The sequence below is a fragment of the Zootoca vivipara genome, chromosome 3 (assembly GCF_965207765.1).
Source record: "Zootoca vivipara chromosome 3, rZooViv2.hap1.1, whole genome shotgun sequence".
Taxonomy (NCBI): Eukaryota; Metazoa; Chordata; class Lepidosauria; order Squamata; family Lacertidae; genus Zootoca; species Zootoca vivipara.
Genome location: NC_142586.1, coordinates 60,321,828 through 60,774,900, shown reverse-complemented (window position 1 = coordinate 60,774,900; position 453,073 = coordinate 60,321,828). Strand labels below are relative to the sequence as shown.

The 453,073-nt window shown below is 41.7% G+C and overlaps 4 protein-coding genes and 1 long non-coding RNA gene across 13 annotated transcripts; 2 read left to right on the top strand and 3 right to left on the bottom strand.

The window, feature by feature from the left end:
- Positions 1-25,056: 25,056 nt before the first annotated feature.
- AIG1 (androgen induced 1) lies at positions 25,057-103,846 on the bottom strand. Of its 2 annotated transcripts, XM_035108844.3 has the most exons (7): positions 102,898-103,846; positions 84,045-84,200; positions 78,354-78,455; positions 35,912-36,027; positions 31,418-31,581; positions 29,290-29,388; positions 25,057-27,482 (listed from the first exon to the last, which is right to left on the bottom strand). In XM_035108844.3, the coding sequence occupies exons 1-6, from the start codon at positions 103,231-103,233 to the stop codon at positions 29,318-29,320; spliced, it is 945 nt and encodes a 314-aa protein (XP_034964735.2). In that variant the 5' UTR covers positions 103,234-103,846; the 3' UTR covers positions 25,057-27,482; positions 29,290-29,317. The 2 variants fall into 2 exon arrangements, with proteins under 2 accessions (XP_034964735.2, XP_034964736.2); XM_035108845.3 differs by lacking the exon at positions 29,290-29,388 and having other exon boundaries at positions 102,898-103,840.
- A 4,243-nt stretch (positions 103,847-108,089) lies between these two features.
- Positions 108,090-126,306, top strand: LOC148686272 (uncharacterized). Its single transcript, XR_015948985.1, has 3 exons — positions 108,090-109,161; positions 112,516-112,657; positions 125,777-126,306. It is a non-coding gene; the product is annotated as an uncharacterized LOC148686272 (long non-coding RNA).
- Positions 126,307-130,097: 3,791 nt separating this feature from the next.
- HIVEP2 (HIVEP zinc finger 2) lies at positions 130,098-282,354 on the top strand. 3 transcript variants are annotated; one of them, XM_035108846.3, is made up of 10 exons: positions 130,098-130,808; positions 184,767-184,978; positions 223,801-223,896; positions 260,862-260,906; positions 263,916-269,452; positions 270,983-271,137; positions 273,866-274,041; positions 276,451-276,552; positions 277,414-278,309; positions 279,743-282,354. In XM_035108846.3, the coding sequence occupies exons 5-10, from the start codon at positions 264,317-264,319 to the stop codon at positions 280,571-280,573; spliced, it is 7,296 nt and encodes a 2,431-aa protein (XP_034964737.1). In that variant the 5' UTR covers positions 130,098-130,808; positions 184,767-184,978; positions 223,801-223,896; positions 260,862-260,906; positions 263,916-264,316; the 3' UTR covers positions 280,574-282,354. The 3 variants fall into 3 exon arrangements, with proteins under 3 accessions (XP_034964737.1, XP_034964738.1, XP_034964739.1); XM_035108847.3 differs by lacking the exon at positions 130,098-130,808 and adding an exon at positions 131,553-131,797; XM_035108848.3 differs by lacking the exon at positions 130,098-130,808 and adding an exon at positions 168,326-168,397.
- A 51,292-nt stretch (positions 282,355-333,646) lies between these two features.
- On the bottom strand, positions 333,647-434,746 carry ADGRG6 (adhesion G protein-coupled receptor G6). 6 transcript variants are annotated; one of them, XM_035108855.3, is made up of 26 exons: positions 434,151-434,746; positions 424,841-424,938; positions 396,277-396,606; positions 392,823-393,443; positions 385,997-386,065; positions 384,595-384,675; positions 377,020-377,105; positions 375,802-375,854; positions 375,642-375,701; positions 371,640-371,782; positions 370,101-370,215; positions 368,252-368,313; positions 367,120-367,327; positions 365,668-365,833; positions 364,659-364,799; positions 361,163-361,291; positions 360,689-360,734; positions 359,838-359,944; positions 357,116-357,243; positions 355,932-356,200; positions 351,942-352,056; positions 350,004-350,287; positions 347,333-347,434; positions 344,533-344,685; positions 340,873-340,919; positions 333,647-336,476 (listed from the first exon to the last, which is right to left on the bottom strand). In XM_035108855.3, coding segments are annotated over exons 1-25 (3,582 nt in total). In that variant the 5' UTR covers positions 434,153-434,746; the 3' UTR covers positions 333,647-336,476; positions 340,873-340,905. The 6 variants fall into 6 exon arrangements, with proteins under 6 accessions (XP_034964746.1, XP_034964747.1, XP_088522354.1 ...); XM_088666229.1 differs by lacking the exon at positions 340,873-340,919 and adding an exon at positions 373,848-373,943 and having other exon boundaries at positions 334,663-336,476; XM_035108856.3 differs by lacking the exon at positions 340,873-340,919.
- LOC118082049 (uncharacterized) lies at positions 379,022-384,156 on the bottom strand. The gene has a single exon (XM_035108857.3). The coding sequence runs from the start codon at positions 382,652-382,654 to the stop codon at positions 379,748-379,750; it is 2,907 nt and encodes a 968-aa protein (XP_034964748.1). The 5' UTR covers positions 382,655-384,156; the 3' UTR covers positions 379,022-379,747.
- Positions 434,747-453,073: the final 18,327 nt, after the last annotated feature.

Here is a 453,073-nt window from a genome sequence, read left to right as displayed (position 1 = left end):
CTCTCTCCTGCAGGCCAAACTGCTTTGGAAACTGACGTAAGCTGCAGAAGCGGTTTGTAACAAGGCAGGCACCTTGGTTTCCTGCACAAAGGAGAAGTCAATTGATCAACCTTGGTTTTTGCAAATAAAAGGATTGATTGACTTCTTTGTGAAGAAGAGCAGTCATCACCAAAAAAGGCATTGTACAAATTATAGGCTTTAAATCAAAACCCTTTACATCTTCTCAGCAGGATAGCTCTTTACCAGATGTTCACCTTGAGAAGACACAGCACTAGGCGTAACACACTTGTTTCTAGTTTTCTCAAGTGCCATCTTATACAGTGGTGCCTCGCTTAACGAATGCCCTGCTTAACGAAATTTTCGCTTAACGAAAGGATTTTTCGAGCGGAGGTTGCCTCGCTAGACGAATTCGTTTTATGAAAAATTCGTCTAGCGAATCGCGGTTTCCCATAGGAATGCATTGAAATTCAATTAATGCGTTCCTATGGGCAAAAAAAAAAATTCAAAAAAAATTCAATGCATTCCTATGGGATTCGTTAGACGAATTTTTCGTTATGAGAAAAGACCCGTGGAACGAATTAAATTCGTCTAGCGAGGCACCACTGTACAGAGCTGTTTTATTGGTCAAAAAACTAATCCTGTTGAATAATGCCTAAGAACTCTGTGTATGCAAAGTCTTGGATAGTGAACTATGGTTCCATGTGCTTATCGCAGGTTGCTTTCGCTCTGTACACACAGCTCTGTTGGAAAAACAGTCAATCTGCCAGTTTTACTGGAAGGAGAGCAAGGGAGACAAAATCCAGCCCCATTTTCTCCTCCCAGACAGCTGACATGTAGTGTCACTGATTTTCTAAGTAGGTTTTCAGTGCGTAGTCTTTGACAGCTGAATTGTGCACTGCCCAGCACTCATAGGCTCATAAAGTTCCTTGCTAGAGAGATTCAAGTAGAAATCTGCTTTTGCATGCATATGAACTCTAGCTGGATTGGAGCAAGTATTTGGGGTTTGGCCTGATGGGCTTTATAAAGGACTGTTGCCGCTGCTGCTGCTGGGCAGAGAGGGCTCCATTTTGTTTTGTTTTTTTGTTTAAATTCCTGTTATTTTTTACCTATGTTATTTTAAACTGTATTAAGGATGTATTCTTAGTTTTAGATTTTGATTTATGTCGAAATTGTTTTCTATTCGGTTGTGTATTTTTTGATGTGGTTTATGTATTGTTTGTGACTTTTGTAATTGTGCTATTGCTGTACTGTTTTGATATTCGACTGGAAGCCGCCCAGAGTGGCTGGGGAGACTCAGCCAGATGGGCGGGGTACAAATAAAAAATTATTATCATTATTATTATTAAGGCTTTTCTTTGGCAGCAAACCTTGTCAAATGTGAACATATTTGAATGCTGCCTTTGATAACAGTAGCCACAGGTGTAGCAGTTGGGGTATGAAAGAGCTGGGTTCAAAATCTAAGCCAAAGGTGGTTAATGTGTGAGAAGAAGGGAGGCAAAAGAATTGTAATGTACTTTATACTGGTGTAGCAGAAATTACCCTTAAAGATCTGAGAGTCTGTTTTTAAAAAATCAAGATGTAAAACTCCCATTTGAGAGAAAATATGTATCCTGTGTTTCCATAGAGATTTGGGATGTTTTTCTGCACTGTGCTACTTTTCCCATCCCCACCACACACACAAACACACATTCTTCAGAATGTGTGATTAAAAATATATATGAACAAATACTGGTTTGCATCTCTGCAAACCTGAATGCTTGAAGTCTTAAGATTTAACCTTCCCTTCTCACACCAGGGAGACACCATGTGTTTAGTTTGGGAGAACAAAGTTCCTCTACTGCCTTCTGGCATAACAGCAGCTTGGTGAAGGAAGCCAAGAGACATCAGATCAACTCTTTTCTTTTAGATCTCTTTCCCAGAAAAATAGCTACTCCACTTTTACCCTGGCATACACCAGGCATGACTGTTAAACCCAGATGCATAAGGGGAAAATGGCAAATTAACTTTACTGCTAGCTCCAAATCCCCAAGTGACATAGCATTCACCACCTTCCCATACACACTGCAATTTCATCCTTGGTGATACCTAGGAAAAACCCAAACTAGGAGCATTTTAACCTCTGGTCATGAAATTGTGTCTTTGTTAATTGACACCCAAATGTTTCCATCTTATCAACCTACCTTTTATCATAATTTTAAAGGTTGGGAAGAAGTTGGCCCATTCCAGACTTTTAACTGGGTGTTAGACCCACATAAGGAGACCTATCTGAAGAACAATTAGCTGAATGAAGTTACACTTGCTTTCAAATCCATCAAGGTAGAAAATTTATTACCATCCTGGAAATTGCTCCTCAAGTCACCAGACCTCTCACGCTAATGGAAAGCTTAATTGCTCAAGCCACAAACCTTAGGAAAGTCTTGTTATTGGATACACATGAAATATTGGAGGTGGAAATGCTAGGGTCAAATGAGAGTCTGCAGAAAACATGGGGGGGGGAACCTACAAAAAATGATGAGAACAATTGAAAAAGTCTCTGGAGAAAACTACCTTTTAAATCAGTATCAGCAAGGATTACAGAAAAATCTGTTTAAGTGGTACTGTATTCAAATGATACCACATTCTACATACACTTAATACAATAACAGAATCCTCTTCCCCAGAGTGTGGAAGAGGTATAGAGAATGAAGAACAATGTTCCATTTGTGTTGGCCATGTGAAAAGGTCACACTTTGGGGGATATAAAATAACAAACCAGACAAGTACACCAGATTCAAGGCTAATTTTAATAAAGGTTTTTGATGACAACTTGAAGACTGTAAGGCATGAAGAGTTTATTGACTGCTGCCAGATTAGTAATATTGGAAAGAATCACGTCCCAGTGTGTTGGAGACATGGTGTCAGGAATTGTGGAAGATTCAAAAGTTAGCACAACAGTTTAGAGCCATGCATAAGGGGAAAACTACAGATGATTCCCATACTATTTGGAGTAGCTGTGCAGCAAAGACTGAACACAACTGCAATCCACCCATCATGCATAGGAATCTATGGAAACTCATATCTGCAAGTATTGAGTGCTAATTCAAATATGTACTGATGAATGACTAAAAAAATAAACACAATTATAAGATAAGATATCTTTATTGTCATTGTCCCCTTGCGGGAACAACAAAATTACTCGGTTGCTACATCCACTCAGATATAATTATATAATTCACTGGATGAAATAACACTTAGTTCATGGCCCAAAACATTGGTTTCTAGCTAAATTTTGTTTGAGGCTATCACTGAAGTTTTTAATGTAAAGTTGCTGCCAAGTTGCAGGTTGCCACATCTTCTGTTGCACTTAGCATTTTAACTGTTCTTACTGAAGCAAACCTAGACCAATGGTTCCTTTTAGAGTCCTGAATGGTTGCTGTATAATCATACATGAAGGAGATATTGCCAATTTTCTGAACAGGGTTGCAACCATTATTCATGCTTTAATCCCAACTGCAACATTCGTGGGTATGGCAACGTGGATTCTGAGCCATTGTATGTGTGTGGAGAGAACATCTTCAAGAAAATCAATGCCCCAATATTGTATCAGAAATCTCCCATGGAAAACCCGGTTCCTCCCCTACTAACAAACTGTTTCAACTAAACTCCATCTACAAGCTGTTGCAGCATACAGGAGCTCCAAAAGGTGCAAAAAGCACTAATATTGAGCCACAGTGAACCCTGCCATGCATAACAGGATTGCCACCTAGTGGGCTGCTTGCTATGACAAGGAATCTCAAGATCTCAGCAATTCTGAACTATATACAGTAAGCTGTTTTTAGGCTACCGTAATTGATGTATCACATGCCTATTTTACCAGTAGTCTTTAGTGTTAACTTTTGGTTATTTTTAATCCTGAAGCTGTATGTATTTATGCTGCTGGTAGTGGTAAATGTTTATAGTGAGGGTTTTTTAAATAACTATTTTAAAACACTGAGTTGCTCTGATAGCATTGAGTACAAATATTTGTAATTAATAATATTCATGGCACCAGCCTTATTATGGAGACCAACCAGTAAGTGACTCCACAATACATATACCCCACTGTAGGGAAAACATAATAGTCCCTAATATATAAGTTGTTCATTACTGGTTTAGACTATATGTGCAATCATATGTAGATATAGCATTGATTTGTATGGGCCTAGCTTTTTCAAAAGGGTTAATCTTTGGATTGTAGAGGTTCTGCTTCTAAAACGCCCTGAGCACTTTTGCCAATCTGTTGAGAATATACAGATGAATATATAAGCCTGCCTATCCCCTCGTCCCGACTTGTGCACCCAGCTGCAGTAAAGAGATAACAGTTCTTCCATGAAATCACAACATTGCTATTATTAAGTTTTGATCCCCGCCTATGCCAGAGAAGGAAAAAGGCCTCAGTCCTATGCACATATACTTGGAAGAAAATCCTGTTGAATTCAGTAGAGCTCTCTTCAAGCACAACAAAAGAGTCACATGGCAAGTTAAAGATGAACACATTTATTACAGCATAAGCATTTATGGCTTAAGAGTCCTGATGTGTTATCTATTCTGAGCTGGCCCCAAAATTACTGGGTATATACAATGGACATATGGGTGTAATGAAAAAAAAAGTAAACTGAAAAGGCAAATGGCAGTGAAATGCAAAATGTATGGGCTGTTATCACAACTTACTGCTGTTGGAAATGACCACTGTACTCATTCTGAATACATTTCAGCTTTCCACAATCTGTATTTTAAAATTTTCCATTCCCATCTTTTTCTCTCTCTACACTCATGTTTATTCCTGCCAGCTGAGGGAGACACTTCAGGCAGCTGAAGTGGTCTCTACTCCACAAAAGCTTATGCTAAAATAAATCTGTTATTATTTAAGGTGCCTCAAGACTCTTCATTGCTTTTGCTGCAACACACCGTCTGTCTGCAACAACGATAGGAAACCTGTGACACTCCAGATGTTGTTGAACTACAACCCCCATAATTCTTGACTCTTGGCTATGCTGGTCGGGGTTGATGGGAGTTGAAGTCCAACAACATCTGGAGGGCCACAGATTCCCCTTCCCTCCTTTGGACGTTTCTCAAAGCAAACATGGTAGAACTGGTCTGTAGGCAGAGCAGGCTAAACATTAAGAACCGACTTTTGATGAAGAGGGAAAGCACCAGGCAAGAGTCTAGAAAGAACCAGTATGTCAGTCAGGCCTGTTGAGAGGAATTAAAGGAGTGTAGTAGGACTTGTAAGCAGATACAGCAGGGGTGGGGAACCCTGATCTAGCTAGTGGGCTGGTGGGTGGTTACTTCAAGCCTGCTTTCTTCAGGGATCAGTTGCAGGATCACGTTCCCCATGGGTAACTTGGTCATGCAGTTGATATTGCTGCATCTCTGACTTGGTTTTTGGACTACAACTCCCATCACCCCTATCTAGTAGGACCAGTGGCCAGGGATGATGGGAACTGTAGTCCAAAAACAACTGGAGACCCAAGTTTGGAAAGTCCCTTCTGTAGCTGCTCCACACCTAATGACACTTGACACCAGGTGTGGGACAAGTAGGCACGGCTTGGGGCAAGTGGCCATTTGGCCTTGTCCAAATTGGGAACTGTGTCAGGCCAAAGTAGGATTACAGCCAAAGTGTCTTGTCCTACTTCTTCCTCAACCACTTCTCTGAAGCAGCACAGACCTGTATTTTCCACATTTCTGTCTTCAGCCGTGACAGAAGCCTCTTTTGCCATTGAGTAGTATGTAAACAAATAAATCCCTATTACTGTGTGGGTATTGGAGCAACCCTCTCTTTTCTTTACAGGCAGTTCTGCTTTCTGTGCTGAACCTTCTAGTAGAATTCTGTTGACCAGTATTCTCATTGTCCACAAAGCACTACTCCTGGAGGCAGTGAAGTAGATGAGCACAGAAAGGTTTATTTCAAAAACAATCCACTTTTGAGTTTAGTGAGTGAAGGAAGGGAAGGACCCTGCCTGTAACGGAACAACCCGCCCACCCATTTCTTCTTTCTTAAAAGTGTGTTAGCAGATGGGGCGGGGAACCGCAGTGGTGGTGGTGGGGGGGCTGGCTAAAGAGTTCTTAAAATCCTATCAGAAAGTCATCTTCACCTAGAACTCAGAAATTTTATAGCTTCTTTTTATGTCTTCCTCCGCAATGGGAACTAATTTCCTGAGGAATTGCAGGCATTTCCAATTTGTTTGAAAGATCTAGTATCTGTGTGTACATGTTTGAATCAGGAGAGACAACACAGAGGACTGAAGTTAACTCATGCAACAGGTGACCTGTAGGAAGGATGAGATTATATTATGGGTTTGCTGTTGTTCATCTTAAACCGGGGTGTCAAAACGGAGCCATTTCTTTGCTATAACAAGTGAATAATGCTTTCTTTCTTTTGTAGGCACAAGTCTCACCATATTGCTTATATGTAGGGAAAAGCAAAATAAAAATAAAAATCATGTGCATAACTGCTTTCTATGTGGAAACTTTAATATTTTAAACAACCCTCAGCCAAGAAGCACATCCAGCAGTGCAGTCTGATCTGCTAAATCTCATTATCAGCTGGTTGCACAATACCCCTCTTTGATGAAGATTGTTATACCTTCTCTGTCGAAAAAACTTGTTTTTCGGGTCTCTCTTCCTTCTGAACCAGCTGTTGTCTGTATTTACTTGATCCTGTCCCATCTTCAACAGAAGAGGTAGTGATTTAGATAATTTTGTGCATGAAAAATTTATACTTTGGTTCATCGTGGTGCATTCTGGGAGTACCAGAAAGGTTACTGGGATTAGAATACCCCAGCTCGCCTGAGAAAATGCCTTTTTGCCCATTATGAAGAATGCTTTGTTAGGTGAATTACCCCCCCCCCCAACTGTGTTTACCTACACCTGATTTATATGTTAATGTGCAGTCTGTTGCAGCTGTGAAGGGGATGTTTATTTGAAAGTGGTAAGATTACAGGGGGTTATCTGCCTTAATTGGCTTAGCGTCTTCAGATGTGTAAGGGAAGAGTTTCTTCAGTTCCCTGCTTTGAAGTACTAAATTGGGGGCAGCTGGTTTGTTACTTGACAGCTAAAAGATTGATGTGTATTAATTGATGATTGGCCAGTTCGTATCTACACCTTTGTTTTAACTGGTCAAATCCCGAGACCCCTCATGGTATAATTTTGGTTAAATATGGGAAGGTGAAAAATGTTAAGTTGCTTCATGCCATTATCCTGGAGTGGATGTCCTCATGCGCTTGTCAAAGTCCTTGCCGGATGGAAAGACACTTACACTTGTTACCTTCGCTACTTATGTGTAAGTTAGTGAGAATTTATAATGTTTTTACTTTCTAATTTGTAACCTTTTGCTGAGAACTGTATATTTATAGTTTGTTACTTATCTCTTGTTCCTTAATAAATTCTAAAAATGACAATTTGTCTGGGTTTTGAATATTTCCGACTCCAAAGTTAATTCTGGAACCTGGCTGCTCAACCCTACCAAGAGTCTTTTGTCTGCGTTACTTTCGAGTAGCACAGTGGTGGCAGTAGCAAAACTACCTGATTAAGTTTTGTATAAAAACCGGGATTAGGCGAGGGCAGGGCCGCCTCTAGGCCCGGGATGGGTGGCGCAAGACGTCAGGGCGCCTGGCCACCAGGGGCGCGGAAGGGGCGCTGAATGGCTGGTGTCTGGGAGCAGCTGCTGCCGGTGCCCCCCCACCCCCCACAGCAGCAGTAGCGCGCGGTCATTGAGCTTCCTCCATGAAGCAGAATCAGCGAGACTCCTGCCTAGAGTGGCACCACGCGCCTGCTGCCACTCTAGGCAGGAGTCTCACTGATTCTGCTTCATGGAGGAAGCTCAATGGCTACGCGCCACCGCCATCTCCCGGAGTGGCTGCTGGAGGGAGGCGCCGGTCCAGGGTGGGAAGAATCTGTCGGGCAGAATCTGTTCAATGCCACTGTGTTTTCACAGAAAGCTGCTACATGAATCATCTCTGTAAGCGGAAGCTCTCGGTCGGGCCTCATGTTCAGGTCCTCCAGCTCAAAGCGGACTGCCATGCGCACCATCTCAATCTCCTCATCTGATAATCTGGGCTGTAGCAGTATGTCAGACAGCAGACGGACAACAGTGTCCAGGCCTTTGGCATCTGCTGAAATGGCATACATGGTGGTGTGCCTTGACACCTGACAATCATAGATGTCTGGAGATGCTGCTCCAGAGTGAGGAGGATCATGTCCTTACTGCCAAACAGGGTTGTAGAATAATTGGCAAGCTTTTCGAGAAAGTGTGAAATGCCACTGGTATGTTTTGCTTGATATCTTGAGCCTGAATTTATAAGAATCCCAACTGTGCAGAATGTCCAAATTTGTTCTGAGAAGCCACCTGCATCCTTTTCTCCAGTGTGGTCACTTTGGTTTCAAAGCTCTCTTAGCCATCAATGGTGGCAAAGACTGGCTTTGGCACTCCAGGGAGAGGAGCTGTCAGGGGGATGCTCGGATAGCTCCCCCCACTGTGTATTTCCTGTAGGCACATAGTCCAAACCTTGGCCACCATATTGGCTTCCCCTCATGGCAAGGGTGGAGAGGTGTGAGCCACACAAGGCAAATGTGGATTGGCCAGTTGAGGACAACAGTGTGGATTGGCCAGTGGCTGGCTTAAGGGGTGGAGCTGAAGTCAGCTGATGTAAGGGAGCAGAGAGCCGGTGAGAGTAAAAAGGAAGGGAGAATAAAGTCCCCACTCGACACTTCCGGTTCTGTTTCTACAATTTTTCTAATTTCCAGTAGCAGATCTTTCCCAAATCACATGCAAGTTAATGGGATGCTAAAAGGACTAGATTGGCTGCCAAGAGACCCCTTCTAGAATACTTCACTCCTAAGGGAAGCATACTTTGAGGCTTTTTTAAAGTTCCATCAGTGTGGAGTAGCTGTAGTAAGGAAAATTGAATAGATAGATTCTTCTCCCTCTCACTGGAAGCAAGGCTCCATTCCATTTGTACAATTTTCATACGACTGTTGTTGGTTCAGGGTTAGCAGCATGATACAGGGAGGCGTGGGGAGTTGCTCTCATTGCAGCAGAGTTATAATAGTGCACTTGCACCCCAGCATTATTTCTGCTGGGAAGGTCTGGTGGCTCAATTTTACTCATGCTCAAGTTCTGATTAACTAACAGCCTTGGGGTGAGAAAGCAATTTTCTCCAGGTCACACTGGCTGGCAGAGGGATGCCTCCTTCTGTAGCCTTTGGCTTGTTTAATTGGGGGTTATCTGCACTCCCGAGGAAGCTTACTTTGCAAAGGCTTGCAGTGAAAAGAAGCAGAACCAATTTTTTTTAGTCTAAGCCATGTTGGCGGCAGTGGTGGGTGGGATCTTTTTCAGCACATGTGCTAAAAATGTGTTTTAGGAGATGAGACTGACAGGCAGAGAGCCCATGAAAAGTCAGGCCTGAGACCAATTCCTTTTCTCAAAGCAGAATCATCCTCCAGTGCAGCTAGGAGAAAGAGACAGAGAAGTTGGCTAGCCTTTTAAAAATGACTTGCTTTCAATGGGGAATTTCTAGAATACAACAGTTGGAAAGGAGGACCTGCCTCATTCTCCATAAGCGCCAAATCTGGCTAGCATCTGTGTCAAACAGCAGAAAGAACATGCTGTATTGGAGGAGAATAAACAGTGTTTATGCTAATTTCCGATCTGAATTGTTTTGTATCTGACAGAACCCATTAGTCTGAAGAATGAGATAAAGACAGATAATAACAAACTGAGCCAATCACTAGTTGCCTAATCCAATAAAAGTCACCTCCGTCTCCCTTTCAGAATTTTCACTACCAAGCAAAACAAATTCAGTCACTGCACTCCCCAGCAGACTGCACAAATTAATGTCCTGTACTGGGAGTGATGGAGAAGTGATTCCTTCATTGGCCATAAGAATGGACCATAAGCAATAAACATATTATAAAAACTGGACCCACCCAGCATGAAGAAGAACAGTCTGCTTCATTTCCTCCAAACCAATAAATTTCCAATAAAGTGGAACTTACATTTTCCCCTGCATGAAATGGAAGAGCCACAGGACCGAGTTTTAGTGGATCTAACCATGTTGCATCCTGTTTGTATTTTCTGGCATTCTTCCTCCTTAGCTACACCCCTTGCTAAGCACACCTGCCAACTGTGGCCCTATTTATGTGACATAGTCATCACTTCATGACTGCAATGACTTGCATTTGTGAAAGAGCCATCACAAATTAACCAACACAGATTGAGGTTTCATATCACAGCAGAAAAATAGTATTTCCTACACTGAGGTAGTTCATATGTTGAGATACAAATTAAGTGTTGAGTAGTTGGTGTGCATGATGTGTGAACCAGTGGCTGCTATTTGAAGAGCATACAGAACTGTTTTCAGCCTCATATTTCAGGACAGAACAAAGTAGACAATATATTCTCTCACACAGGGAGAGTGCCTGCATAGGGCTAGCATCTGTGCTGTAGCATTTATGTCTACATCATATTTTCATTTTCATTTAATTTTTTTCATTCTGATCCCTATGGCATGTAGCTTGGTTCCCTTGTCCGAGTCAGAAATATTTGCTTAGCAGAAACCATTCCTGGGTTATGTTTACTCTCTGCTTTTGTGGTATTCCATGGTCTGGATAGTGTTGGGCATTAGTGGTTTTCTCTTAAGTTGGCACTTGGACTTGTGAACTCCATTTCAAATGGACAGACAGAACTTGCTTCAAAATGGTCTCATGTCCTCCAGAGATATTCACATCCCCCAAAGGTGTATTTATATGATGGAGTCAACTTGGCTTAACAGTAAATCTTCTATGTCAGGGAACCCTAGTTTTGAGAGGAAGGTTAGGAAGGATCTCTTACAAAGAATTTTAATGGTCCCCATCAAGCATTCCTGGGAATTATTTTTATAGAAAGCAATGCTATTAAGCCAGTACAAAACCAATAAATGTCTGTAGGGCAGACTGGTATGCACGCTTGGTGTGTGTGTGTGTGTGTGTGTGTGTGTGAGAGAGAGAGAGAGAGAGAGAGAGAGAGGGAAAGAGAAAGAGAGATGGGGGTATTTCAGGTCAGCCCCAACCAATAGAGCAGACATGGTTCTGATATCCAAGGTAGTTCAATAACAATCCTAAGCAAAATCCCTACCCCATTCTAACTTCTGGGGGTGAGGTGGGGCGAGAATATCAGTTACAGAAATGTGCATGTGTGAAATTGAGGAAATCGGATGAAATTGTAGAAGGTAGAACAAGGTAGGAGTGCCAATGCTAATGTTTAATGGAAAGAGACAGCAAGTCTTTAAGAGCTATAGGTTCCTCGAAGATCTTTGCATCCTGACAATGCAACAGTGGTAAAAAAAAACCACATACTCTTTCCAGGAAAAATTGTAGCAGTGCTGGCTGGGCATCAAGGATTTCCAACTGCTCACAGAAAACTCCTAGGCTAGGAAGTGTCATTCCACTAAATGCTGAACTTCCTTTCAATTTTAGGTGTTAGAACAGACTACTTTGCTTGATTGAGAAGTTATAGGATTCGGTTTGGTTCCAGTTATGAAAGCAAGTGAAAATAATAAAACAGTTTTTTTAAAAAAATATCAAAGATGGCCCAGAAAGACAGCTTTCCCCTTTTAAGGCAAAACAGGGCCAAAATTGCAGTAGAATTCATTCCTCTTGTATGCATTAATGACAGAGGAACATACAAGGCATTCTCAGGACTCTAGATAACACAAAATAGGGACAATTATTTTTCAGGCATAGGTACCAGAGAATAGGGACTGTCCAGATATATTTATATTTAGAACTTTACGTCCGTGTCCTCATTTGCCTGTGGAGCACAGGGAGCCCATCTGGAGATGGTTTGAGATCTCCCTGTGCTGGTTCTGCCTTTGGTTGTGTCTTAGACAGCTTGTGTTCAAGAGTAAGTCATAAACACCATCTTCTAATGGTCCCGTGGGCAGTGTTTTGACAAACATCTCCCTCCTACTCAGGGACAACACGGCTCATGCAGCTGCTCCTCTTGCCTCTGGTCTTCTGCTTTTGTCTTTGCCTTTGAATAAAATACTTATCTGGATTGTTCCCCTTTGCATTTCCCTTGCTATTTGTACGGTATAATGAGGGCAGACACTCGGGAAATATCTCCTTGCCTAAGGAGAGCTCTGTATTCCCCAGAAAATGAGACCGTCTATTGAGGCTTAATGTCCCAGGAGGCATATTCTTTTTGTAAATGCCTTCAACAGTCACCATCAACATTGCTCTGCCATGCACTTCTCCACTTTATTTAATATGCAGAGCTTCCCACAGCTGGTTGTGTGCTTTAATTAACACCAGCTGATTTTGATCCTAATACACTAATGAAACAATGCCTTTTTTAAAAAACAGCTTTTAAAGTTCGCATTTTACCATACCCATCTAAGTTTGGAACCAGCTATTGTAGTTCCGTTTAGCAAAGTACACTGAGTTAGTTCAAAAATTTCTGAATGACACCTGAAAGTAGTTCTCATAATGTCCAGGTGAACTGTATATGAATTAAGTTCATTCTGGGGTAGAACGTTGATTGATTTTCAGTTCATCTTCAGATTCATTCACTTACCGTACATGTGTTGTTTACTCTTCAGACTCTTTTGGCCTTTAAAAATTATAATTGTTGGGGGAACTTCATTAAACAGTTCACATGCCACTGTGTGTATGTTTTGCTGTTTCCTCAGGCATTTTAAGAATATTTTAAACTTCCACAGCAGCTTGTAACATTCTGAATGCTGGGGGGGGGGATGCCAATGATCTTTTGGATGAACTGTGAACTAAACAAGTTCATTTTGTAAAGGGGTGAATATGAACTAGAATTAGTTCCTTCTTTGATACATTGAACAAGAACTACATAGTTCTTTTTAAAAACGAACTTCCCAAGCTCTGGGCATAACTGACTTAACTGTTAGGTAAAAAAGTTTGAAAAGGTAACATTCATACAAATAAATGAAAGAAAGAATACCCTCAAATGGTTTTGATATTTCCGCATTACCTAGCAAGCTAAAACTTTGTATACATTTACCTCATAATAGTTGATGTGTTTGTTCTTCAGTGAGGTCAGCAAAGGTATTTTCATATTAGCTCGACAGCTGAAAACACTTAATGGTTTATCTCATGGGCTTACCTCATAATAAAAGTCAACACTCTAGTATAAAGCCATCCAAGTCGACTTCAGATAACAGCCAGAAATGAGTATACATAGTTAGAATTACACAGAAATGTGGCTTTAAGCCAGATACGCATGCACACCCAGTGATAGGCTCTGCACAGTGTCCATGGTTGAACACTGCGAGGCAAAGCAGGTCCATGGCTTACAGATTAAGAACACCTGCTCTAAGGCAAGCACAGGGTACAATTTCCAGCATTCATGCTAGCCAGGGACACACACACATACACCAGGAGGCTTATTTTGATCAGAATCGAGTACACACTTCTAGAGTTAACACTAAATACATTACTTCTGGTAAATGAGCCATCATAGCAGCTAGAGGGCTGTGAAAATTTGGGTCCAGGGCCTTTCTGATTCATCTACCCATGTCCTATCTGAAACCAATGGGATGCATTCGTTGCCATGTGATTTTTTTCCAGCTCTCCTACCTAACTGTCCATTCTCCCTGCTGTTCCCAGAGTGTATGAAATCACTTCGAAGTCAACTGTATACCTATGCAGAGGTGGCTGCAGCTGGTTGTTCTCTGATCTTGCAATATTTTGTAATCTTTCTAGAAGGCTTCCCCCCTCCCCCCAGCCCTTTAAGATTTCTTTCTTTCTTTTTCTATTTAGTTCTAGTGATTTAAAGCAACCTTGTCAAGGGTTGGGCCAATATGTAGTAACCATGGAAATCTAGACAATATGAAAGTGGCAAAGAGCCACCGTCTCTTTATCCTCCCTAAAAGTCCTGTGTCAAATGGAACTCAGCCAGCCCAGACCTAATCAAGGAGTCAGAGAGTTTCCCAAAACCAAAGAGTTTCAATAGTGAGGTATGCAGAGGGTGAACTGAGGACACATTTTGAAGCTGAACTTCTGAGTTTTGTAGGTTTTTCCCCGTTTATTTAATTTTTGGGTCAGTTTAAGCCAGATTCTGGATGTTAATGTCGTTGTTTTGTGTGTGAAGTATGTGCTCCGTGTGCCAGACCACATGCCCTGGAACCAGTAACTCATAAAAATGTCTTCCATTTTAAAGGTAATGGCAGTTATTCTGTAGATGGGGCGATGCTTAAAAGAGCTTCAGGCTGCTGCTATTACCTCAGAGAAGGTAAAGATGATGAGGACTGATACTGGATAACCACATGTCATAGGGTGAAACAATTTGCTAGACAGTTTCTCAGTTATTTCTCGGGCCACCTGCAATCCTTTCACCACCTGCTCCTTGAAATCCACATCCCTAAGGCTTAGGGATTTCTTTTCCTAATTCAGAAGCTGAACAGACCTTGTCTTAACTTCCGTAGGCACAATGTAGGGCTTTCCCCCCCTTTGCAGTTCAACTGTTAGCTTTAACTACCCTCAAGTTCTTTCCCTTAAAACAATTTATCCCTGGTTTCCACGACAACTGCTCAGGCTTTTCGGTTATTCATATTATTCTGTCAGGCTAGCATTTGAATATTTTAAGCTATCAGTCAGAAGCATCGTGGGAAATGAAACATTTAAACCTTTATATCCCTATTAAGAGCTTTCCAGATAATAATGCTCCCCCATTCCTGTAGCACAAAATATCTATTAGCCCATGTCCAGCACCAGGGGGGTGACAACTCTTTCTACTATATGGGGTGGGGATTCCTAAGCCTTGCTGAAGGGGGAGAGCTGCTCTTGTGTCAACCATCTTTGGGGAGGGAGGGATGAGAAACACCCCAAAACACTCAAAGGTTTGTGCTCCAGCACTAGAGAAAGTGCCAGAACACAGAACAAAAATGAAAGATTTAGGAAATGGAGGAGCATTGTTGTAAAGGGAGAGGGTAGCCTTCCTCGTGTTCAGCACTTTCTGATTTTCAAAAGGCAACACGAGCACTGCTTCTCCTGGATGATAAAAGACACACACACACACCCCGCCCAATAAGCCCACGGCACTGTTGGGTGACTTTTAGGAGGGGTTGGGAGGCGAGGTCCAAGCTTCCATCCAAATGGCCCGCCACTTCTCTTTTTATTTGTTTTATTTGCTCTTCACCCAAATTTCTATAGTGGTTTAAAACATTTAAGGTAACAACAAAAAGCTCTAAAAATGATAACATAAACCAAAAACAACAGTGCAGCAATCTTGTGGAACGTCCTCCCACCAGATGTCAAAGAGAAAAACAACTACCACTTTTAGAAGACAGCTGGAGGCAGCCCTGTTTAGCGAAGCTTTTAATGTTTAACAGACTATTGTATTTTAATATTCTGTTGGAAGCCGCCCAGAGTGGCTGGGGAAACCCAGCCAGATGGGCGGGGTTTAAATAATAAATTACTACTACTACTAATAATAAAAACAGGGTCAGCACAATGGTTCATTCCCCCAAAGGCTGACTGAAGCAAGTTTATACTTGTCTGTAAAAATTGGGTACACAAATACATAGATTTAGATAAACACACACAAAATGCATAGTAATTTTCATGCATACAGGGTTGTTGGTTGTTGTGTTAAAAAAACAACAACCCCACAATGTATGTGGAAATGGGGAGAACCCAAATTAAGACTGAATAAATGAGAAACTGATAGAAACCAAAAGCAACAGATTCACCTCCCCCTCCCCAGGGGGCTATCTGGAATGCAGAAATTGAGGGTGGGGGGTTAAGCATCTATTTTTGTGCCACTTCTCTGCTTTAAATTCCCCTCTTGCAAAGCTGTTTTTCTTCTTAAGACTGGCCTGTGGCCCAAGTTCCATGGGGCTTATTCCCAGGTGTTTGCGGAAAGGACGGCAGCTGTAGCCATGACCAAATTTAGTTAGATTATACCATGTATATATTTTACAGAGCATGTCCTGCTTTTTCATTTAATTAAATATTCAGCAAAAAGGAGCAATTGCCATAGCAACATTTTTCTTCCAAAACCCATAATATGAGACCATGCAGCTGAAAATGCATACCACACACTTAAAACTTGCAGATTTGGACACTGCAAACATCAGAATTTCCACATGCAAGAGGAAGTCATTTAAGCAATTTGCACATTCTCATACTTTTGTAATACTCTATTATCTCATAAATAAAGAGACCTTCCTTTGTTCAGCTGGGTTCATCTCCATCCCACTGGTGTTGGCAGTGGTTCATGCCACCTCCAGATCTCTTGCTATAAATTCCTGACAGTAATCCCACGCTATGCAAATGTATAAACTGAAAATCCACTTTATATTATTTTTAAGCACAGTCCTTGGAACGGAACAGTACAAGTAAAATTGCTAAAGGAGGAGACACACATTCTCCACTGCTTGAATAGCAATCATTCAGTTTCATGAAGTTTCGTGTATGTTAACATTCAAGCTAAGGTTAAATATGTGTACATTTTGGAAAGCTGGTAGGTTTCTAAGGACTGAAAATGAAACAGAATGACAGTAGTACTTTGAGGACATCACAGTTGCAAATAGATTGGTTGATTTAGTGCCCACACAGTGTTTCTATCATTAGATGAATCTCTGTATGAATGAAAGGACACCACCTTTCCCCATCTAAGTGGAGCAGCTAGGTATGGACCAATGTTATTTGAAAGTCCTGGAGGCAGGTGGACATTTGAGTGGCAAAAAGCAGGTAGAGGATGGGAAAGAAATTGGATTTATGTGTAGTGATGGGGCATTTGGGCAGGCAAAATGAGGGAACTGGAGGATGCAGATTTTGGAATTTCTCAAGATGTCTGATAATCATTAGCTGGTGCACTGCATTGTGTGGCATGGATAAATTTATCAAAATAACAAAAAGCACATTAAATCTCATCTCCCAGGACTGTGCAATGGATTTCAAATGCAATCGCACCATATATTGGTATGGTAGCATTATGATCTTGGTAGTTTTATTTTCAGTTATTTTCCTAATGCTCCCTAACATAGAATTTGGTGTGGGGTGACATCCACAACAACATGAAGAACTGGAGAAAATCGTATCCCCTTCTTTCATGTTAGAGAACACCTCTGCTGGATCAAAAGCTGTTCAGTGAGAAGAATGGCAGCAATGCATGTCACCCATGGGCAGTTGGAAGCTTTTTCTGATAGATGTGAATAGAACCAACATTTAGGAAGGAGGGTTTGTCAGGGGTTTTGTTTTTAAAAGATGTGCAGCCGGGAGGCTGGGAGATGCATGAAAGTCTGCATTCCCTCTTGGTCTTTATGTTCCCTGAAAATGAGTCAAACTCTCTCTCACACACACACCCCAAACCTTGGAGAAATTTGCAGTTCCACCCTCCCCACCCATTTTATATGGTTCTAATCCTCAACCCCCCTGAAAACGGCCAAAATGTCTGGCACACAGTGCTATTGTGAAGCCACAGGGATTTGGTGAGTGCTGACCTGAGAGCAAAACCTATCAGGGCATAGAAACCTGGGCACAAAAGTTAACAAGATAAGATTCTAGAGACTATGGATAATATTTGGCTCTTCCCCAGATAGGGATGTTGGAGAATTCTGATTGGTGTGAAAATTGCCACCATTTGCATATTCCACCAGATCATTTCCATGCAAATGCAAGCAGGCATTTGTTGACTCTGAATTAATTAACTTGATTTGCATCCCAGTTACCTTACTTGGATGCAAGCACCATTGAACCCAGTGAAACCTACTTCTGAGTAAACATACATAGGATTGTCCTGTACATCTTATACATAAGATTGGGTTTTGACTCTGTGATCCCTTAAGCGAGTCAGAGTTTTGTCTTCACCATTGTTCTTCGTTTCTTAAAACAATGGCCCCTATAATTTCACAAGCTTCTGCATCCACCCCCCTTTCTAAATTTATGATGTCTTCTGGGGCTCCTCTGCTCGGCGCCACTCTTCTGCGGTGCACAAAGATTATTGCGCGCAACTGTGTGTTCATGCAGTCTGCTGCTGCACACAAGGATCTGTGGTGGTGTGAAGACGGCATTAGAAGTCTAACACAGCAGCAGCCCTAGGTCTACTCAGATTTATTGACACTTACTCTCATGCATATAGAGCTTGGACTGTTGCAGTCTAAGCAGCATTTAGCCATCCTCAAGTCAGGCATGGGGAGACAAAAGAAGGTCTTTCTAGGAGAATTAGGGATATGTGCTTTCTTCCGTTCCCTAAGCCTCTCTGAGATATTTTTACAATAGTGCCAACTTTAAAATGGGGATGTGACAGAAAATTGATCCTTTTTAAAGGTAAAAATAGCTGGCATTGCTCCCTACCCCTGCTTATGAGCCCAGGGTTCAACAATGCCACATGCTTTTTTTAAAAAGCCAAATCATTAGGGTGGCTTTGGGGAACACCAGATATTTGGGGGGCAGATACAGTCTGTGGATCATGGGTAATCCAACACTGGCCTAAAAGATCTGATTTGGGCAGTGCTATTTTTCTAGAAAAAGAGGTGCCGGAACTCACTATGAAAGCCTCCCTTGTTCTCTTATAATGGCGCCCACCTGAGAGGCACCAGAACTTTTTTTCCCCAGCTGAAAAAAAGCCCTGGATGTGGCAGCAGTGAACTTGAGTGTGGGGTCTAACACAGTGTTTCACGCTGTACCTCCACCTATGTTCAACCTGTGTATTTATAAAGATAAACACTTGGATTGTGAAATGCCAGTGAGCCTCAGTGACCTTGCTCCAATGGAAACCATTTCCCAAACAATCCTAATGAAAGGAGGAGACTAAGAAGGGCTCTGTGTGACTAGCCCAAGTGAAGGTGGGTGATGTTGACCTGAGACATAGAAACATAGGGTTGTACTGCTAAAATGTCTCAGGACTGCTGAAACAGCATGCATTTGAGCAAGACATGGCCAGCCAATTCAGCTGGAACAGCCTCCCCACTGAATATGGACAAGGCCTTTTCATTTCCCCCCTAACATTTGAATCAATAACAAGCAATGGCAGGGGGAAAATACTCACAGAAAAGTTACAGGTGAATTAAAAAATGTGTAGGATGCACACACATACAAAAACTTTCTATAGCCCTGTTAAGGCACTCAAGGTGCACATTCAGGACTTTAACCTAGCATGCTTTGACTATCAAAGCTGTTGTTCACACCGTCAGATCAATATTGTGCAGGAATGATTGTATGAATTCTAAGTGTGATTAAAGTCCCCTCCTTCTTCTGCAGGGACTGGCCGCAGACTGACATTCAAATCAACTTGGCACAGCAAGTCTGCAGGGGATACTTTTGTGTGGCGTTAAATTGGCCTTTGGTGTTGTGCACTTTCTGAGCTGTTCCAGACCCTCCTGCCTGGTGTAATAGCTCTGTGGAATAAATACAGTACACATGAAAGAGGGAAACAAAGATTGCCATATTAAAAAGAGAGGTTGCAGCATGTTCCTTAGCCGCAGCTGAAATGGGAGATGTACAAACCAACTAAAAAAACACTGACATAGCTGTTGGCTTCTATCCCCCCTACCTCCGCCCTGCAATGCACCAGGCAAACCACCTGCCTTTTAAAATAGTTTACTAGCTCAACACGAACCCTCAAGTGTTCATCTGTTCATTCACCACCTTTAATCTTGCCGATTGCTGGTGTTGTTTTTACTTGTTTTAGCAATGAGCTTTTTATAACGAATGGCAGGTTATGAATGCCTAACTAAGCAATCCAAAGTGTGGGTGGGGGAACTGTATTTTCCTATGTCCTCCTGGATTTGTAGTTCTACAGCAAAAAAAGCTGGCAGGAGGGCTGGGGAGTTCCTGCCCTTCACTCTGTTCTCAAGATATTTTTTTTAAGTTTTGTTCCCATTGGATCTGTCCCCCACCCACCTCCAGCAAGACTCCTTTTTTACCTGACACTGGAACTTCTACTTCAGAGGATCACTGGTTGAAGATCCTTCCAGACCCTCATGATGAGGGTTTATAAAGTTGTATCACTCCCACTGCAGGCAAAGCTCTTTCCCTACGTCCTTGCAGGGAACATAGGATTGCAACTTTAAATGAATAAGTATTCATGCAGGGAGCAACCCCCCCTCTATATAATCAGTTCTACCTCCTCCAACCCACTTTGGATTGTTCTGTTAAACATTTATGCCCTACCTTTACCTCACAACTAGGGACCAGCTTACTTGAAGGATTGTTCCCTTTGTGCTCACTTGACCAAAGCTTCTTTCTGCAGAACTTGTATTTCTGTTGTTTAGTCGTTTAGTCGTGTCCGACTCTTCGTGACCCCATGGACCAGAGCACACCAGGCACTCCCGTCTTGCACTGCCTCCCGCAGTTTGGTCAAACTCATGTTCATAGCTTCGAGAACACTGTCCAACCATCTCGTCCTCTGTCGTCCCCTTCTCCTAGTGCCCTCAATCTTTCCCAACATCAGGGTCTTTTTCTATAAGTGCCATATATTGTTTGTTCCACATCTGTGAGGAGCTGATTTGTTAGTGTGGTAGCATTTACGCTTTGCAACTCCCTATTGGAAGTGCAACATTCCATGTGGAACTTCAGTGTCAACTGTTAAAATCAGCTAGCCAAGAGGGGGGCAGATGGAGGTGCTGCTTCGCAACCAGGGTGTGTGTGCCCTGATTGGCTGTGTAGCTCTGAGAGGTTTTTTTCATTTGGTTGAATGTCTCCCTGCTAGGGTGGACATTCCCTGAAAGAGGACAAGACCTCACCTTTTCTTTCTCCTCAAATTATACATGTTTTTGTTCAGTTTCCTCAGTAAAGTGTTATCAGGACCCTTTTCCTCTCTGGACTCCATCTGTGTTATTTAAGAGACTTTGCTAACATATTCTATCCACTTTGCCACTTCTCATTTCAAGGAAGGGAAATGAACCTCAAAACCATATTTCTCCAATGAAAACAAGCTGTTTCAACTGAGGATGTCAGAGAATTCAACTGAAAACAGAAGCAGGGATGGAAATTGCTGATGTCCCATGTCCAGAACAGATATCAACCCAGCAAATACTATTGTTTTTTGTTGCTGTAGCTTTCAGTCGACAAACGATATGTAATTGATTGCTTTTCTCCCCTTCCTCTATTTGCATTGCATTTCCTTTGCAGTGAAATGAATGGAGCAGAATAATGTAATGACAACATAACTTACATAATTCATATAATCAATGAATCAGAGGACAGAGACACAAAAAGCAGTTTTTTTAAAAACATACTTTTTATTAATTTTACAGAATACAAAAAAACAAAAAAAACGGTACATACATAAACACCTTTTCCACCTCCTTCCTACCCACCCACATGGGTCCTCCCCTGCCACAGAAGTATCCCATGTATGTGAACAGTCAGAGATGGTCCATTTTATGCTTGGATTTCTGTCCTCCTCCCCCTCCCCTGACCCCAAAGCCCCCCCCTGCCACCAGGGAGCTCCAGCAAACCAGGGCAGTACGCAGGAGGCCATCCATCCAACCATCTATTGTCATACCAAAAAAAAGGAGAAAAATAGAAATAGGAAAAAAGAAAAAAAAGAAAGGGCAAAAAAAGAGAAAAAAACAATACAAAACAGAAAATTTTTTCTTACATTCATGATTGTAAAACCATATTTTGTGGGCTTCCCCTCCCCCCCCTTCCCCGGTTTTCATCCCTTTTTTATCATCTGCAACAGTTTCTTACTTTATAGAAATACACCTTTGTATCTTATACAACTTATAAATCAATTATTAACATTTTCATCTAATATTCAAATCACTGAAAAATCAAACTCCCATTTTATCTTCCCGTGCCTAATTTTTTCTCCCTCTATAAGCCTCCATATTTTCACATTTTCCAAAATCCATTCACTTTTAAAACTATAACTATTCTCAATTTAACCTTACATCCCCGATTACCGGCTCCACCCCCCCCCAATCCAGCAAATTCCATAATCAGCAGACCAGTTATAAACCTGTTAATCCATCCATATAATCACAACATCACTTTCCCTTCACCCCACCCCCTGTTTACAGTCTTTTGCCATCCAGGCCACCATACAGGACCCCTGAATTTCTTCTCTTCTCTGCATATTTTTTCCTTCTTCCCTGTGGGCGTTCTGGAGTTCCAATAATACCAATCGTGCCCCCCTCAAAAGCGGGGCACTCCATCCAACTTTTTGTAGAGTAAAGTCATCATTTTTTTCGTGGTGTGCTTCATTTTGTGTTGAATCATCACAGTCCTCATCTTCATCTTTTCCTTCCAAATCACAGTCATCATCATTGTCATTCTCACATTCATCTTTTTCAGTGTCAAAAGCTTCATCTCCTAAAAAATCATATTCTGCCATCACCATCTGAAATTTTTGCTGTAACTCTTGCCGTCGTGTCTCCTCTTGACATAGCTCTATTCTTGTTTCCCACATTAAGGTCAAAACAGACCGCTGGAACTCAGGGGAACACTTTTTTGTTGACATAATTCAATCCTGCCAAGGTCAAAACTTGTCACGTGGGGTGGAATATGATCACAGTTTATTTTCTCGACTCCATTTTAACAAGCTGGCTGCATTCTTCAAGTCTTATTAACAATAAAGTTCGAACTCACATTTCCCAAACATTTAAACCAAAAAAGAAATTCCACAAAGTCCAGAAATACAAAGTAAAATAAAAATTGACTCATAAATCCTGATCAACTCACTGGGTTGTCTGGGCTGCCGGCTCCCGAGGAAAAGAAAGATTTTTCTCAGTCTTTACCTCTTGCTGCAGGGCAGTCATAAACCACAGTCTCTCTCCCCTTCTCACCCTGCATCAAAGGGGAGATTCTCTTTGATGCCTTTGAGGGATCCTTTTGAATTGCAAATCTTCTGTTTATGGCTTCGGGTTTCTATTTACTGTCTCTTTTGTTGCCGTGGGGGGGTGGGTGGCTTCCTCTTTTCTCCCCTCTCTCCCAGATCCAAATTGTTTTATAATCCAAATCGTGAGGTTACTTACAGTCTTTTCCAATCGTTTTATTTTCGGAAGAATCCAGCGCTCTCCGCCTTCGGCTTGAAGCTTCTCCCTGCTAGAATAACGTTGCCGCTCAAAATGGCCCCCGCGACTTCTACCCTCCTCGCTCCGGAGCTCTTATTAGAGCTAACCGAAGAGTTGGGGAGTCCGGATTGGGGCTGTGCCGAGCAAATTGCCCCCGGGACGCCCTTCCCGAGGTTCTAAGGGGCGCAGTGTCGCTCTCGCTGCCCTCCCCACTCCTAGCAGGGACGGGCCGTCTCGGAGACGAGACGAAACCCCGCCGATCGGCGCTGGCGCTGAACCCGGAAGCCCACAAAAAGCAGTTTTGGGCAGAATATGAATTGTAGTGGAACAGAAACAGGGCTGCATGAGATGAATCCAGCACAAAACGTGATATATTCTTACACCTCTAGTTTTAACTTTGTGCCACAGTCAAGACACCCTTGAAATGTTAAGCTACAGGTAGTTTTGTAGGAGGTGCTTTCCCACGGGTTCCTCTGATGCCTCTAGTTCAAAGACCCACAAACACATGGGAAGGATACTGCATGTGTGGTAGTAAGATCTTTAAGTCATTAAAAGAAGGTTGTGGGAAGCACAGACAGAAAGCACCCCTGAGGGCACCACTGTCATATTTAAAGCACACCACAACTGAGAAGGTTTCCAGTCTTCTCAGATGCTCTGAACTGAAGAGAAATGCTTGCTTTAAGAACAGTTTAGCGGCAGTTAAACACTAAATAAATTTGAGTGGAAACTCACCAAGGCGACTGCATTGCACAAATGCTGATGATCTTCAGCAGTCATGATCTCTGCTGCTAAGAGTGTTCCACAAAGCTCTGGCATCTGCTTGAAACAATGTCATCACTGCAACTCTTGCCTAGGATGGTGGTTTCTCACTAGGATGACACATATCAACATGACACAGCCCAAGAGATCAGTGTTGCGCTAAGGAAGATGAGCAATGAATTATTGTGAAGGGAAGATAAATGGGCAGCATGTAACTGAGGAACTACTTGACAACAAGGTAGCTGATTATATGGAGCTATGTAGTGCAAAAGGCTTTTGGGGTAGCCATAAATTGATAAACCGGAATTATAGGAGTAATTGACACTTGCAAAGCCCATTTAGGGCTAGCTGATTCACTTCAAGACTGTATGCATGCGGCGAATATTTTTTCTTCTAACAAGCCTTAGCGATGCTTGTCTGCATATGCTTTCTGCCTGTAACAAGATTTATATATAACCTGGAGGATGCTGTGAGCTGATCTAGATTTAGATGCAAATCTTTAGATATATCAGTTTTGATTTTGGTGCAGGGAGTTTGTGTAGGTGGCCTTAAAGGAACTTCCAGCTCTATGGTTTCATTCTACCAATAAGAAAATACGTACTATTCATCTCACATATTAGCATAGCACAGGCATCCCCAAACTGCGGCCCTCCAGATGTTTTGGCCTACAACTCCCATGATCCCTAGCTAAGAGGACCAGTGGTCAGGGATGATGGGAATTGTAGTCCAAAACATCTGGAGGGCTGAAGTTTGGGGAAGCCTTGCATAGCATATTACAGACAGGTGCCTTAATCATAAATATTTCTCCCTAGCTTTTGAAAAAAGATAAATTTCTTATGTTGGGTGTTGTGTTGGTACAAGGTTGACTTTACTCTGTGGATTTTATCAGCCGATTGCCATTGTAAACACACTGCATGTCCATTGGAACACATCAACACTATGTCAATGTGGTGCTCTGAGTTCAGGTTCAGCATGTGACCATCTAACGAGTTTTCATATTACAAAGGTAGCATCAAAATCCCCAGACCACACGGGAGAAATTCATGTGGTTTGACCCATGTCAGCATCACCCTCTTGGAAACTGGGGTGACACTGGTGTAGGAAGCAGCCGCAGCTGGGACCACCTCTCATACGGCCTTGGGCCTCTGACATTAACTTTGTGGTAGAGGAAGGAGCCACACTGCAGCAACTCCCCGGCCACAAAAGCTGACTGGCGAATGAGACTCGAGGAAGCATGCCTAATGCTAAATGTAGAAGACTGCACTAGCCACCGCAGGCATAAAGAATGTAAACTGCTCTGCAATGCTTCAGTATTATAAGTTCTTTTATTATTATTTGCCATTTGTGGAGCGAGTAAAGTACAAAGGCCAGCATCCAGTGTTTAACGAATAAAAGGTCAATGAGAAACACAGACTTAGACTGCAGACATGCAAGTCCCAACAGCAAAGAATGAGTTATGCGAGCCTTGCCACGCGAAAGCACTCAAATACTATTAACAAAACGGCACAGACTTTTTTTAAACCAACCTGAACTTCACATTGTTGACAATGAAGCCTCAATTTACATTGCACCACTCAAGTGTTGAAAAATCTTGTGCTAAACTTTTGAGCATTGTCTATAAATATTTCCTCAAAGAGAGATGTGGCCAAAGTGAGGCCTTTCAGCCTTTTTGGTGCATTTGCTTCTGGCAACTACATTTAAAAAAACACGTTAGTTTTCCAGAGGTAGAGAGGATCTTTATTTATTTCCACTCAGGAGAGCCTCTCTTACCAACCAATTTGAAGCTGCAATTCTATACCCATTTTCCTGAGGAAACACTGCCTGAACTCCCAAAGTGTTGACTTCTGTCTGCACGTGTATAGGATTATGCTCTAAATTCCTCGTCGGGAGTTGGATATAGAATCATAGAATTGTAGAGCTGGAAGGGACCCCCAGTCCAATCCCCTGCAATGCAGGAATCTTAACTAAAGCATATATGAGATGGCCACCCATCCTCTGCTTAAAAGCCTCCAAGGAAGGAGAGTCCACCACCTCTTGAGTGAGTCCATTCCACTGTCAAACAGCTCTTACTGTCAGAAAACTCTTCCTGATGTTTAGCTGGAGTCTTTCTTCCTAGTATGCTCTGTGAAAAGCGTGGACCAGTGGAAGGTTTTAGGGGCAGATGCAGCTCATGGAACAGTTTTGTTAGTGAGCTCTCGCTGCATCCGAAGGCTCTGCCAAGCTGTAATGAAAGCGTGGTAAAGATTTCCCATACAGTTGTAAGGAAAATGAATTTGTTTTCAAAAATAATGTGCGATATATACTTCACACTGTTGCTCTCTGGGGTTTGCATGAATGCCCTCTGTCCACGACCCAGAGTTGTAAAAAGTCCTTACTGAGTTTAGAATAGCTTTATTGCAGAACCAGACCACTTGAGGAGTCCACTTCTGCCCCCCAGACCTCTGTTTAGAACAGAGGGGGCCAGCTTGGTGGTTTGCAAAGTGCAGGAAGCCAGATTAGCAATTTTCTGCTCCCCAATGGTATTACTAAAAATGGATATTCCACAATTTATTGTGACATCAATTTATTGTGACATCTACTATTTGGCTATATGAAAAACTAAGCCTGACAATATTTTCTCCACACTGTGAAGCCTTTCCTGCTCAATAGATGTAGACCACTCCCAGACCCTAGACCACTGACTAGAGACTGGTGATCCCTGAGACTACGGTGGTTGGACATCCTGCTTCTGTGACGCAAGGGGCCTTGGGCATGCTTTGCAGATTGCATGCTACTTCACTGGCTCTGGTTTGCCCCCCAAGTGATCCTGAGTTCTTTGTGCAGTTGGACTGGCTCTGACTCAGCCACTCCTCTTACCTGATGCTCTCCTGTTCCAATTCTACCATTCACCAATCCCTGTCTTCTTCATTTACTGCAAAATTTAAGTCCAGTGCCAAATAAATATTAAATAAAAGAAGTCCATCTTGTCATTGCTCCTGGAAAGAGTATGATGAAGTTCTGCCATTTCCTCTTGATGTGAAGAAAACCAGGTGGTGCTTTTAAGAGGTACCTGCAAACACAGCAATACAGAGGTACCTGCAGCAATAACTTTTTTTTGAAGGAAGGGGGACTATTTTTTTGTTATTTATTGATGTGGTTTTGTACTTTAGCAGCACTGAGTTAAATCAGTTTGTTTTAACAATTTTATAGCCCCAGTTGACCCCCATTGTCCCAAACACTTCATGTCCGTAACATGATGATTAAAATTCCACAGAACTCTCTGGTTTGTTAATTCTACAGAACTCTCAGATTCAAAATACTTGCATGTGTGTGTTAAGTTTTCCACTCTTTTGAAGACGTGGCTTTATGATACAGCTAGATATGCAAACAATTTCCCCACTGATTTACTTTTGGCCTGCCTAATCTGATTTCCAAATCAGAGATAGAGCAGACTCCAGTAATGCTGTCACAGGAAAGACACTTAACATAGTAACATACATAATTACATGTGTAGAAGAGTTGTGGAGAAATCTATCATATATAGTGTTATGGGCAGAGGCAGGTATCAGGAAGGAGTGGGACAATAAATCAATATCCCTTTTCTTTTTAAAGAAAAAATAAAAGTATCCTGGATGCACTGTTCATGTAAATGGCCAATCTCTTGACACTGAGATGTCTTCCGTGTAGCAGCAAATCTTGTTTTCCTCTTTCATGTTCAGTCTAATTTAGGCTTTTCTTTTCCTTCTTCCATACCTGAGCACAAACAGAAAACAACTTTTGAAATGCCTGAGGAAATCGGAAGACCCTGCATTCCTTATGCATTTTCTGCAGAATTTTTGGGAGGAATTTAAGGTTGTACATCCTAAGATGATCATTCTGTTGATGATTCCCCCTCCCTCCATGCCCTGTTCCAAGGCTTCTCCTCACCCGCCCCCAGGCCAATTTTAGACTGTGCGTGAGGTAGTGGGGAGGGAAAAAGCCCCATTGTGCAGATCTTCTGCTGCCTGGACTCATCTGCCAAACCTTACCCTTTGTTTCTCCTTTGGTGCCTTCCCAATGCATGATAATAGGCACCAGAATGCTGACAAAATGGGACCAGACTAACCAAATAATCTGCAACCATCATGGCTTTTTGCTGTTGCATGAAGAATGATCTTCACCATTATTCAACAAGGAATGAGGCGGAGGAGCTTCAAATGTGGAAGAAATATATCAGACAAGCTATTATTTGTCTGATATATTTCTTCCACATTTGAAGCTCCTCCGCCTTATTCCTTGTTGAATAATGGTGAAGATCATTCTTCATGATGTCTATTTACTTTTGAGCACGTATTGTATTCATGGTTACAAAACAAAGTCTATGCTGGGATAAGCAGCAAAATATTTGAGGTTCTCCAAGTAATATTATTAACTGCTGATCGGTAGGTTTGGGGGCATCCTTTTAAAGCCATTAACTGTAATATGCATTTATGCCCACACAAAATGTCCAGATTCTTATACCAGCTGTCTGTGACACCAGTCCACAGTCATCCTTGATTTCAAAGACCTCAAACACACCAATAACTTGGATCTGTAATTGTAACAATATATCTGTATTAGCTCATTATAATGAGACCCATGAATTAAAATGCTGCAAGCAGCTTGGAAAGTTCAGCCGTTGCCTGAGTAGTATTCCATTGGTTGATTTCTTGCACTCCTGGGGCACAGGTGGCGGCGTGGCAACCGCCTCCTGCTCCTCGGGCTGCTGGGAGCGCAGCGTGAGAGTACAGCCAGAGGCAGCAGTGGACCGGTCAGCCGGCCGGGGAACAAGCGGCGCACTATGGGACCCGGAATTCACCACTCATGCTTATTTCCTCCGGTGCGGATGGCGGCTGCTGGGCCACGCGACCTCCGGCCGGGGAGATGGTGGGAGCTGGGGAGCTGCCCGCGCCTTGGCTGGGGTGGAGAGGGGTCGGCGGCATGACCTGGGCTGGCAGTGGGACACCGCACAGCAGGTGAGGGGCGGCGGGAAGCCTGGGCTGGTGGCACTGGGGACCCTGAGCCAGGGCGAGAGAGAGCAGCTTGGGGATAGGGAGGGGGCGCTGGAGGGACCTTTGCGCCACGGCGCTGGATTTGCTTAAGACGGCCCTGCTCGAGTGTACTCATTTTTGCTGGAGATAAAAATAAAAACATATTGTAGAGTTCTTACTCTTCCAAAACCTGCAAAACCTATTTAACCGTCAGGCAAAATAAAGAAAATCATGGGAAGCAAAACCTCACTCAAAACCACTTTCTTTAAAAAGGATTCTTTATAACTATTACTTGGCTCCAGCCTTCAAAAACCAAAACCAATTCCCAGAAACAACCAGAACAGAACAAAACCTCACCACATATTCAACATATTGTAAACTGTAGGTGCGGCAGAGGGAAATGTGGCAAGCAGTAAACATGTCGCTAGCCACTCAAATGCTGAAATCACCACAGGAACCAGAGACAGCAGCTGATAACGGGTTAAAAAAGAAGAAGCAAAACTTTCCCGTCTTATTTTCCTTAAGTAAACTCTACAGGGAGCAACACTTACCTCATCTATGAAAAAGATCCAGTTATTGTCAACAGCATCCTTTACTGTGTTCCTTGTTCTTTTTGAGCAATCCAGGCAGTGAAAGTCCAGCATAAGTAACTTGCAAGGCATAGAGAAAGGGGGTTGGATGGGGCTGTGAGAGTTGCAAGAGGAACTCTGCCATGTGCTTTTAGATGCTGCCTGCTTGTGTGTCCATGCGCTTGTTCGGGGTGTGTGTGCAGGTTCTGTTGAACCCCCTTGGGATTCTCCATGTGCAGGCATTGCACTCACAGTGTAACTATTCATGGCCATTGATTGTGTTTTTCTGGCAATGGAAACATTCGACTCTTTCAAATGCTTGTTCCTGGGCAAAGTTCTATTCTTAGCATCTGGCAAAAGTTTTGTTCTTTTGTCTGTTTAGCTAATTTGGACCAAACCACCCTGCCAAACACCTCCAATCTATTCTGAAAGTGTTTCTTTTGGAAGTTTCCAGTGCTGCTGCATATCCCCAAAAAGAAATGTCTTATCTTTCTTTTCAATAGGACAGGGGTCTAGAGGGCGGGCAGAGACGAGAAGGAACCTCTCAAAAGGAAACCTGACCATAAATCACAGTACTTTTCAAATGGAAAATCTGCTTGGCTCAGATTTCTTACCATGGGCTTCTTTGAAAAACACACCCATATCTGCCCAAATTACAGCAGAGGGGCAAAAGCGTCTGGTAGTGGCAATTTTGTTGAAAGACAGAGTAATGAAGCAATTTGGTCTGGACATCGCCAATAGTCTACACACAATGGGCTGGGTGTTGCTGACAAACCAAAAATAATTGGATAGTCAGTCAAAGGTTTAAGAAAACAAAACAATGGCTCAGCTCCAGAAACACATATTGGCTTTGGATCCTGTGCTGATGCCAAATTCTGGTCTCCTGTGTCCTCTCTGCTGCTGGAGGAAACTTTTCCAGTGGTTTCAAGCTGCAGTGTTTCATTTTTCTTCATAAAAGAGCCTCTATCCTTTCTTGAGAAGCATTTTACTGCTGATGGATCAAATACCCTGGCAGAAATTATGTTATCTTCAGACATGGGGGCTGATTCTGGCCCATAGAATGGGAAGATTTTTCTTTGCCTACCATGTTTGTGGTTTAGTTTGGAAAAAGTAACTGCAAATTATTTTGTCAGCAGTGGTGGTTTTTTTTTAAAAAATGTAACTCTTATAGGAGGGGGGGGTCAGATTTGCAAATGCCTTTTTCTTTCCACCCCAACCTTTATTATAGGATGGCATAAGCTCATTGTATAATTTTGTGATATATGGTGTACTTGTCAAACCTTTTTAAGAACATCCAATTTAGATCTTATCTGGATCACAACAGGCACATCCTCAATCACCTTTGCAGAACCTATTGGGACTAGGAGTATCATCCAATGGTGTTGTTTCCTCCATGGGATGATCTTTGATCCAGCAGAGGCTTCCATGAACTATCAGACTTTTAGAAGACATCTGAAGGCAGCCCTTTTTAGGGAGGCTTTTAATGTTTAATAGATTATTGTATTTTAATATTCTGTTGGAAGCCACCCAGAGTGGCTGGGGAAACCCAGGCAGATGGGTGGGGTATAAATAATGAATTATTATTATTATTATTAATTATTATTATTATTATTGGTGACGAAAGGTGATTTTTGCCAATTCCCCCTTTAACTCCCCAGTAATTTCTGGATTTATGTTCTTATTTGATGTCATCTGATGCTCTCAGCTAAATGTTCAAAACCAGGCAATGATAATCATAAACACACACACACACACACAGCCTCAAATTAAGTCTAAAAGTACATCAATGCATGAGTGTGCAAGCAACTTCATGTACTGATTTCAATACAATCATTTTGTGTGAAAAGGTGTTTGCATGAAACAGCAGCAATGGGAAATAACTGAACGCTACCAGATTAGATTAAAATGGTAGAAAATTTATAGGGTTTTTTTTCTGACAAAGTAACATTGTATGGAATAACCACCTTGTGACAGAATTTAAACACCTCTCCACATGAAAAAGACATGGTGGAGTCACTCTAAAAGAACTTTACAATGCCCATGGCAATATGTCAATCAGCCCTTGTAATCATATGGTAGTTAAATCTGTGCTTCTCAAAACAATACTCACATTTTTGTGTATCCCAGATGCAGTTGTTTAGGATCTCACCCAGCAAGTAGAAGATGTTAATTATTGCAGTTACAGTAGCAAAGAAGATAATTTTAGCACCTGAGCCAAGGTACTCCAAGAGAGGGTACACCCAAACACCTGTTACATGATAAATCCAACAGACCCTAATATAAATACAGAGAGAAATCAGAAGTTTTCTTTAAATAAATAAAATTATACAATAGCAAGAATTGTTTTTCTATGAGCAGAATCCTATGTCTATTCAGTAGTAAACTCTATTGATTATGTTTAGTTGTCTGGTGAGATTTTGGTATACATCTACGAAACACACATACCCTTTTTGAATGGTTTTGAAAAAAAGATATAAATGTGGCCTACCATTATACAAATGGGAACTGGGCTGTAGTGTTAATAACACTAACAATGGGTTGGATCCAAAGGCTCCTTTCTTCTGACTGATGGATTCTTGCTGCAATGGATGGATTCCCCACCCCGGAGGAGGAGGAGGAGGAGGAGGAGGAGGAGGAGGAGGAGGAGGAGGAGGAGAACCTTTGGTCTCAACCCAGCATTTGCAACTATTGTAACACTTTTTGATTCCTAATTAATTTAGAATTAATTGTTAAATACAGATAGCCATAAACTTAGGCGTATTCAGAGTTGCAACGTATCTGTCTATTTATATGCTGGGCTTGTCTACTGTGGATTTGCTGTTGGTCATATAGGCCAAGTTTTCCACAATGCTCAAATCACAATTCTCCCTCACTTTTTAGCCAGAACTTTCCCGTTCTGCAGTAAGAATGACATAGGCATTCATTGCTAGTGTGGAAGCTCCTCAGTGCATTGGTCTGATGTTCGGATGGGCTGCCTCTGTCGTCACAACCCCTAATTCTGTTTGCTGCTTACCTGGACGTAATCTAGTTGTTTTGTTTCCAGCAGCCCAAAGGATGCAAGTGTGCCTATTTCTGCTGACTGCTGTATGCTTAGGACATGCCCCAAAGATCTCTGAAGACTGCAAGTACAGCACATATGTCAAGGAAGACTTGCACAAAACCTTTGTATGGTTTTTCTTAAAGAAAACTGGGGGGGGGGAAACTAAGCTGGAGGCCTCTGTTCATGCCTTAGAGTAAAAAAAAATTAAAAATGGCACCATCAGATCATGTCTCCCATATCGCATGCAGCTCTACACTAATCATAATAAAAGCCAATATTATAAAGTAGGGAGAAAAGCGTACTGCTCTCTGATTTCAGAGCATTGTTTGAGAAATTGCAGCAGACTAATAAATTCCTCATGTCATTTCAGTCCCCAAAGGCTTAAGTACGGTCCAGGAATCAGCGTGCTTTTACATGCATAGAATGTGTCCTTTTATTTAAAATGCATCTCTGGGTTATTTGTGGGGCCTGCCTGGTGTTTTTACATGAGTATAATGTGTGCTTTTATTTAAAATGCATCTCTGGGTTATTTGTGGGGCATAGGAATTTGTTCATCCCCCCAAAAAAATAGTCCGGCCCCCCACAAGGTCTGAGGGATAGTGGACCGGCCCCCTGCTGAAAACGTTTGCTGGCCCCTGCACAAGACCATGACTGGTCCAAGGACCTTCAGTGATTAATCCCTACACTACACCATTGGGATTCCCGCAGCATGGTAATTGCAAAGCAAGTTTTCCATTTAGGTTTTGCATGCTTGACCCCAGAGCGATTGAACAAGCAAATGGAAAGTAATTATTACCAAAGTTAAATGGGAAAAAAGCAAGTCAATTTATGTGCCACTTCAAGAACAGGCTTCAGAACCACCTATGACCCACCTATGACCCAGGCTGACATCATTTAAACACAGAACCCGCCCCTGCTTACTACACTAGAATCCTTCCATCCTGCCCTTCTCTGGACTGGCAGCATTATGAGTAGTCCTGCATTGTCTATATTACAAATGTGAGAAGGAAAAGTAGCAGTGCAACCATGGAAACATTACCCAATGGCCTTTGTTAAGGAGTTCATTGTCCTTGAAAACATGCTAACTCAATACTGCACAATAATGGGCTGATCAACCTTAGGCATAAAGCTTCTGCACAAGATTAGTTGTTATTAATTCTAATGAATGTCTTTAACATTGCAATTCCTGTCCAATCTCATTATTAGATAAGCACTAGGGAACATGCATTAAGGCACACTTTAGAGTGCAAGGCCAGAGCCATTTTCTTGAATCTCTACCATTTGCAAGGTTTAGAAAAAAGCAGACCATTTAGTGCTAAGTATTCCTTAGGAGGAAAGAAGAAAAAAAACTAGAACTTCAGGGAAAGTATACTAAACGTAAATCTCATCAAACGAGGTGAAACGATGTTTTAATTTAAATACACATGGTTGTAATAGTTCGCATTACCATAAGGATAAGTAAATGTTTTTTTGTTTTATGGATTATGCTCATACAGTATCTCAGAAACTTTAGCTTTCTACCTTTACAGGCAAAGGCCAAGTGCACATAGCTGTCTTCAAGCATGCAAGAAATCTAACTCCCCAGTAGACTGTGGCCCCCAGTAGATTGTAGTCAGGAGAGTGCTTTTGGTCAATCTTCAAAACTACAGTAGGACATAAGGGAAAGGAAATCCTTTAGGTCTATGGTTCCCAATTAGCTAAGTATTCTAGAATCCCTGTTTTTCAAAAGCCAAGCCATGGACCCCCTATTTTTGAAAGGTTGATATCCACAGACCACCAATTAGGAACAACTGCTTGAGGTAACTAGAGCTTTAGTTCAGGCATCTTTCAAATTCTGGAAATACAGACGTCAATCCTGAAACGTCTTACTGCATGATCGATGAAGTAAGCATTGGTAGAAGGAACAGAATACACAAATAAATTTCTCCAGATCTATCAACAGCTTTTCCTATCATGCTTACTTACAGATTAAGGGTACTTCTAAATATACATGCTTCAAACTCATGTGATGGTCTTACATTTCCAATCTGCGATATGGCCTAGCTGATTTGAAAGCCATGAAGAAGCCAATATAAATGAATGGATACATTAAAAGTGATCCATCTTGCAAGGGGAAATGCTCACGCTTGGTGGAAACAGATGCTTGACTAAGGGTATGTGTATGAGAGATCTATATAGTATCAGAAAGCCCTCAGCATAGACACAAGACAAAGCAAGCAGTACACACAGGTCCCATTATCCACCCACTTGTTATGTGAAAGTTCACTTATCCAAACACAAAAATTATGCCAAGCTTTGCTATATACCGTGTTTCTCATATTTTAAGTCATCCCTACAAAATAAGCCATGGCAGGATTTTCCTGAGTTGAAGAAATATAAGACATACCCCAAAAATAAGCCGTAGTGGTGGGAGCAGGTCTGGATGGCGCCATGGAAGAGGAAAATGTCCAGCAGCATGCACCGCACCAAGCGCTGACCCGGCGGCGGGACTGGCAAGAGACGCAGCGCGCGCTGCTCCGAGCCCCGACTCGGCGGCGAGCCCCGGCAAGAGCCTCAGCGCGCGCCGCGTGGAGCCCCAACCCAGCGGGACCCAGCAGCGTGCCCTGCTGAAGCGCCGACAACGCGCGCAGCAGCAGCCAGTTCCGGGCGCCAAGCCGCGACAGGAAGAGGAGGGACGCAGCGGGACGCAGCTACAACGACAAAAAACACCCGGCCGAGCCTTCATTGGCCGCCGCGGCTGCCACTCGCTGGTCCCTCCTCTTCCTGTCGCGTGCGCTGCAGGTCCCGCCGGTCCCGCCGCTGGGTTGGCGCTTGGCGCTGGCGCTGCTCCAAGCCCCAACCTGGTGGCGGGACGCAGCAAGAGCCGCAGCGCGCGCTGCTCCGAGCCGGGATCCGGCAAGAGCCTCAGCGCGCGCCGCGTGAAGCCCCGACCCGGCGGGACCCAGCAGCGTGCCCTGCTGAAGCGCCGACAACGCGCCCAGCAGCGCAGCAGCAGCCAGTTCCGGGCGCCGGACAGGGGAGGTACCATACTGTAATTTTTTTAAAAAAATAATAAGACACCCCCCGAAAATAAGCCATAGGCTTATTTTCTTGAGAAAAAAAGATTATAAGACATGACTTATAATATGAGAAACACGGTACTCCATGGGTTCAGATATCCAAACAGCCAGAGTTTGCTCGCTTCCTTACTTGTTTGTGCTTGGCTGGTCGGCAGCAGCCATTTCCAGGCAGATACTATTGGGGTGGGGTGGGGGAGTGTAGGTGAGATCGGACCAATCAGAGAGCAGGATAGATTGGACAAAATAGTTTTTCCTTTGTTTCTTTTGCTGGTTGGCTGCAGCCATTTTAAGAAGAAACCATAACGGGAAGGGGGAGAGAGATCATGGCTTAGAAATGGCCTCATAGGAAAGAATGGAAATCATCAGCTTGTTATGTGAACCCTCACCTAACGAACAATTTCCTGGGAATACTGTGTTTGGAAAGCGGGACCTGCGTGTATATCCATGGTTATGTCCACAATGAAATAGGTAATCAGATTTCACAATGTGAAAATGTATCTCTTACCACAATATGTAGCCAACCGAAAAGGTGCACACAGCAACCAATCCACAGGTCCTGCTGGGATATTCATGATGTGTTGTTCTCATCTCAATTAATATAAAAGGCAAAACGGTTGTATGCTAGGATGAAAACAAAATGGTAGAAAACAGTTCATGCAAAAAACTTTCCAAATGTCCATTAATAAAAATATTATCGAATATTTCTAGGATAATCTATTGGAAATGAGCACTTTACAACTAAACTTAACTATTTCCATTCTTTAATTCCAGCTGAACAGTAAGGCTTAACTCTTCTACTGAAATTAATGGGATACAGCACAATTCTGTTGCATTTTATCCGAAGTAAGTTTCACTGTGGTCAATAGGTTTTACTCCTTAGTGTTTAGGATTCCAGCCCTAGAAGTGCTTAACTTTAACTGGATAATGTCCAACATCTTTTTAGGATATGGCAGAAGATTTCCAAAGAAATCTTTCTTTTTTAAGCTTACCTAGAAAAAGGCTGCTTCGATCAACATTTTCAATAAAACAGGAACAGTCAGTCTGTCCTCTGGCAGAGGAGAAACTTGAATCCTGCTGAGCTGTATTTTGTGGTTTCAGGTTCACAGCTAATAGGGCAGAATCAGCATAAATCTAAGCATTTAGATGCATGCAAGCTGTGATCAGGATGTTAACTGAATAGTAAACCAATAATGGTGGACTTATTGGGACAAGAACATTAAATGCAAATGGTGGAGCTAGCTATTAGAAGGAACATAGAACTGCTTAGCAGTTACTGCTACCATTCAATTCTTTCTTCTTCCCACCAATGGCCCCATTTGCACATAACTCTAGACCATAAAACTATGGTTTAATAAGCTACAGTGTGCACGAACTGCACGCTAGTGCAAGCAGACTGAATGGTCCTACTTTGCTCCTCCCTTCGTGTGAATAGATAAACAAACCATGAAGTAGACAGTTTAGCACAACAGCCTAAACTGGGATGGTGATTTGTTTTACCCCAGCACATCCACAATCTCTAACCACCTTACATCGTGATTGTTCTTGGTTTAACAACCATGTGCTTATTAGGGTGAAATGAAGCGTGATCCTACAACCAGATACCATGCCAAGCTCTCCACCTAGTAGTTTGCTGACATGATCATGAATATGGAAGAGCAAGGCAGGAGTGCTCAGGCTACATGCACCAGCACACAACCCCTATTCATATGGGTTACCAAGGCCAAAGTTATGCGTGAACATAGCCATTTGCAAAGGACAACCCCTGATAGTATGCCATTAGACTGTGCATTTCTCTGCTCTCATCTCTCATGCCGCAGGGAAGGCAAAATGCACAGCATTTGGGCATCACATCACATACTGTCTTATACCTTATGCTGATGATTTTTCAACAGAAGAGCTTTAAAAGACACACGGAACACCTGTGCTATTATAACACACTTGGCTGGGAAGAATGCAAAAAGAAACATGGCATAGCAATAGTTAAGGGTTTCTTGCAACAGTCTGTTCCACCCAAAATATAATAATTTTTGCAAGTATTAGGAAACAGGTGTAGTGGGAATCAGCAATATATTACACATAACCATGTCAATCTAGCCATCTCTGGGTTTTTTTAAAAAAGTGATACTACGGCAGAAGTACTGTTGGTAAAACTTTCACGATATGAAACTGCTATTGAGCAGAATGTGTTTCATGAGACGGATGATACCTATATCTATAATGGAAAAGCAGGATATTCAAAGTGGGTGTCTAGTTAATGGGAATCCATGAGTAAGTCTGAACCCCGCTGAGGATAGGAGTCCTGGTAGTAGCACTCATCCTTTTATGGAGGATTATTACCGTTAACTGAGACACAGGATGCACTCTCTGCAGTAGCCGCAAGCACTTCATTAATTATTATTGCATAGTTCATGGGTGTTAGCAGTATATTATCTAAGTAAAGGCCAGTGCTGTGACGATGACTTGGAAAACACAGGAATCAGAGATAACAAATTAAATCGATGTAGGAGGTTAATGCTTTGTGGGTATTTAGCAACACTTCCTTTTAATGCAACCTCCTCTCTTCCGCAGTGTTATAGCTATGGAGGATACACTAAATCTGAAATAAACAGAGTGGCATAGTAGATCACCCTTTGCTCTTCACTGTTGGTTTGGCAAAACAATACATAAAGCACAACCGCATACAGTGCAACTGCAGCCGTGGCAATCGGCACAAGTCAGCAACCACTACTGCACTGCAACTGCTGGCCATTTGAAAGGGACTTGCACAAATCTCACTGAAATAGGAGGTGGTTGCCCAAAAGCAATATATACTAGAATACAGTACATCTACTATCTTTGCTAAGGGGCCAAAATTAAAAATTGAAAATAAGAGATTGAGGTGGCGGTGGGGAAACCTTTCCTAAATACTGTCGCTACAGTTTCTGTCAAATATGATGCCTGCCGTGCAATAACTGATATAGAATAGGCAATTTTTCTTATTTCTTGTAGTAAAGACAACCCAGATAATTACATCACAAACCTACTTAATCTAGAGACTCTTGATTTGCGGCTGAATGTGTAAAGTGTCTCCACTGAAAAAAGCATTAAGCATGAAGTGATGAGGCAATACGAAAAGTTCAAATTGCAACCATCAAATGAGCCTTAGCCCCAGTTCATGCATGACATCAATGGTTGTCGCTTCTCCAAATATCTACAATGTACAGTACGCTGTTCCACTAATGAATGAAATCATGTCGGATGGTTGGATCATACAGAAGATCCCACATCCGTGCTGCACTCCACTAACATATTAATCAGGCCATGCATTAAGCCTATTTGGTCTCCACTTTACTCATTAGCTTGGGCAAAGAGGTATATTCAAAAGGAAGGTCACGTGGCACATCAGGGAACACTTCAACAAATCAAGGTGTCTGTTGTAATCCCAGAGTCCAGGAGTGGCCAGGACACTGAGCTGGAGGCTACTGAGCCAAATCTCACAGCAACAGGGCCCATAGGATGAGAGCCAGGACCTTTACTGGCACCCTTGCGCTTCTTCCCTACAGACTGCACGTATGATAAGTGCTTATCTTCAAGCCAGAGGATGGCCCTTTAAGAGGCCCTTTAGTTACACAAAAGAAGGTGGAAAAAAAATTCCTTCCAGTAGCACCTTAGAGACCAACTAAGTTTGTCATTGGTATGAGCCTTTGTGTGCATTCAAACTTCTTCAGAAGGTGAAGTTAGGACAGGTGGACTGGAGGCAGCTCTAAAGGTCTCAGTACACTTCTAAACTTTGTCAGAGCAAGTTGCTCACTAGGAGCTATCCTTGGTGCTGCTATAACTCACCTGCCTTGCCCTGTGAGCACCACTGTGAGACAGGAATAAGATAATGCTTGTCCTAGTTGTAGTGGTTAGGTTGTCAGCCTAGGATAGGAGAGGCCCAGGTTCAAATCCCCACTCAGCCATAAAGTTCCCTGCTGACATTGGGAATGTCACCATGGGCTCCCACAATTTCCATCAGCATGCAGGGAGGAGAGGTTTTGCAGTGTTCGTGGCAAAATCACCCTCATGCCGCAGTGAACAATAAAAATGATGCTCCTACTGGCAACTATCCCCCCCCCCATGGCTAACTACCATGGGGTAAGCATGGGTGTGGTTTTTCACAACACGAGAGGGAAGGGTTAAACTAACAGAAATCCTTCTGCACCCAGGATTAGAGGCACTATATATATAAATATATATAAAATCTCCATCCACTGGCATCTCTGCAAGCGATACATTTAACATAACATTTAGTTAGGCCCCAGGAGAGGTCATCCATCAGAAACAGCAAGCTGAGCACTATGCTTATATTTAAATGCTTAAGGTCCCTATTGAGTACTGACTCTGTTCATTGGGGATATAAAGACTGTACTAATGCTTACTGCAACCACAATAACCACTTTCCAGTTGGGTCAATCAATTTAAGAATGAATATTTTGAATATGTTGTACTATACCAGGGCAGGGGAACCTTTTCCAGGAGCCAGGAGCTACTGGTTGGTGGAGCCAGAGGCCAAAGCTGGCAGAGCAGTCAATGTAAATTGCTAGTTTCTACACACACTCTCACCCCCCACTCTATCCTGCATGCAGGCAACCAATAATAATAATTAGATATAAAGGGGGCGTTCCAGATGTAAGGCAGAGGCAGGGATCTGCATCTGGCTGGTCGGCAAAATCCTTATCTCCACACCCACTGGGTGGCCAAGTTTGGCAGGTGGGCAGGGGCTCCTACATGTCAATTATGCGATGACACAGTTACGGCAGGTGACTCATTTTTACCTGAAACAAACAAACAAAAATCCTTCCAGTAGCACCTTAGAGACCAACTAAGTTTGTCATAGGTATGAGCTTTCGTGTGCATGCACACTTCTTTAGATACCATTTTTAACCATGAAGTTTGAAATCAAAACAAAAAAGGGTGTGAATGCTTCTCAAGTATTTCCCAACAGCTGATTGACAGTGCCTACAAATCCCCTTTTGCCCAAGCCCCAATATGACATAGTGTGACATCAGGTGTAAGGACGGTGGGTGTGGCTTGGACAAAATGGTGGGCAGCCCAAATCAGTATGTTTGGTAGGGCTAATTACAGCTGTGGGTCAGATGTTTTGCACCTTTGGGGTGTGGGCAAGGGGAAGAATGAGAGGCTGGAGTTTTGGGTTCTGGGCCTGAGATTCTCCACTCCTGAACTATACCTTCAATTGTTCACAAGTGTAGACCACTACACCATGAGATGTTAAAGGTGTGTCTCCATCGCTTGTGAAAAACACTTTATGCACACTTGGAGACATACAGAAGAAAAATTGTATCAACACACTTAAATCTGTGTCCAATTTTTATGGATTTGTGCTTTTGACTTACATTATATATCCAAACAAAATGCCAGTGGAATGAGATCAAAAATTAAGTGTAGAGGACAGAGCAGATTTTTTTGCAGCTGAAGTTTTAAAAGAAAAACTTGACCTTATCTTGCTATTTTGAGAGCCTTTCATATATCAGAATTAGTTTACAAAACCAAGTTGCTGACATAAATCAGATTGCTTCTGTCAAGATGGAAATAGCTCTTCATGATCTGTGACAATATTATTTGTTTTATTTATTTATTTCATAAAATTTATATGCTGCTTGATTGTAAAAAAAATCTCAAAGCGGTTTACAAAAATACAGTATAAAACAATAAAATCAATAAAAATTCACAGCCATAGTTTAAAACATACAAAGGTTAAAATACTAAAACAGATTGAAATTACTCCAACTTTCTGAGCATCTGGGTTGGCTTGTCTAAATAAAAATGGCATCCTAAGAACAGCTGTCAATTGCAGCAGATGTGCTGAGAGATAAGTTATGCTTAAGGTTATGAAAGGGTATCAGTTTGTGGCTCCAGCTTCTCCTATTAGTTCTTCAGTTATGGCAGCTTCCTAATGTCCCAGGAGATGATAGTTGCGAAGAAAAGGACTAAAGACCACTGTTGCAGAGATAACGCTAGCTATTCTGGCAAGATGGAGAAGGGGGAGGAGAGAAAAAGCTGTTGCTGCATTTCACGTACTACTTTGTGTTTTGCTCCAGTTTAATCATTGGCACTTTCCCAATGCAGTTGCTATGGGTATTGCTTATTAGAAGGAAGAAAACTGGTGTCACTAAGTGCTGTTGCTAGGGAAGCCATGGCACGGAAGTATCTTTATCTTGAATTTTAGGAACTTCACCTTTTCTGCAAGGAGACAAAGCTTTCTGGATCAGAGCCATCCTATATAATAATGTCCATGTTGTCCCTGCGTCCATTTGTCCCGTGTGTCCCTGGGGTACTGCGCATGTACCCCAGAGACACGGGGATTGGACGAAGGGACAACGGCCAACCGCCGCTCCGCCAACCGCCGCTCCGAAGCCCAGTCTCATGCTGGAGGTGCGCGGCGAGGCGGCGGGGGAAAGAAGCGCTCCCCCCGGCAGCCTTGCCACGCACCTCCGGCATGGGACGGCGCTTCCTCGGCGAACACAAGCAGGCAGACAGCCCGCCTGCTTGCCTTCCCCGAGGAAGCCGAAGCGGCAGCGGGCGCCGAGGGAAGCCGGCTTTGGCTTGGCGGCGGCGGGAAGAAGAGGAGGAATTCCTCCTCTTTTTCCCGCCGCCGCCAAGCCAGTCCCCAAGCCGAAGTGTGGCGCGGCGGGGGCTTTTCGCTGTTTGACTTCCCAGAGCGAAGGGGGAGGCAAACGGCGAAAAGCACCCGCCGCGCCGCACTTCGGCTCGGGGACTGACTTGGCGTGCACGGCGAGGCGGGGGGGGGAGAAGCGCTCCTCCCCCCCGCCGCCTCACCACGCAGCGTCGACATGGGACGGGGCTTCGGAGACCTTCTCCGAAACTCCGTCCCATGCCGGCGCTGCGTGCCGAGGCGGCGGGGGGGGGGAGAAGCGCTCCTCCCCCCCGCTGCCTCACCACGCAGCGCCGACATGGGACGGAGTTTCGGAGAAGGTCTCCGAAGCCCCGTCTCATGCGGGAGGTGCGCAGCGGGGGGGCGGGAGAAGTGCTTCTCTCCCCCCCCCGCCGCCTCGCCACGCACCTCCTGCATGAGACGGGGCTTCGGAGACCTCCGAAGCTCCGTTCCATGCCGGCGCTGCACGACAGCAGCGTTCTAGCGCCCGTTTTTAAACGGGCTGAATTCCACTAGTAGTATATGATTGTGTGTGTGTGTGTGTGTGTGTGTGTGTGTGTGTGTGTACCGTATGTATTTTTCAGCAGCAGTTTTTCTAAATTGCTACATAGCTCCAAGATGTTGTTTCTTAAATCACAAGAAACCCTCACAAATAGGTGAATGTCGCACATTATCAGTAAAATCAGCAATCCTGATTCTAAATTTATTTTGAATGATGTCTAAAATGTTATTTAAATAGCATCCCCTCCATTTAAAAGGATAAAGTCTTATGAATTAACATATTGTTAATCCTGCCTGATCTATTACAGATCCTGCGTGATACATTACAGCATCTTCACTCCAGATAGAAACAAGGTTGTTCTAATTTTATTTTGCTCGTTTCTGCTAAAATGAATGTTGTTTCGATTGATCAGTGAAAACCTACAACCACCAATATATGCAATTAAGCCTGCTGTAGGGACATTTTAAAATCTATGCCGTGAAACTTTAAAGGCTGACTTAAACCATCTTGTTTGACTTACAAGACCAGTTACAACACTGCTTCATGTAAAAAGCATTAAGCTAATGCTGGATCAAGCTACATTGCCAAACATGCTTCAGCATAATTAATCAAAAATATTTCATAAACCAATTGCCTCCAAGAGGTTATCGATTTCTTGTCACGACACATTTTCCTTATGAGGTGCTGCAATGCGTGTGTCTCAAATGTGCTGGCATGTATTTTTTTTACTGACTAAGCCTTAATCCATCTTCTTGGCCTCCTGCCACGGGTGCTCTGACATCTGCAACTACTCATGTCTGACAGCCTCATGCATGAGCTATGTGGCTTCAAAGTTGGACAAGATTAGTACAGGAGACTTTCTGTATACTTTGAACATAAATTGAAAACAGATATGTACAAGGACAGGTTTAGAGAGGGTGACATTACAAATGGCATCAAGTAAAATTATACATCTCTATCTATCTATCTATCTATCTATCTATCTATCTATCTATCTATCTCCACACACATACTTGATGAAGATTTTAGCGTTTAGTAATATGTTAGATGAAGGAATTAAATGCCTAGAATTAACAATACTCTTGAGACATTATATAATTTGTTGTGTGTCAAGCAGAACATGATAAACACATTTTCTGGGCACATATTTCCCCTCTACGTCATTCATCTGTGCTTCCATATTGTCAGACTGTTTGTGAATACTTCTGCACCTACTGCACAGTGACAGCTGAGCACACACTGAAAATACAAGCACCTAGTATTTCTGTGAGGCCGATATCTCTGCACATCATGCACAAATATCTTCGACCTGCTGTCTGGTGCTTGTTGCTCCATTTTCTCTCTCTCTATGAAGTAAGGAAACAAAACTATCCCTTCATTTGTCAGATGTAGATTCCAAACAACAACAGATGGACAGCCAGCACCATCTTGCAAGGCCACAGCTGGCATGACAACCATTCACTTCAATGGAATGCTTGCTACACTTTGCTCCAGAAACATGTTTTGACAATATGACAGCCCAGCCACAATCCCACAGTTATTTATAAATACCTTTGACTTATTCAAGATCATTGCAACACTGGATATCTATGGTAAATCAAGAATGGAATCCAGCCCTCAACACTTCTAGTCTGCAACCTCTGGGCTGTTTATTGCAGCCAATGGCAACACAGCTTTGCAGATCAATGGCAGTGCCAGCAATTCCTTTTTCTACATTCTCTTTTTTCCTGGGTAGTGTATAAAACACTACACAGATTTGTAAGCATATTTTGTAATGTATGATGTATGTCACACACACACACACACACACACACACGTACGTTTTAATTAACCCTGGGTGTGGAACTGGTAGCTTACAATTACAACACTGTCCTATACATGTCTACTCAAAGCATAAGTCCTATTGAGTTGTTTGGCACTTACTCTTAGGTAACTGGGAACTGGGTTCAGGACTGCAGCCTCAATTGGACTTACTTCTCTCTAAACATGCCTACACTTGAACTCTTAGGCTGCCATCATATGCCCATTCATCCCATTTAATTCAGTAGGGGCTATTTCTGACCACGCATAGGTCGACTCACCTCCTAAGAATGTGGCAGACCCCACCCACCCACATTCCACACACTAAAAAGTGAACGAGAACATTTGGTTTTAAAATAACCAACTCTGTAATCCTTGGATAATAAATTAGACAGGGTTTACTTTTAAATGCAGCTAACCTTTGAATGCTGACAAAAGTTTATTATTGTCTTATGTTAGCTAGTTTTACTGTCTTTTAATGCAATCTTACTTAAGTCTATATGGAAGGCTGCACATGGCTTTTAAAAGCAACAACACAAACCTCCCATACCCACCCACCAACTGGGGCCCTAAAACAAAATACTTCAGTGTGGAGTGCTTCTCTTCAGGAATCTTTTCACTGCAGTCCAGCCACCTTCTCCTCCTCTCACAATCTATCAGAACTCCCTGCCCTTTGACCTGTGCTCAGCCCTCACTGGGCTGTTTTGGGCTGTCTCCCCCTCCGAGTTTTTGGGCAAGGGGAAAGATAAACTTGTGCCCATTCTCAACTGCATTAATTTGTTTAATTTCTCCACTGATATCTATGGGCAGCTCTCTCTCTCTCTCTCCCATCCTTAGGGACAATTAGAAATAGCGTCGTGTTGTAAAACAGGAAATGACCTCTTCAGAAAATGAGATAGTTCTTCCTATTTATTATAGTCATTAAAAAAAGGCCTGTGATAGGAGAAAAAAATGCTACTTCTGGTTTTGTCTTTATAGGTCTTTCGGGTCTTTTTGATAGGTAACGTTGCATTACATGAGTCTGCTTGCACAGGTTTTTTTTAAAAGGCCAAGGATGGATTAGAATCGTGGTAATAATCCATTCTCTTTACACAATCTGCAATAATCTGCCCTTTTTTCTTTCTAAGTAGCGATGGTGGGTGATGCCACATAGGGAGCTTGCGAATTGAAACAACCTCTGGTAGATGCAAAAGCTCAGTTGGCAGGAAAGAAGCAAGTGTCTGTCTCCCCCTGCCCCACCTTACATTCTCCATAAAATGAATGGAGGGACAATCATTGCTACTTCTACCAGAGCCCAGCTCAAGGGTAAAGACACCCCCGGCCCCATTTCCTGTGTTCCGTGCATATAACACAGGACTCAGAAGGGAGCTTACTTGGCTAAGTAAGCTACACTAAAATATATGGACTCCTTCCCCATGTGACCCTGCATAGGGTTAGAGTCCTACTATGAGTTCCATTTCTCAGTGACTCCTGAGTGCAGCAGTCCCAGGGCATAGACTGAAGCCATATTGCTGAACCTAAACTGGCCTGTGTTAGGTCTGGCAAACCCCCTTAAAACTTATATATGATTACCAGATGGTTGTTTATCCCATTACTTCTCAGCCCAGACCCCTTTAGATTCAGCAGCCGAACCACAATCGTGTGATTTCATTCCCTGGGCCATCTGATCTAATCTCCTCCACGGGTTGGCCCTGCTCACTGGTGTTCTTGGTATACATTAATCTGTGCTTTACTGGGTTTCCACTAGCTTTAAGGCCCGCTGAGAATGCTTTCGTTCGTTTCTATCTTTCAGACCCTTCAGAATTTAGAAAGCTGAGGACTTTGCCAAAGGTTTAACATTCCTCATAATATGAGACGCTTGGGAGACATTTGCAAAGGCTTAAGTCAAATGCCTTCCTAAGACACCATCAACAATGACGATCACCTTGGCACAGTCCATTTAAGGGAAGAATGTAGTCCAAAGATGGCTCAAATTCCTAACTACCACAGTGTGTTAGAATAGCCCTTGGATTTGTGAGTAGATCCAAATATTCAATCTGCAAATCTCCAGAAGTATTACTATTATAATTTTTAGGAGGTTTTTATGTGTGGGGTTCAGATTCCGGGGCTATTATACAAAGAGGTGCAAATCTGCATGTATCATTGATGGAGGCAACATGCCTCTAGTAACATATTAATAAAATCCAGCTGTTTTATTATATTTTGTATTACTAGAAGTTTGTTATAGTTAATCATCTACGTGGACATGTGCCTCTCTGTGTGGAAATCAACCTCGCATATAGGGCAGCCCTGGTAAGTCGTTGCTGACCTCTCAATGCCTAGTTAATTTTTGTCCATTACATGTTTTTTGGCAGGAGTCTCTGATTTAAGTTTTAATTTCACTGTGGATTTATTGCTAACATTGATTTTTTTTGTTTTAGAACGCTTTCCAGTAGTATTTTAATTATTATTTATTACGTGAGCTGCCTGGTGGTCAAAAGTGGGACAGAAATGTTTAAAAAAGAAAGAGGAATTGAGCATGAAACACAGCCCTCCTTCTGGACTGGTTAGTAAAAGTGAGTTACTATGTCACTTTTTCAGACCACTAACAATGAAACTTATCTGTTACTCCTAAAGAGATTCAGTAGCTTTGCCTATATTCCCATAACAGACACCTGTTTTCCATTTTTTTAAAAAAATGATATTACTGAGGCCACAACCTTTCAGTTCCATCCAGGGAACAAACACAGCTTCACAGGGCAGCAATCAATTAAAAAACAAACTCAAAAGGTTTCCATCTGACTATTGGATTCTGAACCTTTGATGGAGCTTCTGCGCTTTCAACGGTGACTCCCCTCGTCTTCAATGCTGAATATGGACAGTGCAGCAATGCAACCACTATTTTAAAGGGTTTTGATAATCATATATACAGTAACTAAACAGCAGTAGCTCTTTGAAGAGGTAGGTGGCACCCAACAGGGCAGGAAGGCAACCTGAGAATGAGCTCAAAGAGCCCCAGAAGTCCTTGGGAACACCTGAGGACATCAAAAGAGGAAAACTCCAGGGACATCACCACCTCCGGAATTAGCTATTCTCTCCAGTCCCCAAGGTGTCTGCCTAAGGACAGCTGGAGTCACCAAGCAGAGGAAATGTTTTAGGATTGGAAGACATTATTACTGAATTTGATCAAGCAGAACACAGTACAAAACAGATCTCTTGGCTGAGGTGGTACACGAGCTCCATTTCCTCCCTTATCACTTAATAGGGCTTGAGAGCAAAATGGTATTGCAGCAACCACACAACTGAGTCTCAAAATGGTCTTTTGACCAACACTTCCCATACGTTTCTACCTTATTTACATTGCTCTAACATGATAACATTGTTCTACATTCATTATAAGAATTGACATCTGGTGTGTACTACTCTGTAATAGCAATACTATCCAGTTGTCTCCATTCACGTGGTATTTAATCTGGTCTCAAACACAGTTCAAACTGCTGCAAGGCTCACAAAACCAAGAGAATGGATGCTCTTCTTTCTCTTGAAAATATGCCACTCTTTATTAGTAATATGGATGCCACTTCTGCACAGGAAGAAAATGTGGTGACGTTATAAATCCTACAATTGGCTTGGCTTTGTAGGACTGCATAAATACACCTCATCCATACTAAACTCCTGTATCTTTTCTTCTAATTAGAATTCTTCCTCATGTGTGCTAACATATACACAGTCTCCGCTACATATACAGAAACTTTCACACATAGACAGGGATATCAATCTATAAAAGTTGACTTTAAAGGCAACTAAAACATTTATTCTTACCATTTTTTACCTCACCACTCAAACAAGTCCCCAAGTTGCCAGAATGCAAAAGGATGATGTTGTTGTTTAGTTGTTTAGTTGTGTCCGACTCTTCGGATAATCCTGCTAAATTTGTAAGTTGTCATTCAGAAAGTTATTAAATACTTCCAATTGTGATTTCATGGTGTTAATAGTGTGTCTGTAAGTGACTGTGGAGACCAATTCTGGATCCACACGTCCTTCCACAGTGGGGACATAGGCTAGGAGCTGATCACAACGAGGATTTGCCAAACATGCCTTCCTCTTAGCTCATTTCTTCCTTTTGTCCTGAGTTTACGTGCCTTCAAAATCCATGACACCTTTGGTAAAGGCTGTTCTCCAACTGGAGCGCCCCCCTCTGTACCTACAACTTTGCCAGGCCTTTGCTTCTGCCCTGTTGACCTTTCGTGCTGACATATTCCTCCTCTTTGATAAATTCAGAATACTGCTACTAAAATAATTTTATTGCCTGACTATATTAACCTTGTCACAAGTTCCTGCACTTGCTCCCTGTCACTTAGGGAGCCCTAGTTCTAAGCTCTCCTAATCATGTCTCATTTTGTAGAAAATGAAAAAAAAAGATACACACAGTTAAACTTTCATTTGCCTCTCAATATAACTCCTAGTCCCAAATATGCAAGCACCACCAATTTCATTTGGGCACGTTACCAAGAGAATGACTTGTCCAAGGCCGCCTAATGAACACTACAGACAAGCTGGGTTTCCCAGACCTAAACCTGACTTTCTGTTCCCTAGATCATATTAGGCTATAATAGTTCTTTATACTATAGAGTCTATATCATTAGAACAGGGGTGGTGAACTATTTTCCTGTTAACGGCTACATTTCTTTGGGAGTAATCTGTCTGCACTACATGCCAGCACTGGATGGCACTGGAACCAGCACTGGGCAGGACCAGAGCCCAAAGAAGATGGGATACTTTGGCTCTCCCTTGCTATCTGCCCCCACCTTTTCTTCTTCTTCTCAGCCCCCAGATAAAATTAGACGGATATCTGCTGACGGTCCATTCCCTATTATTTTATTGTTAGTGCTTTAAGTTCACTATCAGAGGAAGGAGAGGGGAAATCTTGACTTACAGACTCAGCAAATCCACTGCACCTATTTTCAGGAAGTACTTACAACAGGAACCTCAAGTCAGGGACCCAAACGTGGCCCTCCATGAATCTCTATTTGCCCCAAGGCTGCCTCCCTCATCAGCTCTACTCCACACCTTCCTTGCAAAAGGACTTGAGGCAATGTCTAAGCAATTTAAAGCTGCTTGCTTGTGTAGTGTGGTGTCTGAGTGTGGAAATCTCTGACTTTTGCATGGCTGGACTGCAGTCCATGTAGTCCTCAGTATTAAAAAATCTCTCTCCTCCCCCCCCTCCCCCTGGGGCCTGGAGTTTTCTTCTCTGAACCACAGAGCATACAAAATAAGGAGCTGGTGCCTCTGGTTTATGATTTGAGACAGTGCCTGGGCCTTCCAACACAACTGACATAATGATTAGCGACAATTTAGAACCATAAACATTGGGTTTCCTCTTCCTAGAACTTCCTAGAGCTCAGGCCAGAAACAGCTACTTGAAGTTGATTTTATGGTAATGTGGTCTCACCGCATAAAGCAGAGCAACCAAAAATCACCGTGAGGTGGAGCGAGGATAGCACATTTGTGTTCATGCATGTGGCGGGCCGTGGCTTTCATTCAATGGAACAGAATGTGACAAAAGGACTGCAGCTCAGTGGCAGAGCATGGTCTTGCTAGGAATATCCTCTGCCTGAAGTCCTGGAGAGTGGCTGCCAATCACTGTAGACCAGGTATAGCCATCATGGTGCTTTGTTTTGGATTTCAATGTTCATCAGCCCCAGCCAGGTTGGTCAATGGCTAGGGATGGTGGGAGTTGTAGTCCAAAATATTTGGAGGGCACCACTCTGGCTGCACTGAGTAGATGTATGGATTGTCCCTCTCAGTATAAGGCACCTCCTATGTTCTTAAGAGAACATACAGGAAAGGAATTAACAGCCTGTGGAAATCAGCAATAGGAGAAAGAAAACTCCTGTTTTCCTCCCCACCCCCTTGGAACCTGTATTTATCAGCAGTTGGTCATCCACAGCAAACCGCAAATTACTTCCTTGTACAAGACGTTTTTCAGGTTTCTCAAAGATTAACTACACACGGGCTAGGATGACTGGCTGCTGTTAGAGATGGGGAAGAAGGGAAAGAAAGCAAAAGAGGATTCCTGTAATCTTTTGTGTTTGAACTGCTGAGTCTGTTCAGCGGCGTCACAACCCCCCACCTCCACAGTCACAGGTGCAGATGACTGTACACAGCAATAATCTTGGCTTGGCTTCTTCTTGATGGTACATTCCTTTCAGCTCAGCTACACCACTTTCCCACATGACCTCATCTTTTATGCCCTTACGATGACCAGTCTGTTGGGCCAAGCAGTTGCTCCTCTTAAAGGCCCGGGAATGGCTCCCTGCCACTAGGGCTGCAACGCCCTCGCATGCTTTCCCGGACGAGATCCCCAAATAGGCTCCTGGGACTAGAGAAACATTTTGGCAAGACAGCCTCTACTTGCCCATGATCTTTTGAAGAACTGAAAATAGGAAATATGGCAAAGGACCTCTTCAGAGGCACAAGCAAATCAAGGTAGAAAAGAATGTGACAATGATTCATAGGGGTTTTCATGGGCGAATGCCCAAGTAAAGTGGTTGCAAAACAGTGGTATGTTGAACAAATCTTGGCTAGAACCCAGCAGAGCTTCCCCATGACCAACTATGGGGGGGGGGGAGAATGCCCTATGCTGTCAGAGCTCCATCTGCCATCACTGGCAGAGGGAATCCAGGGGTAGAGGGAAGTTTTTCACCACAGTCATTATTCTAATAGCGGGTACTGACATCACAAAACAAACAAGAGAGCACTCTAACTGGTGAACAAATGAGATGCCATGCAATAGTGGAACTGTAGAAACCTACTAACTGCATAGCCTTTCTTATTCCAGACATGTCTTCTATTCACTGTTTATGCTTTATTGTGTTCTCCTCGGATTCTAGACATGTCAACATGTTCTATTAAGCTAGGTATTATTGCCTTGCTCATAGCCAAAGACTGCTAGATAGTTTAGTACACCTTTTCAGATTGTAAGTCAGACTCTAAAAACAGGGTTGAAGAGCTTCCTAAGTTCTGTATTACTCCTACTACTCCAGTTGGTCTTGTGTTTGGTGCCAAACTTAAAAGGTAATGGCTACGAGCTCAGCTTGCCAAACATCACTGGAAGTACACCTGAAGGCTCCTGATTTTACTTTTACAGCTGGAGCTTTAACTGCCCCACACCTGACAGCATACGATGCCAGGCATAGAAGGGCATGACTGCAGGAAATGCCTTTGTGGGACACATTAGGGACTCCGATGGACCTTACTGAGCCCATGTGCTGGAAGGTACCATCCTGCTCTAACTACTACACCACACTGACCTCTCAGATTTGCAAAAGCCCTTGCTCTGAGCCTGGCTCAGTTCAGAGTAGATGCTTCCTATCTGCAAACAGGGCCTTCTAGGTAGTGGCGCCCTCTCTGTGGAACGCCCTCCCTTCAGATGTCAAGGAGATAAAGAATTACAAAACTTTTAGAAGACATCTGAAGGCAGCCTTGTATCGGGAGGTTTTTAACGCTTGATGTTTTATGTTTTTGGATATGCTGTAAGCCACCCAGAGTGACTGGGAAAACCCAGCCAGATGGGTGGGGTATAAATAAAATAATAACAATAAAATAAAATACTAACAATAACAATATCCACAAAAGCTTGACAATTGCACAGAGAAATAAATTAAAAGCCGTATTTCTCTTTCACTCTTCCATTCCAGCTCCAAATTAAGAGAACTATTTTGACAAAGCATCAGCTGCCACAACAAACTCCATTTTGAGAACTGTTTTTGACCCTTGAGATAATCAACAGCTTATACATATGATCTGGACACTTTCCCCTTCCTTAGCCAATAATAGATCAGTGAAGTAATGTCTGTTTATGTCTATTAACCCAACACTTGTAATCAGATAAATGCTGGGCAATTGTAGAATGTAAAATAATTGTAATAGAAAGCAGCATATAAACTTTTCTGATATTGTTACCAAAAATGTCATGCCAAAAGTTGAGGTGCTCATGCAAAATGAATTGCATTATTTGGCACTAATCAGTCTCATCTACTTCCCCCACCCTCTGCATTCATAGTGCCTTAAAAAGCAGTATGTGGAAGGGATACAACCTGAAGCAGATGGCCCAAGGATGCCACAGCGAACGGATGCCTACTGCTGCTGGGCACAGCAGAGATGGAAATTTATGGCTGCCAATTTGGCTTGGCTTGAGATATGTCCTACAGACCGTGCAACAGACTCGGGAAGGGCAAGATGGTAGAGAAGTGCATAAATCACTGGCAAGTTAGTAACACAACACAGTGACAGCCTTTTATGCTGGCCTCTCTCATATATGCACATAACAAGGGCAAGAATGATGGAAGCCCTCAGCAGAGAACAAACACCTTTATGAAGGCAAAAGTCAAGAACTGGCATTTAAGAGTAAGAATGAGAAAAGTAGCATATAAAATGCAGAAAGTATAGCATATTTCAGGGGTAGCATTTCTCATTCGAAAGAGGGAGAAGCAGCAGCCAATCTTGATTTTCTAACTATTATAATCTGCTTGCTGTCTGAAGGGCTTGTTTAAGTACGAAAACTGAATGCTTTGGCTTTCAAAAAAAGAATGGCCAAATAGGGAAAATCTGGGATAGACCTACTAGAGGAGGCTTCTGCTTGGGGTGCCAAACAATTGGGAAATTCTAGTCAATTGCATTATTCTAGTCCGGTATACCTGAAGGAGCGTCTCCACCCCCATCGTTCTGCCCGGACACTGAGGTCCAGCTCCGAGGGCCTTCTGGCGGTTCCCTCATTACGAGAAGCCAAGTTACAGGGAACCAGGCAGAGGGCCTTCTCGGTAGTGGCACCCACCCTGTGGAATGCCCTCCCACTAGAGGTCAAAGAGAACAATTACCAGACCTTTAGAAGGCATCTCAAGGCAGCCCTGTTTAGGGAAGCTTTTAATGTTTGATGGATTTCTGTATTTTAGAATTTCTGTTTTTTTTGGAAGCCGCCCAGAGTGGCTGGGGGAACCCGGCCAGATGGGCGGGGTATAAATAATAAATTATTATTATTATTATTATTATTATTATTATTATTATTATTATTCATATTCACCTTGCAGATCAATTTAAGCCACTTGTGTGCATGGACCGTTACAGCTGGTTTCCAATCATTGCTCCATCCCAGTCACAAACTCTTTGTGGAAAGCCTTAAGCCACCTAACAATGAGTTATTATAAAATAGTATAATTGAAAGAGAGTAGAACACTGGCATTTGGAGATACAGACCAAACTACACACATATGCAGACACACATTATTTAGATATGGTTGTATTTTCATGGACTGTTCTTGTTGCAAATGTCCCTAAGTCAGACACAAAGCAATTCATCTATGTAAAATGCTGTAAAGTGTTTTTTCATCTTCAATGGGCATATTGGCTAAAAAGGTGGACTGTGATCCCCAATAAAAAATATGACTTCAGTCAAAAATACATCAGGAGGACTTAGGCAAGCTACAATTGCCTTAGGCCCTCATCAGCACTATGGGAATAATGATGTTGGTCTGTATTACAGGCCTGCCTTAAGTGCACCAGATGATATAAAATGTGCTACATGATTAATACACAATCAACTGTCCCCACATTAGCTGAACAATCTCTGCCTTCTCCCATGATTGCTGCTTTCTGGAGATGGTCCTCTAGAAGAGAGGAAGATAGTAATGAGAACATCCAGTGATCCTTGGAGCAACTTTTCCTTGAAAACAAAACACAACAACTAGTCCACAGGTTATACTGTTGACGACAGCAGGAAAGGTGGAAATGATTTGATTTTAATTTGGGTCTATATTTATAAATATCCAAATATAGAACTGCTTTGCTCTGCTTGTACAGTAAGTGGAACATTTGGCGGCCCTGTGGTCTTCTCGGTGGGATTAAGCTGAAGATTCACAATTCATTATTTATAACAGCACTCACGCTGCAAGGCACCAGAACAGAACCACCGCAAAAAGTTTCAAGTTGTTCCAAAACCTGCATTCCACTCTTCTTTTCTGAGTGGGTGACAGAAGGATGAAGGTGAATTAGTTTCAGGAGACTAAGACTTCTGGAACCAGTCTAAGACAAGCTTTTATGCTGACAGTGGACCTTGCTATACCAGGCATAGGTTAGGCAGTATACAGGGGGGAATTTTATTCCAATTAGCACAATGGAATGGCTACATTTCTGTTAATGAAGAATATTTTTATGAAGGTTGGAAAAAAGATGCTAGTAATAAAAGCATATAGCTATATGGTCTGAAGCTCAACAAAACTAAGATCATGGCCACTGGTCCCACTGGTCCTCCTGCCAAATAGAAGGGGAAGAAGTGGAGGCAGTGAGAGATTTTACTTTCCTGGGCTCCTTGATCCCTGCAGATGGTGACAGAAGTCATGAAATTAAAAGACGCCTGCTTCTTGGGAGAAAAGCAATGACAAACCTAGACATCTTAAAAAGCAGAGACATCACCTTGCCAACAAAGGTCCGTATAGTTAAAGCTATGGTGTTCCCAGTAGTGATGTATGGAAGTGAGAGTTGGACCATAAAGAAGGCTGATCGCCGAAGAATTGATGCTTTTGAATTTTGGTGCTGGAGGAGACTCTTGAGAATCCCATGGACTGCAAGAAGATCAAACCTATCCATTCTGAAGGAAATCAGCCCCGAGTGCTCACTGGAAGGACAGATCGTGAAGCTGAGGCTACAATACTTTGGCTACCTCATGAGAAGAGAAGACTCCCTGGAAAAGACCCTCATGTTGGGAAAGATGGAGGGCACAAGGAGAAGGGGACGACAGAGGATGAGATGGCTGGACAGTGTTCTTGAAGCTACAAACATGAGTTTGACCAAACTGCGGGAGGCAGTGAAAGACAGGAGTGCCTGGCGTGCTCTGGTCCATGGGGTCACGAAGAGTCGGACACGACTAAACAGCAACAAAAATAAATGCATATAGCTATTGGAAAAAATTAGGACCACTCCCTTTTAAAATTACTATTCATTGATATTTATGCTAGAAAACATAAGCAAAAAGATACCCTCCAACATTTCACAGAATGAAAAAAAATGATTCATCTACATACAAGTACTGTACTTAGGAGGTCTCAGGGGACATGTACAGAGACTGCACATGGCAGGAAAGAATTGCTTGTTGGTTACTTTATTTGATATGTTAAGTTCAAAATTGCTGTATTATTGTAATAACTTATTAAGTGATTTTTAATAGACAGAGCATGTGGAACAATGTCCCACATTACAGATATCCTCATATTCCTGTTCATCACGAATCTTAGTTTTGCGTGAACACTGATAGGGAAGAGGCAACAAGCACTAACGTAAAGGTTGCAAAACATATCAGCATGTGCATGATACAACCCAAACTGGCTGGTGGCCATACTAGAAAAAATGTCAGGGATGCGCAACTTGGCAGCTCATCAAATGACAATAGACATTTTGAAACCACAGTTTGGTTCATACAAATCAGCAACAAGTTGCCAGAGCCTCACCACCAGCATTTGTTCAGTTATGGCTGGCATAGATAGCTAACATATGGTCCAAGAGTAGAGAATCCAGGAAGGTTCTCAGCAAGTGGAAAGAACCAGGGATAGGTGAAATAACAAATTGGGTGAAGATATCTAAAAAAGCAGGGTGGCGGTGCAAACTGCACTATACATGGGATTAAAAGCAAATAATTTTATCAGTTTTCAAAGCTAACAGACTTCAGGCTAGTTGGTTAGTTCTTTAACAAGTGTCCCACATTAATGAACCCAAATACAAGCATTTATTATTACCGAATTATATGGCCTTTATGTATTTATAAAATACCATGAGCAATATGGGAAATTGGTGCAGACAGACATTTATTTTATGATGATTTGAAATTTGAACTTGAACCAACTTAGTATGTTAGTACTTTTACTCATTTGTTCCCCTGCTTTCTTTTAATCTCATCATTTTATTTTTATTTGGGGTTCCCCCCGCTTCCCTCCTTATCTCTAAAAGGCAAGCTGTTGAGTTAGGTTGAATTTATCGATGCCATCATGCTGTTTTGGAGTATTTTGTATATGCTATTATGATTAGCAAAAAATAATTTACTTAAAAATAAAAAATACAGGAGCAGGACCATACATCCTTTTGAACGACTCAGAATGCTTCATGATGTAAGAACTATCCAGCAGATTCTGCCTAAGTAACTGAAGACTGTATTCCGCAAGAAATGTTAATTCAAGGAAAGAATGTTTATGCTATGGGAGAAAACATCTCATTTTATTCAAAAATAAATAAAACAAATGTACTTGGTGGGGAAAATATTCCTCAGTTGTTTAATCCCACAAATAAAAACATTCTGCTTTACTGAATATTAAAACATCAGTAGTTTACAACGCACAAGGCTTGTCGCAGAATTCAGCAGCCAGATTACTGACTAGGGCAAGATGGCCCAAATATATAAAACCAATTCTGTCATGACTGCAGTGGCTACCAATTAGTTTCTGGGCTCAATTCAATGCTGCTTCTGACGTATAAAGCCTTGTGTGGCTCGGAACCCCAATACCTCAAGGACCACCTCTCCGCACATGAACCAATCCTGTGGTTAGCTTTTCTCCATGTGCTCCATCCAGGAGAGGAAGAGGGTTGTGACTTGAGAAGAGGCCTTTTCAGAATGGGCTTGCTGCTTATGGTTGCTCTCCCTAGGGAGGTATGCGTGGCACAATTACTACCCATCTTTAGGCACCAGGCAAAAGCCTTTCTTTTTAGCCAGCTTTCGGCCCTTAATTTGGAGTGTTTTAGGTATATCTGGCCTTTTCAGTGGGTTAGATATGTTAGACCTGCCTTTAAGGTTTGTATTCCGTTTTAGCTTTATGCTGCTTTTATTCTCTGTATTATTTTGTAAGTCATTTTGAGCTACTTTTTTTTATAAAACAACAACCACTAGTAAGTGCAATAAAAAAGTAAAAATGATAATAACCTGAATTGTGTTGGTGAAGAATCCATTTGTTCATATTCCCTTTCTGTCACTTCAGAATGGGAGGAAGAGGCAGACGTTGGTGCGAGAAATATGGCAGAAAGTTATCTGCTTTTCATATCTCTTAATCTTCCGGTTTCAGCCACTGCCTGCATCATCCATATGAACACTGTTTTATTGTTTAGGCCTGCCATTATCAATAGATTTGATATGGATCCTTAGCAAGCAGCTTCTTCTTTTTATCGGCTGAGGCAAGATGCTGAAGGCACGCTGCACTGCTTTACAGACAGTGTGCAGTCATTCAAAGCCACAAATTACATCACTCGCATTAGCATTTTATTTTTAAGAAGCATCCTCAATCTCTACACAAACCTCACCAGACATTTATTTAGTCTCTTAGCGCAACAAGGAAGACGATTATTTTTTAATGAAGCAAGGAGAAAGACAGTATTACGTGACATCAATGCATAGAAATACAATGAAAACTATGAGTATCTTTTGCCAAAAAATCATTCACTAAAAAACAAACAAACCGCACTCCGCACACAACACCCAAAAACTAGCAACATTTGGCTGTGATTCATATGGCTTGTTATTTCAGAACTTTTATGGGGCTGTTTTTTTTTGGGGGGGGAGGTATGTCTATGAAAACTATATATAGCTAACAAATAGTGAATATTTTTGAATAATATAATGAAATACAGTCTTATTATTTCTATAGAGATTCTCCTTTGTGGGGGCACTAGAACAACAACAACAAAAGACAAGGAAGTTATGTTTAAAAGAGTAACTACTAAATGCACGTGAGTTTGAAGAAGAATGTGTTAAGGGTATTTTTTGTTTTTACCTAAAACAGTACTTTGCATTTGAAGAGTGTGCCCAGGTGTTCAACTACTGCATAATGATCTAGTAAAAGGAGTTTGTACAGCTGACTTCCAGAAATCTTTTAGGAAAATGTCTCATCAAAGATATTGGGTAAGAGGATGCATTCTCTTATGGGTTTAGTAAAACAACTAGAAGCAGAGTCTAGGAGGAAATGGATAGTTTGTGCAATGGAGAGAAGTAAGAAGAGGGCGCCCCTAAAGTACTGTATTGGGACCAGCGACATTTAACTTCTTCATAAATAATCTGGAGTTAGAGGTGACAAGTGAAGTAACCAAGGTTGTAGATGATATCAGATTCTGCATTGTGGTGAAGAACTCCAAAAGGATTCTGAAGACTGGGTGACTGGATATCAAAATAGTAAATGAGGTTCAATGTAAGTATGTGTTAAAGTAATGCACACACTGACCAAAAATAAATAAATTATCACTACATGCATAACTTTATGTGATTTGAAGTAGAAGTGGCTAACCAGGGGTCTGATCTGGGGTTCATGGTGACTAGCTTAATGACAACTTCAACTCAATGAGCAACACTGTGAAAAGGGCAGATTACATGCTAGGGAAAAGGGACTGGAAATAAAAACTGCCAGGTGTTGGCAATACCCTTAAACAAATCTATGATACAGCCACATTTGAAATGCCGTGTACAGTTCTGGAAGCCCCCACTCTTAATAGGATATTTTCAATTTGTAGAAGGTGCAAAAACCAAAATCGCTGGGGAGTTAGAACTTATATGTGTGTGGAGCTTTTAAATTAAGAAACAAACCACAATTACTAAGGCTAAAATGACAGAACATAAGATCATACATGGTTTACGTTGGTAGAGAGAAGCTTTTCAATTGCTCATGTAATATCAGAGTCCAGGGTCTGGTAGTAAATTTAGGACAGACAAAAGAAAGCACTGGTTCACCCTGAACACAATTAGTTTATGGGCTTCACTGCCACAAGATGCAGTAATGGCCACTAGCTTAAATTACATTTAAGAAGAGTTAGAAAAAATCATGGAGCACAGATCTACCAGAGGCCATTTGTCATAATGGCTCTATGGACCCCCACTGCATATCAGCAGCTGAAGAGCAACAGCAGGAGAAGGCTATTACCTTTATGACCTGCTTGTGGGCTTCCTGGAGTCATCTGGTTGGCCACTGTGGAAAGCAAGAAGCTGGACTTTGGCCTGATCCAGAAGGGCTCTTCTTGCATCCCTCATTCATAATCTGTGTATCTGAAGAAGTGTGCATGCACACGAAAGCTCATACCAAAATAAAAACTTAGTTGGTCTTTAAGGTGCTGCTGGAAGGAATTTATTTATAATCTTGTTACACCTTACACCAACCCTGCAAGGTAGGTCAGTATTATTATCCCCATACTGCTGAAGCTGGGCTGAGACTATGAGAGAGTGGCTTGGCTACCGTAATTTAGTCAGTTAAGTGAAGTGAGATTCAATGAGCTGGGAATTCCTGACTGCTAGTTCCACCAGAGTATGCCAGTTGCAATAAGCTAAATGACATAATTCAATTTGATCTTTTTCAGTACAAGTGTGAAGCTGGACTACTAGCTATTTGTGTAGTTAGAATAGAACCTCTTTCCTTGTGCTCATACCGCCAAAGTTAGTTAATACAAAGTATTTGTTAAGATTTTAAAAGCATAGTAGTGAGTTAACCACTGTTCTTTGAGTTGCATTGTGTAGCTATGCATTCATAGAACACACATAAAGAGTATCAAAACTCAGCTGCTTATATCAACTAGTATCTTTTGCACTTCACTATGGTATTTTTCCTCATCTCCCTGTAATATTGTATGGAATTGTTAATACAGGGAAAAATTATTTGCCGATTCCCTGGTCTTACTGCTCTCTGGAAAACCATTCAACAAAACTGCTTGGTGCATATATCCAAACTCTCTCTCCTTCTAAACTTCATTGTCTGTTTTCTGACTCCAACCTTGTATAATATTTTGGAAAAAGTTACCCTTTTCTGTACTGAGCAGAGTAAATATTTTGTCAGTTGTTAAGGATGAGCTACAGAGCAAGGCCCAACAATGTATCCAAATTCAGCAGGGAGACTTGGAAACTGCTTTAGAACTTTGTTCCAGATTCTGATTGGTAAAATACTTCAGAGGCCAGCAGAAATACCAGCCATTCAACCAATTCAGGAAAAGATGAGTGAATATTTTCATATCAGTCCACCCTTCCCCCTTGCAACAAAGGTTTTTAAATCAAAGTAAATTTCTGTAAGAGGAAAAATAAGTTCCTCCAATAATTGTTTAGCCAACTGGTGATGGTTCATTAATGGGAAGTATGCACACTGCTACTGATGAGCAGAACTATGCTATGAATGGAGGAAAACAGAAAACATTCCAATTCAATAAGGAACTATGGTTGTATGGCACAGTAAAATTGTGGCTGTATCAAATCAACAAATACATTGAAACAGAAACCCACATGTTGCAAAGATTGGTAGCAAAATTTGGTAGCTGTTTCTAAAAGTGTGGCCATTTGGCCATAGACAAGCAGATGTCCTAAATGAATATGCTGTAATTTGTGTCATGTTAATGACCAAACATGTTGGCTAACCTGAAATTTAAGTAAATTGGAGTACTATTTAGAAAGTTATCCTGACAATGTGTGTGTGTGTGTGTGCGCGCACGCGCGCGCACACACACACAACTATTCTATTTGGTACTCTCAAATAAAGATCAACCACTCAAAGCCCCATTACCTTGAGACACTGACTTTCCCACAGCTGCGTAGGGCATTTGTTGAACTAAGGTTCCAACAGATGCTCTCAGCGTATTTAGAGGGGTGATACCTGGGAATTCCTCATATGTATATAAAAAGGTGCTGCTGTGGGAAGACCTCTCCCTCCAAACAATAATAATAAAATGATCAATCGCTATCAAGACTACAAAGCAGCATACAACTTCTTAAAGCTTTTAATCCCCTTCTCCATAATGACATCAAAACAAAATTGCTTTCACTTGCCATCTAAAAGAAAAGTGGGGGTAGCTGACTTCTCTGGGAAGGATATTCCAATGGCTGGGAGCCATTATGGAAAAGTCCCTGTCCTTGATTGCAACTGGCTTTATTTCTGATAGCAGGAGCATAGCCTTCAAGAGTGATTTCAGCACATAAGGACCATATGAGTAGAGTTGAATCCTGGTATCAGGGATACTTAGAGCTTTGGAGTCAACACCAGAATTGGTGCTTAAAAACCAGCTTGAAGCTAGTAAAATTCTTTAAGCACAGGTTTAATGCACTCAGTATGGAAATTCCCATGGAAATTCAGATTGAAAAACCTGGTCGCCATGTCCTGGATCATTTGTACTTTCCAAATACTTATTAAAGGCAGCCTCATGGAAAGCTCATTGCCAAGACATGATTAACTGTGGCCAGATTTTCTTTCCTCAGAAGAGGGTGCAGCTGGCACACTAGCTGAGATATCAAATTTTAAAAATGTACAAAGCAAAAAATAAACAAACAAATATTTTACATGAAAGCTTAATGTCAAACAAGGACAGACGGAAAAACACAAGCACTTTGCCCATGCCCATAGGTGGCAAAATAAGGACTGAATTGCACCTTAAGCAGAATCAAAGCTGGAGTGGATTTTAGTCATTTCATCATTGAAGTGCTTCACAAAACATATCATTGTGGGTAACAACACAGTGTAATAAGCGCCCCACCACACACAAAATCTCCATTCGCAAGCCCAATAGTGGCAGAAGATTAGCCCATGGAGTAGGTTTTAAAATCAGCTGGTCCAGGAGGCTACCATCATCAGTGATATCGAAAGCCACAGAGAGATCAAGAAGCAGGAACAAGGTTACATTTCCTTCATCCCACTCTCTGAAAAGGAAAATTGAACTCTTACAATCTACAGCCACACCACTGCCCGAACCACTGAAACCACGCTGCTTCAGTTGTGCAAAGAATCTAAGACAGAACTGGAAGTAGACTAATGCCAGCTGTCTCAGGCAACAAAGTTTAATAACACAGACTATTAGCAGTGTGATTCAGGATGGAGTTCTTCAGATGTCTTCCCATTCAGCAACCTGGCATTTAGAACCAGCTTGGTGGTCCATTGACATGGCAACTGAATACAGTACTCTTGGCTGAGAGGACGATGGCAAGTAAAGCTGGGAGGCCTTGGGTAAACCGATATGCCACACAAACTCGCTGTGAGGTAAAAACATTGTTCTGAGCTCCATCAAAGAAGGGAAAGATGGAAAAAATTAAAACAACTCCTCAGTTCTGAAACCCTCCTTGGAACAGCCTGGGAACAAAACAAAACAAAACCCTGATCGGTGGAGGCCTCGGAACAATTCCAGCTCCTGCTTCCTGACATTACATTCAATCATTTCTGTTATCCAATGCCTTCTCTTTGATTCAGATCTAAGACTAGATAATACTGAATCTTCATTTCAAGGCCACAGCTGCTCTCTTGCCTCTGATCCTCCTGCTGTCTCAGTCATTCCATCAATGTTCACATCCAGCTTCTGACAAGAATTTGTATCCTTTAAAACAAAGTTTGTTAGACAAATTACACACTTTTTTCAGAGCGGTGGGGGGAGGGAGGCAGCTTGCTTTGGTTATGCTCAATGCACCTCTGCAATATGAGTTTGATGACAGTGTGGTTTTACTGGACCTTAATGATCCAGTACATGAAAAGATACCAGTTGGGCCTTACTCTAGTTTCAGCCAAAGAAAGAGAGGTCCCTGTAGTAAATTTGGAAACTTATATACTGCTTTTCACTTCCATAAAGAACTATCAATGTATTGTTGCATGCTACCCCAATCTCTAACTGGCATGAGATTCCAGGGGGTCCAGGTGCTGACCCAGGGTTCATGTCTCCTTCTGGAATGACACACAGTGGAGACTGTGGTGTCTTTAGGATATATGGTTTATTTACACATTTATACAACCCGAGCCTGCGATGGAGGGGCTTACAGCATCAACACCCAAAAAGGGTATTGCTTCTCCCATAACTGCAACCTTCAATTCAAACAGAAATCAAACATTCTGCTCTGCCCCCCCCCCCAGTTTGATGCATTTCTTCTAGCTCACATTAAATTTTATCTCTCAACTCTGGCTTTCTAACTACTGGTACCAGCGTATTGAGCACACATCTACTGTTTCACACAAAGCCCTTTGCTTTGTTCCCCTTGATGGCCCATCACCCAGGCGATCACTTCATCAGGAGGCTAGCCTGGCTTATTCTGTATTTTAACACTTGGTGGATCCAGGGTTTAGAAGAGTCTGGCATACAGCCTACCCCCACCCCCAAACTCGTAACAGTTGTGTTAGAGAGAAATAAGGTGGGTGCTATAAAGGAGGGGCATGCAAACTGGCAAATCAAAGCAATTAATGCATTTAAGTACAGTAAATGACTTTAAGGGGGGGAAGGTAAAAACATAAATAATCACTTTAAAAACAAACAAACAAACATAAAAGGTTTCTGGAAAGAGTCAGTGCCAGTACAATGGATGAGACAAGTGGTGTGTTACATTTTTGGAACTTTGAAAAGAGTAGCAAAAGGTAGTCTGAAAGCATGAAAACCACCCACCCACTCTCAGGAGCAACTATCTCAGAGGAAATTCTCTTCCTCCCCCTGCTCTTCCTACTACCAGCAGCTGCAAAAGATGTCTGGGAAATATGGACAGGTGGTTACATATTTCATATTACATTGCAAAGGTCTAATTTTGAAGTGTGAAAGCAGACACTGATAACACTGCTTTCTCTGACTGGAGGGTGAATAACTCCTTTGCACATTACATCACATCATGGGTTTTGACAGTCTTTCACTATTAAAAGCAAACAATTGCCACAATCACTGACAGGCAAGTGACTTTGGGGTTGTATGTGAAAGGCAGACAGACCAGTCTTGCTGCAAGGCTTTGGAACAGGAGCTTCGTAATCAAATTGTCATTGAAGCCATCTTAAAAAGACAACAGCAGCAACATATACACAAAATGTCTGATAGAACAGTCAAATGCAGCAACATTCCTCTTTCCCCACCAATAGTCAAACTTCTTTGGTTTGTTCGCACATTTGATATTAGGATTATTATTTTTAAAGTACACACAACTTCCTGTTTGAGCAAGCTTCGAACACCCTCACTACTATCCTGTGATGATATCTGGATAATGAGATGAACAACAAAAAGAACTTGTGAGACATCTATCATCAGTCGTCCCATTCACAGGTTATCTTAAAACATTTCCCTTGTCTACTTCTAGTCATTCAGTGTGCAAACCAAAAAGCTGGGAAGAAATATAGGCACAAAACCCTTTTAAGTGTCATAGAAATGTTTGAAAAACTGGGAATCCTATTATTAAGTGGCATGTTTAATTATTGGTCACTGGTCTTATTTTCAAGATAACAAGTTGGAGGCGATGGAGGGGAGTCTTAAGACACTCTCATCTGGTTAAGTGGTTGGTTAAGCTGGTAAGAGATTTTCTTCATAAATCTTAATAAACTTTTTTTTAGCATATTGCATCTTCTTCTAACTACAGCAATTCACATTTGTTTGTGATTATTCCAACACTACGGAGTAATAAAACTTTAGTTAAAACATTTTAATTATCATTGACTATTAACTACGTGAATAACAATCTGAGGTGAACATAAGATCCAGGATTGTTGAGACCAGAACATCACTAACTGGATGCTTCTGCAGGTGGATGGGACAGAGAAGACATTAGGTATGAAGACGTTAGGCATGATAATTGTGGGAGAGTTTCAGGTACCAAAAGAATATGGCTGGCTTCAGGTTAGGATTGGTGAACCTGCCTCTCTCCAGAAGCCATTGGACTCCAACTCCCATCAGCCCCAGCCAACGTGGCTAGTGGCCAAGAGATGGTGGGAACATGAACATGACTATAGTTTAAATACACTTAGGATTGCTCTGCCAAAACCAAGAAACACGGAACAACAGGAGTTCATGCAGACTAACCCCAATCCCAGAACAAAATCACTGTCCACATTCAGACCGTATAACTATATGAAAAATCAACACAGCAGTAAGATAAACATTAATCATGGGCTAATAAAGAAAAATTACAGGGTGGGATCCGATGTAGTGACAGCAGCCTTCTAGTTGTGCAAATGGGCTTCTCCTTTCTCTCCTCTCCTCTGCAGCCCCTTAAAATTTGCAACAGGGGGTTCAGGGACCCTTTGTAACAGATCTGAGGGGCACATCAGGAGCCGGAATGGGGAGAAAAGGTGCTGGACATCCTGTTGCACAAGCAAATTTCTTCAGGCAAGTGGGTGGACATCACTGAATGTCACCCACATTGTATTAGAGTGGGTCACTGACAGCACAATTTAATGCATGCTTACTCAAAAGGAAACCCCTGTGTTCAAAGAGGCTTACTCATAAGTAAGCATGTACAGAATTGCATCCTGAGATACCTGAGGGCTTATGAATTACGTGATATTTTGTGCTATATAGATAATATATGGTTAAAAATGAGGCAACTCTTGGAAATAAGGGCCAGATTCAACTAATCCAGTGCCCTAGCAGCGCAAGGACTCCTTGCAGCGTAATGGGGCTTGCCCCTTTTTCCTGCTCCCATGCCCCCTTACGCCTCCCCCATATCCAGGGTCAGGAGAACCCCCACAACAACACAAGTTTGTTCCGCTTAGCAAGTGCAACACTGAGTTCCCACTTTTTATTTTATGTGTGCTTGCTGAAAACACAGAATCCAACCCTTTTAGGTGTGGGATAATTTATGTGGGATAATTTATGAGGAAATCTTCAGTTATTACTATTTACCTCTTTGATCCTGGACGGTTCATCTTTCAGGACAAGTTACAATATCCCTACATGATGTGAGGAGGAAGCAGTGACGCTGCTGTGTCTGTAAGTCTTTGCAGAAGGACAGAGCAATAAATCAGGTCAGGCTGGAGGTCACTCTCCTCTCAGCATGCAGAGATAAAGCAGAAGTGCTGTGGGGAAGGCGTGGGCTTCATGAAGAACTCGATAGAGAAAAGATGAGAGAAGCAGGAGACTGGAGGAGGGGGAGAATTGTCAGGATACTTTCCACTCCACTTGCAGGGTGCGTAGCTTGGGGGAATGGAGATAAGAGGATAGAGCCCTGCAAAGCAGCATCCAGTGAAAGGTGAGAAGAGAACTGGAATTTGGAAGGGGGGGGGAGCTCATATTTTGAGCAAATAAGAAAGGGTCAAGAAAAAGTTATTGGAGTCAAGGTCTGGTGTAAGAAGTTCAAGTGGTGAGCCTATAGCAGGATATTTGTGGAAGCAGCGGAGGAGTCCAGTGACAAAAATGGAGTCTGGGCTCTTAAAGCAATGGCACCACTCGGTATACCTCAAGTAACAGTACTTTGGTGCTCTGAGAATCCTCTGGGGAGGAATGAATATAACAACTATGGTTACAGTTATTACTGTATATTCCTGGTATAAGACTGCTTTTTAACCCAGGAAAATCTTCTCAAAAGTCAGGGGTCGTCTTATACACCGGGTCGTATTTCTTATATGGTGAGTATATCCCAAACTCTATATTTTAACTGTAAAACTTGGGGGTCGTCGTATACGCCCAGTCGTCTTATATGCTGGAATATAAGGTATTTGCCTCATGGCCACCTCTCTATCCAGAAATATGAACTAAGCATATCCAACAAAACCACAGTATTTCTCTCTCCCCCCTGGGATTGACTAGATCATGCTTGTCTTCTATTATGGGAAATCTCAGCTACTTTTTCTTTCCATTTTCTGCAAGAACCTGATACTGCAGACCTATGTGTGTGTGTGTGTTTTATTTTTTTAATTGCCAGGATTAAAAAAGCAGCACCTGAAAGTGAAGGAGAAAACCATGCTAAGGAAACATAGGGAAATGGCAATCTAGCAAAAAAAGAAGAAGAAGAAGGGCATTCAAGGACAAAGGGAGCTAAACATGTCAATCATAGGTTGCTTTAGTGCCAAAAAAATTAAAATAGCCTTTTCTGTATTAGTAACAGTTATCAAATCAAACAGTCTGAAATGTTCAAGGTCCCCCTTTTCCCCCATTTTACTGGGCACACTGCTGTTCTTGCCTACAGGTGAAAACTCACAAATTGCATAAAAGACAGTTCCATATGAACAACTCTCACACTCACAATGCCTTCTATTGGAGCGTCATTGTATTTTCTTATACAGTAATGTTATTTCCAAGGGGGAAAATGAATTGCCCATTAATATAGAAATGAAAATATGCAAGTATCCATGGCTACTGTTGTGATCCCAGTAACATCATTTGTACAGCTGTGAATATTTGTTATATTGCCAATTACGGCACAGCCACAGCACTAGGGAAATGACTAGCAAACACTGATGCCTTATTTGGAAGGGGGTATTTTCCAGAGTAGAAGCAAACTTTTATTTCTGACTTTGTGACCTTCGCAATTTCACTTAATTTTTTCCTCCCAGCTCAGATGACCACTGAGAAGCATTTGCAGTTTTTTCTTTCAAGGCAATCAGATACAAATGACTGACGGAGATGTGTCCAGTAATGACAGATTGTATAGACCAGGCACCCCCAAACTCGGCCCTTCAGATGTTTTGGGACTACAGTTCCCATCATCCCTGACCACTGGTCCTGTTAGCTAGGGGTGATGGGAGTTGTAGTCCCAAAACATCTGGAGGGTCGAGTTTGGGGATGCATGGCATAGATCAAAAGAACAGTCTAATATATGTGATTTCTTCAAGATTTATATTATTTATATCAACATTTTTAACTTCCTGCTCAGTAATTCTGAAATCCAGGTGAAGTGGAACATTGGCTTAACCACAACAGAGCATTACCAAACAACAGAAGAGGACGAAACTACAGTACACTGGGAAACCAGAAGACAGAGCATGTGTTCCTGAGGCTCATTCCCAATTTGCAAACCATGGTTTGGAGGAAGGAGATAATGCAATGCCTGTGCTGTATCACAATCCTCATTTCTTTACAACAAAGGGAAAGGGTTATTTTGAGGCATAAGGCTAGAGACTATAGTTCTATACTGGGAATAATGCATATCTTCTCCCATGTTTATCTGCCATTGTTTACAAAATATTGGTCTCATATGCTATGTACCTGGGACATATCCACATGGAGTATATCATCATCATGCTATCAATAAATAATACTGTCTACTGCTTCTAGGTGGCTGGGATCCAAATCATTACTTTAGGTGTGTGCCTAAGGACTTGGGCATATGCGCTGTGGTTTCTGACTTGTTTTCTTTTAACAGCAAAGGCTCACATGCCATATTAAGAATCCATTTTGGAAATCTGCCCATTTTCAAAAGTATGTTGCCATGTGCTGGGGTGAGAGGACGCTTGCTGTTCAAGAAATGCAATTAGTTGCGAGTTGTTCGGATCCTTGCCATTTAAAACTTAAGCCATTGCATTTCTCTCTGATAGCATGAATGAACGAATAAGTATTTCAGGCATATACTAATGCAACTATCTAGCAATCAGATAACTGAGAACAAATTACTGTAGATTCAGTCAAAGCCTCAGATATAATATGTACTAAACATATTATCATAATAGTTTTTTAAAAAATGAACAATGGCTTTATAGTTCGGAGGGTGAAACATTCATACTCCCTTTAAGTTCAGAATATGCAGGAAATTGAGAGAAATTTCTTTGTAAAATTAATGAAACTGCAAGAATGTATGCCTTGTTGGGCTAAATGAAATGTCAGACCTTCATTATATAATCTGAAATATTTCTCTGTTCCTTTGTAAGCTTTCTACCCAGTAACATAAAGCATATATACTTTACAGTAATGTAAAGCACATGCCAACCTGGGTTCCTTTGGGAGGAAAGGCAGGTTATACATAAATTTAATAAATAAAATTAAAGCTTGCCAGTCTACTGCTATTGTCACTTCCTCCTTTCAGTACCCTGTTTCTCATATTTTAAGACATACCCATAAAATAAGCCATAGCAGGATTTTTAAGCATTCAAGGAATATAAGCCATACCCCGAAAATAAGACATAGTGATAGGCGCAGCAGCAATGCCGGCCGCGGCAGGAGGAGGAGGAAAAAATTAAGACATCCCTCGAAAATAAGCCATAGTGTGTTTTTTTGAGGAAAAAATAAATATAAGACATGTCTTATAATATGAGAAACACGGTATGTTGTTTCCTCTTGTTTTATATTTTCCTGAAACTGACTAGATTTCATATATTACAAAAGACACTTAATGAAGTTAGCACAGTTGTTTACAATGAAGCCACTTATCCCACATAGCTGAGGCTTTATCAGTCATGACTGCTCTCCTGCCATTAGTGCTTTCCTCCCTTCTCTAGTGAAAGTTATTGTCTAACCTGATTCGTATTTCTGAGTATCACCAAGAAAAAAGACCAACACTGTGATTTTCTTCCTGGCATAAATTTCAACGACGAATCCTCCATTCTGTACTTTTTCTCAGAAGTATTATAGCTATACATACTCATCTCTCTCATATAAATACCTCATAATAATTCAAAAGATACTACAAAATGTGTTTGGATAAGATATAGTAGATCTGGACTCAAAGCAAATTTCAAGAGAACTTCAAGAGAGCACAAACTTATTTCTGCAGAAAGTTCAGGTACCAAGGCAATACAAATCTTAGTCTACGCTATGTAAGGGAGGGGTCATATTGCCATCATTTCCCTTTTTTACTTATTAGTTTCACAGGCAGGGTGGATAAAAATCAATGATTTTTTTTAAAAAAATCAAAAAAATCGGATTTTTTTGATTTAAATCGGATTTTTTTGATTTAAATCGGATTTTTTTGATTTAAATCGATTTTTTTGATTTAAATTGGATTTTTTTAAATAAAATGCTTTTTGAGGAAAGAATATTACCATCCAAAGGTTATTCCATCATGAAATAAAGATTAGTTTTTTTAATTATGTAGTATAAGGTTGTATATGTTTAATTTATGGGGTAAATAAATTCCATTAATCCATTCACCTCTTCCAGAGGTTTTTGTAAGATTATTGGGCAGTTTCTCTGCCTACAAGATATTATCACAGGTGCTTGGTTTACTTTTGCAGTTCTCAAAACTGAATTTGACTCAACAGAGATCACATGCCTCTTCTTCACAGCAAAAATGTTGAGAAAAAGACCTTAATCCTATTGTTCTACAAACCTATGAATACAGAAGCAACCCCTTCAGTGCTAAGTTTCAAGAAGTTCAGTGAATAGAATAGAAACAATATTTTTCTGATTGTTTGGACAGTATTTAAGTTTTTCATGTGTAGGCTGGGCTGACAGTCTAAGTTTCTTAAAATATATATATTTTGTTTTTGTTTAGCCAAATTAGTTAACAAACATGGATGTTTGTTTAAGCAAATAACATTTGCTGAAATGTTATTGTTTCAGTTGAATAAATCTATTTAAATTGTTATTATTAAGGTAATGATTATTTTTCTCCTTCCTAAGTACAACAGTAAAGTTGTCCAAATATGAATGATTAACCTATTAAACTGGGGATAAAAAAACTAATATGAAAAGTTGTTATTCTAAAAATCTTCATCTACTTGCATAATAAAGTTATACCAGCAAGAATTAGTCTTTATGATTTAAATCAACTATGCGCTCATTTCACACGCTAGTAAGGTTATGCTTAAAATTCTACAAGGCAGGCTTAAGCAGTATGTGGACCGAGAACTCCCAGAAGTGCAAGCTGGATTTCGAAAGGGCAGAGGAACCAGAGACCAAATAGCAAACATGCGCTGGATTATGGAGAAAGCTAGAGAGTTCCAGAAAAACGTCTACTTCTGCTTCATTGACTATGCAAAAGCCTTTGACTGTGTCGACCACAGCAAACTATGGCAAGTTCTTAAAGAAATGGGAGTGCCTGATCACCTCATCTGTCTCCTGAGAAATCTCTATGTGGGACAAGAAGCTACAGTTAGAACTGGATATGGAACAACTGATTGGTTCAAAATTGGGAAAGGAGTACGACAAGGTTGTATATTGTCTCCCTGCTTATTTAACTTATATGCAGAATTCATCATGCGAAAGGCTGGACTAGATGAATCCCAAGCCGGAATTAAGATTGCCGGAAGAAATATCAACAACCCAGATATGCAGATGACACAACCTTGATGGCAGAAAGCGAGGAGGAATTAAAGAACCTTTTAATGAGGGTGAAAGAGGAGAGCGCAAATTATGGTCTGAAGCTCAACATCAAAAAAACCAAGATCATGGCCACTGGTCCCATCACCTCCTGGCAAATAGAAGGGGAAGAAATGGAGGCAGTGAGAGATTTTACCTTCTTGGGCTCCTTGATCACGGCAGATGGTGACAGCAGTCACGAAATTAAAAGACGCCTGCTTCTTGGGAGAAAAGCAATGACAAACCTAGACAGCATCATAAAAAGCAGAGACATCACCTTGCCGACAAAGGTCCGTATAGTTAAAGCTATGGTTTTCCCAGTAGTGATGTATGGAAGTGAGAGCTGGACCATAAAGAAGGCTGATCGCCGAAGAATTGATGCTTTTGAATTATGGTGCTGGAGGAGACTCTTGAGAGTCCCATGGACTGCTAGAAGATCAAACCTATCCATTCTTAAGGAAATCAGCCCTGAGTGCTCCCTGGAAGGACAGATCGTGAAGCTGAGGCTCCAATACTTTGGCCACCTCATGAGAAGAGAAGAATCCTTGGAAAAGACCCTGATGTTGGGAAAGATTGAGGGCACTAGGAGAAGGGGACGTCAGAGGACAAGATGGTTGGACAGTGTTCTCGAAGCTACCAACATGAGTTTGACCAAACTGCGGGAGGCAGTGGAAGACAGGAGTGCCTGGCGTGCTATGGTCCATGGGGTCACGAAGAGTCGGACACGACTAAACGACTAAACAACAACAAATGATTTAAATCAAGCCTTACTGACTAGTGATTTAAATCGTGATTTAAATCGTGATTTAAATCAGTTTGATTTAAATCAAATCCACCCTGTTCACAGGAAATGTTTGTTAGAGTACAATGGAACATCCCACATTTGTATTAAGACTTTAGCATTGGTATGCCATGAACCAACCAGTCAGTAGTTCCTCCGATCTTGTAGAGCAAGCAATCTTCTGAGGTCATGGTTTTCAACAAATTGTCATAGTGAACATCCCAATTCATGAAAATAATTGCCCACACCTACCCAACTGCAAATGAAGCAAACATTAGCACCTGACACCATTCATTGTAGTCTACTTCATGGGAGCAAGCTGTTTCAAGAAGGAAGGAAAGGCAAAGATCACACCAGGAGAACAGCATTATTTAATGTTTGAAGAAGTTGTGGAAGTAAGTCTTATGAAAAGTAGGTATCTGCAAGGTGCTGTGGCCACTTGTTTGCCTCCCAGTTGAGGCATACAACAGTTGAGTGTATATAGGCAACAATTTACCAAGTAATGACTTGCCGTGTGCATGGATCTACTCAGTAAGCCAGGAGGTAGAGAAGATCATGTTCACAATTTCATTCTGCCTGACCTCTGAAGACAGCCCACTGTCACTTTCAAATATCTACCATGAGCACATGGCAGGACAGAGTCTCAACAAAGATGTGCTCTCCCAAGCCCACATTTCCAGCATGTTCACACTCCTGTCTCAGTGAGGTCTATGCTGGCTTGGTCATGTCCACAGAATGGAGGATGGCAGGATCCCCAAGGACATGCTCTATGGGGAGCTGGCATCATGCATCAGGCCAGTTGGTAGGCAGACTGTGCTACAAAGATGTCTGCAAACATGACATGAAGGCGGGCAATATTAAACTTGCCCTGTGGGAATCCCTTGCAGACAACCGCAATGCCTGGAGACAATCAGTCAGGTCATCGATCCACAGCAGTGGCCAAAGGAGGAATGATCGCTGAGAGGAGCGCAGAAAGAAGAAACGCCATGGTGCACCTACACCAGCACAACCAGACACCTACATCTACCCCAGTTGCAACAAAACATGTCTCTCCCACATCGGTCTCTACAGCCACAGCAGGCACTGCAACTCTCCAACAGTTTGAGTTCACCCCTGAAGGCATGCTCTTCTATTGACAGATGGATGCCAACAACCACATCCACTATAGCAATACCTCAACAGTCTTTATTATTTGAATGCAATGCTTTTTGCAAAAATGATGCTCGTTTCCTTAAGTAGAAAGAAAGATTTGCTGCTAACCTACAAAAACGTAACTTGATTTCATTATTGCCCATACATGATTTTCTTTCTTTTTGTACTCTGTTACAGGCAGAAGGCTTTTTTTGGGGGGGGGATCACTGGACAGTAAGTCTACAAAGCTCTTGCATATGTCTTCAATTGAAGGAAATGTTGCCTGCCAAACTTAAACCAAGTTGATCATAGGTTGGTTTGTTTTTGGCTGTTTTTTATTTAAAAAAACAACAACCTTAACACTACCACCAAGAATATTCTAAAAGCAAATGAAGGAATCCAGTTGCTGTGGAAGCAAATTAAACAAATACTGTAAATGAAATGTATGTATACACACACACACACACACACACACACACACACACACACACACACATATTGTGGTCTGATTAAGTCATATTTGCCACATTTGTTAATTGTAAATAGGCAGGTTTTAGCTTACTAAGCAGGATTCAATAAGTGCAATGGGGAACATTGCTTTTTTTGGTAAAAAAAAAAATCTTTGTAAATTGATTTGAATGCTTACCAAGGAAGAAATCTGAAGGTAACACTATGCCATTTGCTACATGTGCAAAGGATAGTTAAAATGAATGTTGGCCCTTCAGATGACAAGGAACTGGTGTGCTAAAGGAGGATAAGGAAACTGAATAGAAGCCTAATGATTTATTTGCATCTGTCTTCACAGTGAAGGATAGGGTACATCCCTGTTCCTTAACTTAAGAGCCAGTGTGGTGTAGTGGTTAAGAGCTGTAGACTCTTAATCTGGGGAACCGGGTTTGCCCCTCTGCTCCTCCACATGCAGCTGCTGGGTGACCTTGAGCTAGTCACACTTCTCTGAAGTCTCTCAGCCCCACTCACCTCACAGAGTGTTTGTTGTGGGGGAGGAAGGGAAAAGGGAAATGTTAGCTGCTTTGAGACTCCTTCGGGTAGTGATAAAGCGGGATATCAAATCCAAACTCCTCCTCCTCCTCCTCCTCTTCACTATTTCAGGAAAGGAGTCTGAGGAACTAAGGCAAATAGTGGTAACAAGAGACTAACTCTTTTGCCTTACTGACAAATGGGCAAACCACCAGGTTCAAATGGCATCCATCTAAGATTTATCAAAGAACTCAAATTTGAAATTGTTGGTCTTCTACCCAAAATATGTACCTTACCCCTAAGATCTGTAGCCATCAGAGGACTGGAAAGTGGCTAATGTAACACCAGTTTGTTTGTTTTTAAATAAAAGGGATCCAGGAAATTATAGGTAGGTTAACTTAACATCTGTTCTAGGAAAATTGGTGGAAAGCATTAGTAAAGATAGAATTTAAAAGCATATAGAAAAACAAGTCTTGGTGAAGTAGAGGCAGCATGGGTTCTGCAGACATACGTATGATCTATCTAACCTTTTAGACGAGGTATCAACAGGTATCTATGCAAACTGGGTAAATGGGAAATGCAACTCAATGCAAGTAAGTGTGAAATGATACACACTCATCTCTTCTTGACCACTTCAATACGGACCTTCAAAAGTGCACTGCTATGAAAAATATGTGTTTAAGGTTAGATGATCTTTGGAGTTCTGCAATTCTATGATTCTAAGAGATTCTAATTAATTCATTAGAAATTCAAGTTCAGAAGTTACCACCTATAGCATTTCCCATTTCTTCCCTCCCCCTGTTGTTTTGTTATCCTTGCCTGCTTATTCCAATTCCACTACTACAACATAGACCCATACCAATCTTATTCAACACCTCAGCAACAATTAAACTGGAAACTATTTTAGAAAAGCCAAAATGTAAAGAGGTTAATTTAATCAGAAATGGTCCCATTGTTATTATTTTATTTTTATTAAATTTGTATATTGTCCTTCATATGTAGATCTCAGGCAGTTCACATCATAAAAATACAATATAAAAGCACATTATCATTTAACCCCTATATACTGTGTCTCTAAATATATGTATATCTATCTATCTCTGTGTACAGAGAGTTATTTATCTATCTTTTCTATACCACCGTTACTATTTCCCCTTAATGTGCAGTATCAGAAAATTAAAGCAGAAATTTTAGTACAACTGTGGCAGATTCTTACTTAGCTCATGTCATTTAACTGTCAAAGTCCCAGAAAACATATCCTGTGTTGGAAACTGCCCTGCAATTACTATGGTTTGTTTTTTTAAAAAATTAACCTAATTTATAGATCAAACAACATAGCAACATGCTGTGATGGGTGGGTGGGTGAGGTTGAGAAATCTACAAAATGAATTCCAAAAATTCTGATCACATGTTCTGAAGATAAATTTTACTTAAAATTAGTTGGTTTTTCAAACACAGGCACAAATATGACCAAGAACCTGATTCTGTGCTAGATGCTTTGGAAGCTGGTCCAGTAGCTTACACCAAAGCAGTAAGAGCAATACATACATATACTTTTAACTATGGGATTTTCCTATAGTTTTAGAAACAAACTTGTGGAGCTACAGGTGGGGATGGGGTTTGGTTGTAAGGTTACATCCTGAAAATGGGTTACGGTATTTTGAAATCGGCTGGATTTGTTTCTAAGTAAACTGTTTAGGACCAGCACATAAGCTTGAAAGCTTCTTGGAGCTCAGCCAACACAGCACTCCAAACCTGCATTTGTTTTAAATTAACCAGGAAATTCACGTATTTCAAAAGGACAAATATTCAAAAAAAACCATTAAGAAAGCTCAGCCTGTTCCTCCCAGCCATTTTGTTCTTTAATACTATCACCCTACTTAGCTCTTTCCATGAAAACATTCCTGTGTTTTTGATCTGTAATTAAAGCAAGGATAAGAAATAACTGATGAATTGCAAATAAGCATGAAGATGGCAGAATTATACAAACCAAGGGCTTGAGTTTCAAGGTTAATGGATGGGTGGATGGTATGTCAACAGTTGAGCCACATGAGTATAAACAGTAAAGATGACTGTTGGGTTCATGCCCCTCAGGCCAGAAAGTTGCATGGAAGGCAGAGAGAGGAAAATATTCAATGGCATCCATGGCATAAAATCATATTCAGTGTGTAGAATTACTGTAACATAGTAGCCAAGGCACTCGGATGCAAGTTAAGAAGCCCTCGATGCTAACCCCCTGGTTTCCCATCACTGCCAGTTACCGAGAGGAAGAGGGGCAGGGAGTTCAGTGTGGTGCGGATGCAGTGGCAGAGCCAATCTACCTACCCCACACCACCAACTGCTACTGCTAATTCTACTTACTGGCAGTAAGACCCATTGAATTTGACAGGACTTACTTCTGAAAAGACTTGGTTAAGGCTTGTACTATAAGTAGTCATAGGGAAGATACTATCTCTTAGCTTCGGTTGCCTATCTGTAATGTAATTAATGCTGTTCTTCTTTACAGAGTTGTTGTAAGGATAAGATGAATCTGTCACTAGTGATAGTAGAAATTAAATCCTCAAACTACTCATTTTTGAATGATTCCTAAAATGGTTTATTGTGAACTACTTGAACTTATTGAGGTCAGTCCCTAAAGTGCTCAGAACAATCACCCTAGCTGTTATTGAACAAAACAAGTCAGCTAACATTATTCCCTTATTTTTCATTTACCTCAAAAGCTGATGCCAAAATGATGGCTCTGTTCCTCCGTAAAGTGTTAATATGGCCCCTTGCTAAAAATAAGAGATTTCTCTCTATTACAAAGAAAAGAAATGAAAAAAAAAAACAACTTCATCGTCTCATCCCAGATGTGATACTATGATAGACAAAGCATCAGACTGAATTAGAATTAGAATTATCAATGAAGATAATGAGATAGCTAAAGCATCAGAAGCCATTAGGCAGTGAAGTGGTGAAAACCCCCAACAGCCAAATGTTACTATAGTCATAGGAACACTTGGATAAACAGAAACTGACAGGACTTAACCATTTGTTTTTTTAAAAGGCCTTTTAATGAGGCCTGCTGCAATGTTAGAAGTTGGAAATAAAACAACATGCCAACCTACACTTCAAGAAGTGTGTACGAACGATGTGATGTGACATCAAGTGTGCCAGGCAGATTAGTGCCCCCCCCCAATTCTTTTTAATTGAGACGGGTTCCCCCCCCCCCGTTTTCCTTTCGGCTGCTTTTTTTGTGGAGGGTATACCGCTTTGTTTGCCTGTGTTTTATTTGGAGGGGGCGTGTAGATATGCTTTTCCAGTTTGGGGGGGTTGAGGTGGAACTTATGAGCATCACCAGTTTTTCTTCAGCAAACTGGGTATTTTGTGGTGTCTGTGATTTCCAGTTGTGTTCCCAAGGTCCAAAGGGTTGGGGAACCCAATCTAGAGCATTTCTGGTGGGGACATTCCATTGGTTGGGACATCTTCCTGCATGAGATGGGCTGTGGGGAAAGAGATAATCACTGAAAACTAGGAGCACTTTTTGCGTGACTCAGGGGGGCCACCAGGGAGAGACTGTCAGGGGTGGGCACTTCTCTGTACAGAAGTCTTTGTTTATATGAAAAGATAACACATCAAAAGCCGTATTTTAAGTTTTATCTACCATGTGTTCTAATATTCTTTGACTACAGACAACCAGAAGATAGCACCTGTTCCTCAGAATATAGGGCAACGGTGTTGAAAAACACTCTGGGTCACACACTTAGCCCTGCACACAAAGTCACACTTCTCCTCCTGTCCCCACTATTGCAGTTATTAATTTCAGCAAAATGGGAGTCTTCTCCATGCTTCCTGTGCATTTTATAGAACTGATTGATCAAGGGGCAGGGTAAACATGCAGCTCAGTGCCACTTCTCAACGTACTTATCTTCTACATGAACACCACTCAAATCTTTGGTAAAAAAAGATACCTTATTAATATTGTGTCATATACACAACACAAGAACTTGAAAATTAGATGAGTGTTGATCCTCCAGCTGTTGCGGAAAACCTTTTCTTTCTTTTTTAAAAAATCCTCTGTAAACATCTTTGAATATTTTTCATCGAGCACATTTCAGCATATATGATCTCAACAATGAAATAAACCAATTAACAAGGTTCTTTAAAAGCAAGGAAAGGTTTTTTGTCATTCTACTCACCATTCCATGATTCAGCCAAGGTGGTATAAAATTATCAAGGAGCTTTGGGTAAACTAGTTCTCTGTCATAGATGTAGATGCTCCAAAACATTGTTACGACAAACTGGAGGCAAGGAGAGAAACAGAAAGAAAGAAAATGGGGGGATTTTTTTGTTAAAGAAAGGCACAGTATTGTATTAACATTTAACACTTCATTTATGGGTGTAGAAATAAATACACTGTTGTTGTTCTAAGAGAAATTTCCCTTTAATTGATTTAAATGCACAGTATATATCTGGCATAGCCCAATGCTGTGTCCTTGGGGGTAATCTCTCTGCCTATTCTCCAGACAGCGGCCTTGTGGTCAGAAGTGAATTTTGCCACATAAAGCAGTCTATCCACACATGCTATCCTGAGACATTACATAGAAAATCTGAAAATAGGTATAATATTAAAGCATGGGAAATTGTTTTCTTCCCTTTCAGAATTTCCACATTTTTTAGTAAGTGAAACTTTAGGCAATTTTTTAAAAAACAACTCTTTAAATTAAAAAAGCATTGAGTTCTTGAGTCGTCATCCAACTAGATGGTCATTTCATATTCCAAAAGCATGTACATCTTCTGTCCTACTTTTTATATTTAGGTTATAAAATACAATTTTTGATATACGAGCCTCCGGGCTAGTAATAATCACACACAATTTTTGTGAAGTCAATAATGGTGACGCATGTGAAGGAGTCCGTTTCAAAGTAGAGGGAGCTAGTAAGCGTTGTCCCAATTCAAAACAAGAACTACTTGAATACCCTGCCCATAATTTGCAGACACAGACAGCAAGAGTTGTAATCAAGTCAACTCAACGGAAATATGTTCTGTTTTGCTAAAGTCAAATGCATGCCAGCTGGCTTTATTGAGCAAGCAAGAAAGGATTTATTATTTATTTTTTTGGTTTCTATACTGCCCTTCATCCAAAGATCACAGGCCAGTTTACAGCAGGCCAGTTCATGAGAACAGGAATAATCTGAATCTATAAGAGAAATTATTTGGACTGCTGACAGGAGCTTCAGGCCGAGAACATGTGACGCCATTGTGAAAACATCTGCACTGGTTGCCCGTTTACTCTGGGACAGGTTCAAGGTCCTTGTATTAATCTACAAAGCCTCGAACAACTTAGGTCTAGGGTACCTCAGGGATTGCCTGAACCCCAGCTTCATCACTGAGATCATCTGCAGCAGTGTCTCTGGTCGTTTCCCTGAGTTGGTGAGGCTCATTTGACAACAGTGAGAAACTGAGCCTTTAGTGTCATTGGCTCACTGCTGCGGAATACTCTGCACACATCTGATTACTGATCTAGTAGCCACACACATTCTGCAGCATGGGAGAGAATGAAAATCCTGACAGTTTTATCTTATTTTTTACTGTTGTAAACCACTTTAAATATACTTTTGTGATAGAGCCGTACATAATCTCTTTAAAATAAATAAATAAAATACAGTGGTTTATTGTGCTCCCATATTTCTTATATTTCCAATGCACAGATGATTGCTGTCATATTTTGGAATAAATAATTTGCAAGTGTTGTGAATATGAACTAAATTGCGTACAACGGAGGTTCATTTGCCTGAGTTTTTGACGTGAACATCTATTGTGACCTTTTCATTCACCTGAGAGTGAAAACAGATCTTCTCTTAGCCATACAAGAAAAGTTTGGAAGCTGTTCTCTCAATGCATAGCGCCCTAGTTTCAAATATATTTGTCCATCTGTTAGGATGAGTACTGATGCCTGCTCAAGCTAACTTAAGATTTGTGCCAGGAAAAATAAGTTATGATGGACCACATGCAAGGCACTGCAAGTAAAATGCTCTACAAGAAGTAACTCCCTTTCTTGTGCCAATACTTGGGTTGGCACACATCCGTCCCCCCCCCCTTTTGATGCAGTTGACATGCAACTGACTGAAAGGCTGGGCAATGGAAAAAAATGATACAAACCCCCCATTTTTCTAAGACGACATACTGTATTGCAAGGGGTTATGGTGACCTTGTGAAACACAACTGGCATATGAAACATATGCATCAGGAAATGAACTTTCAGGGCTGCATTAAAAAAACAAAAACAGGCCTGATATTAATGGATTATATTGAGTTGAGCTGAATCATAACTGAGTGAGTCCAACAGAGTTGGCGAGCACATGAAGTATCTTGTGAAGCAACGAAAACTTATACTTTGCCAGTGAGGTAAAAGTGAAAAAAAGAGAGAAGAAGATAGGTAGTTCCATCTGTCTCCTAACCAAAGTCAGCCTATGGAAGGAAATGGTTCAGCAAGGCTGGCTGCAACCATCTGGTGTTCCAGGTGGCCAGATTTGTTTAATGAAAGCCCAAAACACAGGTATGCCTGGGGTACGAAAAGGATGCACAAAAGAACAATTCTAATTTTAGTCAGTTTCCACTCCAGAAAATACAGGCACGTAGCTATAACACACATCAATTTTATTTTCTTTACAAATGCACATACAACAATGGGTAAGGTTTTCTCTCTAACCAGGCCTTTGGCTAATTAACATTTCGTGGCCTTTTAAATGAGTTTTTGTTTTATTATGCATTTTGTGTTCTCATTTTGTATTTTTATGTTGCGAACCAGCCTCTGACCTTTGGATGAAGGGCAGTAATTTGTTTGTTTGTTTGTTTGAGTCTTTGGACCCTCTACATATTTCAGAGAGATCAGATTGGATTTTACAACTCAAATCTCTTACAAAATTAGAAAACCCCTACAAACCATCGTGCTCCTCTAAAAATCCTGTGAAACCAGCCCAGAAAATAGCTGATAATGCTTTGAGAACTAATTAGTGCAGTAACTCTGAAGCTAATAAGAATCATAAAACAGTGCCTGACACATGTATCCAATCAACTGTTGAACACAGGAAAAAAAGACAAAACAGAGAATATGTGTTTCATGAGAACCCTGCTTGGCTCCCTCTTGTGCAGCCTTTAAGCAGTCCCGAAAATGTTTTTTCTTAATCCCAAGTTCTCTATTGATTTCATTGCTGGCCCTCTATATATGATTCTATCTGGTGCTGCTTTTATTATATGTTTGTTCAGTTCTATAGTTTAAACATTTATATTGTAAACTGCATTGTAAGAACTTGTCTTTATTAGAAATAAAATAAATGCAGAATACTGTTTTTCAGCAGTGGCACCAATTAGATTCCATGGCTTTATTTGCAGGATGTAGCAAAGCTCTTCATCGTGAGACAAAGGCTTACATAATCATGCCCAATGCGTGGAAATGCTGCCTTGTGAACGTGCATAATGCATGAGGTTGTGACATTACTGTGAAGTCATGCAAAATTAAAATGTGATTTTCTACATCTCCTGTGAGTTCCTGCATCTCCTGCAAATACATCCAGCAATCAGGCGAAGTTGCAATAAAGTGAAATAGTTCTGCAACCAGGGCCTTCAGTTCTTTCAGCTTCTAAACAAAACTTGTGAATGATTTGTATAGCTAGAACCAGCTAGCTTGTAATATCCAGTCTCGCTTCCCAGCAGCATGGGCAATGTGATGAATAATACGAACAAAACAATGTCCCTCTTCCGTGGTGAAGAAATATTTCCATTTCCCTATTCTACTTTAAAGCTGCAGAAAGCAACGTGACAAGGTGTCCTCTGACTAAGAATTTAAAATCAGGAAACAAACCAGTGATTCAAAAAGAAGGAAGGGGTTTTTTTTGCACATTGGTGCAAAGGTGGTTGAACAAGATGTAACTGCAATTTGTCATTCTATAAATGTTGATCTTTTTAAAAAGTATCCTTAGAAAGAACAAAATTCAGTATTGTTGTTTTTAAAGAACATAATAGCAGTCATGTGGAATGGCCCATCCAGCATCCTGTTCTCACAGTGGCCAACCAGATGCCTGCGAGAAACCTACAAGCAAGGACCTATCAGAAGAGCACTCTGCCCTCCTGCAATCTCCAGCCACTGGTATTCAGAAGCACTCCTGCCTCCATGGAGCCAGAGCATAGCTACGCCACCAAAATCTGTGTAATCCTCTATGAAAGCCATCCAAGTTAGTGGCCATCATTGCCTCCTGTGGGAGTGAGAACCAAACCCATGTGTTGCATCAAGTACTTTATTTTACCTGTCCTGAATCTTTCAGCATTCAGCCTGAGTTCTAGTGTAACGAGGGAGAAAAGCTTTTCTCTATCCACTTTTCCCATGTATAATTTTATAAACTTCTATTGTATCACCTCTTACTCTAAGCTCAAATGCTGTGACCTTTCCTCATAGGGGAGTTGCTCCATTCCACTGATCATTTTGGCTGCCATTTTCTGGACCTTTTCCTACACTTTTGTAGAGCCTCTCTCTTATTTAGGCTGCTATAATTTCAGTGATCATGTATAAGAGTGCAAGTTTGATTACCCAATGCATTGGGTTGTTTCCCCCCTTACATTTCTGATTTACCTCATTTTTAACACCATCTGTTATGATGCTGTATTGCTATGAATAAAAGAAAAACTAACTGAAGTATATTGGTAGGAACTGAAAATAAGGTGAAACGACCAAAAACATAAAAATGAGAAACAACTAAATGATGGTTTCCATTCTTTACTACGCACTGGCACACTTAGGGCTTCTAAAAATAAGAACAATATGGAAGCCACTATTGCACACAGTATTTGAATTTAATAAATTGTGGAATTTTCTGCTTTACACATTACTGCTGTATGAATTAAGAATAGAAATAACAGAGAAATGTATAGGTTCTGTCATTGCTTAAGAAGACAAGGGACTGTTGGAATGGGAGCAGTCCTACAGAGTGCTCTAAGATTCTATCTTCTCCATCCAGAGTCACTTTTTAACACCCTCATGGAACTGCTGGAAGAAGCTGTGCAAAGACTTAAGATTAATGCCATCAGTGTGCAAATAGCTCGTGGCTCTATTTCTTCTTTTCACCACAGTGAGAAGTAGAGAAAACTTTGAATTAATGTCTATAATCGGGGATGAACTAGATGAGAGCGAATGTACCAAAACTCAATCCAGACAGGACAGAGATATTGAACGTAGGAGGTTTGATTAATCCGGGAATTTGGAGCTTTAAAAGCTCACCTTTTGAGGCAGGCTTTATAAACTCGTGAAGTTTTTCTCTGAAACTGGTTGGCGAGAACTCTGCCAGAATCGCTATCTATGCCTGCTCCTTCAGGGTGGTTACTGACCTCTATGAGGCATTTCTTCGTAAATCTAAAACACTACAAAATGCTTTATGTGTGGCTACCTTTGAAAACACTGCTTTCTGTGATGTGCGTGTGTTCAAACTTGTGGTTGATTTTATTGTTTTTAACTGTTTTTAATACTCTGTTGCGAGCTACATAAAGTGGTCCTTCGAGGCATGTTTAATAGGCTATAAAGAATAAACAACACACAGAGAAAGATGAAATTGTGTAGTCAGAACAATCCAGGGATCCCCCCCAGCAGCAGCACCCCCACCTTTCTGAAGCCAGTGCACCAAGTGGGCCATGCAAGGTGGAGCACCTTTAAGCTCTCTGCGTTGTTTACTGGGCTCTGGGAGGCTCCCACAAGATCTCGCAGGAGCCTCCCAGAGTCCATGTGAGACTTCGTGCAAGTTAAACGTTAGCAAGTTGCTAGTCAATTGTATACTACCGGTATGAGCTATGTGGGGGCTACATGTCTCAAACTGGAAGTTAATTACTTTGCATGTACTTACAACTCCAATAGGGAAAGCTAAGACAGCCATCATCCAATCACGGAGGGAAATGAGTTTTCTTAGTTGTCTTTCTTGCTCTTGGCTGTCATTTCCTTTAGTAAGGAGGCTGGAAAGGTCTGTCAATACGCAGATCCCGAAAAAGACTGCTTGAATAACCTGCATTAAAAAAAATTAAAGATATATATACTGTATATCTTGAAGGATGTACAATGTAACACAAATTCCAATAGTTTCATAATGATGTTGCGGCAGCCAGGCTAGGACCTCCAAAGTTTCCATTCTGGTTGTGGATTAAAATATTAGAGTGCCAATATACACCATCTCTACTGTAAATAAGACCAATGCAGTTGTTTTTACAGTAGCGATTTTGTTAAGCCATTTTCTAAGATATACCATACATCGAAAATACCAGAGGTTACCCTTGTGTGAGGAATCTTCTCACATAGGAAGCCAACGAAAGGGTGTGTGGCAGTAATCAGGCACATCAGAAAAACCACTAATATGGAAATGAGGAAGCAGAAAAGAGGCCATCACAAAGGAATTTTAGAACGTGACGCAGAGAGAGTTAAAAGGGTGGGGGCCTGAGAATTCAGGACAGAAGTAGGGCTAGTGGATGAACATGACTATCCTGTTTGCAAAGGGACCCAAGGGTGTCAGGGCCTGTGGTCTAGATCTCCATTGGTGCTATGTTCTTCAGAATGAAGAGCTAAGCCAGAGTTAGCAGCTTTATAAGACCTGGTAGGACTCTGTTGGTCCCCTGTCACCAAACTTCTGCTGATCTGCTTATCTGACCCCTGCAATGCCACAATCTGGCCATCTGCAGAGGTGGTGCTAAAGCACAGCAGTGGTAGCTTTGTCCACAGCAAAAGTCCTGCTTTTCACTATAAAAGTGCCTGCTTCAAAGGCCCAAGTGTTTCCCAGCTCCTCAACTCTATTCATCGCCAGATGAAATTTGAATAAAGGAGAATGGGTAGCAGCTATCTTCAACCTTTGGAGCTTCCCTGTCAACACCTGAAACACTTAAGAAATGGCACTGCTCAAGTGTGGCCCACATAATTTGTTATGATTAACACTTTACCCTAGATTATATTATGAAGTTGAGCCTTTGATAGCCTGATCAGAATTCAGCAAGAATTCAAAGAATCTGCTAACATGCTTAGGACAAAAAAGTTTTTTGGCTGCTTTTCCCAAAATGTGTGGGCTGAAGACTAGACAGTAATCTCATCCTGGTGAGGGTCTGGAATATTAGAGATTTATGGCCAACTGATAACTAGCCAACTGATGCGAGGTACTAATAAAGCTAACAACTGTATTGCCAGATTTTCTTGACTGGCTTTCCAATAAAGGATGGACATGGATCCAGCTTCCAACAGGTTGCCCATTTTTATCTGCAGAAATGAAATCCTATGCTTCCTGTAATCTAACCAGTAGTTGAGCTAGCAGGTCCCCAATCATATAAACATGTGTTCTTGTCTGAATAATGGTTGAAGGCAGCCCTGTGTCAGGAAGTTTTAAATGTTTGACGTTTTACGATGTTTTTATATGCACTGTAAACTGCCTAGAGTGGCTGGGGAAACCCAGGCGGATGGGTGGGGTATAAATAATAATAAAATATTATCTGTGTATCTGAATAAGTGTGCATGCACCCGAAAGCTTATACCAAGAACAAACTTAGATGGTCTCTAAGGTGCTACTGAACATTTTTTTTATTTTTTATATATTTCAAAAATATTATTGCTATTATTAAATGTTTTACAGCAAGCTGTAATGCAGCATTTCTTCTGCATGCAAGCTGCAAGAATCAAACTGATTCTTTCCAGTATTACCTGCTTAGAATTATATTCCTGTGCCTGACCAACTGGCCTTCAGAAGCAGAGCAATGTGAAGAACAGCAACACAATTTGCAGGAAGACCCTAAAATAAACAACACCTTGCTGCAATGATGATGAAGACCATCTCAAAGATGTGACCACGTTAAGAGACCAATATTTTTCAAGGTATAATCAAGGCTAGCTAGATTACCAAAACCTGTGAATCGATTAAGCCTCACACTAAATGGCTACCTACATTCTGTCCACCTGTGAATAGGAATCAAAGGCTCTAATCCTAGCCCTCCTTACCTAGGAGTAGATTTCACTGAACCGAATAGAACATATGGCACAATCCTAACCATGTCTTCTCAGAAGCAAGTCTACTAAGATGTAAAATCTTGTGCACTTCCGAAAGCTAACAATCACTCTTCTGCATATAACAGACCACAGAAACCTCATGAATAGGAATGGGTCAGATACTTTAGAACACAAATTTGTTTCTAATTTGAATTATTGCTAAACACAATCTTATGGATATGGGAATAAGAAAATGTAGGCATATCCCAAGGAAATACTTATTAGCTATGAAATTGATGACAACATAGAACCGTCTCCCAAAGGCAATGGTGGAAAGCATCTTGACATCCTTTTCAATGTTAAGTGGGACAAGGCATTCCATAATGTGTGTTGGGGGACAATACTGCACTGGCAATATTTTGAGATATGACCTAATGGGCTTTTTTATTTTTGTAACTGAGACTTTTATCCCCCCCCCCGCAAGCTGTAAAAAAAGAACTGTTTCAAATAACAGCTTCAAATAAAATCACACACCCATTTTCTAAGGGGATAGAAGTTGTACATTTCCTAATCAATCATAAACTAAGCCTGTTTTCATCAGCAGTGGCGTTTAAACAAGGTCACAGAGGGGAGCCAGCCACTCATGCCTCCATTCAGCTAAGCTGAGTATGTGGGCCACTTCACTACTTATGTCCCCAAATGCATGCAGCTAAGTCGACAGGACATGGATGGAGATAGTGTCCCTGTAGCATTTCAATAGTGAGACACAAGTATAAGAGACACATCTGATGAGCCATTTGGGGGAAAATCTTTGTCAAACATTTCACAGCGTCTCGTGATAAATGTGTCTTTACAACCACATGTCGTTAAGACTACGAATCACCAGACATTTCCAAACCACTTCCTCACATGTGGGTTAAGAAAGCCAGTACATAAAAACAACATGGAAGACACCTCTAGGGTGTCAGTGGATGCGTACTTCAGTCCTATAGACAGCTGCATGAAGTAGCATGGGCATAAATACAAATGTGAAGACCGCCCAAATATCTGAAAGACATAGAGCCTGTTGATCGGCAAAGGGGGTCCCTCTTGGTAGTTTCTCCACCCTATAGGCTCATAGGGTGTGTGTGTGTGTGACCTGGAGGAGGGCATTCTTTGTGGAGTTCCTAGGTTGTGGAATTCCCTCCCCATGGAACCGTGACTGGCATCTTCATCATGTTGTTCCCGTAGTATGCTGAAAATGCATCTTTTTGACCTGACCTTTGACATCTATAGGACCCACCCTATTCTTGTGTCTGTCTCAAACTGTTTTTAATACTGTCTTTTAAATTGTTGCAACCCACCCTGGAACCTTATGCTGAATAAGGTACAGTAATGTGGTGAATATGTAATAACATTAAATACTGATGTTGCTATGGATAACGGCAACAATGGCAACAACATAATTTTTCTATCAAACCTTTTACTTGCTAAAGTTTGTTTGAAATGACTATCAAGCTTCCCCCAATCTGGTGCCCACCAGATAGTTTGGACTACAACTTCTCTCATTCTTGATCATTGTCCATTCTGGCTGATACTGATGGGAGTCAGTACCAGGGTATCAGGTTAGGGAAAACTGACCCTTGAACAATCAGGTGTCTTCCTCTTAGGTTTGCAGACAAACCTTGTGGTAGACAAGGCAGGGAAATGTGCACAATTCCCTGTTCATAGAAGGATTATGTGCACATTCTCCACAAGGCCTGGTGAATGTGCACAATGGCAGGACATTAACCGGACCATTTATATTCCTTGTAATATAATCATAAAATGGGTTTGAATGTGTGTAAAACAAACAAAGATTCAGGTGAATTCCTCAACATTATAGTCAGAGCAGACCCTTTTAATTAATAGATATAGATGGATGCCTATAATTAAACAACCATGATGGTACATAGCTACCTGATCCAGATCTTTAGGCATTCTGGAGATCATTAATACCCAGAAACATTTCTCCCAGAAGGATGATTTGAATGGAAGGATATACTATCAGCTCAAAAAGGCAGCAGCTGGAAATGGTAGCAAAAGCATTTAAATCTTTCAGCACGCAAAACAAATTGCTTGAAAACCTGCCAGGTCACATAACCTTCACCTTGCAAGTCTGCCAGATCCACAAGTGTGTTTTTCCTTTGAAGCAAGCAGAATATGATTTATTTCCCCAGATTATCTGTTATGACTTTTCCTGTCACCTCTGTGTACTTCTTGTAGTCATTTGTCAATCCTTTGACATGGTGTAGTGAGGTGAACACACATTAAGCTTAAGCAGAAAATGTGGCTGAAGATACTATCAAATAAGGAAACATTAAGTCAGACGACTTATCTCTTTTACTACTGGAAGTGTGATTGACTGGGCCACTGTCCTTGAGATCAAACCAGTTAGTTCCTCAGCAGGTTTATTTCCATCTCGCTGCTTATAAAGTTTAGACTGGCATTAAATGGACAACAGTCACCTAATCCTATAGAATCCAGTGTATTAAGTTCAGATAAATCACGAGGGACTAAGACATTGTTCTGACACTAAGCTGTTCAATGTTTATATATCTATGCCAGGTGAAAGCTTCTTTCCCTTCTCATTTGCTTCAGGTCACCAATGGGTTGTTCTAGTCCCCAGCAAGCAATGTTTCCCCATCATGCACATTAATCATCAGTGAAGAGTGGGGAGGAGGTGCTCACCTTACCTCCAGCTGTCTACATCCCTGCTATATACCAGGACAGAGAGGGTGAGGAGTGAACTGGTGTTGATGCTGGCAGAGCGGATGCGCTAGACTGGCTCCGCCAATGTGTTTGCACTGTGCCAGCCTTGCTGTCCTCTTGCTTCTCCCTCATCTCCATCTCAGTATACAGCAGCAAACATGGGTGACTGGAGGTTAGATGAGCACAGCTGCCCCACCCCATCATCTATCACTGACATTAACTATGAGCATAATTCAAGAAGTAGGGAGGAACCTACTAAACCAAAGTTAACATTTATTGAAATTTGGAACAAAGGGAAAAGACTGTGTTGTTTTGCCTGTCAGCAACTGAGGAAGACAGTCCTTCAATCTTGTTTTTAAACACGTGTTTTTGGTAACTCTTTTTTTGTTTCAAATTCAACATAGCCTTGAGTGTCTACGCGTAGCATTTCCAGCCAGGCTGCTGTTTTGCCACCACAGACAGTCGAAAACTTGAGAATGCAGTGAGGGCCTTATCCACCAAGCTTTCAGCTGCCAGGCCCATGTATTGGCTTGGCTGGAAGAGAGAGACTGCAACTGAACCCAGGGGGAACTGTGTGATGACAGTCATCCCAGCAGCACTTCACATAACTCGGCCCAGTACTTCTGGTCAGGCCAGTTGGGCACCGAAACTGGCATCTTAGGGGAAGGCTATGGCGAATTCATATTGACATCTACTTTATTCAGAGTAGAGCCACTGGAATTAATTGGCCTAAGTTAGTCATGGCCATAAATTTCAATGGATCTATTCTGAATAAAGGCTTACTGAATACAACCCACAATGCTTTACTTAATATGATACTTCATACAGGTAAGTAGCCGTGTTGGTCTGACGTAGTCAAAACAAAATTTTAAAAAATCCTTCCAGTAGCACCTTAGAGACCAACTAAGTTTGTCATAGGCATGAGCTTTAGTGTGCATGCACACCAATAGGAGAACACTTCAGTCTCCCAGGACATGCTATACAACAGGGGTGGCCAACTCCCAAGATACTGCGATCTACTCACAGAGTTAAAAACTGGCAGTGAACTACCCTCTTTTTGGGGGTTCAGGTCAAAGTTGTTGAGTTTTTTCATGGAGAAGGTAAAATGTTGAGCTTTTTTAGGAGACCCACAGTTGTTCAACTTCTTTGGAGGGAGCCAATGATCTACCAGTGACCTACTGCAGACGTCCAGTGATCTACTGGTAGATCACGATCTACCTGTTGGACATGCCTGCTATACAAGATCTCAAAGTAGCTGTTTTATTACAGAAAAATTTCAGAAACAGATTGGAAAGAGAAGTTGCTGAATTGCAACTCATTACCAAGCTTAAAACCATGGAGAGACCTGGTTTGAATAAGGACATTGGATTCTTATCTCATTATACATGATAAAGCTTTCTTTAGCACCTCACCCCTTGCTTTTTCCTACAAGACCAATTGCAGTCATTAACAGTCGTTAGCAGTCATCAACAGGTTTACCACTTCTATCAGCCAATCACCCATTCCCAGTCGAGAGCCAGTGTGGTGTAGTGGTTAAGAGCGGTAGACTCCTAATCTGGGGAACCGGGTTCGTGTCTCCGCTCCTCCACATGCAGCTGCTGGGTGTCAAGGAAGGAGTGAAATGGAAGTGATTGGACTATGTTCACAGTATAGTTTATTAAACCAAACATTCTTGGCTTATTGTCACATGTGAACATGGCCATACATCTACCTTCATAGGTAAATGTTTAAAGGAACATCATTTTTAATATATATATATTTAAAAATAGAAAACCTCTAGCCAAAGTCATTTTCTAATAATTGCTATTCCCCTCCTTCCTCCCTTCAGTTTAGCTGTACATACAAAATCTGTCTTTATTGCTTTCCATATCCTGTTTACAAGGCCGGATAATTTCATTAAATCTATATCATCCATTCAGCAAATATGTTTATATGGAATACTTTTTTTATTAGATTACATCTTTTACATTTTCTTTTCTAAAGCTCAGTTTTGTTTGGCTCCTACTCAGCATTGCAGGCTACGCCATTATTTTTACTTAAATATTAATATTACATGCAATGCTACAAATGTGATCAGTGATATATCCTGGGAAGTATGCCAAGAATCAACAAACAGTGGGAAAGGCCATGTAACAGACTAGGTAACATTTGGGACTGCTAGTTAAGTAGGGGGGAAGAGACATGCATTGCAGCTGTCTGTACTAAACTGGGCTTAAGGATAAGGTTTCCAGTGGGAGGAAAGCCCCTAACTTTTTATGAATAAATTGCTTGCTCAATTGGAGGGAGGGGGTGAGCTTGATTTAAGATCAGCTTAGTGAAATCTTTCCCTAATACATAGCAGAGAAATTATGTATGTGAACTTCCTCTAACATGCAGAGTAGATTGCACACTTAATCCAAAACAAAATGGCTTCTTATAATACTTGTTTAAATAAGGTGAAATTAAAAACATTTCCTGTTAGGACTGTTGCCCAGCATCAATATGGTACCTTGTATAGTGGTACCTTGGGTTACAGACACCTCGGATTACAGACACTTCAGGTAACCTGTAAGTAGTACCTCGGGTTGATAACTTTACCTCAGGATGAGAACGGAAATCACGTGATGGCAGCGCGGCAGCAGCGGGAGGCCCCATTAGCTAAAGTGGTACCTCAGGTTAAGAACAGTTTCAGGTTAAGAACGGACCTCCGGAACGAATAAAGTTCTTAACCCGAGGTACCACTGTATTAATGTGATTTTAAAATAAATACTATAAACTATTCCTGATGGCATTTTAGGAGTGCTTTAAAATGTCATGGATTGAGGCTAGTAAAGGTTCTCATGGGTGTGAGATAGCATAATGTGGCTGCACTTTATAGGTGGGAGTAGCAAACAAGGGAATATTGTCATTGCATTCTAAATGGCTTCTCCGTGCTATGAAGACTTCTTGGGTTTTGAACACATGAATGCTGGTACAGAATTGGAAAGCAAGCTAGTTCATCTCCCTGCTTTGAAGCAGTACCAAAAGCCTACCCCCTGCCCTTACGATCAACACAGAAAACAACATACCAAGAGCAGAATGCAGATGTTCCCCACTCAAGTGCCTACAAATAGTTTCAGATAACTAGATGAAGATACAAACACCATTCCAGAAGGGGTACTGGCATGAGGTGGGGGGGCACACTTTCTAGGATATCCTGGAAATAAAAAAATAGAAGATGATAGACTGACTACACCATCCATGGGTCATACTATGAGTTCAGATTTCCAGAGAAGTAAACAATGGAACATATAAGCCAGGCTTTTAAAAGAACAGGAAGAGAAAGTGAGTGAGAATGCACACACATAGCCTGCTTTTCTTGCTAGAAGAAAAATTGAGGGCAACTGCATTCACACCTGACAAAATAAAAATAAAAATGGGTAGGCTATGCATAGTATGGTTATATAGTTATGAGTTTGACCAAACTGCGGGAGGCAGTGGAAGACAGGGGTGCCTGGCGTGCTCTGGTCCATGGGGTCACGAAGAGTCGGAAACGACTAAACAACAACAATAGTTATATAGTATGGTTATGCATAGTATGGCCCATGGTTCCTTTTCAGTAGCATGCTACTCTTACAGCCTAGTCCTACACAATGTTAAGTGCACGAAAGCACAGTGAAACCAAAGGGCTTAGGTGTGCCTAACTCTGCATAGGATCAAGATGTAATTGTGCCCTTAAAAATGAAGGTGGCTTTCGAGACTTTCCCTCAGAAGATAAAACTGTCAAGAGTTTGGTGACTGCAAAAGAGAACCTATCTGCATTCTACTACACAAACTGCGTTCAAACATGTGGCTGGTATGGATCATGATATATTGCTACAGAAGATAGCCCCTTCCTCAGCTGCATTCTAGCAAAAGTTGGCCAGTAGGTGAAGGCATGGGATTCCCCTCCCTCTCAGTCACCATCAGTGCAGGCAACTGCTCCGTGTTCTCTTCCTCACTTCATTGGCCTTTCTGGAATGCTTCCTTTAATAATCTCTCTCCCCTCAGGTATTCCATTTGTTCATGTCCCATCCCCTCACTCCAGCTTGCAGGCTCCGTTTCTTTCTGCACTTCTCCCTCACTACGTGACCCAAACATTAGATCATCCACTTCCAGCTTTAAATACACATATAAGATATTACTAAAACAAAGCAGCCACGTTTGCACTACCCAAAGTAAATAAATAACATAAACTTAAGCAAGCCCCAAGTGGGGAAACAAAGAAACCAACTAGCAACAGAGCTGGGGAGGGAGCACTTTGATGTCTGAGATACAGGATCAAAGTAACTTCAGAAACCAAGAGGAAGCCAAATTTTCAAACTCTTATTATTCTGAAGAACTTGGGGAACAATAAATTATCTTAAAATCCTCAAAGTACTTTGGGCTATGGTGAATAAACACTATTATACCTCTAAAAAGTATCATTTTGCTCTGACTGTTTACCACTAATTAAGACAGTAATTTTTTCGAACACCATCTCCAGCAACATATTCTCTTTGAAGTGCTCTAGAGAGGTTGTTCTTGCACAGCAAAGAAACAAACGCTTTTAAAATTTGCTCTTGATAGCTCACAGTCTTTGATCAATTCTTTACATGCCTCCGGGAAGTAAAACTTTGATATATTTATTTAATTAGCTAGAGTTCAAGAAATAGATGGTAACAAGTAGCTTGGGCCCTCTTGACATAGTGTCCTATGGAGAAGATGCTATAAAGACAATTGAAAACATTGGTTTTTACCAGAAGCAGGCTAACTACAAACATCACTATTGCTCTCCCTTGTGTTTGTTCCTAAAGAATGAATGAAGCAGATGACTTCAAAGAGCCTTTGAAAACAATGTTTACTATTAGGGTTATCGCTTGCATATGGCTTTCTCTACATTTACACCCCATCCTGCCAGGTACAAACTGTTCTAAGGGCACTTGGGGACTCTGGGGGAAAAAAGTCAACATTCCACACACCTGACTTTAGGATTGTCCCCAGGCCTGTGCACAGCCCCCCTTACTCCACCGACTATGGGGAGAAGTGAATTACAAAACAAGTAATGAAATATATACAGGATCTCCTATACTGTACTAAAGGCTAAGCCATCTAGACCCTCTGCTAGATTCTAAACCTTCAGACAACAGACACAGGCTCCTAGGCACCACAAAACTATGGGTGGAATTCTACTAAGTTTTTATTCTGGCCTCTTCTTTCCAGGGCAACCATGCTTACCCCCAGCAGAGATGAACTTGGCTTATCAATCCAGTCTGGTTGAATGGGCCTGCCTCACTATTGCTGCTCTGGAATTGGGGTCTCTGGCCTTGGTCTAATCTCTAAGCGTCAGGGTGAGTGCAGGCCATAGGGGGAGTCAGTGGTGGGTTTTTTTTTTTTACTCCAAAAGCATCCATGAGTATCCTCTCCACCTGCAGCTGCTTCAGCAAGTCTCTGACTTGGTCACTGAGGAATCAATCAAGAGGGCTAGGCTCAATGCCTCTGCGTAGGCAGGGAATACTGCAATCCCCTACAATGTTAAACTGTTTTTTTGCCTCTCAGCCCTCTTCCCCTCACCCCACCTTCTGCTGCAACAGACACCCCCAAGAATAAGAAGGAAGGATAGATGGAGAAATCAGGAAGAAGTGGGCTTGTCTACCGGTACTTCCAGTCCCAGACTTTGGTAGCGCTCTTTTAAAGCCCTGTCTGTCACAGCAAGGCAGGATGGAACTGAGAGGGGTTCTCTACCACACAATGAGGTCTCTACCACACAATGAGGTCTCTACCACACAAATTTGCATAGCACTGCTGAAAGAAGTGAGTAGGTGGGAGAGGCACCCATTCAAGGATCTTATTAAATAAGTAAAGGCTAGAAAGTGAGTGCTCCCTAATTCTCTCTGTTCAGCTTTATAACTATGTAAAAGGACACTTACACAATAAATAACCCTCCTCTTCAGGACACTTCAAACCACCCTTCCCCCACACAGCTGCCACTATCATACATATTTCAAAGGTTCCATCTGGGTGCACCAACTACCTGACTCCCTTGCAGCCAACAGAAAGACACAGCCTACTCAAATATGCCTGGTCGCTGCTGCTTTAGGAAGCTGAAAAAAGAATTTCAATCTATGATCACAGCGGCGAGACCTTTACATGCACAAAGATGGGGTGGTGGCGGGGGGGGGGGGGAATCATCATTACCTACCATGGAGGATGGTTGCAAAACTTACTGGATTTAGCCAAGATAACAGAGTTGATGTGTTTAATTGGAGAAAAATCATTGTTGATATTTACTAAAGACTGGAAACCCCTTATGGACTTTTTGTGTGAAAAAGAAAATGAACTTGTGATATATGGGTTGGAGGATAGGAGAAAATATTGGTTTATAGAAAGTGGAATAGATGGGTGTCACCTTGGAGTGAATGTTTTGAACCATATATATATATATATATATATATATATATATATATATATAAGAAGAATTAGAAGTTCTTTTTTTCTTTTCCCTTCCTCCTCCACCTTCCTCTCTCTTTTTTTCTTTTCCATTTTTTGGTTTAGGTTTTTATTTAGATTAATCTTTTATCTTTGGAATTATAAAAAGATACTGGGTATTTGATTTTTGTGTATCTTTTTAAAAGCTTCAATATAATCTATTAGGGAATAAGAAGAAGTTGAAAAGAATGTACTGTATTTAATATCCCACTATTCTATTTTCTGCAAGCCAGGATATGGTATCAACCAAGGCTGCAGCTACATTTTAAGCAGTAAATAAACAAACAGAATGTTTGTTATCTGCAACCCTAAGAGCAAAGTATTATTGTACAGTAATTAACAACAAGAGCTTTTAGAAATTTCTTTCGTAAGATGAGGGGGCACTTGTCTGAAGAAGGTCATGAATAGGATTGTCATGAAAATGGGTTAGCCAGCCAATAATCCACAGAGTGGTTGTAATAGTAATGTTTGGTTGAGCATTTGACCAAATGAACAATTTCACTAAAATATTAGTGATAGAAAGTGTTCATTAACATGAAAATCATGAAAGTGGAGTATTTTCTATAATTAAATCCCATGTTCTTTAAGTCAGATAAGACTTTCTCTACCAAACAACAATTTGCCAATGAAGCTAGAAGTATGATCTCAAAGCTGAAAAGCAGCAGAGGTTAATGGTCAGTGTTGGGTAATCTGACACCTTGCATCTGAAAAAGAGCCATCCCATCCCTAAACACCATTTCTCCATAGGAAATAAAGCAGCACTGCTTCCCACTGTTGATGAGAGGCATTATGTTCTGGATGACATCACTCTCCAGTCTTATCTCAGATACATTTGCATGCCAAGCAACCAGACCATCTCACATACCATGGAAAGGGACAAAGACTGCTATGCTTAACAGGCGCGTAGACAACGGGACAGGAATAAATATAAGCATGCAGAGGTGAGCTGCCACTAGACAGATACTGTCTAGACAGTATACAGTGAGTAACAACGCAAGACTCCCGGAAACAAAGATACAGCCTCCCATATTCTGAGTGAAAGTTATTCATTGTGCAGGATTTTTAAATTTTACATTCTGTTGTTAACACCAGCATCCTACAGCACTTGGAATATTAAGACACTCTGTGATAGCGCAGCATCTCAGCCAAAGACTATGGGAGTTACCAAACTAGATATTATGTGTCTTGCTTCAGTGCAAAGGTAAACGATCAATAAGTTATCTGGAAACAAAATTAATTCAAGTACTACATTATAATCACCCTGTAAAAAAATCCTTCAATCTGAAAACACTCATTGAGAACTCTTGAACAAAATTCTGCATTCTGGTGATTTGTTTAAAATTGAGACTAGGAAAACTCAGAGAAAGCCAATTTCCAGACACTTCAACAGCAGCATATTTTCAAGCAGCATCTGGGCGGTCTAACTCATTTTAGGAAGCAGATACCACTTGCAATTTGATGGAAATAATGCTGAGGAACAAAGTGTTTCCAGGTTTGCGCAAGTCATGCAAACACACAGTATGCCCCTGCCACGCTGGACGAGGCATTTGGCCAAAACCAACCAACTCCTTTTCAAAGACAATTTCCAGAAGAGTTGTTAAAATTAGTAAATCCCTTTTGCAGATGAAATCAAAATACCATGGTCAAATTTTTTTTAACTGTGCTGCTGTGGATGGAAGTATGAAGCCAAATAATGTAGGACTGGTTTTTTGATGAGCAATGCAAACCCGATGTGTGAGAAGAGTTTAGAATTAAAATATGCATTGTTCAGATCTACCGTTTCCTAAAACCAAGGGACCTGAACTGTTCCCTGGATTCACGGTGCAAAAAAGCACAGGACTGGAGTCTCAGCAAGCAGGCTTAGGCACAACAGATATACTTGCACAGAAGTTTGTTTCCTACCAGTGTGTGGAAAGTGTCACAAGTCCCTTTAGCAACCCTGGTAGTAGTTAGAAAGAAGGGTTTGTGAGTCCTTCTGCATTACATCCTGTGGGTCTCTGACACCTAACAGAAACAACCCAAGCCTGCATTAGTCTAATTGTACAGCAGATTTGTCAGTTATAACAGCTTTAGCCAATGACGTTTTAGCCAATGACGTTTCATCAACTTTGCAACCTTCCTTGGATGTAGGATGCGGGAAAGGCGGGAGAGAAGTTTAATACTTAAATGAGATAACGTAAGGATTAGTCTGCAATGAAAGGAGAAAGCATGTGGCCAAATAGATAGGGCACAGTTCTAATCGGATTAGTTGTAGCACTTTTGGTCATCGTTTGTGCCATTAATGCTAATTAATTGATCCAGCTGAGAATCTATTATTTTAACTTAAAGAAAAAATTAGTAGACATGCAACCAGACAGAAAAAGTCATGGGCTTACACAAACAATTATAAACACCATGGGAGAAGTGTTCCCAACTACACCACCCATTGCCCCTGGAAGTCTTATAGGAAGCTGCTGCAAGAGAGGGACTCTGAGTAGCGTCATAGGAGGGGTGTTTCTAAGATATGGGTGAAGCTCCCTTGTTATTTTTTTTCTATTGGATGCCGCATGTTGTTTAAGTGTAATCTTTTAATATTTATAGTATTGGAATGTGGTTTTTTTAAAATAAGTTATTACATTTGCTATTGTTTTGCTAGGTTATGAAATTGCTATTGTTATTTTGCTAGGTTATGAAATTGTTGCTTTGTTATTGACTTGCTACATTACTATGATTTTTTTGTACTGTTGCATTCCTCTTTCTTTGTGGCTAGTCGCTTTGAGCATGGTTCTTTTGTGGAAAAGAGGCATACAAATAACAGAATAACTGAATAACAGAAAAAGGTTGTTAATGCACTTCAATAGGATCAGTCAAAATACAGTGGTACCTCGGGTTACAAACACTTCGGGTTACAGACTCTACTAACCCGGTAGTACCTCAGGTTAAGAACTTTGCCCCAGGATGAGAACAGAAATCATGCGCCGGCGATGTGGCAGCAGCGGGAGTCTCCATTAGCTAAAGTGGTACCTCAGGTTAAGAATGATTTCTGATTAAGAACAGACCTCCAGAACGAATTAAGTTCGTAACCAGAGGTACCAGTGTAAAGACAAAGCAAGAAAGTACTTTTGACTAAATGTAGTTATTTTTCGCATTTCCCCGCAAACCCAGACACATTTTACCATGTGTTTTTCTCAATAGGAAACTTTCAGACACAAACAACTGACATGAAGGGTATATAACATTACCACAGCTACAAGCAGTTTCTCAAAGTCTAATGCTGAGAGAGATTACTGCCCCATTACAGCCTGCAAGTCAGCCTTTATTTTAAATGACATGCTCATCACAAATTGCCAGTAGCCTTCAAATGTATCAAGAACCTAAATTCTGCCTGTGTGGTGCCAAAGATTGAGGTTGTGTAGTGTGGTGCCCAAAACTGAAGTTGTGTCCAAAATAAATAATAAATATTATTTGTTTATGCAACATTATACTCTTGTGAAGTGGTACTAATAGGATGGAAAACATTTGTTTCTTAAACAGAATTGTCATCCGGCTATCACTAAGTATTGTTTTAAAAAACACCCAAACAGTTTTATGCCTGGTAGTCAGAAATTCAAAACACAGTCAAGCAAACTAGAATACTTTCCAAACCAGTTAGGTTCACTTTGGTTCCCAATGCTTTTTTCTAATATAACTTCTATGATTTTAGAGGCTGCATATCAAGCAAAAATTCAAGTAGCAGTAAATAGGAATGGCTGAAAAGGCTTCATTTGCTCAATATCAGTGCTCTTTATCACTCTTCTCTTTAAAAGGGAGCCCATATACAATCAATATGCCTTGCTCTACCCATCGCAGGATTCAAATAATCTACTGCAGAGAAAATGAGCCCACAAAGATGGCTATTCCCCCCGCCCCACACACATACATCTGCTCCCAATGTGTAATAGCTTTGCATTACCCGTTTGCAGGATGCTATTAATGACCAAGTTACCCCCGGGTAAGAAAGCTCTCAGAATAGATTAATCATTAATACGAGTTCTACGATCACTTCCTTTCTAGAAAGCTAGTAGAGGAAACTCCAGTTATCTTCACCTAGCTTCGGTGCACATAAGCCTACTTTTGAGAGGAATGTGAGCTGTGCATCACTGTACATAAAGCAAAAGTATACAGTTAGAAATAAGTCATGCAATTCTGACAGATCTAACTACTCCCAATACTGTTGTTTTTGTTCATATGAATCCAGCCTAAGAAATAAAGCACTTTCTGTGATGCCATGAAGATAAATGGAATGTGACCCAATGCAACAGTGCTAGCCTTGAAAATTGTGAAAACTAATGCAGTTTCAAGCAGTTAGTTTGGCTACTTTTTACATCTAGTATGGTGAGAGAAACTTATTTAAATATTTCTTTATTTTAAACAGCCCCATCAGTGTTGCAAAAATAACACTGCACAATTCAGTGAAAAAAGCAGCTCTCAACTGCAGTAATCCACCCCCCCCCCAATCATGTAACTTGACATACTTTAATACTTGGGAGAATAGTAAAATAAACAAGCTAAGAAAAGGTAGACAATCCATCAATAAGAAAACCAGTCCTATCTTAAGGTCTGATTAAATTCCTGCAAACAATGGAAATATGCCTTATAATAAAGAGGCCTTATAATTTCATTGTCAGTGAATAGAAGCTAACATAGGGAAATGGTTGCAATTAAACCAATCATGTCCAATAAAAAAGACAAAAAGTTGGCTATATATAAAAGGAAAAACTCAGTGCAAATATTCATCAGCAGCATCAACTCAAATCAATTCATGAAGTATTGGCAGAATTCACAATTCAGTTTTAAAAAGATTAATTGTTCAATTGACATGATACAAAAGAGTACAGCATTACTCAGTCATACAATAATCACTTTCTACCTTTAAAGCAATCAAAGTTATCAGTATCAGATTAACTTTGCAGTTGAGATGAATCTTTCAGAGTATGGAAAGATTGAAATATTTTGGTGGTCCATGGTAAAAAAAGATACAGAAATCATTCAGGGAAAAATATGGATTTTTCAGATTTGTTCCTTCCAATTAAGTAGGCCTTAAAATAGGAGGTTGGTAGCATCGTGAACCAGATCGTGAAGCTGAGGCTCCAATACTTTGGCCACCTCATGAGAAGAGAAGAATCCTTGGAAAAGACCCTGATGTTGGGAAAGATTGAGGGCACTAGGAGAAGGGGACAACAGAGGACGAGATGGTTGGATAGTGTTCTCGAAGCTTCCAACATGAGTTTGACCAAGCTGTGGGCGGCAGTGGAAGACAGGAGTGCCTAGCGTGCTCTGGTCCATGGGGTCACGAAGAGTCGGACACGACTAAACGACTAAACAACAACAACACCACCATCTTGAAGGATTGGACAAGCTACGTTTTTATAGCCTATGATTGTTGTAAAAATTATTAGTCATAATGGCTGTAAGTAATCAGTAGATTTCACTGAAATAACATCTTGTGTAAAAAAAATTGTAAAAAGTATGTAATAATCAAATGGGAGTAAAGAATACCACAAACCTTTTCATTGAAAGCTACTCATTATTACTGTTCTGCACCTTTTCAGCAATTTCCCCCACTCTACACCAAATTTCAATACAGTATGGATCTTTGGGTAAAAGATGTGAAACCTATAGCCCCAAACTGGACAGTACATATTTTGGGCTTTTAAAAACCCACAAAATTAAAGGTGGGATTTTGTTATGAAAGTTACTCATTACCAATGGCAACATGTGTGATAATTTTACTAGGGCCATAGGATGTTGATGACTAATATATCCACAGCCTGTTATCTGCATCCATTTCATATGACGTCAGAGGTGCACATGTATTATAGTATGTTAGAGTGACAAATTGTACAAAACATGTTGAAGCCATCTCCTGAACTCCCTTTCTTCATATTTGATGTTGCAGTACAAAATTGTAAAGGTCCCTCTTGATGCTACTGACTTTGCTGTCATGTCACAAGGTGGCTAGACAGCCTGCAACTAGGCACATTGGAGCATCACTGGGCGACCTAAGAATTTGAACTCTGTGGTCCATGAGTAACTTATAATCACCATTAAGTATTGTGTAGGCAAAACAGGATGGTCCAACATGGATGGTTGGACAGTGTTCTCGAAGCTACGAACATGAGTTTGACCAAACTGCGGGAGGCAGTGCAAGACAGGAGTGCCTGGCGTGCTATGGTCCATGGGGTCACAAAGAGTCGGACACGACTAAACGACTAAACAACAACAACAGGCAAAACAGATTATCTGGGGGAAGGGCTGTACCTAAGGCATGCAAAAGGTGCAAGGTTCAATCCTGGGTCACTTTAGGTGGAGCTGGAAAGGGCTCCAGCCTGAAAATCTAGAATACCGCTGCCAGTTAGTATCAACAACAAAACTGAGCTAGGTAGACCACTGCAACTTGCTATGTTGCTAAGATACTGCTTTTGCACAGACCGAGTGTGGAATTTCTGGGCTTTTCACTAACAGCAGGCAAAATGGGACTTGCTGCTACTGTATGTGATGGCAATGGCATTTGTGATAATATCGGGAAGAAGCAGTTACAATTGTGTGTTTAGTGTAGGGGTGGTGAACAAATGTCTTGTTCTAGTGCACGGATGGGGAACTCTGGCCCTCCAGATGCTCTCTATGATCCAGCAACTCCAACTGCCAACCATGCTAATAGGCTGATGGGGGTTGTAGCCCAAGGACACACGGAGATTAGCATGTTCCCAAGCCTTCTCATAGCGCATGATCGTCACCTTTTTCAGACCCAGGAACCACTGTTAACCCAAACATGCATTTGGGGCCCCCTTTCTAATCTACCCTGCACCGTAGAAGCTCTCCCACTGTGACCCACCTTGGATCAGGCCACGACCTACCAGTTGAAGACCAGTGCCCTAGTTTCGTACATGAAGAGTGTGGCCATTTTGAAAGAAATATATGATGAACTATTCCTCCCTGATTATTATTATTATTATTGGGGGGGCGAGGGGAATAAATCCTTTAATACTGGTGCTTTATAATCATGACCTGCCACTATACCGTAGCTACATCCTCCGTTGATGCAATTTATCCTTTCTTCCTGAAGTGGGAGCTGTCTTGGGAAGCATGTCTTGGATCAATGTTGACATGCCCAGAAAACCAGACCATGATATGAAGAACCTCCCTCCTTTTTTGGCGATCTGTTCCGTTTGCGGGGATTAGTGAACTGACAACAGAAGACAAAAGATAAAAGAGGATGGGGGGGGCACCTCTTTTTTCTCGCCGCTTGAATGAGTGCAGCTTCCCTCCCGGGCTCCTCCCCTTCCCCGGCTCCGTTAGGCAACCCCGGGAACCGAAGGGGCATTCGCCCCGCCCCAATCAAGGTCTCCTCTCAGGAAGGAAGCCAACGGGAGCGCCAGGCACTCGAGGAGCCCAGCAGGGCTTCTCCCCGCGCGGGCCTCGCCCCCTCCGTCGCTCGGCGGCGGCGAAGGAGGAGAAGGGGCGCGTCCGGCCGCCCTTCCCAGGTGCGCACGCCCGCGCAGGGGGGAAGGCGTCGCGGGCGGCCAACTTACCAAATTAATGAACGTCAGGAATTTCCAGCTGCCTCCGTAGGTCTGGTGCGCGGGCATGTCGATGGCCTTGTAGTTGCACAGGATGGAGAAGTAGGAGAGGAGGATGGCGCCGCGCAGCACCTGGCACGGCACGAGCGCCATGTTGCTGCGGCCCCCCGCCCCTTTTTTTACACAAGCGAGGCCGGAGCTCCCGAGTGAACCCGCCCGTCGGAGAGATAGAGCAAAGAGGCAACGGAGACGCGCTCGGGGAGCAGGGAGCCTTCGGATGGGAGGCGCGCGCGCCAAAGCAGGAGGCAGGGGGAGCGCGCGCCGCCGGCCCAGCTGGCCACTTCCCATAGAAAGAAAGGAAGAACCTGCTGAGAGCCTCTGAGGAGGCTGCGAAGGGCTGCGATCCCGCGCACAGGGTCCCCTTTGACTTCAGGATAGGTCCGCGAAGGGGCAACGTAGAAGCGAAATCCACAGGCCGCGCGAATAGAACTCTCTACATTTTGTTTTGTGCTTTGTGCTTTGACAAACCGTCTTCGCGGTGGTCTGTAGGGTCAGGCTAAGCTCCTGCCTACCTTGCAATACTGTATATATCTCCCACACTTGCAAGGTCATGTGAAAATTAAGCACAAACACACACGTTTCCCACACGAAATGAGAAGTGCGTGATAAAAAGTGTGAGCTCTTGTCTTTGCTTTTCCGTCTTAAATGTTTTTCCGCTAAAATCCTACGTCCCCCCGCCATAGTGTTCCGATTGATAGCTTTCGCTTCCTCTCGTGAGGGCGGGGGGGGGGGGGGATAGCATCCAAAGGAACCAGGAAGCTTCGTCTCCAGGCCGTTGGCTTGTCACTCTACATTTTCCTTGTTCTGTAACCAAGAGAGCACTACGTATTCCATTGGTTTCCAACCAGGACTTCCGGGTTCTTTTTCAAGCCTACAGTGCTTGCTAGACGTGGGAGGCAATGTTAGATGTGCGGTGGTTTGACAACCTCATGTCTTACCGACCCCCCCGCCCCAATCTATATTTTCTTGTGGCAAGTAAAATGCCAGTATTTTGAGATTTTTTTAAAAAAAATGCCCTGCAAATGCTTCCTGGGCTAAGAAAAAAAGAAATTAAATACACTCATTTTTAATTTTCCTTCCCTGCAAATTAGCAACTTCAAGAGGGTTTGCTTGTTCTGGCCCTTTTGAAATCCAGTCATGAGTCGTGTTTGTGGTTTGAACATGAAATTTAACATATTATCTTGAATATGCACACAAAGTTTCATTTCCATCTCTGTCTTCGAAGATACTGCATCATGTTGTGTTTAATAATTTTTCCTGGCCTCATTGAAAATGAGGTTGATGCTGGGTTGATGCTTCAATAGAGAATGTTATCCATGTTTAAAGGAGGATATCATACTCTGCTGAATTTTGCATTTCCCCTTCCTTTGGAAAATGGATATTGAGCAGGTATATGAACTTGAAAAGTAGAGTTGTATAACAAATAAGTGTTCGCTGGAATTAATTATGTTATAAACCAACCAAATAGAAAGATACACTTGGTTGTAAAATAAAAAAAAATTCCTTCAGTAGCACCTTAAAGACCAACTAAGTTTTTATTTTGGTATGAGCTTTCGTGTGCATGCACACTTCTTCGGATACAGTGAAATGGAAGTTTCCAGGCACTTATGTAGAGAAGGGGTGGGGAGGGGTGGGGATGGGGAGGGGGGATCACTCAGAAGGGTGGTGGAAATGGGTGATTGACTGACTGATAGCTGTTGATGACCGCAAACGACTGCAAATGGTTTTGCATGAAAAAGCAAGGGTTGAGATGGCTGAAGATCGCTTATCATGTATAATGAGATAAAAATCTGATATCTCTGTTCAAACCAGGTCCCTCCATGGTTTTGAGCTTGGTGATAAGTTGCAATTCAGCAACTTCTCTTTCCAGTCTATTTCTGAAATTCTTTTGTAGTAAGACAGCTACTTTGAGGTCTTGTATAGAATGTCCTGGGAGATTGAAGTGTTCTCCTACTGGTTTTTCTGTCTTCTGGTTCCTGATGTCAGATTTATGTCCATTTATCCTTTGGCGTAGGGTTTGGCCTGTTTGTCCAATATAGAGAGCTGAAGGGCACTGTTGGCATTTGATGGCATACACAATGTTAGAAGATGAGCAATTAAATAGTCCTGAGATGGTATGTTGGATGTTGTTGGGGCCAGTAATGGTGTTGTCTGGGTGTATGTGGCAGCAAAGTTGGCATCTGGGTTTATTGCAGGCTCTGGTACCAGTGTCCATGTTAAGTCTGGTGGTTGTATTATTGTGGGTGAGGAGTTGTTTAAGATTGGGTGGCTGTCTGTAGGCAATGAAAGGTCTTCCTCCCAGAGCTTGAGAAAGGGAGCTGTCATTGTCCAGGAGAGGCTGTAGATCTCTGATGATCTTAAACAACTCCTCACCCACAATAATTGCAACTTATCACCAAGCTCAAAACCATGGAGGGACCTGGTTTGAACAGAGATATCGGATTTTTATCTCATTATACATGATAAGCGATCTTCAGCCATCTCAACCCTTGCTTTTTCATGCAAAACCATTTGCAGTCGTTTGCGGTCATCAACAGCTATCAGTCAGTCAATCACCCATTTCCACCACCCTTCTGAGTGATCCCCCCTCCCCATCCCCACCCCTCCCCACCCCTTCTCTACATAAGTGCCTGGAAACTTCCATTTCACTGTATCCGAAGAAGTGTGCATGCACACGAAAGCTCATACCAAAATAAAAACTTAGTTGGTCTTTAAGGTGCTACTGAAGGAATTTTTTTTATTTTACTTCGATCCAGACCAACACGGCTACCTACCTGTAACCAGAACTATGGAAGGCACCACATTGAGCCGCATGAAATGGAAGTCCATCAACCTCACCAAGAAACTTGCCCAGGTACAAACTGACATCCTCTTTCTATCTAAATGCAAAAACCTGGACATTGTACCTAAGGGTCTTAGAATTAAGAACCCTCTTCAATCAACTTATCCCACAGAATATGCCAGAAAACTATGCCACACTTTATCTAAGAAACTGCTGAAACATCTTATCGGCGTTCTGTATTCCAAACAGAAGTTAATAAAGGAGGAACTCTCTGCACTGGAGAACTCCATCAGGAATCACCCGGCCTGGCAGAAGTTCCACAAGGAAAAACAAACCATTTACCACTCTCAACTGGAGTTACTGAAGAACCAGAAAAATAAAAAACTCTGCAACCTTTCCAACCTACAAGCTACCAATCAAAACAAGATCAACAACATTGTCAATCTTTCACAGCAAACACTCAGCCCAGCTGAGGAATCCGTCCTTTCACGGGGACTATCATTCTGCCCTGCCAAATCCCAACACATGATTCAGTTCTGCGGGGACCTGGAAGCATTTTTCCGCCGTTTACGCCTGAAGGAGTATTTTCATCACACACAAGAACAAGACAAAGTAGAACAAACTACATCCCCACAACACAACACCTCTCAACTTACAACCATCACTCTCCAAACGCATCAATGAACAGAACATTGACCACCAACTACCACCGAAAAGAAGTTACACAAAAAAGGGACTCCACATGGACCCCTCCTGATGGACGCAATACCACACTAGATCTGTACATCGAATGCTTCCGCCACAGAATCCAAACGGATGTGACCAGAAAACACCATCGCTTACTACAAAATCTAAACCATGCTGAAAGGAGAGCCATAGAAAATCTCAGGAACAACCCAGACATTATAATTAAAGAGGCAGACAAGGGTGGAGCTGTCGTCATCATGAACAGAACTGATTACATCCAGGAGGCCCACAGACAACTTTCCAATACTGCCTTTTACATGAAATTGGACTCAGACCCCACACAAGCATACAAAAAAGAACTGAACAAGATTATTAAGGAGCTACCCCTACACATCCAAGAACAGATCCTCACAAACATACCAGCGGAACCTCGGCCAGGAACTTTCTATCTTCTACCCAAAATACACAAACCAGGAAACCCAGGACGCCCCATCATCTCAGGTATTGGCACCATTACAGTGGGTGTTTCCGGCTATATGGACTCTGTTCTGAAACCATATGCTATCAGTGCTCCCAGCTACGTACGTGACACCACAGATTTTCTGAGGAAAATACAATATTTGAACAATCTTCCTAACAATACTATACTAGCCACTATGGATGTGGAATCTCTATATACCAACATCCCACACAATGATGGTTTACAAGCCATAAGGAACACCATTTCAGATAAAACCACAGCGGACTTTGCTACCAAACTCTGCCACTTTGTCCTTACCCACAACCACTTCAAATTTGGTGATGACCTGTTCCTCCAGATCAGCGGCACAGCCATGGGCACCCGCATGGCCCCACAGTATGCCAACATCTTCATGGCAGATTTAGAACAACGTTTCCTTAACTCCTACCCACTCAAACCTCTCCTGTACCTGCGATACATTGACGATATTTTTATTATCTGGACACATGGACAACAGACCCTGGAAACCTTCCACCAGACATTCAATGACTTTCACCCCACCATCAACCTAACAATGAACCAATCTATGCAAGAAATACATTTTTTGGACACTACTATAAAAATACAGGATGGACATATAGACACCACCTTATACAGAAAACCAACTGACCGACAAACATATCTACATGCTTCTAGCTACCATCCCAAACATACCAAACAATCCATCGTATACAGCCAGGCCTTACGTTACAACCGCATCTGTTCCAACTCTACAGACAGAGAATCTCACCTAAGAGATCTACAGCAAACCTTTTTAGAACTAAAATATCCACCTGATGAAGTTAAACAACAGATCAACAGAGCCAGACAGATACCTAGAGAGAACCTGCTGCAAGACAGACCCAAAAAAGAAAATAACAGAACACCACTAGTCATCACATACAGCTCCCAAGCTAAAACAGTACAACGCATCATCAGAGATCTACAGCCTCTCCTGGACAATGACAGCTCCCTTTCTCAAGCTCTGGGAGGAAGACCTTTCATTGCCTACAGACAGCCACCCAATCTTAAACAACTCCTCACCCACAATAATACAACCACCAGACTTAACATGGACACTGGTACCAGAGCCTGCAATAAACCCAGATGCCAACTTTGCTGCCACATACACCCAGACAACACCATTACTGGCCCCAACAACATCCAACATACCATCTCAGGACTATTTAATTGCTCATCTTCTAACATTGTGTATGCCATCAAATGCCAACAGTGCCCTTCAGCTCTCTATATTGGACAAACAGGCCAAACCCTACGCCAAAGGATAAATGGACATAAATCTGACATCAGGAACCAGAAGACAGAAAAACCAGTAGGAGAACACTTCAATCTCCCAGGACATTCTATACAAGACCTCAAAGTAGCTGTCTTACTACAAAAGAATTTCAGAAATAGACTGGAAAGAGAAGTTGCTGAATTGCAACTTATCACCAAGCTCAAAACCATGGAGGGACCTGGTTTGAACAGAGATATCGGATTTTTATCTCATTATACATGATAAGCGATCTTCAGCCATCTCAACCCTTGCTTTTTCATGCAAAACCATTTGCAGTCGTTTGCGGTCATCAACAGCTATCAGTCAGTCAATCACCCATTTCCACCACCCTTCTGAGTGATCCCCCCTCCCCATCCCCACCCCTCCCCACCCCTTCTCTACATAAGTGCCTGGAAACTTCCATTTCACTGTATCCGAAGAAGTGTGCATGCACACGAAAGCTCATACCAAAATAAAAACTTAGTTGGTCTTTAAGGTGCTACTGAAGGAATTTTTTTATTTTACTTCGATCCAGACCAACACGGCTACCTACCTGTAACCACACTTGGTTGTAGTTCATTAAAGATAGGGAGCTACATATGATCATTACATGCCTACATTTGGCAGAGGAAGCTAATTGCTCTACATTAAAAGAGCTAATGACATGGTAGTGAGCAAGTCAAGTATGTATACAATATAAACTCTCTCTAAAGTGTGGTAAAATGCCGTTTTAAAGGATCTTTAAGTATATCAAAATAAAAAAAATCCTATTGAAAATGTTTAGTATCACAAATGATCTTGCTTTAGAATACTCAGCTTCTGACCGCAAAGGCTCTTGACCCTTAGAAGGAAATAGAGACCAGGCCTGCTGTTTCGCAAGGTGGAGTGAGACTAGAAAGGGACCAGCATTCCATCTTGTTGCCAAATGTAAGACTGTCCCAGAAGAAGGAACCTCCTCTAGCAGCTTACTGGGTAAGGACGGACCTTCCATCCAAAGGAGTCTTCATACTGACAATCTTCCATAAATAAATCTCACCTTTCTTTATAAAATCTGGTATTGCACATAACAGCAATATGTTGATGACATTCAACTCGTTTACATCTGGAGGTGAGGCAGACGAAGTGCTGGACTAGTGCCTTGCCTCGATAATGGACTGGATGAGAGCCAACAAACCGAAACTCAATCCAGATAAGACAAGCACTGTTAGTGGATCATCCTCTAGACTGGATGGCTGGGAGGTTGCCTGCTCTTGATGGGGTTACACTTTCTGTGAAGCAGTGGGCACATAGTTGGGGTACTCCTGGATCCTTTGCTGTCGCGTAAGGCTCAGGGGGCCTGCAATGCATTATACATAGGGCTGCCTCTAAAGATGGTTCAGAAACTTCAGCTAGTGCAGAATTCTATAGCCAGGTTGCTCACGGTTTGAGCATATTACACTGATCCTGGTCTATCTGGCTACCAATTAGTTTCCCGGCCCAATTCAAAGTGTTGGTTTTGACCTATGAAGCCTTAAACTGCTCAGGACTGCAATATCTCAAGGACCAGTTTTCTCCATATGAACCTACCTGGACCTTGAGATCATCTGCTGAGGCCCTTCTTTGTGTGCCTCTTCCATGAGAAGTCTGGTCTGGATGGTGGCAACACAAGAATTGGCCTTTTCTGCTGTGGCTCCCCATTTGTGGAATGCTCTTCCCAGGGAGGTTCAACTTTCATTATACATCTACAGGTGCCAGGCAAAAACATTCCTCTTTAACCAGGCCTTTGGCTGATTGATATCCTATGCCAGGGTTCCCAAACTAAGGCCCGGGGGCCGGATGCGGCCCAATCGCCTTTTAAATCCGGCCCGTGGACGGTCCAGGAATCAGCATGTTTTTACATGAGTACAATGTGTCCTTTTATTTAAAATGCATCTCTGGGTTTTTTGTGGGGCATAGGAATTCATTCATTTTATTTTATTTTCAAAATATAGTTTGGCCCTCCATAAGGTCTGAGGGACAGTGGACCGGCCCCCCTGCTGAAAAAGTTTGCTGACCCCTGTCCTATGCCCTTTTAAAATGTGTGGGTGGGGCGGGATTATTGAGTTGTTCTTGTTTTTGTTTTTAATTACGTAAGTATTTTGTATTTTTACATTGTGATTTTATCTTGTGAACCGCCCTGAGACCTGCGGATATAAAGCAGTATACAAATTTAATAAATAAAAACAACAACATATTCTAACGGATGATGACCCCAATTCATGTTTGGATTAATTTCTTTTTCTTTTGAGCCATTCACTCAGTTGGCAAAGTGTCATGTCTACAAAGCAGTAGAGAATCATTAGCTTTTGGGTTTTTTAAAAGGTTAATTGAGGCTGTGGTGCTTGTTTTAATTTAATTTTAATCATGATATTTGGTGAACATAAATTCTTTCTTCAAACTAAACTAATGTTGAATGCATTTTTGCTGTATATCAGCAATCACTGTTTAATACCTTAAACAATATACTTCCTTTTAAAAATGAAAATATAGATTGCATGTGTTGCAGCGTTTCTCCAGTATATGTTTTCAGACAGCATTGCATCAGATTCTCTGGAGTAACATAGGACTTTTTAAAATTTGTTTTTAAATAGATCAGGTGACAATACTGCATCCAACTAATTGTGGGATCAAATTACAAAAAGACAACATAGCCATATCCTTTTGGCTCATTTAAAACAGGTGTCTACAAATAGTCTGTGAGTCAGATGGTCTCTTGCTTAGTAAAAGCCTAAAGTCCAAGGGAAAGTGCAAGTAAATAGCTTTTACAAATCTGTAATCTAATTGTGCAGGATGCTAGTTCCATGGTCTGATAGGGTATTAACCATCTTCTAAAAATATAAACTTTCCAGAAAAGGGTTTATGAGTTCACTTCAATATTTTGAACTAAACTAGTGTTCCAGGCATGCTGCAGTAAAGTGGTTTCAAAACTTTTAAAATATTGTACTGTATATGTATTAAATGCATTATAATTATTTTCGCTTTGAATCCACTTGAAAAGGAAGGAGGAACTGAGTAGGTGTCAAAAGGTCGAGGAGAACAGACAGTTGTGTTTAGAGGCATGAAAGCAGTCTGACAGGCAAGGCATAGTTACTCTAGTGTAAACCCTCATTTATTTTGTTCTACTGTACTATGAACTCTGTTAAAGCAGGTTGTGCAGATTTTTAAAGCACGATGAAACACTGCAAAATCAGTTTATCAGAGATGTCTGCAACATGAATTCAAGAGGCTTTGTAATTTATGGTGTATACACCATAAACTACAAAGCCTCTTGAATTACCTAGGCATGGATCTGACAATCTGGGTTTCATTCAGGTTTTCATCTTTCCTGCCTTAAATTATTCTGGTCTTCACATTTCTTCAGCAGTTTATTTTATTTTGTATGTCCGAATTAAAATTCACCAACATTTTCGCATCACAAAATTTGGAGAATTGAAAATTTCAAAAGGTAGCTATGTTTTGATTTGATTATTGTTTTGGGAAGTGCATGTTGTGTAGGCTCACATTAAAATCTGAGCCAAATTTCTCCCCCATCCCTTCAACTTTCTGGAATAATGATTATTTATGTCCAGATAGACAATGGTTAGAAAAGAAAATTCAAGCAGGACTCCTTTTCTTGTGCTTGCTTGACAAGCTACATTTTCCAAAATCCCCAAGTCTGCAACCCTATGCACACTTATCTGGGAGCGAGTCCCATTTACCTCAGTGGGGGCAACTTTCATGTAAGCGCACACAGACTCAGACTACAAAATAAAATATGCTAGCAGGAAGTTTTACTGTGTTTTTATTAATGCATATTTATGATTGTTTTTAATGATCGCTTATATTATGTTCATATAGAAAATCTCAATAAGTTATTTGGCAGTGAGAGGTCTTCTATATAAGTCTTAAAGGCATTAGAATCCTGTTTCTTTAATGGTTGCCAGAAAGTTGTGTGGCCCATATTTCAGCCTCACACTTGACTCTTCACAGAATGTTGATGACAACCTATCATCTGTTCATAGAATGTGTGAACTGCCAAGCGTGAGAATTAATCTTTAGGGACTATATATTAAGTGCTGCTTTAGAAGAAAATCCTGACATTCTGAGTCATCTAAGACCTTTGGGCGAACTATTGTTTAAGCAAGACTCGGCCCTTTCTGTGTTAGGATGACTAATGTCTGGTGACGAGAAATGTGGGACTTGGAGGTAAAGTGTGGGAAGAGTGCTGGGAGGAAGCTAAATACAGAAGCCCTAACAAGTACTTAGAAGAAGGAAAGACGCTGTGAATAGTAATTAAGGAACATAATGAATTTCACAATGTCGTTGCAGGCTGTTGATCACTGACCACCAGGACTGCTTTGAGAACAATGAGATAATATGAGAGTATCAAGACCCAGTCAAGATCGGGCATGGCTGTACAAAAGTCAAGGCCTGAAGGATGTGTGGAAACTCGTACCAAAACGTCATGGAGGTCAGAGCTTGTGTTCCTGTCACAGTGGCCGGAGCGGACTACTTCAGAGTAACGACGCTACGCAGCTCTGCATTTTATTCTTTTATTGGTGCTGCGTATTTACAGTGCTAAAGTCATTGCTATTTACACGGAGTGATGTGATCAGTCGGTTTCAGAACCTCCTAATGGCTTTTGGCGCGTCTTTCTCCAACACAAAAGCTTTGGCAGACCCATCCTCTTTCCCCTCCTCTTTCTGCGTAGTTCTGGCGTTGGGGGGATGGGTCTCCCTCCCTTATTCGCCCCTTCCTGTCCCGCCTGGGACCCTGGCTCCTCTACCTTGCCTGAGCCTCGGACCCGACTTCCTGCTTCCCTACTGGAATCGGAACTCTCTCTGCTTTCCCCTGTGCTCGGTGATTGGCTTGAACTCAGGAGGGGAGGGACTTCGCGATATCCCCTGTCCCTCACATCCACCCCCCTCCCAAGCTCTCCTTCACCCCTCCCCAGGTCCCCCCCAGGTGTCGGTGACGACTGGAAGCCTAAGAACTCAGTGCTTTCCGAGCCCGTTGGTGTGAACACCTCCCCCCAGTCCTGCAAGCCCCCCCCCTTCCGCCTGGGAGGATGGGAATCCCAAAAAGTCCGTGGCGTCAGAGCTGGTGGGGGTAAAAATGTTCTGCCAATCTGCTCCTTCCTCTGACTGGGTGGATCTCGGTGACACCCATACCTCATCCTCTGGTTCCTCAAACTCCGCTTCCCAGCGCCATGGTGAACTGCTCTCCCGTGCTTCCTCCCCCTCCCCCTCCCTTTCCATGTGCCAGGGCTTGGGTCTATGGGGAAAGAGGGCGTGAAATTCTTCTACCAGGAATTCCTCCTGTATCTGAGTGGCTGGGACCCATTCATTCTGGGACGGTGGAGCATCCTCCCATGCCATGAGGTACTCCAGTCCCCCCACCCCCCACCTTGAATCCAGGATGGCCGTGGCCTCATTGAGTTGCTCCCTGCCTTCCCTCTCCCCCCCTCCCTCAGGGGTTTGTTCGCTGTCTCGGAGCCTGCTGCTTTCCCTGTACGGCGACAGCAGCGATCTATGAAACACAGGGTGCACCCTCATGTCCTCTGGCAGTGCCAGCCTGTATGCCACCGGGTTGACCTGTTGCGTGACCGTGAAGGGGCCCAACCTTCTGGGCGCCAGCTTTTTGCATCGCCCTCTGATGGGAAGGCCCTCCGAGGACAACCACACTTTGTCCCCCACCCTAATGACCTCCCCCGGTCGCCTGTGGCGATCTGCCCCCTTCTTGTACGCTTCCTTGGCTCTCTCCAAGTGTTCTCTGAGCTGCTGGTGCACCGTCTCCAGTTCCTCTGCCCAATCCTCAGCCTGTGGGCCCTCCTCCTCCTCCTCCCCCTCCCTCTCTGGGAAAGATCTGAGGTCACGCCCGTAATTGGCCTTAAAGGGCGACACCCCTGTGGAGACGTGCACCGCATTGTTGTAGGCAAATTCTGCCAGTGGCAGGCGATCCACCCAGTCCGTTTGCCGCTGGCTGACGTAGCATCTCAGGTACTGCTGCAGAATGGCGTTGACCCTCTCCGCCTGTCCATTGGTCTGCGGGTGTCTAGCCGTCGACAAGCTGACCTCCACCTGCAGGAGGTTCATGAGCCGCCGCCAGAACCTGGAAACAAATTGGCGGCCACGATCCGAAATAACCCTTAAAGGTAATCCATGCAGTCTGAATACGTGATCCACAAACAGTTTGGCTGTCTCTTCTGCAGAGACCGCCCTGGCACACGGTATAAAGTGGCACATTTTGGACATGAGGTCCACCACCACCAACACTGCGGTCTTGCCCCTGGATGAGGGCAGGTCTGTGATGAAGTCCATGGACACTACTTCCCACGGCCTGTGCGGTGTGGCTAAGGGCTCCAGCAAACCTGCTGGTGGCGCTCTGACCACCTTTGCCCGCTGGCAGGTGTCACAGCCCCTTACATAATCCCTCACATCCTCCCGCACCCCTGGCCACCAGAAGTGTCTCATGACTAGGTGAGTGGTTTTATCCCTCCCAAAATGACCCGCCGTTGGGTTGTCGTGCATCTGCTTGAGGACCGTACGTCTGAGCTGGGTGGTGGGCAGGTACAGTGCACCCTTGTAGAAAAGCAGCCCCCTGCGTTCTGCAAAGTCTTTTGCCTGCTCCCCCCCCCTCTCAGTTCTCTGAAGATGCGGTTGGCAAATTCATCCGCTGCCGTCAGTGCTGTGAGTTCTGCCTCGCTTACCACTGCTGCTCCGCAGGACCAAGCTGACGGGGGGAAGATGTGCCTGGGTGCCGGTGGCGCCTCCTCCTCCATGTACTCTGGCTTGCGGGAGAGGGCATCCGCCCTGACATTCTGCTCTCCCGGGATGTAGTGTATGGAGAAGTTGAAGTTCGAGAAGAACTCTGCCCACCGTATCTGCCGCTGGTTGAGCACCCTGGCAGTTCTCCAGAACTCCAGGTTCTTGTGGTCTGTGCACACCTGGATGGGGTGCTTGGCGCCCACCAGGAAGTGTCTCCAGTGCTGGAACGCAGCGTGGATCGCAAGAAGTTCCCGATCAAACACCGTGTAGTTTCGCTCTGGCTGGGTCAACTTCCTGGAGAAGAAGGCACAGGGTCTCCACTCTCTGTTGGCGTCCAGTTGCAACAAAATGGCGCCCACAGCTTTATCAGAAGCATCTGTCTCCACGCGTAGGGGCGCGTCCTGAACCACGTGGAACAGGTTCTGGTCTGAGGCGAACACCCTCTTGAGGCTTTCAAACGCTGCTTGCGCCTCTGGTGTCCACCTGAACTTCTGCTTGCCTCTCAGGCAGTCAGTGATGGGAGCCGTAACGCGAGAGAAGTTCTTGATGAACTTCCTGTAGAAGTTGGCGAAGCCTAGTAGGCGTTGGGCATCTTTGCGCGTCCTGGGGCTGTGCCAGTCCAGGATGGCCTGCACCTTGTCCTTGTCCATCGCCAGCCCCTTGTCTGACAGCTTGTAGCCTAGGAAGTCCACCTCCTTGGTGTGAAACTTGCACTTCTCCAGCTTCACATACAGGTGGTTCTCCTTCAGGCGCTGCAACACCTCCCTGACATCCTTCACATGCTGCACTGGGTCATCGGAGTAGATAAGGATGTCATCCAGGAAGACCAAGCATTTCCTGAAAAGGAGGGACCCCAGGACGTGGTGCATGAAGGCCTGGAAGCATGCTGAGCCCCCTTGCAACCCGAAGGGCATCACGAGATATTCAAAGGAGCCCAGAGGCGTGAACATCGTGGTTTTCCATTCATCGCCTTCCCGGATCCTGATCAAGTTGTACGCCCCCCTCAGGTCTAGCTTGGTGAAAATCTTGCCCCTGCGTGCCGCTGTCAGGAGATCATCCACTCTGGGCATGGGGAAAGCCACTGGCTCTGTCACTGAATTCAGTCGTCTAAAATCCACCACAAGACGGCGCTGTTGCGTGTCTTTCTTGTCCACCCAGAAGACCGGGCTGCCCCCTGCTGCCTTGCTTTCTCTGATGAACCCCCGCTTGAGGTTCTTGTCGATGAAAGCGCGCAGATCCTCCAGTTCCTGGTCTGACATGGCGTACAGCTTGGCTGGGGGTATAGTTGCCCCTGGCACCAGGTTGATCTGGCAGTCAAAAGGCCTGTGTGGGGGTAGGTGGTCGGACTCCGCTTCGCTGAAGACCTCCTGCAGGTCCCAGTACGGCTTGGGTATCGCCTCACCCCCTTTGACGTGCATGGTGGCCACCGTGGCTATCGGAGGCCCCTCCCCTGGTTGGTGCTGCATGCAATGTTCCAGGCAAAAGTCCGATCCAAAAGTGATGCATCTTTGGTGCCAACTGATGGAGGGGTCGTGGTGCGCCAGCCAGCTCATGCCCAAGACGATGGGGGGGGTCTGAGATGGTGGTGACGTTGAATGCCAGTGTCTCTGAGTGCCTCCCCACCGTCATTCTCATGGGGGGGGTTTGATGAGTGATGGCCCCTCCCAGCAGCTCTCTGCCGTCAATGGTTGCCACGTGCAGAGGAAAATCCAGCTGCAGAAGCTGGATCTGGTGCTCTTCTGCAAAGTTTCTCGAGAAGAAGTTCGCTGACGCCCCACTGTCAATTAGGGCGAGGACCGTCAGGGGATAGCCATTTGGGAGCGTGAGCGTCACTTCTAGAACCACTCCTGCTCTGGGAGGGGTGGGCTGGCTCTGCTCCTCTCTGTGCGGGTGGGTGGGCTGGGGCTGTTGTCTGCTGACTGTGCCTGGCTGCTGCCCCTTGTCTCCTGCAGCCAGGCTTTCCCGTTTCCCTGCTGTGGTGCTGCGTCAGTGGGGGAGGGCACAACCGTTCCCGCCTTTCCTTGCCACTCCCTGCGATGTGGGCAGTCTCTGACGAGATGCTGGGGGGAGTTGCAGAGAAAGCAATTCCCGCCCCTTCCCTCCTTGCGTCTTGGCGCCGCTGGGGTTTGAAAAGCCCGCGCGCGCGCGCTATCAATCTGCATGGGTTCCTGGTCCTGACTGGCCCCAGGCGTGGCTTGAAAGGGTTGTTGGGGGAGTGGCTTCTCCTGCGACCGTGGGAACCAAGCCCGCTTTGCGCGCGTTGCTTGCTTGTCGCTCCACCGGGATTCCTGTCTCACCCCCACCGCCAGAGCCGCTTTGCTCAGCTGATCCATATTACTGGGCTTTGGACCTCTTGAGAGCTCATCCTTCACCTCCTCATGCAACCCCAAGTAGAACGCCGCTTGCATTGGGGGTGACTCGAGTTCCCACCCCAATCTGTGCACCAGCATGGTGAATTTCGCCCAATACGCGCGAACTGTCATATTTCCTTGGCGTAAATTATGAAGTTCCTCCTTAGTCTGGTCCATATGACTATCGGACGAATACATCGTTTTCAAACCTTCTAGAAATAGTTTGACATTCTTCATGCAAGGATTCTTTGTTGCGATTAACGGTCTTAGCCACTCCCTGGCTGCCCCGGTAAGGTGCTCCACAATAAACGCTACCCTGTGCTCATCATCAGGGAACTCAGCGTGGTGCAGCTCAAGAGCATACACAATCTCAGTCTCAAAGCCCTGATATTCCCTCGGGTCTCCATTGAACTTGCTTACTAGGGTCCCGGCTCTCCTTCCTGGCAGCACTTGGACTTGGGGTGCCCCTCCCGCCTTGCTTTTCTCTGCATCCAGCTTGTTTTGGAGGTCTACCGCCACCGCCCTTAATTCCTGCTCTCTTTCCTGTAGCGCTCTCACCTGTTCCGCAAGTTGTAGCCGGTCGTCCTGGACCTTCCTAGTCTCTTCTTTAGCTGCCTTCAATTCCCCCTGCGCCTGCAGCGACAGCTGCTGCAGTTCTTGCTGGGCTTGCTCCGCGATCTGCCGCCATTTCTCCGCCTCTGACACGCTCATCCCGGCAACTCCAAAGTAGCCCAAAAAGGATTAGGAGGTTGCTGTCACAGTGGCCGGAGCGGACTACTTCAGAGTAACGACGCTACGCAGCTCTGCATTTTATTCTTTTATTGGTGCTGCGTATTTACAGTGCTAAAGTCATTGCTATTTACACGGAGTGATGTGATCAGTCGGTTTCAGAACCTCCTAATGGCTTTTGGCGCGTCTTTCTCCAACACAAAAGCTTTGGCAGACCCATCCTCTTTCCCCTCCTCTTTCTGCGTAGTTCTGGCGTTGGGGGGATGGGTCTCCCTCCCTTATTCGCCCCTTCCTGTCCCGCCTGGGACCCTGGCTCCTCTACCTTGCCTGAGCCTCGGACCCGACTTCCTGCTTCCCTACTGGAATCGGAACTCTCTCTGCTTTCCCCTGTGCTCGGTGATTGGCTTGAACTCAGGAGGGGAGGGACTTCGCGATATCCCCTGTCCCTCACAGTTCCAATTCCTTTAAGAAATACTACTTGCGCTACTTCCATAACCAGGCAGAGTAGGTTAGGGTCCTGATATTTTGACTAGAACCTTCATAGCTGCTGATGCCAGTAAACTGGGTTGAGGGGGAGGCTTGGTGGTCTGAAGGTCTATAGGCTAGCAGTTCCTTGATGCCAAATTATGCCACCTATCATTTGCAGGGTCCAGTGTTTTATATTCTTTCTGTACCCAAAGAAGGCATGAAATTACGTACAGGCAACTCACCAAGTGAGGTCCAAGCCTGCTTCTAGCCCTGGAGTCTCTGTCACCGAGCACCCGGAATTATGAAGCCAAACTATGGTATTTGATTATGATTAATGCATTTTCCAAAACTTGATATGTACAACTTACATTTACTTTCATTAATCTCGTATTAGAAGACTTCCATGTCCGCACCTCCATGGTTCCCTGTTTGTTTGTTATTTTGCTACATAGCCTTCTAATATGACCCAAGTCCTTTTGTACACTAACCTGGTTGTTTTTAACTGCTGCTCATATTTCTAACCCTACTTGGAAGTTTCATTGACTATTATAACTCTTTAAATGCTCCCCAACATATTCCTACTCTTCTCATGTACCTTCCCTCATCTTGATTCCTTATCCTTACTGTCATAGTAGCAAGTTGCGGAACAAGCCAAACCCTAGGTATTTCAGGACCTATTGCATTTTATTTAATTTTCTTCTGAGTATTGCCAATATTGTGAATACATACAGAGAAGAACTTCATAAAGTTTAATTATTTGTGATACTGGAAAACATCTTGCTCTACTAACTTGAATCCCCTTCCAGCCAGTGCATCCACTGTTCAGATACAGTACACATACAAAAAAAATACATATGGATTCTTGGGCATTTCGGTGGAGCAATGCAATCTTTCACACATCTCCTCTCCATTTAAATTACTGTAATGCAGATCTTGCCAGCATCAGACATGAGCTCCCATCCCCATGCCAAAGGAATCCCAAAGGATTCCATGCCAAAGGAATCAAGACAAGAGCTTGATCTAATAAGTAGATTTTCAATGTAGCTTTTTCACTGTGTGTACACTGAAATAGGAAAAGTAGGGTTTTTAATTGCAATGCTACAGAGATGTACGGTAATTCTGGAAATGCTAACAATTCTAAACCATTCATACAATAATATATTGGGGTTGTTGCTGTTGTTTTCCTTATATTACCCTGTATACTATGAATAACAACTGAGAGCTATTTATCAAATTCCATGAGTTGCCTCAGAGTGGAATATTGGTCACTTTATTTTTGATTAAAACTCCATAAATCTGTCACAAAACCTCCAGTCTCTTAAGAACTACTCAGGATGCAGCTCTTGCCAGATTTCCTGCAAGATGCTCATATAATAGATTATACTAGAATTAGTGAAACAATTGTCCTCTGCATGCCATATTTTTCCGTGTATAAGATGACCCCTGCCTAAAATGGGGAGGCTAAGTCACAATATCTCCAGAGCAAAAATGTCTATACTTAGCCTGAGGAAAGCTGAGCTCTGGAACTCCTTGCCACAAGGAAATCACCATGGCAAAGAATTTAGCCATTTCCAAAGATGGATTAGGTAGCAGTAGAAAATTACTCACTGATTATGCATCTGCCAATATTTTGTGATTGGTGGGTATTAGTCATTTGCAGTTGCAAGTGGGCCCTGGGAGTAGAAAGTTTGGGAACCTCTGGCTTAAGGCATTTGATGCAATCATAGGACAGGATTCACCTAACAAACCACATCAATTGAAGGCCTCTGCAATGACTTTTTCTTGCACAACAGGGCTTCTCACCCCCCACGTACTGTGCCCCTGAAACCAGCTAGGGTGGGGCTCAGGGGAACTCCATAAGAGCACATAGCGGCAGTGGGATCATTCCACCTGGCAAGCTGAATTGCTTTGCATCTTTTTAATCCAAAACTTGAACTAGAAGTATTATTGCATTATGTCAGGAGCTCTAGAACCTTGATAGTTGTGGATAATGATTTAATTTTTGTGAGGAAGTATTTATTGACATTTAAATTAGGGACTATAAGTAGAGTGTTGTTTTGAATTTATATGCCAGATTGAGTTAGCTACAACTCACTAATTTCAGTTAATTCATTAAGTTCATCTTTGCCTTTCCCCTACAAAAGCACCCCTACAGTCTAGACGGGATGTACTTCTTTGGGTGATAAATAATGAATAAATACAGAGAGCGCCATTAGCCATTAATGTAGCAGATTGATTCTCTGGAGCATGCCGTCTCCATCCTTACTTTAGCGCTTATGCCACCTGCCTTTTGCACTTATCATATTCGGCTTTAGTGAGAGTGAATGAGATTCCCTTATCATTCTTCGTTTACTTCATTTTTATCAATGCACGCCAGCCAAAATAGAGCCTTTCTACAGCAACAAGATATAAATTGGAGGGAAAGTGCTCGATGTTAGCATACCTTTATTGCTCTGGCATAGTGATTTATGTGGCTTATTCATCATGATTAGGGAGCAACTCAGACGATACTAGTTGTGTGTGTGTTTTATATCTGTCTTCTTAAAACACATTACCAGAGATTAGGGACTGTAAAGTTCTTATAATACAGGGATGAGAACCCTATAGCCCTCCAGCAGTTGTTGGGAAGTGCCTGTGTTGGATTCTATTAGGAACCCCATATGTACTGTCTAAAGGAGAACAGGATATTTTTAAGGTGGTGGTGGTGGTAGTGAGTGGATGGTGCAGTTCTGCCAATTGAAGGACTGGCACTTAGAGGATCTGAGTATACTGAGCAAAAATCAAGAATGAAAGTGGTGCAGTATAGGAGGAGGTGCTATAGTTCATTGGTAGAGCACATGATTTGGATGTAGAAATTTCCAAGTTTAGTTTAAAACGGATTTGGTGCTCTTGTGCAACAAACATGATTCTTGATTCATAGCACAGTTTCTCAGCTACGGCACTACCGCAGTTCTCCTTGTGGTTGCATTATATTTTTAAACAACCAGGACAGACTGCAGAATAGACTCTACAACTGAACATTTTCACTGCAGCAGCAGAAAAAGCAAGTCAATCAATAAAAGGGGGGAAATGTCCATATAGTGCAGTTCAGTTGCAATAATATACAATTCTAACACTAGCATGACATCTTTATGTGTTGCTGTATTTATTCACTTGTAAGATCTTTCAGACCTGGTGATGCAGTGCATATAATTAGCTCAGCTGTCTTGAGCCCCGAAACAGCGACCTTCAAGTCCAATCAGGTTGAAGAGGAAGGAGGCAATCACCTCACTCTGCCAAATGGTAGGACCAGCCCTGTCCGTCCCCATGGAGATGCCAGGGCTGGCGTGAAGCGACTGCTCAGGCCCTACCTGCAAGGTGGAGTTCCTGTTTGCCTGCAAGAACTGAGCCACATCCTGTTTGCCACTCTAAAGTCATGCCTGCCCACTCCTTTTATGATAGAAGCTGTGTGTGTCAGTTGTTGAATGAATGTCTTTGTTTGCTTAGCCCTGCCATACACTTGTTCCACCAGTGATCCTTGGCTTGTCTATGTTCCATACTGATTTGAACATTAAAGTTTGTGGCAGAAAACAAAATCTGAGCCCAAGGGCACTCACAGTGATCTGCCATTGTTGGCACCCACGTGGCAGGAAGTGGTCATGGGAGAATCAGTTTGCTGAAAGATTTGAAAAGCAGCACTGAATCTTTCCCCTAATATCCCTCCTTAAGAATCCAAGAAGGACCCTGCTGAATGAGATCAAGGGTGCATCTGGTCTAGCACCCTGCCTTCCACAATGACCATTCAGAATCCTCCAGGAGGACTGAAGGCAACAGCCATCTCACACAGTTGCTCCCCAGCAATGGGTACTTTGAGGTACTCCTCTGAACACTGCCTCTGGAGGCTGCATGTATTCATCATAAAAAGGAGCCATTCCCACTACTGTGCTAATACAGTACGTCTAATCACAAGTGGACAACATCAGAAGCTGCCTTTTACCAAGTCAGAACCTGTGTCCACCTAGCTCAGTATTGTCTATTTTGACTGGCAGTGGCTCTCCAGGATTGCAGACAAAGGATGCTCCCAGCCTTAGCTAGAGATGGCAGGAATTGAACCTGGGCTGGGACCTTCCATGTGCAATATGGATGCTCCACCACTGAGCTACTGCCTTTCTCCACATTTCAAATAGTTAAATGTTAGCATGCCTCTTCAAGAGAGAGAGAGAGAGAGAGAGAGAGAAGAAAACAGGTATGGTTAATAAGCAAAAACAATTTGATTTTTAAAAAACAAAGGGCAGAGTTTTCATTGTTGTCACCCCACCCCCAAAGCAAATATACCCAGCAGAAATATTCAATTCTCCCTGTCCTATAATAGTACATTTTGAAGCAGGCAGCTGAGGAGGAATCAAGGACAGAACTGACACGCAGCAAGAGAACAAACTCAGCAGCTTTGTCAAATGCTTCTCAGTTTGTCTGTTGCATAACTGCAGTGCTAAATGCTACTCTGACTAATTTCTGCCACGTACAGAGCCAGATTTTCACGTCAAGGAGCTGAGGCCAGATTGTCAAATGCTCAGCAGAGAAATGAGGGCCAGATTTTTCCAAAGTGATCAACACCCAACATACATGCTCAAGCGCTGAGGTCTTCTGGAAATTCTGGCACATGGCTTTGCTGCCACCTCTGCAGTACAGCCGAGGTCTTGGTTATAAACACAGGGAAGAGTTTTCTGAACTGCCACTGACTTTGGGGATGGATGAGGATAACTTCATCATGTCCCCTCCTTAGAATCATCAATAGCCATCAAGGCAGCTGTCTGAGGGATGAACTGTGTGGCAGGAGCTGACCAGAACTTCTGGATGTTGTCATCAGTTCCACTCCTGGATCTCATCAGAGGGAAGAGTGCTTCAGGGAAGGGACTGCTCTTTACCAAGACTGCAACTATAAGAACTTGTGCTTAAGCTTGCTTTCTCCTCCTCTTTCCCATTCTTTTTTCCTTGTGTGCCGTATCTTCTTAGCTGGTAGGCTGTTGGGAAGGGACTGCCTTTGAATTTTGTAAGCCATTCTGAGAGCTTTTTTTTTGGCTGATGGGCTGGGTATAAATCCTGAAAAGCAGTTCCAACTGCAATTCTTTCTAAAATACCTGGAAAAATAAGAAAATCTTAACTTGAGGCCAACAAATTGTGAAGTCAGCACCAGACACATCTCCTTTGCGAGGACATTCTAAAGGTAGAGAGCCACCACAGAAAGGGCTCTCTCCTTTATGACTACACAATAGACCTTTGTTAAAGCAGTGTTTGGGGAAAGGCCTCTACAGAAGATCTTACTACACAAGCAGGCTAGTTTGAAGATAAGATATAAAGAATTTAAACAATATACAAAGTGTTCTAGTTGAATCTTACCGTAAACCAAATGTTCGCACTGGTGTTCAAACTCCATTTGCATTGACAGCTTTTGTCTGAAGCAGCCACAATATAAAGGTGTTAAGAGTATCTGCTTCACACACTGTAATTGCTGTTAATTAATTTCATTCCTAGACAAAAAACCAAAAAAACCAAAACGACCTCTAATAAAGCTACATTGCAGATCACAATAGTGCTGTAATTGACTCAGCCCCTTTTGTGCTTTTGCAATTCTGGAAATCTTTAAGGAAAATTGTTGAGCTCTACAGTACACCTAGATAGAAAATGGAACATAAAAAAGATGAGGGCAAAATAGAATAAATGTTTGAAGCTTATAATTTCTACTGATGCCCATCAGAATATTGGGAAACAAACACTGCGCTCAAGGGAGTTGGCCACATTCTGTCTCGGTGAAGATTAAATGGCAAAAATCAAGAGAGACAAAGAACGGGTGAAATAATATATTACATTAGATCAGCTACCTGCACTTGACAAACATTACACCTTTTGTAGCACATTAATATGAATGTTTTCTCGGAAGTAAGTTCCAATGTATTCAATGATGCTTACCTGTGAGAAGGCTTGCTTAGGGACGCAGCCTTAAATTAGGGGCACCATTTATACAAATACTTGGCCCAATAAGAAAAAGAATTTCATTTGTTCCTTTATTCTGTGAAACCTACAGAAGTATAACAACTGAAGTAACATTGCCTACAACCCATTTTTCTGCTAATATTTCATAACTTGTCACTTTGTTCTCATGTACATCTGATTTCTTGGATGCATCTTGCATTTTTTATACCAGCACATTTGTAAATGGTCAAATAATGCTTTTTCACTCATCAAATACTGTAAAAATAAAATGTAAAAATGAATATTCAAGGCAAGCTGGGGGTGGCACTCAAGAGATTCATTTTTCTTCAATTTGGAGTGCTCATAATGGTTTGGCAGATTTTTCAGGCAGCTCCTGTTCAACTTGCTACTTAGCTGAAAGGGGGATCTGACAAGTAAAAACTGCATTATTTAAATTCAACATTTTCAGGGTCAGGGGAACTTAAAAATAATTCCCCCATTAAGGGCTCAATATCAATAATTACAGTTGTCTAATAATCCTACCTGTTCTGTATTTGGTTAGATGTCCTTATCATTTATGTCAAATAATAACTCATATTAATGCAGCATAGGTTAGTTCTGCTCAGAACTTGTTTAATATGTAGGTATAGATTTTATGCATATATATTGTGATAAAACTTGCTTTAGAATGCAACGCTCCAGAGCAGGGACACATGTTCCTCAGCTAAATGATTTGATCTGGCCATTGCTATGCAAACACTGTAGCATATCCCTTCATCTTAATTCCCCTTTGCTAAGATCCTTCACCCTTCATCTTATTCGAGGAGATTCGAATAACATAATATCATCATGGAATTAGAGAACTGAGGGGTTCCCAAAGGTCCTCGGAACTGATAAGATGCATTTGCACAAGATATTCCACATACATTTCTCTTAAAATGTAATATGTTGTTTTTGTTATTTAAATTTCTATACTTTTCTTCATCCGAGGACCACAGGGCAGTTTACAATATAGAAACACAGAAATGAATAGCGTAGTAACAGGCAAAAACAATCCCCCAGTTAAAAAGGCCGTAAATTGTTTAATTACCCAGAGGCTTGGGAGAAGAGAAATGTTTTTGCCTGGCACCTAAAGATATGTAACAAAGGTACCAGGCAAGTCTCCCTGTGAAGAGCATCCCATAAGTGGAGAGCCACTACAGAAAAGGCAGTGGTAGGGGCTATTTAATTGCCTTGTTACTGAGAAAATATTAAGCTGCAATATATTGAGTAAGATCTTGCTCAGAATTGTCTACATTGATTGGCAGTGACTTTCTGTGATTTCAGACTGGTCTCTCCCAGCCCTACCTAGAGATGCCAGAGATTGAACCTGAGACCTTCTGCATGCAAAGCATATATGACATGGAATATGTTTTAAAATGGACACACACATCAAGCGAGTGTTGTTATACATGCTACAGACACCACTGGTGTGCATCAGAACAGCCAGACGAGATGCAACAGAAGAAATGGGAAGGAGAAGGAGGAGGAGGAGGAGGAGGAGGAGGAGGAGAAGAAGAAGAAGAAGAAGAAGAAGAAGAAGAAGAAGAAGAAGAAGAAGAAGAAGAAGAAGAAGAAGGGAGGTAGGCAAACTAAGGCCCGGGGCCGGATCCGGCCCAATCACCTTCTAAATCCGGCCCATGGACAGTCCAGGAATCAGCGTGTTTTTACATGAATGTGTCCTTTTATTTAAAATGCATCTCTGGGTTATTTGTGGGGCTTGCCTGGTGTTTTTACATGAGTAGAATGTTTGCTTTTATTTAAAATGCATCTCTGGCTTATTTGTGGGGCATAGGAATTCATTCACCCCCCAAAAATATATATATAGTCCAGCCCCCTACAAGGTCTGAGGGACCGTGGGCCGACCCCCTGCTGAAAAAGTTTGCTGACCTCTGAAGTAGTTTTTACTTGATACCCCACCTTTCACTTCCCTTAAGGAGTCTCAAAGCAGCTAACATTCTCCTTTCCCTTCCTCTCCCAAAACAAACACTCTGTGAGGTGAGTGGGGCTGAGAGACTTCAGAGAAGTGTGACTAGCCCAAGGTCACCCAGCAGCTGCATGTGGAGGAGTGGGGAAGCGAACCCTGTTCACCAGATTACGAGTCCACCGCTCTTAACCACACCATGCTGGCTCTGGTAAAATGCTTGCCAGTATGGCACACATACTCTGTAAGTACGGTACTTACTATGCCAATTGACTCCCTCATGCAGAGCTGGCATTCCAGTGGCCCAGCCAGGGGGGCTTCTGTGCTGACTCATGTTTAATGTGATTCTTAGGTTTGGTGATACGCAAAATGGTTGAAACAACTGCATTTATACATAACAGAAAATACATAGAACAACTACCCAAGCAGCCCTAAAAGGGTGAGATTCTACCTATCATGCCATCAGCCTGAAAGTTGAATGACTTGGGCATGTACTTAATGGATGCGCTAGTATCTGGTGTACTCCAAGATTAAACAATTTCTAGACACCATGTGTATGTTCTTATACTATACACACTATGCAGTTTTTAATAAGTCACTTATTGGAAGGGATTCACACACCTCCCCAAATGAATAAATATGTGCAAACAGCTTTGAATGAATCAGAAACGAGTCTCTATGGTCTCCTTTACTTTGAATTCCTGTGAACAATTTGCAACTTGTATATGTAGTGTTTCTTCTGGGTACACAGAACACTTCAGGTATGTCAAAATTTGTACTCCCTCTCTCACCAAATGGAAAATTGTAAGATACCCCTTAATTCTTCTGTTTCTTTTTACTGACTGAAATTTGTTGTCCTTATCTTTTGCAACTTTCTGTAAATAAATGCTTCCCCCCCCCAATATTTTCCACTTTTTATCAGTGTTTATTTTAAACAATGACCTGGAGGCTTTAACTAGACTATTTTGCTTTTAAAAAAAACACCTCTTAAAACACTGTAATATTTGCTGCTGCAAACAGTATAAAATGGTGCCACAGGGGATCCAAGCGTGGTACAAACTTTACTTAACACTGTGTGATTCTTAACAACTTGATCTCAGAACGATTACTTTCCTAGGTCACATTTCTTGGTTGGAGTTCCCCAGAGCTGCTTCTTTCCATGCCACTATTCACATAACATTTTAATTCCTACTATTATTACAGACACTCAGGACCAATCCCAGAGGGTACTGCATTTCACATAGCCAGGAAAGGGCTTTTGGTATGAACAAACAGATTGCAGTTCTTCCGAACTACCAGTCCAAGGTTGTGGCAGTGTGGCTAAACTCTAATTTGAGGTGGTGGTTTTAAATTACAACTCTACACTATAGAAGCCAACTCCAAGCCTTGGCAGGATGTGTGAAAATCGAAAGTAGCTGCAAATTACCCAGAAATCAGAGAACTACAAGAGCTTCCATTTCAAATATAATAATGTGTGTTTCCTATAGTTTCTTACAAGAATTGTACACTATGTTGAAAAAGATGGATCAACAGCTCAAATCCATGCCCACAGACCACACTGTAAAAATAACCAATGCAATGTTTTGTAGTGCCACAGTGGCACAAAAACACAAACCGGAGGCGTAGTTTTTGTATGGAGTCTCTCCAAATCCACCATCAAATCACAACTTTGTCTATAGACTGTGTCGTCATGCTTCAGATTCTTGGTTTTGTGTGGGATAATCAACTTTAGTCATATTCAGAGAAGACACATAATACTACTTGGTAGAAAGGAACATGGGGAGATGTATTATGCAGTCAGACTACTGCCCATCTAGCTCAGTGGTTCCCAAACTACCCTCCCCCTGCAAAAAAAAAAAAAAAGACTATTTGAAAATTGCTGGTCTTGGGCTCTTGGCAGTCTACTTAATGATTTTTCTGCCTGTTGTAGCAATTGTAATGTGATGTACTTTTACTGCTGCTTTTATTTCTTATAAATCGTATTTTGTAGTATTACAAAATGCAATTGCAGTTTTACATTTTGAATTCCATAGAAGTCAAATTCCAACACAATAAAATGCAATATAAGAAATAAAAGAAACAATAAAAGTACAAGTAAAAACAATACCAATATTTAATGTGGTGGATGTGATGACTCCCATCTTCATCCACAAATGCACAGGTGCACCTGGACCACCTGATCCAGCTGAGTATTGCCTATACTGCCTGGCAGCAGCTTTCCAGGATTTCAAGTAGGGGTCTCTCCCAACCCTACCTGGAGATGCTGAGGATTGAACCTGGGACATTCTGCATGCAAAGCAGATGCTATACCCCAAAGCCATGTCTCTTCTCTGAATCATAAGTCCATGGTGATTATTATTAGGTTATTTGTCTGTTTTATTATTAAGTTATGTTAAGTCCATAGAAAAGGATGTGGCTTTGAAGATGGCTTGGGGAATGGGGCTCCATGTCTCTTTGAGCCTGTATTTTTTTATACTACTGCAGCAACAAGTTTTGGTTCCGTAAGTTTTATGGCACCGCTTGCTGATGGTTTTGTGTGATCCAAACTTAAGTCATGTGAATTTAGATTCTACTAAATCCCATTTTTCAAATTCCATTCCATATCTGCTTGAGAATGGTTCAAACCCAGCTGAGGTAAAGAGCTGCAAATTTGGATTGGCTCAGAGAACACAGACAAACTCCGAAGTTCATACTATTCAGACTGACAGTCCTTTGAAGAAAGAGTTGCTGGCGTTCCCATAACATGCATGAAAAAACGTCATCTGACCTGGACAATTTCTATAAATCTGCAAATCAACCAAACAATATTTTTATTACGAAACCCACCCCCCGCACCTCTTTAAAATGAATTTATTTACCTGCCATGGGGAGAAAAAAAGACCCCCCCCCCAACAACGCAAGTAAATATCATAGCTGCCAAGTTATCCCTTTTTTAAGGGATTTTCCCTTATGCTGAATAGGCTTCCTCGCGAGAAAAGGGAAAACTTGGCAGCTATGGTAAATATTGCGGCTAATCACCAATGTCAAAGCAAGAAGATTCCCTAAACTAATCGCTTCCCGCCTGAAAAGCCACACCGGCTACTGCTGAAGCATCGCCGCTAAGTGAGACATTTTGTTTTCAAAAATCGCATGCCGCCGAGGACAAGGCAGAAGCAGCGAGGCCGCAGGAACAACAACGAGGTCCCGCCAGCATCAGACGAACTTCCCCCGGGCGCATCGAGGGAAAAGAGCAGCGGGGCAGGCGACTCGCCGCGCAGCCGCCTGCACCAGAAGGCCGGAAGAAGCCGCAAAAGGCGAACTTTAAAAAAAGAAAGCAAGGAAGAAATGCCGCAGGAATGACCTTGGCCAGGCGAGGGAGGCGGAGACCGGGGACGGAAAGCAGCCAAAAAGGGCGGAGGAGGAGGAGGAAGGAGAGCCTGGCCGCGGGAAAGAAGATCCCACCCACATCCTTAAAGGAAATTCTCATGCGAGGAAGTCGCACAACTTTTTTTTTTGCCCGGCAAGTTGAGACCGGCTCTCCTGGGAGTTCCCTCCGCGGGGGAGGGAAGAGGAAGCGAGATCTCCCCTGACCGGCGAGGGAGGCGCCTAGCTCTCCGCTCCCAGGGAGGCCCCGCCTCCTCTCCTCCTCTCCCTCCCTCTCTCTTTCTCTCAGCCCCGCCTTGGTGCCCCTCTCCTACGCACTCCGCCTGTCAAAGGCGAGCAGCGGAGCCCGCGGCGGCTCTCTCGCGCTGCTCGCCTTCTGGTTCAGCCTCCTCGCCTGCCTGCCTCCCTCCCTCCCTCCCTGGGACGCGCTGGGGGATCCGATGACATCACTGGCTGAGCTCTCCCCTCGCTCGCTCGCTCTCCCCTTGTAACTTCTGTTCTGGGAAGTGGTGCCAGGAATAACCCAGTCTGTCTGCAGATCAGAGGCTCCTATCATCCAGAAGGGAGGAGAAAAGGGGGGGGGACGCACGCCACACCACACACACACACACACACACACACACACACACACACACTACAACTGCGGCTTCTCGGGCCTGCCCTTGATACGTGTGCATATATATCTACATCTATATATGCGTGTATAGGGTGGTTGTTGTTTTTTGGTAATAAAGTCGAGCTGACGCGGAGAGAGAAAGGGAAAAGAGAAGGCGGAAAACAGCCAAGCAAGATGAATGATCGGTTTGAATAGAAAGACACGAATCAGACGCCCTTTGGCTGTCGGAATATCTCTTTCTGCCTCTCTATATAAAGCAATGCAGCAAGGCATCTAAAGGCAGACCCAGGCTTAGCAAGAGAGCAACAAGAAATCACACACGGGCCGGTCGTCAACAACAACACCACTACCACCAGCAGCACAGCAGCAACAAGAAGGGCGGCAGTTAGAGGGCTTTCCTCCTCGGTGACTCCCAGGTGAGCTCCTGCTGCAAATACTCATCCCCTTCTTTTTCCTGTGGGGCTCGAAGCAACTGACAACCCTTTGAGGTGGTCTTGATGGCCACGGTCAGGGGTTTTACTGTCACTGTGGAGGGGAGAGAGAGGCAGTGTCATGTCGCTGGTTGTTTTTGTCCACCCCCACCCCCTTTGGTAGTCAGAGCGCAAGTGCTTTTGCTGGCTTGCGTGCATGTACTGAAAGAAGACTTTTAAATAATATAGGCTACATACACAGGGGTGAGAGCTCAAGGTTTTGCCAGCGGGGTGAAAAGGGGGGGGGACTTAATGTGTTCGGATGGGTAGCATCACTCCCCCCCCATTTCCCTGAACTCCAGTTTCCTTTGGGGAGATGGTGCTGAGGAAGATGGGGCCGGGGGAAACTAGGAATATGTACTGGTCTCCTTTCGCTGCTGCGCTGGGATGCTCAAGCATTTCCGATGCAGTCGATAGAGCGACTAATGGAAGCCTTGAGGGCAGAGGCAGCCCCAGGGTCTGTCACCACCACGTCCTCGGGAAAGGCTCGGGTCTATCCAGGCTGGCTTTTGCTTCGTGTTTATAAGAAGTTCATATCTGGCAACCTTCGCTGGGAACCGCCTCCCATCCCCTTCCCTTCCCCCCCCCTCCAGAAAACCCTCCGTCTCTCCCTCACAAGTTGCCGTTGCTTCCCTCTTCTTTCTCTCTCTCTCTCTGTGCGCAAAGGGGAAGGTCTTCGCTAGTGGCCTTACTGCTAGGGAATGTGGGGAATACCCAGCATGTAAGTGTATGCAGATGAGGCGCAGGCTGCCTTGCGTAATCTCCTCCTGTGGGGAAGAAGTATGTGCATGGTTACTAATGAGCAGATGAGGAGGCGGAGGAAGAGCAGAGAGCGAGCGAGCGAGCGAGGGAGCGAGAGAGAGAGAAAGCCCCAGAGGAGGCGACGCGACACGGCTGCCGCTGCTGGGCTGAAGCACCGCTCTGCCCATGCCAAGGTAGCTGGCGGCGAGGTGAAGGGGAGGACAACCCCCCCCCCCGCGTACGCGCGCGCTTGCTTCGCTGAGGGGGCAGAGGGGGCCTTGAAGGGCGGCGCGCGGTGTGTGTGTGGGGCGATTGCTGTCGGAAGGAATTTCAGTCACCGCCTCCAAGGGCTCAGGGTGACTTGGCAGTAGCCGCCGCCTGAATTGCCTTCGTTTCGACGTCGTCTTCTCCTTGCGGCCGTGGGGCGGAGGTGGCATGTGGGAGCCCCTGGAGGGGGGCCGAGGAGGAGGAAGCAGCAGCAGCAGCAGCTCGTGGCGACGGCAGCAGCAGCAGCTGTGCGCGCGGGGGAAGAGGAGGGTGGCGGGGGGGGTGTAGGTTTGCGACGAATGTGCGCAGGGCGGACAGGGGTAAAGGGAGAAGGCTATCTGGTGTGTTGCGCCTTTATGTCTGTTCCCTGAAGTGGGTGGAACGTTGGCCCGTTCCGGGAATGTTCCATGACGTGTAAAAGCCACAGGAAGGGGGTTAACAAGGGGCTCTGCCTGCTGCTGCTGCTGCTGCTGCCGCTGCTGCGAAAGCAGATGTGATCTCCCTCTCTCTCCCCACTTCTGCACATGGGCTCCCCTGAGGGGTTTGGAACGAAGGCGGTTTCGCCCCCCACCCCCTCCGTCATCCTCCCCTTCCACCCTCTCCTATTTGATTGCAGAGAAATGCATTTCTTATATAATGCGTGTGCATATGGATGTTTGGGTATGATTATGTAACGCGCACATCCATGCTTGTGCTGAGCCCCCCCCCCCTCCTTAAGCATCTACTTGCCTGAGAGCGTCCTTTGGGGGAACTGGAGGAGGCAGGCAGGGAGGGATATAGCTGGTTTCCCTGGCAGTTTCCCTTTAGAATTTATTACCCCTGTAATGATGGGAAGCTGGCATTTCAAGGGGAAATCCCTGGTTTAGCCTGGACGGCAATGTTCCATGTTTATTTTTCAGAGAAACATGTACTGTATGTCATTTTCAGGCTTCAAAAAGGGTCCCTTAATATGATTCTCAACCTGCAATGTCCCTGAGCTCCAATAAATATTATTATACCCCATACACTATACAGAGTGCTGTGAAAAAGGATGGCAGCTCCCCTCCACCCATGTTTATTGTAGCTCTTAAGAAAAATATGCAAAAATGTTTACTATCGATCCAGTAACAGAGGCCTAATGTAAGAATCTGTTTATTTTTTATAAATTAGTAAGACCCTGGTCTCCCTCTCCACACTTGCTTGTATGCCACAATAATTTTGTTGTTTTTCCTTTTAGATTGTGTATGTTGTACTTATTAAAAACATGAAGCACTTACGTCATTGTGTGTGTATATGTGTACATGCACACTTCTACTTCGTTGGGATGCAGTTACTGACTGATTTTTTTCTCTCCTAAACTCATTATGCCTTCATTATCAGACATATGAATTAAATTGAAATATTGCTATTGGAGTTTGAAACTGCACATGTGCTAATATGTATTATATTGACAGAAAGTGATCAGTTGGTTTTTTTTCCCTTTACAGAATTAATAGACATATGCTTTAGAGAATATTAGCCATTGTGTGCTATACAAATGTTAATAATGAATATTAATAATGAATGACGTGGTCTTCCTATATGACACTGGTTTCAGTGGAATTGCAAGTAAATGTGTTTAGGAGCTTTAGCATAGTAGAGCTTTAGTTTAGTATGGTATATTCTGTAGCTTGCTAAGAGGAAACATGATTTATATCCATACTTTCAAGATAAATAAATTAATGTCTATGCATAAGTGTGCAGGATGTGGTATAGTTTATTATGCTATCTAAATAAAGTTATTGGTCCAAAGAATATCTGTGGGTTAAAGTTCCATGGGAATCTTGGCACTGTCATTGGTAAAGCACTGATCATAGTTGGCATTTGATGCCAGTTCATAAAATCAATTTTTTTTAGTTCAATTTTTTTCTTATGTAAACATTCTGAAATTTTGCTTGGGCTCCTGTATTTTGTCAGTTTTCGTTAATAAAAATGTATTATTGGAAACTTTTTTATGTTCATTGTAAAAGTTATATTTGTTTAGTACTTAAGGTTATTTTATATTTCCATTTCCTAATCTCTGACTCTAGCATTACCTCCAATATGGTTTTTGAGCTCTGTTATTATTAATTTTAGATGTGCTTTTATTAGAGATAATATAAATTTCCGCATGAAAGTTAAGAAACAGGAAGTTGTATAGGTGTAGTGTTTCAGTGACAATATTGTGGTTGAGGTCTGAAAGATGGCAGGAATATTTACAGAGCAAAGCTGTGCAGGTCTACTTAGAAGTAATTCCTGCTAAATGGGTATAAGATTCCATCCTTAATGTTCAGAAATTTAATGTAGTTAGAGATATAGTGTTTTAATGCCAGAAAGCACGAGTTGATTTGGTTTTTCCTTTCTGATACAATGTTCATAAGACAAAAAACAACATCACAAATTGATCTTGACAAATCGGATGAAACAAAAATGTTTTGGCATGGAAATAAAGGATTGTATGCATCATACAACAGAATGTTTTTGCTAGGATAGAGGTTTTAAATTTTGTCTTACTTGGCTTTCCTACGCAGTTTGTGTACATGTGCGTGTGCATCCACGTGCACACACGACTGAGAACCAAATTCTAGTAAAAATACTTTAAACATTCTCATGATCCCAAAGTCCATGCCTGTGAAGACTGTTCTACAAGCCATTCCTTGGACTGACATATTTTAATACTGTCATCTGAGGACAAATTATCCCATGCTGCTTGAACCTGACCACTGTACTAGCACAGCTGCTGCCTCTTGTCCTACCATTGTAGAAGTCTAAAAGGTTCTGCCATAAATTTTGTAAGGCCAGCCTTGTGTATGGTATCTTTACAAGTATCCGAATATATGAGACACAGGAGTTATTGCGGCCTATGCAAATAGGACTCTGCATATTATTGTTGCATTTGAGCTTCATAGTAGCCCTGTAAAATAGGTTAAGCTGAAATACAGTGGCCTGCATAAGGGTGCCCTGTCAACTTTGGTGCTAAATGAGGATTCAAATCTGGGTTTCCCACATCCAAGCTGCACACTCAAGCCACATCACACTGGCTCCGTCTGTGTGTTTAATATATGTATTTTTGCACACTCTTTGCTTCCATTGGGCGGGAAAAGTTTTTGGTAGACTGTTGATAAAACAGTGTGGCTATGTTGAAAAGCAAACCACCGGTTAATTTAAGGTAGACTTTGTGAGGCATAGGGCCAGGTGGGGCTGAACATGCTGTTGACAGTCTATAACAAGTGAAGCATGGATGTGGGGGAAGCAAGTAGGCTGAGAGTTGTGAAGTTGGAACAGAGCTGGGCAGTGTGAAAGTTGGGGTAGGATATCTTCTGTAAACCTTAAGAGACTCAGGATATATTTGTTGGGAGGGGGGGCATGTAAGGGGCCATAGATTAAGTTGAAGGGGCAGGGTGGCCAAGTATGGGATAAGGTGAATACTGACTGGATGTCAACAGCTAAATCACTGGCCGGAAATCTCACTTATAAAAGACTGTGACACAAAACGTTCCAATTTCCTCAGTTGGCATAAATGACCAAATGTAACTCGGCCAAATAAAGCAAATTTGGAATATATGCCTCCCTAATATTCATATAATTAATCCAAACTCTGTGGCAACAATGTACAAATGGCCCAAAAGGATTTTGATTACTGTATATTTTCTCATGTGTGAGATCTGTTTATAGTCCTTGTTACCATGAGGACAAAACACAGAAAAATATGCATGGATGTTGGCTTTGCTGAGTAATTGTGCGTCTGTCTGTCTTAATATCTTATACTGGATTATTACTTATACTAGTAGACTAATGTGGCCTTCCATCAAGAAAAACACACACACCACAATATTATGAGGAGTTGAATTTTAATTTTTTCAATCAGTTCGGGGGGGGGGGGACGACTAGCAATCAAAATAAACTTTGGCCTTAAAACCTTGGAGGTATCCTCTGATATAAGGAAAAAAGCTATCACTACACTTGACCAGATGTACATATTTTATTTATATCGATAATTAATGAAAAATGTAATTTATGCAACCCTAAAAGAGGCAAGTACTGTACCATTTTGCTTCAGTTTCCCCATTAGTGGGGAAAATGTGAAGTTATCAGTGCTAAGGTTGTAGAAAAGGGGGCCAGAATATAAATCTTTGTGTATCAACAGTTTTGTAATATAAATCTAAAGGAGAGATTAAATCTCATTGAAAAACTTTACTGTAGCAGGGTAAATAGAATTAATGTTTTTTAAAATAAAGGATGCAGCTTTTATTCAAAATTTTATATAATTTGGATTTTATTATTTAAAAGCCAGTTATATAATATGTCCTTTAAAAATAACTTGATTCAAAATCATATCTGGATATAGTGCAAATGCATTAAAATCTATATTAATGATATCTTAAAACTGAATTCACACCTGTCAAAAACATTGTGTTAAAGGTTTTCTATGTAAAAGAAGAAGTCAGGGATGAAATATTTGACTTGAGAGGTCAAAGAATGTAAATATGACATAAATGCTACATATGGATGGTATGATGAAGTTTAAGATCAACCATGGTTTATTGTGACAGTAATGTGCAGCAGCAGTGAGTCCCTTAGGCTTGTGCAATCTTCTCTTATGGTGAGACCACAAGGAGTTCAGAAGCTTTCACTTGTGGTTTTGATCAGCTGCAGCTTGTAACACAATAAATTGTGGCTGATCACAATGTTTCCAACAAGGAAACTCCAAGCCATGGGATATGAAGTTGAACTGTTTCAATAAACCATAGTTAAGATTAACCACCATGGGGTTTGGATGTAACACTAAACTGTATTTAATCATAAAGGAAGCAAAAGCTTCTGATCCCCTCCTTGTGGTTGTACTGAAGGAGGAAGCTTGAGGATTCTGTGCCTCATTCCCATCACAATGAATTATGGTTTAGCATGTATGCCCAATCAAAATAATACATATTATTGTGCGAATTGTGAACAGCATGAACATTTAACTTCCATGTTATGGAGTAACACTGTTCTGGCCAATAACTTACTAGCCCTTCTCTAAAATTCTGTACACTTATAATGCAGTGGTATGTATGTCTGTTTAAAAGTAAGTACCATTGAGTTCAGTGGAACTTGCTTGAGAGTGAGTGTGTTTAGGATTACAGTCTAAATTGTATAGTAAGTAATATGGGTTCATGGCTTTGCATATGTATAGAGAAAACCAAACACAATTCTTGATTAATCTTCCTCTAACCAATGTGATACCTTCGGATGTTCAATCAATCAATCTCCTTTATTGGCATAGAAAAAGTGCATCATATACATGGATCAGAACATAACACAGTTAACAAAACATAGTAGGAGATACTTTAGGATAAAACTGTCCAGATATCGTGAGTTACAAAAATGGCTCCTAGGACCTATGGTGACATAATTTCATGGCGTCACTCAAAAATCTTGCCACATTCTCCACAATGTTGTTGCTATAATTGTTCAGCAGATAAAACACTCTGGAAGAGTCAGTGCGATAAACCCCCTCCTTCATTAAGGGGGCCAAATGCTTAACCTTCGGATGATATTGAGTACAACTCCCATCATCCCTGACCATTGGCTATGCTACTGGGGTTGATGGGAATTGTAGCCCAAAAACATGTTGGCTATTCCTGCTCTAAATATATATAAATAGTAGTGCAAAAGACGTGCTTCTTGAGTGGTATAAAGGCTTTATTCTGTTGTGAACAGATATGGTTTATTTATTATACCAACATATTAGTACGCATATGTGTTAAGGAAGTTATTAATAAGAAAGTTGGAAATTTTATTAGAATTTGCCCTTTTTTATTGGTGATTTAAATCAACCCACACACTGTAGGAGGCTTGTCAATAAGATCAGTTACATGGCAAGGAAGATGAATGTAAATATGAGAAAAGTAATGTGTTTTAAAGTTTTTAAAAACAAGAATTGTACTCTTTGTAGGTGTTGAAATGTATTGGGATTCCATATATTGCTGCTGGCTGCCAATCACTTTTTGGAACCGAAATTAGATGCTTGACTTTTATTTAGTATTGAATAATACAAATGCTTGTTTAGAGTAAAAAATATTGAATACTAATAGTTTTCATCTGATTTCTGCCCTGACTTAAATAATTTAGTAAACATTAATTCAAGGATCTCTGTACAGGTTTGGGGCTTATCTACATAGTATGGAAGTCTTTTCATATTGCTCCACATGGTGTCTGTTACATGGTGAGCCATTTGCAAGCAGTGATTTATAGGGTTCTGTTATTCACATCACTACAAACTTGCATAAACCATTTGTTGTGATGTGGGGGGAAATGAGTTGCTGCAGATGAACAACTCATCACAAGATAATGACAGCTATTTAGAGCAATGTAAAACTTCCAAAATAGAGTTGTAAACTTCTGATTGGGGGCTTCCCCTTTATTGGGGCAGCTTATAGTATATTGCGCTTCATTGGCAGTGAACCCTCTCTGATAGTGATTGTGATGGCACCAAATATTCAGTTGCATAGGGATCTAAACAGTGCAGTCCAGCTTCAGTAAGGGAAGGAAAATTGCTAGTTTGGCTGGGGCTAAAACAGCACAGAAGGGCAGAATGAAGACTGAGAAGAGTCTCTGGATGTAGTGAAACTAAAAGACAGGGAGCTCAGGGTAAAGCTTATGTTGAAGTAAGGGTGTAGAACAGAGGATGAAAACAGCATCTGAAGGAAGGTTAGGTGGTGAATGAGTTAAAAGGGCAGAGGAGACGGGAAATTGAGGCAAGAAGTAGTTGACTGAGGAGTAGTGTCTGAAGAAGCTTCATAGTGCTTATGGAGAGGCTGTACAGTGTGGGAGGAAAGAGAAAAGTGCTAAAAGAGCTTGTTCAAAAGACATGTTGTTAAAGGATGTGGGGCATGGTGGAAAGGTGGAGTTGAAAAAATGATGAGTCAGTGGGAAAGTAGCTACGCAGAGGGGCATAGAGACAGGAAGTTTTAACTATTGTTTGGAAAGCTGGAAACTGGGGACCAAGGAGTTTAGGGCCATAGGGTTCCCAGATCTCAGCGTGATGCCAGGTGTTGCTGGACTGCAACTCCCATCAGCCCCAGCCGGCATGGCCATTGATCAGGGATGATGGGAGTTGTCCGAGAACTATCTTTCCCTGTACTTTCTATTCTCTTATAATAACCACACTGCCAGGGATAATGATAATGGCAGGAAGAGTTAAGAAGGAACATCAGCATCCAGGACTACAAGTTGTTTGCACTAATATGCTGTAGCTTTTTCAGCTTAGTCCTCATCCTGACTAGTAGCATGAATTGATGCAGGCGCTACACATTCAGTATCTGACTGAGTTAGTTTGTGAAAGTTTCCTCCTTGGCCAAACATCTATTGATCTGTTGTAGTATATCTTGTTTGAGACCTGTACTCTTCTGCCACTGACCCCTGACAGGCATTTAGTCTAGTTGACTTGAGCGAACAAAAACCATTTGTAACCTTCCTTTGTTCCTGGTCTCCTGAAGTCTGAGCAATGGGTGCTCTTTTGTTACCCTTTGCATCCATTTCCTGTGTTGGGCACCTTTGCTTTATAACCGTTTTCCATCCCAGTGCAGAACTAAGGTTGTGCTGTTGCAGATGCATCATGTTGTTTATTCTCTCTGCATCCCTCCTAGAGTACATTCCTCCTCTGGTCACTGCTGTGGGTACACGGCAAAATTGTTTGCAAAGTCGTGATGAGTCCTTCATTTTTCTTTGCTATTTCCTAGTAAAATTGGAAAGTCTCCCAACTGATGTGTTCTGGCCCATTAATCTTGTAGGGTGGGTGCTGTTTTTTAAATAGAAAACCCATCCTAGCATTCATATCCAAGGACGTAATTGTTCCAGACAAGTGTAACAGCTCCTGTCTGCCCTCCCCAGTAAGTCATGGCCAAGTCACCCCCAAATATCTGGCAACTTTAAACTTACCAGGCAAACAGAGGAAAAGTTGAGTCAGATGGCAATGGGAAATGTAGACCTCCTTTGCAGGGTTGAGGGTACGTATGCATCAATCTCCTGGTAGAAAACAAGCTAGACCTTGGACTGAAACAGGGCTGAGCAGATATGCTAGGGTTCCTCTCTTTCTCTTGTCTTTAATAGTTTGTATAGCTCTGCTATGAATTTAAGAAAGTGGATGTTGCCTGAATGTCCATACAAACTAGAGACCACAAAGATATGGGGCTGTGCTTAGGATATGGCTGCCACATGAAAACTCCTAGGAGTGCTGTGTGGCAGTGGCTCCACATGGCAGTAATGATGTATGAGATTGGCTCACCACATTAATTAACTGTTCATGTTGTCTAGACAGCCTCCATGCTAGCCTTAGCTGAGACTGCTATTGTGCTCCGTTGATGTGTGGAGATGTGCTACTTGCTGCAATTATATGGAGACTTGCAGCTGTAGCGGTAGCTCTTGCATGTTGTGGGTACAGTGTGGAGTTGCGTCCACAACAGAGTTTTGTGGCAGTTTCTGCACGGTGGCCACAAAACAGGAATTGCATGGAGTCTGACAGACTGGCCTTGACCATTATGAACACATGGCCTAGATACCAGGCCTCCTTTTCCACCCCCAGGGCAGGGGCGAAACTAGGCTTTATTTTACCTAGGCAAAAGACCCAGTTTTACCTGGGCGGCAAAAGACCCACCCATGTGCATTTTTGTACACACACACATAGGCTGAGAGTCTCAGTGGCACCCCTGGGCAAAAAAAATGGCTAACCTCGCCATAGTTACAGCTCTGCCCCAGGGACTAGGAGTAAGCCATTTGCTGTTGACCCTGTCCTGAAATTGGTACTCGAATTGGGATCCTACATACATGGCAAAGTGGCAATGCTTCAAACTACTTATTTCTAGACTGAATCTGGAGACAAGTTCTTTTCCCTGCAAAAAGACTTCTTTGCAACAAGTCCATCCCAGGTTTGTTTTTAGTAGAATGTGAAGATTCAAAATCTTATACAGATTGCTTTTTTTTTTTTGCTGTGGATGACATTTATTCAGTGGATCTTTTTAGAGTTTGCTTTTGTTCTTGTTTTTATTATGTACTTCGTGCTTTTTTATCTTGAATTTCTATGTTGTGAACCACCCTGAGATCTATGGATGGAAGGCAGCATACAAATTATTACTGTTATTATTAAGTGTTACATTTTCTTCTGTATTGACACTTTGTGTTTCATACTACAGTATATAGAAACTAGTTCAGTTTTGCTGAAGAATGTTAAGCCAGGCCTCTGTGCCTCATGAAGTGTGTTTAAAGCCTATTTCTGTTTACGTTTGCTTCAGTGTAGTTTTGCTTTAATATATCTGCAGCGTGTCACCTGATCCTGGTCAATAGTTCAAGTCCGCAAGACAGGCTATAATAGTGGAGGACAATCTGGATCACATGACACTTTGTCAACCAAGTGGATTGTGGTTGGCAATCCAAAGGAAGGAATAAATAGACACTGTGATTATTTACAGCCTGTGTGTGCTGGAGCACAGAAGGTCCTCATATGTTTCAGGCTGATGATATGGAAAAGCCATTTAGTGTCATGGTCTGGGAGGAAGGATTGCAAATAGCTGTTTTTTATTCCTTTTGAATGCGTGTTTACAGGTTTAAATAGTGTCTTCTCCTAAAACTGCTATATTGGAAATTATATGTAGTGAAACCCCTTTCATCTGGACCTCAGTAATCTGGTCTTCATTTCTATACAGCTTGCTGTTCACTTGAGAAAACGTTGTGTTTCTTTATACTCCAGACATGTATCCCTTGCAAACACCAGGTTCCTGGACATGAGTGATGAGTGTATGGCAGTGGGGGTAGGAGTTGTTTCCCATACATGCAGGTTTGGATCTAGGGAAGTGTAAGCAGAAATCTACTAATTCACTGGGGGCTCTCTTGGTGCTGCTTTCCTTCAACAGCCTCCTGTGTCAAGGAACTCCCTGAAATGGGGCACAGTGGGGTGCATGTAGCAGAATTTGGGGGACCACCTTGGGTGAGTGGAAGTGCTTTTTTGCTTAGGCAACACATCTTTGGATATATCCAGCTCACAGCATTAAAAAAAATAAAATAAAGCCCTCCCCACTTCAAGACTGCATATTCTACTTTATTTACCATTACAACATTCATGTAAAGCAAGGGAGTATTATTATTCCATTGTTGCAGATGAATGGCTAGGGTTAAGATAAGCTAGTTTTCCAAAGCTTACATGATTGTGCAACACCTAACTTTTATTATTAGCAGCCTTCGGTTTGTGTTTGGTCAGGGTCTGTGCTGGGATGAAGTCCCATACAAATTTACTTGGAAATGAATGGGATATATTTATGAATATGCATAAATAGATTGGGCTGTTAGTCAAATTGCTGAGCATATCTGGAACAACCACAATTTGGGCCAATAATTATTGGGAATGTAAATGCAAGCAAAATTAGGATCATATGCTGCAAGAGATTGTCTGCCTGATCAGGGCCACTTTAGATGATGGTGTAGACAGAAAGATTTACTTACACAGATGCAGATAGGTTTGGGTTTGCATAAGACTTGGGAAATCAACCTCTGGTAACTGGAGTTTTATTTTGGAAACCAGATTGATAATGCATACTTAGCTAAGTGTCTTTCCTAAAACTATATTTAGTAAGACTTGGCTTGCTGTTGTACTTCAAGAATGTTTCTTTAGAGCAATTTGTAATTTACAAGAAAGGCAGGTCTGAAATAGAAATAACCATAGCATCTTGTGATGTGATAAAAAGGAAATGTCTCTGGGAGTCAATGCAGATATTTATTCCATATTTTCACAGAGTGTAGGCTGTCCTCTGTATCTTCATGAGGTCGTTGATGTGTGTGTGTTGTAGATGCTGATGTTTGCACCTTGGCGATATGGTGATAATTTTAATTGCAGTTCTGCTACCTAGGCAGAAACAGCCCAACAGACTTTAAAAGGTGTTAAGCTGTTTCTATTTGGATGACATGGAAGAAATCTGGCCCAGTTCCTCGCTGGAAAAAGACAACTTTTGTCAGATAGTATAGTAGAAATCGATATTTTCGCAAAAAAATTTCAACGTCCAAGAAGGCCAGATGTTAGCAGCTGCAATGCATTAATGTAGAGCAAACACTTAATTAGCACCTTCCTTTCAGCAGTGCTTTTCTCTGGCATGGAGTGGCATCTATGCTTTATTTCTGTATACTGTCAATAAATGAAGTGTATAATAATATTAGATGTGCCAGCTATTTGTAAATGTAGTCCTTTGGGTACCATTGAGAGAGCTTTTGAGAGAGCTTTTCTGTGTTAAGTGGTACAGGATGAATGGGATCTACATAAAAGCAGGCTGTGCTGTCCAGTGTGAGTATGGAATAGTGATTGCAGCAGAACACCCATGATAATCAGTGGTTTTTCCAAAGACTGCCAAGTCTTTTTATACATGGGGGCTGTTGCATATGATTCCTGGCAGTTCCCATCACTATTCCAGATTATTTGAGACCTATGTTAGAATTTGATAGAAAAGTTCCGAAAGAAAAGTTCCGAAAGCTAGAGCATAGGCTTGCTGATAAGGTGGTCAGCGGTTTGAATCCCCGCGATGGGGTGAGCTCCCGTTGTTTGGTCCCAGCTCCTGCCAACCTAGCACATCAAAGTGCAAGTAGATAAGGAAGGTAGACAGGAAGGTAAACAGTGTTTCCGTGCGCTACTCTGGTTCGCCAGAAGCAGCATAGTCATGCTGGTCACATGACCCGGAAGCTGTACACTGGCTCCCTCGGCCAGTAACGCGAGATGAGCGCCGCAACCCCAGAGTCTTCCCTGACTGGACTTAACTGTCAGGGGTCTCTTTAACTTTACCTTTAACCATGTTTCCTCAGAAGTAAGTCCTATTGAATTCATAGGCCTTATGTCCAGGTAAGTGGGTTTAGGACTGCAGTCTTAGTGTTTTGTTCGCATGAACTGGGAAATCCTCCATTCAAATCTTACATGGACATTGCTAGGGAAGTGGCTTTAGTCAATGTGTTATTTTCTGAAATCTTCCCCTGTCCCCCAATATGGGCATGATCATGATATTGAGCTCTTTTACAAGGATTTGCAATGATTTCTGAGACAATGTATACAAAACATAAAACAGTCGTTATTATTATTAAATGTTTCTTGAGTTAAAATGAAGAGAGCTGAAATACATTCATTAACATTACTGTGGAAAGGGCAATATGCTTTTCAGATGATACTTTATTCATGGCTCTAAATATTATTATTATTATTATTATTATTATTATTATTATTATTATTATTATTTTATATCCTGTCCATCTGGGAAAGTTGAAATTGACTAAAGAATATGAAAAGACCTGCATCTCTTAACCCAGTTTCCTTAATGTTTGTTCCCAAATCGTTATACTTTGTAGAAGTACAGTGGTACCTCGGTTTACAAACACAATTGGTTCCGGAAGTCCGTACTTAACCTGAAGCGTACTTAACCTGAAGCGAACTTTCCCATTGAAAGTAATGGAAAGTGGATTAATCCGTTCCAGACAGGTCCGCGGAGTACTTAAACTGAAAATACTCAAACCGAGGCGTACTTAAACCGAGGTATGACTGTACAGCAATTAGAAGTCTGCACTGAATGAGTGATTTATTGAAAAAGCAATGTTGTATTGTTACTAACAGGCAAGAGTTAAAGTAATGACTGCTGCAGAAACTCAGTTTGTGACAGAATATTGCAAGTGTTGCACCCTATCATAGAATTCTAGAGTTGGAAGGGACTGTGAGGGTAATCTAGTCCAACCCTGACCAATTAAGCATAATAAGAAGTAATTTGAAACAGAGAAAATGCCCGCAACAATTGAGCATTGTTGAACATCCACGTGTGCTTTCCCATTTTTAACTGTATGCCTTGGCCGTGGGATCACATTCATCCAGTGCTTTACCAGCTGCACTGGCTCCCGGTGGAGTACAGGATCAGGTTTAAGGTGCTGGTTTTGACCTTTAAAGCCCTATGCGACTTGGGACCCTCGTACCTACGGGACCGCCTCTCCTGGTATGCCCCGCGGAGGACCTTAAGGTCCACAAACAATAATATTCTGGAGATCCCGAGTCATAAGATGGCTAGATTGGCCTCTACTAGAGCCAGGGCCTTTTCAGTACTGGCCCCAACCTGGTGGAACGCTCTTTCCCAGGAGACCAGGGCCCTGCGGGATTTGTCATCTTTCCGCAGGGCCTGCAAGACAGAGCTGTTCCGCCTGGCCTTTGGGTTAGACTCAGCCTGACCCCTGTGTTTTTCTCCCTCATGGCTTGGATTTATGGCCTACTTGAAATGAGGCTGCACTTTAAATTTTAATACTGTATTTTAATCTGTATTTTTAACTAATTTTTTTATGTTTTATTGTGGTTCTGTTGGTGTCAGCCACTTATGGCCTACTTGAAATGAGGCTGCACTTTAAATTTTAATACTGTATTTTAATCTGTATTTTAATTAATTGTTTTTATGTTTTATTGTGGTTCTGTTGGTGTCAGCCGCCCTGAGCCCGGTTTTTGACTGGGGAGGGCGGGGTATAAATAAAAATTTATTATTATTATTATTATTGGATAATGTGGGAGGCTTGGTTGAACGAAAGAAAGGGCAATAATTTTGTTGTAACCAAATAACACTGGGGAAAAATATGCTGGAATGCACAAAAATATAACCTTGGGCAAAAGAGGTCAGTTAATAAGCATATTACTGAGTAACCAGATAATCTGATAAACTAAATATCTGAACCTGTAGAACTAGTTACTCAGAGTTAGAAGCACTCTGTTTTGACTGCTTTCCTTATTGCACACCCGGAGGTATGTCAGTAGAATTGCAATCACTCTAGAGTTTACTAGCTTGCGAGTAAAGACTTGCATGTTATATAATATTTACACAATTATGATATTTCCACTTAGTTCAGGAATGGCCTATATATTAGGAAAACAATTTTAGAAACTTATGTAATATTGTGTGATACATTTGTACATCAGTAACTATCTATATAAAACAACATATAGGATCTTTTAAACACACACACACACACACACACACACACACACACACACACATGAGTATAAAAGAGAAGTTGCTTATTTGGAGCAGGTTTTTTTTTTAAAGAAAAAAAATTATATCCTCCTCCAGCCACCACAAGCTTCCAACCAAATTTATAAGTAACTAGCTGACGCAGCCACGCATTGCTGTGGGTTTTCTTTTTTGGGGGGGTGTATTGATGTCATTTGTGTCATTTGTGTTTTGAATGGTAATGGTTGCATAACTTGGTTAGTGTTTTGATGTAATATGCTGCTGGAGTCTTCAGAGCTTCTGCTGGTGATGTGTAATTTGGGCCCCACGTTTTTGTGTTTTGTGTTTAATTTTAGGTATGAAAGGTGTGCTTTTTTGGAAAAAAATTATGCCAGATCCCTCCCTGGTGGGCAAGGTACGCTTTGTCCTAATTTGATGCAATTTGGTTCAGCGGTTACAGAGGAAGGGTGTTATGTCCGTGCACGCAGTGGGAACATTTTTATATACCTATAGAAGGTTATATGAAATTCTAGAAGTACCTGTAATGTGTAACTTGATACAGAAAAGTCATCATAAGTTATTGAAACAGTACTGTGGCATTTATCCTGGTAGTACCATATTAACCTTTAACAAATTGGTTTCAAGAATGGGTATACAATGAAGTGGCAATATCTGTTTCATTTCTGTGTGCTGAGAAAGCTGTGGGTTCTTACTAGAGCTTTATGTTGATTCTGGCCACATTCTATAATTGCAGGTATATAATTGTGCTAGCTTCCAGGGCTGTACTGTACCCAATTTTGGCTCTTTTGCAGTGACGTTTCATAGCTGTATCCTCTGTGGTTTCTCTAATGGTGTTTTTAATGGAGCAGATGGCATATTATGTTGAAAGTTATATATATATATATATATATATATATATATATATATATATATATATATATAGTATATATTAAATCCTTTTGATTTCCCATTAAGAATGCCGTGATAATCTACAAGTTTTGATTTCCATGTAGATATTGTTTATTTGGGTACAATTATCTCAAGTCATCCTTATGCCTGATTCCATCTAATTTACTTTTTTTTGGGGGGGGGGCGTGTACAACTGACTGTGTAAGCCCTTTCTAAAGGCTGTAGCTGGCATTTTCCAGGATATTCCATGTTTATGCACTTGCTAATCCAGCTTTAGGTTCTCTTCCCACCTTTCTTTTTCATACTGAGCATCAAAGACTTGGATGCCTCTGTTTTTCTCTTCCAGTTAATGGAAAGGAGATGCAAATTCTTCTGAGGCCTGTAAAAGAATGCAAAACAGTATTTCTATCCTGGTATACAGAAGAAGTTTAGAAAATTATTGCAGGCTAGAATATGCATTAACTGGATTTGGTTCTGTTTTCTTCAGTTCTCTGAAAATCAGTCTGAACTCTTGTAAGCACAAGTCAATCCATGAGACTCTAGGGTCGTGGTTCCCAATGTGGGGAACACGCCCCACAGGGGGGCAATTTGAGAATGAGTTATTAACAGTGAATGGCCTTTTAGGCTTCCTCCACGTGAATAGGAGTTCACTTTTTGAATAATAAGAATGATATGTCACAGGTTGGGGAGGCAGCAGAATTTTAGAGATGCTTAGGTGGGACATGGCAAAAAAGGTTGGGAACCACTGCTCTGGGGTCTGTTATCTCATTAAGTTTTGTGGAGAAACTCTTAATCTGGTGTAGGTCTTGGTATGTGTGCCTTCCTTCCCCTGCCTTCTCCTTGTGGAAAAAAGTAGCACATAAACTATGTTGCTTAGGGCGGGCACAGTACCTCCCAGTCAACCAATCCCGAACTAAAGATTGGGAAACCAAGGAGATAATTAATTAAACCAAACATGGGTTGCAGCATGGGAACTGGATATCTTAAGAACTCTCCCACCCCATATGTTCCTCCTCGCGTGTTTCAGTAATCATTTGGGGCCCTACTCCAAATTCCTTGACCTCAGGAGCCAAGGCTGGTGTCAACTAGGCGTGGGCCTTTTCAGTTGTGGCACCTCTTCTGTAGAACAATATGCTGACCAAAATCCTTCAGGCTTCATCACTATCCTGCTCACGCTTAACCCCCCCCCCAACAATTGGTTATGCCATTTTTGCTGGCTTAGTTCTGTGTTATTTTTGCGCTGCCGGAATTTGTTTAACGTATTAGATATTGTTTGCTTGATCTTTTGAGTATATATTGTGTCTTTAACTGATCATGTTTGTTCTGTTGTTATTACTGTTTTTTAGCTGTCCTCTGTCTTTTTAGAAAAATGGTTAGGATGGAAATTATAAAAATAAATAAATAGTGAGAGAGTGAGACTCAAAATGTTTCTTTATGGGCAATAATCAAGTGGAAAGAAATCAACCCACCAAACATACTCAGTAGCTTGGCCTGCTGTAACCATTCTATTACTTTTAATTGATATCATCTGGTCATTTTCAGTGAAAATGCTTGCTCCCTTGTGAAATATATTTTATTGTAAATATTATTGTTGCCTAGGTTATAGTTGAATTTATGAGACAGCAGCTATGAAGCTGACTCTCCCCCTCCCCCTTATTTTTTTTCCTGCTGAGTTTTTCTCATTGTTTCCATGAATGAAATGTTCAGGAAATACTGTAAGCTTGAAAGTCTGTGGTTGCTGGTTTTTTTTTTTTTTTTAGCCCACAGTTCTTGATTTTGTTTTGAAATCTGCTCTGCTATAGTTGGAGATTTAATTCTAAAACTTTCACTGGAAGTGTTCATAGCTCTTCTGAAGTATGTCCTACCCTGCCTTTCTCTTACACCAGAATATAGGTTTACGTAAGGCTTGTGTGTGTACATTGTTAATCTGTTTCCATGTGTGAGAGTAAAATACATGCCATTGCAACAATGAAGGACGTGAGTTCTTCCCTCCCCTCATTCAGTTGAACCATCTCTGTACAATTTGCTGCAGTCCTCACTGTTCATGCTAAGTTCTTCAGTTGCATCTGAAGGTAAACACTTGCATGAACTTGTATTGAGAGAGGCAGAGTGAAGGAAAGCGAATAACAATACCACCACAGCCTTCTTGCTGGCTCAAGGCACCCTTGCTCAGGGTGACTGGGTGTGGTGAGGAAAGAAGCTTCTGTGGTGAGCCACATTCTGCTGGTTCCTTAGAGCTCTATCTCAACCCTGTTGAAGTTTACAGAAGGACTTGTTTTGACTTCTGTAGGAGTTTGAGCAGAGATCTTCCAAAAGCAGCTGCATGTGCCCTCTTCGCTCAAAACCCGTTTGCAATGTATGCACGCAAGAAACTAGAGTTTCAACCCCCAAAACAAGTGGACCACATCTCCTTGGTGCTCAGGGCAGAGATTAAGAGGCCTGAAGATATCTGCTTTAAAGGCCAGTGTTTCACTTCCTCCTACTGATGTGGTAGATTGAACAAGTGGGTTGTGTGTAATTGTGATAATAGTTATATTGCCTCCTGGGTTCAGGCTTCATTGCAGTCTTGCATGCACTTTAAACTTCCTCTCCCCACTCACTCCAAGCATTGTCTCTTGGAATTCATTACATAGCCTTCTATTTATATTCCACTTAATTATCACAGAGCAGAGTTAAGCATGTGGGATATGTGAAACAGGCCATTCGTTATATATGCAGCAGGTATACTCATCTTGTCCTAGGGCCAAACTTTATGTGATGGGTCAGCTATATCTGCTTTATCCAGTGTCTGCCATTTTCACACATGAAGTGAAGGGGCTGAGGACCCAGGGTGGGGCAGGGGGTCAACATTGAAATGAGTATGGGGAGCAAAGCCTGCCCCATCCCTTGCCTTTCTGCCGGGTGTTTTTCTCCAATCCCAAGCTCACTTTTAGGCAGACATGGACGTCTGCCCATCACAGATGCCATCATTTCCCTATAAGTGGATGCACTTTGCCTGCAGACAGAAAAAAAACAGTGAAGAAAATAGTTTAAAATCGATGTCAGAACAGATGGTTTAATCCTATCCATGAAGAACTGAGGCATAACTAATTAGCTAGCATAGATTATAAATATTGGGAATGTGTTCCTAACTGCAGGATCAGTTCCACAGTGGAAAACAGTGTCCTGCAGGGATAATGGAATCACCTTCCATTACACTGAGAACTGATACAAGCTTTATTTATTTATTGGATTTATATACCTGCCCTTCAGCAGGTGTCCCCAGGGTGGGGTACATATAGCATTGAAATAGAATAAAATATCAACAGAAAGACATTAACAACATAAACACTCACCATTACAAATAGTCATCAGCAAAACCCCATAACAATATAGTTAAAAGCAGGCAATGAAAAGTAACTCTAACTGTCTGGCATATTATTATTTCCCCCCAAAGGCCTGGGCACCAAGGCACATCTTTAGCCACCAATGAAAAGTCAACAGTGTCTGTGCCAGATGCACCTTGGAAGGAAAGGGGCCAACACCAACAATGTCCTAACATTCCCTCGTGGTAGAATCACAACAAGAGCCTTCCCTGCTGATTGTAATGTACAGGCAGGTTGATATGGGAGGAAGCATTCCTTCAGATATTTAGGTGCCAAGTCACTTAGGGCTTCATATATCAACTTTATTAGGCTCAGACACGTATCACCAACTAGTGCAGTTCCTTCAGGATGGGTGTTATGTGTTTCTGGCTAGCTCTACCACTTAAAATCCCATCTTCAAGAGCAGCTTTATGTAGAACACATTGCAGCAATCCATTGTGGAAGCTGCTATGGCTAGACTGGAGCAGCCATGGCTGTTGCTTGAAATAGGTGCTCCTTGCCACTTGACATCTGGGCTTTACGCGACAAGGCAAGACTGAGCTGTACTACCAAGTTACATACCTGTTTCTTCAAGAGGCATGCAATTCTATCTAGAATAGGCTTTCTCTCCAGTTCCTGGACTTGAGAGCTTCTCTCTATATTTTCAGTTTGTTGTCCTACATAACTGCTTTCAGGCAGTGGTACGGATCCTGTTCTCCCTCACCTGTTTCGTAGGATACAGAGAAATAGAGTTGAGTGTATTTTTGTATTTGTGACACCTAGTTCCAAATCCCCAGGGATCTATCCCAGTGGAGAGATCTTCGTATAGATGTTGAAAACCATGGGCGACCAGGTTGAACCCTGCAGGACCCCACTGGATAATTTGCACAGGGTTGAGCAGTCTTATGACTTTTATGTTATTACTACTGAAAGTGCTGGAGCAGATTCACTGTGCCTGATGCTCCCAACCCACAGAATTGCTTTAGGTGCATCCCATGGTCAACAGTATCAAAAGTTACTGAGAGGTCAAAGAGAAACAACAGCGTCATTCTTCCAGGGGGTTCCCCCCCCCAACAAAGATGCTCCATCAGGTCTCAAATCAGTGCTTGATGCCAGATTTAATCTGGGCTTGATGCCAGATTGAAATGTGTAAAGAAAATCTCTTTTGTCCCAACATTCTTGAACTGCACCACCTTGCTAAATAAGGGGATATTAGTGACTGAGTGCTACTGGTAGTTGTCACACTCTTCTGGATCCAGGCAGGGCATATTTAAAAGTGCTGGCAGTGTGGTGTAGTGGTTAAGAGTGGTGGACTCATAATCTGGTGAACCAGGTTCGAGTCTCCACTCCTCCACATGGCAGCTGCTGGGTGATCTTGGGCTAGTCACACTTCTTTGAAGTCTCTCAGCCCCACTCACCTCACAGAGTGTTTGTTGTGGGGGAGGAAGGGAAAGGAGAATGTTAGCCGCTTTGAGACTCCTTCGGGTAGTGATAAAGTGGGATATCAAATCCAAACTCTTCTTCTCCTCCTCCTCTACAAAGAGTCAGTTACTGCTCTTTGTACCTATCTTTAGATAGAGTCTTCTGCTTCACGTAAGTGGGTTAGATTAGATGAGCCCCCTTCCAGCCCCAGAGTTCAAATATAACACTGGATAAGCCAAGGTAATTAATTTGTTCAGTCTGGATTGTATGAACTGTGGTTTCAGTGGGTCATAAACCACCATGATATTAGTATTGGTTGTTTTAATACTATTTTATAAGGTTCAAGATTTGTATTTTACTGTGACAAGCAGATGGTGTTTTCCTACAGCAGATCTTTGCCAGGGATGGTTTAATACAGTTCTCCCAGTGACATAGATCAACATGAGATAATTAACCAAAAGATTAACTTTCAGCACGTGGATACTTGTACTACAGCTTCTTATTACGTTTTGCTGTTAACACGTGTAGCATTTCAGCAATGGGTTTTAACATGCCCACACCTAGTGCTGCCATTGCTGTGTTTGCTGTTCACCTTAAAACAGCAAAGACATAATATTCTTTCCTGTTTTTCTTCCTTCCTTACCGTTGCATGATTGTTTCTATTTGCTCTGTGAGATTACTTGTATTTCAGCTGTCCTGATTTAAAATATATCTGCCATTGGGTCTGTGAAGGACACCCTTTATGTTGACCTCAATCCACCAGTGTCCTTAAATGAACTTTTTCACTTTTTGTCATGTGTGTGAATGGCTCCCATGATTTTTTTTTCTTAATTGCTGTGCTGGGAATTTCATTTTACCTTCGGCTTTATAGTAAATTCCCTTATCACATTTTTGAAAACCTAAGCTACCAGTTGTTTTCATGCTGAGTCTGGAGAAAGCAAGCAAACGTTTCAGGTTCAAAATACATGAGGAAGGACCATAGATACTAAATAAATTTTGGGTGCAAAACATGTACTCTGACAGTGAGCTATGGTCCTTCCTCATGTATTTTGAACCTGAAACGTTTGCTTGCTTTCTCCAGACTCATGAAAATAACATTCGTACCTCGGAAGTCGAACAGAATCTGTTCCGGAAGTCTGTTTGACTTCCAAAGTGTTCAGAAACCAAGGTGTGGCTTCTGATTGGCTGCAGGAAACTCCTGCAGCCAATTGGAAGCTGCAGAAGCCACGTCGAACGTTCAGGTTTCAAAGAACGTTCACAAACCCTAACACTCCCTTCCAGGTTTGTGGCGTTCAGGAACAAAAATGTTCGACTCTTAAGGTGTTTGGGATCCGAGGTACAACTGTACTGCCCTTCACCCAAAGATCACAGGGCAGTTCACAACATAAAAATACAAACTAATAACACAAAATAAATCATGTTCAGGGCGCTAGGTTTAGATGGGCTGAACTAGATGAACCAATTGTCTCATATAGCTGGCTAAAGTGTGATGCCAAGGTTCATGGGTGTACCCAGGATCAAAACCAGGGGGGGGCAAGGGGAGGGGCCAAGGCACGGAAGGGGAGGGGCCACAAAGTGGGCGGGAACAGCGAACTCGCGCTCCGCCGGGCTGTGCCCCTCCCTAGAAGCAGGGCTGGTGGGCGGAGGCGGAGCCCAGCCCAGCGGAGCGCGAGTTCAGCGTTCCCGCCCGCCGCGCCGCGCTCTCTGGTTCCCCGCCGCGCTTGGCCTTGCCAGAGGGCGCGACGGGGAGCTGGAGGGAGGGCGCAGCGCGGCGGGCGGGAACGGCGAACTCGCGCTCCGCCGGGCTGTGCTCCGCCTCTGCCCACCAGCCCTGCTTCTAGAGTAGGGCAGCTGCCCTAACTTGCCGCATGGTGGGTACGCCCTTGCCAAGGTTGCAGGCTCGATCCCCATAAGGGACAGCTGCTTATTCCTGCATTGCAGGGGTTGGGCTAGATGATCCTCAGGGTCCCTTCCACCTCTATGATTCTATGACTCAATTTGAGGCATTTAACAAGGTTAGAATTTGTTAGTACTCAGAATTGTCTCTATTCTTGATTCTTGCCATCTCCCAAATGTTCATGTGTACAACAGAAGGTAGTGCTATATACAAAGGCAGGACAGTATTTTTTTGGCTCCTACTCACAGCAGTTGGCAGTGATTGTCTGAATGCTTGCGAGGAGGTCTCTCTACATCAGAAAACACAGAAGTGTGTCCCTCCATTTCCTGCCTCATACCTCAAAAACACAGGAGATGATATTCAAAATTGGCATCACTTTTGATCGTAACATTGCCTCATAATGTCTCTTTTTCCTCCCTTCCTTTCCCCTTTAACTGTGTAGATAAGACTTGAGAATGGAACTTGGATTGTGCTGAGCATCCAAAAATAGGATTTTCTGTTCTTCAGCACAGGTACAGCAAGCTGCAACTTTGCTTTGGGTTTCTCTGGAAGTCATGAACGCTCCACACAAAAGCCCTTCTCTGTTCTGAGCAAAAATAGTTTCTATCAAGAGAGACAGGGTTTTGCCATTGAGCCTGGCAAACTGCATCTCCTTCTTTGTTTGCCGTGCAAGCTTAGAAAGTCTCTCTGCCTCTTTTGGCAGATGCTTCTATATAACAAAGACATGAGAGAACACCCCCTCCTTTCCCAATACATTGGAAATGGTTGAACTTTGGCCCTTAATTTGCTGACACCCTAAGGGAGTGTAAAAGCAATGACGTCTTTACTTGTTTCATCTGCACAACAGGAAACGCTAGTGGCCTCCCCTTCTTCCTGCTATGAGAAAGTAGTGTCGTGGTCCCCCGCCCTCCCTTGCCTTAGAGTTGGCTGAGACCTAGTTTCAGGTCTGCACTCTGTATTGAGCTAGTCCTAGCACACTGCTGTGATTGATGTCTCCATCCAGCACAACAAACCAATCAGTTTGCAGCTACTGTGCTTTAGTGAGGGTCAGAAATAAGATAACCCCCCAGCCCTACCCCATTTCTTTGGGAAAGTGTCAGGGGAGAAAACTACTGTTTTCTTTGATGGGATTCCCCAAGAAATCTTTAAAATAAAACCTCCTAATTAGCCCTTTGCTGGTGATGCAATGTAGCAGAAACAGCACTTAAAAATAAAAGGATAATTGTTGTTTAGTCGTTTAGTCGTGTCCGACTCTTCGTGACCCCATGGGCCAGAGCACGCCAGGCACTCCTATCTTCCACTGCCTCCCACAGTTTGGTCAAACTCATGTTCGTAGCTTCGAGAACACTGTCCAACCATCTCAGCCTCTGGCGTCCTTCTCCTAGTGCCCTCCATCTTTCCCAACATCTGGGTCTTTTCCAGGGAGTCTTCTCTTCTCATGAGGTGGCCAAAGTATTGGAGCCTCAGCTTCAGGATCTGTCCTTCCAGAGAGCACTCAGGGCTGATTTCCTTCAGAATGGATAGGTTTGATCTTCTTGCAGTGCATGGGACTCTGAAGAGTCTCCTCCAGCACCATAATTCAAAAGCACCAATTCTTCGGCGATCGGCCTTCTTTATGGTCCAGCTCTCACTTCCATACATCACTACTGGGAAAACCATAGCTTTAACTATACGGACCTTTGTTGGCAAGGTGATGTCTTTGCTTTTTAAGATGCTATCTAGGTTAATAGGTACATTTTAAGCTAATGGTTGAAAGAGAACCCCGTTTTAATATGTTCTTTAAAAGTATTAAAGCTGAGCAGAGTTTTTGTATGTGAAAACCAGTTTAACCTTCCTCCCTGTTCCCTTTAAAGACTACAGCTGTAATGGATTTTTCTGTTGTGATGTGATAACTATTTGTTACATTATTTAACTCCCAAGTTTGAATGTCTTGATTTAACTAAAATAAAAAAATTCCTTCAGTAGCACCTTAAAGACCAACTAAGTTTTTATTTTGGTATGAGCTTTCGTGTGCATGCACACTTCTTCAGATACTTCTTCAGATACTTCTTTTGGTATCTGAAGAAGTGTGCATGCACACGAAAGCTCATACCAAAATAAAAACTTAGTTGGTCTTTAAGGTGCTACTGAAGGAATTTTTTTATTTTACTTCGATCCAGACCAACACGGCTACCTACCTGTAACTTGATTTAACTAAGTTTGACTATCAACGCTTGCTGCCAATGAGTGTATTCAACATTTCCCCTAAAAAAACGACTGATATTAATAGTGACCATTGGGGATCTGTGAAGTTCTGCAAAATGGTTTGTAGGCGGGATGTAAGGAAAAAATCCTCTTCTTCTTCTTCTTCTTCTTCTTCTTCTTCTTCTTCTTCTTCTTCTTCTTCTTCTTCTTCTTCTTCTTCTTCTTCTTCTTCTTTGATCACTTGTAGCACACACTGCACTTTTGATGAGCTTGGGATGATGTGTGGCTTCTTTTCAAGTAGATTTGTTTTGGGGGAATAGGTCTGGAAGCTGAGCTGAGCTGAGCATGGTGAAATGCTGTAGAAAGCCTGTCGACCCTTGTCTTCCTTACCTTAGTCTAACAAAATTGGTTAATCATGCTTCTCAATAGCAGTTGCTGGAAACCACAAGTGCAGAGAGCACTTCTTGTGGTCTTTCTTTAGGCATCTGGTTAACCACTGTGCGAATAGGATGCTGGACTAGGTGAGCCACTGGCCTGATCCAGCAGGTCCTACTTGTGTTCCTAGAGGATGCATTGGATCAGGATCAGCAGTGGTGAAAATATGTTTCAGCCAGTTCGAAAAATGAATTTTAGTGATATACTGTATAGTGTTCTTCATAAGTTCTTATGCAGAAGATATGCTGGATTGTTGATAGCCTTTAAAAACTTGTCCAGTGGCTGTGAAGAGACAAATGATCATTTCCCAGTCTTCTTTGGGGATTGCCAATGTTTATATAACAAAAAAAGAATACCCAACATATCTGATGGGAGTTTATAACTGCTCATACGATCTGGTACTTGTATCCAAATTCCTTTATTTTAGGACATGCCCAGTATATATGGATAATGCCAGCTCTAACTGCTTGATGGTAACAGGTGTAATTAGTTAAAAGAATGATATGTTAGCTCTAAACTTAATGAAAGCAAAATTAAGGACGTATTGTTACAATTACCTTTATCTCTGCTCCTGTTGTTATTAACATTCTTGCTCTTTTCCTTGGTAGACAGTTTGGTTTGAATAGCTGTATGTTTGCATAAATATTGGTTAGATGGTAGAGTTATTACCATTGCATGGGGTTAATTACTTTCTGCATCGGTTGTATTTTCTGGACACTATGTTCAACATACACATTGTTGAATAAAAAGAAGAAGCTGCATTTGATACCAGTCTGTGAAGACGTTAGAATTATGAGGTGCGTTCTTCGCCAAGGGATCCCCATAACCCACTAACCTGCTATGTTGTGAAGTTTACAGGAAGCCTTGAGTGACCGGCCTTGAAGTTCTGCTAAACCCTTATTTGCTTGTTCATTTCGTTCTGGCACATTCGGTAATGGTAGGTGGATAGCTGTGGTTTGTGGATGAGAGCCACAGGTTTCCCACCACTGGCCTAGAGATACATATTCACATTCTTCTATAGCAAGGTGGTTGTGGGCAGAAGTGTAGTATGGCAGGAGTTGGTGCCATCCCTAAAGTAGGGGAATGTACAGCTGGAGCTCTTACACTTCAGAATTCTGTACTAGTTTCACTGGCTATGTATGAGCAGAGCGAAAAGGAAACGGTACAGCTGTTCTTTCATAGAACTATATCATTAGGTTTTACGGCTGAATATTATAACTACTTTTGAGATTGGAAGCAGGAATGATTTGAATGGATGAACATTTGATTGCTTATGTTGAGATTCAAGAGACAAATGGTTTTTTGGGGGTGGGGCTGTTTTTATTTCCAGACCAAAAAAACCCACTACAGGATAATGTGTCTAAAGTCTCTTTAGTTACGGCTAAAGAGAAGAAATAAAGTCATTTGTTGCTCTTAACACTTGCTCTATAATTTTTAAAACAGAACTCCCCGTAGGGTCATTAGGCATGAACGTATTACGACAAACATACCCCTTGGGAGAGTTTATAGCTGGTTTATGTAAGAGGGAAAGGGAGGGTTATGTGAGTGCACTCTCAATAAGAATAATTGCTTTTGGAATCAGTCTTTCTTAAGTATTGTATTCTCTCTCTCTCTCTCTCTCTCTCTCTCTCTCTCACACACACACACACACACACACACAGAGAGAGAGCTTATTTTAAAGTACCTCCCATTATCCCAATAACAACACTATTTATAATAATATTTATAACAATTATTAATAACAACATGCTAAAATTATTTACAACTATGGAGCCAGGCACTGTTCTAAGCACAGAACATGGATAGGCACTAAGGTTGTGTGCACACCATATATTTAAAGCACACAACCCATCTCCAAGAATCTTGGGAACTGTAGTTTGTTAAGTGTTCTGGAATTGTAGCTCTATAAGCTGCAGTTCCCATGATTTTTTTTTTGAGGGGAGGTATTTGTGGTTTAATGTGTGATGTGTACACAGTCTAGTTAAGCTCTGTGGCAACTGATAATGTATGTAGCCAAACAACCAAGACCCTCACTGTGTGACCTGAACTATAAGAAGACCCTCCTCCTCCTTTCTCCACCCCAGTTTCTTCCAAGAGATGCTTCCCCCTCATTTTGTCATGCAGAAATTATATAAGGCATCTATGAGTGCAGTTTTGAGTTCCATTCCAAAGACACTTTGGTTCCTGGGGGATACATGGGTGTGTATAATATTTTAACGTGAGGGGAAAGAGGTTGCCATAGCGTTCTTTCGTAAGCCAACTAATATTTTTTTTGTAAAGTCTCCTGATGGTTCAAGAAATGAAAACAGCAAACCCAAAGGTCGCTCCATTTCATAATTTGGCAATTCCCTGGCAACTGAGCATTTGGCTGTTCTGATCCGTTTTTACTGTACTTCTTCACTAACCTGCAAATTTACCTCAATAGGTAGAGGTCACTTTCACCCTGCAACAACTGCACAAGGATGGAGTTGAGCATTTCAGATGTCCTTGTCTCTTTGCATCTACCGCTGCACGCAGTTTTCATACCAGTGCCTGCTTGTACCTGTTGATACTTGGTGGTTCTATGGAAGCCACCTATGTGATGTCATTTAAGGAGGATGTTTTTCTTGTTAACAGCTGCAGAAGCATTTGTTTGTGGCTTCAACTTGGTGGCTACAATGTAAAATTTGTTTTGTTTTGTTTGGCTTTTGTTTAAATCACTTGGTAGCGTGAAGAATTTAGCATTGAGACCTAGAGCTGAACTCACATGGACTGAGATACAGTACTTGGGCTTTATTCCACGTAAGGCATGAAAGTAATCTTTAGGTCAGGTTTAGCCAACATGGTGCTCTTCAGATGTTTTGGAGCACAACTCCCATCATCCCCGATCATTGGCAATGATGACCAGGCCAGATGGAAATTGTAGTCCATCCAACAAGTGGAAAACATCACAATGGCTACCCCTGCTTCAGGACATTTGAGGCTGTCTTGTAGAGATGAGTCTCCCAAGCACCGCTGTTGTATAAGCAGCACAAAAATGGAAATGAGCAGAAGCAGCATAACAGTCGTTCATTGTGGGTGACACCCTGGCCGCTATGCCTTTTTGTTTTGTGGCTTTGTTCTGTTCTGTTCTGTTTTACTGCACTATTTGTGCAAGTGACATTTCCTTTTTACAATTTGCATGAACGGTTAAAAAAAAAAACCAGAGAGGGAGGCTTCCTCTCACATTTATCCAAATTATCAAACTTTCCAGAGTGTGTTTCTTGCATTTTTCTTTTCCATTTTGTGAACCAGTTGTCCATATTGGATGAAAACCCTGCTTTGGACCTAGGAGACAATATTTTAAACTTTGGTTCCATTGTTTGGCCATGCTGTATATTACAGCTGGTTAACTGTGACACCACGTCTATTAACTCAAAAGCCAATTATCAACTTAGTAGCGTTAATTAAAAAAAAAAGTGCTCAAGTTCTTTGCCGGGGCAGCAGCAAGACTCTCTTAATATAACTTTAATTGGATTATGAAAGCAAGGTACAGATCCCCCATGCTTATCCTGAGATCTGACAAATAATTCACTATGCATTTCATCACAGTATTGCCATACATTGTGTTGGTATTCCAGAAGGGGGTGAGAGGGACCCTCCTTGTGCCCCTAATTCTAGTGATGGGAGATGGTTTCACACTTTACAGGATGGCAGTAGTAGCCATTTATACTTCTTTGCCAGGGAAACTCTCAGTGCATTGCAGAACTCCTGCACAAAGGTCTTTGAGTGGAGGAGGAAAGAGAAACACCAAGGGAATGGATAACCCTTGGCCCCTATTGCAGAACCTTCTGAGAATAACCTCACCTCTCTCCTGCTGGATACAAGTCATCCCCGATTTTCATGGGTGTTGTGTTCCATGTCATCACGGGCAATGGCAGAGCATGCTTAAGCCCGCTTTGCCCGGTTCTGTGTTCTGCTCCCTTTTCTGGTCACTTCCAGGTTGCTGCGATGCACATGTGAATGGTTTTGCATAAATTGGATGTGTGTAAATTGGTTGTTGCCTGTACAAGGTATTGCCAAGGGGTTGAATAGTATTTTTCATGGTGCTTGTGCCACAATGACGGCTTCTTTAGCAGAAACTTGTGCTGTAGCAGTTTGTGACTCATATCGCAAGCTACCTTGGTTGTATATTGAAACCTCTTTTTTATTTTTTAAATCCTCATTTGGCATCTAATGCTAGGAATTTTCCACTGTGGAAGCTGAAATAATTCCTCTCAATTATACCTTATCATTTGCTAGCTTAAAAACTGTAAAAATATAATTTTCACTAACTACTTAGTTGCACAGGATGTGCTGCATGGAAATTAGCAGGTGCAAATGAAGTTCAATTTAATGAGGGGAGAAGGGGTGGAAAGTCATATTTTTCAGAAAAGAAGATATTGCTAAATTTTTGCTTGTGAATGCATTTATTAGCTGTTCTCTAGAGAAGGGGTTTAGGAAAGTGAATGCCAACCCAACTTTTGGTTAGTCAAGCAACTGGAGTACAGATTTTTGTGTGTGTTGCAAATTAAGGCAGATAAGCTTCATGATATCATAATTTAGAACCTTCAAGCAACTTGTAGGGTGGGAAGGTTAGACAAGGCGTTGGCAAGATTTCCTTCCTTCTCTCTTCTGCCATGAGTTCCTTATTTGGTGGGTGAGATGAGTCTTGAGAGGTTGGTGCCACATTCACAGCATTCTTGAGAGATGTAATCCTGGTTTTCAGTGCCCCCAAAATGAGTTCAGGGCTGAGCTTGTACTCCCTTCCCCTATTCCCTCGTTCTGTTGCAGGGGTTTGCTTTAAAGAACCAAATGGCTGTGTTCTACCTCTACAATCAGAGCATTTTGCTTCTGAGTACCATTTGCTGGAAACTGCAGGAGAGGAGAGTGCTGCTGAGCTCAAGTTCTGTTTACCTGGCTGGCCACTGTGAGAAAAGTTTGATGTCTTAGATGGGCCACTGGTCTTACCTAGCACAGCTCTTCTTACATTCTTAAACACAGTGAACATATTTCATCCCTTGAGCACTCCAGACCCAAATCTGCCAATGAATCCTGACCAGGCATCTGCATCTGCTTGACCCTCCCTGCTACTTGGAATTTCCTCTTGGGCATTGGTTTTTGACAATTATGGGGGCTCTCTACCCTGACTAGAGACCTTCACTACGTTTATCACCCACCTCACTGCAAATTCCTCATCTTCTGCATGCATAGAAAGGTTACCCCAAGAGAAGATAGTTGTTTATCTTTAAATATGACAATATTGACAAACATATGTTTGCATTATACAACAGTGCTATGAAGTGGCAACCACTTGCCTGTATGAATGGCAGGAGACATTTCCAGAGAGTTGGATCATGTATAGGTCCTCAAAGTATCCTCAATGAAAGCTAGGTGAAAGGGCAAGTTGGTGAAACCTGTCCGGCTAAGGAACTGTTTCCAGTCAGTTTGCTTGGATCCTTGAATGCTTTGCAAAGGATTGTGTGCTGCTTCTGGTCAAAAGAGCAAGACAGTATTGTGCCCAGTGCCCTGACACTATAAATCCTGGAACGTGGGGCTATAGGAAAATGCCCAGGGGGTGGATCACTTTTAGCAGTCCTCTGCTCAAAGCATGTTATCTGCCTTAATAGTGACAAAAGAGGTTGTGAGCTTTTGAATTAAGCTGAGAAGAATGGAGATGTAGCCAATTTGCAGCATGCCTGAGGACTAAATAATTCGGAATGACAAGGATAATAGGTGGAAATTAATCCTCTTCCCATTCTGTCCAATAGATAATTCTGCGAAATGGTGAGAAAAAATATAGTCTGTAAATAAATAAGTTCAGTAAAAGAAATTCTACCTGTTTTTCTCTGATGTTCCTTTTTGAGAAAATATATGGCCACAATTAATTTTGGTGTTTACGCTTCTGTTTATAAATGTCAGTGTACTTATTGGTAATGGATTTCCCCCACTCTTCTGAAAGATACATTGTACTATTTTAAAGTACAGGCTGTTGAAGATTTATTCCCCGTGTTTGCATTCATGGGATTGTTGTTTATCACATGATGGTATATGTTAACATTCCACAGAGTGGGAAGTGACGAAGACAGGATGTTTGTGTTACTGTGTTTCCCGAAGTGGGACTATTGTCCTTTGTTCATTCTCTTTGCTGCCTGATGCTAGAGAGAGAGGGAGCCATGTTGCAGTGCTCTATGTGTGTTTATATGTAAATAAACGTAGATCAGCCAAATGCTGTGCTCTGTTACGCAACTGCGCAAACTCTGTGGATCTGTAAGTGTGCTGATGTCAGTTGGCATCAGTCGCTGTGATGTTCGGGCTGAAGAAAGCTTTTGAAGCTTCAGAACGATCGCCCAGGAGGGAGGGAACATGCCAGTCGGGCATGTGTCTCTGTCAGGGTCCTACTCGAAAGTAAGAGATCCTAACATAGGCAACCCCTGATTTGCGTGGTGGCTGCACATCATGGTGTGCAAGGGCGGAGCACACACAAAGCTGCTCCGCCTGTTACGCCCCCACCCCCACCTTGTTCTGTACCCTTATTCACCCCCTTTTCCAGCCACCTGCAGGTCACTGCGGTGTTTGCATAAGCGGCCGTGCATAAATTGGATATGCATAAATCGGTCATTGCAGTCCCAGTCCCAGTGCCACCCTCCACTGAGGAAGTGACTAAAGTAATAATAAACTGAAGCAGACAACAGTCTGGATTAAAAACGGCCGTAGCTTTATTGATTGCAGGTGGAATTTTGGCTCAGGCCAAAGGGCTGAGGGCTGAAACTTTTTCAGCGTCGTGCCAAGGATTATGGCCTCCTCAAGTTGTCCATCTACTGAAGTGGCCATCCAAAAGCTGCTGCTGGAAGCTCTACAGCCCGTCTGCCACATGCTTGGCTTTTGGACAGAGATTTCCACTGAGACCCCTCTAATGGGGTACCCTGAATATGCTGTTGGTTTTGGATAGGGTGATGCACCGCTTCACCCAAAAGCTTTGATGGTTAGGATTCCATCCAATGCCTTAACTGCCCAAAGTTGTGATGTTTTGTTATGGGGAAGGCAAAATCTCTAGATGGAGCAAATTGTCTACAGGCAAATTCGTTCCTGGCTCGGAATACAGGAACTATTGGCAACCATAGCAAGCTCAGGAAACACAAGGAGGAGCTGGGGAACAGACAAAAGTTATTGGTTTTTTTTTTTTTAGGCCAGGCGGTCCTTGCTGTTGTAGCTTCAACCAGCGAAACATAAAAAGAAAGCTCTGTGTTTTTTTGCATCTTGGGGTGGGGCATGGTGATGTCTGGGAATTGGCCTGTTCAACCTGACTTCAGGTCCGATGGCATGTGGGCATTGTGACTGGTCTAGTCCCTGACTGCTGGACTGCAGCAGTGTATTCATTTCCCCCACTTTTAAATTTTTTTCTACCTTTGTGTGTGCACGTACTTCCCCTCCCCTTCCCCTTCCTGGTCTGAGCATGCATTTGATACGGCAGTTGTGTTCCTGGCACTGTGGCAGCATAATATGTATATGGGGTGGCCCTGTCAGGCTCTTCTGAGATAGTATGTGGTTTAGCCTGAGCTGCCTTAGTGCAGTTACATTTTAAAGAGCTGAGGCGAGAGCTGTGAACAGCAGCAGGATGCAGGCACAGTGGGACATGGCTGACAGTCAACAATTCGTGCCCTGCATCTGTGAAAAGTCCTATGTGTGCTTGCCATTTAAATTCTGCATGAATTTAGCAGCAAAAATAGAGAGGGGCGGTTAGATTAAGGGAGGATCCTCACCAGAGATGCTTTTCAGAGGTACCCTATTTTTCCCATGTATAAGACGCCCCCATGTATAAGACACCCCCTACTTTTGGGGACCCCAAATTCAGAAAATGGGCATATACGCTATCTGTGTATAAGATGCCCCCAGATTTTTAACCTTAATGTATTTTAAAGTAAAACAAAGCCTAGTCTTATACATGAAAAAGTACAGTTTTTTAAAAAAACTTAATTATGGAGGAGGGTGAAGATGAATGAAAGATGAACGCACGCCACTGTTCTCTTAACCACAGCCCACGCAACTCATGATCGTATGTTATCTTTATAGGGTTGCTCAATAGCTATGGAGATAATGTGAAGTGCATTGGCAACACTAACAGCAGAGTTCTACATGTTATAGATTATATGTAGTATAGTGGTTAGAACGTTGGACTATTCAAATCTCCACTTGGCCATGAAACTCATTGGGTGACCTTAGGCCAGCCACCTTCTCTCAGCTTAGCCTACCTTATAATGTTGTTTTGATGATAAAATGGGGAGGAGGTGAGCCATGTGTGTCACCTTGAGACTGGCAGGGAAAAACAAGATATAAATGTAGTAAAATATGGATATAAACACAGACACAAGTCTCATTGAGTTCACTTACTCTCAAGCTTGCAGCCCCAAATGCTACATAAAATCTAAGCTTTATTAGTTCATTTATAATATAAATATTAAAATTACAGTGGTACCTCGGGTTACAGACGCTTCAGGTTACAGGCACTTCAGGTTGAAGACTCCGCTAGCCCAGAAATAGTACCTCGGATTAAGAACTTTGCTTCAGGATGAGAACAGAAATCGTGTGGCAGAGGCATGGCAGCAGTGGGAGGCCCCATTAGCTAAAGTGGTACCTCAGGTTAAGAACAGTTAAGAACAGACCTCCAAAACCAATTAAGTTCTTAACCTGAGGTACCACTGTATTAATTATCTAAAATTTATGGTTGGTTAGGCCCTGTATAAATCCATATAGCAAGGACTGTTTCATACATGCCATTCCCTGTACTCACAAAGGCTTTGAGAGAGAGCTTTTGTGCTTCTGCGCAGGCACGGACCACGCAGAACACGCACGCGGCAAAAAGACTTCCAGGGTTGTCCACTTTGTAAGTCGAAACCTTCGGAAGTTGAGGCATTCGGATGTCGAGGTACCACTGTACTTAATATGAATTACTGAAAAGTATCATTGGCAGTTTCCATACTCAGGATCTTATAGGCAGAATTTTTTTCCACATGTAGTCTTTGGACCTGACTGCATTTGAGCTTCCTTCTCCTTTTATGCCACATTGCTTTGAAATTTAAACTGATCTCAAACTGGCTTTCATTTTCCAGTGTCACAAAGAAATGAGAACTGCCTTGTGATTTAAAGAAAAAATTGAGAGCAGTAATGCCTGGCCATCAAGTCTAATGGGTTGTGTACCGTACATTATATGTTGCAAGTTGAATTTCTGGATTGCTAGTGAAGGCTATAGGATTCTATGAAGTAAAAAGTCCTATAATCTGAACACTGAGAAATAGGAATTCAGCTATCATACGTCTTTATAGAGGATCTGGTGGGTAAAAATAGTAACACAAGTGGTCTTGCATTGTCTTGGCAAATTGTATTTATTTTTTAATATACTACTAACCTAACTTGATTTCTGCAGAGCCAGTCCTATCCATCCCTACGTTTTGGCTCTTAGTAATGATCCCATTGCTTCCTTATGCTTCAGACAGATTCCATTTTTCCCTCTTCTCTCTTCCCCAGCCCACCCTTATTCCATGTCTCACACCTACTCTTGCAATCTTAAGAATTATTTTTCCTGCAATCTCATAGCCTCAGTGCATTTAGTTACATTTGATGAGATGCTCCACTTAAAGCTGTGTGCTTCTGGAAACTCAGATTTGATTACTATTTCTGACAAATCGGAGCCGGGAATAGAAATCTTATGAAAACTGCTTACCTTTACATTTTATGCCATGGACAGTTTTCACCTCCACTGCAATGGTGATCCCAGTCTTTGAGTGACCTTGTGTCACTGAGCTAGCATGGCAGAATCTGAATGGTCTTCTACAATACAGACAAAGCTTCCAGTTTGTTCTTTATCAGATTTTCTTCTGTGATCTCTGGCACCAAAGGGTGTATGAAGGAAAAAAGTTTGGAAGCTGCTTAAGAAAACCCCCAAGGATACAAGGAATAATGTTGAAGATATTGCACTGCTTGCTAGGAAATTTTTCAAGGTGTTTGCCCTGAAGGAAATAAAGTAATACCAGGGCAGTGTCTTTATTAGCACAATCAAAATGGGAGGACCCAAATGTTTGTACAGTCATACCTCATGTTGCGACCGCTGCGGGTTGCGTTTTTCCAGGTTACGAATGCGGCGGACCTGAAAGTGTTTACTTCCGGGTTTTGCCGCGCACGCATGCGCAGAAGCGTTCTATTGTGCTTTCGCGCATGCGCAAAAGCGCCACTCAGGTTGCTTTTTGGGGTGCAAATGGTACCCCGGAAAGGATCGGGTCTGCAACCCGAGGTACCACTGTACATTTATTTTGTGATACGTTGGTTGTCCTAATAGAGGTATTGCCCTAATATGAATTTAGGAAAGTATATGGTATAAATGAAGGGTACTTTTTTTATATATAAAAAAAGCAATGGGTACCATATTTCCCAAGCCCAAGAGATAACTGTGTCATGTTCAAAGTTGTATGTGTTATGAAAAAGGGCTTCCTCTCTTTATCTTTTTTAGAGAAAGATGTGGATCCTAACTTTTGGCTTTGTGAACGGATGCACCTGTTCACAGAAGAAAATTTAGGATACAAGTCAAAGAGTTTACATATGTATGAACTGGCACTGGCAACTGTCTTTCTACAGAAATTTGTTGGAGAAATGATACTAATGAGTACAGATGGGCATATGTTGTGCAATAGTATATAATTATGTGGTAAAATGTATGCTGTCATCAGATGTTTCATGGGGTTGTTGGGGTAATTATCAACACTCCTTCCTCTGCTGAATAGTTTATGGTTTTGCCAGATTATTCAGTAAGACACTAGCCCAAAAGATAAAAGTTAAGGTTGAAACTCTATAGCACTATTATAACATTAGCGAATTGAACATATATATATAGAGAGAGAGCAAGAGCGAGAGCGAGAGAGAGAGAGAGAGAGAGAACGCTATACACTTGGAGTAAGCCCAACAGAACACAGTAGCACTTATTTCAGAGTAGGCATCCAAGGGACTGGGCCGTAAGCTTGAGTTCCAAGGTATGACAACAATTCCTTTAAAAAGAAGTTTGAAACAATGCTTGTGCAGAAGTTTGAATACTTTATGTGCTACATAAAACCTCAATTATTTTGCATTTCCCCTTTTCCTTTTTATTTCTGAAAATCTGTTTTTAGCCTTCATTGTACACTATGTTTATAATTTACATTATTATCAATTAAAAAGTGAAATTTATGGTATATTTAAACAACAAGAGGGATTAATCAACTCCCTCCCATTAAAAATCAGGCAGTCATTGTCCCTGTTCAGTTTCAGATGCCAGGTTAAATTGGTTTTTATTACAGGAGGCCTTTGAATTTTGTTCAATTTTTTTAATAGTCTGATGTTTTAATCTATGTGTTTTATTATCTATGGGCTCAATGATGGTGATTTGCTGCTTTAACAAAAATAGTTTTGCAATCACTCTAGCTAGGGAACAAGATAATAGTAAGATATTTTCCAATAATGTCATTCTGGCACATTTACCAACTTATTTATGTGTATTTCTTTGCTCTTTGGATTTATTTGTCTGGTACTGGTGTACTGTACTGTGTTATTGTTTAGTCAATGTTGTTTCCTCTGCATTTTATGTTTGGTTTGTTCTTTGTATTTTTGTCTGTTAAAAATGCTTTATAAGCATGTATATAATAATTTTAAAAAACCCAATGTTTTCAATTCTGTATGTTGTACATTCCCTCTCCCCCTGTCAGCCGCTCTGATTGGAAAATGTGATATAAGTTCATCAAGTAAGTTAAAATATATTCCGGGGACCGGGGAGGAGGTCTTTTACTCCCAGCATGTGGCAAAGTAAATTCTTAAAGTAACACAGTGAATTAAGGCACAATAATATCCTCACCCTCTCAACTTTAGTGCCAAAAAGCCTTCATTTATTTCAGTCTGAAACTGAGGCAGTAGACCTACTCAGCCAGAAATGCTGACTGAGAGAAAAGGACTATTTTGGTCTAAGCAGCATTACTGAGAGGCTGAGCAGATTCAATAGACTTGCTTAATAGTTTCTTGAGGAAAAGTTTACCTTGAAACATGTCCGGAATAAAATTCTGCAGAACTCAGCTGACCAAACAAACAAAAACCTGATGGAAGGGATGTCAAGGGATAGAAAGACAGGAATCGCTTTGGGAGGAGCAATCACCGGAAAATGTCATTTAAATATCTGACTGAAAAGAATTTTTTTTTAAAAAAAAAATGCAACTGTATACACAAACAAAACTCACTCCATTTATGTTTCCTGTGCAGAACGAGTGAGTCTTACTACTACAGCTGGCTACTTAATGGTGTTCAATTTCACTTCAACATTATGTTAACGTTTGTAGAACACTGCAAAAGGTAAAAACAGATTATGCTACTTGTTTGTAAAACACAAGCTTGTGATCTGTATGTGCTGCTATAAGGTGCAGTCATGTACATAATTTAAAAACCCACAAAAAAGTTGTAAAAGAGGTGTTGACTCTCAACTTAATACCTGAAATATATCTTTGTAGTATTGTAATGGTATGTAAAAGGCTGAAGGAAAGTGGGGTTTTTTTTTGTGTGTGTAGGTGAATACAGTGTCTGTAGGTGAATAGAGCAGACTTACAGTCACTCAACAGGATTCTTCCTCTGCAGCTCACACATGCACCCCCAAACCTGGTTTGGGGGAACCATATGGAACAGATTTGGTGTGTGTTGAGGGGCTGCAGGGGAGAACAGAAGCATGACTTTCTGTGTGTGAAAATCTGCAACGTCGAATTTATGTGTGTGCGAATTAGTTTTTAAAGTATACTTTTAATTAATTTAGCAGACATTTCAAGCAATGTTACCATATGCCATAGCTCCATATGTTTCCTGTGATATACTTAATGGATGAGAGGGTTTTTTTTTGTTTTGTTTTTTTACAAATTAAAAGGAAATCTTGCTTTGCAAAGATGTACTACAGTGACCGTTGGAGGGCTAAATCCTCTGCTTTTGTCGTTGACTTTTTGAAAGGAAAGTTTTCCATCGACACAGAAACCAAACATGCCCCTGATAGAAGAGCTTGCACATAGCTGACAAATGCAGACGTGTGTGTGATGTGTTGCAAAACATAAAAAATAAAAAATAAAAAATGGCATGGATGGTTGAATATATTGGTGAAAAGACAGCATTTCTTCTTTGAAGAAGTTTGTGAAGTGGGCTGCTAGTCACCTTAGCACATCCACATGCAACAATGAATTCAGAAGCAGCTCAAGGCTGGCAGAGTGAAAGCTAGTATGTATGCTGCATTCTGCTATGGAAATGTAGCCATATTGATAAGTATAAGTTGCAGCATGAGATGGAGTTGCCCTATCGTTAGTTTTCATGCCCCGGATTAAGATCAGTGGTAGTCACTATGCTTTTTCTGCACATTTGCAGTAATTAGAAGGTTAATCAGCATTTGAGGACAATACAGTGGTACCTCGGTTTAAGTACACAATTGGTTCTGGAAGTCTGTACTTAACCTGAAGCGTACTTAACCTGAAGCGAACTTTCCCATTGAAAGTAATGGAAAATGGATTAATCCTTTCCAGACGGTCCACGGAGTATTTAAACTGAAGCGTACTTAACCTGAAGCGAACTTTCCCATTGAAAGTAATGGAAAGTGGATTAATCCATTCCAGACGGGTCCCTGAAGTACTTAAACTGAAAGTACTCAAACCGAAGCATACTTAAACCGAGGTATGACTGTATTGTGAACAGTCTGCAGATGGGACATTGAGACAGACACATTTCTATATGTTACTGTTGCGATTCTGTTCCTGTTCTAGTTGCTATACTATCAAATGGCATAACCTCAAAAACAAAAATACTACAGTGGTACCTCGGTTTATGAACACAATTGGTTCCGGAAGTCTGTTCATAATCTGAAGCGTTCATAAACTGAAGCGAACTTTTCCATTGAAAGTAATGGAAAGTGGATTAATCTGTTCCAGATGGTCTGCGGAGTACTTAAACTGAAGCGTTCATAAACTGAAGCGAACTTTCCCATTGAAAGTAATGGAAAGTGGATTAATCCGTTCTAGACGGGTCCGCAGAGTACCCAACCTGAAGCGTACTTAACCTGAAGCATGGGTGTAATTGGTTCCGGAAGTCTGTTCATAAACTGAAGCATTCATAAACTGAAGCGAACTTTCCAATAGAAAGTAATGGAAAGTGAATTAATCCGTTCCAGATGGGTCCGTGGCATTCGTAAACCGAAAATTCGTAAACTGAGGTGTTCATAAACAGGTTCCACTGTATGTCACTTTGGTAGCATCTTTTTCTTTCAGCGCATGCTGTGACGTATCACATGCCCCTTTGGATCTTTAAATAGCAGTATTGTATCTTTGTGATGTCAGAATACAAATAATTAAAAAATGATTTGTCACTCTCCTTAATAAAAATTGGCACTTGCTGTGGTGTAGACAAGGGACAAATTGGTGGATCTCTGCTGTTCTCAGAGATGCTGATTCTTCTTTGGGCTTCTTGTCACAGATGCCTGTACTGTTTAATATTGGTTTTATCTCTGAATTTGAGGCTATCTGAGGACTGAGACTGTTCTCGTGTTTGGCCAGTTTGTGATCATGTCTCATGAAAATTCGCAGTAAGAAGCTAACAGTTAAAGGAACAGAGCTCCAAAAGAAGCAGAGCGGGACACATTAGTGAACACATTTTTATAATTAAAAACAAAAAAGGAAGAAGAGAACAAGGAATGCTTAGTTCAAAAGCAGAATTAAACTCTAGAAAGTTCTGAATTTATAATTAAAGCGGACTCTTCATCTTAAAGTCTGGGAAAAGTATAAAAGCAAACAAACTGAAGCAATGAATTTAAAAGATAAATCTTCTCTAATATAGTTGATTCTGCTCTGCCCCCTCAAAGAAATTATTTACATTATTGGGATGATATATGTTTTTGAAATATATCCTCCAAAATGAGAGTTACCCACTGTAGAATTCCCAGCAAGGTAGGGGTTACCCAAGGACAACACAGCAGCAGTAAAGTAATTTGATTATGTATGCACTGTAGGTAAGGTAGTACCAAGGGGCTTTTTGAGAGCAGAGCCAGGAGGCATCAGAATCCCTCACCTGTGGCAGTTTCCTTTTTGGGTGAGGGGAGGAGGCAGTCATTTTCTGTCCCCACCATTTTTAAACTTTCAGCACCACCGGACTGGTCTATTGTCTTAAATAGTGAAGAAAGTGCATTTCAATCCTGGATGTAGAGCCGCCTTGCAGGCAAACATTTTGGCACCATTTTAAACTCTCCTAAGCTATTGTAATTTATATGGCTGATACAGTTACATGCCTACCTCCCTATTTGTATGCCACTTTTCCATAGTTCAAACCACGCTCAAGACGACTTACATCGTGAGAAAATTACATAATTACAAACGTGACAAAAGTAGTCACAAGCAATAAGTAAAACATCAGAAGCACATGACCAAATAAAACAATTTTCCCATAATAAGATCTAAAATAAATATTTTAAAAAATTAATATTGATAACAGCGGCAACCCTCTGTCCAACAAAATCCCCTAAACAATACCCCAGCCTAAGAGTCTGTAATAGTAGTTTAGGATGCAGATATAATGCTTAACCTTGGTTTAAGGCTGAGACCCTACCTGCCCGCGGACTGTCTCGCCAGAGTGGTGCATGCTCTGGTTATCTCCCGCTTGGACTACTGCAATGCGCTCTACGTGGGGCTACCTTTGAAGGTGACCCGGAAACTGCAATTAATCCAGAATGTGGCAGCTAGACTAGTGACTGGGAGTGGCCGCCGGGACCACATGACACCGGTCCTGAGAGATCTACACTGGCTCCCAGTACGTTTCCGAGCACAATTCAAAGTGTTGGTACTGACCTTTAAAGCCCTAAATGGCCTCGGTCCTGTATACCTGAAGGAGCGTCTCCACCCCCACCATTCAGCCCGGACACTGAGGTCCAGCACTACAGGGAGGGCCTTCTGGCGGTTCCCTCATTGCGAGAAGTGAGGTTACAGGGAACCAGAAAGAGGGCCTTCTCAGTAGTGGCACCCGTCCTGTGGAACACCCTCCCAGCAGATGTCAAGGCAATAAGTAACTATTTTACTTTTAGAAGACAACTGAAGGCGGCCCTGTTTAGGGAAATACAGTGTTTAATGCTGTACTGTTTTAATATTCGGTTGGAAGCCGCCCAGAGTGGCTGGGGAAACCCAGCCAGATGGGCGGGATATAAATAATAAATTGTTGTTGTTGTTGTTGTTGTTGTTGTTGTTGTTGTTGTTGTTGTTGTACTACTTAAATATTATTAATGATGCCATCTGAATATCTAAATTGTATGTAAGGATTAATTAAGAAAAGAATAATGTAAAACCATAGCTTGAAGTTGTTAGGACAAAGAGTTCATTCAGTTGGATGGCATGAGCGTACAGCATGGAGTATAGCAGCAAACCTTGGGTTAGCAGCACACTTCCACTTGACCTCACCCCCCCCCACCCCACTCTGTCTCTTTTCAAGCTATCAGAAGACCATGGTTTGCAGTTATGGGCAATTAAACCAATATCAAGATGTGGTTTGGGATCCTGGTTTGAAGACAAAGTGTTCTTTCGGCAAATTGTACTTTGCTGTGTTCGGACACAATGGCAGTCAGTGAACCCATTGTTCCACCTCTTCAGCTTCTCCAGCTGCAAGGACTTCTCATGCCTCCTTATATTTTTCTAGGTCAGGGCTTAATTTAGCAATATATATATATATATATATATATATATATATATATATATATATACAGTATATATATATATATCAGAATTTCACTGTATGTTTTGGGATCTTAACCAAAGTTAAGGTTATGAACTGTGGCTAGGACTAATTGTGATTAAACATTCTGTCTGTGTAACAACTCAGACTTCCTCCCCATATCAGCAACCGTGAACGTGTGTGTGTGTGTGTGTCTGCCTGGCTAAAAATGTACTTATTTAGACTACCGTAGGTATGTGGATATTAGACTAAATACTTTTTATACATGTTGAAAGAGATGAGTAGGATCTGTAGTCATTCCTGTCTTCCCTGAGCTTGGGTTCAGCAGTCACCCTTTATTTCATTGTGGAAATATGCCTCTGGGATTAAATAGTCCATGTCTGTCATACTTGGAGTAGACCCATTGAAATGGATGGCATCCGAGTCTGCTCTGGGAATGACTAACAATGGAGATCATCCTCTGTTTTATGACTTGAAAAAAATAGAAAGTAGTATGAAATGGAAGTACTTAAATATGTCTTGACTGTTCTCTGTTGCACGCAAGAGTTCACAATGTAGCAGGAAAGAAGTCTTGAACAGAAATTTGTTTTTAAGAGGCAGCCAGCTGCAGAGAGCATAATTCTGTGTTATTTGCTTCTAAGCCATCTGTGTTGTTAAGCAGATGGTATACAGAATATCGTACCTGCTGCAGTTTTACTTTTGGTTAGGGTTTGTTTGAGGTCTCAGTGATAAGAAGTTATATAAAAGACAAAAGCTTTGTATTCTTGCATATTTGGCACTCCCTACGAAGCTCATACTCCTGAATTTTTCTGTGCCTGCTAAAGCCTGCAGAAGGGAAAGACAGGAATGGGTTTTCTTTTGGCAGCCTATCTATATTGCATTGCACAAGATTACAGGAAACCAATCTGCACAAGTGCAGTTGTTAAAAAAATCATGCCCTCAGAAGAACTTGTCTCCTCCTGTTACCAAAAGGTGTTTGGAATAGTTTCACTTCGAGAAAGTCTCTTTAGTACAATAAATTACAAATTATTCCATGTGTGAAAGAACGGTTCTAACCACCACCACCCTTCATAGGCGCACAAGTAGAGATAGACAAGTCAATCTTGATTTCTTTCAGTTGCTCATTTATCCAGTCTTGAATTTTGTTCTCTGTATTTCCACAGCAGTTTTCAATAAAAAAAAACCTTAGGAAAAATTTGTGTATGCCCTTTCAGGTAACAGACACATTTTTGCAAGCAATTTTCCCCAATAAAATTCATTTTTGTATGCTATTTTCAGTAATACACACACACACACATGTTTATATATGCTTGACCCTGATATACACATTTTTGTACACATTGGTTGATTGGAGAACTGCATAGCAAAATCCAGAGATGTGTGAATACTGAAGGAGAGTTGTGCTTTGGTTTGCACATTGGTTTGATAAGTGCACATTGGCTAGTCTCATGAAAATTCAAATAAAAGCAAATTACTCCCCCATTCCTGCTTTCAAGACAGAAATTAGTCTTTAAATGTTGTGTAATGAAATCTTCATGACCTAAAGCAGTGCTTTTTTCTGGGGGGACGCAGGGGTACGCATACCCCTAAACATTTTGTGAATCTTTGTACTTTTGTCCATTTACTGTATTTCCCCAAATTTGAACTATAAAATGGTAATTATTTTGAGTCAAAATGAGAGTACCCCTAAACATGTTTTTTTTAGAAAAAAAGCACTGACCTCAAGTGTGAAAGCTAATTTTTTGCATGGCGATCATAAATGTTTTAATATTTGCTTTTTGTCATGTGCAACAACTACTGTTGATCCAAGATGTCTTTTGAACTCTGGACATATTTTCATAGTATGCCACACTACTGTTTACAATTTTCCATGGAAAACTGCATGTGACGCTAGTTGGTGAAAGCCCATTGTATTCAGGCAATTGAGGCTATAATCCATACATACTTACCCGGGAGTAAGTCCCATTACCTCAATTGTTAATCCTGTTAATAGGACTGCTCTATAAGATTGGGGACCCCTGTCCCCATTTTCCTCTATATCATTGGGGAATTTACATAAGACTTCTCATTGTGTTTTTTGCTGACTCGTCATTAATTAACTGATTATCTGCATAGATTCACATATGAATACAAGTATATTATTAAAGAAGCATGCTTCAGCATACTTTGCTTTTAGCAGATTGTCCCACAACAGCCGCTTAATTAGAATATGCTTTCCTTCATGTGAGGAGATATGACATTCAGAATGCTTAGCATCAGTTGGTTCTTAGAATATACATTTATTCTCCCTATGGGCCGAATGACTATTGCATGTCTTTCCACAGTCATGGTGGACTCTGAAACCCCAGATTGCATTTAGATGGGTGTATAACATGGTGGATTTTAAAAGATACAAAATAAAGCAGGACATAGATTCTACAAGTTTAGCATATCAATAGCAATGTGTTGGTTCTTTTTCTGTTATGGTAGTTAAATAGTCAGATGTGTTTAAGAGGAACACAGATTTCTTCTGTGTTAATATTGGAAAATAAAATGGTGCTCGTCTGTGTGGGGAACTTAATTGTCACTTCTCCCCACAACCCAATAACCCCAAGTGTTATTTGAGACTACCTTTTTATTGACCATTTATCTTGATTTGCTTTCATAAAATTTGTGTGATTGTTTTACTACACCTGCTGTTTGTTGAACATTTGTTCTTATTTGTTAGCCCACACCTTCCACTGCATTTCCTCATCACTTTTTTATGGCAAAAAGTCATATTTAATTTTGGGAAGTTGGTTTGTTGCCTAAGAGAGCACAATTCAATTTAATGGCACAAGCTAAATTTGCCGGTGTACGATTGAATCCCACCCACAAAAGGGTGACCGTCTGGAAGTGACCCAAATCAGCAGTTGTGTGAAGGCAGATACTTGGTTCATTTAAAGGCAGCTCTGTTCAGTAAATTTCAGACTTCTGAAAGACAGAATCCATCGTTGAGAACTATAAGAAAGACAGAAGCCCAGATGTACATGGCAAATATTCTGCATACCTTCATAGCATGAAGTGTTTTGTTAATCGGTTTTGGACAATAACCAAAGTGAGAATGCTGGGCAAACAGTGAAGCCGAAAAATCTGGATAGGACTGTTAATACAGTATGTTCTTCATAACACATAATATAAAACAAGATTTGGAGGATTACTGCCTTCAAACCCAAAACACTTGCGTCACAGACTTCTTGGAAAATGAAAGAAGGAATCTCCAACATTTGGTTTTAATTGTAAAATTACGACTTGCTCAGAACATCTGTACATAGGAAAATCTAACATTCTGACTGTGAGACTAGGATCCATAAAACTCCTTTTTTCAATAAGACCACTGAACTGTAGAGGCTTGCTCAAGGGGGCAGAGCCATAGCAATACCCCCCCCCAAAATGGTGTTGCCAAAATGGCTGAAACCCAGTGGAAATGGATCTAGATCAATCTGTCTTAACAAGGATATCTTGAAGTTGCGGAGCAACCACCCACTTGAGCACATTGTGAAGAAAGGCATTGTTTTCAGGCATCCAAATAGTTATTTCAGTCTTTCAGAGTGGCTGGAATGGACCCTTTCTCAAGGAGGCATCTACTCGGCCTCTGACCAAACCAACCTATCCTTGCCTGTTCATTGTTATGATCCAGAAGGCAACACTACAGTCGGCAGGCCACACATGTGCAAGAACCCAGCCCATATACTTAGACCTCCATAACTGTTGTTTCTCCAGTAAAGCAGGACCAGGCAGGTCACAGTCTCCTCAGCAGCGCACGAGCGATTCTCTATCCATCTAATAGATGACTGACACAAGTGACTAATTAAACTGCAGTCGAACTTGAAGTGATTACCTGAACCAGGAGAGAGAGAGAGAGAGAATTTTTCAGCATGATGCTATCTGCACTGTATTTCCAAAACGTTTGATGAGATAAGACAAGCTAAGCATGATATATGTTGCTTATTGAGGTGGAAGAGAAGGGAGGGGCGGGGAGCATGCAAAGCGATGTGCAGACAAGAAGCTTGTGATACGAAAGGAGTTAATGGTATGCAGTGATTTTACCTCTGTGATAGGAAAGTGTAGGAACAGCCTGCTCCCTGGAATACATCGCCATCTAAGCTGCAAAGGTTTCAGTTCCATGGCAACACAGAAGGACCAATTGTGTTCAAGGTGTAGGTATTATTAATACATTCAGAAGGAGAGGTTAGTGTTGTGTGTGTGTGTTGGGGGGAGGGGGGAGAACAGGAAGTGAGCATTCAGAATCTTTACTTCTATTTAATCCTTTTAATCTAGAATAAAAGTTAGTGTACTTTGGCAAAATGTGATGCGACCTACACATTCCCCTTGGTCTTCATAGTACTGTAGACATATTCCCTCCCCGCATCATTTAGAACAAACTGCAGATACTGACACGATAAAGGGATTTAAAAACCAACAACGTTGCAGATTTTATTTGGCTGTAGCACTGAAATATGAGCTCAAGATAATAAAAATAGCCCCTGAGATTATGGGGTGTTGCCCAAGATATGCAGGTTTAGGCAAGGGTACACAGAAGAAGAGGAATGTATTTTTCCCCGAGACACAATGCTTTCCTGCTGATCGTATCCTCCTTGCTGTTTTCCCTCTGCCTCCTGCAGGCTTCCTCTTGCCATCCCTGACTGAGAAGCGGAGATCTTCCCAGTGGTCTGTTTCTTTCTTTTTGTTACAGAAGCTATAAGCAAGTAAATAGTGCCTTGACACTCTACAGTATTTCTGTTTCTGATTCTGACACTGGTTTATTGTGTGCAGTGCAGAGGTGGGACTCGTTGAGAATGTCAGGGTTTCAAAGCAGCCAGATGGAGAATCTCTGCTTTTTGCAGTAGCAGCATATGGAGTGCCAGTGCCAGTAAGTTAACCAGGCAGACATAAATCTGGCTTTGTTGAGTAAATGAAGATGTATTTGCAGCTGTTTTTTGCACCAGAATGTGCAGTAAAGTAGAATATGTCATTTTGTTTTCATTAGGGTAACACAAGTGTTAACTGTGAGATGAATAGGAATCTCTGTTCTTTTGTGTTCTTTGAAAAGAATCTGTTGCTATATACATCCCAAACACTAAAATCAGTCACTAAACTTTATATTTGTGTTCACTTTTCGGTAGGAAGAATAATATCAGGAGCTGTAATGGATTCATTCTGACATAATGTTTTGTGTGCTTTTTAAGGGAGTATGAAGACGTTACCTAGGCATTGAGCAACGTAAGATTTCTGCAGTGGAATGTGCAAGTGCCACTCTGTAGAGACGACAGATTCTGCTTGCATATCCCACTCCAGCAAGTGTTCTGATTCCTGTGTAACATATCTTTGTGCAGGCTTGTAAAAAACCACTTGCCTGGTCACCTGTGGCGAGTAAGAATTGCTGCTAGGCAACAGGCAAAGCTTACTACATTGCTTTTTTAAAGACCACAAATTGCTAACGTAAGTGTACGCATGCAGCCAAGCATATAAAATATTTTGTGGTCTAGTAACTTTTGTGGAATTGTTTGCAACTGTGTATGTGCTTGCAAGATCATTTTGGAAAAGCAACAGTGTGGGTGCAAATATGTCATGTTTGACTTGGCCTAGCTTCTGTTGAAGAACTTTTTAGAAGACATCTGAAGGCAGCCCTGTTTAGGGAAGTTTTTAATATTTGGAGGACTATTGTATTTTAATATTTTGTTGGAAACTTCCCAGAGTGGCTGGGGAAACCCAGCCAGATGGGTGGGGTATAAATAATAAATCGTTGTTGTTGTTGTTGTTGTTGTTGTTGTTGTTGTTGTTATATAACATAATGATGGAAAATCCATAGCTGCATGTGGAAGACCATCATCATGACTATTTTATCTTGTGAACAGCTCTGAGATCTTTTGCTGAAGGGCGGTATATAGATTTAAATAATGAAATAATAATAATAATAATAATAATAATAATAATAATAATAATATTGTCATGTCAAAGCTGTGGACCTGGGCATAGTTTGGTGGACCAGATGTCATCAAAGTCTGTTGGATTTAGGCAGCCTGTGCACATGCAGGAACACAGCTTTTAAGAAGTCCCAAGGCAGATTTAACAAAAATAATAATATGGGATTTTAGTCATTATGAAGACCTCCCCATTAATCAGAATTTCTGTATACTGCACGAATTGACAAATAGTGTGACAAAATATTTATAGTAAAATTAACAGTGTGGCTCCTTATGCCTTTTCCTCCTCACTTCTTTGTTTATAGTGAACATAAATCCGATATGAATTGGTTGTGGGGCCTTGTGAGTTGTACATTGTAAAATCAGGTTCAGCATTTCCTTCAGGAGAACTGGGATTGTAATCTGAGTAAAGCAGGTTTTATGAACCTGCTCACAGATCCATTTCTCAGGGTTAAATGAAAATGATGAACCAATGAGAATTGCTTTAGAAGGAAAGGGGGGAAAGTAAGAGACACGAGTGGGAAAAAGAACGGAAAATAGATTATACATGGTGTGCCTACATTAGACTTAAAACTAGTTTCCTGGTCATTCCTCTTCCCTGGGTATCTTTGGAGCTATAGATCTGGGTTCGTATGATGGGGAGAATCTAATGATTTCTAGCAGGTAATTCTCAGAACTGTAGCAACCTGCAGCCCACAGAATGCTTTTTTTTGACGGGGGGGGGCATGACAGCTAAACATATGTAACTGATGTGAATATGGAGATGACCAGCAATGATAAAATACCAAGAAATGGAGAGAATGCAAAACAAAAGTGGGATGCTGTTGTAGCTTGTGATTTGTTTATTTTTGTTTTAGCTTCCCATCTACTATGAACTTGGAGAAAGCAAGCTGAAAAATGCTGGGGTTGTGGGGGAAAGGTGTGTCTGGCTTTAAGCTACAGCAAGACTGAATGAAGGAAAAGATGAGGGGAAAAGTTATGAGTTGAGAAGCAAACAGGATGTAGAAATGCTAATAAATAGTTTTTAAAGCTAAGCATTGAGGAAAGTTGGGGGCCCAGAATAAAGGTCAGTGAGGTGATGTTAGCAAGGCAGGGAATCTCAAGAGAGCAAGCCAAACGGCTTTGTACTGGGAAACGAGATTAAAGGAGAACACTTAGTATTCTGTGTAGGCTGAGTGGCAGGAGGGAATCCCCATATATTACGTTATCTGATGGCAAATATATTATTTCTTCTATCCCAGTAGGAGAACTGAAATCAAAGCTCCATGTAGATCAGGTGAATTGTAATAGAGTAAAATTATTACATTGGATCAGCTGAGATCAAGCCACCTCAAGCAGGAAAAATCAGTTTTGTGGTTTCAGCTGAGCGTTCAAAATGTATCTATGCATAATTCTTGAGTTTTGTGAAAACACTCTACATGTACCAAATAAATAGCTATATATAATACTCAGATGTAGTGGGTTAGAATGCCTGGGGTTCTGCATTTTGGAATTTTAATGTGTTAGAAGGTTGAATAAATTACACAATATAGTTTTCAGGAAAATATATAGCATATTTTGATGCACTTCTGTTATTTAGCTGCCTAATTGTAAGGAATGTGCCTTTCATATGGGCTGTCTTTTTTCTTAGACTAGGTATAGTTGCCGTGTGTCTCTTATACAAGAACATAAGAAGAGCCTGCTGGATCAGGCCAGGGGCCCATCTAGTCCAGCATCTTGTCCTAAATAGAATTCATCAACTGTGTTGGGACTAGATGACTTACGCAGCTGACCTTTCCACTCCCATGTCAATTATTTCTTACTTCCTCTGATCTCAGTATGTGCTGTTGCATGTACCAGATACATGATGTGCGACCCCAAAAGGAGCTTTGGGAAGAGGCAGCACGAACAGTAGAGAGGGAAGAATGCTTAATCCCTTCCTCACTTTCTGCTTCTCTTTTTGGAATAGATCTCCTCTTACAAGGTTCTCTATGAGGTTTATCCTCACATTTGGAACCCCACAGGGGTTGATGGTGAAGAAGTAACGGGGAAGGGTTTGGCTAAATGGCAGGTGGAAGAAGACATAAATGTGCCCTCCCTCTTGGTGCACCTCCATTTCGCACCACCCCTTCCCAATTACATTGAAGCTGCAGGTAATAATACCTTTGAAAGGAAGGGGTTAGGACCCTGAAACTTCTTTCTCAGAAAGTTACACATGCATTTGCATGCTAATACTCAGTTTGGGCCTTGTACTTCTTATGTTTTACCTGTCTGACACGGTATACCTTGGGGTTGGGAACTAGTAAATATAATGTCTCAATGCACCAGGCTTACATACCTGTGCCACCTCGCTCCACAGAGGTTGAAAGTAGACCACAGCCAGGTGTGCCAGTGCACTAGCAACCCATGAGTGGAATAGGTGTTTGTTTGTGTGTGTGTCAAAACACCTGGGAGGCCACAATAAAGTTTCAGGGGGTTGTGTTTGGCTTGGAGGGTGGTGTGGTGCTTTCTGTATGTATAGTCATAGACTTCCAAGGACAAACAAAGAATTAGTTACCCTCTAGACACATCAGGATCTATCAGAACTATTCCTATTATTCAGATCAGATCCTTATTTCTTTCTTTCTTTTTTACAATGATGGAAGTATTTTCCACTATTGTTATGGGGCAGGTTGCTGTGTAACGCCCCCCCCCACCTACCAAGCCCCCCAACACAGTACATGTTAATTTGCATTACTCACTTACTTCCCTAAGTATCAGTTTTCAAGAGGTTACTGTAATGTGGCGGTGAAGCCAGTTCTCTAGACTCTCAAGTGCCTCCTATTTCTGTTTGTGTCTCTATCATTACGGCAAACTTTTTCACTTTGGGGCTTAGGGCACCTTGGCTTTTAAAGTGGAAATGTCAAGCACCTTCTGGCCCTGGAAACATGAAACGTGTGACTGCCTGCGGAGCAGCAAATGCTAAAGTCTCAACCTGTGGGAGTTGAGAGATGCCTGGCAAGCTTTGCCCTGCCAGCATGAGCCTTTGTAGTGGCTGGAAGGAGATGGGATGAAGTTGCTGCCAGTGCTGCTCTCTGCATATTATTACTTGCCTGCTGATACGCCCACTCATGGGGCTCGAAGTCCTCAGGCTTCCTGTTGTTGAAAGCTGCCTGCTTGTAAGCAGAGCGCAGAGCAGTTGTGAAACAGTGACATCAAATACGGTCCCACTCCTCTTCCAAAAATAAATTCCCCCCTCTGGCTTTTCTTACTCTCTGCTCCCTTTGTTCCCTTGGGTGTCATTGTTCAGGAAAGCACGAAATGTTTCCCGCCTCTCCTACTCCGATGAGGAGTTTACTACTTTTAATTTTAGAATCCACTGCTTCTTAGGTGGTGGGCCATAGCTCATGTGCAGCATGCTGAATGTCCCTGGTCCATTGCCATCTCCAGGATCTCCAGTAACAGGAATAGGCGAGACCTTTGGAGAGATGGCACTATTATGAATAGATGACCCTAGGATAAACAGAGCAAGGCCCAGCTCCTTATAGATCCCAAAGAGGACTGTATTGTGATATGCAAGCTGGGGGCTTTTCATGGCACTGTAGAGAACTCAGATGTTTGGATACTTCCCCAGGGGCAGAACCTCCTGTAACTTATTCAGGGTCTTGCTGGCCAGAGCTTGCAGCCTCATGGAAGCCCCAAAGGTTACAAAATAAGGTGAGGGCTGTTTAGTCGGTTAGCCAGCTCATGTGGCTTCAAGCCTGTGCAGCCTATGCAGCCTAGATAAGGCTTCAGTTGGCTGTTGCTCCAGGCAGAGACAATGTTGCTTGTTAATTGCCATAGCAGGACCCCTTGGTGCTGTCCAAAGTCTTGTATGCTCTCTGCCAAAACTCCAGTACAAAATGGGTTCAAGTCCTATTCCATCACAGTCAATGTTAGAGACTGAGGACGGCACCAAGAGAGGGAGAGCACTCTGTTTCCCTTCCTTTGTGGACATATTGTGCCCAGCATATCTCAAGGAAGCAAGTTAGTCTTCTAATATAGCTTTTATTTCTACCAGTTTTTCCTCTATCTGGGAGTGGCATGTCTTTGGAACTCTGGAACTCAAAAGTATTAGCTAGTCAGAGTTTCTGAGGAAGAATGGACAAGCGGAATCGACCAATGTTGATACTTAATAAATATTTAGTTTCTGCTGCATCTCTCTTCTCTGGCTTATGGCATGCCAGATTCATTTTCTCCGTAGGGGTGCTATTTCAGAATTAAGTGAAAATGGGAGGTTCAAAGTTCAGCTCAGTCTGAGAGCTAGCTTTCAAGGTTGAACACTGAGAACTCAGTCACTCTGTACAACATAGCTGTGATTATTTAAAAAACCCCCACATAGGAATTGAATTTAGGCTTGGGTGACTAACCAGTCAAACTGTTTTCATAGTTATATTAATGACAGGGAAACCAATGACATGACAGAGAAAATGAACTTGGGCTTGACTGTGGGGTCCTAGTAATGTTTTTCCATTTCTGCAGTTGGAGCTAGTCTCTTTCTAGGTGCAAAATCTTAATTCAGGTATTAGAAGGTATTAGAAGGGCAAGAGAGATGCAGGGCTGCGTAGGCATATGACAACTGGGCAAGAAAGGAGCTAGGGTACAGGGAACTGTGAAAAGCTCTTTGGAGATGCCCGTGAGAGAAGGTTCCTAGCTTTAAATTAGGAGCATGGTGAGCTCTGTGAAGGGTCTCAGACAGGATGACATTTGCAGCTCCAAAATACTATGCCTTCTTAGATGCTGTCAGTATGACAGTGTTTTGGACATAGCATCCATTTCCACTTTTATCTCTTTTGCAGTCTGAAGCATTGCTATACCCTTCAAAACTGCTGTTTTGTTCCTATGTAGAATTATGCAGATTTATGTGACAAAGTCGCTAAGATTGCTTTAGCCAGGTGACAGGCATGCTTCAAACTATTCTGCAGGAGCAACTGTAGGGTCTGCAGCAACCCCATCATCCAAGTGATGGTTGAACTGAGCTTGACTGGCAGATGACTGAGGTAGCTGCTGATGTCATGCCTATACTGGTTGAGCTATGGCTTTCCCTGGGCATAGGGAATCCCCTGCCAGCTGGCTCAGCCAATTTTGACTCTGTTTCGTGCTTGATAACCTGGTGAATATAAAGAAAAGCATTCCATTGAGTTACGGAATTTCCTTCCTGAGCGGGGCTCATATTTTACAAAAGAGAACAAATTGGTAATTCTCAATGGGAATCGCAACCCAACTATATCCTACTCAGACTATTCTGCTGCGGTTGTGTCCAATTTTCAGGCAGATGAGAGAAAAGGTTGGCAAAAACTGCTGTTGCTGCTGCCTTTAGTTACTTTCTACATTAGGAATCTTGGCTCGAAAATGGAAAAGAGACTAATAGCAGAGATTGGAGCTAGGTGACCCAGGGCTGTTGTTGCGTTGGCAGAGTGCATTGCAAGTTGTGTCTGTTGGGTAACAGGATTTCTATTTAGGGAAGCTTGACAAAAAATGGTATAAGGAGCCTTGCTGAAGAGCAGATGGCAGCGTGGGGCATCTTCTTTCCATGGTCTTTAAGCATAAAGTTCAATCCTGTTTTTGGTCAGTTGGGAATTTTCCAACCTTGGACATCCTTGCTTGTATGATACAAGAGACTGGGTGGGGGGGGGGAATTAGAATAGGAAAAATATAAAGCTGTAGAAACAGATAACCAAATCTAAATGTTATGGATTATTTCATTAAAAATATATATTTCAGAATTGAATCTATTCTCCTTTAAAGACATCTGATTAGAGTTCATTAGCTCCACTCATGTATTTCAAGATCCTCATAGGTGGGAGGAGGAAAATGTTCAATCTCCTTGCTGGCGAGATATTTTTTTTGGTGACAATGTTGTAGGGTTGACTTCACTCTGTTGAAAGAACACATAAATCTTCCCAGTTTCTTGATGACATATTGTGTACATTTTGAACCCATCTAATATTTCTATGTTAATCTTTGTTTTGGGGGGCCTCCCCCCTGCCCTGCCCTGCCCTGCCCTGCCCTAAAATGTGATTGTTTTTATCTCCCATGTTCTGTAGGAAATGAATTGCTGCTTTCTCGGATGCTGGTGACAATTACAGGGGGCAACAGAGGCGAGATGCTGATAGGAGACTGGAGGAGAGAATAAGCATCAGACTTCTACTGGGAACCTGCTTGGGATAAATCAGCTAGAATCCACCAATGAATATTTCTAAAGAGGGCTGTTAAACTAGGGCAAACAGAACTGCCGGCGTTTACACACGAGAGAAACGTGAGTGCTTAGCAAAATCTCTGTGCTAAATATAATTTGCACTTTTATTTATAACAATGTAATCATCGTCAATGAAAGTTAGGCAGAATTGTGCATGGCAGGGCAAAAAAGATTCTCATCACTGCTTATTGCAGTGCAGGGATAAAGACACAGATTTTTTCACTGTTCTAAATAACAGTGACTTGCATTCTGCTATAAGTGAGGGTCAGTAGTTACTGTTGGCTGCTTCATGAAGCCAAATGATTTTCATTACACAGAAGAATTCAAATAAGGCTGTATATATCTGACTATATATCTGACTGTATTCCTATGGATTTTGGTGCCAAGTACATTCCAAAATTCTATTAAGTCTTGCATTTTAAAAAACAAAACATGGCTTCGTATTGAATATGGCTTCATATTGAAAAGCAGAAAATGAATGATTGTAGCTATTTTAAATCATAGAATAGTTGAGTTGGGATCCTGAGGATCATCTAGTCCAACCCCCTGAAATGGAGGAATATGCAGCTGTCCCATATGGGGTTCAAACTTGCAGCCTTGACATTATCAGCTCAATGCTCTAACAAAAAACATGGGTTTGTGGGTATAAGTTCCAGCTGCTGTAACTCACATTTTGAAACACTTTTTAGTTTATACCAGTAATTTTTGTTGGTTTACCATATACAGTACAAAAAAGTAAGTTAAATGTATGGCAACACTAGTTATCTTCATAAGTTTCCGTCAAGCGTTTGAAATAGGTTCTGTTTGAGTTCATTGAGACTTAGTCCCAGGTAAGTGGGTATATGATTACAGCCTTGGTGGCCTTTTGGAAAACGTTTCATCAACTTTGTGCACGTAAAAAAGAAAAGAAAACATTTTCCTATACTGTAAAATTATCAGGGTGCCTAGGAATTAATATATTTTTAGTTGAAGGAAAATCTTGTCCATTATTGGGATGTACCCATTTAAATATACTAACCTTGAAGTGAAAAAGGTTGCTTATTTTTCCAAAGTTTTGTTAGGGTGACTAATAATTTCATACCGTCTGATACGATTTACAGAATTTCTTCTACAGTCAAACCTCGGTTTGCAACCGCCTCCGTTTGCGACCGCTTTGGTTTCCGACCACCGCGGACCTGGAAGTGTTTACATCTGGGTTCCACGGCACTCGGATGCGCAGAAGCAATCTGTGCAGTGTGCGCGTGCGCAGAAGCGCTCTATTGGCGCTTCGCGCACGCGCAGAAGCGCTCTATCAGGGAGCCACCGATTCGGGGAGCGACCAGCTCTGCGGAACAGATTGCGGTCGGAAACCGAGGTACCACTGTACTTTATTAAGGCAATTTATAAAACTGTTAAACTGGTTTTCAAGGGAGAGAACAGCCTGTACTTTTTCTAGTAGGATCCTGTATCCAAGCCCATTCCTTTTAACATGCCACTTTTGGGCAACATGTTCATTGCTCCCATGGATCTTATCCTATGACAAAGTTCAGGGGGAGGCTGGGGGCGGAGAGAGAAAAAATCCACTGTGTAAGTGGATTTCCATTGTGCAAGCAGCCATTGGATCTCACCCACTATGTTAGAAAGCCAGTCCCCAGTGTTCTAGTCTACAGTCGAGTGCACCTAAGAGTCGTAAGCCAAGGTGGAGTTAGGCAGATGACAGAGCAAGCTGGGTTCTTCATGACTAGGGTTACCAGTGTCAGGGAATAAGTTTAGCTCCAAACCCTAGTAGCAACCCTAAATTGTTTCCTTTACTTTCTCTGCTATAAATGTGGGACTGGTTAAGTTTAGTCCTATGGGGGAAAGTACAGCACTGCAGCAGGGTTGGAGGACTGGCATGATACGAGCTGCCATCCCGAACGGTCCAGGTTTCTCTGAGGCACAATGTATATATGTTTGTGTGCAAAACACGCAGAGCTGCAATTCATCCCTAAGAGTCTCTGGAAGACTTGTGATTCAGAACCTTCATTTCACCCAACGCCGTTCTAGATCCTTTAATCTGGGACTACGTTTTTGCTGTCAAATTTCTTTAAAGGAAGCTACTTTTGTTGTTAAGCGAATTACGGAACCGAAACCCGTTTTTTGTGATGTTGCTTTTATACAAGTGTTAAGCCAGGCTCCTCTGCAGGGGCCAAGGGGAGGAGGATAGAAAGCACGTTTAGAAATGTATAGGCAAATGTTAACCTGTGCACGGCATAATATATATATTTTTAGTACTGTAAATGAAAAGCAGCATTGTAAAGATACATCTTATAGGTAGAATTTTGTAGTCTGCATCTCTCCCTTTATACTTCGTCCCTATACTGCAGTGTCAAAAAATGCAGAAACAGCTTGTAATTGCAGTTGTTTATTTAAACCAGCCACTTGTGGTTCTGTCCACTGAAGATGCTTAAACTCCAGCCTTTCACAGCCACCTAAGAGCAGCAAATTGACTTTGGGTCTCTTGTAAGAATATCTAAATGTAGGCTGTTGAATAATCCCTTTGGGGGCCCTGTAACTATTTTTATGCCTGGATATGCGTCATCAGTGGGTATTTTCTCTGGTGACTAGCTTACATCAGTAGGTCTCCTACCAAACATTCTATAACTGAGTGACTTATGATTGATGGGAGTCACTGCTGCTGTTTAGCTTTTATCTGTGACCTCGAATAATGGGCAACCGGAATTTCCAGGCTGTTAGGTTATTTGGAGTGACTGGAGAGAAGAGGCGATTGCATTGCTGATAAATGCAGGTAGTACCGGGGATGGCATTCACTGGGAAACCGGGAAGGGGGAGAAAGGGAGGTGTTCCTTGTCTGAACGGCAGTAAATCCTATCTCTGTTGTTCAGTTTTCACTGGGAAAGGTATGTTTCCCGAACCTACGGAAGAAACTGCAATTGGATTTCAGGACGTGATGTGTTGGCTGCATTGTTTCCTAGTGATCTATGTACTGGAGTGTAGCAGGAGCAATGTGTATGGTTCAGTTAGCTGATCTTTTATCCAAGGAATGCTTGCTTTTTTTCCTGCAGCTCTGCTGAGAGTGATGCTGTGGAATGTAAAGCAGCAGAGGAGGGAAGTGTTTGTGTGCTCTTTCAGGTTGTTGTTGTGTTTCTGCGTCTGTTTTTTTTTAAAAATATAGGAGTACGGAATGGCGAGCATTTGATGCAGGGCGTTCAGTCCAGATGTTCTCCAGGTGAAATCATAACATGCAGCAAGCAAGGCTGTTCTTAAATTGATAGGTTACATCTGCCTCTGCGACCTGCTGAGCTTTTGGTAGCAATTAATTTCCTGCTCTCTTTTAAGTTATTTCTGGTAGGGAAATGAGTAGCGATTATAAAAGGCATATTAGTAAATGACCCCTTCTCTTCCTTTTCCTCCCACCCTTGCCACCTTGCCCCCCTCCCTCTATGACATGTGTAAATGAGACTGCGGTAGGCTTGTGAGATTTTCCTCTTCTTCTCCATCTCTGTGAAGCACACTCTGTGAGGACAGCTGAGAGCTGGAGCCAGCTTGAGGCACTTTCGCCTTCCTTTCTCCCTCATGTTTACTCCGTTTGACACAAACGTGATGGCAGCGGATGCCACGTTCAACTCTCAGTGACCTCTGACCTCAGGACTGTCAAGCTCTTTGGCTGGCATTCAGGCTGTCAAGAAAATGACAATAAGGTGCACGAAATCCCGAGTGGCTGTATAATTGGAGGGTCACAGTAATGGTCTTTTCCCTGTTCCTTGATGCCTCTCTCATTATGAGGGATTCCTCGTAGCCCTGCATTGTCTCTTGCAGGGGTCGTTGCAAAACAGGCAACAACAACAAACCAGTCTTATACTTCTTTTATTTTTATTATTTCTGTGGTATTAAGGATGCAACCCTACCATCTATTACGTCTTCAATAAGAGCAGTGGTGCCACAGGTTCTTTTAATCATACGAAGAAATTCCTCCTCAAGCCCATAGATCTATATCCATAAATGATATTTTACCCTATTAAGCTATTATACCAACAACTCCCTTCTTGTCATCCATTCATATACCTGCTATTAGACAAAGACAGAATACAGATACAATGTTGACACTTTGATAGCTTCTCTCTGAGACTAGCAGGCAAAACTCATGCTGGATTTAAGTATCCCAAGTTACAGTATACCCAAATTATAAGGCTGTAATTTATAATGCTTGGTTTTGAGTAGCCCAAATAACATCCCAGGTACAATTCTGAAATTGTACAACTCCCAATTCACTTTCCCCATTCATTTATCATTAGCAAACTTTTGAGCTTAAGTTAAAACTGTTTGGGTTACAGGTAGGTAGCCGTGTTGGTCTGAGTCGAAGCAAAATAAAAAAAATCATTCAGTAGCACCTTAAAGACCAACTAATTTTTTATTTTGGTATGAGCTTTTGTGTGCATGCACACGAAAGCTCATACCAAAATAAAAAATTAGTTGGTCTTTAAGGTGCTACTGAAGGATTTTTTTATTTTAAAACTGTTTGATAATGCAGTCCTATAACATGTCTACTCAGGAGTAGTGACTCCAGGTAAGTGCAAACAAGCCAAAAGCTTAGAAAATGCAAATAAGTACCATGGTTTGACTGTGCCAGGTATATATTTATTTATTGCTTATTTATTTCAAGAACCTATGATGACTAATGCCAAGCTGGTTATATAATTCACAGTAAAAGGTTAAACTCAAAATCTTGATGGGACTGTGAGTCATTTGCTGGGAAAACCAATCACTGAACTCTTCTGGGATTCATTGTTTAGGAAATGTAATGTTTATGTGTGCGCTTCTGTGTATTATGGGTCCCTTAGCAGGTGGTGTCAAAGGCTCATCTAGAAATAGGATGTGGGTATTACTGTTGATTTTCTATCAAAGTTTATGTGGAGAATTCAGTGGACAGGCTTGTTCATAGTCAGCTGTATTTAGGATTTAACAGAATTGCCCTGAGACCGGATTGATTAGTGCTCCTGGTCTGTGTTCGTCTTTTCCTGCTATATGCGTTGTTTTGACCTGAAAACCAAATGCAAAACAGTCAATAATTACCTTGTTTTGGGAGACCCAGGTAAGCAGTGTGTGTGTGTGTGTGTGTGTGTGTGTGTGTGTGTGTGTGTGTGTGTATCAAGCCCCCTATGGGCTGCCTGAAGCGACTTGTGGGCTGAATTTGGCTAGGTGGGGCACAGGTTGTGCAGACCTCTTGTACTGTAGATCGATTTGAGAGCAGTACTAAGTGGGTGAGTGGAATGACTTTGCAAGGAGATGATTTGGTAAGGAAAGCATTGCTAGTGGGTGGACAGAACTGGTCCCTTCCACTATACTGACTGCAGCATTCCAAGAATCCCTGGACTTGTTTCATAATTAATATCTGGTAAAAATCAGACAATAGGAGTTGCTGTGGGGCTTAATTCCACTCCTGGCTGCTGTACTTCAAAGTTACATGTTTTCAGAACCTTTTCAGATCCCCTTGGCTGTGAGTTCTGGAAGACCTGCTCCCTTGCTTGCCTTTTCCACCTGGCCTGGGAGGGCAGGGCCCTGACTGACTCCAGCTGAAACAGCCAAGGCTGCTGAACAGACTATTGGGCTGGGGTATTGTTTAGAGGTTTTTGTTGGGGCGGGTGTTTTTGTTGTTGTTGATATCAATCTTTTGTATCTTTATTTTCATTCTTATTATGATTTATATGGACATTTTGAAATTTTGGTTGTGTACCTTTTGATGTTTTATTTATTGTTTATGACTACTTTGGGTCATGTTTGTAATTATGTATTTTTTTGTGTTGAAAGCTGCCTTGAGCATGGTTTGAACTATGGAAAGGCAGCATACAAATAAAATGATATATCATGTTTATATGTCCCATCTGTGGCCTGATGCAAAAGAGAACTGGGCTTCTGCACCTTTCATAAATATGTAGAAGAGGGCATTGCATTTATTTATTTCAAACTATATATTACACCTGTTTGTCAGAAGAAATTCAAGGCAGCTAACTGTCCAAAACAGAAGTTATAAAATCTAAAGCAATCTACAATTCAACCAAGTCCTAAAATCAAAGTATCAGTATAATCCTTTTGTAACAATAACCTTTCTGTAAATAACTATCAAAGGTGCAGGGCCCTCCCCTCTTTCCCCCTTTAGCCACCCTTTCGGTTTCTAAATATAAGTTCTGAACTTGGATTGACACATATCCTATGTTGTGTGGTATCATGCTGTCCACTCTGGGGAAAACTCCTGAGGCGGCATAGTCACGAATCATGCCGAAAATGAACAGTTTAACGCCACCTATGCTGTCATACGTGGTACCCAAATGGAACTGCTTCTTGGCTTTGGATATGAATTTGGCCTGCCAAATATGTATGAAATGTATGTACATGGTTGGAGAAGACTGGGAAAGTGAGTACTGTTCCCTTCCACGTTGGCAAATCATGCAATTAATTATGGAGTCCAGTCTGTACTGAGCAGATTCTTCCGCACTCCAAATGTTTCTTGTCTCAACTAGTCAGCAGGCTGTCCAGTGAAAGGTACCCATTTTCCAGAATGAGAGTGAGCTGCCTTTTATTTTACCATGATTTCTCTTAATTTTCCCATAGCACGTGCAGTGTTTCAAGTGACTATGCCCAATAATTACAAAAATGGTCAGTGTTCAGCAGAGATATATTAAAAAACAATGCAATGTCAGATGGTTGTTCTGTAGTTCCTTTTTTTGTTTTCTTAGCTTTCGTTTAGGCTGTCCACAGTACCAGCTGCATTGGCAGCATCCATCAGAAAGGCACTGGGAGTGACAAGTTAATTTGAAGTCAGAGCTATCCTGGAAGCAAATGAATCAGTAAACAAGTTAAAATGATTCTTTGGGTTAGACCCATGCTTTTAAAAAAAGATGACAAAAGTTTTTTTTTTACTATTTCCATGTCTGGCACATTTTGCTTCATCGCTAGTGGCAGCTCTACCGCAGCTGATTTGAGGCTTGGGATACCCAGTGTCTTGGGGGTGGAACACTTTTCTGGCTGGCTGCTTGGCCCCTCCCTGGAACCCGAACCTTCACCTCCCAGCTCACTGGGCCCCTCCTCTGGTTTAGACATCTCTTGAGGTTCTGATCTCTTGAGGTCCTGATCTCTCCTTCCCCATCCCACCAGGACCTTCCTTGGGGCCATTCAGCTCCAGCTCCCCGATCTCCCATTCCTCTGACCACCCTCTCCAAGGCATCTTTGTGGGGTGCATGACATGATTGGTCTTTGCCTTGCCTAATAAGGATAGCTATGCTGGGACTAGACAACAGAAGTAACAAACACTTGTTCCATTTCTGCATTAAAAGAGAAGGTGGTATGTTCCTGATTGAAGAATCCATCATTTGAAACCTCTGATAGAAATCACGATTGTCCATTCCTGGACAAAGTATTTGTGGAGGCGTGAGGCTAAGTTCCATGTTTTCCTTGATGATGGTAATTATCTAGATTTCCTAGATAAGTTGGGTTGCTTTAGGGTAGCATCCAGAAGCTTCATTCAGGTGGCCTGCAGTATTTATGTAAAATTGCAATAAAAAATCATGCAGATTCTAGCACAGCACATTACAGTTGCACAAAAACCATTAAGTGATCTGCCAAGGCCCTTGGCAATTTTTAAGAGAACTGTTGGGAGAAATGGTTTGAAAACCACTGCCTTAGTGCTCATTGTATGAGGTGACCCTGATTTCACTGGACCTCTCAGGGACATTTGATCCCACCAAGTAGATAGCATATTGTTCAATAATTGGAAGATGTGTTCATATTTTACCAAGCGCTTTGGGCATGAATTCTTAAAATCACTGTAATCCAGGCATAGGCAAACTTGGCCCTCCAGATGTTTTGGGACTACAACTCCCACCATCCCTAGCTAACAGGAACAGTGGTCAGGGATGATGGGAGTTGTAGTCCCAAAACATCTGGAGGGCTGAGTTTGCCTATGCCTGCTGTAATCAATAATTTTGGAGCAGTATTTTCACTTAGGTTGCAATCCTATGCACACCTACTTGGGAATGTAGTGTATTAACTCAGCATTCAGGTAGGCATGCATTAACTCAGCATTCAGGTAGGCATGCATGGGATCAGGGACACCACCTTTAAAATGAAAGCAAAATTATCCCCAGTGGGTTTCAAAAGCACAACCTGCTTCTGAAATTTTAGAAGTTCTTTAGTGTAAATACTGCAAAGCATTGATAAGTCAGTTTATCAAAGCTGCCCTCGATGTTTTAATTGGATGTTCTGTCATATTCTCATCCCAAATCATGACCTTGTAGCCACCCTGCCATAACATGGTTATGGTTGAGTAGTGCAGCTGCTGTATTTCTGATTTAAACATAACCTCTCTTTTGAAGTGTGAAATTTGGCATGCTTTGACACTCTTGAATTCATTCCAGGCCCAGCTGGAAAGATGCCATTGACTATAACACAGGCAGAATCTGGCCCTAAACCAGAGGGCATTTTTATTTTTATTTATTTCAGCCTCCCCATGAATTTAGATTAAGTATTGTCATGCAAATTTTCGAATGATTTCTTTTTTTAAAAATATCAAAGATCTGAATATCAAATAAGGAATGGTAATATTTTAAGAACCACACTGAAATATTAACAACTAACTCAATAGGAATTCAAAATGATATTTGCTAATGTTTCCTGGTGTTGATAAGAAAGGGAAGTTATTTTGTTTGAATAAATCAAGTTAGTGGTAGACAATATATTAACAATTATGGGCACAATCAAACTGAATTTCCTTTGTTTGGATAAATAGGAATGTAGGGACATTACATTATGGGCATAATCCAAGTGAAATTAGACACTTTATTTTAGCTCAATCAGTTTCAGAGAGAGGATTTTAAGCATACAATACTCTCAGTGCCCCAAGGAATCCAGAGCTAAACACTTGTTTTTCCCCTCTCAGTTAAAATGCATGAATAATCCACACGCTTATAGCTGTTCTAAGGAAATTGACATAACTGAGGGATCATCCACACTTCTGCTTGCCCTGCTGTTTCCCCCTGGGGAAACCTGCTCTTTACCGCTGAATCGGAGCAAATGTCAATGGGAGTTTTCTTTGCATTGATGCTTGCTCTGATTTAGCACTAAAGAGTAAGCTTTCTGGGGGAAAGCAGTGGGGCAAAGGTAAAACCGCTCTGACCCATGATTTCTAGGCACAGGGCAAGTGTAAGTGTGGATGGGCCCTTAGACACAATGAATTTGGGCTGAATTATATGTGCTTTACTTGCCCTAGGTAGAGAATGTTTTAGAACATTAATAGAAAATTATGGAAAGGAAGCATACTATGCTTAAACTTCTATTTTAGATTTTCAGAGCTTTCTTCCCTTGCTTATTTTGTATATTCCCTTCCTCATCTATTGGAAGTTTCACTTGAAGATAATTCATTTTATAAATCAAAAGAAACTGATGTCCTAAACATGTCTCGGGGAATAAATCCCATTGAATCCTCTGGAATTAACTTCTGAATAAGTGTGCTTAGGATCACACTGTGTGAATATAATTTAAATGTTATGTTCAGTACATCTTCTGAGAGTTACCAGCTTGAGGGGCAGGACTCTGTAAAGTGTTAAGCTCTTACAAAGTATTCCTCCTCTTCCTTTTCATCTGTGTGCTGACTGGGAGAACGTTTTTGCCTCTTTTTTATTATGACGAGATTGCAAGGACCTCTTCCCCTTACAGCTTAAAATGACCGATAGAAATTTTGTGCCTCAGCTCTCTATTTTGTCCCTCCCCATTCAGCTCATTACTGTTCAAAGGGCCTGCCACTGACAGGCCATCTGCAATGCCCTGTTACGTTACACTTGTGCTCCCAATCATTCATTACCTCCTTTCCTTATTTAATTAACTTAAGGAACACATGGGTTAAAATGCTTTTGCTGGACGGTAAGCCAGTGCGGTGCCACACCTGTTCAGGTGCATGAATAAGGTGAGAAGTAAGGCTCCCGCACACTAGTAGTGTACATACATTGGATGAAGATTGTCCCAGGTTCAGGCTTGGCATCTTCAGTTCAAAAAGGATCAGGTAGCTGGTGATGGGAAAGACTAGAAATCCAGGAGAGCTATTGCTGGTCATAGAAGACAGTACTGGGCACAAAGCAACTCCTATGTTCCTTTGTGGGAAGGAAGCAATTACAGTGGTACCTCGAGTTACAAACATCTCAGGTTACAAACGCTTCCGGTTACAAACTTGGCTAACCTGGAAGAGTTACTTTGAGTTTAGAACTTTGGCCCAGGATGAGGATGGAAATCGTGTGGCAGCGGCGCAGCGGCAACAAGAGGCCCCATTAGCGAAAGCACACCTCTAGTTAAGAACAGTTTCAGGTTAAGAACGGACCTCCGGAACGAATTAAGCACGTAACAAGAGGTACCACTGTATTAGAATACATGTGAATAATGGTTCACAAGTGAAGTTGCTGAGAAAACTTTGGATCATCTCTGCCTCCCAGGTAGTTCCCATTGATGTTGGGAGGCAGTAGCAGCAGGGAACCAGCTGTTATAAGAAATGGCCAGTAGGCCAAGTGGTCTGTGATTATGGGAGTTGCAGCAACATGTGGAGGATCATAGGTTCCCCGCCCCCGAGGTAGTACCCTACAATTAAAAAACTGTTTACAATTTTCCGTATATATGATCTATTAAAGGAGAAGTATAATAATGTGATAGGAACGTATTCCCACCCATGGTGAACTTGATCAATTGCAAAGTTGCATTGGTCCTGTACTAGACTTAACCTCGCTTTCTTGGCTTTTACAACCAGCAGAAGCAAACAGCTGTTTTTCCTCTGGGAAAGTTCTTTTGTTTTGAGTAGCAGAAGCTTGTTTCCCATCCTGGAATTGGCTACATCTTAGAATAAAAATGAAAACTGTATTTTTAACAATTCCGGGTCCTGCTACTTGAAATGTGTGCCTGCATACTGTGAGTGCTGCACAATGTGAATGGACATGCAAGGAACTGAGGAACGGTTGTTGTTTAATGTGTAAAAGCTACTGAAAGTGAAATTTTGAACTAAAGTATTGAGGCAAAGAATGGACCTCTGGCTGCAGACATCAAACAACAGAACTGTTTTGAAAGTTAGAGAAATGTTCCTCTGGACTTTAAAAAAACACAACAAACCCTTCCAAATACTGAAAACTATTTTTACCCTCTTCCTGCAAGATATTAACGAAATAATTAACGAGCATAATTTTTCTTTTGGGGTGTGTGTAAAAAGGAATAACTGAATATTTAAGACATGTGTTAATGTGTGTGCATTGTGTGTTTTAATTTAATCTTAAAATCAGTTTGCCACATTTTAACATCAGTTTGATTTTTTAAAAGTCCTCACATAAATTCTTCAACGTTTTAGTGCATGTTTCTTCCCAATATACTCATTTTTGTATGCCATTTTCCCCAATGCACACACCTTACATGCAGTTTCCTCAAATGCTGTGCATTCTGGTGTCCTATTTCAGTCCGTGCATTTTTGTACACTTTTTGATGGATAACTGCACTGAAAAATTCAGAGACCTGTGCATTTCAAAGCATGTCTGAGTTCTTGTTTGCATTTGGGAAGAACAGATGAGGTAGGTTCATGCGAATGGACCTGAATTTCCCCCACATACCTATGTGTGTATTATGACATCAGCTGATTACATACAGAAACCTGGTCCAGCTTCTCATTCAAACCACTTCCTGGGGTTTTCTAGGTTGAGTCGGAGGTCACCACAAGGCTGCAGAGCTGCTTGCTGCTCTAAGATTTTATGCTTTAAATATTAGCCTTTTTAGAAAGTGTCTCCCCGCCCCACCCCTGTCTTGATATTAACTTCCTTTTCTCTGTTTGTTCTTGAGTAACCTAGTCTAAATAGGTTTGTTTAGTCTTGGTTGTCTTATATACAAAGGGTGTTTCCGATGGAGTAAGTGCATATATATTCATGTATTTATCTTATGTTGTATTTCCTTGTGCACATCTGACGATCCAGCATCTCCCAAGAGACTTGGCTTCATGAGAAAACAGTGACATGCTCTAAGCGGATGTTGGTGATGAGCTTGAGTTTTCTCTTTGGCTGGAGGTATCGGGGCAGTAAGAGTTCGCATAGGCGCTCAGTCTCAGGTTTTCTGGGGGTCTGTGTTATCGTTTTTTACCTGCGGACAGTGTGTGGCTTGTTAATTCTTGCCTTCTCTGAACTGCAAGTCATGAATTACAGCTGTAGATTTAGCCGACTGAGAGGAAGGAATTTGTCTGCTGTACAGTAAAAGGAAGTATTTGCTGTGTTATTGTAGCACATGGCCCCTTGCCATTTTTGATAAAGCATTTAAGCGTCATGCACCCAAAGTCTACTGCCCTCTTGACCCATCATCAATCATCAGCTGTACAGTGAGGTTACATGAAACAGTAGCCCAATAGGAGAGCCATTGTTTTAGCATTGCACAACTTTTCTGGAAACGGAAACTCCAGACAAAGCACCCTGGATCACTCAGTTTTACACTGTGTTAGCTGAACGCTGATCTATTGCATTGCAGGGAGGCAAACAAGTTAGTAATTGGGAGACTGAAATTTGTTCTGCTATGATATTGTGTATGGGAAGAGACCTTTGCTTGCATTTTTAAAACAAAAATAATAAAAAGAAGATACCAAGAAGTATTCTGTAGTTACCATACCAAATGAATGTAAATTCAAGAAAATTAATGGGCCTTCAATAAATCTCCTATTCTACCATACAGAGTTTCTATTAAAAGGGCTTCTTTTTCCACAGTGCAGTCCTTGATTACAGTTGTATGAATTCTTGACCTGGCTATTTATTGGAATTGTTGGTTTGATTATATAAAATGCTGTATTCTTGTTGTTTTTATACCTTGTTTCTTCTTTATAAATAGATATTTCATTATTGCAAACTTCCATGAGTTTATTTCTTTTGTTTTAAAAACTTACACATTCTTTTTTTATAAAGAAAAGAATGGATATAATCTTCTATAAATCAGCTTTGTTGTGTTCAGTGGGTCTTCCTCCCAGTTATCTGTGTACAGAAGAAGAATTCTAGATATATTTTTGAATGCAAAAGAAACTGAACTCCATTTCTTCATTTCTGATACTTGACAGAAATAGTTTACAAATAAGAGTAGATCCAGTAAAAGTTTCAGAGTTTTATCCAATGCTGAACAAGGGGACTCCCCCTTCCTCTCCCTGCACGTTTCTAAAATCTGCTTTGTGGAGTCCCCAGCTCCCTCAAGCAGATTTTGAAAGTGTCTTTGAAAGTTACGTTGTGGAGGCAGAAATCTGTTGTGTGAGTGGAACAGCAGCGTTTGATACAACCCTCAGTCTCAACTGCATGTTTCAGGAGACTGCTTCATCGCAAATGCCTGTGGTATTCCTTCTAACATAGCGAACATATTTTTTCAGCATATATAATAGCAGAGCAACTTAAGGCCAAACATTTTCATGTGATATGGCTATCTCTCGTGTTTCAGGAACGACTGCCACCAAAAGCCTATAAAGGTATGTCTCCGGTATTTCTGGAATGTGTGAGGGGTCTTTGACAAGGAGAGTGGCTCTTCAGTTGAATACTATACCAGATTCTTAGAATTTAAAAATACATAAATCTTAAAGCTCATCTTGCTCATTCTAGAACACTTAGAGAGCCAATTGAACTTTGTTAAGTGAGGAGTGTTGCTCAAAACAAAGGACTCTTGAGAAGTATTGCAGTCATGTGGACAGACTTTTCGCAGTATATTTACCCTACCAAAGTTTAAAATTGAAGTAGCTCATTGTGCAGAACTCATTTTTATAAATGGGTTATAAATATTTGTGGCAGCCGTTCACTATCCCAGGCAGGGCTCCTTCTGTTGTACTTTTTTCCTCTGTGATGTTGGGTTTAGGCCTTAGGGCATATATGAATTGCATAACAATGAGTGAAGATAGACATTATTAAACAGTTACAGTGGGGTGTTTAAAAGTGAAAGCACTCAATGTGAGAATGCAGTGGACTGTGTGGGAGAATTGGAGGGAAAATGTTGTGTGCCTCGAAATAGCGGAGGTGTTACAGGACCAACCCACCTTGCCATGCCCTTTACACTGATACCTGCCTAAGGTGTACAGCAAGGCTGGGGAAACTGGTACTGTGAGGCAAATTTGACAGGCGGGTTGCCAAAGCAGACTGTGGCTTTACCACCCAATCAGCTGATGAACAGTAGAGCCGAAGCCTGCGTTCGCTTGCTAATGCACACTTTAAGGCATCTCCCCCTGCCCAACATCTGACATCCTATATGTTGTCAGATGTGGGGGCAGGTGGGCATGGTTTGGAGGAGACAGCCTCATAGACCACTTTTGAACCCTGGAGCCTCTACCCCTTTTCTGCAGGCGCCTTTGCAAGTCATCCATCACCAAGCCATAGAATACACATATGATATCAAGCCCCCACAGATCAACGCAACGTAGACTACAACTGTGCCACAATCCAAATGGAGGAAATAACCTGCATGCAGAGCAGATGTCTGAAGACACTGACTACATGACAACCTGGTTCACATGTTAGAGTAAGTCCCAGTCTAAGCAAATGATGGTTTACCATGAACAGGCATGGTATTCATATTCCACCCACCCCTCTCCTGCCATTTCCAAGCCACAAAGAAGGAAACGAAAATGCTAGCATAGTAGCTCGTGGTTGCTTTCTTCCCAAACCAACCAGGAGGAGATCCTGAGTGTTTGGTACGACAAAGTTTGTTTGGAATGCGGCTTACCATGACGTGCAAACTGGGCCATAGTCATGCCACACTCAGAATTATATGGCCACGGTATTAAGCATATCTGTGTGAAGGCTCATCAGTTCTGATTTCATGGAGGATAGGAGTGGGAGGAATGGGCATAATATAGCCACGTATTCCATATATGTGTGTAAGCGAACAGTATATTTGTGTATGTGAGCTGGGCTCTAGCGTGCAAACTTAATTCTTTGAGTTGGATCCAGAACAAGGTGAGCATGAGCCTGCTCATACACTACAGCACTGCACTACAGTCCCCCATACCTCACGAAGCCACTCTTGAAGTTAAGGGGTCCTCTGGAATGGTGTGTGAAGGGGCACAGGGGGCTGCAGTGGGATGGGGGGGGGGACTAGGCCACTGTATTGCAGAAGTGGAAGTTCCTTTCCATACACACACAAGTCAGTCATCTCTGGATCCAAGTTACTGAAAGGTACAGTGGTACCTCAGGTTAAGAACTTAATACGTTCTGGCGGTCCGTTCCTAACCTGAAACTGTTCTTAACCTGAGGTACCACTTTAGCTAATGGGGCCTCCCGCTGCCACCGTGCCACCGCCGCACGATTTCTGTTCCGATCCTGAAGCAAAGTTCTTAACCCGAGGTACTATTTCTGGGTTAGCAGAGTTTGTAACCTGAAGCGTCTGTAACCTGAGGTGTCTGTAACCCGAGGTACCACTGTATTGTGTTTGAGATGGCATTGAGTGATGTGAAGTGCCTTCCTCTAGCTTTGGGATAGCTTGATGGGGAATGACTGTCAAAGCAGCATAAGCGTGCACATGTGAATGTATGATTTAAAAAGTACCATATGGATTCTGGTAGAGAATGCAGGATTCTTTTTTAACACTTTGATCATGAATGGTCTATGCCTTAATGGACTTAGGTGTCATTGATGTTTCTGAAATGCATTGTATTAAATAAGTTTTAACTGGTTAATTTTGCCATACTTTTTAATTTTCAGTGTTGCTCATGTTTATAAATCTTTTAACTGAGCACATTAAAAAAGGTAATTAAATTGTCATTCTAATTTGTGCCATTCCTGAAGTCAATCACCTAATTAAACTGAAAGAGCAGAGAAGTAGTAGTTTCATAAGCATTTATTAAATAGCGCAACGTTGAATTATGCAGAATGTTCAAATGAAGTAAAATCAGAAAGGAATGAAACTGCCATTACAAAAGGGCTTTCTGTCACTGCTCTTCTTGGTTTAATAAGCTGAACCCTCCTTCTTAATAACATGACTTAAAAATAAAAATAAAAAAATTGTCCAGTAGCACCTTAGATATTCAGATACCTAAAAATATGATTTAAAAATATATTACTGATACAATTAATGAATTTAAATTTGTGAGAAATTATTGTGGTAGTGTGTTTGGCATGAAATGCAAAATATGTATAAAAAGACAAGAAGGAGCAAAAAAATGTGGGAAAGTTACAGTCTAACAGCACTGTATGCTCTGATATTTGTGCCATTGAGTTTAGTGGAACTTTATTTATAATTTTTTAAAACACTGTTAAGTGTGAGCTCATAGAGTCAGGCGAAAGGGGAGTTCCCCACAACAGCATTAAAGTTAAATCAGAAGTAGGAATTTGTCTTCCAATTCTGCTTGCTAGAAACTCCTCAGAATGGAATCTCTTACTGGGATGATGTTTGATTAACAATGCCATCCTAACAGTGGATGGGGTTACACTAAGTTTTACTCAGAATAAACCCGCTGAAATTAATGAACGTGACTAAGTTTGGTCCATTAATTTTGATGGGACTACTCTGAATACCACCCCATGTCTATTCAGAAGTTAGTCCTATTGAATTTATTGAGGTTTACTCCCATAACCAATGGGTTTATGTTAGGATTGCATCTTAATGCAGCTGCAGTATAAAAATGTTGTGGTTTTTTCTGATTCCTATGGGTATAGAATTGGTTGCGAACCCCAACCCTCTGGCTAAACTTTGTGTGCATCATGATTTCTGTTCTGAGTTTCTCTTTTCTGGAACTGTCTCCCAGTTGAGATGCCGTGAAGCAGGCTCTGCTCCTGGAAGTAGAGCAGCAACAAGACCAGTGGTGCTGTGTGGTCCTGAAAGCGCATTTGGGATTATGGCTGTTATGATGTATTGTTCTTCAGAGAACCATATTCAGCAGTTGCTCAATGTATGTATCTGGCTTAATCTTAGCTAATGGTTTCAAGAAGGAAGGACTTAAGATTAACATTTTCTTCAACGATAACAATCATTCTGAAAGGCAATGCCTTCTGACCGTACAAGCTTTAGCAGGTTTTTGAATGTTGCCGTTGTGTCGGCAGCACTATTGCATGATGCTATAAAACTGAAAGTTGAACTAATAAGGTGACAATTGCTGCATGAACTGTAAGCCGGATGTGGCTGTTTATTCAAGTATAACATGAAGATGAGACTCCAGTGTAATATGTCTTTGAAGGGCTTGCAGGAAAGCTGCTTTGTCTTCTACTTGGCCATCACAGCTGCACAAATTTATTGGTATTGCTCACGATAAATACATAAAGTGTATAACCACAGCAAAACGTTATTGTTACTCAAAGTCCCAGGGCATGGTCTGAACACACATGAAGCAGCAACTTGCTGAAGGTTTGTGGGCCTGGGCTGATGATCAGTGTCTGGTGGGAGACCTCCTGGAAGAAAGGTGGGATTGAAATGTGTGTGTGTGTGAAGCCACTCTCAATATTGTGAGTGACAAACGTTGCCCATGGAACGGATTTTGACATTTGCATTTTTCCTTTCCACAAAGCAGCATGGAATATATTTGTGTGCTTCCTTGTGCCAGTTTGTTGTGGTCTTGGTTCTGTTCATGCATGAACATTTTTTGCAACTTACACACAACATTGTCCTCATCAAAACGACATTGCATAGTTCCCCCCATTAGATTTACCATTTACAGTAGCTTAATCAGTTATCCCGGATTTGCAGAGACAGCCTGAATTAAGGATTCACAATTAATGCAGCACCATGAAAGCAAAAGTCACTATTCCATATACAGTGTTTATTACTTATGATTCAACACACATGCCCCATGGCAAATTGAAGCTGTTGCACATATGGTTAATTTGAAGCCCGCAGCCACTAAGTCATGTGGATTTCAGTTGACCCCAAGTTTGGGACTGTGAAGCACTTTGCATAGTTAAACTGATATACACATTGCTGGTAATGAAATAATACACATTTCATGAAAGCCCTTTGAATGTTTGTTAATCATGCAGCAACTTCAATGTAGCAGCAGTGGATATGTACAAATGCAGTTCCAAGCCACAAGTAAGGATTTTTTAAAAACAAATAAGGACTGTAGGTGTGTGTGTGTTTGTGTCTGTCTGTCGGTCTGTCTGTCTATGTGTGTGTGCACATGCTAAAATTGTGTTTCCATCGAAACAGATGTTGGACATCCTGCTAATTTCACTGGAATCATGACTTCATGGCATATGTGCAGCTTATAGCCTTATTGCCAGCTGTTGAGCTCTATAATTATGGTAATTTTGTTCTTTCTCCCTGACATCTTTACACCCTTGCGCACATAAAATTTCTGTTACAGAGCATCAGAGATGCTCCAAAGCAATGTGATGTGTAAGGAAGGCGACTTCCTCTTTTACTCAGAATAGCATGGGGAAAAGATGAGTAAAGCCTATCAGACTAGTGGAAGTTCAGAGATGACATAAAGCAAGTTGGGTTATATAATGCATTTTAATGGTCAATAAGCCTTTTGGCTAAGCTATATTTTGACAGCTTAACGCCTGTCTGTTTGTGTCAAACTCTGCAGTTATCTCTTTCACAAATAAATTGTTCATGCCATGGTACTGCTAAGCATGTTTTCAGCTTCTTGAGCTAGCATCACACAGATATTCTCTTTTCACATTGATTATTCAGGCATATACACTAGTTTTGGGGTAGTAAATATAGATAAAATCTCACTTATTTTATGGACTTTGAAAACAAGCTGCTTATGCGTTTAGTCACAGAAATTTCCTATTAATAAGTGAGTTGAGCACTTTTATTTCCTCTGTTTCATCCTTCAGACCAAGAAAGTAATGATCTATCACTCATATTTGTACCTCTTAGCTATTTTAACTTCATGTAGAGAGCTCTTTCCAAGTTGCTGTTAGAGAAGGGTATAGATGTAAAAAGTGCCAACTAATATAATTAATTACTTTTCATAGGATGGAGGTAAAAGAAAGGCCAAATGCAAGTCCACCCTTCTCATTTTGACTCCAAATTTTGGGCTTCTGTAGAACTTCAAAACCACATAGCTGTTTCCTATGAATAACTAGAATGCAGCTAATGACTTTTGCATTTATAAACACTTAAAAGTCAATTTTCTAAAATTCTTACTATCATTGGTAAATATTTTTCAATGACATGATCCCCAATTAGCACCATATTCTTTGTTTTTAAGAAGGCCATATACTATAATTTCAAATTTCATCTTTTAAAAGTGTCCCTCTTTAAAGGACATGGCATAAATGACCTTGAGAAAATGTTCACCTGTAAGAGGTTGCAAAAATAGCTGGTGTAAGATTCAGACACATTTTCTTTGTGTGGAAATTATCGACGCCTTTTTGTGATACCAAATCAAAGTGTTAGAACTTGCCACATGCCCCAATTAAAATGTGTGGCATTCCAAATCATAGTTAATGAGAACAGGTCATGGATTTCCCTGAGCTGTTGACATATGGCAGGATATAGTGCCAGCCCAAGACACTTTGCTGCATGAGGTGCAGCATGAAACGAGGCCTGCCCACCCCCCACCACCGTCATAGCTGCCAAGTTATCCCTTTTTTAAAAGGGAAATTCCCTTATGCTGAATAGGTTTCCTCGTGAGAAAAGGGAAAACTTGGCAGCTATGACCACCGTCAAAGTGCATAGTGCTCAGGGATGGCAAGCAATTTAATCCAATAATCATTTAAAAACGAACTGTGTCCTAGTTGATGAGTACCAAAGGCTAGTCATTTTAACAGATGCACCTCTCTCCCTACCCAGTGGTAAAAATACACAACGAATTAAGTACCTAACAATTTGCTATCTTCGTTACACCTGAAACCAGCTGCCTGAGGTGCCTATCTCATTCTCCCTATTGTTAGGATTGGCCCAGCTGAGGAGGGAAATCTTAAATGTAAAAAACACAATATTCCAATACAGTGGTACCTTGGGTTACAAACGCTTCAGGTTAAACACTTCAGGTTACAAACACTTCGGGTTACAAACTCCGCCAACCGAGAAGTAGTACCTCAGGTTGAGAACTTTGCCGCAGGATGAGAGCGGAAATTGTGTGGCGGCGGTGGGGCAGCGGCGGGAGGCCCCATTAGCGAAAGCGTGCCTCAGGTTAAGAACGGTTTTGGGTTAAGAATGGACATCCGGAATGAATTAAGTTTGTAACCTGAGGTAGAAACCCCTCTGGTTACAAACACTTCGGGTTACAAACTCCGCTAACCCGGAAGTAGTACCTCGGGTTAAGAACTTTACCTCAGGATGTACAGAACAGTGTACACACTGCTGACCCACAGAGCTTGCAATTTGACAGATGGGGAGACAAACAGAGGAAGAGGAAGGGATGATGACAGAAGCAGAGCTAACAGGAGAATTGTTTTCAAATGCAGCAATGCTTGGTCTGAGGAGGGAACATGGACATCAGCTGAGGCTTTGGGATATCAAGTCAACCAATACTGATGAATGTTATTGTGTGCAAGAACAAATATTAGGTGAGAAATCCTTCCAAAGCCTTCAGTAAAATATTAGTGTAAATGGGATTAGGTGTTCATACAATATTTACTAGTTATTGGAGAACGTTGGCATTTTGTGGCACGTAGGAAGCATTGTGGCCAGTGCCTTTCCAAGATCTAAACAGAAGATCTAATCCTCCACTTGAAGTAATCTCTGGGTGACAGATTGATGTTGTGTAGGCTACACAGACTTGTTAATTATAATTGTGCCACTCCCATCAGTTGTTTCTTTCCAGGTTTTTTGTTTTCTTCCAAGCCTCCTGCTGCCTTACTTGGCAACCAAAGGATCCTCTCCTCAGAACCACCCCACCCCCTGAAATCAGGCTTAACAGAAGCATTATATTCCAGCCAGTATAACAAGTTGTGTGCTAGGTGCTTGGATGGAGTGCAAATATGTGGCAGCCACAAAGGTTGTTCTGGTTAGCATAGGTTTGTAACCCCTGATGATATGCCTTTCCATTAAAAAATGCTGCCAAAAGATTCGCTTTCAATGACAGTCAGTTAAAAACATAATGAAATAAAATAGATCAAAACACAGGAGCACCAGCAAACACTAGTTCTTGTATCTGTTTAACTCAAAAGTTATACCTGTTGGTGGAAGACGTAAGAGCTTAAGAAGAGCCCTGCTGGATCAGAACAAACACCCATCTGGTCTAACTCAGCATCCTGTTCTCACAATGGCCAGCCAGATGTTTCTGGGAAGCCCACAAACAGGACATGAGTGCAGCAGCACCCTCCCCACATGTGATTCTAAGCAATTGATATTCAGAGACATAGTGCCCTTGACCCAAAACCTCCCTTAGTGTAGAGTTCCAATGTCCGGGCACAACCAATGAAAAGACTCCTTGGAGTTCTTGCCAGATGCACAGCAGGATAGAGAGGAGGGTGACTCTTTGAAGTGGTCCTCCATTTAGCATCTTCAGGAATTCCCTCTAAAGATGGAAGAAGTGAAGGGGAAAATAGGTAGCCACAAGATCCAACTTGTATCTGTAGTTTTTGGTAATCAGCCAGCTCTGCCTCAGAGCCACCCTGTGTCATTTCAGGTCAACTTGTTATTTGGGACCACATTAGATTTGTTAAAAATGAAGCAGAACTGTTTTCTTCCTATTCATTATAATGTGAAACCTATAACAGCTATAACTCCCCCCCCCTTTCCACAGAAGTAGATGGAATTTACAGATGCCACAGTCCCTCAATAGTGCATTAAGCCTGCCTAATCATAGGTAGATTTATCCAGTGAATTTTGTGCAGGGTACCTTTCCAGTTTGTTTTGTTTTTTAAATGGATTTTTTTTATTAAAAAAATTATGTCAGAATTTGGATTGGGTAGTTTGGAGGTGGGATATACCTTCTGAGGAAATGAAGCTTGTCCATTTTCAAAGTGAAATTTGCAATGGTTTCTCCACAAGGGCAAATGTTGCTCTTCTTTCATGAGAAGAATAGATACCATGGGGCTGAGGACACAATTCCCAGGAAGATTTGGGGATCTGGTTGCTCCAAGGGTCCTTAGTTGTGGGGTAGGCTTCTCTGTGTGTGCGCACCCACCCACCAGATTTTGGGGGATACATCCCATTTTCTCAGTGAGCGACTTCTCCTTTGACTTGTATTGGAGAAGGGAGTGATGTAAAACTAATATAAATTTTCAGGAATGGCTGGGGAAGGGAAAAGGTCACACTCCCAGTTCAGACCCTGTTACCCCCAAAGGTTATTGGTAGGAAATGGCATCTGCCCTGATGGGTTTTTAGGGATACAGTTGTGATCTTTCCATTGGGTTGTATAGAGAAACACATAGATTCATGTGTAAACATACAGCTCAAAGCAATGTGAATGGAGTGATTTCAGAAAATAATTCAATAATTCACTGTGATTTAAAGCTAGACCTTTCTGTTAAAAAGGAAAGCTCTCCTCCTGTTCCCCTCTCAAGATGTGGGTGTTTCCCAAGTAAGATTGGCTTCATTTCTCTGAAGACACAGAAGAAACTGTTGTGGATTTTTTGGCCAACCAAGGCCACAGAGCTATGTGAAAGGTTAGGGAGTCCCTAATCCACCTCAAGACACTTTTGTAACTGCACAGTTCGATTCAGAAACATTCTTCAAATCACCCTAATTTGCTTCATAGTTTGGAGTACACAGTGCAGGCACACACCCCTCCTATATGCTATAGAGTGGCTGGGTACATTCCTTTTTCTGTAGGGTTCAAAAAAGATTGGATAATTGACTCATAAAACAAATAACCTTATCTTGGCACAGCCAAGTTTTCCTTCCTGTAGGGGGTGGGGTAGGGTTAGGGCTTCCTCCATCAAATGAATATTGGTTTGTTAATTTATATTTGTCATCTTCCCAGAGTTCTGTATTAATTAAGCATAATTATCTGTAACATACCAATCCCTAAACAATAGCTCGTAACTTTGTACTTTTTGATTCTTCACTACTTAGTAGTTGGCAAGCTTCATGTTTAATTGCTAGATAAGCACATCTCAGTTACTTAATATATAAATGTAATGTTGTTTTATTTAAGAGATAAATACACTTCACACACACACACACACACACCACATGGTAATGAGCCTTTTCTGCTGTGAGCTTTTTAGTTTCTTTTCCCTGATGAATTAAGGTGTAACAGACACGGATTGACATAGCTTCAGCCACATATTGAGGGTAGCAGTGTGATAGGTCCTTCCTACTGTGCTCTGTTTCAGTTATGAACCCATTCCAGCTATCTGAAGCTACATTCTCAGGACTGAGTCTGCATAGGTGTCCCGCATAATACATAGCACTGCATTCCATACAGTTCTTTAGGATTAAAGTCAGTCTGAAATAACTGCCTCTAGTCCAAGCTTTGCCTTCCTTTGTCCACATCTCATCTGATTTCCGCCATGTCCCTTAGGTACCCATCTTTGGTGTGGTGTGTCAATTTAGGCTGCAGCAGCATTTTTGATTGTTTTAGAGAACAACAGTCCAGAGCTCTTGCAGCAGACTAATTATAAAATCATATTGGTAGAACGCAGCCAGTGACGATGTGCAGGAGTTATTTTCTTATGAAGTAGTTCAGATGAAAGGGCTGTGTTGTAATCAAGCATTCTTTGAATCCAGCTCAAATTTACACAGAAAATAAATCTGGTCTCTCCCAAATCAAGGAAGGAAATAAATTGCTTAGTCAGGGGCTTCTCAAGAAAGGATGACTTTACACTATTAAGTACTCAGGAGCATCATGTCAGCTGCTCATCTCACGTTATCCCTGTGGTGCTCTCTAATTCAATTCGTTTTGACTTATCATTAAATTTACCTTTCCCTCTAAAGTTGTGTAGGCAGTTTTGTTTTCTGCATGTGTTTTTTTTTGTGTGTGTGTGTGCTTCCTTCACATGGTTTCATGGGTAGCTAATAATACCTCAGGAGATAGAATCAGGATTCAATATGACCTTAATGGTTTGGAGAACTGAGCTAAAACTAACAAACTGAACTTACTGATTGGTATGTATGTCTCTTTGTCATGGCACGTTCCGATTTGAAACCTTCAATTAATAAATACCTTGCTTAGGCTGATGAACATGTGAGGTTTGAATATTAAGATATAGATTGTTGAGTCATCCCATGGGCCAAGAACCAAACAATTTTGTTCAGCTTTGAAAATGTCACTTTTAAACCATGTTTCTTCACAGTGCTGTTTATGTGCCGGAGATAAAAGAAAAACAAGATGAAAATGATATAAAAAGAAATAGAATCCATCCATGCTCAACCTTAAAAAAATGAGAGTAATAGGACTTGTAAAAATGTTAGGTAAAGGTAAAGGTAAAGGTAAAGGTAAAGGGACCCCTGACCATTAGGTCTAGTCGTGACCGACTCTGGGGTTCCGCGCTCATCTCGCATTATTGGCCGAGGGAGCCAGCGTATAGCTTCCAGGTCATGTGGCCAGCATGACAAAGCCGCTTCTGGCAAACCAGAGCAGCACATGGAAACGCCGTTTACCTTCCCGCTATAGCGGTTCCTATTTATCTACTTGCATTTTGATGTGCTTTTGAACTGCTAGGTTGGCAGGAGCTGGGACCAAGCAACGGGAGCTCACCCCGTCACAGGGATTCGAACCGCCGACCTTCTGATCAGCAAGCCCTAGGCTCAGTGGTTTAGCCCACAGCGCCACCTGGGTCCCTGTAAAAATGTTACTGGTTTCTAATTCATGAAGACAGAGTCTTTGTTTAGAATAACACTAGACCATGGTTTAGTTCTACCTGGATGAGACTAGCCTTCTCCTGAATTAACACGCTCCTCCCCTCTCCTCCTCTGACATAGCCAATAGGATCTGGAGTTTGTGCTTTTAGTTACAACAGTTCACCACTTTGTCTGAACCACAAATTGTGCATAATGCTATTGCTGTGCTGAATGCTGCACCTACTTTTGCAAAAGCCTTTGCTATCTGTGAAATTTTTTTCTGCCATTTTTGCAGCGTGCAGAAGAATTTTGGAGAATATTCAGCGGGGTGGGTTCTTTGCATTTATCCTACTGAATGTATGAGGTGGCAGAGTGGTCTTCTAATCCCTATTGGTTTTTTGTTTGCCCACTGCAGCACAGAGCTTTCCTTTCAAAAGTTTACAAGCTGGCAGCTACTTTGTTTCAGACTAGCTTTTTGCATTGCTCTGTTTATAGTAAATTGATGGTAAATCCAGCAGTGCCATGTATGGTGGGGTGGAGATGCCCTCCCAATGCCAGAATTTCTGTTTCTAACTTGAAAAGAATTGGGGCTGGGTTTCGGTGAGATTTGTAGGTGCACAGGCAATGTACCTGAACAGTCCAAACCTTGCTCCCGACCTGCCTCATCCCAACCCCATGCAGGCAAGCAGCAGTGATGATTGTGTTGAAGGGGTGGTTTGGCAGCTCTTCAAACCATGCACCACCATGAAAATGTTTCTGACCCAAAAGACCAAGACTGAAGGCACAAGGTATATTTCTTGTACATTGATATGTTACTTAGAAAATACCTTCTGCATTTCAAAGAAGTGTTCTTTCTCAGGAAAAATTTAGCTGCATTCTTCTTTAATTTGCCTTTTCATATCTGAATGGATAACAACAACAACAACAACAACAACAACAACAACAACAACAACAACATTTTTAAAATTTATATCCCACCCATCTTGCTGGGTTTCCCCAGCCACTCTGGGCAGCTTACAACATATATAAAAACACGACGAAACATCAAACATTAAAAACAAAAATATCCTATACAAGCAACAAATAAATCAATAGAAACCAATAATAACAACAACAATAACAACAATAATAAACAGTTATACCCAAATTAAATAACTGCAAACCCCAACTAAACATTTAACAAACACACAACCCAACGAAACAAAAACAGAGGAACCAAAATTAGAACTGTAAAACATTTTAGCCAGTTGCCCCAAACCTAGAGTTGTTCCAGCAATGTCCCTCCAGCCTCCCAGGAACCTTTTAGCTGTTCAAAGTGAGTCTGGGCCCCACCCTTTAGGCCAGGTGGAAATGGGCCTTGCAGCAGGGAGCTGGTCTTCCTTCCAGCACTCACGGCAGCCGCAATCCCTGGGTTATTGGACGAAAAGAAAGCTACTCCCCTGCCCTGCTTGCTCCAACCTTGCATAAATGTCCATTATACTGATATACTTTAAAATAGGATCATTTTAAACTTTTTGGTTTTTTACCTGAAACTCCCTTCCCCCGTCAGTGTTAGCCGCAAAAGTTTTAAGAGTCACACGTTATAGCTGATTGCTTAGCCAAGATGTTGTAATTCAAGCACTGGGACTTTCAAGATTCAGAAGTTCCAAGTTTTGGCAATCCCAACTTGGATAGAAACCAAAAGTCTGAAGTCATTCCCTCCTCCAGCGTGACATGTATGGACAAAGACCCACACACGACAAGTTTAAATTGGTGATTAGAATGAGCATAAACTAAAAGGATAATTAATCAAGACATGCCACAATGTCCTATTATCCATAGCCAAGTAACTTTTTGGCGCTTGGACCAATGGCATTCTTTGTAAAACACAGCCTAGCCATGTTGTCCAGAATCCAAAGAACTCCTAAATCATACCATGTGGGAATTATTTACTCCTCCCCTTAGAACAGCCAATTTAAAAGCCATATCAGAAACCTATTTTAAAAGTCCCTCTAGTTATAGGCTTGAAGCATATAAGCCCAAAGTGCCTTTAAGCATGAAGAACTAGTTTCATTGTACTTTGATTTTTAGCTGTTGCTGAGATTTTAGCTTCATATTGTTGCTTATCACAACAAAAAGATAATATTTCATAGTATCGTTCACCCCTTACTTTTCCTTGTTGCATTATTACTTTTAATGATGTGTGTAGCTAAAAATATGCTGCTAGACACTTTGGTATTCATTGTTAAAGGAAATATGGGGTAAACATTTTAAATAAAAATTTATGATTTTATTAAGCAATTATATTTGAATGTGTGTGTGTGTTCACATGCACAACACATATTAATTAACACTTTGTGCTTCACCCTGTATACCTTAAATTAATGCTGTACACCTCAGTCTTAAACTCTGCCCCCAATCAACTGAGGTGTACTCATAGAAAAGTAATCGACAAGTTCATCTTTCCTTTTCTCCAGCAGCTCTCTGCTAAACTACAAGTTGCTTTTTTAAACTCAAAGGAATGTAAAAGCAGCTGGTGTGCTTCTGACTTGACAAGCAAAAATGCACATATGACAACATGGCAGGCACATATTGTTGGATTGTAGCCACTGTGCAGAAGAGATTTATGACTTCCATAGTAGAGAGTGGCTTGGACTTAAAGATGTTTTGTCTGCTTAGTTGCAAATAGGGAATGACCTCATAAATTATAGGTGGCCTCTGCATCCAAACAGCTAGGGACCAGTGATGATATTTGGTAATACTATTGAAGAATGTAGAACTTTGGAGGCATTTGCCTTAATGTCACCTCTTTTGTTAAATGAAAATAAAACTGAAATGTGAATGATACAGTGCACCATTCCTATTTTATAAACGTTTTTCTAAGAATATTGTGAGTCTGTCCTATCTTTCTCTGCTGGACTGTTTCATATAATGCAAAGCTATTATCCACATCTTTGGTTTTCATTTCAGGACTACAAGTACAGAGAGAGATAAAAATGGCAGGTGAAAAATTGCCAAAAGGCAGTGAGTGGCTGGGTTCCATGATAATTACATCTGAGATGTGAAAATAGGGATAAATGTTTCAATACCACTTTGCAAAATTATTTGAGGTTTCCCTCCCCCCCCCCCGTTTGTGTTGTGGGCCACCTTTGGCAGAAGTACAAAGATAAAGAGATTTGAAAAGTCCAACATTAGAGGCCAGGAAAGGTTTGAGGGTGGGGGAGGGGAGTTTTCAGGAGCAGCCTATAACAGATGATTGATGGTGATGATTGAACTCTGTAGATTCAGACTTCAGGGACCACCATTGAAACGCTTGCTTCTGGGTCACTTCCCTGCAACACTAAAAGGATTGCTGCAATTACCTAAGTGGCTGAACAGCTCTGTGGAAGCAGACTTTCAGGTAACCTGTTTGCAAGTTGTTTGGGGGTTTATAAGTCAATCAGAAAACCCAGAATGTGACCTGGTAGCTAATCTTTATACATATCTCCTTGGCTCCTTTGAAAGAAAGGGCAAGATATAAACTCAATAAACAACAACAATGATAATAATAGTGCATCTTTATGCAAAGGCTGCTTCTATATTGTTATGTATTTGTTCATCACTCACATGCTGTTGTTTCTCACGCTCAGCCATGATGTGCAGGGGCACATTCCATCTCTTTAGACATTTTTGTTTGGAAAGAAAGCCTTTTGTTAAACATTTGGTCTAAACCCACAAATGTAAACTTGTTTCTGCTTACTCCCACCCCCATCCATTCCATCAGCTACATAAAATTTCCAAAAAAAAATATGGCCATCCTTCCTCCACCTAGCTGGGCTTAAATGGCCAGGTGTGGCAGGCATGCCTGTTCACCCTTCTGCGAAAATACAGGTCACAGGGTTCGTTTCCCATCTGTTAATGAAGCCTCAGTGCAGTAATGTGTCTGTACACAGGAGCCTTGTCTGATGGATTTGGCACCAAGTGTGTTTTGATTGTGCCCAGGCTGAATTCTGCACATAACACGGCTTTTAGAAGTTTGATTCAAATGTATTTTAGCTGCATAGGGAACAAAGGGTGGGCAGTTATATGCAAAGATAGAAAGTCTCTATTTTATTTTCAGATAACAATTTCTGTGCCTAGCAACGCAAACGTCCGGGGGGTAGGGAGAGAAGGCCAGCTTGGAGGAATTTGCAGGTTTTCCATGGTGACAGATTTCTCTTGTTCCTGGGCATCTCTCTTTCTGGCTGGTGCTCTCCATCCCTGGCTAATCACCAGCTTCTCAGGGCAGGTTAGCATTTGTTCTGACTGCGGAGATCTAGTGCTTCTGCCAGCTATTTTGCAGTGGGCACAGGCTCCCACAGAGTGCCTTTCCTGGGAGATACTTCTTGCCATCCTAAGTGGTTGTTAGTAGCATCTAAGGCACCCGGTGCTTCACAGCCTTTCCTGTTGACAGCTGCAAATGCCTCTATACAGTATTTACTTCCAATTTTGACTCTCAGTTGTATGGCACATTTCTAGCTTCCCTGTCGTCAGAAGGCAAGCTGGAAGTTTTTCAGTGGCAAGTTCTTACAGTGCTTTGAATTTGCAAAGTACTTAATGGTCTTTTTTTTAAAAAAAAATATTTTATTTATTGAATATAAGAACAGCATATAATCAAATACAAGCAAACAAATAATGGTCTTTATTGTGCTCACCTTTCATTGTTTGTACACTTTAACAGCCCTGGTAGGTTTGAGCCTGAGGTCACTGTGGCAGAGATGGCATGTTAGCCCACATCTGTGGCATCAAAGTGTTATCTTTTACTTGTCATAGTGACTCCTATCGTGTCATAGTGGCAGAAAGAACTGCAGGGTTGGGGTGGCAACTGCAGGGTTGGGGTGGCAACAGCCCAGGTCTTGTGGCAGCTGATGCTGTGTGTTCTTCTTCTTTCTCCTCCTGCAACTTACAGAAATACTTTGGCCATCCTATGATGTCACCATATTACATGTTTTTCCTGTTCCACATACGATGATACAGGATTGTTTATTGGCATTTTGAGTTGCATGGGGAACATCGTCTGGGGCCAGACATTGTTCATTGATTTGCTTTAGCATTTTATATTCACTTTAATGATTGTTTCATGTATGTTTTTAATTTACAGTGTTCCTGAATACTTTCTTTTTGTATCCAAACAGAATGAGCAATTTGCATGTAGGGGAAAAAATGATAATTTGGGGGCTACCAGTTTGAGGCTTTGCCCTTTTTGTGTTTTGCTCTTTGGTGTTGCTCCTCCTTCCTTTCTACATGTGGATACAGCATCAGCCATCCTGCTGTTTTTGCACATCAAGCCTGGCTAGCTAGGGCATGAATCCCAGCTGGTGGTGTCTAAATTGCTATTTGCACTGAAGTTTGTGGTTAGGAGGATGTGCACTTTCTAATTTAGCCTCTGGCTAGAATAAAGGAACTGGCTTTGTGAAGAGCAGCATAAAAATGGTGCTCTGGACAGGCAGAAAAAATGGTTTTATTTATAGGGAGTTTCTAGGAGATTTGCATTTAATACAGTTTGAACCAGCTGTTTAGAAGTTTGTTTTCAATGAGCTGTTTTATTTCAAAACAAATATGTCAATAAAAGATTATGGATGAATGTACAGGCAATTGAATGTAAGCAGCATCTTCTGTACTGAGCTCTGTGATTAGCCAGGATCTCACAGTATGATGCCAGGAGAGACTGCAGAAGCAAAGCAGTAAACAGGATGGAGTGGATGGTTCAAAGCACTAGCCCCAGGGACACTTTGGTGGTTGAAACTGCCTCCCACCACCACCATTGATGCTACTTTGCTGGTGCTTTACCCTTATCCTTACAATAGCAACTGGCCGCTGTTTGCATTGCTGAACCCTACAGTGTAGTGCTATGATTGTGCTGCCTGTTGATCTAAATAAAATCCAGAATAGTTAAGGTGGTACCTTAGGTTAAATGAACTTGTTTAGTGAAAAGAGTGTGTGCCTGCTTTGAGCTGCAATAGATTTCCTGACATAGAATGGAAAGCAGTATGACTGATTTGTTATTTTTTGCAGACGGATGGGTTACTTTATAAATGGCAATGCGAATTCTTTGTGGAAGTAGCGCACAGGTGGGAACCTTGTTTCAGGCCAAAAGCTGCATTTCTTCCTGAGCAGTCTTCCCAGGGCTGCATGCTAGTGGTAGCCAGGGCCAGAGGCAAAAAGTAGGTGGAGCAAGGAAGGTGTCTATGCTTCAGCAAAAATCATGGTTTCTAAACATACTCCCTTCTCCATCCAGGCAACCAAGAGGCATTTCAAAGTTCAAGAACACATTCCAGCCAGACAAAAGCACTTGAGGAGTATTGGTGGGTGTGGCATAGGCAGCAAGAGTGTGTCCTGAAAAGGAGGCATGGCCAGGGGAGTGGTCAAAGGGCCAGGTGGAGAGCTCTGAAGGGCCACATCCAGTCTCTAGGCCCTGAGGTTCTCCACCTGTGAAATAGACAGTGTCTAGTCATGTAATATACCATACCAATCAGTTTTGTAAGCATATTTTAACAGGAATCACCTGGTCTTCTACAATGACCAGTTTCTCCCAAGAAGGCCTATTCAGAAGCATTACATCTAGTTCTTTCTTTACTGATGGCATTCCTGGGTTACATCCCTGCTATCTGCAAGTAGCTGAAGGAACCAGCACACAAAAGAGGTTTATCTCTAGAATTGCATGTTACAGTTAACACAGGGTTGCCATTGTAAATGGTATCCCTGTGTTGAGTGTTCTCTCTCTCTCTCTCTCTCTCTCTCTCTCTCTCTCTCTCTCTCTCTCTCTCTGTTAAAATATAAGAATACTCAGTTGTGACATGATATCAGTGTTACACACTCCATGGTTGGTAAAGTGATAAACTTCCCATTACAGTGGTGCCTCGCTAGACGAATTTAATTCGTTCCACGGATCAATTCTTATAACGAAAAATTCGTCTAGTGAATCCCATAGGAATGCATTGAAACCCCCCCCATAGGAACGTATTAATTGAATTTCAATGCATTCCTATGGGAAACCGCGATTCACTAGACGAATTTTTCATAAAACGAATTCGTCTAGCGAGGCAACCTCCGCTCGAAAAATCCTTTCGTTAAGCGAAAAATCCGTCTTACAGGGCGTTCGTCTAGCGAGGCACCACTGTATGTTATTGTTATTGTTATTTTAATGTATTTCTCACCTTTCATCATCAGATCCCATTATTGTTGGGTTGCAACAATTAAACATTCAATATGAAAAACAGTTAAAGCAAATTAGTCACAGAAATAGAGTGAAACACATCTCTCAAGTGTCACGATATAGTGGAAACTATAAAATGACAACATCAGACACACCTTGTGGGTAGTGAATTCCATAACCTTGAAGAATTTCCAGGTCACCCACTCACCCACTCCAAACATTTGAGGGCAGCTGGAACTACCAAGAGGGCATCTGAGCATCTGAGAAGTATTGTAGGGAAGCAAGCAGTCTTCCAGGTATTTGGCACCTATGTTTTTAGGGCTTTAAACACTAATGTGAGCGTCTTGAGTTGGGCCTGGGACCAAAGTGGCTTGACAATTCAGCTGCTTTAAAACAGTGGTTGTTTGAGTTCTAAAAGTGAGACCCAGTCAGTAATCTGGCTGCTTCATTTTGGTCTACCTGAAGTGTTGTTGTTGTTGTTGTTGTTGTTGTTGTTGTTGTTGTTGTTGTTGTTGTTGTTGTGTGTTTTAGGAGGGGTGTTAGGGAGAAAAATAACTTCCCAATGTATAAAACAAAAGCTGATGCACTATGCACTGTGACACCGCTTTTGAACATTCCCAGCATTTGATTTTTACGATGCCTTGGTCATATTCTGACCCTTAGTTTGCAGGGCTGAAACACATTTCTTAAAAGCAGTCCATTGACGAGAATGCTCAGATATCTACTCATCTAGGTCACAATACAGCAGGGGGTGGGTACCATAGCTGCCAAGTTATCCCCTTTTTTAAGGGAAATTTCCTTATGCTGAATAGGCTTCCTCGTGATAAAAGGGAAAACTTGGCAGCTATGGTGGGTACCCTCACAGGTGAGGCCCAAGAGCTTGAACTGAGGCAGAAAGTGACCGAGGGTATCTTTGTGGGATTCCACCTTGGCCTGCCTCCACTAATGTAACCTGCACCTTCTTTTCTCTCCCACAAATCCCCATGAGATTCCCCTCTCTCGAACCATGGAGTATTTTGCTTCTCTGTCACCATGGTAATGTTTCCACCTCCGTGTTCAGGGCTATTCCCTCAGGCCCTGGCTTCCCACAGGAGGGTAACCCAAAGGATATGTAGTACACTTAACTGCCACTAAAAATCAGTGAGACCCCCATTGTTTGGATTTATGTTTATACAGGCTTTCTGTGGATCACACCCACAACTTGTTCCACCTTTTAAAACTATGCAAAGATTATATTGTAATTAAAGGTTTTGGAGTACTTATTAAATTTTCACATAATGGAACTTAGAATTTATTGCTTGCCACATTTCAATGCCTTGAGGTAGTTTTATATAAACTTTTTTAATTTTTAAAAATAATGTTATTTATTATTCCAAACAAGAAAAACATAAAAGAAAAAGAAAATATATTTTATACATTTTAATACTAGGTTTACAGAAAAAGGAGCAAAGAGACTCAAAAGAAAGCAAAAATTAGCATTTTTTTGTTTTTTTTAAAAAGCATTTGCCTAATCTGAGACTGGGATAAAATAGGCCTCATTTATTTAAAACAAAGCAAAACAATGAGGTGTATTTGACAATCCCTCCAATGTATATAAATAAAAATGTAAAATGCCAGGTTGTGTGTGCTCAGCTTGCTCCGAAACCGCCTGACCGATTGAGTTGAAATGACACAACGTTGCGGTCCAATATGGGAGTGTTTGTATAAACTTAGATTATACAAATGTCACACCTGTCACAGGTAAAAACATGCTTTTTTTTTGAAAAATCAGAAAAACAGGAACAGGAGAGGTTGCAAAACATCGCCCTCTAGAAGTGACTCCACTGGTACTGCAGCTAGAAAAGCTTTCCTCTCCAAAACACCTCAGCTCAGTTTTACAGGGAGTGGAGGTGGGGGCTTGCCTGGGTTGGGGGTGGGGGTAGGACAGGGTCGGGACAGGTCATGGGTCGGGACAGGGTCGGGTGGGGTGGGGTGGGGTGAGTCACAGAGATGAGCCACAGCAACGCGTGGCTGGGTACAGCTAGTTAAACATAAAAAAGAAAATGAAATTGTATAGGGGATTATTATTCAGTGGCACAACTAGACAGGACTTACTTCCAAAGCCTCCCAGACATATGAATTAAAAAATGAATATTACATGAATATTCATCACAATGGACCCAATTAGAACTCGGTACCTTAGACCCACCGTGTTCTTACCAGTCCTTTATTGTTTTATTTTTAGTAATGCCACCCTTTGCCTGCACCACAACTTCCTGCGGTGGGACAAGCATGCACTAGGTCTAGCCAATAATAGTCCTGGGGATCCAGTTACAGTATGTGCTGGTGTTCTTGTTTCTTTGCCTCTGTTACAAAATAAATGTTCTTAGAAAATTACATAATGAAGTGATAAAATGCAAGGGGTCTGAAGCCAAAACATATGTTTTCTTATATGCCCAAATGCTTGTAGAGACCACTGTTTACATTACTGATTAGTAACGCATTTGTTGGTTTGTTCTTGCTGCAGATAGCAAACACTGAAGGGAGAGAGGGGGAATAATATTCAGAATCCTCCAGTTGCAAATGGGTTCCAGACCTGTTTTATCCTTTACATTTCGACACTGTATTCCTTCAAAACCACATCTGCATTCTGCAAGATTGTGGGAATCCCTTTTCTAATCTGATGTCTTGTCTACATACTTTTATGCATTTAACTCTTTTGATGAAAACAGAGCAATGGGCCCACTAAGTCTTTCCTGTGGTTTGTAGCAGATCCCCCTAAATTCTTAATTTAGTCAATGTTATAATTTAGCTAATATTTGGAGTATTATGGGAAGATGCCAGGCACAGTGTAAACAAAATAAATGCTATACCTGTATTCCTTTTCAGGAGATCAGTTAATAGAGGTGCCATTAAGAAACAGATCAAATTACTGGGCCATTGAGAGCAATTGAAAATGCAAATGCTGTCATTCCCCTGGCTCTGAGTAATGGACAGACACTGGAAAATTGGGAAGGGGAGGTTGCCAGGGTTACAGTGGGCATGATGTCACCACAGGAAGAAAGTGTCCTTTTGCAGGGGTTTTCGAAAAGAGCAAGAAGAAAGGGAGGGAGGACAGGACAGGACTCCATGCAGACTGGCTGGGAGAGGTTGTACCCAGAGACCGGGGGGCATGGCTGGCTTCAACTCTGGACTCAAGTTTGCTGAAGCTATGGGAGAAGCAACAAGAGACAGTCTTGGTGTGTAATGCTCCATACTCCCACCATCAAGGCTCAGGTGCATATATGTGTAAATAAAACCACATCTCTTAAGACACTACAGTCTCTGCTATGCCTCATTTATCCAAAGGAAACACAAACCCTGGTTAAATACCAAGAGACCTGGAATCTTGCACTGCTCAGCAGAGATTGGGGTAGCCCATAACAGTAAGTTAACACTAAGCCAAACGGCAGCTCAGCCTTAATGCAAGGCTTACTGGAGAAGAGATCACAATTGTTGCCGTTCTTCCCCGCTCCTCCTATGACTGTGCTGCTGTGAGCTAAGCAATGGTTTGGCTTAGCCTACTATACAAACTGGGGCTTGTGGTTTGTTTTGCTCCAGCCAAACCACAAAACATAAACCGAAGAACAAAACTTGGTCGCAGCTCATGGTTTTGTCTGGGGCGAGGCAAACCATGAGCCTAGATTTGGATGACGTGGTAAGCCCAGTCATGTCTTAGCTCACAGCAGTGCAGCAGGAAGAGGACTTTAGAAGGAGCACAGCAGCTGTGATCTCTCCAAGAGCCCACATACTCGCCCTAAGCTCAAGGTAACCAGGTGAAACTTTCTCCAGAATCACATTTCCGTTTCAGAAAAGGCTTCACCAGTTTCTGCTTCTCACAAGAGCCCTGTTCTTCTTCAGTGCCAACCCTAAACCAGGCAGTGATCTCAAGTTTCATGAGTTGTAAACCTGTTCCGTCACTGTAGGTGTTCCATCAGTTCATACAGGGGTTCATGTAGGCCACACTCTCCGAACCATAATGGTCCATCCCCAGCAATATGGATCAACTAAGTATGGAGTTTATTTACATTCACATTAACAGGGTATTTTTTTTAAAAAATGTTTACATACTAAGAAAACAACAGTATCATTTTTGCATAGAACGAAACCCGAGTTATAGAATGCACATGAGTTTTCTGCCACATTTTGCTGTTGGAAGGACACGTTACTGTTCAATCACAGCTACAATGATTTCAAATTGACAAAAATAATAATTCTCACTTCTCTACCAGGGACAATGAAAAGAAAAAGCAGTTCCAGAATGAACTAAGATGTCCCTTTAAAATTGCACACGTAGCCTCTTCTTCATTGATTCCAGAAAAAATAAATGTACATGTATCCAGGAAGACCCCTCAAACAGCTTCAAAACCAACAAGCTCCTTCTGTATTGCCTCTTGGTTGGTCTTCCCTGACGCATGTTTAATTTTTTCAATAGCTATGAATTGGCTAAAAACACTGAAAGGCAGGAGCAGGCTCATATCTCGCAAAACAATTGCTTCGAATAGCACCTTCACATCTCGCATAATTTTCATTCTGCAAGTGTTAAGAGTGTTCCTTTTATTTATTTATTTTAAAAACTCAAGCTCAGAGTTTGTGCACCCGTACCCTGCTTTGGCAAACCCAAGGCAGAGAATAGAAAATTCCCTCTTGCCCCTGGAAACATGACCCAGACCTTTTGAAAATTTGAGCTTCAGCCAAACCTGTGGTCTCTAAATGTTGTTACCCTCTCAGCAGCCCTAGCACCATAGCCAGTAGTCAGGATGATGGGAGTTGTAGTCCAGCAACATGTGGAGGGAAACAGACTCCTGACCTAGCTCTGTTCTAAAGGAACAGCTGGCATATTTCCAAATTCCCTTCTGTTTCTTTACTTCAGCACCTGAAATTATTATCCTGCTTTAGTAACAATTATATATTTGTACTAGGAATCACAAAGATTGTAATACACCTTTGTTCAGTATCTCTGGCCATTTTCTAGAAACTCGCTGTAAATTCTGAAACCCATCTGACCGTTCCATTATTTCACTGTCATTGTACCAGAAATGTATCAACAGACAATGTGTGTTTGGGGTCTGTTTTCCTTCCTGATCCTGCTTTCAGATTGTACAGTACCTCTGAATGTGTAAACAAATCATACAACGAGATGCTCGAAGGGACCATTAGAGGATGTATCACATAAGTATGCTTTATGAGGTCTAGAAGCTTTGTTTCCTTAAAATATAATGTGGGTTTCTTAAGTATGTGTGTATAATACAGGATTCTTTCTGTTCCATTGCATCAGCACAGCAGAATTCAATATAGCTTGTTCCTGCCTACCTTTGAGGATTCTACCTTAGCAATATATCTAAAAAAAACATTCTTTCTCAGATTTAATGGAAAGCATGGGGGGGGAGATTAAATTGCCTTAATTTAGAAACAGCAATAGATGTTATATTTTCTACCCTCTTTCATCCCTTCCCCATGATCTATTTCCTAGGACAGATAGTTGAGCGGAGATGGGGTCAATTAGTTTTGTGAGGGCTGACATGAAATTTTTAACCCAAGACACTAAATTTCTTGGAAGTGTTGTTCCTAAAGAGAAAACAATTCCATCTGAAATTTAAAAGCATACTAATTGAAAGTACTGTATGTAAATTGCAAGCAGCATTTAGGCTCCTGGGTAGCATACCCTGGGTTCAAGTTGCTCAACTGGGGTTGTTTTGTTGATTATTACCTACTTACTGAATTTAACATGCATTAGAAATATGAGCGGAGAAGAAGGTTAGAAGTATTTTATAGATATTAAAATCTCCGTGCATATCTGGAACATCCATAAAACATGAATGTGCCATTTGTTGCAAAACAATTTGGAATAACTGCCCTGAAAGTGCATTTGGAGGTTTTTTTTTTTGCGAGCTTAAAGCACCAGGAATGTAAATTTGCAAGATGCTTCCACAACTTCTTGGAAGGCAATTAATGCAGTGCAAAAGGAGCCATTTTAAGAACAAATGACTGTGAGATACGCATACAAAATGAGTGATCCCAGATTTTCAAAAGCACATTTTCCAGTTGGCAACAGCTAATTTTTATTTTTTTAAAAGAAATTGTTATTAAAACCATAGATAGAATGGTGTAAGAGCCCAAGCCTAGGGAAAATGTTTATATCACAATTTGAAATCTGCACAAGCACATTGTTAAAATTATATGCTTTGTGGGTGGGTGGGGGAATGAACAACTTTATTTGATATGTGTCACTCAATTATTTATTTAGTTTTACGTCTAGCCATCTCCCTTAGTCTCTGAGGGGTATGGGGGGGAGGGGTATTTTTCCTTCAGCAATTGCACTTTTTTTAAAAAATGGAAGGAAAGAAGGGGGGGAGAGAAAATTCTTTGCCATAACATTCTATAAATAAATGTAAAACAGCCAGTGCCCTTGGACAACTGATAACAGCTGGTTGTGCAGTTACTGCTTTGGAAAGGCCACAATCTTGTGGCTGCTCATGGTACCATGGCTGGTGACTGAGATTGCATCCTTTGCTGGTGCTAACACCACATTTTGGTACCTTCCCTGCAGCCTCTTTTGCATATGTATTGTAACTTAGGGACACTTATTACATTGTGTATCCAAAACAGCCTGTCAGCTTTGACCTGCACATGCATGTAAATTGCTCTCCCCGCCCTATTTAAAATAACAACCAAAAAAAGGGTTAGATTTCCCCCCTACTCCTGTCTCCTAAAGGGAGAACTATCTGTGTCTAGACATGTGCTCCTTCAAGCAGACCTGATTTGTGTATATTTTGTATTCAGATAAGTGTACATGAACAAGTGTGCATGCACACGAAAGCTCATGCCAATGACAAACTTAGTTGGTCTCTAAGGTGCTACTGGAAGGATTTAAAAAAAAATTTTTTTTTGTTATGAGTACAGAAGTGGAATTTGCTTAAGAAGTTGTGCTTTCTATTTATCAACTTAAAAACAATTTACTCAGGAACTCTAAAGCAAACTCTGTACAGTCCTCAACAGTATTGTGTACATTAGACTGTGATAAAATATGGATGATATTGCTCAACTTCCTCTGAACCTTTTTATTATTTGTTTGTTTGTTTATTATTTTAAATAGGTGCAGAATATTCTGGAGAGCCATTTCTAAACTGGATTAATGAACCAAGTAGTCGTCGCACCGTTATTCACTTTCATCTCTGACATCAACAGAGAGGTAAGAAACTAACAGTTGCCATATGCTATTTCCAGCATGCTAACATAGCTATGATGAGAGGGCATTGCTTTTATGTGCCAGTGTTTCAGTTATGCATTTCTTTGGTATACTCATTCATGTGCAAGATTGGGACTGCGTATACACTAATTGCTGTTTTTGTTTGTACATGTCACACTAAGAAAACTTATTGTCTAGAACACATCACTTCTGAATGCTGTTAATGCAATATCTTGGCCTTACACTGGAGCTGGGTTCAGGGGGTACAATAGCAGCAGATCATTGGGAAGAATCAAAAGGTTACACCTTTGCAGAATATAATGGCACCAGGAGAATGAGGTCGAGGATGATGCTCAGAATGGTTTGGCTATCGGGGGGCAGGCAGGGTCCCTGAAAGTTGTTGTAACAGCAACTGCCTACTCAGGACTTAACTGCTTTTATACTTAAGAGTACAGGTTGATCAACATGCCCTATTATGCATGGATTTGCTAGAAGATATTGCTAGGGTTCCCTTAAAGGGGGAGTGTCTGGAAAGCAGTCCAAGCACCCCACCTCCTGCTCTGAATAGCAACGTGGTCTTTAGAAGCAGCTTAGTACTGGTGGAATCTAACCCAGACTTGGTGGGGCAAGGCAGAGACTACAGTGCAAGTGTCTTGATCCTGCTAGTAATATCTGATTCATCAATTGTGAAAACAAGAAGACCTCTTCTTCTCTGTAGGAAGACCTTTCCAAAGACGCACAATAACGTTCAGGTCAAACCTTCAGAGATTAGGTACTGAAAATGAAATAGTACTTTTAAATATATAAAACATTAAAATATTGCATTGTACCCTTCTGGTGCAAAGGCATTGTACCCTTCTGGTGCAAAGCAGATTGATGCTATCATTGCTTAGTTTTTGGCTTTTTTGCAAACTTTTCTATTCATTTAGCCTTTGCAGGGGGCTGACATGATATAATGTGAGGTATACATTGACAGTTCTTTGTTGTTGTTGTTGTTGTTGTTGTTGTATTATAGTATTTGTTGTTGGGCAGCATGATCTGGTATGCCTGTAACATCTTTGCAGCTGTGTTCTGGACCAGCTGAAGTTCCAGAAACTTTTCAAAGGCAGGCCCGTCCTAGCCATAGAGGCTAGTGGCGTGGAGAACCACGGTGCCGGGCGCTGGAAGGGTGCCAAGTGAGCGCAGGGTTCCGGCGATCTGGCCAGGACTGCGCTCCACGAGCTGAGAGGCTGTGCCGCGTCTCTCTCCTTCTCCAAGGACTCCGCGCTGTACCTCCTTCTCATTTCCCCAGCGCTGGGTTCCGCTCAGTTGAGCTTTGCCACCAGCGTGCGCACAGCGCCCAAGCAGCTCTTGCTGGTCCCGCGGTGCGCGCGCTGGTGGCGAAGCTTGACTGAGCGGAACCCAGCGCTGGGGAAACAAGAAGGAGGCGCAGCGTGGAGTCTTCCCGCTGCTGCTTGGCACTCCCGGGTCCTTGGAGAGGCTCTGGAGCCAAGTCTGGCCGCTCAGGAGCTGGTTTGGCCAGCAAGGCGGGAGGGGGCTGCTTGTAGCCCACCAGCTCATAGAAGGGCGGCTGCCTCAGCATGATCGCTTTGGTGCTGCACTTTTAGAGGGGGGCGCTGGAGGGACCTTAGTGCCAGGGCACTGGATGGGCTTAAGACGGCCCTGTTCAAAGGTGGCCTTTTCAAAGACCAGTGTTCCCATGGCTGGCTCTGACCTCTTCAGGAATAGGCACAGCTGGTGTAGCACACTTGGCACAGCTGCCACCAGGTCATCCTCGTGTAAAGCTAAAGCCAGGAGCAAATCTGTTTCTTCAGGGGAGCTATTGCTTCCTCCAAAATACTCTGAATCCCTATACCTGAGTCAGGCCCTTTCCTGATCTGGAGGGTGTCTGTATTGTCTGGATTAAGCATTAATATGTTAGCCCTTATCCAGCCAGCTACTGATACAGAACATCAGCATCTTCCTTGGTATTAGGTGAAAGGAAGAAATAGAGTTGCATGTCATCTGCATATTATGTATAACACACCCTAAACCAGGGGTCAGTAAACTTTTTCAGCAGGGGGCCGGTCCACTGTCCCTCAGACTATATTTTTTTTGGGGGGGGTGATGCAAGAGCACCACGAGCCCTGGTGGCTGCTTACCTGTGTCTTGAGAGCAGCAGGGGCTGGCGGCAGTGGAGGGACAATGAGTGGCATGCGAAAGGGCTCTAGAGAGGGGCTGCGTAAAATGGCGGCCACTCGAGCACTGCTGTTGCTGGCACCAACAAAGCCCAGCCCCATTCCTCCTCTAGGCAGGGCGGGGAGAAGCCAGGAGGCAGGAGGTGGTGCTGCCGCCACCACCATGGGAGGGAGAGGGAAAGAACACGCACGCTGGCGATCCACATGGCGATTCCCAGACCGTCCGCAGGCCGGATCCAGAAGGCAATTGGGCCTGATTTGGCCTCCGTCCTTAGTTTGCCAACCCATGCCCTAAACCTTTGGACAGTCTCTGCTAAATAAGGCAAGGGATGATTAACCTTGCAGGTCACCATCAGCCAATGGCTAAGGCACTGAGCAGAAGTTCCCAGTATCACTTCCTGGAACCATCCCTCAATAAATGACTGGAGCTATCATAGAGCAGTTCCTGCTAATGCCATACCAGTCAGTCCAGAAGCATATTGTGGTCAAAGGTATCGAATGCTGCTGAGTGAATCAACAGGAATGTATTCCTTCCACCCAGTTCTCAGCAAACGTCATTTAGAAAATGTAGCCATTGTAGCATTTGAATTAGAATTACAGCTGCTAAAAATGATTTTTTAAAAGTTAGCCACATATGAAAACATCTTTAAAATTATTTGAATTGTATTATGTAGAATAACATTAAAACCTTTAAGAAAATACGTTATTCCCCCCTCAATGTTGTGTGTGTGTGTCTTGTGTCTGGATTTCTCCAGCACAAATGCAGCATCCGCTAGGCTGATTTTTAACACTCCGCCATGTTAACTTCCGGTTTGGTCGCTGCTGAGGCTGCGTTGGAATCGCGGAGAGGAGACTCAGCGCGATTCATTTTAGGAGGAGAAAAGGGGGTTTCCGAAGGCAGCGGATCCTCAAAACCTCGGAGGAAAAGTTCGAGGTCCTTGGGCAAAAGCGGCGCCTGAAAAGGGGCGAAAACGAGGGGTTCTCCAGCTTAATAACACAGGGCCCTGGCGCTTGGAACGGCCCGCTCCCCTATGAGCTGCCTCAGGACGGAGCACAGCTTAGCGATAGTACCTCAGCGCAAGTGAAGGACTAAAGAGCGGAGCTGAAGGTATTTTAAGGTGCTGTCTTGCAGCCAGAAAGCTCCGCTACACTCAGCAATTTTATTTTAGTAACAACAACGGATTAAGGTACGACAAAGGAGCTCGTCTCTACTCTCGGTGGGCTTACGAACTGCGTAAAAAAAAGCAGTACGAGACAGCAAAGAACGCGTTCCAGGGATCCAGACAGCCAAGAACTGAGCAACCACCCCCACCCCCCTCAGCCTGTGCCGAGTCTGGAGGTACCCAGATTGTTGGGGAAAGGACGAGGTGAACATCGTTAAAAGTGAGTGTTATAAACAACTCTGGAGAAAGGGGGAGAGTGAGGGGTGGCTGTCTGCTGGAGAGACGCGGAAGGATACAAAGTAACAAGCGGAGAGTAAAGGGGAACTTTGGATCGTGAAGGAGAGGGGAGGAAGGAGAGCAACTAAAGCGACTACAAAGTAGCGAAGAAAGCAGTAAAGGATAGCTACTAAAGTAGCGATAAACCTGGAGAGCAATTTAGGAGGAAAGGAGAGGAAAGGAAAGGAAAGACCCTAAGACTGTGAACGTTTAAATCAAAGGCGGGGCAGGACGAAGGTCCGGTGGCCGGGGAGTGAGAGTGAACTGGTGGTATAATGGCGGCAGGGGACTGCTGACTCATTGTAACCAGGATACTCTGTGAAACCCAGCGTGTCAAAAGAAGGAAGAAGAAGCAGACGACAGGGGGGTGAAGAGAATTCAAGGAGAGGGAGCGACAAAGGAGGAGCCAAACAGTGACACCCAGTGGCGGTCCCCTATAACGCCTGTTAGAGAGCTGGTGTTCATGCGGATCCTACCCCTATCTAATAGCGGTAACAGAGATATGGGGGCAAACTAAACAACGCATGCTCCCCCCCCCACATTTTATGCTGAAGAATAATCAAGCGCTGTTTCCACCTCCAAAAAGTGATAGAAGAGATCCATAGACTAAATTTGAAATTGAAAGATCTTCACAAGATGAATGATAATAAGAAATTTAAGAGTCAATCTGTAACAACCCCGGCCAATACGCAAAGGCGAACATCCAACATGGAGGCAGAGACTTTAGATCTTAAAGAGCTAATTCTCGGACTGAAAACAGAATTAACCGAGAAAATGGATTCTCTAAATGAAAAACTAGATAAGATGGGGAATAGGATTGAAGAAAACTGGAAAAAAACTGAACAGAACACCAAAGCAATTGGAGATCTTGAAAAGCAAGTTGTAGACCTGCAAGAGAAGAATAAGGAGGTGGATAAAGGCGCCCAGAATTTAACAGAGAGACTGATCAAACAAGAAGAGGTGGTTAAAAAATCTATGGAAGATGGTAAAGAGTACAGGAGAAATCAAGAAAAATTCAAGGAGGAGATCCAGAGGTTAAGGGATAACCAAGAAGCCCTCTGGGATGCCCTTGCGATGCAGGAATTAAAGCAAAATGATTTGACGTTGAGATTTAGAGGATTGAAAGAAAAGGCGGATGAAAATATTGAAAATATCATCATTAAAGAACTAGCGGAGTGGATGCAACTTCAAGAAGAAGATATATCGATATGCATTGACAGAGCATTCAGAATAAGATCAAAACAAGCACGGGCAAATAATTGGCCAGGGGACTGCCTAGTTTTTCTAAACTCGAGAATATTGAGGGACAAAATCATGCAACGCAAGAAAACCCAGAAATTAAGAATAGACGGTACTGATATAGTCATCATGAGAGAAATCCCACCAAGACTGTTGAAAAAAAGATCAAAATATAAGCCTCTGGCGGAGGCGCTAAGCAGGAACAACATTTATTATAAATGGGACTTCCCTGAAGGGATTATCTTTACCTACAAACAGAGTAAGAAAAGACTGACCACCGAGCTAGAGGTTGATAAGTTCTGGAGGAAGTATGCAAAGTTTTTTTTGGGGGGGAAGGAGTGGAGACAAGAAGGAAGTCAAGGGTGATAAACAAAGTTCAGAGAGTGAGGAAGACCAAGATACTTAAGTGAATTAGCTACTTCGCTTTACTGATTTAACATAAGTTAGAGGAGTTTTAAGATATGTCTTTTTGATCCCCTTGGAAGGGGTTTTTTCTTTTTCCTTTTTTCTCTTTCCTTTCCTTTCTTTCTTTCTTTCTTTTTTTTCTTTTTTTCTTGTTTTTGTTATTGTTTGATGGTTTGTTTTTGCGAGGCTGCTCTTCCTTCCTTTCCCCTCTCTTCTCTTTTCTTTCTTTTTTGTTTGTTCCCTTTTTCTCTTTTGTTCCCTCGCAGGTGTTTGATAGCTGGGTTGAAATCTCCTTTTCCCGTAGAGGAAATTAAGTTTGAAAGGTATAATAAAGTTAACAAGATATTAAAATATGGATTTAAGAATTATTACGTGTAATGTGAACGGTCTTAACAACAAGGTGAAACGCAATAGAGTGGGTCATTTTCTAAGGAAAAAAAAACCAGACGTAATTTGTCTACAGGAGACGCATATAACAAGGAAACATCGCCGATTGCTTGTGAACAAAAAATTAGGAGAGGAATTTGTAACATCAGATGTTACCAAAAAAAAAGGAGTGGTAATCTATGTAAATCCAAAATGGAAACCGGAACAAGTATATAAAGATAACGATGGGAGAATATTGATGGTTAGAATACAGGGGAGACTTGAAAAAATTATTGTTGTGGGAATTTATGCCCCCAATGAAGCTAAGGCAGAATTTTATCAAAAGCTGGAAGATCTGCTTTTGGATTTTAGCGATCAGAAAATTATCCTTCTTGGGGACTTTAACGGGGTGGTATCACCGGAATTGGATAAATCAAAGGGTGGGGGAAAGAAAAATGAGGGTAGGTTACCGAGAAGTTTTTTCCAATTGATAGAAAAATTTGACTTTCAGGACATTTGGAGATGCAAATATCCATTAAAAAAAGAATTTACTTTTTACTCCCATCCCAAGGACTCTGAAAGCAGGATAGACCAAATTTGGGCCTCAAGAGAGATCTTAATGAGAAGTAAGAGAATAGAAATTTTACCAAAAAGTATCTCAGACCACAACCCAATTATATTGGAAATAAAAGGGGAGGGAGTAATAAAAAGAAGGTGGAGATTGAATGAGTTATTACTGGAGGATGAAAGCGTTGTTAAAAAAGCAGAAGGTGTATTAAAAGAGTACTTTGAAATGAACTTAACGCAAGGCATGCCATTGAATGTGGTCTGGGACGCCGGGAAGGCCGTTTTGAGGGTTTTTTTTATTAATCAAAGTAGCTGGAAGAGGAGGGAAAGGGAGAAGAAATTGGAAAATTTATTAAAGGAATTAAGGGGAAAAGAGATTGATTTGGGTAAATCAAAAGGTCAAAGGAAGGAAGATTTGAAAAGAGCTATAAAAATTCTGCAGAACCAAGTGTCCTCCTTATTAGACAAAGAGATAGAAAACAAGATAAGATATCTAAAACAAAAAAATTTCGAATTTTCCAATAAGGCCGGGAGATACCTAGCCTGGCAGTTGAAGAAAAAACAGAAAGAAAAAATTGTAGATAAATTAATGGAAGAGGGTAGAGTGATAGTAGACCCAAGAGAAATTAAAGAATCTTTTGTTCACTTTTACACCAATTTGTATAGGGAAGATAAAATAGACCAAGGGAAAATAGGAAGTTATTTGGAAGAGACAAAGGTAAAAAGAATAGAGGAAGAGACTACTATGTCATTAAATGATCCATTCTCGACCATGGAAATACAGAGGATAATCAGGAAGGCAAAAAGCGGCAAATCACCGGGAACTGACGGGCTGCCAGCCCTATTTTATAAAAAATTTGAAAAAATTTTAATTGAACCAATGAAGAACCTAATGAACAATATTACGGAGAGAGGAGAGATACCAAAATCCTGGGAAGAAGCTTTTATTACTGTGATCCCTAAGCAGGGTGCTGACATCACTCGAATTAAAAATTTTAGGCCAATTTCTTTGCTCAATAATGATTATAAAATATTCGCAGACCTATTAGCTATGAGAATGAAAAAAGTAATGGGAAATTTAATAAATAGAGATCAATCCGGCTTCCTACCAAAAAGATATATGCATAACAACTTGAGGAATATAATGAATCTGCTAGAGTATTTGAGTGTAAAGATAAACAAAAAAGTAGCGTTTCTTCTATTAGATGCTGAAAAAGCATTTGATAAAGTAGCATGGAATTTTATGAAGGGAAGTGTTAAACATCTGGGATTTGGAGATAAAATTTGTAATGGAATTGAGGCAATTTACAGAACACAAAGAGCTAAACTGATAATAAATAATGAGATATCAGGAGAGATTACTATCCAGAGAGGCACCAGACAGGGGTGCCCCCTATCGCCCTTACTATTCATATTGAGCCTTGAATTCTTGTTAGAGAGGATTAGAAATGATGAGGAAATTAAGGGAGTAAGAATTGGGAGAGACGCCCACAAAGTGAAGGCATTTGCGGATGATGTTATTATTACAACGGAGGAGCCGCTAGATTCCATTCCCCATACTTTAAAATTGATAAATGAATACGGCAGGCTGTCAGGATTTACTTTAAATATGACCAAAACTAATATGCTTACAAAAAATCTAACAAAGGAAGAAATTGGCCAATTGCAAGATAGAGTAGGTTTAAGAGTAGTGGAGAAAGCAAAATACCTTGGTATTTGGATTACCAATAATACAAATAATTTGGTGAAGGATAATTATGATAGAGTTTGGAAGGAAGTTAAAAAAGAATTAGGCAATTGGGAGAGATTAAATTTATCACTATTAGGGAGAGTTGCAGCAGTGAAAATGAATATACTCCCCAAGATGCTGTTTCTCTTTCAAATGATACCAATCCTGGGAACAGGGAATAACATTTTCAAAAATTGGAAAAAAGATATCACTAAATTCATCTGGAACCGCAAACCTGCAAGAATAAAGTATAAATTATTAATTGATGCCAAAGAAAGGGGGGGATTGGCACTCCCAGATTTTCAAATATATCATGATGCAGCAGGATTTGTCTGGCTGAGAGATTGGTTAACATTAGAGAATAACGAACTTCTGGACCTGGAGGGCTTTGAAAATAAGTTTGGGTGGCACGCTTATCTTGTGGACGATAAATTGAAAGTCCATAAAGGGTTCAACAACCACATCATCAAACGATCCCTTATGGGTATTTGGAATAAACATAGGAGATTGCTGGAGCCGAAAACACCTAGATGGGCGTCCCCCATGGAAATAATTACAGTTAAAAAGGTAAATTTAGAGAGGAGGTGGGGAAACTACTCGGACCTGCTAGAGGAAAAAAATGGAATCTTGAAAATTAAAGAGTATGAAGAGATAAAACAGCACCTAACGGGTTGGATACAATACCATCAGATCCACAGTAAATTTAAAGAACACAAACATAGACAAGGATTTTTGAATGAACCGTCTTTATTAGAAAAAAATTTAATCAAACCAGACACCAAATTAATCTCTAAAATGTACAGCACATTACTTGAATGGGAGACCAAGGACGAGATGGTTAAAGAAGTAATGACAAAGTGGGCTATTGATGTAGGGAGAAATATAAACACGGAGGAATGGGAGAAGTTATGGACAAGAACTTGGAGATTTTCAGCCTCAGAGGGAATAAGGGAGAATATGATTAAGTTATTTTATAGATGGTATATAACTCCTGTAAAAATTCATAAAATGTATAAAACCAGGGACAATTTATGTTGGAAGTGTAGAAAAGAAACAGGAACATTCTTACATGCGTGGTGGCACTGTGGGGAAATAAAGAAATTTTGGACCCAAGTATTTGAAGAGATTAAAAAAATGTTTAAATATAATATAAAAAAGACCCCAGAACTTTTCCTTTTGGGAATTATGGACAACACAATTAAGAAAAAAGACGAGACATTGTTCTTGTACGCTATAACAGCGGCAAGAACATTGATCGCATCGTACTGGAAAACCAAAGATATACCTAATATTGAGGAATGGAGGGAAAAGCTGTTTGGATATTTAGATTTGGACAATTTGACGAATTCAATTAGAGGATATTCGAATAAGAAATTTCAACTCAATTGGGCCAAATTTGGGGACTATATAAAAAAACAGTGCCCCACGGTAAAGTCCTGGGTTCATTTTTAGTTCTTGTATTGAATATCATAGATTGATTAAAACATGATTAGGATGATAATTGATGTATTTTTATTTATAAATTACTTTAAGGCATATATTGGTGGATATATGGGGAAGCAGTAATGATAAACAAAATTTAGGGAACCTGAGAGAGAGACGAGGGGAAGTCATTTAGGAGGGATGGATATTAAGCTAATTTCATTTGTGGATATTGTTAATCTAAGATTTATTTTTTATTATGAGTTGTACTTTGTAAGAGTATGGATGAGTTTTTTTTGTTTGTATTTTTCTTCGTTTTTTTAAAACCAGATTTTCAATAAAGTTTATTTTTAAAATTTAAAAAAAAAAAATTTATTTGAATTGTATTATGTAGAATAACAATAAAACCTTTAAGAAAATACGTTATTCCCCCCTCAATGTTGTGTGTGTGTGTCTTGTGTCTGGATTTCTCCAGCACAAATGCAGCATCCGCTAGGCTGATTTTTAACACTCCGCCATGGTTTGGGAAAAACTGGCTATGCATTCACGCACATTTGCATCTCACTCCACTCACTTATGCGCAGAAAGGGACCAAAGTTATCTCCAGTGTGCTGTTCGCTTCTGGTGGATAACCAGTAAAAACATCAAAATATTGCTTCCAAAGTTTGTGGGGTGTGTTACCTTACAAGACCTTAGAGAATAAAACCTGTGGACCACAGGCTAAAGCAACCACAATGGAAAGTTTTTCTTCTCCTAAGTAGAAACATATGTTTGCCAAAGTTCTCCGTAAAGCCCCAAAGCTTGCACTGTCTCTCCCTCTCTTACTCTCACTGCTTAAGATGGTCTAATATAATACGTCAGCCTGCCCCCCCCCCCCGCAAATATTGGAGTCTGGCCAGATAGTTTTTGTTAGGCATCAAGTGGGGAAGAGGCAGGACCAAGCATGCTGAGGGGAAAGAATGGAGTGCCTGGGGAGGAAGCAAGATAACATCCTATCTAGGCATAACATCCTGCCCTGTGCTTCTGTAGCGATTGTCTGAAAAAGATAACAAGAGGCAGCATCTCCTCCTCTTCTCCCAGAACTTCAGAGAGTGCTCCGTGTTCTAAGAGAATGCACATGCCATATGCACACAATATCACTTGCCATTTAAAAATGTAAACAACGGCATGGGGCGCTTTTCGTTAGACTGTTGAGGAATGTAGCACAGTCCCAGCCAATTCTAACTTACTGAAACAGCGCAGAGAGAGAGGTCAGCAGGGACTTAAATAGGAAGCCATCAGAATGAATGGCTACCTCTCAGCATTGGGACAAGCGGTCCTTAGGGAAAACATGCCCTTTCCTATGATGCAGCCTGATAAAGAGTTTCATCGGTTCCTTTTAAGTGGTGTTTTAAAATAGGGCTTTTAGCTTTCATTAGCATTAGAGTTTATGGTCCTTCTGTGAATTGAGGCTCATGTAGATAAAGCTTTTGTATCTTTATAATACTATCAGTGATAATGAGTGTGCCTGATCTATCTATCTATCTATTCTCAATATAAGAGACATGCATGTGGCTGGATTTTTAGGTACACATTATTGGTGGTCTGAATTTAGGTTATGCCGGTGGTGCTGATATGGAAAGCAAATGTTTAATGTTTGCAGGGTGGTTTATAGATCTATAGAGCAATTTGCAGAGTAGTTTGTAGACCTATGTAACATTTTTTTCAGTGGGCAGGCGGGGAGGGGAAGATTAGTGACTTCAAAGGCCAGGGGCGTAGCCAGGATGAAAATTAGGGGGGCCAAGGAGCGGGGGGAGGGGCCACAGTGGGGCAAGGAAAGCCATGGTCGTTCAGGGGCGAGGGGGCGCCAGGATCAGCCCGAAATCGGGCTGCTCCAACCCCCTCCTCCCCCTCCACAACTGGCAGGGGTGAGGGGGCGCCAGGATCAGCCCAAAATCGGGCTGCTCCGACCCCCTCCTCCCCCTCCTCGACCGGCAGGGGCGAGGGGACGCCAGGATCAGCCTGAAATCGGGTTGCTCCGACTCCCTCCCCCTCTGCGATCGGCAGGGGCGAGGGGGTGCTAGGATCAGCCCGAAATCGAGCTGCTCTGATCCCCTCCTGCCCCTCCGCGATCGCCGGGGCGGGTGGAGGGAAAGCCCCAGAGCCGCGAAAAGCGGTTGCCTGGCTTTCCATCCTCCCGCCCCACAGCCAGCAAGGGAGAAGGGAGACATCCCTTCTCCCTGGCTGGCTGTGGGGCGGGTGGAGGGAAAGCCCGGCTAGAAGGGACGTCTCCCTTCTCCCTTGCTGGCTGTGGGGCGGGCGGAGGGAAAGCCAGCCAAACGCTTTGCGCGGCTCTGGGGCTTTCTCTCCACCCGCCCCACAGCCAGCCAGGGAGAAGGGAGACGGCACCAGGCGGCGGCGGGCAGTGGGGCAGGCTGGCCAGCGGCCCTGCCTGCTTCTAGGGGGGGCAACTGCCCCCTCCTGCCCCCTGCCTACGCCCATGTCAAAGGCCTTGGCCTAATTTCAGTGCTGCTTCTGAAGAAGAGAAGTTCATTTCCTTTAGTAGGTTCAGAGAGTGCAGGCAAACCTCCTGCTGCCTTGAACCTGTGAGCAAAAGATCTTTTATAAGTGAGATAGTGGTAGTGATTGTACCCCCACCACCACCAAAAACAGATTCTAGTTTTCATTTCCGGCAAGAAAACTGAGAGCCATTTCGTATATTTGTCAGAGGTAAAGTTTTTATGCTACTTCAGATTGGAGGAGAACCCTTGTCCCTGCTGTGTTATTTTTTTGTATATATAGGGATTGGTTTGTATTAGAGAATGTTGACTCATACTGTTGTGTATTGAGTCAAAGGATTTTATATCTGTATTATTATTGTCTGTATTTGCATTAGGATAAAGTAACTGCCTTTTGGTTCCAGAGGGTACAGCTACTATTGGTTCATTTAAGCTGCTGTATTTGGATCCTCTGTCTTATTGGTTTCCTCCAAAAGGCAGCACTGTGATTGCTTGATATTGTTCCCTCCAAAATGTATCCCTTCCTAGCTAGTCCCCTGTCCCTATAAATGTAGCTTTCCTCTCCTCAGTCTTCAGTCTTGTTCACTTTAATAAAGAGCTGTTACTAGAGAACTGTCTCCAGCATGTTATGTCAAGAGAGCTGAAATCACAAACCCCACGTCACAACAACTGGCGACGAAGGTGGGATCCGGAATGCTGAGGAGCGGTTAAACACAGCCCTGCCTCAGAGTCCGGATTGCAGCTTAGAACAAGACTCACTGGCCAGCTGAGAAGACGACCCTGCCCGCTAGGACAATGGAGAGTCCAAGGGTATTGGAGCCCTTCCAGCCATCAGAGCCCCACACATGGGAAGACTACGTCGAACGCTTCGAGTTCTTTGCAGTGGCTCAAGGGATCACCGATGCCAGCAAAAGAAGGGCCACATTCCTGAGCTACTGTGGGCCCGAGACCTTCAAGCTGGCCAAGGCATTACTTGCTCCAGCGAAGCTGAGTGAGACATCTCTCAAAGATATTCTTGCCTGCCTAACAAGCCACTTGGCGCCTACTGAGACCAAGATGGCCCGGCGGATGGAGTTCCATAAGAGGCAGCAGCATGCTGGGGAGTCTGTATCCACATTTCTGGCTGAACTCCGGAAGCTCGCTCAGCACTGCGGCTTCCAAAATCTGGAAGAGACTCTCCTGGATCGGTTTATTGGTGGTCTGAGCAGCAAGAAAGCCAGAAGACGCATCGTGGCTAAAGAAGAGGTTACCCTTGCTTCAGCCTTGAAGGAGGCCACCGCCACGGAGAATTATGAAAGAGAGGAGCTTGATGCCAGTCGCAAGGCCACTAAGCCACAGATAGAAGTTGCGCATGCCATGGACGAGCTAGAGGCTACTCCGAGCCAGAGCCCAGTCCGTGGGGTCGAGTTGGTGCGTCAGGCCTGCACAGTGCACAAAGATCGCCGAGGCAGTTGCCCAGGTTGTGGCGGAAACCATGAGCGGAAGAGTTGTCGTTTCAGGGATGCTATGTGCCGGACGTGCGGAAAGACGGGTCACATCGCCAGGGTCTGTAGATCGGCGGCGTCGGGAGCAACAGGAGCACCTAGACTGGAGCATCGCAGACCGCCCACAGCAACTCGTTTTCTAAAGGACTGCCACTACGTAACGGAGATCAACGGGAGGGCCGTGCAGTTTCCAGCGCAAGGCAAGGCACACGTCAAGGTGAAGATTGAGGGTCAGCAGTGCGACATGGAGGTGGACTCCGGATCTGCATTCACCATCGTGTCGGACCAGACCGCGAAGACATTCTTCCCCAGGGGTAAGTTGCCCCCTCTGGAGCCCTTCCCGGCAACCTTGCAGTCGTACTCAGCAGGCCGCATCCATGTTATGGGAATGTGTGCCGTGAGAGTACAGTTCCGGGACAAACAGGCTGTACTCAAACTGGTGATTGCGAAGGGCAGTCGCCCCAGTCTCCTGGGCACTGACTGGTTCCCCGCCCTGGGACTGAGTATCTCAGGGCTTAATTCAATCCAAACCTGCCCTGAGATGAGCGAGGCATTATGCAAGGAATTTGCTGGTCTCTTTAATGGAAAACTGGGTTGTTATAAAGGGCCCCCAGTTGACTTCGAGTTGGACCCCGGTGTGGCCCCAATCCGACTCAAACCAAGGCGAGTGCCATTTGCACTGCAACCCAAGATCGAGGCAGAGCTGGATAAATTGGTCAAGCAGGGAGTTCTCTCACCCGTGGACTCTACTAAGTGGGAGACTCCAATCGTCACGCCCCTTAAAGCAAATGGGGAAGTCAGGATATGTGCAGATTACAAATGTACTATCAATAAGGCACTCAGGGGAAACTCATACCCCATTCCAGTTGTATCACATCTGTTGGCTAAACTGGCTGGGGGCAAGGTGTTCGCCAAAATTGACCTGGCACAAGCTTACCAACAGCTGCCAGTAACCCCACAATCAGCGGAAGCACAGACTATTGTCACACATAAAGGGGCGTTCAGAGTTAACAGATTACAGTTCGGAGTTTGTGTGGCCCCAGGGATTTTTCAAGGGCTCATGGAACGCCTGTTAAGAGGTCTGCCGGGGGTCTTGCCATTTTTTGATGACGTTTTGATTGCTGGAAAAGACCCACAGGAACTGGTTGCGCGTGTCCGTGCAGTGTTGCTCAAGTTCAAGGAGGTGGGGTTGCAACTGAAAAAAGAAAAATGCAGTTTTGGGGTGCCAACTGTGGATTTCTTGGGGTTTAAAATTGATGCATCAGGCATCCACCCCACAGATGCTAAGATTAAGGCCATCATCGAGGCACCACGACCACAGAACAAGACGGAGTTGCAGTCATTCCTGGGACTTATTAACTTTTATCATTCGTTCTTACCCCAGAAAGCTTCGGTAGCTGAACCATTACATAGACTATTGCAGAAAAAGAATGTGTGGCGATGGGGGCGGGAGCAGCAGAAGGCTTTTGACTCCTTGCGAGGAATGCTGAGTAGCAGGAGCGTCCTTGCTCATTATGATGAGTCAAAGCCGCTGGTCCTGGCATGTGATGCCTCTCAATACGGTCTGGGGGCTGTGCTGAGTCATAGGGAACCGGATGGGTCGGAAAAGCCCATCTCTTTCTATTCCCGTACGTTGTCGCCCACAGAGCGCAACTATGCTCAAATTGATAAAGAGGCACTGGCTATTGTGTCCGGAATCAAAAGGTTCTATGATTATTTGTACGGTCGCCATTTCTCCATTGAAACGGACCACAAACCACTGTTAGGGTTGTTCAACCCAAACAAACAAACGCCACAAATTCTCTCCCCCAGAATGTTGCGTTGGTCAATATTCCTGAATGGGTTCCAGTACACCTTGACCCATGTGCCGGGGAAACAGTTGTGCCATGCTGATGCGCTGAGTCGATTGCCCCTTCCTGGCGGGAGCAATGAGGATCCTGCTCCGGCGGAGCACATTATGATGCTAGAAACACTTCCGGGGGCTCCTGTAACAGCTACGGATATAGCTGAGAAAACTAGGAAAGATGCTGTTCTCTCCCGTGTGCTCACTTGGGTGGGGAGGGGGTGGCCAGGTGGTCCGCATGAAGAAAAATTCAGGCCTTATGCGACAAGGCAGCACGAATTGTCCATGCATAAGGGTTGTCTCCTATGGGGAGATAGGGTGATCATCCCAGCACCACTGAGAAACAGGGTTCTTGAGACGCTTCACATGGGACACCCGGGAATGGTCAGGATGAAGTCGCTAGCCCGATGTTATGTGTGGTGGCCTGGAATGGACCAGAACATAGAACAATGGGTACGAACATGCAAGGCATGCCAAGAGGTGCGGCCAGAAGTGGCCAGAGCACCAGTCCACTGGTGGGAGCAGTCCAGGACTCCCTGGAGCCGGCTGCACATAGATTTTGCTGGGCCATTCCAAGGGAAGGTCTTTTTGGTTATCGTTGATGCATATTCCAAATGGTTAGAAGTGGCGATGGTCCCTAGCATGGCATCAGCTGCCGTAATCAAGGTGTTGAGGCAGCTGTTTGCTACCCACGGGTTACCTGAGACCATTGTATCAGATAATGGGGCAGCTTTTGTATCCCAAGAATTCAGGGCATTCTTGGCTGATAACTTTATAAGAGGGGTCACATCCGCGCCCTTTCACCCATCCTCCAATGGGCAGGCTGAGCGCATGGTAAGAACAGCCAAAGAATCCATTGCGCGCTTAATGGAGGGTAACTGGTCGGCTCGCATTGCGCGAATGTTATTTTTGCAGCATGCGACGCCGTGTACTGCGACGGGCAAGTTGCCAGCCGAGCTGCTCTTAGGTAGAAGACTGGTAACGGTGCTGGATTATGTCCACCCAGATAAAATGCCAAACCGTAATTCAAGAGCAACCCCCCAGGCTGAGACTGACACAACAAGGTATCTCGCCCCTGAAGATCTGGTCTGGGTGAGGAACTATTCACGAGGTCCGCGGTGGGTGGCCGGTGTGATCACCCGGGCTAGTGGACCTGTGTCCTATTATGTGACCTTGGAAAATGGGCAAGTTTGGAAGAGACATATAGATCAGCTGAGGCGCCGGGCGCTCAGCAGGGAGGAGTCAGATAATTCATCCCTGGCTAATGACGCACAGCTGCGAGACCAGAGTGAAGATGGCCCAGAGGTGCAGTCACCAGGGGCTTCAGCAAATGAACCAGGGTCTGCTAGTCCTCAGGATGACGAGGTACAGGTCGGGAACCCCGAGATGTCTGGGACTCCATCTGTTCCTGACGAAACCCCTATAGCAGCCCCTCCACCACAGGTAACACCCAATCCAGAACCTGCAACACCTGTTGTCAGGAGATCAGGTAGAAGTTGTAGGACCCCACAGTACCTGAGGGATTACGTCTGCTGTGCTCACTAGGGGGGGAGGGGTGTTGTGTATTGAGTCAAAGGATTTTATATCTGTATTATTATTGTCTGTATTTGCATTAGGATAAAGTAACTGCCTTTTGGTTCCAGAGGGTACAGCTACTATTGGTTCATTTAAGCTGCTGTATTTGGATCCTCTGTCTTATTGGTTTCCTCCAAAAGGCAGCACTGTGATTGCTTGATATTGTTCCCTCCAAAATGTATCCCTTCCTAGCTAGTCCCCTGTCCCTATAAATGTAGCTTTCCTCTCCTCAGTCTTCAGTCTTGTTCACTTTAATAAAGAGCTGTTACTAGAGAACTGTCTCCAGCATGTTATGTCAAGAGAGCTGAAATCACAAACCCCACGTCACAACACATACACTGTTTATTATGGGAGAAGGTGGGGGGAAATGTCACTTGATTCTCCCGAGACCTGCATTTTGAATGTGGTGTCTTTGCAGACAAGTGTCTAACATCTGTTTGGGATGAAGCTGTTGACTATGCAGGTGTGTGGGTAGAATCCTTAACAATGTTCCTTGCAGTGCAAAGAAGCCATAGACACACAGACACCATCAAGGTAGTATGTAGGCCTTGGTATTAGTTCTGGTGTCTGATCATTCTGGTTTGCATAACTCAGTAGGTCAGAACAGCCTGTGATCTAGAACGTTCTGGAGCTCACTCTGCAGATACATTTCTGCTTTGGTTGACTAGCCCTGCCTAATGCTTACAAGCATCTTTCTGGTGATCCTCCAGTGATTCATAGACTAGGAAATCCTGCTTGTCTTTTGTCTATAGTATTTGCTGCTTTCCAGAATGGAGAGCAAAAGGGTGGAGAAGCTGTGGCCCTACAGATGCTGTGTGGCTGCAACTCCCACTAACCCAACCCAGCAACATCTGGATGGCCATAGGTTTCCCAGACCTGGGATATACATTCCAAATATGTCTGTAACCATACCTTTTCCCAAACCTATGAGCACTACTGTTTGCTGCTTAGACATCTGATGATGCCAGCCTTTCTTCATTCAACTTTGAAGTGCTGGGGACTTGTGCTGCAAATGGTTTATTTTCCCAGGGTTTCTTAGAATGAGACCGTGATAAAAAAAAAGTTTAAACCAATTTTAGGGGGAAATAATAAGACATCTGTGTTTCTGTTGCATATATTTCAGCTTTCAATGTGAGGAAGCATTCTGAGTGCTTGCAGGGCATTAATACTCTGTGTATTTGGAGACAGTTCTTGAAATCCTTTTGGCACTGTTTTGAAACTAAAATGCAGACAGACAAGGATAGTCTGAAGGAGAAATTCTGTATTGACACTAAACCATTAAGAGTACTATGTTTACACAGTCTTCTTTCCTCGTACAATAGTAAATAAAGCAATCCAGAATTCTGCTGTGTGTATAAATTGCCTAACACCCTGTTTGTAACCGCATTAGTTTGGAAGCATGTCCTGTTGATCTCAGCGGAACTTATTTCCATGTAAATGAGCTTAAGTTCCCCACTCTCCCATTTAGGGCCCAGTCACGGTTTCATTTGTCCTGAGAGTTCTAATATTTTGTATTGATCTCTCATCATGCGTCTGAGAGGCGTTTTCCTTTGACCTGCTGTTTTCCTTGAGGAAACCTACCATTTACTGCTAAATTGGAACAAACATCAACCCATGGAAAACCTGAAGGAAAATATGTTTTCTTCTGAACTGGTCTTAAAACACTCCTGAATGGTATTTGTTTATTCGAGCTGTGTTTTGGGCTGTCGACTCCCACCTCTTTTCATTATATCTCTGCCTACTGCTGCAAGATAATTTTCCCAGTTGTCTCTCCAGCTTCAAGCAGTGCACTTCCAGTTTTCTTGACAAGCTTAAATTGCAATTAAACAATATGTGTGGAAAGTGTGTGTGTGTGTGTTCGTTCTGGCTTGTTTGTTTTGATTGGTTGTGATGGTTCCCATCACAGCTTTATTTTTAGTCTTTAATAATACCGTAAGTATTAAATAATATGTATCGCAGTGGTGGCCAAACTTGGCCCTCCAGCTGTTTTGGGACTACAATTCCCATCATCCTTGACCACTGGTCCTGTTAGGTAGGGATGATGGGAGTTGTAGTCCAAAAATAGCTGGAGGGCCAAGTTTGGCCACCACTGATGTAGCGGAAGGGTCCTGGCTCCTTTGGTTTATGTTGAATGATTGATTGTCATGGACTGGCTGGATGCAGAGGAGTGGTAAGAGGCAACAGCTGGGTAACCCCCAAGCAAACGCCCAATGGAAGAAGGCTCAGAGTTAGGGGGTTGGTAGTGGGACGGTGATGAGTGGTCAGAGGGAGGAGAGGGTACCGATTGGTAGGAGGAGATGTTGGACACTGAAGAGGTAACGGTATAGTGAACAGGAAGAGGCTATGGCAGAGAGCAATTCAGACTCTGAGGCAGAAGCAGAGTGGAGGCAGGCTGCTGAAGTCTCCACCTCCTTCAATGACTAGCTCTTCTCCTTCCTGGTCTCCCAGAACCCAAAGAGGTATGAAGAGGGTGGAGCAAAGAGACACTAGACAAAGGAGCCTCAGGTTGCTGGGGAAGGACCTGAGGGAGTAGGAGCCTTAGAGAGTGGTGGAAAGCAGGGAACTTCAGTTCTGACAACAGCCTCATTGGGGCAAGACCTACTGAGAAAAGTCACTGTGATCACTAGGCCTGTTTTGTTTCTTTGAATAAAGTGTTAACTACATTGACACCTCATGAGTTGTTGCTGACTTGCTCCCAACTCCCGCCTTCACATTGCCTGATTATCTGCGTTTCTGATTCTATGAGTTTCTGGTTCTCTAGTTCTTTGATTCTCTGACTCTCTGCCATAGTTAAGCAGAGCTGAAGGTGGAGATGACACAATAAGCAGACTATTGATTGTAGGAAGAATGAATGGGAAAACAAAGGGTTTCAGGAGTATTTGGCCAAGTAAAACCTGAGGTAAAAAATCACAAGTGGGAAAACCCAGCCTAGGACAATATTGGAAGCAGGGCAAAGAGATAGGGACTTAAGGGAAAGTGTTGCTGGGCCCTTCATCCTAAACACACACACTTTCCTAAACACACTCAAATTAATAATGAAGGAGCGTCTCCTCCCCCATCGTTCTGTCCAGACACTGAGGTCCAGTGCCGAGGGCCTTCTGGTGGTTCCCTCGCTACGAGAAGCCAAGTTACAGGGAACCAGGCAGAGGGCCTTCTCGGTAGTGGCACCCACCCTGTGGAATGCCCTCCCACCAGAGGTCAAAGAGAACAACTACTACCAGACCTTTAGAAGGCATCTCAAGGCAGCCCTGTTTAGGGAAGCTTTTAATGTTTGATGGATTTCTGTATTTTAATGTTTTGTTGGAAGCCGCCCAGAGTGGCTGGGGGAACCCGGCCAGATGGGCGGGGTATAAATAATAAATTATTATTATTATTATTATTATTATTATTATGAAAAGCAACTCAGTGTGGTAAATCATTTTAAGTTTCATTGATGAACTAGCTGTATACTCTATTCATATGCTCACATTGATTTATTGCTGGGGATAGCTGATGTTTACAAGTGTTTAAATAATATATTTTGTTACTTGTCAGTAATAGGGAAATCAGTATTTCCTTCTGGAGTTTGCCTCTGTGATTTAGGTATTTTGTACCAAACACCTGATGAAGAGAAAGACCTTTACTTTGTACTGTGCCATACAAACCTGTTTGAATAGAGTCTGTCTGCATGGATGTCAATTCAGGCACGACAAACTGAGCTTCTGATCCCAAAATATAGAATGCACTTCTGTGTATTGAAATAGCTAACATTCTCTCCTGAAAGAACCATAAGTGTTTGTATCTTATTCTTGGCAAGATTTTGAGATGCAATGCCCTTGAAGCCAGTCAGAGGCTGACGTGCATATGAGTGTGCCAGGGTTGTGAGTAAGGGTTTCATCTTTACAACGTAAGAGTAGACCCACTCTGCCCCAGCCACCAGATTCACTGGCAGGGGAGCATCGCTCAGTTTGCTGTTTGAACCAGGAAGCCTGGGTGACTGACTTCCCAAGAGGGTATCTTGTTAAACGTGCACACCTTGAGCCTGCCGTTCAATGTTGTGAGAGCCAACACTGTCAGCTTACCTAGTATCTCTTTAACAGAGCTACAGAGTCAACATCTGAACCTAGAAGTGGAGCCCCAACCAGCAATTTCTTCTAGAATGCAGTGTTGACTACAGCGGCTGTCCCTGGAACGCAGCCCAGGGAGAGAACAGCTGGTCCACGCATGCCAAAGGCCTTTCCTGAACTGTAATGGCCTCACCTCACCTGCCCTTCCCTTGCTATTTGACACTCCTTTTCTCACTCCTCATTGTTGTTTCCCGGCCTTTCCCCTAGTCATATCTGTCTAATGTAGATTGCAAACTCCCTGGGTGGGGACTCACTGAATTATTATTGTTCTGTGGAACCCCTGCTTCTGCAGCGTTCCCAGTGCCAAACCTCTTGGCAATACAATACTTTGAATTACAGACCTAAAGATTTGAGTCAAGTAACAGGGTTAGTGACTGTTCTAGGGACAAATTCCAGAGTGAGAGCCCTTCTGTCCTTCTGTTCAGAATCACGAGTGCAGCAGTAGCAGCATATGATGATTGTCGCTACCCTGTAAGTCACATTTCAAATGATATAATTACCGAACGCTCTCTACTGGGAGCTAACTCACTTTATACTTGCCTCACTAACATTTGCAGTCTCAAAGCTCATTGCACGGTGACAATCCTGTGTCCTGTATCGTGTCTTCGTTTTGATCCATTGGTACTTTGCCATCTAGTTCAGAGGCTGAATATGTTCCGAGCTGGCAAGCAAACTCAGATCCATGTTAGCAGCTTTCACCAGATGGTGGTGTGTTGTTTTGAATTAAGCATCAGTGGAACAAGCATACATGGGCTGATGAGGTATACTATTCCACTTGTTTTTGCCAAAAACAAAAAACAAAAAACTATGCAATGCACTGAGTGGCCATCTTTGCCACATGGTATAGCTGAATGAGAGAGGGAGGGGGTATTTCGAGGGAGGCAATAAGGCAGCAAACACTGGTGTGTATGTGTGTTTGTTTTTCTGTGTGCATTCAGTTTTAGCAGTTTGACTGGCAAATGTAACTTGACTGCAAGTCATGAACTTCATTGAATTTCATCCAAAAAAGACACAGCTGAGCAATCTGCAGGAAGCAATCTTTTCCTAGAAGTATGCCGTTCCAAACTGTACAAGTTATTGTGCTGCTCATAAAAGTGTCTGCACAGCTAAACCTGGACAGTTGGGTCCTGTTCAGATTTTTATATTCATCAGAACTGGGCTTCCAATATGGAAAAAAAAACCCACATTGTGCAGTGAAAGAACAGTGACAGGAACCCTTGGTTGTTTCTGGTTGCAGCTGTTTACTGAATTGTTTTTATTTTATTTTTTGCAAAATATGGAAAAATGTGAGAATGTTAGTTCAGTAATGGTTCCAAGCTTGACTCGTGGAAAATATGACAGTGTTTCCATCAGCAGTTAAGAGCAAGTTGGGTCTTTTATTTCTGCAGGGGAGGTGGCATGCAGTTTGCCCTACACAGGAAATTGTCAACGGTAACCTGCCAGCAGCTGTGCGAGGACTGCATGTAGGAGGGAAGAGTTCAAAGCTTTCCTGTCCTGATATTTTCTGATGGCGTTAACTTTTTCAAGTTAAGACCAAATATAAATGAGGATGTATAAAATGTTGCTGATCTAAGCTAGTGCAGATAGTTCTCATGGAACAGAGACCCAAATATGTGGCATACTTGAAATTATATAATTTGTGCACATTCACACACAATAGATAAACTACCTGCAACTTCTGGGGACACGGGAAAGTTGAAGGAACTTTTAGGCAGGCCTGTGTAGGGAGGGCAGCTGGGTACACTTCCCCAGGGCCTCGGAGAGCTAATTCAGCCCAGGGGCCCTGCCAGGGACCAGCAGCTCTGTCGTTTGAGTTTATAACTTTATTCTAACAAGACTCCCGCCCCGGGCCTCAGATTGTGGTCAGCCCCTCCATTCAGACTTTACCTTTCTTTCCCACCACCACTGAAATGGGGGCAGCACCTTTGCAACTTCCTGCTACTTGCCCACCAAGACAAATCCTAGCACCATCATGATTATATGCTGCTGGGCAAATAGGGTCACAAATATTAAGCTGTATCAAGTACCTCACGTTGCCAGGCAGAATGCAATAATGCCATTGCAACACTTCTCTCTGCCTCTCACTCAGGGGGAACATCACCAATCCAAACGTCCCATCTCTCAGGCTCTCACCCTAGGTAAAGGTCACAGGCTTATTGTCCACAGTGCAAAGCCTACAATTTCATATCCTGACAGGCAGGGTGGGCACACTGGAAACTTACTGAAGTGTAGACCAAAAGGGGGGAGGGGAATCCCATTTGATGTCTCTCCCTTTGGGGACAACGCTGCCACAGGTTGACCCTGCCTATCTATGCTATGGCCTATCTAAAATGTAATATAATATACATGCTGTTGCATCTGTACATATGTCAGTGGAAACAGAAGGAACATCTGAAACCGACAACAACAACAACAACAACAACAACAAACAACAACAACAACAACAACAAAAGCCACTAAAACTTTCCATTTTTCAACCATATTATCAGCTATAGCAGAAGAAGGACCCTTTGTGTAATGTTTGTGCTTTCCCTCTTTTTGGGATGATGGAGAGGTGTGTGTGTGTGTGTGTGTGTGTGTGTGTGTGTGTTATGTTACATTTTAGATAGGTCATAGCAAATTATTTGTAGAAAGCTAATAGCAATATTTAAATCAAGGAATAGAAAGCTTTGTCCTTGTTTAGCCAAAAGATATAAGGTGCTTGTCTAGATAGCGTTTCTCAGACTCTCTGAATTCAGCCCTTGTTTCCTTTTACATTTATCCTGCCTTCCATCCTTGTCCCCACCTCATGCCCAAACCAAGCCAGTTGGCAGATGAGGGAGGGCACAGAGCTTTGTCTACAAGAAACTGTGGAATGAGTTGGCGGGATATTTGAGTAAGAGGGTTATAGTTTGAGTCACTCAGCTGCCAGACCCAGAAGAGGGTTGTATAAAATGAACTCAGTGCTAGGAAGTAGCCCCCCCCCTGCCCCCTTTCCACTGTGATGTCAGTAATGCTACTTGTGTGCATGAGTCCTGATCACATGCAAATTTGAGGCAGGTTACAGCTAGACGGATGTTGAGAATTTACCTCTGGTCACGTTGTGTGACCAGAGCAATTTGTGTGCAGTTCAGGTCATGATTTCCACCCACCCATCTAGACACGCATGAAAAATTGTTCTCGCCTGTGGCTTGGAGAAGTCTCTAACGGCCATGCTGCACCTTGTATTGTATTTAGACTGTGATCTGAGATGGTCTTTAAGTCTTTATGCATCCTCACAAAGAGCCAAATTAATGAGACCTCATCAATGTGCAATTTGAATCAGTGTGATCTGCTAAAGAGTGTGTAGAAATCAAACGTGAAGGTGCTGCATTCAATTCTCTGCTGAATGGCAAGCTTTTGTAAAGTCCGAAGCAGGTGACACTCCGCCTTAGTTTTTCATCTCTTAATGGGATTATAAATTTTCCCTGCTGGAGTTGATCATCTTAACTGAAGTTTCTGACACACATCACAAGTAGGGTTATAGAATACCACTGCTGCTCCCATTAGCCACTTATTTCACATGTTCAATAGGCAAAGGGCTAACAGATTGCATGCAGGAATGGGCAAAGGAGTATGCGATGACAAACATTGAAAGAGGGAGAGCAAATACGTTTTTCAGAGAGCAGAAGAAGAGCTTAAATATGTGTGGTTTTTGTTTAAATGTTCTTTATTCAGCATCTTCGGTATGTGTAACACTACATTAGTTCATCCATTCAGAGAGAGAGAGAGAGAGAATATAGGTTTCTGCTCCAAGGAGCTTACATATGTGGGTGTTATTCAACTATGTTGTACTCAGAGAAGGACTACGGGAATTAAGGTGCCTAACTTAGTCATTTTCATTAAGTTCAGTGTGTGTACTGTTAAGTGCTACCATTTATTTAAGTGCTATGAATCTCACTGTTTGGCCTTGGGCCAGCCACTGTCTCTTAGCCCTGACCTCCCTCACAGGGTTGTTGTGAGGATAAAATGGGGAGGGGAGGGAAACCATGCATGCCACCCTCAACTCCTTGGAGGGAAGGTGGGATAGAAAACAAAATTTAAATATATAATATATGTATTATTTTAACCATGCTCATAGGGTTGTTTGAATAAATATTTGCTACAAAAACAAGAATTGGATGTTGAGTGCGGAAAGCTTCCCAAATAAATAAATAATGGCCATTTTACTGAGAACCTTTGTCCTGCTAGTCATCAGCTTGGTGCTTCCAGCTCTTGAAATATATATAATTTTGATGCTCAGTGAGGACTGCCTTCAGTGCAGGTTTGGGCATGGTTAAAGTGTGATCTTTTGTGGAAACATGAGCACTGTTAATGATGAAACCAGAGCTTTGTTAATAATGCATTATAATTATTACTTCTGTCAGGCACACATCTCATATTTCTCCTATTTTAGCCAGAGAATCCCAGTTAAACTGACTTGGTTTGATATGGTTCTTTTCTATACCCCTTTTTGTTTTGTTTTGTTTTTGTGACTGGGGAGCCTTTTGCAAGGTCAGTGTGCCTTTGCAATGCAAGTGCATCTATTTAACCTGGTGAAATACGTAGGCAGAGAATAGCCTACGTAACGAGCAAATGAGGGAACGCAATTTTAATAATACAAGGCACCTGATTGGCCCTGCCCTTTCCTCAAACAATGGAGATGTACGTCATTCTCCAGGACAAACAGTGCCTGTGGCACCGTGCTTCCCATGTTTGTACTGGTTTCCTGGGTGAAATCATCCACATATATTTCTGTGCATTACGAATAAAGCTTCTTATCCGACGTGTCAGTCAAACACATAAACATTTAAATGCTACCTAGGTGGAGAGCAGGGCTGTCCTCTCTTTTGGGGAGGGAGGTGCGATGGAGCACAATCTTTGGATGATGAAGACCCCAGGCTCAACATTGGGCATTTCTAGTTATAAAGGGCAGGCATCTAGGGAATGGGAAAGTCCTTTCGCTGTCTCAGGTCTGGGACTGGACAATATCTGGTTTTCAACATTGCGATATATCACCAGCTAAACATTGTGATATACTGATATATCACGATGTCTGTAATAAGGATGGAGTTATGTAGAGGCACTGGCTGGTTTCACAATTTCCCCCATGTCATTATTTTTTGCATAAACAAACACACCCACACATCCCATGATTCACGATATATTGCCAGGCCAAAAATTATGAAACTGATATCACGATATAGACTTCAAACTGGTTTTGGACGATATATCGATAGCACCCAGCACTCGCCTTGGATAATTCGCCAGATCAGGGATTTTAAAAATACCTGGTCAGTGGATAAATGCAGGGGTGGGTTTTGAGTGGACACTAGGTGGGTCTGGGTGGGTCAGGAGGTAGAGAGCATAGCCATGTCTGGCAGGTTATAGGTTGAAGCCTGGCAGATCTGGGCACCAGTTCATTAGGAGGCTAAATTAAACCCTCTACTTCAAAAAAACAAAGCAAAAACAACAACAACAAACCCACACCTGGTTTATTCCACAAAATTATAGATGTGAATAAATACGTAAAATATGGTACAGTTGGCAAACCATAAAATCTGGTGCTTTCAGATACTTTGGAGATGGTTGGCAAGCTTTGGAAGGGTGTTGGTTTTTAACTAGGGAAATGATGCCAATTGAAGGACTGAACTTCCTCCAATCTAGTTTGGATCTTCCACACCATAACTTTAGCCTGGCCAGTGACCATTGACACTTATTCTATTTTGCTTTGTGGGACCCACTGCTTTTGTTGAATCTATGTTGTTATGGTTTGTTTGTTTTTACTGTCTTACTTGTTTTAAAATTATTTTGCTTGTTTTTATAACTTGCCTATTGCATTGTAACCTGCCCTGGTACCATGTGGTGAAGGGCAGGTTAAGAAGTCTTACATTTAAATAAATGTAGTGTGGTCTTTGGGGACTTGCCACATGATGGCGCTAGAGACCTGGATGCTCCTGTGTTGGCTGGTGTCTTATCTAGGCAAACAAGGATCAGCAGTTACTTTAGTGGCTTCCGGAGCTTGAAATTGTGAGGGATCATCAGGAGATCAGCAAGTTCTGGGGAGAAGAGCGACATTCTTGCTATTTGACCACAAGGAGGATGTGTGTCTTTAGAGATGGCCCTGAAAAAAAAAAACTTGAAAAATTGGGATCACATTCACCTAGGGTTGCCAGACTCAATAGAGGACAGGACTTCTGTGCCTTTAATTGCCCTGTTCTTTTGAGTCTGGAAACCTTAAAGAGAAACCAGCAGACCCTTTGCTTGGTAATTAAACAAAAGGGTCTGCTGGTTTCTCTTTAAGGTTTCCAGACTCAAAAGAGAGCAGGGCAATTAAAGGCACAGAAGTCCTGCCCTCTATTGAGTCTGGCAACCCTACATTCACCTTATCTCCACCGTCTAGCTAGCAGCTTTGTATGGGTGCCAAACTGCTATAATTTAATCCCTGAAAAACTAGTAGCAATCACTATGATGATGATGCAATTTCCTCCCTTTATGGTTCTTCGGAACCTTTCGCCATTGTCCGATAATTAGCCGGAATATCTTGCCCCTGTCTTCTCTGTTGAAACGTAAGAGGCATTCTGTGGTATTGAGAAGAGATAGATGCAACAGTGGTTGACAGCGTTTACCTGACCTTTAGCCACCCATGGTGCCGTGGCGCACTGGGAGTAACAGTGGGAGGGGCAAACACACCAGTAGGAGCCCTGGATTGGCTCTTCCAGTGCGTTCACACCATGGTGACCTTTCTGCCCCATCTCCTTCCTGGTACTCCCCAGTGAGTAGGTGACAGGTGGTCAGGTAACTGCTGCTGCCCCAACATGGGAGGAGAGGAGGGCTGGAAGAAGAAATAACTCTTCCTGCAAATTCAGTCTTTTCCTTTTGGTTTTCCTTATGAGGAAGGCCAAATGAGGCGGTAGGGCAGATCTCAGCAGGCTCCAGTGTTCTGTATCATGGCTTACAGCTTTTTTTCAAACCCTTCCTTGATTCTGGTGGAGTCTGGAATGCAGGGGCGATATCTGGAAAACTGTAAGTGCTCACTTTGTAAATGGGTACTCAATAAAACTTTCTTTTTTGGTGTGTGTGGGGGGGGGGTAAAAGGGCAGGGTAGGAATTATACATAAACTTTCATGTTGCAGAAATTGCTGTGTCACTTCCTGACAGCTAGTCATGAAATATGCCGAAAGAAGACTGGAAGGATACTTTGTGAAAGGGTTAGAGCACTCCTGAATAATAAACCATATCCCATGAAATATCTGTCCTAGACTGGGCAAAATATTTATGCGCCTGGCTTGCAGGATGCAAACAGTTATGGCCAGCTAAGACACAAGAGTTTTATGGCATCTCTAATTACATACCACATTACTTCATTACATTGTGTTATACATTATGCATTATATTAACCAATCAGGAACTTAAAGAACTTCAGCCCACTATGTGTAGCTCATCACTTCAACAGGAACTGCTTCGTCTGCTGTAAATAATTAATTGCTACCACGATAATCTTGCCTGCCTGCAATGCCATACATGCATATATCTTCCTTTTGCATATACATGCCCAGTGTATATCTTCCTTTTACATATACATGCCCATCCTGCCTGCTTTTTAAACTCGTGGGCAATTATAGAAGGTTAGTAGGTGTTGCAAGATCTGCTAGTGTGCCATGTACACACATGAATGTGAACATCTGTTCTGGCCATGTATTCACTGGAGAATTAGCAATGAGCAGTGCATTTCTTTTGATCTTGACTCGAGACATTTGTGTAAACATAGACTGAATTGCATTGGCTTTTAAGACCTTGCTTGTTTTGGGAGAACCTGGCATTGACCAATAAGGAAACCAACATCAGTTGCTTACTTTGGAGAGCTAGCAGGAACCACACCATTATTGCAATTGTTGGCATCCGTCTATCCCAGGAGACAATAAAGGAGTGCGCCTTTGGGGGTGAAGTCAGACTGTTGGAAAGTTGCAGCACCTGCTGTGGCCGTAGAGACCGATGTATGAGAGACATGTTTTGTTGCAGCTAGGGCAGTTGAAGGAACCCGGTTGTGCTGCTGCCTCGTTTCTTCTTTCTGTGCTCCTCGCAGTGGTCATTCCTCCTCTGGTCACTGCTATGGATTCGCAACCTGACTGTCTGACTTATTTATAAAAGGTGTGAAGTTTTAAAAGTACCAATGTGCCAATATGAAATGATTTACAGTGGTGCCTCGCAAGACGAATTTAATTCGTTCCGCGAGTCAATTTGTTTTGCGAAAAATTCGTCTTGCGAATCACGGTTTCCCATAGGAATGCATTGAAATTTCTTTTTTTGCCCATAGGAACTCATTAATTAAATTTCAATGCATTCCTATGGGAAACCGTGATTCGCAAGATGAATTTTTCACAAAACGAATTCATCTTGTGAGTCACCATCAGTTTGCAAGACGCATTCGTCTTGTGAAAAATTCGTCTTGCAGGGCATTCATCTTGCGAGGTACCACTGTATAAGCAACACACTGCTCTGCTTCCAGTACAGAAACATAACATATAGAATTAAAAGGGTTAATGTGTTACACAGACTAACCCAACCACTAGTTGCCTGGACCCTAACCTTAGTTGCTATTGCAGAAAACCGAAACAGAGAATCTCTGAATATGGAGGCAGAGTCTTTGTTTGGAGGAAAGTGAAAGAATCAGGAAGGGGGAAAGGTTACATGCAAAGCAGTAGTTTTCTTGTCTCATGAGAGCAAAGGTAGGCAAAACTGAGAAAATGCAGAAGGGAGTAAGAAGTACAGGGCATGAAACAAAGAAGTTACCTGTCCCAGCATGACCGGAGCCCAAACTTTCAGATCTTTTACTGTGACTGGTGGGTTCACCTTCATGGCTCATGGCAGGAAGTTGAAACCCTTCAGCCGAAGACTATGTGCGATCTAGCTTTGCTCTGAGCAATGAAGTCGCCCTGGTGGTCATGAGAGAGAGCCTCTGTTGTGTGAGTAAATGCTGATCCCAGTCCGTGCCAATCACAAGTAGCATTGTGTGTAAATGGTTCCCAGCCCTCAAGCACAATTTGGACCATAATTTCTCCATTTCCTTAGAATTCCCAAGTTTTTAGCGAAAGCAGGAGCACTAGTAGGGCAGAGCTGCCCCATGGCTTGGCTTTCATCTTGTGGCATGACACTCAATTAACTTGACTCAGGATGTCTCCAGAATTTCCTCCACTTGAGCTTAACTTGACACATATCTTTCCTGAATCCTCCCCATGACCCTAGTTACTTTGGGACTACTTAGGACTCTGCTATGGATCAATACCTCACCAGTGTTTTTGTAAAGGAATAATCTTTATATTTTAAAGCCATATTTTGTTTTTTGTTGGTGGGTTCACAAGGAACCCAGAGATCATCAGTGGTTCAAAGGGAGGAGTCATGCTGCAGTTGCACAACTAACCATATCAGGTAAACAATAATTTTACCAACATTTTGACAGGTGGAAAGATTATTTCAACAAGCTCCCTCCCTCCCTCCCTCCCTCCCTCCCTCCCTCCCTCCCTCCCTCCCTCCCTCCCTTCCTCTCTCTCTCTCTCTCTCTCTCTCTCTCTCTTGGTAAGAGAGCCCATGAGCCATAGGTGCCAACTCCCTGGGGCCCTGGGTGTCCAAGCACCCACAAAATCCACATGAAGGGGCTGGGCACCCCTTAGCTCTGGGGACCCACAAATTTCAGTGCCAAGGACATGCACGCTGCATGGCACCTTCTCTGACTGTCTGGATACCCTCTCTAAACATTGACTGACCTGTCAGAGGAACAGAGAGAGCCGGGGGACAGTAACAATGCCATGAATGGCTTAGTGTTTGGGTCTGCATGTTACGGATTTGAGGACAGGAGAGAGCATGAGGCTTGCCAGGTACAGGAAGCAGCAGGTAGGAAGCAGCATCATGTGGTCTGGGAGAGGGTGCAGGATGAGGACAGTCCAAGAAGACGGTGCTGGTGGATGTGGGAGAAGGAAATGAATGAGGATACAGTGGTACCTCTACTTACGAATAACTCTACTTACGAATGTTTCTACTTACGAATGGAGCTCCGTCCGCCATCTTGGATGCGGTTTAGATAGGATTTTTTATACTTATGAATTTTTATATAGGGTTGCTTCGACTTACGATTTTTTTCTCCCAATGCATTCCTATGGGATTCGACTTACAATTTTTTTCCTACTTACAAATGTGTGTTCGGAACGCATTAAATTCGTAAGTAGAGGTACCACTGTAATTGGAAACCTGCCGATAAGCTGCTTCCACTCCCAGAAAACAGACCATGTGCTAAAAATGTTACGTCCGGGGAAGAGGGGGAACCATATGTTTGGTACTGGGAAGAAGTTACCTGCTGCCATGGGAGGAAGGGATTCAGATTTGTGAACCACTCTGGATTTTTCAAGGGGGTCTTTCTCTTGAGACATATACAGTACATCACTTCTGGATGGCTGAAGCCGGCAGAAGGAAACTAAATACAGTTTAGTGAGCGTGCCCACATTCAGAATAAATCTTTATGTGGATTTCTGTGACCTTACTACATGTGCAGTATGACAAATCTGTGCCTCTCTTCACAGTTCCTTCCGCTGAAGTCTGGCCCTTCACTGAACTAAGTTGACTACCTCTGTTCTAATTATAGGCCATAGGTGGAAGTGGAAAGACCCAGTCATAAGGGTTGGTGACATTCTTCCTTCCTCTCCCTCAGTCGCGTGGGGGCATGCCTTGAACTACCTGAACATAACATTTGTTCCTTATTTCATTGATGCATTTGCAACTCACTCTTCTCTGTGAGGAGGCCAGGGTGGGGTGATGAGAGGGTGTCCCTAAGAGGTCTCTCACCCTTTTACTACCTGGGGCCTAGACCACATTAGCTTCAGAGATGGAAATACATCAGACTCCTTCAGCCCGCTCAGGTAGAATTTTCTCAATACTTCTCTTGGTTTGTAGCATGCTGTCATCTAGTATATAATACCTTTATGATTTGCAGTTGGACTTGTTAGGTGTTCGTTTTTGAAATGGCACTAGATTTTTATGTTTGTTAGCCTTCATTCCTTAGCTCAGTTAGCTTTCTTATCTGAATTTTGTAATAAGTAGCTGTTCCCTGGTTCTTTAGAGATATCTTGAAGTAATGTGGGTTTTTATCTTTTTCTCCTACATAAAAGAGAGAGAGAGTGAAAAGTAACAATTGCAGGAGCTTCAGTTAGTATAGATCTCAAGGATGCATATTAGATACACCAACGTCACTGTGCTTAGCAGCACCACAGAGAACCTGCCATGTATAAGAATGTAACTGAGCAAGCAGACAATTGTATTGAAAACCAGGATGCTGCTTTGCATTTAGGTGAGGTTAAAAAAAAAACACCACCTAAAACATCAAGTGTTAGACTTGCTAAAAATATGAATACAGTCATACCCAGTGGGTAGTCCTGGCTATATTTAGATTTTATGCTTGCCTTTATTTTTTAACGACACCTCCAGTGTACCTTCGGTTCTCAGCAAAGCACTGCTTCCTGTGTTAGTAGGAAAGGAGGATCAGATCTTGTCAGGTGTCATTTATCATTGCATTGCAAATGGGTGGTTTTTGGGGTAGGAAGAACAAAGCTTAATATAACAGTGAACAGCAAGAGCAATCTCTCCCCCCCCCCCGGCAAAAAAAGACAACTGCTCGCCTTAAACAGTTTGCTCTTTGCAACTGCAGAGTCTTCTCTGATCACCCACGCTCATCTGGCTGGTGACGCTGTAGGAGCTTCATTTGCATGAACTATTTTTGCAACTATTGTGTGTCTTTTGAGGAAAGAAGCAAGAAGACTGGCTTGTAGTGATTCACCATCTCAAGGCGCCCTAAAATGTGGAAGGGAGAAGAGAAGAGACGTATGCATGCTGATTTCTCTTAAATGTTTCTGAGTGGCAGAGCTCGGCTCAGCACCAAGGCACAGGGGCTGCTTCACACAATGCATGTGAACATGTCACATAGGCATGCAGCATGGGTGTAATTGCATCAGATTGCCCTTTCCCATGTGCACATTTTGGCAGATGTGCCTTTGTCGACAAATAACGTACAAAAGAGTATTAAATCAAATATATCTAGTGTAGTTTTTAATATACGATTTGCTTCAGAAAACCAGCATCTAGTTAGATGGAGCAGCATATATAACACAGGTGAGCAAACATATACAGGTGGTGACCGATTTGCTGCATTCCAGGCCTTTGCATGCACCAGCAAGGCCTGTGTAAGTCCACCCTGTTCCGCCCCTTTTTGGTGACATTTTTGGGACACTTCCAGCTTCAGTGTGATGTGTGTGGTTGCTCACATATTGGACGCACCCAAAACGGTTGCTGCCTGTATGTAAATATTTACGGACAAGCCTGCAATAGAGCCAGTGTAGTGCAGTTGCTACTATGATGGCCAGGCATTTGGGACGCTGAAGTCCAAATCCCCACTTGGTCTTGGAACATGCTTTGCAACTTTGGGGAAATCACTTTCTCTAAGCTTAATGAATCGTATTGTTTTGGTTTTTCTAGCATGGGAGAACTTTAAAATATTCAGTAAGTTTTGGAAGTAGAGTGTACCCTTTTCTACATTTAAAAAGTTTCTCCTGGTTGAGTTCATTCTGCATGTGGAAAAGGATTCTATATGAGCTAATGAGCTAGTATAACTCTCTCTCTCTCTCTCTCTCTCTCTCTCTCTCTCTCTCTCTCTCTCTCTCTCTCTGTGTGTGTGTGTGTGTGTGTGTGTGTGTGTGTGTGAAACAACCATTCAATCTTTCATGAAGAGCCAGTGAAAAGTCCTGGAAATTACATTCCTACATGGAAAAACTTGGGAAACAGTGTAGACTGCCAGCTACAAAGCCACAATCATAAGAGACTTATAACCTCTCTCTACCCCTGCTCTATAAGTAAATATTGAACATCTGAAATAAAATGTATCTGATCTGGTAAAATAAATACTACTCCATCACTGATATATCCAAAGAAAGTTTTCACTTTGTTTCTCAATAATGCTTGATGAGAAGAGTAGAATACCAGACCCTCCTTTTATTACAGGTTTGCAATTTGAAGTCCAAATGTTATACTGCTTGGAGTTGCCTGACTGTCGCTTGGAGAACCTTGTGTGTTAGTCAGAATGTTAGATGCCTCATACCAGGTCAGACTATTTGAATTGGATACCTTTCCTGTCACTGAGCTATGGTACCCCCCCCCCACTGCTGCCAGGCACAACTGGCAAAAGCAGAGAGACTCTCCATCAGATCGTGACAGTGCACAGGTAACTTCTAGTGGATGCTATAGGCACAGCATGCAGCACTTGACTTATGGAGACCTGCTGCATGGAGGCAGATGAAACTCTATAACAGGCATCCCCAAACTTTGGCCCTCCAGATGTTTTTGACTACAATTCCCATCATCCCTGACCACTGGTCCTGTTAGCTAGGGATCATGGGAGTTGTAGGCCAAAACATCTGGAGGGCCGCTGTGATGTTCGTGCCCGTCAGTACCCTCAACCTCTTTCCCCTTAGCACTGCCCACTCACCCTCCGGAGGCTGCTGGGCTGCTCTATTACCCGGGGAAGGGTCTGGCTGTACCTCTATGGCTCGAACGGGGTTTCAAAAACACTTCTTTAAACCGGTATCGCTGCCACCACCCGGGAGGGTCCCCTTACAGACCTCCGGGACAAAGAATACACGTTCTGCCTGGTAGAGGGCAAAGCAGCCTAGGACTGGGTTTAGCAATGCAACCAGAAAGGACCAAGATCCACAAGAAATCTCTTTTAACTATTTATTATAAAATAGCTTAAACAAGGTAACATGCAACAGTTCTCAAGTAAAGGGAATACAAAGATAAAACAAGAAAAGAATAGCTAACTTACAAGTACAAACTTAGAATAAGGTTGATCCAAGACTGCATCTCTCCATCCTGGCAAATTGCAGTCAAGAGCCATCAGCAGACCTCAGTCTCTCTCAGGCTCTTTGAAGACGAACAGAACAGCAGTACCTTGCTGGGCCATTTTGCAAGACAAAAGGAACCAAAGAAGCTCATCTCTAACAGACTTAAATCCCCAGAACTCTTAAGGTGTTCCACGTGGGCTTATGGATCATTATCCAATCTACGTTAGAGTTGAGGTTTGAATAATCCAATCAAAGGACCTACAACCGTTAGTCTTGTCAATCAAATAGAGGCTACACAGATGTCTTGTGTTTACCCATTAATCAACCTGCAGGGCAATTAACGCCTTCAGTTCTCAGAGCACACCGGACAGAGTTTCCTCCCTAATTTCTTATCGCACAGGAATGGGAGATTTCACAGCTGCAAGGTTACACGGGATCAAAGGAGTCAGAAATCTTTCTCTTAAGGTTCAGAAGTTTACTTTCCCAGGCCATTCTCCCTCTCGATGGCCAAAGTCCCATGAATCTCTGCAGTTCCCATGATGCTCTGTGCCTAAATCCATGACACCCCCTTCCCTAACGGAAATTTGGGGTCAAGGCGTCCCACATTTCCGCACACCCCTGTAAGGTAGGACACCCAGCCTGTGAGGATCATAATAAACATAACAGCTACTCAACAGACTGGTACAAGCGACTGAGGGCATCCGCCACAACATTCTGCTTTCCAGGGATATGAACCACAGTAAAATTGTAATCCTGCAAGGCCAAACTCCACCTTAACAATTTCTGATTGGAGTTTTTCATGCGTGATAGCCAACATAAAGGCGAGTGATCAGTCTGCACTTGAAACTCCGCCCCCCAAAGGTAAACCTTCAGCCTAGAGAGAGACCATAGGAGCGCATAACATTCTTTTTCCACAGTGGAGTAATTTTGTTCACGGGGCAATAACTTCTTACTCAGGTAAACCACTGGTCTCAACTCCCCTTCGGGATCTTTCTGAAGCAAGACTGCTCCCAGCCCTGTATGACTAGCATCCGTTTGGACCACAAAGGGTTTCTGCTGGTCCGGGGCTAGCATCACCTTATTACTGGTCAGGGCTTGTTTCAACAACACAAAAGCTCGCTGACACTCTGGCGTCCAAGTTACTTTGGTGGGCAATGCTTTTTTACACAGATTAGTCAGGGGAGCGGCAATGGTGGCAAAATGTACAATAAACCTACATTTTCATCACTGTGGCCGAGAGAGATATTTGGTAAGAAGGAAAGATGTTATTTCCTTTATTTATGTAATAGCGTCGTTATTTTGCTCGTAACCATCTGGCTTTCTTCAGAGTCAGTTCCCTCCCCCAAGCAACTGTGCCTTTTTATTTATTTGGTGCTTGGCTAGTGAGATAATTAATTAGCTTATTAATGAAGCCAGTATTTTGTACATTGCAATTTGAAAATTATTTGTAAGCCAACACCTGTTCTTTAGATGAAGCCATGTATTCAGAAACATAGTAAGTATGGTGCAAAAATAATTTATTGATTTCTCCCATCCTTTTGAACAGACGTTCCTTTTATGACAGGGGTGTGGGGACTTTTCCTCATTGAGGACATTTTGACTACTGGGAAAACAGAGTTTCAACCAATGGGGGGGCAGATCTAGATCCAAAAGTGTGTGGAGCCAAAGACAAATGTAGGTGGGATTTGCAATGTTGCATAATTGCATTGCGCTCTCCTTTCTACCTGTTCCCTCCCTCCCTCTCCCTTCCTCTTTCTCCTCTTCCCTTCCATCTCTCCACCTCTTTAGCCTTCCCCACTTCTCTCCCCACCCCCTACACGGACACAGGTAAGAACTGATCTCCTGCAGAGGTCTTTCCCCTCCTCCATCCCTTGTTTCTTCTGTCAGTTTTTGTCTCTCACCCCCCATCCTGGACTCACTATACAACAGCTTCATTTCCTTATTTAGCACTGCTGGGGAGGCCAGTGGCAGAGATATTGGAGTTTGTTGACTGTATACTCAAAGATGTAGCATAAAAAGCTATATTGGCTAGGACTTTTTTTAAAAAACATATTCTTCAGAACAGAAGGTAATGTGTCCGTCCGTCCCCCCAAAAAACCACCCTAGTTTCTATTCATTGAAGATGGATAAGCGCTGGAACAATTTTAAAATAGTACGCTCTCTCTCTCTCTCTCTCCAAGGTCCATATAAATTTTTAACATTTTCCTAATTATTTTTGTTTTGTCTTTTCTTTCCCTCTAGGAAGCTTCAAGATAGTCATGTACAGTAGATGCCAAGAAGATGCAGGTAACTTAAAAAACAACAATACTCAAATTAAAGATATCCTTTGCTCTGGCACTAGAACAGGAAAGATTTCAAAACGAAATGGAGATATCCTATCCTTAGTAGCATGTATCATGGCTCTTACCCGTGTTTCTCCGAAAATAAGACACCGTCTTATATTTATTTTTCCTCAAAACCCCCCACTATGGTTTATTTTCAGGGGATGTCTTATTTTTTCCTCCTCCTGCTGCTGTGGCTGACATTGCTGATGTGCCTATCACTATGTCTTATTTTCAGGGTATGGCTTATATTCCTTGAATGCTTAAAAATCCTGCTACGGCTTATTTTATGGCTACGTCTTATTTTCGGAGAAACAGGGTATTTATGCGGAAAACAAGCAGAAACTGTTTAAGTAAAACTTAGACATATGCAGCTTTTTGGGGTTAGATGCCAATGGCCTGATCTAGTAATTGCCTTAGTTGTTTGATAGTTTTGCATATTCTGCATTCAAAGACTTGCAAAGAATCTTGCTAGCTGCAGGTCTTCAACAAACAGGCTGGCACCGGATGCTGCTGCATAAGTTGTAAGGACCAAACTAGGCTAATGTATGGGCTGAATTCCTGGTATATTAATTCTTTACATGTTAAACCATATATCAGGGGCTCTGAATTGGAACAGAGCAGCTGTGGGCTAATTGCAGTTTGTAGGGGATTTAGATTGGGAATAGAATCCTCAGTGGAAAGGGTCTAGTTTGGTGCCCCCCTGCTGCTGCTTTTCAGTAAAATTTCAAAACATCAAGAGACCCACTGCATGTCACACGTAAGTTGGACCTAGCATGACCTAATCTGTGTGGATATGAGTAGGGAGCCACAAGAACAAGATTTGCATATGCATATCTTGTAATCATCTTCCCTTAAAAGCCAGTGTCTGGCAGGACACATAGCTTCTCCTTCCTACTTTGTGAGCCAGGTGGAAACACAGAGATGATCCTTCTTAGAGTAGACCCTGTAGAATCAATGGACTTAAGCTGACTACTTTCAGCGGGTCTATTCAGAGTATCTTTTAGTTGGTCGTTATCTCCCATAGTCCCTTCCAGCACTATATCATTTTGCTGCTTCTGACATGAGGTAGTCCTGCTGCCCATCACAATTACTGCTATTGTTCCACGGATAATATATGCTTACTGGTGTGGTTTCCAATTCTGTGTCCAGGGCAGCTGTCTACCAGCCCCCTCTGGTATGCAGGCTGAGACCCTACCTGCCTGCGGACTGTCTCGCCAAAGTGGTGCATGCTCTAGTTATCTGCTGCTTGGACTACTGCAAATCACTCTACATGGGGCTACCTTTGAAGGTGACCTGGAAACTACAACTAATCCAGAATGCGGCAGCTAGACTGGTGACTGGGAGCGGCTGCCAAGACCACATAATACTGGTCTTGAAAGACCTACATTGGCTCCCAGTATATTTCCGAGCACAATTCAAAATGTTGGTGCTGACCTTTACAGCCTTGGCCCAGCATACCTGAAGGAGCGTCTCTACCCCCATCGTTCAGCCTGGACACTGAGGTCCAGCTCCGAGGGCCTTCTGGTGGTTCCCTCACTGCGAGAAGCCAAGTTACAGGGAACCAGGCAGAGGGCCTTCTCAGTAGTGGCACCCGCGCTGTGGAACGCCCTCCCATCAGATGTCAAAGAAATAAACAACTGTCTGACATTTGGAAGACATCTGAAGGCAGCCCTGTTTAGGGAAGTTTTTAATGACTGATGTTTTAATGTATTTTTAATATTTTGTTGGAAGCCGCCCAGAGTAGCTGGGGAAACCCAGCCAGATGGGCAGGGTATAAATATATTATTATTATTATTATTATTATTATTATTATTATTATTATTCCAATCTATGTCGTTTCATTTTTAAAACAAAAACAAAAACCCAAACATATTTTTGTGTGCAACTTCACAAACTTCCATTCGAGCCATTGCTTGTTTGTTTTTAGCATTTTCTCCATATAGATATTTTCCCTATATTGTCTGCACAGATAGGTTGAGTGGAAGCACTGTTTCTTAATAGATATATTTGGTGGTATCAGGCCAGAACTAGACATTGTAGAAGCTGCATTGTTATTGCTGTAAACAGTGGTCCTTGGTCCTCCCCTTCCTCTGTAACATCTAGCAGCATGATGTTGTGAGCTTTTTGGCACCTCTAAGCAGCTGTGGCACTGTGGGTTAAACCACAGAGCCTAGAGCTTGCCGATCAGAAGGTCGGCGGTTCGAATCCCTGCGACGGGGTGAGCTCCCGTTGCTCGGTCCCAGCTCCTGCTAACCTAGCAGTTCGAAAACACGCCAAAGTGCAAGTAGATAAATAGGTACCACTACAGCGGGAAGGTAAACTGCGTTTCCGTGTGCTGCTCTGGTTCGCCAGAAGCGGCTTTGTCATGCTGGCCACATGACCTGGAAGCTGTATGCCGGCTCCCTCGACCAATAATGCGAGATGAGCGCTGCAACCCCAGAGTCGATCATGACTGGACCTAATGGTCAGGGGTCCCTTTACCTTTTAAGGAGCTGTTATCAAGTGGAAGCAAGATTCGGGAAAATCAGAGCTCAGTAACACCGCGTCACACACTTTCCATTTTATTTTTATTTTTAAGGAAATCATTATTACATTTATATCCCACCTTTTCTCCAAAGAGTTCAAGGTTGTGTTCATGGTTCCCCCACCTCCATATTATCCTCACAATATCCCTGTGTGGCAGGTTAGGCTGAGTGTTGGTGACTGGCCCAAGGACACCCAAGAGACTTCATGGCTGAGTGGGGAGTTGAACCCTGATCTCCCAGGTCCTAGTCCAGCACTCTAACCACTGCACACCACATTGGCTTGTTGAATATCATTAGGAAAAAAGGAGGAAGAGATGGGAGACAGCTGCTTTCAGCAACAACCAAGTGACTCAGAGAACATCTAGTTCCAGCCTCATTCACTCGATTGAATGTTTCTCTCTTATGTATTTTGTCGCATTGATCTCTTTTAACTTTCTCTCTTACAGACTACTGCATCTTTTTGGGAGGAATGTCTAGAAGCCTGCTTTAGTTGACGAGCAAATATATCCCCCTGGATCATTCTTCTTCTGAACACTTAAAAACCATGGATAATGTTCAAATGCCACAGCAAGTCTTGATGGATGTATAATAAAACTGTTCAGAGACACTTCCTGCCATGAACAGAACTGTGTGACAATTTAGCCTTTTTTTAGCATAGAGCTACGAAAGATCTAATGCCTATAAGACTACTGCGTGGACTGTTCCACAGAGAAAGAGAAGTCTGTGAACTTGGAACAGCTCTGGAGAAATGGGAGCAACTTAACTTTAAAAAAGCACAGCACTGGAGACACTTCATGTGCCTGAACAGCTTTCAAGTGAACTAGCACTTAAGACCTTGCACGACAAAATGGACTCCGGAGATACAGCTGTAGGGCAAAATGCTACCTCAAGGTCTGGAGAAACAGCTAAAGTACCAAGTAGATGGAGGCAGGAACATTCGGCTAATGTTAAGATGAGCGCACTTGGCAGCCTGGAAGGACAGACACAAAGGGACCCCGAACACATGGGGGACCCGGCATCTGCACAGCTTTTCAATTCTGGGAAAGGAGTGTCATCTAGCGATGTTGCCCAGCAAGCCACAGACAAGCAATACACGCAGCACCTTCCGAGTCCGTACTCATGTCAACATTCACTTTCTTTCCCCCAGCATTCATTGCCACAAGGATTCCTGCACAACCTGAAACCGCATCAGAGCCTAGAAGGCCACAAATGGCAGTTTCCTGGCCACCTGCAGCCGGTTGCCTCCGAGGACTTGTTTCCATTTCACGTGCATGGCCATAGCGGAAGCTTCTCCAGGAAGAAGATTTCGAGTCTGAACCCTGCTTATAGCCAGTATTCTCAGAAGTGTATAGAGCAACATTCGGAAGATGGGCATAAGAAAGAACACAAACCCAAAAAGCCTGGCAAATACATTTGCCCATACTGTAGCCGGGCTTGTGCCAAACCTAGTGTACTTAAGAAACATATTCGGTCTCACACTGGGGAACGTCCGTACCCTTGTGTCCCTTGTGGCTTCTCGTTTAAGACAAAGAGCAATTTATACAAGCACAGGAAATCGCATGCCCATGCGATCAAAGCGGGATTAGTACCTTTCACAGAGTCGGCGGTATCTAAATTGGACCTAGACGCCAGTTTTATCGATGTGGAGGCAGAGATACATTCAGATGGCGAGCAGAGTACAGATACTGATGAAGAGACTTCGATATTTGTCGAAGGTTCTGACAAACTGAGCCCCGTTCCGCAGATTCCATTGGACATTGGTAGCAGAAGTGGCTTTCACTCATCCATAGAAGAATCCCTGGGCAACCCAATGAAAGTCCCCATTTTGATTATTCCCAAAAGTGGCGTGCAGTTACCATGTGAAAGCTCCCCACACATTGGATCTGACAATCTGCAGAACACATTAATTAGTAAGTCTGATGACTCTCACACAGTTAAGCAGCGACTTGCACTAAGACTATCTGAGAAAAAAGGGCAGGATTCTGAGCAGTCATTAAATCTCTTGAGCCCCCACAGCAAAGGAAGTACTGACTCTGGTTATTTTTCGCGCTCAGAGAGTGCCGAGCAGCAAATAAGCCCACCAAATACAAACGCAAAGTCTTATGAAGAAATAATCTTTGGAAAATTCTATAGGATTAATCAAAGGATGGCACAACCTTTAGCGACAGCCAATCAGGATCGTAGCTCGATGGGTAGAAAAGGCAAGGCAGAGCCCCTACCTCTCACAAACCCTAGATTAGAAATGAAGATGCTCGAAGAGCGAATGTCTCCAAATAAAGAAGCACTAATTGATCCTAGCAAAATGAGCACTATAAAAAGTAGCCAAGTCTTTAACGACAGCAGTATGGAATCCAAACAGTCTCAGAATGTCACATCATCCATCAAAAGTGAATCAATGCTTTATCCAGGAAGCCACCCAAGTGATTCATCTCTCCTAGAGCCGCCAGCAGATACAAACCCACTTATTAGAAGCAACTCCATGCCAACTTCATCTGCAACCAACTTGAATGTCCCTCCAGCTTTAAGAGGAAGCCATTCATTTGATGAGAGGATGACTGGTTCTGATGATGTGTTTTACCCTGGGACAATAGGAACCCCCCACCAGCGCATGCTAATACGACAAGCAGCCTTTGAGCTGCCATCGCTGCAGGAAGGACACTCGGATTCAGAGTACCATGGGAGAATAGCAAAGAACATTATGGTGGCTTCCAGCAGGTCAACTGTAGGAGAAAAAGGGTCAGGCATGAGAGAGAAGAAGTTGCTAACAGGGGAGAGGCCGTTTTACGAGGGGGATGCCTCTGGAAAGCACTACAGGAAATGGGAAGATTATGGGCCTTTGAAGCAAAGCTATAGAGACACACCATCTCTGGGCGGGTCAAAGCAAGGGGGAGAATTTTATCCCGAATCATCTGCACAGTTGCAGGCGGTATCTTCTTCATATAGCATTACCTTTGAAACTAGAAAGCGCAGAATACAAAAGAGTGTTGGAGATGAGGAAGACACTCCATCCCTGTGCAGCGGTGCTTCCGGCAGCCCTATGAGTGGCGATTTTGATCCTAAATTACAGGTCCAGGAGGCACCAAGGACCAGATATGCCATCCAAAGCCACGACAGTTCTGTGCACTCTCACCCGGACCGCTTTGAAATTTGCAGATCCCACCTGCAGTCTGGAAGCCCAGCCACAAGTTTAGAAGAATGCTCCTTGACAAGCGATCAAGAAAAGGCTTCAGAGTCCCTGAACAGAAAAGGCAACGTAATCTCTGTCATTCAACACACAAATTCATTAAGCCGGCCCAACTCGTTTGAAAGGTCTGAATCTACAGAGCTTGTCGTTTGCCAGCAAGATAAGATGTATTCATCGTCTGAGACTTGTGAAAGTGAGGTTGCAGATTCCCCAATGAGCCCAGATAGGGTCCCGCAAATGGAAAATGCGGACAGCATTGTTTGCAAGCAGCCTTCTTTGTCCCAACATTCTCAGTCATATCACATGCAGCCCAGGCTTGTTCGCCAGCATAATATACAGGTACCTGAAATCCGTGTGACGGAGGAGCCCGATAAACCCGAGAGAGAGAGGGAAGCCCCAGCCAAAGAGCCGGAGAAGCCTGCAGAAGAGTTCCAGTGGCCACAGAGGAGTGAAACCCTTTCTCAGCTGCCAGCCGAGAAGCTACCTCCGAAGAAGAAACGCTTGCGGCTGGCCGACTTGGAGCACTCCTCTGGAGAGTCCAGCTTTGAGTCCACGGGGACGAGCCTTTCTCGCAGCCCTAGCCAAGAGAGCAATTTGTCCCATAGTTCCAGTTTGTCCATGTCCTTCGAGAGGGAGGACAGTATCAAGTTCGTAACGTCAACAAGGCAGGATGAGTTTGGCAAACAGTCTGAGTTTTTAACCGTCCCGGCTGGCGGTTACTCACTCTCTGTCCCTGGGCATCACCAACAGAAGGAAATGAGGCGCTGCTCGTCCGAACAGATGCCCTGCCCCCACCCTGCTGAAATCCCTGAGATCCGAAGCAAATCCTTTGACTACGGGAATCTGACTCATGCTTCTGCAGTAGGTCTGCCTCCTACCTCTTTATCTCCAGCAAGAGAAAGGAAAAAATGCTTTTTGGTTCGCCAGGCTTCTTTCAGTGGTTCTCCGGAGATTTCCCAAGCTGATCCAAGCATGGAACAAAATATAAAGCAAGAGCAAACGGAGCACGGGCACGCCGGCCTTCGGTCTTCCCATGTGGCTTGGCCTCATTCCCCTTCTTCTGTCCAATCGGATGACTCTGGGAAGCAGTCTGCCAGTTCTTGTCCCCCACGCAGCACCAGTTTATCTCCACTTTCCCATTCCTCAATCCCGCAAGCACCTTATATTCCAAGCAAATACTCAACAGAACAGCAACATCTGTTTGCACTGCAGGAAAAGGTTCCCTTTCTCCCCTTCCAGAACACGTTGTTGCAGTTTCCGTATCCGTCGGTCTGCATGGTTCACTTGCCCTCTCAGCCCCTGTGGCCTTCGGAACTCTCTCAGTCCCCCTTTCCACATCATTTTGTACAGCAGCTTCAGAAAACTTACTCCAAGCAACCTTTCTCAACCGAAAGCCACCCTGGTTACCACCTGGAATATGCTCAGGAGCATATCAGAAAGAAAACTGCTGATTATGTGCATGCTAAAGAGCAAACCTACCAGCGTTACTCAGGAACATCAGGACAGTATTCTAAAAATGCACTTGCAACATACCAGCCCGATTGTAGCATTAAATCAACCGATACCTCTTCTGAACAACAGCTACAGGTGGATTTTGAAACCCAGAATATTGGGCCTGCCCAATCGTTACCGGGCACAGTTGTTCCCGTCAGAATCCAGACCCATGTGCCATCCTATGGTAGTGTTATGTACACAAGCATTTCCCAGATTCTTGCTCAGAGCAGCAGCCCTGCCATTGTCATTTGCAAAGTCGACGAGACTCTTTCTCAAAGGACATTAGCCACCAGTGCAACCATGCATGACATAGGATTCAACATAGCGCAGATGTTAGGCCAGCATGGAGGGTTGTGGAAAGTACCGCAGACCTTGTCCCTGAACTTAGATCCCTCCATCCCATTGTGCTTAACCTCCAGCTCAGATAGTGCCTCTACCCTAGGCGGAAACAAGCGAATGCTTTCACCGGCAAGCAGCCTGGAGCTCTTCATGGAAACCAAGCAACAAAAGAGAGTAAAGGATGAAAAGATGTATGGGCAGATTGTTGAGGAGCTAAGTGCTGTAGAACTCACCAGTTCAGACATAAAGAAAAGCTTCCCCAGACCTCAAAAGCCTCAGCTGGTTAGGCAGAGCTGTACTACTGAGCCAAAAGAAAGTGTGCCGTCCTCCTCTCCGTTGCCGTCCTCATCATCTCAAGATTTGCCAGCTACCAACATGCCTCTCACTGAACTTTCCCCAGTAAGCAGGGAGAAGCTCCTTAGCTTTGACTCTGCTTCTCCAGGGCAAAAGTCTAGTGGTACCTCGGAAGGCCAAGAATCCCCAGAAGAACTGGACGTAGATGAAGCATCATCTGACATGAGTCTCAGCCCCACCAGGTTGCCATCAGCGGAAAGCCAGATAGAAGATGAACCCAAGCAACAGAAATTGCCGTTTGGTATGTTGGTAAAAATGGCATCGCAGCCAAGTGGGAAAGCGGTGACTTCGACAATTCTCCTGACAGATCTCACAGACTTCCAGCAAATCCTACAGTTCCCTAGTTTGCGCACTACCACAACTGTGAGCTGGTGCTTCTTAAACTACACAAAGCCTAGTTTTGTTCAGCAAACAACCCTGAAATCTTCTGTTTATGCTTCATGGTGCATTAGTTCTTGTAACCCAAACCCATCAGGATTGAGTACGAAGATTACCCTTGCCCTCCTACGGTCTAAGCAGAAAAACAGCACGGAAATGTATACACTGGCTCCAATGTATAGGCCCGGAACAGGGAAACTGACATCATCAAGTGCATGGAAACAGTTTGCTCAGGTAACTAACCAATTCTTAAAGAGTCACACATTTTTATTTAGACCTTACAGTATACAGCAAACCGAAATGCACTCAAGTCTTTTCAGTGTAATGAGTAATGAATACCTTTCTTTGGAATGCAAATTCTGAGGGGATTTCTCAGGAAGCAGGAGCAAACAAGGATGTGGCATCCTGGTCATGGATCTCACCCCGAACAATTTCAACACTTTCCAAGTATATTCAGAAATTGTTCCAAAGAGCCATTAAAACTGGCTTGTTATAAAGCATAAAAACCAGAAAAAAATGAGTACATCTGGTATTTCAGAATGTGTCAGAAGATGTACTTATTTTAAATTTTACACACACACACACACACACACACACACACACACACACACACACAGTATATATATATTTAATAGCTGTAATACACTATATATAAATTCTTCCCAAGTGCAAGATAGAAGATTGGATTCTAACCAGAACGCAATGAACCTATATAAGTGCCTCATACTCTGAGAAATAGATGTGGCCTCTGTTTATTTTATTTTTAACCCTGTTGTCTCTTTGTATATCATTTTGCCTTCAGATAAAATTCATGGCTTTGAAAAACTGGTAAATCTAGACAACAACTTTGGAGGCCCTAGTTTCCATGTTCATTTTCTCCAGTGTTGTTAATACCTCTTGGTTAAAAGATGAATAAATGAAAATTAGACAGGTTGTTGCCAGAAGTTAGTGCTGTATTAAAGATAAATCTGCATATCCTAGTCATGGGCTTTAGAAACTTGGAAGCTATCGACTATGGCTGGAAAAACATGTCCAGCTCAAGGCACCAGCCTTTTTTTTAAAAAAAAAAACAACAACAAACCAAAACATTGTAGGTGACAATCCTTTAAAAGCCCAAATAAATTAGATAATGAGGCACTAGCAATAAATGTGGAATGGCCCAGGATATTTCCAGCCCTGACATGACTATACTATTCCTCCTAGTTAGAGCACATGATTGTTTCCCATGAAGTTGTGGGTTTATGTCTCAGCTATGAATGAGTACCTAATGCTTTGGGTTGGGGAGATCAAAGGCAGTTGGACATGGGTTGTTGCCACATCACTGCCTTTTGAACTGTAGGCAGAGAAACTAGTGTGTCTTAACCACACCAACCCCGATGGGCCAGATGGCTTTGAGCAGACTGTGCCTTGAAATCCCAGTGCTAGCAGTGGACAGATTTTGATCGCCTAGTAAGTCTCCTTTATCTTTCCCTTTTTGTGTTTATATGGCGGCATGATGAGGTGTTGTGCTTACAGCATCCCTGGGCACTTCAAAAACTTTCCTCTGCTGCCTCTTGCCTATCTTGTTTATTCCTTGACAAAGTCAAAGGGCCAGATTAATTGGCTTTTCTGAGTCTGAGGATGATGTAAGGTCTAAGTATGTCCTAAAGCATTTACAGTAATATGACACAATGCAGTTTACTGTTTACGTTTGTGGCACTGATTCCGAGTTTCAAGCATTAACAACAATTAGTGACTCTGTGTTGTTGTTTTTCCATTTCACAGATGAAACAGGAGCCGTTCTTCCTATACGGCAGCAAGTTTGAAAAGAAAGTAGCGGGGAATGTTATCAAAGAAAGAATTAAAGGAGACAGCCATGGTGATAAAGATATCGTATCCAAACAAACTGAGCCAATGCGAATTAAGATTTTTGAAGGAGGGTAAGAAAATACATTTGGAAATATCATGTGTGTTCTGTTATTTTTTAGAACAGGGTCCAATTTAGGGTTCATGCAAGCAGCTTGTGCTAGGTCCAAGATCATGGTCTTGAGTCGACCAAGTGAACTGAGGTGAAACAGGTCTGGATCTCATCATTACCTGAATGGACAACTGCTGAAAATCTGGGATATTGCACCATGAATTAAGGGAGTAAAGGCGAGAAATTAAAAATCCACTGGAATTCTTGCTTTTTTCCTTCTTCTTCTTCTTTAAATAGTTGAGCCATCAACCACCTCTGACTTTTGAAACTATTATCAGGCATTGACAGGATGGGAGAAATTACCCTGTCATGAAAAGGAATCTAAAATTCTTTAGATTGGATTTATGGGCAAAAGTCTAGAGGTTGTTTGTATCCCAGCTATTCTTCTGTAATTTTGAAATATGCCATTTGTAAGTTACTTTTTGCCTTTATAAATAAGGGTTTAGGTAGATAGTGGTCTTACAATAAAACATTTATATGGCAAAACAATACAAAAATGCATGCTACCAGTGAGTTAAAACAACCATATAAAATATAACAAAGAAGATGGAACTAAAGGCATTCTGAATGCCCTTTAGGGAAAAGAGCAGGGTCACAAGCTAATAAAGAAACAAGTAACTCCTATGATTTCCCTTGATATGTACTATTCATTAAACTGTTGACAAGATCCATTGAAGTATTTCCTCTATAGATTGACTCTGATTCCAGTAAACATTAAACGATGCATTGCTTTAAATTAAGCACCAACATTTGCCCTTCCCAGTCATATATATATACACTAGCAGTCAGCTTGCTTTTTGGTATTCCAGATGAGGATTTTCCAAGACATTCCTCAACAGACAACTTCCTATTACTTCTCCAGTTCCTGCTGCTACTATTTTAACCACAGTCAACGCATTTCCCACCAGCTCCTCCTGTGTCTTATTTAAACACTTCCTTATACAATTTCAAACAATAACTTGTAGACAAAAGTCTTTGCTTCATTATTGCCCAAGTAAATTTTAATATTAGCCCCCCCCCGTTCTTCAAAAATATTTTAAAATAAAGCATATTGAACTAGTTCAGATGTATGAGGAACAGTTCTCAGCTCTGTCCTTCCCATCCAATACAACCATGAGGAGGAGTTTTGAAGCATCCATATACATTTTTTTAAAACTATCTACAGCTTGCTGTACCATCCAAACCCAGGAAACTGTAGTTAGCCTTAACAGTGGTTTACTAAAATGGAAGGGTTCACATGGCTTAGCATGTTAAGAACAAGCAGCCTCAGACTCATAGGCTACCCCTTTCCTTTTCTCTCCAGCATGGCCATGAGCAGATTCTGCTTCTATTTTCGATTAACCACAGTTTAGGGTTTGGATGTAATACTGAAATGGTTAATCTTAAAGATGGAGGCAGCTTCTGAAACTATGGTTTGAAGTTCATTTATCTTCTGGAAACTTATATATCAGCAATGAGTTTACTCTTTTTGCAAGTTCACTTAGTGTGCCTGGGTGGTGAAAGCTGTCTTGTTATCATCATTCAAACAGCATTAGCCACTGATAGGTAGCATGATTCAAATGAAGACATTTGAATAGCAAAATTTGCTTTCGATGACCTGCAACTCCAAATGCCAAGGGGATTTCAGAAGCCACCTTTCAGGAAATTCACTAATTTAGTAAGCTCAGTTGATATTGTTCTGAATTCTGCAGATCATCCTGTGTCATTGAAAAGAATCGGCTCGGGCAAATAGGAGAGGTGTTGAGGTTTTTTTTTAAGAGTAAGGAGGTTAGTCTATGAGATTTTACGGGAGAAGGAAAATTCAGAGTATCATACTGATGGGGTCTTGGCTAGAACAACAATAAAAATAGCATACGTATCATGAAGATTAAAAAAAATACAGTAGTTAAGATTCTAGCACCTGACTTAGGAGTCAGATCAGATTCTCCCTTTTGGTGAATGTCTTGAAAGTAAAGGCTCTTGGTTATTTATTTAAGCATTTCTATACTGCCCCCTCATAAAATACCCGGGTAAGGCACAACTATAAAACGTAAAACACCATAAAAAATACACATGATAATTAAAGTGATGGGCTAAACCAATTTAAACAAGTGCACAGGCCCAGCAGCATAAAAAGGTCTTCAAGAGATGCCTGAAAGTCAAAAGTAAGGATGCTGGAAGAGTGTTCCACTGCATGGCCCCACTTCTAGTGAATGCCACTCAGGCCTCCATAACTAAACTCTCCCCGATGATCTCAGTGATCGAACTGAGATATAAGGGCTGAGGTAGTCCTTAATGGACCCTAGGCCCATGTTTGTTCAGGGCTTTTTATAGCAACACAAAAACCTTGACTCTGGTCTGGTAGGTTATGGGTAGCCTGTGCAGAGGTGTCACATGCTGTCAGCCACGTGCTCCCATCAGCAGCCCAGCCCCCATGTACTACACCAGCTGGAGCTTCCAGGCCAAGCCGAAGGACAGCCCTACAGAGAGTGCATTCTTCAGAGGGCTGGGTGCCAGCCTGCATGAGAGTAGCATTTCTTCCAAGTCCAAGTTGGTTCCTAATCTTGCAAATGCTCAGTGCTTAGAAACCTTATTGATTTTCTTAGTGGAGCCACAGAATGTGACCTAAAACTAAAGATGCTGCTGTAAGGTACTGGCTGTGTATCTGGATGCTTAAAAACACCATTTTGATATTGCCTTTCTTCCAACAGGTATAAATCCAACGAGGATTATGTATATGTCAGAGGACGAGGGCGTGGAAAGTACATTTGTGAAGAATGTGGGATTCGCTGCAAGAAGCCAAGCATGCTCAAAAAACATATCCGAACTCATACAGATGTACGGCCTTATATATGCAAGTTGTGCAATTTTGCCTTCAAAACAAAAGGTACTTAGTTGTTCTTATGCTGGGGCGGCGGGGGTGGGGTGGTCTCTTCTTGGCTCTCTGCCAACCATCTTTCCAAATGCAAAGGAGGTTTTCTTAAAGCAAGGTGGTTTTATTTATGAAAACGAGACCTCTTCTTGAAATGCAACTTTCACCTCTTTATCTAAGTGATTCAAGGATTTATGTGAGATGGAGAGCCACTCTGTATAACTTAATTAAGAAATATGGGCTTCTGCCCAGCCCATCTGTCTGCAAAGGAAATGTAGTGGCATAAAATTAAAAAAAAGAAAAAGAAAAACTGCCTTGGCAAACGTTACTTTTGTGCTCCAAATGTTATGGTGCAAGTATTAATTACATTAGGGGATTGTACATTTGCAGTGGCACATTGCAGAAGCAGAACATTAGCTGCAGGGCAGAGAATTCCTGATCTGCGTTTATGGTGGGTCAGTTTCACATTGATAAATAATGCAGAAATCCACAGACTCCAGATGGGCCACTCCATCCACAGTGGTATTAATTATGGATTGAGATATGATAGCTTGTGTTCACATGTACTTACCAACTCAAAAGAGGGGGTGGTGGAGAAACTTCCATTTGTCAGCCTGAGGCAATACATATAGCAGTACTCATTGGAGCAGGATTTCCCATGGAACCAGATCCTTTAAAGGGATATTTCATTGGCATTTTCTTTTATTGTTTACATTCCCTAAATCTTGGCAAACCCTGCTTCTAATATACCTCTTGGCCATGGTGACGTTGTAGTGTGTGTGCACGTATTGCATGAAAGATGCAGGTCCTTGCCGGTTTTGCAGCATTAATATGACAGAAGCTGCTTTGGTGGCCCTGGTAGATGTTGCTGGGCTCCAACTCTCAAAAGCGCCATACAATTCAAAGATGGTGGATAGTTAGCTGTTTCAAGAATGTGCAGTCAGGAACATTGTCCATCCTTGATGGCATTATGCTTCTCCTTCAGAAGTACACATGTCTTTGGGTGGTGGTCCTTGATGCCACGCAGCTGCTCTGTTTGTTGGTGGAGACAGTAGTTGCAGCAGCCAAGAATATCTTTAACACTGCCGCAACTGGGGCTGACCAAGACCTGGCTTCCATCATTCATTTTATTAAATTAATGGTACTTATGCCCTTCCTTTCCAATCTTGTCCTCACAGCTCCAAATAAATAAATGTTCTATTATCTTGCATCTACTCTGGGTAGATTGCAAAATAAATAAGCAAACAAAAATGAATAGCGTGCTAAAACTCTAAATGCTACCTAAATTCTGGCTGTACATTTTTGAGGTGTTACCCATGACAACGAAGAACCAAGGGGAGACTTTTAAAAACTAATATAATTCTTTGTGCACTCAAATTCTCAGGCAAATATGGTTATGGATTATATTTTAGTAACAAATTGCAAAGGGTGGCTGTGCTAGTCTGTTGCGGCAGAAACAACGACAGGCTCTTGTGGCACCTCCAAGCGTATCAAGTCATTATTGTGTAAGCTTTTGTGAGTCTGTAGAAGTGAAGCATGTGATGAAGCCCACTTTTGCCCACGAAAGCTTGTGTGATCATAAGAGACTCCACAAGTCTCTTCCTGAATTGTATTTCAGCCAACATAGCTAGAAGATAGGGGCTGAAAATCAGTGCTGCTGTTCTGCTTGCAGAGTGGCTTTGATTCAGCAGAGGCATCCCCTAACACAGCTGAAAGGGAAGTAACCATCTTAGAATCTTCTGCAGCCCACTGTGTCACCTTCTGCCACATTATTCTGGAAAATCACACAACCATCTGGAAACTAATTTTCAGAAGTTGAGGGGGATTTGCAGGGGAAAGAGGGACAAAAATCACCTTCCCTTCTATTACCTTTGCAGAATTAAAAGCCGTTCTGCACGTGGAAAGGCAGCATCAGAATTCACCCCAGTCTGGTCTTAAATCATTCCTAGATTGTCCCTTGGTGCTTTGTCTTTTAAAGGCCCTGTTTTGGGGCCTTGTATTAGGATCCGATGCAAACAACTGAGTGGCAATCCTTTCCCAGCATGTTTCCGTCAGCTAATCACCGACTGATTGTAAGGATGATGCTAAACACGATTGAAATAATGATGCTGCTGATGCTGCTGATGCTGCTGATAATAATAATAATAATAATAGGGTTGTCTGAGCAGCACAGTAAAAAGAAGATAGGCTAAACAGTCCTGAGCACCAGGACTAAGAATACCAGCACCTGAGAACATACATGCAAATACTGTATATGCAATTACTCTTGCTACAATGGCGTTCAAAATGAGTGGATATGTTGCATCTGTCTGTCCAGTTTATTTGTTCTCTATCTAGGTTTTTTTTGGGGGGGGGGAGAGACTGCATAACGCCAACAAAGTTCCCCATTCCCAGTGCCATCTAATTAGTGTCATCTTTCCACAGGAAATCTGACAAAACATATGAAATCTAAGGCACACATGAAAAAATGCCTGGAGCTGGGGGTATCTATGACATCGGTGGATGATGCTGAAACAGAAGAAGCAGGTATGTCACAATGAGTTCAGTGACTTGCTGTGGCCTTTGCAATATGCAAATGACGCATCACATTTTATCACTTGCTGACAAGAGAGGATGTGTTAAGAACCTCCCCCCCCCCCGATTTTCTCATGTCAACACAAAGCATCGAAACAATTTTGACATTTTTGTCTGAGGCTTACTGAGTGTAGGGTTTCCTTGATTGTGAAAATGGCTTCCCTGCCCCCACCCCATCCCGAATGGAGCATAAACATTGCTTGTAGCACGCAGAGTATTCTTAAAGGTTGACATGCAAACACATTCCCAATTAGTGTGAAAACATTCTGCGCCTCGCAAGCTGTTTGAGACCTGTCCAAGGTGTACAAGGTGATAATGGGCAGAATTTTTCTGCAAACTGTGGAATCCAGATTATACTCCTGTCAGTTTGATGCATCCTTGGGCACTTGAGAATCCTAGTTCCTAATTCTGTTGGGAGGGAAAATCTTAATTTAGGCCTCATGCTTACAGAGTAAATCTTTAATAGGTAAAGACTTGAGATGCCAAGCACCGATTGGCTAACTGTGCAATCTTAAACATGTCTACTTGGAAGTAAGTCACATTGAGTTCACTGAGAGTTACTGTGTAGCTTTTCAAAACCCATGTAAGTGCTATTTTGTGTAGCTTTTCAAGACCCTGTAAGTGCTATTTTGTCAAACCCCTACCAGTCACCATGTGACTTGGGTTCTCATCCTACCATGCTGAAGTTTTAGAGACTATAGAAAACAATGGTATTTTAGTGCTTGATTGTGACAGCTGCTTTGTGTGTGGGAAAGCTGTATGGTCAAGTCTGGAAGTATGTCTCTGACTTATGATTTGTCACAATTGTTTCAGAAAATATGGATGACACACATCACGAAGTCAAGAAGAGCAGCATGGCTGGCTCGTCAATGGAGCACCAGTTCTCTGATGCTGAGGAATCTGATGGAGATGATGGAGAGGACAACGATGATGATGATGAAGACGAGGATGATTTTGATGACACCCTTGGAGATTCAACACCCAAAACAAGATCCCGAAGCACTAGCCCCCAACCCCCAAGGTTCTCCTCATCTGTGAATGCTGCTACAGCATCCTATGGGGGTTCTCCTGACAGTTCAGTGGGACATTCATCCTTGATAAGTTTACTGGTCACTTTACCAAGCATTCAGGTTACTCAGCTCCTCACACCAAGTGACACTTGTGATGATTCACAGATGACAGAATATCAGAGGTTTTTCCAGAACAAAAGTACAGATTCAGAACCGGACAAAGATAGACTTGACATACCTTGCTGCATGGATGAAGACTACATTGTTTCTTTGGAGTCCAACTCTCCTAGAGACTTTTCATCTTCTAGCCGACAGTCCTCACCTGGGTATGATTCTTCACCGTACAGAGATAATTCGCCAAAGAGGTATTTGATGCCCAAAGGAGATTTGTCACCTAGAAGACATTTATCACCAAGGAGAGAGATTTCGCCCATCAGACACGTATCACCCAGGAAGGAAGCTGTACTGAGGAGAGAGTTATCACCACGGAGAGATGTGTCACCAAGACGCCATCTATCACCAAGGAGACCCATGTCACCTGGGAAAGACGCATCCTCCCGAAGAGATCTGTCTCCACGAAGAGAGAGAAGGTATTTGGCCTCAGTTAGAGCAGCATCACCCCGAAGAGGGTTGTACCATAACCCAACATTGCCCATGGGCCAGTATTTGCAGTCGGAATCAGTTCCATTGGGACAGTCGGTGAGTTGAAAAGAACATGGTAATCAAAAACGTGAACTTTATGTATCTGATAGTGTTCTGTAACTATGAATTGTTGGCATAAGCAAAGCATAAAACAGAGTTGTGTTATTTATTCTAGTCAGAGGTACAATGGATAAAAGGGGCAGTGATTTGTACAACAGAACCTTATGGAAGAGTCACTGGCAGGCCGCAGTGAGTGCTGAAAACCATGTGGCATAGACAACTAATGGAAGGATCAACAGGGGTCTCCTCAACAGCATCCTGGTAGTCCTGTTGCAATTGTTGGGAGCTGAATAGTTCCCCCCCCCAAAAAAAAGCCTTCTCCCGTGCCCCATCAGTTATCGTACTGTGTTAAAATGACTCTACACCTTATCATTCTTTCCATTGGCAAATACCAGAAAGAACATCCATGTACATAGGCAAGTGAAGGTTCAGTGTGCCTTGACTTGCTGGCTTTTGTCTGGAAAGAACATTGAAGATGAGTTGTAGTCCAAAACATCATTGGATCTGAACTCTAGAATCATAGAGTTGGAAAGGGCCCTTAGGATCATCTCCAACCCCCTGTAATGCAGGAATATGTAGCTTTCCCTTCAGGAGATCAAACCTGCAACCTGGAGGACAGCAGGTTGGCAATGGCTGATTGAGATTAACTTCCTCACTCTCTGCTTCTCAGGAAAGTGTCCCAGGAAGGGCAAGCCAGGAGTTAGACTCTCAAGATCCTTCCTAGAACAAGCTAGTACAGCTGCCTTTCTATCATCTGTTTTGTTCTCCACAATTAGGATTATTCCCTGTGGATGGAAAGAATTGATTTTGGATGCACAAGAGTAGCAATTTTTGAATCGTTGAATGGGCTTCCTGATGCATTTGAGCACTCCCACAGACCTTAATATTATTGCCTTCAGTTATCTTAGGGGGGAAGAAGAAGGCAACAACTGAAAACCAATCACCATTGTTACTGTCACAGAAAGGAAAGGGGCGCATTGCCTCTAATTAACCAGTCGGCTATTTTGGCCTCGGCTGTTTTCCTCCTCCTTCTCAATATTACATTACAAGAACTGACAAATAGAGGAAAACAAAGAATAGGGGACATGTCTGTGTTCCTGCAGATCTATCAACATTGCTTTCATATGTGTCTGAGCTATTGACATTTGTTTATAAGCTGAGCCTTTGTGTGTGATATTTCGGAAGGCAAATTTAAAATGTATAAAGAGGGCTACTGTTGCTTGAATGATAGTATTTGCTCTGCAGAGCATCTTATAGTGGCAATTTGCTCTAGATGGCAGAGTGGCAAGGTTTTGTAGCCACAATGTCTCTTGCATGTTACCTCTTGTCCTTTATGACACATTTTGCTGAACCGTAGGTAGCATTGTAGAATAGATTTGCTAGTCTTGTGATAGCTGCTGCTAATTGTCAATATCTTTCTCTGCTTGCAGAGTTCAAGACCAGGATTGTTCCAGGGATCTTATTTCAATATTTCTGGAGAAAAGGGACTTCTGGAGCATCACGGATCTAACCTGTTCCCTGAGAGTCCTACTGACTATGTCTTCAGCCACCTCCCACTACACTCTCAGCAGCAGCTTCGTGCACCCATCCCAATGATGCCCATTGGCGGCATCCAAATGGTCCACTCGGTACCTTCAGCCCTTTCAGGTTTACATCCTCCGTCCATCTTGTCCCTCCCCAAAGAGGGCTCTGGTGAAAAGAAGAGGGCAGCTTCGGAAACCATCACTCAAGAATCGTGCATTGTTTTGAAGCACCATGAGAAGCGCACCTGCCCTCACGCTCTGCACACTGCGGCTCAAGGCGCTGCATCGCCTTCTCAGCTGCTGCTGCTGCAACAAAGCACTTCGGAAGACGGCGTCGTCGAGAGGGAGCAGGAGGAAAACATACAGACTTGTACAAAAGCCATAGCTTCTCTCCGAATCGCAGCCGAGGAAGGCCTACATGGGACAGAGCAGTCGCAGAGGGATTCTGAGCCTCCGCAGGAACCCTCGGAAAGTGCACATTTTAGCATTAAACACTTTAGTGGCTCTGAGCCAGGCCAGATCTGTGCCTCAGCCACCTCCCCTGACTTGCACAGTGGCGAAAAGGACCTTTTTGGTACATCACAGACTGCAGTATCTCATTCCACCTTTTACAGCAAAAGCAGTGCGGATGTCAGACAGTTAGGCTATCTTAGTAAGAAAGATTCCCCATCAAGCACACCGGAAAGAAGAGAATCACCCTCCGAAAAAAGCAACCCACAGCGATCTGAAAATGTGTGAAGACTTTAATACATGTGTTTACTTCGACCCCCGACTCCCCTCCCCTAGTGATAGAAGGAAGTATTCATCTTTATAGCATGCCGGTTCTAAGTTACAGTAGTTTGCTATTATATATACTTTTGTTATATCAAAAGAATTGAGTAAAACTACGAGTCATCATGAGCCTGACCAAAATGAAATTTCAAAGTTCTTATTGGGTCTGGTACTTTTAACCTGTACAGATGTTTGTGCCTTTTCTTTACTTTTGCTTATATTCTTATAAGCATTTTTTTAGCAGTAATTTGTACATATTTTAGAATTTGTGTATCTGCTTTGTAATAAATGTAATTTCTTTCCTTTTTTGGACACTTTGACCTAAACGATGTAAAGCAAAAAACAAAAAAAGCATCAATATATATGTGAGGTTGCACTAAAATATTTTTATATGATTAAAACTGAACAGCTTTTATGTACAGCTCTGATTCTGTAATACTAATATTTATTTACTTTGTTTCATAAATTGTACATTTTTTCTTAATGTTGCGGATTGCTTTTCTATGTGAAGCATGGGATTTACTGTTGCATTATTAGAACAAAAAAAATGTATATTGTAAACAAGATATTTAAACTAGAGTATCTTATTCTGCACTTATGCATTAGTTTAAAACAAAAATAAGATAAAAGGATGTATCAGTCCATTCTTAACTCTTGTAATTTTTTGTCTCTTGTTTGCTGGATCGACTATAACTTAAAAGTGCTGATTGTGGTTTTAAAAAGATAGTACCGTAAAGCATTAAAGTAAAACCATGTGCTATTGTGAGTTTTTTCAAAGCTTTATAAAACAGTTATAAATATATTAAAAGTATTTGGTCTTATGTGAACATGTTGCTCTATATGCTCCTTTAAAAGAAAATGGGAAAACATTCCACCCCATGTAAATATGTGCGAATTAAAAAAAGCAAAAGAAAAAAAAGCGGTGCAATTTCATGTAGATTGTTTGGACACTTAAAAGCCTCACCCTGCTCCAAGTGAAGTCAGTGGAAGTTGTGAATTTGACTTGGACGGAAGCAGGATCAGGTGATAGGGCACCACATATCTTTATTAAAGTGTCTTTAAAAAAGAAAAGAAGAAGAAGAATGGAACTCTGGCTCCCTTGGCTTTGACTATAGCGGAATCAGGCTTCCAGCTCAGGTGAGAAAGCATGTTTGACTGTATAGATCTCTGTTATCGGCGGGGCCGGTAGTTGTGGTCGTCAGTGCTGGGCACTGCATGCAGCAGGTGGAGCCATGGAAATGACCTGGGGGGGGGGGCTCCATACCAGTTGATAGCCAAGGAGCCTAGTCATATTGCCAAGTTATCTCACTCGTATGTGGGGACTTTAGGGTGGGTTAGGGGAGGGAATTTTAGACGAAGGCTTGACAGCCATTTCTGGACAACCAAGACAACCGGTAGGCATTTTTTCACCAGAATAAAAATTACCATCCCCATATGTCTTATCTAAGGGAAAAGGTCAGCGGAGAAAATAAATTCTCTCCTTCGAGATTTAGGGCATTTATAGCATGCAGTGGTTTCAGGAGGAGACAGGAAAGAACCATTGCTTATTTGTTTGGAAGGCATGATGGAGGCTGCTCCCTTCACCCTGCCCCTCCCCAATATACATACACGCAAGTCAAGAAAATTCTGGGGTCTATTTCTGTGCTATTTAGTGGATTATAATTCTGTGAAAAAAGTTTGTATATTGAATTGCAATACATTTAAGGAGTGTTCTTTAAAAAAAGAAATAAATATACAGTTACATTACATACCTAGCGTCTAGTTTTCATGTGTTTTATTTTTTTTCCTCCAGGCTAGCAATGACGCTCTCTTAGGCTGCAATCCTATGCTTCTATATGAATGAATAAGCCCCATAGAAATGAGTCTACTTCCAAATAAAGACTTATAGGATTGGACGGCATGTTGCATAATGTGACATTTGGTTGGGCATGAGCACGCATGTAACTGGCCTGGTTTTGCATGAAATAACAGTAAAAGCCTATGGGCTATTGACGCTTTGGCTGTCTTGCCTATCGCTATGTTTCTGCCAAATATTTTATATCCATTGCACACTTCTGAATAAGGAAAAAATCAGCATAAAACATCATCTGAGCACCGCCCATACTCAAACGTTTAAACCTCTTGACCTGAGTATCTTCCAAAGAGATGAGTCTGCAACAGCTTGTTGTCTGTAAACAACCTGACAAATCTGTAATTATTAATCTGCACATATTTCAGGATTACAACCCAGCAATGATTTAAATAAGCAATGCACTTACCTCTATATTCCATTGTAGTCCAGGTACTTAAGAGTAAGCAGGGGGGGGGGGATTAGCAGTGCTAAGTCTCTGCCGATACCGTGTTCTATGTTGGTAAAAGACGACCTACCTCTCTTTGGTAGCTTTTAACAAGAGACACAGGGTGTCATTGTTACCCTAGGCTCATTTTCTTTTAATTTGTTGGTAAAATGTCAATGAAATGTGGATATCTTTGGTTAAATTAAGGAACAGGGATGTGGTATTCTTCCTCATTGTGTTTGCTACGTGTTTGAGCTGATTGCTGTGAACTGCCCTGAGATCTACGGGTCTGTATACTGTATACAAGGACTGTATACAAATTTAATAAATAATAATAATAATTCCAATATAGTTCCAGCTCCCCCTCATTTTTGCACAATAATATATAGAACACATTCCTGGACAGACATATACACAAAAAGGCTATTTTGGGTTGGTTTATCCATATCACTTTTCAGGGACAACCCCTTTGGCATGACACAATAGTTATCTGGGATCGTTCCTATAATTGGTAGGTGCCATAATCTTTGTACAGTGGTACCTCGGTTTGCGACCGCAATCCGTTCCATGGAGGCGGTCGCTCCCCGAAGGCACGCTTCTGTGCACCCGACGCCGTGGAACCCGGATGTAAACACTTCCAGGTCCGTGGCGGTCGCTCGCCGAGGTAATCGTAAACCAAGGTTTGACTGTATTTCTCTCTCACCCCAGGCTTCATTATATGGTAGCAATTTGAACTCATTTATGTACCAGAAGAGCTTGTTTTCAACTAAGAGTATCCAGAACTTGGGGAAAGGAATGTAGCTCAGTATTGGACCACATGCTTTGCTTGCAAAAGATGCCACATACAATTCTGGTATCTCCAGTTATGTCTGAGAAAGAATCCTGTCTGAAACTTTCAAGAGCTGCTTCCAGTTGATGAACACAAGGCTAAACATGGACCAGTGGTCTGGCTCAGTAAGGCAGCCTTCTGTGTAAGCAGCAGCTTTGCATCTTGCAAACGCCAGTTTGCATATTGTACTGTCAAACTGAATTCTTCCCTCTCTTTCAGACAAGTCCTAGAACAGGGCCATCCATTTCCAAGGGATTTGAGATCTGCACATAAAAATGTAAACAGCAAGCTATTCATCTCTATGCAGATACTTTTAAGTGTTTGCATTTAGTATCCACTGAACTAGAAATAAAACATGAACAAAAAGGATGTTCCAATTCTGTAACACAAAAAATAAGGCTTATGCTTTTAAAAAGTAAATACAGTATATGTAAACAGTTTCAATGCTTGCCTTAGTGCATCATATCTATAGGGGAGGTGTGATCCTGATTTCCTGCTATTGTGTTTCTGATTTCCTGCTATAAGTGGTTCATAAATAAAATACCTATTCAGGCTTCCAAACACTCATGAAGAAAAGATAGGCCTACACATTTCTAGCCCCTTCCGATATTTTTTCTGCATTCCCAGAGAAACATCTGGTGCAGTCTTTATGATATCATCCATCCAGCATCTCACTACGTGAAAATATCTGTAGAAGACGGCACCTGAATACCTACACTAAGCAAGTGGATTCCACTTCTAAACACACACTTGCCTTTCTAGTACAGTCCCAAAGGGTTTAATTAAGTTTTCACAAGCAGAGGGATGCAGAAACATTGTCCCAAATCTCTTCCAAACTGAAGATTTGCATACTAAATTCTAACAGTACAAATATCTCTGTGCATTTCCAAATGGCAAGTCTCTCATTGCTGCATCTTTTTGTTGTTTTCTTTTTATATGCATCAAATTCTTTTACAACAGTACAAATAAAATGGTGGGTGATAGCTGGGAGCACTGCAGATGGTCAGAAGAAGACATCTGGCCAGGAATCAAGAAAAAGGTCGAGAAAAATTTCATTGTATGTCCTGGAATTTCTCATTTTTCTGCTGAACATAATTTCCATTTCCCATAAGTCTCGCTGTATCTACCAAACTCTTCTTGCTTAAGCTTCCAGGCTCTTGCCATTTGCAATCGTTTACTCAAGTCTCCTGGGTTTCTTTACTTTGCATTCACGGTTAGAACTGCTCTTTCTGCCACCCCCACTTAACTCCAGTCTCTGCTGCTGCCTGTTTGGAGAGGTTTCCTTTAATCCCAGAGGCTGGCATGGAGCAGGTGTGATGGGGCAAGTATGTATGGGTATGTGCAGATCCCTTCATTTCTAGTCACAACTAGCAGGGCATGCAACTAACAAGACATGTGGTGACCTCAACTTGGAAAGAGTAACCCGGTAAATTCCAGCAACTGGATCAATAATTGGCAATGAGAATTTATGACCCAGAGTAATTCACAGAAAGGCGGGAGAAGGAGATTTTCCATCCCTCCATTTTCCACCACCCACAAGCACCCCACACATTCCTGTGGAAGATGTTTCAATGGCTCTTGCTCAAACTGGGAAAACATCGCTCAGAAAACACCAATCAGCAGAAGTCTTGTTTATTTCAGTACATCCTCAACACACCTTTTCATTTAGGAAAAGGCCCAAGCAGCTAAAAATAAAAGTAATAGTTAAACAGGATTAAAGTGACTAAGAGAGAAAATAAAATTCAGAACCTAAGAAGAGTCTGCTGGTAAAGGCCAGCGGTCCTTCTAGTTCAGCATCCTGTTCTCACAGTGGCCGACTAGACGCCAGTGAGAAACCCACAGTCAGGATTCGAGCACAAGAGCGCTCTCCCCTCCTGTGGTTTCCAGAAACTGGTGTTCAAAAACATTACTGCCTCCAGCAGTGAAGGCAGAACATACTGTAAGTATCAGGATTAGAAGCCACCAGTAGCCTACTCCTCCGTAAATTTGTCTAACCCTTTTTTAAAGCCATCCAAGTTGGTGGCCATTGCTACAAATTCCATCGTTTCACTATGTGATGCGCCTGCTAAAAAGGAGATTAAAAACTAAATGCATATCAAGATATGCATTTAAGATATCTTGATATGGGAGGGGGAGGGGAGGGAGGTTTATTGGTTTGTGTTTTTTGTCCTTGTTTTTATCATGTACGGTATTTTGTATTTTATGCTGTAATGTTGCAAACCCAGCTGAGATCTACAGATGAAGGGCAGCATTCAAATTTAATGAATGAATAAGAAATGAAGCCACCTCTGAAGAAGGTGATAGAAAGATGTCAAGGAGAGGGATCTCCAGGGAGCCACCTCTCTACCAGCCACCTGTCTCTACCAAACACGTCTCGGATCTGGATACAGGTAGGTAGCCATGTTGGTCTGCCATAGTTTTTATTTTGTTCAGATCTGGATGAGATACAAAATAGTGCCTCCCCAGCAAATCATAAAGAATGGGCAGGATTATGCCAGAAAAGATATTCTTTTGGTATCCTGATCTGAAAGCATGCAGGGTGTTAGAGGTGAGATGATGCCCATCTTCCCCTTACCCCTTCCAACGTCAATTTGTAGTAGAGGTTGGGCTCCTGAGAGTCTTCCCTCATGGAAAGTGAAATTTGCATACATTTTCCTGGGGGAAGGAAAACTCTTAAGGCACCCAAGCTCATTAAAAAAAATATGCTCCAAATAATATATATTTTTATTTAAATGATGCTAGGAGTGATTTCGACTATAGACATACCATCCACAATATCTAGCGAGGTCTTGCTAAATTATAGGAATGGAAAACATCACATTTAAAAAGTAATTTGAAAATGGTGTTCCCCAACTCTTCTTACACACACACACACACACACACACACACACACACACACACACACACACACTGGTCTTTCAGGTCTTTCAGATTCTAAAACTTCAGTAGTGAGGACATTTTTAGTCACTTGCATTTGTACACAATCCCAAACTGGAATATCAACAACCTCAGATATGTTGATGACACAACCGTGATGGCAGAAAGTGAGGAGGAATTAAAGAACCTTTTAATGAGGGTGAAAGAGGAGAGTGCAAAATATGGTCTAAAGCTCAACATCAAAAACCTAAGATCATGGCCACTGGTCCCATCACCTCCTGGCAAATAGAAGGGGAAGAAATGGAAGCAGTGAGAGATTTTACTTTCTTGGGCTCCTTGATCACTGCAGATGGTGACAGCAGTCACGAAATTAAAAGACGCCTGCTTCTTGGGAGAAAAGCAATGACAAACCTAGACAGCATCTTAAAAAGCAGAGACATCACCTTGCCGACAAAGGTCCGTATAGTTAAAGCTATGGTTTTCCCAGTAGTGATGTATGGAAGTGAGAGCTGGACCATAAAGAAGGCTGATCGCTGATGAATTGATGCTTTTGAATTATGGTGCTGGAGGAGACTCTTGAGAGTCCCATGGACTGCAAGAAGATCAAACCTATCCATTCTTAAGGAAATCAGCCCTGAGTGCTCCCTGGAAGGACAGATCCTGAAGCTGAGGCTCCAATACTTTCGCCACCTCATGAGAAGAGAAAACTCCCTGGAAAAGACCCTGATGTTGGGAAAGATGGAGGGCACAAGGAGAAGGGGATGACAGAGGATGAGATGGTTGGACAGTGTTCTCGAAGCTACGAACATGAGTATGACCAAGCTGCGGGAGGCAGTGGAAGACAGGAGTGCCTGGCATGCGCTGGTCCATGGGGTCACAAAGAGTCGGACATGACTAAACAACTAAACAACATTCGTACACAAGCTTCTTGACAAGCTGCCTATTTCCTCAAAATCATTGTTGTCAGCTCCATATTGAAAGCGTTAAGATTCACCAGTGTCACTGTGCTCTGAACAGGTGATGCAAAAAGTGACACCCAGAGAGCCCACAGGGGGACTGTCCAAAATTTACTCTAGCAGCCAAGGTTTGGAATGTGCAGCCAGCCTTTTCCATATTGTAGCTAATGAAAAGCCACAACAGAGTTGGAAGGTGCATATCAGGCTGTTTGGCAGTGGAATTTGCTGCCAAGGAATGTGGTGGAGTCTCCTTCTTTGGAGGTCTTTAAACAGAGGCTTGACAGGCATATGTCAAGAATGCTTTGATGGTGTTTCCTGCTTGGCAGGGGGTTGGACTGGATGGCCCTTGTGGTCTCTTCCAACTCTATGATTCTAACAACACAACACAAGTTGCTTAAATGGCTTACAGACTGCTAATTAACTCTCACTGCAAATGAGATTTCATTTTTATTTTGGATTGGGGGAGGGGGAGTGGTTTTATTACATTTATTTGGCTGGCAGCCAATGCTACAACTCACTATGAAGCAAGTAAAGCTGAAGTCCTTCTGCAGCAACATATGGATGTTTGGGAAGTATGAGTCATAAATGGAACCAGATGCAAAGAAAAATAAAGCAAGTTATGAAAGAAAGATAGATGGTTGCAACTGTCCTTAAATAGCTATCAGTATTATTACTTCTGATGCTAAGCCCACTATTGGGGGGCAGAGCCGCAGCTAGGTGATCTTGCGCCCCTGGCAGAACCATCCAGATTGCGCCCCCTAGCCATGGACAAATTATGTAGCTCTTATTTCTGCCTGTCCTCCAACCCCAACCCCCTTCCACCCATTCAATTCACCCTCTACTTAAAACCAATTTTTATGAGGCAACAATCAATCTTTACGGGCATCTTTTTTAAAGCCAATTTTGTGCCGCCCCACCCCCCCACTGCCCATTTCACCACCCCCTAACTACAGCCCTGTTGGGGGGGGCAGATCAAATCTGCACATTCATGGCTTCTTTTGAATGATGGATGTGGAGATGCTCCTTCAGGTACCGGTATACAGGGCTAGAAGCCATTTGGGGTAAAGATGTACATGCTGAGAGCTCCTATATGTGAGGAGGCAACCTGATTACCTGTCCCTGCCCCAGTCCGCATGGCCAAAGGTCAGGAACTATAGGAATTGTAGTCCACCACCAACTTTTATAGACACCTTCACCAACCTCATGATTTCCAGAAGTTTTGTGCTACAGCTTCCACCAGTCAGTCCTACCAAGTTGGGTGGGGCCATTAGGAGTTGCTGTCCAAAACAGCTGGAGGGCATCAGGTTGGCGAAGGCTACTTTATACGCTTTGACCCTTGAATGCCAGCTGATCAGCTCATGCACATTTCAGTAGCAAGACATGATGCCCTAACTGAACGAATACAAAACAGAGGTATGCATTAGCCCTTGAAAGCAACAGTGTTAAATTGAACGCAGTATTAAGGAACCAGGCAATGAGCAAATATTGAAATTGTGCAGTGGAAAGCGACGGCATAGTTTTTGCTTCAGCCTGAAACCTTCTTTGGTGTGTCCATCATCCAGGGAGGAGTTTTTCTGTGTTTGAAAGGGCTGCCTCATCCCCGAAGAAAAGTGAAAAGGATCACATTTTCCTATACATTGAGAAATGTCACAGCTGCACAGTTGTGCTTAGGTAGCAGGAGGGTGGGAGAAAAGACCATAGCTGTCAAGTTTTCCCTTTTCTCGCGAGGAAGCCTATTCAGCATAAGGGAATTTCCCTTTAAAAAGGGAGAACTTGACAGCTATGGAAAAGACCCACCCACTTTGTTCCTCCAGGCCCGGGGGGGGGGGGGAAGCGACATATCCTATCATGTGCACTATTTTTCCAAATGGAAAAAACCCCTTAAAATCAGGAGGGAAAAAATCCTTTCAGATGAGAAGTTGCCACAGAGCATTCAGATGAAGGATACAGTGATAAAACTCCACAGCCTTTAGCTGTCAGATCCTAAAGAGCTATTTCAGCTTGATAGTGCTAGCAGTGGATTGTGTCTCACTTGATAACATGGCATACTATGGTAGATGTGCATTGCTGAGCTGAGCCACACACCTTCACCTGAGGGCCCGTCCACAATTCCTACAAGCAGTTACCCCCTTGCCCTGCTCTTTTACCTGGCCTTTAGCTGTAACTAAGAGCAAATGTCAAATTGGAGAAAACCCATTTTTTTGCCACCTATGTCCAGGCATTTAAATGCATTTAGCTCTTCAAGTTCCTTTAAGCCATTAAAGGGTTAAAATACTCTCAACATTCCCCCCATTAACTCTAATCGTTGCACCTGTTAAAGGTTTCCTCCTGAGGCAACTGGTTCTGGCCTTTGCGTGTTTCCTGCAGGAGGAGTTCTCTACTGGGTAAGCATTATTCATAACCATTGGTTTACAGATATTTGGTTGTATCATTAAAATGTGGACATCATTTTTTAGATTGCTTTGAGAAAAGTTTTCTAGCTTGCATCTCAATTAATTAGGGTAATAATTAATAATTACATCTTATTAGGGTTTTTCTGTTTCAATCTAGAGGTTTGTTCTGGTTTTAATTTGCTTTTTTCCTCAGTGTATATTGTTTTATATTTCTAGTTTTTGCTTAACAAGAGCTCTTATAAACAATTTTATAATTACTTTCATATTTACTTACTATAAGACGTTGATAGTGCATTGTACACTACTATTGCATTTCCCATTTATTTCTCATATCTATTGTGTCCCTCACAATTGCTAAAATCAATTGGGCCTCAAATGAATATTTCTTCATGTACTTAAGAGTCCTTTTCTCCTGATATCATATGGAAGTACCCAACCTGGGGCCCATAGGTACTATGGCACCTCTGAAGGCCCCTGGGTGGGTGCCCCAAACTCTAAGCTATCACTTTCTTAAAAATCAAGTCTCCAGCCCTCTTAGAAAAAAAGTTATGAGGCAAAAAAAATGCAGATACACTCTGTGAAATGAGATTGGTGCAGCTTCCTTGCATATTTTTCCTGGTACCAAGGAATTCTCCCTGTTGTTATTAGATAGCAATAACATTGATGTTTGTGTGTCAGAGAGTGATCTCCATAGTCAGGACCAGCAGGACATAGCTGATTTCCTATGGAAAGCCTAGGGCTCTTAGTTGTTGTTGTCTCTCTGTGATTTTGTGTTATGCTATGCGCCCTGTGGCAGCCATTTTGTGTTGCGTCCATGGCAGCCATTTTGTGACCGGCACCCCTAGCATTCCCTCAGAATTCAAAATGTGCCCACTAGTCCAAAAATATTGATGACGCCTGTCATGGTAAAGAAACGGCAAAACTGTAATTAAGAAGCAAAGGTGAGGTTGCATTTTCACATGTGCAATGTCTTCAGGTCAAATTTGATGTGATGCTACTTGCATGCTAAGGTGCAGGTTTTGAAAGGTGCAGTTAGCACCAGCTGGGGGTGGCAGTGGCTGACCAGTAGCAGGAACACTGTCAGCTGTGTAAGGGAAATTTAACCCTTTCTTCCCCTGCTGAAGTGCTCGTCATCCCTCATCTAGAAGGTGGTTTTGCATTGAGAGGAAAAACCCCACTGGTGTCAATGGGGGGATTTGCCCCCAAAGTAAACACCAGCTGCATGTTTCTGGTACTGTAGCTACTGAGAGAATGCAATGCACATGCAACTTATGAAAGAGGCTTTCTGAAAGCATTCCTAGGAGGACAAAGGTTCTTTCATAAACCCTATACACATGACTTTCAGACACTGAACAGGACAGCAAACCCCAAGAACATTCCCACCTTTCCAGGCTCATAAACTGAAGCAAATTATGCCAAGGTCAGAATAGAGAAGATTTAAGCAAGACTTCCTAAGGATGGGATGAAGATACAGTATAATAAAAGCTCAATTCCAATGTTAAAGCCAGGAAAAAAAAGATGTCTCTGCATTTTACCCATCCTAGTAGCATTTTCTCTGCTGGCAATATTGTCAGAAAGTTTCTTTCATAAACAAAGCAAGAGTTTCCCCAGATCTCGCTGTGGCAGAATTGTCCCTTCTGGACACATTGTAACAAGCACAGCAGAATAACGCCTACAAGGGAACCCTTGGTTGTACATAGAATAGCTTGATTTTATGCTCTGTCCGCTGCCTTGAAGATTTCTATACAGAAAGGTGGTCTGCACACTAACAAATGAAAAATTAAGCTCAAGAGCAGTTTCTGAAATACTCTGTTCCAAGAGGCATGGCAACAAGAAAAGGCAGCCATGTGCTTCCTGAGCCTTCCTTATCTCCTCACAGAGAGAAACGGCTGCAAGATGTACCTAAGGCCAACCCTTTTCTTTCTTGGCTAGAGAATTCCATCCATGTTTTTGTCTGTCTGTTGTTATTCCCTCACCTACTGTCTGTCACAAACACAGAAGAAAATTGTTAACAGAGATGGCAGAAGAAAGTCTCTCTTAGGGTGCTCTGAATGGGATTCACTTAAGGCAGCCTTCTACAACCCGGCCCTTCCTAGGCATCTTTGGAGTACACCTCCCGTCAACCCCCATCCCATAGTATACAGCCTAAGTTGGGGAAGGCTGATTTAAAGTATTGAAAAAAAGAAGGGCCATAGCATCTGCCTTGCACTCAGAAGGTCCTAGGCTCAATCTCCAAGTAGGCCTGGGATACAACCCTGCCTTAACCCCTGGCAGTTGCTGCCAGTCAGTGTTGACAATATTGAGTTAGATGGACCAATATAAGGGAGCTTCCTAGGTTTCTGTGTTCCTATGAAAGACAAAACCAAGTAAGGAGTAAAAATGTGGATCACATGAAATAAGGATGTGCCTCTTTGCAGGGCAGGGATGATATATACGTAACATCTTTTCCCTTCAGACTAGTATTCCATTCTTAATTTTTTTTTCTCTTAATGCCTCTTTGTCTCAGCCTAGTATTTCCTCACTTTTGCTTCTTTCCATTTTCCCATACTGTGACATGCTGGCAGGAGGAATAGACTGTCGTGACAATGTAACATTTGACCGTGCTGTCAGTATTTGATATTTGACACCTGATATTTGTTATCAGTATTTGATGTGCAATAATATTTGATGTCTAATTCCTCATATTCGAGTTTTACTGCTTGATTTGACAGCCAGGGTCGAGCATTTACTATTTTCTAAGATCTATTTGAAATTCAGTGGTAGCTTTTCCATCATGTGGGTTCATTCCTATATCCAGTATTGCACAGCCATCAAGATCCCAAATCTCTCCTCTTCGAAACTGGGGCAGGCTCATGCATTTTAATGGCTCAATTCCTGTGTACGCACGTCAACAGAGAATCTGACATTGGTTTTGAAAAGGAGTCATTTTAAAAAGGAGGTTATTTCTGGCTAAATAGAAAACTACATAGCTTTCCATTTTGTCAGCATCATGTGCTTCAGGGTTTCTTTCCTTTTTTTACATTTATCTTAATGGTTTCAAGAGCACTAGAGGGATATCTGTGGATAAAAGGAGCTATAGAAATACCCATTTTCATTTTGTTATAGCCCTGCATTCAGCCAAAGGACTTCTTTTTCCAGGTATTGTAAATCTCCTTGCATAGCTTAACTCCGAAGCATATAAACCCACTGCAACCTTAAGCAGTTACTCTCTCAGGTGGGCAACATATGCCTGGAAACTTGCGATGCACAGAGGCCTTTTTATAGCCCACAAACTGCCTAAGACATTCCATTGTCTTTTTTTGTTAGATCAAATAATGTGGGTTCTCTGGCACCAAGGAGTACTAAAATCATCCCCAAATCTTGTGTTTTATCTCCCCATGATTTCTCAATCAGTTCCATGTTTTGTTACCCAGATTTACACAGCGTGGTCCTACACCCAAAGGTGCCACGCCTCTCCATTTCTGCAAAGTTTGCTCACCTTGCCCTTTACTGCTTTTCTAGCTTGTTTCACCACTTTGATGCCTGATTTGCAGGCATTGCCCTGATCTGAACCACTTGCATTGCGCTACTTATTGACTAAGCACTGATGTGCCTATGATGTCTATACATTTTTTTTTCTGGTAGGCTGTTTCATGTGCCCATGAGTGAAGCCTCATCAGCCCCAACTAGCACAGCTGATGGGAGCTGTGATCCAAAGCATATGGAAAGCATTACATAGTGGGAGGCTGGTTTGAAGCTATTATTTTGTGTGCTCGTTTTGAATCTTCATTTCTGTAGCAAATCGGGAAGGACGCCACTTATTTCTTATGGGGTGTGTAAAGAGGTACCTGGCATTCTGGTTTGGCATTGTGGCATGATTGATACTTTGTGGCATGACCTCGTTGTTTGTAAGGTGGTGGTGGGGTTTTAAATAAGAATTAGAAGAGACCAAAATATTCTGACCCAAGAAAAGAATGGTATCTCTCTTATAAAGTGAAACTGAGTAGGTGATACAGCAAGAGCCACGGAAGAATATTCTAGAATGGCTGAGAGTAGTTATTAATATCCCTGTTGCTAGACAATTTTGTTTGAGAGTGTGTGGGCTGCTGCTTCCACATCTCTCAACCCATTTCACTGTTTTTCTTCAGTGTATTCCATTATGTATGTGACATTCTAATTTCCAGTCCCTTAATGCTCATTGAACTGGTAAGACACAGTTACATTCTGTAAGAAAACGAGAAGAGGATAATGATATAGTATGGCCATTTTGGGAAAAGGACAGAATCCCATTCTACTCAGTAGTATTGTTAGGAAGCACGGACATAATTCAGCTCAAACTAAGCACTTTTGGAATAATGCTGTTGTAGTATTTCTTTATTTCAGGATTTATATCCTACCCTACAAAAACTTTCTTAAGGCCATTTATACAACATAATGAATATTTTAATAAAATACAGATTAAAAATAGCTTACAAAAACAGCAATGTTGCTGGACTACAGTTTCCAGCATCCTTAATCATTGGCCATGCTAGGCGGGGTTATTTTTTTATTATTTTTTTAAACGGCGGGAGAGGTAGGATTAAAGTGCTTAAAAGAGAGAGAGAGAGAGAGAGAGAGAGAGCGCAAATCATGTTTGCAATCCTATGCAATAAAAAAATCACAGGATAATTAAGCATGCAATTAACTCGCACTGATTTAACTTGGAAAATCTTAAAGCATGTAATTGTGACAAAATGCTGCTACCTGCTTTTCTTGAATGTATACCCCAAGAAATAAAAAGGCCTCTGAGCCAGGTGAGGTACTATGTGCTTATATCAGGGATGCAACATCTGTGGCTTTCCAGAAGTTGTTGGATCCTAATGGACTGGGGCAATATCTATACAGTATATAAATAAGTAGTAGAAGCCAGTGAAGATGACAGAGGCCTGGCATAATATGATTGTATTGGCTGGTCCCAGTTAACATCCATGCTGCCCAACTCAAATGTTTAGATCATGTAAGGCAGCCCTACATGTACCTGATTGCAGTGACATAGCACTCAGAGAAACTGCATGAAATAAGTAATTCAAACAAAGCAGAGGTACATATCAAGGCCTCCCGCAGATGACCTGTTTCTTCAACTCTCATCCTGATTTGCTCACACAAAACATATGCAGTGATTAAACTGTGCCTGAGCTTTACAGATCATTTTTCTCTGGTTTTGTTTATTGGACAAGTATATGATAATGAGAATTCACCCTAAATTCATCCTGATTTTGCTTATGTTTACACATCTTCCCATTAACTGTCTATTGAGCCCGCATTTTTCAGTCACTTTCCAAAGTGCAAAAAGGCAGTTTTTGGTTTGTTTGCTTTTATAGAAAAGTGGATTTGTTGTGCTCTGTGTGCTTTAATCCACTTTTAATTGTGCAGACCTAAAGTTCTGGTATGTGCAAAATACTGACCATCTGTGGGTACCCCCAAAAAGCTAAAGCCAATGCAATTGCCAATGCAACTATTATATTAAGCAAAAGCACCAGTCTAAAATACAGGAGCTGAGAAGGAATATAATTAAACATCAAATCCCTGTTGCTAAAGAAGTTTTTAATTGCTGTTCAAAATAAATAAATCCTGATAGGTCTCCTCACTCTTTCTACATCCACAAAGCTGCTAATAGAAAGGACTCATGACTCGTGTTCACTCATCAAAGGGCCTAAGACAATGGCATGGAGATCAAGGCCTCTATGGGAGGACTATATAAGAGAAAATGGTCCTCAAGGTAACTGGGTCTTGGACTATTTAGGGCTTTAAAGGCCAAGACCAGTACTTTCTGCTGAGCTCAGAAACCAAAAGACAGTGAAATTGACACAGAAACAGAGTTATGTGTTCTGAGCAATGAGAACCAAACTTTGGCCTCTACATTTTGAACCCATACAAGTTTCTGGTGTGTTTTTGAAAGGCAGTCCCTTCTACCACAAGCAGAGATCTTTTTGTAGTCCATCTGTTCATAACAGAACTAGTTCCAACCCCCACCACTAAGGAAGATTACGTGATTGCAGCTCTCAACAAAGCCCATGTGGTGTTCATGCCCAGGGTTAAAGGAAGGAGTGAGAAATGCATGGTGGAATGGTGCCCTGACACAGAAACATTATCATCTTGTTGAGATTCAGTAATGTCAGAAGATAAGCTCTCTGGCTTATGTGAGAATGACCGTGTAGTCATCTATCCTTTTTCCTCTGTCTTTGTCTTCTGCATATGGGGAAAGATGTACAATGAAGGACGCTGAGCCAGACATGCTGTCAAAGTCAGATTAGAGAGCTGCCTTGAGAAACACCAACCTCAGGGCAGCTGGAAATGGTGGGTCTTGTTGAAAAGAGCTGCCGTCCGGTGTCACTGCTGCTGTCAGCTGGCTGACTTCAGACTCTCTGCCCAAGGCTCTTAGCACTGTCACTTTGTGACAAGATTCCCATTCTCATCCTTAGAGACTGACTATCATCAGGTTTGCTTCTAGGCACTGGCTGCGGAGAGTACAGAGGGGACCCTCGGTAACACTAATATAATGTGAAACCTCTCTGGGATAAGAGAAAGATGAAGAAGAGAAACAAGTCAGCCTCTCTTTTTCTTCTGCTCAGATATTTCTTACACTCTTTGCATACAAAACCAGAATTCACAGACTGTGTCTGATTCTGCTTATGCACAAGTAAGAAGGGTGCTAATTTCCAGGGATCCAAGGGTGACTGTTGCAATACCTCTCCTGACATGGTGAAAGTGAGTATAACATAAGATGACAAATGCATATATTTTGGTTCAGAGCTTATTATGGCTCACTAAGCTACACTGTGTCAGTCAGAGGCGTCATCTTCTCAAGATGATTGAGGGTTCCAGTGTTGTACTATCCTGATGTCACACACATGACGTTGTGAGGAGCCAGGGGGCAGAGCCAAATGCCTTTTGATCATTGAGGGGGCCTGTCCCCTAAAAAAACATTGGGGTGAAAGTGCCTCAGCCCCCCAGGAGCTGGCACCTATGGTGCCAGTGAACATGTGTAATTTGCTGGTATGATCTGCTGGTGTCCAGTATAATCTCAGGAACCTTCACCCACTCCAGACGTAGCTACTCAAGATGCATATTTATATACAGTACAGACATTTGTAATTGTTACTTGCAGTGATCTACACACAAAAAAACTGGGTAACATGAAAGCCATGTGTGGATGATTGCAAAAATAAAATAAAAATGGTCACACCTACATGCTGAAATGGCCCTAAACTGTTCTTGGTTGAGTTAGCTGGCTTGAACTAACTCAGAACATGGTGTACCTTAATTTTCAGAATCTATATTTGGGCAATACCTTTATTAGGCCAACCAAAATGTTACAAACAAGTGTGCAAGCTTTTGAGTTCTCTAGAATGCTACTTCAGGCAAGATAGTGGGGTAGGGTGGGGAGAGAGAGTTGATGGAGCCCTGGAGTCTGCATCGAATACCAGTCTTAATTATGGAATGTGGGAGGAGGTAGCAGACATGCCATTTTTCTTATGGGCCACCGTGTGTGTGTGTGAGAGAGAGAGAGAGTGAAAGTGAGAGAGAGTGAGAGAGTGTTACTTAATTTAGGCTAATTTCCCCACCCACCCTCTTAGAATTTGCAGTCCCAACTGCGCTACTGATTATTCAGAGTTAGTTTGGTGCCTTACAGAAGAACCTGAGGTTTGAGATGCTTCTCATTACCACTTTTTCCCACTTCATGGTGCTAGACTATATGTTTTGCGCATGTGGCATATTAATAGACCAAGAGCTGTTGTAGTGAGAACAAAGAAGATAAAACTCTCTGTCAGTGTTATATACGAAAGCAATGAGTCTTCTCACAACTATGCATCTTATTTTATACAAGTGAGGCTTTCAACCCAGCATTATATCGGAATGTGGGCTATGGTTGCCAGCTGACCACAACAAACTGGCATGGCTGGGGTTTTGTGCATTAACAATACACTGATTGGCCTAAAGAGAACACCTTTATTTATGTTATTTGTATGGTGCTCGTCAGCCCAAAGCAACTTGGTTAAACACACAATAAAATGTGATACTTTTCAGAGCACGAGAAAAGCAACCCTATCCTTGTTATGTTTGCTGGATATGGTAGGAATGTTCAAAGATTTCCTTACCTTAGCAGAACACAGTATTTACACTAGCAGGAGAAAAAATTGCCATCTTTGGAGTAAAGTGTCATAAATATGTGGATAACACCCATATCTATTTCTCTGTTCCATCTGAATCAGGAGGGATGGCTGTGGTGGAAGACAGGTGTTTGGAGGCAGTGATGGGCTGGATGTGGGCCAACAAATCAAAACTGAATCCTGAAAGGACAGAGCTGTTCTTGATAGCAGGAGATGGGAAGATGGCCTGTTCTGGATGGGGTTGCATTCTCCTGAAAGAAGTAAAATAAAAAAATTCCTTCAGTAGCACCTTAAAGACCAACTAAGTTTTTATTTTGGTATGAGCTTTCGTGTGCATGCACACTTCTTCAGATCTGAAGAAGTGTGCATGCACACGAAAGCTCATACCAAAATAAAAACTTAGTTGGTCTTTAAGGTGCTACTGAAGGAATTTTTTTATTTTACTTCGATCCAGACCAACACGGCTACCTACCTGTATCCTGAAAGAAGATTTGTTGCTGGGGCTACTTCTGGATCCAACATTGTCATTTGAGGTCCAGGTGGCCTCAGTGGCTAGGATTGCCTACCTCCAGCTCTGACTGGTCTGATAGCTCTGGCCCCTTTTGGCAATTGTCAAATGAATCAGTAAACTGTTGCCATCTGAAGTTCCAGGCAGCACTTAGTGCTGGCCTCTGTCAGCTTCCTCTTGTGGTTTCTCCTTGTGGGTGGGGAAATTCTGTTGGGATGACAGAAGCCATTCCAGGACTTAGGACTACAGCCTACAATATGACTGTACCAAATGGATTCTGCTTCAAAGCAGAAAACTGCTTTTCAAGCAGAAAACACATAAGGAGTGTTAAGAGCATGAGTTTCTCACCGATAAAAGCACACAGCATGGTGCCTGCCATTAGGGACTTCATGATACATGTAGGCATGGCAAAGCAGGCATGCGTGTGCTCATCACATATGATTATATGTACATGTGCAGTCTTCTACCCAGGCGTATTATCCATGAAGGAAATTAGTCTTGTATAAAACCTGAATCAGGTGAGGGGTGTGAGGGTGTGTATGAGAGATTGATTGATTGGTTATATTTCTATGCCACTTCTCATTCAAATTAATCCCAAAGCAATAAATAATAACATGATAAAACATAACATCACAAATGCAGCATAAATCATACAGAATAATTAACAAGTCATCAATGCAACAATTACAATCAATAAAACACTGTTAACAAAGCAAAACAACAACATGTGAGATGGTTTTATATGCAAAATGTCTGATGCAAAAACAGAACTACAGTATCCTGTGGGTTGTTTGGAAAGTCCCACATACTGGGTGGTTTTATTTTACTTGTCAGTTTAGCTGCACACAAATATTTTAAAGCGTGAACTGGGCACAGGTGGCATGTCTTGTTGACATGTTACATTTATCTTGCTCTCTGTAGCATATGAGAAAATGTTAAGCCTTTTGATTGTGTCTACTGCATTGGCTTGAATATAATATAAAATGGAGGCTGCCATTTTTATACGTGTCATTCATTTAATCCTTCTGAGAGTGCAGGTGGCCAATGGGGGCTGCAGGAGGAACTATTAGGAAGGCTATATAATGGCATGGGGTGTAATAAAAAACTTTTAATGGCCCCAAATACAAACCAGCCACATTGCTCAAGACTCACAAGTAGTTGAGTTACGAATGAATGATTATGGTCTAATCGAATAAGCATCTATTAAAACTTTATAGCACCACACAACATCATGTAACCCGTTTATGCCAGATGGGCTATATTTAGAGCAACATCAGCTGGTATTGCAGAGAACAAAATGCGCTCTGTACTTTTAGTTTTAAGATACATTTATCTGATTTGGTAAGAATCCTTTCTAAAGTGTCTTGCCTTTCTGCCCTTCGGGGTATGTCTTTCCAAGCATTATTATGGACTGAGCTTTATGCAATATGAAACTAAGTTATATACTGGAGTGTGAAACACTCATTTTTCCATAGCACTACTACAGATGGTGTTTTCTTAAGGACTTGCCTTAAATAACAGCTATGGACAAAAAGCACTCTACTGCTTTAGAGCTCATTGGATCTGATAGATAGATAGATAGATAGCTACTTTATTGTCATTGTACATAGTACAACGAAATTGAATGCCATCCCATAAAAACAAAAACACAGTTACAGGAGTTACAACCACACATACCATATACATAAAACACACACATCGCAGCCCCCCCAGATGATATTATTTAGTTACAGCACTTAAGATGGTTATAGCTCTTGGATTAAAAACTGTTTTTTAATCTATTTGTTCTTGATTTAATTGTTCTGTATCTCTTGCCCAAAGGCAACAGTGCAAAAAGACTATATCCAGGATGAGTTGAATCCTGCAAAATATTATTTGCTTTTTTAAGGCAACGGGAACTGTATAGCTCTTCCAGAGATGAAAATATTGTGATGTATGCTAAAAGAGGGAAACAAGGGTCAGTGAGTTGATAAAACGAAAAGAAGGCATTATGTGCTTGAATAAAAGCCCACTTGGGATCATGAGAATTGAGCTGCAACCCTGCTTGTCCCCAGAAGAAAATGCCACTAGCCAGGCATGATGGGAGTTTTCATTCATGTGGCTAAGATAAACTTTTGAATAAGCCTTTGAATTAGACCAGTCATTCCCCAATGCCCCTGCCCCCAACCTGGACCACTTGAAAATTGCAGAGAGTTTTGGCAGGCCACTTAATGGTTTTTCTGCCTGTTCCAGCATTGGACTCTGCTGTGCTAGATGTTGTATATCTTAAAACTTTATTTGCATTGCTCCTTTTATTCCATATATTGTATTACAATTTGAATTACATAGAATGCCATATGAAACACTGTAGAAGAGACATGGAGCATTAGTTGTCTATGGACTACAGTTTGGGAACCCCTGAGATAGACCGTAGACGCCAGCCTGAGCTCCTTGGAGGAAGGATGGGAGACAAATAGCACTTCCTTCTTCAAACAGGCCATCACAGGATGCTACAATAACATCAAATGTTACAATAATGCGACACCACACCCAGTGTGCAAATTGTCTTGTCAGGTTTTAGGAGTTCATTTCCCTTTCATGATTATTTTATAGCAGGTAATTATTTTATAGTGTAAATAATTTAAGTAGGCAACTTGAGAAGCGCCATAATTGAGCAGCATTAGCAACACATCAATACTAAATCTGGTGAGGCACGGACCCTGGATGCCCTTTGTTTTCTGCATGGGTCCCCACAAACCTAAAAGAAATGAGTGGGGGGTTGTGGTGCTGCTACCGGATCCATTTCAATAATGGAAATGCCTGGGTGGCAACTGAAGAGACCCAAATCAGGCGTGGAGCCAGAGTGGAAAGCTGAGAGCAGAATGCACAAAATGTTAAAGCAATGGGGGAATCCCTGCAGGGTTTCAGATTTTCTCCTGATGGACATGAGTTGAACAAGTGGGAATTCTGCCTGTAAGACAGGCTGAGTGGAATGCTCTAGCTTTCTGTCACTCAGAAATTGGAGGGGGGTGAATCAGCACTTCTCTGCCACCTACTGTAGGAAACATAATATTTACATGCTTCGACCAAAAGTACCAAAAGTCAAACTGAGAAAAACGGAAGGGTTGCCCTGACCCTAGAACAGGAATCAATTTGGTAGCAAGTGGCAGGCTGGATTCATTTATTTAGAATGATGATCATTTTCCAAAGCAATCTTTGCCATTGGGCAGTAATATTCTCCCGACATTGTGTGGCTGGTTAAGGCACTTACTGCTTCATTTCGGTGGGCTGTAGTAGACTTTAACACCATTATTTTGAATAGTTCTCACTGTCAAAATGATCTCATTTAATCAGAAAGCAGTACTTGTTGCCCCTTTTAGGTGAAGTGGGGTGGGGTGGGGGAATGGCTTCCCAAGCCTTTGTTGTTATCGATAGCATGGGGATCCCATAAATAGGCAGCTCACAAAGGTTCTGTTTGAAATATTGAAACTTCTTTCGAATATTGAAACTTTCTCCCTAGCCCTTTTTGGGAATATTTAAGGGGGGGGGAATCTAGATACAAAATTAATATCTACAAAAAAATAGTAACTACTGGTAGGAAGCAATTTAAAATTCATGGATTTTTTTAAGGGGGGGGGAGAGAAAGCAATTTAAAGTTCCCATGGAAGAAGACCCCAGGTTGGAACCTACAGTTTTATAATAATAATATTTTTTTATTTATACCCCGCCCTGCTCGATTTGAAAACTGGGCTCAGGGCAGCTAACAGCAAATATGAAACATTAATTAAAAGCAACTTAAAAACCTCTTAAAAACAGCATAAAATACAACATAAATGTAGCATCCATGTCAATAAATTTCAAAAAATTCAGGGTCGTTTACCCAGTTCAGTAAATGTCAAGTGATCACCAGGGCTAACTGGCCAAGTTGGTCCTGCTAGAGCCAGCAAGGAGACCAGGGAAGAGTTTAAATGTGGGGTCCCAGAAGGGTTTCTTCATAGAAAAAGGAAAGGGAAAAGGGAATGGAGGGTCAGGCTAATTCCAATTGAAGGCCAGGCAGAATAGCTCTGTCTACAGGCCCTGCGGAAGGAGATCAAGTCCTACAGGGTCCTACCGGTAGTCTCGTGGGACAGGGCATTCCACCAGGTCGGAGCCATCACTGAAAAGCCCTGGCCCTGGTGGAGGATAATCTGGCTTCCTTAGGGCCTTAAGCTATTAAGCTATTATTATTCATGGACCTTAGGGTCTTCTGTGGGACATACCAGGATAGGCGGTCCCGTAAGTATGAGGGTCCTAGGCCGCATAGGGCTTTAAAGGTCAAAACCAGCACCTTAAACCTGACCTGATACTCCACCGGGACCCAGTGCAGCTGGTAGAGCACTGGGTGAATATGCTCCCATGGTAAGGACCCCGTGAGGAGCCTCGCTGCAGCATTCTGCACCTGCTGGAGTTTCTGGGACAGTTTCAAGGGGAGTCTCACGTAGAGCAAGTTACAGTAGTCAAGCCTGGAGGTGACTGTCACATGGATCACTGTGGCCAGATTGGGGCGGGAAAGGTAAGGGACCAACTGCTTGATACGGCGAAGATAGAAAACTATCACTTTGACTGTTGCTGCAACCTGTGTCTCCATGGAAAGGGAGGCATCAAGGATTACATCCAAACTCTTGGAAATTTCATTAAAAGTAGGGAATATATATATATATATATATATATATATATATATATATATATATATCCTACATGTTAAAAAATCAAAAAATTAAATAAGCCTTGAGACACAAAGAAGCCTAAATGAATCCATAATGAACAGAAGAAACCAAAGTCCTGGAACTAAAAACCACTTCAAAACAAGCCATCCTTCACTTTTGTCTTCAGAGAATCCTCATTGTTGCATTCCCCACTGAAATTCACTCACCAAAGGATATTTCATTTCTGCCTGCAATGGATAGGGGATACATAAGCGAACACTGGAGCACAGGCATGACATCTGGGAAAGAAAGTTTCTGTAAATTCACTTGAAGAATAATATCATTGACATCTGCATGGCTTTCCATGCTGTATGAAGACCAGGGTTACCAGTGTTGCCTTGCTGCCAAATCAGCAGATTCTTTATCCTATGCTGTCTCAGGGTATGACATACAGGCATATGAGTTCTTCTTGGGCCCCCAAAATATATATTCTGACTATACCAAGTTTTCCCTCTAGAGAAGGAACACCATCTTTTCCTTGACTCATTCTGCTACCCAGCCCAAGCTTCTTCACTTTTGCATGTTCCATCTTACAGAGGTGAGTCCAACAGGCTGCTCAGATAAAGCAGAGATTTACCTTCAGATTTTCTGTGCCACACTGGCCCTACATCCACCTATACAAACCATTTTTGGGGTTTAGAGGTAGTGCAAGACATTTTTGGCTCTACTGTCTTGGGGAAAGGAAGCACCTCTTATCCTCTGTGCTTGCCTTGTCCAGTTACAGAATTTACCCTTCCCTGTGTCTCCTAAACAGTTACAGCCTTTTGACACTATCAGATGTTAAGTTCAGCCCAGGATTAATGGCTCAACAAACGCTGCATAGCTACTTCAGTTGCCACTAAGAGGGTGTGGAAGTTGCCTTCATGCAACTCTGCAAAACCTTTGCTTGCATTGGTATGGAAAATAGATGTGGTACATGAAGTACCTGTTCTATGATAATAGCAGTGGCATGCAGAGGTTTTAACAAAGCAACATGTGCTCCCATAATAATGGCCATTATACTTGTTCCTCACTCCACTGAGATGAACCTAAAGCAGATATGAATGCATTTCCTTATATTCATCTTTTGTTTTCTCCCTCCCTATGGAAATTTAGATCAGGGCAGAGATCTTATTATTTTTGCCTATTTTCGGTGACTAAATAGAGAGAGACCCAGAAGTGAAAAGTGTGGACAAAAATGTGGGGAGCTTGTTCCACAACAATAGAAGAATCTTTATCTCCATCTTTGTCAGATACTTTTAGACGTGATAATCCAAATGGAGAAGACATTATCACCTAACTAGAATATCATCATGAATACAGTTGTTCCCAAGCCAGACTTGCCAGAATTATTGGAATTGAAGCCAGTAGAAGCACTCACTCCCATTATATGCACAAGGAAGTAGGAATGCTATAAAGCATCTTGACTTTGAATTGCAAATCAGTTTCAGATGCATAACAGAGTTCACTTCAGGAAGGATAACCAGGTTTCTATTAAGTGAATTTTGCTCCATGGTTCCCCAGCAGCTGAAGAGGAAACAAAATATCTTGGGCTGGAGCCCACATGTTTCAGGAAAGTTGACACATCACGTTTGAATTCTCATCTCCCACTCAGGACTGAGTATTTTATCCTCTTTCATCTCCATAATAACCTTGAGAAAGGAGGTAAGAAGGAAAAAGAGTGACTCATCCAACAATGCAGTGAGCCTTATGGCTTTGAACCCAGGTCTGTCTTGGTTCCAGTCTAAAATCTACAGACTATATTGACTTTTCAATTATTCTTTGCTTATCCATTACTTTGGCAGGAAAATGGAAGCCCATTGTGACTTAAACAATTTCCCACTCACCATGCCCCAATCCACCTCTTCTCCCCCTTTCTTTCTAATGTAACACTAATGTCTCAACAAATGAAACTGATATGTAGAAAATGTAACTTGAAAAAAGAGACATTGCACATACTTTTGTAAATCAAGAAATCTTTAATAAAAATATGTTTTTAAAAAACCATTGTGCCTTATTAAATGTCCAACAATTCATTCATTGATTCATTCTTTTGTTCTTTCTTCATTTAATAATAATTTTAAAATGTACCTTAAGAATGCATTACTGTACTGTGAGAAGTTATGGTAAGAGATGCCAGCGGGATTTATGTATTGCACAGGTTTAAGGTTGTGTTTGAAAATCAGCATATTTATACTATTGAACTATGATATTTCTACTACTATATATTCATACTATTCATACAAAACAACATGGGTAGGCTGTAGCTCAGTGATGTATCAAGGGTGTATAAGTGAGATCTGCTTTGATACAGAAGGCCTCAGGTTCAATCCCTAATATCTCTAGGTAGGCCTGGGAATGCCCCCTGCTTGAAACCACTGCCAGTCAGTGTAGACAAGACTGAGGTAGGTTGGCCAATGGTCTGACTCTTGTCTCACAAGAAATAGTTTCTAGGCCCCAAAGGGCTCATTTGTAGCAATGTGGAATAGAACTGGAAATCCCCATATGCCCCATTCTATAAGCTACAGAATGTACAAATCTTGCGAAAAATAATTAAACAACAAGAAGCCTGCAGTGTGCACAAGCAAAACCGCAATCCAACCAAAGAGAATTACTTTTTCATCCCATTAATTTATGTGGAAGCATTTGGATGTTCTTAAAGCTGCAGTCCTATAACCATTTACTTGGGGGTAAGCCCCATTGAAGTCAATGTGACTTACCTCTGGGTAGATGTGCACAGGATTGCACTGTTAATTCTTTCCAGTTGAAAACAATGAACTTATTAGTGCTTAATTTTTGACTGAGCCATGTCCTAAATTTTTGGTCAAAGGCCACATTTCTAGTAGAAACAAAATATTCTAAATAAATCATATATATAATAGAAGGGTTGCTAAGAGAATTATTCAAGAAATTAAGAATAAATATAACCAGGGAGGTCAAGCAAAACAAAACCAGTTGACTAAACTTGAAGAACAAACCATGCAAAACCAGTGCTCTGTTAGTTATTTTAATTTCCAGTGTGAAAGATCAAGGAACCCGCTGACATCTTTTTGTTCTTGCACATTCAGGTCGCTTTGTATTTCTGATGCTATTGAGGGGGTTGTGCAGGGTTGCCAGGACACATCCTCTGTTTCATGGGCATGTAAAATGAGTCATCATAGTGATCCATAGTTAAAAGTAGAAGTCAGCAAATATGTCCACTTTTTTGCTCTTCAAAATATGGCAACCCTATAATTCCACTTTGTCACTGCAAAAGTTTTGGGGTGGTCACACTGCTTCACTTCTAGCCAGTGCTTGCTCCATAACATCCTACTGCAATTCCACAACTTCTTATACCACAAAAGTTACTGTGTCCTACTTTTGTCCTGCTACAGCCTCTCCAGACAGCAAAAACACAGGAAACATTGCAAAACAAACTAAAGCAGAATCAATCCACTACTAATGGATTGTTACTGCATTAAGAACACGATGCAGAATACACCCACAATAAAAACCAGTCTGAAGGGACCCTCAAACAACTTAATTGTACAGTATTGTGTTTTTCAAATTTTACCATTATCCTTGAGTTTGAGGGTTTGAGTTGGGGATGAGGATTTGGGGTGCAGAGTTTCGTTCATTTATCAGACAGAAGCAAAGGATTTGAATGCAGTAGGATAATGAGATTAAAAGAAAAACCCACTGTATTGAAGCTGAAATTAAATATTATGTAACTAGTTTGGGACACATCCTTCATAAAAAGTAAGCATTTTCCCTAGCACTTCTTCCAAATGTCTTCATGATGATTTCCAATGACTAGCCCAGGGCCAGGGCCAAACAAGAAGAGTCAGTGTTGAAGATTAAGGCAAGAAATATTGAAACCAGATGTAAGGACAGGGGAAGGAACCAAGCTCCCGCTCGGCCATACTGCAGAGCTTTCTGACTCTTGCAGATTGTCAGGAGTACGAACGGCTGCTGTGTTGGTGGCAGGGAGGCCTCCTTTATGAATGGACTATTCAGCACTTTGTACAAGTACTCAGGCAGGCAGGAACAGCGGCCACAGCAACAAATCACCTTTATATGTAATCCCGTGAGACCTTGCCACAACCACAATGACAAGCCACTTGAATAGGCCCTTAGAAGAAGATGTTGGGCTAGTTATACCTGCCTAGCAAATAAGTGTGGAAAAACTCTGGATTAAATTTGGCTCTTACAAATGAGAGAGAGAGAGAGAGAGAGAGAGAGAGAGAGAGAGAATGAAATAATATGAATGTCCCAAAGGTGACATGAGTTGGATTAGAACAGGGAAGTGACAGCCATATTCTGTAATATATGGAACCTTCCATAGCAGAAATGAGGGAGTCTTCATTTTCTTACAACACTTAGCTTAATTCATGGAACATTTTCAAGGCTGCTAGTCAGCTATGAATGATCCTGCTGTGACTTTGGGTCTTGCTCTGCTGCAATGAGACAGTACTGTGTGCATAAATCCTTAGAAAATAAGTTTTTTGAGACTATTTCTCAGAAAAGTGTGGAACGAAAACTAGAAATGTGACCATAAGACTTTTTTTGTTTAAAATGTTTTTCTACAAATGAGTGCAATTGGTGGCCTCTTGGGTACATGGGGTTTCTGCAGTTTCTCAACAACAGCTGAAAAGCAAAGATATCTCAATTCAAAGGAATGTATTAGAGCAAGCAGCCACAAGTTCTCAAGTGCCTTCTCTTTAGTAAACCTCTTGCAAAACCAGCAAAGACAGCGCTCTCTGTTCCTCTTGTGAGCACATCTTGGACAGAGAGAGAGGGCATGTGGATTGGTTCCCAGATCCCTAGAGCAAAATAAAGTAAAATCTGCTTTTGTATCTTGGGCAGAGGGACTCTTGATGGAGCTTCAAAAATTAGTTTCTTCCCGCTGTTTTGATCCAGAGTTCTTAAAGTCTTAGAAAACTGGACCATTAATCCAAGCAGCTTTTGTGAACCTGTAGCCCTCCAGATATTTTGCCCCAGCCAGCACACCTACAGGCAGACTGTGGCTTGTAATGCAGAACTAAAACTAAAAGCATAGCATGTGAGAACTGACTCGGGCAGTTCCAGGTGAAGCAAGCCAAGAGGACCAGTAGACTACTCCTTTCCTCTTGCCAGTGTATCCTGCTGAGTGAGGCTCTGGGTGCAGCTCATAATAGTAACTTTATTCCAGTGTTCATGAGGGGAGTATGGCTGATATAGGAATGGTTAGAAGTGTTCTTGAGTTCCTCCCCATGATCTGTTTATTTGTTTGCACAATGCTTATGCAGAAGTCAGACTATGCCCTGTTTTTATTGAGCATTTGTTCTGGCTCGTTAGACAGCAATGAGCATTACTCTGCGGTGATTATACATCTTCTCATTAATCATTCATCTCACACTTTTCAGTACACAGATTTTCCAGTCACTTTCCTAAATACAATAAGTAAATAAATAATCTGACTTTTAAAAAGTGGATTTATTGCACTAGGGTTACCCACATTAGTTGTACAAACAGAGTGTTACCCATGTTAGTTGTGCAAACCTAAATTTCCAGTATGCACTTTAATCTTTCCCCTCAAAATACTGACAGTCTGGAGGTTACCTTCGCAGTCCAAGCATACCTGCCAAGTGCCCCGAAAAAAGAGGCGTGCCATTTCTATGCGCAAGATTGCACTGGCCATTTCGGCTGCCTATCTCTCACTCTCACACTGTACTCTCAACCCAAAAAAGCACTTTTTCCAGGCAAGAGCAAGGCACAGGTCATGTGACTAGCCTGGGAGCACATCCCAGTTTTGGGTCTGAAAAAGTTGGACGGTATGTCTGAGCATACAAGAATCTGGAGTAGTTATGACCCAGGTTTTATTTAGGACTCAAATTCTCATTCTCTCTCTCTCTACCTTGATCAGGCAGACACCTATGAATAATCTTGGTAGATGTTAATGTAAGAACATATTTGATATGAAAACTGTGGTAACAAAACTGTACCCTGCTTACAGCATTTCTCTGTATTTTCCTGGGTCCCTGGGGAATCTTATAGAAACCCCAAAGGTTTGTCAAAGGAACAGCAACAAAAAAATCCTGCCTTACTTGCCCTTACTTCCCTTTTCTCTGAGAGACTTTGAGTGCCAAGTATATGAAGGCATGGCTCAGAGCTAGAAGACTTATTCAGGCATTATGGGCTGTGTGATTACCATAATGTAAAGGAGGAGAGTGGGGTCATGCTTTCTGGCCTTGCCTTGAGTCATTATCCTTTGGTTCCATCCATGGCCATGAGTTGGGGCTGAAGGTATAAAAGAAGGAGCCCACCCTACATATCTAGACTCCCCAAACGATTTTACCCCCTGCCTAGTCAGGGTTCTCGTTTGTGAGGGAAACCTATGTACACAAAATAGTCCCAATGAAGAGATGGTGGCAGGGGTGGTCTGTCTGGGGTGTGACCAACAAGTGCACTCCCCTTCGTGCAATTGTAATCTTGTGCAGCGCTGAAAACCCAAAACAAAGTAGAGTAGCCACCATTTTAAGTCTGGGTATCTCCTCCTTCCATGCCTTCTCTTCAAAAATGACTGAAGACATCCCTGCACTTTCCACTTGCCGGCAAACCTCAAGCAGACAGATGCTGTGTGTGCTGGTGAACAGAAGCAGCTTTCTTCCAGTCTTGCTGGCAGGAGTCCTGGTGCTCCTAGAAATCTGAAGTGTTGGCCCAAAGAATAGTACCAGAGATCTCTCTGTGTATGAGATGTTTGTGTTCTTTTCTCAGAAAGAAGGTTCTAGTTGTAGCTACAGCAAGGCGGAGGACTTTGCTTGTGGGAGAGTGTTTGGAGGGAGAGTCCCAGTGGTACACAGTCTAAATTTTGGGTGGCCATTCACAGCTTCTAGTTTAGTAAACCTCTTTCAAAAGTAATACTGACAGACCTCCTGGCCTCTTCTCACCTCTGAAGGCAGCTTATAACTTTCTGCCCTTATTCCTCTCAGGGTTCAGTTGCAGTTCTTGAAACTGGCACATTTGCCTAGACAAAGAGGAGAGACTATTGAGGGCAGGACGTTTGTGGTGTTTTCCTGGAGAATGTACACGTGAGGAGGAATAGTTTAGGAATAGAGAGTTTGACTGCAAAATTCAAGAGGCATGTTTTAAAAGGGTTGTTGAAACATTGCAAATGAGTTGTTGGCACCAAGTTCTCTTTTTTTAATTTAGCAGATTTCTCCCAGAAAGGATATTTCCAGATTAAATGGGGAAAAAATATGAGCATCCATTTTGGGGTGGTTGGTTTTTTTTTTAAAGTAATCTTTATTTATTTTAAAAAGATACAGAAATTCAAAATAATTGTGGGATAAAGTTTCCAAAAATTTATGGCAGCTAAAAATAATAATGAAGAATTATGCAATAAACAATTAAAAGGTCAGGGTGCCGGGGAAGGATACCAATCAGAAGCTTATTTATACATTTCTTAACAGTAAACAAAAAATAGAGTCTGTTTTGCACTTATACATTGGTGCATGTAGAGAGGGCAGATTGTCACCTGTATTTTCTTAAAGTGACCATAGACTTCTGAATGTTGGATATGGGTTCAAATTGTGTGAGTCATCCTTTGACTCAAAGAAGAGAGCCAGTGTGATGTAATGGTTAGGAGCGGTAGATTCGTAATCTGGGGAACCGGGTTCATTTCTCTGCTCCTCCACATGCAGCTGCTGGGTGACCTTGGGCTAGTCACACTTCTCTGAAGTCTCTCAGCCCCACTCCCCTCACAGAGTGTTTGTTGTGGGGGAGGAAGGGAAAAGAGACTCCTTAGGGTAGTGATAAAGCGGGATATAAAATCCAAACTCCTCCTCCTCCCCACTTCTTCTTCTTCTTCTTCTTCTTCTTCTTCTTCTTCTTCTTCTTCTTCTTCTTCTTCTTCTTCTTCTTCTTCTTCTTCTAATTTGAAAGTAGATTTTTTTCCCCAATAGGACTATCTCCCACACTTTATTGTACCGTGTGGTTAGCCTCATTTAAATCTTTCCAGTGTCCGACAATAATAGCCCTGGTGGCCAATAATAAATGGGATACCACCTTTCTGCAGCGTGTAAGTAACTGTCCAGTTTCAAATCAGTTTATAAGTGTCATCTGGTGGGAAACAGCAATCATACGGTTAATAATTTAACTTATTTCTTGAAAAACTGAGTTCCAGGAGGGTTGTATGTTGGCACAGGACCATCACATATGTATATATTTCTTGTCAACATCTTGGCAAGGACGTAGGAGCTATATATGCCAGTCTGCAAGGCATTAAATACCACCTATGGATTAATTCCAGAGTTAATTCTCTTTTTCTCATGGAGATGGATTTTGTATGGTGGCTGTCTTCACAGACTATTCCAGTCATCTTCATTGATGGAACAATTTAGGTCTTTCTTCCACATCAGCTTAGCACCATTTAAATTGCTAAATTCATCTTCTGGGAGAAATTCATATTGTTTTGAAATTAGACCTCTAGATTTACCGGTAGTATCCTGAGCTTCCATTTTGATGCCAACAACATTGTGTAGATGCTATGGGAAAATGTTCTGGCTTCAGAACAAAGATTAACCAACAGATTGTGGCTACAGAACTTTCCATGCAAATAAAAATAACTAAATAAAGTTCTCAGGAATAAATATTAATCATCTGAACAACTCTACTGATGTTAGTGGTTGCGTTTTGTTGGACAACACTTTAGCTTTGCCCGTCTGCCACCAATCATAGGGAAGTTCTGTTGCTACTGTTGGCTGTCCAGTAGCAACTGCAGATAATATTCTACACAGAGCTATTCCACGTCGTCAGATAATGAATTCCATTTGTAGTTAGGAGCCCAAGGCTGAAGAAGATGTGCAGGTTTACCCTCCCTCCTGCCACCCACATTTGTCTATAACAAATTCCTCATGCGTTGTCCTAATCACCTGCAACTTGGCTTCTCGCAATGAGGGAACTGCCAGAAGGCCCTCGGTGCTGGACCTCAGTGTCCGGGCAGAATGAGGGAAGTTTTTAATGACTGATTTAATGTCTTTTTAATCAGCCAGATGGGTGTGATAGAAATAATAATAATAATAATAATAATAATAATAATAATAATAATAAAGATATTGTTGTTGTTGTTGTTGTTGTTAAAACTCCACTTTCTTTGAACGAGCCAGGATCAACCACAGTCATGTTCCTTGCTTGTTAGCAAACCCATAGTTTAACCTAAGTTTGGATCTAATGGGAAACTCTAGTTAGCTTAAAAGTGGAAACTGATGTTTCCAGTCTCCTCACAGCTGTGTTGGAGTGGAGACTGCGTGGGAGAGCATGTGAGCCCAAGGTTCATTATTGTTCTTGCATATAATTGCAAGATGGGCCAATGTGTGTGATTCAGCAGAGAAAGTGGACCTGGGGCAGATCTACATTCATGGTTTATAATGCTAAGAAAGGGTTAAGGAAAGATTTTCAAAACGTAAGTGACACATTACGTTTAGCTTAGAACATTAATAATGTGTTATTAAAATGTGACAATGATGCTGCAGAGTGACCAGAAACCAGGCAGTAAGGGAAACTGCTGTTATGGAGGAACCAACGTTAAGGTAATGAACTTTTTAAAGCAGTATACCCCGTGATGTTTTAAAACAATATAGCTTATTATTGTTCTTGTTGTTGTTGTTGTTTAGTCGTTTAGTCATGTCCGACTCTTCGTGACCCCATGGACCATAGCACGCCAGGCACTCCTGTCTTGCACTGCCTCACGCAGCTTGGTCAAACTCATGTTCGTAGCTTCGAGAACACTGTCCAACCATCTCGTCCTCTGTTGTCCCCTTCTCTTAGTGCCCTCAATCTTTCCCAACATTTCCAAGGATTCTTCTCTTCTCATGAGGTGGCCAAAGTATTGGAGCCTCAGCTTCACGATCTGTCCTTCCAGTGAGCACTCAGGGCTGATTTCCTTCAGAATGGATAGGTTTGATCTTCATGCAGTCCATGGGACTCTCAAGAGTCTCCTCCAGCACCATAATCCAAAGCATCAATTCTTTGGCGATCAGCCTTCTTTATGGTCCAGCTCTCACTTCCATACATCACTACTGGGAAAACCATAGCTTTAACTATACGGACCTTTGTAGGCAAGGTGATGTCTCTGCTTTTTAAGATGCTGTCTAGGTTTGTCATTGATTTTCTCCCAAGAAGCATGGATCAGAGAAGCTATGAGCTATGCCATGCAGGGCCACCCAAGATGGACAGGTCATAGTGGAGAGTTTTGACTAAACGTGATCCACCTGGAGAAGGAACTGGCAAGCCACTCCGGTATCCCTGCCAAGAAAACTCCATGGACAAAGACAACTGGCATTATCGTTCTAATAACGTTAAAAAGGTCAGTGTAGATTCAGTCCTGGTTCTACACATGCAGTAGAATGTGGTGTTGAGCTCTGATGTGGTAAAAACATGAGTTTACTATTCTTACACACTGCAGATAGGGGATAGGTGGGTTAGGGTTAGGGTTTTTAGGTGCAGGGAGGTGCTTAGTAGATTCAAAAGCAGCATCGTAGACTTGTAGTCCAAACTGGCATAGACAATTGCACCACCTCAAGATTCTCCCAGCATATTCTGCTCAGAGTCACAACCAAATGATGTCAGTTGCTGTCATAACTGAACATTTTTCTGTACGTATCAGACCAAGCCCAAAGTTTTCCCAGGCCTGTTATTAGGTGCATTATCAGCCTTCTGTGTATCCATGGAATGAAATGTGATAATCCCAGATGTCTACTGTTTCCAGTAAAGCTGTAAATCACCCAAATTAGAGACAAAATGATGGAGCCAGGGCTCCTCTCGGAATTCCCATTTTGTTGTTCAGTTTCCATTGACATGTCTCTATTACATTGCTGGTTGCCAAAGCCTGAGTATGTCACTGATAAACAAAGAAACTTGCTAGACAGCAAAAGCAAAGGGTTCCTTTCCCAGAAAGAGGCGAGGCTCCTCATGATCGGGAAATAATGGGGACTGCGTTCGCATCCAACAAAAGGAAGTGCTAAACATCTGCTGCACTTCAGTCTCCTTGGACTCTGGTCAACTCATTAAGCAGCATCCCAAGAAACAACAGAGGACTTTTTTTGGCATTTTTTTTAAAAAAAGGATTAAGTGTTCAACTATCATAATGTTTCAATTTATTTTAAGAGTATCCTTACCCCATGCCATTATTTACACAGCCTTAGAGGTGTACCCCAAAGTGGGTCAAAACACTGAACTAACTCTCAATGTGAAAATGATTGGGATCTATTATAGTCCCATCGAGATGTAGCACAAAGGAACATCTATTTGGGAAAGGAGACGGTCTGAATTCCCAGTGGAAGCAACTTCTAGGTCAAATCTGATCCTAGGTGCCAGGAAAGCTGGACCTGACAGGGCTGCTAAACACTGCAGCATGAATGTGGATCTTGGGACTAGAGTCCTCTGAGTCAGGGAGGAGAGGTAGATCCTAGTGGCTGTGCATGGAATTGTGGAGAAAGCGGAGCACAAAAGCACCCTGTTATCCTAAGGCAAGGCTGTGGGATAACCAGCCTCATATAAGCAAGTCTAATTAACACATGTAGGGGTTAATACCATAGAGTAAGCTGTCATGCCCAGTTTAGCTATGTCCATTTCCCCTCACTTTGTCAGGAACAAGGTAGTCAAGCCCCCAGTCTACCTGAGAAGCTCAACATGTGAAGAGGTTTGACCTAGTTAAGCTTAGCCACATGACTCTCACTGACATTTAGTCACTTTTAGCAGTCCTACAGCGGAAAACTATTGGAACACTTGATTCATAGTTGCTTTTTGGTACATAATGATGGTATTTTCTTCTACAGTCATACCTTGGAAGTTGAATTGAATCTGTTCCGGAAGTCCGTTCGACTTCCAAAACATCCGGAAACCAAAGCACAGCTTTGTTCAAAAACCGGAACACTCACTTCTGGGTTTCAGTCGTTCAGGAGCCGATTTGTTCTGGAGCCAAGGCGTTTGAGATCCAAGGTACGACTGTATTACTGTTACTGTTGTTGCTATATTTTAATTTATTTCCTGATCTTCACTTAAGATCCCCCCAGACAGATCACAACAATTTAAGATGCAACATTAGCAACGATTTTTTTTAAAAAAACCTTGCAATTACAAAGTATGTAGTCACACACAAAATAGGGTTGGTCCTAAAAATATACATCTCAGGCACATTTATGGTCTTTTTAAGATCGTACTGCGGCCCATGAGGCCATCTGGAGTTGGATCATGTAAACAATCACACGGCAATGGCTGCCTATGTCAACTGGAAGGGAGCATAATGTGATCATTCAGCTCATGTCGCTTCTATACAACAAATTGCTCTTAGCAAGCCATGCTAGCTCTGGCTTGAGCTAGTGCAAACTGGCGCTGCTTCATTGATGTCAATGCAGCAAGCACTACCTCGCCATCTGGTCTCACATTTCTATATCTGGATCTTGTACATAGCCTTCTTAAAGCCCCCCTTTATGAGAAGCTCGGGGAGCACTGGGCTGGCCAGAATGAATGCCTGTTGTGTGCCAGACAGGATGCCAACATACCTTTACAGTTCAATTGCTTTTTCTAAGATTGGTGTTAATCTTGGCATCCTAATGGTCTAGCGGAACAAGATTAATGATGAAATCCTGCAACGAAGTGACTTTTTAAATTTTATTAGAAGGCATGTTTATTGGTGGGGAGAAATGCCAAAGGGACAACACTGGAAACAAACCTCCCATTTATCCACAAAACAGGTGTAGCATGGACAGTGGCAGAGCAAGGCTCTCCGATTCAGCCCACTCCTTTTAATAGAAACTGTGATTTAACCTTAGCCAAGGAAGACCTGTTTGGGGAATGGGAAATAGCTGAACTGGCTTTGTAGGTACATGCAAGTTACATGAGGTTTAAAATAGATTTGTAAAAAGGACTAGAAAGTCAAAAACTTTGGTGCTTGTGACAGGCCACACTACCACATTTTTGCCTGGGGCCACAAATTCACAGCCAGGCAACTCGTTGGTTTCAGCAACACTTTCCCTCTCATTTGACTAGTGCAATTCACATGTAACCAGAGGTGCCAAATTCCACACGACATTGCCGGGGGGGGGGGAGCTTGTTGTGTGTGTGTGATGTCACAAGTGCAACACACATATGTGACAGGAGGAGGCCATGAAGACTGGGGAGGCCCTCCTCCACTGGGGGGAGGCCCGGTGGGGCCCTTCACCTGAAGAATGGGGGAGGGGCTCAGCCCCATCCCCATATACTTGTGGGGGGTGGGTGGGCGCTGAGCTGTCCTCAGTCCCATAGAGTTGGCACCTGCACATGTCACTAAGTTTCCTCAGTTCAACCCTTTCTTGGTCCCTAACACAGGCATTCTTCTATTATTCCTGCATTCCCCTTCCAAATCCTGGAATAACAGTCTCATGGGCCAAACTGGGGTGCCTCACAAGACCTCAGGGCCAAACATGTGTGAAGGCAAGGCTACCGCAAATGCAACCTACTATTTTTATGTTATAGAGCAGACCAAACTGATAAGACCTGGAATTGTACATATATGTATAAAGTGGGAGCTGTTTCCTCAATGAACTCTTTGAAGAGTGAAATATTAGCAGTGAAATGCAAGTGCCGGGATAGGTGCTGCTCTGCATTCTCTTTCCCTTATAAGCTTTAGCACATGGAACATGTCAGCAGGCGCTGTCTAGGCTGTTCTCAGATTCCTAGCAGAAGGACAACAAAGGAACTTTTTTCAGCTGGTTCATTTACTTTATGATGAAAAAAGAAGAAGAGAGAGTTGTATTATAAAAGCAGATGTTATGGAAATCTGGCCCTTAAGCAAAACTGGATTTGGTGCAGAAACAGGATTATTCATTGTAAATCTTTTAACCTCCCCTTACGAGTAAAACTGTGTACACTTAAGGATTGTGGTTTTTTTTTTAATAACAAAAAACCAAGTGCTGGTTTTGAATAAGATTAGTGGGAAATAATAGAAGAGAAATAATGACATTTCAGATTTCTGCAGTAGATATATTGAGCAAAACATTGCTCTATTTCTTGTGTGTCTGTTCAACAGAAATATACTCAGTGTAAAACTGACTAATCTGTCATATTCATTCTTGGGACTGTTTCTCTCTCTCTCTCTCTCTCTCTCTCTCTCTCTCTCTCTCTCTCACACACACACACACACACACACACACACACACACACACACACAAATATCACTTGGAGTCATTATGCTTAATTATGGCAGTGTACACTTGATGGCTAATTTGTTATTGTTTAGTCGTTTAGTCTAAACAATAGGACAGATCGTGAAGCTGAGGCTCCAATACTTTGGCCACCTCATGAGAAGAGAAGAATCCTTGGAAAAGACCCTGATGTTGGGAAAGATTGAGGGCACTAGGAGAAGGGGACGTTAGAGGACAAGATGGTTGGACAGTGTTCTCGAAGCTACGAACATGAGTTTGACCAAACTGCGGGAGGCAGTGCAAGACAGGAGTGCCTGGCGTGCTATGGTCCATGGGGTCACGAAGAGTCGGACACGACTAAACGACTAAACAACAACAACAACAACAGTCGTTTAGTCGTGTCCGACTCTTCGTGACCCCATGGACCAGAGCACGCCAGGCACTCCTGTCTTCCACTGCCTCCCGCAGTTTGGTCAAACTCATGTTCGTAGCTTCGAGAACACTGTCCAACCATCTCGTCCTCTGTCGATGGCTAATAGTTTAATATAAAAACTGCCTCCTGTGAAAAGCATTGGGCTATACGATAGTTCTATCTGTTTTTACTTATTTTTCCTTTCACACATGTAAGTAATCTTTTGATATTGCAAGAGATCAAGCGATAAACATGTACATGAAAACAAAGCTCAGTTCTAATTCAGACATTACTTTTTTTCTTTTTGCAAATTCAATAATTACTCTTGAGTTTACATCCATTAAGAAATGCCATTTGTGAATACATGGGCATTCCTCACCAGTCCCATTTACATGTCCTGTACTTGAGACCCACGTTTTTGAAAAGGGTGGCTATTCATACACCATCAAAAAGAGGATAAAAAATGGAAACAGATTTGCTTAGAATTACCCCATGTGGCTTTGTTAAAACCTCTGCATGCCACAGCTATTATCAACTCTCTCATAAGACTCACTAGGATTTTTTTGTATGCAAGCCTACTTGACACAATAAAGGAAAGACTATAGCCCTCTTCAGGCATCCAAAATAACACAGGTGTGCTTAAAGTGAAGATGGAGTAGAGCTAGACCCCACCCCAACATCCCAACATCTGTTTGGTTCCTCTCCAAACCATTGCAGATTAAGTGTGAAGGTCTTAAAGGAGGATTCCACCTCTTTCCATTGAACCATAGCTAGTTTTTTCTCTTGCAATCAGGGAACCCATTGCAATAAGCTGGATGTGGTATGACTTCCCGGCAGTCTTCAGACATCCACATTGTATATTAAAGTTGGGAACAGAGGGGTGGGGCCTTCACACACAGGGATGTTGGAGGAGGCAGGGCTAGGGTTGCCAGACTCAATAGAGGACAGGACTTCTGTGCCTTTAATTGCCCTGCTCTCTTTTGAGTCTGGAAACCTTAAAGAGAAACCGGCAGACCCTTTGTTTAATTCTTTCTAAATGTGCACCTGCTACATATAAATTAGCCGAGGCAAAGTCTATGAAATCTGTGTCCTCTTGTGGAGCTGACCATAGCTGCCAAGTTTTCCCTTTTCTCGCGAGGAAGCCTATTCAGCATAAGGGAAAATCCCTTAAAAAATGGATAACTTGGCAGCTATGGAGCTGACACACTTCCCCTTTTTGGCAATTTGTAACTAGCCATCCTGTTCAGGAATCCTTACACAGAGCTGAGGATGTGGATACGGTGATGAACAGCTAATAGCTTAGTGGTAGGACAACTGCCTTGCATGCAGAGGGTCCCTGGTTCAATCTCCAGCATCTCCTGACTGAGATTCTGGACAGCCACTCGGAGTAGACAATACTGAGCTCGATGGTTTGCCTCAGTATGAGGCAGCTTTTGAGGTTTAAATGACTGTGTGTGTGTGTGTGTGTGTGTGTGTGTGTGTGTGTGTGTGTTGAGAGAGAGAGATTATGTGAGTGTTTGGCATTGCCCACTTTGCATTGAGCCTACATTTGGATGGCAGCCTTGTCAGAAATGCACCCCCACCCCACTTTAAGCAGTCCTCCTGGCCTCAATAACCTTCTCCTTTCAAAATTGCCAAACTTACAAAATGTACATATAAATCATAGAAGTTTATGGAATTCATTACTCCAGTTGAAAAATATTAAGTGTTCCCTGAACGAGATTTTCAAAACTCATTATTAAGCTCTTGTGCTGGATACATGGTATGTGGGTTAGGGTTTTTTTTGTAAGATGACTAGATTTCCTCCAGCGCTGTTCGGTTTTGCCAACATCCTTCCCTCAGAAGAAACAAAGTCAAGGCTAACAAAGATATGTGATTTATATGGACTTCAGGGAGGCCAGGAATGTTTCCAATTTTTAGTTACTTTTATGCTGTCAGTGATGAGAAGACTATGGAGATCTTTAAAGCTTATTGGACTCACGTAGTTTTTGGTCTGCTCACAAATAATTCTTGCCAAAAAGAATCTATTTTTCTAATTGCTTTTCTCTTCTGCTGACATATGGATTTAAAATATATAAATAATAATAATAATAATTGGAAGGCATAATTAGGAAGGATTAGGTCAGAATGATACTAGCCTGACAGTGAAAGCTCTGATCAAATGGTGCCCACATGTAAATGTTTCCAGACAATTGGTAATCATGCCAATAAGCTGTTTGGCAGAGGAGGGAGGGAACAGCTAATCATGGGGGGCACTTTCCATGAACCCCTTCAGAAGCTTTACTCCCCTTGGACTATTTCACAGGGCCAATGTTGAACAGGGGGGAAAACCAAAAAAAATTCCTTCAGTAGCACCTTAAAGACCAACTAAGTTTATATTTTGGTATGAGCTTTCGTGTGCATGCACACTTCTTCAGATACACTAGAAACAGAAGTGTCAGACCCTATATATATACAGAGGGTGGTGGGGGTGGGTGGGAATGGGAGATGGGCTGATGGGAGTGGTAAACCTGTAGATGGGTGTTAATGGCTGCTGATGGCTGCAATTAGTCCTGGGCTGAGGTGCTAAAGAAAGCTTGATCATGCATAATGAGATAAGAATCCGATATCTCTATTCATCCCAGGTGCTTCCATGGTTTTAAGCTTGGTAATGATTTCCAATTCAGCAACTTCCCTTTCCAGTCTGTTCCTGAAATTTCTCTGTAATAAAACTGCTGCTTTGAGATCTTGTATAGAATGTCCTGGGAGATTGAAGTGTTCTCCTACTGGTTTTTCAGTCTTATGGTTCCTGATGTCAGATTTATGTCCATTTATCCTTTGGCGTAGGGTTTGGCCTGTTTGTCCAATATAGAGAGCTGAAGGGCACCGTTGGCATTTGATGGCATACACAATGTTAGAAGATGAGCAATTAAATAGTCCTGAGATGGTATGTTGGATGTTGTTGGGGCCAGTAATGATGTTGTCCGGGTGTATGTGGCAGCAAAGTTGGCATCTGGGTTTATTGCAGGCTCTGGTACCAGTGTCCATGTTAAGTCTGGTGGTTGTATTATTGTGGGTGAGGAGTTGTTTAAGATTGGGTGGCTGTCTGTAGGCAATGAAAGGTCTTCCTCCCAGAGCTTGAGAAAGGGAGCTGTCATTGTCCAGGAGAGGCTGTAGATCTCTGATGATGCGTTGTACTGTTTTAACTTGGGAGCTGTATGTGATGACTAGTGGTGTTCTGTTATTTTCTTTTTTGGGTCTGTCTTGCAGCAGGTTCTCCCTAGGTATCAGTCTGGCTCTGTTGATCTGTTGTTTAACTTCATCAGGTGGATATTTTAGTTCTAAAAAGGTTTGCTGTAGATCTCTTAGGTGAGATTCTCTGTCTGTAGAGTTGGAACAGATACGGTTGTAACGTAGGGCCTGGCTGTATACGATGGATTGTTTGGTATGTTTGGGATGGTAGCTAGAAGCATGTAGATATGTTTGTCGGTCAGTTGGTTTTCTGTATAAGGTGGTGTCTATACGTCCATCCTGTATTTTTATAGTAGTGTCCAAAAAATGTATTTCTTGCATAGATTGGTTCATTGTTAGGTTGATGGTGGGGTGAAAGTCATTGAACGTCTGGTGGAAGGTTTCCAGGGTCTGTTGTCCATGTGTCCAGATAATAAAAATATCGTCAATGTATCGTAGGTACAAGAGAGGTTTGAGTGGGTAGGTGTCTAGGAAACGATGTTCTAAATCTGCCATGAAGATGTTGGCATACTGTGGGGCCATGCGGGTGCCCATGGCTGTGCCGCTGATCTGGAGGAACAGGTCATCACCAAATTTGAAGTGGTTGTGGGTAAGGACAAAGTGGCAGAGTTTGGTAGCAAAGTCCGCTGTGGTTTTATCTGAAATGGTGTTCCTTATGGCTTGTAAACCATCATTGTGTGGGATACACAATGAAGGGGGGAAAACCTTTATCCATTTGGAGTGAGGGAATTGCAATCTTGTGTGCCAAGATTCCAGTTTGTGGCTCATTGCAAAAATTCTTTCAGAGCCCACACCGACAACTTTGGTTTGCACCAGCCTTCCCCACCCTGATGCAGTCCAGATGTTTTGGACTACAACTCCCATCAGCCTCGGTCAACATGACCATGATCAGAGATTTGTAATCCAAAACATCAGGAGGGCACAAGGATGGGGAATCCTGGATTGTGCAACCTAATCTCAAGGGGAAATTAGAGTGCACACGCCATAGGTGATATTCTCATATCACCAAGCCATAGTTTGACATTATGTCCAAATAGAATCTATATCTGCACACTCTATCTCACACACACTCAGTTTCAGGTCAAGAAGTGTGGAGTACTCGTCATGAACATCCATGCATGAGCCAGCTTTAAATTTGGCTCAGTTCAGAAAGCGGTTGTAATAAATGGCTAGCATCTGTCATCAGACCAAGTCCCTTCTCAATGAGGGACTGAAATAAAGGCAGCACAGCCACTGCCTACTTACTTGGGTGAAACCTGCTTGTTAGATGAATAACACTCCCATGCCACATATCTGCCTAGCCATCAAATAAATATATAACGAACTGAATCTTTCCCCCTGTCCTAGTGTGAATTTTTCTGTACAAGCCAAGAGAGATCTGATGGAAAATCCAAGGGGTCTGAATCAGTACCGCCACCTTGCCAGTAAATGGCATGCCATTTATTTGGGTTGGCAGACTCATTAAGGAGGATACCATCTGGGAGCGATTTATTTTCCCGAAGCAAAAGTGACTGGAGGAAAACATAAGATATGAAAAAAGCCAGATAATCCTGTTGAAAGAGAAGGGAGGAAGAAAAATATTTTGTAAAAATAACTTTCCTTAGAAGAATCCAAAATGAGGTTTCCAGCGCAGTGTGGATTTATGCAGACCTGCCCTTGAAATGTAAGAAAATTACAGACCATTCATTAAGTAAGACAGGAAGGATTCACAAACTTGAATGAGGACACCAGGCAGGCACTTAAAAGTTGGCTTTCCCTCCTTACTGGATTTTAATAAATGATCAATGAAGAAAAAAGGGAGGGGGGGTTTCAATTCCACAGCTCACACAGCCCAGTAATGTGTTGGCATGTCTCTTAATATTTCCAAGGGACTGCCAGGAATGCAACTGAAAACGGAGGTCAGAACCACAGAAATAGCACCTGAATCCATTCCACTGTGTTGCTATAGTGCTTTATCCAGATTAGTTTCAGGCCATGTGAAGGACATTTCTTCAGGAAGGGTGATTTCTTCTCTAAATTAAAAACTTACTTTTGGAACGTTTATTGAAGTCCTTTTTACTGATATGATTAATGGCTTCACCTAAAAACTAGGAGAAAGCTTTTAACTTCCCAAGATTGAATTTGTGAATCAAGTTAGAATCTCTCTATTTCTGAAACATCTCTTGCCTTTCAATCCAGAATGCTACATATGTTCCAATGTCACTCCTAAATGGAGAATAGTGCCCATTCATTTCAATGGAAGGAACCCATCTGCACATGTGATGGAAATGGGCATGTGGATTGATTAATTGCCTTGAAATGAAAGGGATTCTATTGTAGCAGGCATTAAAACTGTTACACCTACAGCAGATTACTTGAATGAGATACTAATATTTAAGTGGTAAGTTCTGGTGGTAAGAATTTGCCACCATAAGTTATACATTGTATTTGTATTAGCTGAAATGATAAATAATATACTTAGAGATTTCCTTTCTGCTGAAAAATCACAATATCAGAGTTAGAATTGGGTTCACAGTATCATGCATGGAAAGAGAACTTAGTATCCTTCAATAAACTAAATGATGAAACCATTAAACATATCAGCAAAATTAAAACCACAAAAGAGTTTAAAGAATTGTTTAAACTTAAACCATTCTTTTCAAAAACATTCATCTTGCCATGAAATCTACCTTTTATTTCATATTGCCTTGCTGCCTTAATTACTAGCAATGTACCAGAAACCAGGGAACAACCACATTATTTAAGGTGGGGAAACACAAATTTTAAATTATACCTCTGACCAGCCAAAAACATTATTTTTTCATTTTGAAATGAAGGGAGCTCTTTTACCACAGCTGAGCACACAAATCAGCAGGAACATAGTATTGCAGAAGAGGCCTAGTTTCCTTCAGTACAGATATACACACTATCTTTTGAGTGCCTCTTTCTGTGGCTGGAAACATCTTTGGGAATTCTAGTTCTGTGAAAATGGGGCTGTGTTTTTGTTGGGTGGATACTACACCCACCCACCCACACCTACCCACACCCACACACCATGATGGGTGCCAACAAGCCCATCCATTCTGGATATTAATGGGCCTGGACTGAGACGTGTAGACTCAGCCCACCCCCATGGTCATGTTATCCATGAGGCACTGTTAGGAAGTGAGTTTATGGCCAGCTGCAGAATTGCTGGATGGTGAGGCAGCAGCATCAAGGGATGCCTTCAAATGATTGAAAGATGTGCTGGTATAGCAGGAAGAGGCTCCACGGAAAAGTGAGTGAAATGGTTAAAGCCAGCTGAGACAACTATGTCTATTGTCATGACAACTTGCCTGCAAGTAGACAAGAACATGGCGCGTTTGTACCTCTAAAATAGGGATATGGAAGATGTGGCTCTCCAGATGTTGCTAGACTACAACTCCCATCAACCCTCCCAACATCACCTTTGGCCATGCTGACTGGGGCTGATGAGAATTAGAGCCCAGCAGCATTGGGTCATATGTTCTCCCCCATCCCCAGCTCTGAAATAAGCCACTCTCTTACCAGTCATTAAAGAATGCACATTTACTTTCAGATTTGAAAGTTTAATCTTATTGCACAATAGGTTTATAGGATCTACTGCCTTAATAGTACTAAACATCAATCGAATTTGCTAATACTTTGCAAAATAAGGCAATGCTATGTTCTTTACTTCTCAGCTTTTATATATGTACTCAGGGTACAAGTAACTTGCATGAAGATTTTGAGCATGCCATATAGCTGTGCCTCTTAATTTCTTTGCTGTCTGGTGGAAATTCTATTTTTAACATTGCTAATATATTTTCTTGGAACTGAGAGCTCATCTGTGCTCCCAAATAAGGCTAGGAGGGGGTGCGGGATAGGGAGAAGGCAATTTCTGTTTTATGAGTACTTTTGCGAATTGGTATTTGCTCCACCAGTCACTGGAAATGTTCATTTTGATTCAGTGCTATACAGGAATGGTACATTTCAGTAATTGGCCAGCTGGGACTCAACTTCATTCAGCTAAGATTCTAGAACTAGTGCACAAAAATGAATGGTTGGTGAATTTAAAGTGTGTTCATTTCCAATTATCTAAAAAGCCACATGCTCATAAGGTAACATGAAGTACAGCATCTCTGAGACTACAATATGGCAGCCATTCAGAATACTTGATGAAATACCCCATAACATCATGAAATCTCTGCCTATAGAAAGCTAGTTGACAGGGGCAAGGGAACGGGATTCATTGTCTCCCAGACATTCTAGCTTACTATATCCAAGGAATTTACTATTGTATATACAATTCTGGGGGGATTGCCATTTGGTGTTTCTGGATTATACCATAATAAGAAACAAAAACAATACCCCACCCCACACAGAGTGTAAAAGGCCATAGATTGCTTAGTTAGCCAAAGGCCTGGGAGAAGAGGAACATTTTTGCCTGGTGGCTATTGGTGTATAATGAAGGCACCAGCTGAACCTCCCTGGGGAGAGCATTCCACAAATGCAGAGCCACTGCAGAAAAGGCCAGTTTTTGTGTTGCCACTCTCCAGACCTCTGACAGGGGAGGCACAGGAAGAAGTGCCTCTTCCTGCCCAGTTGTCCAGAGTGTGGCCTGTCACATGGGTTGGGCTAGTGACATGTTGGGACAGCCCTGTGGTTGTTATGGCAGCCATGATGTCCTGAGCCTTGGCATGGATGTTGAAGTCCTCCAGAACCAGCAGTCTGGGAGTCCTCAACACCACCTCCGAAACCAGCTCTGTCAGCCCAGACAGGGAGACTGCTGGGCAGCAAGGCAGGAAATAAACTAGCAAAATCCCTAACCTGCCTGATTGCCCAACACCAGGAACACACACTCTAGATTCCCCCTCAACTAGGCAGAGAGCCTGGAGAGAGAGATGGAATCTCTATAGACCACAGCAACTCCCCCTCCCTGATCAAGTCTGCTCTGATTCTGCACTGAGTAGCCAGTTGGGCACAGCTGGGTGAGACCAACTGTACCCTGCTCATCCACCCAGATCTCAGTGATGCAGAACAGATCAGCCTCCTGATCCATAATCAGATATTGGATGAGGAAGGTCTCACTCAGAGTGGACCTGATATTCAGCAACAGCAGCCACAGACCCAAGCCACAGATCCAAGCTCTCTTTTAAAAAGTTAGCAAGGGCCTGATCTTGTCTCTGCAGAAAATACAGCAGACCTGGGACCCACATTTTTTGAAGAATCATGACAACTGTAGTTGCAATTAAATGTAAATTAGATTTACACAACACCAACAGCCATAACCATCAAAATAACCTCATCTTTAGACAATAGACTGTATTATAGTTTAGTGCAGTAGCTAAGAGAATGAGCTAGAAATTCCTTGTTCACATCTCATTTCAGCCTTGAGTGCACTTTTTATAATTCAAATGTTTCCAGTGCCTTTCACTGATCTAAATTGATCAGAGCAGTAGGCACACAAGGAGGAACTGAGTAGTGCAATTCAGAGGCAGCCCAGAAAGAACTCTGCTCTGGCTACTTCCTAAAAGCTAATTGAAAGGCCTTAAGCAAAGATTTCCCCCTCCACATGCAACATGGGAATTAAGGGGCATATTCATCTAAGTAGTTGTGGAAGTGAGTACATGGACTTCACTCCATGCCCCACCTTCAGAACTGCTCTGGAGGGTTGGGCGAGCCCCCAGTACAGCTGATGGGGGATGATTGTACTGTTTGGTCCAGCAGCACAAGCATTTCTGCTTGCCCATCTCCTTGGTCCTAGGATGAATACTACCCTGTAATATTGAGGCTTGCTTCAAGGTTTGCTGTATGCCCAATGCATTCAACACTTGCCAGGTGCTTTATTATTGCACTGTTAGCCTCACCTGTTTCAGAGGAGATCTAAAATAGAAACCAATGTCCAAATATTATCACTTCCTTCAGAACAATAAACTTCTACCCATTCCTGATTTTTCCAGTAAGTTTTAAAAGGTGGGTTGAAACCACCACTTTTTACACCCTGCCCTCCCTCCACATAGTCCTTGAGGAAAAACTATAGCTAATATTCGATTCAGGATTAACACCAGTCTTGTGCTTAGCATCATAGTCCAACTCCCTGCAATGTAGGAATATTTTGCCCAACCTGGGGCTCAAACCCACAGTCCTGAGATGGTATGCCGAGATGGTACACCCGAGTCTCATACCATCTGAGCTATCAATTCGCCTTATTATTTCCACATATGGGATGCAGTTCTAACATAGCAAAATACTACTAGAAGCTAAAGTGCAGCAGGGTGTGTGTGTGTGTGTGTGTGTGTGTGTGTGTTCCCACCTGTAAATGTGAATCAACCTCCGTTTGGGGTGGCTGTTTAGGAATAACAGAGCATTTTGAGTCTGGGCTGTCTTGATTACTTTGAATTTGCCTCTATTACTATGGTCTTTTCCTAATAGGCTGCCTTGTGGGAGTCAGGAACTTCCCCAAATTATTTCATGCTTATCAATGACTGGTAATGCTTTTCTGAACAGTCAGTTTACCTGCAGACCTGGGGCAATCTTCAGCAAATGCATATATTTTGTGAGAAACAGCCAGCTTTCAAATTTGGAGAGGAGTGGAGAATTTAACTGGAGGTCAGCTAAACTGGGGTGACCTCTTGGACAGGTCTCTCTGTGTGTGTAGAATAAGTAGATTTGCCTCTACTGTGCTCTTCTAATCTTTATAATTCAAGCAAATATTACAAAGGCATCATGGAAGTCCCTAATGCTTTCTCAGTTGGTGGAAAATAATGCTGGTGTTGCTGCACCTGGAACTTTTTGCTGCTTGCAGAAGTGAGGCAAGCTAGATAGAAGTTTGGTTCAAGCCACTTCAGAGCCACTCTCATGATTACCAGCGATTACCTGGATGGACAGGGTGGAGGTGAGGGACAGGCTATGCAGACTGAATTAGCTCTGCCAGTGTGTGTCTGCACAGCCCCGACTCAGCACCACTCTGCCTAGGTAAGCTGCAGCAATACTGGTGTCAGGAAGGTGGCTCCGTGCCACTAGTGCATGTGGCAGAACTGAATGCTACTGGAGTTCTCTTTCACACATTAAAGACAAAAATCCTTGGTCTGAGAGAGGGCATGTTTCCAGTGGCAGCCAGGACTGCAACTATGCTTGCTGAAAGCAAGCTGGCTTTACTAGATTTACAAATACAAAACCCTGAAAGAAAGAAAAAAACATAACCAAAGACTCTGAACAAATTACCTCATGCTTTTTTTTTCTTTTTACTTCAGGGAAAATCCCTTTCCAACTCCAGATGTGAATGAAGAAGAAGAGGAGTCTGCCAAGCCTTCCCACATGTTGGTTCAAGCTATCCAGCTGTGGCCTACAGCCTCAAAGGAAAGAGGGCAAGCCTAACATCTCTGAGGTAAATGCTTTGCATTATATGTTTAGGTATGTCTTGTATGCATAAAGGAAGGCATTGTCGCTTTGAAAATTGAAGCTCACTTTCAGACTGGATGCAATGCTCAAGTTTTATTATTATCCCTTCACTCAAAATGGCCGGTTTCCAAGAGAGTTGTCTACATGGGAAGCACCTGCCACGTTCTCATTCCCGTCTCTTTTGCCAGTGCTCTTTCTCTCACGAGCATGCTGATGTGCTCCTTGGTTTCTGGCAGGCAGGTTTCCTTTTAAACTGGCAGATTGAGAAACTGCCATGTTTTGATGGCGTATTCTGAGCAAAGTTGTATCTCTGTGCTGTGGGATGATGTCAGCCCCAGCAGCCTCTCTATCAAACACAGTGGAGACAGTGTAATCTGAGTGGAATGGCTCTATAGTGACACAGACAACTGTCTAAATGTAGAATAGATGAAGCCTTGGCTTTTGTTTGTGCCCATGAAGATGTGGTCCAGATGTTGGGTCTCCTACAGTTTGATGGAGCTTAACTAAAAATCTGATTGTGAGAGTAATGATTAATTCAGCCTTTAAAGAATCAGCCAAACAAGAAAATACATCTCTGTGGTTTTTTAAATATTTGGCACCAGGCATAGACTTTCATTTTCAATGCAAATTTTAAATGGAGGATAAAGCTGTCAGTGGCTATTAATCATGATGTTTATAAGAAGATAAGAGGCAACACGCCTCTGCATACCAGTTTTTGGGTTATAACATTTGCACTCTTGTCCTGTGGGCTTTTCTGGGACACCTGGCTGGCCAGTAGATAGTCCTTAGGAACAGCTGTGCTGGATCAGAACAATGTTCTAAAAATGAGCAGGAACTGCTATCAGGTTGGGGTTTTTTATGTTTTGAAAGCATTTAGTGAAGTTCCGTCTTTCAGGATTTTTTAAGAATGTTGTGAATATTTTGTTGTGGAAATATGTGTCTTTATACTTTAGGGAAATGAGCCTTGAGGATTTCTTTCTCTTTCAAATTCCCCCAAAGTGTTCTAAGGTTGTAAATTGCCCCATGATCTTTGGATGAAGGGCGGTCTACAATTTATATATATATATATATATATATATATATATATATATATATATATATATATATATGGGAAGACCCCACATGTAATTCAAGAAGGAAGCAGCAGCAGGAGTCATAAAAAATGCTGCCTAAGGTGGTAAAAGAGTCAGGGAAGCAAAAGCATAGCACAGACTAGAAAAGGGAGCAAGACTCTTCACACTCTGAAAGTTTAGGTGCTACTAAGAGGGGGGGAAAAAACCCTGGTGCATCTCTAATACAAACCCCCACATGTTGTTAAGATTTATATACCACTTTTTGGCTGAAAGAGGAGAATAGCATATCGATAGCATAGAAAGATGAGATGAATGAACAAGGAATCAATCAAAACAGTATAATGAATGAATGAACAAGGAATCAATCAAAACAGTATAAAAATTCAGTCTGCTTCCAGTCACACTGAATTACACATTTGTGATATGCACTTAACAATCTTAACATGCACACAGCTCCTTAGCAATTCCACTCAGGAGCCAGATTAATCTCCCCATCCTTTTGCTCACCTATGAGCGTGCCCCTTCACAACCAGCCAGCCATGGAGAATGCCCTCAACTCCATCACATGACATCTAATGACATCTTAACACAAAGTTGATCAAATTTTCAAATTGGAAGTAAAATTTCAGTATCAATACTTGCAGTTTCAACATGAGAATTTTGGGCACATTTTTGTAATATCCCAGAATTGCTTTCTCAGCTGGTCTATTTCAGCAGTCACATCTCTCAGCAATGCTTAGATGTTTATACCCTTTTCTTCTATGTTTCCATCAAGTTCCCAATAAACTCAGTTTCTAGCCCAGGAGGGAATAATTCCAGCCCAGCTTTTTACCTCTTTGGAGTCTCCCAGATTGCCACATTTTAGTTTTTCGCTTGGGCTTTGGCATGTGGTGGAGACTAGGAAGATAATGAAGTGGCTCTGTTGTAGAAAGGAATAAACACACTATGATCATCTGAATGGTGTGTGTTCTATATGGCATGAAATGAGTGAGGTGAGTTATCGCAATGTTGAAAACCAGATATCGCTTAGCCCTTGCACACATTGTGATTCGCGATATATTGCCAGCTCAAATATGAAACAATTATCACAATGTGAACTTCAAACCAGTTTTGGACGACATATTGTTATATTGCCCAGCCCTAGTAGCTATGCACAGTGCTGCTGATTGGTTGGTCCCTGTGATGTCACCAATAAATCTCCCTCTCCATCCCTTGAGCAGTTTTTGCGTTCTAAAGGGACCCATGACTATTAGGTCCAGTCGTGAACGACTCTGGAGTTGCGGTGCTCATCTCGCTTTACTGGCCGAGGGAACTGGCGTACAGCTTCCAGGTCATGTGGCCAGCATGACTAACCTGATTCTGGTGAACCAGAGCAGTGCACGGAAACGCTGTTTACCTTCCTGCCGGAGCGGTACCTATTTATCTACTTGCACTTTGACATGCTTTCAAACTGCTAGGTTGGCAGGAGCTGGGACCAAACAACGGGCGCTCACCCCGTCGCGGGGATTCAAACCGCCGACCTTCTGATCAGCAAGCCCTAGGCTCAGTGGTTTAGACCACAGCACCACCCGCGTCCCTGTTCTAAATAGAGTTCCCTCTAAATAAACAACTAAGGTGATGGATATGTGCACTCATGCAGCACTTTAAAAAATAACAAAGCCTTCATTAGGGGGTGGAGAGAGATGCTACCCAACAGCTGAGCATGTATTCAGTTGCTGGTATACTTATCTGTCATGTCAGCTGTGAAGCTGGGCTTACCCCATGAGTAAAACCCCCATGGAGTTTCCATTTTTATCTTAACACCTGTACCCATGAAAGCAGTAATTTAAAGTGTTCTACTGGTACCCTCAAATATCCAAACTCACACAAATAGCTACAAATCCCCAAATATGCATTGAGTTAAAATTTGCTGTATGTTGTGGTGGACATTTATTTAATAACCAAATTTACAGTTCGTATGTGAATCTTCCTAACAATGTAACTTACAGTTACATAAAGAAAATAAACACATCTTGATGAATGTTTTGATGCTTTACAAACAACAGTGCCATGCTGCCCTCTGATGGATAGTTTCAGGCAAGACAGCCAACTGGGCTTCAATAGAATTCCTTCACTCTACCCTGAAAGGAGCATGTTGGGACCTACTGCAATGCAGGAATAGTCACACAGCCAATGGTTAAAAATAGTTAATCATACTGTGATTCTGAACCAGGAGTAGGAAGGAATAAATTTCTAAATACCAACAAAATTTCCTGAATAGGCAACACCCTACCCCCAAATTTTAGTTCCATTTGGGAAGAAATAAATGCTTAAATTCTTTTGAAGAAAGTAGAAACATAAGGAAATTTATTATGAAGGGCTCTTCAGACAAGTCATGGATGAAGTGGAGGTGTATCCATATTATTGGTTCTTAAGAACCAATAGCAACGTAATAATTGCCTCGGTGCATCGAAGTCCCACCTATTCCAGCACCTGGAGAGGAATTCAACAGTGCTAAGCAGATTGCTCTGTGAGCATTTCTGCTTGCCTGATGGAATTGTCTGTCTTCTTCCCCAGTGTGCTGCTCCAGGACATCTTCTGACCCTTCCCCATGACAATTTGGGTGCATTGCCCCCCCCATTACGCTTATAGAAGTGGTTGGGCTCACCTGGGCTCCAATAGTGGCCATCCAGGGGCATCTGAAAGGCTCACAATAGGTGTTAAGGTTATGACCATTCCCTGGTTGCTCTTCAGATTCTGGTATGAACCAGAATGATAATTCTGCATTCCCACACTGCACTGGCAATTCCATGTGCACCAAGTTGTTTGAGTCCAGATGTACTAAGTGGACTTGAACATGGATGGGTCTATGCCTATGGATACTGGAAATAATTCAGCATGTATGCATAACATTGTACTAGGGTGTCCACTTGAATATGTTGTCCATTTGCACATTGGATTCACACTTGAACATCTATCCCAATGTGCATCCCCATTCTAGCCAACTAGGTATAGAGCAAGTGATCAGTCCTACTTGTCTTCCTTACCACTGAGGGCATGCCCTTTTCTTCTTCATCATCCATTTCAGTTCCCATTTCAATTCCTCCTTCAAATGGGGGGGGGATCACCAAAAGGTCAAAATTCCCCAAGTGTGCCTCTGGCACTTTGCTTCAACACTAGTCTCAAACCCTGTAGCTCCAAGGCTCTGTTCTATACTGACCTACTGTATAGGAAGCTCTTCCCCAAATCCGATTCTCATTGCCTTTTTGCTTCATCATTTCATCACTTCCTATATCTGTGTACCTGTCCCACATCTCAATTTTGCCCATGGTGCAATACATGATTTCCTTCTTGGATCTGACATCCATTCATCACTCTCTGTCCTTATCTTTTTGCAGTGAGGTAGAATGCAATAATCAACACATTCCTATAGATTTTTTTGTTGGTATCTTCATTTTTGGAACTTATTAAGATACAATGTGGAAATTGTTCAATTTGGGTGTGCACTTTTTGATGCGTTTTATTTTCAACTTGAGACACTCTTTGTTTTATTTATAATTATGTATTTCCCCCCATGTTGTAAGCCACCTTGAGCAGGGCTTTAACTATGGAAAGGCAGCATACAAATAAAATGATGGCTGTATGATAAAATGATGGATGTATGAGTTTGGGGAGAAAAATGAAATTCATCTACCCAAACATGTCTCACTCATAGTGGGACAAGCTGTGTCCTGCTTCTATCTAACGTAAAGATGGTATGAGCCCATTCTGAAAGTTATATACTCTAATGAAACAAAGTTCAGTACTGTATTGATATTTCTTTCAGTGCTAAGATCTACCACTGTAGTGATGTCAGAATCCCAGAGCTTGCAGGGGGAAATCTGTAGTTGCATCTTCAGATCTCAATGCTAAATATGAAACTGTGCATGCTCAGAGTATTTCTTTTTTCAAAAACCAGGGCTGGGCTGGAAAATGTAACAAATGCTTGTTTCTCATAGATCTTAATGTCATTATGTATTGTGCCTTTCTCCATCTCACTGTTACATGAATGTTGCTAATGAAGAAATAAACTTCCAGTACTCAGGATTAATAGGTTATTCCCCAGAGTTTTATGGAACAATTTCTCTGCTCAGTTGCAAAGAAACAAAGCCACTCACAGCTTTAATTTTTTTTTAATTATTTGGAGTACTAACAAATTGAATGCTTTAAAAAGTATTTCTGCTTTTGGCCAGACTTTAAGTCCACCTCACTAGTGCTTAATGACTAGTATTTGAAGTTACACCACTGCTTCCCTCAAACTGCTAGCAATATCATACACAATATACTTTTCATGTAGAAAATACAAAACATATATATGCATATTTGAGATGATTTTTTTCTCTCCCTCTCTTGTGGAAAGATGCATTTAACAGTTGCATATAATCACAGACAAAGCCAGTATGCAGCTAACACTATGCTGACATATTTTAAAACCTCAAAAAATAAATAATTATATACAAGAGAGGTGATGCTTTGTCAACAAGACAACCAAAGATTTACAATGGGGGGGAAAACAGTATTTGAAAATGTATAAGTGAAATAAGACAGTTTAAGATTACTACATGGTAGTAAAAGCAAAGGATATGCTTAATTTAGTGAAAATATAGGCAAACCATACATTAATCTGTTGGTCAGACAATACCTAGGACTCAGGAAAATTCTACTTTTTCATCTTACTGAACTATGGTATTTTATTAATTTTAATTCACAAGCATTTCTATTCTCTTATTTTCCCTTTAAAAACAATTATATAAAAGAAATCTCACACTAAAGCTACTTTCTGGAAGCCATTAAGAAAGTCTTATACAAATTTGGTCAATGCTCAGATACAAATTGTTCTTCTCCATGGAGAAGCCATTCAACCCCATTAGATTATTGTCATTGGGAATTAATTCATTCACATTTTGAGGAGAAACACTTGGCTTAGCTGTTTAATTGTAAATAGGACCTAAGCAGTTTCTAATTCAAGTGACCTCCGTGTAACAAAATCCTAATTCTTAAATATATGTGATGCAGTAGAACAGTGTTGTAATTAACCGTAAAATATTTGAAATGATATTAACATAGCTGCCAAGTTTTCCCTTTTCTCACGAGGAAGCCTATTCAGCATAAGGGAATTTCCCTTTAAAAAAAAGGGAGAACTTGACAGCTATTGATATTAAGAGTAAGCACTCAAATTGCTGTTGTACTGCATACCTACGAATAGCAGCACCATATAATATGAGGGGAAATCTATGATTGGTCACTTGTAGGAACAGCGATCCTATACAAACTTACCTGAAGTGAGTCAAACTGTACTGGTGCTGAACAGTGATAACATTGGGGTTTTGCCTCTAATTTTTATTGCATTTGGCGAGTTCCTTTCTTAACCCCAAATTTTATCTAAATGAAAAATGGAATGTATATATTTACAGTTAATATTACTAGATAATTTCCAAGAATTAAGCATACTGATTCCAGTGGATCTAGGCATGATTGTTACAGCCATGAGTTGTAATTCAAAGCACTTTATAAAAATGTAGGGAAGTAAAAATGTGAATGGTAGTGTTGATCAGGAGGATGGTTTGAGCATAGCTGCCAAGTTTTCCCTTTTCTCGCGAGGAAGCCTATTCAGCATAAGGGAAAATCCCTGTAAAAAAGGGATAACTTGGCAGCTATGGGTTTGACTGCTTTAGTGGAAGGAAATAATGAAACAGAAAACGTGAATGAGAGCACTTCAACTGTGTTGGTGGATTGAAACACCTTAGTACACACGAAGTACGCTTATGTGCAATCCATCTTTTACATTTCCATGTGCATATGAGCAGTGTGTGTAAATGTGAACAGATTAACAACCATACGTTCCAATACTCTGCTGTGCACAAAGAGTTTCCCCATCTAATAGCTCTATTACTTCAGTAGGCCATGGGATAGCACTGAGTTTCTCTTAATGTTGGAATCATTTGGGAAAGTGTCCATTCATATTCCAACCAGGAGTTCTCATGTATGTAAGGAGCTCTGAGATTAAGGCAAACTATGTGAAATTTCATCCATTGTAGTAACAATAAAGATTTACATTTAGTGCTTGGCATGCAAACCTTCTCATTTGATAATAGATTAGGAAGGTGATCTATTGTTGGACCAAATTCCTTTGGGTCCAGGACTATGCAAACTTTCAAGTTAGCAAAATTATTCATTAAGCACCTCTAAAGGCAAAGAAGCTCTTCCCCACTTTTGCCATCCGCAAAGCTATAAATATGGCCCAGACTTTGCAAGCAAGATTCAGGGTATCTTATCTGAATAGTTTGGCTTTGTGACTTTAGGCACAAGCATTCATTAATTCGCCAATAATAGGCTTTCTCCAAGGGGGGGGGGATATCTAAAAAAATTGCACTAAACATCCAAGAAGGAATTAAAAATATATAATATCTATATTTTCAAATAAAAGCAAATATAAAAAGTCAGAAATTTGGGGTTTTTAGGGTCTTCTTAATTTTTGCAATGATACAGATGGGGTCAACATATAACTAATACGCCACTGGGGAAAGACAGAAGTTTGACAAGTGTCCTGATGCAGAAGTGTCAGCGTGACTATTGTGTAAGTGAAGACATTAATCAGATGTTATATTTCCTAAACGAGGACAACTGTTTTTTTCCGCTGAAGTTGCTAGACAAACAATAACTGGATAAAGCACAAGACTTTGGTATTTTTTCCTCGTTCTGTAATCAAGTCCTTATTCATTCTTAATCTTCATGCTGTTTGTTGAATTTTATTGTTCCAGAAATTCAGAACTTTGTGCTGTGGCTCAAGGAGTCTGACATGATGATGTTTTTGTAGAAGTTGTCTGAGTGAGTACTGTAGTATCCCTTCACTTTGTCAATAACCTGATGAACCGGGATGATTGATGTCTGCTCTGTGTCCACTTGGACATATTTTGGCGAATGCTTGTCAAGAAAAACATTGTCTAACAAAAAGGAAGAGAATCCGTTAGTCAGTAACATTATTTTCTAACTGCATAGTTATCCACCCTCAGGCAATCCCCTAGTATGCACATTCATAGATACATTAAACTTCTATTTTTTTATTTCTTAAGAAATGTTCTGAATAATATGCCTTTGTGTAATTTATATTGTAGTATGAATTCACTTCTGTTGTTCATTTTCCACAGCTGGAAAACTAGCTTGAATTTTCAGTCCTTGGTTGAACCTAGCTCTTTATTATTTCTGTGCTGATTTATACATGATCTCAGCTTTAATACGAGTGTTGCACTAAATACCCTCCAGTGAACTTTTATGGTACAAAAATGAGGGTAAGGGGAGAATTCAGGGACCAATATGCTTTTCCTTCTTTTTCACACCTGCTCACTAGCATTCACTTCTGGGTGCTTCCACACTAGACATTTAGTGTGGAATTACCATGCTTCAATCACTCACTTTTTACACAGCATCTACACAAAGCAGCCATCCAGTCATTATCATCCTGTGATTCTTTTGTCTTTTCTCAGACCTCAGAAAGCCTCAACATTTTTCATGATAACCGCAAAGTAGCTCCATCTCCATAGGAGCAGATGCACTTGGTGCTACTCTTTTTTGACATGCACAGTGATGTGTCAGATAGATGAACCTAACACAATCCAACTCGTATTTACTATAACCTTTGCAGTGTGCAGCATTTTATCACTCTGTTTGCTGTAACACTATCATGCATACTAATCATGTTGCTGACATGGTGGCGACTGGAAAGTTTTGTTGTTGTTTTGAATATTTTAACACTCGAAGTAATGTTTTCAAAATTATACCCAGGAAAACATTTTAGCAACATTTTAGCAACTAGATTAAGCAAAGTAAGACCTAAGAGGGTACCTGCTACAATGTATACTGAACTTCAAATGGCATCTGAGGTAATCTGCACCTCCTGTTTCTCCACTCACAGCAGCCACGTTATGCTCACTGGTGTGGACAGAACAGTGGGATGTTCACATAGAAGAAGTGCAACACTCTAGGGAGTGTGGCAAGTCAATTGCAATTCCAAGTGTAGCTTACTACAGAAGTGATTGGGTAGTGCTAGGAGTGACTCACATGGACGCAGCTACCCTCTCAGCTGCTACTTCAGCCCAATTCCCGCCCCCTCTTCTTGCTCCTGTAATTGTGATCCCAGACAGCTGGGGCTCACGTTGTAAATGCAATGATGCCACGTAATTAGATATGGCTACACAGTTCAGAAAGAGGAAAATGCTATTATTTTTAGTCCAACCTAACTTTCTCTAGATTGTACTCTTATGGATGGGGAATATGTAGGCATTCAGACTTTGCTGGACTCCAACTCCCATTAGCTCTGGTCAACATGGCTAATCAGGGATGGGTGGAGCCGTAGTCCAGCAACTGCAGGTGGGTCACAGGTTCTGCAGTCTAGTATAAGGGCCTCATTAAACTGGAATGGAGGGATAACCCTTGTTTTCTGTTCCTTTGTGAATGCAGACTGTGCCTCTCCACTGAAATGAATTCCAGACTCTTCAGCTGCTCTGTGGACATGTATTGCCTGCAGGTATACAGGTGAGGATGAAACTACATGCTAAAGTAGATTTGCATCTGCCACTGAAAGTTGTAGCCCAGTGTGAAGGTTCACCGCTGCAATTTGCAGCATCGTACATCTTGCATTGTTACACTGTGATGATGTGTGTTATTGTAATCTGTGCATTAGTAGGTGTCAGTGAAATGCACACATCATGACTCGGAGACACCAACATCTAAAAAAGAGGTGCCTATGTCAAAACATGATGACTAGAGATTCTTACGGAATCTGATACTTGCAGATTCTAACACGAATCGAACTGATCCCGCACCATCCAGAATAAAGAGTGGGTCAGAACTTAGTTTTTCACTGGCTTCTGTGCTTCCTGAATGTTCTGACACAGTCGTCAATTTAAAAAAAATGCACCAAAATGCTTTTAACATGTTTGAGGGAATTTAAATGCACATTTTTACATCTACTTCATTTAAATTGAAGATTAAAGCGACAGAATAAAATTATAGGTGAACAGAGGCAGAACTGATTCAGACCAGGAACAGACTGATTCATCCATCCTAAGTCATGACAATTATGACAAATGATATTGTGTGTTATTGAGAGGGAGGGAGAATATTGGATGCCATTTTAGGCAGCACAGTGTCTCCCTTTCTATGGCTTTAATAGGCAAACTGCTTTGAGGTTTTAATACAACCAAGCAGTATATAAATGCTGCAAATAAACTAAACGGTTTTTAAATAAATAAATAAATCATTAGTTGTTAACCTTGTTATGCCATCATAATCAGTACCATCCTGAGTTTGTTTTGAAAGCTAGAGATTACTGAATAAATCTTAATAAATCACTTCCAACCACTGAAAATTCAATCCGACTGCTTGTACACACTCTAGAACAATGTTTTTTATGATTCAGACATTAACAGCAGGGTAGAAATTATGCTGGTAAAGCTTTGCTGGGCTGATTTTGACCATTAGGTGGAGCTCAAGTAATGAGCAATCATTTCCATAGTCTGGAGCATATTATATTTATGAACAATTAGCAAATAAGACCAAACTGTAATTACCTAGCATAAGGCTTTTGAAACAGGTTTTTTTTTTTACTATTAACAGCTTTTGAAATAATTTCTTCATGAAAAATGTTGTTATCAAACTGTATATTGACAAGAAAACACTTTCTGTTCTGCTTGCTATGACAAGCAGTACTCTAGATGGGGCAAACCAGTCACTAGATATAAAACAAAAGGTAAAAGCAGTTCTCAAAAGAATGTATGATGATCCCAAATTATAATGGAGTTTAAGAGAGGAATTACTTTGATCTTGAAGTGAAGAAAAATAGGTTGCAAAGATTTTTTAAATTCCCATAGAAAGAAGAACAAGCAGGCAACAGCCTATCAGAGTGATTTTTTTTAAAAAAAGCAGGCAAGTATGTTCAGTGATGCATAGCAGACAAACCTTTCCCCTCTGCAAACATTCAAATAGTGCTAGGTCTCCAAGCTTATGATTTGATCTGAGTTTCTCTCTATTGCTTTTGAAAAGGATTGAGGATGACATTTCATTTCTCATTATTTGTGTTTGTTTAATAAACAAACATGTTTAACTATGTGAGCATTTTTAAAAAAAATGTAAAACTGGTCATGATCTTTAATACAGAAAATGGGACATTTAAGAAAGACACTCTATTTGTACCTAGAGCATCTCTTAATATTTAACTGCTGAACTGCGCCACATGATCTATATGGAACTTTTAAAATCATTTTATTATTATGTATTCTAATCAATACCTGTTGAACTTACTTAAACACAACAATTTAGCCAATTATAAACAAAAATTGGTTCAGTTAACTGAAAACTTGAAAATGGATAGGGAAAAAAACCTCAGTACTAGATAATACAATAGAGTAATTTCTTTTTCAATTAAGTGTATCTGTTTAATAGTACCTTTTTCTCTTGGCTTCCATAACCTACTAAAATATGTATTTTGAGTTTTAGTTGCTTACAGAAAATATATGGAATATAAAACAGTACTGGACCTGATTTCAGCCACCTGGTAGGCAGTGTATTTTTCGCTCCATAAGGCGCACCTGACCATAAGGTGCACCTAGTTTTTTAGAGGAAAAGAAGAAAAGAATATTTTTCTGGTTTTCCTCCTCTAAAAGGTGGGGGGCGCTGGAGGGGGAGCGGAGGAGGCAGCGGCGGTGGAGGGACCAGTCGGGCGAAGGGGGTGGGGGAGGAAGGGGCAGCCCCGTAGCGATGCTTCATGGAGCCGGGAAGGAGGGGCGGGTAGCAGCCGGCTGCTCCTGCTTCCCTGCTCCCCATCAAACTTCTCTTCCTCCCCCTGCTGCTCGTAAAAGCAGGCTTTTGAAAGCAGCAGTGACGGGGGGGGGGAATGCTTCACGGGGCAGCGATGGCAGAAGGGCGAGCGGGGAAAAAGGGCTTTCTCACCCCTCATCCTCGTCTCTCTGCCGCTGCCCACCTCTTGCAAAAGCAGGCATTGGGAGAAGCGCAGCACCACATTGCCTGCTCTTGTGAGCGGAGGAGGCAGTGACTTCGCTCCATAAGACGCACAGGGATTTCCCCTTCCTTTTAAGGAGGGAAATAGTGTGTCTTATGGAGCGAAAAATACGCTATATTTATATTTGCAAGCAAATTTGTGAAGCGTTCTTGTGTCTTGAATCACTGGCAATCAGAATTAATGACAGAAGAAGCTGCATAGTTTAAAATGAAGCAGTATGTATGATTAGCAAGTCTTTTGTGCCATGAGTTGGAACTTCATGCAAGTGCCCTCACACCAGCTTTTGAAAATCATGCATTCAGCCAAAGTGATGCACACTGTACCTTGAATGTTCCACCTCTGATGGAGAAATGTTCTTAGAAGACATTATCTATACCATAAACATATGAGTTTCGGAGTCAATTCCAGGGAACAATAACCAGTATAAATAACTGCTGTGGAAATATACATCTACTATAACATTCATCAGAAATCAAAGATGAGCTTAAAGCGCTAAACAGGACTGCTGCACAAAGAGGTAATTAACTAGGTTCAGATGGGATGAATAAATATAAGAACAAACAGCAAATTACAAAAGCAGCACAAAAAATGAAACGTAATGCATTAAGCGTTAATGCTGTCTGGGCTATAAAGGTAAAGGGACCCCTGACCGTTAAGTCCAGTCGCGGACGACTCTGTTGTTACAGTGCTCATCTCGCTTTATTGGCTGAGGGAGCCAACGTTTGTCCACAGACAGTTTTTCCGGGGCATGTGGCCAGCATGACTACTAAGCCGCTTCTGGCAAACAAGAGCAGTGCACGGAGTTTACCTTCCCGCTGGAGCAGTACCCATTTATCTACTTGCACTTTGATGTGCTTTCGAACTGCTACGTTGGCAGGAGCAGGGACCGAGCAACGGGGATTCAAACCGCCGACCTTCTGATCGGCAAGTCCTATCACATCTAACACAGGCACCCCCAAACTGCGGCACTCCAGATGTTTTGGCATGCAACTCCCATGATCCCTACTAACAGGACCAGTGGTTGGGGAAGATGGGAATTGTAGTCCAAAACATCTGGAGGGCCGAAGTTTGGGGATGCCTGATCTAACACATGATTTAGAATATTGTGCCTAGGAACTCTGATTTGTGATAATCCAGAGATAACACAGATATGGTGATACTTAAATGATAAACATGGTTTTAAACAAACTACAGTGGTACCTCGACTTACGAAGACGATCCGTTCCGCGGCGCTCTTTGTAAGTCAAAGTCTTCGGTTGTTGAAGCGCCTGTTTTACGCATGCGTGAAGCGCGATTTTGCGCTTCTGCACATGCGTGGACCGCTTGCGCCGCTTCTGCGCAGAACGCACGCGTGGCGACAAGACTTCCAGGTTTGCCGACTTCGGAAGTCGAAACCTTCGGAAGTCGAGGCATTCGGATGTCGAGGTACCACTGTACCACTATGTGGTAATATGTCAATGATTCTGGCTTTTGCACTCTGGCAGAGAAAGCTCTAATGAGCTCTGTAACAAAATGACATCTCGTATATTAGACACAAAGTGATAAGCAAGAAAGTAAAAGGAGCAATTAGTAATGCTCCACTGAAGAAGCCATTGACATCACGTCTTGTTTTGTTTTAGTTAAGCCTCAGTTCTTCGGAACCTTAAAGGTAAATAACATAATTAGTACCAAAAAGGCCTGAGACTAAAGGTCTCATCTTTGCACACTTCAATTGAGGCTAGACTGCATCAGAGGTACTATAGTTATAAAGTAAGACAGCAGTGTGAAGAACACTGGCTAAAATTTTATGTAAGGCAAGAGGATACTCGTAGGTTTCCCACATCACTTTCAGAAATCAATTCCTCTTCAGCGGAATGTCACTCCCTGCCCTGGCACTTAATTTTCTGCTTTAGGCAGAATTTAGCTGCAAAAAACTATACTGTATTGCAATATGCTATTTTATAAATAATACCTAGAATATTTAACATAGTGTATCCAAGTGCCCTGTAAATACTGTCTAGTCTTTCTACTTCTATGCGGCTTACTATTCATGCCGTTCAACTTGCCAGGAAGGTGCTTATTACAGTGGTACCTCAGTTTATGAACACAATTGGTTCCGGAAGTCTGTTCATAAACCGAAGCGTTCATAAACCGAAGCGAACGTTCCCATTGAAAGTAATGGAAAGTGGATTAATCCATTCCAGATGATGAAAAACACCCCCTAAAGCAGCAATTTAACACGAATTTTACTGTCTAACAAGACCATTGATCCATAAAATGAAGGCAATAATCAATGTATTGTAATATAAAATAAATAAGATAATACAGTATTGTAAAAATATATAAAAATTATTATTTTTTTCTTACTTGAACTCGCGGAGCCATCATGGGAGCGCTTCCGTGACTGGGCCGCAGCCACAGAAGCGCTCCCATGGCTCCAGGAAGAGAGATGATTGATTCTTGAGAGATGATTGATGACGAGCTGCCGCCTCTCCATGGAGCGGGAAGGAAGGGGAGCCGCTGAAGCGTAGGGGGGATTTTGCTGAGGGCAGGAGGAAGGGGAAAGGAAAGAGGACTCAGCTGCTGCTGACACGAAGAGCTGAGGTGGGCAGCCAGGCAGCCAGCCGGCCGCAAGAGCAAGGACTCCGCTCAGGCGAAGAAGGGCCCGCGGAGAAGGGAGGGAGCGAGCGACTAACTGGACTTGGCCCTTTCCCCCTTGATGGGGAGACCCCATCTCGGCGGCTCCCTGGATTGCCTGAGTGACCCCGCGGGCAGGTCTTGGTGCCGAGGGCAGCTCTCGCGATGCGATGCCTGCCGCTGCTCGGCTTCTTCGCCTGGGGCTTCGCGAGCTTGCCTGGGCCCAGCCGAGGAGCTTCCCCTCTTCCCTGCCCGCTTTCCTGCAGCTGCGATGGGGATGGCAGGGTGGACTGCTCCGGGAAAGGGCTCGCCGCCGTGCCCGAGAGACGCAGCGCCTTCACCCACACCTTGTCAATCATCTCTCTTCCCGGAGCCATGGGAGCACTTCCGTGGCGGCGGCCCAGTTGCGGAAGCGCTCCCATGGCTCCGCGAAGGCCCGGCCTCTGGGAGGCATTGGAAACCTCAGTTTACTTATTTCCGGTTTACAATCGTTCGTAAACCGGGGTGTTCGTAAACCGAGGTTCCACTGTACTGGAGTCAGAGCTGATGCATATACAAAATGCCAGACTGCCTTTATGCCACTACCCTGATGCGAAAATAGGTGGAAAGACCTTTATGTTTAAAGCCTTGACATACTGGCACATTATGATTTTTTAAACCAACTTTTTGTATAGGGAGCGTGAAATCAATTTCACGCTCCCTGTACAAAAACGGGCCTTTTCTGCTATGGCTCCCCGCTTGTGGAATGCTCTTCCCAGGGAGGCTCACCTGGTGCCTTCGTTACGCATCTTTAGGCACCAGGCAAAAACATTCCCCTTCTTATAGGCCTTTGGGCTAATTTTAAAAATCTATGGCCCTTTAAACTGTAGGAGGCGTAACTGCTTTTGTCTGTTACCGTGTTGTGTTTTTTATGTTGTAAACTGGCCTGCAATCCTTGGATGAAGGAAGAATAATAATTAAAAATGATGAATAAAAAGAGGCCTGTGCAGCATCTCTGGCTCCAGAGTCCTTGAAAGATATGGTCCATGGACTGCTTATACAGGTAGTTCTCAGAAAAATTTAGGTGGATGCCTGCAATTTCTGACACATGTGAGTAAATGAACAATGTGGGCTGGCAGAAAGGCTACCGCTGGGGTGGGAATTGTCCTAATGTGAGGCAATTTTTTCTTTTCTTTGCAGCCCCAGCCCACATTGTTCAAGAGGGCTCCTGCCCCCCCCGGCTTTTCAGGGGCTGCAGAGGGAAGAGAAGGGAATGGGATAAGCTTTCTTATCTAGGGCTCCATTCCAAATTAAATCAAATGATCATAGGATCTCAGAATGAATTACTGCAGTTTAAAGACTCTTACTTTTTCTTTTACATGACTCACCAGAATGGCTGCTCCTTTGAAGATACGTATTGGATGTAGATTTTGATTTAGAAGTCAGGTAAGTTGAGTTAGAACCAATGGAACTGGAGGATAAGGACTTGCCCAGATTGTCAGAGCTCTTCTTAATTATATTAGTTGCTGTTTTACTCCAGTCTGAAATGAAATGAAAAAAACGTAAGCTGTCTGTAACAGTATTTCAACTTAAAATAATTCAGGCCCTACAGATAAAGAAAGCACCAGTAACTTTCACTTCTTCCTTGTGTGCTTATTTTTAGCATGCAAAACAGGAACTCATGCATCTCCCATGGGGTGAGATGTAGAACTTCCACCTATGTAGGCATATGGCCAAGACCTGACCTTGCACATTGCACTGGACCTGTACTTACCCTATCATCACTTGTATAATGCCACTAATACAACAAACTGTAATACAACACCCTGCCAAACTTACATACTGTTGCACATCAACCCAACCTCAGAGTGGTGCAAGATTCCAGGGGTTCCAAGCTCTTACCCAGGGTTTGTGCTTCCTTTTGGGAATAAGGCACAGCACAGACTGTGGGTTTGGTTTACATATTTGGTTTATGTGTATATGGTATATGTGTAAATAACATATATACAACTTCAGTCTATGATGGAGGAGTTCACGGCATCCGAAGAGGGTTTTACTTCTCCCATAGGTGCAGCCTTAGATTCCAACAGGCATTCAACATTGTGCCCTGCCTGCTGTTTTCCTCCTCTGGTCACATTACTCCTACCTCTAACCTCTCTAAGCTCTGGCTTTTACTGTTCAGGGAGACAGGCCTCACCTATTTGTCTTCTCACACTGAGTCCCTTTTGATCCTTTGTTGTCTTAATGACCCGTCAACCAGGCTATCACCTCAACACAGAATCTTGACCTATCTTAATTAGCTTTCAAACTCACTGATTCCAGGGGATTTGAAATGTCTAGCACACAGCTTAATAAACATGGGCCTGGCACCAAGAAACTAACACTTACTGGGTCCAGAAATTTAGGATGCCTGACTTCCATAAACTCGTAACATTACTAATATAATACACTGGCAAAGTTTACTCTACTGCAGGATAATAAAATCAGAGCTTTATGAAAAATATTGGGGGGGGGGGAAAGGGAGCAATGCCAAAAAAAATCAAAGGGAGCGTAGAATAGTTATGGAACAACCTGTCCAGGATATCTCCCCTGGCACTATCGCTATGGTCTTTTTCAGCATCAGGTCAGGTCAAGGCCTTGTTATTTACCCAGGCCTTTAAAAAAACGGTGCTTTAATCTGAGACTCTCAAACTTATGATTCATAGTTTATTGTATGCCTGCCAGAGAAACCAATTTAAATGCTGCTTTTACTGTTTTATATTGCATTTTTAATATAGTGCTTTATTCTTTTAATTTTTGTGAGCTGCCCAGAAAGTATATGTTATTGGGCAGCTAAGTAAGTGAACAAGTAAAGAAATAAATGTGGCAAAGCCTCAAAAAGGTGCTGAAGGATCCATCTCTGTGAACAGTAATAATTTTAATGGGAGAAAAATGTCCAAGAAGTTTTATTTGATAGGAAAATCCTAATTGGGAAAACGCTGTTCTCAGTACAACATCTTTCTGCCTCGTCTATTCTCACTTTTATGAAAAAGAAGCCAAAGGCAAACACAAAGTCTCATGGTGAACTTAATAGTTGGGCATATTTTACTGTTTATGGTGAATATTTGTAGACTTCAACCAGATCTGTGCATTCACTTTATAAGGACACTTTGTAGCCAAATCACATTTTCAACTCTTGTTACACAAGGCCACACTAAAGGATATGGGGGTTTTGTATTTAAAAAAAAAATCCCCGAAGAACTATTCCAAGATCCTTTATGTGTGTCTGATTCATAAGCCACACACTTTCTTTTGCCAGCATTCAAACATGCAAAAGAAGCTATTTAACTACAGTACACAAAAGCAAGTCCGAGAAAAATCTCCATCTGCCCCAAGATTCAATCAGGATAGAAAGCATGAATGTTTCTCATTTTGGGCACAGTGGGCAGGCTAAGAGTATTTAAACATTTCCAGCCTTGGGAACATAGCCATTGACTTCCCTGAACTGTATGTGGACACAAACAGCATATTCTAAGCCATGTGGTCAGTTTTTAGGGAGTCCAGGCCATATAGCAGAAGTGGCACAGATTCATGAAGAGCCTCCTGGTACTACTATTACAGTGGATCACTTTAACTTTTCTTATTTCTAAAAAAAAAAAATCTATTCCAGGAATTATTTACAACGTAGTTCTAGTAGAACTGGGCTTAATTAAATAGCAAGCAGTGAAAGGATGACTACTGGACAAAAGGAGGAATTTCTGCATTTTCCACACAATCCCCAATGAGAATATTGTTACAGGCTTAAAAGATATTCTCAGATTTAACCCAGCGACAATGAAGACATCAGCAAAGTGTTTGACCCTTTCAGCTTTCACTCTCTAACAATACCCACAAAGATTACAATAAAAAACACCAAAAATCCGGGGGGGGGGGGAGGGATCAGACTATAACATGTTTTAAACTGTTTTCAGCGTTGTGTTTTATGGCTGAAACCTGCCCTGGGATGTTATGGTGAAAGGCTAGTAATAAATAAACAAACAACCCGCCATATATACTGGATAATTAATCAATTGCCTCCACTCATGCTTCTAAGGTCCCGGGGTGTGGACTGAGGGTAATACAATGCCTTGCTATAGTTGAGTATATCTGTGACTGGTCATTGCCAGGATGGGAGACCTCATGAAAAACCATTGTAAGCAGCTTATTTACCTGAGTTGTCTGCAAGCCTGAATCTACCGCAACAGAGATGCCGTCTCCACTGTTTCTGGACATTTTCTTTCATGGCACAATGGAATACAAATATAAATAACCCTGAAATCAGAGTGAAAAGAATGAAATAATTAAATGCTCAGCACAATTGTCAGATAGAGAAAACACTTTACAGAGAATGATTTTCTGTTTTTGTGTGTGTGTTTTTTCTGTTGTAGGACACTACAAATAATTTCCCAATGCTTTACTATATTTCTAAGAAATATGGCAGCATGAAGCCTCTAGTTCTTATACATGGATGTTTGCTTCCTTTAGGTTCCTCCAACACATGGGCTGGGGTTTCACAGTGAGCAGATTGGCTATCAGGTCAAATGATGGGTACATTTCACAACCTCACATAATTAAAAAAATTAGCATCTTATTTTGTTCCGGATAACTTTATTCAGCATACCAACAGAGATAATGTAGTTTCTTATCTGAATTTCAAGTTTTAAACACTTGCCTATTATTTCTGTTATTTGAACATTATTGCTCGAGATAGTGGAAAATTTCAATAAATTGTTGATTTTAAAAAATCTACCACGTACTGCTGCATAGGCATAGGTGGGCAACAACAAAGGTACAATGTAGAGTGTTTGCATGCACAAGTCCTCATATGGAGAAGCAGCAGAACTTGGAAGCGTTGCAGACATCTTTGATACCACTACAGATCTTAATTGAGAGCAATGGATCCAGTGGCTCTCACAAGGACTAAAGCTTTTAACCTGTTGCATGAAGTGACTTTTTAAAGCTCTGGATGCTCACTTGGCTCACAAATGCCACCAGAGGCGAGATAATCTGTATACTCCAATGAAAAGCCTCTGCAAGAGACACATTTTGTAAAGAAATCCCTTCACCCTTATTAATTGCCAGGCTGTAACCCACTGAGTCCTCTGGCTAGGGAGCAGCAGTATCTTGAGCTTCACAGATTAAGTAGAAGCTGCTTTGCTGTAAATTATCAGCCTGTTTCTGTCTCTTCTGCCATGGCAAATCCCAGGCATGGCTTAACCAGCTTTGTTCTGCTCAAAAGGAAAACTGCAATTTAGTGGCCAAAAGGCTTGTAATTTCTCTATGGGGTAGTGAAATTATCGGAATATATGTTTTATAAAGGGGAGATTAATATAATTTGATTTATCTTTGCATGCAAGCACTGAAAACAGAATATGGGAAGAAAAAAACTGCATAATAAAAATAGGAAATGAAAAAAGGATCATATAGCTTACTTAATTTGAGGCTGCCATGCCCCAACCTTACAAAACCGTAGAGTAAAATTTGTACAGTATTCAGATTGTTATGCAAACATATTAATTAGTGTTTTCTAACAGGTATATTACCTGTGCATTTATGAGAGAAACAGCCAAGATAACTCTGCTGAGCTAGTACCTAGTTAGGTTTGGACATAACTAGCAAGTACATTAAAGGTAAAGGGATCCCTGACCATTAGGTCCAGTCGTGACCGACTCTGGGGTTGCGCGCATTATTGGCCAAAGGAGCCGGTGTATAGCTTCCAGGTCATGTGGCCAGCATGACAAAGCCACTTCTGGCGAACCAGAGCAGCACACAGAAACGCCGTTTACCTTCCCGCTGTAGCGGTTCCTATTTATCTACTTGCATTTTGACATGCTTTCGAACTGCTAGGTTGGCAGGAGCTGGGACCGAGCAACGGGAGCTCACCCCGTCACAGGGATTCGAACCGCCGACCTTCTGATCAGCAAGCCCTAGGTTCAGTGGTTTAACCCACAGCGCCACCTGGGTCCCTCAGCAAGTATATTAGTACAATGTTAAAAACATCCGGTGGTGTGCTAGCCTTCTAGATATGCATGGCAGCATAATTGTTTAAGAATTGCATACCTATGGTATAGTGGCATCTTCTAACAATATCACTGTATAAATGTCACTACTAAAAAAATATTGAGAATGAATAATTACAGTTCTAGTTTACTTTAAGTCATTATAACCAGCTGAATAACTAATACACACTGCTAGGATGATCTGTTAAACTGGAAACATATTTCTCCCTAAGAGCATTGGATTATTTGGGAAAGCTGTAAATGTTGAATTTGTTTTGGAGCTACCATTGGATTTCCAGTGTATATCCTCTAATAATTCTGTTGAGCTTTGGATTGGAACCCAGATTCCGTCACCCTTCTCCATAAACACTCCATGAGCAACTCCATTAAAGTCAAGCCTCTGGGTAGCTCTGATGAATAATTTTTGGCCTGTGGCTTCCTTTGAATGCAATATGTTTTGCAGATCAGTCTTTTTAGGAGGAAAAAATGCCTGATGACTCAATAAATGATGCATGATGTATGTAAGCTCTTGTCTCAGGTATCAGAATTGTTTCTGCATGACAAATAACCTTCTCAGGAAGCTTATTATTGGTTTCATGAGTAGGCTAAAGATTGTGGTACCCCCTCAATCTCTCCCATTCCATCAGGCAAGCAAGAGGAATTATCATATATACACATTCCAATTGGGCAAAGGCATTCAATAAGGGCATGCAGCAAGGTCAGTGGGGGTCATGGTCAGGTGGTGTGTGGCCTAAGTGGTCAAACAGAGAGGACTTTTTATATTCACCATCTCTAGGTTGTTATTAATTTGTTTTGTTTTTGCCAAGTAGAGCTCCACTTACCTTGCAAGGAGTTGAAAATACAGAAGAGGTACACGAAGGGCAGATATAATGGCCCCCAGGCAAAGAAAGCGAAGCCCCAGGTCATGCCTAGTAGGAAGGTCAAGCTAATCACACTACGGAGGTTCCTCAGAATCTCTTCCCGCATAGTCCGATTGCTTCGCTTTCCATTTCTCCCGCAGATTTGCATCATCACCACAACAAACATGGCAATGTTCATGAGAAACATGATTCCAAAGTAGCCAACGCAGGTCACATAAAACACACTAGTGTTCTTTATCCAGCAGCTGTAAAGAAATAAACTGTTGTTATGATACTGCTGTTACAAAATTGGTTGTCTATTTTACTTTTGTCACTATGGGCTGAGCCATACATTACTCGTGTGGTGTGGTCACTGCTTCCTCATGGCTGGGTCATCAGGTTGATGGTGCTTTCAGAAGTAAACTATTTATCCACCTATTCCACGTGGTTTCTGTATGCAGATATGCCTGCTAAAGCATGAGACCCAACCACCTAGAAGCAGTGAGCACACTGCAGTGGCAACATGAACTGGACATGAGATGAAAAACAGCTTGTTCTGGACAGTTACACTGGAATGGTCAGTCAAATTGTAAATAAAGGATCACACACTTTCTGATGGCTTGAAATTAGTCCAGTGAAATTCAGCACTACAGCTGAAATCACCCCCAGCTTCATCACAACATCCGTGTGAAATGTAAGTGCTTCTCATGTGTTCAGCCTGTGCACATGAAACCAAAAAGGTGCATGGGGGGGGGGAGAGTGTGTCAACATTCTCATCCCCTCCACTTCTGACCTTTACTGGTGTAGTACAGAAGCCTGAAGGGAACTTCTAAGCATCTGTTGATCTGCGGGAGTTTGTTTTTTGGTGTGTGTGTGTTGGCGGTGGGAGCTTGCTAGTTCATTTCCAGGCTAAATTCAAGGTGGTCATATTAGTGTCTAAAGCCCTAAATGACTTAGGCCCCAAACATTATCTCTTGGGTGTTAAAATTGGCAGAGGAGGCCCTACTGGCAGTTCCATTGTCCTCAGAATTCAGGTTGGGGGCAGGTAGTGGCCTGAGAAGAAATCCTTTGTGGTAGCCACTAAGCTGCAGCGTTCCCTCCCCACAAAGGTATGTCTGGCACCTTCATTTTTGTTTTCTGCTGAAGGCATAATTCTTTATCCTGGCCTTCATCGCCTGCTAGGTAAAGGTAAAGGGACTCCTGACCGTTAGATCCAGTCATGGACGATTCTGGGGTTGCGGCGCTGATCTCGCTTTATTGGCCAAGGGAGCAGGCGTACAGCTTCTGGGTCATGTGGCTAGCATGACTAAGCCGCTTCTGGCAAAACCAGAGCAACGCACAGAAAGGCTATTTACCTTCCTGCTGGAGTGGTTCCTATTTATCTACTTGCACTTTTGACGTGCTTTCGAACTGCTAGGTTGGCAGGAGCTGGGACCGAGCAACAGGAGTACACCCCGTTGCAGGGATTCGAACCGCCGACCTTCTGATTGGCAAGCCCTAGGCTCTGTGGTTTAGACCACAGCACCACCTGCATCCCTTGTGTATGGCTATGGACTTCTGAATCTTGACAATGGCCTCATATGTGCATGGTAGTCAAGGCTCTTCCCAGTTTCCAGTGACCACAGCGCCACCCGCGTCCCTTCTCACCTGATATATAGATATAACGATCCACACTACTCTCTTGACAGTTATTTGTTTTGACTGATATTAATATTGTATTCTTAAACTGTAACACGCCCTGGGACCTCATGGTAAAGGGCAGGTAGGAAATCTGATTAAATGCTGCTGCTGCTGTACTGTTCTTTCATACTCATAGAAGACAGCAGGGTAGTACATACATGGAGGTCTAAGCATGTATTGGAGTCCTACATTGTATCTACTTTATGTAAAATACTTACAAGTCATATCCAAAATACTTACAAGTCATCTCCACCTTGCCCCTTAGTATTTTTGCCATAAAGATCTTTGTTATAAATACTATTTGCATTTGTGTTTGTGACTGCTAGAACAATTATTATAACCACCGCAGGTAAGCCTGTAACAAAAGGAAACATAACAGTCTTAACTTTAAAGAATACAATAACTGCCATACTAGGTCATAGTACCAATAAAATTCTATTTGTGGTGCTGTTTTATATCTCTGTTTATGCCCATTTAGAGCATTGTCAGCATTCAATGATGTATCTCAAAATTTTCAGGCACTCATCCAATTTCATACATTTATCATAACAACAATGTTTTACTATAACAGCTTAATATGAACTCTAATTCACTAGCGGTAAGCAAAAGTCTACCAAAAGGTAATGCATCACTTAGCGATCATTGTAGTGTAGTACAAATCAATCTTAAGTTAATTGTTTCTGTCCAACTTAGTACAATTGAATATGAGAGAATGAGCTAAATGAAATAATACTAAGGATCTAATTTTGTATGCCATGCTGTTCCAATAGGTAGCTTTAGTGTGTTACTCTACATGAGATACGATAACTATTGTATGCAATTCACTAGAGAAAGACAAGTAAAGTAAGCAAATCTTTAAAAATGCAGTATATAGGGAAATAGCCTTCACCCAAAGATGTCATCAACTTTGAAGAAGCATGAACTCAGGAAACAAGCTAAGAGGAAGGAACATTTGACAAATCCTCACCATAATCAACTCCCGCCCGGAAACCTATGTCCCCACTGTGGAAGGACGTGTGGATCCAGAATTGGCCTCCACAGTCACTTACAGACACACCATTAAGACCGTGTTTATGGAAGACAATCTTACTCGGCCATGAGCAATCAACAAAGAAAGACAAGTGTTTACCAAAAGGTAACTGTTGTAAAGTGGGGAAAGTTGGCAGCTGTATGTAAAATAGTCAGAATATTATTATCAAAGGAATACTGAATATGCAGAAACCACTACTTTGTCTGTGGGTGGCCCTGGACCCATTTCTATGTTACACTGACAGATACCAGACCACCCAGGTTCAATATTAGAAGGAATTATAAGACTTCAGGGCTTGTTTAACTACTACATGTTATAGAAAATTATATTCAAGTGAACCTTGAGTCTCAAGTATGCAGAGTCAATGAACTGATTGCAAAATGTTGCCTACTGTTCCAGATGATTGCTGGATCTTTTTGGAAAGCATCTTAGTAATGGGGGCCAATGACGGGGCCAATTTCAATTATGTGAAATTTGCTTTCAAATTACTGCTGTACTCATTTGGTTTATGGCCTTGTGTTGTGTTATGAACTCTAGAGTAAGTTATAGAATTGTCCTTTGCTATATGGTTTAATACCTCTTCATGGCTCATTGCCTTGTCGTGGTGAAGGGGCCTGAATAACTCCAAGAAGCTATGAGCTATGATATGCAGGGCCACCCAAGACAGACAGGTCATAGCCGAGAGTTTAGACTAAATGTGATCCACCTGGAGAAGGAACTGGCAAGCCACTCCAGTATTTTGTCAAGAAAACTCCATGGACATAAAAAGGAGAAGCTTTGAGAAGAAAGTGAGAGTTTCCAAGGCATGCTCTGGTTCATGGGGTCACGGAGTTACAATATCAGCTTTAGATAATTCCTTTCTCTGCTCTCCATTAAAGTGAATTTTTAAAATGTTTTGTTTTAATTAATTTGTTAAACAATACAAGCAAATGGTGTTTTACATACACACAACATTAAATACATATTAAAACAAAACCCTATGACATGAATCCAAAAATCCTGCTGTGGGAGGTGGGAGCTTGGTATCCTCCATTTGGAACCTTCTATGTCAGGCTTCTGACTCCGAGACCTGTGGACTCTTTGTGGGGAACTGTAGATGTCTATGTATGAAGGAATGAATGAATGTGAAATCGGTGACCTCCTCTCCATGGCTGGAAGTGGCTTCTACCTATGTAGCAAGATACTCGGATCTGGGCTTATAAGCTTTCCCCCAAGAATTGCTTATATCTATTTGTGAGTACATTACTTTCTCTTTAAGCTTGAAAGAACAAGCTATTCCAACAAGCATTAAATATCTGGAACTAAGTGAAACTTCCAATGCCTTAGAATTATATGTTGAGCAAATCAGAAAACTTCTGTGCAACCACCCCTGCTGGCCCTTAGTCGAATTCCATGTATTGGGGAAACAAATCAGAATTACATGAATAAATGTAAAAGAACAAACTTCACCTAAAGTCAAACTGTTGTGTTTATCTGTCCTGGCAAAAGGAATTGGAACAATCCCAAAAGTTATGAATAACTGCATTCTCTGGAGAATGACAGGACCAATATGTATTTTATGCAATCATATTTATTCTAGCTGAACAAACAGGAATCCAATATGATCTTTAATTTTTTTTGTTGGTTTAATCTCAATTGTATATCAAATGTAATTTGCCATGAAAAGGATAAATAGAGATTCCCACTTTTATCAATGCAAAAATGTCCCACAGAATTCATCTAAGAAGCTTGGAATAAGATTCCAATAAACTGAAAAAATCAGGAACTATATAAATTTTTGATGTGTCAAAAATGTATAATTCTTGATGTGCCAAATGGTCATGTACAATTCCTAGTGCAGCGACAATTCATAAAACTCTTATTGAAATCCTGGAAATCCTACTAATTTTCACTCTAGGCTCAAAATGTGTCAGGTGAACTAGTCAGTTTTGATGTGTATCCCCCTATGATTTGACACATCACCATTCATACAATTTAGGTAGGTTCTTGACATTGTGCAAATTAAAATGGTAATGGGTGACAAACTGCACATGATTAATTCACCAGGTTTTAAGCCTGGACTGAAAACCAGCAGTTTCACTGCAAAACACAAGAACTTGTGTGAATCTGCCACCAGTCACTATGTGGCATGAATGAAATATATGGTTGCTCCTGCTAAATGAAGATAAGAGGAGAGAGGCCTTGTGCTTATGCTTTTACTTTTACCCAAAGGTGTCACTTGGCGGCAGTGGAGACGATGGTTGAATGGAGCAGTACTGTGCAGGAGTTGCCTGCACTATTTTAGATGAGTTCATTCATTCATTTATAACTTATCTTTCTATGTGACTACAGGACTCCAAGGCATCTGACAATAAATGAAAAGTGAATGCAAAATAAATAAATAAATAAATAAATCTCTTTTAAAAAGGAGGTATGGTGACTTAAAGATCTGCAGTGGAAATGAAGGAAAATGTTCCCCCCAGACCTTAGGCATGCTAGCCCCTAAAGAACGCATCATTTCCTCACACAGGCAGCTGGAGGGAATCCCGATCAAAGGTCTGGGAGGAAGATGGAACATGGTCGCCTTCCAGGCCTTAACCATTGCTGCTGCTGCTGCTAGTATAGCTTGTATCCACACTGGATACTGAAGGTATCAAACAGCTGCATTTTCACTGCTTCTCCCACCAAGCAACACCTCCAGCAAAGGAATGGTTACCCCATTGCTTCCGTCACTGCTCAGCATAAGCAAGCCATATTTCCACCAGAGCTGCCACTACATGTACTAAGTCAATGATATTTTGGTGCTTTTCACCAATAGTGGATTAATGGAAGCAGATCCAGAGGACACCTAGAAGCAATTATATGCCATCCTTTCACAAGAAAAGCTTCTGCTTGGGATTTGGGGATTGAGGGAATAATGTACAGAGTGACAGTTACACAAAAGGGGAGAGAGGGGAATTAAGAATCTTTTAAATGCCATAACATTGTAAGGTTCATGTTGCAGCAAAAAGAAAGAGAAGAATAAGAAAAGTGTGCATGTGTGTGAGAGAGGGGAAGGGTGGAAAGAAAAGGAGAAATGGCTAGAATAATTAAACAAAACATAAGATTAGTTTTTCTGTAGTCTCCTAGTAGTTCCAGTCTTGACTTGAATAGGAGCTGCAGGCAATAAAGAAATGTAATCAAACCAGATTACTATTTTTTTTAAAGGAAGTATTACTTACCCCACCCAATGATGCAAAATTTGAGTATGTATCGGCGAATGTAGGTATTGAATACTTTTACTAGAGCTATATACATATGAACAGCTTCCAAGCCCATCCACGTAAAGGTCGCCAGAAGGAAATAATGCAACAGGGCAGCAATAGCGATGCAAAGGGCTTCTACATCAAATGATGCAATCCAGCCATCGAGGAGGAAGACCAGGTTGAGACAAAGCAAGGCTGTGCTTAAATTCATTAAGATTTTGGAGGGATAATCTCTTCGCAATTTTCTGGTGATAAATAGACAGCATATAGTAATAGAAAGAAGTGTAGGTTCCAATTTATTAAGGTTACTCTTGGACTTCTTTGGACTTCTGAACTGCTAAGGTCATGAATGAACACGCAGGTAGCTGCTCACCTGCTCACTGAATAGGCTTAAGTCAGTGTTGGACTGGGTGTGGTATTGTCTCATGGGGTTTGTGTTTAGGTCAGTAATATTTTTTTAAAAATTTTTATTTAATATTGACTTATTTGGGCCTTGGGGAGCTGCAAAAAACCTTATGACAGCACAGCAGGGTGCCCATAGCATCCCGTTAAAAACAGAATTAAACAAATTTAAGTGACAAATGGTGGGACAATTTTTTTCCCCCAAGGGTCGTATGTGGTCTGTGGACTAGCCACCCCTGCTGAAGGTGTTCAGTACATCTACCATTTATTCTGCTGTTTAAATTATTTATTTGTAATTAACCACTTTGGTTTCTTAGTGGCTAGCTTTTTCTTTTGTTGTTTGACTTGGATCTTATTTATCCAGGGGGGGGGGAATCAAGATTTATGTCTGAGTGCCAAAAGTGCCTATTGTGTTACAGAAACCCATGTTTTCATATGGTGTATACATACATTTAAGTGTTCCTAAATTCCTAACTGATTTAAAGACATTTAGTCATCCTGCTTCTAGGAATCTATTCTGCTTTGTTTGCCTACACTGGCATAATGCCACATATATGTCTGTGTCCTGTCGTAACTTCTAATTGCTAGCGCAGCAGATTTTAAGATAAGGCTGGACAGCTTTTAAATTTATGGTGCATAAAGCGGCTCCAATTTATCATGTTCACTGACCACAATCTGAATTTTAAATCTGCTCCTGACACTGAGACTACCAATTGAATTAAAAACAATTATTTGACCTGTTATGACAAAATACTTACTCAAAAGCAATGTACGTCAGAAGAGTTGCGGCTGAAAATATGGCAGAAATTCCACAACCAATGTACGTTATAAACGTGAGGACTTTGGTGTTTTCAGTATCTATTTGTAGAGCAGTTCCTGGCAGGTCCTACACATAAGGCAAAAAGAGATATAAACTGTTGGAAATAAGATTTTTTTGAGAAGCACAACTATTTTTCTCTTGCGACAACAATGTAGGTAAATTCCAGAGAATGTTGGCTACACTGCACTTAATATATTTAGTGCATAACTGTCACACCTCTGCTTCCTTCCTACAACTCCTGAGAAGAAGAAAAAAATCAGAGGGTAAGTAGTGTAACAGCTGGAAACAGCATCGATATACAAACCTCTATTGTTCATATTATGTCATTATGCAGATCTCGAGAACTATATTGTGGGAAATCCTTACACATGCAATATCCCATTTCCTTAGAACTCCTTACATTTAGGAGCCAGGATTTCCTCCCTTGTGAATACTGTGAGCAGGATCACGTTTGTTTCAATGTTCAGAAAATCTGTCAAATGGCCCCTTCACACATGACAATTTCCTACATGAAGATTCAGCACCGTTCTCCTGATCATTGCAACTCCACGAGATGAAATCTTGCATGGAGTCCCAGACCGAGGGAGGTTGACAGTTATTTTGTGTTTCATCCATTTGTGAATTATTGTACCAACTGTTGTCACCTTCTCACCCAGCTGCTTGGAAATAGACTTGTAGCCCAGTCCAGCCTTGTGCAGGTCTACCATCTTGTTCCTGACATCCTTGGACAGCTCTTTGGTCTTGGTCATGGTGGCTACTTTGCTGGATTGATTGCTGCTGTCGACAGGTGTCTTTTGTACAGGTACTGTAATGAGCTGGGATTACAGGTAAGACCTCTCCCTTACAGCAGGTGCTTCTAATCTCAGCTCGTTACATACAGTGAAGATACCAGGTAGCCTGACATCTGGCTGGTTGATAGGGGATCAAATACTTATTTCACTCATTATAATGCACATCAATCTCTGACTTTTGTCTTCTGAGTTTCTGGGGTTTTTCCTGTTGTTATTCTGTCTCTCACAGCTACAATAAACCTACCATTAAAATTATGGACTGGTCATTTCTTTGTCAGAGGGCAAACGGGCAAATTTAGCAGGGGATCAAATACTCCCCCCCCTCACTGTATATCACTGCATCATAACTTCCATAACTTAATCATATGTGGGTGTAGACTAAGAAGCTGCATATGCTTCTGCACACAATGATCCTTGCTAGGTTGGTGCCATTATATGTAAATCCAAACGAGATATCTGGGAGAAAAAGAACTGGCAATTTAAAATGCCAGAAAAATATTATAATTCTCCAGCTGGAATACTGCCAGGATTATGACGACTTTCTCCTCACTTTGAAATCTCCCACAAAAGGACACATTGAATTTAAGAATGCCCCTTTCCCCACAAATATGCAAAAGTAGAACAGAAGAAGCCTGAAAAGGGAACAGAAAGGCTTGTAATATTTTTCATATTTAAATTCATGCAAGATGTGAAAAGAGCTAATATATTACTAGGCCTGCGGAAGCCAGATATTGAACCTTGTGGCTCTAATGCGCCATAAATCCTATGCAGGGAAGAAAAAGACAATTCTTACACTTTGTCTCTTGGTGTTTCAAATATTTATGGCTCTTTTTAAAAAACCTATTTAAATCAGCTAAATCAAATCAGATGTACATTCCTAATTTTCTTCCTGGGTAGAAGAATACTGTGGAAAGCATAGAATATTAATACTGTTTCAGCTAAAGTGAAATAATGATTGAGTTCTTAGGGTTTAAGCACCCTAAGAAAACAATGGGCTATCTCTGGGTGGGTCTGAAGAACTTGAAATGTTGCTTTGTTTTTTCAACACATGGCTTTGCCTTTTCCCTTTTATTTCTCTTAAACCTTGTTCTTAATAACCTGTCTGAAAATTGGCTGCTGGAGGTTTCATGTGTCTGCTCATGAGACACTGTTGCTTTCCCCGTTGTGCCCAGGTAAGAAAGAATGCAAGATGAGTCTGTTGGATCAAGCCAATGGCCCATCTAGTCCCGCATCCTGTTCTCACAGTGGCCAAGATCCTTTCGACTCATTTGAGTCTAGGGAGAATTTGAGAAAAACAAGCTTCCCTGCTTTGTGGAGGGGGGGGGGGGTAATGTGCTGGATGCTCTCTCATCTCCATAACTAATATTAATCACTCATAGCTTTGAGAATTTCCTGCTATCTCCAGGTCAGAGGCGGCGGCGGCAGTGGAACATGAGATACTCCTTTCCCCAGGTATTCAGAATCAACCAACCAATCCCTTTATTACAGTCTATGACCAATAAGGCATTCAGAATTTCGAGTGCTGCAGTCCATATTTTGGGTACTGTATGTGGGAAATATTACATGAAAATGCTCACAGGATTCAGGTTTTTTTCCAAAAAGCAGCTCAGTCCCCTTTCAGGACCATTATTTTTCCTCACTTTCTTAATCTCCAGTGGATATCCTGGGGAAGAATACTTCATAATTGTGGTGCCACTACGGTGGGGGGGGGGTACTTTGCCTCAAGTGCCTGTCTGTCTCTCAAGACCGTGAGCCCAGTCTCTGGTGCTGACCTTAAAAGTCAGGGGTGGGGCAAGATCATGTTCAGGCTGGCAGCAAGTGCTTCCCCCTGCAGCAGTGAACAAGCAGGCGTGGTAAACAATCACTTACCATCAGCACCCCGAAGTGTGTGAGATGATTGCATAAGCAGACAGTCTCGTTTTCATTTGATTCCTCTTGCACAAGGCAGCCTGCAGAATTCCACCCACCTTGGCCCTCTAGATAAATCAGGAAATACAAACAATTATATTATTTGTTATTACCAGAATAATTCCAGTTTCAATCACAACGTGCACAGCATCTTACAAGGATTTTTAAAAAGGCAAATAATATAAAATCGACAATAAAAGCAGATTTTTTTAAAAAAAACAACAACAGCCAGATTATAAGTGTAGAAGAGCAATCAGGAGACTCAACTTGAATACAAAATTAATCATTAATTTACTACATAAAACCTACTAAAATAAAAAGGGGTTTAGCAACTGCTTGACTAAAAGAGAGGTGGGCTCAGTGGATTTCTGGAGAAAGGATACTTCATAATCGTGATGCCAATACTGATACTGTAAATCAATGGGATCTGTTTATGACTGGTCCCAAAAGAAGGGCATGATAAGTATAGTTTGGCTTATCCTCTCTTCTACAAATGGCACAATTATGTGTCTATTAACTCTGTTAAAGCATAGTTTTCATTTTCTATTTTTCAACACAAAGCTTATCATGTTTTAGTTATTGATTTTTAAAGGGTTGTATAAGGACACAGATAACAACAGTATACAGTGAGCACCTGAGTTTCAGGTTTTGAAAGTTTCCTCTAGGTATTATTATGCTGTCTTTTGAAGAAAAGAATATTTCTGGAACATAGCTAATTGTATTAGAGAAATTGCAAACAGCAGAAAAAAATTAATTGCATTATTCTTCCAATATAATAAATGAATATTTTTCTAAAATAAAAAATAACTTACTGTTTCTGTTCATATCCCAAAAGACACAGGTGGGTTTAGGAGCCTTCTAGTTATTTACACATGTAAAATAAAAATAAAAATAGCATTAACAAACAGATGAGAACCACAGGTTCTCTTTGAGAGTTTTTGAAATATTTGTGCAACATATGCAAAGCTCTGCCCCCTTTACAGGCAAACTTAGGGGTGCTTGTGCATCCATAACACAGTTACTTAAGAACATGCACTCATTTGCTCAAACTTTACAAGTTTCCTGAGATAAATGCTAGTGTTCCCACAGCAAACACAATAACTGTACAGAGTTGCTCTTAAAAAAGTTAAGAGAATGTTAACAGATTTAATATGGCTACTACAGCTTTGCCAGAAGAACTTGTGTTTGTGAAATCCACATTTCTACTTTCCTCTAAATTCATTTGGCTATGGGTGAGGGTGACATTACTGTTTTTTAAAAGCAGACAAATGATACAATTCTCTCACCTGGATTTTATCCTGCTTAACTGTATGCTTAATTGTAATCTTCACAGCATCTTGAAGATCACGGATGGTACTATTGCCAATACTGCATGCCACCACATAACTGGTTAAGTTGGTGTGAGCTTCTGCATCCTTTGGAAAATTAATTTAAATGTTTATAGCAAAAATAAAAATTATTAGCTTGGTAATTGAGTTTTCTTTCCTTTGCTAAAATACTTAAGTTGCCAGCATGTTAACACTTAATGTAGCTCATTATAAGAACATCCTGTTTGCAACATTAAAAATTTGCTTTTCCTAACAGAACCGTTGCTATTTCCCTTATTATTGCAACATATAGTGTTATTAGGACAGCTTGTACCATAATTTCCATAAAGAATTCTCTGTCAGTCACTTTGTTCTGAGGCTAAGCAGAGTTAATCCTCAAACAATGCTGATTATATCCAATTCTGACATAGTGAGATCACTTCCCAAACCAAGAACGCAATCGTTTTCTTATCTTATTAACAAAACAGTCTCCAGGGGGAAAAGGTAATCTTTATTTTTGGCAGTAAAGATGCTTGTAACATAAAGCATTTATTCCTTCTATTAGTACATGCTACCATGCATGAATGTCCTAGATAACAGAGATAAGATTTCCCAGAACTTCCCATTGAGGGTCCGTGTGCATCTACCTATCTATCCAATTTAATCCCCTCCATAGTTTGAGGTGATTGACATATTAAAATCACAGTAACAGCACAAACAATAATATAATACAAAACCAACATTTACAACAGAAGCAGCAGTAAACTGAAAACCCAGAATTCTATTAGTCAACAACAAGTAGAAAACTCCATCAACTGAATGCAGACTTCAATAGATATTTTTTACACACTTGTACTGGTGGGATAAATCCAATATATCTCATCTACACAGAGGAGAGATGATGTCTATCATAATAAAGAGAAAAGTTGCACCATTTCAAAAGATTCCCTGCCACACACAAGAAGACTTTTTAAACTCAAATATCAAAAAACCTAAATATAAAAGGAAGCAAAGTCACAAGACTTTCCTAGGTTCAGTGTCTGTAAGTAAGTTACCTAATCTGTTGATGTTTGAACTGTCCTTTGTACAGTCACATATTAGGGAATGTACAGGTCACTCTGAGGAAAACTCATAAATTCTAAGAATGGTACTTTGAGGGGATACCTCTTCAGTACCAGCTTTTGCTCCATTCATGTATGTTAAGGGAAATGAATTATTTTTCAAGTTTCACCTGTAGTGCAGCTAAACTATAGGTAGAGAACGAATACCCAACCGTTTTTTGGTCTTAGGGACACATTTGAAAATCAAAGAAACTGTTGTGAGCACCAGGGGGGGAAACCTCCAGAAAAACTGGCAATGCTCAGAACCGCCACCCCGCAACACACAAACCCTTCATAAAACACAAAGAAAGCAGGCTACCACACAAAACACTCCTAACCCACCACAATATTTAAAAAATGGGGAAATTAGGAGGGCAAGGAACTATAACATGCTCAAAGGGCTGTGTCTGAGAGTAGCACGGCGCGCAAAGACCCTAGGTATAGAGTTACTATGGTCCCTAGGAGGGGATCCAAGGGGCCATAGAAAGCATCAGATATCACTCTCTGAGGGTGAGGAGAGAAGACAGATATTTGATGTCAAATGTCCCCTCCCCCCCCCAACCCTGAGAGTGTGCTGGCAGAAAGCATAGAAATGAAGGATACATAGCTTTCTCAGTCTCCCGACATGCCCCCAAATCAAAGATGAAAAAATATGCTATCCCTGAAGCTGTCATAGTTTATTTCCCTATTGTAAAATAAAAAAGAATGTAAAAGGGAGGAGGGAAGATTGCAGCCGAAATTAATTATATGTTACCATGACATAACAACATTTCCCCCAACAGTTATAGGACCCTGATTTTACTGTTCACCATAAGTTTCTTTGCTGCCATTACAAAGGAAGTTTTTAAAATGCTGAGACTAAAGACTCTATAGATCTGTTGGGAATATTTAGGAAGGCAGTGGTGGGTCATAGTGATTTGCCAGGCTAGATTATGCTTAATATCTAGCCACAGTGCCAATAAAAAGCACAATAATATATTCCAGCACAATGCTGCAGAGTTCTGCTGCGGATGCACTGGAGGCAAAGGTCATTTGAAATGATTTATAGGAAACAAGCTGCTCATTGAAAAACAAAGCTTCATTCTTGAGCAGAGCTTCATTGCAATGTAAAGGACTTTTTTGCTGAGACTTTACTAAAACCCAGCAATTCTTATTTGCATTTCGAAGACAAGAGAATCTTCCAAATCACTTATTTTAACACTCTGTCCCTCAAATTGCCATGGTTAAATTGAATTTAGTGACATCAGAGGTCTATTGAAAACCATATCATTATTATCCAGGACCACTTATTATTATTATTCTTCCCAGTGGATACGTAGGGCTGAATGCAACCATATCATACTCTGAATAGACTCACTAGAATCAATAGGCATGGCCAGCTTAACTCCATTGATTTCAGTGGGTCTATGTTGGATGCAACCCATAAGCTCTATTCAGACATTATATGGCATAAAGCAGATCATGCATGCTCAACTTCACATTCATTATATGGTCTCAGGCACAAACTACATGTGATCCTAATCACATAGATAATTGCAATTTACATATAGGTATTTTTTTTAAAAAAGCATTGCATTTTTAGAAGTCATGCTTACAGTAGGGTTGCTGTATCTTTAAGGTTGTTGAGTGTTTTTGGCAAAACTTCCAAAAAACCAAATAAAAAAACCACACAAAAAACCCTTCAAGTTTTTGAACTTTTTAAAAGCAAATTTGCCAAAATCTAAGCTTTTTGAGCTTTTTTAAAGGAAATTTGCCAAAATCTAAGCTTCCGAAATTGGTTACCATATGTCTGGATATTCCCGGACATTTCAGCCATTTCCTCCCAGACACCACAGTATTCTGACTATGTCTGGGAAATTTCAGACGTATGGCAACCCTAACTTTCAGTAGACCTATATAAATCAATGGGATTTAAGTTACTAAACAGAGGCTGCAGGGCGTTTTTTGTTTGGACAAAAACAAAAAGAGAGAGGAGGGAGGAGGGAGAGAGAAGGGGGGGGGACCTCCAGCAGTTGCCCAGGACCACCTGCAGATACGATTTACATTATTGAGAACTTACATATAAATGCAGTCGCACAATTAAGACGACATTCAGTTTGCCCCTGAAAGAATCTTTGTGCTTAACAACTGTAGGCTTGGGGGGCTCTGTTAACACAACTGTGGTCCCTGTTTTGTGTTTTTCAAAGTTCCCAGTCTCAGAGTTCCCATGAATGTCAAATGAAAGCCATCCCACTTTCCATGTGTTCATATAATGCCTGGTATCATCAATTAACATCTCACTGGCATCACACAAGATAAATGGCAACGTGTTTCATGGTATTCTTAAATGGCTCTTTTGATTTTATGTAAATGAAGTCATTAATGTTCATGATTACCTGGAAGAGTCCATTTTTATTGAAAAAAGTAAACTGAGCTCTGGATATAGCTTCAAGTTCTTCTGGACTTAACTGGGATAGTAAGCTTGGAGGTAAAGCAACCGAAGCCAGGGAATTATCTTGAATTTTGTCAAAATCAATCTGGAAAACAAAATTAGAGCATTTTTTCAACATTGAACAAGGCCAAGCTTGACCAGGAGACTTATCCATAACAGACCCCACTTAAGATCGCCTAGACTGGGAAGTTAAATTGTGGTGGATTAAGTTGAATTGAATGCTTTCTATATTCACTTTCTTCAATAAAGTTATGGCCTTTGAACTTCAGCACGTTGAATTAAAGTGCTGTTGAAAACTCACAGCAGCAGTACAGGGCTATATGAGTTAGGAGGAAAAATCTGGCAGGCAGGGCACCGCCTAAAAGCTTTACATTCACAATCTCAATATAAGGCATTCAGTGTAGTCAATGGAATTTTTGCCAATGCAAATTCATTAAAGATAAGTTATATATATACTAGTCTCATTCAGCCCGTTAAGAAAACGGGTGCTAGAGGTGCGACGGGGCCACGGCCTTCCCTCCCTTTCTGCGCTCGGCCGCAGGGCGCGCCGGGAACGCAATTAAACAAAGCGCTCTCCCATTGTGTCCCACGGCCGAGCGCAGAGAGGGAGGGAAGGCCGCGGCCCCGCCGCTCCTCCCACGGGCCAGGTAGGGTTGTCAGGAGGCGGCGCCGGCGGACCAAGATGGCAGCATTGGGCTCTGGGGCTGCGGCTGGCGGCGGGAGCCGGACCGGGCTCCCGCGGCCCCAGAGACCAATGCCGCCATCTTGGTCCGCCGCTGCAGGGGGACGGGAGGCAGAGGGTTGAGGGGGCGGGGGGAGAGAACGCGCGCGTGTGCCTCTTCGTCCAGTCCCTGTGTTCGTGGGGCACATGCGCATTAGCGCGGACACAGGGACAGGACGCAGAGACACAGGGACTTTATTATATAGGATATGCTTGAATATGCGTCCTGTACCTGAAAGTCTGAAGCATTGTTTTGGGGACCAACACTGAAAGAGGAGCCATTGAACAAAGTTGAATTCAAAGATGAAACACCAAGTGCCAAGTTCCGTGTTGAGATGCTCATGGAAGGCCCTGCAAACTGAATCTTCAGTGCTAAGGCATCAATTGTCTTTATGGCTCTAAGATCAAGCAGAACAGCACCATCATTTTTTAACCATTACAACAATTAGAATAAAAACACCATGACTGCCTCAAGGAAAGATTTTTGTCTTTGCAGTTCAAGCAGGCATCCAGTAGGAAGTAAACATTGTCCTGCCATTCATTTTTCAAAATGCCAATAAAACGCTGAAACATAGGCTATCCCAATAGCCACAACCCAGGTTCACCCTAGGCAAGTCACCTTGGGCCAGTCTCTCAACACCTGCATTTCAGATGTGGAGTGAAGGGGGTTCAAAGCTACACAGCTCCAGATTTGCACTGTTCCTTCAATGTCAGGCGAAGAAGCAGTTCTGCCTCCTTTTTAACAACTTCCCTCCTTATTAAAAACCTGGGGTAAAAGGTTTATGTGCATTCTTTAGTTTCTTGTCTTTAATTTGAGTACAATTTTTAACCATTTGTAATGATGCTGGAATTTATTAATAATCTAACTAGTTACACAATAAAGACTTATCAACTCCTGTGAGACATTTGGCCCCCTATGTACTACTGTTGCCCAAGTAACCTGATCATGACTGCTCTTGAAAGCAATCACCTCTCTACCTGCATTATGATGCCCATTGGGCTCCTGGTCACAGCTGTTCATTTTGCCTATGTTTCTATTTAGTGGATATAGTTGATTATTTTTTATTATTTTTTATTATTTATTATTATTATTATTTATTATATTATTATTATTATTATTATTATTATTATTATTATTATTATTATTATTATTATTATTATCTTATACCCCAGCCACTCTGGGCGGCTTCCAACAGGAGATAAAAATGACTTAAAACATAAGTACTTAAAAACTTCCCTAAACAGGGATATAGCTTTAGCTAATGAGTTATAGCAATTTAAATCAGTTTAAACGGAGCACCTTTGTGTTTGTAACTATGACCTGAGAATATGTTTATCAATATTAGGACAATGTCACATCACATTGACTTTGTTATTACTTCTGTTTCTTTTAACTGCTACATTTCCAGAAAATTCTATTTTAACATCGAAATAATGGATTTACTGTCAAGCCCATGAATCCCAATGCTAGTATGTCTGAAATTTGGTTTTAGTTCTTTATTCACTTCACTTAAAAGTCATTTTAAAAAATCGAAATAAATGAGTACATTGAACACAGTATGTGTCCCTTGTGCACTATGAATTTATTAAAGACAAATATCCTTGGGGGGTGGGTGGGAAATATATTGCAAATAAATGTTCTTATAAGCCACTCTTTTTCTGTTGTCTTTCAAGGAACACTTACTCAGAAGACGATGCTGCCAAAACACTATCAGAACTGGTCAGGATATTAGAAAATATTGTGACCACAGTAGAACCCAGGGATTCATTGATTTCTTCATCATTCACAATTTTTTTTAGCTTCTGGATAACATCATTTACTTTGTCTGAAGTCAACTGCTGCCCTTCTCCTGTCAGATTCAGAAGCTGATTGGCTATATCAGCTGCATTATCTGAAAAGTTGCACACACAAAACAAAATCTTAATAAAAAACAGTCCCAGGGGGAAAAAAACCCCTCAATTGAAATATAAAGCATTCTGTACCTGACTACAAGAGAATATGACATAAAGAAAGCAATATGCATTGCGTATTGATCCAGATCTAGGTTGTGAATCTGGAGCTGTAGGTGATTAAGTTGAAATTAAGTATGACTAAAACCACGGAAAACATTTAACTTAAGCCACATAACTCTGTGCTGAATTATGAACCTAGGCCAGGCATGGGCAAACTTGGCCCTCCAGCTGTTTGGGACTACAATTCCCATCATCCCTGATCACTGGTCCTGTAACCTACGGATGATGGGAGTTGTAGTCCCAAAACAGCTGGAGGGCCAAGTTTGCCCATGTCTGACTTAGACCAAAGGTGGGGGATTGGTGGCTCATGGACTGATTTAGGCCTGCAGTATCCCATCCTCATCTCACCTCCATGCAGGTTTTAGGGCTTGGGAAATTTTTCCCAAGCTTAATTGCAACATGGGGGTGGTATTTTTTTGGGGGGGGAGGGGGAATTAGAGCACCTTCTGCACGAACTGTGATCACCCACTGAAAACACCTCCCCCTCACACACATAACGGATCTTGAAAGCATTTATGGAAAAAAAAGTCCCACCAAAAACTAAAATGCTTTTTTCAAGCCTATTTCCTGGCACAGGGGAATATCTGTATATGTGCTAAATGCGTGTATGTGTACATATGTCAGTGCTGTACATGTCTAAGTGTGTGTGAGAGTTTGTTTATGCTGTATGTGTATGAGACAGTGAGACAGTGCCCCCACCCCCCACTGGCAAGCACCTCCCAGAGGTTGATAGTCTAGTACCCAAGGTCTATAATAATGCTTCAAAATTAAATTTATTATATAACGAAAACCAAAACACTTGCCTGTGCAGTTTCTAAGGTCAGGAGCACCCCAATATGATGTGTAGTTACCTAGATTTAGAAAGCTAAAAATAAAACAAGCATGATCATAGTAACAACATTGTTTGGAACAATAGAGTACAGAGGTTGTATTTCTTAAACATCTAGCACAGAGCTTTCCAAACTTTTCATGTTGGTGACACACTTTTTAGACTTGCATCATTTCGTGACATAGTAATTCAGTTTTACTAGCAAACTGGAGGTTAAACTAAACCCTTTCCAGCCCTGGGAGCATTTGCGTGACACACCTACACACTGCAGCCGGCACGCTAACGTGTCATGACACACAGTTTGGAAAGCTCTATTCTAGCATCTTATAGTTCTGCTATTTAAAAACTGGATGTGCCCAGATCCTATGTACCCTCACTTCATTGCTCCTGTTTCGTACCACTTCACATACTACTTTGTGCGTCAAGGAAATAGTAATCAAGGAACATTAGCTCAATCCTTTATCTTCTGTGATTCTTTTCAGCACCTTAGTAAAACTTCAAGTAAATGATGTTCAATATGTTGATGTTAAAAATGCTGGGCCCAGTATGGGGAATAAACCTGATGCTGATGATATTATTATTATTAAGAATTACTCTAAAACATTACATTGGTATGAACTCAGCTTATGAAAATTAAATGCATGTTTCTGGAGCTGGGAATTGTTATATTAGCCAAGAATATAAGCTCTAATGAAATGGGTTTGTTATGCATTAATTTTAACTCCAACAGAATAGCTTTATTTATTCTACCATAGGGCAGGGAACGGTTTTCAAGATGAAGGACGTACTCCCTGGTGGCAAGACTTTCAGGGGCTGCATGCCAAGGGGTGTGGCGGCAAAATGGGTGGGTCAGAGCTGGTATGCATACAAGCGCAGTCCAAACATATTTGCAGAACTATGTACATGCATAAAGCACACACAAAGTTCACACATGGACAGTACATACATATTTAAATCGATCCATACATGCTCATATATAGTCGCCTCCTCACAATTGGGCTTGATATAACCGAATTGTTTATATCTTCTTTAAGCCTAAATGCTGGGGGTGGGAATATTCATGTAGACTCCAGTTGGGAAGGGAACATGCAACCCTCCCTACCCCTAGTCACACTCTTCACAAAGACCAACCCCTCTTTCCCTCCCTCCCCCCAACAGTCTTAGATTAGACCCAACAGGAGGCTGTTTTAAAGTCCAATTGCCATGCAGGGAGATTATCAAAGAGAGAGAGGGAGGGAGGGAGGGAGGGAGGGAAGGAGAGTGTCAGTCATAGCACATGGAAAGGAGAAATTTAACTCTTCTCTCTCCAGCTGTAGTCTACATGAGTATGGATTAAGCTTGAAAATAGTCTATTATTGACTTCAAAGTATGTGCTTTCAAACCTCAAACATGCATGGGGGATTTCCATTGCGGGTGGCAGGTTATAGCGCCTCCCTGTGCTGCTTAGCCTTGAAAAGCCTAATTATGGAGGAGGTGAGACTGTGGGGCAGATTGGGATGCCTACAGGCTGCATCCAGCCCAGGGAACAGCAATTCTCGACCGGTGTACAATATAATAAACTGTAAGTCATGTATTTTAGAAACTCTGTTCATAGGCATTACATAAAATCAATGGTGCAGAAATGTACAGTACTGGATCATATATACAGGATGCAGGTAAAATATATATCTATGACAGACCTTAAAAGTACTACCAATGTTTTATCCCTGCTTTCTTCCATGGTAATGTTTATGCAGTCCATCATTTATAGCTTGTACAGCTGTATTCTAAATCACTACATCTTTCTTTCACCACCACTCACTGTGCAATTTTTGAGCTCTTACCATGTTCTTGATGCATTCTGAGTAGAGCTGCCTTGGCATGGTGTGAAGTCAGTCACTGTTGGTCTGGTTTCTGTCCAAAAGTAATTTAGCGGGTATTCTTCCCTCTCACATTTTTCTACAAAACAGAACAAAAACAATGATGCAGAACAACAAAATCACTCACTCTCTGTCTTAAATTAGGCTCATTTGAAACATTCTGATTCTTTTATACTGCCATTTTTTTTACCTATAAAAAGCTACCTGAATCAGCAATTGTGACAGACACCTGTGTTTGCAGATATTGCAGAATATAAGCTCCACACTTTTCCCATTGGTGATTGATATAAAACAAAGAGCTTGAAAAAATAAATAGCTGTACAACAAAATTATCGCATTTAAAGCTAATTTATAATCTGATAAATCATTCATCTGGATTTTCTAAATCAATATTGAAATTCTTCAAACAATTTTCAGTTTCCTTATTCCTGAATTGGTACTTTGCAATATTCAAAATGTAATGCTTGGACTGCATGAATTTAGAGGTAAATAGCTGGTGACTGACAGACTGTATAACTCAGTTGTGCACAGCTATTCATGAATTAACAAAGGGCCTATTCAGAAGGATGGCAAACTGTATCAACTGAATATACAGTGAAGTCCTGAGATTGCTCATTCCAATCCTTCTCAAGTTCACTGTTACCATTCCATGATGTATGCCCATGATGTGCATATGCACATGCTTATCTGACTTGTTTTTAGGAGGTAATTTAATGTAGTGTTTGATTTTATACCAATGTTATGTATTAGATGTTAGCTGCCCTGAGCCCAGTTTTGGCTGGGGAGGGCGGGATACAAATAAAGGTTGTTATTATGATTATGATTATGACTATACAGTATACAGATAAGTCTAAAAACCTTCAAAATCAAGGGAGAAATGCCTAGACATGCATATGTGACCAACTTTGGAACTGGATTCACCCTTAATCTAAAATTCATAAATATCTACATCGAAGCTACACAAATTGTGGTTGGTAGGCTTTCAACGGTCCATGAGCTTCATTCAGGTAGCCTGTGGCATGCCCACATTTTAATATTCACATTGATTTTTACTTTTATTTTTATTGCTGCATTTATTTCTAATATTGTATTACAATCTGAATTATATGGAATGCCAACTGTAATACAATAAAACACATGTTAAAGTATGAAGTATTTGTTCATTTTCTCTCTCTTAAGTAGATATGGTTAAAAACATCTTAGCAATGCAAAAAAATATTTTTGTCTTTCCTCAGACTAAAGAAGAGTTTTTTAACGACTCAGCAGTTTTGATTCAATAATGCTATTAATACTATGACCTAATTTGTTTGATCAAAAGTTCACTACTTTAAACACATTTTTTTTATAAAAGCATAATCTGAAGCAGCACTTTCAAAATGTTTTTTCCTGTTTTAAAAAGCAAACTTTTCTTACACAGTGAATAGAAACATGTTGGAAGAATAATAATTTTTTATTAGGCAATCAAAACACAGAGAACCGCAAAGGTGAAGCTTTTGTACTTACCAATTGGATTAACATCCACTTTATCAAGTTTCAAGCCATTTCCCATAGTCTCATTGCTGCTTTTAAGTTTCTTCTCTATCATATGCTTTTCTAAACTTACATTGCTGGAAGAATTATAAACCAGAAGAGCCCGGACATCAAAACTGCAAAGAAAATTGTCCAATTGCTGAATCAGAATAAAACTGGCAACAGGTCATCTTAAATATGGGAAAAGGAGCTTAATCATAGTATCTGCATTCAATCATTCACCAAAAATAATGAATAAACTCATCCATGGACTCAACAACATTACAGTTTGTCATGTTAGAAATGCTGCCGTTTTTTGCAATTCCTACCTTCATTCCTAGGATTTCACCTACTCTCCTGGAAAATAGGAATTAAAAGTCTTGCTAAAAAACTTACCTCAGGGAAGAAAATGAAATGCCAAAAAGTTATATAGGATTATTTGTAGGAAGGGGGTAAACGGTAGGAGTCAAATTTCTAGACAACATTTCTTAAAAAGTATACATAAGGTGGCAATCAAAATAACACAAACTTTAAAAACCAGCGTATCCCGAATTAACTGTATACAATCAAACTAAAAACACAGTAAGATTCACAACAAACATAATAGTCAACATCCAAATAACAGCATTAAAAAAAAAACACCTTAAACAGACTGCTGAAAGCAGCAAATTTCCATTGTGTGCCAAAAGAAAACAGCAGTGGAACCAGCAAACTTCCTTGGGAATTTTGTTCAGTTGAGCTGCTCAGACATAATACTAAAGCACAGTTTAGCATTTGGAGAATGATCCTAGGCAAGAATTGGGACAGCACATTCCCCCTCGTGTTGTTGCAAGGAAGAGTTTGTAAGCATTTACTTCTGTTTTAGGTTTAACCACAGCTTACCATGTCATTCGAAGTGGACAAACTGATGAAACTTAACTATGGTTAGCATAAACAAGTCAACTTCACACCTCAGTTTTATATGTTTTGCATTGTACTGAGTTCTTTTTTAATTGAAGCAAAGATGTCTGGCACTCAGACTGATACTTTCTCACTTTCAAAAAAATGCTCAGCTGCAAGTCACACAAAATACCAAGGCTTGAATCCTACATTTCTGTAAACAGATATCTGCTCATCATTTGTTCCTGATGAGAGAAGAGTAGAGGGGCAATTTTTCTATTTAGTTTCATTGTGCTTCCATTGAAATCAATGTGATAAATTAGTCATGACTTAATAGAAGTAGCACTGATTTCAGTGAGAGTGAGGGGCTCATCCATACTTTTTTTGAGCCGTGTCTGAGAGGGTTTTGTTTTGTCCTTTTCCCAATAAAAGTTGTGTTTCCCCTCTGAATTGGAGCAAATGGCAATCCGCAGAAAACCCGCTTGGACATGGAGCTTTAAAGCCTGGACCTGTGCCTTGAAACACAGCACAAAAGGAAGCCGGGATGAGTTATTAGTGAAACTAAGGAAGGACTTCAATGTAGCACTAAATATATTGCTCTGTTAGCACAAGCATTTCTGCTTGCTTGATTGAAGGCTATCACCTCTGTTTCATGTGTTCTCCCAAGTGCCCCCCCACCTGAGTCAATCTGAGGGGGTGGTAGAGGAGTAGGGAAAGCCTACTTGCACTAGCAGAATCCCTTGTGTGGGCTTCCACTGGCAGATCTTATCAGGAGGTTCACAGGAGGTTCACAGATTCCTAATCTCTTCCAATACTCTTTGTTGAATACTTTGACATTCATTGTAGTTATCAACATCGTATCTATGATTCAAAGATGCCTACTCCTAGGCAGGAAGTTTATTTATTTATTTATTTATGAATGAATGAATGAATGAATGAATGTATTTCTTTATTACATATATTTATACCCCACTCTATTAATCCAGACTTTCAGAGCAGCTCACAGTTAAAACAATTCTAAAAAGTATTTTCTTGTAAAATATCCAGTTTTAGGAAATTGTTCTTCAACAGTTTGTTAAATATGACTGGTGCTTTTATATGAGTGGGTTGCTGGTTAATCAGTAGTAAGAACATCTGTTCACTGTAGTAAGATTAAACATAGACCACGGGCCTAAAATATTATAATCAAGTAGGGTAATTGAAGCAAGCACGTTTATTGAACTGATAAGTAGCAACGAAGTCAAAAGACTGCAAAGCTGTTTGCAAAATAAAACGTGGAGTCACAGGGAAACAGAGGAACCCTTAGGAAGATGTATTTCTTACCCATGTGACCCAATCTTGGTCATATGGCTACACCTAGGATCTGTAGGTTCTTTCAGGGAAAAGCAGCAGCAGCAGGAACAGAAATGTGTGGCATTACTGCGATGTCAAAAAGGGCATGGCATCAATGAATTAAACCAATACACATGCAAATGATACTTGTGTTTGAAAGTGTGGAGTCAAAGAAACTACAGTGGTACCTCGGGTTACAAACACTTCGGGTTACAGACTCCGCTAACCCAGAGGTCGTACCTCGGGTTAAGAACTTTACCTCAGGATGAGAACAGAAATCGTGCGCCGGTGGGGTGGCAGCAGCAGGAGGCCCCATTAGCTGAAGTGGTACCTCAGGTTAAGAATGGTTTCAGGTTAAGAACGGACCTCTAGAACGAATTAAGTTCGTAACCAGAGGTACCACTGTACCAGAAACAAATGCAGATTCATCATATGAATCTGCTTTCTAGCTTGAATTGGGAAACAGAGAAATACTGAAATAGGAAAATTAAACATTACACATTACAATAAAAAACCAGCTAAATTTCACCATCTTGTTCAGTTAATAATTAACTAAAATTTGTGTTGTCACACTCCTGCTGTCCAGATATATTTTTAGGCTGCACCAGGTGCTGATCTAGACATGCACTTTGGGACTGGGCAAACATGCATCTGTCATTGGCTCATACATAGTGAGCAGTATGTAGTTTGGATCATTTTGATGCAGATTACTAAGTGATGTAAGATGACCAAGTATTTCTATATTGCATTTTCCTTTACTCTTCCTGAGGATGTAATTTTTCATGTCACTTCTTTCACTATCCCTGTGTTTGAAGAGTTCAGTTTCTAATTATATAGGTTTTCTTACTGAGAGGATGAATGACTGGGGTTTTTTTTTTTAAGGTAGCTGTGAAGTGCAAGAGAACAGAGCAGCAACAACAAAAAGTAGAAAGGTTGAAGGCACTTTAATTTTACAAATAAAGCAAAGATATAGACTCAGTTTGCATTATTCTGTCAGCAGTGTGGGAACTGCTTCACAAATGGCCTCTTCTCACCTTGGTCTAGGACCAACTTGCCCCTTCAGATGAAATGCCACCCACTGAACTTCTCTCATTGTGTAATCCCATGATGCTGGGATGATATCACAACTCTGTGGCGCACATGGGTCTTTCCTATCCAACTGCCACCCTTCCTGCAGAGTGTCAATTGAAATCAATATGGTTCCACATAATTTGTCCCATCCATTTTGATTACACACATTCTCCAGTGGTGTGGGACCATAGAGTAAATTTCCATGCTGCTGCTACTGCTGCTTTGTGGGTGGGTGGGTGTATGTAGGCCACTGAATACAGGAACCACAATGATGGGACCAAATTTATGCTTCTATACCACCTGAATGCTGCTTTCTAACCTTCTCAAACAGGAACCATGCAATTGGCCCCACTCACTGGATTTCCTTCTATCAAACACAGAGCAGCTTGAAAAAAAAGAACAGCTTTGCTGAACCAGGCCAGTGGCCCCTCTAGCCCAACATCCTGTCCTCAGAATGGCCAATCAGATGCCCATAGGAAATTTGCAACCAGGACCTGGGGTGGGAGGGGGGGGCAACACTCGCCCCTTCTGTAGTTTCCAGCAACTTGTACACAGAAGCATACTACCTCTGATCATGGGCAGCATGGTAAATATCTCTCACACTGCTACCAGGTAAGTGTAAATTGTCCATCACATTCTAAACAATTATTTCAGCACCTGATGAAATTAACAAGATTATCTGAATTATTTTGGAGCCCATCAACATAATTTTACCTTTGATGATTTGTGCTTCTCTTTTCCCTTACTCCTTCTTTCACAGTACTCAGCTGAACGCTACAAAAACAAGAGACACAAATGTTAAAGTTTGAGAGGAAATAACCTTACCCAAGAGAATGGTAACTTGTCTTTTGTTTCACTCGTATCAAGCATTTACCTTATATTGACCACATATACAGTGTAATTCCAATTCTGAAAGGTGTGATTTAGCTGGAAAACAAAAGGACAACATCATAGAGGTTGAAAGACATGTACTATATGGCAGAAATTTACATCTTGCTTTGCCTTCACTTTAACATTACAGTGATGTATGATAAAAGCAATTTTGTGCCGATTTTGTATGTGTGACCTAGTGTGAACATTCAGAGTGAAGACCACATTTTTGTCCTGAGCAATGGGTCAATATAAGCAAAAATACCATCTTTTAAAATGCTGGAAAAATAAGGCAGAGATCCATGCTTGACAAGTAGAGCAAGACAACAATGAGGAAATCACAGGCATATAAAGGACTCTGCAATAGCATGTAGAGACAAGTGTACAAAACGTTTTCCTGTCTGTACCCTCACTATAGCGATAAAATACTGAATCTAGTTTAGAGAAAAGGAGATGTCTCAGATTTCACAGCATAGTCATAGTCACAGAAGTATGTTTTCATCCTCACTTTTGGACAAACTTTATGGAACCTGTTATCTTACAAATGCAGTTGCTTTGGTCAAGTTAACCAAGGGTGCATACAGAGTGCCCATGAACAGAGCAACTGGGAAGGCATTGTAGTGATTCTCGACATATGATTCTTTAATGGAACTTGCATTTGATGGTTTTAATCCTTCCATTCTGCTTCAATGTGAAGCAGTCAAGTAGGTTCTATATTTGTTCTCAATCCAACAATACAAAATAAGCAGATACAAAATACGAAAACAACTGTTTATATCGCAGCTGTTAGGGCTTGCTTTGCAGCAGAGAAGTGTTTGCACCCCAGCCATTACAGTGGGAGGCTAACCCAGGCACCCCCAAACTTCGGCCCTCCAGATGTTTTGGACTACAATTCCCATCATCCCTGACCACTGGTCCTGTAAGCTAGGGATCATGGGAGTTGTGGGCCAAAACATCTGGAGGGCCACAGTTTGGGAATGACTGGGCTAACCTGTTGCCCTCTAAATGCTGCCAGACTGAAACTCCCATTATCTCAGAGCACTGACCACTTTTGGCTGGGGCTTACGGGGACTGGATTCTAGAAACATCCCTACATTACAGCATGCTTTGCAGAATAAGTTTCCAAGTCCTAACATGTGCATTGTTTTGAATTGTGTATTTGTTAAATTGAATTTGAATAACAATGAATAGAGGAAGAGGTTTATAGAAAAGCCTAACTTACCCATTCTGCAACTGCATTCTGAACACTTGACTCTGATTCAAGGTTGGAAGTATAGACAGTAATGGCAATTCTGTAGAACAGTCCCCCTATATATTACAAAAACATTGTAAAAGTTAGAACCACGATACATGTTTTATAGCAGTCTGCAAAAACCTGTTTGAAAGTGTATTGAAATATATAGGGTGGTATCCAGTGAACTTGTCCAGTTTGTCAAAGGATTTCCACTTATACAACAGAATTCTCCCCACCCCTGATCTGTTCTAAGGGTTTTTCCCATATCCTCTGGGCCATATTGGGGAGATGGAAAGTGAGGACAGAGAGAGGTGGGGGAAATTCTATCACGCAAATGGAAGCCCTTGCATGAACAAGACATCTTCACTGGATGCAACCCATAGCTTAGTCAGACTATACCCAAGTTTCAATTATTTTCATCGTGAGCAGATGAAGCTTAGGTGTGGAAAGACTGCAACCCAGTATCACCAGACAGAATTGGAACAATGATAAAATAGCCAATCAAATCACATTGTTAACTATGCCATTAAATCTTGATGCTCGTAATGCTTGAAATAGTTGACTGCTGCCACATAGCCCAACCAACTTTTAAACCTAAATTTTGTTTTTTAATAGGTCAAATTTCCCTTTCATTTCATTTTCTTTAATGAATTTGGAACTATAGATTTACTCTGGCTTTTCATAATGAAGGCCAAGGAGAAAAACTTTGCATCATTCAGGTTAACAGAAAGCTTATATAACATTGCTATACTTAACAGTTTTATTAACTACTATTTTTATGTTTTGTGGTAACAGTGAACTAGCATTTAGCAATTACCTTAAGTATTAAATATGTTTGTGATTGAATTATCTTTTCATTATACTAATAAAGACAATGTTTTACAAACATTGGGCCATTGCATCAATAGTAAAGAATAAATAAATCAGAATTTAAATGATGATCACTCAAATTGCAAACTCCTCCTTTGGCTGTTTTTATGATCTATTACAAATATTCACATCACTGAAGCAAAAATTTATCTTGTTTTGCATAATAGGGCCTATTGCTCTATGCCAGATAAGGTGAGCCACTGATTCAAAACATGATATAGTTGAAGATACCAATCTAATAACATAAAAGACACAGTGCAGCTGTGGCAGTCTGTTTACTTTCAAGAAAGAGATACATTTGATCCTTGTATGTAGCTTCATGGCAAAAGTGACAACAACCAATGTGGAACTGTGGTTAGTGTCGGCCCAGGACCTGGGAGACTAGGGTTCAAATCCTGACTAAGCCATGAAGCTCATTAGGCAATTTTGGGCCAATCATTATCTCTCTGCCTAAGCTAAATTGAGATGGGAAATCTGTGGCCCACAATTACCATCAAGCCTGACTATTGTGCAATGGAGGCCTAAAACATGCGGCGGACTACAAGGTCCACATTCCTGCTAAAGCAATAATATGAAAGGGTCTAATAACCAACTGAAAAAACCTAAACATATTAGAATGTGAGTGTATAATGTTCAGTAATAGTGATTGAACAGCCTAGAACCTGTGAGTGAAGCTACAATTGAAGGCAAACCCATGGGATGTACAGGTTCCCCACAATGAATATGGCAGTGCTTGTGATCCCACCTCCCAACCCCAATGTATGGATCACTATCACACTGGACTGGATTAATAGCATTTGCTGTCACATAATATATTTGGACACTTATATGAGCCCTCAGTGATGTATGGACCAAATTCTATGAAAATCACACTTCTGTTTCAGTGAAAAACACTTTTGCCATTAGGTTATATCATACTTAATAGAAAAGCTATAATAAACCATCTATAAAGTAGAGCTAAATTATTTAAGATATATCACATGGTGAGTGAAAGCATGTTTAATTAAGATTAGTATAGAAGACTCTAGCATCTCTCAGGAGACTATAAAATGACAAAATCAAAAGGATTCTTAAGATACAATTTTATTATTTGAAATTTATGTTTTTCTTTTTTAGAATTCTAACTGTTGTAAAGTATCAAGGGGCAATCTAATCAATTTAACATAACTGTATTCATGCATACAGTAATTGCTAGGGTTTGATTTATCTTGCTGAATACATTCAACAATGTTCTGGTGGTAAACAAAAATAAAACCAGAAATATTTTCAGGAGCTCAGACCAGAGCTGTGTTTGTGTAGCAGCATCCATAGATTCTCCACTCACTCTCTCCTCTCCCCCAATCCAGGAGAGAGGGAGAAATATACAAATATTAGCTCTGTGGATCCCTGGATGTGTCAATCCTAATGAAGAAAGTCTTCGTAGGTAGAACTTAAAAGCCTCACATGCTTGATCAAACTGTATTTTCTTTATAAAATGTATGTCTGTATACACAGAGAGCTCAAACCAAAATGTGCATGGGCAGAATAGGTGGATCAAATATATATGATTGTCATAATAGTCTCCTCAAAGTTTTTGTAGTTAGTAGATGGGATGATAGTGATTAGAGTTACATACTAAAGATCTATATTATCATTACTAATCTTTTTCTAAAATGGTGTAAATGCACTCCTAATCAAGTTCACTTAGCCTCCATTCCTATACACATTTACCTGGAAGTATTCCCCACCGAACTCAATGGGACATACTTCTGAGTAGACATGTATAGGATCACACTGTTAAAGGCTTACAATACTATGTGTGGAGTCTAGTCTAGTCCTAGTTATTCTAAATCAATTTCTACAAGATCTAACAGATGGGTGATTGTTTTCTACGTCTACTTTCACACTTTGACATACTGTGCTTGACCTCAGGTCCACACGGGCAGTCCCGGTCAATGAAGATGTTGCATAAAAAACAAGACAACAAAGATTTGGGAGAGCTGGTGCCAGGACTCAGTGTTGTGTGGGCTACAATACTTTGGTTTGCTTTAGATGTCACATTGGACAAAAAAAAATCATGAGTCACCTTTTCCACTGAGCCTTGCGTTTGCAAATTATGAAGGAGTGTCATTCCAATTGTTGCATTTGCACTGTTTAAGGTACTTTCATTAAAATGAATAATGGATTCAAGAAATGGAGGTGACTCTGCTATGACATCTGTTACCAGTGAAATTGTTGGTTCCAAAAAGGAATGGTAGGTTGTTGTTTTACCATAATCCAGGAAGTCTTCAAAAGATGGGGAAATTGTCCAAATGTACAAATCAGTAGCATAATTGTTACTAGGAATGAAGGAGGGCAATACTTTGTTTGCAGAACTATAGGTATGCTTGCTAAAGCGATGCACCTTCCAAACTGATTCCTCTTCTGAAATGGTAGCTTCTATATTAGGTTTAATACTCTCGTGGTCCATATCACCAACAACTATATCAACATTTTCTAGCTGAAGAGAAGGAGTATGTTTGTTTTCTGAATCTTCCAAAGGTTGTTTTTCATTGACAGTTATATGGCTTTCGTTCAGTGGGCTTGTTTGTATGTTTTGGTCTTCATTCCATGAATAGCCCAAATCAGGAGAATTTTGACCAAGGTCACTTAGAAGACTTTGAGAGATTAAAGGTGTTGACACCATCAGTGCTGCTGAGTGGCTACCAAATTGCACATTTATTAGACTCAGTGCTGAAACTGTACAGGCACTTTCTGTACATGGAGGCTTAAAAGATAGTGTTAACAGATCAGTATGATAAGAGAATGCATTTATTATATAGCCAGCTTGTGCTTTATCCAAAATTTGCTGTGTGGCTAACCTGGCAGTACTTTTCAACTTTACATATAGCATATCAGAAGTACTTATTTGCAAATGCATGGAAGGCTGAATCACAGGTATTTCTAATGAAGTCAAAGGAAAATAAAGTGGAGATTCATCATTCATGGACACACTTATGTTAAGAGGAAGGTCTCTTTTTGTTTCCAGTGGAAATGTTCTTTCCATACTTTCTGAAATCCTTGATGAGAGTATTGGAACAACTGAACTATGCTTCTCTCTATTCTTTTCTGACACAGAAGTAGAAGTGTTTATTTGTTCAGTTCCATGGTCCACTGTGCTATTATTAGGGGTAGTTTGCATGGTGATGTCATCTGTTTCTGTGGCAGGCATTAACACTCCTTCTGTTAGGGAAGAAACTGACTGGCTGAAGAAGAGCTGCCACCTTTCTGTAGAGTCCTCAGAAGGCACTAGAGGATCTTTTCCCAAAATCCAATTATCTACATATTGTGTTGGAAGACTTAAGTCACCAGGCTTCCAGGACTTACTGATTTTATCCATCCGTTTAGAATCAATTGTGGGAAGAGTCATGTCAATATGTGGTTTATCAGGTTCACTGTTTTCTACATGTCCGGATCCTGGAAGCTTATTTTCCAAGGAAATTAAGGAAAGAGACACAGAGTTGGTATAAGCAAGAAATGTATCTGGGAGTTCAAATTCATCTTCTGGAGAAGAGGCCTCTACCACCTCCTCTTCAGTTAGAGGTCTAAATGTAAATAAGCCACCTTTTAAAGAAGCAGTGTTGAAAGTTCCATGATACAACAATGAAACAAAAGCAGTCTGTTGAATTTCTGAGTGTGTGTCTCTTTTTGGTAAAACAGTTGATAAACTTTGCAATTCTGCACTGTATTCTGCTGGCAGGAAAACTTCTGTTGGCTGAATTATGGGCACAACATCTGGAAACCAGGCTTTCATGTTTTGTAAGGAGCCAGAGGGATTTGCACTCTGTTTAAAAACTTGTTTTTTAAAATGTACTGAATTATAGTCTTTGATGTAATTAAATTTTGTAGGCTGTAGTTCACCAAAAATATAAAACCCATTTCTAATAGAATCCTCTTGTAGAATTCTCTTTGTGGGCTCCAGGTAGACATTTCCAAGTGACCTTTTTTCTAGTAAGTCTACCTTTGTTTCTTGAAATAATTGCATATGGTGTGTATAAGAAGACTGTACAGAAAGAGATGGAAGCATTTCTTCTGAAATATCAGAAACAGCTTGATTGTATGTTGAAACTTCATTCAAAGACTGCAAGAAATTGTAAGCATATTTATAAGCAGAAGAGAATGTGTAACTACTTGATGATAACAACCACTGAGTATCTTCTGTGGATTGATGAAAGATACTCTTGCTCATCAGAGAAGGAAATAAAGAATCTGATTTAGGATCTTCTAACTGAGGTGCCCAAGTCGATAGCGGTTCTCTGTTAACACTTTCACTCTGTTGAAGAGGAAGTACCATGTTCCTGATATGATCAAGAGGGATAGTTGGTATTTCTCTTTGGTTACTACTCTCAATTAGCAAACTTTCAGAATGCCCTGAAACATTGTTAAAGATGGAGTACTTCATGGAAGAATTATCGTCTATGTTTACTTGTTCTGTAAAAGGACTCAAGATATTCATTTGAGATATCAACTGCTCCTCAGGAGCAGATGATGTGACCTCTGGTGTTGTTGGGATAAAATAATTGGGTGCATTTTTTCTCTCTGGATTTTGTTCAATTGATGCAGATTTACTGGCATGAAGAGGCCTCTGCTTCACAGGCCATACTATTGGAGTTGAAATTATTCCTATGTTTTTGACGCCTCTGATCTTAGAATCTTCCTGCCCTTGTAGTATTGGGTTAGAGGAATCAGCTGAACTTCTCTTGACTCTGAAGACCACTGTAGCAGGAGCTTTCATTGCCTGCAGGTCTGCATATAGTAAGCCATAAGGTTAAAAGATCGAAAGGGTTACTTACGAAAATGAATTACCTCTCCTTCAGATCAGGCTTAGAGACTGAATAAACAAAGGAATTCTCTCTTAATTTAGTGGGAACTGCACTGATGTATACCAACTTTGAGTCTCCTCTGATATTCAGAGACATCAAAAACATAAAAGGGGTATTGAGCAGTTACTCTGCTCACTGTGCACATCAGCAATTCTCATCGACCTAAATCATTCAATAACATTCATAACTTTGCCCTATGGTTTTTTAAGGATAAGTTATAAACAACCATCACCTGCACGAGAATAGCTGTATTCTAACAAATATACATTTGTTAAAAACATAAAATCAAATTAAAACAGATTTTTTTGCATAGGTTTTTGAGGTTTCATGAGGGGGGAGGTACAGGACAGTTTATTATCACAGTCTACTTGATTGAAATGTTAGAATTAAAAAACAACAAGCATTTATTATCAAGAGAACCCACGTTAATCTGCTATCTCCTGATAATTTTTGTCTCCTCAGAACTGTTCAAGAAGTAGCATTTTAAAGGCAGCCCTTAGTAGTCTTTCATCATGAAATGACCATGGCTGATTTGGTATCATTGACCTTTATTAAGTTTGAGCACCAATTTTAGTTGATTTTTATCTAGTATTGCGTTGCATTAATAAGTTGGCATGTTTTTTTGTCATGCAACCTTTTTTACTGTCTCACCCATAGTTTTCTATGCTATGTTTTGGTCCTTATTGCATATTTCGGATGTAAAGCCCACTGGCGGTCTCCAGCTCATGTTCTATCCTGGTTCTTCTAGGTCTCAGCCTTCCACTTATTCTAACCCCTTGTCTTTCTCTAAATTTAGATTTCTATCCCACCTTTTCTGAGAGCTCAGAAATCTCTTTTAGCATATAACAATGGCCTTTGCTTTTATGCTGATTTATATTGTTTTTACATATTTATTCTTAAATTTGTTTTGCATTTTGTTAGCTGCTGATAATTTTTTTTTTACTTACAAAGCAGTATGAAATGATATAAAAGTATTAGTTGCTCTTTATCTTAGAATGCTGCACACTCTGGATTTAGGACCTAGTTCACCAATGCCACTTGACTCTTAGCCACAGTCTACATTTAGAATCCTAAGATACGTGACATTTTCCACGCCTGTTGTACAAATGAAATGATTCAAAAGAAAAACAAGAATTGGTTTCGAGGGGATTTACTTTGCTCCTAGTGACTCTGCTTGAGTTAATGAACCTCACAAGCAGATCTGAACTGTTCCGAGCCTTCAGTAACCATAAATGAAGCCCCTATGAGCAGAGTATGAAAGTGGCAGAATCTAAGGTTGTAGGAGAGGACTCCAACTCACACCATGGGACTTCACCTCCCTCTTCACTCTGCTGGAGCTTTTTATGTGCCCCTCAGAATCTGGTCTGGAGGATTCCCTAACCACCCAAAGCAGACTTTGAGGGTGCACAGAGAGCTGCAGGGGAGAAGAGAAGAATGTGAAGTCCTCTTGTTTGAGCACAAGTCCATTCCACTCTTGCACTGACAGCACTAGAGGCAAGTCACTGATCTTGACACGTAGCATTTGAAAATTAATGAAACAACAACTCCAGTCATGTTATAAATGTCTGAAATTGGAAATACATATACAGGAAATTTGTTCAATTTTTCTTTTCCCACATTTTCACTAATTTGACACAAAGCAACTTCAGCAGTGCTTGATATGGCAGAATCAATCAGGATCCTTTATATAAGATCTGACATATACAAGTATACTTAAAAGGCAATAAAATGGCTTACAGTGGAATCGTATACAAAAGTCCCACTGAGTTCAGTGGAGTTCACTCCATACAAGTGGGTATAGGATTGCAGCTTCAGTCACATAACAAATGAAACATAACATTGAATTTCTTACCATAGTTTTGGTTATCAGTTCTATTAGTATCAGGCATGTTAGTGGTAACAGTGGGTGATGGAGTGGTGGAATTTACAGTAGCTGGTAAGAAAGATGAGAAAGAAGTGAACTTGTATGGAACATGAATGTTAATGAGGTCATGGAATAATGCATGAAAACACATACAGGGAATGGAGGGAATTGCATCTTTAACTACTGAATAAGTTACACAATTCTCTCTCTCTCATACATACACACACACTCACACACACACACACACACACTTTGTTTAAAGTATAAGTGAATTAATGAGTCCTGACTAATGTGCCAGTCTTGGTTTTATATACCAACGCAACCATGTATTTTCCAGGTAATCTTGAACAACTTTCATTTGCTCACCTGTAAAATGAAAGTAACATAGATCTACCCCAAAGCGTTTTGTAATGATGAACGAGATGAAGCCATTAAGGTAAGAAGGTGGCTATAAATTCCACACCCCAGTCTTAAACATATTTACATTAGAAGTGTGTGTGTTAAGGCTCAGGATGTAAGCAGACACAATAACCAAGTGAACACCAGATCTGTCTTTTGCAAAATGTCATTTGCTGAAATAACAGCTGCAATATCAGCCCTTCTGTGGGTACACAAATTCTGAATCATCCTCTCTTAAGGCCTTTAAACAAGAACACTTGTTTACAAACAGCATAAAAATAGCCTCTACAGGGCATCCATGTAAGGATCTAATTAAATCTTCTAAGGTCTGGATAAAGAACAGAATTAAAATCGTAAATGGATATATTTGAAAAAGATACATTTTCAAAGTGTTGCTTGGGATTTCAGCTGTCTAATTCCCAATGGCATTCAGAAAAGCACCACACATAAAGATTCAAAGGTTACCACAAAGGAAACATTCAAAAAGTGCTGCATTTTTGAGCCAACAGAAAGAAGAATATTCATAATAGCCTGTCATTTTGAAACACTGGAACATAGAAATATTTTCATCAAAGCAACTAAAGACAGTACTACTTAAAAGAATTTTTTGGGGTGGGGTGGGGTGGGATATTCTTAAAAATCGACTCAATCCAGTACCTGAAAGTGATTCAAACACAGTAACTTCAAATGAAGAAGGTGGAGATGGGGCTAAGATAAAGGAAGAAATGAAGCTAGCCCTCCTTTCTATAGAATCTGTCTGTTAGGTTTTAGAATAAAAATATTTTACAGAAGTGGTGCTATCAAGTGAGTTGTTACATTCCTTTCACATAACCTTTCTCCCTTATAGTCATTTTTCTGTTAAGACTGTTTCTTCTCTCTGGCTGCATTCCTTTTTGGCCTTAGCCTGTTAATCTATAAACATTTAATTAAAAACAAACAAACAAAATATGGATATATATTCCAAGTATACAAAATACTGTTGGGTTCTTACCTTGGCACAGGCTTCCCAGGTTTGCACAGCTAGTAGGTTCAATTGTAGGTAGGGGAATGAGATATGAACCTTTTTCAAAAGGAAAAGGAAAAGAGGCACTATAAGCAATACTTGTCTGTTATTGCGTGGACAGGCGGAGTCCCCCCAAACCCCAGGTGACCCCTGAGCGGAATACCGGTAATAACTCAAGACAACATGTTATGGGATTAAAATTGGCCACAACTTTATTAAGATTCAAATGTAGGAAGACCTTGGGCTCAGGCATTGGGCGTTATCCTTCCCTAGTCCCCAGCCGTGGATCTGGGGGACTTCAGGGTTATCCAGAATGTATGGGGGTAGGGCTGGCTCTGGAGAAAATATGTTCAAGCAGAGAGAGCCCGCCCCCGTTCGCCACCACTGGAGGCGGGGAAGCAATGACAACCGGTGTATGGCCAATGCCTCCCCCAAGACCCCTTTAATGGGGGGAACCCTGATCTTGACGTCACAAAGGGGGTGAGGTCACTGCCTCACACCCGTCTCCTTTAGGAAGATAGCCAAAAGGAAACTGCCCAAGGCCTGAAACTGCCAAAGTTGTGACGTATTGCTACGGGAAAGGCAAAACCTGCCAATGCAGGAAAATTCCTTTCCAGCCCTTCAACAGCGACCCTGACCTAGCAGCGCCCATGCACCCATGGGGAAAAAGGTTAAGCTGCAAAATAAAACTTCAGTTAGGGTGTGGAGGGTGGGAGAAGATCTGGAGCCAACTGCTGCTTGCAGGTAAGATTTAAATCCTATTTAAATCCTATTGTGTGAGCTGGACAGTCCCTCCCCCTTACCTGGCCTGTCCCCTGGCAACACCTCCCCAGGCAGGATTAGACACTTGGCTGGGGTAGGCGGAGACCCCAGGTATCCAGCCTGGAGAGGTAGTGACCAGATCCGAACTACCAGGTAGCCGCTCTGTGGTCCAGGGGGCTGCGCACAACCACGCAAAAATCGCCCCTCGTTTAATGTGGGGAGCGGTCATTGTGGCACTTTCCCTAAGAAGAAAGGTAGAGGGTGTTTGCACATTTAATTAAGAAAAAAAGTAGGTAGGTAGATTAATATTATTTAATGAATTTATATACCACCCTATACCCACATGTCTCAGGGCAGTTCACAGAATAAAATCAGAATATAAAACCAGAAATTAAACCACAATGTAAATTATGAAGAATACGGGAAATGCTGGACTGAAATATTTCTCTTCCTCTTCCATAATAGACTAATGAAAATGATTGCCAGAAGTTTTAGATCACACAAAAGGAAACAGTATTTCTGGAAAATCAGTGTAGCTTAAAACGTCCTAGTGGTTAGCCTAGGTTCATCATAACTCAGACATGAAGCTCGGTAGGTGACCTTGGAGCAGGCACAAATTTACTCAACAGTGTTGTTGTGAATATATAATGGGGGAGGCAATAGTCACATACAGTCACCCATCAGAGCTTGGAGAGGGTGATCCTAACAAAGAAAAGAAAAATAGAAAATCATTTTTTCATAGCCTCACCCTTCTAGAACACCCCCCTCCTCAGTGCTATATAGCACAAAAGGGCCCGGGCATGTGGATGACTGCCTTTAATTTAAGTGCTTCATTGAGAAATAGCAGAAGAAATAGCAGAAGTAGTTGTTTCTGGATAGTGGGAAAGGGCATCCCCATTTCTCCATAAGTTATTTTACGTCATGGCACACACAACACTCCACACCTAATGCTACGCCTACAGGATGGAAAACCATTCTCTCTGCTCAGTTCAGAATGCGGTTGGGGGGGGGGGGAATATGTAATTTTCCAATCCCAACCCACCAAAACCCATTCCAATGTGTCTCCCAAATCTGCTTCTTATTAAAAAAAAGTTGGGAACCATGAGCACTATTCTTCTCATGGTTCTTAATGCTACAACACTGCTGCTGCATCAGCAGCATCTCAGGCTAGAGGAGGTCCCAACGCCACACCTCCCAATGATTGTTACTACTGCTATCAAGTAAGTCTGTATAGCACAGGAAATCGAATGGTACTAGAGTGAGTTTGTGAGAGGTCCTGAATTTCAGTGATATTTGGGCTCATTTTAGAATAGATTTAGGAAGTGAGCCCTTTTTAAGTCCCCTATTCATATTTCTGAATCCCCTACTCTGAGCCTTGATGTCATCACTAATAAGGTAAAGGTAAACCCTGGACCGTTAGGTCCAGTCGCGGATGATTCTGGGGTTGCACGCTCATCTCGCTTTACTGTCCAAGGGAGCTGGCGTTTGTCCACAGACAGCCTCCGGATCATGTGGCCAGCATGACTAAGCCACTTCTGGTGAACCAGAGCAGTTCACGGAAACGCCGTTTACCTTCTTGCCGGAACGGTACCTATTTCTCTACTTGCACTTTGATGTGCTTTCGAACTGCTAGGTGAGGGCTTGAGTGTGAGGGCTTGAGTTCCTGTCTATCTTGCCTGGTCTTGTGCCTGATATTTGCGTCATCTCCTGGTGTAGACCTTGAGCATCTCCTGATGCAGACTGCAGACCTTGTGCTCTCTGGCAAGGCCATCCTGTCTAAATGTCGAATGTTTTCATTACACTTTGACACAGTGGCACTGAAATGTACAGAGGCAATGGAAAGCACCCAGGAATATTGGGGGGGGGGGGCTAAGCCATACAGTCAGAATCATACAATGCAGGCAATGCAAACCATATGATCAGATTTAGCTCAATAATACAATTAGCAAAGCTCTCCCTGCACTATCTCATGGATCCCCGTTTTGCCCTTTGCCTTAAGCAGAAAAACGTATTGGGCAATGCCTGCCTATAGAACATAATCTTGGAAAATTCATGTCTAGTTTTCTCACTTGTAGGATACTAACAAGTTATTTTTAGGTCAGTGAATAAGTCCACAAAAGCTAAACTAAAGCTGCATAAATGACTAGGAATCAATTTCAAACAGCATGCTAAACCAGAAGGAGACATTGTTCTCTCAGGAGATTATATTTGTCAATATGTTAATACGCTTATGCGCATTAAGTCCATTAACCAGGAAAATCAGCAACTGTATGAGGAAACAAAATCTGTTTGCTGATGAGTGAGATAATAGCAGTGACATTTATATGCAAATAGGAAGGTCCCTTTATTGTTTGTCATATCATTGCAATGAATGGCACAGGATGGCTGTTTTTCTATAACCTTCTCAAGAAAACGAATATTCAACACAGATAATCACTGTAACACTGTTAATATTTAATTTCTGATCTATTACATATGTTATCACCAGGTCTTTTTTTAAGCCAAAACTCAATGGAACTCAGTTCCAGCATTTCTCAGGTAGGCGCCATTGCCATTCTAAGAGAACAAGGGAGGTGTTCATGGTGAGTTCCAGCACCTCTTTTTCTAGAAAAATAGCCATGGTTATCACTTTTGTTCCAAAAGGCACTTTTAAAATACATTATTAAATTTCCCCAACAAGATAAAGGGGGCACCCCTTGTGCATCTTCTCTAGTTAAGGCTCAGCCTTTTATTAGTAGTTGTGACAGGATATTCATTTTGAAATGCAATAATGGAATTATGGCCATCCCTGTATTAATGAGGGTATTTTCTTACAGAAATTGTGTCAGGTTGAAATGGAATGGGATGTCCCATCACTACCAGCTTCCCATGGCTCACTCTGATGACAATCTGTTAGATAGAGAGTAGAAGACGCCTAACTGATGCAATCAATTCTAAATCATTTGCAAAAGAACTGTGTGCAGGTATATGGAGCCGATTCATAGCTCAGCTTATCATGTCACAATTTGATAATCTATACAAACCCAGTGTGGATACAAAGCATATCTGAAATGTATATTCACCAAAACTGTTATGTGAGAAATGTATTTCACATACAATTGGGTTGCTGGCTTTTCTATTCCTATGATATCCTTCTACAACTTCTATTAAGTCAATTTTAGACATCTTTAATAATTTTATATTGGCTGCTATCTTCATCTCTCCATTCTTCATAATCATCTTTCTACTCCTTAGTAAAGGTACTAAAATAATGTGTCATCAGTTCAGATTCTTACATGGGTGCTTTGTCACTCATTCTTCTTTATTATGAAAACTATTTTAATATGCTACCATCACCCACCTTCTATTAAAACCCAACACTAAGTCATTTAATGGCAAATGTTAGCTTTAAATGAATAAACAAGACTCTGTTATGAGCTAGAAATAGGGTTGCAATTAAACATTAGAAATATAACATTAGAAATATTTGAATTAAGGGTTCTAGCCAATACTAGTCCTATGCAGAATAAATCCACTGAAATTAATGATTATCTTCAAGTATGGGATTATTATTATTAAAATTGTACTATTCCTGCATAGTACGGAAGTTGGACTAGATTACCCTTGGAGTATCTTCCAACTCTACTATTCTATTATTCTATATAATTCCATGCCCTGTTCTGATCAACTCTCCAGCATTTTAGCACTAATGTTAGGTTCTCACACAGATACTATACTTTACCCCACATTCATCAGTCTACAGCTAGATATCTTTTTAACCCCTTCCCTTTGTATACACATCTATCTTGTAATCTCACAGCTAAATATCAAAAAGGAAGCCCTTTTCCTGCAGATTCCAACACAGTTGGCAGTGTTTATAGGGTACACAAGTGTATCAGCAGAAGCATACTGCTATTTTATTGTAAATAAAGGTGGCAGTGAAATTCATCATCTGACTGACAGAGAAAAGATTTGCGACTGGGCTGGGCAGGGGTGGGAGCGAACAAGCTTCATGGCCCTTCTGTGTTTGATGGTGCAATTGTGGAAAAGAAAGTTTCCTCAGTTGTAACTAAAACTGAAATAAAACTAGTTACAGGTAGGTAGCCCTGATGGTCTGACATAGTCGAAACAAAAAATAATCTGAAGAAGTGTGCATGCACATGAAAGCTCATACCTATGACAAACTTAGTTGGTCTCTAAGGTGCTACTGGAAGCAATTTTTTTTATTTTTTGTTTTGAAATAAAAACTGCACCTTAAAGGTAAAGGGACCCCTGACCATTAGGTCCAGTTGTGACTGACTCTGGGGTTGCGGTGCTCATCTCACGTTATTGGCCGTTGTACAGCTTCCAGGTCATGTGGCCAGCATGACTAGGCCGCTTCTGGCGAACCAGAGCAGCGCACAGAAACACCGTTTACCTTCCCACCGGAGCAGTACCTATTTATCTACTTGCACTTTGACGTGCTTTCGAACTGCTAGGTGGGCAGGAGCTGGGACCAAACAATGGGAGCTCACCCGTCGCGGGGATTCGCACCGCCGATCTTCTGATCGGCAAGCCCTAGGCTCTGTGGTTTAACCCACAGCGCCACCCGCATCCCCTAAACTGCACCTTATGGTCGAACAAAACATGTGGTGCAACTGTATGTACCTTTAACATGCCCATTCACATAGCAGTATCACACAAAAAGGAATATACATTTCCTTTTCTGCAGTCCATATGACTGCAGTCCATTTTTCCCCTTCCCAATATCAAAGTCAGTTTGAGAAAAACCAATTAAAAGCTACAGCAAGCGAAGACAGCAGAGGAGCAACTTTTGCTCCCCTCTTCTATGCATTCATTTCTGTGTAAAAAATAGACACCCCCATGCTTTTTATTATAAAGATGCACACAACTGCTCTGTGACTAAAGTCATGATGCTTTAGTTATGAGATTTTTGTTATTATAGTAAGATCCCAACTTTCCTCCAAGAAGTTCAGTGTGGTATACATGGTACTCCCTCTTCCCATGTTATCCTCAGAACAACCTTGTGAGATCAATTAGGCTGAGAGGTGGTGACTGGCCCAATATCATCTAGTGAGTTTATAGCTAAGTAGGAATTTGAATCCTGGTCTCCCAGGTCTTAGTCTGACACTCTAGCCACTACACCTCACTTTCAGACCTTTATTTCAGTTAATTTCAAATAATCACTAACATTGTTCTTTATTATATCTTGTTTAGTTTAAGGACATGCATCTAGGGAGAGAGATTAGAGACTGGTTGGCATCCTTCTGTCTCAAGAGACACTGGAGTGTGCCTCTGAGGGTGAAGTCAAACTGCTGTGACCTCCCTGGGGTGCAAGTCTGGGCAATTTGTATGGACATCCGGGACTGCCCAGATGACAAGACTGCCACATTTCTTTTCCTAAAGATATCTCATAAGGCAGTGGAGGTTTAGGATGAGACTTTTCCTTCTCTTGGATAGGCTACCTTCCTAGGTTAATGAAACCCATCTGCCCCTCACTTCCGCCTACAGCACGTGCAGAAACTGCCTCCTTGTCTGCTCAATCCACTGGACCCTACCTTTGCATGCATCCCTAACTCACCAAGGGTTTGAGACCCATTGGCTACCCTCACCTGATTTAGCCAGCCAATTGAAGCTGTTCCTGTGGTGCGGCCGCTGTCATATGCTGAAAGCTTCTAGGAGCCACAAGTGAGAACTGGGTACAGGATAGGAACCAAAGGTGGACGAACTACCCCAGAAGTAATATGACATGTCCCACAGCAAATGTAATACATTTCTTCAGTCTGGCTTGTATAATACAGTCAAATGAACACTATCATTTAGCAAATCTTGCTAGCCATCTTTTAAAATGCCTGAGCTCGATCTAGACATCACAATGTGACTCTGAATGCACCAAAAGAACATACATACCCAGAAGCAAAATACATATTTTATGAGATGAGTTGACAAGCCCAGGAAATGTGAGGTTTCCCTCTGGGAAACCAAGCTCACTTTCATTACAAACAAAACTTCTTTCTGACATGTGACACCTTCACAGCTATGCCAGAGGAAAAATGAAATAAAAGATGCTTACCACAACTCAGGTTGTTCTCTGCTTTTAATGATGATGTTGGGATGCTCCAAAAGTCATTTTCCCAGTCTACAATGTTGCCCTTGACGTCACAGCTGAGGTTAAAGAGTATCTGGGAGCTCATTGTAAAATTCCAAAGCCGGAAGTTGTAAATATCCCCATTGAGAGGATTTATATCATTTCTATTAGAGCCCAGAACCAACTTCCCATTGCCAGGAATGACCTTCCCATAAGTATTTGAACAGGATACTGTTCTGTACACGTGTTTGACACTGATACCTACAGTGCCTGAGAGGCTATCCCATATAATGCAAAGCTGCTCAAATGTTTCTGTGAAGAAGTCTCCATTAGGATTGGTGTCAAGTGCATCATCTAAAATACATTCGATGCCTGAGATAGATATGAAGTGTCCATTTTTTGTCCTTCCAAAACCAATGAATTCTGTAGAAGAATCACCATAGGAGAAAACTTTCCATTCACTGCTTTCGCTGCTGTTCTCTTTTGCTTCAAAGCACAGTGTGAACTGATTCAGTTCTGGTACTTGGATGGAATTTGCCACAGACACAGAATCAACATCTAGGGATTGTGGGATGATAACTTTTTGATTCCTCAAAGACACAGCAACTAGAAAATAAAAAGAAAATTTGCTTCATTTAATATTATCGAAGTTCATGTCATGTTGACATCCTTTCTCTTATTATAAATAACCAGCAAATGCATCAGATTAGAAGCATATTCAAAGTAATTTCAGCAGCTACTATAATCAGCTACTAGGATATCTTAAATTGTGAATATAACATGGCAATAGGCTCCTACCAAATTGCAAACCAATCATTTGCAAAACAGTATTTTTACCTGTTTATATTAGACCCGTGGTTCTCACGGAGGGGCAATTTGATTTTTAAGGGGGCAATTTGAGAATGTTTAGACCAAGTTAATGGCCTTTTAGGCTTCCTCCACATGAATAGAAGTTCACTTTTTGAATAATAAGAATTATATGTCATGGAGGGCATGGCCAAAAAAAGGTTGGGAACCACTATATTAGACAATGAAGTAGACCAGTAACATGAAACAAGTTTTTGTTTTCCCTGAGTACTATTCCTGAAGGTTTGTTTTGCGTAACTGCTTTACACTAAATAAATGAATGTCATAAGTCTTTTTCAGGGTGTGCAGAGAGCTTTTAGCATGTTATTTTGCAAATAAAAGGCCTTTGTTTCCAAACTTTAGAATTTAAGTTGAATAAATCTGTTCACATTTCCTTAAAAACAAACATGCCATGCATTCTACATCCACAGGTATTTGCATCTTTACTTAGAGGGGTGGCAAAACCCATTCAGTCCCTCACCATGTGGTCTGTAGGGTGCTACTCTGGGCAGAATGAGGGCAAGGGAAAGTCCAGTTCTCCAAGACTGGTTTGAGCTCTACTGCCTATAGCTGTATGATGTCTTTCCAGCACAGAACAATGAACTCAGCCCTGTGAACAAGGATGGCAGTTTAAATTATGAGCTAGTTACAGGTAGGTAGCCGTGTTGGTCTGGCGTAGTCGAAACAAAATAAAAAAATTCCTTAAAGACCAACTAAGTTTTTTATTTTCGTATGAGCTTTCGTGTGCATGCACAAATGGTGAAGGAATCTCCTCTCACTCATCTACCATGTTGAAGGGCATTTTGTTAGTATAGTTGCCCACTGGCTTCAACACTCAAGGTCTGTATGTCTGTTTCAGGATTCCAGGAAAAAGAACACTGCACTTAGTAGATTTGTAACAAATCTGAACAACTCTGTTCTATAACAGTGGCACCCTGGTGCTAACAGTGAGTTGCAACAATAGCTCATCAAGAGAAAGGGCAAAAATTGCATCACCAAGCAGGAAAAGGCAAGCATACCAGTGCCAGTATTAAGAGCAGGGTTTCCTCTTGTTCGCTTAATATGTCAGTATCTTAATCTGTTGGTACTTCTTCTATTGGCTACCATGCACAGACAGAATATATAAATTGCTATACAGATATTAAAATATATATTTAAAAGTACAGTGGTACCTCAAGTTAAGTACTTAATTGGTTCCGGAAGCTTAACCTGAAGCATAATTAACCTGAAGCGAACTTTCCCATTGAAAGTAATGGAAGGTGGATTAATCCGTTCCAGGTGGGTCTGTGGAGTACTTAAATTGAAAGTACTCAACCTGAAATGTACTTAACCTGAGGTATGACTGTAATTGGTTCTGGAAGGCCGTACTTAACCTGAAGCATACTTAACCTGAAGTGAACTTTCCCAATGAAAGTAATGGAAAGTGGATTAATCCGTTCCAGGCGGGTCCGTGGAGTACTTAAATTGAAAGTACTCAACCTGAAACATACATAACCCGAGGTATGACTGTAATTGGTTCTGGAAGTCCGTACTTAACCTGAAGCGTACTTAACCTGAAGCGAACTTTCCCCTTGAAAGTAATGGAAAGTGGATAACCCGTTCCAGGCGGGTCCACGGAGTACTTAAATTGAAAGTACTCAACCTGAAGTGTACTTAACCCGAGGTATGACTGTAGTTAATTTATTCACTAGCATTTCTCTCCATATTTCAATATCGTATTTTCATTTCAAATGTTCTGAGAAAGGGCCGTATTCCAATTTACCTTGAACAACTGCAAAGGACAATGAAATGGAAGCTAACAGGTACAAAATTAGGAAGTTTACAGTGTAAACATGCATGTCTAAACAGAAGCAAGTTCCACTGAGCTCAATGGGCTTGCTTCCAAGTAAGGAATGCAATTACTTTAACAGTCTCACAATTGCCTTTCACCCTTAGCTCTCAACAGTTTGCAATCCTCCTGTTCCCAAATGCTAACTTCCCACTATTTCTAACATACTATGTAATGGGGAACTCTGTAATGGGCTTAGTGCTAGAAAACAGGTTCTGCATGGAAATGGCCTCAGGTTTAATCCCTGCCATCTCCAGGTAGGGCTGGGGAACCATGCCTGAAACCTAACTAGCATAGCCAATACTGACCTAGATGTACCAAGGTGTAACTTGCATAATGAAGCATTGTGGTAATGCCCAGAGTTCATTATGCCTTCCTATGGGATTTAAAGAAAACATTTCATTTTTTACTGTTTTGCATTAGGTCAAGACTGGGGGGGGGATTCTGAAAAAGACAAATACATTAACTTCCCACAGCTACTTTTAACATGAAAACAGGACAATCATTTTATTAAAGAATGCTTGCAAAATCACTAACACTGCAACGCTATGCACACTCATATGGCAGCAAACTCCATAGGAGGAGGGGGTTAGGATAAGGTGCAGACGGCTCTCTGCTCTGCAATGTGTCGAAATTGTACTTCTAGGTTTCAGCACAGATGTGCATCTTCAAGTCCAAACCTCAAAGGCACACTTCCAACATAAATTCTGAAGGTTTGCAGGTAGAAACATGAAAGAAATTTTAAAATGTCTTACATACACCTACCTCGGGTATAGCTGGCATTGAAACCTTTTTTTTGGATACTGAAGTCACTTGTAAAAGTTACAATCATTTCATTTCCAGTTGAGTTAAAGGATAAACCTTTGGCAGTGACACCACAAACTTTTTTCTCTCCTATCGTCAAAAAGTCATAAATGCAGTTGGGAGCTTCTTCAATCTCAAAATCAACGAATGTTATCTGAATGATGAATCCAGAAGGTGCCCTGATGGTCCACTTGCATGCTTGACTGTTAGGGTAGACACTAGGGAAGCAGGGGGACGTAAAAATTCCTGTAGGGCTGGATAGCACCATACGACACTCAGAACACCCGAGAGCTATGGAAGAAACAAAAGAGAAAGATTTAAGGTGTAAGATACAATTTAAGGACAGGAGAATTTAAGGTGTGTACCTATGAATGACTGCTAGGCAGCATTTCCCACTACATTTCGCTAACCTAAGTTGGTCCCCTTTACATAAAAACCTTCATACATAGAAGCTGCTTCTTGGATGTATGCAGTACATGAATGGCACAAACCAGAGTAGATAATTTTTAAAGTAAGGTGATTTGAATCATCAATAGAAAACTTGATTTAAATCACTTGAAATAAAATATTCTTTTTTTGTACCTCAATCATTTTAAGAAGAAGCATGCTTGTTAACTGGTTTATTTCCATTTTTATAACCAGTTCCCATTTATTTTCTTATACCCTGTTTTTGTATTTCAAAAGCCCCATCAAAGTGCCAACTACACAAAAAAAGAGCATCATGTTAAAGGAAAGCTTGTTTCAAAATGTTGGCAGTAACAAAACCAATATAAATTAAAAATGCAGGTAACAGCCACCATGTAATATATTCAACCTCACAATAATCTCAAAACAACTCACCTTGAAGGCTTGTTGAAACAAATGCATTAGCAAAGTGAACCAAACTAACTGCCCTGAGGAGGGCTTTGCACAGTCTTGGTGTCCACCATATGCAAATATCCAACACCAGAATGAACAGAGCAGGGAATCTGACGTTTGATTTGTTTATGAAACGTATATCCCATCCTTCCTCCAAAGAAGCCCAGGACAGAATGTTGATCTTAACATTCAGGCTGGTTTGAGAAGAAGGTTACTGTTGAGGTATTCTAGTTCTAGGCTATTTAGAGCTTTAAAGGGAGGTGGGGCAGGGAAACACAGCACTTTAAACTGAGATTTCAAAGATTGGCAAGATATTGTATGTGTTTATATGCTCTAACTTGCAGGTGCAAGCTAATAACCTGGCAATTGAATTTCAAACCAAGTGTAGTTTTCAAATGGTTTCTAAGTCAGCTCCACACAGAGTGTGTTATAGTACTGTAACAGGGTACATCATAGTATTGTAACTAAATAGAGTCATCGTAATCCAAAGCCTTTAGTCATGCAAGCCACATATCTTTTGGCCTCATAATTATATCTGTTTAGAGACAAGAGGGTAATTGTGAAATTAATCAATTCTGTTTGGGTCTCTGGACACATGCAAGTTCCTCAAGCAGACAATGGAACTAGTTTCATAAGCCCAGGAGACTTGTGTGTTTTTTCCTTCTCCAAGAGAAGACCCTCACCAATTGCCCCATAGCAAGCTGGTTTTCAGGGCCATCTCAACCATGTCGGGCACCCTGGTGCCCCCCTGCCAGCCCGGCGCCCTGGCGCCCTGCGCCACCCAGCCTACCCCTAGAGCCGGCCCTGCTGGTTTTGAAAGCAAGGGGCATTCCAAAAGTGGTTTGACTTGTGGCATGTTGATTAACTGTTCAAAGACAAAATGAAAAAATGACATTGCTCTAAAGGAGTCCCTTCTGTGAACCAAAGCAACCCTTGAGATCTTAAGCGCTTAAACCTTTCCAGAGTTAAAGCTGACATTAACAGGACAGAAAATAAAGGAGCTCATTCATTAAAACTTTGGTGCAGCTCAGCAGCTGAGCCAAATCTCCTTGTTGGAAGAACGTCCAGCAAGTTGGACGCAGATATTTAAATAATGGCAATCATTACCACAAGTAGTAGTAATGGCTTTGGGTGGCTTTAAAATGGATTTAGACAAATTCGTGGAGAAAGGGGCTTTGTAATGGCTGCTAACCAAGATGACCATGTTGTACCTCCACTATTAGAAGCAGTATGCCTCTGAAGACCATTTCCTGGAGATCACAAGTGAACTTCTGCTCAGGTCCTGCTTCCCACAATCATCTGGCTGGCCACTATGAGCATTCTGGACTAAATGGGCCTTGGCCTGATCTAGCACGTTGTCTCTTATGTTCTTAATGTCTTTTCCAATAGTATTGGAAAACTGCACGTGTCTAATTTTATGTTCTGCATAGCATGTAGCAAAGAAACCATGATTAGCCTCTGTGAGGTATTTCCAAGGAAATGCATTTAAAGTAGAGTGCCAAGCAACTAAACAACATAGTATTTCCCAATAGATAAAGTTGAGTGAAACTGTTTGATTTTTTGGAAATGTTTAACACACTCTCTCTCTCTCTCTATATATATATATATACACACACACATATATATATATTCCAGACGCCAGAGGGACAGAATATGCTGCAGTCTAATGTTAAATAGTTTCAATATACACACCCACCCATGCACCAATCTCATGGAATAAGTGTTTAGCTCAATTTTTTGCCAAGGAACTTGCCATTTTTTACATGCTAACTTTTTGGCATAGTCTCCACCTTAAGTAGCAAACATTCTGTTTTCAAACATTTGACCACAGTGAAGAATAAATATGAAAATGTGTGTGTTTTAACAACACAGCAGAGAAATAGATTGTAATCTTATTTGATCAAGCAAGCTTGGAGCTGTGATGCTGAAGAAACAAGCAAAGGGTTTCTGAGATGGAAACACATTCTGAACAAATTCATTACATTCATGGTCAAAAACCATATGAGAACAGACTTCAGAGTGTGACTTTCAACTCCCCCCCCCCGCTTTTTTCCATCACTACTGGTTAGTATTAAGCCAGATTTTCCAGAGATGGAAAAACCTTAAAAGTTAGGCCCTAATTACACACACACACACACACACACACAAACACACAGCATTCTACTGATTTTGGTGGAATTGTGCATGACTGTATTGTTCTAAGTATACATGTCTACTAAACTGAATGCTTGCAGAAGGGTAACATGTTGTCCTGCTTCTGAAAGATTTTACATTTGCCTTAAAGTTGGTTTAACAAGCCAATTACAACAATATGATTTCTCACTTTCTTAAGACCCTTTTCCAAAGTCAACAGGGAAAATGATGCTTCAGTCTAGGGGGGTGGGGGTGGGAATCTGCTTCTGCTTCGGGATCACAAACACTGGACCCTAAACAGAGGCAGGAGAGGAGGAGGAGCTGGGACAAGTGCATGGCAGGTAAAATTTCAGTATCTCCTTGCTCTGCTTTTGCTGTTGTCCTCCTTAAAAGGAATGAATACAGAGTTCAGGAAGTTAGAAATCCTACAAAGGGCAGACTCCTCCAGTGTCACTGTGGGTAGCGATAAGAGTAATTTAGTACTCAGGGCGTACTATCATCCCTCTGACCAAAAATGCCCAATCAATCTTGAGATGGAGGAAGAAATCAAAGGGTCACCTTAAGGAGGAAGTGCTATAATAACGAGTGGTTTCAATTACCATCATACAGACTAGGTGCATGTGTATAAAGGTAAAGGGACCCCTGACCATTAGGTCCAGTCGTGACCGACTCTGGGGTTGCGCGCTCATCTCGCATTATTGGCCGAGGGAGCCGGCATATAGCTTCCAGGTCATGTGGCCAGCATGACAAAGCCACTCCTGGCAAACCAGAGCAGCACATGGAAACGCCGTTTACCTTCCCGCTGTAGCGGTTCCTATTTATCTACTTGCATTTTGACGTGCTTTCGAACTGCTAGGTTGGCAGGAGCTGCGACCGAGCAACGGGAGCTCACCCCATCACAGGGATTCGAACCGCCAACCTTCTGATCAGCAAGCCCTAGGCTCAGTGGTTTAACCACAGCGCCACCTGGGTCCCATGCATGTGTATACAACACCCTAAATAATGGTTCCTTTGAACAGCTGCTCATGGAACCAACCAGAGTGGCACCCCAGACCTGGTGCAAGATGTTAAGTGTTGTTGAACTGATTAACAACAGTAAACATTGAGCTACAAAATGCAACATATGTCTTATGGACACTGTCACATTTGACTTCAATAGAAGAAACTTCCAAAAAATGAGAGGCTGGTTAAAAGAAAAAGTTGAAAGGAAAATGAAGAGGGTAAATTCTTTCCATAATGCTGGGAATTGTTCAAAACCACAATAACAGGAGCTCAGCTACAATGTATAATGTAGGTTGCAATGCCCCCTGCAATGCAGGAATCTCAACACACGAATTTGAAACCATACTGGACCCTGCGTATCTTTGCAAATGTGCTAGCAGTTTTATTGATGCAAGCACAAAATATGAATCATGAAAAAATAATCTAAAGTCACATCACTAAAAACATAAAGAACAAAAAAAATTAAATACATTAGAAGCAGGAAACCAACTAGGGAGGTGGTTATACCTTTGGACAACAAATGAGTCAAAAGTGTGCTGAAGATGGAAAACAGATTGTAGAGAAATTGAAGGAATTGCTTGCATCTGTCTTTCCAGCATAAGGATTCAGTATGAGAAACTAAGGCAAATTCTGATGCCAAGAGACAAAGTTCTAGGTTGAGCTATTAAAAGTAAATTTCATGTCACTTTAACTTTTTAGATTTAAGTGGTGATATATGCTCTGCCGTGTAAATGCTGAAACCACAGGTCAGATGCATTTCTAAATTTAGGACTCCCAACAAGTGGATGAATAAGGGCAGCGGAAGGCACACCTGCAGACAAACAAGAGAAGGAGCCAAACCACTATGATGTATGTGGCCTGGACTGACTACAGGACAAACACAACACTTCTTTTTCTATATAAGACACAAATAGAGATCACAAAAAGAAGTTACGGTGTGTCAGACACATAGTCCAGGGCAAACCTCATCACTGCCTCATTTTTAGAACTGTGGGTGGGAGAGAAAATGCAAGACTGCAATGTGTTAATCTCCTCCTGATTTCAGAAAATGCTATGGCTATTTGGCCTAATTAAAAAAAGATGTATCCCAATTTTATTATTAGGGCAGTAATCCTATGTGTGCCAGTCAGTAATTATGGTGCAATGCCATGTCTCCACATGGACTGCCTTCCTAGACAAAGGCAACCTCACCAAAGACCACCTTTTGTTAGGCAGGTGAATAGCCATTTGAGCAAATATGAAGGCCAACGAATAAGGTGAGTTGGGCAGGGGGAAGCTCATGAAAAAACAAAACAAAACTCTTCCTAACATTTTTGGGGAGAAGAAGGTTTAAATTAGGCTAAATGTGTGCTTTAGAGCTACATTCACAGGGGAGAAGTGAATAGCCACTGAGAATATTACTTAAATAAATAAAAAGATTTGTGAAGCAGTAAGCAGTAAGTACATGTTGCTACTTCTTCTACAAATTTACCTAAGAACAAAGTGTGAAGAGGTTAGGACATTAGTGGAAACCTTTGCTGTTCAGGAAACTAAACAGAGGAGTTTGTTTTTAAGTGTGCCTACAACCAAGCAGGGGACGTGGGTGGCGCTGTGGATTAAACCACAGAGCCTAGGGCTTGCTGATCAGAAGGTCGGCGATTCGAATCCCTGTGACGCGGCGGGGTGAGCTCCCGTTGCTTGGTCCCTGCTCCTGCAAACTTAGCAGTTCGAAAGCACATAAAAGTGCAAGTAGATAAATAGGTACTGCTCCAGCGGGAAGGTAAACGGTGTTTCCATGCTCTGCTCTGGTTTGCCAGAAGCGGCGTAGTCATGCTGGCCACATGACCCAGAAGCTGTACGCCGGTTCCCTCAGCCAGTAAAGCGAGATGAGCGCCGCAACCCCAGAGTTGTCCGTGATTGGACTTAATAGTCAGGGGTACATTCAAATTTTATAATTCAGAAAACTGCAAAGAAGTCACAAACGGCATGAAAGAAAATATTCAGTTGAGGCCCATGGTATTCACAGAACAATCATAACATATAACCCATTTTGTCAGGGACACAAATATCACTTCAGTACAAGGGAAATAAGACTGAGATTCCTGCATTGCAGGGGGTTGGACTAAATGACCCTCGGGGTCCCTTCCAACTCTGCAATTCTATTATTCTAAGATATCCACTCAACTGAACTGTGATCTCAGCGAACATGCACAACACCTGAGACATGCACAATCAATAGGCAAAAACAGTCCTTATTTTGGTAAGAATATGTATGTTGGTTACTTCCACAAAACAGCCCCTAAGGCTCTGCTTTTCTGAAAACAGCTGGAAGATAGAGATTCCACAGAGCACTTAAAGACAATACTATGTTATCAAGGCACATGGAGTTTCTCTTTTCTGCAACCCCTCCTCAAATTCTGCACAATTTTTTTCTTAAAATAGGGTAACCTTTCCTTTAATTCTGCCATGCTTAAGTAATCCAGTCACAATGTAAGAATGAAATCATTCCATACCATTAAAACCATATTTCTCACAAACCTACCAATACATGAATGCATAAGCACAAGTTCCAAACAAGATTCCACTGATGCCATGAGCGGTAAGAAAATAATTTTTCTACCTCTCTGTACAATTCCAACTCCAAATGCTGCCACCTTTCTATTTATTTATCTTGGGCAAAATTCAATTTGTCCTACCAGCGCTGTTGTTCTAGTTGAGCCACCCACTAACTGATGAGAAGGGGAGGCAATTTTTGCTGAATTTCCTTGCCCACCTTGCAGCCCCTCCTCCCCTTGCTTTAGCAGTTGCCGCGCGCTGAATCAAAAGGCCTTCCGCTTGTACATGAGCACCAATTGGACACACAGCCCCCTGGATGCACTTTTATAAGCCTTTAAACCTTAGTTTAAGCTTCAGTTGCATTATGAGTTGCTACCCTTCACTTTATCTGCAAAATAATACTCCCATAACCAGGGAGCATATGAAGCCTTCCTATCCTAGACCAGAAATAGTGCACAAGCATACCGAAATCTTTTATAATTTGATGAAAGACAGGATTGTGCTCTCATACAAATTACGCAACCATTGGGTTTTGGCCACTAATGCCAGATAACAAAGAGAGCATTATATCTACAGCCCTACCAGCTTGCTTTAAGTCTTCATTTCTTGATACTCTGTCTCTTAGAGAGAATTCGTCCTATGGTTGAACTGTTTGGTACACATAAGAGTGAGTGAATCAGTCAAAAGACCTGCTGAGAGATTGATAGTTACGTTCTCTTGTGTTTAGTATCATTGTAGATGCCACAATGAATCTTAAATTTGATTTGTATAGTGCTAACCCAAAATAAATGCTTTTCTGACAAAGAAAAATTCTACTATTGTTAGCAATGCAATTATGACTGGGGGAAGAAACCAAATTACAGTGTTAAAAGAATTGTCAGCTAAAATCTCCAGGCTCAATTTTCAGCAAAAAACAGAGCTTGATTGTCCCAATACCATGTCATTTTTAAAGACTTAGAAGTGAGAAATGAATACATAGATTAAATTTTACATGAAAGTAACTTGAGACAAAAATGGGACACAGTTCTGCTTCTATTTAAAATCAACAGTTTCCCCCCCCAATAATACTAGGAAGAAACTGTGCTTAGCAGACCAAAACTTGACACAGTGTAAATGCATAAAGCTACACTTTCAGGCTCTCCAGCAGAAGGTGTGGCTCTCAAAGTGGATATGCACATACTTATATGTGACATTTACAAAGAATACTAATGCTGTGTGTACACATTATAACTTTAAAGCACGTCTGAAGCATATTATTTTACTCAGAAAGAATTCTGGACACTGTAGTCTGTTAAGTGCTGCTGGGAACTGTAACTCTGTGAGAGGTAAACTACAGTTCCCACAATTATTTGTTGGGAAACAATGTGCTCTAAAGATACAGTGTGTACACAGCTTTAGTTTTTAATCAGATCTAGTTGGGAAGTTTTGTTTCAGAGTTACTCATAACAATTTTCAGGATAACTAACACACAAATCAAATTAAACCATTTTGTCCCTTTTGCCAAGTTTAATTGAAACTAGGTATCACCAGTCAGCACAGCCATCTGTTTCCAGTTGTCCATCCACAGAATATAAAAAAGGACAGAGGGCTTGGCTCCCAAGCAGGTTGGACCCACCGAACCTTCTATTTTTCAAATTAAGCCCAGGTTCTTTGATCCATAGAAGAAACATTGTTACTTGCAACAGAGCAACAGACTTTTTTGCCTTATTAGAAAAAACTACAGTAAATGCAAAAATGTCTTACCTTAAAAACAAGTGACTTGAAATTTATATACCCCCTAGGTGACCAAGGTTAGTCATACCTAGAGCAGACCCACTGAATTCAATGAACTTAAATAACTACTATGAGTATGACTTAGGAGGCTATAATTCAGCAAGTATTAAGAACTGAAATGGTAGCAAGAGTCAAATTGTGATGGAAATTATTTATATGACCATTAAGAGTTTTGTTTCTTACCTGTCTTGGCCCTTTCCTGCTCTTCACTACTTTTTCACACCTTCTTCATTTCATATGCCATGTTTTGTTATTGCACCCCAATTGGAATTTACGCTGGGTTTCAGCCTGCTCTTACTTGTATTATGGAGTTGCATAATTCACAGAAGAGCCTGTTCTTAATGTGAGTACTATTTCTAAACCTGAGAATAAATCATCAGAGTATATCTATATATATTTCTAGTGATTCAGACTGCATTTTTGCCAATAAATAATCACTGTGAGGAAAGTGGGTAGGCCTTTGGTTCATTTGGAATCCTGTCTCTAACCAGGAAGAACCACAGAGCTCAGCATTGGTTTCCACCATTTTTGTGCTCTCTAGCCAAGGCTGCTTGCCTCCTCCCTTGCCTTACTTGTAAGTAGACTTCTACACAGGAGCAGGTCCTTATTCACACACATACTATTATTCATGAGGAGATATCTGGCTGACAGGAGAAGCCAACTGCTCCCTGCCTTCACAGCAGGGCTGCTGTTTCCCCCAGTGGCTCCCCAGAGTCCTCTACCTCTTTTACCTCCCCCTTGACTCTTGTCATGCGCCCTGCTTCTACCACTGGGAGATTAGAAAAGATGTGAGGGAGCCACCAGTTCAGAATCTGCCAAAGACATCTGCTGAAAGAGAAGAGGACATTATTTATGTAAGCTACTACGGCGGCAAGAATTCTGATAGCACAAAAATGGAAGACTGGAGAAATTCCAACTAAAGAACATTGGCAAGAGAAATGGATGAACTATGCAGAACTGGCAAAAATTTATGGTCAGACAACAGTGACTTTGAAAAAGAGTGGGAAACACTTATAATATATTTGCAGAAACAAAGGAAGACTGTTGACTTGATGGCAGGATTTAAATAAACACTCACACTCACAAAGAACATTTAAATTAACAAAGAAATGATATAGTGGACTTTTAAGCAGTATGTAATAAGGGGAAAACAAACCAGAAGTGGAAGCTGGGGGAAGCCCGGGAGGGAAGGGAAGAGGTGATGAAATATAAATGTTATTGATATGAGCTGTATGTAGTGATAGAAAAAGAAAAGTGAATAAAAATTTAATAATAATAATAATAAAGAATTTGTCAAAGACATCCCTACAAAGTTTCTTTATATACCCTGTGTAGGGTATATAAAAGGGTTGCAAATGCTTTCCATGATTATAGAAGATTCTTTTGACAGAATTAGTGATAAACACAATCAGTCTCATACTATCCTTTAAAGCAAATTCCTTGCAACCAAGACCATAAACAAGGCTAATGAAAAAACAAGTTAAATTGATGAATCATTAAGACTTTTATTTTATTTGGTAATGTGGTTTGCTTCCTGCTGGGTACAAGATGTCCATGGAGCATTTCATGCATCTGGAGCAAACAAAAGCAGTAGCTGATTATTTAAGATAAGAAGCATTCCATGCTATGTATCCAAGATTAGAATTTGGCCTAGAGACAGCAGAACTACTACGGTATCACTAGGAGCCAGCACACCACAGTAAATTGATTGTAAAGCGACAATAAATCTTTTGCCACAATGTGAACAAAAATAATTGATGTCCAAGAAAACATTTCTCTCTTCCTCTCTCATTGAGCTTGGATTATACATGGATGGGTAAGTAACAGACTCAATTTCTTGCTTTACTGGCTATGGGAATTACTGAATGGGGGACAGTAGAATCTTTTAAAGTTTACTTTGAAGGAAGTAAAGATTAGAGGAACTAGAAAGTTAATTTGCACATCCCCAGATTCAGCTGGAGAAACACACTTGTCAACCAAATACGGAAAGAAAACAAATCCCCATTCTTATTTTTGGCCTCATTAACAGAGCTTCTAAGCCAATATCAGCCCCACTGAAACCACTGGATGATGCAGATCTCAGCAGAAAACATGGCCAATGCAATATTGGAATTTATTTAGGATGGCTCTTATTTAGCCTTAACAGAACTGAATAAAAACATTTGATACCAAAGTCCCCAATGGGACTTGTCCTTTTAGGTTTCACAAAAAGGGAGTTAAAATCATTGCCTAAACCCAACTTCACAGTCATCCTATGACATGATTACACAGATGAAAAGCAGACTTTGAAAATCCCTTCTCTTTTCAAGCAATGCGACTAAAAAGATCACAATAACCTGCAGAACAGAAAAGGCAGCACATTTCTTTTTTTTCAAATATATTTTTATTAATTGTTTTATATAACACAGATTTTAAAAATACAAAAACATAGAAATACAAAAATACAAAAATACAAAAATACATCAACATCAAACAGAACAAAACAAAAACATATCATCTTCAATCCATTTTTATATTCATTGTCTTTTGGCTTCCCCAATTCCCCACTATCTGATTTCCTTTTTTATATACATCTGTAGCAGTTTCTATTTCGTCTTTCTTACCCATCGCATAATCCCTTTAACTCCTCTTATTTTCATCTTTCTACCATCCACCAAAATTTACTACTTTTAACCTCATATTTTCTCCCTATTGCCTTAACTTCTTTATTTCCCTGGATATTCAGAGTCCTAATTATCAAATACCTTCCCTATATATATTTTAAACCTCCTCCATTCTTTTTCAACTTTGTCACTTGTTTGGTCCCGGAGTCTTCCTGTCAATTCTGCCAGTTCCATATAGTCCAGCATTTTCATTTGCCATTCCTGTAACGAGGGCAATTCCTCTTTTTTCCAATATTTTGCTATTAAAATCCTAGCAGCTGTGGTGGCGTACATGAACAAAGTAACATCGTCTTTGGGAATTTCTTCCCCTACTATTCCAAGTAGAAAGGCTTCCGGTTTCTTCAAAAATGTATTTTTATAAATCTTTTTCATTTCATTATAAATCATTTCCCAGAAGCCTTTTATCTTAGGGCATGTCCACCACATATGGTAGAATGAGCCAACATCCTCTTTACATTTCCAACATTTATTGTCACTTTTGTGGTACATTTTCGCTAACTTAACCGGCGTCAAATACCATCTGTACATCATTTTCATCAAATTCTCCTTCAACACAGTACATGCCGTAAACTTCATACCCTTTTTCCACAATTTTTCCCAATCCGACATCATCACATTATGACCCAAATCCTTGGCCCATTCAATCATAACCGATTTTGTTTGTTCATCTTTCAAATGCCATTCTAACAGCAAATTATACATTCTGGACAAATTCTTGCTATCTGTCTGTAATAATTCTATTTCTAATTTCGACTTTTCTGATTGGAATCCTATTTTTTTATCTAACTTGAATGCTTCATTTATCTGCACATACTGAAACCAATCGCTCAACCTATCTTTCAATTGTTCATATGGCCTTAACTTAAATTGGTTTCCCTCCTCCATCAAAATGTCTTTGTATTTCAGCCTATTCTCATCCATGTTTGTCCTTTTAGGTTTCTTTGCCTCAAGTGGCGAAATCCACCTACCGGTAGGAGTTTTTCTTTCCAACAAATCTTTATATCTAATCCATACATTAAACAATGATTTCCTAATTATATGATTTTTAAAACCTTTATGCAACTTTACCTTATCATACCATAAATATGCATGCCACCCAAATGCATTATCATGGCCCTCCAAATCCAACAAATCATCATTGTCTAGCAAAAACCATTCCTTCAGCCAACAGAAAGCTGCAGCTTCAAAATAAATCTTTAAGTCTGGCAAAGAGAATCCTCCTCTTTCTTTTACATCTGTCAAAAGTTTATATTTAATCCTAGGTTTCTTCCCTTGCCAGACAAATTTAGACAATGTCTTCTGCCATTCTTGAAAGCATTTCATCTTATCTACTATCGGAAGAGCCTGAAATAAAAATAACATTCTCGGCAATACATTCATTTTAACAGTTGCTATTCTACCCATTAAGGACAATTTCAACCTTGACCATATTTCCAGGTCTCTTTTAATTTCATTCCATAACTTCTCATAATTATCCTTATAAAGATTCAGATTTTTTGATGTCATATTTACTCCTAGGTATTTCACCTTTTTCACACATTTCAGTCCTGTGCACTCCTCTACTCTTTGTTTCTCTTGCATCGTCAAATTCTTTTCTAATACTTTAGTTTTCCCTTTATTTAACTTAAAACCTGCCACTCTACCAAACTCTTGAATTATCTGCAATACTCTTACAGCACTATGTTCAGGGTTCTGCAAAGTCAATACTAAATCATCTGCAAAGGATTTTAACTTATATTGTTTTGTACCCACTGTAATTCCTTTAACACCTTCATCACTCCTTATCATATTCAGCAAAACCTCCAGGACAGAAATAAATAGCAGGGGGGAGAGTGGGCACCCTTGTCTTGTTCCTTTCTCAATTCTTATCTCTTCTGAGACCACATTATTTACAATAATTTTCGCTCTTTGCTCAGAATAGATACCATTAATCCCATTAGCAAAATTTTGGCCAACCTCCATTTTTGCAAAGTTTCGTTTCATAAAAGTCCAAGAAATATTATCAAAAGCTTTTTCGGCATCCACAAAAATTAACATTGCTTTGGTGTTTATTTTCATTTCCAATCTCTCCAAAATGTCTATTATAATTCTTACATTGTCCTTCATATGCCTTCCAGGCAGAAATCCTGTCTGGTCCTTATGTATCAAATCCTTCAACACCCTTTTCAATCTCGATGCCAAAATGCTAGCATATATCTTATAATCCACGTTTAGTAAGGAAATTGGCCTATAATTTTTGACCTGCGTCTTATCTACGTCTGGTTTTGGTATCAGAGAGATAAAAGCGTCTTTCCAAGTCTCTGGTGCCTTGCCCCCCCCCTAAAATCTCATTTGCCACCTCCATTAATGGTTGAATCAACCAGTTTTTTAATGTTTTGTAATACTTGGAGGTCAGTCCATCAGGTCCTGGGGCCTTGTCGTTTTTCAACTCTTGGATTGCTATTTCAACCTCTTGTCTTGTAATCAACCCATTCAGTAGGTTCTTTTGCTGTACTGGAATTTTCTGTAGTCAATTTTCCTTTATAAACTTCTCTATTCCATCTAAATCTTCTTTCTCCCTTTTGTATAATTGTTTATAATATCTTGTAAAGCATTTCCTTATCTCTGCAGGGTTCCTTTCCTTATCTCTGCAGGGTTCTCAATGGATTTTCCTTCATCCATAATCATTATCTTTATTTTCCTTTTGCCTTTTCTTCAATTGCCAGGCCAACAATTTCCCACATTTATTAGCTGATTCAAATGATCTTTGCTTCATTCTTCTAATTTTCCATTCGATTTCTTCATTTATTATTTGGGAATACTGTACTTGCAAGGCTTTTATCTCTTTTTGGACTTCCTGACTTTTTGGATTGTCTCTCAACTTTTTTTCTTTTTCTTTCAACTTGCCCAAAATATTTTCCTTCTTTTCATTTCTCGCCTTCTTCCAAATTGCATTCTGCTGGATCAAAAATCCTCTCATTACTGCTTTGCTAGCATCCCAAACCACTCTAATATTCGATCCTTTATTCAAATTTAGTTCAAAATAGTCCTTCAATATCTTCTGGGCCTTATTGTTTATCTGCTCATTTCTCAATAAGGAATCGTTCATTCTCCATCTAAACGAACCCTGCAGATATTGTTTTAACTCCATTAATACTGCGTTGTGGTCTGAATAAGTTCTGGGGCATATCTCGCTTTTTGTGACTTTTGGACACAAGTCCTTTGTAATCCAAATGTAGTCCAGTCTACTTCCTGACTTTTGCGAGTCCGAGAAAAAAGTGAACTCTTTTTCCAACGGATTTCTCAGCCTCCATACATCTACTAAATCAAGGTTCTCCACTAAATCAAAGAATGTCTTTGGGAGCCTTCCATCATTAGATAACTTTTGTCTTTGAGATCTATCCATCATAATTGACACCGCTCCATTAAAATCTCCCATCATTATAATCTTATAATCCAAATAGTCCAACAACGCAGTATGTATATTTTTAAAGAAGTCTGATTCAGCTTCATTTGGTGCATATATTCCAAGTATCAAACACTTTTCGCCTTGCATAGATATTTCCACTGCAATATATCTCCCTGCTTCATCCTTGAACAGCAATTTAGGATTATATTTTTCCTTTACATAAATGACTATTCTTCTTTTCTTAACTTTGTCGGAAGATATAAATTCTTGACCCAATGACTTGTTTTGTAGAATTTTCCTATGAGTCCTAATTACATGAGTCTCTTGTAGACAAATAATATCCAAATTCTGTTTTTTAACCACATGATATATCTTCCTTCTCTTAAAGCATGAATTTAGTCCATTCACGTTCCACGAAAGTACTCTTAACGCCATCTTGTCTTACTCTGTAGTTGGCTCGTCTTCCCCTGGCCCTGCGCCTGTCCCCGATCCTGCTCTTGCAAACAGATCTGGATCGAAAGCTCCTGGTCCTGCCCCTGCTCCCAAATCTTGGCTTCCTCCAATTGGTGTCTTAAGAAAAGGCAGCACATTTCACTGCCAAGTATGCACAAGTTTTTCTTCTCAAATCCTCTAAGCCCTTCACAGTATGAAAACTGAATAGCAACACAACAACAATAATTAAAAAAAACCCAAAACCAAGCCCTCTAAAGGTTTGAAAGCGAGTCCCCCAACGTTTCTGACCCAGTAGTGTCGTGTTACTTCAACATAAACTACAAATGTCCTTTGGCTGGATCATCATTTATTTATACCTTGCCCTTCATATCAATCCCACCGTGGGTAACAACAATATTCAAACAACCAAAAATAAAATACAAAATGAACAAACAACTAGTAAAACCAATAAAACTATCAAGAAAAAGAACAGGTAATGAGCAGCAGACCCTATCAATATCACCGCAGCAGTGACCTACCATTTAAAAGAGCTCAGGAACTCAGAGGGGTCTCTCACTGGCCTTAGCCCAACCTCACTGTCTGGCCCCAGGGCCTGGTGCGGACAGCTACAGTCAATTGGATGACTACTGCTGCCTGGGGGTGAGCCATGGGTCTTCAGCTATGAAAAAAATATGGACACACCTGGATCAGGTTACCTGAAAAACAGCCTATGGGAAAATTCTTGTGGCACCACACCTTACAGAATATCATAGGGGGTGATCCCAGTGCTTTTTTTCAGGGGGTACTCAAGGGTACACAGTACCGACTCTTCTTTTTGTTGCTGTTAAAAAGTGTGGCACTTACTGTAACAACTTCATGGCGAGTACCAGCACCTATTTTTCTAGGGAAAAAACACTGGGTGACCCAAAAAATGGACACTTTCTGTTGTCTTTGTACTGTGGAATGCTCTTCCTACTGCCATATGTGAAGCAGCAACCACCAGTTGCTTTAGACATCTTGTGAATATTTCTTTTTGCAGAAGTTTTCCCTGGTCCCTTTACATGTTTGAAACTTCTGAATTCTGTTTAGCTGCTTTTATGAGGTTTTATATTGGTGTTTTACTGGTTTAAGGCTGTGTCATGAAGTTCCGTCCCCTAAGCCACCAACCAGTCACGGACTTACCCGCCCAGTCCCTTCTCCAGAGGGCAAACTGGGCTCCGGTAAGAACAGACCGGTGCGGCTAGGGATTTACACAGGTGGAACCGCTCCAACCTGTGGGTAACCTTGCTGCCACCAAGGTTCCTCCTCCGAGGTAACCCGCCAATTCTCTGACCCAGTAGAATGGTCTAGTGGTTAGGCCTGAATTTAGCTCTGGCGCCAGAAGTAAGGAAAACCAACAACAAAACGCATTTAGCTATTTATTAAAGTAAAAAGGTTAAACAACCAAGCGTAAACAGTTCTCAGTGAAAGGAAAGGTTACAAAATAAAACAACAAAACTTACTAACAGCTGGACACATAGAAATTAGTAGGTAACTTGGCTGCGAGGTCTCCATAGGCAGGACAGGACGCAGCCAAAGGCAAGGATTCACATCATTGAGCGAGCCTCTCACCTCCAAGACAGTCAGAAGAAGTCCATGGCAAAAGCTAGGCAAGAAAAGAACCTGCCAGAGCCAGCCTCGAACAAAAGAGTTTTCCTACTTTTATCCTTTAATCCCCCCTGAGAGCATGAAAGTGAGCCCAAGAGGGATCAAAAGCGCGCAGCCAATCAACAGTTGATTCTTGTTCAAATTGACCCATCATGTTTAGGCTGACCATTAGAGTTGTCACTCAAAAGAGACAATCTCCAGGTGATTTACATTTCAAACAACCTTCAGCCTTTCCCTTCCAAATGTGAAAGCAATGGTCTTCTTATCAGGACACTCTCACTCTAAACAAACTATTTCCCACCTGTGGTTGTTGTTGTTGTTTAGTCTTGTCCGACTCTTCGTGACCCCATGGGCCAGAGCAGGCCAGGCACTCCTGTCTTGCACTGCCTCCCGCAGTTTGGTCAAACTCATGTTTGTAGCTTCGAGAACACTGTCCAACCATCTCGTCCTCTGTCGTCCCCTTCTCCTAGTGCCCTCCATCTTTCCCAACATCAGGGTCTTTTCCAAGGATTCTTCTCTTCTCATGAGGTGGCCAAAGTATTGGAGCCTCAGCTTCACGATCTGTCCTTCCAGGGAGCACTCAGGGCTGATTTCCTTAAGAATGGATAGGTTTGATCTTCTTGCAGTCCATGGGACTCTCAAGAGTCTCCTCCAGCACCATAATTCAAAAGCATCAATTCTTCGGCGATCAGCCTTCTTGATGGTCCAGCTCTCACTTCCATACATCACTACTGGGAAAACCATAGCTTTAACTATACGGACCTTTGTCGGCAAGGTGATGTCTCTGCTTTTTAAGATGCTGTCTAGGTTTGTCATTGCTTTTCTCCCAAGAAGCAGGCGTCTTTTAATTTCGTGACTGCTGTCACCATCTGCAGTGATCAAGGAGCCCAAGAAAGTAAAATCTCTCACCGCCTCCATTTCTTCCCCTTCTATTTGCCAGGAGGTGATGGGACCAGTGGCCATGATCTTGGTTTTTTTTGATATTGAGCTTCAGACCATACCACAGACCACCTGTGGTACTCCACAATAAAAGCTACATCAAAGGGGAGCAGAAGGGAGTGTGAATTCCGTTCTCAGGCCGGTTTCTCCAAGGTAAAAAAGGCAAATTCCCAGCACAAAATCACAGAGTTCTCTGCAACGCTTCCCAGCTTGCACTGCGAAAGAACCAAGGTTTCAGCACTTCATGACAGGCTGTGATTTTGTTTTAAGGATAAATGGTTTGTTTTAGACTGCACGCTGCTTAGAGAGTTGAAAGATATTAAGCAGTATATAAATGCTTTCAAACTAACAGATGCAATAGCTGTCATGCATGCACACCATAGGACCCAATACAGAAGCCTCCTTGTGCTGGACTGACCAGTAAAGCAAAAATGGAGGGCTCGAACTGGCTGGGTGAAAGCAGGAGAAGATGCCAAGCAGGCAATACTGAAGAAAGGCAGTGAAAAAGCCTCACATAGCAAGCCTACTCAGAAATCCTACTGAATTCAGTGGCGCTTACTCCCAAGTAAATGGAGTAAGGACTGCAGACTAAGAGAGGAAGAGCAGAGATTTAGAGGGAAGGTATGAAGGATTTCACCACTTTTCTAAGTACAAAATAGTTGGTTCATCGGCTAGCTGCAGTTAAGCAATCAGTTTCTGCGAAACAGCTGCACTGGAGGTGCCAGAATGAAAAGAAAAAACTAACTTGTATTCACTAACTTTATTTTGCAATATAACCTGGCTTTGGCCCAACATTATTTATTTGTTTATACTATGCCCTAACCATGTCCTGTTCAAAAATATTGGGAACTGGGGAAAATAATAATAATCAAGATTACAAATTCAGTGCATACTACATTTTCTTTCATCCCCAATGTTTATAGTGTTTGTGTCAGGCAGCATAAAAAAGCACAGCAGCAATATATATATATTGTAATAATATAGATACTATAAGGATTGCATCATACCTTATTTTTCTTGCTCAGGCTCCAATCCTAATCCCATTTAGCTATGTGTAAACCCCCAATGAATTTAACAGGACTTGCTTCTGAAAATGCACGTTTAGGATTGCACTGTTGTTTATCTTCATGGAGAAACAAAACTGTGTTGCATATGCCCAATGCAGTGTTATTCCAAGGATTCTGTGAATAAATTATACTAGAGCCCCAACCCCAGCTGCCTGATATGAATCTGTACTGTACTTCCAGGTGTTGTTGCTTTTATATACAACATATAAGTCTCTAACTATATACTTTTATACAAAGTAAACATCTACATAGACTAAAATCCTATGTCCAATTACCTAATAGCCAGGTATTTTTTATTTTAAAAAAATCACACCCATTGTTATAAAATTGAACTACTGATTTTTATTTTCACAACCCTGTGAGCTTAAGAGAGACCAGTCCTGATCACTAAGTGAGCTCAGTTCAACAAGAACAAGTCTCATGGATACAAACATCAACACTAATACAGGCGAATTCAGAAACAGACATTATTACATATTTGTCTATTCAAGTATTATTGCATAAAACTGACTTCCTGTTGCCCAAGTTATTTGTGGCTTTAACTGCATTGCAGCATTTGTGGCAATGAAGCAACAGTCTGCAAGTTCTGGAGCCATTTCTGGAACATCAATTCTAAAATCTGCCTCAAACTATTTAGCTCCATGAGGGTTCCTAGAAATCTTCCCTCCATGTACACCAGAACCGCATTGCTGGATCAAACAAAAGACCCATGTAATCCAGCATCCTTTTCTCACAGTGACCAACCAGATACCTAAAGGAAGCCTATAGGAAGGATCTGAGTGTAGCAGTGCGCTTTCTGCTTATGATTCCAAGGAACTGGCATTCAGAGGCATACTGCCTCCAACAGTAGAACACAGCCATTATGGCAACTAGTCATTGATTCCCCCCCCCCATGAATTTGTCCAACCATCTTTTGAAAGCCACCCAAGTTAGTGGCCATCACTTTCTCTTGTGGAACTGAATTCTATAGTTATATGCTCTGTGAAGAAGTACTTTATTTTGTCTGTGCTGAACCTTCCAACATTCAGCTCCATTGGATGTCCACAACTTCTGGAGTTATGAGAAAATGTTTCTCCATCTACCGGTACTTTCTCTACACTATGAATTATTGGACATACCTCCTCCCCCCCCTTACTCAACCTTTTATTTAATCTACAATGTCCCAAATGTTGTAATCTTTCCTCATAGGGGAGTTTGACCATTTTGGTTGCCCTTTTCTGAACTGTAAATTGGGAATGTCAATCAAAGCATAGCTGTACTAACTCAAACTATGGTTTGGTTGACAGAACCATTTCCACCTCAGCACTTTCATTTCTGAGTAAAGGTGATGCAAACAATACACTGTTCCACCACAGAATTGTATACAGGCATTAAGATATTGACAGTTTTATTTTCCTGATGATCCCCAACATGGAACTCATCTTTTTCACAGCTGCCCCCCACACATAGTTCATGTCTTCATTGAACTATCCACTATGACCCTATGGTCTTGTTCCTGGTCAGTCACTGTCAGCCAAGACTCCATTAGTTTACACCTGAAATTAGGTTGTGGGTTTTGTTTTGTTTTTGCCCCATTTGTGTCACTTTACAGCTTACGTTGAATATCATTTGCCATTTTACTGCCAAGTCATCCTATTTGGAGATATCTCCCCACAAATCCCTTTTTGTTTTAATGACCCTAAGCAATTTGGTTTCATCAGCAAACTTGGCACCTTGCTGCTCACCCCTAAATCTAGTTTATGAACAAGGTAAAAAGCACACACCTCTCACCCTCCCATCCCCTATCTACCTCGTTTTCCCTCTTTCTTCTTAGTGTCTTAACAAATGAAACTGATTTGCAAAAATGATACATGGTAAAATATGAGAGACACTGCACACACCTTTGTAATTCAAGAAATCTTTAATAAAAATATTTTTTTAAAAAAAGCACACATCTCAATACTGGTCATTGGAGGACTCCACTTTTTACACCCCTCCATAGGGAGAACTCCTATTTTCTTAACCAGTTCTCAATCCATAAGAAGACACCTCTTATTTCATGTCTACTGACCTTATTCAGATACTTTGTAATAAGGTCTCCCCCCCCCCCCCAGCATCTTCTTGGTGGAGATACATACCATGTTTGTGAATAGCAGTTTAGCAGTTTCAGGTATGTATATCTCAGTGCGCTTCCCACTATGTTCCTGGAAATCTCGTTTGGAGTCTTGAAGGATGTGTGTGCTGAGGCAGCCAAACTCATGTTAAAACCACTTTCAATACAGTACTGAGATATTTCTATCATAATTGCTATACAGTGGGGGGAAATGGTTACCTAAATTCATTCTAACACAAAGCTGTTTCTGTTCTTTGCCTTTTGAATAAGAGGCAGTGATGTGGCAAGATCATGCATAGGGGGAGGGGGTATACACTGGAGAGAGCGAACCTTGATTAGGAATCCACAGCCTTTATGATGATAACCAGGATATCTTTACAAACACATCAACTTGCATTTTACAGATGAAATTTTATATCTGAACCTATAAATAAATAAATAAATGCCACAACTAACTTTCCCACATCTGGAACAGGCTCCCTTTCCGTTTTCTATAACCTTATACAAAGGAAGCACTAAGGATCTTGTCATTTGCCACACATTCCTTTGTGATAACTTAAGCCATGAGCTCTTTTTCTGCACCTAATAATCACTTTATGATAAAAGATGACTTCAGTCTGATAGTATGAGCCTGTCACTGCACCATTAATTAGGGGAATAAGAACACTGAACGGTCAGGGCTAGCATTTGAACAAAACCAACTCTGTTCAAGGAATACTGCAGCAGCTAGCCTGAACACTCATCTCAAGCTGAGTTAATAAACAAGGAAAGAAAACACCCCAGGAACACTATGATCATATTCCATTATTCCTTACTAAATTAACTGAATTCCTATCTTTCTATAGTCCTGTAGTTTCCAGTCTGTAAAAATTATTTGTCAGAGCACTTTATATGTCAAATATGGGGAGAGGAAAGAAAGCAATTGAAATGCGGGTTCCATTTCCTTCTCACACTGGCGGAGGAAGAGGAGTGCGGGGAGAGCGCACCACCCCCGACAGTGTGATCCCAGTAGGGTGCCATTGTGGCTGTTCTCCCTCCCGCACTGGACGCCACACCCCCAGGACATGCACCAACCCCGCTAACTCTCCACCCCCCCCTCCGGTGCCGGAGCATGAAGCTCCGCCACTGCCTTCTCATCATAGGAGCAGTGCTTTTAAAAAATCTGATTCTCTGAAAAACCCTACCTTTGTCATTCAAAAACCATTGGGGGGGGGAACAGTAGCAAGTAAACCTACACCTAAAAAATCTGCACTTTTAATGGATTGTTGTTTAAAAATCTATTCATACGTTACAGTGAGCAAGATGGTGAACTAGCCAAAAAGGAAGGATCTAATGGAAGTGTAGTCTAGGTGTTGTGTATTGAGTCAAAGGATTTTATATCTGTATTATTATTGTCTGTATTTACATTAGGATAGAGTAACTGCCTTTTGGTTCCAGAGGGTACAGCTACTATTGGTTCATTTAAGCTGCTGTATTTGGATCCTCTGTCTTATTGGTTTCCTCCAAAAGGCAGCACTGTGATTGCTGATATTGTTCCCTCCAAAATGTATCGCTTTCTAGCTAGTCCCCTGTCCCTATAAATATAGCTTTGCTCTCCTCAGACCTCAGTCTTGTTTACTTTAATAAAGAAGTGTTACTAGAGAACTGTCTCCAGCATATTATGTCAAGAGAGCTGAAATCACAAACCCCACGTCACACTAGGTATTATAATCCAAGCATAATCTGGCTATTACAGTCCAAGAGGTTTGCTGACATATGCATGGAATATCCTATTAGTCCTCCATTCACCTAAATTTCAGCATGCATGCCTTCAATGAAAGAGTGAAAGCATGTGGCCTTGCTGGCATATTTGCTGATCTGTACTATACATTCTTAAAGGTAAAGGCTAAAGGGACCCCTGACCATTAGGTCCAGTCATGACCGACTCTGGGGTTGCTTGCTCATCTCACATTATTGGCCGAGGGAGCCGGCGTATAGCTTCCAGGTCATGTGGCCAGCATGACAAAGCTGCTTCTGGCAAACCAGAGCAGCACATGGAAACGCCATTTACCTTCCTGCTGTAGCGGTTCCTATTTATCTACTTGCACTTTGACGTGCTTTCGAACTGCTAGGTTGGCAGGAGCTGGGACCAAGCAACGGGAGCTCACCCCGTCACAGGGATTCTGACCTTCTGATCAGCAAGCCCTAGGCTCATGGTTTAACCCATAGCGTCACCTGGGTCCCTTCTTGCTGAGCCTCAATTATTGTGAATTTGAATAACCCCCAACCATTCAGGAAGAGATTTGACTTCCTTGACTTTCCCTTTCAACTTCATTTTTACCAACCCTCTCCTATTTGACATTCTTCTTTTTTTAAAGAAGTACATCTTTCACCATGTGTCCCACTTAATTTTAAGTCGAGGAATGCCAACCCCTCATCAGTTCCATGATAAACTGGAGCACAGCTACTTCTGATATCTAGAAATTTTTATCTCTTTGTCATGATCAGAACATGAAAATGAGGGCAACTCAATTCACCCAATCCTAGACGTTTTCTTTATAACCGCTTTGCCTGTTCCAAAGCTGTGGAATGTTATTGAAAGCAGGCTGCAGACCACAACTAAATAATAATAATAATAATAATAATAATAATAATAATAATAATAATAATTTATTATTTATACCCCACCCATCTGGCTGGGTTTCCCAAGCCACTCTGGGCGGCTTCCAACAGAGAAATAAAACACAGTAATCTATTAAACATTAAAAGCATCCCTGAACAGGGCTGCCTTCAGATGTCTTCTAAAAGTCTGGTAGTTGTTTTCCTCTTTGACATCTGTTGGGAGGGCGTTCCACAGGGCAGGCGCCAACACCGAGAAGGCCCTCTGCCTAGTTCCCTGCAACTTGGCTTCTCACAATGAGGGAACCGCCAGAAGGCCCTCGGTGTTGGACCTCAGTTTCCGGGCAGAATGATGGAGGTGGAGACGCTCCTTCAGGTATACTGGACCGAGGCCATTGAGGGCTTTAAAGGTCAGCACCAACACTTTGAATTGTGCTCGGAAACGTACTGGGAGCCAATGTAGATCTTTCAAGAACTAAGCCTTGATGGGCTAAGGCTCAAGTTAAACTCTGCTCCCACTTTGTGTTTATGCATATTTATTAATTTTAAAAAACAACTGTCCTGTTGGATCTGACCTATAAACATACAACCCCCCCCACCCTTTCTCAAATAAGCCAACATTGATGTCATAAATATATAGAATCAAAGAATTGTAGAGCTGGAAGGAAATCAAAGTGCCATCTAGTCCAACACCCTGTAATGCGTGAATCACAACTAAAGCATCCCTGTGTGCAGGGTTTTAAACACAATATAGTCGTGCCTTGGTTGTTGAAAGCCTTGGTACTCAGACGTTTTGGCTCCCAAACACCGCAAACCTGGAAGTGAGTGTTCCGGCTTGTTGTTGTTGTTGTTGTTGTTGTTGTTTAGTCGTTTAGTCGTGTCCGACTCTTCGTGACCCCATGGACCAGAGCACGCCAGGCACTCCTGTCTTGCACTGCCTCCCGCAGTTTGGTCAAACTCATGTTCGTAGCTTCGAGAACACTGTCCAACCATCTTGTCCTCTGTCGTCCCCTTCTCCTAGTGCCCTCAATCTTTCCCAACATCAGGGTCTTTTCCAAGGATTCTTCTCTTCTCATGAGGTGGCCAAAGTATTGGAGCCTCAGCTTCACGATCTGTCCTTCCAGGGAGCACTCAGGGCTGATTTCCTTAAGAATGGATAGGTTTGATCTTCTTGCAGTCCATGGGACTCTCAAGAGTCTCCTCCAGCACCATAATTCAAAAGCATCAATTCTTCGGCGATCAGCCTTCTTTATGGTCCAACTCTCACTTCCATACATCACTACTGGGAAAACCATAGCTTTAACTATACGGACCTTTGTCGGCAAGGTGATGTCTCTGCTTTTTAAGATGCTGTCTAGGTTTGTCATTGCTTTTCTCCCAAGAAGCAGGCGTCTTTTAATTTCGTGACTGCTGTCACCATCTGCAGTGATCAAGGAGCCCAAGAAAGTAAAATCTCTCACTGCCTCCATTTCTTCCCCTTCTATTTGCCAGGAGGTGATGGGACCAGTGGTCATGATCTTGGTTTTTTTGATGTTGAGCTTCAGACCATATTTTGCGCTCTCCTCTTTCACCCTCATTAAAAGGTTCTTTAATTCCTCCTCGCTTTCTGCCATCAAGGTTGTGTCATCTGCATATCTGAGGTTGTTGATATTTCTTCCAGCAATCTTAATTCCGGCTTGGGATTCATCTAGTCCAGCCTTTCGCATGATGAATTCTGCATATAAGTTAAATAAGCAGGGAGACAATATACAACCTTGTCGTACTCCTTTCCCAATTTTGAACCAATCAGTTGTTCCATATCCAGTTCTAACTGTAGCTTCTTGTCCCACATAGAGATTTCTCAGGAGACAGATGAGGTGATCAGGCACTCCCATTTCTTTAAGAACTTGCCATAGTTTGCTGTGGTCGACACAGTCAAAGGCTTTTGCATAGTCAATGAAGCAGAAGTAGACGTTTTTCTGGAACTCTCTAGCTTTCTCCATAATCCAGCGCATGTTTGCTATTTGGTCTCTGGTTCCTCTGCCCTTTCGAAATCCAGCTTGCACTTCTGGGAGTTCTCGGTCCACATACTGCCTAAGCCTGCCTTGTAGAATTTTAAGCATAACCTTGCTAGCGTGTGAAATGAGCGCAATTGTGCGGTAGTTGCAGCATTCTTTGGCACTGCCCTTCTTTGGAATTGGGATGTAGACTGATCTTCTCCAATCCTCTGGCCATTGCTGAGTTTTCCAAACTTGCTGGCATATTGGGTGTAGCACCTTAACAGCATCATCTTTTAAAATTTTAAATAGTTCAGCTGGAATATCATCACTTCCACTGGCCTTGTTATTAGCAGTGCTTTCTAAGGCCCATTTGACTTCACTCTGCAAGATGTCTGGCTCAAGGTCAGCAACCACACTACCTGAGGTGTACGAGACCTCCATATCTTTCTGGTATAATTCCTCTGTGTATTCTTGCCACCTCTTCTTGATGTCTTCTGCTTCTGTTAGGTCCTTACCACTTTTGTCCTTGATTATGGTAATCTTTGTACGAAATGTTCCTTTCATATCTCCAATTTTCTTGAACAGATCTCTGGTTTTCCCCATTCTATTGTTTTCCTCTATTTCTTTGCATTGCTCATTTAAGAAGACCCTCTTGTCTCTCCTTGCTGTTTTTTGGAAATCTGCATTCAGTTTCCTGTATCTTTCCCTATCTCCCTTGCATTTTGCTTGCCTCCTCTCCTCCGCTATTTGTAAGGCCTCGTTGGACAGCCATTTTGCTTTCTTGCATTTCCTTTTCCTTGGGATGGTTTTCATTGCTGCCTCCTGTATAATGTTACGAGCCTCCATCCATAGTTCTTCAGGCACTCTGTCCACCAAATCTAAATCCTTAAACCTGTTCCTCACTTCCACTGTGTATTCATAAGGGATTTGATTCAGATTGTATCTTACTGGCCCAGTGGTTTTTCCTACTTTCTTCAGTTTAAGCTGGAATTTTGCTATAAGAAGCTGATGATCTGAGTTACAGTCAGCTCCAGGTCTTGTTTTTGCTGACTGTATAGAGCTTCTCCATCTTTGGCTGCAGAGAATATAATCAATCTGATTTCGATGCTGTCCATTTGGTGATATCCATGTGTAGAGTTCCGGCTTGCAAATGTTTTTTGGAAGCCAAATGTCCGATGTGGCTTCTGCAGCTTCCGAATGAATGCAGGAAGCTCCTGCAGCCATTCGGAAGCTCCTGCAGCCATTCGGAAGCTGTGCCTTGGTTTTCAAACCATTCCAGGAATCGAACGGACTCCCAGAACGGATTAAGTTCGACAACCAAGGTACCACTGTAATGGAAATTAAGATAAAATGTTAATACAATGTACCATGGTTTTTTTCAAAACTGCTTTGAAGGTTTATTTTACAATCAAGCAGTAAATAATTTTTATGAAATAAATAAATATTTATTTCCATTTCATGAGAAAGGAACAGTCAGGGTGAAAACAAACTATTTTGTGTTAAGAAAGTATGGTGTAGTGGTTAGGAGTGGTAGACTCGTAATCTGGTGAACCAGGTTTGAGTCTCCGCTCCTGCACATGCAGCTGTTGGGTGACCTTGGGCTAGTCACACTTCTCTGAAGTCTCTCAGCCTCACTCACCTCATAGGGTGTTTGTTGTGGGGGAGGAAGGGAAAGGAGAATGTTAGCCGCTTTGAGACTCCTTCAGGTAGTGATAAAGCAGGATATCAAATCCAAACTCTTCTTCAAACATTACTCACTTTTCTTAAAATTTAGGACCAATTATACCCCACAGACTTACAAAACCACGTTACAAACCCAAATTTTAATACGTTTTCCAGTTAGACACTATACTTGTTTGCAGAGTGCATGTTGAACAGTACTTATTAATTCTGGTTTTGGAATAATTTTGACCCTAAATGCGAAACTCTCCCAGAACGTTTTGACTCATTAAAAACTGGCAAACTGGGTCCAATGGTATAAGCCCAAGAGTTTGTAAAGTACTCAAATAAGAAATTACCAATCTTCTATTAAAAAAAAAATGTAACTTGTCTCTAAAATCTGCCTCTGTACCTGAGGACTGGAAAGCAGGCAATGTTAACATCAGTTTTTAAAAAGAGATACTGATGATATTCTGGAATTTACAGGCCAGTTAGCTTGGTGTCTATTTCAAGAAAACTGGCAGCCAGTATTATTAAAGATAGAAATAACAAGCATATAGAGGAACAAGTCTTGCTGAATCAGCACCATACCCATACACACCCTGGTGATACAATGAGATAATTCTCACAAAGCATTAGTAACAATGCTATATAAACATTCCGTTCTTCTTGGCACCATTTTTGGAATTGCAGTTATTCTGTTCTGCCTTTGTAACCCAAGGATGAAAAACAAGCACTTACTTATTTGCCACCACTCACAGATAGGATCTTTGGCTTTTACTTAAGGTACATGATTTAAGAATGCCAGAAAGCACACACCTGTTGAGATTTGTGTGCCACACAACAGCTTGATAAAGATAAAAGTAAATTAACTGTAGTAACATGCAGTCCTCGAAATCTGTGTTAAATAATTATCTGGAAGGTTTGGGATTCCCTGTACAGAGAGGTCCACCTCCCTCCAATGCCAGCTCTGGGAAGGCCTCTCCTGACACACTAACTTTTATGCTATCTATAGATAGTTATCAGTTATAACTTATTACTGATCTGTTTTTTATTGCTTTTAATGTACTGCAAGTCAAGCATAAATATCTTGTTGTTAGTGAGATAGTAAATTTTAAAATAATTAAAGCCTCACAGTCCTAGTAGAGAGTTTTTTATTTCTTGCCTTTTTCTTGCATTTAACAGACAGTGTTTCAATATAGACCTAATGCAGTAGTAAATCAGCAGAACTTAACTGTTGTACTGAACCAGCAGTCTAACTGATCCAGCATCCTGCCCCCAGCACAGACATGCAGAAATTGTATAAGTAGAGACTATATAGAGCAGGCATCCCCAAACTTCGGCCCTCCAGATGTTTTGGACTACAATTCCCATCATCCCTGACCACTGGTCCTGTTAGCTAGGGATCATGGGAGTTGTAGGCCAAAACATCAGGAGGGCCGCAGTTTGGGGATGCCTGATATAGAGTAATGAATTCCTTTTTCTTGCTTCCATGAACTCACCTTTTGGAAATGCAGTAGCTTAAAGAACTGAGTAATGAAAAGAAAGTTGTGAATTCCATAGAAACACCAAAACTTCTAAGCTGCATATAATACAAGGTGTACACAACAATATGCAGGGAGCACAAATTATGAACTCAGTCACATTCTGTATCAACTCCAAATATGTTCTGCACAACCCAAGTATAATAAGCATGATAATGTTCTTCTACAACTCTAACCCATTTTAGCAGACTGGGAGGGGAAAAAAATCTTTCTTACCTGAATACTGTACACATATAAGATACAGAGTAAATAGGAACAGCAAATGGAGCTTCCATTTCCACTGGTAACACCACACTTGGCTCTCATAAGACATCCTATGAAAATAAATAAGAAATTTTAAAATATGCTTTTCCTTTTAAATGCAAGCAATCTGCTATTACTAATACAAATGTAATCACTAACAAATGCGACATTCCTTTAAGCAGGGATGGAGAACATCCAGATATGCGCAAATCTTGGACCTCCAGGGGGTTCAAGTTGACCCATAAAGCAATTTCCCAAAACCATACCCACCTGTCCATCAGCTAACCTCACTGTGCAACATCAGCTAGTGGGCAGGAGGGCAGGGTTCACTCCTACTGGAGTCTGCTTTGCCATCATGTTCCCTGTGGGGAATCTTCTGGTGAAGTACACCACTGCAGTCAGCAGGGCTGAACCCTCCACTCATAAACTGGTGAGCAGAGTGTGCCACCAGGCTCAGGTTGGTTGCAAATGTCTATTCCCCTGTGGCAATCAGGCATGTAGTCAAAGTGTAGTGCAGGCATCCCCAAACTGCGGCCCTCCAGATGTTTTGGCCTACAACTCCCATGATCCCAAGCTAAGAAGACCAGTGGTCAGGGATGACCACTATGCTGCAATCTGAAGTCCCCATAGTTGGAGCTTTAAGGCACAGTATCACCTGACATCAGGTGTCTGAAAAGTGGGTGGCCTTGGCCGCCTGTCAAATTTAACCCTCTGAGGAGGGGAAATAAGGATCTGGCTCACCACCTAGAAAAGCTTCTCCACCCCTGCTTTAAAGAGTTGATAGAATTTTTGCTTCACTGAACAAGAGGGAAAGCTAGAGACATGAACTCTGAACTAGAACTTCGGTGGAGCTGAGTTGTATCTAAGTCAATCAGGCTCAATTTAAGCATGCTGACCAATAAAACATGTTTAGCTTTGTTCCTAGGCTCAGTCACTGCATGGCTCTGAAGCCTGACAGAACATTCTAGAATGTGTTAATTGTTTTTTAAAAAAACAACACCAAAAAAGAAACTCGTTTCGGTTTGCTAAACCACTTCTATAACCTCTTTCTGAAAAGCACAATGGTCATGATCATGAAAGCTACTTCTGGACTTCCCACATGTTGTTGCACATTCCACAACAGGGCTTCCTTCCCCTAATCGTCCCTTTTTCTTCTTCTTGCACAAAATATAAATTTCACTCTCATTTTTTCACAAATAAAACAAACATTACAATGTCAAACTACATGACCATGAGATAAGCGCCAGATCTGTCAGCACAATGGATTCAGTCCATGATGAAGTTCAGGTAAAACTGTATTATCCAGATCTATCAATGTACTGTATACCCACCAGAACGTTTTAATGTTTTGCCACTTTCTTGGAACAACAGACTCTGCAAAGCCATTTCACAAGATGGTTTTGAAAGGGCACCAAGTTTCAAAAGTATTTTGCCACATAGTGAGGTAAGCTGCTGTTCGTGAAAGAGAAGTCTAAAACTATAGCTAGTTGTGCAAAGCTTGCTTCATGGTTTCTTGGGCTTTAATCAGTCACAGAAGGGTAATTAAAGGCACTTCAATTGGCGACACTTGGATATTTTTATTCCACCCACAACACAAGAACCTCTGTGGAGAGAATACTTGAACTGATAATGCATAAATAAACGGATTGCTTGTGTACTGTGTACTACATATGAAACTTAGTAAGGATGTACCACTAGATAAGTTTCTGTAGTTATATGTTGTTCTTTTATTTACATGAAAAACAATAACAATTATCTGGAAAGTAAGAAAACAAACAGAATGTCATTTTAATGCAGCAATTCTAAAGGAAATTATATTACACACTTTGAAATGCTTATCTCAGGAATTATTCCATTTATTCTGATGAGGTTACCGCAAGATTAGTGTTAAGACTGCAGCTTCATTGTGCAAGTTCCACTGGCTGGCTGCTACAGGACTTGGCATGATGAACCTCGTAAGAGGCACCCCCGGGCCATAGCATTCTGCACCAGCTGCAACCTCCAGGCCAGCCATAAAGGAAGCCCCACAAAGAGCAGTCTAAATGTGAGATTACCAGTATGTGAGTCACAGTGGCCAAGCTATCCTTGTGCAGGAAAGGGCACAGCTGACACACAATCTGCCACTGATAGCAAACACTCTTTGCCAGTGAGGCCACCGGGGCATCCATGGAGAAAGGTGGTTCTAAGAGCATCCCTAAACACTAAAATCCTTCAGAGGAAGTGCACCCTCATCTACAACAGGCAAAAAGCCCAATTAATAGACCAGGGAATGACTCACCCACAGTTTGTCTATCTTAGCAGGATTCATCTTCAGTTTATTGGCCTTCATCCAGCCCACTAGGCACTGGTTCAGCTTGTGTACAGCCTCTCCTGACTCAGACTTAACAGAGAAATATAGCTGAGTACCACCAGATTATTTGTGACACTGTACCTGAAAACTCCTGCAAACCGCTTGCAATGGCATCATAGAGATGTTAAATAGCACTGGATATAAAATAGTGCCTTGCGGCACCCTCCATCTGAGCTGCCAGAGTGTAGACACATAGTTCCCCAATGCTATCCTCTGTGCCTGACCACACAAGCAGGAGCGAAACCACTGAAGAACAGGGCCTCCAACCCCCCAACACACAGAAATGGTCCAGGATAAAACCATGATCTGTGGTAACAAAAACTGCTGAGAAATTCAGCAGGAGCAACAGAGCAGCATCTCTCCTGTGGAGAAGATAATCCATCACAGAAACCAAAGTCAATTCAGTGCCAAAACTAGGCCTGAACCAGGACTGAATATGGGGGTCATTTCACCAGCACAGCGGCAACATGTCTTCCTCCACCCCCAGCATAAATAGAGAACATAGGATCGCTCCATCATTCTTTCTAGATCACAACTACAAGATATCTTTTAAAGATGAACCAGCTTGCATTTCAAATGAAAATTGCATTTCATGTAGGAGGCTAAAAGTGCAACCTATTCATGTCTACTGAGAAGTAAGACTTAGTGAATTAAATGGGACTTATTCCTAGATAAGTGTATACAGGATTGCAACCGAATTCTTGTTAAATTTTCTAACTGCTTTTTATTTTCCTTAAATAAGCAAATGATTATGAAACATGGTTTTTCTTTATTGAAGGTTGTTCTAAATTATGAACTTAAAAGAACTCAGTTTTCTGCCATGCAGTAAAATTAAACTTAATAGCACTGAAGATGATCATACACTACTTGGGACTTTGAGACATAAAAAGATCTTTGATGAAGCCAGACACTCTAAAACTAGATTAGCACACAACAAAATGATTGTCCTGCAACTCAGGGCAACTGCAACTAAATCCTTAATAAAAACCCTGAAAATGGAATGCCAGAAATATGTAATGAATAGTTAATAAATGTACCAATATGCTGGGTTCTTTATTAGACCTAGAAGTTTGCCTTCAATTCTCTTATCTTAGTTGCCTCTCTGTGATAATAGTGAAATACTCCACATGATTTCTGTAGGAGCAGAATTAAGGAGCATTAATGCTTCAAACATAATTTTGACACAAAACTATCTTATCTGTTCAAATGAACACAAGTAGCTACCGGTACTCCAGTGTATCAACAAATAGAACTATGAACTAAGCTGAACTGGGTAAATACAGACTGCACCATGAATATCACAAAGTGAAATGTAAGCTTCCATATTTAGTCAAGTTTGCCTTAAAAAAGATTGTGCTTTCACCTTTTGGGGGGATGAGAAAGAGACTACAAGTTATTCAGATTCCTATGTATCCTAATATGTCTATAACACATGACTTACCAAATATGGAACAATGCATGTCCAAAATAAAATAATGAAACTCTAGTTACAGCTATTGGGTTAGTTAATACATCCTGGTATTGGAATCCCACATAAGGACTTCCAGTAGCACAATGGGGCTTCCCCACATCTTCCCCCATGTAACCTCCCCCCTTCCCTGTGTTCAAAATTCCCTAGGTGCATTTTGCTGTTGGTGCAGGTCCAATTGTGATTTCTGGGCACCAGGTTGGCAGCCACAGTTTAAAAACCTCTGCCTTAGTTCCTAGTTAATTCCATTTCCACTTTGTGGGTTTCTCCTTCTTGCATACTGGGACATGTGAATTGTTTTAAGAGCAAGCTACAGTCAAGCAATGTAATTGAGATCATAGAATCACAGAACTCTAGTGTTGGAAGGGATCCCAAGGGTGATCTAGTCCAACTCCCTGGAAAACAGACATTATGTTTAACTTGTAGGGACCATAACCTAGGTTTAAGGTGCCATTTGATGCCTAGCTTATATATCTGAGTTCCTAACACTGTCCCCACCCTATCAGCACAGGAGGAGATGGGGGATAGTTCTGTCTGACAAGCTGAAATGCTTGCGCTACACCAAATTCCTCCCACTGAAGATAAGACTGGGTCGTCCTAAATTAACTATTCTACTCAATCCAGGGTCTATGTCTCAAGTTTAAAAAAGGTAAAGGGGTCCCTGACCATCAGGTCCAGTTGTGTCCAACTCTGGGGTTGTGGCGCTCATCTCGCTCTATAGGCTGAGGGAGCTGGCGTTTGTCTGCAGACAGCTTCTGGGTGATGTGGCCAGCATGACAAAGCTGCTTCTGGCGAACCAGAGCAGCACACGGAAACACCGTTTACCTTCCCGCCGGAGCGGTCCCTATTTATCTACTTGCACTTTGATGTGCTTTCGAACTGCTAGGTGGGCAGGAACTGGGACAAGCAACGGGAGCTCACCCCATTGCAGGGATTCGAACCGCTGGCCTTCTGATCAGCAAGCCCTAGACTCTGTGGTTTAACCCACAGCGCCACCTGGGTCCCAAGTTACATATACTTTATTTTGTTTTTATATAGATATTTAAATCTCAACATGTGTACTCCAAACACTGAGGCATACCAAAAGCTAATAATAATACTTCCTTCCCACTTATTTTTCTTTCCTCTCACCTACCCACATAATAACCTTCTATGTTAGTATAAGTGGCAGAGAGTGAGGATGGCCAGTATGCACTCTGAGCAAAAATATCTGTTGGAATAACATATGACATGTGCTGTAAAAATGGATTGAAAAAATCATTATAATTTGAACAGACTGAGTACAGCAGGCCTGAGACATTACATCGCTCAAACAGACCTGCCAAATTTACTTTGTGAAGGTGAGAGCCTACTGATATTCCTAACAGCCTCCCTTGCTCCTTCCTACTGACTGCTGCACATAATTCTCTTCCTTTGGCTTCCAACAATGGGCACTATTTTGTAAGGTTACCTCAAATGTACACTCATATCATTTTTTAAAACACTCACCTAAGGTCAACAAACACAGTGGCATCTAGAAGAGAATCATTATTTGATTTCCCAATTTAGTTTGCATAGTCAGAGACTAAAAGTGACTATGCAACATGTAGTCTAAACTCTGCCCAAAGCAGACCATTCTTCTACCAACTCTCCACAGATCAGCTAAGGCACTCAAGTTCCAAATGTGTCACAAAACTTAGACAAAGGTGCCAAGTAAAACTTAATGCAGATTCAGATGCAAACCACATCTGAATGGGCAGGCAACCTCTTCCAGAATCACCATTCAATTTGACCTAAGCTATGGAAACTTCCACAATCAGATCCTAACTGTAAGCCAAACCCATCTATCAAATCACCCAGAATAAAATTGTGCTGAGTTAAATTGCATGCCACTCAATTTGTAGTTACTTCATTTGCAAATAACTGTTCTTGTTGCCTGCTTGGATATGGAAAATCAATGTTTGTGTGAATGTACAGCCACAATACACAGTTAAGAAGTCATGCTGAACACAGTCCACCAAACGTGTATTCTGGCCTCACACCTTTCCCCCATTTTGAAATACTAGACAGCAAAAGCAGACGTTTCAGTGAGACCCTAGGGAATTGCAATATATGACTAGCATGCTGCATTTGGCTTATTAAGTTTCAAGAATAGAAAATGAAAGATGGAGCTATATGTGGGAGCTTTTCTTTTCTTTTTTAAGAACTTTCCTGAGTTCAGTGACTCACATTTAAAGCACTGAAATAGAAAACACATCCTTTATGAAGGGTATGTAGAGTATATGTCTAATTGTAATTTTTGACATTCTTTCCAATACATTACAAGCATGGAGGCCTCAGGGACCCCAAAGCAATGATGAATAATGAGCATTAAGAGTTTTGATAGCTCCACAATGGTGGAGGCAAACCAGTGGGCTTCAGAGAGACCTTTCTACTTTAATATAAGTGATTGGAAAATGCAACAGAAATATTCTATTTGTATTCATTTTTACTGTAGAGATAATGATGATGATAGTATTTTTTAAAAAATCAGTACATTTCCATAGAAGATATTTAAACAAATAACTGTATATCCTCATTCTGTTTCCTTCCCGGACCATATTTAGGTTTACATTTTCTATTATACCTTTCAGGAAAGTGGCATAATTTTGTATTTACTCAAAATGCTGACCTCCCTGTTGTCTGATGCACTGCCCAATTAAAATGAAGTAGCCTTGGGATTGAAAAATGATGATAGTTGAAAGGAATCAATCATCTTTAATCCAACTACTTTTAAAAAATTGTGGATTAGGTAGTTGGTCTTGAGTAGGCACATTATAACAAGAAAAGTCATTCACAGAGAAGAGGATTGCCAAAGACTGCATTGCACTGTTGTGATATGTACATGATGTATTGAACAAAGAACTCAGTACGACCCTCTAAAGCTGAATGTTACAAAGCCTGACTTTGGTGAGAGTAATGAATAGGGTGAGCACAGAGTTTCCTTGGTTTCATTCATCTAACTGTGACCCTGCATGATTAGCTACCAGAACTAGAATTTGTGAAGTTCTGACCTCAGACGAAGTTACATGTACACTTACAGAAGAGAGCATGCAAATATAACTTTCCTCTTGAATACTAACTTTTGCTGACATTGTGCAATAGATTTAGAAGTAAGTGCTGTCTCAGGTGCTTTTTTAAAAGGGTAGTTTGGAGTGAATGCAAACAAAACCAAATATTAAGACTATAATGTGATTATAAAAGAGATTTTAACTGCTAAACAATAATGCATATACAAACTATAAAAAGAATAATTTAATCCAACCCATGTATTTTTTATAACAGGAACATTCGATAATGTAGTTAATTATAATGCAAATATCTGCAACACAGGAAGCTTCCAAACTTTTTTCAGGGGCTGTGTCTATTACAACGCATTGCAACAATAATTCTTCTCTGTTCAATTAGGCATATTTCCCAGCACATAGGCTTGCAGCTTTTATCTCACCTTTTTGCTGAAACCAACGGAAGCTCACAATTTCAAAATAAACCCCCAAAGGGGGGAAAAGACCAAAATACATGATAGAAACTTTTTGTTTAACCTTTTATTTATTATTCAATCTATATCCCACCCTTCCTGCATAAGGAGTCCAGGGTGGCATTCCCTCCCAATGCTTCACCACTTCCCCCTTTTCTTGTAAATCCCTTCTGTTTGGGAGTCCTCAATCCTGTTATATTACAGCCACCTCTATTCCACTTCATTTTGCAATAGTGTGATATTACTTATTATGGTGCCCTAGTTTGCATCATTACACCTGTCGACAGTGAGAAATGAACACTGCCAAAACTAGTAGGATAGAAGAGATTTTTTTAAACCAACCAACCACCATAGAATTGTCTTTATTTGTAAAAGAATCTGTATTGTTAAAGAGAAAATGGGATGTAATCTCCATATGGACCCTGTTCAATGTACCCAAGTCATGTGAAACAGCAGGTTCAGAGATATAGGATTGTATTGGCATCCCACATGTAAACACTGTGCGGATTATGACTGCAAAAACTTTGAGAAGCACTAAGGCTCCAACAATTGATCGTTGGCAGAGGAAGACCCAGGACACTATATTTATAGTATTGACCAAAATTACCAGTTTCAAACAACTATGGGAGGGAAGAACCCAGACAGGGATTTTCAAAAGAACTGGACCTTGTTTATTTTGTACTGGAACCAAAAGAGATAATGTTGAAATTGTCATTATAGCTGTATTAAGCATGGCATTGTTGCTCTGATATAAATCGGATACCTTTTAAAAATGTATTCATTTCAGCATCTGAAATCTGGTATGAGGAAAGTTGGTACGTAAGTGTTCTCTCTTAATTAACTTATAGCAGGTAGTGAATTAATCACAGGAAAAGATGCTGAAGTTGGTAGCAAAATATTATCTACTGTTTACCACTTCCAAGACTCCCAAGCATCACAACCAATTCATTCAGGAGCACTTTGAAAATGACAGCTTTTATTCTTCACCCACCTTCTTTCACAAAATAATTGAGTCTGCAAAAATCCCCGTTCCCTCTGATCATATAGGCAGACTACCCAAGTGCCAAGCAAAGGAGGTGAGAGGATTTTGGTTACTGTGCTTGAGTGCAGTAACAAGTAAGTAGCCAAATGGGCAAGTCCACTAGGAGACTTAACAAATGCATAAACTCCCAAATCTAACGCTATGACATTCTCTCTCCAAGAAAAAGAAAAAGTCTAACAGCCTAGCAGACAGGAGGAAAGGCTGGAAGTCCAAAGGAGCTCAATACCATTGGTTCTCTGAACCTCCCCCCTTGTTTTTTGGCAGAGCACCTTCAGCTAGAAATAGCTCCTTTATGAACCAAGATCTCGCTCCCACTTTGACTCAGGGAAAGTTTGGGGCTTAAAACTCTACAGAATCTATACAGAGGTATGTCACCATAACTTTATGAAGTTCTAACAAAAACTCTCAAGTGCGCAACTGCCCTCCTACCTCTCAGCCACGAGAACAGGAAACCCTAAAGCAGAAGTAAATTAAGTTACTAACAAGCGTCAAATGTAAGTTTGCGGTATCTTTAAAACGAATTCTTTCACCGCTGCTATTCATAATGCCATCATTTGTTCCCTCTTTTTTTTTTAACAAAGACGGGGGGGAGATATCCTGGTAAATCACGAGCTTTGGGGTTGGTGCGAAGCCCTTTACCTGCTCTTCGGGGGGGGGAGGCTCCCTCCGTGCTTCCTTTCTGGCCCTGCCTACCTTTCTGCCCCGAAAAGAGACACCATCTCAGTCTCGGGGGAGGCTGGGGAGATATGATCTTGTCGTGTCTGGCCTAAATATGCCGCGGAAGAAAAGTGCAGACGAACGCTAAACCGGTTTATTTGGTTCCCGAGGGCTGGCAAAGCATCAGAGAGCCATTCGCGAGGCTGCAGTAAGAAGAAGAAACGCCGAGCGCGTTCCCTTCCCTGGGCCGAGAAGGAAGGCGAAACTTACATGTTCACATTACTCGGTGCGCGCAACCATCCTCTCCTGCCCAGGGCTGGCTGGCACTCTTCCTTCTCCTTCTCCACTTCGGGCTTTTCTACCTCTCCGTGGACAAGTTCACGAGCGAAGCTGCTCCATCCCCCTCAGGGCTTCCCTCTACGCGCAAAGTTGGCGGTATACAGGCTCGCGCCTCTTCCCCGCCTGAGGGGCAGGCTTAAAAAAAAGAAAACCAACCAAGAAAGCGGCACAAAACACCGCAGGGAAAACTTTGAGAGGCGGCGGCGGCAGCTGCGTCTCTTCTGAAGGCGAAGGAGGAAGGGGGAAAGGGCTCCTTTGCGCCACGTTCCCGCCCAGTGGCGGCAGGGCAAAGACCTAGAGGCCGGCCGCTCAGGTGGCTGCCGCGCCTCAAGATTCGCTTGTGGGGCTCCCGGGCGGGCTCCGGCTGGCCCCCCTCTCGCCTCAGGAGGCCGGCCTACGACGCTCAGCCCCACCCTAGAGCGGCGGGGGCGGCGGGCGGAGGGAAGGGACCCAAAAGTTTCTCAAGTACCGACGCCGCCGCACAGCTTCACACACGAGCCGACACGCTGGAATCTCCTTTTCAATGAGAAGCACGTGCTGGAAACAGGGCGGGGGGAAAGAGTTCTGCAGTTTCTGCCCAGGTTCACCGGCCTGACTTCCAAAGGGCCCTGAAACATGTGCGTTAGGAAAATCACTCGAAGGCGTCTTTTTCGCTTCCGAGGAAAGCTGCACCTGTTGACATTTTGCATTTGGCCTGGGTAAAAATCGGACTTGGAATGGTTTCGAGGGGGACCTTAGGAGTCAACTCCTAGGGGCTGAGATCCCTTTGCAACCCACCCAATATATTTGAGGGATCCGCCCCCCCCCCCGCTAGTTAAAAGGTACTGTATTGCCATTCAAATAGTGTGGGCGCGCCACGTCAAGAGATCAATAGTGTGGGCGGGGCTTACCTGAGCCCCTCCCTATTTTATGCAAGTTTGCACCCTTGACATAGACCCCCCCAAATCGTCATCAAATGACAGAGCCATGCTCATGGTTTGCATCATGAAAAGCATTAACACTTTCCCATGGCTCCATAGCACAAAAACATAGAGCCAAGGGGAGAATACCCACCTATCCTTGAGATTTTTATTCAGGATCACTTTATGGACTATGGTGGGACCCCAGAATGCTGGGTCTGTGATTTTTTTTGTATGAGCGTGGAAATGAGTTTTCATTTGATGGCTTCCATGTAAATCTCTCAAAGGACAGTGTAGATTCAGCTTTTCCTCTTACCTTCTGTTTCTCATAAGTATTCAAGGAGGCACAGCATTACTGGCAGAAGAAGAAGTGGCAATTCCATTCATATGGTACGTGCCATACACCTCCCTTGGAAGGTTTAACTGAAACATACATGTTCATCCCCTTGCAACTGCTGTGTTAAGTGAATATTGCCATGTGTGACACGATAATCAGAAATTGAACATCACTGAGTTATATTGCATCTAACCTTATTGTGCACTGCTTAGAACAGTGTTTCTCAACCACTGTTCCGCGGCACACTAGTGTGCTGCGAGATGTTGCCTGGTGTGCCGTGGGAGAATTACTTTATATACAGTATAGTCAATATAGGCACAGAGTTAATTTTTTTAACATTTTCTAATGGTGGTGTGCCTCGTGATTTTTTTCATGAAACAAGTGTGCCTTTGCCCCAAAAAGGTTGAGAAACACTGGCTTAGAAATTACAGTGTTAAGTGGTATGTAGATAGGTAGTTGAAGAAAATAAATGATTTAAGATACATGCACACACCCCTGCAAGTCACTGAGTGATGAACTCTGAAGCAATGAACATGCATTTGTGAATCAGCATGATTAATTTGTTTCACAATCACTGGCCATGTGCCAGCTGCACTAACTCAGGATCTATCAACATTCTGCTGGGATCAAAGGGAAATACATTTCCTTCCCCCATGCATGCACACTTCCTGGGAACAGAAGGTTGACTTCAGGTTGACTCATCAACTTGTTCCTGAGGGACACCCTATTCAAGAAGCAATGCATAGGATATGATAATGAGCCTGAAGAATTTCATGACCAATGTTCCAAACTGAAAAACATGAGAAGAAAATGCATAACATACTAACAGAATGTACAGCCTGCCCCCTGCCTCCAAATTAACTGTAAATCCAAAAACTGTTTGCTCTATCTACATGCAAACAACTATCTACAGTGTATATTGGGCTGGCTATTGCTAGTGATTAGTGTTATTGCTGATTATGGTTATTTATGAATTTTATTATAGCGTTTGTGGTTTTTGATATATTATTGCTTTGTAAATTATTTGCTGGACTCAGCCTTGAGACGTTCCAGCCCTAAAAGGAGGCCTATAAATATACAGTCCTGTGCATATTTCAGTGAACACCACATGCATTTTCAGTAGTATGACTTTTTTATTTGTTTGTTGCATTTATATGCCACCTTCTTCTCCATGGAGCTCAAGGTGGCTTACTTACATAGTTCTCCCATTCCTCATTTAATCCCCACAACAACCCTGTGAGGTAGGTTAGGCTGACAGGCAGTGACTGGCCTGAGGTCCAGTGAGCTTCATGGCCGAGTGGGGAATAGAACCCTGGTCTCCCAGGTCCTAGTCCAACACTCTAAAGCCACTGTACCACCATTGGCTCCAAGTTCACTAGCTGTCATTTTGGATTGGTTTAGCACATCTCAAAAACAAAACAAAAAACATGACCCCAGCTTCAGAGGTTTTACCTTCAGCTTAAAATAATACATAGGTGTTTATATACTCTAATCAAGCACCAGTATCATTATAATTAATTATTGCATGATTATTGCAGAGGTGATGTCCTAGTTCAGAGCACTAGATGAGTACCCTATCGCCCCTTACCATTGTGTGTGTACTGCACTGGTCTTAAAGTGGAGACCCGTGGTTGGGTGACAGCCTCACCCAAAGTGGGTTGTAGCAACAACACTAGCAATATAGACATTGATGGTGTAAAATTGAAGAGTGGGTTTGCCAAATGTACATTTGATCTTCGGGTGGGTCCTGAAAAGACTGAAGACTACTAATGTACAGTGGTACCTCAGGTTACAGACGCTTCAGGTTACATACACTTCAGGTTACAGACCCTGTTAACCCAGAAATAGTACCTCAGGTTAAGAACTTTGCTTCAGGATGAGAACAGAAATCGCACGGTGGCAGCAGGAGGCCCCATTAGCTAAAGTGGTACCTCAGGTTAAGAACAGTTTCAGGTTAAGAACGGACCTCCAAAACGAATTAAGTTCATAACCAGAGGTACCACTGTACTAGCTGCCACAGTTTTCAAAAAAAGAGAAATACTTTGTCCCCATGCAACAAATTCACATGAGATTGTGTTCATCTGTCAGGAACTCAAAGTGTCACAATGTACACTTTTGAAGTTCACAGTTCTGTGATCTCCTGTGAGTTGGTGACTCCAAAGTTATACAATTCACACCATACACTGAAGGTACCCTGAAGCCCTGCCTCCTCTTAATTGTTTAGAGCCCTCTACACACAAATAAACAAATGCAGTCTAATAACATAACAATTACCCATATGCAAGCATATTCTTAAATTCATGTGGTGGTGTCATCATAGGGTTGTGTGGATGCTTTGTGAAATATATAACTGCCACCCAATCTTAGAGTGCTTTCTGGGACTGCTGCTGTTGGACCATGACTCTCCTTGCTTGTTCCCTACCTAGCTTCTACTGGAGGACATTCCACTGTCTACTTCGGATGGATTAATTGCACTAGTGGAATTGCATTTCTCCCCATATAGCTGCCCACATAAAGCCTGCTGCTCTTTCCTCAGCCACCTTTGGTCTTCTCATCTGCTTTTCACATCCTCTATTTTCACATGAACCAAAAGTGAAACACCGGAGGCTTGGACCTCATCCTGCATCTCATCCTAGATGAACTGAGTGTGTGCTCTAGAATATGCCTCAGAATCCTCTGCAATACAAGAGTTCTGCAGTAGAAAAATGTTCCTTGACAATGGAATAATAGACAATATTGCTGTAAAGAAAATATCACTCACTGCCTTCAAGTACCATTTAAGGAACAAACTAGTACAGCACTTGCAGTTAAGAAATGTGACCCACTTGCACCCTACATTAATTTGATTCTTAACAATTGGTTATACCAGGTTTAACAAAAATCCAGTACTGTATATGCATTCAACTAACAGCATCAAATACAATTTGCACAAGCTCCTTTTCTCAAATCATGCACAATAGCCTGCAATGGGAACTGTGCCCACCACCTGGTTACTCAGCAAATTGCTTTGCAGAGGCCCCGTGGACATGATTATTATTTATAAATAAATAATATCGTGTGAAGTGTGAACATGTAAACGTGGTCTCTACATGTTTTGAGCACTCACAGAGCAGGCACAGTACATGCTGCTATCTGCAAAGTCCAGGGCAGGGGCTTGTGCCTCTCATCCAAGTTTTTGCTCTCCCCAGCTGAACATATGAACTAGCACTTAGGTGTGACACTGTTGTTCCTGTAAGTTCATTGGATTCTGTAAGAATTCTGAAATAAAGTATATTTGCATTGTTTTTGTTTCTAAGCTCTGCAAGTAATCTGTGCAAAATAGCCTGAAAAAGAGGTAAAAAGCCAGTCAATCTTTGCACGTTTTAAAAACCAAGCATTAGATGAATTACTGAGAGGTTCATGCAGTTCATTTTCTGCATTGACTTTTCTTATTTTCCATTTTCTGAACAGATGTGGAAGTCTAGAAATATGCAAGGAAGGCTGACCTCAAAATATTTCCATCAGGGGTACATTAGCCGAAGCACTGGAAACCTCACGAGGAAAAGTCTTCTCAGTTCTGTGTTCTCAGCCCAGTTTAGCAGGATTGAGCAGTTTGGAAAGTCTGGATAAGTTTTCAATGAGCATCTCCAAATTTGGAAGACTATCCAAACCAAAACTAAACTCTAAAACCTTTGAAGTTCATTGCTATATTTTTGTGTGTATATTTTTTGCTTTTACACTGTGACTAGTTTTGCTTTTACACTGGTAACAACCTACAAGTCCCAAAGTGACAAAGGAAGTCATATTACAGGTCATTTGCAGCCAATTGATTCAAAGACTTGGGATGATGATAGTAATAGTAATAATCTACATTTCTGTATTAAAGATGGAAACTAAATGCCACATGTTAACATTGGGGGAAAAATCAACATGTAGCAAAGCCTTCTGACTCACAGTGCTTCATCCTGAAGGCAAAAGAAGTACCATAGTTTTGGTTCCTGAGTAAATCATTGTTGGCAGTGTATGCCACTGGAATGAATAACTCTTATGAAGCAGTTCCAATCCATTGAAACTGATGGTAGTTTTCCCTATTGATTTCAGAAAAGTTATGATTGCAGCTCATACTCTCCAGTTCTTCACTGGATGCACTTTATTACTTTTGCATTTTTGTGGCTTGGGAAAACCCTGCTTCAGTGTAGGAGAGTGGATCAGTTGACAGCTCCTGGTCCCTCCAGACCTACACCTCCGTGATATATTGATCCAAGATCTGCTGATCTCAGCACCTGTGGCTATGGGATCAAATTATAAGTATGTAGCCATTTCCCACATTTTGCAAACTTACAAGATGTATGGAAACAAAGCTCAGCAAGGGAAAGAAAACCATAGAAATAGTCCAGAGGTACGCCTTGTGAATAATAATATTTGTGTTGGCTTTCCACGAAGAGCAGTTGAATGTGGTGAATGGATGAAAGCTCCTTTTCCCTTTAACAACCGAACTTGTTCTCTATTTTTACAGACAGACCATAAAAATAATAAAATAATAGTGGGAAACTTAAGCAAACTGATCATATCTCCATGTATGAAACTTTGCTTATTATTAATAGACGCAGCAGCTAAACAGCTAGGAACTGTCCACTCTGCTCACAGCTGCTCTCTCCCCAGATGGGCTGGACCCCTCCTGCCCCTCACAGGGACATCGGTTCCATCTGCCCTGTGAGGAAGAACAGCAGACCTTCTGGTCTAGAGGCAATGGGCCTTGTGATTCCATCTGTCATGGCAGGAGTAATGAGAAGCTGGTAGATTCCAAGCAGGTTCCAGAAGGCCAAGATCCCACCCCGTAAGGTCAACAAATTCAGGCTGCCTTGTTGCCTCTGCCAGGAATGTTGGTCCACCAAGCTATTTCTCAAGGACCCAGCAGTGCCTGTGAGCACTGTGAGCAAAACATGCGTCAGATCCTCCCTCTCCAAGGAAACGCCGACAGGACCCACACATTAGCAACTCCATACTCTCCAACATCTCTCCTATGAAAATAGGAATTTCCTACCATACCCTCTGATGAAAATAGAGACATCCTAAGGAAAAGCAGGACATTCCAGGATCAAATCAGAAACCAGGATGGCTTCTTTAAATCCGGGGCTGTCCCTGGAAAATAGGGACACTTGGAGGGTCTGCAACTGTGCCAATTGCTCGAAACCCCTACGCACAAGCACCTGCTCATGTAGGTGTTCCTTTGTGCACAGACCATGCTCAAAGCACCAACAAAAGAGAGCCGAGCTAGCTCAAGAAGATGACATAGGAAAAGCCTCAGTCCTGCTTCATGCTTCTTTTTCGGCAATCGCTCATAGCCAAGTAAGATTGTCTTCCATGAACATGGTCTTAAGTGAGTCCGTAAGTGGGGGCCAATTCTGGATCTACTATGAATGCCATAAATATGAATTAACACAAAACCAAGGCTAGTTTCAGCTTTTTTCCTGGTCCCAGACAGCTAGGCACAACACCAATTGTGCTGTTCCATCTCTGATTCATAAGATGGCTCCTTTGCTGAGGCTTGGTACTCATGCAAACAGAAATGGGGTAATAGAGTCTCTCTCCAGAATTTCAAAGTGTTTTATATTATTATTATTATTATTATTATTATTATTAAGGATTACGGGTTTGGAGGGAAACTTCTGTGTTTGGAAGTTTGCATTTTGGTGCCAAGATTTAAGGAAGCCACTTTCTGAAAACTAAATCTTAACTTTCAAATATTTGTCGTCTTTTGAACAGAAGAGGTTGAATACAGACTTGCCCCCCACCCCAAAAAGAAAGGCCTCACCTACTTAAGGAATGGGGTTTTTGATCAGGAGGGAGGTCGTTTTTGCTATTTTTTTGCCATTCCCTGTCATGTTGCCTCTTATGTTTGTTACAAACCCAGAATCTAGCAGAAATCCAGACCTAGTGTCAGAGGCTGCAAGGGCACCAGATGGACAGCTAGGCCAGGCTCAGGGCTCAGAGCTGACCGTTGAAGCTAAAGAGACCATGGCACTAATTTGTCATGGTTTCATACTCTTGCATATTTGTTTCAGAGAGAGAATCCACTCCACATCACATCTAAATTAACAGCAAAACTCTGATTGCATTTTGTTGTTCTGGTCTGCATAAATTCTAGCATTCCTTTTTTTAGAGCTTTTCGTTAATTTTTGTCAGTGATTTTGTCAGTCAACACTTCAGATTTCATACAGACCATCCTTTATCCTCATCCTGTTGGTCTTTGGAGCATTTGCAGAAAATTGCTCTCAAATGGCTTTCTACTGACTGTTCATATTTACTGCTGGAGAGAAATATGTTCTAAGATGTATATATTCTGCTATATAGAATCTAAGACAGCACTAAAATACTTCTTTGATTAGAGGAGGGCAGAATATAAGCAATTTTTGAAATGGGAAGTGAAAGGGTTAAGTGATAGGCATTTGTTTAATAAATATAGCCCACCTTTCTTGGTTGCAATCTAGGACTTCATTTGTAGGAAGATTTAGGGTGGTTCCACGTATTACATGGCAACAAATTCAGATTTGCTATGCATCAAGTATGCACACAATAGCACTATTGCCAATTAATATTTTGTCAGTGTGGTATGAATATAACTGCTCTGCTAGATACAGAAATATGCCTGATTTCTATTATTGCGTATTTCATCTTGGCTGTAGTCTAAACTTCCACAGAGCCTAATACATTTGTTTAGAGTACAATGTGGATAAATGCCAGACTGAACTATTTGTTTTCCATATACATGACAATTGTTTTGATATCATGTCCTTGGCTGAGAGGCCAGATATTACTGACCTATCCCTCTCAATCTTCTGTTCTTCGGTAAAAAGTTTTTTTTGTGTGTGTGTTTGATTGAAATGTAACAAGAATACTTTTTTTATTGGTTCTAAATCACAAGACGTGTGGAATCCCAGGGAGCTTTCTTTAAAATAAAAGATCATCCTGTTATATCACTTCTTCCTTGCATTCGTAGAGGGATATTGCTGGATAGTTAAAGCAATTGTTCATTAGGTGCTTTCCAGTCCCCAGAAAGCTGACATTTTGTGTGATTTCTTTGCAAGACATTAGATTCTGAGAACACAGATATAAATTGAGTTCTACTCCACTTCATCTTACCAAAGAAATTTCTGTCTTATGAGGGCAAACAAGGAGACAGATATATGAACACACATAATTGTGGTCTGTTATTATATTTTCCTCCAATTCTTATCAAAATGAAGACACTCTGTGGAGCTTCAGTGCATTTTACATTATAGCAGCCGGTCCATAAAATGCACACACATAAACACAATCTTTCTCTGTTTTAGAATACAAAAAACAAATAAACAAACAAAGAGTCTTGTGGCATCTTAAATATTTCATCAAATTTATAATGGCACAAGGTTATGTGTGCTACAATCCACTTCAGATGCGTGTAGAACTATCCTGGTTCCCCTCTGTTTTGTTTTTTTTAGGTGGGAGGAATTGCAAACAGTGATGCCAGAGGGACCTGAAAGACATTTTCTCCATCTCAGGGTGAAGATTTCCTTACATTGTGTGGTTTCTTGGGTGCTTTCCATGTCTACACCTCAAACAGTGTTGGAACAAGCTTCCACAAGAACATAGTAACTACTACCTTCAGAAATTCAATGAAACAAACAAACTTTTTAAAAATAAACACACGTTCCCAGTAGTCTGCACTGTTATTTTACTTTTTATTTTTACATTAACCCAGCAACATCCTAAACTCTAACTTTTTGATCTCCCTGCCCATCCCCCTCAATTGCTGGCTCACTGCCCCCCTCCCAAATAGCTGGGATTGCAGCTAGGGAAGGAAGGGTTAACCCTCCCCGCCCCAGTGTGCTGTCTACAATGTCCCCCCACCCCTGGTAACTTTAAACAGACCTTATAAAACCATCCTTGAAATATTAATATAGAAAATTGGAGAAGACAGATAGACAAGAATAATAATAAAATATGACTGTGTGATGTCAACTAGATGAACTCTCTTGGAAGCGTGCAATTTATGATCCTACCCAGTTTTCCCAGAGCTCATTCTGTTGTGTCCCAGACAGTTGTTTCCATTTATTAAATTAAGGCAGAGATTGAATAATTGTAACATCCTGAACTCAGCTTTTGTGCTGGAACAGAAAGGCACACTTAAAAAGCTTAACTTTGTCTGGCTTTGGTGCTTTTTTCTTTAAATATAAAAGAGATGCATATGATAATCAGGACCTTCGGATCTTGTTGAGTTTTTGTTTTGCATAATGTCACTAATGATAGACTACTGATTTTTTTAAAAAACCCAAAACTCTATGAATGATTTAAATATCTCTTTGAGTCTGGAGTAAATATTTTACGATATCTTCAAAAGAAAACTGCAGAGAAGAAAAATGTTTACAGATGTAAACTACTCTGATTTTGTTTACAGAACATGGTGATCAGGATTCATTTTATCCAGTGGATGAGGTCAGGTAGCCTTAGGGTGGTCTTGCATGTAATTTCACCACAAAGAAATCTGCGGTAGTTTGTATGCATGGTGTTTTCCACAGCTGAAGATGAATATCAAAGGCTTTTGTTTCCAGCAAAAGTCTCACCACATCATAAGTGAAAACAAGTCATGGTATATAAGTCAGTGGGTTACTGGAAAATGATCCTTTCAGACATATATATATATATATCATATGGGTTGATTGTGTTGAAAGCTGTTAACAGCTCCAGGAGAAACAACAGGGACGTCCACTGTCCACTTCCTGGCAAAAGTCACCCACCAACGTGACCAAAGGATCCAGCTATCAGTTTCAGGCAAGAAAGCTTGGAGCTGAGTTGCTACCACAGACTCAAACACCGTCCTCAGAAATGAGAAATTAATTCTCAGTTGATACAGATACTGGTACTTACCTAAAAGCGCAGAGTTCAGTGAATGTGCTTTTTCTCCAGCAGAGGCCCCACTGTGCTTCCTTTAAATGTGATGGTGCGACAACGGATGCAGCGGCACTTTCCCCTCTCACGCCATTAGACCCGCTCTCACTTAGATAAATTGCCCCCACCTCACTGAACAACCCTTTGCGTGTGAAGACCTTTAAACCTTCCCCTTAAATAAATTCAGACAAGACTCAAATTTTGGTTTGTTTTTTTTGGCAGAATTTAGGCCACAGCTTTATTGAGCAAGTGAGTGGTTGCATAGGCTCTGTTCAACTAGCTCCCTGCACAATTGCAGGTAGAGCTGACCCAGGGCACCACCATAGGTCAGCCTAGGGTGAACACCTGGATAGGCGGAAAGCCGGGACATGCTATGTCCCCCACCCAGAACCCCTCTCAGGATTGTCCAAACCACTGAGTCCCTGGATTCCTTTAACGGAATACCCTTCACATAGGGATGGCGAGAGCATTCCCCCATCCCTATCACCTGAACCAGAGCCTATCCGCAACCTTACAAGTTGTGATGATCTGCTATGCGGCAGGTGAAGCCCAAGTGGCACCAGCCAATCAGCCAAGTGGGGAAAATTCCTGCCGTGCCCCTGTCCCAATGACAGACAACACACGATGGCATAGCAAGGTCAAGCACACAAGCCCTAAAAGTAGGGAGAGGTGGGAGGAAGCTCTGGGTCATGTGCATGGGTCCCTTGATACGTTTAGCCTGTGTCCCATCGGCCTGATCGAACACTTCATCAAGGGACCTACCAATTGAGTGTTGTGGCTATCCAATCATACCCACCCACAACACAAGGGCTTGGTTGCCAGGTCTCACCGCAACGTGTGCCCTCTTTAAGGGAGGACCCGATTTACCCGAAGATTTCTTTTCCTTTCCTCTTGAAAGTCTATCCCAGAGTATCCTGCGGGGGACCTTGGTGATGGGATACTTAGTAAGTTGGAGTTGCAGACAGGTTTTCTTTAAATAAACAATAAAGATTTATTTAAGGCAAGATAGTATATAACACAAATGGATAAAACTTAGGTTACTTCAGGCATGCAGTACAATTACACTTTAATTTGTCCTCAGTTGTTTTGCGTTATAGGTTTGGTTCCTTTAAACGGTGATAGTTTCTTTCAGTTATCCGCCCCCTTTAACAATCCAGCTCCTGAGGTACCTTAAGCAATAGACCAAAGGGCTCTCCACACCCCCTCCCTTCACTGGGTTTGGGAGTTTCTTCTTTTCCTTAGAATAATCTCTCCCCTCCAGACTAGATTTGATTCCCAAGTAGGCTGTTCCTTTCCAGCTCCTACTTCTCCTAGCTCAACCTCTGCCTCCCAGTAAAATTCTGGCCTATTCCTCCTACAGGACACCACACTCTGTCCTTCACAACACACTCAGAGTGGAAGTTGTTTATTTTTCCAGAACCAACAATTTCTCGCATTCACTCTTTCTACCTCAACCTGTCTCCTAACCTGTCTCCCTACCTCTCTCTCAACCTCTATTCCAACCCACTTCAACCAACTCACAACTGTCTCTCAAACCCCCTCCTTTTAAACTCTCCCTCTTGGAACCACAGCCAATCAGAGGCTGTCGTTCATTAACCATTTGCTGGCAGGGAGGGAAAGAAAGAAAGAAAGAAAAGAAACACTTTTTGATCTAACCGGTCCAGCAAAACCCAACTTTTTCATCACAGAGGGTCCCACATGTTTAACAAGAAACGTGTTAATTATTCCTGCCAGGGCCTGCCTGCCCATGAGGCGGGGTGAAGCACTGCCCTGTTCCCTCTACCACTTGCCCTGCTGCTTCTGCCACTGGCCAGAACTTGCCATCACTCAGCCTAGGTAAGGGATGCTTGGGCAGGGGCAGCAGGGCAGCAGTGGCAGACAGAGTGGCTATTTACAAAGAGGATTGCTGAAAACTCTTGACTGGTGAATTTTAAAACCTATCTGCAATGAACACATAGCTCACAGCTCATTTTCTTGTCTGAAGGGGACCAAAGAAATGTAGGTCCAGAGATTTCCATGATTCCCAGGAATATGGGCCAAAGGCTCATTTTGTTTCAAAAAACAATCCAAGCTTATCAACTTTTTTTTGATTGAATTTGGGAAAGGAAGAAAAAATAAAACCATCTGGAGAAACACTGCAGAAAAGAAGAATGCGTAAACTCCTTAATTTATGTAAACACAGTCTGATTTAAACTTATTAAAGTTTTAAAAAGTGATAGAATACATTGAGCATCTCATAAGGGTAACGAATTTGACAGCTTGCTGCTCTGAGCAGCCAAGAACAATATTTGCCCTGTTTTACAAGACTATCCCTTTCTAGGTGCTGAGAACTGGCACAGTAACCATCAAGTCTTGTCCTGGATCTCCAAATTCTGTGACTTGTTTGTTTGTGAGAATATAATTTTTGTTGCTGCTGCTGCAAAACACTTAGTTTCCTTTCTTTCCTCCAGAAGAGGAACTCTTCTGGCAAAAACAGGGGAAAGAGCATGACTTTTCTTTTTTCTTTTTCCTGCACAAGGAAGAAGAACAGTACAGGGTGGGTGGTCAGCACAAAAGCCCCTCTCCATGGAAACGACTTCAAGAGTGAAACATCCTTATAGAAAATGTCACAATCCACAACACAAGATTTTGACCAGCAGTTAACTGCCAGCCTTTCCTCTGTGCTGGGATGACGGGAGATTTTGCAGATGTGCAATTCCAGGATTGGAAAAGAAATAGTGAGGAAACCACTTAAAAATGTCAGTGAAAAGCATTAACAAGTTACAGGTAGGTAGCCGTGTTGGTCTGACGTAGTCAAAACAAAATAAAAAAATTCCTTCCAGCAGCACCTTAAAGACCAACTAAGTTTTTTATTTTGGTATGAGCTTTCGTGTGCATGCACACTTCTTCAGATACACTGAAATAGAAGTCCCCTTGTTAATAGAAGTGATTAACAAGGTTAATGATTTATAATTATCACCATTATATTTGGTGCCTATTTATGCCTCTTTCCTGGACTGACCAATGAACAACAAAATTACTAGCATTAAGTATGTTTGATCCACATTTGTAATAGCAAATTTTATGTCAGCTACTATGCACAGGCCTCTGCTATGACCTCTTGCCCTTCTGGGCAGGAACAGGAAACTGTGTGTGCCTAGTAGTCAGCCCTGCACTCCTAGCTATGCTGCCTCACCCAATGTTGCTGTCATCTCCCCCAATCAACAAGATGAGCAGGAAAAACCAAGTCAGAGGACTAGAATCAAGGCCAGCTCTGCCATTAGGCAGAATGAGGCAGCTGCCTCAGGCAACAGATTGTCAAGGCTATGACAAGTTAGCAATTATTTCTTTTTTTAATTAGTATTATTCGATTCTTAGGGCCAAGAAGAGCCCTGCACCTGATGAGGTTAGCATAAGCACTGCCATTTGGGTTTTTGCCAGCCTCACAGCAATCGTGACAACTTTGTAAAGTGGGTAAGCCTAGTTGGAGGGGGAGGTTGTAGCCTCTGGCTGCCCCTCCATGAGTAAGGGTAGCCTGTTAAAAGGATCCAGGAGGAGTGACCCATGTCTTTATGCCCAGACAGGGGATAGGGCCATACCACTTCTCCAATGGGAATTGCTTGGGGGACGCCCACATTTGACATAGGTCATAGGACATGTGTCGTCCCCCACCCCACCCCAGTTTCACCCTTAGAAACACTCCCAACAAATGGGCAGGAGTGATATGTGCAGTTGTCTATCCCAATACCTATGGCCAAACCCATCTGAAGCCTATAAATTTGTTGGCCCTGATAAGAGTGGAACTTTCTAACATTTGTGACTTGTGGCACATTTGCCCATAGGTGTTTTGGTCACTAAACAAATGCATGTGTTACTTTGCCCCTGTCACGGTCCGGTTGGCGGGCGGTTGAAGCCCTGGCTGAGGACGTCAGGACCAGAGGCAAGATGGTGGTGTAGAAGCAGGAACAGGTGCAGAGCTGAGGGTCCAGCAGCAGGCAGTCGCAGGGTCAAGGAGCAAGGCGGAGGCGAAGGTCTGGGAGTCAAGGAGCAAGGCGTCGGCAAGGCAAAGGTCCAAGGAGCAAGGAGCAAGGCGAAGGCTCAAGGAACAAGAAGCAAGGCGAAGGTCTGGGAGTCAAGGAGCAAGGCGTCGACAAGGCAAAGGTCCAAGGAGCAAGGAGCAAGGCGAAGGCTCAAGGAACAAGAAGCAAGGCGAAGGTCTGGGAGTCAAGGAGCAAGGCGTCGGCAAGGCAAGGGTCCAAGGAACAAGGCGTCGGCAAGGCAAGGGAGCAAGGAGCAAGAGGCCAGATGCAACAAGGCAGGGATAGCGTTGCTGTGGCAAAGAGCTGAAGGGAAATGCTGAGCTTTTATCCCTCCTAGCTCCTGCCACCAGGTGCAGTGAGTATCAAGTGGCCTCACCTGAGTGGTCACTCCTTGCTTCTCCAGCACAAGCTGAGGCAGGCCCCAGTCCTGCAAAGCACTACAGGCCCCAGAGCCTGACTCCTGCCCATACTCCTGACAGTCCCTCCTTGCCCAGGCTGTTATGGAGATGCTGTAAAACAACATATCAGGTTAGAATCAGAGGTAGAATCTGTGACCCTCCAGATATGAGGAACATAGGAAGGTGCCTTAGTATATAGAAGGTTAAGGGGCCCCTGACCATCAGGTCCAGTCGTGTCTGACTTTGGGGTTGCGGCGCTCATCTCGCTCTATAGGCCGAGGGAGCCGGTGTTTGTCCGCAGACAGCTTCCAGGTCATGTGGCCAGCATGACAAAGCTGCTTCTAGCGAACCAGAGCTCTGCACTGAAACGCTGTTTACTTTCCCGCCGGAGCGGTTCCTATTTATCTACTTGCACTTTGACGTGCTTTCGAACTGCTAGGTGGGCAGGACCTGGGACCGAGCAATAGGAGCTCACCCCATTGCAGGGATTCGAACCGCCGACCTTCTGATCAGCAAGCCCTAGACTCTGTGGTTTAACCCACAGTGCCACCTGGGTCCCTTAGTATATATTGAGTCAAATTATTAGTCCACCTGAGTTTTGTCTGTCTAACTGGCGGTGACTGTCTAGGATTTCCAAGTAGTCCAACTCCCATCAGTGTTACCTAGCATGGCCAATGGCCAGGAATGATGGGAGTTGCAGTCCAGTAACATCTGGAGGTCCTCAGGTTAGCCCCCCCTCCCCGGTGTTTGATACTCCTGTCATTTGCAAAACAAACCCTTCTTGAGTATTATTATTTCATTTGATTGTTTTTATAGCCATGGTTGTGTTTTTATTTCCATCTACATTCAGCATGAGTAATAAAGTCAACTAATGTTTGGCTTCTAGACTATAAAGAAATGATGTGATTGACAAATAATAATAATGTTATTGACTCTCCTCTCTCGGAGCTGTTTGATTTGGATCACTTGGGTGGTGGTGGTTCAATTCTTGCATGTGCCAGGCAGGAAACAGTTTCATTGCAGACTGGGTCAGGTCAGGCTTGGGAGTTGACTTCCCAAAACTTGCAGCATGGAGAAGGACTGATAAACTTTGCTTCCGAAAAGCATTCTTTCTGATTGTGCGGCACACAGAATTTGCTGACAGTGGGATGGGTGTCTTTTCCTTCCAGCCTTTTTTTTTTTGCAGAGCCAGGTGAGAACCAGAAGAAGATGTGAAACACTACCTGATGTGGCATTGCTCTAAGTCGACATGCCAAAAGGCTATCAAGTTAGCAGCCAGCACTCTGTAGCACACTCTGAAGCTACCGTATTTAGGGAGCTCTATACACACCTTTCGAACCCATGACCCAAGATTAAGATTCTAATGCTCTACCAACTCATTAACATATTTTCTCTTACAATTATTTATTTTTCATCTTGCAGCAAGCGCAATAACACAGAAAATATAGAGACATAACCTCATCAAAGTTAAGTAGCTGGAAATATACCCCTCCAAATAAGGATGTCCCATTCCATAATGATAATTTTACTATTTATACCCCACACATCTTAATGGGTTGCCCCAGCCACTCTGGGCAGCTTCCAACATATATTAAAACATAATAAAACATTAAACATTTTTAAAAACTTCCCTATTCAGGATTGCTTTCAGACGGCTCGGGGGCTGGATAACTCCATACCCTACAACATTTCTCCAAGGAAAATAGGGACATCCTAAGGAAAATTGGGACATTCCAGGATCTAATCAGAAACCGGGATGGCTTCTCCAGATCAGGAACATCCTTGGAAAATAGGGACACTTGGAGGGTCTGAATACTTTGTTTAAATAGGAGAGTTTGAGTTACAGGTAGGTAGCCGTGTTGGTCTGGGTCGAAGTAAAATAAAAAAATTCTACTGAAGGAATTTTTTTTATTTTAGGAGAGTTTGAAACTGCAACCTTATGTACAGTTACTTGGAAGTAAGCCCCAGGCAACTTAATGTGATGTATTCCCAAGTAAATGGGCCTGGATCACTCTTTTAACTCTCCCACTGATATAAAATATTGCTTGACTTTGACTGGATAGTGCCCTAGGGTTGCAAACTGACCCCAGCTAGGGAAAGGAAAACAGGAAAGGAAAACAGGAAAGGAAACATAATTAGTAAATTTTTAAAAAAAAGAACTTAGGAACTTTCCACGTAGTATAATGGATCAGCTTTATTTGTATCAGGTCTAGCAGGACTTTAATACATGTTTGGCATAAAGACATAAGTTGTCACCTTGCAATGGTGCTGGAATCCTGGGGTACAATCCTAACAAAGTTAAGCATTTAAAATCTCCATTGATTTAAGGGGACATTGGAATCAACAAGACTTTAAAATTTTGCTGCTATATTTCTGGGGTTTCCCTCCAATTAGTGGTACTGTATCTAAACTTTTCCTTCCTTTGGCAGACAGGAGCTTCTTCCATCTTTGGATCTAATTCACAATGCCCATTCCTTAAAAATACAAAACAAAACAAAAACCTCCCTCAGTAATACAGTGGCAGCTCGGGTTAAGAACTTAATTCGTTCCAGAGGTCCATTCTTAACCTGAAATGGTTCTTAACCTGAGACGCGCTTTCACTAATGGGCAGGGCCGGCTCTAGGTAGAGCCCTGGCGGTGTGGTGTGCAAGTGCGCCGGGCCGGTAGGCTGGGCGCTGCGCGGCAAAGCCGCGCAGAAACCATGCTACACCCTGCGAGGGCAGGGGCGCTGGAGCGATCTCCGCCCCTCAGTGCCAGGGCGTCTGACCTGCTCGAGACTGCCCTGGTAATGGGGCTTCCTGCTGCCGCTGCGCCGCTGGTGCACAATTTCCGTTCTTATCCTGGGGCAAAGTTCTTAACCTGGAGCAACCACTTCCTGGTTAGCGGAGTTTGTAACCCGAAGCATCTGTAACCCGGGGTACCACAGTAGTGGTTTGTATGATTGGGCTGCCAGCTGGTGGCTTTGTGACCCTTATGATTTTCCCCCCTTCCAAACCTGCACAATGTATGAAATATGGAAAACTGTCGAAGAAAAGCATACACCCACTACCCCTGCTTTTGTTTTACTATGGTTGATATTATGAGGGGTTGATTTAACTAATTTCATGATAAATAAAATGGTTTTGTTCATTCAGATTCTCAGGAAAGGTCAAAAGCCTGCCTTCGGATATATTCAAGTGTAAGTTGACAGTGTGTGTTATGCTATGTTGTGTGTGTGTGTGTGTGTGTGTGTGTGTGTGTTTTAAACCCAATGCTTTGAGTTGCCAAATGTATCATGCATATGATCTTACAGCAAAGAATCATGACCTTGTGGGGGTGGGGAATCATTTTTTTATTATTTGAATAGCACTGTATAGTAGCAGTCAAAATTAATGCATATTTTTGAATTTTACAATATATAGTCCTCCTTCGCTAGCCTTTTTCAGCAACTATCGGAGACACAGTACAGTGATTGTAAAGCAAGCCATCCTAGTATTATCTTTTCCATGTTTCTTATCCTCCCCTTTTGTTTTGGTTTGAATGAAGGCTTTGCTCGTGCCTCAATGCCACCCTATTCCAACAGATGCTCTGTGTGTCTCTCTATTCCTCCGACTCTTCTCTTTTCAAACAAAAAACATAGTTCTTCAAAGGTCCGGTCATTTTGCCACTGTCAGACAAAGCTTCTTATATAATTTGTACTTTCCCAAGGAGTCGGCAATGTCTTATTTCCACCCGCGGGACATACATTCCATGGTGGGACAGGAGGCAAATGTGAGCCTTTGTGTGTTACATTTAATTGGAACCTTGAAAAATCAGCAGGCTGGGAACCTCGAGATCCTGGTGTGAAACATATTTGGGTGTGTGTGGCAAAGACTGAGAGTTTGAATACTTCCTCTTTGTTCCTTGAACATATCGTTAAAATTATAGGCTTCTATACCAATACCAAACCTGAACCAGAGACATAAAGTGGGTACCAAATCCTCTTTTACCATGCAATGCTGTAAGTCACTGCTGCCAGTTAGGAGCTAGTCCCCAACCTTTAGGAATGGTTCCTCCAGCTACTGTTTTAGGCAGCTTCTGGGGAAGTGATGGTTTGGCTCTCCTCTCCTCTCTTCAACGCCACGTGTGCCATTCCTGCTTGGATCTCTCCTCCATGTCTGTCTATTGCAGGGGTAGGTAATCTCAGGGCTAGGGATCACTCTGTGCCCCTTGGATCTCTCCCCAGGCCCCCTGACTCAGCAGCCTTGCTTCACACCCTCCTCGTGTGTTTTCAGCTGGCTGAAATGCGTCCTTCCACTCTGATAAAGCCTCTTGC

Coding starts and splice junctions, on each gene's coding strand:
- LOC118082049 (XM_035108857.3), bottom strand. CDS start 382,654: ATGAAAGCTCCTGCTACAGTGGTCTTCAGAGTCAAGAGAAGTTCAGCT.
- HIVEP2 (XM_035108846.3), top strand. CDS start 264,317: ATGGACTCCGGAGATACAGCTGTAGGGCAAAATGCTACCTCAAGGTCT. Junction 271,138..273,865: donor ATTAAGATTTTTGAAGGAGG/GTAAGAAAATAC, acceptor TTCTTCCAACAG/GTATAAATCCAACGAGGATT. Junction 276,553..277,413: donor TGCTGAAACAGAAGAAGCAG/GTATGTCACAAT, acceptor CAATTGTTTCAG/AAAATATGGATGACACACAT.
- AIG1 (XM_035108844.3), bottom strand. CDS start 103,233: ATGGGAAGTGGCCAGCTGGGCCGGCGGCGCGCGCTCCCCCTGCCTCCT. Junction 31,582..35,911: donor TCGGTTGGCTACATATTGTG/GTAAGAGATACA, acceptor TATTTATATTAG/GGTCTGTTGGATTTATCATG. Junction 29,389..31,417: donor CATCTGGGATACACAAAAAT/GTGAGTATTGTT, acceptor ATGCCTTGCAAG/TTACTTATGCTGGACTTTCA.
- ADGRG6 (XM_088666229.1), bottom strand. Junction 371,783..373,847: donor ACCAAGATTGGGTCACATGG/GTAAGAAATACA, acceptor TTTTCTTTGCAG/TTTTGATGTCCGGGCTCTTC. Junction 361,292..364,658: donor ATAAAAATGGACTCTTCCAG/GTAATCATGAAC, acceptor AATTTTCCAAAG/GATGCAGAAGCTCACACCAA.